The sequence below is a fragment of the Sarcophilus harrisii genome, chromosome 2 (genome assembly GCF_902635505.1).
Source record: "Sarcophilus harrisii chromosome 2, mSarHar1.11, whole genome shotgun sequence".
NCBI lineage: Eukaryota > Metazoa > Chordata > Mammalia > Dasyuromorphia > Dasyuridae > Sarcophilus > Sarcophilus harrisii.
In genome coordinates this window covers 519,361,152-519,849,782 of record NC_045427.1, presented here as the reverse complement: position 1 = coordinate 519,849,782, position 488,631 = coordinate 519,361,152, and the positions used below count along the sequence as shown (strand labels likewise).

Sequence of the window (488,631 nt, the reverse complement as noted above, 5' to 3'; positions counted from 1 at the left end):
GGCATCACTGCCTTTGAAGCTTCCCAGCCTAGAAGACCATTTATCTCCACAATTTGCAGAGAAAGCCTCATAAATCATGTTTGCACACAAAGAAATTACCACTCTGGAAGATCCTTTCAAAGACATCTCACAAAGACACGACAAACCTGCTGGGGGCAGTCAGACTCTCTTCATTACCTGCCTCCCTGTATATCCTCCTATCCAGACCAAACAGACTCAATCCTTTTCCATCCCCAAATCTCCAGAGCAGAACCATGCAGTTAAGAGGTCACGGTTAGATTGTGCTTAGGAAGTGGAGGGGGAAGGTGAGCCATTGAGCCGGGACCCGGGCAGAATCCTTTCACAAGTGGAGAATTGTGATCTAGGAGCTCACCTGGTCCAGGGCACAATCAGGAACAACAATAATCGTTTTAAAAGTACAAAGAACTTCCCATATATTATTTTGTCCTTGTTACATTTCTTGGAAAGGTGTTATTATGATTGCCATTTTATTGATGAGGAAACTAAGATTCATAGGTTTAAAACACTTTACTGAGGGTCCCATGGCTAATAAGTTTTCAAGGCAATATTTGTAGGTAGGTCTTCCTAACTCTTGACTTTTCACTCTATCTGTGATAGATAAATAGCTTCAGATATTGATTACATATTCTGGGGGATAGATGGATAAGTGAGATTTATAAGAAGGTTTACAAAAAGCTGTTCTCCCAACAACCCCATGAGACTGGCGGTACAGATACCATCATTCTTTATGAAAAGGAAACTGAGGCTCAGAAAAATTAAGTCATTTGTCCATGAGCAAATAACTTCCAAGTTATTTAGGATCTGAACCCAGTTCTTTCTCCAAGTCCAGTGTTTGCTTCTCTTTTTCTTTGAATTTAGCAATCATGACCATTCAATATATAAATACTCAATATACAAAGAACAAAAAGTATCTGAAACTATGAACTTCTGTCATTTAATTTTAAAATGTATATTAAATTTAGATAAGTAATAATAGACTGCTTTTCTTGTCTGTGTCTGCCTCTGATCTTTTTTTCTGGGTATTTAAAATGTGTTTCATTAATGCCCTTTTTTTCTTCCCTTTTTTTACATCTTGTTCACTACCCCCAAACTCACTCTTCTAAAATAGATACATCTATATTATAAAGGAATTTATAATGACAAGTAAATATAATCTAATGAAATGAATTGATGCAGTTGGCCATGTCTGAAGAAGCCTCTCTCCAGCAGCACCTCCTGGCCATCATGTCTCTGACAAATAGTGAAAGGTGTATCCTATCATCATCATCCTGAAGGAGGATCCCATTATCATCTTTCTCTTCAGATCTCACATGGACCTTGGTGGTTGGTCAACTAGCATTTATTAAGCCCCTACTCTGTGTCAGGCAGCATGCTTAACAGGGACACCTTGCCCACTCATTTAGTACATTTTAATTTGTAGCCTATTGGTGATTATGTCCCTGCCTCAGGTAAGACCCGGATCTAACACTTCCCATTTATTCATTTAAACCTCTTATTTTTTGGACAAAGCCAAGGAAGGAATTTGTTTTGCTTGATCATGCATATTTGTTACAAGGGTTTTTTGTTTGTTTGTTTTTTGTTTTTGTTTTTTCAGTTAAGAGAGGGAGAAAAATAGACTTGTTAATTTAAAGAAAGAAAGAAAGAAAAACTCCTGAGATTCAGTTTTCTCATTCATAAAATGGAAAAGGATAATAGCTAAGGCACTTAGTTCAGTACCTATTGAAGTGCCCAATAATAGGTGCCCAATTTGTGGAACTAAATTAGAGAAAATAAATGATGGTTAACCTCACAGAAATAGAAGTCCTCGTCCCTATCCTCAGGGAAATCCAGGTCTAATTGGGGAGATGGAACACCCCCACAGGAAATCATGTGAGAGCCATCACAAAGCTACCAGGGAATGAGGGTGAGCTGAGAAATGCAGGCTTTGTGCTGAGGACAGATGGCACAAGAAGGATCCTGCTTCCCATGTGGGAGCCTCCGGCTGTCTACAGTAAGCCTAGACTCCTCTGCCTGTTGCTGGAAATAGGAAGTGGATGCCCTTTTTCTGCCCTGTGATCCATTCATTCTATGGCTTTTTTCCCAGATGGAGAAGAAGATGGGTTTGGTTGGAGGGATTCCCCTGAGTCACCAGTCAGCTTCAGGGAGAAGTTAACTTATTTTCCCTTCTAGTCTCTCAGTTTCCCTTTGTGTAAAATGGGGGAGGAGAGAGGATTGCACAAGAGAGCTTCATGGGTTTCTTTCAACTCTAAAATCCTTCTATTTTGTTTTTCCCCCAAGGAAACTTCATGGAGGCAGAACCATCTGATCAAGCTCAGCTTAAGAGGGAGGAAAAAAGGGAAGGAAGCAAAGCATGTCCAGAATGGTAGTGGATCCATATGCTCTGGACCTCTACCTAGATAACGATATGCTTATGTTAAATAAAGAACAACAACCCCTAAGAGAATCATCGATTTATAAATCCAAAAGGGTTCTAGAGATCCAAACCCCTCCTTTAACACATTAGGAGCTAAGGCTGAGATAAGTCAAGTGACTTGCAAAGTCCCTTAAATTGTAAATGACAGCTCTTTCTACAGCACTAAGCTGCCTTGTGCAACTATTCCTGAATTTTTTTCTGGATTTTTTTCAGCGTTAAGTGACAGTGAGTGTCTCAGGCCAGATTTGAGTTCAGGTACTTCTGACTCCAGGACCGATGCTCTATCCACTGCACCATCTAGTTACCTCCCTGATTTTTTTAAAAGAAATATAAAAATATAAACCAAATCATGTGGAAAATATAACACGGTGATTTTCTTATTAAAATAATACCACTACTCATTTTAGTAGATTTTTTTCAAAGTCCTCTCTCCTTTGAGCATTATAGCAGTACCATGAGTGGGGCAGAGCAGGACTCCGTTCCCACTTACAGAGAGGAAACTAAGGTCCTAAGAGCTTAAGTGTCTTGTCCAAAGTCTTGGTAGTTCGTGGTAGAGCTGAGACTAGGACCCTTATCTCCTGGCCTACAGTTTTTTCCCCTATTGGTCCACTAGTAGAGGGGAAAATAGAGTGCCAGGTCTGAAGTCAGGAAGATGCCTTCCTGAGTTCAAATCCTGCCTCAGACACTCACTAGCTGTGTGGTCCTAGGCAAGTTATGTAACCCTGTCTGCCTCAGTTTCCTCATTTGTCAAATGCCCTGGAAAAGGAAATGGCAAACCACTGTAAGAAAAGCATTTTTGCCAAGAAAACCCCAGAGAGGGTCACAACAACCTGGACACAACATAAACCACTGAACAACCACAATAACAACTTGGTGCAGTACATGCATCGCTTATTTAGGGGTCAGGAAGATCTTGGGTCAGACTCTGCCTCAGGTAATTAGCTGGATGGCCTTGGGGACATTATTTAACCTCTCACAGACTCAATTTCTGCATCTGTAAAATGGGGTAATGAAAAGCACATATCTCACAAGGCTATGGTGAAGATCAAATAAGGCAGCATGTGTAAAGGGCTCAGTGAATGCTAGGTACAATGATTATTTCCACACGTCCTGTGTTGGGATTGGGCTTAAGGTGGAGTCCGTCTGTATAAACTTGGATCTGTAGTTCTTTAATGTCTGACAAAAAGACTCCAATAGATGTACCTTTTACTTAAGTTCTCCTTTGCTATTCCTCTGTGTGTGTGTGTGTGTGAGAGAGAGAGAGAGAGAGAGACAGAGACAGAGAGACAGGGAGACAGACAGAGACAGAGAGAGAGAGTGAAAGAGAGACAGAGATAGAGACACACACAAAAAGTAAGAGACAGAGAAAGAGAGAGTTAGAAACAGAGACAAAGAGAGACAGAGACAGACAGAGACAGACACACACACATTGATTTGGTCCCTGGAATACCTGTTTCTTTTTTCTTTTTCTTTTTCTTTCTTTCTTTCTTTTTTGATTATCAAATGTCTTTTTTTTTTTTAATAGCCTTTTATTTACAGGTTATATATATGGGTAACTTTACAGCATTGACAATTGCCAAACCTCTTGTTCCAATTTTTCCCCTTTTTCTCCCCACTCCCTCCCCCAGATGGCAGGATGACCAGTAGATGTTAAATATATTAAAGTATAAAGTAGATACACAATAAGTATACATGACCAAACCGTTATTTTGCTGTACAAAAAGAATCGGACTCTGAAATTTTGTACAATTAGCTTGTGAAGGAAATCAAAAATGCAGGTGGGCAAAAGTATAGGGATTAGGAATTCATTGCAATGGTTTTTAGTCATCTCCCAGAGTTCTTTCTCTGGGCGTAGCTGGTTCAGTTCATTACTGCTCCATTGGAAATGATTTGGTTCATCTCATTGCTGAGGATGGCCAGGTCCCTCAGAGTTGGTCATCATATAGTATCATTGTTGAAGTAGATAATGATCTCCTGGTTTTGCTCAGTTCACTTAGCATCAGTTCACGTAAGTCTTGCCAATCCTCTCTGTATTCATCCGGCTGGTCATTTCTTACCGAATAATAATATTCCATAATATTCATATACCACAATTTATTCAGCCATTCTTCAATTGATGGTCATCCACTCAGTTTCCAGTTTCTGGCCACTTTAAAGAGGGCTGCCACAAACATTCGTGCACATACAGGTCCCTTTCCCTTCTTTAGTATCTCTTTGGGATAAAAGCCCAGTAGTAACACTGCTGGGTCAAAGGGTATGCACAGTTTGATAACTTTTTGAGCATAGTTCCACATTGTTCTCCAGAATGGCTGGATGGGAATACCTGTTTCTTGAGGGCAGAAACACTAGCTCTTCTTTAATCATGTTTGGACAATAGATCAAAAAGTGGGTGTACTCTGTCAGCGGATGCTTAACAAGAGGTTAAGGTTGGCCCTTGTTTTGCCTGGAAAACTGAAAGCTAATGTACTAATGCTCTTTGTGTAATGCTGGGACTTGAGAAGATCGGGGCCTCTCAGAGCCACCATTTTGTCCCCCAGGGAATAAGGGAGGGAACTCCCAGCTCTAACATTCTGCAAGTCTAAGGTGCTACAACAGACTAACTGTGTCCCGTCTGCCGAGGACAAAGCAGAAGGAAGGCAGACACTGTCACAACAGGCACTGAGGTCAGACATAAAGAGAAGCCCTCCACTGGCGAGGGCTTTAAACCTGGGGACATTTTGCTGAAATGTTATTCATCAGTAACACCCAGGGGACATTGTCGGTGTCACAGACACTCGGGGTAGAGTTAGCTCTTGTCTGAGCAGTGAGTGTTTTAAGGTCAATGGAGAGCTTTTCTTCCAAGAGCTTGGTGAGGCAGCGCTGCCAGAAGTAAGACCCCCATTCTACAGATGCGGAAAGCGAGATTCCAGCCCGCGTCATCTCAGGAAGCGGGTCTCAACCCCCACGCCTCCCTGCAGGGCTCAGGGTGAGGGTCCTTCCCCGGGGGAGGGGGGGTGAGGTTCGTTCCCCTGAGTGGGGGTGCGCTCTGGGCCATGGGCAAGTGAGCCGAAGCCGCTGGAAGGACGCGGCCCTCGTGCCTAACACGTGCGTCCGCGTGGTCACAAGCGGCAATGCAGACAAGCCCACGCCCGCCGAAGGGTCTTCGGCCCGTGTCCGCCACAGGAACCCCTGGGCCGTCATACACTTGTGGGGGCGGCGTCCCTGCTGATGTGGTGAAGGGGCAGAATGAGGGGAGAGAACGGGGAGGCGAGGGAAGGCCGGGAGGGCCCAGCCGCCGCCGCCCACCGCCCCACTAAGCTGGGATCTGCCCTCTTGGGAGGCAAGGGGGCCGCCGGAGGCCGGGCGAGGTCCCGGACGCTCCGGGGCCGCCTCCCCTCCCTCCCTCCGTGCTGGGGCTCACCAGCAGCCCCAGGCTCTCCAGCGGAGCCGGCTGCCCGAGACTTCCGAGCCCAAGTCGGGGAGTGAGTGTCTGGGACAAGGTGATCTGGGAACTGCGCTGGCAAGTGCACACAAAGCCTGAGGGGATAAATGACTGCCCCCCCCTTTCCGAGGGAGGAGCGGGGCGGAGCTCATGCTAAAGATAGTTCACCTTATTGTTATTTATGTCTCTCTGAGCCAGGCAATTACTCCTGAAGCCTGTCTTACTCATCAGCAACTGCCTGGGCTTAATATGCCAGATCAGTGGGAAGGGGAGAAAAGGGGGAGCCGGCGCGTAGTTAGTGGGTGCTGAACATACATGGCAAACTCCGCGAAGCATTTCTTACCGTCCTTCTTCCTTTCCTTCTTGCCCTTCTTTTTTCCTCTCTTTGTCACCTTCCTTTTCTTCCTCCCTTCCTCCCTCTCTTTTTCTATCCCTTCTTTCTTTGTTTTCTCTTGTTCTTCCTTTCCTTCTTTCCTTTCCCTTACTTTGCTCCTTCTTTTTTCCCTCTTTCTTTCCATGTCTCCTTCCCCTTTTTCTTCTTTCCTGTCCCTTACTTTCCTCCTTATTCTTTCTCTCTTTCCATTTCTCCTTACCCTTTTCTTCTTTCTCTTCTCTTACTTTCTTCCTTCTTCCCATCTCCCCTTCCCCTTTTTCTTCTCTCCTTTTCCTTTTCTTTCTTCTTTCCCTCCCTTCTTCCTGATTTTTCTCTCTCCTTTTCCCCTTCTTTCTCTATTTCTCTGCCTCTGTCTGTCTCTCCCTCCCTCTCCCGCTCCTTCCCTCTTCCTTCCTCCCCCTCTCTCTCTCTGCCTCTTTTTATCTCTCTCTGTGTGTGTCTCCCCATACATACACTCTACTTCTGTCTCTCCTCCCTCTCTGTGTCTTCCCCATCCCTCTTTTCCTCTCTCCCTTCCTTATGGTTAAAATTTTATTTGGGGAAGAACAGTTCAACTGAGGCTCTGTTTGCTTTGCCCAATCCCGGTTATGTCTCAATCTCTTGGGGAAGGGGAGGCGAAAAGGAATCCAACACAAGAAGAAAGAGGAAAGGATTAATGACCCTTAGGATTTCAGATGACCTGACCCAACAGCCCACAACTGCAAAAGCTGCTTCATTAACCAAGATAGCTACAGCTCTTTGCCTCCAAACATCTTTTGATCTTTTAGAAGCCCCAGGCATCAAAGGGATTCTAACCAGTTCTATTTACTTTGGAGGAGCTTTGTCCTATTGCCTGAGTAGGACACAGCCACTGGGACCTCCATACTCCCAAGCCTCAGTGCCATTAGTCCACTTCTTAAGGGCCTTCTGGAGACAGCTGCCCGCTATTGCCCAGGATGAATAAATTATTGGAAAAGCAGATGCATTACTAGGAAATTGTTCATAGACTTCCTAGGATTTAGAGCTTGAAGGGAATTTGGAGCTCATATAGTCCAACCCACTCAATTTAGAAATGAGGAAATTGAGCCCCAGATTAAGTAACTTGCTCCAAATCAAACAGATAGAAAATAGCAGGACCAGGATTTGAATGTAGGTACCCTGAGAACATATTGCTATTTCTCATTACCAAATATCAGGGGTGCCTCTTGTAGATATTTGGACAATGGGCTAGATGTTGAAAATACGAAGGAGGAGAAGATCTGGTTCCTACTCTAGATTTATTGTCTACTTAGAAAGATAGAATGCATATATGAAAAAAAAATCCAACAATACAATAGCATAGAGCTGATGAGGTATAAACATAAAATGTTTCATTGAGAAGAAGGCACTTGAGCCAATCCCAGAAGAAAGACCTAGAAAAAAGACTTAGACATACAAAGGAAGTAAGGAAATCAGCGTTAAGTAAAAATCTTAGAATAAACATAATCCTTTGAGCAACAATGAGATTGCTTAGAACATAACTTGGGAAGGGAGGGGGTGCAGGAGATAGTGTGTTGAGCCTGGAGACAGGAAGATTCATTTTCCTGAGTTGAAATCTGGTCTCAGACACTTCTTAGATGTGTGACTCTGAGCAAGTCACTTAACCCTATGTGCCTCAGTTTCCTCATCTGTAAAATAAGCTGGAGAAGGAAATGGCAAACCAGAGCAGTATCTGCAAGTATGAGCAAGGAAACCCCAAATGATATTACAAAGAAGTGGACATGACTAAAAACCAATTAAACAACAACTTGGGCAGGGAAAGATCCCCAAATTCTTTCTCTTATTGGAAGTCTTTCCCAAACTTTCTTAATCCTAGGTTCCACCATCTGTTATTTCTTGTTTCTCTTGTACCAAACTTGTTTTGTTTACATTTATTTGCCTGTTGTTTCTCTCATTACATTGTAAGCTCTTTGAAGACAAGGATAGTGCTCATCATAGTGACTGGCACATAGTAGGCATTAATGAATGTTTATCACCATGCCTGCTATGGTTATTGGTTGTTTGAAAGATAGGCGGGTCAGACTGAGGTAGATTCATTAGCTCTAAAAGGGATCTCAGGGATCATTGTATGGATGAGGAAAGTAAGATCCATGGAGGTCCAGGAATTTATCTAGGAGATCAGAACCTTCTAATTCTAATTCAAGGCTCTTGAATGTGAGCCTAAGGAACTGGGAGCTTTGTTGAATTGTAATGTTAAAGGTCACTTTTAATGGGGTGATCAGTTCCTCCATTTGTCCTATTTCGTATTCTGCCTTAAGGTTATGACCATCCCCTCTTAATGGTTGAGATAAAGGTGTTATAGACATTCCTTAATGTCATTAGAATATCAGTAACCTCCATCTATGAGGCTATCCCCACCTAGGTCTCTCTGCATTACGTCAATGTTCTTGTTATTCCATAAAAGGCTTGTTATCCCGATACTCGGGGCTAGACTCTTTGAGATGATACTCTCCTCTAGCCCTGGGATCCATTGGTCCCAGTATTTCTCTCCATTTAATAAACTATTGAATTGGTCTCTAATCTCTGTCTTGCTCAGTTTCTTTTAACAATACAGAACTATCTTTCTGGAAATTTCAGTACCTGCCTTGGAACTTGTCTAGAAGATCTTGCTCTAGGACTTTCTCCCTTCACTATTCTTTTTTTGAGGGGAGAAGACCTATTTCTCCCTATCTTGCCCTGGCTGGAAGTACAGTGGCCATTCACAAGTCCCAATCCCACTACTGATCAGGAATTATGAGCTCCTCCATTTCTGATGGGGCTTGTCCTGCCTTGGACAACATGGCAGCCCCAGCTCCAAATTTTACCTTAATTTATTATATACCAGCTATTTCCCCTGATAGAATGTAAGGCCTTTGAAAGCCTGAATGAGACTCTTTCATTTTTATCTTTTTATTCCTGTAGCACCTTGGATAGTACCTGGAACATAGTAGATTCTTAATAAATGTTTGTTGATTAATTGATTGATTGTGGTATCTAGTTCTTTTTTCCCTTCTTAGCCCTGTTGCCACATAATTCAAACCACAGGTTGGATTTATTCACAGAGGAAAGAGTTTCTACATTTAAAAGGAATTGGACAAGTCTGGTAATTACAAGTTTCCACAAGAGAAAACTACACAGTCTCAACTCCCTTGTGACTGTGATAAAAAGGAATGGAGTCATTTGGTACTCAAACAGTCCCCATGATGACATAGGTCTGGCTCAACTAATTCTCCTGATTGCTGGTCTGCTGTTGTGGGTTCTGCTCACCTTCCTATGGAATCCCAGAGTTAATTATCTATTTTCCTACAGAGAAAAAGGACTATTAAATTTATAGCATCTTCCATGACCTCCCCCCACATCAATATAGCATCCCATCACTTTCAGGTCCACAAAAATAGAAATAGCACCAAATACAGGCCCAAACCCTGCCTCTTCTACTTATTATATGTGTGACTTTGGACATGTCCTTTCTCACTTCTGCATCAGTTTCCTAATCTGCAAAAAGGAGTTGGTCTAGATGACCTTCACAAGGGGGACTTTAGAGGCCATCCAATCCAAACTCCTAAGGTTCCTTCTAGCCATATGCTCCCTCAATCACAGGAAGTACTGAAGATTTTCAGTAGGAAAAATCCTGTAAAAAGTGGTATTTTTAGGAAGATGAATTTGGAGATCTTTTATCAAAGTCCTGCTCACTGGAAGGTAGAGGTAACCCATAGATTTCTCAAAGCCCAGGCTAGTGCACTATAAGATCCAACAAGTCTTAACCAAGTTGGAAAAGCTTCAATACAGGCTCTATTTATCCATTGATCAAAGATCTGACTGCAATTAGAAGTATCTGTTCCACCAGATGTTAGGGCACTAGGTGATATATTTTTTCTTTTTAGTTACGGAGACTCGTGAATAATAAAAACAATCCCTCACATGTATAAAGCATTTTGAGGTCTATCATAAAGGACTTTAATTACATTATCTTACAACAACACTGTGAGGTAAGTGTTATTCTAATCCTCACTTTGGTATGAGGAAATGGAAGATCAGAGATTGGATGATTTGCCCAGACTCACCCAGGTAGCATGTGTCTGAAGTGGGCTTCTAAACCATTTCTTCCTGGGTCCAAGACCAGCATTTTATCTACTTTGCCACATTAAAAATATGGAGTAGAAATATAAAGTGATGGAGGGAGTGAAGAAACTGATAAGGGGCAGGTAAGTACAATACAGAGAATACTATCCCTGGAGTCAGGAGGACCAGAGTTCAAATATGGTCTTAGACCCTTACTAGCTGGGTGACCCCAGGCAAGTCTCATTACCTCTCCTTTCTGTTCCCCCCAAAAAGGGGGGGGGAGAAGAAAAGAGAGAAACTGATGAAATCACAGATACCAGAACTTTTGAAATAAATAAATAGAGACTAAATGGGAAGAAGTTTAAGGCAAGGAAATCAGTTAAACTGTTGAATTAATTCAGATATAAAGTCATGAAGGCTAAACTGGAAAAGCAGCAGTGGGAATGAAAAGGAAGAGGGATGAAAGCCTCTTTACAGAAATAAAGGTATAAATAATTGGAGGAATGCTAATTACTCATGGATAAGTTGAGTCAATATTATTAAAATGACAATACCTTAATTAAGCTTCCATGTAACCTCTTTGGGGGAAGGAACTGTTTTCCATTTTCCTTTGTATCCCCCAGAACTTAACTCAGTGTCTTACACAGAGTAAGTATAGCCATTTAATAAATGTGTGTTGAATTAATTTGAATTGAATTGAATTGAGATTTGATGAGGGTTTAAAGGAGATAGTCACCAAGTTTAGGATGACTGATAACAGTGACTATTATCACTGACATAGAAAAGTGGAGATGGCTTGAGGGAAAATGATTTTGAATTTGAGTTTCTTTGATGAATCCACTCATTAGTAAAATTAGGGTCACCTGGCAGAGAGCAAGTCCAAAAAGGACCCTCAAGGTCAGGAAAGGGGAACAAGAACTGCAGAATGGAGATGCTGTCTGCTTCAAAAGGAGCATCATCCTGAGCAGCCTATGAGAATATATGAGCACTGGTACCCACAGGGAAGGAGAGGAAAGAAAGTTTCAGACATTTGGAAACTTCATGGTACAAAATGATTAGTATGAAAATGTTTTACGTGATTATACATTTATAACCTATATCAGATTACTTACTATCTCAAAGAAAGGGGAAGGAAAGAAAGAAGGGATAGAATTTGGAGCTTAAAACTTTAAAAAAATTAAAAATAATATTTGGTGGTGAGTCAGAGCCTCCTATCCTCAAAAATATCAGAGGGGCTCTCAAGGGGCTCAAAAATGAATGCCAAGCTTCTTTGATAGCAAGTCTATACCTGCCTTAGGAAAGAACTATGGGGCCTTTGCCCCTCAGGCTGCATCTTTTCCTGCCTTTGAAAAGATAGAAAATTTAGCTGCCTTCTCCAACCAGAGCATTGTCTCTTTCATCTCTACAGATGCATCTCCTCTTTCTTTGGTGGAGCACCAAAAGTGGGGGAGAAGGGAGGGAGGAACAATTGGGAATAACACGAGAGTAACAGAAATGATCAACTAGGGCACAAAAGGAATTGGATACTTAAAACAAAAAGAGTCCCAGATAGGACTCCCAAATATGTTTTATCTGTCTTCTTTCTTCCCTCTCTCTCCTTTCCTTCTTTCCTTCCTTCCTTCTTCTCTTCCTTCCCTCCCTTCCTTTCCTCCCTCCCTTCCTCCCCCTTTCCCTTCCTATCCCTTCCTAGCCTTCCCTCCCCCTTCTTTCCTTCCTATCCCTCCCTCCCTCTTTCCTTCCTTCCTTCCTTCCTTCCTTCCTTCCTTCCTTCCTTCCTTCCTTCCTTCTTTCCTTTCTTCCTTCTTTCCCTGCCTCTTTCCTTCCCTCCTTCTTTTTTCTTAATTTTCTTTTTTGGAAAGAGACGAGATCAATATGAAGGGAATAGGAGAAAACTCAGTTCCCCCCAAAAAAAATCCAATCCAGTTCACTAAAATTCCTTTAAACTTGGACTGACAACATCAGCATCAGGTCAGTGAGTGGTAGTGGTGGTGGGTGAAGAGAATCCTGTAGCCTTATTTAATTGTGAGCTAATTGAATAATAGAGCAGAATGGGCTTGAAAACAAGTCAGAAGCACTCTGCTAAGGACTGAAAAAGCACAGTTTTTCTCAACTTGATGCAAAAGTGGATCTATTACAGGTTTTCTGCCTGCGACGAAGCGTTGGACAGGCTTCTAATGCCTAATGAGCTCATAGCTCAAGCTGTCTCTAACTGGGGAACTCTTGAAGGATTTCAAGGCAAACTTAACAGCATAGTTAGTTCTAGTTGGCTACCTGTCATCACTCAGGCTTCAGAAAGAGAGATACCTTATTAAAACCGTACAGAAGGCATACTTCTCTAGCAGGAACTTGGGAGGTCCTAGTCATTTGAAAGGGCTGAGGACAATGTTGGAACAAATGAAAGGGAGCTCTGGAGAAGATGCTGAGCCATTGCCATGGCCAGGCCTGAGGCTAGGGTAACTGTTACACCAATAAAGCCAGGCTACAGAAGGCTAAGAGTCAGGACACAACCCCAAAATTTTAACAAGTGGCCAATAATTTTTCCTTTGCTCATACTAATGAGTCAGAACAGACTCAAAGAATGGTGGAGCTGGGAGGGACCTTAGAGATCATCTAATTAGTCCAAACCCCTTATTTTATCCACACTGAAGGTCAGAGGGATGATGTGACCTTATGATAATAATAGCTAACAGGACTCAAAACCCCCAATTCTTTTCATTACATCTATGACAAGAATGCCAAGGAGCACCACAGATAATGTCCCAAAGCAGACAATCTCCTTTTTAGCTTTTCATGGAATTTATTTACAGTGGTTTATCTTTCTTAGGATGTATTTCTTGGAGAAATCAAATAGCTTGATGGAGAGAAATGATGGGCTAACAGGATCCCAGGGTAAAAAAAAAAAGAGGGAGATAGTCCACACGTGGAAATTTGGAGGTGATTCTTGACAAGGCTGCCAAAAAAGTCAAGAACAAGATACCTATAGAGTGGTACTACACACTTGAAGGTCCCATCTAGCTCTAAATCCTTTTCTCTAGAGGGGCTTCTTTTGCAATAGTACCTCTTGCCCTACTAAAAGAGAAAGTGCCTCATGAGAGTTAGGAACCTTGAATTTCTTCAAACTCCCTCCCCAATTGCTAGTACCTTCCCTCTAAGATTATCATCCATTTTATGTGGGTGTGTAAAAGATAAACAGATACATACTACCATATACACTATATACATATATACACACTATATATACTATATCTATATCTTGTCTGTACAGTTATTGGCATATTGTCCATCCCATCTCCATTAGAATGTGGACTCATTCTAACAGGGACCCTTAGCAAAGAGCCTGGCCCATATTAAGCACATACTTAATGCATGTTGATTGACTTTTTGATTGAAGAATAGATGGACCCTTAAGAAAGGAATTCAATCACAGTACAGGGCTCTAAAAAGTCCCGGGTGGCAGAAGGGAAACAAGGCAACCAAGCCCCACTGCTTTTTATCTTAAAGCAACTCAACAGCTTAGTCAACACTCATGCACTCAAGCTAGGTATTAATTCATTAATCACTCATTCAGCACCTATTCTGCATGGGACACATTCTTTGCGAAGAAAGATACAAGACATGGTTCTCAGTGAGTTTTCAGTGTGGGAGGGCAGATGACATGTAAATAGAATAAGCTAATGCTGGGTAGGATAACAGTGATGCAGGAGAGGTACAAATTAATATGGGAGTTCCAAGAAAGGAAAGAAAATGTTTCTACTACCACTATTACTGACCTAAAACAAATCATTCCTATTATAAAAAATGCTATCCACTTCCAAAGAGAGAATTGATGAACTCTGAGTGCAAATAAGAGGATACATTTTTAAACTTTATTTTTATTTTGGATATATGTTTTCTTTTGCAACATGGAAATATGTTTTGAATGATTTCACATATATAATTGCTTGCCTTTTCAATGGGTGGAGAAGGGCTGAAGGGAGGAAGAGACTTCTGAATTAAAAAAAAAATTTGAATTAATGTTAATTTTTTTGACTTGTAATTGGAAATGTTTAATGAAATAAAAATTTAAAAAACAAGTCATTTCTCTTCTCTGAGACTCAGTTTCCTCACATGTATAATGAAAAGTTTGGACTAGATACTCTCTAAGGTTCTAATTCTGAATGCTAGGACATATCAAAATGTTTGCTGTAGACTTCAGGCATGAGAGATGTCCCCAAGAGCTGGGAATATGAGGAAGAATATGAGCTTAAGCACCTGCCACTCCAAACAGTCAGAAGGGACAGAGGTAGGGAGGATATGGAAAGCTAGCTGCACTTGGGAGCCTCATGGGGAAAGAAGACCAGTCAACTGATAGGTTAGAGAAATATGTTTAAGTGGAAAGAATGAAGAATTTGGAACTAGGAGAGATCTGGGTAGACATCTTAGCCCTGGTCATCTCTAGCTGTGTGATCATGGAAAATTTGCTTTGAATTTCCTCATCTACACAGTGAAGATATTTGCACTTCCCATCTTGAGGATTATGGGGAAAGCAGTTGCTAAAGCACATTTTGGCAGGACTTTATAAAGCATTATTTAAACGTGAAACATCATCACTATTGTTATTCCATTTCTTCTGGACACTCTGCAAAGATAATGATCTCTCCTCCCCCAAAGAAACTTAAGTGCTGCCTGGCTTACTGTACTGGCCCTAACTGACCATTCCTACAATTGACCAAACAGCTGAAAAGGTCTTGGCTAGTTAGTATATAGCGGTTAGCAATGCATAATTAACCAGCTGTTCAGTCTAAGGAGAGGCCAAGAGTTTAGTGGGTATTACTGATCACTGGGGAATGGCAGTAATGAGGCAACCAAAGCTTGCTGTGTAGAAGAATGACCAGTCCCCTGGCATGGTGGTATCTATTTCCTTTACAATCTGGATCTTTCTGACCTTTCCAGCCTAAACTCCTACCATTGCTCCCTTTTGTGCTTCAGCCAAATTAGTCTATTACCTGTCTTGTGTTTTCCTAATTCTTCAGGCGGCTCTTCTTCACACTGCCAATGACTCCCCATTTCCATCTGTTGAGAATAATATCCACCGCTAAAATGAAACTAAATGCCATCTTTTCTTTAAAGTATTCCTTAATCCCTTCTCTCTCAGTCAGAAATGATCTTCCCTTCATTTCCCACCCTACAAACCTCACTCAAGTCTTATTTGTAGTATTGATACTTGCTGGTATGTTCTATTCCCATACTGGACTATAAGATTCCATAATGGAAGGAATTGTGTTTTATTTAATATTTATATATTTTTCCTATGTTTATTTAACACAGAGCTCTGAATGCTTAATAAATTTATTGTTTGTGGAATTAAGTTGGGGATTACTGGGTTTTATTGGTCATTGTCCCTTGTGCCATATTTGCTGATATCCTGCTGATATCCTATCCTGCAGATACGGTGTCTTAACACACACACACACACACCATTGTAATTTTCTCTTTTTCTTCCTAACAGGATTACCCAAGCTGGGCTCCTTATGACATGTTAGTCATCTTTCTTGTGACTCAGCTTTCTCTTCTGTAACATGAGGGCTATGACAAAAGAAATGGACCCATTCCTGCCTTCCTGGGTCCATCTGTGCACAAGAGTGGTAGTACCTATAAATGTATGTGGGTGTAAGAAAAGATTCTCATCTAACATTTTTGTTTTTCAAAAGGGCACAGTCACCCTGTTCTATCCCAGTTTGTGAAGATGGGATGATGAAAAAGCACAATGAAGGAGTCTATGTAATCACAAAGTATTTGGCATATTATTATCAGTATTTCCTCTTGAGATTTCAATATCTTTCAATAACCTTCTTCTGCAAGGAGTGACAATAATAGGGAAGGGGATTTGAAAAACCTAAAATGGCGTTGTCCCAACATTTCCCAGGCCACTGCTTGAATAGAAAATGAGAAAAGAGGTCTCAGTCACCTAGGCCAGAACAGTTTTCAGAAGTAATACACACCACAACAGTCAGGAATTAGAAAATGTTAGGTACTGTTGGTGCTGGAGGAATAGAAGGTAGCAGAGTTGGATAGCCTTAACTCTAAGGGGTTCCTTTCAAGAACGTGGATTTCAGCACCAGGACAGCTCCTTCCCCGGATCCATAGGCTGTGGAATAGAGGAAGTTCCTTTGGAGAGAAGTTCTTTCTTTCCTAGGGTCTGGGAATTTGCTCTTTTACAAAATATTTTGGTGACTATTTCAATATGTAATGTATTTATTTTATAATCCTCTATGTATTTTGTTTTATGCATTTAAAATATTATTCTGAAAATGGGGTCCACAGTCTGCCAAAAAGATTCTGTGACACAAAAGGATTTATGAACTCCTGCTTTGAAGCAATAGGAGTCAAGTAGAGCAAGCCCTCAGATCAAAAGAAAAGAAAATGCAACAATAAACATATTGTTGGGGTATGTGCGGGTCGCAATTAAGTATACCCCAGTCCAGCAAATGGGCTTCAGACTGTCCATCAAACTCACTAGGCTACTGAAATGCCTTAGAATTGCTTACACATGTCCTGGATGTCATAAAAAATATGATGTCCCAAAGCCATGGTGCTGGTGGTGAGAGGGAAGAAATAGTGTGAAGAACATGAGGACCAAAGTGGTAAAAGTGTTGGCAGATACCATTGCTGAACTACCACTTTTAATGATTTTTGAAAATGATTTTTATGAAGTATAGCCAGTAGAAGAGGTACTTCAGACCTATAAAAATACTGTCCTAATCTGATAAAGAAGAATTGAATCTTTAAATTGGAGAATAATAAGCTCAACTTAAATTTCCAGCAAAATAAGCATTAGATGGATGCTTTACAAGCATCTAGAAAGAGGAGCACTAATAACTATGAATCATCTTGGTTTAATCAAGAACAGCAATGGCAAACCAGCCATCTGTGAGTCGACAAGGTTACTAGTTTGATAGGACAAAGAAATGTTGAAGATACAGTATAATTGGATTTCAGAAAAAAATTTAACAATCTCATACTCTCTTTTTGGGTTTTATTTTTAATTTAGTATATTTTATTTCTTGCAATTACATGTAAAAATATTTTTAACATTTATTTTTAAAATTTTGACTTTCAAATTCTCTCCCTTCCTTCCTCCTCATCTCTCTCATTGAGAAAGCAAGCAATTTGATATGTTATACATGTGTAGTCATCCAAAAATATCTCCATATTAGTCATCTTTCTCACATGTTCTTTATGAAGAAGATGGAAAGGGAAGCTACATCATAGTAAAGTTAGAGTATATAAAGAATGTATTGAATGATAATTCAAAGAGTAGTGATTATTAGGTTAATGTCAGCTTAGAGGAAAAGTCCTATAGAAGAGCATCTCAGAGACTTGTTTTTGGCCCTGTGTTAAGTTTTTTCAGTGACTTCAGTAGAAGTAATGCTTATCCAAATTTCCAATGACACAAAGATGAGAGGGATAGCTGAAAGGTTAGATGATATTAAAGATCCCAAAAGATCTCAACAGGCTAGATAAGTGGACCAAATCTACTCAGATTCAATTTAAGTGGGATAAACAATAAACCCTAGATACAGAGGCAAGCAATCAACCTCACAAATAAAAGGAGAAAACTTGTAACTAGATAGCAATTTACATCAAAAAAAGTTCTAGAAAAGTACTAGAAGATTAACATAAGTCATGATGATGAGATAGCAACTAAAAAGTTATCATGATATCAGGCTGTATAGAGAGAAGCATGACATCTAGAAGGAAGAAGATGATGGTCCTGCTCTACTCAGCCCTGGTTAGATTCCACTGGGAGTATTGAGTTCAATTCTGGATACCACCTTTAAGTAGGTGGTTGAGAAATTGATCTATATTGACATAATAACCATGATCTAAAGAGATAAGCTGAAGAAATTAGAAAAAGGCGGGAGCAAAGATAATACTGGGGAGAAATAATGATGGTTTTCAAGTACAAGAAGGGCTGTAATGGAAAACTAGAAGCAGTGGGTTGAAAATTAAAGATTACAGTTCAATACAAGGAAAAAAGTTCCTAATAATTTGAGCTGTCCCAAAGTAAAGTGAGTTTCCTTATGAGATTGTGGGATAATGATCATTTGCTGGGAATATTAGAAAGGGAATTAGCATATATTTCACCTCTGTGGTCTCTTCTAACATATATTTTTTTTTTCTTTTTCAATTGGACATACAGCTTCATTTTTGAAAGGGAATTGAAGGGAGAAAACTCCCTCTATTCCTCTAATACAGATGTGCAACTATTGACATCCAGAATCACACTCCCAATATGTGTTGGGGGCAGAATATGAAACCTGATCTTCCTGATTCTGAAGTCAGCTCTCCAGCTACACATCATAATCTATCAAAAGTACAAAACAAAACAAAAAACTAACCTAAGATATGCAAAGAAGAGTTAGCACTTTAGAAAATGCTATTCATTTGGCAATTCCTATGGGTAAATGAAAAGCCAGCAACACTATTCAGATTATGTCCAATGACATTTGCAAGCATTATGAAATTTCAATGTAGATATGGGCAGCAAAGCAGTTCTAAGTAGAATGGATGGCTGAAGCTGCCATTTGTTCCTACTGAGCCACCAAATCTTAAGTACTCCTAAGATCCCAAGAAGAAATTTCAATTGAGGTAAAATGGCATTATTTGAGCTGTCAGGGTTGGAGAAGGTAGGACAACATGGGCTAATGAAAAAAAAAACCTGTTGCTCAAAGTTAAGGACCTTGTGTCTTAGTTCTAAATAAATGAATCAGCAGCAGAGCCAGTAAATAGAAAAGGTTCTTAGGGCTGAGAACTGGAAAGTAACACAGATTCATCTGGTTTCAACTAGATTTTGCAAATGAGTAAAACTGAAACAGAGAGAGGTTCATTGACTTGTTTATAGTGACACAAATAGCGATGAATAAAGATGAGTTCTTAACCTTGTTTCTCTGACTCCAAATCCATTGATCTTTCCATTATGTCATATTTGGGTAAGTAGTTGAATCTTTGATGACTCAGTTTCCCCATTTGTAGTAGGAAACTATAGTTATGATCATTCCATGGACATCCCAGGAATAAAATAAGATGGTGTTTTAGAAAGTAAAAAAGAACAATCTCTCTATAAAGGTTTTCTAACATTTTAATTTTTGTTGGAAAAGAAGGCTTTCTCCACTCTTCTTCCTCATTGAATTTTCTGAATGTGGAAGGTCTATTTAAAGATCCACTTGTCCTCTCAGTGATCTTGATGCCCACTCCTACATTGTTCTTTATCAAAGGCAGCGAGAGCCTAAGTAAATATTCTTCATTTTTATTTCACCATTGATTGAAAGGGCCAGCCAACAGGGTCAAGAGGAGGAATTGACTTCCCTACTTATGTGTGGCTGTGCTTATGAGTGAGTATTCTTAATTCCATGATGAGGTCTGGGTTCAGTGGAGAGACAGACTCTAGGGAAACACTCTTTTGGAGAGACTGCAATGGCCATGAGATCTGAAGCTTATCCTCATACCAGAGCTCTTTGGCTCCCACCCGGCTTCCTCTCCTAGCGCCAGTTCTGTCAGGAAAATTAATCACTGTTGTCACTCTATTCTTGTTCTAGCATGTGCCCTGGGAATAAAGTACCCTAATGACATAAAATAGCCAATTTAAAAGACCCCTTCATGAGCAATGCTAGAGCAGTGAGCAAGGAGAGGGGGACCTTGGGAGGGTAGGGAGAAATCCAGGAACCACTTCACTTTGGATGGTTTGGGGCCTATGTATGGTGTAGCGAGAGGATAAAGAACCCAGCTTAAAGTGAGGAAAACTTGGGACCCTGCCATATGGCTGCATTCCAGCCTTCAGTTTGGTATGACAGCTCCCACCAGGAACTCTGGGCTCAGGACAATCTAGGTGCCCCCATTCATGTGATGCATTCCTGCCATCTTTCTGTCATCCAACAGTACCCTCTTCTTCCCCTTCTTCCCACTCAATTACTCCAAGAACAATAGTCAAATCAGCACTACCATTTCTAAAATGAACATGTCATTCAGTGACCCCATGACTCTATCCACCATCCCTGTGACATTCTTCCATGAACACCATTCCCCTATAAGTGTTGTCTTTCTCTATTAGAACCCCTTGAGGACAGGAACTATCTTGCTGTTTGTATTTGAATCCTTAGCATATAGCACCAGCATGCGCCAGGTACATATTAAGTGGTTAATAAAAATTTTTTCATTCATTTCAATCCTGTCTCAGATATTAGCTGAGTAATCCTAGGCAAGTGAATTAACTTCTCTGAATCTATTTCCTCAGCTACAACATTAAATTCAATAAGGACTTATTAGTTCCCTATCATTTGCTAGGCATTGGTGATACAAATATAAAAAAGTCACTGTCCTCAAGAAATTTACTTTCTAATGAGGGCAAGAGTGGGTAGGGAACAACATATTCACATTAAGATAACTATAGATACAAAGCGAAAGGCAGATACTAATAATATCAGTGACCTCAGGGTTTTATGAAAGTCAAACAAGATGATATATATGCAAAACACTTTTAGATTTTTTAAAAAAGGTTTTGCAAAAATGCAATTTTTAGTTATAAGAACTTAAAACTATAGTAAATGTTTGGGAGCACCCTGCATATATGGGAACTACTATTATTAATTATTTGGCACATAATGGAACAGCCCTGGTTTTTGGTGTCAAAGAATCTGAGTGTAACTGACCATTTTTATTTCCTGTGGGGGTCAAGTAATTTAACAAAGTCTCAACTTCATTATTTATAATAGGGATTCTTAACCTTTGGAGTATTATGAAATCCAATGAGACTCTGGAAAAGTCTATGGAGTTTTTTCTCAGAAAAATATTTTTAAATGATTGAAAGAAACATTAAATTTCAATTAGATGTTAGTAAAAGTAGAGATGCATTTTTTCCCATTCAAGTTTCAGGATTCTTTGAGATTCTACCATCATTCCCAAGTTAAGAATCAGAGCTAGAAAATCCCCTCCAATTCTTTACCTATGGTATTATATATGGTTCTACATTGCCTCACAAGCAAGAGGTTATTAAATGGTTATTGGATGAGAACAGATTGTACCCAGCCTTGAAAGTAAGCACAAACCACTGAGCAGCTCACCCTTTCTGTCTTTACTCCTTTTCTGAGAAGTTAGGAGTTATTTTCCCTACTGAGTCAGTCCTGCATCCTATAGCTATAGTCTCTTGACAGGACTGGGACTAAATGTTGAACAGGGCTGTCCCTGATGGGACAGGGTTAGTCAAGTTGGTAAATAAACACGTAACTGTTCACCACAGGCTTTTCCACCTCCTTTGGCTGCCATCTTCTCTTCCTTCTTGTTGAGAGAACAGAATCTGCATCACTGATAAACAGTGAAGACTGTTATACTCCACTTTTGCTCCACTCTTGCTTATACAGATATGGATTATTCATAGATTATCCCCCAATTTCACTCTAGTCTGCCTATCAAAATACACCAACGCCCCCCTCTTCATGCAACCAATACGAGTTAAGAAAATGAAAACCTTAGCCTGTGCCCAGTAGTATAAGCAAGAAAAAACTATGGCCCAAACAAAAAGTGATAATGAATTCCAAAAACAAATAAGATAGTTTTTTATTGTTATCAGTTATTTTGGATTATCTGAAATGGTGCCCTTCTATTACCACAAGAGTCTATTTGCAATTAGCACTGGGCAATGAGCCGGATAATTACTAAACATTCATCCTAGGGTGAGCCCTGAGCAAGACTGTTCAGGAAGCAAAGTTGATCATCTCTTCCCCTTATTAGCCTGCCACCCAATGTCCCATGCTGACCTTTGACTGCTCCAAACTCCTATTATGGAATCTTGATGTATCCTACTTTCCCACTCTTTCCTCCTTTAAACCTCCTAGCCAACAAAAATAACCCATCTTGGTCTGAATTTTCCCTCAAATCCCAGTAGGTGACAGCTGACCAATTTGCTAATCCATGCAGAGGAGCCTCTGAGTGATAATGATCTAATGTGTTATCCATCTCAAATAAAATATCAAAGCACATCTCCAAGGCAGAAGGGTCTTTAGAGATCATTTTGTCTATGGCCTTCATTTGGAGGAAACAGACACAGAGGAGGGAGGTGAACTGTCCAAGATTACAAAAATATCTTTAATGTAAGAGGGGAATTAGAACCCAGATCATTTGGTTTCTGATCTATTAGTCTTTCTATATCCATGCTATCTCATAATAAAAGGAGCCTCTATACAAAGGAACCATTCCGGAGTACAAGTAAAACCAGAGGACAGTGGCAGAGAAAGGACTATTGCCTCAGTGGGTCAGGAATACAGAAAGGAGGTAGGACCATCTCTGAGATAACTGGGAATGCCAACTCTTCCTTCCAGGACTGTTTCGTGATATTGCCTGAAGTCTTTGCTCAGAGAAATGACTCCAAAGGCAGAATAGATACTTGGGAATGAGGGTTCCTGACATCACACCTCATGGACAGTTATGTGTGAGGACTGGCTCTGCTCCAAGGATGAAATCATCTCCCCTGTTGGGAACTTAAGGAAAAAACCATCAGCAGATGCAGATGTAGCATCACAGTGTGCAGAGCTAGCAGGAACCTTACGTGTTGGCTACCCTCCAAATAACTCCAAATAATAATAAAACTACCCTCCAAATAATAATAAAAACAGCTGGTCCTTTAAGATTTACAAAGCACTTTGCACATATTTCTTTGATTCTCACAATAACCCTGAGAAGTTGTTTTTATTACCTCTTCTTAACAGATGAAGAAACCAGGGCTGAAATAGGTTAACAGATTTGTTCAGTCATGAAGCTAGTAAGTATCTGCAATGGGAATTCAGGTTTTTTTGATTGAAAGTCTAGCAGTTTATTTACTATATCAAACTTTCCATGAAGCCCTCTTCTACCAGAGTTCCAAGAGATTTCCCACAAAGCCCCAGTATTCCCAATGCATAGCTGATCATTCAGCCTCTGAAGGTATCTAGGATCCAGGAACATGCTGCCCACCAAGGAGGCATTCTGTTCAGGAGCAATTCTAAATATAAAATTCATCCTTTTACTCAGCTGAAGTCTGCTTCCTTGTAACTTAAATCAACTGTCCTAGTTCTAGTCTAGGGAGCCAAGTCTTTCAAATCCAACCAATGAACATTTATTAAGTGCTTCTTACATTCACAGCATTGTGATAGGTACTGGAAATACCAAGCAAAAAGAAATGCAGCCCCTGACTTCAAGAAGCTTTTTGTTATTGTTGTTCAATCATTTTTTCAGTCATGTCTGACTCATCATGACCCCATTTGGAGCTTTTTTGGGAGTAAAGATACTATAGTGGTGTGCCATGTCTTTTTCCAGCTCATTTGACAGATAAGAAATGGAGGTAAACAGGGTTTTAAGAGGTTTACCCAGAATCACACATCTAGTAAGTGTTTAAGGATTTGAACTGGATTTGAACTCATGAGAATGAGTCTTCCTGATTTCAGGCCCAGTACCCTATCTACTGTACCCCCCACCTATCCTCAAGAAGCTTACACAGATCATCATATACATAATTATAATAGTTAATACATATATAACACTCACTGTGTGCCAGGTATTATGCCTTTTTTTTTTTTTTTTTTTTTTTTTGCTTTTTTTGCTGAGGCAATTGGGGTTAAGCGACTTGCCCAGGGTCACACAGCCATTAAGTGTTAAGTGTCTGAGGTCACATTTGAACTCAGGTTCTCCTGACTTCAGGGCTGGGACTCTATCCACTGCACCACCTAGCTGCCTCAGGCACTATGCTAAGAACTTTATAATCATTATCCCATCAGATCTTTACAACCTTGGGAGGTGGGTTCTATTATTATCCCAATTTTACAGATAAGGAATCTGAAACAAACCTGTGACTTGCCCAAAGTCACAAGGGTCAGTAGTTAAGCATCCAGATTCTTCCCTATCAGAAGTTGTGGGGGTGGGAAAGAGGAGGTCTTCCGAAAGAATTATGGCAGAGAAGTCTGTCACTCTTTGACCAAATTGAAGGTAACTCTCTCAAATCCTACAAAATCCTCAGGCAACAGGGACATAATCTTTCTGATCACTCATACATGAATTCAGATCCTTAATAGGAATTATTGTGACTAGGGCAAGTCCCACAGATACCAAGGGCATGTAAGAGAAAGTATACTGGGCTGAGGAACACTGAGGAAGCCGTGGGAGTTGGGGGCTGGAACTCATCCCAACCAATATGTGGTAGCTTTTGATTGTTACTAATTATTTTTGCACTCTAAGTGCTAAGCTTAGTTGTCTGGAGAGGCTGAAGGTATATAAGGTGGTATCAGCACCTTATAAATTCAGCAGCCTGGAACAAAGCCCAGGTAGCCTTGCCCTAGTTACAACTCTGGTGGAACCATTCCCAGTTTGGCAAAACCCGTCAGAGCAGATGTTCTCTTAGGATAATTTTCTAGCACTATGACATCTTCATGCCAAAGTAAGACACGGGAGCAGGCACATACCTTAGCTATTTATTTCTGCCCTTACCCCTTGTTTAATAAAAAGTTTTTAAGCCTCAAAGGTCTCCACTGATAAGGGATCTTGGTGAATATTAGGGGTACTTCTATTGGATTTAGGGAACAGATTTTACAGCCAGAGACAAGTTGTAGTTGATGGCAATAAGCAAATGATTCCCCTTCATTTTGTGTTCACTTGCCAGACAGTCTCATTCACTTCCATGATTTTACTTATGACTTGCAAGCAGAAGACTCCCAGAAGACTCTTTTCTGAACATCATTTCTGCACTCACTACTACCTTCAGGGTATTTCACCTATTTAAGACATTTATTAAGTGTTACCATGTGCAAGACTGTTGTACAATACAGTCTCTGCCCCCAAGCATCAAAAAATGATATGCATACAGAAAATATAAATGGAAATGAGTGTGATGGAGGTGAGAGAAAAGGAGAGATCCAGACAAACTTCTGTAGGAAAATCCAAAAAACAAAGCCTTTCATTTGGGGAAGGAGGAAGGAGGAAGGAGGACTCGGTTTCATGGAGGAAGCCTAAATTGAACTTTGAAGGACAAGAAGGATTTGGAGCAGGCAACAATAAGAAACATATGTCTTTAGGAAAGGAGATGGCCACCGTCAATGTAGAGGCAGTGGATGGTGGCAAACTGAGTTCATAGATCAGCTAACCATTTGGTTTGGTAGGAAAGCAGAGGGTATGAAGGGAAGTAATGTAAAATAAGACTGGAAAGATAGATCAGTTGGTTGTGAGTAGTAGGAGTATGGAAGGATGATGATGATGATGATGATGACAATAACAATATAGATAGTTCTCACTTTACTTAAATGGACTGTTCTGCAGATCTCTAAATAAAGTTATTTTTATGTAATGCAAATTTGCCCAACACGTGAAAAAGGAAGGCAGAAGGGGTCTGCATACCTATGGAGAAAGGGAGCCAGCACATGGTGCAAGGATAAAAGTAAGAATAGGAAAAAGAACACGGGACTTAGATAATCATGCAGTACCGGAGCATGGAGGGATGGAAGACACCCAGGGCAAGTATGCTTATAAACGGGCAAAGTGGGGCAAAAGCTCCTCTCTAAACGCCTGAGGTCTGAAGCCAAATGCTGATCTGGCAGCGGCAGCAGTGGTGACAGTCTCTCCAAGTTTTCAATCTCATTTCACTCAGAGGGTTTTTATTGGAGGGGCTGGGGGGGAGGGCTGGAGGCCCCAGAGTGCCAAACCGAGAGGCAGGATCAGAGAGAAAGAGTACATAATTCTGCAGAGTTATGCTAAGACAGGTTTTATTTTTATTTTGGGGATTTTTGGAATGTGGATTTCTTTTTACTTAGAGTCAAATTTGCATAATGCAGATTTACAGAAAGCAAGAACTGTCTGTAGTTTGCATTTATTCAGTACTTTGAGGTTTAAAAACACTTCAGATAAATTATATTATCTGATACAATAACTCTGTGAGGTAAAGTCCTATCATTCTTATTTTATATCTGAGTAAACTGGAACTAGGTAGTACAGGGGACAAAGGGCCAGATTTGGAGTCAAAAAACACCTTTTCAACAGTTCAAATCTGCCTCAGACATTTACAAGGTCTGTGAACCTGGGCAAGTCACTTAATCCTATTTGTCTCAGTTTCCTCATCTGTAAAATAAGCTGGAGAAGAAAATGGTAAACCACTCCAGTATCTGCCAAAAAAATCCCAAATGGGGTCAAGAAAAGTGAATGAATGAATAAAGAATGACTGAAAAATAACTAAATAACGACTTGGATCTAGGAGAGGTTAATTAATTTGTCTAATGTCACACAGCTACCGAGTGTCCGAGACAGAATTCAAACTCAGGTCTTCCTGATTCCAACCCCTTTGCTCTATGTTACCTGATGCTGATGGAGGGGTTAGCCTGGCAGGGAATCACAGCATTTAGAGCTATGAGGAATAGTAAAAATCATCCAGCCCTCATAGATTAGGGAAATAAGGCACAGAAAGGCTCGCCTTTAATTGTGCACAATCCCAGTGAGTAAATAGAAAAATTAGGCTTCAGACCCATATTCTTTGTCTCCAAATTCAATGTTCTTTCCTTACTTATCATTATAACCTCTCTATATATACAGTATTCCAGCTAAACTGTTTCTGTTTCCCTTTGCTTCCTTTGCTTCCCACCTCAGGGCTTTTGCCTATCCCCAGAATGTCCTGATTCTTTCCCATTAGCTTCCTGAACTCCCATCTAGTCTTTAAAGGACAACTCAGATTGTCCAGAAAGTCTTTCCCGATTCTCTCCCTCTCTCCATCTCCTCAAGTTGTTAAGAATCTTCCTCCCTTGATTTTTACCAAATATTCTGCTCTGATTTCTTGAACACAAGTATTTGGGCATTAGATATCCATGCTTTCAACTTACTCCCATCCTGTGTATCACGGTGACAGTGAGGAAACCCTGGGTTTTCAGAGTTGGCAAGTGGAACGTTAGCTCTGACTAGAAAGGTTTCAAGTATGGAGCTGATGAAGGATTATATTTCTAGCAATCAACAACAGGCAAAATGAAGTTGGGAGGGCACCAGGTTGGCCACAGGGTGATGAATGTTTTGGCCACACAAACTCCTGAATGACCCAGTCAATCATTTGAGGTTCTGGTCTATAGGAATGACCACAACGATAAAAGTATAAATTCTTAAAGGACTGCATCTGCTTTCATGTCAGTTCTCTACTGCATCAGGAGTTAAATGAGGTCAGGGATCCCATCCTATCTAAACTCCGTATTTCCTCTAGTACCTAGCCAAGTTCTAGGTAAACAATAGGCACTTACTAAATGCCTGTTGAATTGATCCCTTATCTTTAGTGGGTGAAGATTGGAGTTTCTGTAGATAAAAGCTACCTTGTAGAGAGCACAGATCTGGAAATTTTAGCTCGTGGTCCTCTCCTTGCAATCATCTGAGGCTTCATTCTTTACAATAAGAGAAAAGGGTAAGTTCACCAGGAAATATGTAGAGCAGGATTTTCAACCTGGGATCTATAAGTTTGGTGGTGGTTGTTTTTAATATTTTGGTAACTATATCTCAATATAATGTTTCCTTTGTAATACTATGAATTTTATTTTGTTCATTTACAACCATAAAACCATAAAAAAAATTACAAATAACCAAACCTAGAGTCCCAGAACACTATCTAGCACTATTCTCCTGTCCTGAAATCCCACAGAATCATCTATTACAAGAGCCAAAGGAATAATGGTACTGGTCCCACTGCTGAAAACTTACCTGAAGTTAACAGCCTGTTTTCCTTTCCTCCATTGTTCCAAGAGGAAATTCCTGGTTCTGTGGAATATGCCTACTTATGGTCTTAATTACTTGCATGTACAATATCGTGCAATTTGTGCCTAGGGGTTCTTTGAATTGCAGATTAATATTCAACTAGATAGAATGATTTTCAGGAGGAGGCCCTTGGTAATTAAGTTGGTTGGAGAACACTTCAAGCTAACTTTTTTAAAACTATGTACAAGGGTTATAAATTAGAAGCAGAGGAAGGGCTGCTCCATTGCCAGCTCTCTCCAGGAAGGTCAGGGCTTACCCATGTCGGTCTTGTGGCAGAATTCCCCAATTATGTTTCTTGAAGATGAGGGTCCCTAGGGGATAGGCTCTCTAAGGAACTGTGGGACTTGAGTTACTGTGGTAAGGGAAGATGGAGGAAAAGGAAGGGATGGGAGTGAGAAAAATGGGAATATCATAGAGCTTGGCACATAGGGCTTAATGAATTGAATTGCACTGAATTTTGAACTCAGATACTATAATTGTCTCCAATCAGCCCTAAAGACGCAATATTATAAACAAAAATGAGTAAACATTTACAGGTTCATCTAACAGGGAGTAAAGAAAGATGATCTTAAGCTGTCTAGAGGCACCTGGTCACAGCGGATAGAGCACTGATTCAGAAAGACAAGTCCAAATCTAGCCTTAGAGACACTTACTAGTTCTGTGACTCTGGGTAAATCACTTAATCTCTTTTTACTTCAGTTTTGTTCAGTCATTTTTAGTCGTATCCAACTCTTTGTGACCCCATTTGAGATTTTATTTTTAGGCAAAGGCACTTGGTATTTCTTTCTCCAGCTTATTTTACAGATGAAGAAACTGAGGTAACAGGGCGAAGTGACCTGCTCACCTAGTATCAGAGGCCAGATTTGAATTCAGGGAGGTGAGTCTTTCTAATTCCAGGCCCAGCGTTCTATCCATTTTACTATTTACCTGTCCTGTTTAATTCAGTTTGTCCAACTATAAAATGGAGATAACAATATTCCCTACACTGAAGGTTTATTGTGAGAAGCAAATGTGATCTTGGTAAATCACTTGGCACAGTGCCCGACACATAGTAGCTGTTCTTTACATGCTCATTCCCTTCGTCTCCCTTTCTTTTCCCTTCCTCTACCAGATATGAGCCATGCTGCCTTAAGATGCTGGGCTTGTATAACTTGGGGAGGCTTGAAAGGTCACAGGCCCTGAAGCTTGGGATGGGGGAGATGGGGAAGTTATCTCAGGAATCCCCCAGCCAATGTCAAACGGACTCTTCTCTTACTTAATTTGTGTCAATTGATTTCCTATTTTTAATTAATAATTCTAATTATGATGCAGCAAATTTGCCCAGCGGCCACGACCGAATTAATCAGGGCACATTGATCGGGACCGAGGAGTTATCCCACTGTTTCTGACATCATTGATTTCCTGTTGGGAACAAATAAGAAAACACAAGTGGGGTAGGCTGGGCTGTCAGCTTGGCTCCCTGTGCCACTGGACAAGTCCTAGATTAGGCAAGAATGCCAGTATCCTTCCCAGCAAGGACTGGAGGGGGAGCAGCCACCTGGACCATTAGAGGCACTTCCTCCCATCCATCTGTCCATCCATCCATCCGTCCCACCTGAGGCCATGGATTCTGACCTTATTAGCTTCTAAAAGGAGTGCAAAAGAGGCTGCTCCCCAAGAGGAAGACAGTGAGAAAAGGAAAGGCTCTGCCCCACATCCACAAGGCCCAAGAGGTGGATGCTTTTGTCCACGAGTATAAATGGTCTGGGGGATGGATTATAGCTTTAGAGCTGAAAGCCTCTCTTACAGAAGAGAATACTGAGAAGGGTAAAAAGTATCACAAGGGGGATTTGAACACAGGTCCTCTGACTCCAGCCAGACTATCACCTTGGGAGGCTGTGTGCTACTACAGGAAGATTCTGGACTAAAAAAATGTCAAGAAACCTAGTTCAGGCCCTAACTGGTCGCATAATCAAGTTACTTTAATCTCTCTGTATCTGTAAAATGAGAATATTAAAATTTGTGCCACCTAAATCAAAACTCTATAAAAATGTAAGCTATTATTAATACTGATAACGACAATAATAATGTTAATATTGAGATGGCTTTTCTCCTTTGATTCATTATTTAATCATAACAGTTAACATTTATCTCATGCTTTAAGATATATATCATCTCATTTGATTCTTTCAGCAGTCCTGTGAGATGCTATTATTATCCCATTTATAGATGAGGAAATTGAGGCAAACAGAAATTAAGTGACTTGCCCACATAGCCAGGATCGCAGGTGTCTGATGTTGGATTTGAATTCAGGTATTCCTGACTGCCAAGTCTGGTACGACACCCCCTAACTGCCCAGGAAGCAGCAGATGGGCCTAGTTCTCCTTTCCTTTTTTGGAAACCTTCAGGCACAATGGAAATGGGGATTATTATTATGCTATCATTATTAATCCAAAGATGGCTCCCACAGGCATTGTTCTCCCCTTCAACTTGATCTATATAACAGGTGTGCCCAGCTCCCTTTCCCATTTGTAAACTTTAAAGTGCCATCTAAGTGTAGGCTATTATTATTAATATTAATGCTGAGATGACTCCCTCAGGCCTAGTCCTCCCCTGCAACCAACTTGAAGTATGGTAACAGGTGTGCCCATTCTCCTTCCCAAAGCAAAGCTGCCAGCCCCCAGGGTGGTTTCCCCGCGTGGCACGGCGGTTGGTGGCAGGGTGGCAATGGCCCTTCAAAAACCCCATCCCTGTGCGCAGAAGTCAGAGCTGCACATCAGACCTGGCTGCCTTAAGCACCTTTGGGAAAAGGAAAGGGACCTCTTCTGGAGGCTTGGAGAATGGAACCAAATTCACATGGCTAATTTGCTAACCTGCCGGACAAAGGGGATCCAGTTTTTCTCTGAAGTCGAGCTATGAGGGATGATTTTGGCAGACTGACTAACCACGGGTCTTAAGCCTTTTCTGTTTATGCCCTTGGCCCCTTCCGCCTCTATCTATTTATTTATTTAGCACAATCCGCTCTTATCTTTCTTTCCAGTTGCTATTATATTTCTTATTCTCAAATTTTACCAGAGCTCAGTGAGACAGGTAGTGAGACTCCTGCTCTTTCCTCTGTCCCTAAAAGGTCTGGCTACCAGAGGGTGGATCAGAGATTCTCCGGTTCTCATCTCCTTCGGTCATTAACAGGCTTCCCATCAATAGCCCATCTTGCTCCCAAGTAAAACCAAAGCTGGCTGGGGAGCATGAGTCATGCAGCTGATAGTCTACAAGGTCAGGCTATGGAGTTGTTACTTTTTAATACAGTGATTGATCAGCTCATAAACTGAACTAGACAAATCTTGCTTTCCTTTCCCCACCCTCTTCTCCCCTCCTGCCTTTCCCTCTCTCTAGTAAGAGAAGGTAGGTATCAGATTTGTCCTGAAGCCCACAGCAGAAGAGACCAAGGGTTTCAGCTCATGAATATAAATCAGCGAGCAGGCAGGTTCTTTCTCAGTTATCCGAATCCATGCAGAGGATTATCCCCAGCACATTTTTAAAGCCACCTTCCCTCACCGTCAGCTCAAAGTGTACAATCTATTTTATCAATTGAAGACAAACATCATTAGAAAAGTAAATCTGTAGTCTAAAAACCTCAAATAATGAGTTCCAAAGGCAAACAGAAATCGCTTTATGATAACCCACTGTGTGGGGATCATTCATGATACTGTCTTCCCCTCGGTTGGCACAGCCAACTGCATTAAAATATGCATTGTTCATGATTTGCCCTTTTCACTAAGGGACACGCTGTGAAGGGCTCAGCAGAGCTGAGGTGGGAGGTAAAACCCACTCTTCCCACTTATTCTTCAGGTCTGTGGTCACTATTTGAGGGAGGAACTAAACAAATCGAGTGCTGGGCTTGGAGTCAGAAAGACTTGGATTCAAATTCCATCTTGGACACTTGCTATGACCTTGTGTTCTTGTGTAAATCACTAACTCTCTCAGTTCCTCCTGACAGTGCTCTGGGATTTACCTGCTCAGCTATGTATGAATACTTAGTGCTGGTGAGGGCAGTTTCCACACCAGGTGCTCCCCACAATAAGGAGCCCAAGGATCCTTCCTGGTTTTCCAGAGGACTGTTGCTAGGAAAACAAAGAAACGATACAGAACCTATAATCGGATGGGGGAGGGATAAGAAGCATGCAACAATGATGACACCAGAGAGAATGTGAGAAATGCTCCAGCTAAATATTGTCACACACCAGGAGGCAGAGCTCACTTTCAGCTGGAAATACTGCATCAAAGTAAATCACCATTAACGGCATTTTCTTCTTCAGTCATATTAGGTTTCTCCTTGAAGTTTATAGCTTGTTCTCTATCACTCTAGGCAAGAAACCACATTTTCTTGATATGTTAAAGTTAGATGGAAGGAGACTCTCCATGACTCAAGTTACAGAATGGAAGCTCTCTGAGAAGATACTGGGTTTTCTCTTTTAAAATGTAGTTTACAACATTCATATTAGGCTTCTTCTTGAAGTTTATAGCTTGTTCTCTACCACTCTAAGCAAGGAACCACATTTTCTTGCTATGCTAAAATTAGATGGAAGGAGACTCCATGACTCAAGTTACAGAATGGAAGCTCTCTGAGAAGATACTGGGTTTTCTCTTTTACAATGTGGTGTACAACAGTGCTGTCAAACTCAAATAGGAAGCAGACTACTAAGCCTTCCATCAGGATACCTACTAGCTATGTACTGACTTGGATTAAATGTATTATCTATATTTTTAAGTATTTTCGTTTATTTTGCTAAATATTTCCCAATTACATTTTAATCTGGTTGGGCTCCATTCAGAAGTTTTGACTTGTGTGTACAGTTCTGGTTTACAAATTTTTCAGGGGTATGAAGTCATGTGACATCATTAATTCTAACAAATTAGCTAATTTCCCTACAATTAGATTAAATGACCACTAGATGGCAGGCATATGCTTTGGGTAAGAAAACAAGATTATGAGCTCATAGATGGGGGGTGGGGGGCGGTGAGGGAAGGGAGGGCTAGAAGAGGGACCTCAGAGACCTTCTTGCCCAGCCCTTTCATTTTAGGGTCAATGAAATCATGGGTGGGATTTGAACCTGTAGTTTCCAGGAATTGCCCAGTAGGAGAGTTCCTATAGAGCTGGTTCTCTCTCCACTCCCATTCTTACAGGCAGTTTTCCCAGGATCCCCTTTATGCAGTTTCTCCAAGGCTAATATTGCTACTTGTCCTGGGCACAAAAAGGCTAGTTATAGCTTTGGGGGTCAGCCAATGTCATACTTTTCTCACTGGAGCATGCTGAGTCTGGAGAACGGCTTCCAAGCCCTGGAATCTATTGCCCTGCCTCATCACGTTACCGTTTATTTGTGTGACCTCTCCCAAATCAGCCCCAAGCCAGGGTTCTTTCCACCACAGCATAGCCTGGGTTTGCCTTCTGAATTACAACCACCAAGTTTCCAACTGGGAACAAACTACTTTCCATTCTGTTAGGTAGATATTTCTAGTGGACTTTTTTTTTTTGGGGGGGGGGGGTTGACAAAAAGCTGCTGGCAAGGTTTTTCTTGAAATGTAAATATTGTAGCTCCCTCCTGAATAACCTGAAATTTTTACAAACTACCTTTTCTTACAAAGCTTCCAGTTATAATCCATTCTTTGACTAGACCAGAACCTTTTAAGTAACGAATTCAAACCTCCCTTTTTTGGGTGTATGGATTTAAGTGGGTTTCATCACATCACAGCATGAATTCTAAGCCTCCATGGCTCCTGTGTAATTATCTCACCCTCTGTGACCAGGGAGCCAGGTACAAACAGACTTAGGTAACCTGTCCTGAAAGCAGCACAGCTTGGGCTGGGGATGTTCCCTCTATCCTTCCCCCAGGCCTCCAAAGGGATTGATTCTGGTAGGGCTCTCCAGCCACTGGCTGACTCAGGGATGAGCCAAAGCTCCTAATTACAGGGATGCTCAACAGTGGCTTTCTTCCTCCTCTCTCTCTTAAGTGAGAGTTAAGCTGAGAGCACTGCTGGGGCAGCACAGCCAGCTTATATACACGATCAATTAAATCATCATAAGCAGGAGGGGGACTGGAGAAGGGAGGGGGCTCGATCATTAGAACAACAGAACTGTCCTCCTGAGGGGGAGGAGAGGAGCTGCCAGGGACAGAGTAAAAGTGGTTTGTTTTTCCTGAGTGCCTGGACTTCTGTGACAACAAAGAATCAAGGTAAGCTAGACTCTGTTAATATTCTCTATCCCCCAAATAGCCCTTAACATCACTGGCCAAAATTATCTACCCTCCCTTCTCCTGGAAGGCAGAGGCACATAAGCATAAAAAGCTCTGTCTTGGAGATATAGGAACACAGAGTTAGAATTGGAAGGGTCCAGCACCTTATTGAACACAGGGACTTACCCAAAATTACACAAGTAGTAATTGGCAGAGATGCCATTCAAATCTAGGGCCTCTAAATCTAGATATGATGCTTTTTCCAAGGCACCATCCCAAGTTAGGAGACCTGCATGTATGGCCTTGCTCTGCCATTTACTTTATGCCATTTAGTTATGTATTCATGGGCAAGTCACATTAATTCTGTGAACCTAAGTTTTTTCACCCATAAAATGGGAATAATCATCTTTTTTCACAGAGCTGTCAACCAGGACAGTGTTAGGTAAACCTTAATTATTAGGGAAATATTAATTATTATTGAACTCTCCCAACTTAAAGAAAGGAGCTAAGAGATCCTCTTGTCCCACCCAACTTCTACATTTTACATATGGATAAACTAAGGCCAGGAGTGGTTGCCCAAAGTCACATTCACAGCTTCTGTCTTCCTGGAAGTCCTCCTTGCTATGGCACAATGTTATTCTTTTGTCTTCGGGGTTCCCATTGTTCCAAGAGTACAAACAGCAAGGATGTTTGGAAAATTTCACCTGCTTGTATGATTTTCTTTAGGGAGAAAACTGTTTTCTCTCCAGAAAGAGGAACCCCCATAAATGAAAGAGATTTAATGGTGAGTTCCAGAAAAAGATTGTAGAATTATAAGAGCTTTAATTGGGGGTAGGTGACTGGGCTTTTACCCCAGGGCATCAAATTTAAAGGGTATTAACAACACATGTTCCTTAGCTGCTTAGAAACATAGTTTCTACTTCTATGTAACACTTACTTACTAAAAAGGGAAACTATTAAAAGACTAGACTTCCTCCCCACTAGTTGTCACATCCCAAATGAGATTCTCTATAGACAAGTTGTGTCCTTTACTCTTTTTACTCCCCATTACAACAAGGTCATCTTTGAGATGAGAGATGTAGAGCTAAGTCATTCATAGATATTACTGTGCACAGTGTTCTCCTGGTTCTGCTCACTTCACTCAACATCAGTTCATCTAAGTTTTTGCAGGTTTTTCTGAAACCTGCCTGCTCATCATTTCTTAAAGAATGGTAGAATTCCATCACATTCATATCCCACATCTGGTTCAGCCATTCTCCAACTGATGGGCATCCCCCAATTTGCCACCACAAAAAGAGCTGCTATAAATATTTTCACACATGTCAGTCTTTTCCCACTTCTTACGATCTCTTTGGGATACACGTATAGTAGTGATATTATAGCTTAGCCTACATTTCTTGATCTGGATGATCACATGGTTTTCCTAAGGGCAGGTTGCTAGACAATTGTTGGTAGCTCAAATGTATGACCATCTGAGTGGTCACTGTGCTGTTAAGAATCTCAGTCATCTGATTACTCTCAGAAGGAATGGAATAGTCTGTGTCTATAGCCATACCCTCCCCAGTTCTTGTCGTGCAGATCTGCTGTCAACAAGAGGTACCCAGGGGGTCTGAGGTTGTTAGTGTGATATTAGCTATGGGGTGCCCTTGTTAGTGTTTTCTGTCTACCCATCTCTGCATGAATTAGTGAGCACTGATGCCTGCTGATTGCCCCCAAGTGGTCTACATGACTTTTTCTTGGGGATGGGGGAGCTGTGAGGAAGACAATGCCATTCTCTCTGGAGAGACCTCACTCTGCCTGCCTGTGACCATGTCAACGCCCATTCTGGGTATGCAAGGGGACTGGCAAGAAGTCCAGGAGCTGAGAGAGCCAAACAGGTGGTTGCTTTTGGTCACATGTAGATCCTTGGCAAAGACTAAGATTTATACAGAAGAACAAGTATGGATGTGTGGCTATGAAGACAAAGGCCCAGAGGAATAGAGAGAAAAGAAGAGAATGCAAAGGAAAAAGAATGGGCTATATAGGAAGGGATTCCAGAGAAAGAGACCCAGGGAAGGATGGTGATGAAACTAAGGAAGAAAAAAACACAGAAATGATGACATGAAATAGATATAAAAAGACAGATCGAAGGAGGCAGCTAGCCAGTCAGAAAGAAGCATTTCACTCCAGGAAGGAAATCTATTTTAAAAAGTCCTGGGGGGATTTGGTCTTGTCAAGCCAACAGAGTCAGTATGCCAAGGAGATAGAGTGTTTATCCCACCAGTTCTGTGCCAGTGAGAAATCTCTCATTTCCAAACAACATCTGGCCAAAGACAAATGTCATGGATAGAGTTTACCTGACTTTCAGCAAAGTGTTTGTTAAAGTATCTCATTACTGGCAGAAAAGTTGGAGAGTTGAACACTAGATAAGAAAATGGATCAATTAAGAACCAGTTGAATGGCTGGACTCAAAGATTAGTCTTTAATGTTTGGACTGATACCTTTTCTTCCTTCCCCAAGGATCTTGGCTCTTTGTTGCTATTGGACATGTTTGTCAAGATGACACAAAACTGAGAGTAATAACTAACGCTCTAGGTGGGTCAAGTTCTAAAAAGATCTTGATAAGATACAGAAATGTATTGAATTTAGTAAGATGAAATTCAACAGGAAAAAATGTAAAATATTACACATAGGTCCAAAAAGTCAACATGTCCTAAGTACAGGATGTCATCATGAACACTTTGAAGAAGATTTGTGGGATTTAATGGACTGTAAGCTTATTGTTATGATGTGTGGTGGCCAAAAAAGTTAACACAATCTCAGGCTGCATAAAGGAATTACAGGGAAAAAAGGTGATAGTATATCTTTTCCTTGACTCAATATTCAATATGATTACTTCATTCTGTTCTAAGCACCAGAGATTAAAGACACTGGTAAACTGGAGAGCATTTAGAAAGGAGGGCAACCAATATGGTAAAGAGCCCATAGTTACAAATCATAGGAAGATCATTTGAAGAAACTGGACCTGTTTATCCTGAAGAAGGCGTGGGGAAATGATGACTATCTTCAGGTATTTGAAGGGTTATCATGTGAGTAATGGATTAAACTTGTTCTGTTTGGCTTCAGGAGCAAGAGGCAATTAGAGGGGCACAATGGATAGACCGACCACCAGCCCTGGAATCAGGAGGATCTGAGTTCAAATACAGCCTCAGACACTTAATAGCTATATAGACTCTGGCAAATCACTTAATCCCAACAGGAAGGAAGGAAGAAAGGGAGGGAAAGAGAGAGAGAAGGAGGAGAGGGAGATAAAGAGGGGAAGGAGAAAGAAAAAGAGAGAGAGAGAGAGAGAGAGAGAGAGAGAGAGAATAGATTAGATATTAGAAGAGGCAATTAGAGCTATTCAAAAATGCTATGGACTGCTTCAGAGAGAGTGAAGGCACCTCAAGGAAGATCTTCGAGCAGAGTGATCATTTGTTTGAACCTGTCGTGAACATTCCTTTCTAGTATGAGTCAGATTAGGTAGCCCACGAGGTCTGATTCAAATCTGAATTTCTGTGATTCTGTGACAAATAATCATAGGATTAAGGCAGAATATACATGCTCCAGGATGGGTAGTGGGAAGTGAGCAAATTTCCTACTCTCCCACTCCACCATTATATTAATTGACATTTATATACAGCCCTTTAAGGTTTGAAAAGTGTTTTATATAATTCTCAGCCTTGGCAACTACATGAGGACAGACTATAGGCATTATTGTTGCCATTTTACAGATAAGGAAACAGAGACTCAGAGAAATTATGTAACATCACGTCAAAGACTGGATTTGAACCTGTTCTCTTCTGGGTTTAAGTTTAGTACTCTTTTCACTACACACTATATGTTGGAATTCTGACTCTGAATTGTCGCCAGGCTCTCAGACATCTTATCTGACCTTGCCAAACGCAAATCCTAATGTAAATTTCTTTATTTTGCTGAGGTAAGTTTTATTTACTTGGGAGAAAAAATTTCCCTGGCCCCCAAATCAAATCACTCAGAAAGGGAAGGAGACTGAAAGCATCCAGGGAAATAAATACAATCGGCAAGTGTATTTTCATTCCAATAAAACCTGATTCAATAAGCTACTATGAATATTTCATTTGTAAAAGGTTTCTCTTTTCTGGAGATTAATGTTTGTCTCAGTCCAACTTGACTCCCTCTCTTCCTATGATAGGTACCTAGCTGGTTCTTTCCCTGGTGCCCAATTTGGGGTTTTGGCTGAATGAATGGAATAAAGTGGACAATCAACTGAGAGGGGTCAACCCAGCTCCCTGGAACAGACTGCTCCCAACCTGTATCCCAAGGATCCAGTGATGATATCTCCCTGACAATGCTACAGAGGGCAAGCTGATCATGAGAGTTCTATCCCAGATAACCAGAGTACCTGGCACATAAAAGGTGCTTAATAAATGTTTATTGCATGAATGAGTGGAATTACTGTGGTACCTTCTCTTCTATCCTGCTCCTTGTTTGGGGGGTTAGGTCCCTTGCTCACAAACCTGTGTTCATCCCTGTCATTTTCAACCAATTGTTTTTTGTAAGCAGGTTTGGAGTAAAAACTCCATTTGGCATATATTTGTGCATTTCAATTATCCAGGCCTTCAGGAGCCCCATGGCCATCTTTAAAAATCATTCAATTTCTCTGTCTCTTTGCAGTTTTTTCAGCTGTAAAATGAGGGATTATACATTTAGGACCAGAAGGGACATTAAGTTAAATTAGAAATCTAATTCTCTCTTTTTACAATTGTTAAGAATGTTAAGTGACTTGTCCCACCTCTCAAAGTTGGCAGGATTTGAATCCTTGTCTTTCTGAGTCCAAGTTCAACATTCTATCCCAGTAACACAATACCTCTCAAGGAGGATGGCAGATAGAATTTGAGGCCTTTTTGAGGTCTCATAGAATCCAGATTAGGGCTGAAAGAGACTCTAGAAGCCATTTAGGTTCAACTCCTTAATCTTCCAGATGATGAGACTAAAATACAAAGAAATGTCTTGTTCGAGCCCACACAAGTAATAAGTGACAAACCTGGCATTTGAACCCAGATCCTCTGACTCCATGCATAATTAATAGTCTTTCTACTACATCACCTTGCTTTCAATGGCCTGTGATTTATATTTGGAAAGTATTACAAATCCCAGGCTCCAAAGTTTTTTGGAAGTCAGCTATATTTTGCATCACACAGATCAAGTTGACTGCAGTGGAACCATAGATTAACTTATTCTGCCTTCCTCATCCCTGCAGATACCAAGATTTCTTTTGTACTTGAATTCCTCATTTTATTTACTGATGACATGGTCTCAGAAAATGAGTAAGGGAGCCACATGGACTTCAGCTCCATTATAGATGTTCCTCCCGCCAGCATCAACCTGGATAAAAGTCAGTTCTCTTTTCAGCTGTAAGAACATGACAGTATCTACCCTGTGCCCAATCCTTTGCTAGGTGCTTTGGAGAAAACAAAGAATAAGTTATCCCTGCTCTTCACAAACTTGTAATATACTTGTGGACACGAGACATACACACATAAGAGAGTCATGAAAACAATATGGCACAATGGTCCCTGCCAACAGCAAGACCGGAAAGGCTCATAACTTGTTCCAGAAAGGTAGAACAGCAGCATCCAATTTTCAGGTGTTTCACACAAGCTTTTTGAAGGAAGTCCTATAAATCAGGGGGGGTCAAACATTCAGGATAACAGACACATGTAGTCCACAACACTCACAAGTGTAGCCAAAACCAGATTAAAATGTCTTTCAGTCATTTTAGTCACGTTCAATTCTTTGTGACCTCATGTGGGGTTTTCTTGGCAGAGATACTGCAGCAGTTTGCCATTTCCTTCTCTAGCTCATTTTACAGATGAGGAAACTGAGGCAAGCAGGGTGAAGTGATTTGCCCAGAGTCACACAGCTAGTGAGTATCTGGGGCCAGTTCTAAATTCATGAAGATGAATCTTTCTGACTTCAGGTCTGATATTCTGTCTACTGCACTACCTAATTGGCAACTATTTAACAAAAGAAATATATATATATATATATATATATATATATATATATATATATATATATATAAATATAGATAATCTTACATTTTAAAACTATTATACTGCCCAGAGGAATCTTTCCATCTGTTTTAATAACCATCCTCTTCATTTCCTATTTGAATTTGCCACCACTGCTTCAAACTATCCTATAGTCCCTCTGGCATTTGTCTACTCCCACTAATAACACCCAAGCTCCTGCCTCAGTGCTTATTACTGCAATGGTCTTCTAATTAATCTTCCTTCGACTCCCCATCCCACGCCTAATGACTCCAATTCATATTCTGTTCTGTTACCAAATGAATCTTCCTAAAGAATATCTCTGTATTGGGCAATCTGGAGGACTTTTTTGGAACTTCATCAGACTTGGTCAGACTAGAGTGATATGCAGGGCGATATTCTAGAGGAAGACCAATGACATCAGGAGGGTGAAATCATGACTTGCAAATGAATTGGATTTAAGTAAGGCAGGGCTATGTAAAATCACCAGCCTCACTCTTTCCTCCAGAGCCGGCAAGACATAGGTCAAGATGACTGGCAATGGCCCCAGGTGCAGGGGGAGCCTCGACCTTTTTAAGCTAAGATCTTTTGGTCATATTGAGATGCTCACAGTATGGATACTTCTTGGATTGATACAGACCACTTGTCAATCTTCAATTTAGATCCTTAGAGACTTCCCTGGACAACTGAGAAGTTGACTTGTCCAGGGTCACCCAGCTAGTAGGGAGGTATTAGAAGCAAGATTTGGTTCCAGGGCTTGTTAACTCTAAGACCAGACTCCCTGCTCACTACACTGCCTCCCTGCTCAAAAAAGACCTTGGCAATTTGCCATCACCTACAAAGTAAAAGTCAAACTCCTTAGCTCAATTTACAACCCTATCATGATGTGACTGATTGATCTTGTCAAAGGTAAGATCAACCTGGAGATCAGGAATACAGTTAATCAGGCAAGAGTGCAAGCTCACAACATCTTAGACTGAGAGCTGGAAGAAACTTTATTTGGTTACTTAGTTCCACTCTCATTTTACAGAGAAGAAAGTCAAGGCCCAGAGAAGTTATGATGGCCTAAGGACATATAACTATTCAGGGAGAGTATTTGAATCCAGAACCTCTGACTTCAGATTGAGTGTTCTTTCAATTGCAGAGGAATTGGCAAGTACTAGAAGCTAGTAAGGAGAAGGGGATAAGCACCTACTATGTACCAAGAACTTTTCTATAAATATTAATCTCAACAAAACACAAGAGATATGCAATCTTGTAAGACCAAAGACGGTCTAGAGGGATAACCAGATTTCAGGAACACATTAGACATGAAGAATACAGATAAATAAGCTAGTTAAGCAGAACCAGCTAAACCCAGAGAAAGAACACAGAGAAATCAGTATGGACCACAACATAACATTTCCACTTTTTCTGTTATTGTCTGCTTGCATTTTGTTTTTTCTTTCCAGGTTATTTTTACCTTCTTTCTAAATCTGACTTTCTTGTGCAGCAAGATAACTGTATAAATATGTATACCTATATTGCATTTAACACATACTTAAACATATTTAACATGTATGGGACTACCTGTCATCTAGAGAAGGGGGTGAGGGGAAGGAGGGAAAAATTTGCAACAAAAGGTTTTGCAAGGGTCAATGTTGAAAAATTACCCATGCATCTGTTTTGTAAATAAAAAACTATAATAAAAAAACACACAAAAAAATAAGCTAGTTAAGATGGTTCACCATCAATCAGAACCCTAGAGTTGCCTAGAAGCATCTAGAGGAACAGTAGATAGAAGTGTTGGGCTTAGAATCAAGGAAAACTGAGTTTTAATCTAGGCTCAGATACTGACTAGCTATGTGGGCAAATCACTTAACCTTTAAGTTTTGTTGAATTGTTTTTTAGTCATGTCCAACTCTTCATGACCTTATTTTGGCCACCTTTGCCATTCTTGGAAAAGATACTGCGATGGTTTGCCATCCCCATCTCAGGCTCATTTTACAGATGAGAAAACTGAGACAAACAGGGCTAAGTGACTTGCTCAGGATCACACAGTTAGTAAGTGTCTGAGACCAGATTTGAACTGATGAAGATGTCTTCCAAGTCTGATTCTCTGTGCCACCTTAAGCTGACCTTTGTATGGCACATCAGCAGCCAAAACTATGTGACCTTACAAGGAGGCAGCAGAGTACAGTGGACAGAAGACTGGATTTGGAGTCTGAGGATTTGGTTATGAATTCTTGCTCTTCCAAGTTCTACCTTTCAGCTCTAAGTTTGTGTTCTTATGACTATTGGCTTGCAGGGTTCTTTGTCCATTCATTTATTGGACCTAAGTTTTAAATACCTGTTCAAGGTGCTTGAAACTCATATGAGCTGAGAGAAGATAATTCACTTTGCCTTTAAATTCAGTTTATGATTAAGTTATATTGTGTGGACAGATGGAATTTGTAAGTTTTAAAAACAAGCAAGGATTTTTTAAAGACCTTGAAAAAAAAATTGAAGATTTAGAGGAGATTTTCAGTGCTCAGGGTTCTTGATCTTGGATCTATCTATATTGCTGTAATTCAGAAGTGGAAGAAACCTCAGAGATTTTCTAGGGAAGTAGTTCTCAAAGGGTGGGTCCTGTACAACAGCACTCTGGTGGGTTTTAAGTGTCACTAAGTCTATCTTGGCAGACCAAGAGAATATTATTTTGCTAGAATTATAAATGTATGAGTAATAAAATTTATAAATAATTTCATTTAGTAAAATGTTTACTTATATATCATTCATTGAAGGACAAGTTCATTGTTCTCACACAACCTTAAAACATGTTGGACCTTAAGTTTATAAAATGGCTGTCCCAATGGAAGGGAAACTACACTTGTGCAAGTCTCTCAATTTGCCCTATAGTATTATCAACTTAAATCTTCAGTGTTACCTCAATTTTTCATGGAAAAGTCTCCTGTGGTATGAGCAAAAAAAAGACCGAGAACCAGAGACCTATTGAGACTAACGCCTAAGCAAGAATCCCTATGCCAACATGTCTATTCTTGGCATAGGCCACAAAATTAATAAGAAAATCAACATGATGTCTTGGGAAGATTATTAGTCTAAAAGTTAAAAGGCCTTATATTTAGTCCTAGATCTACCAGTAACTGTGTAGACTTAGGGAAGTCATGTATCTCTTCTGAGCCTCAGGTTTCCCAAATAAAGAGATTAGATCAGTCAACAAGCACTTGAGAACTTATGTTGTCAGGAGTTGTGCAAAGGACTGGAAATAGAAATACAAGCAAAAATAATGTCCCTGCCCTCATGGAGCTGACATTCTAATGAAGGAGACAACATAAAAGGAAGCTGAAAAGAGAGTGGCAAGAGAAGGTATATAAGTAGGGAAAGGAGCAGCCTGAAGGAGGAATGAAGGGGTGGTCCTGGTTACTAGCCCTTCTTAAATGGAGGCTCAGGGAGGAGCCATCAAACTGAGGGCCAAGGGGTAGGGAGTACATGTCAGGGCTGAAATGATTTTCTAGGATGAAGTTTTAGAGGCATGATGTATGTACATATCATGATCTGAGTGTAGCAGGTCTGGCTAAAAAGGACCTTAGCTAAGATCCAGCTCCAACACTGCGTTAGAGAGAGAGAGAGACCACTTCAACTTCATTTTAGCTCTTGGTACCTTAACTGAGAAGAACTGAGACCTGTGTCTCGTTCATAGGTTTTAGACTAATTGAAAAAATTAAAACTCTTTGAAAGCTATTTAATAAGATGAAATTAAAAGAGGTCTGTCCTATGTGGCTGAGGGACTTGGTATGACTTCTGGAGTCTGTAGAAAAGCATCGAGTTAACTAGAAAGGAGGAATTCCACAATTGGCAGGAGTGTGAGTTTTTAACTGAAGACCAAAGTCTTGACCAGGTTTATTCTCAGACCCTTAACCTTCTTGATGGAAAAGGACCTTCTAGCCTCACAGGGTCCAGAAGATGTGGGCCTCCTTTCTTCCCATTGATGTCTTAGCATCATATTCCTGAGAGAGAAGCCATTCCCATCTTCTTATCAGATGGTATCCTGGGATCAGACGCGGCAATGTCTGCTTTGAAAGCCAAAGATGGATGGACGTGGATTCACCATTTTTAAGGGGAATTTCTTAGCATCCCATGGAAGGAAGGGAAGGACTTCCAGTAACCAGAACCTGTGAGTCAGCCCTTTGCCACAAGTTCTTCTGTACATTTATGGGACAGCATGTCTCAGGCTTTTAGGAGGATTTCTTATATCAACAATACTTATTGTACAACTTTATTAAAGGCCGCTCTCTGAAAGCTTTGTAAGGCTGACTGTCTAAATTAATTCTCAACTGATAATCTTGAGGGAGGAAAAGCCCATGAGGGTCTGGTCAGATCACGTATTAGAGAGTCACCTGTGGTCCCTAAACCCCGAAGGAAAGATGTAGCTAACCAAGAGCTTGGGAATTAGCTCACCAGTGGCAGTGCAGCTTGGGATAAGGATCCGCAGAGCTTACATGGGCTACAGTTATATAATTATATATAGTAATTGTGCCTGTGTGTGTGTGTGTGTGTGTGTGTGTGTGTGTGTGACAGGCATCTTAGAGATGAATGCAGTCAGTTTTCTCATCTAATGTCTCCAGGGCAGGTGCCATGGAAGGGGAGGTGAGGGCGGTTTGTTCCCCATCTGGGAACAGCTCTAAGGGACAGAATGCTTAGAAGTCGCCAAGCTGGCTCGACACCGGGATCTGGCTCTGGGCAGCGCCAGGGTGCAGCCGCTAAGGATCTCCGAAGGTGAAGCTTCAGGGTGACCTAGTTTAGAGGGGTCCCACTGGGGGCTGATGGATTTCACCATGTGCCTTGGCCACATGCAGACTCAGTTAAAAGGCAAATTAATGGGTGTGAGGTCAGGTGTGAGGAAGCCAGCCAAGAGGCTATGTTGGGAAACACAAGTCAGTATTTGTTGGGTTTTGTGAGGCACTTTATGCGTTAGTCCAGGCTGGTCTGGCATTGAACAGCTGATGCTTTCCAAAGATTTGCAGCCTTCCTCTGGAAAAGGCTCCTCTGTGTGGGCCAATTGCAGGGTCCACACAAATCTAAGTGGGTTCTGTGTGTGGGTGGATGGCGGGGAGAGAAGCTGATGGACAGTATGACTTACACACCCTGAAGCAGGTGAAAAACAGCACCAGAACACCTATTGTTCACCCAGTTCATTTCCTCATCTTGGTCTAGAACCAAGTCCTAGAATCTATTGATTCTATAACTGTGGTCATGAGTAAAACAGACACTGGTGGCAAGATACCTGGAGTTAGAACCTGGGGAAAACACAGAGTTGGGACCGAGGCCCTCAAGCAAAGGGTTGATGATGAATGGTCCAGGAGGGACGGGGTGGGAGACTAGAACTGGCATCGGGACCAGGGGAAGGAGGAGACTGGAAACACATATGAAACAGAGGCTGAGGCCATAGGTAGAACAAAGATGGTTGGGCCAAAGTAGAGTAGGGGCTATACTGTGTGACAATAACTGATAATTATATGGAGCTTTAAAGTTTGCAAAATGTTTTATATTTAAATGATCTCACCTGAGTTTCACAGTAACTTTATCATATAGGTACTACAGGTTTTATGATCACCATTTAACAGATGAAACTGGTGATCAGAGAAATTAACTGACTTCCCATGGCCCCAGAAGCAAGCAAGAGAGGAATCCGGGTTTTGCTGACATTAAGGTCAGCAATCCATCAGTTCATCAATCATAATGCATGACTATCTCTAAGGAGGCAATAAGGTCCAAGTTCATCTTTGAACCCCATAGTCAGTAGGGTGTCACCTCATCAATAAGTGGCACTTATTGATGGCAGTTGAATAAAAAGACAAAAACCACAGACAAACGAGGAAACCAGAATTCAACGTAAATTCCTTTTTTCTTTCAGAAGCTCATCTGCAAGGGAAAAAAAAATCTTCCTCCATTTTTTTTTTTTTGCATTAAAGAAAGATGATCAATGCTAGGCCCAAAGGCCCAGAGCCTCAAAGAAACCACAGAGAAGGAAATTAAAATCAGGCTGCTAAGTGGACCAGGCCCAAGTAACAGGCTCAGAATCCAAAGGTGGATTTCTTTCCTATTTTTCCACTCCCTCCCTCACCTCCTGGGCTATGATTCTGTGGGATTTGATGGGTGATTCTGAATGATTTATCACCAGCAAGAAGTTAAAAAGGCATAGGAGTAAGAAGAAAGGACAATCCGGCTATGGTCAGCATGCGGGGAAAATTGAAGTCTTGGAACATTCTGCAGGTCACAAATCAACAAGCATTTTTTAAAAAGCACCTACTGTGTTTCAGGTACTGCGCCAAGAACTAAAGACACAAGGAAGGGCAAAACAGCCCCTGTCCATATGTAGTTCACGTTCATAAGACTTTAGACCCAGATTCTATTCCAAAGTATGTCTCACCTTACAAGGGTGTTGGCTCATATAATTTGTCACTGTTTCCTCTGGTTCTTCTGGGGCTCCCTACTTCTAATCCAGTAAATTTATACCACTACTTTCCTAAGCTGGTTCCGCCTTCCTTATCCAACCTTTCTTCCCATCACCCTTCTCCTCAGTCTCTAGCCCAGGCCAGTAACATTCTGCCCACTTTGAGTCTTCCCTGCCATATTTTCCAGGTCATGGCCTTTCATAAGATCACAGCAAAATGACAGGGTTGGTCTAGGTAATAAAAATATTTAACATTTCTATTGCACTTTTTGAGGTTTACAAAGCACTTTCTTCACATCCATTATCTTTTTAATCTATGACCCAGAGAAGTAGATATCAGTATTATTATCATTTTGTAGGTTAGAAAGCCAAGGCTCCCAGACTCTTTCCCAGAAGCACACCTGAAGGAACAACAGAAGATGGATTTTGAAACCAGCATCTCTTGACCCCAAGTCCAATGTTCCTTCCTTTCCATCATACTAATGACTTCTCATTATCTCTAAATCTATGGAATCTACCACAGCCCATAAAGATCACACCCTTCTCTGGTTATATCCTATTCCATTCTTTACCTGCTGTATAGATTACTTTTGCCTCTGCAACTGGATTACAAGTTCCTTGAGGGCAAAAATATTGTCTTATACTTCTCCAGGAATCTTCTCCTTCAAGAGGGCTGGGCTCCTAATTGATGTTTAATAAGTATTTGCGACTGACTGAGGTGGGAGAAAGATCTGATCCCTTCCATCAGGCTGATCCAAGAATTGAAAAGTTTAAATTGCCTGAGTGTTGGACACCGAGTTTGGATCGGTGCCTTTCTTTGCTTGGCTGAAATGGGACCTCAGGGCCACAGCAAACAAACAGAAAGCATATCCTGCCTCCTTCTGACCCATGACTAGCTGGATTTGGCAAGGAGGGAATGTCATCCCTGGCCCTTGCCTAGAACTCAATCTCCTGCCTATGTTGCTAATGGTCTGTGAGGTGGAAGCATCTGCAAGAGGTGATTTTATGCCGAACCCAGGATCACCGCCTACCATGAAGCTAGCCCCATCACTGTATAATAGAGGCGAACGTGAGCCAGGATTGCCCAGAAAGAACGTTAACTAAATGAAGATGGCACTTCAATGACTGTGGAGTTTGTATAAGGGCCAAATTGAAATCTCTCTTCTAGCTTTGAGATGTAAAATTGGGCAAGTGCCCAGAAAAAGGGATGGGGTGGGGGGAACCAAATAGAAGCATGGGCTCCACATACACACACACACACACACACACACACACACACACACATCAGTTCTACAAGCATGGCACTGAAATTGTCCCTGAGGGCTCATGAATCCAGGGACATAGCCCGGCTTATTTTAAGTTTGCACAGTTGGGTTATTTTCAGTGACTCGCCTGCTGGGTGCCTGTGATCAATCCTCAATAGCATTAGAAGAAAAGACTCCTTAGAGAGGGCACAGGAAAGTTCTCCTGGCACAGGACCCCAGTGAAGAGAGACAAGGACTCAGGATAAATCTGCTTTGGAGCAGCAGTAAGAAGGTTAACGAGGGTTAGGGGCTCCAAGCATGATTCCCTCTTAAATCTTCATACTTTCCCTTGTGTTTGCCCTTCCATGCAAGATTTTCCTTTCAGATGCCTTACTTCACTCCTAACCTGAGATTCAGGATCCCCACACAGATCAGCATGGATTTGATCTTATAATAACCACCACTCACACTTCTGTAGGGCTTGAAAGTTTACGTGGCTCTCTGCTTCTAACACCCTATGGAATGTGGTACCATGGATAAAGGGAAGATTTGAAGTCAGTGGACTTGGGTTCAAATCGTGGGTCAGCTACTTCCTACCGAGGTGACCTTAATTTCTACGGACCTCAATTTCCTCATCTATAAAAAATGAAGTTCCCTTCCCTCATGGAGCTTATATTCTTTTGAAAGAATGCAACATGTATAGATAAAAGTACCTACAAAAACTTATACAAAGTAAATAATGAGGCATATTTTACACGAAAGACATTAGGAGGATGGAAAGATTATATGTCTCAAGCATTGATTCTTTTTTGGGGGAGAGAAGAGGCAATCAGAGTTAAGTAACTTGCCCAAGGTCACATACTAATAAGCCTCAAATGTCTGAGAGTGGATTTGAACTCAGATCCTCCTGACTCCAAGACCAGTGCTCTGACTACTGTGTCATTAATTCTTTTTTTATTTTTTTTAATTTAATAGCCTTTTATTTACAGGTTATATGCATGGGTAACTTTACAGCATTAACAATTGCCAAACCTCTTGTTCCAATTTTTCACTTTTTATCCCCCCCACCCCCTCCCCCAGATGGCAGGATGACCAGTAGATGTTAAATATATTAAAATATAAATTAGATTGTGTCATTAATTCTTTAGGCAATTTGATGAGTTCTGTGAACTTCTTCTGAGGCTACTGTTTTTAAGTAAACAAAAAACTAATTATATTGATATAGTCATCAATTTAAAAAGTTTATAGATGTCCAAGTAGAGCTCTACTGTATTGGGGTTACAAAAGTCATATAATCCAAATATGTTATTTTATAAATGAGGAAACCGAGGTCCATAGGGATCATGTGATTCATCTAATGTCATGTAGGTGAACCCATGATCTGAACCCAAGTCATCTGACTTCAAATTCTGCCTCTTTCCACTGAAGTCCATTTCATAGTGTTGTTAGGAATCCACTATTGGTGTGTGTGGAGACCTTGAGGACTCTGGTTGGGGAGGAGGGGAGAAGTCAGAGAGGAGCCTGCTGAGGAGGAAGAGCATAGGCTTTTGGAAGCTCAAAGGGGAGTCTTGTTGGGATCCCCTGAAGAAGGTCCCTTTCTCACTGCTGTGAGTCACCCAGCTAATCTTATATTGCAAATGAAAATGTGAGATCAGATGCCAGCTTGGCAATTTAATACCTGTATTATTTGGACAAGCTAGCTAACCTGCCCGGGTCTCAGTTCTCTTCTCTGTAAAACAAAGAAGTGAAAATAAATGATCTCTGAAGTCCCTTCCACGGGAAATAATTGAGGTCAGATTTAAACTGGGTCTTCATGATTCTAAGTCTGGTGCTCCATTCAAAATACTACACTGCCTCAAAATCAAGAGTGAACCCTTGCTTTCCATTTCCCCTATCCCAAAACTGTCCTGTTCAAAAAGCATCTCCCCCACCCCACTCCCTGTGTTTTCCCTCTGAAATAACCCCACTTGATATGGATTTGTATCAGCCTCTAACTGTGGGCTCACTAAAATCTTTTCTGACTTTTCTCCAAATCTCTCCCTGCTGTGCTACCTTTAAGTCTTGAAAGTCAATTGCTTCATCATCCTTGATTTCTATTCCATTAATTGAACATTTATTAAATGCCTATGGTATACAAGGCATTGAGCTGTAAGTACTCTTGCACTAAGACCAGCACCCCTCTCCTCAGTAATACTGCTATTTTTATTTATTTATTTATTTATTTTTGCCACAAATAAGCCCATGTGGATTGAGAGAGCACAGGACTCAGTATTCTGAGATCTTGGTTCTGGTTCTGGTTCTGGTCAACCATGTGACCTTCAAAAGATTACTTCACCTTTTTGTGCCTCAGTTTCCTTAATAAAAGGGGTATGAGTCACGACATGCCAACTACACAAAGATGATGCAGGGATCAAATGAGAGAATTGATAAGAAAAATGTTTCAATAAAGTCCAAAGTGCTAGATATTCTCAAAAAGTTGCTTCTAATCTTTTCTTTGCCCTTCAATGGACCTGAATCATACTCTTTACATTCATTAGAGGTGACCTTGGGCTCTTGAAGTCAATGCCAATCGAGTGTAAGCTCTGGAAGGTGCTGTTCTTGCTCCTCCACTGTGTATCTTTCATCTAAGGACCAGCTTGGGTACAGAGAGGCTCTATATGGGGGGCAGCTACCAGAGAAGTGTTTTTGGTCTCAGTAACTCATGAAAACTGTCTAGACAAAAGTATATAAAGGTTTCAATATGTATCAGAAGAAGGATTATCCCCATCGATAAATTAATGGATTCTTGAAGTGCTTAATGAAGAAATGTCTTATGTGGAAACTCAATAACTATTTGGTGAATTATTTTTGGTGATACAGATTTTACCTCTGAGAAGCAGCAGAACATAGTGGACAGAAAGCCAGTCTTGTGCCAGAGAAACTAGGTTTAACATCCAGCTCTTAAATATGTTTTCTGTATGACTCCAGGCAAGTGAGTCAACTTCTCAGGGCTCTAGATCACTAAGATTAGAAGCTGTAGAAAAGGCACAGACCTGCCTTGCTAGAGAGGGCTCCTAGTACCATTAGAATCTCAGTCCTGACCCTACATATTGTTTCTCCTAATAGAATGTCAACTTTTGTGAGCAAGGTATCCATCAGTTTTGTCTCTATATATCTAGCATAGTGTGGGCTACACAGTGGGAACTTCATAAACACTGGCTGATGAACTGCATGAATATGCAAATAAACCTCCCTTTCTTCCACTCCTATTCTTCTTTCCCTTTGTCCCATGATCACGTAGCCAGGAGAAAGCTAGGGAACAAGCATTGCTGTAGCTGATCTCCTTGTCAGGGTCTCCAAAGAAATAGAGGAACATCAAACAACTCTCATGGTATCACACAGTATCACATTAAGTCCAGATCTCCCTTGGCTCCAAGAGCTTCCTCTTTTTGGATCATTTCTCCCAACTTTAATTCTCTCCGGTTTTCAAGTGTCTAATTAAATTATTTCCTTCCCCCCTTTTCATTTTAGCTGTAATTTTCACTTCTGTAGACTTCTTCCTGTTTATAGGGCTTTATTCTTTAATCAAATATTCTTCACTATCTCTCGAGCCTCAGCTACTTCCAGTGTAGAGCCAGCAAAATTCCCCTCTCTGTTCCTGAAATGTATAGTCCTCTCCACCATTCATGTTATCTCATTGCTAACTGAGGTCATAATTCTGCCAATGATCATAGAAATTCTCAGCAATCCATTGCTTTTAACCAGTAGAGTTCTCCATCTCTGGTTATCCAAGATTTTGCTTCCCTCTTTTGGCTCCCATCTCTTTTCTCTTTCTCCTGTTTCTCTTTGCTCTTTCTCTGTTTCTCTTCTTTTTCTTTTTCTCTTTGTGCCTCTCTTTGTGTCTCTCTTTCTCTCTCTCTGTCTCTCTCTTTCTTTCTCTCTCTCTCTCTCTCTTTCTCTCTCTCTTACACACACACACACACACACACTTTTGTCACTGCAATATCTGAGAAGCGAGGTTCCAGGAAAAATGACCACCTAACCCCAGACCTCCAGCTCTCACCATGGAGGCCACCTCTCCTGCACAGCCACTCAAGGACTAAAGCAGGCAACATTCATTACTACTAATGAGCATTACATGCCTAATTAAGTCCCTGAGCTCTGTCTGAGCAATCTGACCCAGAGCCTGATCTCCATTCAGGGAAAAATATACCGAACAGCTACTGGTCCCTTATGCCAGGCCCCGAATGGCAGTGGCTGTGTCTGTGTGACTGCCTGTTTGCAGACATACCTGGCAGGTCCTGTCCAAAACACTCACCCCACTGGAATCTTTGGCTTTCCCTGAAGATGAACAAGCCTCTGCTAATCAGAAGCCAGGTCTGCCGCTGCTCCTGTGGCATTCTCTCTCTGATGTGGGGGACTCATCCAAGTCAGGTTTTCAAAATATGGGCCCCTCCTAGGCATCTTGCAGTGGGTTTGTAGCGTCTGATGTTAATCACAGGTGTAGGTAATTTTACATTTACATCGCGACTAATAAGCCCATTGCAGGAAGTAATATTTTTAAAAAAATATTTATTGAGTACATGATATTCACCAAGCATGCTGAAATTTTCATTGGTTTTAAATGGTCCTTAATGTTCCGGGGAATAGGGCTGATTCATTTATAGAAAGGCCTTTTAGCAAAAAGCTCATTTCCTCATATGAGCCATCATGTGTAGGATACAACGCTGCCATTTTGGGACCAGAAAAACAGTCAAAGGATGGGGAAAAACTCCTACTCCACCTCATGAAGTTCGCACCCAAGTAAGAACATGACTCATTTGAGCTTAGCAGTCTTCCCATACAGAGAGGTAGCTGCCTGTTCAATCTTGTACCCATTACTATTCAACAGTAGTGCTCCATTTGCCCAGCTTGTTCCCCCACACTTATTTCTGACTCCCACACTTTGATCATCTCTTTCCCCTTGTTTCTAATGCCCCACCTCACTTCTTTGCCTAAATAAATCCTGTCGCAATTTCAGGGTCTATCTTGAGTCCCACTTTTTCCATGAGACTTTTCCCAATCACTCTTGTAGGGTCCGGAGGGAGAGTTAGCTGAAGCCCAACTCTCGAGTAAAGCTGCTGCAGACATACTTATCTCTAGGAACAGTCCAAGTTTATTTCTTAAAATGACACTTTGGTAATGACATTTCACAGTCTGTTAACCTAATGGGCAGGAAGAACATCAGCAGCCGCCACGCTGCTGGTCTCTCTCTGGTGGATTCCAGGATGTCGAGGAGACTTTCATTAGCACACAGTTTCAGTTCATCCTTTAAGACCCAGATCAACTCTCATCTTTCCCATGAAGATTTCCCTGATTATCATACCCTATAGTTTCTCCCCTTCAGAGAACTCCTGCAGCATCTGTTATTTGCAACACACAATCTCACCTTTGATTATGTTGCCCTTTAGATGTTCTATAATAATTATAAAAGTTAGCAATTATGTAGTGTTTTAAGGTTTGCAAAACTACATAATTGCTAACTTTTAAAACTTTACAGATATCTCATTTGATCCTCAAGACGACCTTGAGAAGTAGAAGCTAATATGATCCATTTTATAGATGAGGAACCAAGGCAGACAGAGATGAAATGACTTGCCCCAAATCACACAGTTAGTAAGTGTTTGAAGCCAAATTTGAACTCAGGTCTTCTGACTCCAGACCCAGCACTTTATCCACTGAGCCACCATGCTGCTTCTTAGCCATCATTTAAATGGTACTTTAAGCTTTTGTAAAGTGCTTACACCTCCAGTATGTGATGAAACATTCCTCTAGGTCAGGGTCCGTGTCTTCAATTAATCAATTAATTAGCAAGCATATTATAATTAACCCATTACCCATCCCAAAGTCACTTTAACATCTTTATGCAATAAGGCACATAAAATTTTATTCCAATAAGATGTTAAACACACATAAAAGCATCTGAAAAAAGAACAATGATGATAGACTAAGTGCCATCTGGTGCAGGATAGGATCTATGTCTATTTGTCCTGCCAGAGTTTTTCTCCAATGGAAGTCAGACATACAACAGACACCTTGTAATAACTTAATCAATGAATCATCAAATCTAAGGGAAGGAAAAAGGCTTGTGGTCTCTTCTGCTTCTTGCAATTGAAGAAAGTGAAGTGCAATGTCTCCAGTGCTCAGTCAGTACCTTATACATAGTAAGCCTTTGATAAATACTTGTTTTTTTTTTTTTTTGATAATTACTTGTTAATGGATTAATTGAATGGACAACATTTGGTACAGTAGTTTAAAGTCTGAACAAAACTTTTACACACATGATCTCATCTGATCCTGAGATGCTGTGAGATAACATGACAATTATTCCTATTTGATTTTCCCCTTTGGTATAGCACAAAGGTTCTTAACTTTTATTGAGTCATGGATGATGTTTGGCTTTCTGGGAGAGCCTATGGACTCCTCAGAATAATGGTTTTTTTTTAATTGGAGGAAATGTTAAATTTCAACGAGAAGTTCATGAAAAATATGGATTTTTTCCTCATCCAAGTTTACAGACCCTCTGAAATCCCTCCATAGACTTCTTGGTCCCCAGTTAAGAATCCTTGGTGTCAAGAGTTTCCTGTGAGTACTTTCTGTATCAGAGTCGACTGTTTTCTTAGAACTTCAGTGGTCTTGGAGAGTTGGCTGGGATTTTGAGAGGTTAAATGACTGACAGTGTCAGAAATGGGATGTGTCTCCCTGAACTTAGGTCTTCCTGCCTTCAAATCCAATACTCTTTCCCTTGGGTCACAATGAAGTGATTTTTCCAAAGTAACTTAATGGTAGAAGTAGGAGTAGAAGCCTTATCTCTTGAGTCTTGTGGAGGGCTTTGTGAAGACAGTTAAAGGATGAAAAAAAAGTCCTGAAACCCAGAAACCTTACAGACCCTGCACTACCCACAGACCCCAGCAATGGCTCATGGTGAAAATGTCTAGGTCTTCTCATTGCTAATGGTTTATCACCCCACGTTTGATCACAAAGTGTTTGTGTCATCTGTACTCTCTCAAGAGAGAAACCAGGCTAAATGATATTAATGACCCTTCATCAATAGCTTTTTGACATTCTCAGTTTGCAGTATCCTCCAACTTTAGTTAGATTATACACAGGTACCTTACACAGAAAAAGAAAGTTTAGGCCAAAAGTTAAAAGAAAATAGATAGAACTGGCCAAAGCTGTCCCCAGCAAGAGGGAAAGGATGCACAATCAAAAGATAGTTTGTTCTCACTGAGTTAAAAAAAAAAAAAAGCATTTATTGTTATCCCAAGACACTAGGAACACAAAGAAAAAAAAAATGAGGTAATCATCTCTGATTTCAGTATGTCTGTTGCCATTGTTTCAACTATATCCAACTCTTAGGGACCCTGTTTGGAATATTCTTAACAAAGACACTAGAATGGTGTGCGCCATTTCCTCTTCCAGCTCATTTTACAGGAATCTGAGACCAACAGGGTTAAGTAACTTGCTCAGGATTGCACAGCTAGGAAGTGTCTAAGATCAGTTTTGAAGTCAGGTCTGACTCTGAGGTCCAGTATTCTACCCACTGAGCCACCTAGCTGTCTCATTATCATCCTCTTAACCAAGGATAAACAACTAAAGTCTCTAGAGGTTTTAAAAAATCTTCTGCAAAATAGCATTTTAGTTAAATCCTGAAGGAAGACTTCACATAAGCTTCTTATTGAACTAATTCATCACACTTTGGATTACCAGTCATTTGAATTTACAAGGGTGTTTTAATTCAGTTCCTTACTTGTTAGATTGTCATTTTTTTACTTTAAAGATATTATTTTCACTCTACTACAATACTTCGATCTCTCATCAAGGCTCTGCTCAAAATGTTAGCTTCAGCAATAATGCTTTCCCCCCCTAGGATCTTCCCTTCCTTTCCTTCTGCTTTTATATATCTTGAAAATACCTATTTATGTACATGTTATCTCTCCATTAAAATGTAATCACCTTGAGGGCACGGACTAAAAGGAAATTTTAAATTGCAATGAGAGGTTTGTGAAAAATATAGATTTTTTTTCTCCCATTCAACTTTATAGACCCTCTAAAATCTATCCGTGAACTTCTTGGCTCCCAGATAAGAACCCATGATGTCAAGAGTTTCCTGTAGGTACTTTCTGTACAGAGAAGACTGCCTTCTTGGAACCTCAATGATCTTAGAGAGTTGCCTAGGATTTTGAGAGGTTAAATAACTAATGGTGTCAGAAATGGGATATGAATCCAGTTTCATTTCCCCAACTCTTAGCAAAGTACCTGGTAAATAGAAAATAATTTTGCAAATGTTTGTTGTCTTTCTAATGAAACTTCCCTCTCTGCAGCTACCAAAAATTGCCAGATCCACTGCTTTTCCCTCAATATTAATTTTCCTTGACTTTTCTATTACATTTGATTCAGCAGATGACACTGTCCATCTTGTCTCTTTTTCCCTGCTTCTGTAACACTGCTCATTCTCTCTGAGCCCTGCCCACAGTTTTGTCCACGGTCACCTTTAATTTCTTCTTCACATTCTCTCATGGATCCTCCCAGCTAGCACCTTTGCACTAAATCAATGATAATAATAATATAATATTATAAAGTATATGTGTGTTTCCTATGTGCCAGAAATGGTGCTAAGTGTTTTACAATTATTATTTCATTTGATCCTCACAATAACCAAAAGGTAGATGCTATTATTACCCCCATTTTACAGATGAGACAAGTGAGACAAACAGAGGTGAAGTGACTTGCCAAAGCCACATGGTTAGGCAGTGTTTGAGTCGGGATTTGAACTTAGCTCTTTCTAATTCCAGACCCAATGGTCTATTTGTTGCATCACCTAGCTGCTTCTATATATGTATGTACATGTAAAAATAGATATAGATTGAGAGAGAAAACCTATCTGTACACAAATACCCCAGATGTCTTAGTGTATTTTGAGGTTTTGAGAGTTTAAGTACACTAAGAATTTTGGGACATCCAGTATATTTCTGTTGTCCTTTCCATCTAGACCATCTGCTCCTCAACATCATTGTGATAAGTAAGGATTATTTCACTTTTGTCTCTGTGTCCTCAGCAACTGAGTACAGTGTCTAGCACATAAAAGGTACTTCATAGATGCTTGTTGATTGATTAATTGGTCATACTACTATATGACTTTATCTGTCATGTCTGGGAGGGGTGATGATCCAGAGCTTACCCTGTCCTTTAGCAAATCAGGAAGTCAAATCTGTCTTGGGTCCTCCGTCCAGAGAAAATATTATCAGGTACTTACTATGTTCAAGGCACTGGACAAGGTGCTGAGGGGACAAAGACAAGATAAAAAACATTCTCTGTCTCCAGGAACCTTATATTTTCTTATATAACACATAAATGGATATGTACATAACAAATATATTCATACATACACATATATGTATGTATATATGTATAATTTAAAGAACTGGAAGAAAGCATGAATAATTAAGAGTTGGAACATAAGTCTTGAAGGAAGCTAGAGATGCCGAATCCAAAGTGAAGAGGAACTGGATTCTAGGTCGGGGAAGCAGCCTAGGCAAAGATCTGGAGGCAGGAGATGAAGTGCCAAGTTGAAAGGAAAAGATCTCCCCCTCACCCACTCCTTTACCTAAATCTTGCTTGGGAAAATGCTGATACCAATCCCTTACACTTTAATGTAGATGTAACTCCATTTACCCATTGTAATTTGGTTTTTAAGCCTGATCTTTCATTAGAGGAGAATAAAAGGTCGGTCCTCTAGTTAAGGAATTTCAAGCATCAGGGAACAGGTGAAGGATTGCTACAAAGATTAAATGAGATATTGTATGTGCAAGTCCTTTAAAAATTGCAAGGCTCTCTAAATGTAATCTATGATTACAATCATTCTGAGCATCCTGGTGAGTGATGGGAGGAGCGCAGTGAAAGGCAGCATCTGTCTCTGGGGGAGCTCTACACCCAGCAGAGTCAGACTCTGGTTTCTTAACCAGGGTAGTGAGATAGGATGTGAAGAGAGGTCATGTTTAAGCTTGACCTTTTAATTTATTAGGATCCAGACTAAGATGGCATCTTACCCCAGCCACTTCATCTTACAAATGGAGAAACTAAAGAATGGAAAGGGCTTGCCCAAGGTCAGAGAGGGAGGATTTGTCCCAGGCTCCTTCAGCTCCAAAGCTAGAGATCCTTACTATGCTCAGCCAGGATGAGAGACTAACCAAAGGCTTCGGTCTCCTTCTGGCATTAATCAGCCTTTTTCCTAATCATCCCCTCTCTTCTTTTTAGCCTGAGTTCTTCTCATCCTCTCTTTCCCTCTAGATGAAGCTGCCATTAAATGACAAATAAGGATTATTTTCTAAATGTTTCTAATGAGCTGTCTTTAAAATTTTCCTATTAATTACCCAAACCATCTTGCCTGACCATGATCATGGTGATGGACTGACCTAGCTAAACCTGATTACAAATGTAAATGTCACTTTTTCTAGCTGTGTGATTCCAGGCAATCACTTATGCCTTTCTTAGCCTCAGTTTCCTTATTTGTGAAACGAGGGAAGGTGAGCCCGATGACCTCTGAGATCCCTTCTAGCTATAAATTAATGATCCTATTTATTTAATTTTAAAAAATAGGAGAGCTTGTGGGGATACGGAGTGAATTGTGGTAGCTCTGGAACCAAGAGTTTGTATTAGTTCACTGAAGGAAAAAAAGGTGGTTTGGCAGTGGGGTGGGCAATAAAGTCTGCCTTATTATTATTCTTTACCTTATCTGAACATTTTTCTGAGTATTCTAACCTATGTCTTATCTGACTAGACCAAGAGCAGACCTTGATCTCTTTATAGTATCCAGCAAAAGTCAATATATTTTTTTAAAAAAGCTTAGCATAGTACCTGACACATAGCAGGTACTGAATAAATATTTATTCCCTTCCTTTCCTTTTTTTGGAGAGGTAGCCACATAGTATAGAGATAGAAAGACCTGAGTTCACATCCAGCTTCACACTCTGACTGTGATCCTGGGCAAGTTCCTTAATTTTTTCTGCCTCAGTTTCCTCATCTGTAAAGCAGGGATAACAATAGCATTTACCTTGCAGAGATGTTATGAGGATGTAGTGAGATAATATTTATAAAAAGCACTTATATATCATCATCATTATAAGTGACAGCAATGATCCAGTGGCAATGTTAAAGAAGAGAGTAATTTTAAAGTTCTTAGCACACAATAGGTCTTTAATAAATTCTTATTTCTCTACCCCTCCTCTTTTTTCATTAGGTTATAAGCTCCTTGAGGACTGTCTTTTGCCTCTTTTTGTATCCCTAGTACTTACCACAGTGCTTGGCACATAATAGGTGCTTAAGAAACATTTACTGAATTGAATTTTTTTGAGTCATTTCAATGTAAAGGGTATTTCTTTGGATTGCATGATCCCTTCTTAGATCACTTAGTTTCAATATTTCTTTGAGTAGGACTACCCAGAGCCAGGGGGCCAAGGCCACATCTTGATGGGGCCCTAATACTTTGGTGCCATGGTGAAAATAAGGGCTTGAATGAAGCCCCTGGCTTCGTCATCCAACCTCCGAAATAATTCCAGATGTTTCACTGATAGATCCTGTGACCTCTTCCCCACACAATAATTATCTTTTAATGAGCTGCATTAATGCAAATTGGATACAACAGGAAATAAATTTCACAATGAATGTGCAGTAGACTCTGTAGGTAGCACTCCTCGCTCTCCCCCTCCTCCCAACTAAGGTGCTCAACTCTAAAGACCTGGAGTTGGGGGAGAAGGGCAAAGGAGGTTGGAAAGGGGTAAAAGGGAGCCCATCTCTAGACTGTGGGGCTGGGAGGCTGGACAGCACATCTTGGGCTTTGCCCAGACACACATTTATGCAACTTTGAAGGAATTTGTTCATTCAAAAAACTGAATATTCATTAAAGAATTCATTCATTGAAAAAATACATATTGAATTCCCAACATATGACAGGTTCTATGGGATGAGGTGGATCCACTCTCCAGCAGACTGTGATACACGACTACTAACATTAAGAGAAAACAATATAGTGGAGAGGAAAGTGCTCTCAATTTATAGTCTGTTCGAGTTCAAATCCTTATTATTTGTGTGACTTCATTTCTCTCCGACCCTCAGGTACCCTCTCTGAAAAAAATGGCAGGTAATCTCTAAGTTTCCTCCCAAGTACAAATCTACACTCTTCCCAGGATGGCAGAAGGAGAAAGAAAAAGGAAGGAAGAGGGAGATAAATGTCTCCCTCCCGCTCAGCCTTGGGAACCGGGGGGAAGTGAGAAGTTTACAGGATGTTCTGAGGATAATGGTTTCCCTGGCCTACTGGGAGCCAAGTAACTCAGGTCTTCAATTCATTCTTTATTCCCATACACCCTGAAAGGGTAGAAAAAAAGAAAGGAGGGAGAAATCACTGAGGGAAGGCAATGCTAACTGTAAGTTAGACATGAAGAAATACTTAATGAGGGGGAAAGGTGTAAGCATCTGGAATGGGTGATTGAGGAAAATTATAGGCTGGTCTTAGAGCCTCTGCATTTAATTATATTATACTGTGGTCCCTAGCTACTTGAAAGTCAGTGCAGTATAATGGATACACTACAGAACCTGGAGTTAGGAAGTAAGAGGTTCAAATTCTGCCTTAAACAAAAAAGGCATTCTGAGCCTCAGTTTTTATAATATGTAAAATGGGCCTGATACCACCTGAATTTTGGTATCTAACTTATAGAATTGTGTGAAGCTCAATTGAAAAAAAATCTATGCAAGGGATTGTGTAGACTTGAAAGTACCATAGAAATGTCAATTGTTATTATTATTCCATTTCTGTTGGTCACATTCCCCCAATAAAATTTTAAATTTCTGAAGGGAATAGACCATGTCTTATTCTGTCATTTGTATCCCTCTGAGAATCATAGGGCTGGGGATATAATAGTTCAATAAATGTTGATTAAACAGCTGGATATTTGGAAGATTTTGAACCTTGTCTAGTCCAATGGTATTGAATTCAAATAAAAATCAATCCCTGTGAGCCACAAATTGACTCAGAAAACTACAGGTTAACATTATCTATGTTGTATTGCATTGATACTTATTTTGTTAAACATTTCCCATTTAAGCTTTAATCTGGTTCTAATTATACTCGAAGAGTTTGTGATTTTTGGTTAGTACACCTCCATGATGATTTGCCTAAAATCACACAGCTACTTATTTCCAGGATTAGAATCCAAGTGTCCTGATTCTTGCTCCCATACTCATTCTACTGCCATAGCACTCTCTTAAGTTTAGTGACAAACAGTACAAGAGCTACAGTAAGAAGTAAACACATGTAACTGATAAGGTAATAGAAGCTAAAAAAAGGGAAATAAGATCAAGAATGGTTTTGAACACCTGGAAAAACAAATGCTCCATTGTGACAGTACGCTCAAGGAGTATTAGGGAGAATGACTCTAATCTTCTGAGCTTAATGTCAGTGAAGACAGTCATAGTTCTCTCCAAAGTGTCTTTAGCCAGAGAAAATCCCAGGCTGGGGTAGAAGAACTCACCTAGACAAGCATTTCTCATGTGCCTGATTACAAATGTTCAGTAGTCCCAGAGCCAGCTGGAAATCTGGGGGTGTCCTCTGGGCAATGGGCACAGAGTTGGCCCAATCTGCTCTTCTGGCAAGGACTTCTGAGGGACATGTGTCTGGGCAGATTGGGGACAAATACACGCGTGACATTTAACTCTTCGGCACATGGCCACATACAGTGTTTGCACAGTTAATATAAATATGCCCACTGGATAGTGACACAATGGAAACCAAATTTTAAGTCTTTATCAGCTGCTTGGTACACCTCTGATGACTAAACTCAATGAGTTTTTACAAAAAAAAAATCATCTCCTCCCCAAACCTTTCCCCTTATTCACATGGGCTAAGTCAGGCTGGGAAACTGGGCTGTCTCCAAGTGACTAGACATTTAGTAACATGGACTGAACTGGACTACTGGAGGAATCCACAAGAAGAAAAGAGGCTAATCACATAGCCTTTTGCCTTTGGGAGTTTCTAGTATAGAGGAAGAAAACAGGACCTACATAAACAGGACCATGTGAATACACAAGTCCAAAAGCAAACAGACACAACCAATCACATCAGTAAATAGAAGCAGAGTCCAAAAGCAGATAGAAGCCACCTGCCAGGGATGATGTGGAAGAAACCCTGTTCCAAGAAGAGGATTGGACAAGTAGACCTTGAGGTCCTATCCAATGCTAAGATTCCATGTGGTTCAATGTGAAGGTTAGACAAATGATGGGGGAGACTGAAGATTTCCCCTTATACAAACTCCATGTAACTTCAAGCTATTGGTTCTTGTTTTACCACCTGATCTAACTTTGTCCTGATATAACCAAACCAGATCTTTTTTCTCCCTCTCCCTCCATCTCCCCTTCCTGTGCTTCCAAAAGAGTTTTAGGCTTACTTAGCACAATGCATGGCTCACAGCAGGTGCTTTATAAATTCTTGTTCCCTCCTCTTTCCCCCTTTTTTTCTCCAACCTCTCTGCCCCAGCCAGCTGAGAAGAATGTGTATTTTGGGTAGCCATCTGTGGCTGCAGATTTGGACAGATGTGTCAGCAAGGGTCCTTGGGAACCTCCTTGCTACTCACCTAATAAAATGGTGAGGGAAGCTTCTCTGACTATATCTTTCAACCAAATGGGTTTCAACTCAGTGGCTGTCTAATGTCTGGCATCACTTCCCAATTTAATGACTTTGGGGAGGCTTGTGTTTTAAGACTGAAAGGAAAATATCTAAATCACTCTTCCAAGGGCCTGAGCAAGAAAAACAAACAGAGACTGATTCAGAATGATCTAACCCCATTTCCCCCCTCCTTTCTCTCTCTCTCCCCTTCCCCTGGGCCAATTAAGACAGCTCATTCCTTAGGAAAAGGGATGTGAGCTGAGCTCAGAATATCCTTGAGATAGAATGGGTTTAAGATTCAGCTCCACCTTGGCCTTGCTCTACCCCTGTGTTCTGGAACAATGGTGAGAAGGAAGGATCAGCTGTCTTTTCTAGTCTTTCAAGGCTTAGATCTTAAATCTTTTCAATCTTCCCCCCATACACTACATTTCCATCTCTCTAATTTCTCTTTTTTTTCCATTCTTATCGATACAACCCTAGCCCAGAACTCGTCTACATCTGGACCACTGGAATCATCTCATATTTTCCTGCCTCTGATCTGTTCTGATTCCAATCTAATCTCCACCCTACCTCCAGAGTAATTTCCTAAAACATCCCCCCCTGCTCCAAGACCTTTAAGAGCCTCATATTATCTGCAAGATAAAGCCCAAAATTTTTAGCCGGAGAAATAAGGTGGGAAACAATCTGCCCTGACTGCCTTTTTCAATCTCCTCTCTCATTCTTCTTCTGTTAGAATCCTCCACGACTCTTGCATTCAAACACAATGAATATTCGCTGCCAATGGCTACCCATTCCTGGAATGCCAACTTCACTTGTCTAAGTGCCTTGGACGGTGTAACGAAAAGCTGTACCTCCTCTCTTCTGGTCTTTGCTTCTCCACTAGCTTCTCTGACTCCCAGAATCCCCATTTGTGAAATAGAGTACAGAATAATGCCTTCCTCCAAGGGCTCTTGTGGGGAATTTATCCCTCAAAACAAAATGACAAATATAAAAGTCTAAGCACTTCCAGGAAGCTTGTTCTGCCTACCCCAATCCTCAGAATCTGCTGCTTTCTTTGAATTCCTGTAACATTAACTACTTGTGCCAGCATATAATGGTACAATATAACTTACACAATCATCTTGTTTTGTTCTCATGCTTGTGATCTGCCTCCCCAGCTTGTCTTCAAAGTGACATTTTAATTCTCCTGTTTATCCCAGTTCTTATTGCAGGACCCTACACTTAACAGACAATCTAATCAGCCTTAAATTCTTTATTACTGATATCACAGAATTGAAAGAGATCACAGCGGCCGTCAAATCCATCCCACCCCTTAACAAGAATCTTTTCTGCCATAAAATTAACAGGTGGTCATTCAGCTTTTGCCAAAAGACCTTCCTTGGCAACGGTGAGGAACAAGGTTGGGAAGGAAGAATTTGGGTGAAGTTTCTGCTTTCAAAGATAGTCCCGTTCTGCTTTGAGATATCTGTAATTGCTAGGTAGTTCTCTCTTATAATTTCCATTTCTTGCCCTTAGTTCTTGGTTCCTAAAGGAGTAGAGGAAAAGAGTGAGAGGAAGAAGGGAAGCACAGATGAAAGGTTGGGGATTCATCCTAACAGAGTGTGTGTGTGTGTGTGTGTGTGTGCGCGTGCATGCTGACAGGGTGACCTTTATTTAGAAAGTATCTGAGAGCTACCAATGTTTAAGGGTTTGCTGTGAATAGAAAGATGTGGGAGGTGACCCTTTGGGCTAACTGAAGCTTTCTCTCCTTATAAGATCTGGAGAACCTACTCTACCCGTACTCCCCCTTCTTCTGCCTCATACCTCCCCAACTCCCAGCCCCCTATTCTCTATTTCTTGGAAGAAATTAAGATGAAAAGCTAGTACACTGAAAAACCATACATGGCAAAATCTCCATCCAAGTACCAGGTTTTTGCTTTTTGTTGTTTGGTTTTTTTTTTTCCCGGAAAGGGACTCAAAAAAGCTTCTTAAAATGCAGCCTGATCTATAAACTGAAAAGTATGCAAATTGAAGAGGCCCCATCCAACACTCCTGCCACCCAGGCACAAGTCCCCATTAAAAAAACATTCCCTCTCTGACTGCGGTACTTGGCTTGCAGATTCTGAATGTCAATAGTTCCCCCAGTGACGGTGGGAAGAAGGTTGAAAGGTTAGCAGTTTTAGGAAGCTAATTGCCAACAGTAAATTAGAGTTATGAACACACCAGCCTTTTTTTGTCACTCTCCCGCCCCTCTCCACCCGCTCCATCTTCCTTCCCAAGGCATCTTCAAGTCCCAAGTAAGACAGCAATTTAAAACCTTGCTTGGTAACCTAAAATGCAGGCTTTCTGTTGTAGGGAGATTGGAGAAAATGAATTCCCATCCGCCTGGGAAGAATCCTTGGTTTGCAAATATAACCTAAGAAATAATAGAAAGTGTCCAGTACCTAAGTGTTGTTGTGGTACAGGTGTCTTACAGCTCCCAGGGCCTGGGGCGAGAATTGCTGGGAACTGGGGACAAAAAAAGGCAAATCGAAATAACTCCAACCATCACCAAGAATAAAAGGCCAGGCTTGTTGGAACAGAAAACTTTAAAACATAGGCTAGAACTAAGAAGCTATGTCCCACAGCTGACTTCAGGAGGGAGCCGAGCCTCAGCTCAGTGTGGACGGCCGTGACAAATCCGTGAGAAGAGGTCTGGGGAACCAGACACGAAGTTGGCCAGGGAATCACAGATTTGGACCTCCCTCTGGCATACAGCAGTGGGTCTCTAAGTGCCTCCAAGAAGTTCTCTGTGGCAATTCTATTGTTGTCATCCAACCAGACTCTTTGTGACTCCCTGGGTCTTTGTCCACAGGGTTTGGTGAAGAGATGTGTCATTTCCTATTTAGTGACAAATAGAGATTAAGTGACTTGCTCAGTGTCACACAGCTAGGAAGTTTCTAAGGCTGGATTTGAACTCAGGGTTTCCTGACTCCAAGCCCAACACTCCATCCACTGCCCCAACTAGCTATGGTGGAATTGTCCAGAGGTAGGGGGAGTTTCTACACAGACATTCTCTATATTAATTAAATCAGAGGTTCTGTCATCCCTCCCTCAAAAAACAAACAAAAACTCATATGCCCTCACACCCTCCCCCTCCTCTCTGCTCCCATCCCACAATAGCATTGTAAGGCTTTGCTAAGTGGAGGGTTTAATAGAAGCCTTCTCATTTTGCAAAACTTTTTTGCAAATGCAGTTTTTGCAGATGCAAAAACTGAGACCTGGAACAAGAAAGCAATTTGTTCAGTGAGGTCTAATGAAAAGAATTCTGCATCCAGAGAAACTGAATCCCAGCCTTGCTGCCCACTCCCTGTATGGAGGTAACTCCACTCAGGGCCACAATAGGATAGCATTTCTTCTTTCTCATTTTCTCTGCTGCTCTCTTTTGCCCACAATCTCTCTGTGTCTCCACAATTTCCTCATGTGTAAAGGGAGGGAATTGCATTAAATGGGCACTAAAGTTCCTTTTACCTCTAAACACCAAGACTAAATAGAAGCAGGATCCAGTATTGTTTTTGTAGACCAGGCCACAGGGCACAGGTTTGGAGGTTTCCTATGTTCCCTCAATCACTTCTAACTCTAAATTTTTGGCAAATAATGTTCCTCTTAGAACACTAGACCATTCATCCATTCATTCATGCATATAAGAAGCACTTGTTAAGCTTCTTCAATATATGTTGCATTGTTCTAGCCCTTCTGAAAATAAGCAACAGCAGGCCCGACCCGGCAGAAAACAAACAGATCCTGCGTTAAAGCCGACTGCTCTTACAGGCCTGTTCTGTCCACATTCCCTGGCTGTCCCTGGCTTTGTGTCCTGGGGATTCTCAGGAATAAGAACAATCATCTGTGTTCTGTTGATTCTCTCCCACCATCTGTTCTTCTCCCTACCCGGGCCAGGCTGATTGGCAACATGGAGTCAGAGGACAGCCCCGTGAAAAGCAAAGCCATGGCCGAGGGAGTCAGGGTCCAGACCCCCTTCCACCTGGCTATCTCAGCCCCCCGGCCCCCAACACACACACACACACACACACACACACACACACACACACACACCCCACTCTGTGCTCTCCAGGAACCAAGTCTTTGATTTAACAAATCCTAGTGTCAAGATTTTACTACAGATTCAGAGCCTAAGTCTCTTCTTGGCAGCTGCAAAATGTGGAAAATAAGAACCTTCCTCACACTTGTGTGTGGGTGTAAGATCCAAGTTCAAGTTCAACCTCCCACATTCACTAACTGTGTGATCCTGGGCAAGTCACTTAAGACCCGGACTTTGATGACTGACAACCTTGTGTCACTCTGTCTCACACAAATCCAGTTCACATGAGAGTCAAGACATGATCCTACTGAGGTCATTGGTCTGTGAGAACGAAGGACAACAACAGCAGCCTAGGAGGCAGCAGTTGGCAGAGTGCATAGGGCTCTGGACCTGGACTCAGGAAGGCTTGGGTTCCGATCCAGCCTCAGACACTCACTAGCTGTGTGACCCTGGGCAAGTCCCTCAACCCTGAATGCCTCAGTTTCCTCATCTGTATAATGAGTTGGAGAAAGAAATGGCAAATCATTCTAGTATCTTTGCCAAGAAAACCTTCTGGATCACAAAGAATTGAACCTGATTGAACAGCTGCAAAACAAGGTTTTTTTGGTGTGTATATATATATATATATATACATATATATATATATACATATGTGTATGTATATATGACATGTTATAAAATACATACATGCTTTGTAGAGCTATATAATAGCTACTTTAGAGCTAGCATTTGCTTCAATTTCCAAAGATTATCTACAAATATCATCTCATTTTATCTTTCTAACAATCCTAGGAGGTAGGTTCCCCATTTTTACAAGTAAGTAAACTGATGCATAAAAAATCAAGCGAGTTACTTTTGCCTCTTATTATTATATGTGGATCAAAAACTGGGAAGATGTTTTCTCTGAGGTATTCCTCTTAGGGAATTTAGATTCATGATCCTATGCCACTAACCTTTGATTAATTAGCTATATATATATATGTATATGTGTATATATGTGTGTGTGTGTGCGTGTGTGTGTGTGTTTTTAGTTGAGCACCCACTATGCACAAGGATCTCCTTTTGCCTTAATGGTGGAAGAGAGAAATCCCTAGAAACAGGAAAGAACTTTCCACTGTGAGGGTGACACCATAGTAGTAACATAACTACAGAGATTCATCAGCAGAATTATAATATGAGAGAGGGAGAAGTGAGGAGGGGAAAAGGGAAGAAGGAATTGTCAGGGAATTAACTTTCTTAATGTGAGAACTGATGTGACACTTTTTTTTTTAAATAACTTTTTATTGCCAGAACCCATGCCAGGGTAATTTTTTACAACATTATCCCTTGCACTCACTTCTGTTTTGATTTTTCCCCTCCCTCCCTCCATCTCCTCCCCCAGATGGCAAGCAGTCCTATACATGTTAAATATGTGATGTAACACTTGTAAAAGGACTCTCTCTGGTCCTTAGTTTCCCTGGGTTTGGATTAGATCATCTCTGAAGTCCCATGGGACTGTGGCTCCCCGACGCCCCGGTGATATGTGTTACAGACAGCTATTGTCCTGTGATCTTCACCACGATCCTAGATCTAAAGCTGGGAATGACTTCAGAGGGCATCGAATCCAACATTGTCATGAAACAAATCAAAAACGGAGGCACAGAGATGTGGCGACTTGCCCAAGTTCTCAGGGTCGCAAGCAGCAGAGCTGTTTCTCTGACCCCTGATCCAGCACGCCTTCCCCTGGACTATGCTGCTTTTTGGACAGGGCTCTAGTTCAGCTCCATCTCCCAAGTCTCTCCTCACACATTGAGAGAGGGGTGACGAGGCAGAACAAGCAAAGGGACATTTAGGGCTCCCAGCCTCAAACATCAGAGCACCAGATGTAGCAACAGGTAGAAGAAACTGCATTAGAGCAGCTACCAAAGGTTCACTTGGGGGAGAGCTGCAGGCAACCATCCCTACAATTAAAGCAGCCTGCAGAGAAGCACCGGCCTGCTCACCTGGGGAACAAGTTTGTCCCAGGGGAAGGGCCAATTTCTCTGTGGCAGCATCTGTTTGGGGATAATTTAGAAATGTGTGAGGGCTGGAAAAGAAGTTGGGCAAGGCTAGTGACAGGAGAGAAAAGAGAATGGAAGGGAAGAAGGACTTAGAGAATAAGGTAAGAAGAGATGGAGCAGGACAGGGAATTCAATTCAACAAACATTTATTTGTGGTGCTAAAGAGAGTCCAAGACACAGGCAGAGGCAGAAGGAATACCCAAGGGCCTAAGGAGAGGAGGAAGGAGAAGAAAGAAGTAGGAAGAACCAGGGACAGACACAGACACCGAGAGACTGTGGGCAAAAGAGCAGCAGAGAAAATGAGAAAGAAGAAATGCTATATAAGAGAGCATCCCCGTTGTTACTTTCACAACAGGGTTGGGTGAACTCAACAACTCTAATTTAGGGTGCTATTGCTCCTCATTTTTAAGATGAGGAAATTCAAACAAAGGTGAATGAAACATCACACAGCTAGTAGGCACTTGAGCCAGATCTGAACTCAGGTTTTCCTGACTCCAATCTGGCCCACTTCTATCCCTTTGCCTTGGCTATTCCCCATTCCTAGAATGTCCTGCCCCCCCACTTCCACCCTAGTTTTCCCTAGCAATCTTCAAGACTCAGCTGGAACCCCACCTTCTGCAGGATGCCCTTCCCTATCCTCTCAGCTGCTAATGCCTCCCCTGCTCAGATTGCCTTCTTTTTACTATGTATATATTGGGAACCCACCTATTCATTTATATGCTGTTACCCCCATGAGAATGTAAGCTCCTAATTGACAATGATGGGTTTTGCCTTTCTTGTGTCCGCAGTGCTTAGCATAACATACTATTATATATAAACATGCAATTTAGAAATTACAAAAAGGCAAAGAAAATCTCAATGAACAAGGCCACTATGAACAGATTTCCTTAGAAAGTGGCCAGATGATCACTTATTAAATGCTTGCTGATTGATTGGTCATATAATACTATGTTAAAGAAGCATTTAAACTGAGAAAAACCCAGCACTTCCAGCTACTTGAGGTAGGTTAGTGGTCACAGAATTCTTGAACCTCAAGGTCTCCTAGAGAGATCATTTAGGCCATCTCCCTTGTTTGACAGATTGAGGAAAATGAGCCGCAAGGTTTTTGCCCTGGAGCCAGAACCAGGAGGAGAGTTCTGCTTTTACTCATTTGCAAAAGCTTTCCAGTCATGGGGCTCCTTCACAATTTTTTTTATTAAATAACTTTTTATTGACAGAACCCATGCCAGGGTAATTTTTTACAACATTATCCCTTGCACTCACTTCTTTTCCGATTTTTCCCCTCCCTCCCTCCACCCTCTCCCCAAGATGGCAAGCAGTCCTATACATGTTAAATAGATTACAGTAGATCTTGGATATAATATATGTGTGCAGAACCGAACAGTTTTCTTGTTGCTCAGGGAGAATTGGATTTAGAAGGCATAAATAACCTGGGAAGAAGAACAAAAATGCAAGCAGTTTACATTCATTTCCTAGTGTTCTTTCTTTGGGTGTAGCTGCTTCTGTCCATCCTTGATCAATTGAAACTAGATTAGATCTTGTCTTTGTTGAAGAAATCCACTTCCATCAGAATACATCCTCATACAGTATCTTTGTTGAGGTATATAATGATTTGCTGGTTCTGCTCATTTCACTCAGCATCAGTTCATGTAGGTCTCGCCAATTCTCTTTGTATTCGTCCTGCTGGTCATTTCTTACAGAACAATAATATTCCATAACATTCATATACCACAATTTACTCAACCATTCTCCAATTGATGGGCATCCATTCATTTTCCAGCTTCTGGCCACTACAAACAGGGCTGCCACAAACATTTTGGCACATACAGGTCCCTTTCCCTTCTTTAGTATCTCTTTGGGGTATAAGCCCAGTAGAGACACTACTGGATCAAAGGGTATGCACAGTTTGATAACTTTTTGCTCCTTCACAATTTGATCCTGAGCTGGTTCTGCATCTTCAACCTGCATGCCCATGTCAGCCTGACATTCTTCTCTTTTCCTGGCTCACTGGGCAGGAGAACAAGGAAATTCTCCATGTCTTGGGTCTGAGATGTGAGCCTGACTGCTCACAGCCACGCTCTGGGCAAGATGTAGTCCCAGGCAGCTCCAGGGAAGCCACCCAGACATCTCTGAGAGAGATGCCAGCATCACAGAGAGGGATGCTACCATGTGGAGGAACACACAAGGAGACATGACTCATACTGTGTGCCAGCTTCCCAGAGGGGAGGAGCCCCCTGCCTCAGAAGGGGAGCCAACCGGTGAGCCAAGAAAATTAATTCTCCTGCTTTTCATGATTGTGCACACAGCACAGTCAGCTCCCCAACACTCCTGTCCCCTATGGCCAAGGGGACTAGACTGGATTTGGAGAGAATGACAGCCACAACAGAAGGCCCTTTCTCTGGCCAGGATCTCTAATTTTATGCATTGAAAATTTTGGGCACAGAGAGCCAAAGAGAGGACATTGCTGGGGTACTTTTCAGGGAGTTTGAATACTATGGTTTTAGCAATATATGGTATTACCCTGGACAAATGACTCAGCTTCTTGGGGTCTTAGTTTCCCCATCCTGTAACTTAATCCTCAGTTTTCCTATTTGTAACCTAGTCCTCCTAGAAAAGCACTATAGCATAGCAGACAGAGCACTATCTTGGAATTAGGAATGTGTTGGTTGAAATTTTACCTTGGAGGCTAAATAGTGGTAAGACTGGGAGAATTACTGCCTCAATTTCCTCATCTGTTAAATGATATATGATCTGATATTCTCAAAGGGTCCTTATAGCATGAAATCTATGATTCTCTGTGTCCCATTTGTGTCCTCCTGCCAAGTGCAGTATGAGAAGACAGATGGAAATTGCAAAGAGGTGAAAAAAAATTTCAGTGAATACAGCCACCTCAGAATTTGAGTGGATTTCCTAAGGATGTAGTAGCCAGATGATCACTTGTCAAATGTTTTATGTTGAAGGTTCTTTGGGGAATAGGAGACAGACTAAGATGATCACTAATCTTCCTTGTGATTCTAAGTTTCTATCATTTTTTGCCCAGTTTTATGATTTTTCCCTGGTAGGAAATCCCCTAAGTGTGAAAACTCCAGCCACCAATGTAGATCACAATAGAACTTAAGGGTCTTAAACAGCTGATTAGGAGCTGTGAGAGATTAAGTGACTTGCTTATGATCATATTACATTTATGGGTCAGAAGATGCACTTGAACCCTGGTCTTTCGGACTTCAAAGTCAGTCTACAATTTATTACACTGCATTGCCTTGTAAAGATATATGAGGTGGTGATGTCTGTGAAAACACATGGAGTTCCTTGGAGGAAAAGCCATTATATGCCTCCAGAGCAGGATAATTCCATTTCAATGACCCTCACAAAGTCATTTCATCCATCCTCCTGTCTACTGGCAGGACTACATTACAATAATATCATACAGGTAAACCTCTCTACTTTTTTTCTGATCTCTAGAGGAGAAACTTTCTCAATAAATAATGAAATTTGTCTTTGGGTATTTCTATCGTTGAATGCCCATTTTGATTTCCATCCCAAGTTGTGCTGAGTGCTTGACAAGGTAGCAGGAATTCTAAAGTTTACATTTTAGTGGCTGGCTACTTTGGGGAGAGAGAGTTAACTTATCTATCTTTCAGCTCCCTGGTCAATAAGAGCAGACAACCAAATAATTCCCAGCCCTCTTGCCAAGGTCTGTGGGAAGGATTAACTCCACCTCTCTGATGGGCTGGAAATATCAGCTCCAGGCAGTGCATATCCTAAATCAGGCAAAACTTCCACCTCCATCAGGAGCTTTAGTCTGAGGATTGCTGCATTGGCCCATCAATCTGACCTGAGATGCCATAGGACTTCTTCTGGAAAGAAAGGCATCCAGCTGGTGTTCTTTATAAAAGCCCCTTCTTTGCATTCACAGATGTGTCATGCGCTCACTAGGGCCTACTGTCCCTATCTCCCTTGGCTTCCCCCCCATTGTCAGGGTCCTTTCTTCTTGCTTTTTCAAACAGCTCAACTGAATGATTTGGAGGCAATCCATGAACTGGAGAAAAGTTAATCCAAAAGGTAGAAAGCAGCAGAGAAAAGTTAGTATCTAGAGAGAGGCTGTCTAAATCCTTGACATGTTACCAGGGTTTTCTTAGCTGGAGGGATGTAGGATGGGGAGGGATAGTGTCAGAGGATCTGGGAGGGGATGGGGGCACCAGAGTAGTCTCTGATGAATTTCTTCTCTTGTTTTTTGGGTTTTTTTAAATCACTCTATGTGCTCAAGAAAACATGAAGAATCAAATTAAACATTAATGAGGTCAAAGATTTAAATCTAAAAGAAGCCTTAGAGATCATCAAGAACAACTCTCTCATTTTACAGATGAGGTTAAGTGATGTACCTAGGTTCATACAGATGTCTTTGGTCCTCCAAAGTCTGGTGCTCCATTCACTATATCATACTGCCTCGAGTAGACTGGGAGTAAATCTGTTTTTCAGATGAGCATGCTGAGAGAAATGACTTGCAGTCACTTCTCCTTTGAAGATTGGGAAGTCACAATGGGCCACTACAATAGCCTGAGGGAGTGGAATAGGGTAAGTCAGTCGTATCAGGTTTGTTATCATGATCTGAATAGTGTTTATTATGGAGAGATTTCAGGTACAGGAGTCCAGGGATTTTGTATTTGTTTTAAGCTGCTGTCCAAGGTACTAACTGCTGACTCAGGCTTGGACTACTCTGGTCTCTCCCTGAGGAAGGAGACAGAGAACAGGAGAGAGGATCTCATGGAGAAAATTAAAAACAAAACAAAAAAAAAAACCAGCATATGGGGGATCCCAGATCTTAGATTTCATTTAGATTAAAATTAAATCCCAGCAGCTACTAGGGGCATCTAGTTTATATACCTTTCTGGGCAACCATAGTGCTAGGTACTCTAAATACTTGAGATGAACTGAAATTTGAAACCCCTACTTCAATGATTGAATGAATGAATGTAAAAATATTTAATAAAGGTACAGTATATACTAAATGGGATACAAATGCAAAAAGTGAAATAGTTCCTCCCTTCAAAGAAGCCCACATGGAGACCAAAAAAATCTTGGGAAGTAGTAGTCAGGAATGAGTTGTGATCTAAAGAACTCCATGATAAGTTGGTCTAAATGAAAGTTAACTGAGGCAACTTTTCCAGAAAGCAACAGTTCTATTGATTCAGTCTTCAGCACTCAGCACAGTGCCTGGCACATAGTAAACAATAAGTGCTTGTTGACTTATTAACTAATCAATGTATATATAACAAGGATGAGGGTGGGTGGAAGATGCAGGGTAGATGGAAAGATGGTCTATGTGGATGACTGGATAACAAATGAAGCAAGGTCTGGTCTGGGGATGATTAGACACAATGCACAGGTAAGTCTACATTTACTCCATTAACCTCCAAATGGCTCAGCCCCAGGGCAGGAGTTCCAAAGTTTCATTGCCTCTCTTTTGCCACAGCTCTTCACAGACTGATATGTAACTATAGAGTGAAAGGGAAAGGAGATAGAGGGTGGTCTGAGAGGCGAAAACCTTACAGACTCTCCACAGGGGCTCCTGCAGGCAGCCAGGTACAGCTGGCAAGGCTAGCCTTAGGCAAAATTGGGAAGTGGGTGGAATTCTGAATCACCCCCCACTTCTGTGCTGTCCTCCTGGCTTCCTGCGCCTGTACATCCTGCCCAGCATTCCGTGCCCTCTTCAGAAAAGCCAGTCTTCATCTCTAGTGCAGTGCCCTCCCAGCTCCTATTCTCGCTGAAATGTCTCTCCTTTCCCCCTCCGTTAGACACCAGAAGGCTTATCAGAAGACCCAACTAATGTAATGCATGAGGGGGTGTGACATAAAAGAAGAAAAGTCCAAAGGCCTGGATTCAAGTTCTAGCTGGCCCTCATTATGTGAAGGTGGACACTGGCTGAGGCACACACAGCAGGCACTGATTCTCTACAATCAGCACTTGTTTAATCACATTCAACTCAGTTTGGGGTTTTCTTGGCTAGGGTGTTGGTTTGCCATTTCCTTCTCTAACTCATTTTATGGATGAGGAAACTGCAGCAAACAGGATCACACAGTTTAGAAGCGTCTGAGACCAGATTCCTGACTCCACGCCCAGCACTCTAACCCCCTAGATGCCCCATCATCAACTACACCAATCAGTAACCTTGGTTCAAATCCCACCTCTGACACACATGATCTTATCTGTAAAATGAAGGAATTGGATTAGACAGAATTTGTACTGTGGACATTTCAATATTCCAGTGAAGCCTAGTGACGTCCTCTCAAAAAAAAAAAAAAAGGCTTTTAAATGTATAAAATAAATCATACAGAATTACAAAGGAAATCAATTACACTGAAATTATCAAAAATATGTATTATTTTAAAAGCTATTTTATAGACTCCAAGTTAAGAACCTCTGATAGTTTAGAGTCTCAGTTTCTACATTTATAAAATGGTGATAATAATGCTTTTGCTACTTATGTGAAGAAAGTATTTTTCTACTTGTGGGCTACTAATATTCTGTGCTAATGCAGTAAGAAGTTCACGTTTCCCTATCTTAGCTAGGTAGCATACACATGTTAATCAAAGCCATTTTGGAGATAATATCTTTGCTTTTGGTAGACCAAGGAAATATATTGGGGGGGCTTTTAGCACACACCCCCAATATAACACTGTACAGGTGATTGCCAATTGTTTACCTAGGGCAAGGACTATTGTGTTTTCATCTTTAGATTGCCAAATGCTTGACACATAACAGGTGTTTAATAAATATTTGAATGAAACTGAATGAATTCCATTTCTTCCTAAGGCCCTTCTCTTGCTCCCCTTTGGTTCCAAATGGGCAACCAGGTATAGAGAATACCTAAATGTTTTTTTTTTTCTACTTTTCTTCATTCCCCAGAAGCTGCAATTCCCTCCTCTCTCCTCCAGTGAAACATATGTTCCACAAATGTTCCACATTTACTCAGCCTAGGCAAGTAGATCACTGTTCCAGCTCCATTCACAGCCTGGCCTGAAACTATGGGCCATCAGGACCTTTAGGCATGACATTCAGTTCTGTCTATGCTGGACCATTTGGTCTTTAAAACTTTTGCAACTTCAATATTCTAAACACTCCAAGAAGCAACTTCCACCTCTGCTTCCCTATCTCCAAGCTCCTGCAGTTCTTTGCTCCAGGTCAGAAAGGAAAGCTACTCTTGATTCCAACACAGGGTCCTTTCCATCGCCCAAGCACCCTCAAGAAAGCAATGCACTGGAGCTTCTGCTAAAGGTTCTACTGCTTATAGTAGATTTATAAGGACTGTGTGGACATGCTGGCTTATTTTTTTACTCCTTCATAAGTGATGCCATTATGGCTGCCATAACTCTTATTTACTCTATCAAGGGGCTGCTGGCAATAGCACAAAAATAGATTTGGAGAATTTATCTCATACATGCATCATGTGATGGCAACAAAAGAGCACAGGTGAGATTTATACAGGCCAGAGCAGGCATTCATCATCCTCACTTTCCCGTTAATACCGCTTTTCCAAAGAGAGACATTACCCTTCCTAATCAAAGCAAAGTAATTGTTTAAACTTCCTCGCTGCAACAGACCCATAATTCTTCATTGTTCTCCATTCAAAGCTGAGCTGAATAACTTTCCTGGTGTTCTCGTCCACTGTCTTTCCTCCAAAAGAGCATGAAAATCGATAATAAATTATGGCACTAATATGACAAGCAACTTGCAATTCCTTTGTCATTTTCATTAAAAAAAAAAACAGATTTGATGACAAAGCTGAGAAGGAGGCTCTAAGCAATATTAGGATGGGATTGAGGGTGAAATGGTCAGCTTGATTTAGTTTTTTTTGTTTCTTTTTTAAAACATAAGTATCTGCCCTTATAAAGAAAATGTATCCATCTCATAAATGTCTTTTCTTGCCTTCAACTGTGTGTGTGTGTGTGTGTGTTTATTCTTCCAGTATGGAATGAATTTCCTAATCTTCTCTGCCTACTGGACTCCTACAGGCTCCCTAAGCACCCCGCGTCTTTCATGAAACCTCCTTTGATTGTTCTTTGTTTATTAACTTTATCTGAAAACTTCCAGGGTACTTATATCTGCACCCACTCAGGTAAGCATCTGTTTAGAATTTCTAGCTCAACAAGCTCAACTACTTTTGATTTTGTATCACTTTTATATTTTTTAACTTATTGTTTAAAATAGTTTTTTGATATTTTATTTTTATGTCAGTTATTTCTAGCTGTATCCCCCTAACCTCACTCAGTAGGCCCTCTTTTTTGTTGTTTTGTTTTACTTTCTTTTTGTGAGTCCTACTCACAAAACAGCTACAAATGTTGTGTCTGAGGCTGGATTTGAACTCTGGTCTAGTGAACTAGGGCTAGTAGTTAAGACAACTGTATCTTAATATGTAACTTATTTCCCAAACTTCAATTTATGCAAAACTTCTCAGAAAGATATCAACTATATAATGCAAATTAAGCCCAGTTTCTGGAAAAAAAAGAAAGAAAGAAATAATACTACTAAAACCCCACTCCAAATCATGCTTGAAATAGCTGCAATAGCAAACACACTATATGAACCTAGGCAAATAATTGAACCTTTGAGTCTCTTGTTTTCTCCTCAATAAAACTGGATTATTAGATCATCTTCAAAAAGTTTTATGAGGCTAAAATGTGTTTAACATGTTTTTACAAATCTTAAATTTCTACATAAAAGTTAACTATTGTCACAAATCAATCAATCACTCAACAAACATTTGGTTTTTTGGTTTTGGTTTTTGGTTGTAGTCCTTTGTTCTCAAGGAAGACCAAAATATCACTAGTTACAGCATGTCTATATGGTTGATCAGACCAATATGTGTTTGACATGTTCTACACAGGTAGAGCATAAATACTTGTTGTGGCTCATGAACTTTCTCACTGAAACTTTCTCATGTGACTCATGAACTCAAGTCATTTGGGGTGATTCTTTAAATTTGCACATCTCATATTTCTTTTGTGCGCCTTCAGTTCTGCTTTGCTCATAGAACACAACACTTCTGACGAAGGCATGCTATGCTGGTAGTCCTGTGCCAGTATCTCCTATGTTGCACAATCCATTCCAAAATACTTAAGAGAGACTTTGAGATGTCCTTGTATTGCCTTTTCTGACCTCTCTGTGAGCATTTACCCTTTGGGAATTATTAATAAAATAGTTTTTCTGACATATGAACAATGGGCCAGTTTAATGGAGTTGCAGTCTCTGCAGTGGAGTTTGAATGTATGGCACTTTAGTTAGGGAAAGCACTTCAGTGTCTGATTCTTTTCCTATTAGGTGATCTTCAGAATCTTCCCAAGATAATCCAATGGAAATACTTCAGTTTCCTGGCAAGGCACTGGTATACTGTCAGGTTTCACTGGTATACAACAACGAGATCAGCAAAATGGCTTAGTTAACTTTCAATTTGGTAGTCAGTCTAATACCTCGATTCTCTACGGACCACTGTGATGCTCACAGGAGCAATTTATATCCTTTGATATAAGGCATCTTTGAATTCCGGGGGGGAGGATAACCTCCTTTTGTCATATAACCTGGAACATTTCAGTCAGCTTTTGTATGAGCAGAGAACCTCCCACTCTGCAAATCTCATATGAAATAGAATCAGCACCAAGTGCTTTACCACATGAAAGGAACATTTTGGCATTCAAAACTTCTTCAGTTGGAACTTCAACCAGGGAGGGGCTCACTTCAACTGAGATAAACAGTGTTTTCAGCACTGATTGATAATTGAGAACAGTGTGGAAGTGTTCAGCCCATCTCTGTAGGATCAGGTCCTTATCCCTAATCAATGTGGTACCCTCAGCACTGAGTAGCTGAACTCACCATAAATAGCTTTCAGTGCGCCATAAAAGTATTTTGGATTGTTACTATCAGTATAAAACTGAATTTCATCTGCCTTCTTACTAAGCCAAGAATCCTTTATCTCTCTAAGTTTTGCTTATACTTGACTTTTAATAGAATTAAATGTTTTCTTCTTGGAGATGGATGAGAAAAAAGTCTATATGTACAAAAATATCTAGAGCAATTCTTTTCAAGGTAGTCAAAAACTAGAAACTAATGGACTGTCCTACTGCAGAGTAACTAGAAAAATTGTGGTATGTGAATGGAATGGAATTAAATTGTATTATGATAAGTGATGAAAAGGATAATTTCAAAGAAAACTGGAAAAACTTATGAACTGATACAGAGTAAAGTGAGCAGAAAACAATACTTTATACAATGATAAAAAAACATTTTAGCGAAAAACAACTTCAAAAGACTTTAGAACTCTGGTCAATATGACCATAAATGAAAAGAATGAAAATGAAACCTGACAGAGAAGTAATAAAATTAAAAATGCAGAAAGTGACATACATTTTTAGTCATGCTTAATGTGGGAGTTTGTTTTTCTGGACTATGTTAATACGTACTGAAGAATTTATTTTTATTTTTTTGTTTTAAATTTTGTACAACGGGGGAGGCAGGTAGTAGGAGGGAGAGATTATTTTTTAAAAAATACTTGTATTTGAAAAATAAAAAAGTATTATAGTTTCTATGCTATTTTTTTCCTCCAGACTTATGAATAATTAATATAGGGAATCCCTGCTGAGGAAGCTCACTTCACCAGTATAGACTAGTACTTTAAAACTTATAGAGTTGCCTAGAATATTAGAAACTTAAGGGAATTATTCAGTTATATAGCCAATAACTGTCAGAGGCAAAACTCGAATGATGTTCCACTAGGGAACTCTCTTCTGTCACATTTGTCTCCTGGCTTCCTGGACTTTCAAGTTCTACCTTCTGCAAGAAGCCTTTCCCAGTCCTCCTTAACCTTTGCTTTCCCTCTGAGACTACCTGCAACTTAACCTGCCTTATGTCTTATTTGTACTTCCCTGTTTGTATGCTGTCTCCCCCAATCAACAACGAGATCCTTAAGAGCAATGACTGTTACTTGTTCACTTAATAAATGATCTCTACACAATAGGCTACTTAGTATAATAAGCACTTAATAAATGCTTGTTCTTTCCCCCTTCCTTGGGTACTTAATAAATGCTAGTTGACGATTGAAGAGCTTTCTCACTCTGAGGTCAGCTCTCTATCCACTCCATCATATTACCTCTGCATACTAACAAAGGAGATTGCAAAAAACCTGGAGATTTAAGAAAAAGACTTGTTGTCTCCAAAATTACTAAATAATACAATTGCCTTTGTTAATGTGGACACAGCTTCAGAGTGAACAGATCAGGGCTGCTGGACAATCACATGTGATTACATCCAACTTCTATCCCTTAAAGTCCAAGAAAACATGACTAAGGCATTTTGTTGACCTCAGGTTCAAGAAAATAAGCACAAAATACGAAAATAAACAGGTTTTCACCTTTACACAGAACAAACGTTCACACTGCAGTAACTTCTCTTCCCCTAAGGATCTTTAGACTAAGGATGGGATTGTTTCATGAAAAGTGCCGGGTAAATACTTATTGTTATAGATACAACAATATTCAATAAAATAGGAGAGATTCACAGGCCAATGATGCTGTTCTCCTAAAGTTCAAGCTAATGCAGCTTCCAATTATACGCGCCCATTTTAAACTCTAAAAGATGTAATGTTAATCAAACATTTAATTTGCTGGTGTTTTTCTTAGTAAATGTCATGTTCAAGGAGATATTTAGGACGTGATCTACAGCATAATTGCAGCAGGTTGACTTGCTCAGGTTGCCTTTATTTGCATTAGAGTAGATGAGGGAAGAAGAAGGAAAAGGGCTCTTGAGTTTCCACGCTCTGCAGATTCTTTTCTCGTTTCAAAGTAAGAGGCGTTTTGAAAATAAACTCAGTGCTATTCATCATGTTTGGTAACATTCAGGTCTCGACGGCATTTCTCCACTAAATAGCTTGCCCTCAAAGTGTGCTTCAGGATGCAAGGACCAAGGAAAACATGAGGTACCTTGTGGTGTATAATTACTTGTTATTAAATCCCAACAGTGGGCTGAGCTACCAAATTTTTGTTGTAAATAGAGGATATTTCCCATGAACCCTGTTGGGGAAACTCAAATTTCCTCCATCTAGATGTTTCTGGTGAAAAAAATCCTCTTATGTCCTATCTAGGTAAAGTACTAAGCAATACTAAAGCAGTTTCCTTCCTTCTCTATATTTCTATCTCCATCGCTTAGCCTGCCCATAGCAGGCACTTAATGCATTTCTATTAACTAATAGATCCTACTGCAATGTTCTATTTTAGAATCCAATCCTAATTCAAGAGCCATGTATTAAGTGCCTACTATTTACTCTTATCTACAAGAGCCTGTGATGGGGACTAAGGACACAAAGGCAAAATCATAAATGTGATCCACATAATAAATAAATGGATTTCAGTAAATGTTCATCCTGAAATTCTCCCTACCTACGATATATTTCTCATTCAATCAATAAACATTTATTAAATGCCTCCTGTATACATGGAACTATGTTATATGTCAAAAATACAAAAACCAAATGAAAACCAGAGCTCAATCTCAAGGGGCTTCTATTCCATTAGGAAGATAAATTTAAACCAGTATGTAAATACAGTGTAATTTGAAGAAAAATAGACAGAGACAGACAGAGACAGACAGAGACAGTGAAAGATACAGAGAAACTGAGAGAGCACACTACAATTCAGGGAATCCAGAAAGACCTCTTGAAGGAGATAGCATCAGAGTTTAGGAAATGACTGGTGAGAAAAGAATGATTTCTAAGGACAAAAGCAGAAGACAAAATGACAAGTTCAGAGAACAGCCAGTAGAACAATTTGACTTGAACACTGTGAGTTAAGCACAGAAAGTAATATGAAATAAGCCTGAAAAGACAGGGCTCATATTGGGTTCATATTGTGAAGAACTTGAAATGCTAAAGTTAAGGAATGGCTATTCTATCTTCAAAGCAACCAGGACCATTTCCTGCTTACCATAAAAATGGAAAAGCTCAGAAGCCATATCAGAGGGGAATCAAACACACTGACAAGACAAAACAAGGGGAAGCCAATTTGGTTGAGTTATGGTCTCTCTCCAGATTTCCTACAGCCCCTGATCTGCCTCCAAACTCTTGCCAGTTTAGTTGCCTCCCACAGAAATCCAAATAATGTCTGAGAAGAGGGAGGGAAGCTGAGGCAAGAATTAGGATGTTTGGTGGGATCATCAGAACTCAAATCCGAAGGGGGATAGGAAGTGTGCAAGCCTGAAGTCAGGACAACAAGGTAACACAGGACCAGAGAGACAGTTTCTGCCCATCCTGTCTCCATAGGGCAGTGGGGCACCATATGCTACTGGATCTGTAGATCATAGGAAGAAAGGATTTAGAGCTATCATACACACACAAACACACACGAGATGTATGCATGTTCAATGTATATATGTAGTGTGTGCATATATGATACACATGTGTACACACATGTCTGTATGCATTCACATCCTGTGTGCATTAATATATACTTGATAATCATATATCTGAGTAATGATACACTACATGTGCTATATATCTATCCCATATAGATATATTGTAGATTTCTGAGAAAGGCATATACTACAATATACTATATATTACTGTATTATAATATAGTGCAATATACTATATACTATTATTATATGTGGTATAATACCATATATTACTACCATATTAGAGTATGAATCTATTATGCATATATACTAGATATGTATGTCTAAGAGAATATACTATATTTAATATACTATAATATATAGTAAATACATTTTAGATATGCTATATATCCCAGAGAAATTTCTTTTTCTTTTCTGTATATATATGTTTATGTATATGTGCATACATGTGTGTATACATACATATATACGTGTGTGTGATTGAAGTACAGAGAGGGGGAAATGGCTTTCTTAGGTGGAAAGGAACAGGGGATAGATAATCTAAAGCCCAGCTTCTTAAACTGCAGTGTGCAGCTGCATATGGAGTCTCACAACTGAATCTGGGGGTTGTGAAATTATGATTTGTTATCAGTAAATGTTTGACTCGTATACCTCTTTTATATATCTGGGGTCATATAAAAATTTCTTGAGGAAGAATTTAAGAAGCATTGTTCTTAGTTCTAAAGATGGAGTCTATCCTTAGCTGGGTTCTATATGAGTGAATACCAAAGCCTTATCTTTACTCAGTCAATCTGCAAGCATTTATTGGACCCACTATGATAGGTACTGTGCCAGGGATTGGGGATTCAAAGACAAAAAAATGAAATATTTGCTCTCAATTCGTTCCATTCTACCTTAGTTCATGGATTGCTGCAGCAGAATAGGATCCTAGCAGAAAATAGACACCCCAGGAAGCAAGTTTGAAAGCCACTATAGATCAGATTGCGGCTCCAGAAAATGACTACCTCAGGAGTAATAGTATTCATCTAACCACCAGCACAAAGCTGTGGAAGATGGTTTCCTTGGTTGAGCCGTTGGCAACCATCATAGAGCATTTTAAGAGCTTGAGTGCCCCTTTATCCGCACCCTGAACAACTTGCATTGTGTTTATCTTCTATCTGCTTGCTTGGGAAGAGGAACCATCCAGGGAAAGTCTCACTTTGTATTTTATGACCCCAATGCCCGACACACAGTAGGCACTCAATAAATGCTCGTTGATTAATTGGGGGCTGTAACGCAGCGCTGGTCTCTGCTGAGTCAAGTAGGTGAGGAATTAAAAAGCAGCCACGTGGAAGGGGCTGCTCGGTAGGAAGGGAAGTGAGAGACATTTACCTGGAGACATTTGTTTCCTTTCTTTCTAGAAAAGATAAGGATTCAGGCCCTTGTCAGGGGCCACATTGCAGACAGAAGCATAGACACCTGTGGGGCAGATCCCTCTGCAGGCTGCTTGCCCTCCTCCCTGTGGGAGGGGAGGCTCATTCAGAAAGCTCCTGTGAGAGGTCCTTCCTGCACCTGGAAAAGGGTGGGGGAACACTATCAAAAGCCAAATGGCTTCCCTGGAAAAGTCAATTCAGTTCTCAGAAGTTACAGTCTGGTTCAGAAATATTAAGGGGATATTAATAAATTACACCAACCATCTGATGTCACAAAACAAAGATCCCAGGGCCTTTTAGATGTTCATCTTACTTAAAAACTGCAACAAGAATCCATCTCTCCTAGTTTTCACTAATGAAGACATCATTCCTCGGGTTGGGGAGAAACGTCTGGCCAACTCTCCCCTCCTTGTGATTTCTCTGTGCTCCTCCAGGATGAGAACCTGTCAGGCCATCGGCAGGGGAGGGACGGGGGGGTCACTGACGGACAGTGGGCTGAGATGGGCAGATTCGCAGCTTCGCCTCTGCCTTCAATTTCGAGGCTGGGGATGCTGGGCTAAGGGACTGAGAGAGAAGGGGCTGGGGAGCTGGTGCAGTAATTGATTTTGACAGCACAACAAGTTCATTCGTCACTGTTTTTGCAACTTATTTGAAAATTCATCCAGAAGCGAGTCCCACAGGATAGCTTGTAATCACTTGTAAACTCAAATGAGGTCCACAAGTTAAACGCCATTAGAGCTCAGATATAGGCAGGTTCTGGCAAGGGACTGCTAATATGTTCTCTTTACCTTTCCTCTTGTATCAAGGACACAACTATAGCCAGAGGTAATAGAGGCAGATTATGACCGGGTTACAAACTTGCCATAATCATGGCAGTTAATGCACTAATTGGAAATACTTTTCCAGGGAAGGGATAAGAGAAGAATTGATTGCTCCCCCCTCTTGTTCTCAAATCACAACAATTCTCTAACTCCATTTTTTTCCTAGTTCATTGACACATCAACGTTAAAAAAAAAAAAAAAGAAGTGAACAAAGACAAATAGAATTGTTAAAGCTTGTCTCCTTATAGTAGAATTAATAACAGAACTAAACCCCCATTCAACAGGGTCTTCCCAATACTTTATTACTTTATTACAATAGTTTATTATCAGAGATAGGTGTTTTAATACATGGCCATAAAGACCACATTGGGTGACAGCTTTATTTCCCAGGAGTTAAGTATTAATTGCCACACAAAGGAATATAAAAATGACATTGGAAACAAATACTTTTGCTTCTGCATAAAACAAGAATTCTTTTAGATCAGCATTCCCACAACAGAAAGTCAGAGTGCTGAAACTTAATTAAAATTCACAATTATTCTTTTTGTCATCCTGCCCCCCCCCCCCAACTTGTATGTGTATGTGTGAGAGCGTATGCATGTGTTAGAGCGTTTACATCAAATAGTGTTTCTCCTGATGGAAACTCGAGCCACGTCCCTGCTAGATGGGCTGACAGGGCTCGATAAAGTGCCGTCTCTTGGCAATATAACAGGGCCACCGCAATAAACTGATAATATCATAGAATATAGGTCGGTGCAGGAGGCAAATTCAACTTTACCTAAGAGCCTTAAAATGTTTTAACTACCATTTCAATCAAATCTTGGAAGTTTGAAATGTGGCACTAAATGCATTTCTTCGGGAAGCTGTCTTTCTTCTCCCCCTTCCTCAACCCCTAGACTCATAAATCCTGAAGGCCTTCTTGGGGTGAGACAAGCTGGGAGCTGAGGCAGCATTTTGGGGACCTGGGGGGGAGTAAGGTGTGAGGAAGAAAGACTATTTTTGTGGAGCAAATGCAAGATGGCAGAGACTGGTGTATGGAAGTGTTCAGGGAAACTGAGAGAGGAAAGTCAAAAGGAAGAGATGGACTTAAAGCCTAAGGTGACATTCTCTGGGGATGTTCTATTCTCAGTCTATTCACTCATCTCCCCTCCTCCCCTTCAAAAAAAAAAAAGTCAATTCCAGTTGACTTTGATTTTCTCTGCATATTGAACTAGAGAGACAGAAACATAATCATAATTAGCAAGTTTGGTGCCAGGGATAATTCAACTGAGGAAAGATTCTGGTTACCACCATGTATGGGGTGTGTGTGTGGTAGGGGAGACCCCAGGACACAAGCCTCTACTGACTGAGACATCCAGAATCCCAGGAAGCTACAGCAGGGGAGGAAGTGCTAAAAAATCTAAGGAAATAAACAGGAAGCTACAGAAGGAGAAGTTTCCTATTTTAACTAATTATTCTTGCTATCTAATTACTACAATCAGTTGTTTCTATACTGCAGGAGGAGCATGCGTATTGTCAACTCCTTCCAAATTTCATCACCAGAGGACAAAGCACAGTTAGCTCACCTTAGTTACAGCTTATGAATATGGAATAAGGTGAAAGATATTTCTTCATGGTCAATCCAACCCAAAGCAAACCCTCTCTACATATAGTCTCTGTGAACAGAGACATTTCAAGAGGTCACACCTTCCTCCTTCCTGTCCCTGAACCTAGCCTAGATTTCTAGAGAAGAAGATTTCATCAATTTTTTTAGCCATTAATTTTGGTAATTCATAACCATCATGGTCCAGAAGGTTCTCCTTGATTCTAACCTAACCCCTACAACTCCAATCAATCTAAGCTCATTTGCTGGGGTTTGACCTCCATCTTCTATAGACCCCTCAGAACATCCATCTTTCTAGCCCTCCTCCAAACCAAATTTTCTAGTGAAAAGTCCTCAGCACTTAGAAAAGTTGCACCTTTAGAATTTCCCCATTTTGTTAATTAGGTTTTAATGATGCCGAGCAAACAAGGACATGGGGTTGCTGCGTGGCCAGACTTATATCAGGCATCCTGGGCAGAGGAGATGCAAGGAAAGAGGAAAAGCCGTCTAATGATCTCCACCTGCAGCTTGGAGGGCCTACCTGACATTATCTGCAAAGCACCAGCCTTGGGTCCGTGCTCTGTTGGCTTCCACGAGTCCAGCTCAGCAGAAAGACACTTGCCTTGGCCCACTCCATCTTAATGAATCAATCTACTTTTTTTTTAACACTTGAAAAATTAAATAAGGGAGAAATAAACTCCCACAACCTCCAAAGACTCCAGCTGTGACACCAACCTTTTAGGTGCTGGATCACTATTCTCCTACAGCCCACAAGATGCTTCAAAGCAACCCTTTTCTAGAAGCAGACTAGCTCTAAACTAGGGAGCTAATGTGCTGATTTATTTTCCTAATTATGGTAAAACAAACATGCTGATAACTAAAACCGATATGCCGGCTCATTTAAAAAGCAAGCACATCCCCCCGTCCGGGGTTCTCAAGAAGGAAGATCAGGTTGCCTGTGAATATAGAGGAAGCCTTAGAAAAGAGAAAGTGACAGAGACAGATAGAGGGAAAGAGAAAGAGAAGGAGATAAAGAGAGACAGAGCTAGAACAAGGAGAGGGAGAGGGAAGGAGAAGGAAAAATAGATGGGGAAGAAAAAGAGGGGGAAAGAATGAGAGAGAAAGGGAAAACAGAGAGAGAACAAGGAGAGAAGAGAGAGAGAGAAGGGGAAGAAAGAAAAAAAGGGGAGAAAGAACAAGGGAGAGGGGGAGAGACAGAGACAAAAGAGAGAAAGAGGGAGAGGAGGAAGGAAAAGGGGAGAATAAAGGAGAGAGAAGGAGGGAGGGAAAGAGGGAGAGGGAGAAGGAAAGGGAGAGGGAGAATAAACAGGGAGGAGCAGGGCTCAGACACAGAATGTTTGTCCATTTTTACTTTCAGGCTTTTTGGCAAACTTCCAGAAATGATGATTGTGACCAAAGTCAAACAAACTTAATATTTAAGGTGGGTAGGCACAGGGCAGCAGGGGCAGGGCACCAGTAAAACAATGAGGCAGCAAGGTGGCAGAGTAGAAAATGTGCTGGCTCTGGAGTCAGGAACACTGGCCTTGCCTCAGACACTAATTAGCTCTGTGACCCTTATGGGTCTTGGACTGTTCTATGAAAATGAAGATACTAACAGCACTTTCGCAGGATTGCTGTGAAGCTCAAATGAGAGAATATGTCCAAGGTGTTTTGTAACTTTAAAGCAATCATTTAAATGTTGGTAAGTGTAGAGTAAGGCTGAGTGTCTGGCCAAAACGGAGGAAACCCACAGGGAAGTGGTCAGCTTGGAGAAGAGAAAACTTAGAGGAGCGTGATAGACACCTTCAAGTCCTAAAAGGTGCAAGAGAGCTTATGTCTGTTCTGTTTGGGCAGAGTTAAAAGGTAAAGGGAGAGACTGAGGCACAGTTAGGCAGGATAAAAGAGAAAACTTCAGGAAATGGGCTAGTTAACCTAGATTTCCTGTACTGGATTCCCTCTTGCTCCAGTGACAGCCTGAAACCAATGTTATCAAGAAGATTCTGGTGAGGGTGTGGGTTAGGTTTCATGGCTTCCTGAGGTGCCTTCTGTAAAGAGGAACATCAGGAGTTGAGGGGCTGCCCATAGAGAGCATGAAGTTCCAGGAAGGACCAAGAAATAACTCTTAGCTGGTTCAAGATGCTTTTTGTCATAAAAGTATTGGCCTGGGAGTCAGGAAAGTTGGGTTCAGATTGTGACCCTAACACTGTGCTTGCAAAGGTCAGTAGGTCACTTAACTTGTCTAAGCTCGTTTTCCATGGGGAGATGGGGAAAAAATGAAATTTAAACTATTTTCTTGAGAGAGTTGATGTAAGAGAAGTGTTTGTAAACCAGAAAGAATTCTAGAAATAAGAATTATTGATATGCTTAAAACTACTGCCAGGTACAACGTAAAGAGAGTGATTATCAAGGCTGGATTTTCTCTCTCACCCCAACACATACACACATACATACACACACGCACAATATGCTTCTGTTTGTGTCTTTGCCTCCAAATCCAACCCAAAGGGCCACACAACAGGGACCAGGTCTTTCTGTAGAGGAGAGATTCAGCTCAAAGAATCCAAATCATTGGTACAGGTCAGTGGAAGCTGCGGTCTGCAGCCCCACCTGGGGACCAAGGGATTCCTTGACCACATCAGAGTATCAATCATCATTACTACTAGTATGATTGAACCTGTACTACATGCAGACCCTATTCTAGTTGTTAAGTTGTCTCTCCACTTCTGTTGGGATGATGTGGAGAATAAGGGGTATCAAGCCAAGGTGGGGAAGATGGTAATATGTACAAGAAAGATCACTCATGTTGCAGTCCAAGGACATGTGAACAAGTCCTAGGTCTGCTCAAACTCTACTTATTCCCTGGGCCACCTCTGGCAAATCTTTGCATCATGTCACCTTATTTTCTCATCTATCAAATTGGGGGGTTTTCACTAAGGCTCCTTCAACTCTAAATCCTATGAATCTTTCTGCGTCCACAGTAACTCTCTCCCACCAAGTTTCTGATTTTAGACTATCAATGGGCAACACCCTCTGCCATGGAAAGGAGCCAGGACCTTTTTCCTTCCTAAACAGTCATCATTGATTCCCTCTCAGTTTCCCACCAGGCTCAGGAAAACATCCCTCTCCCTAAATACGAAATTCTGCTGAAGAAATCCCAGAGCCCCATTCCACTCTAACACAACTCCACCATCTTCCTATAAGGGACCAACCATCTGCCCTGCCATTAAGTCCCCAAGCTGATACTCTGACATTTGCCCTGACTCTGCCTACTTACTACCTGGTCTTTCCATATGGTTTGAGCTTGACATAAATATGAACCTTCCTTCATGTGCAGTCTATCTAAATTAGAATATAAACTTCATGAGAGTAGGATTATCTCAATTTTCTATTTGTATCTCTAGTGTTTTACATGTGTTATTATTGTTTACTCATTTTTCAGTCATGGCCAAATCTTCATGACCCCTTTTGGAATTTTCTTGACAAAGATATTGGAATGGTTCACCATTTCCTCTTCCATCTCATTTTATAGATGAAGAAACTAAATCAAACGGGATTAAGTGACTTCCTCAAGGTCACATGGCTTCCCTTGATTAATTCCGCTAGACTCTAATTCATTTCTCATTTTATATTTTCCCTAACATTTATAGATTCAATTTACATTACATAGATTAAAACTTAATAGGGGAAATTGCAGGGTCACCAAAAGTATTACAAAAAGATTTTCAAGTTCTAATGAATGGTCCACTTGTTTCAATTGGGATATGGCATAACAAAATTGTATTGAAGCTAAAGAATCTAGACAGTCTCTTGGGACTTTTGAATGATATCTACACTTGCTAAATGGTTTGTGTCATTAAATAATTTGATGTGGCTATATTTCATTTCTTCCTTGACAGACTGGGGAATATTTCAAGGAGAGGCAGAAACTGTGTCTCCTTCCTCAGCACCACGGTGATTCCTTCAGGGTACCCAGTAAAAAGCTGTGCACACACACGCCACCAAGGATTTGGCATAGACTTAACAGTTTCTTAGTTCCCCAGAACCTTGTCAGCCAAGCTCTTAAAATCCCAGGATCAATAAAATTCAGATCTGGGAGAAACAAGGATGACCCATTGATTGGAAGAACCAGAAATTTAGATTTGGATGAGATCTTAGAGGTCATCATCTTATAGATGAGAAAATAAAGTCAAAGAGAAATGACAATGACTTGGCTAAAGCCATTCAATAAGTGACATTCACATCAGTGACATATCTTCCAGCATAAACTCGGACAAAGGAGCTTTCCTCTCTTCCCCGGACAAAGCTTCCTCTGAGTGTCCTACAAGGAGCTAAGGAGTCTTTGAGTCTGAGTTACCCAACAGGGTCTTCTCCTCAGCAGATATTTCCTCAGATACCAAAGAACCCTATGGAATGAGGCTTAATTGCCTTCTGTTACTCCTTCCCTTTATTGATTGCAATACCTGCTTAAAAGCTTGAAAATGAGATTTTTTTTTTTACCCTATTGATTTTTTTCGCCTTTTCTATTTGGCAAACACAGAGATTTCCCTCTGACTTTTCACTGCAGCTAAATTCACAGAGTTGGGGAAACCACAGAGAGGGTCTTTCTCTTTCTCTAAATGGGGCATTGACATAACCAGCCTAGAGATCTCACTGTAGCTTCAGCAATCGAAGGTAAGAGTAGAGAGAGGAACTTTGAGAAAAAAGAAAGACAAAGACACAGATGCTTGGGCTAATGATGGTATAGTTCTCATCTCACCCCATAGAGGCACCCAAGAATTATGGGTTTGGGGAAGGACAGTTAGAAAGGCCATTTGGTCCATCCCTCTATATTTAAGCCAGATTGCATTTCAGATAATCCCACTTTACCACACCAGCCAATCCTGCCTTATCAAGGATGTAATTTCATTTTTATTTCTTCTGTGATCATGCCCACTTTTCAAGGGAATCCTAGACCACAATGTAACCTAAAGGGACAACACTCGGACATCTCTATTAGTTGGGAGCCGCCTGAGAGACGATAGCACAGAATTTCTGCTGAGAGGGAGAAGCTTCAAAGCAAGGCTCCTAGCAGGTAATGAATAAGTTAATGAAGACCTGTGCAGAGAGCCATTCTCTGAGAACCATGAAGCTTCTGGACAGGAAGAAGGAAAGCTCAGCCTAATATAAAGTCAGCAGGGTCCAATGACAGGTAATTCTATGTCCCACATCAAATGACCTCAGAGACAGACTATGACGTAACATCCACCACTGAGCATATCACCCAAGGCACAGGGAAGTGAATTCAAGCACAGAGGACCAGGAGCACAGCTAGAGGCTGAATTTGTAAGCTATGTCATCACCATTCAGACTATCTTCTCTTAGGGTCCCTGCAGAGGAAGGCCCTAAGAGCAGACACATGCATGGATGCTCAGGGGAGCAGAAGCTGCCAACAGGAGTTCTATCTTTCCCAGAGGGTTAGTAACCAGGATATATATAGTGAGAGAAATGATCAAGAATACCAGACGACCCCAAATGAGCCACTTCTCATGCTCCCTACCTTTCTCCCAGACATTCACCCATATTAGCCTCCTAATGTGACTACTGGTCTCCAGTCTCACCTTTCTCCCAAATATTTGCTCCAGAAGCAAGGAACTAGTTACAACTCTCCTGAACTCCATTAGCTGTTTTCTCTCTTTACCCTCACTCCTGTTTCTGATGTGGGCACCTTTCTATCATTTCCCTGCAAGGCAGTCTGACTCTGAAGCTATCCTTCTTCATTCAATTCAACCAACATTTATGGAGTGCATAAGAGAGCCATAATGAGCAACTGTGGCACTGGGGGGAAAGCAGCACAAAAGGCAATCAAAACCTTTTAAAAAACAGCTTCAGTTGTGAAGAGACTTCAAATCTGAGAACACAAGGAGCTGTGCAGAAAAAGGCCTTGGGACCATTCTGTAGCTGAGAAAAAAAGACCCCCAGGTCATTAGTCCTCACAGGTGAAAATCTTAGAGAATCAAGTGGATACAGGAGCTAAGGAGAACACTTTTGAAAAACAAGTAGGGAAGAACAATGTAAAGTGTTGGGGAGGAGTTCCCTGAAGTAAAGCAGTAAGGAAGTCGGAGAAGGAAGAAAGCTCACCATTTGATAGCTTCCTATTTTAACTAATTTTTTTTTTACTAACTAGGTATGCTAAGATCAATGGATCTTATCTGATGAAAGAGCATAAGCACTGTCGCCGGGCTAAATTTCAGCAACCTGAAGCTAAGCCCTAGTTGCCCTACCTTAGATACAACTGTGATACTTACTCTTTGTAAGATCCTATGCTATAATTTGGGGAAACAAAGATAAAATCAAGACCAGTCTTTGCCCTAAAGGAGTAATAGAATAACCAGACAATCAGACAGCCAAAGGAGGTGGTTGGTGGAATGGGGAGGAGCTGGCACATAAGTTGCTGTTTGCTTAGCAACTACATAAATAAACAATTCTTCAGAAGATTTGCCTTGATTTTTCTTGTGCAGCACGATAACTATATAAGTATATATGCATATATTGGATTTAACATATATTTCTATCATGTTTAACATGTATTGGATTACTTGCTGTGGGGGAAAAGGGGGAAATTGGAACACAAGGTTTTGCAAGGGCTAATGTTGAAGAACTGTCCACACATGTATTTTGAAAAAAAAAAAAAAAAAAAAAAGGAGAAGATTTGCCTTGGCCTAGGGTCATCCCAACCCAACCAACTCTGCAAGCATAGCCTTTACCCTTGTGTCAGGAACTCTTCGCTCAATACCATTTGTGGCACTTTGGCTTCCAAGTAAGGTCCCTTCTCCCTTGCACTCAATGAGACCCTGGTACTGATGACTGCTGTAAAATAAGCTTTTATAGCCTCCATAACCACTCTAACAATTTTTTTTCCAGCAGCGGCAGCAGGGCAGTGGCAGCAGCAGCCGGGAACAGATTAATGTCTCTGTGACGCTAACACTTCTCTGGGCCCCCTTTGCCTGTCAGGTCATTACTGCTGGTTTATAGTCAGGAGGCTTTTTCTCAGTTCACTAAACTGTTTGCATGATAAAGAGACATTAGTTCTGCCATCTATTCCAGCCAAGGTCTGCCTAAGTATCCCCATTTCAGGAAGCCGAGTTATCTTGTGCTACTACAGGGATCACAGTCCTGTACCCCCCTGGGCTCATAGGGGGCTGTAAAAACCGTAAGGTCCCTGCTGAAGACATTCAGCAGTACACTGGGCAAATTCGCCTCTCTGGGAGCCGGTGGGGATTGAACTAGAGGACATTAACATTTCCTCCGCCGTGTGACCCCATGGTCTTTGGGGAGACATGGAATCTCTTGGACATTCTGCAGTGGATGCTTATTAGCAGTGTGCCCATGGACAGCCACTTAATCAAACTCTCAGTTTCCACATCTGTGAAATGGAGATCACAGTTTTCACAAACCTCACAGGTCTGGCAAGAGGCTCAAATAAAACAATGTCTGCAAAGTTCTTTACAAACTTAAAGTGCTATGTAAGTGTGACCTGACTATCTGACTTAGCTTCACTTATTCCTCTATGGCTCCAGACCCACTCTTTCCCCCTTTTTCTTTCTCCTAAATCTCAGGGAAATCCATTATCTATGGATTCACAACTGGATGCTACAGAACCAGGACACTTGACCTGACAATCCTGAAATCAGTCTACCCCTTCTGATCCTTTCCCCACATCTGCCTATGGCAAAGGACCACAAATGATGTCCTGGAAGCCTGTTTTCAGAGGGGGTGTTGGATCAATGGGATAGGAAGGAAAACTCTGGCTATTTGTGAATATATCTCAACAAATAGGAAAGTCATAAGAGGCAAATCACTGAATTTCTTGAAATCTCAATGTTCTCAACTGTAAAATGGAGATGGCACAAATAAGCTCATGTATATGAAACATTTTTCAAAACTGAAAGTAATAAGGTCCTTTCCAGCTCTAAATCTATGATCCTATGCTCCATTATGTCAGTTACTTTTATTATTATTTAATTTTGATATTTTAATTTTCTCATCTATCTCAGTTATGATGATGAGGATGACCAGTCTATCTTTATGGACTTATGACACACTTATTCCCATTCCCATTTCAGTATAACTTCAATCAATTCCAATACTCTTCATACACCATATTCCATTTTCCACCTCCTGGCCTTTACCATGTCTGGATTACATCTTTTCCTCCCTCTTTCCTTTAAGATCCAGCTCAAATGCCATCTTCTGCATGAAACCTCTCCTGACCCCCTCTTCAGGTGCTACTATATTCTCTCCCCCAAGTCACTTATTGTTCCCACCTATATATGTACATGTTTCTTCAATAGAAGGTAAGCTCCTTGAGGGCAGGAGGAGAAGAGGAGAGAAGGAAGGAGGGGACAGAAGAGAAAAAGGAAATGAAAGGGAAAGAGGGGAGGGGATATGGAGACTTTATTTTTTCTTATGTAATTGCTGTTGAATAGAAGCCATAGCAACCCCCTGAGGCTTCAAACAAAAATCAAGGTCATACATTTAGAAAATTCAAATGTTCTTTGAAAACTTCAAATTCGTTTCTAACCTGAATTTTACCTGTGGGGTTTATCATGACATTTCAGCTCAACAAAATGTTCTCTCATTGGGCATTAATACCTCAGTAGACACTGGAGGGTGAAAAATGTTTTGGTAGTAAACAATTGGGAAAAGAAGAGCTCACTGCATTGTTGGATTTCCATTAAGCAAAAAATAAATCTTGTTTATCATTCTTTTGCTTGGAGGTGTCATGATCCCTTATTGTACAACACTCCCCCTTGTGAAAGGAAGGCTATGAAATATGTGCCTCTCATTAGCAAATTAGCTTTTAGCTTCAAATGCATGGAAAATAAACCACTCTTGCCAGCTGTCATGGAAGACTGGAGTTGCTTTGTACTTTGGATATACCAGTCTTATTGATGTCCAAAAGAATTCAGAGCTGAGATTGAATGCAGACTAAAACCCACCCCACTAATCTGTATTCAGTAAGCAAATTGTATTGAGCCACACAGTTTATCCCCTAATTTTGAGAGTAGAAATAAGGATATTGCTCACTTTTCCTCTGAAAGGGTGAATAAGGCTGCATTTGTGATCTGTCACATTTTTTTTTCTATGATTTATATCAACCTGAATGCATGGGTTCTATTCAAGAAGGATGCCCTCCAGTCTGATCCACATGAAGATGCTGAAAGATACACAGAGACCTCAGCGATTTCCCCTGGTAGCTGTCAAAGCAAATCAAATAGCTACAAATCCGCACAACTCATCCTGTTGTCAATTATTAAAATGAAGTGGATTTCAACCCCATATTCCTCCCTCTGCTGGTTTGTCTTTGCTGATGGAGCAATACAGAGGATTTGCAGGCTTCAGACTCCAATAAAGAACCCTGGGCACTTTGGTAATTAACTCATATGCATAACACACACACACACACACACACACACACACACACACACACAAACACTCGGCTTGCACTTTCAGGAAGGTTCAGGACCATTCTCCATTATCAAGGCAAAATAAACGTATACTGACAGTGGCCATAGTGCCCTTAAAAAATCTAAACATTTTCCAATTAATCAACTGGCATAGTGAATCTTCAAAATCCTGCCCATTCTTCACAAATTATCTCCTCCATGAAGTTTTCTCTGATTCCCAAAGGACTTTTTTCCCTGTAAATTGCCATAACTTTTGTTTGTACTTTGTGCAGTAATAACAAATTAAGTTTTGGGTATATGTCTTATACCTCCTACTAAGTTAATCAGTCAAAAATTTTCTCAGGTACCTATTATGTGCTGGCACTGTGGCTACAAAAACGAAGACGAACGTTTTGGATGGAGTCTCCTGATGGAGTGAGGAGAAAAGAACAGATACATATACAGGAACATGTGAACCCTTGGTGGCCCCCTTCTCCTTCTCCCGTTGGTGAGTTCTTTTTGGAATCTCCCTTTAAGGAAGGGCCCAGACCAGCCATCCTTACCTCACTTCTCCCAACTCACCCTTGCTTTTCAGTCCCTTTGTATTGCCTTGCCTGGGCAGATCTAAGCTTCTGGAAGTTAAGGACTGTCTTTGGGAATTCCAAGAGGCAAAATCCTAAGCATAGAGGACAGAGAGCCAAGAGATCAACTGCTGTATGAGAGGAAGAACAAGAAAGGCCGGCAAAAGCTCATAAAGCAGAGTGATATATCATAAGGCTGGTGTCTAAAAAGGCTTCTCAAAAGGGAAGAGTTTTATTCCACTTATTCCCCCAGTTCTGCCTTGCACCCAATAAGCAACAGCTATTCATTAAGCACTAAGTGCCAAGCCCTGTGCTAGGCTGTCAATGAATGAAGGAAATGTAACTGCAAGGCCCTGGTGAGTACTTCTGGATATGTAGGTACAACAAGTTTTGCTTTGATTAACTATATCAATAGCAACGATAATATGTTTTATTAATATACCAGAGACCAAACCACAGCTAGATTTAGCTAAGCATCTTGCGCAGTGAACTTTCAACTGAAACAAAAAAGGGAATTTTTGGAAACAACTCAGGAAGGCAACTTTGGTATCAACTCTTTACCTCCGTGTAATATAGGACCAAAAGCTGGACGCACCCTTTGAGATCACCTAAGAGAAAAGACAAATCCTACTTTCTGGCATTCCAAACCCTTCATAGACAAAACTCAACCTAATTCTCTTTTTTTCTCAAACCTAACTGTTTTCCCCTCTTGCTTCCTTTTTAAATTTAATTTTTATTCTGAACTTAGCAAATGCCAAATAAAATGGGTGCTGTCATATAAGAATAATAGACAGAATAATAGAGGAAACTGCCTATCTCTGTTATGTATATATTGCTTTTCTTTTTATGTATGTAAGTTCAACTTGTAACTTTCAAAGCTGTCCTGCTTGTCTGTGCTTCTTTCTAATCTCCCTTCAGGTCTTTTATTTATATTTTTATCTTCATCTTTGGTCACCTAGAATTGTAATTGGTCATTGCTTTGATAAAAATTCTTAAATTTTTCAAAGTTGTTTTTCTTTCTATTGCTATTATTTTATGAATTGCTCTAATTTTCCAAATATATTTCAAATTATTCCCCTTTTAGCACTCTATACTCCAACTAAATTAAATTGCAGCTACTTGCTGAGTATTCTCAGTATTCTGAGCTCAGTATTCTATCTACCATTTCAATACCTTTGTAAAAGTCTAGGATGTACTCATTCCCCCTCTGAACCCTTAACTTCCAGGCTCAACCCCAGTTTCTGACACTTCTATGGAAAACCATTAGTGATATCCCTACTTGTCAGTGTTTTTTCTACCTTTCAAATTATAATGTAGCTACTTATCTATTTAAATATTCATCCCCTAGTAACATAAGCTCCTTGAAGACAGGGATTTTAAAAAATTTTTGTTTGTCTTGAAATCTCAAAGTTTACCTCATTGTCTTTCACACAGAAGGGCCTAAAGAATGTTTGTTGAATTGATGTTGAATCCAGCCCAACCTTTTTTCCCTCCCCAATATCTTTTCAGATCACCTTAGCTTCTAAATAAATCCCTCCAGCTCTCCAACTCTCCTTCCCAGAGGGTCGTTCCTTGTAATAAAGAATAAAAGAGAGAGAAAAGGAAAGCCATTCAGGAAAACTAACCAACATATCACCCAAATATTACTGTATGTGCAGAGCTCCACACTGTTGGTCTCACACCTCTGCAAAGAAGTGGGGGACGTGCATTGTCTTCTTTCTCAAACTGGCAATTATATTTAAGCACATTACAGGGATTTTGTTGTTCTTTCCATTTTCATTGCTGTAATCATCATTATGTTTAATTTGCTTTCAATAAATCTCCTCATTCCTGGCTGTATTCTCTGTAACCATTTTTCTATTGCACAGCTATATCTTCAACTCTTTTGTTTTACTGGAGAGCAAATTGAGACCAAGAGAGGTGACATGATTTCCCCTTGATCACACAAATTATAAGTGGCAGGACTGACCTTCAGGTCCAGATCTTCAGATTCCAAGTCCAGTATTCCTTCTACCTGACCATATCCCACCTCAAGCTTTAGCAACATGCTTTCTTAACTATGTCTGATATAGTAATCACTTTTTTAAAAATCAATTTTATTTTATTTTCTGCTATGAACCCTCTCCCTTCTACCTTCCTTCTTTCCCCACTGAGAAAGCAAGAAAAATAAAACCCATTACAAATAATGCTTAGTCAAGTAAAACAAATCTCTGCATTAGTCATGTCCAAAACTCCCAAAATAAAACAAAACAAAAACTCAATCTGCCTTCTGAGGCTATCACACTTCCCTATCCGGAGGTCCATAGCATCTTTCATCATAAATCCTCTGGATTGAACACAACTACTTTCTGAAGTAGATGGGACAGATGTTTGACAGGTCAAGTACCTGAAGAACAGAGAGGACAAATGACCAGCTAGCTGGTCACAGAGCCAAGCTAGAACTCGGAACGAGGTGATGCGACTTCCAGAACCAGCCTCCTTCCATTACCCCGCGCTGCCTCTGCTGATATCTCTGGGTTCCCCTTTCCATCCTTTCCTTCCCTTTCTAAGCCAGCCCTTTGATTTAAGGTGGTGACTTTTCAGTAGGAGCTGAGAAACCTTAATAACAATTCGCCCGAGGCTGATGAATGGCAGAAAGTTGGAACTAGTCTCAAGGTCGGGAGGAGTTATTTTAAACTACTTAGATTTACTAGAAGGGGAGAGCAGAGGGTCTGGATTTAGGGGTTTGTCTTGAAGCAGGAGGAAGCAATAGAGTTCGTCAAAAGCTGGTCTATCACAGATTCTTTCTAGAGTGGCCCAACTCCACCAGGCTGGGAAGCTAATACCAGATGATGGATGAGGAGACCAGCCTGGGAAATTTATTGGAAGATGGTAAAAGTAAATTTGAAGCCTGTGCTCTGAGCAGAACCCCTTCATTTTATAACATGCTGCCCCCGCCCCTTTGTGCTGTAACCTTCCATCACTCCAGGGAACAGCAACTGATAACCATGTTAGAAGGAAGCCCTTCCAGCCAAAGCAAGGGAAACAAGGCAGCAGGAGGAAAGCTGCCGGGGTGAGTGTCTGCCCCAGAAACCCGTCCTTAGGAAGCAAGGATAAGGAGCCTTTTCTGATTCCAACCAAAAGTGCCCCCTCCCATTAATTACACATACTCCTCAGCCCCACTTATTTTATCTCCTGGGCAGAGTCATCTAGGCAACATTTGAAATCCTGTTAGTCCCAATGCTCCTGGTCCACATGGGACAGGGAAAAGAACAGGGGATTTGGATTCAGAGATTTAAGGCTTCCTATCTGGTTAATCTTGTACAAATTATTTAACTTCCTTGGACATTAGTGTCCTCATTTGTAAAATAAAGAGCCTGGACTGGATGACCTCTAAGGTCACTTCCACTCTCAATCTGTGTTTCTGTGATTTCCCTGCTTGGTCTTTCCCCTAACCTGAGTTATGGTCAGATAACTACCTAACTCTAAGCACGTCTCCCATTAAGATCCTCATCAGGCTCCACTGAGCCCAAGTCATTGTTGTTCAGTTGTTTTCAGTTATATCCAACTTCTTTTTTAATAGAATTTTATTTTTCCAAATACATGCAAAGATAGTTTTTAGCATTCACCTCTGCAAAACCTTGCGTTCCAAATTTTTCTCCTTCCCTCCCCACCTTTACCCTCCCCAAGACAGCAAGCAATCTGATATAGGTTAAATGTGCAATTCTTTTAAACATATTTCCATATTTGTCATGCTGTGTGAGAAAAATCAGATCAAAAGGGAAAAAAGATGACAAAGAAAAAAAGCAAACAAATAATAACAACAAAAGGTGAAAATGCCATGCTTTGATCCACATTCAGTCTACATAGTTCTCTCTCTGATATTCAACTCCTCATGACTCCATTTAGGGTTTTCAAACCAAAGGGTGGTTTGCCATTTCTTTCTCTGGCTCATTTTACATATGAGGAAACTGAGGCAAATAGAGTTAAGTGACTTGCCCAGGGTCTCACAGTTGATAAAAATTTGAGGCTGGATTCGAACTAAGGAAGATAATTCTGTTCCCCTAACTCCAAATTGAGTGTCAATCATTATATACCACTGATTTGAACCCAAAGTCTTTTTCACTGTGTTCTGCTTGCTTGCCAGAGCAGGGAAGGACAAAAATGCTAAAACTATCCTTTTATTGATATTCAGAAGTTGAATGAGCCAGACTAGATGAGTTTGAGCTTTTATTCAGACCCCAAATTAGCTGGAGAGGAAGGGAAAGAGTAGGAAATCAAAGTAAAATCTGTCAGGAGCTCACTGCTCTTGATCTCCCCCCTTGCAGAGGCAGCAAAGGGGATGTCTCTTGAGTCCTAACTTGGGGTGTAATTTTTTTATTTTTAAATAATTATATATCAATGTAAGTGGTTTTCTTTGTCCTATATATTTTCTTTTTATACATTTAAAAATATTATTTTGAGAAGAAGTTCATAGACTTCACCAGACTGCCCAAAGGATCCAGGACATGAAAAAATTTAAGAAGCTCTTCCTAGTCCAATTCTCAGATTTTATAGAAGAAATTAGATGCAGGGAGAACAAGTTACTTGTCTATGGTGACATGATGATGTAGAGTGAAATGAGCAGGACAGACCAATCTATAATAACTATAACATCAATAATGCAAAAATGAACCACTTTTAAGACTTGTCTAAGCTACTGAACGATAAAATGAGCAGAACCAGGAGGAGAATTTATATGGTAATAACAGCACTGTAAAAACAAATAACTTTGAGAGCTGAAGGAGCTCAGATCAGTCCCATGACCATGTGTGATTCCAGCAAAGCATGCTATCCAGTTCCTGTTAGTAAACTGATGGACTCAAGGTACAAAAACAAGACATACCTTTTGGGGTTCTTAGCCTTACACAGATATGTAGTTGGGAAAGGGAGGATGTTTTGAGAAGCAAATAAGATCTTACTATGACTATAAAGTCGTTTTGACCTCAGGGACTCCCTGAAAGAATCTTAGGGATCCCTCAGGGGTTCTGAGACCACATTTTGAGAATCACTCTAATAGATCATCTTGAAGATTTGTTTCAATAATTACTCTCCAAAATCCAAACTGCTGAAGTAAAATTGTCTATTCCAAAGAAAATGGCACTACCTCTCCTGACTAGGGGACAATGACTAAATCTCATGGATTTTTTGTTTGTTTGGAGTTTTTTGCTGAGGCAATTGGGGTTAAGTGACTTGCCCAGGGTGTCTGAGACCAAATTTGAACTCAGGTCTTCCTGACTTCAGGGCTGGTACCACTGCTTCACCTAGCTGCCCCCACCATCAATTTCATGTTTTGGGGAAGATTCCATAGTACTTTTGAACCTAATAAGTGTGCAAATAAGGTTTGTTGCTGATAATGACTTTTTTAGAAAAAAACAATCCCCCCCCCCAATTACGTGTGAAAATAATTTTTAACAATCAGTTTAAAAAACCATGTTCAGTTCCCTTTCTCACCTGCTCCCTCCCTGGATGGTAAAGGATTGGATATGTTATAAATGTGCAATCATGCAAGATATATTTCCATATTAGTCATGTGTAATAGAAGACACAGACCAAAATTTAAAAAATAATACAAAAAGCAAGGAAAGTGAAAACCAGTATGCTTTCATCTGCAATCAGATGCCATTAATTTTTTCTCTGGAGGTGGATAGCACTTTTTACCATGAGTCTTTTGAAATTGTCTTGGATCACTGTCTTATTGAGAATAGCTAAGTTATTCACAATGAATTGATGATGACTCTTAAAAAACACTGGACCCATTATTCCATCATTGCAGGCAGCTCTGGGATTGTGGGTACTGAATTTCCTTCTATGAATGCAACTTAGTGCTTGAGGCACTGAGAAATTAAGTGACTTGTCCAAGGTCACACAACCAGGATGTGAAACTTGAACCTAGACCTTCTTGGAGAACAGATCAGCCCACTCAGACAGCTCTAACAAACTTATTAAGAACACAAACTAATCTCATACTTCTCTACTTCCTCTAGTACAACAGACACTCATAAAAAGCAGGTGTCATGAATTCAATACCATTGTTGTTGCTGGCACTGATTTCAGGCTGTTTGCTAACTAAGTGCCAGTCTAGCTAAGCAAGCAGAGACTTATCACCAGAACATTGGTCACTGGGTGATAATTTTTTGGGCTATCACAATCCACAAAACAGATTAAAGCATAAAATGACCCCCAGGCCTACATTATGGTAACAGAGCAAGAGAAACAGTCACAGGGTGCTAAGAATCACAGCATTTGTTTGTTTGTTTGTTTTTAATTAAACTACCTAAAAAAATTAATTTAATGTTTGATATTCTAAATGTGCAATCTGTGTCCAATGCCCAAGTTAATAAGCTACCACAGCAATTGAACTACACATACACTGATGTTCTCACTTTAAATGAAACCAAAAATTTAAAGAAGTAGCAGTAAAATCAAGCCTCAAAATTGTCCTAGAAAAGGTGAAGAAAGGAGATGACATCCTTATTAAGAAATATTATTTAATAGGAAAAATGTCTATTTTCTCTTACAGTCTTCATGAGCAGTAGAGACAAGAGAAGAAACACAAACACTCACATTCTATATACTAACATCTGCTGGGAAGGTGGATGAAAATCTATGAAGAATTTGACAAGTAAATCATAACTAGTATTTATATTGTACTTTAGGTTTGCAAAGTTATTTACAGATCTCCCAAACCATGGTAACATCTCCATTAATCCTTAATGATTTCAAGGTAGATAATTGAACAAAAGATGACAAAAACGAATTGAACATTTTTGACATGAGTATTAATTAGTTTGGTATTAAGGAATGAAAAATCCCAAACTTGACAATTCAGGAAATTCAAGCTTGCCAACCATAAATCTTTTCTTTTAAAAGATAGGCAATGGACAATCTTTATATTAAACTGACATCCATGCCCATTGTTTATATATACTCCTTCTAACTGACCTAATAATGAGAAAGTTTTTAGGAGTTACAATTATCATCTTCCCATGTAGGAATGTAAACAATTTAACTTTATTGAATCTCTTATGGTTGTTTTTTTCCTGTTTACATTTTTATGCTTCTTTGTATTTTAAAGTAAATTTTTCTATTCAGCTCTGGTCTTTTCATTAGAAATGCTTAAAAATCTTGCATTTAATTAAATATCCACTGTTTTCTCCTGAATTGCAATCTTAGCTCTTTATCCTTCAGAATATCATGCTCCAAGTCTTCCAGTCCTCTATGTAAAGGATTCATAAATCTTGTATTATCCTGGCTGTGGCTCCATAATACTTAAATTGTTTCTTTCTGGCTGCTCCTTCAACTGGAAGCCCTACAGTTTAGCTATAATATTCCTGGGAATTGTCATTTTGGAATCTCTTTCAGGAGGTGATTGGTGAATACTTTCAAATTCTATTTTGCTTTTTGGTTCTAGAATATCTGGACAGTTTTCTTTGACAATTTTTTGAAAGATGACATCTAGGTTCTTTTTTTTTTTTTTTTTTTTAATCATGGCTTTCAAGTAGTCCAATAATTCTTAAGGTACCTCTCCTTGATTTATTTTCCAAATCTGTTATTTTCCCAATGAGATATTTCACATTTTTTATTTTTTTCATCCTTTTGATTTTGCTTTATTGTTTCTTGATCTCATGGAGTCATTAATTTCCACTTATCCAATTCTAATTTTTAAAGGACTTATTTTCTTCAGTGTACCTCCTTTTCCATTTGGCCAATTTACCTTTTAAGGAATTCTTTTCTTCAATGGATTTTTGTACTTGTTTTCCTAAGTGGTAAATTCTGCTTTTTAAGGAGGAGCTGTCTTCAATGGATTTTTGGGTCTCTTATCATTTGAACTATTCTGGGTTTTTTTGAACGTTGGCTTTTTTGATTGGTTTTGGGGAAAGAGATTGCTTTTGTTTGGCTTTTTGGGGGGGAGGGGGGCAATCAGAAATAATTGACTTACCCAGAGTCCCATAGCTAGTAAGCATCTGAGGCTGGAATTGACCTCAGATCCTCCTGGCCAGTACTCTATCCTCTATACCACCTAGCTGCCCCAAAGGTATTATTATGGTACAATTTCCCTCAGTATTTGTAATGTTTTCCTTACCAGGCTGTTTCCCACCCACCCACCCCCATAATTTTCTTACATCACTGTAATTTCTTTTCCAAATTTTTCTTCTACCAATCTTATTTGATTTTTAAAATTCTTTTTGAGTTCTTCCAGGAATTCTTTTTGGACATGAAATCAGTTCATATTTTTCTTTCAGGTTTTGGTAATAGAAATTTTGACTTTGTAGTCTGCTTTAGAGTTTGTGTTTTGACCTTTTTCATCACCACAATAATTTTTTACGTTCATGTTCTTTTACTGTTGTTGTTTGATTGTTCCTATCCTGTTTCTTGATTTTTAATAAAGTTGGGCTCTGCTTTCAGGGTGGAAGAGGGTACTGTCTCAAACTCTGGAGTTTTTTGGGCTGCCATTTTAAGAGCTAGGTTTGGGGGGGAATCTGTCAGGTTTCATTTCTTCCAAAGTGTTATGAAATAAGGAGATATTTGGTCACTGCTCTCCTGGCCTGTGTTCTGGTCTGTGAGTGCTCACAAGTATTCTTCTTCTGCTCTGGAGTTGTGACCAAAGTCTTGGTCCACTTCAGCTTTAAACTCTAGTATACTTATACTCCTCTTCATCTTGAGACTGAGACCCAGGACTGCAACAGAGTCCTGCACCACATGCCAGCAAAGGGACCTCTGTAATCTCCTTCTGAGCAGTTGTCTACCATTTACCATCTGTGGGCACAGAGCTCTGGAAGCTACAGCTGTTGCAGTAGCCCCCAACTGCTGTTGATTCAGTTGCCCCCAAGGCTTATTGCTGGCTTGCTGGGAAGTGTATTTTAAGTTATCTTGGACCAGAAAAATTATTTCACTCTGTCCTTTTGTGGATTCTGCCACTCTAGAGTTCTTTTTAAGATATTATTTTAAAAGTTGTTTGCAGGGGAATTTGGGAGAAGTTAGTCACATCCCTGCCTTTTTCTGCCATCTTAACATCAAACTTAAAGAAAGGGTACAGGTGAAAAGACATGATGCATCTTTATGATAACTCTAGCCTTACCAATTTACATAAGACTGTGAAAAATGATAAGCATAAGACACTGACTCAGTGTCTTTTCTTAAAGAAATTTAACCAATATTAAAGAATCACCACAATGAGGAGGCCAAAAGTTGCTAAAAAACCACAGCAATCAGAATATACTACTTTTCCTATCATGCAAAGAGACATGGCTATCAAAAACAATAACATCGCCCATGGCAGAATAAGTTATGGTATATGAATATAATGGAATATTATTGTTCCATATGAAATGATCAGCAGGATGATTTCAGGAAGGCCTGGAGAGATTTATATGAACTGATGCTAAGTAAAGTGAATAGAGTCAAGAGAACATTGTACACAGCAACAAGATTATATGATGATCAACTCTGATGGATTTGGCTCTTTTCAACAATGAAGTGATTCAGGCAATTCCAATAAACTTGTCATGGAGAGAGCCATCTGCATCCAGAGAGAGGAGTATGGGGACTGAATGTAGATCACAACACAGTATTTTCACCTTTTTTGTTGTTGTTTGCTTGCTTGTTTTTTTCTTTTTTCTCCTTTTTGATTTGATTTTTCTTTTGCAGCATGATAAATGTGGAAATATGTTTAGAAGAACTGCACATATTTAACCTATATTGGTTACTTGCTGTCCAGGGAAGGAGGGAAGAGAGGAGGAAAGGAGAAAATTTTGTAACATAAGGTTTTGCAAGGGGTGAATGTTAAAAACTATATTTGCATGTATTTTGAAAAACAAAAAGCTACTATTAAAAAATAACAACATCATTTTAAAATACCAGCACATCTACAAAACATTATAGAGGAAGATGGCAGAAAATTACAAGAGGGACTGTCTCACAAAATGTCAAAAACAGTACAGGAGAAAAGAAACCTTTAGAAAGCTTGCTGTAAGACCAAGCTAAATCAAATTATTACAAGAGAGACTTATTAAAGCATGTGACTTTTAAGGGCAAAACAGTCTTGAAAGCTCTCAGGATGCTGTCATGCATATGGTAAGATTATATAAGATATCGTGATTGATGGCAACCACTGAGTTCTATGATACTTTACTTATCAACATCAATCAAGGCATATTCTTATTAAAAGTTTTTTGTCCATTCTCATGGAAGATGTACTGTGGAAAAGCCCAAATGGAAGACAGATTTCCCTACAGAAGATAAAATCTTTCTGGTAATTATATTTAGGAATAATGGAACATTGATTACTTCAAGATCCAGAACTTCTACCAAGAGATCCATGGCCACTCAAAAGGGAATGGTTTGATTATTTATATAGGTAAAATCAAGTGAATGAAGTAAACATTTTTCCCAGATTATGATATGCAATTTGTCAGACACCATGGATATATAATGAGCCAGTACCCAGAACCCAATATGAGAAGAATGGATTGGATTGCATTTTAAAAACTATACTACTTTTTCATTGGTCTCAAGATGTCTTTTGCTGCTAAAACTTACCTCTTTAACATATATTCTCCTGATGATTCTTTTTGACAGCAAATCATGGAACACTATGATCTCAGAAGAATTTCAGGTGACTCAAAGATCAATGTTAAGACATCTAAGAGGTAAAATTAGGCATATAACTTAAAATAATTTCCAAGAAAGAAACATCAAAACTCTTTCAAAAATGACACTTCATCTCCTATCTCTGTGCCTTTGCAATATTCCTTCTGCCTGGGATGATTTCTATCCTTTCTTCTATCTCTTAATTTTCCTAGCTTCCTTCTGGACTCAGCTAAAAATCAACCTTTTTTTTTTTTCACGAAATCAATTTCCCACAAATGCTAATACATTCCCCTCTAAGAGTTTCTGCTGTCTCTGCTGTTTATATCTTCTAGGTATCATATTTACATGTTGTCTTCCCCCACTACAATGTGAGCTCCATAAAGGTAGGGACTCTTTTTGTTGTTCTTTGTATCTCCAGCACTCAGCATAATCCCTGGCCCATGGGAGGTCCTTAATAAATGCTTATTGACTGACTGTAAAAGGGGAGCCAGTCAAGTGGCAAAAGTGAAGGATGTAAAATGGACAGTCCAAGTATTATATTGGTACCCATAAATACAGGGGTCCCCAAAGCTTTACTAGCATAATATACAAGGACTTTGGAGGCACCTTCCATTAAAAGATGCAGAAGGAGGGCCTAACACATATATCCTTCATGGAGAATTTATTGAAGGACATGAAAAATAACACAGGATGAGGAATTGTGATTGGATTCACACACACACACACACAGTGGAGGAACAGTACATACCAATGGGACCATGATTCTATAAAAGTGTTGAAACAGTTATTGTGGCTGCACAAGACAGTTCTATTTAAGATCATTCCTCATGTGCAAAAATAAAAATTTTCCAAAAAGGTCAGTCACAAAGAAGAAGACCTTGCTGCAGAAAAGAAAGGATTAATTTTGCAAAATGGTCCTTGGCAATATGGAAAGGCATAGTATAGAAGATAGAGCATTAGGCCTGAAGGCAGAAAGATCTGAATCCACATCCCACTTTAGACACCTACTTACTGACAATTCACTTACTATCTCTTGACCTCAGTTCAACATCTGAAAAATAGTGGATTATATAAACCCTAGAGTCATTTCAGTTCTAAACCTATGATTTTGATTCCTTCTCCTCTAACATCTCAAAGCTCCATGATCTTATTCATGTGGACCCACTTTCCAATAATGTACATATCACAATCCATCACATCTCCTCATTTTGTTGATATCTTTGATATTAAGTGGGTACCAATGCTGTATGCAGATTGAACATGTTCTGTCTTTCACTCCAGCTCCATGACCAGCTCTCCTCTTTTTCTGGTCATTTATATTTTTAATAATTTTCACCCCTTTTTTGGTTCACAATTCATCTTTGGTAATAGGCTTATTTATGTACACTTGCCATATGCCTCTCCACTGCCTTTTGGTGAACTGTAATTTTGATTCCTCAGAGATCATGGAAAATACTAATGTTAAAAACATGGGTTTTTGTCTTGGCAAGAAATCTGAGGACGTTGAAATCCCTGTAGATATTCCCAAAGCATAGGGCATTGTGCTGATTATATCAATTCCCAGGACACTGCAGAGACTACTAAATGAGAACCTTGAAATTCCCTAATGAATTTAATATAGAATTTTATTTGTTCAACATTTTTTAGAGAACTTGTCTATTGCATAAAGTGGGTTGTGTGTTTCCCATTACTCTGGAATTGTGGTTTCTTGTAGGGATAGGAATGACTTCACTATAAAAGAAAACACCACATTTTTAGTAGGTTGAATTAGGGAATATTAGAACTATGAGGGAACTCACCCGCACCCTGCATTTTGCCAGAGAAGGAAATTAAGACCTGGAGAGGTTAAACTGGGTCAGCAAGATGGCAAAGTGATAGAGCACTAATCCTGGAGTCAGGAGGATCTGAGTTCAAATCTGGCCTGAGATATTTTTAACACTTGCTGGACAAGTCACTTAACCCCAGTTGCCTCATTAAAACTTTTTTTAATTAAAAAAAATGGTTTAGGGCACAGAGAAAGTTGGAGACCAAGTTAGAGCAAGAACCCAGATCTCTATGTTATATAATACCCACATTCCCAGATAAGAAATACTAAATGAAATGAGTTGAATGAAAAAGCATTTATCAAACTCTTGCTATGTGCTAAGCATGTATTAAGTACTGGAGACAATCACAGCCCCTGTTCTGAAGAAGCTAATACTCTAATTGGGAGGATAATATATAAGGGAAAAGCAGCATCAGGAAAGTCTCTATCAAGACTAAGATCAGGAAAGAAACTTCAGGTTATAAGCTCTTTGAAGGCAGGGGCTGTTTGAATTTTGTATGTTCAGCTTCTAGCTCAGTGTCTTGCATACAGTAGATGCTTAATAAAGACTGGTTCCATTGAATTCTCTCCAACCTCAATTTGGGGCAGGCAATCATCCAATAATCCCATTACCTCCCTCACTCTGGCAGCAGAACCTGGGAATCCTATGTTGTTGCTACAGCAGTTCGTTAAAAAAGGCAAAGTGTAATAACTCTGGGAAATAATTGCTTCTAATTGGGCTGGATTACCCTGACCATAGAACAGATGTATTTTTATAATGTCATTAATTATTCAATTTGAGGCTTATTATCCATCCTACGACTTCCATGGGCTTTCCTCATTAGGAACTGAACTTCATGTCCAGGAAAAAGCCCCTGAGTCCTGGTGCTGTTGAAGCTGTCCAGAATGCAGTGCAGTTAATATCTGCACCCCAGTAAGAGACGCCGGTAGAAGAGGCTTCCCCATGTGTTCTTCTGCTAGTGTCCCCTAGGCAACGGTGGTGAGGTGGAAGTGGCAAAAACTGCCCTCCCAGGAACACACATTGATGCCATTTACAGATTGTTCTGATCTAATTATGCTATCAAAGGTCAAGTGAGTCACTTGCTGGATTGACCAGGGAAGGAGGAACCCTGGGAAGGTGAGAAACACTGCCCTGGTCCTATCACTTGATATCCAGAGTCTGGGATGACAATAGCAAGAGGAAGGATTCAGATGGTATTATTGGGAATATGAGAAACAAATGAAAGTATCATCACTGCCCCAGTCATTGGTCTGTGCTGTGCCTTCAAATCTCCAACCAGTTTAAAGTACAGCCCAGTGCATGAGGGCCTCCCCATCCCACCAGAGACATTCAGGGCAAACCGTCTGGGCAGACTCCTTAGATCTCTGCCCCCCAGAGTTCTCACCTGATTGCCCTTCTGCCTGCACAGTCAGCTTTTAATAAAGTTCATCATGGGAAATCGAAGAGACTTAAGCTTTCTTAGTTTGGCTATAAGCAATTTTAGGGGTGAGGGGAGAGACCGTGCCCTCTTCAGGGTTATTTGCATCAGGTACTGCCTCCTCAACTCAACCCATCGCCCTGTATCCATGGTAACAGATGCAGCCAAGCCAAAACATCTGTGCTCAAGTTGCATCCAGCAGTATCCTCCCAGCTCCACAAATCTACCTTTCTTTCTTCTTGCTGCTTCCACTGACTTCAATCAAAACGGTCTGCTCCATGCCCACCTCTGACATTTAGTATCTAGGTGTCCTTCAGCAAGTCAGTAAAATTCCTGAACCACAGTTTCCTCACACATAAAATTAAGGGGTAAATTACCTGGCCTCTAAGGTCCTATCCACCTTTCACTGTATGATGCTATATACCTGGATGTTCAGGACTGGCATGATGCAGGAAAATAAAGAAGCTCAACTCCCCTCCCCCCCTTCCAAAGCTCTTCATTCTTCCTCCCAAAAGCTTAAGCCATGGTCACAAGCAACTTGACAGTAAGGAGGCAGGAAGGACACAAATTCCCTACTTACAAATAATTAAAACAGAATAAAATCAAAGTGAACTTTCAATGGCTCATTATTTTTTTTCTTTTTTTTGGTGAAGCAATTGGAGTTAATTGACTTTTCCAGGGTTATATAGCTAGTAAGTATCTGAATTCGGGTCCTCCAGTGGTCTAGCCACTGCACCATCCAGCTGCCCCATTGGTTTCTTACGTTTGCAGAATCAAGACCAAATTTCATAGCCTAACATTAAGGGCCCATAGAAATACTGGCTAAGCCCACTTCCCAGATTTCTATGTACTATTCCTCAAGCAAGACCTTCCACTCTGGTCAGACATCTTTGGAACACTCATAAAATGAAGGTGTTAGACCAGGTCATCTCAAAGTTTTTTTGTGCTGTTAAAAAATGGTATGATTCTCTGCCACCCTCAATTCCTCCTCCGAGTCTCTGTTCTGTCACTTGAAATGTCATCCTCTCACATCTCTGTCATCCAATCGACCTTCAGGATCCCCATCGCTTCTTCTATGAAATATTCTTTATTCATCCACAGCCAAAATGATCTTTCTTCTAATCTTAGAACACTTCTCACCAATATTATTCTTATTATCCTTTGCATGATATAGTGGAATGGGAACTGAATTTTCCATTGGCAGGCTAGAGTTCAAATGCCCAATATGCCCCTTACTGTATACCAACTCACTTCAATTCTCTGGACTTCTATTTTATCATCTGGGAAATGGTGAGGAGAGAGATTGGCTTTGAGTCTTAACCTGGGTCCATAAACTTTTTTTAAAAGTTCTCATAACTATATTTAATTAATAAATGTTCTCTGTGATCCTATGTGTTATATTTTATGCCTTTAAAAGCATTATGGGTATATAGACTTCATGGGACTGCAATGATATAAAAAATATCCAATGATCTCTAAAACCCCCTCAAGCTTTCAGTCCTATAATTCTACTGCTTAAAATCGATTCCTGTATCTTGTTCATCTTGTGAGACTGGGGGCTAGGAGGCAAGGAACCGCAGTTTTTGTCTCTCTCATAGCCCTTAACAAGGAAACTGGTATACGTCAGATGCTCCATGAGTGATCATCCCTTTCCTTCTTCTCGCTCCTTCTCTGAACCTGAGGGACTAGCATCCAAAGTCACCCAGAGGAGATGGGCAATGAAAGACAGTAACATCTCAACGAATCCCTAAGGCCACTTCCTAGGACCAGGCCAAGGATGGGAGACTCCCGGGAGTAAGGGCTCGTAGAGAATTGGGTCCACCGGCCCCTAGTGTCAACACCTTCAGGCCCAGGAAAGGAAAGATTTCCTTGACCTCCTTCACTTCCTCTCTTGCCAGGACTTGATTTTAGGACACATGAGGAAAAAGGTAGCGTTCCCTTTCCTATGACTGGGAGGGATATTAGAGGCTATCTGGTCCTGTTTAGCTGGAATTAGGTGGAAAAGTGGATGGAGAGCCGGGTCTGAAGTCAGGAAGACTCAACCTTCTGAATTCAAATCCAACCTCAGACACTTATTAGCTGTGCGACTCTGGGCAAGTCTACTTAACCTGTCTGCCTTAGTTTCCTCATCTGTCAAATGAGTTGGAGAAGGGAATGGTAAACCTCTCTAATATCTTTGCCAAGAAAACCCCAAAAGGGGGCATCTAGATTAGAGCACTAGCCCTAAGTCAGGAGGACCTGAGTCCCAGACACTTAACACTTCCTAGCTATGTGACCCTAGGCAAGTCACTTAATCCCAATTGCCTCAGAAAAAAAAAGGGTCCCAGAAAGTAGAACACGACTGAACAACAACTCACTGACAACAAAAGCCCAGTCTTTCATTTTATGGATCAGGAACTGAAACCCAGAGAGGTTTATGCCCAAAGCCACACTGACAGAAGTAGCAGAACTAGGATTTGAACCAGGATTCCTCGGGTGGCGAGCTCTTGACTCTTACCACCACAACCTGCTGCTCCCTTCCCAACCTACTCGAGCTGTTAGTTTGAGGATCAGTAGGTGTGGAAAGGAAGGAAAGCAGGAAGCGGCTTGTTTTCCTTCGCAGGGAAGGTGCTGCTAGGAAGGGGGTGTGGGCGACTGATGGGGGCATGGGGTCCTGCGTGGGCACAGTGCCAGAGAAAGAGGAAGACACGTGGATACCAGCTGCCAGCTGGGTACAGTGACTCCAACTTGGCACTTGCTTGCTCCGTGCTGGTTTTTATCATAGTCGATTTTTAATGCTGTGTTCATTTCACTTATTTATTAATTTTTATCTTCAGAGAACAGATGGCCAATGTTGAGTAGGACAGAAGTCCCCTCTCCCTGGACTCCTTCCCCACGCCTCCCACGCTCCGCCCGCCACCATCACCACACATACCAGGATGCTTAGTTACTGGTTTCCACAGTCACAAGGAGACTCGGGCAGGTCCAACACCCACCAGACTGGCAAAGAGAATATCCATCCCCCAGAACTACATCTGCTTCGTGATCCCTACCCCCACCCCCAATCCAAAGGACTAGAGGGTCATTCTTACTCATACCTTCCATTCCATAAATGAATAATAATAATAACAGTAATGGTAAAGATGAGGATGGCCGGCATTTATGTAGTTCTTTAGGTTTACAAAGTATTTTACATGTGCTACCTCAATGGAACCTCACAACAATCTTGGGAGAAAGAGGCTGTTATCTCAATTTTATATTGTGGCTTCTGGTGATAATCCTACATTTTTCTTTTCTTTTGAGGGGCAATCGGGGTTAAGTGACTTGCCCAGGGTCACACAGTTAGCAAGTGTCTGAGACCAAATTTGAACTCAGAACCTCCCGACTCCAGGGCCCGTGCTCTATCTACTGCATCACTAGCTGCCCCGTTTCTTCACATTTTCGAAGAAGAACAGGGATATCACAGGTGACAGCTTGACTTGTACATCAAATGGATTTAAATGAGGCAGAGTTGCAGCCTTATTCTCTCTCCCTAAGTCATCTAAGTCCAGTGGCAGGACAAAAATCAAGATGACTGCGTGCTGGCCGTGGAGTCTTCAGTGCCCGACCAAGCTCTAAGCACTCCTTGGAGGGAGGCTGTGGTCCCAGCACCTGATTCACCTCCTTCTGTGGCCACCAGACCATCTTTCCACTCTCCACACATTGGGGCAGACATCCCCCTAACTCCCCCTCACCCTGGCCTGGTCCATCTGCCCAAACAGTCCCTGGATGTGGCTGCTGTGCGTACGACAGTTTGGAGCCACAAGGGAGACATAGGGAAGTTAAATGACTTCTCCAAGTACGCATCCAAGGTAGGATTTGAATTTGGGTCTTCCTCTTTCCAAAGCTAACACTCTATCCACTATTCCACCTAAGCTGCCTCCAATCAGAAGAGAACTGACCAAAAGCACAGGAGTGGACATATTCAACCCTGCCCCTCCTCCTTGGCCAGGGAAGAAGTGGCTGCGGCTAAGTGCCCAACACTCTTGTCTGTGACCTAGACTCACCGCAGGGATAAAGAAAACATCTGAAGTACTGAAGAATTAGGGAAAGAAATGTGGAAGAGAGGAAATACAGACATCCAGAATAAAGGGAAGGCCCATTTACTTTTGTTGTGGTTGTCAGTCAGTTGTTTTCCATTCATGTCCAGTTCTTTATGATCCCAGTTGGGATTTTCTTGGCAAAGACACTAGAGGGGTTTTACATTTCCTTCTCCAGCTCATTTTACAGATGAGGAAACTGAGGCAAGCAGGTCTTATCCAGGGTCATTCCCCTGACATCTTTTCATCCATTTGTGGTTTGCCTCCCAGACCAGAGGGCATTTAGTCCCAAATATCTGACCGGGGCCCCTCTGGTACTGAGTGATGGTTGGCCCACTGAATCACTTCACTTTAACTTCATGCCATGTTCTCAACAACACCCCCACTGCCTCTTGTATACCCTCCTCCTTCCCCTTATGGAAACATCCTCAATTCAAGCTGTCGTTGCTACTGAAAAGAAAGATATGTCAATGTATTCCCCTAGGTCTTTACTCACCATCCTTGAAACTTTCCAAACCAAAATATCCCTCAAAAGTCAGCACTACTATGTATGAATTATCTCCCACTATTAAAACATAAGCTGATTGACATCTGAGGTTATCGATTTGTCTGCCTCTCTCAGAGAAGAAAACTTCTGAGATTTGCTGTCCCATTCAACCCATTTATTTTACAGTTGAGGAAATTGAGGCAAAGGAAAGCTAATCCCAAGACCACCAGGCAGGAAGCATCAGAGGTAGACGTGTGAGGTCCTCTGAGACAGTTCTTCCTGTTGTGCCATGCAAGAGATGGAGACAAAGAAAGATGGAGAAGTGGAAGATATTGACCCAGAGACAGGGGCAGGCACAGAATGACAGGTATGGAGGCATGGGGGAGAGGCAGTGACAGCCAAAGAGAAGGACAGAGCAAAAGGCAGCGGCACTGAGATAAAGTGGAAAAGAGAGAGTGATGCACACAGAGCAAGACAAAAAAGGAGGCAAAGCAAAGATGTAGTGAGATGAGAGAGATAAAGAGAGTGGCAAAGTGACAGAGTACAGGAGTGACAATGAAGGAGATGTGGGGGTGGTTGTGGTGTATGGAAACTTAAAAAACTGTGTTTTGCCCAGATTTCAAAAGGAAGAAAGGCAGAAAGGCAGGCAGGAAGGAAGGAAGGGGAGGAGGGAGGGGAGAGGGAGGGGAAAGGGGAAGAGGGAAGAAAGGGAGGAAGGAAGGGAGGGAGGGAGGGAGGGAGGAAGGAAAGGAGGGAGGGAGGAAGGAAAGAAGAGAGGGAGGGAGGGAGGAAGGAAGAGACGGAGGCAGGGAGGGAGGGAGGGAAGGAAAGAAAGGAGGGAGGAAGGGAGGGAGGGAGAGAAGAAAGGAGAGAGGGAGGGAGGGAGGGAAGGGAAGGGAAGGGGAGGGAAGGGAAGGGAAGGGAAAAAAGGAAGGAGGGAAGGAAAGAAAGGAGGGGAGGAAGGGAGGGAAGGAGAGAGGAAGGGAGAAAGGGAAGGAGAGATGGAAGAAGGGAAGGAGGGAGGGAGAGAGGGAGGGAGGAAGGGAGGGAGAAGAAAAGAAAGAAAACAAAACATTTGCTGTCCCATTCAGGTTTCTGCTCTGGTTCTCATTATGGTAAACAGGCCCCAGAGTGAGAAGACTTCAGAGCTCCTATTCTGGGGAGGCCCAAGGACAGGGACAGATGCCTGGCAGAAGGCAGCACTCACAGGGATGGGGTCCAATCTTAAGCTGGGCTCTGGATCTGCAGAGGGGAGAGGAGAGAGGGGCCAAGGGGAAGAACCTTTGTAATTGCTTCAGAGTGATTCATCTGGAGTTGCCTTAGTCTTGACAGCAGGCAATTCAACTCGTGCATTCAGAGCAGCGGAGCCACGGTGGGCTTCCCCAGCAGCTCAGCGCTCCTGCTTCCTCATGCCCACAGTGCTGAAGTCTCCTCTTGGACACCTCGAAGCTCCCCAGGGAGCTCCAACCAGGGAGGATTTGGGCAAGGAGGTCATGGGTCCCATCCAAAGCAAGGGCCTCTAGGGTCCCAGCCTTGGCCTCTGAAGCACAAGGGAAGGCAATGTAGACAACCAATTGTTTTAAATCCTCAATTAGGCTAGATTAAATGAGGGAACAGAAGCCCCCCCAAAGTGAATGATTTGCCCAGATTCTCATAGCTGGTGTCATTGAATCAATCAACAAGTATTCATTAAGCACCTGCTTTGTTCCAGGCACTGGGGATATAAGACAAAAATGAAATTGTCCCTGCCCTTAAGGAACTTGTTTTCTGGCCTGGAAAACAAATACATCTACAGCATAAATACAAAATAATTTGTGCAAGTCGGGGTGTCAGAGCCCTAGGAGATCAGGAAGGCCTCATGTAGGAGGCAGCTTTTGAATTGAACTTTGTAGGGAGCTCCAGATTTTCAGAGGTGGAGTGAAGACAGGCAGCATTCCAGGCACAGGGGAGCATGGAAAATGGGGTGTTGTGACAATGACAGCAAATGGTCATGAATTGTCTCGTATACACAAATGAAGCAGCTGCCCTCCATGAGCTTATAGTGCTCAGGGGTGGGGAGAGAACATCACACACAGAAAATTAAACATAATTATTTCTAGAAGAAGGCATCAGCACCTAGAGAGCAGTGGAAACTTTAGTCTGGCTGGGACACAAGGTGAGTGAAGAATAAGGAGTACAGTGTAACAAGACTGGAAAGGTAGGATGAAGACAGATCATGAATTTCAGTGATGAAGACCAGGATTTGCATCTTATCCCAGAGGCAATAGGGAGACACTGGAGTTTTTTGATCAGAGGGACCAAATCAAGAATGAATCTCTCTCTGTCTCTTTCTCAGTTTCTCTCTCTCTCTCTCTCTCTCTCTCTCTCTCTCTCTCTCTGTCTGCATCTCCCTCTGTCTCTGTCTCTCTTTCTCTGTCTTGCTGTGTGTGTCTTTCTGTCTGTCTCTCTGTGTCTCTCGATCTCTCTCTGTCTCTATGTCTGTCTCTCTCTCTCTCTGGTTCCATTCCTGGTTCCCTTCCCTGGGTATCTCGCTTCTCCCTGACCACTGCCACCTCATCCCTGCTTCCATCCATTCCCTCTAATCCCACTTGAGAATACCATAGGTAACTAGGTGGCTGATCATGAAGTCAGGAAGATCTGAGTTCAAATCTTGCTTCAGAAACTGACTATATATGTGAGCCTTTGTCTGTCTCAGTTTCCTCACCTGTAAAATGGAAAGTAATAACAACACTCCCTCCCAGAATTGCTGTGAAGACTGAATGAGATAAAATGCTCTGCAGATCCTAGAGTGCTACTACATCAGTGCTAGCTGTTACTGCAGCCACAGTTCTAGCTCCTTAAGCCAGACCAGGCTTGCTACTTGTTTGCTGAACTAGCACATCCCCAACATAACGGAAGCCCCCAAGAACAGGGAAAGTCTTTTTTTGTCAATGTCCCAAGCACCAGAGAGAGCCTCACTCACAGAACGTGCTCAGCAACGTTTGCTAGATTTCTAACCTGAATGCAAACTCCAGACACCCCTAAGGACCGGCCTGGCGCCAGAGCGCATCCAGAAAGGAGGCCTGCCCTCTTACACCTTCCTGGGGAGCAGCGGCGGCTGAAGCCCCTCATGCCCGCCCAGGCTCCTGGGACTGCTCCTGGGACCGTGCCTGGGCTCCTGGGACTGCTCCCAGGACTGCTCCCGGCCAGTTCTGGAAGCCCGTGAGGTACTCGGACCAGACAGTCTCCAGGGCTCCTTTTAGCTCTAACACTCTGTGAGTCCCTGAGTATATGAATCTGCCCCCGGGCGCCTGAGGAGGCCAGAAGAGTTTGGCACCAATTAAGTAATTAGCACAAAAGTCTATAAAGCAGCCCGGCCAATCCATTTAGTGTCCAGCGTGATAGATGCCTCACATCAGTTTCTAGGCCCACTCTATCATTTGCGTGTCCCTGAATCAGAAAGAAGACAAGGTCACTAGGAACTGAGGACCTGGGCTCCGGGAAAGTTGGGGCTGTGGGGGATGAGATGCTGGAAAGGACAACAGGATGCTTGAGGCAGCTAAGCAGTCTAGTGCCCAGAGCGCTGAGTCAGGGACACCTGCCCTCAGACCTGGTCCAAATCATTTAACCTCTGTCTGCCTCAGTTTCCCCAACTGTAAAAGAGGGGACATAATAGCTCCTATTTCTCTGGGTACTATGAGAATAAAATAAGATAATGTTATAAAGTGCTTAGCAGAGTGCCTAGTACATAGAAGATACTTATTAACTATTTTCTTCTTTCTTTCTTCCCTCATTCCTTCTTTCTTTCCTTCCTCCTTTCCTTCTCTCATTCTTTCTTTTTCTACCTCTTTCCTTCATTTCTTTCCTCCTCCTATTCCTTCTTCCTTCCTTTCCCTCCTTCTCTCCCTTTCCTTCTTCCCTCCCTCCCACCTTCCTTCTTCTCTTCCCTCCTTCTCTCCCTCTTTCCTTTTTTCCTCCCTCTTTCCTTACTTCTTTTCTTCACTTCTTCCCAAGCAAAGTGGGAAGAAACAGAGATGATACAAGAAATTCTCTTTGTACGGAATCCTAGTAAATCAGACCAGGAGGCAAGGAGGAGAGGTCATGGGAACAGTGGCAGACAACTCAACAAGCAGACTGAGACTGTGGAAAGAAAGCAGGATTCCCTTTGTAGCTTCATTGAGGGACAAAGTCCTAGTCCTGGAGCCTTTAAATCAGATTTACAAAAAGTTTGCAGGCTATCCAACAGGGGTAGAATTGTATTTGTTCTGCCTACTCAGCAAAAGAAACTACAAATAGGAGTAATGGGTAGAAATTGAACAGAGCCATATTCAGGCTCCAGGGAAGGAAACACATGGACATTAAAGGAGATGGCTCCTCAATGGGGACAGGAACTCAAACGCCACCTCAGATGAGATGCTTCCTACATGTGTCACTTAAGTCCCGACCTCACAGGTCTCAGTCCAGCTGGACATCGATGACCTGATAATCTAAGGCAGTCCATTCACTGCCTCAGGAGATGAAGGATAGATTCTCATCTCTAGAGGCGTTAAGTGGAGACTTGATAAATACTTGCTAGAGACGTGGTAGATAAGATTTGGAGGTAGGTACATATGAACTCACACTCTGGAATCCCAGGCAAGACACACTGGGCAGACCTTTTACCCTAAGCACTGGATGACCCAGTTAAGTGGTGCAGTTGGACTTGGAGTCGAACCTCAATTCAAATCCCTCATTGGGCACTTGCTATTTAACATGGGGCAAGTCACTTAGCATCTGTTTGCCTCACTTCCCCAGGTAAATTAGTGACAATAATATCATCTCCCTCCATGGATTGCTGTGAGAACCAAATGAGATAATATTTATACAGTGCTTTACAAATCTTAAAGTGCTACATAAATGCTAGTTATTTATGTTATCATCATTATTATTAGTTCCCTAGAGATACAGAATATGGGAGGTAGGGAACAGTTGGAAAATCAGGGCAAGGGCAACTCCCTCCTCTTTATCCCAGTACTTCAGACACCACTCTGCTGCAAACACATGTTTCTGGACCCAAGGACACAGGGCACAGACTCCAAATCAGTCTGGGATGGGAGTCAAACAGATATGGGACACAGGGAATGTGACAATTATCTTAATACAACGAAAGCTTAAGCTTCTAAGCTAATCCTGGGGTATCATTTATAAAAGTTAACAGGGCATATTTAATTTAGGAATTGGCTCACGTTCTCCTTACAGCTGAAAACTCATAAATGAAATATACTGGATCCCTGCCCAGTGCGGAAATAAAAGTTATGAATAATGCTTCTATCTCAATCATTGTCAAGGTTTTAATATCTCTAATTATTTTAAAAAGCTAGATCTCCAATATAGAGAAAAACTTTTTTTTTCCTTTTATCTCCACTTGTGAGATTAGTACGATTTAATAACAATCCCTCTGTCTCCTTTATTCAGCATAAACTGACATTTTGTCCTCTGTTCTTCATCGTCAGATGGGCTGGAAGTTTATGACCAAGAGGGATAATACTAATCTCCAAAATGATTCCTGTAAAATCTCCAAGAAAGGCATATTCATGAGAGAACCAGACTTAAAATCAGGAAGACCTGGGTTTAAGGCTCCCTCTTCCCTAGCACTTAGCACAATGCTTAGCACATAGTTGGTACTTTATAAATGTTTGTTGATTCACTAATCTATACTGGTTACATGACCCTGGATGATTCAACCTCTAAGTACTCCAAGACAAAGACTTCAAAGACTGAGTTTTGGAGGAGGTATCAGTTGGCTTTGGTAGAGAATTTTTCTCCCTGGGGTTCCCTATGTGAATGAAATCATAGATTCAGTCTAAAACACAGGGTTCCAGTTTGGCAAAATCTATGGAATTCTCAGAATCCCCTTTCTAATGTATAAAATAAAATGCAAAGAAAAAGAATTACAGTGAAATAGCTATCATAATATATATAATGCACACATATTATATATTTCTCTATCTCTATCTGTCTTTTAAGTTCACAGACCCCCAGGTTAGAAATCCACAGTCTTAAAAAAAAAAAACTCCCCAAATCTCCAAGCTTTTAAGGTTTACTTATATGCTCATCCTAGCTCATTCCCTCCTGGGACAGAAATCATACCAAGCTTTAAGAAAAACAAACCATAGTGACAATTGGTAAATATATATATCAAGCACCTACTATGTATCAGAGAGGGCAGTCAGATGATACAGTGTATAGAATGCTGGGCCTGAAGTCAGGGAGGCTCATCTTCATAAATTCAAATCTGGTCTTGGATACTTATTATCTATGTGATTCTGGGCAAGCCGCTTAATCTTATTTATCTCAGTTTCCTCATCTGTAAAATGATGTAGAGAAGGAAATGGCAAGGCATTGCAGTACCTCTGCCAAGAAAATCCCAGTCACTAAGAGTTGGACAGACTGAAATAATTCAACATGTTCTTGGCACTTGGAAAACAAAAGCAAAAAACAGAGTCCTTGTCTCCAAGAGATTTACACTCTCTTATGAGAAATGGAAAATGGAAAAACGTGGAAAATAAGTAAAAACCAAAATATATGAAATGTAAATATGAAGTAATTGCAGAGTGGGGACTGGAGTGGAGTATAGAACACCCACTGGTCACTACTGTAAGAGGCTATTCTTGAGCTGAGCTTTTAAAGTGGTTAGGTATTCTAAGAGGGAAAGGTGAAGAGGGAGGGCATTGCAGGTAGAAGGAACAGGTAGAAGCAAATGCACAGAGGTGGGAAATGAGCTATTACGCTGGTCTGACTGGAATATAGCATGCATGAAGGGAAGCACTTTGTAATAAGTCTGGCAAGCCAAGTTGGAGCCAGCTTTTGAAGGATTTTAAATGCCAAATGAGAATTTTGTAATCTATCTCAAAAGTAATACTGGAACTTTTTGAATAAGAGAGTGACATAGACAGACCTATGCTTTAGGAATATCAATATGTCTTTTAGGAATATCAATTTGGCAGCTGTGCATAGAAAGGACTGGAGAGAGGGAGAGACTCAAAGTGGGAGATATATCAAAGCCATGGTACGTGGGACAGACCTAGAAGAAACATATGACAGTATAGCCAGTAAAGCTGCCAATACACCAGAGAACCTGCCCAACCCCGTCCTCCCAATTTTCCCTGATTCAGCAGACTCTGAATTCCATTCTAAAATTATCATCCAGCTCAAACATCCAAAACTCTCTCTATAATCAGCAACATTTCTATACAGAGCAAGAACTTTGAATTCTAAAGAAAAAAGCTGGCAACTATACCAAGAGTTTTGGTGAGAGCCCATGAACAGCAGGCACCTGTTTTCACAGTCTCATGGAGAAGGAGAGAAAGCAAAACAGCAGAGAAATACAGGTAATCAAAGATGAGCCAAAGCCCAGGAGAGAAACTACCCAAAACACAGCTCTTTGTAACCATGCTTGGAAAAGCTTCTGGGAGGCAAGGAGATCTGAGTCCTTGCATTCCCTCCCACGAATACCCCTCCTTTCCTAAGGAGCCACAATGCTCACATACATATGTGATACATATTCACTTTTGCACCTCTCTTCAATACCCACATCACACACACCTGTACACACGCATTCAACCACCACAAAACTACAGATAATGCACCCAGTGATGTTCCAAAATACAAGAACAGGGCAGCTAGGTGGTGCAGTTGATAGAGCCCCAGCCCTGAAATCAGAGGTCCTGAGTTCAAATCTGGCCTCAGACTTCCTAGCTGAGTGACCCTGGGCAAGTCATTTAACCCCAACTGCCTCAGCAAAAAAACCAAAAAATACAAGAACACCCAATGACACCCTCCCTGTCTGTATCTTCTCTTTCACCGGAGGACCCTGAGGTCCCTTCCAATAGTCATTTCCAGACTCCATCCGACTGGGCTGCACCTCCCTCCCCCCAGCAGGGCCCTCTAGAGGAGGTTCCCCTCCCTCGGCCGCAGGAGTGATGTACTCACCACTGGAACAGTCAGTACCTCCCCAGCCAGGCTCACAGTGACAGGTGTCGGGGGAGACACAGCGGCCATGGACGCATTCTTCTGTGCACAAGGCTGTGAGGGGGAAAGAAAGACAATAAATGATGAAAACCAAGGAACGGGAAACTGTTCTATGGAGATCCTAAATGCCCCAAAGACTGGAGAGAAGGGGCAGCCACGACCCGACCTGAGTTATCTGAGTTATGCACCAGGATGAAACCTGCAGGAATACATTTCAAATCTAAGGCAAAAAGTGACTTTGCAAGACTATACATACATATACACATGTAGGAATCCATCCACCCATCCATATACACATCTGTAAGTCATATACACACAGAAATGTATATGATACATCTACATTTCAAGTTATTTAATAGTTGGAGACACTCAACTTCCTTCCCTAACACTCCCCCTTCAATGTTCTTGCTGTCCTATACCCCTAATAGCCAAGGAAATAACTTGTCACCATCCATTTTATTTTTCTCTTGGTCTCTCAGTAGTTCTCACACTGCCTGGAACAGATTTCATTTCCTCCCCCATCTTATTTCTCTCCCCCAAACATCCCTATTTTGGGGCTCTCAAATGTCAGTGACTCCGCAAAGCACACAAATAGTGAGGAAAAGCACCCACTAATTGTAACAAAGTAATTAAGAGAGACATTCATGATGATAATTATAATTAGAATGAGACTCACAATTTCTTATCATGCAGTCAGTCACCAGGGGCCCCCAAGGATGGTAGGCAAGCCTACTGAAGGCTTCTCAGACTATGACAGCTCTAGGAAGGATTACTGGTAACAGTCTAAGAACTGGAAATGATCCCATTCCTGAACTGGTACAATCACGGGCTTTTCAAGGTCATTTTTTGCTTCCTGGACTAAACTACCTTTCCCTTCTTTACCTCACCTATCTATATATACTGTATAGGATTACTAAACATTTTCATCCTCAATTTTATACTCCATTCTACCCTGAAACCTCCCTTAAGCTCTCAGGAAACTGGCTGCCACTATCAGCTTTTGTCAATTCTCGGCTAGCTATCTGAATTAATCTCCTTTTCCTGAAAAGGATGAAGATACCATCTCTTTGAGTGACTCTCCTCAAGGCTACAGTATTGGTGTCGCACACAATATGCCATGAATTGGGGCAGTACTACAAGGTTCTGTTGTGCTATCAAATATATCTCCCTCTTCTGCCCCTGGACTGCTTTGGAGCTGTCCTCCCTTGCTGACAGACCCCAAATATCCACCTTTGAATCAGTCATGGTTTAGATGATAAGAATATTGTTTACAGAAGCTTTCTGTAGAAGTATATATTACCAAGAAAGAACAAGCATCTTCTTTTTAGCTCACCAGCACATATTATTTATCAGATTAGACAGCTGATGTCTTAGAAGGCTCAGAGAGCATGCTCATGTCCGAGTGGGTAAAATATAGAACAGGTAAATTTATTTGGGGGAGGAGGTGAAGTAGGGGATATAGTATATGGAGCAAAATATCTACAAGCCAGAGAGGTGAGGTCTTGTGGAACAAGATAGGGAATTTCCTCAGTTAAAAAAAAGCATTCAGTTTCAATGATCTTGTGATGAAAAGAACCATCTACACCCAGAGAGAGGACTGTGGGAACTAAATGTGGATCACAATATAACATTCTCACTCTTTTTGATATTGTTCACTTGCATTTTGTTTTCTTACTCATTTACTTTCCTTTTTGATCTGACTTTTTTTGTGCAGCAAGAAAACTCTATAAATATGTTTACACATATTGGATTTAACATATATTTTAAAATGTATAACATATATTGGATTGTTGCCATCTAGGAGAGGGGGTGGGAGGAAAGAGGAGAAAATCTGAAACACAAGGCTATGCAAGAGTCGATGTTGAAAATTTATTCGGGCATATGTTTTAAAAATAAAAACCTTAAAAAAGATATAAAATAGGCATATAAAAGGTTTTAAAAAGGCATTAATTCATTTCAATACAATAAGCACTCATTAAGTGTTAAGTGTTTGCCAGGGATGATGCTAGATACTAGAGAAGAAAAAAAGAGAGTGTGTGTAAAGGTATAGAGAGGGTAGATAGAATTGTTCGTTCTTAGTTTTGAAGAGGACCCACGATATCACAGGGTAATGTCTTGATTTGCCCATGAATTGGACTTAAGTGAGACAGTTCTGCTTCACTCTGTCTTCCAGATTCACAGAAGTCCAGTGCCCAAACACATCAGGATGACTAACAATAAACCGGACTGCAGTGGATGACCCCAGCTCCCTCGATGCCTAAGATCTAACCTCTTCACAGCATCAGCTTTAGCTGGAACAAAGAGTCCTCATCCACTCATTGTTCTGGGGGAAAGTCTTCACAGCCCTGGAGCAGACATTCCCCTAATTCACTGATGTGTCTGAGGCCCACTGGTTACTTCCAACCTGGTTGAGACCATCTCCTAAAGTTTTACCAGGATGTGGTCACTGCATGCTACATTTCTTAAAGAACAGGTGCTACCTAGCTGGGTAGCAGCTAGGCACTAAAGGTGCATGAGCGTGCCTGAAATGTATTCTGTAAGCCTTCACACCAGAAGTACTGTTCCTTCCTGAATGCCTCGTGCACCCTAGGAGGTAGAATATTGTGTAAAATGACCACAAAGTAGACCTATATGGCTGACACTATGTGGGGAGTAATAGAAAGACATATTGGAGCCAGCTTATCAAGAGGTTTAAATGTCAAACCAAGTAATTTGTATTCTATGGGTCACATAAACAATAAGATGATGGGGAAGCAATAAACTGGGAAAACATTTTTACAGTCAAAGGTTCTGATAAAGGCCTCATTTCCAAAATATATAGAGAATTGACTCTAATTTATAAGAAATCAAGCCATTCTCCAATTGATAAATGGTCAAAGGATATGAACAGACAATTCTCAGATGAAGAAATTGAAACTATTTCTAGCCATATGAAAAGATGCTCCAAGTCATTATTAATCAGAGAAATGCAAATTAAGACAACTCTGAGATACCACTATACACCTGTCAGATTGGCTAGAATGACAGGGAAAGATAATGTGGAATGTTGGGGGGGATGTGGGAAAACAGGGACCCTGATACATTGTTGGTGGAATTGTGAATACATCCAGCCATTCTGGAGAGTGATTTGGAACTATGCTCAGAAAATTATCAAACTGTGCATACCCTTTGACCCAACAGTGTTACTACTGGGGTTATATCCCAAAGAGATCATAAAGAAGGGAAAGGGACCTATATGTGCACGAATGTTTGTGGCAGCCCTGTTTGTAGTGGCCAGAAACAGGAAACTGAGTGGTTTGCCCATCAATTGGAGAATGGCTGAATAAATTGTGGTACATGAATGTTATGGAATATTATTGTTCAGTAAGAAATGACCAACAGGATAATTTCAAAAGGCCTGGAGAGACCTACATGAACTGATGCTGAGTGAAATGAGCAGGACCAGGAGATCATTATATACTTCAACAACAATACTATATGATGATCAATTCTGATGGACCTGGCCATCTTCAACAATGAGATGAACTAAATCAATTCCAATACAGCAGTAGTGAACTGAACCAGCTACACCCAGCGAAAGAACTCTGGGAGATGACTGTGAACCACTACATAGAATTCCCAATCCCTCTATTTTTGTCCACCTGCATTTTTGATTTCCTTCACAGGCTAATTGTACACTTTTTCAAAGTCCAATTCTTGTTGTACAGCAAAATAACCATATGGACATGTATACATATATTGTATTTAACTTATGCTTTAACATGTTTAACATGTATTGGTCAACCTGCCATCTTGGGGAGGGGGGAAGGGGAGGGAGGGGAAAATTTGGAACAAAAAGTTTTGCAATTGTCAGTGCTGAAAAATTACCCATACATATATCTTGTAAATAAAAAACAAAACAACAAGATGATGGACTGGGCATTTTCTCCAATCCTCATGACTTTACAAAGCTTTCCAAAGCAGAAATTATGATGAAAGATAAAACAACTTCAATTGTTTCTGTGATCTAGGACATTCAGAATCCAAAAAAAAGTTAAAAAAAATAAACCCACAACTTGGTGAACTGATACTCACTGACCCTGAACTTACTCACCTCAAACCCACCTCCATGTTACTGGCACTAAGGCCAGCAGACCTAAGGACACAAAAAAGGATCCACAATCCTGCTAACACCATCACTGCAGAGCTCCAAAATGCTTGTGTCCAATCAAAAAAGCTAATAGAGAAAGTGGGACAAGACACTGATATGGAACACTCTGTATGCAAGGACTATGTAGCACTTCATCAGACCTGAGAGTGAAAAGCACAGGTGAAGTCAGTTCTGATCACCTAAAGTCAACTAGAGTAGAGATCTAGGCTGGAGAACCACAAATTTTTTAACATGGGAAAAGAATTAAATGCTTTGAGATCCAGACCCCAAGAAAACTACAACCGGATAGGAAAGAGTCAGAAAGTGAATAATAAAGAAAATAAGAGGAAAAAAAAGAACAGTAATTACCAAAGATCTCAAGAAGAAGAAAATTTAGAAAACCTTGAAAATAAACAGGAACAAAATTAACAACAGAAGGAAATATGTCCTTAAGATTTTAGTAAATGAGTTCAGGCATCTATGAATAATGCAAAACAAAGGAAAATGATCCAACACTGATGAACAGTTATAGAATTTGAAGAGAATATGAAATGACAACACACTATTCTTGAGTAGTTCATAAGGAAAATGAGAATTATGAGAGTAAAATTTGTGGCCTGCACAGCAAAAATAATGGACAGAATAGAAAAACCAGAATATGTAATAGCAAGTCTCACCAAAGAAACAAAAGAAAGAACAATAGACTAGTAGGAAAATACATGGAAGTGAAGAACAATTTGGAAGAAGGAAAGCAAAAAACAGTAACAAAAGAAAAAATGCTTATTATGTATTCTGTCATTGAAGCAATAGGGAGACACTGACACTTACTGAGCAAAGGGATGACGTAAAACCTATGTTTTAAGAATAGTTGTGTGGAGGATAGATTGGAGAGGGGACAGATGAGAGGCAAGGAAACCAATTAAAATGCTGCTACAACAGACCAGGAGAAAGGTAATGAGGACCTGGACTTAGGGACCACATGAGTGAAAAGAAGGATGTAAGAAATACTATGGAGAAAGAAATGATAAAACTTGTCAATTTACTGTATGTAGACTAAAAGAAAGAGTAAAAACTCAAGGACTGCTCTGGGACTGTGTACCTGAATGATCTGAACAAGGTTGGCATTTTCAACAGAAATTGAGATATTAGGAAAAGAAGTGGTTTATGAGGGAAATTTATGATAAACCTTGGGCAATGGAGTGACATAGTAGATAGAGTGCCAGACTGGAGTCGGGAGATCTAAGTTTAAATCCAGTCACACGCACTTACTAGCTGTATGAACCTGGGCAAGTCACCCTGTTTGTCTCAATTTCCTCATTTGTAAAATAACCTGGAGAAGGAAATGGCAGTATCTTTGCCAGGAAATTCCCAAATGAGGTCATAAAGAGTAAGATATGACTAAACAACCACCATAATGATAGACCTTAGGAAGAGAAATGGTTTATAATAATAAATTCTGTTTTGGTAATGTTTACTTTGAGATGTCTATGTGGTATTTAGGTGGAGATGTTCAGTAGGCTTTTGATGATCTGGGATTTTATTTCAGAAGAAAAAAAGAAAACAAAGTGACCTCCTGGTAGAAAGGTAATGAACTTAAAAAGCAGAGATAAAATTTCTAGGCACCATCACTATGAACACTTAAAATGTGGATTTTTTTCTTGTTGTTTTTATTGTTTAATTGGGAAGATAGTGGGAAGGACAGATTACTAATATATGTATAAATAAGTTTATTGAATTAAAAATTTTTGAAGAAAGAAGAGGGCAGGATATGTAGATTTGGGAGTTTGGGGACTGAAGTATAAGTGAATTCATGAGAGTAATGAGATAAAGTTCAAGAGAAAATAGGAGCGCTAAAGAGAAGGGGAAGGGAAGGAGACACAGAGAGACAAAGATAGAGAGACACACACACACACACACAGAGACAGAGAAACAAGAACTCAGAAGAATTAAACAGACCAGTGGATAGTTAGCCACTAGTCATCCAAGAGTCCCAGGAAAAACACAAACACAAGGGCTCAAAACCAGAGCCTCTGACTCCTAGCTGGTGACCGGGCTCAGTTATCATCAAAGGTTTCCATCGGGAGGGGCTCTCAGAGGTCATTCAGTCCTACTTCATGCTGAAGCTCCCACTAATCTGACAAACAGTGCTGATGTGCAAAGGAGGTGGTCTTTGTTGGGCAATAACATACACTTCCACAGCAGGACTGAGAACCAGCAGAGGGAATCTGAGAGTCCAAGGGAGGGGGAGACTCCTTCCTCTCTGGTTCTGAGTGAGAAGAACGTGCCCCCCATGAGCACTCTCCTTCCTCGCTGCTCCATCTGACTTTGGAGATCTGAACCAGCTCAATCCCGTCCGTCCCCTCTCACTTGGCCCAGAAGGCAGAAAGGCAGGAAAGGATCTTTAGAGGCTTCCATCAACCCCGGGGGCTGCCTCTTTCCCCGTTCCAGCCATGAGCTCAGCAGGGCCTGTTTAACAGTCTATCCAGGGCACCAGAAGTGATTACACGGCCATTCCTTTGTCCTATTCCCTCATTTAACACGCTGACTCCTAAGGCCAGGACAATGGCTCACCGAACTGCGGGCTCCAGGCCCTGCTACAGGCCTCCCCTCTCCATCCTCACCCCGCTGTAGTCTGTCCAGGCTATGCATTTGTCAAAGCTGCAATTCATTCATATTTCATGGATGTTGTTTAGACAGTGTGGGGAGAGGAATGAAATATTGATGGCAAATACTGGAGGCTCAGAGTGGCCTATTTGGTCCTGAGTATTTGCTTACCTTTTTGTTTGGGGTGAGGAGCACGAGGAGGGAGTGGGGAGGAGGGGACAGACTTATGATATTCTGCTAACAACTCTCCCAGAGGGCTGGACTTCGAGAGGGTGGGACTTCACTCAGCTGGAGCTTTCTGAGGATCAGCAGTGGGAAGCTCTGCCTAAAGATCCCTATCAGCAATGGGTCATCCTTCAGCCAAGGTAACCCAGCTGTCCGAGGAGCAGAAAGTGGGAGACCTCCTCCCCCCACCCCACCGCCTTCCCCACCCCAGCTTTTAGTCCTCCACGGCTAGGAAACATCTCTGAAAGTGCAGAATATATTGATCTCTCCTTTCCTCCCGCACTGATCTTTCTCTCCTCTGAACTCCTACACTTCTCATTAGCCATGACACACATTTTGGCACTTAATCATATAGTCTTTTCACTGCGAATTAAAAATGTGATGGGGTCAGCCAATCAGTCCAGAAGCATTTATTAAGTCCTTGTTATGTGCCCCGCATTGTGCTAAGTGCTAAGCATATAAAGAAAGGCTCAAATAATCCCTGCATTAGAGGAGCTCACACTGAAGGGGGAAAACTAGTGTCAATAAATAGGTTTATGCAAGATACTACAGAATAGATGGAAGGTAAGCTTAGAAGAGCAGGCTCTGGCCTCTGGGAGACTAAGAAAGAAACCACTTGCCTTTGCAGCATTAGAACAAGGAAGCTAGGGATTTGAAGAAGCAGAAGTGAAGGAAAAGTGTCTCACCTACAGAGGCAAAGGCTCAGAGATAGGAGATGGATACATAGGAGAAAGACTGCCATTTTGGAGGGATAGAAAGTAGGCTTCTGTGACTGAATTATAGAATGCGTGCAAGAATCCTAAAAAAGGAGGAGGACTCTAGGGTCCTCAAACTACAGCCTGCAGGCCAGATGCAGCAGCTGAGGACGATTATCCCCTTCACCCAGGTTATAAAGTTTCTTTATTTAAAGGCCCACAAAACAAAGTTTTTGTTTTTACTATAGTCCAGCCCTCCAACAGTCTGAGGGACAGTGAACTGGCCCCCTATTTTAAAAGTTTGAGGACCCCTGGGTTGTGAAGAAATTTGACTGAATGCCAAACAAGGGACTTTATGTTTGATCCTAGAGATAATACTGTGAGAAAATAGAAAGACCACTAGATTGGAGAAAGTAGCCCTGGGTTCTAGTTGTAGTTTAACAAAATATAAATCCCTTGAAAATAGGGACTGCTTCATTTTTGACTTTGTATCCTCAGGGTCTAGCACAGTGTCTGGTACATAGTAAGTACTTAATAAATATTGGTTGGCTGAGTGACTGGGTAGGGGAGTGATCCCCTCTCCAACATTCAAACCTTTCTCAGAGATGCTGCTAGGATGGCATGGCAAGGCTTGACCTTCCCCCTGATTCTCATGTCCTATCTGGAGATGACAGAACAAAAGGTGCTGAAAAAGAAGTTTCCCACCTCCTGGGAATCAGCAGTCTGTATATTCCTGTCACCGAATAGCAGAACACAGGGAATTGTTCACAGGTTTTCCAGTGTTTTTTGAAGAACTGGGAGCTTGTAAGAAAGACCCAGAGCCATCCCATCTGGATACAGATATAACACCAATTCATTTGGAAACTAGAAATGTACTTTTTGTTCCAAGAGGAAAAACCTGGGGAGCACAGCTTTGACATCGATTCCAATTTGGTGTCCTTGAACCTGGTTCAAAGAAAGCACACTGGGCTAGGAATCAAGAATTATGGATTTGAGTTCCAGCTTTTCTACTTACTAGCTTTGTTACCCATGGGCAAACTAATTTACCTCTCCAAGCCTCAGGCTGCTCCCCTACAAAATAAAATAATTGGACTGGATAATCTCTAAGGTTTCTTTCAACTCTGAAAATTCTGTGAACCTAAATGTTAATACAATTATAAAAATGTAGATTTAGAGTTAGAAATGATCTCAGAGAAGTTCAACCTTCTCAATTTACAAATGAGGAAACTGAGGCTCAGAAAAGTTACTCATCTACAATTTCTACCCATGGTTACATAAGTTAGTGTAAAAGTGATCAAGGCTAGATGTAAGGTGAGGTTTTATGGAGCTCACAAAAGAAGTACTAGTAATTCAATTCCACAAACATTCATGAACTATCTACCAGGGCAAAGTAAAGAAGGATATCCCTGCCCTCAAGGAGCTTACACTCTACTAAGAAGGAGATAGCATATATCTAAATCCATATTAGATGAGGAAAAATGTGATAGGAACAAAAAATTCTAACAAAATATTCCAGGAAAATTTAAGAAAGCAGTTGTTACTTTTAACTGGGTGCCTACATCATGGCCAGGATGGGAGAAGGATGGAAGGGGAGGATAGATTACAGAAGATTTCAAGGAAGAAGTGGTACTTAAGATGCGCCTAGAAGAAAGATTAATATAAATTGATGCAAAGTGAAATAAGCAGAATCAGGAAAATAGTGTACATAGTACTAGCAACATCCTGTGATGATCAATTAATGACACTCTTGGCAAATTAATGATCCAAGACAATTACAAAGGACGGATATTACTCATAATAGAAAGTACTATCGAAATTCATATAAAGAACTAATGAACTCTAAATGTAGATTGAAGCATACTATTTTCATTTAGTTTATTTTTGTTGTTTTTTCCTTTTGATCTGTTTGCTCCTTCACAACTATAATTAATGTGGAAATATGTTTTACATGATTGCAAATATATAACATATATCTATAATTTGAGGAAAGGAGAGAAGAGGAAAGGAGAAAATTTTATAAAAAAAATTGTAAAACAATGCTAAAAATTGTTTTTAAATATAATTGGAAAAGTACTATTAAATAATGGAAAGAAGGAAGGAAGGGAGGGAGGAAGGGAAGAAAAGGGGGATGGGGGAGGAGAGGAAGGGAAGGGAATGGTTCCAGTAGGTAAGGCATCACATTCCATGCATAGAAGATAGTCTACACAAGAGAAAAGGGGCCAGGACAATAGTGAAGAACACATAGTAATCCAGTCTGGATGGGACATTGAACAAGTAAAAGATAACAAAATTAAATAGAGTTGGAAAGGAAAAACTAAGTCAGATTGTGAAGAGCCTCAGATGTCAAGCTCAGAGATGTGTATTTTATCCAAATGCAGTAACAGTTGAGCAGCATCTGATATAAAAGCTTTTGCTTTCCTGAGAGTCAAAAAGTTCCCCAATTGTCTGTGCAGTGTCTGATGTGCATCAACTCCTAACTATTCTTGCTAAGCTGGAAGAGTAGGGGAAGAGGCTTAGGAGTTGACCTTGCCTATACTTAGCAGACAAATGGGGATAATGCTACTGCCCGTGCCAGAAAAATCATCACCTATTGAGGGATATCAATTTAAACAATTTCAGAGGACCTGATTTCAAATTCTCAGTCTGATACCGTGAGACCTTGTGAGACTTTTCCCTGCGTCTCATTTTCCTCAACTAAAAATGAAGGGATTAAAAGTTTTGTAAAGCCCCTTCCTGCTCTAAATTTGGAGAACTCTGACCAACTCCTGGACTTTCCTAATTTTTCATGGAGATGCTGTTTCCTTGGATCTCAAATGTCATACCAAGTTTCATTGATGTATTGATCTTAGGCTCAACAGAGGCAGAACTCATGAAAATAACTGAGTGATTTCAATAAATAGAAAAAAAAGGAAAATGTGAAATTGGAATGCCCCAGGATGACCTCCTTAGGCTGCATTGATTCTGTCAATATTTACCCCCATGAAAGGTATGATATATGCAAATCCTCCCTTCTTTTCCTGGGATTTCCTTTTCCACATCTAAAACAGAGGACATCTTACTCTCCTTGGCAGGTTCTGACGTTATTGATTACTCTCCTCTCCTTGCTCTTCTCTTCTCCCTAAGAATTTGTGACCCTTCTCATTCCTGGTTCTCCTCTTACTTGTCTGACCATTCTTTCTTCATCTCCTTTCCCAGATTTTATCCATGGACATTAACTTTTGGTATCCCCCAAGGTTCTGTCCTTGACTTTCTTCTTTTCTCCTTCAATTTCTTTCAACCAGTGATCTCATCAGCTCCCATGGATTCAATTATCATCTCTATGCTAATAGATCTATTTATCCAGCCCTAACCTCTTTGTCAACCTTCAGTCTTGAATCTCCAACAGCCTATTGGACAATTTGTACTGGATATCCCAAAGACACCCTAATCTCATTTGTAAAATTGAACTCATTATCTTCTCCTCCTTCCTAATTTTTCTTTTACTGAGAAGAATATCACCATCCTCAATCACCCAGGCTCACAATGTAGGTGAATCTCCCACTCTCTCTCACACACCCACCACTACACACACATCCCTCATGTTCAATTGATTGCCAAGTCCTGTTCATTTATAACTTCTCTCATATGTCCCTCTTCTCTCCTCTGACACCATCACCCCTCTGGTCCAAGCCCTTATCACCTCATGCTGAGACTACTGCAATAGCCTTATGGTCATCTTGCCAGCTTTAGCTGTCCTCTATCTCCTGTGGTTCATTCTCCACTTGGCTATGAGGCCATCTTCCTAAAGCACAGCTCCGATCACGTCCCCTCATGCTACCCCACCTTCCATTCCATAAACTCCGATTTCCTGCTACCTCCAGGATCAAACATAAAATCTTCTCTTTAGGTTTTAAAGTCTGACTCCCTTCTACGGTTGAAATTTCTTAACACTGTATTTCCATCCACATATTCTGTAATCCAGTGGCCTCCTTGCTGTTGCTGAAATAAGATGTTCCATGTCCAAATTCTGGGCATTTTCCCCAGCTATCTCCCTTGCCTGGAACACTCCCTCCTCATCTCCATTTCCTGGCCTCCCTATCTCCCTTCAAATTCTGGCTAAAATCCCACCTTCTGCAAGAAGCCTTTCTTAAGTCTTCTTAATGCCAGGAATTTTCCTTTAAGGTTAGGTACAATTTAATATTGACAACAATTATTTGCACTTAATTGTCTCCCCCTTAGAATATAAGCACCTTGAAGATAGGGGCTGTTTCTTGTTTTTGCTTTTCTTAGTTCTGTGCCCAGCACATAGTAGGCACTTAAAACATGCCTACTGCCCGACTGATCATTCTTCTGTGACTGTCCTATATCCAAAGACAACATAACAACTTGGAGTTTTCCTAGGGCTGATCATTGTATAACATGACTACCATTGATGGGTCCCCGGGAAGGGTCTCCTCATAACAAGGCCCTTTGCAAATTATCTAGCATAGACTGTCTGTTAGGTTTGGTTTTTTAGTTATTTTTCAGGAATATCTGGTTCTTTGTGACTCCACCTGACATTTTCTTCACAGAGATACTGGACTGGTCACCATTTCCTTCTCTAGCTTTTTTACAGATGGAGAAACTGAGGGCAACAGGATTAAGGGACTTGCCACACAGTAGATCACACAGTAAGTGTCTGACATTGGATTTGAACTCAGAGCTTCCTGATTCCAGTCCTGCTGCACTGTCCACAGCATCCCCTAGCCACCCTGTGTTAGCACATGGCTATTACTATCAACTCACAGAGAATAAGATGAGGAAACATACTGCCCTTCCCCTTTACCAAGGTGAGGGATTAGGGATGTGAAATACTGTCTATGTCAGGGGTCCTCAAACTTTTTAAATAGAGGCCAGTTCACTGTCCCCCAGACTTTTGGAGGGCTGGGCTATAGTAAAAACAAAAACTTTCTTTTGTGGGCCTTTAAATAAAGAAACTTCATAACCCTGGGTGAGGGGGATAATCGTCCTCAGCTGCTGCATCTGGCCCGCAGGCCTTAGTTTGAGGACCCTTGGATATTGTCAACCACACTGGATGGGTAGGTTGATTTTGTTAAATGGCTTTTTTGTTCTTAAAAAAATTCTTTGTTACAAAGGATGGTTCTCTAAGGAGGTAAAAGAAGGAAGGATAGATTCAGAAATAAGATGAGGTCAAAACAAAAGATATCCATTTTTAAAAGGCCTAAAAGGGGAAGAAATGAAGATTTTCCTACAACCGCTGACCTTCAGGTGTTAGGTCAGTGCGTGGCTGTAAGCCACCAGATGGCACCGAGGCACCTGCTGCTGACCACTCAAGAACAATGTTGCTGGCAGGACAAAACAGTAAAAAAAAGAGAAAAAAGGTCCTGTTGTCACAAAGCTTCACCACTGTCTCAGCAGCTGTGTCTGCACAGTCTGAACCCGTGGTATGCCCCTTGCAGAACTCTTTTTGACTCCATTAAATCTTCTTCTACTACTACTAGTACTACTAGTACTACTACTACTGCTGCTGCTGCTGCTGCTGCTGCTGCTGCTACTGCTACTGCTACTACTACTATCTTATGTTCATATAGCACCTACTATATGCCAGGCACTGTGCAAAGTGCTTTACAAATTTGGATCTCATTTGATTCTCACAACAAGCCCTTTTTACAGACAAGAAAACCAAGGCAAACAGACGTTAAGTGGCTGGTCCAAGACCACAGCTAGATCTGAATCTAAATTTGAACTCGGGTCTTCCTGATTCTAGGCCCAGGGCTATTTCCATGGCCCCACCAAGGTGCCTAAAGCAAAGCCTACAGCTCTCATTTTATCATCTTTTATGGCCATGGGAATTTTTTGCTCAGGCTTATGGCCAGTTAAAACAAATCAATCAATCAATAAGCATTTATTAAGTACCCATTATGTATTGACTGACCTGTATGCTAGACAGAAGAAATACAAATAAAGTGAAACAGTTTGAAACTTCAATGAGCTTACACTCTACAGCAACCATAGAAATCTAACCTGAATTCCTCAATTATTTGCCACTACGGATCCCAGCACACCCTGTTCTACCTCCAGTGGATATTTTGCTCCTAGAAAACTTTTCTGATTGGCCATTTCTGAATGCCCCACTTCATAATTAATATTATTTTTTTAATAATAGTTTTTTATTTTCAAAATATGTGCCAAGACAGTTTTCAACATTCATCCTTGCAAAACCTCGTGTTCCCAATTTTCTCCCTCCCTTCCCCTCCCTCCCCCAGACAACAAATGCAATTCTTCTATTTATATATTTCCACATATAATTAATAATATAAACCTTATAATATCTAGTGCTTGGGAACCTAGATAGAGCTGTGACTCAATCGGTGGTTGAAAGAGGCAGTCATCAGAGAAACTGCTTGAGGAATTTCAGTCATCAAAGTAAGCTATAACTATCTACAAAGGGCTTTTTTTTTTTTTAATGGGAAAACACATTCTAAAAAGTCAGCATGTTATGTCAGCGTGCTCCCCCTTTTCCCTATCACACTTTTTCTGGGACAGTGCCTGGCAATTAGTAAATGCCTGTTGACTAACTGATCCGGACAATAGAATGCCTGAAGTTCAACAATCACAAGGAGAACAAAGGTTCTGTGCTTTAATTTTACAATGTGCTAACTCCCTGAATAACTGAGAGTTTAGCTGAATTTGGATCTTATTTAGCCTATTCCTAATGTGAACACAAGGATTTCCACACTGAGTCAGAATCATGACCCATTTGCACAAGAGTTTGTCTCAGGGGCACCTAGGAAAGAATGTGTGGTGATCTTCCTTGACTGGGATTCCATAAGTGGCCAGCTGCCATTCCCTGGAATGCCCCCCCATCAGGCAAGTCCTTAGAAATTGGGGGGAGAGGGAGAGGAAGCATTTAAAAGTGATGGAGCCCAGGACCAAGTACGTACTCCTAATCATGGCAGCTCTGAGTTCTGCTCCTACCAAGCCTTTCCGTTGTTGAGGTTCAGTGCACACAGCTCTCTGTGACCCCAGCTTTGCCCGTATGTCATTTTGCTTTGCCCTTTCCTTCTCTGGCTCATTTTACAGATGAGGAAACTGAGACAAGCAGAGCTAGGTGACTTGTCCTGGTCACATAGCTAGTAAGGGTCTGAAGCCAGATTTGAAGTCACCAAGATGAGTTTTCCTGACTCCAGGTCTGGCACTCTGCCCAATGTCCATCATCCAGCTGCTTTTACCCACGTTTATATGCTGCCTCCCCAATTCATTTGTGAGTTCCTTGATTGTAGAGATCCTGCCCCATCACTTTCTTTGCAGGTTTAACACTGTACTTTGTACAATAGTTATAGCTCATATTTTTGTAGTGTTTCATGGAATGCTTTTCATATAAAATCTCAGTTAACTCACTAATTCAAGTGTCTTATTTTACACTGAACCCCTAATACTGGGCTAGGCCCTGCGGACACAGGCAGTCCAGGCCCCAAAGAAAATTACATCCTATTGAGGGCAAACTACATGTATACAAATAAGTTAATACCAAACACATACAAATTTGTACTTGAGGTAAATAGTGCTTCACAGATGAGGAAATTAGAGAAATTAAATAATTTGCTCAAAGTCATTCAGCAAGTGAAAGAACAAAGATCAGTGTCCAAGTGGGACATCTAAGGCATTTTCAAACTCCCAATCTAACATCCTAATACCCCGATCCCTGCATATTTTCCTTTACCACACTCTCTCATATTCAATAAATATTTCCCACTTGACTATTTAGGGAAAATTCAAGGTCAAGAGGAATTCTATGGAAATAACCAAAGAAGCCATCTGCACCCAGAGAGAGGAACATTTGGAACTAAATGTAGACTACAACATAGTATTTTCACTCCTTTTGTTGTTTGCTTGCATTTTGTTTTCTTTCTCATTTTTGAGATCTGATTTTTCTTGTGCAAGCATGATAATTGTGGAAATATGTATAGAAGAATTGCACATGTTTAACAGATATTGAATTACTTGCCAGAAAAAATTAGAACACAAAGTTTTGTAAGGGTGAATGCTGTATCCATGTATATATTTTGAAAATAAAAAGCTTCAATTAAAAAAAAAAAGAAAATCACCAAAGATCCTTGTCCTGCCTTTCGAAGGCTTTCAATATCTTAGGGTTGCCTGAAGGGACACTATGCAGTCCCTCTAGAATGAGTGAAGCTGATTTAGGCATCACCTCTAAAAACAGCCACTTGTGCTAACTCAGCAGACTTTACTCTTTTTTTCCTGGGAGTTTGGGGGAAGAGGATTGGTCTCATTTAAGTAAGGCTGACATGGCTGCCAAAAACTTAAATCCAATACCATCCTGGCTCCTCCCAAGCTATGGAGGAAGACACTGGTGGGGAAGCCTATTGCATTTTGGGATGACTTTCAATCACCCAAGCTGCAGGAAAATCTTTTCCACAAATGCAGGTACATGCAATTTGGCAGGCAGACAAATGTGCTCTGAAGCTTGCTTACACGCAAGGCAAGGGAGCAAGGTCCCAGAAGATGAGTTTGCATAAGCATAGCAGGATTACCCTGGAGTAGAATAGGAGCGAAGAGAGTATGCTTTATTTCAGACTCCTGACTCTGAAAGCAAATTACTGAAGCCATCTCAGCCACACCCTATCCCCAACCAAAGGGCTCATGATCTGGTGTCCTGTCACCAAGAGAGCTTGGAATTAATTCTTATTCCATCAGTTTTCCTCTCAAGTTAACCCAGAAATCTCACAGATATTCATAGTAATATATTTTACCCAAGAGGTTTGCCAAGGATCTTACTGTAGCTGATGGAATTATAAAAATTATTTACGTAGGAAAGTTAAGAGATATAAAGATAATGCTCTGAGCCTTGGCTGCCCTGCCTGATACCCCAGTCTAGGTTCATGGCAAATAGAAAACTTGAAGAGTCCTTCATATCTGCTGGTGAAGTGGTGTTCTATGGGGATGCCTATAGGATCTGGCCACTTTCTGTACCAACCCATGTTCATCGATCAGTTTACCATTAGCATTCCTGGCATTGAGTATAAGATCAGTTTGTTGTTTGATTCAGCCTGGAAATAAAATGACCTACATCAAAGTCTGCCAAAATACTAACTTCCAAGGCAACTGCTTAGCATGAGCAATTTTTGCCATGTTCAAGGTCACTCAGAAAGTTGAGGGAGTGGAAGTGGGAATCTAAAGAAGTCAACAAAATGAGTTCAGAGATAATGCATTTGATATTTATCACTGCTTCCTTATAATTGGCAGAACCTATCTCTCCCCTGCCATTGTAAGAATAGTGGCTACTGAAAGACCTTTACATGATTTAAATGGTAGGTTTTTCCTCTCTGGAGAGCTAGAGTTTGTTTTTCATTGCTGCAAATTACATTTGGTCTATTACATAAAATAATCATACAAGAACAAAATGGAGGACTTCTTATGATAAGCTGGAAGGACATGGAGACTTCCTAGTCTGGAAAGTCTCCCAACCTCTACTATCAATTTATCAGCTCCTACATAAGCATGTAGACCATAGAGAACTCTGAAGAAGTTACCTGAGAATCAACATCCCCTAAAAGATCATTCAACTTAACTATATCATCATTTTTTATCTCATTGCCTTGGAATCTCTGTTTGCTGCTACTGAATTACATTGTCATTCGTCCTCTTCTCACAGCCAAGGAACAGGTTGGGTAGTGCCAGCTGGGTGCTCCTGGATTTGGCTCCCATTCAAAGAAATTAAAAAAAAATACCTTGGGTTGAACCAAAAAAAAAATGAAGGTGGGGGGAGAAGGCAATCAACTGCTTGCTTTGGAACTTCTGTCCTCTAATTCTATTCATCATTCACCTCTTAGAAAAATGGAAATCCAAGGATTCTGGTCATTCCCAGACGTATGGAGCAGAATGGGGAGAGGGAAACCAGGGGAAAGAGGAAGGCTCCACGAAGCTCCCTTGATGGAGCTGGCACAAAAAGATAAGAATCAAACTGAACTCTCTAAAAATATTTCATGATGCCATAAAGCTAGAACCAAATGGGTACAACTGTGTTAGTCTTTAAAACATCTCAGTCCAAGAAAAATAGAGTCCTACGGAGCTGATTTAATCTTTGCATATCGGCAGAATTATGTGGATTCACAACAAATCCATAACTTCTTAATGCTTCATTGCTACCACAATGATCTTCTGCTTAAAGCCTTCCCTGTGTTAATCTCCTGTTCAAGAAACTAGTGGAAGTTCTTCAAGTTCTAGTGTTCAAGAAACTAGAACACTCTCGACCTGGTTCTAGCTCACTTTTGAATCCATTCCAAATTCACATCCTTCACAAAGTCAATGTTCTGGACAAACTGACCTCTTCGCTTTCCCCCCAGTTCAACATTTCACCTTCCAATTTCCATGCTTTTTCATCGGCTGCCATACCATTCTCACCTCTACCTCTTAGCTTCCTTTGAGACTTAATTTATGGGAAATTTTTTTGATGTCCCAGCTATTAGTATCACTCCCCTCCCAAAAATTTATCTTGCACTGCTCTGCTCATTTAACAGTATAAATTATATTCATAATTTAGTTGCTGGGAAAATGTAAGCTCATTGAGACCAGGGCCTATTTTTGTTGTGTTTTTCTTTGTATATTCAGCATATAACATGATGCTTTGCACGAAATGCTTAATGAATGCTTATTCAATTAATCACCAGCATGGAAGAGAAGTTAAACTCTTAGGAAACTCCCTTGTCACCCAATCAGCTAGTAAAACCTGAGCTACGGTAATATAATTCTACAAGCCGAAGGATTTCTGACTGCCATTCACACCTCTCTACAGGAGCCAGGAGCCCTCCTCTCCATTAATCATTGGAAAGCCCTCTGTCTCATGCCATGTGTTCAAACAATGAATTCCCTCAGATACCTGTCTCTACCTTGCCACTCCATTAGGAATACCTGGTGACACTCGCCTGTCTCTAATGATATTTCCCAAAGGGGATCCAATATGAATAATTGTTTATCAATTTAAAATGGATGATTTTCCATTTCTATATTCCTGATCAGATTCCAGATAGAAGCAATCTTTCTCTCCTTTGTGCCCCAAGAAAAGCCACAGCACAGCCCTCTGGTCAATTCCCTTAATCAATTCTGCAGGACAAAAATATACTTTTGAGCCATTCTCAGTATACTTAGCATTCTTTCATAAAGGGTTTTCCCGGCTGTGAGGTTCAAAACCACCAATCCTGCACTTCCACAAGGAGCAACAGCTTTTCAACTTGTTAATGGTGTTAAAACAGAAGACCTGAGTCAGCAAATCCTCAGCACATGACCCAAGAAAATCTTTTTTTATGTTTTTTTTTCTTCTTTGACAGATTCTGGGCTTTCTCCAGAAAGACACATTCCCACTGATTGATTTTTCTTTGGGAAATCGATCTTCACCACCTACAAGGAAAGCAAAGCATGAAGCTTGCTGAGGTTTTTTTTTTTCCCTTGGTGCCCTGATTTAAAAATTAGTCTCCTGTTCTCCATTTTTTTTTTCAATTATGCTTTGCTACTAGCTTATTCCAAAACAAAGTGGCATCTTCTCATCGATACTCATGATGGATTCCCAAATGATAAGGACAGTGTTCATCACCATCTGTCTGTCTGCTTGGATGTTACATGGGGTGATGGGACAAAGGCCACAGCATGAAGTATATTGATCTCTATGATCTGTCTGCCCCAGAGGGAGTGTGGCTCAGCATGGAACGAGCACATAGCAATATTAACAATATCCCTTCCTCTCTCCATCCCCATGCCCCATATTGTGGTCTTGCCATTACTTCTGTCATCTGTCTCCTGGTCACATTCTCCCCATGGGAAAATCATACTTATCTTTGTATCTCCCTAGTGCCTAACCTAGTGCTTTGCACAGAATATGAGTTTAATAAATCATGGCCAGATGGATGCATGAATGAATGAGCTCTCAGTTCCACAACTGGGAAGGGTGCCATGGAGACTCATCCCCCTCCCTCCTTAGCAACTATTACTCCCAGCCCTACAAACCTCTTCAACTCCACAGACAATCATAACCCGGACTCTGGTTACAACCAAGAAAAAGGCACCATTTCTGAGCGTTAGTGGACATCTCCTTTCCCCGTACCTTCCCACCTTCATTCCCAGATGACTAAATCCCTCAGAAGCTCATCAGTCACAAAGGGGGCTCGTCCAGAGATTGCAGTGAGTTCCCTTCTTGGCCAGATAGGCACATGGCAAACTAAATTCTCCCTATAATCAAGAGGGGACTAAGAAAGTGGAGGTGGTGAGTCACAAGGCTGTAGAATTTGTTCTTCTAGGGGTTCTTAAAAATAGGGTGGGTTCCTATAAATCTGGAGCTATTTAGGGAGCCTTCTACAGAGAGATAAAGGTTCCTATAAATCTGGAGCTATTTAGGGAGCCTTCTACAGAGAGATAAAGCAGATGCCCTCTACTTCTTCCCTACAACCATACAATCCTATGGAATCCATGTAGATCTGCAAACAGGACAACAAGCCCAGACCTGGATCTTCTCACAGATGGAAAGTGGAAAAACATGAGACACAAAGCATCATGAACTTCTTTTGCACTTGCTAGATTAGAGTTTTAAAGTTGGAAGGAATCCCACTGTGTAACCTTGGGCAAGGGGCTTAATTTCTTTGGGGCTCAGTTTCCCCCTTTGTAAAATTAGAGAGGAAGTAAGTGAGATGGTCTCTAAGGTGGCATAGGATCATAGAGAAAGCTGAAAGGGTCCTTAAGAGAGTTGAACTAATTTGCCCCCACTTTCATTTTACATACTGATGAGGAAATTGAGACCCAGAGGGTAAAGAAACAAAGTTGCTCATGATCATATAAGAAGAAACAGAGACTAAAGATTAAAAACCAGGTTCTCTTGCAGAACCACATTCTGTCCACAGTAATATACCTTGGGTAATCTAGTAAAGCCTTTGGACCCCTTCTCAAAATGATAATTTTAAATACATAAAATCAATTCCTATTTTAATGAAATTTATACAGTGAATTCATACAATTACATGAAATAGTTATTCATGTAATAAAATACCTATTTTATTACATGAAATAGTTTTTTTTATGGAAAAAAATTTTAAGTTCAGATACTCAAGGTAAAAAAAAAACAAACAAACCTTGACTTACTGCCTGAACTGAGAAATGCTCGCTCTTGTGGACAATTCCATCTTAAAAGTAAAAATAAATAAATAAATGAAGTTTAAAAGCCCCATTTCTGATCCTGGCAAAATGGTAGCCCTGATGTTATGAAAGTTGTCACTGCCACATCTTCCCACGGTGTTATGCCAGTCGTCCTGCTGATTTTAAATCTCGACCCATAATGAGAAGCTAAATTGGGAGCCACTTAATGCTGCTGATTTAGGGTTTTAATAAAAATAATGCAAAATTAAAAGTTGTCCAGCACTGAAACAAGATGCTTACAGGAGAAGCAGCTGTGAGGTTGTTTTTCAACAATGCTTTTCTCCCACAGAGGACAGGGGGAAAGAGCTTTTTGTTGATTGATGGAAATCACCCAGATTGGCCAAATGCTCACCATTGGTTTCTTTTTTCCTACTGAGTGAGTGTCCTGTCCTTTTATGAATGGAAACAATGTACTTTGGAACCACTTTTCTTCCTTTTGAACAGAACTCTCAGTTCCTATGGGCAGGTGCTGTGAGAGGCTTTCCCTGCCAGGTCCAAAGCATTTGCTTTTTTTTTTTTTCCTTCATTACTCCTGTTTATCTTCTGAATACATTATTTACGGAGTTTCTGCTAGATAAGGGACTGCTGGCTGTCAAAATACATTAACCATGAGCCACATGTGGTTAATTAGCAGTTGACCTATGGCAGTTCCAAGAAGCAAGATGTATCACAGAACTAGAGGATTACAGCATTTTAGAGTTTGAAAAGGCTTTGGAGGTTATTGAGGCCAGACTCCCCCCACACACTAACACTCACATCCTATAGAGAAGGAAACTACAGCCAAGAAACCAAAAATGACTTCTCAGGATCATACATGAAGTTCACTGTAGAGCCCAGAGTAGAATCCAAGCTTCATGGCATCCAGACTCATTCTATTGTGCCATGCTATGTGAACCTTCTGATCCCAAGTGCAACCACCCATTTCCCCTTATCCTTCTCCCAGTTCATCTCCCACTTGCTTTTATCTCTGTCCGGAATACTATCGTGGAATAAACCCCAGACTCAGATTCTGAAGGCAACTGGGCTCAGATCCCACCTCTGACACTTAACTCTTTGGGTGATTATAAATAAAAAAAATATTGAATCTATTTAATTTTTTGACAGTAAGGACTATTTTTTTGTCTTTCTTGTATCCTTAGAAGCACTTAACTTAGTGCTTTGTACATTTTAGGCATTTAATATATTCTGTGCCACTTAATTGGGGTATCTAGGTTGTCATTACAGAAGGTGGAGCACCAGCTCTGGAGTTAGGAGAACCTGAGTTCAAATCTGGCCTCAGACCCTTACTAGCTGTGTGATTCTGGGCAAATCACTTAACCCCAATTTTCTCTGAAAAAGAAAGAAGAGTAAACTGAGGCTAAGTATGCCCATAGTACTCACTTCAAAAGGTTTTTGTGAGGTTCTAGGAAATAATGTAGGCAAAGTACTTGCAAACATGAAAGCATCATACTACAACTATCATCATCGTTATTTTGCAATCAAGAATCATTTATTAAAGTGCTTACTATATGTGCCCAGCACTGTGTTAGGTACTTAAGATAAAGTAAAAAGTAAAAGCTTACAATTTATCCAGAGAAGACAATAAGTACCTATAAGTCTGTTATATATGAAAGAGATTCAGACTAGATATGACAGTTGCAGGAGTAGAGAGAAGGCAATAGCAGCTAGGAAGAACCAAGAAAGGATTCATGTAGAAGGTAAGGCGTAAGTGAGCACTGAAGAGAAACTGAGGTAAGGAGAGAATGCATCCCAGGCATGAGGGAAAGCCCTTGTCTCCCAATGATCCTGTGGAGTGGATGATATAAGACACTGAATCTCACTGGGAATTATAGAGGTAACTGGAGACAGTCCAGCATCAAACCTAAGTTTCCTAACTCCAAGACCAATGTTTTTCTCCTTATACTACCTTGAAATATTGGAAAGCAATGGAATCATGGTATCATATATTCTGAATGAGAAGTCTCAGAGATCTTCCAATTCAACCCCTTCATTTTTACAGATGAGAAAACTGAGGTCAGAGACATAACATGTCTTTCCCAAGTTACGTAGGTACTAAATATCATTCCTTCCATCAGAAGAAGCACAATTTCTAAGTATGGTGAAGAAGATATTCTGCTGGAAAGAAGAAATATTTATCAAACAACTAATAAGGATGATTTAAGTCCTATCCTGTCCTGTCTTTCTGGAATTTTATGAAACTCAAAATGACTGTTTTTTTTTTTTCCTGGCAGAGCTTACTCATTATTTTTTGCCTATGTGTCCTTCTTATAAGGAATGACATTTGAAAAATATACAGTAAGGTTTTGTTAAGTTGGAAAATCTAGGCAAAGGGAAATTCAGGTGTGAGAACAAGTCCTAATATGAGGAGTCATAATGGAAGAAGGATAAATGATTAATTTAGCATTTAGATACAGGGGGGGTCCTCAAACTACTGCCATGGGCCAGATGCAGCAGCTGAGGACGTTTATCCTCCTCACCCAGGGCTATGAAGTTTCTTTATTTAAAGGCCCACAAAACAAAGTTTTTGTTTTTACTATAGTCCGGCCCTCCAACAGTCTGAGGGACAGTGAACTAGGCCCCTATTTAAAATGTTTGAGGACCCCTGATTTAGAATGAGGGAATAGGAGGAAGGGGCAAAGATATTAATACAATGACAGATAAGGAGGGGAACCCAGCTGGAAAAACAAAAAGAAGCAAGGAATAAAATTATCCTTTAAGTTACACACTCAATAAAAATCTGATGAGATCATAAAAATGATTAGCCCTTGGGGGCTGGCAGAGGACAGAATCTCAAACCTAAAGAGTATCTTAAACTTATCTTCAGAGGATGCAACCCATACTCAGGACACTTAAATCACATAGCTATGGACACTTCGCAGAAATAATCAAGAAATCCATCTATTCATCCAAACAATGCTGTTAGGTTCACAAAGAGTTATCATTACAACAATTCTGTGACATAGTGAAGGGAAGGATTATTATTATTATTTTCAGAGAATCTCAGAATTAGAAGGGGCCTCAAAGACTATCTAGTCCAATTCATACTTCAAAATTTTCCACAATATGCCCTCCAAGGATTTATATCAATTTTCTTCATTTTTGATGAAACTCAGACAGCCTCAAAAACATGCTTATAGTCATATCACAGTCAGTGAAAAAGAATATTTGAAGAGTGCACTGTATTCTAGGTACTGTGCTGTGCTATTGTTGCTGTTTGTTCTTTGTTTTCCAAGAAAACCAATGACATCATGATGTGATAGGAAATGTCTTGACTTGCACATGAACTAGATTTAAGTAAGGTGGAGTTGGGCAAAGTGCTAAGGGTCCAAAGAAAGGCAAAAAAACCCCAACAACAACAAGAACAACAAAAAAAACCCAGTCCCTGCCTTCAAAGAGTTTACATTCTAAAGAGTCAGAGAGCATGTAAATAACTAGCTACACATAAGATATATGCTTGGATGGAAAGTAATTTGAGAGAGGAAGATTCTGACAGAGGAACTGGGAAGGGCTGCCTAAAGAAGAGAGTGAAATTGGAGTTGAGTCTAGAAGGAAGCCTCTGAGCAAGTCAGAGGTAGTGGTAAAGGAACAGAGCTTCCAGGCATGGAAGACAAACAGGACAAAGGTATGGAGAAGAGGAGAGGAAGGGCTGTATTCAAGAAACATTAAGTAGGCTAATGCAATTTGATTGTAGGCAAACAGAGGGTAGGAAAGTATTTAAAAGATGGGTGGGAACTAAGTTTCAAAGGCAGATCTGTTGATTCCAAGTCTAATATTCTTTCTACTAATCCCATAACTTTTCATCTCATACCTCTATGGGAGATATATAGGACTAAGAAATAGTACCTCAGGGAGCTTAATGTGTATTTGGGGAAGAACTATAACAACTATAATAATATTAGGCAAAATAGCATTAAAATATTATAATAAAAGGCAGTAAGTATATACTAAGTGACCAATGAGTGGTATAGACAATAAATGTTTTAGGAATTGAGGAAAGGGAAACTTTTTAGGCTGAGGAAGAAGATGTTTACTGTAGTCTAAGAAATATTGAGTCACAAGTCTTGTCAGGAAGGGAATCATCCAGAAATGGTTAATGGAAGAAGAGACTAGGAGTCATGGTAAGTGAATCTTGATTAGGAGTACCAAGGCAGTCATTTATTGACCCAATTTGCAAAATGGGACGCACTGTGTCAAATGGGGAAAAGCTCTAAATCTGGGTTCAGAAAACATGGGTTTGATTGCTGATTCTGCTATATGCTCCTTATGAGACTTAAGACAAATCACTTATCCTCCCTGAATATCAGTCCCCTCATCTGAAAAATGACAGGATTGATTAGATGATTCCTAAGGTATTATCAAGTCATAATTTTAAGATTTTAAGATCTATGACTCTCTGAAAAAAGAAGTATGTACTCTTCCAACCTATTCTAGATATGTAGAAGAACCCTTGAGGGTTGTCCTACTCATTCCTTGTGATTCATAAGATTAGGAGATGGGTAGGAATACCTCCAAAAGAAGCCAAAAAACTTGCTATGAATTGTGAAGTTCTCAGTAAGAAATTGAAGACCTCGAATGTACAAATCACCACTGCAGTTGAAAGTTGAAGTTTCTTGAAGATAAAGACTAATTTGGAGAATCAGTAGCTCGTATAAGATAAGACAAAGTTCTGGATTTCTAAACAGGATAAAGAAATGGTGAAATTTGGATCATAGATGGGAAGCACCTAATGCAGGCTCGTAAAAAAAAAAAAATGCCTAAAATGTTATTTAACTGACAGTTCTAAGTTTAAAATGGAAGCAAAAGAAGACATATATTTACCAAGCCAGACACTAGAGAAAACAAGATTCACACACACACACACACACACACACACACACACAGAATCAAAACAGATTTAGTAATTCACAAGAGACAATATCTGAGATGAGAACAAGCATAAAATCCCATTCCCATGTGTTTATACATGAGGTAAATGAGGGACAGAAAGACATAAATTGATCAAGTATCCTGACCAATTTACCTCACTACCCACGGAACTAAATTTGAACTCCCAGCACAAAAAAAACATTTCTCCCAAATAGATTTCAACTTCACAAAGACGAGGCTGATGCCTCATTGGGGTAAAGAAGCTGTGGTCCTGGGTTCTCTAAAGCTTTGGTAGGAGGGTGTAAGGCTTGGTGGTCCTACCATACTGGAAAGTTTGGAATATGGTTCTGACAACAAATTAAGTCTTTTCTAAGGACCAACTTAGCTAACTTCTGAGAGATTTATCAATAGAAGGTTGGCCACCTGGGTAAGGAATTTTATTGGCCATTACAAAATTTTAAATGGCCTCAAGTTTTGTGTGGCCCTCTCCTGCTTCTGAAATGATGATAGGAGAATAATAGAAAAGATGGAAGGGGATGCTAAGAATTACACATTTTTAAGATCATCTGCACACTATAATTTGACTATTGGTATCCTCTAAATCTGGATTCCTTGTCCAATGATCAAAGAAGATATGTTGCTAAAGAAAACAAATCAAATTTGACAATCTAGATATTCTTGATAGAAATAAGACCAAAAGAAATAAGGAAGATGAAATTAAATGGAAGAATGGCTCACAGGGATTTATTCCTTGGAAAGTTAAAAAAAGCTGTTGGAGGAAATGCATTATGTATACAAAGAAAATTTTAAAAAAACATTATTTTATGGTATATTTACTATATTTTGCAGCCTAGTAAATCTTTGCAAGAAAAATCATTATGAAAATAATTTCAATTTATGCATCCATATTCAGTTGCTGAGAGTGAAATGTAAAAATTTTACAAAGAACTTGATGTGGCTCTCCTGGTTAAATCAACAAATACTCCTAAACGTGGTGCTTTCAGTGCAAGCATTGCAAAAAGTGGATGATGGGGAGAAATACATGGGAAAGCATGGTTCAGGAAGAAGGAATGAGAGAGGTCAAAAACATAGATTACAAAGACATCTTATGATTCTTTACCATGAACACTTTGTTCAAATTAAGAACTAAGAAATGTTGCACATGGTGAGCACCAATAAATACCTCAAAGAAAAAAATAAGTTATATTTTAAGCTACAAGAAAAGGTCTGTTACTTTCAGCTATCTGCATATAATAGAATCATCAACTTGTCAAAGCTATAGTCAGAATAAGAAACAAAAATAAGTAATGAAAAAAGATGTGGCATACACTTATAAATTTAAATCTAAACTATTTTAAACAAATAATTGAAAAATTAAAATGAGATATGGATGGCAGAAATTATATCAACATTAATCATAATCACTTTATCCAGATCTTTGCCCAAATTAAATTAATGCTTCCAACAAGGAAACCAAAACAGCCCAGAAAACTCCTTAGTCAGAAAAAAATCTAATTTGCCAAAGGGAAAGAGTTGGCTGCCAAAGTTTATGCCAGGTTTAAATATAAACTTGTTTGTAAAATCTATGAAGAAAGGTGATTATGATCAGAGTGGTCTCTCAGTAGCAGAGAGAACCAGTTTAAAGAAAACTGGGTAAGATATCCAATTACAACAAATCGTTGCAAAGGTATTCAAGGATGAAAATGGAAGGCGAGTTACAAACAGAAGAAAAATGGATAAGATTTGCAAAAGCCATTATGATATTTTCTCCATCAGAGGAATTGCTACATTTCAAAGTCCCAGAAAGACCCATAGGAGAGTTTGAAATGGTATTAAAAAGAATAAAGCAGGAAAAGAAACTGAATTAAACTAAATATATGTAAAGTGTCTATAAGAGGAGATCCATAAAGGAGGTAACACAATTGTGAGAGTGTTAAGAGATTGATGTACAAGGTATATGAATGAGAAGATGTCAAGGGGGATAGAAAACATTTTGGAACTTATTAATACTTAACATATATCCATATAATTGAGATAACATTAGTAATTATTGACCTGGAAAAATAGGCGCATTAAATGCACGCCTGATTATGAACCAGTCCAGTCATTCAGGTAAATATTTGGAATAATGCCCCCCAAATTATTAGCTGTTACTTTTTGACCTTATGATACCACTACTGGAGCTAAACCTCAAAGAGATTAAGAAAAAGAAAAAATTTCCATATCCATAAAAATATTTATAATAGCTCATTTTGTAGTGATTTAATAACTGGAAATTAAGGGAGTGCCCATCATTTGGAGAATGTCTGAAAAAGAAAGTATGGCATTTTAATATAATGGAATAGTATTGTGCCCTATGAAATAATGAAGAGGGTAGTTTCAGAGAAACGTGAGAAGATTTATGTGAATTAGTTCAGGTTGAAGTAAATAAAATTAGAGGAATCAGGTATGCAATAATAAAATATTGTAAAAACAAACAACTTTGAAAGACATAAGAACACTGATTCCACAGGACCAATGACAAAGAATGCTACCCATCTCCTATCAAGGAGGTGATAAATAAATCATATAGAAAGAGACATATTTTTGGATGTAGCTGATATAGGAATTCCTTTTGCATGATTATGCATATGTCATGGGGATTTTATTTTTCCTTGTTTCCAATGGAGGAGGAAAAGGTGGGAGGAGAAGAGAAGATAAGAAGAGAAAAGAAATGGTTAATTAGGGGGAAAAAACTATTCATTCTTATACCTATTCTACCATCCATACAAAACCTTAACAAAGGTTATGTTTACACAAATCAAGAGTATCTTTAATGAAGGGATTAAGAGACTTTTGTAATAGACTTCCATAACAAATACTATTAAAAAATGGACCACATCCTTCTAATTTCACTATTACTAAAGAGCAGAGAGAAACATAAGATCTCATTATATTTTTTGTATATTACCAAAAAAAAAAAAAAAAAAAGGCTCAAGTAGACTTAGTAAAACACTTTCTAGGCTCTTTTATAATCAGGTGTGTCTCATCCATACATCAAAATTATTCAAAATTCATTGGAAAATATGATAACAGGAATAACCCTTTTCAAAAACAAACCCTCTGATATTAAATAGCAGAAGAAGTGTAAAACAAGGAGATGCATGCTTGTCAAGGGCATTTGCCACTTCAATGCAATGCAGGAGAGATCCAGAGCAGAATCTAGTTTAATAAGTCTTTCCCTGTGAATGGTGAAGTTCTGTAGATGTTCTTCCCGCATGACATTGAACTGATTGCAACAAAGCCCAGAAATCATAGAACTTCCTAGAAGAGACCTATAATCACTCAAAGGAATTTGATCTGTCCATCTACATAGGAAAGACCAAATGGATGAAGAATTTCTCTTGCCCAGATTTCAATATTCACGTGAATGGATACCCTATGGACCTTGTCTGTTGATATATGCAATGAAGGACAATACATTGGACCCAAAGTTGAACAGGAGTAAGAGAATGAACTGGCTTATCTTCAGGAAATTTCAAGGCTTCTTTACTGACCCCAAGTTTCCCATAAAAGCAAAAGGTTTAAAAAAAAAAAAAACCTGACATTTTACTAGAGTTGTTATATGGGGGGAGGGACATGGAATACAACCAGTTCTAAAAAAAAGTAAAAATAAGTATCATACTGAGGGCATTTGAGAAGCATAGTATATAAGCCAGTTGCAGCATATAATCAATAAGAAACTCTAAAAAATAGCAATAAAAGATATCACCAGGAATTGCAAGATAGAAGGAAAAGAAAAGCTGGTCAAGTGACAAGAATGAGGTCTGACAGGTAGACTGCCAATACATTCCTCTGGTACTTCTATGATGTCAGGGAGAAATAAGAAAGACTATGTAAACAGAAGGAGAAAATAGCTGAAGATATTAGGAAATAAATAATAAGCCTGGCACAGAAATACAGAAGATTGGGGACTGCAGATTTCCAGACATCTGCTGGAGCTTGATCTCTGCCAAAAGCAGATAGATACATCCTTCCTTGACTTGCCTTAATGAGGATTTTATTCTTCAGTAGGTAGAAGAAGCAACAAAGGGAATTACTATTTGAAAACTGATTGTTACAGTAGAAATTAAAGTAATCTCGAAAGGAAATGATTACTCCATCTTAGAAAATATTTCAGAGGAGGAAGAGTGTGTCACACATTATCTTAACCATATCCTAGATTTGGGGCAAGTGGATTTCAGAGAGTTCATGGAAAAGTTAGGTAGACTCCCTTGGTCTAAAATTCTATAGGACAATTTAGCCTAAGAGGAATGAAAAATTCTCAAAAATGAAATTATAATAATTCATGGATTATTCCAAAGCAGAAGAAAAGGCAAAATTGTCTAAAGGGATTAAGGTGGCTACATGGGAAACTCAATAACCAACTTAGATTTTGAAAAAGAATGAATACATGATAGAAATGAAAGTTAAAAAAAAAACAGAGAATGAATACAAAAGTGTAAAAGTAGGACAAAAGTCCTACAACACTAATGTCAAGAATATAGAAGTTCAAAATGAGCTGAGACTGGTCAGGATTATCAAGGGCAAAAAGGAAGACCTTTGTTACCTATATCAAGGGCAAGAGGAAAATAAGGGATTAGAAATACCAGGGGATAGAAAGACAATGATGAAATGAAAGGAGGACTACTCAACTCTTAGTCTGCTTCAGTTTTCTCTACTAAGAAGAAAGTTCTTCAAAAATAAAAGATAAAACAGGGAGTTGAAAGCCAGAACAAGTTAGGAGATGCTATAAAAACTCCTCCTTGCCCTCAACAAGTTCAAAGTCACCAATCTAGAGACAATAATATCCAAGATATTGAAAGAATTACTAGATATCACTGCTAAGACACCATTAGTAATACTTTTTAAATCACAGAAAATAGATGTCACAGGATGAAAGACAGATCAATATTTTGCAAGTTTTCAAAAAAAAAAAGCAAAACCAACAATTTTTAAACTATAGCCATATAGCTTAATTTCAACCTGAGAAAATTCTAAAAATATGATTAAAGGGACAGACTGGGAGAAGTTAAAAAGTGATCTCCAAGAACTAGTGTAACTTCATCCAAAAAAAAGGTCATTAAAAAAATGCTTCACCAGACTAGAATGATTTTCCTTTTTGAGAGGGCTACCAGATGGATAGATAGACCAAGGACATTCCATAGACACAATGTACCTGGATTTCAATAAAGTATTTGACAGTCTCTCATCCTATCTTTGTGGATAAATCTTTTCTGAACTAAATTGAATGAACAAAACAGAGACTTAGAGTAGATTATAATACAATCAAATGAGTTCAGAACTGGTTGATTGACTGAACCCAAGGGGTAGTCATTAATGAATAATGTCAATTTGGAATGAAATTTCTACTGGGATGTCTCAGCAATATATTAAGTAGTTGGATAATGCCTATCAAATTTAAAGATGACAGGATAGTGAAAGAAATAGTTAATAAGTTGTGTAATAGAATGGGAGGAGGGAAGATGCTTGTGACAGGCTAAGATGATAGAATGAACTAACAAAACAAAATTTACCGCAGAGAAATGTAAAGTACCACACTTGGGTTCAAAAATTTAACTTCAGAAGTATAGGATAGGAAATGTGTGGCTAGATAATAGTTAATGTGAAAAGATCTGGGGTTTTCAATGAAATAAAAGTTCCATATGAGTTAAAACTGGGACATCTAATTTAAGCCAACAAACATTTAATAAATGCCTACATGAAGAGCAAAAAGACAACTTTTTAAAAAAAATAGTCCTTTACTTCAAGGAACTTAAATTCTGGTGGAGGATATAACTCTTGAACAAATTAGTGTGTGTGTACGTATTTGTGTGTGTGTGTGTGTGTGTGTGTGTGTACAAGTATGTAATTGTGTGATATGTGTGTATCATGACATAAATATATATAAAAATGTGTATATCATAGATGTATACATGCATGTTTATACATACATAATAGATATGTGTGTGTATAAAATCTGTGGGCAATTAGAGTATGCAAAGGATAAAGTACTTTCTCTGGAGAGAAAGATTCAAGTTCAAATCTGGCCTGAAATACTTACTAGTTGTGTGATTCTGGGCAAGTCCCGTAACGCTGTTTACCTCAGATTCCTCATTTGTAAAATAAGCTGAAGAAAGAAACAGCAAACCCTTTCTATAGCTTTGTCAAGTAAACTTCAGATAGGGTCTTGAAGAGTCAACACAACTATAAGGAATGAACAACAAAATATAGTGATTTGGGGAAGAAGGGGAGAGCTTTAATAACTAAGGGGATCAGAAAAGATTATACAAAGAAGGCATCATGAGAAGGCAGCCAGAGTTTTTAAGAAGGACAGGTGAAAAGGAAGTACATTACATATCCTACAGGAGGAATTACATGACATTAACATTGAAAAAGTTTTGTGTGAGCAAGGATAAGAAGAGATAGGGTTAACTTGTTAAAAAAAAAAAGAAATGTCAAATGTTTCTGATAAGGGTCTAATATCAAAGATATATACTTGGACACATATGCATACACAGAGAGAGAGAAAAGCAAACCTGCGATGGATAAAATGGATAAATTGTCAATAAATATGAAAAGCAGTTCACAAAAGACTTGAGGGAAAAATGCTATCACTGATAGAACTGATGAAGTCTGAGTACAGATTGAAGCATGATTTTTTTTCATTTTCTTTATTTTTCTTGCTTTTTTGCAACATGGCTAATATGGAAATATGTTTTGCATGATTTCACATATATAACTGATATCACATTGCATGCATTCTCAGTGGGTAGGGGAGGGGCAGAAAGGAGGGAGAAAATTTGGAACTCAAAAGTTTTTTTTAATTAATGTGGAAAATAAGTAACATGAAAAATAAAAAAGGAAAAAATTTAAAAATATGCAAAAGATGACTTGCAAATTATTAAAAATATATGTGAAAGAGTACTTCAAATCACTAATCATGATAAATGATGGCAATGGACATTGTTAGAAGGGGTTGTGGAAAGGCAGGAACACTAATGCATTGTTGGCAGATCAGTGATTTGGTCTAATCATCCTGGAAATCAATTTGGAATTATGCAAAGTGGCTAATATGCTCATACCTGTTCAATCAGAGATTTCACTGCTAGAAGTGTACCTCAAGGAGGTCAATAACAAAAAGAAAGGTTTTATATATGTCAAAATATTGATAGTAACACTTTTTGAGGTGACAAAGAATTAGAATTAAAGTAGATACTCAGTGATTAGAGAATGGCTAATCAAACAGTGGTTAATTAATTAAATAGAATATTATTATGCTGTAATAAATGATGAATGTACTACCCAAAGAGTATCATGGAAAGATTTATATGAACTAATACTAAATGAAGTGAGTAGAACCAGGAAAGCATTACACACAATGGCTGCAACAATGTAAATGGAAAGAGCACTAACAACTACAAAAGTAAAAATGAATAAGAAATGACAATGCCCAAGTTTGGCCCCAAAGAAGAGAGAAGAGAGAATTGCCTCCACTTGCTTCTTCGCAAGATATGGTAGAGCAGTGGTGGAATACTGCATATAACATCAGAATTTTTTTTATAAATTAATTTTGCTGAACTTCTTTTTCTTCTTGATTTCATTTTTATTATAAGAAACTTTTTTTAAAAAGTTTTTGTACAAACAAAACCAATGCAGACAAGATTAGAAGGGAAGCAATAAACTGGGAAAACATTTTTTACATTCAAGGTTTCTGATAAAGACCTCATTTCTAAAATATTTAAAGAATTGACTCAAATTTATAAGTATTCAAGCCATTCTCCAATTGATAAATGGTCAAAGGATATGAACAGACAATTTTCAGATGAAAAAATTGAAACCATTTCTAGTCATGTGAAAAGGTGCTCACACACCTGTCAGATTGGCTAAGATGACAGGGAAAGGTAATGAGGAATGTTGGAGGGGATGTGGGAAAACGGGGACATTGATACATTGGTGGTAGAATTGTGAATACATCCAGCCATTCTGGAGAACAATTTGGAACTATGCTCAGAGGGCTCTCAAACTGTGCATATCCTTTGATCCAGCAGTATTTCTACTGGGCTTATATCCCAAAGAGATCTTAAAGAAGGGAAAGGGACCTGTATGTGCAAGAATGTTTGTGGCAGGTCTCTTTGTAGTGGCCAGAAACTGGAAACAGGTTGCCCATCAATTGGAGAATGGATGAATAAATTATGAATGTTATGGAATATTATTGTTCTGTAAGAAATGACCAGCAGGATGAATACAGAGAGACCTGGAGACACTTACATGAACTGATGCTAAGTGAACTGAGCAGAACCAGGAGATTATTGTACCTGACAACAACAAGATTATGCAATGATTAATTCTGATGGACATGGCTCCAGTTCCAATGATCTTGTGATGATAATAGCAATCTATATCCAGAGAGAGGACTGTGGGAACTGAGTGTGGAGCACAACATAACATTTTCACTTTTTGTTGTTGTTTACTTGCATTTTGTTTTCTTTCTCATATTTTTCCTTTTTGATTTGATTTTTCTTGTGTAGCAAGATAACTGTATAAATATATATACATTATTGAATTTAACATATATTTTAACATGTTTAACATATATTGGATTACTTGCCATCAAGGTGGGGGAAGGGGGGAATTTGGACACAGGGTTTTGCAAGGATCAGTGTTGAAAAATTATCCTTGCATGTTTTGAAAATAAAAAGCTTTAATTTAAAAAAAGAAAAATTTTTAAAAAAAGAAATGGTTTTTGGAGATGGGGAGGAAATGATTAAGTCTTTATAGGTGATTTAAAAACAAGATATCAAAAACTTTTTTAAAAGAAAGACATGGAGGAAGAAATGTTATGTAAAGTTCAGGGAACAATAAATAGTAGTAAATTAAAGGAAATAATTTGAAATAAGCCTGGAAAGGTAATGTGGAGCCAGACTGCAAAGGGCTTTAAATACCAAGCTGAGAAATTTGTATTTCATCTTAGAAGCAACAGGAGGCATCGAAGATTTTGAAATAGAAGAGTGATCAGGTTATACTTGAGCTTTAGGAAATTAGATTGATAATTGTGTGGAGGATGGAATGGAAAGGGAAAAAACTCAAAAGAGGAGATCCATTTAGGAAGCTGTTGGCAGTAGTCCAGGTAAGAAGCGATGAGAGCCTTAGTTACAGGTGTGGCAGTGTTAGGGGAATAAAAGAGACAATTGTAAAGATGTGCTGTGGAGGTAGAATCAACATGGCATCCAAAAAGAGATAATGGAATTTTAAGTGCATTAAGAAGGGAGGCGCAGTGTCCAGAATGAAGCAAGTGGCGATCCTACTGCGCTCTACAAAAGTCAAACCACATTCAGACGATATGATGTTGGTAGTGTAGTAAAATCTGGAGTCATCCAGAACACAAAACTGGGGTTCGAGTCTCATCTCTGATAGCAACTAACTGGTAACACTAAGCAAGTCACCTAACCTCTCAATGTAACTGTAAATCATCCAGGGGTCCTCAAACTTTTTAAATAGGGGGCCAGTTCACTGTCCATCAGACTGTTGGAGGGCCGGACTATAGTAAAAACAAAAACTTTGTTTTGTGAGCCTTTCAATAAAGAAACTTCATAGCCCTGGGTGAGGGGGATAAATGTCCTCAGCTGCTGCATCTGGCCGTCGGTCTTAGTTTGAGGACCCCTGGATAGAGCCCATCCTCTGCATCAGGTGATAAAATTTCTTCAGTGATTGCTCCCTACCCTACACCAATGAAATCTAAGGTGTAAGCAAATCATAATTAGTAGGGAAGAATGCTCCCCAAGAAGGCTAATCCATATATAACTTCCTCCAGAGCAAGGACGGTTTTGTAATGTGTTCTTCATGTTCCCAGCACTTAGCATGTTGCCTGGTATAGAACAGAGAATTAATAAAGGCTTGATGATTGGTTGGCCAACTGATTGGTTGGTTTGAAGTTTGGTGAATTTGTCCTTGATGAAAAATCACTTGAAGAAACTGATGATGATTCTCCTGGAGAAAAGAAGTCTTAGAGAAGGACATAACAACTGCTTTCAAATATCTGAAGGCTTTTATATAGAAACCAGACTAAATTTGGCTCCAGAGGGCAGATAGAGGCCCAGGACAGGGAAGTTACAGAGTAGAAGATCTGGGAATTAGCTTATAATGCTATTCCAGAGTGGAAGGGGCTGCCTGCAGTGAGAAGCACAAGGGACAGGTGCTTCCTTTTTATTGGAGGTCTTCAGGCAAAGACTGGATGGTCTCTTGCTGGACCATGTTGTAGGAAAGAAAATTCTTACTCTCTCAACTTCTCCATTTCATCAACAGCATCTTCTCCAATGGAGACAGATATACAACAGGAGATCAAACTTCAGGGTACAAGTCCCTAGTCCAATTTTCATTTCAGGAGGCACCCAAGCCACAGTCAATTCATTACTGGCTTTCCTCTGTATTCTACATATTTCTCCACCTCTTCACCATCAGTCTCATCCCCAGGTAGGACTCTCTCCTGCTCCCTTCTTTGCCCTTCTCTTTCCAGGTCTCCTTTTATCTGTCATTTCCCATTTAAATATAAGCTTCTTGAGAGTAGAGATTGTCTTTTCTGCTTCTATTTGTTTTCCCAACATTTAATACAGTCCCTGCCATATAGTAAATGCTTAATTAATGTTCTGTTTTCTACTAGAACCTGGTCAATGGCCTTTGAGATTCCTTTCAATTCTGAAATTCTTTAGTCAGGGCAGCCTGTGAAGAAAGTGGGTGCAGTAATTGTGTGGTACAGATTAGGTAGGACAACAACAGAAGATTAGACATGAATCACTGACCCAGAGAAGCGGTTTGTCCTATGGCAGGTTCAGTTGCTAGGGAAGCACTGCTCTGGCGTCTCTCCTTTCTACACCTCAGCTTTTTAAGCATGAGAATATCTCTTCTCCTTGGTCCAGGACAGTTATTCCAAGATTTGGACTCCATTCTCCCACTGGCTCAATGAGAAACACACCCTCTGTGCCTGTTTCAGGGGCTCTGAGGAACAGCTGTGCTTGCTACCTCAAACCTGGTGAACCAACTGAACACAACTTGTGTTCCTCGAACTCTCCCATGTCACTCTAGGCTTGATGATTGCTTCACACCTGAGGAGCATTGTACTCTCAGAAGGGCAAGAGAAGTGAGACACTGAAGTCTTAATCAAGACCCCTGAGAAGTACAGGACTGGTAAAGGCACCAATAAGACAAACTTCACCTAGGATAATAGATTTGAAGCTGAATGGGACTTTTAGAGATTATCAGGTCTAACACCTCTGTTTTATGAATGATGAAACTTAGAGTAGAAAGGATAAGTGACCTGCAGAGACAAATACATGCAAATACAGAAACATGATTTGAAATTAAAACTGAAAACTAAGTTCAACATTCTTTCCATTACACCATGCTGCTTCTCTACAAACTTGCTGAGGGTTGGTTGATCTTATAGTGTTCACTTATGGAAGACATCCTATCACAGTCCAGAACCCCAAAAAAGAGTCCAAAGAAGCCTCCCCACATTTTCCTGCATGCTGGCAGAAGATCAAGATAGAGAAAGCAGAGAAAATAGACTGTTAAGAGTTCTCCAAACCTCACTTCAGCACTGCATTGTGAGACCCAATAAAACATAATTACATAGATTTCCCTAGATGACTTTTACTCCTATCTCACATTGAGAGGAGTATTGATTTTTTTTTTCAAACAAAACCCTTGTTCTCTTATTCTTTTATCATCTGAATCTAGCAAAAATCCTTCCTTCTCTTTTTTTCTATCTTTTCCTGCTTCCTATTTCTTTTCCTTTCCCCTGGCTTCTTTCATATCATCTTCACAGCTCCTTCTCTATCTTTCTTTCCTTTCCCCTCTTTCCCTCCCCTTCTATTTTTCCTCTCCTCAATTCCTGATTTTTCTTGTTTCATATCTTCATTTTTCATATCTTTTCTAATTTTCTTTCCACCTTTCCATGTCCTCCCTTTTCCTCCTTTAATTATTCCCAATGACCAAGACTCTTTGATCACAATATCCCTATTATGTGTGTGTGTGTGTGTGTGTGTGTGTGTAACAATTAGAGCCATCATAATTAAAACAGAGTTGTTATGAACCAAGAATAACAGACTCAGTGTCCTTTAGTTTGATAAGAAATAGTGGAGAGAGTTTAGTTTCCATTGGGAATATGTACATAAGAGTGATGATGTTGAGGACATCTAGAACAGTGTTTGAGAGGAAGCTATATTATTCAGGGTAAGGTTGCATGAACCAACCGTCTTCTCTCTGCATTATATTCTCTCTACCTGAAAATTTGTTCTCTCTGCCTACCCAACTCCTATTATTTCTTTTAAGACCAGCTTAAGACCTATCTCTTCAATAAAGCCATCAATGACCACCGTACCCTTTAGGCATTTCTTCTTCCTCTGAACTTCTGCATAAGGACTTCACATCTATACTTATATGAAAATTTCCAAATGTTTTCTTGTATTGTTAACTATCTTTTCAGTTATGCATCATTTGCCTCTTAAATTATATTATAAAATTCTTGAGGGCAGAGACCATATCTTAAGTTTTCTTATATCTTTTAAAACACTAGACCTAGTACATGGCTCTTGAAAGCACTCAGTAAATGCTGATTAATTTGAACCCCTATGTCAAAAAGATCCTTTAACATGAAAGCTGTGAGCCCTCCCTCTTCTAAGTTCTCAAATGTCTGATTCGGTGCCCCATGAAGGTAGAACCTGGAAATTTTAGGATGCAGTGCTCCTCCAAAGTGGCCATCTATCATCACACAAGCACTTGAGCTCACAAGGCTTTAAAAAGCTTCATTACCCAATAAGATCAGAAAATACATCCGAGTCAGTACAATTAAGTGACTTTTTCTGTACTCTCTACTCTCAGACACTTCTACAGTCTCTATGACATCTTATTCCCTTAGATGACACGCTGGGAAAACGAGTGATTAAGATTTAGTCCTTCATGAAGTTCTTTGCAAAAGTGATCCCATGTTACTTCCCCACCATGTTGCCATTGCCTGTGACTAGCTGCCTTCTTTTTCACTGATCCAGCTCCCTAAATCACTGCTAGTTACTTCTGCAGATTATTCTTTCACAACTCTCTTTTCCATTGTTCCACTGTTGTTATTGTTGTTGTTCAATTAATTTCTATCACGTCTGATTCATTACGGTCACATTGGGGTTTTTTTTGGCAAGGAAACTGCCACGCTTTGCCATTTCTTTCTCCAGCTCATTTGGGAAACTGAGACAAACAGGGCTCAGTGACTTGCTCAGGATCCCACAGCTGGTAAGTGCCCAAGGCTAGATGTGAACTGATAAAGACGGGCCTTCCTGACTCCTGGTCCTATGTACCACCCATGCCATGATTTTTTCTGGTGCTACTAGATCCAGGTCCTCTTCTAACCCTAAGGATCATAACATCATAGATTTAGAGCTGGTCATCTAGCCCGAGCTTCTCTTGTGTGGATTTTTCAAAAACAATCCCAAGGTCACATAGCTAGTTAATGCTGGAGCTGGAATGGGAGCCAGCTCCTCTGACTCTGCACAATCCCCCAACCACAGGAGAGGGAGGGGTAGGATTCCCTGCAAAAGCATCACCTCTAGTGGAATGGGCTGGTGATGTGTCTGTAGTGGAACTATGGCCTAAGCCAGTGGTCCTCAAACTTTTGTTCTCAATATCTTTATCCTATTAAAAATGATTGAGGATCTGTCCAAAGAGTTTTTGTTTATGTGGTTTATAGTTATAGCTATTGATCACATTAAAAATAAAAATTAATCATGAATTTGTAGACTCTCTGAAAGGATTCAGAGATTCCCAGGATGCTCTAGACCAGACTTTGAGAATCATTGTGCTAGGCAGAGAGGATAGAACTTTGCAGTTCTAACTACAACTTATTGCAATCAGGTGAACTCCAAACAAAAGTGGATGGGGCTGAATCTTAGCCTAGAAAGTGAGTAACAGTCTAATACATTTGGGTTTTATGAGCACCTAAGAGATAACCCAGTAGATTCGAATGAACCTCTTAGAGCTTCAGAATCCGAATTTCCACAAGCAAGAAAGCCTGTAAATAGGTAAAGTTTCCTTCACCTCAGGAGAGGCAGGGGGAAAAGTTGCATGAAAACTGATGAGCAGCGCAAACTGTTAAACAAACAAATAATGTCCTTTGCTATGCTCGCTATTCCCAGTACCTGGGGACAGATGATGTGTGTGATGTGCTATTTAACAAAATAATTTAGCAAAGAAACGTGAAAAAATATCAGGCCAAATATGACTGATCATGCGTTGCCATGGAGTCCAACAAATCTCCAGTAGACAGCGGTAGAGTGGAAGACAGGCACACCTATGTGACTATTCTCACATCCACATGATGACTATCAGGCTTCGTCCAAACCCAGAATCAGACTGGAAGAAGGTCTCTGTGGCTTTGTTTTGTTTCTGGAAAGAGAAAGTTCTACAAAAGGCTTGAATGTGGCAGCATTTAAGTGGAAGGGAATACCCTTCCCCAAAGCCATTCATACTATATTCCAAAAGATGAGCCCATAGGATGGGGGGAAGGAGAGGAGAAGAGAGGAGAAGGAAGAGAGAGAGAGAGAGAGAGAGAGAGAGAGAGAGAGAGAGAGAGAGAGAGAGAGAGAGAGAGATACAGAGACACAGAGAGAAAGAGACAGAGAGACAGAGACAGATAGAGACAGAAAGAAGGAGGGAGAGGGGAAGGAAGATGGGGACAGGGGGAGGGAGGGAAAATGGGAGAGAGGAAAAGGGAGAGGGATTTGGGCCACTGATATTCTCCCCGTTTGAAAAAGGGAAATGAGTCAGGTTTCCTACCTCCACCAGAAATAGGCATTAGTATAAACTATTTGAAGCCAAAATCTATCTATCCTTAGATATTAGAATACCAGAACCCAATATAGTATCTTATACACAGTAAATATTTAACAAATATTTACTGAATTGAATTTACTAAAAGCTCCCAAATCTGTATCATTAGAGTTCCCAACATATTCCAAGTCATCTTTCAAATTCTCTACTCCAGCCTAGATAGCCTTCTCACTGTTCACCATATATATCTTTTCATTCCCGACTCTATACATTTGCTCACCTTGATAGATCATAGCTCAAAAATATTCAATGGCTTCCTACTGACTGATGAATAAAGTTCAAATTCATTTGCCTGGCCATTAAGGCACTCCACAATCTAGCACCATCTCAAATCTTTGGCCTTACCTCATGCTACAGCCCTTAATTTCCTTTTTAATCTCTCCTAGCACCTGTGACAGTTTTTTATACACAGTAGACACAATAACTGAATGAATGAGCTCTATACTCCAAATAAGCTAAAACACTATGTGTTCCAATATATTCCAGGCTTTCTTATCTCACGTCTTTGGATTTATTCATTCTTTTCCATATACCTGAGATGGCCTTAGTGTTCACCTCTGTTAATTTTCTAGTCATCCCTAAAGCCTAGCTCAGTGAAACCTTTTCTGTGAAGCTTTCCTTAATTGAAGAGGAGGAGGGAGGAGGAGGAGAAAAAAGAAGTGATTCTTCACTTCAGTGAGCATAAAGAGTATTTTGTCTGTATTCCTTTTAGGAAAAATTTATGCATTTTAAATCAATGCATTTTACTTCTGCAACCAGATTATAAAGTTCTTGAAGGCAGGAACCAAATCTGATCCCTCTATATACCATCCTCAGAAGTCACTGTGTCTTTCATATATGTAGTACATGCTCAACAAGCATTTGATGAGTGAATGAGGAAGGTGACCAGGATGTTGAGAGCACTATACTATATGATTACCAGTTGAAAGAACTAGGCATGGTAAGGTGAGGAAAAGAATAGGATAAGAGGGAGAAGTTGCTGAGGCAGTTTTCAGCTCAATAAGAAAGGGGAAGGATTTCCTAATGATGATTAGAGGGTCCCACCATATGAATGGACTAAGTCTCATGGTAAGCAGTGAATTGTGCAATTTCTTTGAGGAGATAGAAGATCACCTTTGAAAAATCTTGCAGAAAGGATTCCTGTATATATATGGGTCCCACTAAGAGACTCCTGAACTTCATTTAAATGTTGAGTTACCATATATGTACACCTTCTATTTTCCCAAATCCTACTATTTCAATAAATCCATTTTCTAATTATATGGTATAATTTCTCTCTCTTTCTCTCCCCCTCCCTCCCTCCCTTCCTCTCTCCTTCTCTCTCTCTCTCTCTCTCTCTATGTGTGTGTGTGTGTGTGTGTGTACAAACACACATACACACTCTTTGACCCAGTGATATTATTATTATTAGGCATATACCCCCAAAGAATCAAGGACAGAGGGATAGAATCAATAGGTGCTGGAATATTTATGGTGGAACTTTGCTAGAGAACTAGCAACAAAACAGATGCCCATTGATTTGATAACAACAGAAGTGTAGTATAAGAGGTAGCCACATAGGATAGTGTGCAGAGCACTGGACCTGGAGTCAGGAAGATGAGTGAACTTCACTAGTCAAAAGAAGAGCGCTGTTATAGCAGAGATCAGGGAAGGAAGGGAAGCTGAGGGGCTGCTCCCTCTCTCTGCCCCACTGCACCGACCCAAGTTCCTACGACGTTTGGTGCAGGATAACGACTCTCAGAGGGCAGGAGGAAGAGCACGGAATGGGCTCCTCACTAACCCCACAACTACACTTGTGTTCCACCTGCTTCATTATACCCTCCAAAATCCTTTCTCATGCAACTTCTCCCCAGACTTCATCCCCATCCGGCTCAGTCCCAGTGGAGCTCTTAGCACTTAGTCAGACATCAATATGCCATTAGTATCCTGAGCCATCACCAGCCATCTCAACCTGTGTCTTGCCCCTGGATTTCAATAATCCTGGAAAAGAGTGGAGCCGACGACTTCGCACCATTCTGTCTGACTGAAATCCAGTTCCCAGGTAAGTCAAGTCATCACCCTCGTAATATCATCGGTTCTCTTTGAATATGAAGGATGAGGGGCAGCTAGGTGGTGCAGGGGACAAGCCCCAGCCCTGAAGTCAGGAGGACCTGACCTCAAATCTAGCCTCAGACACTTAATACTTCCTAGCTGTGTGACCCTGGGCAAGTCACTTAACCCCAATTGCCTCAACAAAAAAAAAAAAAATGAAGGATGCACAACAAACCCTGATCAGTCCCCATCCCCACTATTTCTATTACTGTTCACAAATTCCCCATCACCCTGTGTATCTTCCTCTCACATTCCTTCACTTTCTTTCTCTGGAACCTAACTTGCTCCTGAAGCTATCTATCTCTAGACATCCTCTCCAAGGCTGGATGATTCTTCCCTCTCAAGCAGGACAAGAGAAGCTGGCATATTCCTTCCTCCAATTCTTATTTTCAGGCTCTTCTTCCCATTATCTCTCATTAGCCACTTCTCCTACGTTAAAGCTCACACCATCCTAGCCAGCTCCTTGTCATTATCATCTATAAGCCCTTTAGATCACACTCCCTCCTTTCCAATAATTTCAGTTATTCTTCTCCATCCCAATTCCTGCCTGCTTTCAACACCCCAGAGACACAATTCCTAAGGCTCTTCAATGCTCATGACTTCTGTCTCCAGAATACCTTAGGCAAATAAGAGAGGTTATCTCTTCCATAACCCATCAGAATGGAGGAGCTGGAAAAGGAAGCAGGAAGGAAAAGCAGAAGGGGACAAAAATCTCTCCCTCTTTGAGTTTTCTTCAAATGCAAGGACTCCTTGTTATTCTGAATACAGGCTTACTCTAGCCCACCCGCCCATAAAAAGTCCTTGGTCATAGGCAATTCCAAAGGACTCATAATGAAAAATACTATTCACAGCCAAAGCCAGAACTGATGGAGTCTGAATGCAGATCGAAGCCTACTATTTTTTTTTTTCTTTTGGCCTGCGTCTTCTTTCACATGACTAATGTAGAAATATGTTTTGCATGATTGCACAAGTATAATCGATATCAAATTGCTTACTGTTTCAGGGAAGGGGGAGGTGAGACAGGGAGAGAGAAAATTTGAAACTCAAATTTTTTTAAAAAATGAATGTTAAATGGTTCATATGGAAATATGTAAAAAGTGAATATACATATATAACAAAAATGTTTTTACATGTAACAGGAAAATAAAATAAAAATGAACATAAATATTGTCTTTACATGTAATTGGAAAAAATGAAATAGTATTTAAAAATAAATAATTTAATTGAGTAGTAAATAAATAAAAATAAAAAAGTTATTGGTCAAAAAGGAGTAAATAAATTCAGACATACATCATCCACTGTGGGGGGCTGGGGAGGAGAGAAGGTTGAAAATATTTTTTGGTGCTGACAGTCAAGTAGTAGTTTATTCATTTAAAGGAGGTAATATCTATAACCCCAAGAAAAATAAATCACCTCTTATTTTTTCTGTCCATTTCCTGCCCTTCACAGAAGTGTTTTTCATTGAAATTAATATTTTCCCTATCCACTTTAAAGGATCAAATCAGAAATAGATTGGAATAAAGTAACTATATTCCAGTTCCTCTTGAATAATCTTGGATAGTTAATACTCCTCTCATGTGCACCCTGTAAACCTATGTCCATAAATACAGGCCCAAGTTCTAGATCTAAGAAAGATCCTCAGAGCTTTCTCATTTTGCAGGCTCACTGAACCTATTTCTGGATTCCCATGTACTCTATTCTCATGTGTAATTATTCACGCCTTCTTACCAAGGATGAAACTGAGGTCTAGGGAGAAGTGATATCAGAATCTTTGGAGAAGACAGTAGCAGAGAAAGGGTAGAATCCTGGTTTTCTGACTGTCAACTCCAACTCTCTAAGGGATTAGAAAGCAAGATTCTCTGGGCCCATGGGTCCTTCCCACATGGCCCAGAGCCCATTTTTCTTAATATGGTTTTTCTACTTTTGCTCCCCTTGTATGGGTATAGCTAGAGAGTAAAAATTAAGCTTGATAAGAAAACAAAGCTCTAATCCCCACTGCACCTTTTCATCCCTCTTGAAATTTTATTGAGATATATATATATATATATATATATATATATATATATATCACTTTCTTCTATCTGTATCTATTATTTCATCAATGTGGAAAACCACCAATATGGCAACAACTTCCACTAAGGCAAGTCATCTGTAACTTCTAGTCAGAGGGTCATCTGGGACACTAAAAGGTTATGTCACTGTGTACAGTCACCTAATTAGTATGTGTTAGAAGCATCAAATAAAGGATATTTTCTCAGCATATATTGGTATTATTATTGTTCAGTCATTTAAATCATTTCTGACTCTTTGTGACCCATTTGGGATCCTGTTGACAGAAATTCTGGAATGTTTTGCTATTTCCTTCTTCCAGCTAATTTTTAAAATGAAGAAACTAAGATAAACAAGGTTAAGTGACTTTCTCAGAATTACAAAGCTAGTAACTGTCAAATTTGAACTCAGGTTCTCCTGACTCCAGTCCTGACACTCTATCTACTGCACCATCCAGCTGCCCCTATATTTTGTATGTATATACATGTTTCTCCCTGGTAAAATGGAAGCTCCTGGAAAGCAGGTATTATCTCACTTTTGTTTTTCTATCCTCTGTACCTAGCACAACACTTAGCACATGGTAAGTGTTTAATAAATGCTTGGTTAATTGATCAGCTTAAACCTAAGTTTTCTTCTAATCACTATTCCAAACTTGTATTAATTTTTAATATGTTTGGTACTTATTTATCTGTGTATATGTTGGTTCTCCCATATAAGATACATTCCCTGAAGTCAAGAGCTATCTCACTTTTTGTTTTTGTATTAATAGTAACCAGTGTAGTTCCTGCAACACAACAGTTACTTAATAAATGCTTTTCAGTCGACTAATTGATAAATCATCTTGCTCTTTCCCAGGTCCTCCTGACTCTAAGGCTGGCCCTCTCTATCCACCATTCTAGGCTGTCTGTTATTATTTTCTTATGTACTTTGTATTTAACTACCTGTGTAGGTACTATGGCTTGTCTCCTCCACACACACCTAGTAGAAAATCAGATCATCAAGGTCTGGCACCGTGTGTGTTTTGTTTCCATTGCTGTATCCTGAGCACAATGCTCTGCAGATATAATGAATTTGATTAATGTTCAGTTTGTCTCCCCTCCCATGAATGTCCCCACCTTACAAACATGCAGAACTGGAGACCCCTCAGATGAGATGATTCCAGGAGTTATGGCTGCTCTTTCTCAATTAATAAAGGACTATTTGACTGCGCTGACCCATCCCCACCCCTTCATCCCTCCTCCTGGGACAAGAGCCATTGTGTGGCAAAAGACAAGGAAGTGGTGGGAAGAGGGCCACAGTTGGATGAATTGACAGTGGCAAAAAGGAAGGAGATGCTATCTGGGGCTGTCTGCTCCCTCTCAGTGCCTCTCTAAAGGTCATCTTGATGAGTGTCTGCTTCTCGTTCTTCCTCTTCCCATCAAGCAGAACAAGAGGCATACTCAAGCAGGCACCCAACCAGAGAATAAGTAAATTCATTCAAACGGAGGTACTAGAAGAGGGAGAGAGGGAAGGAATGGGAAAGAAGTGATTAAAACTTTAATTTCCGGGCTGTTTGGTCTCACACTGTGTACTTCTCAGGCTTATTGATCTATGCTGGTTAACACTCCAAGACTACCAAATAAGCTGTGACGAGCTCCAAAATAACCACGTTTGACATCACCTGCAGCCACCTGACAGCTGCTGGGGCCAAGCTTCTTTACACTAACTGAGATGTTTTTGAGGGTTGGGGGCCAGGGAAATCAAGTAATTTGTTTCTTGGATTTCTGAAGAATTAGGGGAAGGGTCTCCAATCTTTTCTAAATTCAATCTTTTTTATTCCCCTAGAGTTGTATAAGAAATCACTCCATAGAATCAGGGAGTATAGAGAGTCCACATTGCTAATGGGGACACTACCCTTTGTGTGCCCACTGCTGACAGCCAGGGCAAAAAGGACGAGGCAATAATAAATGGTCAGACTTTCTCATGCTGGGAAATCCCTCTTACCACTAGAGAAGCAATACTGATTGTGACTCCAATAACCAACTAAGAGATCCATCTGACACAGACAGTCCACAATCTACCAATTGGAAAGTCTTGATTATGTGATGTGCACCAAATATCTTTGGGTTATAAAGTAATAAATATGTACAGGCTGAAATAAAAAATAAGGGTTTTTAGGAATCTGTATACCTTCCCTCTTTTTTATACTTGTCCCCTTTCTAAGCTTCCACCTCTCACATTCAGCAAAGATCCAGAGCCCTCACATTTCTCCTTAATACTTCAGGGGTTTCTTCCACAGCTATCTCCCAAAGGAGGCTTCAACTCAATATAAAAATGGATTTTTTAATAATTAAAGAGAATGAAATGAGCCACATGTTGTTGGATAGCAAACTTTCAATCACTGGAAGTATTCCAGCAAAAGTTGGACAACTCTGCCTGAGATGTAAGAAGAACATCCATAACGACGTAAGCTCCTATGGAGCAAGAATGGTTTCAATTCCTTTCTCTTTATCTCCCTAGTACAGTGTCTGGCACATAAGTGCAGTCTGTGTAACCTTGGGTGAGATACTTTTAACCTCTTTTTGTTTCAGAGAAACCTTCAGAGAAGTTACCTTCTCTATAAAATAGGGAAAATAAATATACAGAGCTATAATGAGGCTCAAAAGAATACCACATGCATTAAACATGTACAAACCTGAAAACTCTCTATAAATATAAGTTATTGTTATTTATTATTATGGAAAATTCAAGCATAGGTCTAGAGGTTACACTAGATAGTCCCTTGTAATAGATAGATATTTTCCTTTACAAAATCTGCCCACCCTGGAAACTGAGTAGATGCCCATCGATTGGAGAATGGCTGAATAAATTGTGGTATATGAATATTATGGAATATTATTGTTTGGTAAGAAATGACCAACAGGATGATTTAGAAAGGCCTGGAGAGACTTACATGAACTGATGCTAAGTGAAATGAGCAGGACCAGGAGATCATTATATTCTTCAACAACAATACTATGTGATGATCAATTCTGATGGACCTGGCCATCCTCAGCAATGAGATAAATCAAATCAGTTCCAATGGAGCAGTAATGAACTGAACCAGCTACGCCCAGAGAAAGAACTCTGGGAGATGACTAAGAACCATTTCATTGAATTCCCAATCCCTATATTTATGCCCACCTGCATTTTGGATTTCCTTCACAGGCTAATTGTACACTATTTCAAAGTCCAATTCTTTTTGTACAGCAAAATAACTGTTTGGACATGTATATTTATTTTGTATTTAATTTATATTCTAATATATTTAATATATATTGGTCATCCTGCCATCTAGGGGAGGGGACAGGGGGAAAAAGGGGAAAAATTGGAACAAAAGGTTTGGCAATTGGCAATGCTGTAAAATTACCCATGCATATAACTTGTAAATGAAAAGCTATTAAAATAAAAAAAAAATCTGCCCATCCCACATCCCTCAGCTCTGCTGATAAACTAACCTGGCAAAAGACTCTTTTAATTTGCTTCTTTCCTAAGTAATGTATTTATAGCAAAGTAGTAACATCTAAAAAGAGTGATGGTCTTGGGACCAGAAGATATGGGTTCAAATACTGGCTCCATTACTTATCAGCTCTTTGCCTTTGGTTATAAGTAACCTTTCTGAGCCTTAGTTTCTTTGTCCGTAAAAATTAGGATAATACACCACCTACCTCATAAGGTTGTCGTGAGGAAAGTGCTTTGTGAACATTAAAGTGCCAGAGAAATGTTAATTATCATTAGCATTGCTCCACTTAAGTACAACTCTAATATCTCATCACAGCAGGGAGGTGACCCTAGTTGACTGTGTGTCTCTCATCAGGGAACCAGCCTAGCTAAGTTCTGAGAAGCTCATCAGCATGTTGGCTGCAGGGGGAAGAACTCTCCCTCATGCCCTCCACCCCACAATCGTCTTTAAGTCTTCCTTTCCACCTCTGCCCCCTTCACTAAGCACAGTGCCAGAGACATAGATTACTGATAAATACATGGAAGTAAAATTTTAGTCATTCAAGGGTTTAAGAGGCTGCAATCTTCATATGTGACAGTGATATCCACACCAATAAAATCACGGATACTCAAATTCTGTGGAAGAATCTGTGATATCATTTTGCTTCTGTGCTGGGTCCAGGCTGCATTTATGCTGTTTTGGAACTTGGCTAAGGATCAAAAAAAAGAAGCTTGATTATCTGAGATGGAATGTCATTCAACGAATCATTTGTTCATTAGTATCTATCATGTATACCGAGTATACCAATGTGCTGGATAAATAAATGGGACATGTTTCCTGTCCTCATGCAGCTGACAATCTCACCTGGCAGTAAATGCTGCTAAGGTAGAGAAAGAAAAAAGACAGCTAGAAAACAGGAGAGGTCACTTTGGAATAAACAACAGAACACCTAACTGGTCCATGCATGGAATCTGTGGACAAAATGAGTGACAGTTACACTTCTTACCCAACATGGAGCAATGAAATGCAATAACCAACACCGAACCAGAAAGTACTGGACACTAGGTTTCTCAGGAACTCACAAACTGATGAGGGAAAAAGGAGGCAATGTGGCTGCCTTGCAGCTGAAAAGACTGACGTGAATTTATTTTCCCTAAGAATGTTCCACCTGCGTGAGCACTAACACATATGTATAACGGGAGAGGTCTGGATGCTTGCAACCTCGGAGCCAGGACCCCAGCCAGGGCACGAATATCCGGTCAGATGGGCTAGCTGAGTCAGGCTCCCCAAAGATGGATGATCTAGCTTGTGGGCCAGGACCTGGAACAGGGGCTATTCCATCCCTTTTCATCATAAGCCCACTTGACTGCTATGTTGGTGTATTACTGCAACATATGCATGGAAGTGGCAAGTATCGTAATTCACCCAGATGGCAGAGAGCTGCAGAATTGTTCCTCCTAGAGAGACAGATGTTTCACCACTGGGCCATATGGCTTCCTCTTCTCTCTCCACCAGCCCCCCCCCCCCCAACAGTGTCAGAACAAGCACAGTTTGCAGGCAACCTCAAAGTGCTTAAAGCTTGCCTCTTTTTCTTAGCAAGTAATTAACAATGCTGACTAGGATGTCTCCACTTCACAATTGATAGGTTTGCACACATATCAGGCGTAGACACATTAAAAATCCATTGTGTCAAACATGGGAAGCTCACTACAGTTTTGTATTCTATCTAAATATATTTATTTTTTGGAAACTGGTCACTTTCTCATCGAATTGTGCCTGTGAAAAACCCCACAAAGGTTGTCCTGTTCACTCTGCTGCAGCCAGACAGAACTACCCCATCCTCCTAGTTTAGAACAATTCAGAATCCTAAGCTTAGAAACAACCTTCAGAAAAGCCACTTAGCCTTTCGACTAAACTGACTTTAGTCCTCCCCATACAAACCAAGATATGCTGTAGGCTTGAATATCTCATTCATTTCCTTCCATTCCTGATAAATTAAGAATTACTCAATTCCAATTCTCTCCTGAAATTAAAGCCTTCCTCTTCTAACCTCTGTAGTAACTGATGAGAGTTGCTCTTTACTGCTCATCCACAACCCCCTTGCAGACCTAAAGGCTGACTTTGTCCTTAATATTTATTATTATCTTCTCCCTTTTTTATTACATAAACGTGGGCAAACTAGATGGTGAACAGAGAGCCTGGATCCTCCTGACAGGAGATGCCCACCCCTGGGATTAGTGGGGCTACCATTGTCAAAAAATTAGGTTGAAAATCTATGTGCCTTGCTTGTTATTTAATTCTTACCCTGATTTGTCTCCAATTTTCAATACATCATCAATTCCCATCACTTTTTGTTTCTCTCACTTCCATCCCCACAGATATCATCGGAGTCTAGACCAAATTACCCCTTGCCCAGACTATTTTAATGCTTTGCCAGTCACTATCCCTACCTCAATATTTACTTCCTCTAAACTATCCCCCAAATAACAATCAGACTACTTTTCCTAATGCATACAGCTAACCACAATGATTCACCTCATATAAAAGTTTTCAATAGGTCCTTATTGCTGGCCAAAGAAAGTCCAGACTCCTTAGCCTAGAATTTAAGGCTTTCCAACTTCAAACAATCTCTCCAGCTTTCACTTCCCCTAATCCCTTTCACAACAATCCCTTATCCACAAAAGTCAGTTCTCTCTTTTTTGAACTCCCACGAGAATGGATTTATTATATTCTTCTTTGTATTGTGGTTATTCACAAAAAATTTTTATGAATAGTAATCAAATCATTCCTACTTTCCTGAAAAGAGGATGTAACTCAATTATCCTATGACTCCACTCACCATTCTTGTGACTTTCTACCTGACCACCATATGTACTGTTTCCCTTTTAAGAATATATATTCCTAGAGGGTAGGAACCATTTTGCCTTTTCTCTTTGTATCCCCAGCATTTACAGTGCCTGGTATATAGTAAGCAGTGAATTAATGCTCTCTCCCTAGCTAGACTACAAGTGCCTTGATAGCACTTATTCCTCTTAGTATCCTCCATTGGAGTCTAGCACAGGGCTCTGAATATGGTAAGTACTTAAACACTACTTATTTGAACTGAAAATCCAAAAGCAAAATAGGCTGCCTTTGGGAAGGTAGGATCCCTCTCACAAAGACTCAACGACTCTTTTTTGGATGTGGAATTTAACTAGATGGCTGATGATATGCTTTTCAATTTTAAAACTCTGTGAACCAAGGCTTCTCTGACCCTACAGTCCAAAACTTTATAGTTCCCATTGTCTCAGAGTCATAATTCAAGCCCTAACAACACACCTATATAAAAGGTTGGATTAATAATCTTGTAATGGAGAGAGCTATCTGCATCCAGAAAGAGGACTGTGGGGACTGAGTGTGCATCACAACATAGTTTTTCTGCTACTGTTTGCTTGTTTTTTGCATTCTTTCTCTCTTTTTTCCTTTTTGGTTTGATTTTTCTTGTGCAGATTATAATTATGGAAATATGTATAGAAGAATTGCACATGTTTAACATATATTGAATTACTTGCTCTGTAGGGGAAGAGGTGAATGTATTTATTTGTCATCAACATTAAATCAAGGAATTAGCTAGCAAAAAAAGAAAGAGTTGAATTTTAGAGAGATTCCTCAAACAAAAAATATGAGCACTTTGACTTAGTACCTTGCCCAGTACATGGTAGACCCAATAAATGCTTGTTGATTGATTGCTGTTGCCTTCCAGAATACTAAGTCCTATCCAATAAGATTGTTCAATCAGTCACTAGTTGATACTTAACAGAGTCTAAAAATCTGGTCTACACTGATATTAATAAAGTGGATGGACTACAAATCATGCTTTGAGATCTGGCTTCTGGTGTCCCCAAAAACAAAGATAATACTGGTGGTGGGAACAAAAAAATGAGAATAAACTCCTGATAAGCCTAAGGACAAAGCTCTCAATCTGCTTGGCACCATAAGTATGAATGAACAATGAAGAAGAAGGGGGAAAAAAGGTAGAAAGATGGGAAGGAAAAAGGAAAAGGAGAAAGAAAGGAAAACTCAAGAATCTCCATCCCACTATGTGTTTAGTCCCCTGAGGCTGAATTGGGTCCATGCTTCCTATTTGGAACCAAATCCTCATGCAATGCTTTATGTAATTCTATTGTACAAAAACAAGATTAAGAGGGACAGATGGAACAAAAAAACAGTCTCCCTAACAAAGATTCCTCTACTTAGTAAATTAGAGGCTCTTTCCACCTGACACACTTTTAAAGGGAAATCTTCAATTACCATGTGCTTGCTGGACAAAACAACAAAAGAGCTGTCCAGGGACTTTATTTTTAAAGCAGCTAGGAGGCATTGAAATGGCTTCATGTAAAGGAGATACTAATCTAGTCCACATAATTTTGAGAATCCTTTATGGAGGAATGAAGGACATTTGAACCCTGCGGCTGTTTGAAAGGGGTACTTTTTTTTTCCTCCATAGCCTGTGCATTTAATTTTGCCAAAAGCTTAGCTGGGCAAACACACTGTCCTATAAATCACACTGAAGCTGATTTACTCTCTGGTTTATTTTCAGGGATTGCGTCTGTGAGGGATCTGTCCCTGCTGGAAGGGCTAGGGTTGCTAGGCTCAGTTGCTCAGAGTGAATAAGGTTTGCAGGCACTACTCCCTCTGATCTCAGCATTCCAGGAGTTTTCCAATCTCCAGATGGTTGCAGCTGAGCTTCTAAACAAGAGTCAGTGACTTCCCTACATCCTTTCCTATCCCCATTTTGCCTAGAAAAAACACAAATGTGTCTGATGGTTTGGGCTCATGAGGTGGTTCATTGTCCCCCACCTCGGCCCCAGAAAAATAAGGTTACTGGTCTCATTCTGTTTCATCAAAGTATAAATGATGATGACATTCATAAAGACTTGAAAGTTTGCAGAGCTCTTTATATATACTTACTGCTTTGCGCCTCACAACAACCTTCCAGGATAGATACTACAGTATTTTCCCAATTTTACAGATGATTTAACTGAAAAGTTAAGTGGCTTGCTCATGGTCACAGAGCTACTAAGTGCTAGAAACTGGGGTCTGAACTTGGGCTTCCCAAGTCAAGCGCACCGTGCTATAGAGCCAAAATTTAGCTCAGCACCATCAGCTGACAGAAGAAATGGAAAAAGAAAATAAATTTTTAAAATGAAAACATGAGGAAACCAAGAAAGACAACCTTCCAGACAGCATTACAGGATAGAACATCCCCACACAGAGACTCCTGCAGAAGGGCATGGGAACCCTCTGTTTTCTGTCTCTTCGCTTAAAAATCTCAAAAGTAACTGCTGAGCTCATAGAAATAACTCAGTCTGCTTCTCAGTGGGGAATTATAAAAAGGGTGAGGAGTTTCTCCAGGTGCCAATGAAGAATTACACTCTCTGGACATCAGCTTCCTTATCTATAAAATAAAGGGCTAGATTCGATGACCTCTCCCAGTCCCTTGGCTTGAAATTCTGTAGTCCTGTGAATAACCTTGGAAGAAACAGATATTTTGTCAAAGAATATGAACAGGTCTCAAAAAGAATTTTAAAAGATTGGCAATACAAAAGAATGCTCCAGATCACTAATAATAAGAGAAATGAAAATCAAAACAACTGCAAAGCTTGACTTCTCACCCAGCAAATTAGCAAAGATAACAAAAAATAAGAATAACCAGTTTTATAAAGATTGTAGAAAGAGAGGCATTGTTGGTGGAGCGATGAACTGGTCCAACCATTCTGGAAATCAATATGGAACTTTCCAAATGAAGTGGCTAAAATGGCTATACCTTTTGACCCAGAGATTCATTGTCAGGCAAATATCCCAAGGAAGAGACTGACAAAAAGATAGACTTCATAATACACTAGAATATTTATAGCAGCACTTTATATGGCAGCAAAAGACCAGAAACAAAGTAGATGCCCATTGATAACTAAGCAGACTAGCATGGAATGAAATATTGCTATGTTGTAGAAAATGATAAGCAAGATGAATAGGGAGAATCATGGAAAGACTTACATAAACTGATACAAAATAAAATAAGCAGAACAAAAAATAATAAATACAATGACTATTATGTAAATGGCAAAACTCCTACCACAAAACAAGCAACACTGTAATCATAAAAGATAAGTCTGGAAAGAAGGCTTATGGAAGAGATATGAGAAGATACCTTCCTTCCTCCCACATTCCTAGCCCCTACTCCTTTACAGAGTTGGTGGACCCACAGGTGTGGAACATTGCTTTTTCAATGTGTTTATTAGTTTTATTGAATTTTTCCCCACTCTCCTCTTTCTCCTCTTTTTCTTTTTCTTTTTTCTTTTTTTTTTTTTTGGCAAGGCAATTGAGGTTAAGTGACTTGCCTAGGGTCACACATCTAGTAACTGTTAAATGTCTGAGGTTGGAATATAAATTCAGATCCTCCTAACTCCAGGATCAATGTTTTATCCACCGCAACATCAAGTTTCTCTGTCTCTTTTTCTTTAAAAAATCCTTTGTTATAAGGTATTGCTCTTTGAAAGGGAGGGAAGAAATAGGGTTGGGGAGAAATACAGGAAGAAATTCAGACAATGCAAAAACAAAAGCAATCAACAAAAATATATTCCAAAAAATATTTTAAGAAAAAAGTGAAAAAGTAATAACCTTGGAGGAACCTGACCTGTTGGTTTCTTCCTAGGGAAGAAGGAAACAAGAGTCTGAACTCCTGGATCCTTTGATCAGTCTGGAGAAAGCCTCCTGGGAACGTGCTCTGGGAAAAGTTCAATGCAGCTTTAGTGCTGGCCCATTACTGGGAAGCAAAGCAGCTCAGATGGGTCAGCAAGAGGACCTGGCCTGGAATAAGAACTGCACTGGAATGAGGCTCCTTCAAGAACCAGGAGGATAACAAAGGCCATCATCTTGCACACACCTGATAATTTGCCGTTTTCAAAATACTTTCATATATACAATCTCAAATCCACTGTGTAAGGCACAAAGGAAATTTGTTATTGTTCTTATTGGAAAGATGGGGGGGGGGGAGAAATAGCATCCAGAGAGATTTAAATGCTTTGTCTAAGATCACTGTTAACACAATCAGGCAAGCAGAACTGTTGAGCTGGGAGAGCTGAGAAACAACCACGGGGGCCAATAGAGCTAATGAGGACATCAGCTTCTCTCTCTCCCTGTCCCTACCTGCTTTCATCTGTAGGTAGCACATCCAATTCCACAACTGTTTATTAATCACCTACTAATCAAAGCAGCTAGGCAGCATAGTGAATATGGTTCTGAGTCTGGAGTCAGAACCTGAGATTAAATCCTGCTTCAGATACTCCCTGGCTGTGTGACTCTGGGCAAGTCATTTAATCTCTTTCTGCCTCAGTTTACTCAACTGTAAAATAAAGGTAAAATGAGATAATTTTCTGTAAAACACTTAGCACCATACCTGGGTACATAGTAGGCATTTAATAAATGCTTATTCTTTGGGGCAGCTACATGGCGCAATGGATAGAGCACCAGCCCTGAAGTCAGGAGGACCTGAGTTCAAATTTGATCTCAGACACTTACTAGTGGTGTGACCCTGGGCAAGTCACTTAACCCCAATTGCCTCAGGAAAAGAAATGCTTATTCCTTTTCTCCTCTCTTCCTCCCCATGTACCTGGTCAAGAATACCTCCAATAAATTCTATAGCATCCCTAACAAACTGTGGCAGAGAAATGTGAATTGCAGGAATCTTGCTATCTATGACTCTTTGCCAATGATAAGTATATACTGGGAATGTGTGCCTTGTGCACCGGGGTATTATTTACTACCTAAGGTCTCTATCCCAAGAAAGCATGAGAAGACTAGACCAGAACGTTCCAAAGTCAAGGTCGAAAACACTTTGGTGCTTGAGAACACCTTCTGATCCCTTCCCTGGTTCCCTGGGCACGCCTGGGTTAGATGTCACAGGGACCTGAACTCTGACTAATCAGTCAGCCAGTCATATTGGGCCAGGCACCTTTCTGCTCACTAGAAACACAAACATCCCTGACCTGCCGCAAAAGAAAGGGTCCCTCCCCTCCTGTTCCTGCACCTGCCACTTACTCTGTGGCCTTCAACAAATCATCTAATGTCTCTAGGCTGATTTCCTTCAGGGGGTCTGACATTCCACAATTCACTGGCAGAGTTCACCCCTGGGCTGCAGGTCTCTTCCTAGACCAAGGTTCTCTCTACATAAAACACCGAAAGAGCTTTGAAAACGATAAAATGCTATGATAAAGTAGCAAATATGTGGGGGAGGAAAGAGAGAGAACGTGGATAGTTATTTTGTGAGTGAAAATCACTGTTTAATCAAAGAAAGACCCATTAGAGAAGATTTCATCCAAGAACTACCCAACCTACACCGATCCTCATTAACTGCAGGGCTTCTGAATGTCCACAAAGGCCAGGAGGAAGGAACAAAGCATCAAGCAGTAGTTTGCATAGAAACCTTTCATCCACATTTCTGCTCCTAAACTTCCTTTTCATTATCTTACTGACTGTGGCTTATTCTGTCTTGAAAAAAACAAGCTGCTCCTGCCCAAGTGGACTCTCCTCCTAGAAGCTCCATTCAAGGAAGGTGGAAAGCCCCCCTTCTCTCTCTCCTCACAGGAGGGTGACAAAAGCAAGCTCATTCAGAAGCTCCATGCAGGGACACCAAAGGGCCCGCTGCTGCATCAAAGGTGGGCATTATTTCCAGAAGACCACTTGAACGAAAAAGCTCTTATTCTCTGGAAAGCAAGCATCTTGTCCCATTCTGCAGCATATCAGCAGGGATTGGCTTATCTGATTGCCTAGCTGTTACCTCTCGGGGCCACGGAGGATTAAAAAAAAAAAAAAAACAAGGCTGAGGAAGGCTGCAAAATGGACCCTAGAAATCAAAGGACTGAGGGGCAGAAATGACCAAGTTCTTCATTTTATAAATGAAGACATTATCTCAGAGGCAAGGAGATATGCCCAAGTTTGCAGAGGCACCAGAGGCAACACTGAGACTTTCTGCTTCAAACACCACACATGGCCTGTTCCATAGCAGGGCAAGGGGTCCTGGAGAGATGAGGGAGCTCAGCATAAGGGCCCTGAATGCCGCAGCAGCTGCACTCCATCCCTGTGCCTGTGGGTGGCAGGGCGGAGGGGAAGCTCAGCACCCAGAGAGGTTGAGGGGTAGGATGTTCCATCAGCCAGTCTTTATTGAGCACCTACTGCATGCCCATCCTTGCACTAGGCACTGGGCAGGATATAAAGCAGTGCAATAGAGAAGAATGAGTCTATCAATAAGCATTTTATTAAGCATCTACTGGCCATCAGGCACTGAACTGGTGAGGGAAATACAAATGCAATAAATGAAACAATCCCTACTCTCCTGGTCCTGGATCTATCACTTATTGGCTCTGTGTTGTGATTGTTAGCTTATTTCAGACTCCTCGTGACTCCATTTGGCAAAGATAGGATGAGGAAACTGAGGCAAACAGAAGGAAATAATTTCAGGAATTCATTTAACCTTTCTGGGTTCATTTTCTTCATCATTAAAGTAGAGACAATAATACCTGCCCTGGCTCTCTCACAAGATAGATATAAAGGTAAATGTTATAGCAAATAAAAAGTGTTTAGAAACCTATAAAGTAGTAGATAAATGCAAGCTGTTATCACAAATAACAGCGGTAATAGACAGGCAACTAGTTGGCACAGGGCACAGAACACTGAGCCTGGAATCAGGAAGACCTGCATCCAAATGCAACCTCAGACACTTACTCCCTGTGTGACACTAGGTAGGTCATTTCACCCTGTTTGCCTCAGTTTCCTCATCTTGAAGTGGGCTGGAGAAAAAAATGAAAGACCACTTTAGTATCTTTGCCAAGAAAAACCCATATATAGTCACCAGTCTGGTGACTGCAACAACTGAACAACAACAAAGTAGTAATAAAAGTACAAAGAAACAAAAGAAATGATCCTTCCCTTCAAGGAGCTAGTCATATATATGGGAAGAGAAGATTAAGAATATTATTCAGGGTAGTGTGTGATAAGTGTCAAAATAAGGAATACAGACAATAAGCTCCATTGAAACTGGGAAAGTAAGACTCCTTGAGGGCAGGGCTGCTTTACTTTTAGTTTTCAACTTTAGGTTCCCAGGGCCTTGAAAAAGTGTCTGTCACATCTAAGTATTTTAACAAAAAAAAACAAACCCAAAAAACCTCTTTTTGATTAATTTCTTGATCAATTGAGGGCTAGGTGATCGGAGAAGGCTTTACAGAGCAGGCAGTGCTACATGAGCTGGACTTTAAAGGATGGAAAGAAGTCAAACAACAAAGATCAGGGAGAACCAAAGATGATTTTCTCCTGTGCCCCAGGGAGCCCGCAATAGCTGGACATTACATAAATACTCAATTGCTTTTGACAACAGCAACTACTTTCATTCACAGGTTCTGGAAGCCATCGGGGTCTGAACAGGAGAGATTTAATTACTGAATACAGCTTGCAATTAAAAAATTGCCACCTTTCTCCTTCCCTGGCAGAGTCAGCATATAGAGCCCTTCTGATACTCACAGAAGACGTTGGTCAAGAAAGTAAAAGCCTCCCAAAGCAAAGCCCAGCAAGACACTTCCATGTCCTCCTGACTCTTTGCAACTGACCTTGACCTTTTGTGTGCTGTCACAAAGACAGAAGTTGGATTGTGTTCGTTTATTTTTGGTCTGGACCAGTCATTCCATCAGTATGAAATCCTAATGTAAAAACTCCCCCTTCACTATTTGAGTCAAAACGGAAAGGGAAAAAGAGTATTGGTCTTAGAGTCAAAGGACTTTAGTTCAAATCCCACTGAAAATGACTATTATCTGCCCCTGGGAAAGCCACAACTTCCCAGGGTCTTAGTTTCTTCATCATGAGTTACATGATCTCTCAGATTCCAGCCAGCTCTTGACTTAACTTGCTTATTGGCTTGCCTTTTCAAATGGGTTCACAGGAAAAATCTTGAAGAATAAAAATTAAAATAATAAAAATAATAAACCTCTTTCTCCCACACACACCTCTGTCTCACTGATCTACTTTTGTACAATTCTGCAACTTTGCTGTATCTTAAATCTTGAAGAAGTGCCTGGGGGGATGGAGAGTTCAGTTCACATAGTTATCGTGTCAGAGACAGGACTGAAACTTCAAGCCAGCCCTCTCTCCACTGTGATACTGTGATATGCTGCCTGGTTAAGCAGAGAACATGACAGTTCATAATATATCATAATGTGACATGGACATACCTGGCACCTTCATCTCCTCCCTCCCCTCACTTTTCAGCTCCTTTCTATGTGATGTTTTCCCCCACAAAAATATTACCTCTTTGAGGACAGGTCTGTCTGTCTTTCTGTTTATATTTGTATTCCCAGAGCTTCCCATAGTAAGCCCTTGATAAAAATGGCTCATTGACTTGTTTGTTGGCTTGATTTTCAAAATGGGTTCAAGAGTCTAATTTCCTAAAACAAACAAACAAATAAAAAACCTCCTTCTCTTAAACAAGGCTTGAAGCAGCTTTACTCAGCTAAGCAGCCCGCCTCAGTCAGGCACTCCAGCACCAGGCATTATAAATGTTGCAGAAAGGGGTCTGAAGGGCCCTCACAAATCAGCATATTATGACATTATGAAATTGGGACACTTAGCACTTCTGCAGTGTTGTCTGTCTTCAAAGGGTTTTATCAACATTACTTAATGAAAATTATCGTGGGAATTTGGCATCCCTTTCCCAGGTCCCCCTCACTGACGTCTAACCTCCCTCTTAGGATTTTCCTGGAAACACAATTCTACTCTCCAGTGGGGGGAAACATTCCCCATCAAACCGGCCTCTGGCTTTATGAATCTAATAAAATATAACCAGCCTGAATCACCATATGCCTAAGGGGGGAGAAGAAAAGGAAAAAAGCAAAGTGGGGGGCCATATCAGAATGTGAGCTGCCTGCACCCCTTCCCCCTCTTCAATCCACTTCTAATAGGTCCAGAAATGTCTGCATTTGCCTTCATTACCCAGAGAAATGGAGGGGGGTTCTTTCTGCTGGCTCAGTGCTCCAAAGCTCTGTAATTTTTTGCATTTTTAGTGAAAATTTAAGCCTATTCAATGTATTTGTCCTAGTGGTTTTTTCATTCACCCCTAATGCAATTAGGATTGAGTTTCTCCAACATTGGGGGAGATTTAACAACAGTGGGGAAAATTGTCATTTCATTCCCAAATATCAACACGCCTACACTCACCCAATCTGGAGTCTCTCTGGTGTCTGCTGTACCTACTTGAATAGCACAGAGAATATTAACAGAGAAAACCTTCCTCAAAGTTAAGAAGCAGGGAGAACTCTGATGGATGAAGGCAGAGTGTGGAGGGAAGTTTCTTTCATTCATTTGCTGGTTATTCTAAGCTCCATACTGAGATGGCATTAAACTGTATCTCAAGGTCAGGCTTTCTTTGAAAATGGCAATTTTCCAGGAGTAAGCTGAGGGTGAAGAGGTAGACTGGGACTTTCTTGAATGATGATAGTTGGCAGGGACACCTGGGAAATCATCCCGAACTCCCCATTTTACAGATAAAGAATTGAGATCTTGAAAATTCTATGGTCAGTCCATGGACCTACTACCTTTTTTAAACAGACCTGAGACACTAGTTTAGGTTTCAGTCCAGTGCTCTCTTCACCACTCTAAGCTATTCCCAGAAATGAGACACTGGAGTCTAAGAAACTAGACTCCAGAGTAGGATGTGAAAAACTCTGACTAGGAGCAAGAATGCTGAGTTTAGAGTCAGGAACTAGATTCAAATCACAGCCCTGCTGTTTTGTGGAAACCTAGGGCAAAGCACAACTTCCCAGACTGGGCGACTCCTGTTTTTCTTTTCAGCGAGGCACCCTGTGGCCCTAGAGCTAACCCAAAGGGAAATGGGGATGTCAACCATGTTGGTCTTTGGCACCTGGCCCCTTTGGCCACGAACCCAGGGATGGAGAACTTCAGTAATCCCCACACTCCACTGCTAGATGTTTTCCCACATCCTTTCCCTTGCCATCAAAGCTTAACTGTTGTGAGGGTTGTGATTGTTTTTTCCAATCTGTTCTGTAGTTATGTTCTTTACTGTCGACCGTGGATAGTGAATTGTTAATCTGACAAATTAAGCCATTATTAATGTGTTCCCTACATGTAACATCCTCCCAGATAACACATTGCCTTAGTCGATGGGAAATTAATTTGTCTTCAATAGATCCCTAAGAAATGACACCAGGGGAGAAAATCTCAGGTTCAATAAAAGACAGCATCTACTCTGACTCATGAGCAGATGTATTACACCAAGGTACATGATATTATGTAGGTGGCTGCTGGCTTCAATTACAGATAAACTCTGCAACTCATCCAATTACCCTGGGTCTTCTCCATCACTCCTCCCTCCCCTCTCCAATCAGGCAAAGAACAGCCACGTCCCCTACGTACGTATGCAGACGTCTCCGTTCTCGTAGTATCCTGGGCAGCACTGGGATCTCCGTCGGTACATGGTCCTGAGGCCTCTCCGATATGCCGTCTTATAACTTATTCTAAATCACAAGACAGAAAGCCACTTGAAAGCATTGAAAATCAATCACTCCTGTTAGAATTATATTTGTGTTAAGCTATAGCGAGGATGCCATTCAATAATTACTTTAAAATGCATGGAGGTTTCTGATGTGAAGGAACACAATAAAACAAAATCAATAGGGAAATCTTGACACTAGCAATATTGAATGTATTAGAAACGGAGCATCTGCTAATGTCTGCCAATTCTCCCTCACATCTTGAAATGATTCTTGGGCATAATCTTGCAGTCCTGCAGAAGAGACACTGGGTAATTTGGAGGACAACTGTAGCCTTGAGGAAGCATCACAGAGGGGGCATCGGGAGCTAGAAGGGACCTTGGAGAGGTAAGATAATAGGATTTGGTGCTGGAAAGGCTTTTAGAGACTATTTTTGATAAAAGACAAAACAGAAGCCCAAGGCTGCCCCAGGACCCAGAGATAAATGGCTTAGCTGAGATTCAAACCAGGTCTTCCAATTCCAACGTTCCTTCCACTCATATCTGGTCATTATATGCTCAATAACCCCTGTCAATGACAAGCCTGGGATGGACAGATGATTAGATTAATTCATTTCATCACTCCTATTGTCCCTTTAGAGTTTCTCCCCCAGAGGGAAGGGGGAAAAAGGCATCCAAAGAAACATGTTCTCTCCTGTTCATCATTCAGAGCCACTCAGGGAATTGGAAGCATTTTTTTCCCCACCAAGAAAACCCAAGGGCTATATTCTCCCTCTTAAAACTCTTAACACTGTCCCTGCCTTTCAGAGCCAAAAGGGACCTTTAGAGATCTCTTTGTCCAATCCTCTCATTTTAAAGAGGTCACTGAGATGGGGGAGAGGGAGGAGGAGGGAACTGAGAGGGAAGAGAGAAACTGCCTGAGATTTCATATAAGTAAGTTAGAATTTTCATCAATTCTTGGTTATCCACTCTCACCAAGGGAAGCAGTGACTTGTATAATACACAACAACAGATAATCCCAAAGTCATTCCCATAGGGTTTTGGCAGGAAGACAGATAGAAACAAAGAGAACATGATGCTGCATATTTGCCTTAATAACTAGGCTGAGAGAACGTTAATTTACTTTTCCAGAGATCACGGCTTCCAACTACTAGAGCTCAGAAATGTGCAACAGGAAGTCAACCTAGGATTAAACAGTTGCCACCAAAGACACATATGAGATAATCCATACATGGTTGATGGGTCAGATACAAAGAGTAGTGAGTGTGCACATGATTCTGCAGTCGGGTCCTATGCTACTCTGGATCCCAGATAAAGAGATTGTTCAACAAAGGACCAGAACAATGGCAATGAATTCTAGGACCTAAAATCAGACACCCTACAAATCAGCTCAGTTTCATGTGGCTTAGAATAGGTGATCAGTGATAGACATCCTAACATAATAGTGATATCTCCATTGAAGTTCAAGTTCACCAAAAGCCTCAGTCCTTGGCACAGTTCTGTTCAATGTTTTTATTAGTGATTTTATGCATTAATCATGCCCAGATATGCTTATTGAATCACTTTAATCACTGAAAAAAACTTTCTGTATTGAGTGATAGAAGCAAAATCCAAAAGGACTTAGATAAATGTTATCAGTGAACAACCAGGATAAATGCAGTCTTAGAATAAAAACAAGTTGCACAAGTGTGAAAGTGAGAGATGTGGCTAAAAAAATCATCATGAAAAAAAAGGGATTTGAATGGATTGCAAGTTTAATACGAATCACTAGTATAACTATCTTAGTATAACAGCAGCCAAGAAAACCTAAAGCATTCTTAGGCTACATTAAAAGAATTATCTGTAATGTATATGCTGTATGTGGGAAGCAACTTGGAGTAATAATAAAGAACACACTGGATTTGGAGTTAGGAAAAACCTGTTTAAATCCACCTCTGACATTTATGAACTGTGTGACTATAAACAATCCATTTATACTCTGTACCTTAGTTTCCTCATCTGTAAAATGGAAACAACTACTATGGTCACAAGGTTGTTGTAAGAGTCAAAAACTACACCCTGTAAAGCACTCCCTCTCCTTTGCAAAAATTCAGACTCTACAAAAATGTCAGCATAACCACTATTTCAAGTGCTATTGTTAGTCCGACTCTGCCTTCATCAGACCAAAAGCACTGTTTCTAGGAATCCCATTTTAGAAGGGGCACTAACAACATGAAACAAGCCCAGAGAAGGTTGAAAAGGTTGGCAAAAAGATTCAAAATCATGCCTTAAGAGGATCAGTAGAAGACACTAGAGGTACTTAATTTAGAAAAGAAATCAGTGAGTAGAGAGAAGAGGGGAATTCATGAAAGGGGTTTCAAGTACATAAACGAATAACACACAGAAGGTAAATTAGATTTGTCCTATTTGGCATTGGGTAGCAGAACGAGAAAGTTCTTCAACTGATCTGGAAAATAGATCCAGCAAAGAGAATCTAAAAATAGCTGGATTACCTAAAATCTGTGATCAAAAAAGAGTCTAGGATATCACATTTCTAGAAATTATTAAAGAAAACTTCCCTGATATTCTAAAACCAGAGAATAAAATAGAAATTGAAAAAAAAATCCACCAATCAATTCCTGAAAGACTCCCAAAATGAAAACTCCTAGGTTACTATAGCCAAATTCCAGAGCTCCCAGATCAAGAAGAGAATATTGCAAGCAACCAGAAAGAAATAATTCAGGTATTGTGGAACCACAATTAGGATAACACAAGATTTAGGAGCTTCTACACTAAAGAATCTTGGCCTGGAATATATTTTGGAAGGCACAGGAGCTAGGATTACAACCAAGAATCACCTACCCAGGAAAATTGAGTATAATACTTCATGTGAGAAATTGGACATTCAATGAAATAGGAGACTTTCAAGCATTTTAAATGAAAAAACCAGAGCTAAATAGAAAATCTGACTTTCAAAAACAAGACTCAAGAGAAGAATAAGAAGATAAACAGGAGGGAGAAATTATAAGGAACATAAAAAGATTAATGAGTTTTCTCATTCTGGAAGTCTTCAAGTAAAAGCCAGAGGACTCCATGCCATGGATGGTGGGATCCATGATCTAGTAGTTCAACAAAGGGATTTCTGAAGTCTCTTCCAGATTGTCTCTGCACCTTCTTCTTCCCATGGGTCTGGGCTCCTGGTGAGATTATTCTACCAGAAATTGTCTACCAGAAATTATCACTGCAGCAAACCCTACTCAGCTGTGCCCAATAATTAGCATTACCAACTTAGCTGAGGATGCTAGACTCCATTGTTGGCCATTGGCCATATCTGGCTAAGCAGTCACACCTGAGTTCCACGTTCCCTGGCCTCCCAGTACAAGCTGAATCATCCTTCTTCCATTTTTAAATTTTTCCCTTTATGACAAATGACAGCATTTGCATCCCCTAGGAAATCTGTGATATTTGGGGATGTCATTAGATAAGGTCATTCTACTTTATCAAAAACCCATAAGAGGAGGTGTCCTGGTTGGAAAGCCACGCCTGGCTTCCTAGCACAGGCAGAGAGTTTCCAGGGTCTTTGGGGAAACTATGTAAGCATCTGAGTGGGGAAAATTGAAAGCATATTCTAGAGGTCATCCAGTCTATTCCCTTCCGTCCAAACAAGTTAAGCCAGCTTAACAGGAGGCTTTTAGGATCTTATTTAAAAGCTTGTGGAATAGTGGATAGAGCGATGGAGTTCACATCAGGAAAACCTTAGTCTATCTGACTCCTATCTCAGACTTAGATGTGTGACTCTGGGAAAGTCATTTACTTATGCTTCTATATATTATGGATAATAAAAACAGCATCTGTCTCACAAGGTTGCTGTGAGGATCAGATGAGAAATGTGGGCTCGGCAAATAGCTGCAGAATTGCTATTATTAGGACTTCTCATGAAGGAGCGTCTACTGCCTGACCAGGGTTTTCTTTTTTCCTTTACAACCCAGATTAAGAGTTTCCTTTGCCTGTCTGGATCTCAGTCCCACAGCAGGAAGCAGAGGGGGCTGCAAGTTTGGTTCTCTGCTGACTCTTAGGTGAAGGATGCCGTATTAAAACATGCCGGTCTGCATTTAAGCAAATTGATGACATTGCTGTCAACGTGCAGGCTCTGGGTCATCAGGAAAGCTGCAAGACAACTCAATAATCCTGCAAAATAATTCATTTTCCAGAAACATAGCCTATTTTAATAAGCAGCCGCTTCCTTGCCAGGTGCCGGGGTGATGAATGGGTAGCCCCGGTTTCAGAGCAATGGATAGAGCAGTGCCACATGCTTTCTGTCACTGAGACACGGCAGGGACATCCTTGCCAGCTTCAGCTCTAGGATCAGAACCTGACGATTTCTGAAATAAAGAGCAAGCCGGCTTCTTTGTCCACACTCAGAGGCAGCAAAGAATGCACAACCAAAGGGTAACATCAGAGATAGGAAGGGAACTCAGACACCATCTTGTCTAGTCCCCTCTCTTTTACAAATGAGGAAACGGGCTCAAAAAGAAAGGATTTCCCCAAATCACACAAGTTAGTGCAAGGGTTGGGAGAAGAACCTGGGTATCCTGCTTTCAGTCTGTTTACTATACCAGGGAAAGGGATTAGGCTTGTCGTTTCATTAGTAGGAGGAACTTCCTCCATCCTGCAGTTCAATACCTTCTCTGAAATTTTTAGTCTAAGAGTTGCCTAGAGCAAAGGGGTCAGATTCATGGCAAACAGGCAGCAGAGAACCACAAACTGCAGAGTATGGCCTCAGCCAGATTAAAATATAATTTAAAATGTTTAGAAAATAAATAAAAATGCAATACAACATAATTTGTAGTTTTCTAAGTCACCGTGTGGCTGGTAGGGATCTCCTGAAACCACTGGCCTAGAACATTATGAGGGTTTAAATGCCTTGTCCAGGGTCACACAGACAGGGAGTGTCTGTAACCCAAGACTTTCTGACAATGAAGTGATCCTATCCTTGGCCCTGTTTCTGTGGAATATTTTTTCCTCCTCCTGCCTGAGTCTCCCATTAACCTGTTATGTTATGAACTTCCTTGTAAACCCAAAGCTACAACTTCCTGCTCCCCAGATGGATCTCTGGTCCTGCCCATGCCAGAGCACTCACTCTTTCTGTTCCCTGTGATGGTTCAGAGAATCTGGTCAATCACCCCAAAATACTATCAGACATCCATGATTCTCTATGGGCAAATTCATGGAAGGATGTGGGAGTCTTAAAATCTGCTATCCCTGTAACTGCTGAGGTTAAGGGAGGGCCCTTGCCATCCATTCCTCAATATCCTCTGCCAAAGGAGGCCCTGAAGGTATTTCACCCATTACTGACTCTCTGGGGAATAAAGGTATTATTATTCCATGTAGTTACCCACCACAGAAACCAGATCTCTGACCATTGAACTACAAGGCCTCTAATATGCTGCCAGTATTAATTACCTACAATCATTCTGGAAAGGGAATCAGGTTGGGGCTGTGATTTATTGCCTACATCCCCAGGAAACTGATTCCCAACTTGATCTTCACTGGCTAGAGGAATGCAAACCTCTTGCTTGCCCTCTTAGAGAACACCACTAACTGATAATAACCCAATCTTTTAGGGATTTCAGAATGCTTCTATATCTTTTTATTTTATCTCACTGAAGTGTGTCAGTTTTGTAAGACAGATGGTAAGGAAGAAATTATTCCTCATTTTACAGAGGAAGGTGAGCAACCTGATTAAACTTACACAGCAAGACAACAGCATGCCCTCTTTATTTCCCCTTTCTTCCAGACCTAGATTATTCTCTGATACCACCCTTTCTACCTGTGGGTCCTGATTTCTACTTCCCTCTCTGTCTTTGTCTCTCTCTGTCTCTGTGTCTCTCCCACTGTCTCTGTCTCTCTGCCTTCCCTCCACCCCAGTGATATGACAATCTTAAGAGTCAAGATCGGGTCAAAGGTCCAGATGCCCAATAATAGGAGAATTCATCATGTGGGGATGGTACTCACCGATGCCTTGTGCACTTGAACCAGTTGAGAATGTCGGTACATCTTGTATAGTAGATCTGGTCAAAAGGGTGAGCATAGGATTCCTGGACTGTCACAGCATAGCTAAGGGGCAGAGGGGAGAGAGATGCATTATCACCCAAGGGGACTGGATAATTTTTAGGCTGGCACACCGTCCTTGAGCTAACTAGATGCATAACCAAGAGACCTCACCACACTGCACAGTGTGTCAAGACCAGGGCTACCATCCTTCCCTGCTCACAAAAACCTCTATTCCCAGACTCAAGGAAAGGGAGACTCTAAAACCAGATATTCCCCCTCTAGATTATTCCAAGAGCATATGTTCCATCTCCCTCTCAGAGATACAAGTCTGGCTCATTTCCTGAAATAATAAGTTCATTCACTGATTCATTCATTTATTCATTAAATTTCAATTACTTCAACTTTAAAAAATTATTAAGCACCAAATGTGCTTAATATTATGTGCAAATTCTATGTGCAAAGCACTGTGCTGGATACTGAGGAAGAACAAAATTTTATGTGAGTTTCTGCTCCTGAATGAATCATGGAAGTCATTCATTAGGGCTTATTATTTGCAAGTATTTGAAGTATATATTATGCATGGGGAAGGCCTTCTGCTAGGTACTATACAGTCCTGCCCTCCAGAAGTTTGCCTTCCAAATAAGAGAGATCAGATGCACTCCCAAATTTCAATTTTCTACAGACAAAAGCTCTGCTCCCACCCTCACAAATTCATATGCTAAGCCTCAGTGGACCCCAAAAGATAAGGGAATCACAACTGTCTCAGCAAGGATGACCAAGAGGAGAGAAGGTTCAGGAAAGAGAATTTGGGTATGGACTGTATCTCAGCTTTGTAGCTGGGTAGTTAACGTTGCTTGTATATCAAAATGCTAATGAGGGTCCAGATTAATTTAACAGAGCCAGACTTTACCAGCCCAGGGAGGTCTTTACTCTGTGTTTTATGATGGAGGGGCATAATTACCGAGGCTCCCGTCTGGAGCACTAATCCAACTGGGGAATTCTCCCTAAGAGGTCTCTCGGGGCTAGGGTGTGTATTTTTTAAATTACACAGATTTAATCTTCACGTAATGTGCAATGGAGCTGAGCCAAGAACAGGCTGCTACTGGAAACATTAGGAACTAATGTGGGGTCCCAGGACTGAGAGCATAGGCCCTCTACATTACAGGATTTCAAACTGGAAGGAACCTCAGAGATTTGTCTCATTCAACTCCTTCATTTTGCAGATGAGGAAACTGAGTTTTTCTTTCTCCTCAACAAGGAGAAAAATGTCTTGTCCAAGTTCCCCCAAGTATTCAAGAGAAAAGTCAGGAAGTAAGCTAGGAGAGCCTGGGTAATCCAGTCCAACAGAGAAACCTCAAACCTGATTTGTACCCAGAGAAATAATCCAGCTTTCTTTTCTCTGCACCAAAATTCTCACCTAAGCTGATGATCAAATTGGTCTGGGCTAAGCTGCCATCCTGATTTTCTAAGATGTAGAGAGTACTCAAGGGTCCCTCATTTTAGAATCAGTCAACAAATATTTATTAAGGACATACCATGGCACTGTGCTAAGCACTGGGAATAAAAAGAAGGCAAAAACTAGTCTTTCCTTTCAAGGAGCTCACTGAGGAAGAAACTGTAGGCAGAGCTGATTTGTCTTGCACATGATTGATTCACACTATTAGCAGGACCATAATTTTAAGCCAGATCTTCTAATCCAGTTGTTTTTCTCCTAACCTATACTGCCTTTGTTCTGAATCAAAGATTTAGTAACTACAAAGACTTGGTTCAAGTGTCTCCTGCAATGGAAGATGTTCTCTTAGAGAGAAAAGACACTTTTATTCCCTTAACAACAAAAGATGTATTTGAGTTTACTCTGGAAGAAGAACAGGGAGACAAAAAAGAAAAAGAAAGAGGACTTCACTAAACATACAAACTAGATAATCAGTCTCTGTCTAAGCAAAAGCAAGTCAGCTTGAACTCTTCTGCCACTTCTGACATCACTGTGTGGGGGCAGAGGCTTGAGAGCTATCCCACTCCCAAGGCACAGAGATTTGAAGGGACAGTCTTGGGACTGTCCCTCCTGAGCATAAGCTTCTTTGCAGACTCCTAAAAGTGTAGCAGGCCCCTAGAATAGTCCTGCCTGTCCTCCCACCTACCCAAAGGACTCAGGGATTCCTGGGACTGCATTAAGGCTGACTATGAATTCACAAGGCTTACTGTGCCAATGAAACACTGACAGTAACAAACTTCTGCTATTCTTTTATAGCATGATTCCTCCACTAGGGCCCTCATTTTAATTTTATTTATTTGACTTACTAATATCCAAGTAATGGCATTGTCCTAGTCAGCATAGCTCATCAATTTGGAGATTTAATTTGGGTTTCCTCTTGATTTATTACTATTACTAATAATAGCAACCCATATTTATATAGCACATTACAGTTTATAAAGTAATTTCCTCTAAACATTCTTAGGATATAAACAATATTTTTACTGTTGGGGGAAAGGAAAAGGGGGAGGAGGGGAAAATGAGATCTGCAGTGTAGAGAACTCCCAGTTTGAAAACTTCCTTCACTGATTTAGATCAGCAACTCACTGTAGCTCATAACTTAGAGATATTTTGGGGGGAGAAAGTAGAGGGATGGAAGGGAAATGGCACTGACAAGATAAGTGACTTGTTCCATGGCCATATACGACTACCTTATGTCAGAAATGTAGATCTTTCTGACGCCAAGGCCTGATATTATCCACTATATCTGCTGCCTAATTTCAATTTATTAATCTTTAAGCCTATTAGTAGAAGGAAGTTCCTCTGATCAATCAGTCAATAAACATTTATGAAGCACTTAGGTGACACAGTGGATAGAGCACAGGGCCTGGAGTGAGGAAAAACTCATCTTCCCGAGTTCAAATCTGGCCTCAGATACTTTTTAGCTGTGTGACTTGGTTTCCTCACCTGTCAAAGGAACTGGGGGAGGAAATGGCAAACCAACTGACTGCTCAACGCCAAGTGTCTAGGAGCAGGAGCTTTTTTTTTTTTTTTTTTTGTCTTTTGGGGTGAGTGGGAAAGTCATCCCAGGACATTGGAACTGGAGGGAACTTTTGAGATCATGGAGTCTGAACTACTCATTTCACAGATAAAGAAAGGGAAATTTGCCAACATTCAAATTGTTTGTAAGGGGTAGGAAGTGGGGAGCAGACCCAGGTCCCCTGATTTCCTAATCTTTGAAAAGAGACCTCATTTTACACCTACAAGACCTCAGTCAAAAGGAGTCCTATAGCTGGAAATCCCTTACAAGAAGCTCCATATCCCAAAGTCACATATACAAAGAGAAGTTGCTAGTTTTTATTTTGACACAAGGTCACTGAAGTATTAGTGAGTTCTCTGAAGCCAGGAAAGTTGTTTTTTCTAGAATTTGGGCAGGACTCTGCAAACGGAGACAAGTGAACATACAGCTGTCTATTATCAAAGGTCCCCAAGCCTGTCTTTGTCTTTGTTTCTGTCGATTTCTCTCTGTGTCTCTGTCTCTGTGAGTCTATGTCCCCATCTCTTTCTTTTCCACTTAGTAACCAATTACCTATAAAGGCACTACCTGGAACAGGCAAAACCTTTCTAGATTCATATTGTGACAAATACTTAAGTTAGCACATAAGGAATGTCTAACAAATCATGACAATCATCCCAGGCAATAAACGCTGACAAATTCCATCTGCCATTTTTTTTGTTGCAGTCTGGTATGGTAGATAAAGGACTGGACTCAGAGTCAGGAAAATGAGGTCAAAGGCTTCCTCCAAAACCGCTGGTAAGTGACCCAAGTGAACTTCAGTGTCCTCGTCCATAAAAGAGGGCCAGGATTGCCCTACCCACCTCAGGGCTTGTGTTGTGAAACTCAGCTATGAGACAGCTAAGTGGTGCAGTGAATGGAGCACTGGCCTTGGACTCAGAAGGATCTGAGTTCAAATCTGGCCTTAAACACTTATTAGCTATAAAATCCTGGGGGGAGGGAAGGGAGAGGGAGGAGGAGAGAAAGAGAGAGGGGGGGAGAGAGAGAGAGAGGAAGAAAGAGAGAGGGAGGGGGGAAGGAGAAAGAGGAGAGAGAGAATGAGAATGAATATTCGAATATATCAGCTGTATCTGGAAGTAGGTGCCTAAGAAGTGCTTGCTGACAGATTGGGTGAAATGAGATATATGTAAAGGGCTTTGCAAACTTTAAAGCACTGCATAAATATTAATTGACATTATCTGCCAACCCTTCCCCACACCCAATGAAGACAAACAATACCTAATATTTATTAGTGAGTTTGGAGACAAAAGAATAAATAATAGTGACAAACTATTGGACTACTTAAATCCAACCACTGTTAAAGACTAAAGTAAGAGCAGTGGATGAAACAATAATTTCCAATAGCTCCCCTGGCTGTCAGGAAAGCTCAGATGTCATCAGGCACCTATCTGTACCACTCAGCATAGTGTAATGGTAATGGATAGAGCAATGACTCTGGCCCAGAAGGCCTTGGGTCAAATCCTGACATAGTTACTGACCATGAAACAAGTTTTTTTGTTTTTTCTTCTTGCAATCTCCATTTTTCATCTATAAAACGGGGCTAATCATTCTTACACAAGTTTCTTCACAGAAAAGCATTTTGTATGCCTTAAAGCACCCTTACAAAGTGTTATTATTAATAATGATGAGAAGAATAAGAAAATAATCAGTTAACTTCAGAGGGCCATATTTTTGAGCTATTAGTATAACTTACATGAAACAAGACTCCTTGTTTCATGATCCTATTCAAATGAGGCAGGTCTTTTCTTCTTCCTCCTACAAGCTACTTTTCTCTGTACTTTCCAAGCCTTTCTTTCTTCAAAATCCAGTTCCACAAAGTTTTCCTTGAGAATACACCAATTTCACTCTCTACCCCCTCTGAAATTCCCCATGCTTATACACTGTTGAAGCTTTAATTTTATGCTGACTTGTACCTTTCTGTAAGTTTTTTGAGAGCAGGAGCCAAGTTTTATTCTCCCACAGGGCCTTCCACAAGAGTAAGCATTCAATAAACATTATGGATTACTGATTCATACCAAAAGGGGATCAGGGTACCCTCAGGAGCCAAACAACATGTCTGGGGAGCTTGACCATTACCTCTCCCAGTGACTGCACACATTGGGATCATCGGGGTTCAGCGAGAGTGTAGTTTGAAGAAGGAAGGAGAGACAGAATATTTTCACCATCGATTTTGCTAGGAGGGAGAGTACCATCTTGGGTCCTATGAAGGGGAACAAAAGAAGAGGGGTTATTAATCAAACTGCTTCCCAGAACATCTGTTTAGCACTTCATATTCCCAACATCAAACAGTAAACAGATTTGCTAAGCAGATTAAGTTTCCCATCATCATGGAATAATGAACATTCAATATTTTACTCTTAAACTACAATTTTTTCCGACAGCTGCAGACATTTTGTCTATCATAGTAACAATTTGCTAACTCAGAGGTATTCATTCATTTACTCATTCAACAAACACTCACCAAACACCTATAAATCAGTTCTATTGGACAAATATCTTCTAAGTACCAATTACAAGCTAGATTCTGGGGAGACAATGACTACAATGGCACAGTCCCTATCTGCAGAGAGCTTCCTTTCTAGACTGCTGTGTAAAACCCATATGCTAGGTTCCCAAATTGTGTTTGTCCACGTCTGTTATATTTCTCCCAGTAGTTGTCTGAATTTCTTGGTTTTCTTAGAATCCCCAGAAACTTGTACATAGTATTATATAAATGAGCAGCTCATGGGCATCACTGTGTATAAAGCACCAGACCTGGAGTCTGGAAGAATCATCTTCTCAAGTTAAAATCCAACCTCAGACACTTGCTAGTGGTATGACCCTATACAAGTCCCTTAACCTTGTTTGCCTCAGTTTCCACATCTGTAAAATGAGTTGGAGAAGAAAATGGTAAACCACTCTGGTATCTTTGCCAAGAAGACCCCAAAAGGAGTTATAGAAGACACAACTGAAAATGACTCTAAACAACAATAACAAATTTATAAATGACTGGTGAACTAAATTATGAAGGATACAAAAATGGATAAAAAACATGGCTCCTATCTCCAAGAGATAAAGTTGGATAGAGGGAATGTGAATCAAATATAAGAAGTCATTGCACCAGGCAGAATTGACTAAGTACCAAAAGTGGGGTGGGGATGGGGAAGAAAGCATCATGAGGAATCCACGGGTGGAGAGATCAAATGCAAGCTAGTTTAGATTAGCACAGAGTCTGAATTATGGAAGATATTTTTTAAAATGTCATTTCAGTACTTTCAAGTAAGTACACTGAGCCCTGGGCAAAGAACTGTGAAGTTGGAGAAATTTGCCTTCAATGCCTCCAGGCTTCCTTTGCTTTACCTTCTCATATATGATATTTCTCTTTCCCTCCCTTTCCCTTCTCCCCCTGCCCTGCCCCCACATCTAGCCTTAGGTCTTCAATGTTTTCTTGCCTTTTTCTCTATTTCCTACTATTTAAAAAACTGCTCTCAAGAAAAGGTAGCATACCAATCATTTATATCTTAGTGAAAGTTCAAATCATTTATGTCATCTCTTCAGGGTTATTTTCATTTTAAGCCTGACCTTTCTAAGACTTCAGAATCATAGGTAGAGCTAGAGACATTCACAAACATCCCAAAGTACTTCATTTTGCAGGTTCGTAGGCTCACATATTTGAAGAAATGCCTCCTAAACTGGTTTTAATGACTAGATAACAATAGCTAGAGTAAGCCAAACATTCATCATCTGTCTCCAAAGAAGAGCTAATTTAAAAATTTTGTCCCTTATTCCCTTAGCAAGTCCTTTATCACAAATAATAGAAAGGCAAAACCATCATTGGACCTTTCTGGATTACCACAAATTCTAAGTTATTCCAGTTTCTAAATTTAAAGGGTTCTTCCTATATATCTAAAATTGGGACATCATTTAGCAGGAATGAACCTATAGTACAAAAAGAAGAAGAAAAAAGAAGAGGGAGTTTCTATTGCTTCTGCAAAGAAAGAGAGTCATTGAATGAGCAAACCAAAGGTTCCCTCCACCTACAAGTTAGGTCCAAGGAAAGCTACACAGTAGGCAGGGGTGGGCCCAGAAGCTACCATGCAAAATAAAATCAAGGTACCCTCAGAAAAAGGCTTAGAAGGAAGGTAAAATTTGCCTGGAACCGGATGCTGGCCTTGCTGAAGGGTACCCAGGAAATGATAGGAAAAGACAGGAAAAAGATGCAAAGATTCTGCCAGCTGAATTTACATTGAGAACAAGACTACAAGCTGGGGCATTGGTTCCAAATTCTCCCCATCCCTTGTGCCTATGGAGAGATGAAAAGGCTTACTTAGAGAACAAGCTTTAGAAGATTTTACAAGTGAAGAATCAATGTAATCAATCAATCAATAGGTTTATAAATTCATACCACTGCTGGGATTACAAAGAAAAAGGGGAGAAAGGTTTGCCCTCAAGAAACTGACATTCTAATAGGGGGTCCAAAACAATCAGGATATAAAAGACACAGAATGAAAAGAATAAGTATTTATTAAACATATCTCTTATGTATTAGATACTATTTTATGAGCTTTACAAATGTGATCTCACAAGATCCTTACAATAAGTCTGGGAGGTAAATGCTATTATTATCCCCACTTTACAGTTCCAGGAAACTGAGGCAGACAAGAGGTTAAAGGATTTGCTCAAGGTAACACACTAAATAAAGATTTGAACTCAGATCTGACTCTGGGACCATTGCTCTATCCACTAAAACACCAAACTGCCTGGCTGAGTTGATAGATGCAAAAGCAGGTAGAAGCTATGTATAGAAATATAGAGTAGATACTATAGTAGATACTAGGCAGCCTTAGAAACAAAGACACTAGCAACTAGGAGTCATAAGATCCCTGAAGTAGAAGTGGAGTTTGAGTTGAGTCTTCAAGAAAGCCAGGGATTCTAAGAGGTAAAGACAAGAAGGAAGAGCTTTCTAAACATGTGGAACCACTGCAAAGGCATGGAAGCTAGAAATTAATACAGCAAATGATTTTAAGGTCACATACACAGGCTTGGAAAATTTAGTATCCCCTATTGTTCTATAAGAAATGATAAGCATTATATCCCAAAGAGATCTTAAAGGAGTGAAAGGGACCTACATGTGCAAAAATGTTGTGGCAGCCCTTTTTGTAGTGGCAAGAAACTGGAAACTGAATGGATGCCCATCAGTTGGAGAATGGCTGAATAAATTTTGGCATATGAATGTTGTGGAATATTATTGTTCTGTAAGAAATGACCAAGAGGATGGTTTCAAAAGGGCCTGGAGAGACTGACATGAATTGATGCTGAGTGAAATGAGCAGAACCAGGAGATCATTGTACATGGTAACAAGAAGACTATATGATGATCAATTCTGATGGGTGTGTTGCTTCTCAATGATGAGATGATTCAGGTCAGTTACAATGGTCTTATGATGAAGAGAGACATCTATACTCAGAGAGAAGTCTGTGGGGACTGAGGGTGGATCACAGCATAGCATTTTCATTTCTTTTGTTGTTGTTTGTTTGAATATTTTCTTTCTCATTTTTTTCCTTTTTTGTGCAGCAAGATAATTGTCTAAATATGTATGACTATATTGAATTTACATATATTTTTACCATGTTTAACACAGATTATTTGCCATCTAGGGGAGGGGGTGGGAGATGGGGGAAAAACTGAACACAAAGTTTTGCAAGAGTAAATAGTAAGAGGCAGCTAGGTGGTGCAATGGATAGAGCACCAGCCCTTAAGTCAGAAGACCTGAGTTCAAATGTGACCTCAGACATTTAACATTTCCTAACTGTGTGACCCTGGGTAAGTCACTTAACTCCAATTACTTCCCCCAAAAAGGTGAAAAATTATCCTTGCATATGTGTGATGGAGAGAGCCATTTGCACCCAGAGAAAGGACTGTGGCGACTGAATGTGGATCATAACATAGTTTTTTTTTCACTTTTTTGCTGTTCTTTGCTTCCTCTTTGTTTTCCTCCTCATTTCTTTCCTTTTTTATCTAATTTTTCTTCTGCAGCATGATTATTGTGAAAATAGGTATAGAAGAATTGCACATGTTTAACCTATATTGGATTACTTGCTGTCTAAAAGAGGAGGTGGGAGAAAGGGGAGGAAAAATTTGGAACACAAGGTTTTGAAAGGTTAATGTTAAAAACTCTCTCTGAATACATTTTGAAAATAACAAGATATTATTATTATTGTTTAAAAATGGCAAGCAGGTTGATTTCAGAAAAGCCCGGAAAGATTATATGAACTGATGCTGAGAGAAGTGAGCAGAACCAGGAAAACATTGTACACAGTAAAAGCATTGTGTGATCACCGTGTGATCAACTATGATAGACTTAGCACTTCTCAGGAATAAAGTGATCCAAAACAATTCCAGTAAACTTTAGACAGAAAATGCCATCTGCATCTAGAGAGAGAATTATGGAAATTGAATGAAGATCAAAGTAGACTATTTTCACCTTCCCCTTCTTTAGGTTTATTTCTTTTTTTTCTCATGTTTTTTCTCTTTTATCCTTATTTTTCTTTCCCAACATGATGTCTATGGAAATATGTTAAAAATGAATATACACTTTTAACCTATATCAGATTGTTTGGTTGTGTAGGGAAAGAAGAGATAAGGCATAGAGGAGAAAAACAAAATTGGAACTCAAAATCTTACAAAAATGAATGTTGAAACTATCTTTACATGTAATTGGAAACATAATAGGCTATAAAATACAATTTTAAAAAAGAACTCAAAATGAAAAGAAAAAAAAGAAATCTAGTATTCCTAATTAATTCCTAAATAAGAGGTACTCAACTTCTCATTTTAGGAACTAGTATGGCAGTACTGACTTGCATATTGTGGGAAAACAACATGGTATAGCAATGAGACCATGGCTGGATTTGGAGTTAGAGACAGAGATTTGGGTATGACTCCCAGCTCGGTATCTCACTGAAGTAGCCATTTAGCTCTCTGGGCCTCAGTTTTCTCAACTTTAAAAAGAGTTAGACTATACTAAGATGGCCTCTAAGGTCCCTTCCAGCTCTTAATCATTGATCTCATCACAAAGGCTAATCCTTCCACACAATTTACTTAACCAAGTACCACAATAGCTAGACATCTCCCTGGTCTTGGTTACTTACTATGCCAGGGCTCAGAACCCCATCCAGGAATAGGGAACAAAGATGCACTTAGAATAATTAGTTTTTAAAATAGCATGTCTGCCTTGGGGACTTCATGAAGACCTCGTAAACTGCTTGACTCGGTAAATAACAGCAAGAATAAGAGCTGCCCTTTCTTTAGGACCATTCAGGGGCAACTCATGCCCATTAACTTTAATGGGGCTTCCGGAGGACCATCCAGGGAAGAGGAGATTTCAGAGACATATGCTTATTAGATGACTGAAGGAAAATCAATTCACTCTACAATGTTATTAGGCCAACTCCATTTGGAGTGACAGAGGTTAACGTTTTGGGTGCCATTTGATTTAGAACATTAATGATTAAATAAGAAAATGCCCCTACATTCAGAGGTAAGGGTGAAAGGAATGTAAACAACACCAGGTCCTTTTATTTCCTAGGCTGACTGCTGAGTGGTTAGAAGCTAGAAGGAAGAACAGGATAGTTGTGGGGAAATGATATTCTTGATACTTTAGGTTTATTAGGTAGACACTCCTGAATTCCAGATAGGTGGCAGCTAAGTAGCCTCAGACACTTCCTAGTTGTGTGAACTGAACAAATCCCTTAACCGTGCTGGTCACAGTTTCCTCATCTGTAAAATGAGCTAGAGAAGGAAATGGCAAACCATTCCATTATCTTTGCCAAGAAAATCCCAAATGGGGTGACAAAGAGTTGGATGGACTGGGAAAAAAGCTAAATAATCTTCATAGAATCACTCTCTTCCTTTAAGACAAAGAAAGGAGTGTTACTAAATTGTATACAAGAATCCCTACTGGTGAATATTTACTTAGAAAACCATATATTAACATTAGTCTATTGTGTTTTTATTTATTTTTGTTAAATATTTCCCAATTATGTCTTATTCAAGTTCAGACTCACTCAAGGGCTACCTGCAGGTTATTGGTCATGTTTTTGGCATCTTGACTTTAAGACACAGCTCTAGCCCCTTCTTCAACCTGAAACCTTTCTGGATTCCCCCTAGCTGCTAAGACTTGCCCTCCCCAACCTAACCCACATTTGTATGTTTATTCTCTTTTGATTATTTCTGTATACACAGCTGTGCTCAGCTGAATCAATATGGTATCCTCACCAAATAGCCTTCTCTGATATGGCTTAGTAAACTTCCTTTTGTTAACTGTTTAATGACCTACAAGTGTTTCATTACATTCTATTATCAGATTTAAATTATCCTGACACCAGTGTGAGTCTTGTCCAGCCAATAACAAAGTGAATATTTTGTCCATATTCACCCTAAAGGGTCTACCCACCATGCTATAGGTCTTCAATTTAAAATTTTTTAATAATGTATTTCAGGGAGAGGATTCTGGGGAAATGGTGGAGTACATTGGTAAATTTCAAACTCTCCTGATTTTCCCTACAAATAGAACAAATTTGTGTCTCAGGGTGAACTTAGACTAGTGAAAAATCAAGAACTTGGAATAGAACTGGAGTTCTCTTGGTATAATCCAAGAAGATCTGAAGAAAGACCCTGAGCCTGGATTAACCTGTATGAAATGCAAATACTTCTGGGCTAGCTCGACAGAAACATCAATAGGGGAGTCCTGGTAGGCTAGTTGGGTATTACTGGAGCCTCAGCAGAAATCACAGAGACTTTTACCTCCTGGATAGATCATGGATTCCAGGTCCAAGTCTGGGAAGACTGAGGGAACCTTGGCTGATCAGGAATGCCAGGCCCAGCTGTGTCACCCTGGGCAAAAAGAAACCAGCACCAGGTGAGAACAGAGGCAGCAGGGCAGAGATGGGGACACTTGCTGGAAGATGGAGCTCTTGATTTGAGGTTCCTGGTCAGAGGGGAGAGCTGAAGTGAAGCTAGAAACACCACTCCCCCCCACCCCAGGATTAGAGATGCTTATACTAATTCCTCTGATTAAAAAACAAACAAACAAACAAAAAAGAACTGGCAAAGAGGAAAGAACCATTCTGTAGAAACATATTATGGAAACAGGGAAGACCAGGGTTCATCTTCAGAGAAGGACATTGCAGTAAAAAGAAAGGCTTCTACTCCAAAGAAAAAATGAAATGAAATGGCTCCCTGCCCAGAGAGAATTTATAGAAGAACTCAAGAAAAAATTTAAAAATCAAATGACAGACATTGAGAAAAAACTAAAAAATAAAAGTCATCCAAGAAAAACAAGATAATGAAAAAAAAAGTTGATTAACTTAAAAAGGAGATACAGAAACTCAAAAAATGTGAATAAATCTTTGAAAATTAAAATTGGGCAGAGGGAAGCCAGTGAAGCTATGAAAGACAAAGAAGATAAAGAATGAAAAAAAAACAGAATGTAAAACATCTTATAAGAAAAGTGACAAGTTTGCAGAACAGATCAAGAAAGTAAAAATATAAGAATAATGGACTGCCTGAAAATTGTGACCATACACAAAAATGCAAGAAATAATCCAAGAAAATTGTCCTGGAACAATAGAATATGAGGGGAAAGTAGAAATATAATAACTCTACCAATCACACTCCACCAAGCTCTTTGGGGGAAAAACAATAGGAACATTATTGCCAAGTTTCCAAACCTCTAAATCAAAGAGAATATTTTGCAAGAGACAAGAAAAAAATTCAAATATTCTTAAGCTACAATTAGAATTGTATAGGACTTATCAGCAACCACAATAAAAGATTGCAGGTCCTGGAATCACATCTAATGATAATCAAAAAAACTAGGCCTGTGATCAAAAATATATCCAGCAAAATTATCTATAATATTGAATAACTTGCAGATTTTCAAGACTTTCTATCAACCAAAGCTGAAATAGAAAATTTAATATATAAAAGCCAAAATCAGTGATCAATTTAAAGGAACTCAACATGGACAAATTATTTATATTTTTTACATGGAAAATGTATATCATATGTTTAAGACTGACATCAACAAAAGAACAGTTTGAAAGAAAAATTGGGTCATAGTTAAGGTAATAATAATTTTGTCATACAAATGATATGCAGAGGAGGAACGGACACAGAGGCATTAGAGGGGGAAGAAAGGCTCATAGTTCTGAAACCTACTCATATAAGAAATGGATTAAATAGACAACACTACACACATAATTTGAAGGGGATAGCACCCTCCAAAATCTATAAAGAAACAAGTGGGGAGGGATGGGCAGAGAGAGAAACAAAGAATAAGGGAAGAAGACAAGGAAGGGATCCATGGGTGGGAAGAGATTAAGTAATAGCAAAGCAAGTTAGGAGCAGAATTAAAGCGAAGAGTAAGCAGGGATAGGAAAGATATATGTGTATCTCTGTGTGGGGGAATGTGTATGTATATATCTACATATGTATATATAAATACATCCTTTCCTAACTATAGCCTGCTTGGGGTTGGTGGAGGATAAAAGGTGGGAGAGAGGAAGAATAAAGTAGAAAAGGTGCACAGCAGAGAACAAAAAAACAATTTATAAGGAAATACAGAAAAAATGAACTCTCATGAATATAATTTCATATATATATATATACTTTCTTGAACTGGTATTTATTATATATTTTGAATCCCCCTTGATGTTCTGTTGGGCACATGACAATGTTCTCTTTTGTTTTGTATTCCTTTTCTGTTTTTCTTTTTTCTTACTCTTTTTCTTTAAAATAAATTTGGGGGAAAATAACGTGTTTCATTTTATTTTGAACTGAACAAATGCTAAATAAGATGGGCACAGAATGAGGGAAGAGAGAGAAAATAATGCATAAAACTGAAAATCTTTAGTATGTACAACTTGTTTTTCTTTTACAATATATAATAAGTTCAACCTGTTCAAACTATTCTGTTTCTGCTCATTTTGTTCCATCATCATGCAAGGTTTTTCAGGTTTCTACATAATTGCTCTCTTCATAATTTTTTAAAATCACACAATAGTATTCTATCAGGGTCAGCTAGATGATATATATAGTGGATAGAGGAGCTGGACTTGGAGTCAAGAAGACTCATCTTCCTGAGTTCAATTCCAGCCTCAGACATTTACTATCTATGTGACCCTCGACAAGACATTTTACCTTGTTTGCCTCAGTTTCCTCATCTGTAAAATAAGCTGGAGAAGGAATGGCAAACTACTCTAGTATTTTTGCCAAAAAAAAAAACCCAAATGGAGTCACAGAGAGCTGGACAAGACTGAAACAATTCAACAACAATAAAGCGTTTCAAAATTCTCATACCATAGTTTGTTCTACCATTTCCCAATTGATGGACACCCTTCTGTTTTCCAGTCTATAGTATATATAAATATACCATGCTCTATACCATCACTACAAGTATACCACACTATAAATGTTTTTGTATATAGAGAGCCTTTTCTTCTTTCTTTGATCTTTTGGGGACAGAAGTTCCATAGACCTGCCTTGAGGGTGTCAGTAGACTACTCAAGCTGTCTACCAACAAGCACTTATTGAGCACTGGGGTAGAAGAAGTGTCAGAGACAATCCCTGCCCTCCAGAAGTTTATTTAATTGAGTTGGAAAGGCATGCAGACTACTCAGGGTACAGAAATCAAAGGTCAAGAGCACAGGTTTCAGAGCTCGAAGGGCCTCTGGAAATCATTTAATATGTAAACAAGTACACAGTGACTTGTCCAAGATCACAAAGGAAGTTAAGTATCAGAGCCAGTATCTGAACACAGGTACTCTGACAGCAAACCTCTGTCAGAGAATCAGAGATCATAGCCAAAGTGTGCCACTTGGGTGAACATGACCATCTGGAATTCAATTACTCCATGCTGAAACTTTGCCCATCTGCCAGGAATCCACTTGTTGCCTGGGCCCTGCTGCTGACCTCTTAAAAGATGAATCTGATTCAACTACTTAGGAACCACTCCTCCATCACATGGCTGTTCTAAGCTTAAGTTAAACTCCACCTTCAAAATGGATCCAAGTAAGAACCATCCATGTCCTGATTCATACTTGATTATCTGTCCTCAATTCCAACTAGACTTCTGGTCCTGACCTCTTCTGGCTTATCCAATGGTCTCCTGGGAATACCCTGCATTATAGACTAATGCTGCATAGCAGCAGTGTCAATTTTTAATGGAAAATGCCTTGAAAACCAGCAGCATCATGTATCTACAGACCACTGTAGTCTCAGTGGGGCATTTTCAACTCTAGAATTCATCAAATCTCACCCTCACAGTATATGCCTTTGACTTAGAATCAACAGATACTTCAGGATGCAACTGAGGGTGGGATAGAGTGGGACGGGAAAAGGAAGGGGAGCAGGGCTGACTGATACACTTAGCAAGTTTTCCATGAAAAAGTGTTTTTAGTCTCACAAAATAGCAGAAGAAAGCTCCCATCAAGGGCTGATAAAGTAAATGCTTAACGTTTCTAATGGCATTGGGGAGAGGTATAGGGACAATATATAAAGAAAGATTTATATCTTCTATATATAGAAGATGTACATGCATTCCTATCTGTAATTTTTCTGAATCAAAAACAGATTGTACTTATTTGGCCAAGTTCCAGACTTATCCTCAATTCAAGCAGAAAGAAAGAAAAGTATGTGATCTTCTTCCTTATCTATCCATAACATATTCCACTTCCCTATCCCAAGGATGTCATTCTTTAGTGATCAGAAAGCTACTGCTTAGCTGAAAGTAAAAAAGAGAATTACTGCCCACATTTGGGCCTACCTGATGTCTGGGATTAAGATATTTTTTGCCTTCATGAAACCTAACACATTATCATGATATCCCCATTGAGCCCCAGTTTGTAGCAAACATTTTTTTTCTAATTTCTAATTTTAAAAAATGAAAATGAAAAAAAAAAAAACCCAAGGCTTTCAGGGCTTCTTCATCTTCCAAAAGCATCCCTGCTTCTATGTGTATATGTATTTGTGAGTATAAGCATGAGTATACTTGTGTAGTAGAAATTCCCAGAGTCAGCAGTGATCCCTATGCCAGTTTGGGGCCCCACCAGATAAATCAGATTGAATCAGAATTATTCCCTAGTCCTGATCTGAGCTAAAGCAGCCTGATACATTCTGCTCTGTTTCCTCAGAACGCCACAGCCTAGAATAGTTAATATATTGCAGTAGAAGCCTGGGGACTCCATTAAATAGAATTAAATAGATATTCTGGCCAAGAATAAGCAGCCTTGAAACCTGATAGCTGTCTGGAAAAAGCAAGCAGCAACAGAACAGCACTAGATTAAGAGAGAGGGTCGCAAGTTTACACCTCCTAAAGGCACTGCAAGGCTTAACCACCACTTAGAGGCAGTGGGGTATACAGAAATGGCCGTTCACATACCACCTTTGATACTTACTTGCTGTGTGACCATGAGCAATTCATTGAACCTGTCCGAGACACAGTATCTGTAAAATGGTGATAATGATACTTTGTAGTACAAACTTCCCAAGGCTGTTACAGAATTGAAGATAAAATAACATAAACAAAACACCTAAAAACTTTAAGGGTTCCTCCCCTCCCCACCCCCTTCCTTGATCTATGATTACAAGGATGTGGAGAATTCTCACTGCGCAACCCTGCTTAGGGCAGCTAGGTGACAGTGACTAGAGGTGGGCTTGGAGTCAGGAAGACTATCTCATCTTCATGAGTTCCAACTTAGCCTTAGACAGTTTCTAGCTGTGAGATGCTGGGTTTACCCACTTCAGCCTGCTGGCCACAGTTTTCTTATCTGCAAAATGAGCTAGAGAAGGAAGTGACAGACCCTCCAGTATCTTTGCCAAGAAAATTCAAATAAGGTCATGAAGAGTCAGACACGATGGAAATAACTGAACAACACATTCCTGCATCAAAGCAGATCTAGAAATTATCTATGATTTACAATCTTCCCCAACTGACGGCTATGAGGAATCACCTTGGGTACAGCCAATATTTGGCACAGATGGGACTGAGGGAAAACAGGTCTTCTTGACTCCAAGGTTGGCCCTCTGTCCACCTATCTACAAACCCTCAAGGACTGTGGTGATGGGTTGTTCTGATGAAGCTCTGGGATTCTGTGACCTCCTATTCTGAAACAATGCTTACTTCATAGTCCTCTGCCTCTCAAGGAGCTCAGACAAAATTGATCTTTGTCTTGTTCCATCCCACATGCTTCCATTATCACTTTCTATTTCTTTGCAAATCAGGGTACTCTACTGACTTGCCAACTCCACCGCTCAGTCTGTTTCTACTTGTGAGTTGGAAATTAGGATATAATGTCTCTTTTCTTTCTATAGGGACAGGAGGGGAAAATACTATTACTTTAAAATCAAGATGTGATCAACTACAAAGGACTAATGATGGAAGATAATACCCACCTTCAGGGTAAGAACTGATCAATAGAAGTATACATATACCCTCTTATGTACCCATGTATGCCGATATATATGCATATCTGTATGTGCGTATATGCATATTGTGGGTGACTGTGTTATTATGGCCACACTGTGTATATACCCATGTGTGTTTGCTATGTGTATGCACATATATATGTACATGTGAGTATGTGTGTCAAGTGGTGGCTTCCTTTAGTATTGGGGAATAGGGTGAGAAGGAGGGAGACAGTTTAGAGCATAAAACTTAAAACATAATAAATTGAAATTTTTTAAAATTCATTTTTGAAAATGAAGTGTACAGCCTGCTGTCACTTTGCAATTATTTGGGCTTTACTTTAAAACATTCCTAGTCATTGTTCATGATGGAGAACTGGAGAATTTAAGTAAAGAGATTGATAGGAATGGCCATTTTATAAAAGGATTTTATGGAAACTAGACATTTTTTTCAATGAAAATACAAGCCAGTCCCCTATGTGTGCAGCCTTCTCCTATGTGGAATGTGAGCTCCTTGAAGACATGGAATTCCTCATTTTTTGTATTTCTATTCCCAGGCTTAGCATAATGCCTGGAACAGAGTAGGCATTTAAAAGCTTTTTCCATTCATTTATTCATTCATTCATTCATCTGGGTGTTTCTCATCATTATAATAGAAAGTTCAGAAAAAAGGACAGGATCCCAAAGAGTCCAATGTTGTGTGACAGGGAACCAAGGTATCAGGTTTCACACAGAACCCAAATTAAATTTGGACTCCTGCCTGAAAAGAGATCAGATTCAGAGATCAATTCAGACCCATAAGCTGTGTTTAACTGCTACACAACAGCTGGGAAGGAGGCTCACATCCAATCCATATCCATGTGAGGCTTTATGATATGGCCTAAAGCAAGAGTTGAGAGGCCTCAGAGGCTGAGAATGGGTCTGTAGGGCACTGTAAAGTGACATGTGAAGAAATGCCTCTCCCCTTTAGGCCTCTGAAAGAAAGTTCCCAAACATCTGGATTTAGTTATGACTTGTTACAACCTGTCACATCTTTACAGTCACTATCATCCTAACAACTGGCATTTGGATGGAACTTTATAGTTTGCCCATGACTTTACACATATCATCTCATTTCTGCCTCATACCCAGTCCAGGAAACAGGTACCTCAAGTAATTATCTTTATTTTATGAAGGGGAAAACTGAGGCAGGGAAGTGCAGGGACTTTTCAGGGTCATCCATTAGTGAATTGCCAAAATCTAGGTTTTACTATCTCCAAGTCCAGCAGAATCTTCCAGAATATACAAAAATCTGTATTTGTGTCTATTCTTTGTTGATCTAAAAAAAAAACACCATACACAAGCAAATAACACTTAATAGAGCAAAACACACCTAAAAAAAGATCTCCTCAACAAGGAATATCTCAAGCATACATTAAGATGACACCAATTTCCTTGATAAATGCTATTGCAGAGCTAGTTCTGTTAATGGCTCTCCGATTATTACATCAAATAAGGCATAAAACTTCATTTACTACTGCCATGAAGGATGACTTAAGGAAGTCAACAAGCATTAATTAAGCACCTCTTATGTATAGTTTTAAGAGAAGATACAAAGAAAGATAAAAACAATCACTGAGCCAATTGATAAATAATTGCTAAGCACCTACTGTGTCAGGCACACTAGAAATACAAAGACAAAAGACAGTCCCTCCCCCCCCAAGAAGCTTACTATCTAATAGGAGAGAGAGCATGATAACAACTGTGTACAAACAAGATATATACAGGAAAAACTGGACAGAATATCAGAGGCAAATATTACCTTTAAGGGGGACTGGGAAAGACTTCTTAGAGAAGATAGGATTTTTGCTAAAAGTTGAAAAAAGCCAGGAGACAGGGAAGAAGAGAGAGGTTCCAGACATGGAGGATAATCAGTGAAAATGCCCAGAGTCAGGAGATGCAATCTTGTGCAAGAAAAACAAAGTCAGTGTCACTGATCATAGAGTACATGAAGAGGAGTAAATTCTAAAAGGTCTAGAAAAGCAGGAGATAGCCAGTTTATAAGGGCTTTAAAAGTCAAAAAGAAGATTTTATTTTTGAAACTGGAGATAATAGGGAACCAGTGAAGTTTATTGTATGAGGCAAAGGTGGGGGAGACATGGTCAGATCTGTGCTTCAGGAAAAAAAGAGTGAGAATTGGAAGAAGACATGACACCCAGCTTCATTTTTAGCTGAATGAATGATGGCCTGGAGTAAGAAGACACTTGGGGCAAGAAGAACAATCATGAAGCTATTACAATAGTCCTAGTGTGAGGTGATGAGGGCCTACACCAGAATAGAGGCAGTGTCACAGGAGAAAAGAAAACATATAGGAAAGGAGAAATAGCATAACAGCAACATATTAAATTCAAGGATGGGATAGAGAGCTGGGTCTGCAGTCAGGAAGACTCATCTTTCTGAATTCAAATCTGATTACTACAAACACATATTAGCGGTGTGACCCAGACAAGTCACTTAGCTCAGTTTCCTTATCTGTAAAATGAGATAGAGAATGATATGGCAAACCACTCCAGTATTTTTGCCAAGAAAACCCTAAATAGGTTCACAAAAAATTGCAACTGAACAACAAAAGTAGGAAGGAAAAAAAGAGTGAGAATTGGAAGAAGACATGACACCCAAGTTGTAAGCTTGGATGATTGAGAGGATGATGGTATCCTTGAAGATAATAGGAAAGAAAGAGGGAAGGGTTTGGGGTGAAGAGTCAATAAGAGATTTCCTCTAGATTGTCTCTCAATCCTTTTGTTTGTGAATTATATGGTGCTGATCATATCAAGCTCCAAAGCATTCACCAGACAGTAAATGAACACTTATTAAGCACCTACTGTATCCCAGGCACTGTGCTAAGTTTGGGGGATACAAAGAATAGTAAAAACAGATCATCCCTCAAGGATTTCACAATCTAATAGAAGACAATGCATAAAAGAAAGCTGAAAAAGAAGGCTTAGAGTAATTGGCTACCTTTGTGGGGCAGTCACCATTTCCTTAAATGGAGGATCTAGAAAAAGCTCTACATTGTCCACCTACATTCTCTGATCAAAGAGAGGAAGGGCACTTGGGGCAAGAAGCATTGATGATATGTAAATTTCAGGATTAATATGATCTTATAGGATGATGATATTCTGGAAGACATAGTGAAAATCCATAAAAACAACTTCTCCATGAAATATGTAATTATTTTAAAAGCAATGATTCAAATAATTCAAACAGGAAAAACTAAATGGATGAAAAATATTCATTATCCAGATGATGACAAAGCCAGACTGCTGAGTTAGCAAATCATGTCTATCCTAAATAGGCATTTCCCAAAGAGATCATTAAAAAGGGAAAAGGACCTCCATGTGCAAAAATTTTTGTAGCAGCTCTATTTGTGGTAACAAAAAATTGGAAAATGAGTGGATGCCCATCAATTGGGAAACAGTTGAATAAGTTAAGGTATATGCAAATAATGGAATATTATTGTTCTATAATAAATGATGAACAGAAAAGCCTGGAAAGATTTACATGAACTGATGCTGTGTGAAGCGAGTAGAACCAGGAAAACATTGTACACGGGAATGACAAGATCGTGTGATGATCAATTATGATAGAGTTAGCTTTCTCAGCAATTCAGTGACTCAAAAAATTTCAATAAACTTTCGATAGAAAATGCCATCAACATCCAGAGAGAGAACTATGGAGACTAAAGGCAGACAAAAGAATACTGTTTTCATCTCTTTTTCTTCTGTCTTTTTTTCTCTCTCAGGGTTTTCCCCTTTTGTTCTGATCTTTCTCTCCCAATATGACTCATATAAAAATATGTAAAAAGTTAATATATATGCATACCCTAAATAAATAAATTGAATAGGCATTGCATAAGGTCAATAAATTAGGCCTTGAATAGTATAGAAGAGTATAGATTGACTTATGTTTGGGAAATAATGTTGCACTTTTAATAATTCCAAGCAGAGGAAAGTCCTATTTTTACAACATAAATAAATATTTCCCTTAAAATGCTGCATGGTTGTGAATCTTGAGATAACTTGGCATCCTAAGAATCAAGTCGACAATGGACCAAAAGTTAAAGGAGAAAATGTAGAGTAGATGTAGATAGGTTGCAGCAGATATCCCATGATGGCCTATATATGAGAAGCTGCCAGAAAGATAGCATTAAATAAAAATAGAAGAAAAGAAATAGACATATCACATGGGATGAGAAAGGACACATCAATAGACCAGATCTTGAACTGGTGTCCATGAAACATAGAAAAGCATCTAATATGGATGCCTCTATTGTGGAGGATCTATAGAAAATGTATAACCATCAAATGCACAGGATGGGAAGCTAAGGATGGGTTTCAAATTAAACTAATGAAGAGAGTACCCATGTTGATGAGATTAGAGTCCCACCAAAGTACTTATCATTTTATTCAGAAAGCACATCTCCAAGGGTGTCTTCTGAATAGAGTTTATATCCAGTCTAGTCTTGTATGTTTTTGACAATCACATATCCAGTTCTGGATAATGAGAACAGATCAATCAACATATAATTTTAAAGTACCTACCATGTGCTAAGCACAAAAGTGAAATAGTATCCGTCTTAAGAGTTCCCTTTCTACTACTGTCCAGAATGACAATCCTGGGCCTGGCAATATTCCTGGGAATCTCAGAAATATGCCAACTTTCTTTTACTATGCTATACTTACTTAAGGCAGGAAAGTTGAATAACGAATTTTAAGATTTTCAAGAATAGAAGTGCAAGTGCAAGTATGTAAAAGCTTTAATATTCAACCTTCATTTAAACAAAAACTACATTTACTTGGAGAGAAAAGAACAGAATCTTTCTTCTAATTTCTTACTCTATTGTTTTTCTCAATTATATACAAAACACATTTTTAACATTCATTTTTTATAATTTTTGAGTTCCAAATTCCCTTCTTTCCTCCATTCCTCTTTCCTTGGAGAAGCAACAAACTAGAGAAAGTTGCCTCTGCACTTTCTCTATATTAGTCATAGCCACATAAGTAAAATATTAATGCTTAACAGAGAATAATTAATAGCGATGGGCAAAATGTATATAGCACTTACTATTTGCCAAACATTGTACTAAGCACTTTACAATTATTAACTCATGATCCTTACAACCACCCTGGAAGGTGGGTACTATCATCTCCATTTCATAGATAAGGAAACTGAGGTAAACAAGGATCAAATGATTGATTCCCCAGGGTCCCAGAGGTAGTATCTGAAGTCAGGTTTGAATTCTGGTGGTCCTGACTCCAGACCCAACCCTCTATCCACTGTACTACCTAGCTGTCTATTCTAAATACTGTAGCAGCAGAGACTGTGACTTAGTTGTATTTATATATCCCCAGTGGTTGGCACAGTACTCTGAACAGAAGAAATGCTTAATAAACATCGGCTGAACTCAACTAAACAATCTGAGTAATTCATCTCTGGCAATGGGAAATTCTCGCCAAGTTGAAACTAGCACTTTCCAACCTGCATGATTACATGGCAAGCCTGCAATTTTTAAAAATGCAGTGGCAAATTTAGGCTTTAGGGGATTGAAGGGCTGAAGGAGAGAGGAAGGAGAGTAGATAGTTTTGACAGTCAATACAGGTAGGAGTCCCTGAAAAGGAAATACTTAAAAATGTCCTCATCTGTAAAATGGAGGTTTTTATCTAAATGATGTCAAAGATGTTTTTCAACTCTAACATTCTGTTGATTCTCTGCATACAGAAAGGGAGAGAGGAAAGCAGAAAAGGAAAATGAGGGGCCCTACATTCAGCCAGTCATTTGTGTAGGATAAGAGCAATAGAGCAGCCTGGCTCAAAGCAGTAGCAGCTTCAATTTTTTAACCTCTGTCCCCAGAAAGTAAGGTTTGCCTAAATACCGCCCAGGTCTTCTCCGAGGTGGACTGTATGAGGCCAGCAGGTGCCAATGGCTCACCCTACTTTCTGCTCATGTGAAAGTTATATTTGCTCAAATAGCAAACAGCCAAATGCTTACACTTGAAATGCAGAAGGGAAGAAGTTTCAGGTAAACTAAAGAATCCCAAAGCTTCTGCCCAGCCAATCATTTCCATTTCTTTCTCTATTTTAAATGTGAGGGTTATCTAGGAGACTTCACTCATCAGCCAGGGCTGATATAACATCTAGTTCAGAGATCAAAATATCAAAGGAATTAGAGCCAGTTGTGACTTAGAAGTTAATGAGTCGGGGCGGAGCCAAGATGGCGGAGAAGACACACGCGACTTTTTAAGCTCTTCTCTTACCCTCGTTACCAATATTATATCGAGCCTCAAAAATAGTCTTGACTGCTACAATTCGGAAAGATAAGAAGTAGAACAACTCACCTGCCAAAGAAAATCTGCAGTCTCGCCAAAAAGGTTGGTTACAGGGGCGGAGATCGGAGACGGGAGAGAAATTAGGTTCCGAGGAGAGTCTCAAACCGAGGGTGAAGGCACAGATCTCAGCATAAGCCGCAGCCCCAACCCGCAGTAAGGGCTTTTCCTTGGGGCAGTTGTGATCCTGCACGGCAGGAGGACGCAGCCCGGGTTAGCCTCAATCTGCACAGTGGGGAGCTCTGGCTTGGGGCCATAGAGCTTTTCCAGGGCCGATTTGCATTGGGCAGAGACACTGGGGCAGAGTTCCGGCGGTCTGCGGTCTGCACTCAGCTGCTAATACTCACAGTCCCACAAGAGGCTCCGGCCTGGGGCAGTGACACTTTCACCATTAGTCTCTAGCCTAGGGCAATCGATAATCCACTCAGCCCCACTAAGCCGTTTGATAGCCTCGCCAGTGCTGAATCCACTTCCTGTTGGGGGAAGGGAAAACTCTCACCCAGAGCACTCCCATACCTCGGAGCCGGAAATCGCTTTAAATCTTTCCCTGCTCTGCAGAGGAAGCTGGTAACCCCCTTGCCTAGGAGACCTACCCCAAAGGCTTTAAAACATGAATAAAAAGATGAAAAGAACAATCGACAGCTTCTATGCAGAAAAAGAGCAGGTCAGCAAACCTGAAGAGACCTCAAACAGCAAAAATGCATCAGACTGTCCTCCTTTACATAATGCTTCTCATAGAAGAGACCATTAAAAGTCTCAAAAAGAGAGTTAGAAGATAAATGGGGAAAGGAAAGAGAAGCCTTACAAGAGAGCAACAACTTCCTGAAATACGAATTGAAAAGTTAAAAAATTCCCAGGAAGTGCAAATTGGTGAATTGAAAAATAAAAAATCACAGGAAAGTAAGAATTGTGAATTGGAAAAAATAAAGAATTCACTAGAAAGTAGGATCCGTGAATTGGAAAAGACAAAGAACACGCAAGAAAGTAGGATCGGTGAATTGAAAAGAAAATAATTCACTAAAAAAAAATTAGTGAAATGGAAAAAATTCCACAGACCAAAACAATACATTCAAAAACTCAATTGACATATACAGAAAGAAGTAAAAAAGCTAATGAAGAAAATAATTTTTAAAAATTAGAACTGAACAAATTGAAACTAATGATGCATTGAGACAGCAAGAATCAGTCAAGCAAAACCAAAAAATGACAAACTGGAAAAACCATGAATTATCTACTTGCTAAAATGACAGACTTGGAAAATAGATCTAGGAGAGATAATCTGAGGATTATTGGACTTTCCGAAAACTATGATGAAAAAAGAGCCTAGATACTATTTTACAAGAAATCATCAAAGAGAACTGCCCAGATGTAATAGAATCAGAAGGTAAAATAGGCATTGAAAGAATTCATCGAACACCTTCTGAAAGAAACCCTAAAATAAAACACCAAGAATATTGTGGCAAAATTTCAGAACTATCAGATAAAGGAAAAAATTTTACAAGCAGCCAAAAAAAAACCATTTAAATACCGAGGTGCCACAATAAGGATCACCCAGGATCTGGCTGCCTCTACATTAAAGGAAAGAAGGGCCTGGAATATGATATTCCGAAAGGCACAAGAACTTGGGATGCAGCCAAGAATAAACTACCCAGCTAAGCTGAGCATTTTCTTCCAGGGAAGAAGATGGACATTTAATGAAACAAATGAATTCCATTTGTTTCTGAAGAAAACCAGAATTAAACAAAAATTTGATCTCCAAGAATAGAAATCAAGAGATGCAGAAAAAGGTAAAATAACTTTGAGAATTGTATTTGTTGTGGATATACAAAAAAAATACATGTAAAATTTGATAGTACTGATATAACATAAAAAAAGGGAAGTAGATATGGAAAAGGGATGATGGCAGAATAAGGTGGGAAGGAGGGATAAAAAGAGGGAAACCACATCCCACAAAGAGGCTAAGGAAACTTATCATATCTGAGGGAATTTAGAGAGGGGGAGGAACATTGTGTGAATCTTACTCTCATCAGAGTTGGCTCAAAGGAAAATAATTGACATTTGTTTTAGAGAAAATTCTCTCTCGCCTCATTAAAAACGGGGAGAGGAAAAGGAAAAGAAAAAGAGTAATAAGGGAAGGAAGGGGAAAGACCAAAGGGGGAGGGAGGGATTATAAAGAGGATAAGTATCGTGACACAAGAGGGGTACATAAGTTTAAAAGGGGAAAAGAGGGCTGGGGAGGCAAGAAAAGTAGCACAATCTGGGGTTATTAGGATGGCAGGAAATACAGATTTAGTAATTCTAACCGTAAATGTGAATGGGATGAACTCCCCATAAAGAGGAGGCAGATAGCAGACTGGATCAAAGTCAGAACCCTACAATATGTTGTTTACAAGAAACACATTTAAAGCAGGGGATACATAGAGTAAAGGTAAAAGGCTGGAGCAAAATCTATTATGCTTCAGGTGAAGTCAAAAAGAGGGGTGCCATCCTATCTCAGATCAAAAAGTAAAATTGATCTAATTAAAAGAGATAAGGAAGGAAACTACATCCTGCTAAAGGGTACATAAACAACGAAGCAATATCAATATTAAACATATATGCACCAAGTGGTATGGCACTCAGCTTCCTAAAGGAGAAGTTAAGAGAGTTGCAAGAAGAAATAGACAACAAAACTGTAATAGTAGGAGATCTCAACCTTGCATCCTAGAATTAGACAAATCAAACCACAAAACAAATAAGAAAGAAATTAAAGAAGTAAATAGAATATTAGAAAAATTAGGTATGTTGGATCTTTGAGAAAATTGAATGGAGATAGAAGAGAATATATTTTCTTCTCAGCAGTTCATGGAACCTATTCAAAATTGACCATATATTAGGACATAAAGACCTCAAAATTAAATGCAAGAAAGCAGAAATAGTAAATGCTTTCTTTTCAGATCATGATGCAATAAAACTACATTCAACAAAAAAGTTAGGGGAAATAGACCAAAAGTAATTGGAAACTAAACAAATCTCATCTTAAAGAATGATTGGGTGAAGCAGCAAATTATAGATACAATTAATATTTCACTCAAGATAATGACAGTGATGAGACATCATACCAAAATTTGTGGGATGCAGCCAAAGCGATAATAAGAGGGAATTTTATATCCTTAGAGGCTTATTGAATAAAACAGAGAAAGAAAAGATTAATGAATTGGGCTTGCAACTAAAAAACTAAAAAAGACCAAATTAAAACCCCCAATCAAATACTAAATTGGAAATTCTAAAATTAAAAGGAGAAATTAAAATATTGAAAGTAAAAACTATTGAACTAATTAATAAAACTAAGAGTTGGTTCTATGAAAAGCCAATAAAATAGATAAGCCTTTAGTAAATCTGATTGAAAAAGGAGGGAGGAAAAATGAAATTAGTAGTCTTAAAATGAAAAGGAGAACTTTCCACCAATGAAGAGGAAATTAGAGAAATAATAAGAGTTATTTTGCTCAACTTTATGCCAATAAATTTGATAACCTAAGTGAAATGGATGACTACCTCCAAAATACAGACTTCCCAGACTAACAGAGGAAGAAGTAAATTGCTTGAATAGTCCCATTTCAGAAAAAGAAATAGAACAGGCAATTAAACAACTCCCTAAGAAAAAAATCCCCAGGACCAGATGGATTTACATGTGAATTTTACCAAACATTTAAAGAACAATTGGCCCCAATGCTATATAAATTATTTGATTAAATAGGGAATGAAGGAGTCCTACCAAATTCCTTCTATGACACAGACATGGTACTGATACCTAAACCAGGTAGGCTGAAAACAGAGAAAGAAAATTATAGACCAATCTCCCTAATGAATATTGATGCTAAAATCTTAAATAAGATACTAGCAAAAAGACTACAGAAAATCATCTCCAAGATATATCACTATGATCAAGTAGATTTATACCAGGAATGCAGGGCTGGTTCAATATTAGGAAAACTATCAATATAATTGGCCATGTCAATAACCAAATTAACAAAACCATATGATCATCTCAATAGATGCAGAAAAAGCATTTGATAAAAATCCAACATCCATTCCTATTAAAAACACTTGAGAGTATAGGAATAAATGGACTTTTCCTTAAAATAATCAGCAGCATCTATTTAAAACCATCAGTAAGCATCATATGTAATGGAGACAAACTGCAAACCATTCCCAATAAGATCTGAGTGAAACAAGGTTGCCCACTATCACCGTTACTATTTAATATTGTATTAGAAACGCTAGCTATAGCAATAAGAGCTGAGAAAGAGATTAAAGGAATAAGAATAGGCAATGAGGAAGCCAAATTATCACTTTGCCGATGACATGATGGTATACTTAGAGAACCCCAGAGATTCTGCTAAAAGTTATTAGAAATAATCCACAACTTTAGCAAAGTTGCTGGTTATAAAATAAACCCACATAAGTCATCAGCATTCTTATATATCACTAAAAAATCCAACAGTCAGAGTTACAAAGAGAAATTCCATTTAAAGTAATCTACTGATAATATAAAATATTTAGGAATCTATCTGCAAGGGAAAATCAGAAACTTTATGAGCAAAATTACAGACCACTTTTCACACAAAATTAAGTCTGATCTAACCAATTGAAAAATATTAAATGCTCTTGGATAGGGCGACAAATATAATAAAGATGACAATATTAACCTAAACTAATCTATTTATTTAGCGCTATACCAATCAGACTCAAAAACTATTTTAATGACCTAGAAAAATAACAACAAAGTTCATATGGAAAACAAAGTTCAAGAATTTCAAGGAATTAATAAAAAAAATCAAATGATGGTGAGTTAGCTGTACCAGATCTAAAACTATACTATAGAGCAGCAGTTACCAAAAACTATTTGTATTGGCTAAGGAATAGATTAGTTGGATCAGTGGAATAGATTAGGTTCAAGGGATAAAACAGTCAACAAATATAGCAACCTAGTCTTTGACAAACCCAAAGATCCCAGCTTTTGGGATAAGAACTACTGTTTGATAAAAATTGCTGGGAAAATTGGAAACTAATATGGCAGAAACTAGGCATTGATCCATACTTAACGCTGACACCAAGATAAGGTCAAAATGGGTTCTATGACCTAGGCATAAAGAATGAAATTATTAATAAATTAGAGGAACATAGGATATTTACCTCTCAGACCTGTGGAAGGGAAGGTCTTTATGACCAAAGCAGAACTAGAGATCATTACTGATCACAAAATAGAAAATTTCGATTATACCAAACTGAAAAGTTTTTGTACAAACAAAACTAATGCAGACAAGTATTAGAAGGGAAGCAATAAACTGGGAAAATATTTTTACAGTCAAAGGTTCTGATAAAGGCCTCATTTCCAAAATATATAGAGAATTAACTCTAATTTATAAAAATCGCTCATTCTCCAATTGAAAAATGGTCAAAGGATATGAACAGACAATTCTCAGATGAAGAAATTGAAACTATTTCTAGTCATATGAAAAGATGCTCCAAGTCATTATTAATCAGAGAAATGCAAATTAAGACAACTCTAAGATACTATACACACCCGTCAGATTGGCTAAGATGACAGGAAAAATAATGTTGATTGTTGGAGGGGATGGGAAAACTGGGACATTGATTCATTGTTGGTGGAGTTGTGAACGAATCCAACCATTTTGGAGAGTAGTTTGAACTATGCTCAAAAAGTTATCAAACTGTGCATACCCTTTGATCCAGCAGTGTTACATACTGGGATTATATCCCAAAGAGATTATAAAGCAGGAAAGGACCTGTATGTGCACAAATGTTTGTGGCAGCCTTTTGTAGTGGCTAGAAATTGGAAACTGAATGGATGTCCATCAGTTGGAGAATGAGCTGAATAAATTGTGGTATATGAAAATTATGGAATATTACTGTTCTGTAAGAAATGACCAACAGGATGATTTTCAGAAAGGCCTGAGAGACTTACACGAACTGATGCTATGAAATGAGCAGGACCAGGAGATCATTATATACTTCAACAACAATATAGATGATGCCAGTCCTGATGGATCAGGCCATCCTCAGCAACGAGATCAACCAAATCATTTCTAATGGAGCAGTAATGAACTGAACTAGCTATACCCAGAAAAAGAACTCTGGGAGATGACTAAAAACCATTACATTGAATTCCCAGTCCCTATATTTATGCACACCTGCATCTTTGATTTCCTTCACAAGCTAATTGTACAATAATTCAGAGTCTGATTCTTTTTGTACAGCAAAATAATGTTTTGGTCATGTATACTTATTGTGTATCTAAGTTATATTTTAATATATTTAACATCTACTGGTCATCCTGCCATTTAGGGAGGGGGGGGGGTAAGAGGTGAAAAATTGGAACAAGAGGTTTGGCAATTGTTAATGCTGTAAAGTTACCCATGTATATATCCTGTAAATTAAAGGCTATTAAATAAAAAAAAATAAAATAATAGAAATCAAAAAAAAAAAAAAAAAAAAAAGAAGTTAATGAGTCAAACCCCCTCATTTTATAACCTCCTCAAGCCAGAGCAGCCCCTCACCCTTGTGGCTCATTAACCATGTAATATCCATCTGTAAGACCCACTCTTTCTTCTCTCATTGGTTAATTACAACTAGGGCTTCTGTTTTGTGGAAGGCTAAGGTTACCTTTCTTTATTCTTCTCCTGGTCCTGTCCCTGATTTCTCCAGGACTTCAAAACCATACCCTCTAGCCATAAGGCTTCATTCCACCATTATGGTCCCCACCATCCACTCTTTTCAACTCCTTTTTGTGGGTTGTCTTCTCTTATTAAAATGTAAGCTCTCACGCCCAGAGAAAGAACTCTGGGAGATGACTAAAAACCATTACATTGAATTCCCAATCCCTATATTTATGCCCACATGCATGTTTGATTTCCTTCACAAGCTAATTGTACAATATTTCAGAATCTGATTCTTTTTGTACAGCAAAATAACGTTTTGGTCATGTATACTTATTGTGTATCTAATTTATATTTTAATGTGCTTAACATTTAATGGTCATCCTGCCATCTGGGGGAGGGGATGGGGGGTAAGAGGTGAAAAATTGGAACAAGAGGTTTGGCAATTATTAATGCTGTAAAGTTACCCATGTATATATCCTGTAAATAAAAGGCTATTAAAAAAATAAAAATAAAGATACAGAGGGACAACTTAAGAAAATAAATAAAATGTAAGCTCTCTGAGGACAGGGAATGATTTTTATTTTGCTTGTATCTGTAGCCTAGCTCCTGGCAAGGGGTAGCTACCTGGCAGCGTAGATAGAATGCCAGGTCTGGAGTTAGAAAGACCTGAATTCAAATTTGGCCTTATATACTTACTAGCTGTATGACCCTGGCAGAGTCACTTGATCTTGTTTGCCTCAGCTTCTCCAAATGTAAAATGAACTACAGAAGGAAATGGCAAAGAATTCCAGCAACTCTGCCAAGGAAACCCCAAATGGGGTCACAAAGATTCAGACATAACTGAACAACAATAACCACCTGGTACATAGTAAACCCTTAATAAATGCTTGTTTTTGAATGTAAACTGTTTTCATTTTTGTTTTTCTTTCCAGGTTATTTTTACCTTCTGAATCCAATTCTCCCTGTGCAACAAGAAAACTGTTTGGATCTGCACACATACATTGTATCTAGGATATACTATGACATATTCAACATATATAGGACTGCTTGCCATCTAGGGGGGGGTGGAGGGAGGGAAAAATTGGAACAGAAGTGAGTGCAAGGGATAATGTTGTAAAAAATCACCCTGGCATGGGTTCTGTCAATAAAAAGTTATTATAATAAATAAAAATAAATAAATTTTTAAAAAATAAATGTTTGGTTTTTTTTTCTTCCATAGATCCAAAAAGGGTGAGTTACCAGGGTCACAGAGCTAATAAGTTCCAGTCATGGGATTCAAACTCAGGTGTTTCTGACTCAGAAGCAAATATTCTATCCTCTGTGCTTGGAATTCTTACATTTTTTGGCATCACTGACACTTTTGACAATGTGCTGACATCAATAGACTACTTCAAATATGGTTCTAAAATGTACATAAAAATATTTCTACTTCTAAAATATTCTAAAATATAATTATAAAACACAATATTTATAATGTTTATTTAAAATATTTATAAAATAAAAACATAAAATATATCGGATTACAAAGGAAACCAATTATATTGAAATAAATTTATCAACATTTTTCTTGAAACACCTTCACAGACCCTTATAACATGCTGCCTCACTCAAGTAAACATCCCTTTCCATGTTCATTACTCTGTATGTCCTTTCTGAAGTTGGCACCTAGGTCAATGATCTTTCCCATTTGAAAGTACTGTTCTCAGTTCAAGCAGGTCCCTCATTAGGGCCTTTAATTAGTTTCCTAAGTCTTTGCTCCTCATGCCCACCCCCACCCTCCAATCAGCATTCTGTAAGGATTTGTGTTTCTTTGCTCAATACAAGTAAGATAACATTAATGAAAAGAAAAGAGGAGCCCCAAACTAACCAGTAGAATGGAGAGGGAAAAGGAATTGGCCTAGGAAAAAATCCATATATTGGATAACTAATTCACAGGCATATATGTATACATGTATGTGTATATATACATATGTATGTATACACACATGTGTATGTATATATATTGTATCAAGTTACTTCCTCACTCAAATAGCATTTTGAAAATATTTTGTTTTTAGAATAATTTAAGTTTTTCTCAATTATATACAAAACACATTTTTAACATTCATTTTTTATAATTTTTGAGTTCTAAATTCCCTTCTTTCCTCCATTCCTCTTTTCTTGGAAAAGCAAGCACTTTGATATAGATTATATAAATGCAGTCATGCAAAACATACACCCCTATTAGCCTCAAATATCACTTTTATTAAATGGTCAACAACTAAGAACTAGCCAATCCAACTATTCAGAGGTTCTGGAGATTCCTAAATCACACTTCTATTTAAATAAATGAGTTCAGTGACAGGAGGTCAGGGGCCATTTGGAAATATATTTATTTCTCATCTCCTTTTTAGCTAGAGGGAAGTGAGTGCAGCCTGGGAAAATGTTTACTTCAAGTCTGAGAAATCATTCCCCCTGGGCCAGGGTGCCTTAGGCAAACTGGTGAGGGCAGCTTGGCTCCAAGCAGCATGGTAGGAAATCAGAGACCTCGTTAGGCACTGATATATAGGTAACTGCCTCTTGCTCCCATACATTGGGCCAGCCTCAAAGCTTCCTTCTCAGATTATTTGCATTCTTTCAGAACTATCTGTCCAGCTACTATCCTTTCAGTCTGCTCTCCAGCTATCTGGGGCTTTCTCCTTTCTCCTCCTCCCTCCTTGGGGCATTGAATCATTCCTGGGTGTTCCTTCTGTCTGCCACTGTTCAGCAGTTTCAGTCATGTCCTACTCTTCATGACCCCTTGTCTTGGAAAGATGCTGGGGTGGTTTGACATTTCCTTCTCCAGTTCATTTTACAGATGTGAAAACTGATGCAAATGGGATAAGGTGACTTGCTGAGGGTCACACAACTAGGAACTGTCTCTTTCCACCATATCCTACCCATGGTTCTGCCTACTCCCTTAGGTTTGCAGCTTCTTCAAAGAGGCTGAATGACATCAGGTGACTATTTTCCTCTGATTATTTTTCTCTCTTATTCTTCCTCTCTTCATGTTTTTAGGTTACCAACAAGTTGTATGACCTTGAACAAATAGCTTAAATTTTTTGTTTTCAATTTTTCTTAATCTGTAAAATGAGTGCACTAGATAAACTCCAAGGGTTCTTTCAGCTTTGATATTCTGTCAATTAATAAATATTTACAGGTTTTCCTCTGTGCCAGGTACTGTCCAAAATATAAAGAGTTTCTGTGCTCAGAGAATGCACATTCTAATAGGGAAGTTGACACTGAAATAACTAGGTACCTACAAGGTATATGCAGGCTAGATGGAAGACTAACTGAGACAGTCAAGTAAGGTTAACTGAAGTGACCAAGGTCATACAGACAAGAAATGGCAGCTCTAGGATTCAAACCAATTTTGCCAGACTCCAAAACCAGCCTTCTTCCAATGGACCACTTCCCCTCCCTGGGCCACATCCTGAGAGGAGCTTCCTTTCCCCAGAATACAGATAACTTTTATAAATTTAATAATGTAGGTTGCCTCTTTACATATGAAGCACTTTATATATGAAGCACCTCCAGCACTTACTGGATGGTTAGATGTGACAATATACAAAGAAAATGGGTCACATGTCCCAAACAGAGCTTTTCCCAGCTTGCTTTTCAATAAAAGCTTCCTCTCTTGGGCCATGCACAAGGCACAAAGTGAGAAAGCCGCTTTTGTCTTTTTCTAAGAAGATTTAGGACTTGAACACATAAACTAGAGACGGTCTGCCTAGCACCACATGCTAATTCTCAGAACTTTGTGCTGCTGTCCTTCAAGAAAACATGAAAAAATTTGCCATTATAAATTATACAAATACTTTAATTAAAGATATTATGTCACCTGAAAGACAATGATATATTATATGCATACACAGATGGGTAATGAAACATTAGTCAGTTCTAAATAATATAAGAAATGAATTAAATACTGTGAAGAAAATTACTGCAGCTCCTTTCTAATGATGTATTATGTTTTCTATCCTTAGTGAGGCTGGCCACAACACTCTATTCGGGCCTTTCAGATTTGTCTATCTTTGGCCGAAGTTATTCCAAACATTTTTATTTCCAACTCTCTCCACTCTCAGAGAGACCTGCAAGGAATCCACGTAAAAACAGTTTTAAATCATATTTATTTTACATGATTCTTGACTTGACCATAACGGGGAGGAACTTGAGTGATATATACCATAGGGCCAAAGAGGAAAACTGACATCTTTGTCCCCATCTGACCTATTTTCATGGTAATTTATGATAATTAATGATATTACCATCCTTCAAAAGGTGGAAGAAGTGACAAGGGAAGTTACTTGCTATGCTGGACCTGATTCTTGCCCACTGAGGGAGGGATCACACCAACTCAAACTCTGTGACAGAGAACAAAAGGAAAGCAGAGCATTCTGAAACTCCCTAGATTTGGGGGAAGGGGAAACATCCTGTGGCCTAAAATTTACAGAAGTCAGTCCAAGGAGCTTTAACAAATGGCTGGACAGAAATCTTTCTTTAAAAAAGAAAAGGGGGAGGTTTTAAAAACACAAGTCGAGAAGATGAAAGCCAGAGTAAACAACAGATTCAAAGGCAATACCCAAATCTATAAAAATAGCTTTTTGATCTCTGAAGCTAATGAGGGGAGGTTCATGATAAATACCAATGAAAATAAAAATCATCTTTAACTATGTTGGGAAAAAGAGAAAGATGAAAAGAGGAAGAGGACTAGTGAGCGCTCTTGATGATAAAGAATTCTAGTAAGAAGGCAAAACTACTCAACTTTCATTCTGCTTCTGTTTTTCTCTGCTCAGGAAGAATATTTGAATTGAAAAAATGAGGGCAAAATGGCTAGCAGAAATAAACGCTATGACAACAGTAAGAGATGACATAGCAATACTGGATTTGTTTTGTTTGACTAAGCTTATTCAATACAAGAAAGGATTCTATTTGAAAGGAGCCAATATAAATGTTCCTTGAAAGATCAAGAAGATGAGAAGACTGAAGAACATTAATGTCTTCCCTGTCATCAGAAAAGGAAGTGGCATTAGCAAATGATAGGCCAGTGACCTTGACTGATCCCTGAAGAAACGAGTCTATGTCTAAAGCAAGAGCTTGTGAACATCTGGAATGTCATGATTTAAAAGAAGAGTCATCTCCTTTTCAAGAATACTTCATGGAGAAATGATGAATTTTGTATGTAGATTGAAACTTTTTTATTTTATTTTTCTTGTGTGTGTGTGTTTTTTTTTTGTTTTTTTTGCAACATGACTTAAATGGAAATATTTTTTGCATGATTTTATATGAGTAACAGGTATATTACTTTTCACCTTGATGAGTGGGGAAGAGGTTAGAGGGAGAGAGAGAATTTAGAACTCAAAATTTAGAAATGAATGCTAAATAAATAAATCAGTGCTTATAGATTTTTTTTTAATGTACCATGACATACTAACTTCCCTGTTTGAAAAGGTACTAGGCTGGTAAATTGAGGGATTGCTTCAGGAAGAGTTTGTCTCTACATTTTGACTAATCCTTTTACAAAGCCCCTCAGGCTAACATTGATAGGAAGATGGAGAAATTCAAGCTAGATGATACTAGTAAGGTAGATTCAGAGCTGTTTGAATGAGTGGACCCTATGAGTAGTCATTAAGGGCTTACTGGTACCTTAAAAAAGGTCTCTGAGTAGAATGTTTGAGGGATCTGCTCTATGAGCAACATTTTTATAAGTGCCTTAGATGAAGGAAGGCATGGCTCATTCTTATTAAGTATGCACAGAATATAAAGTGACCAACCTATTGAGTAAAAGTTATGATCCACAAAGATCTTATTAAGCTAGAAGAACAGGTCAAACTGAGCAGTATGAAATTTTCACAGGAAAAAAGGTCAAGTTCTACCATTGCTGTTTTAAAAAAAAACAACTTGATTAGATGGAGTTGGACAACAGTCAGCCTAAGAAAGATCAGGTGTTTTTTAGGAGGATGCAGGATGAAGTTGAAGAAGCCCCCAAAACAACAGCCAATGCCATATCTGATCACATTTTTAAAAAGCACAATGGCTAGAATTCTCTGGGGTTTTCTTGGCAAAGATACTGGAGTGATTTGCCATTTCCTTCTCCAGTTAATTTTTCACAGATAAAGAACTAAGATAAACAGAAATAAGTGACTTGCCCAGGGGTCATATAGTTAATCAGCCTGTCTAAGGCTGGATTTGAATTCAGGTCTTCCTGACTCCAGACCCAGTATTCTAACCACTGAACTATCTAGATGTCCAAGCAGTCTCTAGCTCCCTTTCCTTGGATGCTGCCGCCTCACAGAGCCTAAACCCATGCATCCAGGGTCAGTTTATATATTAACCTTCAACATATAAATAGCCTGCAGGGTGACCCTTAGAATGCAGTATAGCCTTATTTTTAAGTAACCTAGAGAGCTTTTGGAAGTGGTTCAGAGAAACATAGCCAATAATGTACAAGCACACCTATGTCCAAACAACTATCTCAAACCCCACAGCTGAGGTACCACCTCACATCTTTCAGATGACTAAAATGACAGAAAGGGAAATGACAAATGCTGGAGGAGATATGGACAAAATGGAACACTAAGCATTGCTGGTGGATTTGTGAGCTGCCATTCTGCAGTGCAATGCCAACCGTTCTAGAGAACACTTTGAGACTACTCCCAAAGGGCTATAAAACTGTGCATATCTTTTGACTCAGCAATAGCATACTAGGTCTATATTTCAAAGAGATTAAAGAAAAGGGGAAAGGACCTACTAGTACAAAAATATTTTTCTCTTTATGGTGACAATGAATTGGAAATTGAAGGAATATTCATCAATTAAGGAGTGGTTGAATAAGATCTGGTAAATGATTGTGATGAAATACTATCGTGCTGTAAAATGACAAAGGGGATAGTGTCAGAAAAACCTGGAGAAAACTACATAAATTGATACAAAGAGAAATGAGCAGAACAAGAACATTATACACAGTAAGAGAAATATTATAAGAAATGATCAGTGGTGAATGACTTGGTTATTCTCAGCCATACAATGAACCAAGACAATTAATATAAGATCTTAAATCTAAAACTGATCCCAGAGACCATCTTGTCCAACTCTCCAATTTTACAAATGAGAAAATAAAAGACCCAAGGAGGTAAAATGACTTGCCAAAGTGCTTTTCTCACTCTATCACAAGGTTTGTGATTTGAGGTGAGAACCAAGGAGAGATGAGAGAAAAAACATTTGGTTCTTATGTATTCACTTTGGGGGGTTAAGTTTTGCCTTCTACATTGTAAATGCTCTAGAGGGGTGACACTGGGTGTCTGGGGCAAAGGAAAGGCTAGTGGCAAAGAGAAAAAAAGGTCAAAGATGAACTTCACCTCCTTCCTTCTAGAATACCCCTGCTTTCCCAGGGTTACACTGAGGAAAGAGCCTGGAGCCAAATGCCAGTTTGCCTCAGTTCCTGACTAAGGCTGTTCCCTTCCCTAGCAACTTTTCCCTGAAGTTGGGATCAAGTTTGTGGCAGGACTAATTTCTAAGAGGAGGGAAATGTGCCATTTCTAGGATTTTTATCTGACCCCCTCTGAAAAGGAAGGCTTCTTTGAAAAAAGCGGCCACAAAAGGAGATAAACACCTGGCTCTGACCTCGCAGGGGCTAAATCTGCAGAACCTAAATCTGCAGAACCGAATGAAACTCCCAGATCAGTTGTGCTTCTGACCTGATTTAATCATTGTTTATTTCAGTATTTTCCAGGAAATTGTTCATTAAGGATAAAGGCACCTGGCTTACAGTAAGAGAACATTACACAAAGACTCTGTCATTGAGTCCTGGGAAGAAAATTAATTAATAAAGCCAAACTGAACAAACATGCTATAAATTAGAGGTCTAAAAAAATGTCTGGCATTTAGTAGATTAGAGTAGAAGATTGAAATAAAAACATCATATTTTTAGATAAGGATAGAGAAGAAAAAACATTGAGCAGTGGGCTTGGGGAAGGTGGCAGAGGTAACAATCTATTTCAAGAGAAACCAAAGCCTTTGCTTCCATTAAGAGAATTATAAATCAATTCTGTTTTGTCTGGGGGCACATCCGAGCAACATGCACTAAATTAAAAAGCTTAACATGTTAGAGCGGCTTTTCCAGAATAATGCTAGCTCAGGCATTAGGAGACCTCTGGATCTGTAGTGGGTCAGTGAGGGGAAGATAGGGATGTTCAACGATGCACCCTTAGTCTATGGAGATTAGCCTTATGAGAAAGAAGTACATTCCAGGTTGGAGGAGGAACAGGAGACCAATTGTCTGGGAAGGACCTAGCCAGCCAGCTTGATTAGTGTGGAGGGGACTAATATGGGGAAAAGGCTGGAAAGATAAATAGCAAGCATACATTTAAGAGTTCTAGCTGCTTGCTGGTGGATAGAACGCCAACCTGAAGTCAGGCAGACCCAGCTCAGACAGTGACAAACTATGGGACTTTGGGAAAGTCACTTCCCCTCCCTAGGTCTCATTTTCTCCAAGAGGAATGGGGAGATAGAAGGCATTCAGTAGAAAACATCTCTATGGAATGGTATTCCTCACAAATACTCTACTCTGGGTTTTCATGGCATTGCTCTCTTGAGTCTCCTCTTAGATGTCTGACTGATGCTTCTCATTCTCCTCGGCTGTTTAATGCAATTTCCCCATGTGTAAAAAAGGGATCACAACAGCACCTACTTCCCACAGCTGTGAGGATTTAATGAGATAAAAACTGTAAAGTGCTTAGCACACTTCTTGGCACAGAGCAAGTGGCATATAATTAACTAGTATTATTGAATGAGTATTATATATAAATGTAATATTTAATGAAGACTTTAAAGAAATACTCTATAATTATCTAGCATTGAATTAACCCTTGAGAGATTAACTCAAACAATAGGACTTCTAGGGATCCTCCCCTTGGACCTCTCTGGGCTTTGGGCACTGTGTGTGTATGTATGTTTGAGAGATGGGAGTGGGGTGAGAGAGCTTGCTTTGTAAGCAAAACACTTCCCTCAGAGGGTTTTCACCGGTGCCAGAAAGATGCTGAAGCCCTCTAAGTCTCCGGGGAAGGGCTGGAGACCCATACATTTTCCCCATATTGCTGGTAAGGTGTCAGCACCCACCTGCTCAGGGCAGCATCTTTGCTTATAAAGAACATATCAAGACTAACACACTTACCCTGCACTCCGGATGATTCTACAAAGCTGAGGGAAGGATAAGATCATTGGGAGGAGGGAAGAGGCAGTTTGGACATTTATTTCAAACTAATTTCACCCATCATAGAGCAATCTCTAAAGCCAAACAAGTGGATCCAGTGTGTAGGAAGGTGTCAGAGTGCTTCATATTTAGAAGGGAGGTAACGAGTGTCAGGGAAAGCCAAGCAGCCTCTGCCGGTGGAGGGAGAGAGAGCGAGAAGGAAAGCAACTTGCTGAGCTCACAAAAATCCCTGCTGATTCCCGGCCAAGGGCAACAGCAGTAATGGCTTTACAGAAGCAGGATTATAGAGTGGTAAAAGCGAGGGTCAAAATACAGGAGACCCCACGTCCTGATCCCAGCTCAGATACCACCAAACTACAAGACTTCAGAGAAGTCACTTCCTCTCTCTAGACCTCAGTTTCTCCATCAAGAGAAATGGGGACATAGAAGACATTCAGTAGTAAACATCTCTATGGAATGTTATTCCTTACGAGTATTTTACTCTGGGCTTTCATGACATTGCTCTCTTGAGTCTCCTGTAAGCTATCTGACTGATGCTTCTCATTCTCCTTTGCTGGTTCTTCATCTAGGTCATGTCTATTAACCAGTGAGTATCCCCCAAAGTCCTGACCTGGGCCCTCTTCTCTTTCTGCTCTCTACTCTCCTCTGACAATCTCATCAGCTCTCATGAGTCTGGAGAGAAAAATACAGGGAAGGAGGAGGAAAAGGAAGAGAAAGGGGGAAGGGAAGGGAGAGAAAAAGGGAAGAAAGGTATAGCGGGAGACAAAGATAGAGACGAAAAGAAGAGAGGAGAGAGGGAGAGATAGAAAGACAGACATAGAAAGAGATAGGGAGAAACGGACTTCTAGAAGGGGGGAAAGAAGGGGAGAGAGTGAAAAAAGGAGAGAGGGAAAGGGGAAGAGAAGGAAAAGAGAGAGGAAGAGAATGATGGGGAAAGAGACAGAAAAGAGAAAAAGAAAGAGGAAGAGAATGAGCATCCAATCCCTTAACCCATCTCTTGAGTTACAGTTCTTTTGAACTGCCTTTTGGACAATTCAAATTGCATTTCTATGGATGTCACAAACTCAATATGAAGAAGAACTGATTATCTTTTCTTTCCTTTTTCCACACTTCCCTATAACTGTGAAAGACACCATGATCCTCTTGTGCACCCAGAACCTTAACCTTTGTATAACGTCATTCACTCATTTGTCCCCACCTCGCATATGCTGTCTATTGCCAAATCTTATTATTTATTTCTCCACAATGTCTCTCCCCTACATTCTCTTCTCTACACATACATAACTACCTTGACAATTTCAATAGTTTTCCAATTATTCTCTGTACTTCCTTACGTCAAATCCCTTCCTATGACAATCTATTCATTGGTCAGCTGCCAAAGAGCTATTTCTACAATAACATTCTGACCATGTTACTATCACCCCTCTATAAACTCCAGGAGGTATCTATTATGTGAAAGATGAAATACCATAAATCCTTTGTTTTGGTATATAATCCAGCTTGTTCCTACTTTTTGATATTATTTTATTTTAATTCCTTACACGTACTCTTGGAATGACAGACACTGACCTACTAATGCTTCATCTCTTCCTGTTTTCATGCCTTTGCACTGAATGCCTCCATGCCTGGGATGTTCTCCCTTTTCTCCTCTACATCATTCTGCAGAAAATCTTTCTATTCTACACTTGGTTACTGAGAAATGGAAGAAAATATGGAAATTCTTCCATGAAGATTCTAAAGATCATTTAGGTAAAACTGTCTAGAGTCAGGAGGAGATGAGCTCAGAGGCAAAAGTTGTACACACTCTAGGGAGTTCTCTTAGATCAAAAGTTCTGAACCTTTTTATGTCATGGACACCTCTGACAGGCTGGTGAAGATTAGGGACCTATCTTCATATAATTTTTACTCTATTCATAATTAAATGAAATGCTAAATTTCAGCTGAAAATAAAGATGTAATTTTTTTTCCCCATCTAAGTTCATAGACTCCTTGAAATCTATCCATAAAGCCCTTGAGGGTTATAGATCCCAAGTTAAGAACCTCTGTTCTTAACTTAAATGATAACAATTAATTTAAACAGTGATTTCAGGTTTATCATATTACTGAGATAAATAATGCAAGTATCATTTTTTGTACTTTACAGAAAGAAAAAATAAGGATCAGAAAATTTAAATGACTTGAGTAAGTGGTTTGAGCCTAGATTTTAACCTAAATCTCCTAACTTCACAACCATTAGCCATGTTGTCTCTACATTTTTTTCTCTCCTCAAACCAAGAGGAATCAAAAATCTGTTTCCAGGGTCTGTTTGATTCAATTACCTTAATTCCTATGGTACCTAAGAATTTTGGAATCTAACTTCCACTATCATTTTCCCTCCCTCTCTCCTTTCTCCCATCTTTAGGACTCTTTGTGATGGAAATTACTAGCTTCTTTGTGTAATTCACTTTCTCCCCTATTAAATTTTAGATGAAATGTCTTTTTTTCTGTGTCTTCTTAGCATTTAACTCAATTTGTACTATATTATATATATTACATACAATTATATATTTAAGTACATGATCCACTGTGAATGAATGAATAAGCATTTATTAAGTGCTTACTATGTACCAAGAACTGTGCAGAGTACTAGAGATAGAAATACAAAAGGCAATCCCTGACTTCTAAGAGCTATGTTATTATTCTCCAAAATTAACATCAATTTCTTTACTGTGAGATTTAATGATAGCCTTTTCTTAGCCCTCATCCTTTTTGATCAGCTTGCTAAATGTGACATGACATCTTCTCCTAAATGTTCTCCTTTTCACAACACTACAATAGTAGTAAACTAACTACATCAAGGTAATTAGGAACACAACACCCCCACAACATAGAAAATCCAATTTTTTAGCCTCTCCCTCATATCAAAGAAGTTGTCTAATTTTTTTCTTTTATAGAGTATTTAAAGTATTAAAAGATAAAATATGTTGATATTATATAATAACATATGTATCTTATGCATTTCTGAGTTTCTAAATTTTTTCTATCTTCTGTTGGCCTTTACATATCTGTGGCTTCCATAAAACTCTCAAAAAATCCCCATTTAATTCCTATGTCAAACCTCAATACATCAAAATACCTTAGTATACCATGATGGAAAAAGTGTTACTATGGAAGGAATGACTGCACTCTCCTTCTACTTGTCTTACTGATCCTATCAATCCATCAACCAATGAACACTCATTAAGCACCTTATATTTTCCAAGGATTGTGCCAAGTACTGGGATTATCAAAAGAGGCAAAAGACAACCTCTGTCCTAAAGAATTTATAGGCTAATTGAGAAGAGGGACAACATGCAAACAAATATATACAAAGTTCCTATTTTCCCTTTCTTAGTTCAGTAAGCCCCCTAACTAAGGGTGTTGTTTCCCAGGGCTCTGCTCTGGATCTTCTCTTTTCTCTACATTCTATCTCTCAAGGATCTCAACTTTCAGAGGTTAAATTATCTTTATGCAAATGACTCCCAGATGTAGACACCCAATCCCAATGTCTTCCCTGAGTTTTAGTCCTGAATTACCACTCTCTCCTAGACAATTAAACTGAGTTCCTAGAGATATTTTAGTTGCAACATACCCAAAAGAGAATTCATGGTCTTTTCCCAAAATCTCTCCTCTCTTCCAAACTTTCCTATTTCTGTTGGAAGTACCACCATTCATTCTTCCAATCTCCTAGGTTTGTAACCTCCACATCATCCACACATCCTTATTCTCTAACCTCATATAGCAAATCAGTTGTCAAATGTTACCATGTCAACCTCCATCTAAACTAGTGCAAAAGGGAGATAGAGCCAAGATGGCGGAGTGAAGTCAGGAAATTGCTCAAGCTTTCCTAGTTTCCCTCGAAAAACACATAAAAACAAGCCTTTGAACAGAATCTGACAGAATGAAACCACTCTCCTGCTCAAGATAGATTAGGATATAAAGAAAGATCAGTCTCACTTAAGTAAAAAGGGTCTTCAGCCCAGCTCACATGGTGTTCAGGAAAGCCAGTGAGAGCATCTTCCAGATGAATTTTGTTATTATTTTTTCTAGTTCTATAAAATAATTTTTGGCAGTTTGATTGGTATGGCATTGAATAAATTACCAATTTTGGCAGAACTGTCAATTTTATTATATTAGCTCAGCCTTCCCATGAGCAATTGATATTTTTCCAATTGTTTAGATTTGATTTTATTTGTATGAGAAGTGTTTTATAATTATGTTCACATATAATTCCTGGGTTTGTCTTGGCAGATATACACCCAAATATTTTATTTTGTCTACAGTTATTTTAAATAGAATTTCTCTTTCTTTCTCTTGCTGCTGGGCTTTGACAGCAACATATAGAAATGCTGATAATTTGTATGGGTGAGAGCATGTTAATCACAATAAATCAGCAACTGAGACCCTCCATCCTGGCACAGAAGTGGGGCAGCCTCCAGTTCCAGCTCAGAAGGCAAATTGTCATCCCAGGAAATTAGGCTGTTGCCTAAAGAGAAAAAATAGGGTTATAAGCAAGACACCAAACACAAGGTCCCCTGAGCTCAAAGCTAAGATTTGAATTCAAGTCTTTTTGACTCTACACCAGGTGGTCTATCCATTATGCCATCTATTATTAATCAGCAAGAGAATACAGTTGGATGTCCTTCATTTGAATCTTAAAATGCAATAATAGGGCAGTAGGTGGTGTAGTGGGTAGCTCACCAACCCTGAAGTCAGGAAGACCTAAGTTCAAATCTGGCCTCAGACACTTAACACATCCTGGCTATGTGACCCTGGGCAAGTCATTTAACCCCAATTCCCTCAGCAAAAAAAAAAAAAAAAAGCAATAATACACTTGGTAGGATAAAAAGGGAAGATTATTTATTAAACACAAGATTCCAATAGAATTAAACAGACTCCTTTTTTAATTTTGTTATTATTTTTAAAAAACTATTACAATAGCCTCCAAATTGATTTCCTTGCCCCAAAGGTCTTTCCATACCAAATTTTCTTCCGTAAAACTGCCAAAGTGATTTTTGTTAAATACAAATCTGATAATGTTCCTTCTCTACTCTATAAATTCCATAGCTCCCTATAAAATCCTCTTTTTGGCTTTTTAAACTTATTTAAAACTTCCATAAAAAATAAAAAAAAAAAACCAAAACGAAATTTAAAGACAGAAAAAATCCATTGTTGTGTGCTAGGACATCAGGAAGGATTCAAAATATGTAACAATAAATTTTCATTTCAAGAAAGTATATGTAATAATAGAAAACATTACAACTCTTTTTAGTTTTTAATATTCTTCATAATCTGGTCCCAATCTACTTTTCCAATCTCATTACATATGACTCCCTTTCTCCCACCGGAAGATCCATCAAATTGACCTCTATTCCTCATACACAGTCTCATTTTCTTTCCAGTTTCTAAGACTTGACAAAGCCATAACTGAAAAAAATGAAGCCATCAGGATTATCTCCTACACAACCTCAGGGAGAAGAAAACAATTCAAAAACTTCTAATAAACAGAAATGTTATCAACTGAACTGCCATAAACCACTCTGGCATTAATCAACTATGTGACCTTAACCAAGTACCTGTATCTCTCCTCAATCTTCTCATCTGTAAAATGACTAGCTGATCACAAAGGTCTCTTCCAGCTCGAAAATTTTATGATCCTCTGATCCTCTGTCAAATTCTAAGCTGTGTAATGGGCTGGTTTAGTAATTTCAGCAAAGTACCTGAAATAACTTTGCTCATCCCCTGCCACCATGTAATGATGCTCCTGGTACTAACATTGTAAGCTGTACCCACTGCAGGTGAGAGAAGATATTTATAGAGAGGGTGATTCAGTGCTTTAGAACTAAATAAAATAATAGAGGGAACTTCTGTCATTTGGATGAGTAAACTAACTCCACAACGCATTGTCTCAGAGAAATTTCATGCTCAGAACAATTGCAGGGGCTCTAAGACCTGTGAATTCACTTACAGATGTGAGCCATCACCTCTTTATCCTCCCTTCCTCCACCCAATCCTCACCCCCTCAATCACCCAGCATAATGAAAACTCTCTAACAGCTGCAATGAAAACCACTTTAATAAGCTAACCGCTCTATAGCTCATTAGAATTATGCTAATGAGAGGGGGCTGATGTCATATGCCCTGAAACCCTGAAGTAAAAAGGAGAAAAAAAATTCAATATTGAATTTTGTCTCATTTCAAAGCCACTTTCACAAGTGGCCATAAATCTTCCGGGTGACGTGACATAATAAGGGTCTGGGAACAGCTCTGGCATTAATAATTAGCCATTGCAAGGCTGAAAATTGAATCCTTTTGACACTTGAGCTCTTCCAACGAGAAGGAAAGAATAAAAGGACCGTTGGAGGAGTGCTAAGTTTGTCAGGGATGAGTTTACCCTGATTCTCCCCCACCACAGCTTCCCAGTGACAAGTCTGCATAGTACAGTCTTATCTGTGTGCCCCATGCCCCCTCTGGAGTCCTATTGGCTGCAGCAAGCATCCTATTTCCATAATCTCTTTTCTGTTTTTCCCTTCTTTCCCTTTTGCCCCCAAATTTAGCCCCAGAAACAGCCAAAATCCCCCCAAGAGCTGTTCACAGAACAATACAATAGGGAAAAAAACACATGGGGAGGCTATGTCCTGATCCTGCCCAGGTCGATAGCGTATTTCTTTTTGTTCTATCTTCACAGAGATGGAGAAAACCTCAGGATTATAAGATCACAGACTTAGAGCAAGAGGTGTAAAATCACAGCCTCATAGATTTAGGGATAGAAGAGACTTTCAAGGTCATCCAGACCAAAAATCTTTATTTGAAACACTCATAAAGGTTAAATGATTGACTTATGATCACATGAGCTGAAAGAGCAGAATCAGAGTTGATTCCATCTCTGCCATTCTTTCCACTCACTGCATCTGGCTCTTGTCTTCTACAGGGGAGCCCTTCAGAGGCAAGAGGAGATCACACCCTGGGATGAATCAGGAGCACAGTAAATCTTGCGTGTTTATGCTGTTATGGACTAGATTGTAAGCCTCCTTGAGGGCAGGTCCTCTATCTCCTGCACATATACCTAGTCTATGGCTTTGAATATTGTAGATTGTTAACTCATTGTCGACTGATCCTAATTCCAATCCTGCCATCAACTAAGAAAGTAGCATATAGCAAATCTCTTTCCCTTTTTTGTGATGAATCATTAGTTTCTTTATCTGTAGAATGAGAATGACAATACCTGGGCCAATTCTTCCTATCTCATGGGATTATTATAAGCATCAAATAAGAATCTGAGTTTGACATGATTTTATAAAGCTTTGCTTAAAGTATTTATACAAGAGTATATAAAGTATTTCTATAAAGGCAGTTAGGTGGCACAATGGATAGGGCACCCCCCTAGAGTCAGAATGTGCTTATTCTAATCTGGCCTCAGACACAAGCTATGTGATCCTGGGCAAGTCACTTACTCAATTTGCCTCAGTTTCCATATCTGTAAAATGAGTTGGAGAAGGAAATGGCCAATCATTCCAGTATCTTTGTAAGAAAATCCCAAATGAGGCAAAAAAGATATGACTGAAATAACCAAATAAGAAGTTCCTTTTGTTCTCAGTCATACTTTCAGCCTCCTACCTTTTAGAACTGATAAACTGAGTGCAGACTGATACATTCTTTTTTCACTTTATTTTTCTTGCTTTTTTTTTGGCGGGGGGGGGAATAATATAGAAATGCATTTTGCATGACTTCACATGTACCATGAGTATCATAGGTTGGAGAGGAGAGAATTTGGAACTCAAATTTTTTTTAACATGAATATAAAAATAATTAGTTAATTAAAGAGACAAAGCCTTTTTCCCTTGGGCCAGCCTTTTCTTTAGCTCTATACCTTTCTTCTCCAGTTCTCTCAGTCCATATTGCCTGAAGGAATCACCTCAAGATCTGTGAAGTAAGAGTCATAATATCCTATTTCTAGACCTGGTTCAGTCATTACACGTGACACCCTGGGCAACTCACTTTATCTATGTGTGTTTCCATTTCTTTATCTGTAAAATAAAGGCAGTTAGACAAGGCTGCTGATGACAGTTACTTCTCTAAAATTCTGTGATTCCCCCAATTCCTATTCCCAGGCTGATTCTCAGCTTCTCAGCAGGGATGATTTTGTCTGCAGCTATCTGAAAAGGCTCCTTACTTCAGGAAAATACTCAGCCACAACTGTGTCCTTGGCCAGAGGTCTCTTCCTCCTGCCCTCACCCATAGAACCCCATTGCCTTCCCTAGTAGGGGATGCTGAATAACCAGGCCCCCAATTTGCACTAAGCAATCCAGTGCCACCCCATGTTGGGACTACAGATTGAATATAAAGCACTCTTGTCATGCAATTACAAAGGTTAATTGCAAGATTCAGCAACAGCAAGAAGAAGGCAGCTTTCTCTGCTCATAAATACAGCCAATTAAGAGACAAGTATCATTTTGCAATTATATCACCGATATAAATACCATTTCACTTGGCAGTTTTCAAGAGCCTCACTGGACACCCAGCGATTGACTGGCAAGCCAGCTGGGGGTTTTGCCTACTCCTGCAGACCCTCATCAGGACAGCACAAGGTGATAAGTGCTTCAGAAGCAGCAAGTGGCCCCAAGCCTGGGACAAAACCCAAACCTGATGGTCCTCGAGAAAAACTCAGTCAGAGCCCCTAAGAAGTCAATTAACAGAATCTGCTAATTAATGCGAAATGGTACATCTCCCTCTCCCAATTCCAGTCATGCTGGTGCTAGAATTGTGGTCTCTTCAGGAGAAGAATATCACCCAAACCCCAACCTCTCCTTGCTTTCATGTGGCCCCAAAGGGAGCCAGCCTTCCCCCAAACACCTTTGAAAACCAACACCCTACCAAATCCCATAAGTTCAGAATTAAGGGATGTCTGGAGAATCCGGGCCAACACAAAAAGTTCAAAGCCAGCCCTAAGGGTGCAGGGAGGTCCAGTTGCCATCAGGAATAATTAGGACATGTCAGACCAGAAGGATCAATAACATAATAAATGAATGATGTGTTATTCCTCTGAATCTTATTACAAATTATGCAGTCTTTGATCATACAAAGTTATCTGACTGTTAATGACATGTAATGTTAATTATGGAAAGGAGGGAGGGAAGGAGGGAAAGAAATGCCCAGGATAAAGATGTCTTCCGGGAATAATTAATATGCTTCCAGGAGCCAGAATGTCTGCAATTCAGGCTTCTTGTTCATGACAATGATTTAGCAGCCACCAGGAAGGCACAGTAGTATCACTCATCTACTATGGGAGGCCTTCTCCACTGAGGGAAGACCAAGAATGTGAGAGCACTGAGTCCACGACTGACTTACAAGCATCAAACATTAGTAGGAAGGTCAGTTCTTTGGTCTGTAGAGCAGGCAACATTGCCTCCCGGCTCCTGCCTCTTTTCTGAACCTCTGATAATTCCTTTCCTTGTCTGACTTAGTATGTGAGGTTGAAAAGTTAGGCTGATTGATCTTCCTCTCCACTCTTCGCAGCCAAATGACCCAAAGGGAAAAGGACATGGCCCAGTAGTAGGTGATGGGTCACAGATGCCTTTGCCAGAGAGGTGTTAAGCCTCCACTTATCCTAAGCTCATCCAGCCCTTGCTGACCCCTCTCTGCAGCACTCTCTCCAACTCCTGGGGCCTTCCCTCTAACAAGTGAGATCCCAGAATAATCAGTAGCTCATATCCTAAGAAGCATAATGTTACATACTCTCATCAATGAATGGTCCTTCTGTGCTCCCTGGAAGGGACCCCAGAGCTTACCCAGTCCAACCCTTTCCTTTAACATATGAAGAAACAGGAGTCCAGACAGAAGTCCAAGGAAGCCCAGGGAAGTTGTGTTGTGTAGTCATTCAGCTAATTAAGAGATACAACTGAGACTTGAACTCAGGTCTCTATAGATTCCTACGATAGTGATCCTTCTACTCTGGGAAAAGAAAAGGAAGAAGACTGGGGGATTTAGGGGAGATTTTCTTTCAGATTCAAGAACACACTGGAAATGTTTCCCAATTGTATTGATGCTTCTGTTGCCTGGTTTGAAAATCCCAAAGGATAGGTTCTTTGCAGAGGGCAAGACAAAGAAATGTCTGAATCAGCAGGAAACACCTTTCAGAAAGCGGTGCTGGCTACAAGGGAATGATGCAGTCCCGAGATACACACTCGTGGTCAGGGTCACATCAAGGGATATATCTTTGCTCTAGAGAGGCAGTGTCATTGTAAAACTCTCAGAACTCTGGCTTCCCTCAAGACTCATGCTATCCTCTGCACAAAACCTTCCCTAGCCTCCCAGCTACCCCTGCCTTCCCCTCTCAGCTTACCTTCCATCTACTCTGGACAGAGCTCAAAGGTACCGAGCTATTCTCACGTGTGTCTCCCTCATTAGATCATAAGCTCTTTGTGGGCAGGGACCACATTCTTGACATTTTTTTTTCATTCCCAGAACTCAGTACAGGACCTAGAGTATAGCAACACTCAATAAAAGCCTTCTGAATGACTGAAAACAACGGTCCATTAAAGGGACTGAACAAGATAATCCCTGGAGGAGGGAAAGAAAAAAAGAAAGCCTTCTCCAAAAATCAGCAATTCCTTATTGCTGCTACAGCTTTATGAGAACACCCCTGTGATGTAACAGGGTCTCACTCCTCTCAATACCCTTCAGGAGTATGGTCCCATTAATTCAAGGCATGATCCAGGAGTGAAGCAAGGGAAACAGCATGTGCCTAGTCCATAAGCCTCCCTGGAAGCCTTCATTTTCTCAGTTCTGTTTTATTTCCTCAGTTCATGAGTAACTAAGTGCCTCAGAGGATAGAGAATGGGGCCTGGAATCAAAAAGATTCATCTTCCTAAGTTAAAATATGACCTTCTTATTAGCTATGGACAAGTCACCTCACCCTGTGTGCCTCAGTTTCCCCATCTGTAAAATGAGCTGGAGAAGCAAATGGCAGATCATTCCAGTATCTTGGTGAAAAAAACTCCACATGGGGTTACAAAGAGTCAGATGTGACTGAAAAATGACTGAACAACCTTTAGATTTCCTTCAAATGGCAGGATAAGTGTCTTAAGAGATCCTATTCTTTCCTCCCCTACAACTTCTCAGGCTCCTAAGTCAACAGAAAGAATATGCCCCAACAGCACATTGATAGTCAGTAGGCAGTGCCCTTTGGGGCGCTGCATGAGACCCACCCTGACTTTCCCTTTCCTCAATGTGGCCAAGAGCTCACTAACTCAACTTCTCGGCTCCCATTGCAGGTGGCTGGGGAAGGTTCCAGAGAAGAAGGAAGTAGAGAGCCAGATGCCAGTTCTCAGCACTACCTCCATCTCTGCCCAGATGCATGAAGCCAAGCGCCTCATCGATGCAGGTGATTGGCATCCAGCCCACCGGTAATCACCGGCATTGAGGAACTCAATGGCCCAGCGGAGAGAAGGGTACAGGAAGCTCTCAGCAAACACTCAAATGTGAGCCCCCCAGCATCCTCTCCAGCAGCCCCTGGTCCTAAGGATCATGTGCCACCAGGATTTCTCCACAAAAGACGAGTACATTTCTTCTCTCTCCTCTCTGTTCCCTCATCAGGAACGCTGCTTGGAAACCAAGATTTCCTAGGTCAACAAAAACTCTGTCTATAATCTTTATCTATGATTGATGGAGAAGGGAATGTGGAAATGATGAAACAAATTCTGGTCTCATTTTCTTGTTGGCAAAATGATTTAAAAAATTATTAGGGGTTAAAGTAATCCCTTTTCCTCCAATGATTTCTTTGGACCTGGTATCTGTGTATCTTGCAAAGGCAAGAAAGCACAGTTGCTCTGAAATCAGAGGACTTGAATTCAAAACCTGATTCAGCTATTTTTCCCTGTATGAACTTGGCCAGGGGTCACTTAATTTCTTTGGGCCTCAGTTCCTCATTAGTAAAAGAGAGTTGGACTAAGTAGCCACTATGGTGCATTCCTGTTCTAATATTATCATCCCAGGACCCCAATTAGGGAAAACCAAGGCACAGAGAGTGATTTGTCCCAGGCTCACACACAAGCCAGTGCTAGAAATGAGACTAGAACCCCTAACCCCTGACCTTCTGAACCCTTACCTCCAATCCCACCTACCATGTCCTTTCCATTATAATAAAGACCCTCTCACTTCCCAGAACTATTGTGAAAATTAATCCAAGCTCCAAGGCTCCTAGGGCAAAGATCCCTAGCCAAGAGCATCCTAGTCATACCTGCCCAACCCTAGCGCTCTATCAAGCCCTAAGTCTTCCCAGGCCAATGGGGAAATTATAATAGACTTCCATGAGTTTGCATTTCCTGTGCTTTAAATCTATATTTAGAAAACCACCAGTTTCCATAAATCCTATCTTTCCAGGCAGCGAGGTTGCCAGGCAGATATGAATGGCCCGTCATTATCATATTACTCTATTGTCCTCCCATCACTGGCTCATTTCTGCACAATACAACTTTGGCAGACAATGCTTCGAAAATGTGTCATCAAATGATTCTGCACTGTGGGGTCCGGGCTGCTGCTCCTGTCATCCTGAGCTACCTGTACAGCTACAGTGCCAGATTGTAATAAGAGATGGGCTCTCGTCCTTAATTGGTAAAACTTCCCACTGGAACACACACTCAGAGAAAAGGACAAGACTGAAGGCCCTCTTTCCGCTGGTCAGGCCCATCCCGAGGGCCAAGAATTCAGGCCACGGCTATTCCCTTCCACTTAACCATCCTTTTTACGGGGTCCAGTTCCCTACTGTACTACCAATAGTGTCATGTCCATTCATTCTTCTATCTGTGCCTCTGCTAAGATGATCTCCCTCATCAAAAATGGGCTCCCCTACTGTATCAGTTTAATCAAATTCTATGGATCCTTTGTAATAGGCTGCTAGGTAACATAGTGGATATAGCCCTAAGCTTAGACTTAGAAAGACCCGAGTTCAAAAACAGCTTCAGATACTTACTACTTGTGTAACTTAACCTCTGTCTGCCTTAGTTTCCTCAACTTTAAAATGGGGATAATAATAGCATCTATCTTCCAAGAATGCTGTGAGGATCATAGAGGGGAAAAGCACTTAACACAGTGCCTGGAACATAGTAGACACTTAATAAATATTTATTCCTTTCTCTTCAAAGTCCAATTTCTATCCCATTTCACTGACTACCATCCAGTTTTCACCGATGTCCTATCTATGAACCTCCATAGCAATCACACTCTCTATGGGGGCTCATATTCCACATGCTTCTCAGTGCCCAGCATAGTACCTGGAACAAAATAGATGATTAATAAATGTTTGCTAATTGGTTTGTTTCGAGCCAACTAGATCTGAAGTTCTTTTGAGGACAAAAAAACCATAAACGAGGAACTGAAGCCCATAAATTATGGTTATTTGTGTATATAGCAATACCCTTACTGGACTGTACAGTTCTGTTTATTTTGTCCACAAGGCTTCTAGCACAGTGCCCTGCACATAAGAAAATTTAATAAATGTTTTGTTAAATGGAAATTCTCCTATAGCCCTCAGAACAAGGCTCATGGTTCAGATTTCTGTAATGCTTTAAGGCTCTAATGTTCATAGAAGGTGCCCAGTAAATATTTGTTAGCTAATGGATCAATTGACTAATTGAAAGTCCTCCTGGTGATATATATATATCCCATTACCTTATGAAGGAATCCATCTTCAATTAACTGGGTTGATATAGGAAAATGCTGGGGTTTTGTCAGCATAATCTACAGGCTCAGGTCACATGTTCTGAACCTTCTCCTGGGCAGAGGAATCTGTGCCTTCTCTCACCATCACAAGCCCTGCACAGGACCCTGGATGAGGAAGTTTAGATGTCATAGCTCAGCTGCTGTGTTGTAATACAGACAAAAGATGTATCATACCATGTCTTTATAAACCCTGAAACCCAGAGAAGCTCAGGAGGTGGGCAGACTCGGAGCAAAGCCCCTGACCCAGCTGGTTCCCCACGGAGCCCTGGCTTCAGGGAAGGTGCAAGGGACGACTTTCTCCCTTCCCTGCCACGGAAGGCAGCTGCCTGCTAGTGGCTCTTCAGTGAGGCAGGCACTGAGAGTTTGCAGGCGTGGTCTAGAGTAAATGATAGTGTAACCCTCACTGCAAGAAACAACATCATAACTGTCAGAGCAATTTTCCACATCAGTAGGTTAACACCTGAACTGTTGCTGCTCTGCTTTCCTCCTCCCTCCTCCTCCTCCTTTCTGTCTTGCTATTCAACGGAAGCCTGGCTGTTCTAAGTCACTTCTTTCAAAACTAGTCACTAACAGACTCTGCCCCCAAAGAGCCAAGGGGCATGGAAGTTAATCAGCAAACAGTGGTTCTCTGCAAAGGGAGGAAGGGAAGGAAAAAAGCTGGCTAGAAATTTCCTATGAAGCTGCTGAAAACATCTGTGCCATAAATAATCCAAGGACTTCATAGGAATCTGACGTTAGGCTGCCTCTGACTCTGGGTCGTAAAAATGGAGTTATTAATTTTAATTTACTGTTATCATATTTCTCTTTCTTAAGCAAGAAGCAAGTCAATGGAGGTATCTTGTTTCTGGAAGCAGCTACATGATTGAGACGGGCATCTCTGAAAATTTAATTAACTATTAGGGACATTTTCCCCACTGTGTGCATACACACACACACTATACCAACCAACTCCCCTTAATGGCAGACATTAGTCCTCCAACCCCAGGGTCTAAGATACCATTAGGTTCCCTAAAAATTCATACTATCCCCTCTGGATAAAAACCAAATGAAAAACAGGATCTTTTATCATTTATGGCACAATCAGATATCAGGTTTCTTATGGTCTTAGGCATTCACCATTTTGGATTCCTAAAACATATTTCAGGAACTGGATATCAAGTGGGACCAGATTTAAGAATCTGGACATCTCCAATTCTTGTTATTGATTTCCTGATTACTATAGCAGAAGTAAATATCCAGAGATATTTCAAAGACAAGTATGTATGCATGTGTGTATGTACATGTATGTATGTATGACCCAATTGTCTGACCCAGGGAAACCAGAGGCAGGAACTTAGATCCAGGACCAAGACAACCGTTGAGGTTCATGGCTTTAGGATAACAATACACCCTAAAGATAATGAGATTTATTGATTTGTTGGTTGTTTTTTTTTTTTTAAGAGGAAAAATTGAAAAATAAGGGAAGTATCCCAAGATGGGACTTGTTCCCAATTTGCATTCAAACAAAAAGTGGCTGGGACAATGGATAAAGAGTTAACAAATAACAGCACAGGTCAAAGCCCATTATAACATAATTGAAGGGACTTTTCCTTCTTTGCAAATTCATTGTTGTAATGGAATTTTATGGTTTCAAATATTGCTTGAAATAAATGGGCCATTGGCTGGGACTTGGCAATCTATTCATTACACAGTGATTTTCACTGTTATAGGAGGGGATTTCATAGGCAATGAATCTGAAAGAGGAATTGATCTTCAATGATAACATGTCGCCCCTTATATATAAAGATGATGCGCCTGACCTGCCATCAGTAAGAGAGATACTTTAAGTTGGTGGGGGTTTTTTTCATTAGTAGGGATAAGTTGAATTGATTCATTCACAATTCTAGGCATCCCCCACCTCCTCCCTCATCTTATGACCCATAGTATTCATCTGTCAGGTTCAGCTCTAAATCCTATGAAACATATAAATGCTCAAGTGGCTAGCAGAGCTAAGTGCAGGCTGGTTGGCTGTGCCTTGGAACACAGCAACTGGCCTGAAGAGGAATCCAAACTGCCACCACCTTTGTTTCATTGAGCCCTAAACAATCACACATATTCTAAATACTGGTTTCCAAAGAATAATACCCACAAACACAGCAATGGGTCCCTGAAATGTTTCTGAATAAACTACCTGAATACACAACTTTCAACCACAGCGCTATCTTCTCTCTGGTTGAAAATGAATATAACGCAGTCAGTCCTTGTGATCAACTGAATATTTCCCTCCCCACACAGCCCATTCCCCAAGTATGAAGCTTACCTAACAAGAGCTTACTTACTACTTTGTTTACAAAGTACACTAACTCATTTGATCTTCACAACAACCCTATGAGACAGGTAGTAAAAAAATTAATCCCATTTCACCAATGAGAAAACTAGAGCTCAGAAATCAAATGACTGACTCAAAGTCACTCAGATAGAAAGTGAGAGGTTGGAGATCTGGGGCCATGTTTTGTGACTCACAGACCAGTATTATTTCTATTATACCACATTGTTTCTCAGAAAACAGACTCCCACTTGCCATTTTGCAACCCACTTTATGTCATTCCTCCAAGAACTTCCAAGGTCATACGGTCTATTCCTCTGCTTAGGAAAAAAAAAACTGTACTTTATTCAGCTTGGATAGGATTTTTTTTGGGGGGGGAGGGGGTCTCCAAATTTCTCTAAAACCCTGCAAAAGATAACACTACTATTGTAGTCAGAGGCTGCTGCCAGGGATATTATGGTAAATGTTTAATAACCAGATCTCTAGGTAGGAAATGTATACACAACATACTTTTATGCTTAAATTTGTATTAATATTTTCTCCATCAGTTTCTTAAGACTAGAAAAATCAATAAAACAATAAATTAAGACCTAATTTGTAGTATTTACATATTTCTGAATGCTCATTCTGAAATTTTAACAGTGTAAGAGCTGTCTGAATTGTCTTCATTACTCCCCTGCTTGCTACTCAGTAGCATCCATGATCCTTAAAAATGTTCTACTTGTAATCCCTAAGGCTGATACTACCAATTCTAACAGTCTGGCAAAGGAACAGGATGTATGCTAATACTCCCCCCTCATCTGCATTATGGGAAGATATCAACATAATCCTTCTCCCATATGCAAGCAAGTGAGATCCCAAGTCCTCATATAAAACCCCCTTGTCCCCTCATCTTAATCAGTTAGCTGTGTCAATGGACAGAGATTGGTGAGTGAATAGATTGTCTGTCAATGACTAGTTATCAGTGAAATGTTCTGCCTTATTCCAGGAAATAAAAAAAGAAATAAATATAGGGACAATAGCACAGGGTTCCACTGACTATGATTTTCTTCATCAAAGCCATGTCCCATTCCAAGCCATCCTCACAGAATTAATTCAGGCAGGGCAGGGGGTAGCACTGTTTTTGCTGTCTAGTATTGATATTAAGCCAAAGTGATCAGGCAATGAGCCAGAGTGGAGATGGAGAAACAGGAATGAGTAAGAGGAAAGAGAATTGAATTCCTATTTTATATAGAATGAAGACTGCCACTCAACTACCCCTGCCAATTTTCCTTGGGGAAATATAGCTTTCCTGGTTGATTATTTTTTCCTCTTCTGATTAAATTAATACTTACTATTGATTATAACTGGAAACTCAAGCCTTCTCTAGGTTGATTCAGTTATGCTATTAGGGCTAGGGCCCAGGTGACAACCCTGTTAACAGCCTTTGACTGGAAGTAGGGCACCTCCTTATAGAGAAGGGGAACCAAACCATAGGCAGCTTCCAAAGGGATGGAAAACAATTTGTGACGACACAATAGAAGGACTCATATTTAGCTGGGCCATACTGAAAATGTGACACTGTCCATGAGGATGTTCTATTTAAGATGGCAGGTAATGTGGGCTATGTTTCTTAAACATTTTTGTCCAAAATAGAAACATTTTCTAAAAGAAAAAAAGTTTATATTTGAACAGATAAGTACTATCGTCATACATCATTTTATCTGAAAATTTTGTTTACAATGTAATATTTCATTTCCTCTGTTCAGGAGGTAGCAGGACAAAGCAGCTAGGGAAAAGCTGGGCCCAGAAATTCGAGCAGACCTATAATGTTGGTCAAGGGTTAAAAGATAGTAATTTAAGAAATGGATTTATGAAGGTGACTTCATTTGGTCCTCACAACAGCCCCCCCAGACAGGTATTAAAGATTTTTTAAAGATGCTTAAATTAATGTTCAGAGCAGTTAAAAGACTTGCTAATAAGTATGAGAGACATACTTGTTAAACTAGGATCTAACTCCAAGCCTAGCACTTTTCCCATTATGCCATGTTATCCGTCTCTAAGGAAAGAATTAGGCCATAGTCAGGGATCCTCAAACTTTTTTAACAGGGGGCCAGTTCACTGTCCCTCAGACTGTTGGAGGGCCCGACTATAGTAAAAACAAAACCTTTGTTTTGTGGGCCTTTAAAAAAAGAAACTTCATAGCCCTGGGTGAGGGAGATAATCATGCTCAGCTGCTGCATCTGGCCCATGGGCCCTAGTTTGAGCACCCCAGGTAGAACAAGGTAGAACCTATAGATGAGGGTTAACCTGCTGCAAAGGTTAAAGTCAGATAGGGCTAGGGCTATTATATTCTCCAAAGATTCTTGAAAAGCTAAAATATTACTATATTATATGAGTGCACAATGATAGAAATATGTGTGTTTCAATATAGAATTGAATAACTAATATAATAACATGTTCAGTTCACATCTATATTATTTTCAATACTTGCTTTACAATTTCATATCTAATACTTCCCAAGGGCTCCCTACTATTTCAGCACTTAAAGGGCATAGCTTGGGTTCCTGGGAGCAACTGCTCTTGGGTTCACAATAAATACTCCAAGTCTATATTCTTAAAAGGCATAGTTCAAAAGAACTGGACAATGAGTAAATGTCCATCTATTGGGGAATGGCTGAATAAGCTACAAAGGTAATGTAATGTTATTATTTTATAAAAATAATGAATAAACTGAATTTTGAAAGGCCTTCAAAGATTTATATGAACTGAGGCTGAGCAAAACAAGAAGAACCAGGAATACATTTTACACAGAAAGAATGTGTGATGATCAACTATGAAAGACTTGGTTCTTCTTAGTGGTTCAGTGATCCAAAGCAATCCCAATAGATTTTGGATAGAAATTGCCACCTGCTTTCAGAAAAAGAACTATGGAAATGTAATGTAAATCAACACATGCTATGTTCACTTCTTTTTTCTGGTTTTTTTCCCTCTCTCATGGTTTTTCCCTTATATTCTGATTTTTTCCCAAGATGATTAATAAAGCTTTGTGTATTAAAATAAATATTTTTACAAGATATAGTTTACAAGCACTTACTATTATTTCTTTTATATTTATGTATTTATTTTTTATAATCATCTCGAAGTCATGATGAGCTTTAAAGCAATGGCATTTATAGAGATGGCACAGTCACAATATTAGCTACAAAATATTCCTCTCAAACTTGGGACACATACTTCCACAAATGCACACAGAATGTACTAGTAATGAAGGATATAAGAAAGGACATACTTGGCCAGGCCATTTCACAGTTCTGGCTCTTCAGAAAAGTCCTTACATCTTTTCTCTTCTTGTGGTGTCCTCATGCTACTTCCCACTGGAAATGGGATCTGTTCCCTGGATCTGTTCTTTTCCACAGCTCAACTTCTGATGTTAAGAGCTAATTATCTTTTGAATCCATAACTGACTCTTTTCTCTACTGCCAGAGTGACTTTTCAGAGCTACCTATAGTGACTGACTTCTTGTCTCATTGGTCTTGCTTTCTACTAAGTAGCTCTGAGGCAAAATCCTCTCTCATAAGTTGCATTCTTCCTCCATAGCTACAGTTCTTCTAAAGGGCCATGGGCCATATTGTTTTCTTTTTTTTTAATTAAAGCTTTTTATTTTCAAAACATATGCATGGATAATTTTTCAACATTGACTCTTGCAAAACCTTATGTTCCAAATTTTCCCCTCCTTCACTCCCTCCCCTAGATGGTTGGTAATCCAATATATGTTAAACATGTTAAAATATATGTTAAATCCAATATATGTATACATATTTATACAATTATCATGCTGCACAAGAAAAATCAGATCAAAAAGGAAAAAAATGAGAAAGAAAACAAAATGCAAGCAAACAACAACAAAGAGTGAAAATGTTATGTTATGATCCATATTCAGTTCCCACAGTCCTCTCTCTGGGCGTAGATGGCTCTCATCATCACAATATCATTAGAACTGACCTCAATCATCTCATTGTTGAGAAGAGCCACTTCCATCATAATTGATCCTCATATAGTATTGTTGTTGAAGTATATAATGATCTCCTAGTTCTGCTCATTTCACTTAGCCTCAGTTCAGGTAAGTCTCTCCAGGCCTTTCTGAAATCCTCCTGCTGATCATTTCTTATAGAACAATAATATTCCATAATATTCATATACCATACCTTCTTCAGCCAGGATCCAATTGATTGGCATCCACTTAGTTTCCAGTTCCTTGACATTACAAAAAGGGCTCGCACAAACATTTTTGCATATGTAGATCTCTTTCCTTCCTTTAAGATCTCTTTGGGACATAAGTCCAGTAGAAATACTGCTGGATCAAAGGGTATGCACAGTTTATGATAGCCCTTTGGGCATAGTTCCAAATTGCTCTCCAGAATAGCTGGATCCGTTCACAATTCCACCAACAATGTATTAGTGTCCCAGTTTTCCCACATCCCCTGCAATATTCATCATTATTTTTTCCTGTCATCTTATCCAAGAGCTGTCTTAATTTGCATTTCTCTGTCACTACTGATTTAGAGCACCTTTTCATATGACTAGAAATGGTTTTAATTTTTTCATCTGAAAACTGTCCATATCCTTTGACCATTTATCAATTGGAGAATGACTTGAATTCTTATAAATCTGAGTCATTCTCTATATATTTTAGAAATGAGATCTTTATCAGAACCCTTAAATGTAAAAATGTTTTCCCAATTTATTGCTTCCCTTTTAATCTTGTCTGTATTAGTTTTGTTTGTACAAAAATTTTTTAACTTAATATAATCAAAATTATCTATTTGGTGTTCAATAATGAGTTCCAGTTCTTTTTTGGTCACAAATTCCTTCCTTTTCCATAGATCTGAGAGGTAAATTATCCTATTCTTCTCATTTGGTTATAATATCACTCTTTATGTCTAAATCATGAACCTATTTAGATCTTATCTTGGTATGTGGTGTTAGATGTGAGTCAATGCCTAGTTTCTGCCGTACTAGTTTCCAATTTTCCCAGCACTTTTTGTCAAACAGTAAGTTCTTATCCCAAAAGCTGGTGTCTTTGTGTTTGCCAAACACTAGATTGCTATAATTATTGACTATTTTGTTCTGTGAACCTAACCTATCCCACTGATCGACTACTCTATTTCTTAGCCAATACCAAATGGTTTTGATGACTGCTGCCTTATAATATAGTTTTAGATCTGGCACAGTTAGGCCACCTTCATTGGCATTTTTTCATTAATTCCCTTGAAATTTTTGACCTTTTGTTTTTCCAGATGAACTTTGCTATTATTTTTTCTAGATCTGTAAAATAATTTCTTGGGAGTTTGATTGGTATAGCACTAAATAAGTAGATTAATTTAGGTAGTATTGTCATTTCTATATTTGCTCAGCCTACCCATGAGCATTTGATATTTTTTTCCAACTGATTAGATCTGACTTAATTTGAGTGAAAAGTGTTTTATAGTTGTGTTCATATAGTTCCTGGCTTTCCCTTGGCAGATAGATTCCATGGGTTATATTACTTGAAACTGCTTCCTGCTTCAACTCACAGTCTAGAGCTAGAAATCTAGTTTTTTAAAGGTCACCAGAGATATGGCCTATCCTGTATCAGCAAATAGCTAGCTGATCTTATAATTCTATCAAGGAAAATGTCAAACCTCATAAAGAGGTGACAGAGTACATCTACGTTATGTCTTCACTTCAACACATTAATATTTCATTATTTTGTCATAGTCCTTCTGTGACTTCATCAATTGGGTTGGGGTAGAGGAAAATCTATTGATCAGGGGTATCCCTGACCAATTCTTCTTCCTATGCATTTCTTTTTGTAAAGTATTCATCCTGATAGTGACCTTTTCAAGCCACAACATTTTCCACTACTTCCACTCTTCTCTTTCCTATCTCAAAATTGACAAAAGGAAATCAAGAGCTTCAAAATATCATATTTGTCTCATGGCATCCCCAATTTTTCTCACAGCAGAGCAGATGCCATTTCATATGAGTCCTTTCCTAATCTTGCCCTCCTTTCCACCCCTACTAATATAGCATGTTCTCTGCATTGTTTGTGATATATATATGTATATGTATATGTATATGTATGTATGTATCTTGTTTTTCCTCATATGTATACATCTTCCATCTCTTCAGTGAGCTCCTTGAAAGCAGACTGCTTCTGGTTTTCTCTGTATCCCTAGTACCATGCTTGGCACCTAGAAGAAGCTTAATGAAGGTTTGTTCAATTGAACAGAATTAGTAGTTGGGCAGTGAAATATATTTGTATACGCTCACTACATAATGGGTAAGGAAGGGAGAGAGGGATAATGACAACAGCCCCTGCCAACTATACACTGACCTCTGGGGAAAATTTCCTGCTTCTCCCTCCTGAGATCTTCCAGCCCTAATGTGAATAACTAAGGCCATTGTTACAGTGTTTAATGCTGGGGTTTCTCTGTTCCTCCAGCACCTGTCCTGTCGATGCGTGAGGGAGGAAGATAAATATATTTATAATATTCAGCAAAGTGAATAACAAAGAATTTATATAGTTGTCTCTGACAACACTGACAAGCTGGGCCTGGAGGCTTTAATCAGTTCCCAGTTGAGCCTGAGAAATCTGCAGGAGCACAGCTCTGACCTTTTGGGTGGATTTGTAAAGGGAAGGTTAAAGTTTTGTTGCCTTTTTTTTTTTTTTTTTTTTTGCTTTAAATGAAAGGGGGTGTAAAGTTGTATCTATACACCAGACTCCAAGGTGGTAATGGGAACTCAGGAATAGGATTTTATTTTAAATTAATCCGCTGATGTGACTCCTGCTGTTGTCCCTGAGAGATGTTTTGTTCTCTGGTCGAGACACAGCATTTCCCATTTTGTCTGATGAAACGCTCGCTTGCGTGAACTACTTGCAAATGGACTGAAAATGCACGCTGTTGCAGATTCCAGAGATTCATTTTTGATAAATACATGGCCAGAAAAAAAGACTAAATATTTAAAACATCACTTTTTAAAGCCTGCCTCGTTTTCATTCCTAACCAGGATGGTTTGATACAGATGCAACTGCTAAGTCCAAGTTACATAGAAACATTTCTCTTCTTGTTTTTCACACACCTTGGATGAAAAGCAGTGGCAATTTAACTCAAAATACCAGCAACCATTTAAATCATTTAAATAAGTTGCCTAAAACAACATACTTCACCTAAATAACAACCACCACTCATTTTTACATAGCACTTTGAAAACTTCAAAGTGCTTTCATCATCATAGCCCTGTGACATTGGCCATATAGGCACTGGGATCCCCATTTTACAAATGGAGAAGTTGAGACAAAGGTTGACCAAATCAGGTCACATACTCTATTCAAAATTCTTGAAGGTTCAGTATTGTCATGAGGATAAAATACAACATCCTCAGCCTGTCACTGACATCTTTGACAATCAATAATCTAATTCACCTTATATCTGTTTTGTATACCAACAAATACACACATAGAGCATCCAAAGAATGAGCAACACAATGGAATTAATAAAGTTCTATAAAGTATTACTAAGTGGGGAAAAAACTAGAAATAAGATATACATTGATCACATCTATGTAAAAAAAATGTTCATATACAATCACTGCATCAAAAGAGTTTAGCAATTTGGTGATTTACTATTATAAATCACTGCAATAATTTATAAATACTCTCATATTTACAGATATATATGTTGTATTACATATATATGGCTATATATGTACATATCTTATATATACCTATATCTATCATTATATGTGTTCATGTGTACATATGTTGTCTATATACATGTTTATATGTATTTTATGTGTACATATGTAATATATCAATATGTATTATGATGTTATAAATTACTGTTTTATAACTTATAAATAGCTTTATATTGATGGATATATGTATATGTAAGTACAGATTTGAACTCAGTTTTTCCTGACTCCAGGTCCAGTTCTCTATCTGCAGCACCACACAGAGAATGTTTATTGACTGATTCACACATGCTCTTTTGTTTTTATTTCACATGACTCCCCTTTCATACCGTCCTTATTCTCATCAATCAGCCTGCTCCTGATAAACAACATCCACTCACTCAGCTGAGTATTGTCTTTGTGTCTCTTGGACATGTCCTACTTACTTACTCCCTTGGAATCCTCAACTTCCTTCAAAGTACTTTCTTGATTCCCCTTTTCAAGTTACTTTACATTACTTTGTATACACTTTGTTTTTAGTTATCCATACATATGTTGCATCCCCTCCCAAAGAAGGTGTAAGTTCCTAGAGGGCAGGAACTGTTTCATTTCTATTTTTGTATCCTCTTGCCTAGTGTAGTAGTTGCTGATACATAACAAGAACATAATAAATACTGGCCTGAAGAAAAAAGAGAAGTGACTTCTCTAAGGTGGTGTTTTCATCACCATACCACACTCTATAAATTCTCCTCAAAATACATGCCATCTTGTCCTACTACATCAGCTGGGAATGCCCTGGGTTCTAGAAATTCAATGCTACTCTCTTCCAGAGTAGTCTGGTACTCGAACTATAGTGGTGCCAAAAGAATAGCTATTTATCATCAATACTGATAGCTATATATGATGGCAGAGCAGGTGACTACCTATGAAATACAACTGTAGGTGGAGGAATTAGAATGCATCAGCTCCAAAGATATCTCCCTCATTCACCTACCAGATGATATTTGAAATTCACATCTTCAAAGTTTCCTTGAATATAAAACATTAAACTCTTTTTAAATGTGTATGAGCTACATTGCACCCCCTCCCTCAAAAAATAAGCATTATGTGGAAATTGAGTCCAACTGGAAAATAAACTAGGAATAACATATTCACTGCTTCTACCTATAAACAATATGGTTGTATAATCACAAGATCAGATAAGTTTAGAGACTTGGTGATTTATTGCTCCTGATGACCTGAACCTAGGTTTATTTAGGATGACTCTGGGATGAAGTTATATTTGGAGCTACTTCATTCACTATTTATTAGATTACAAGACTACCAAGAGCAGGATCTGTGTTGTTTTTTATCTTTGCATTTATTTGCAACATCTTGCACATGATAGGGGCTTAATAAATGACTTATAATAAATACTTATAAATTTAGACCTTAGCATCTTTGAGAGTCCATCCTAAGAATGCATTCTGCCTCCCCACACAACTCTTCCTTCTTCATTTTCTGATATTCTGTATTTTCTTCCCTTAAGAATATAAGCTCCTTAAGAGGAAGGACTGTCTTACTTTTTACTTGTTTTTATATCTCCAGTACTAAGCATAGTATCTGGTACACATAGTATCTGGTAAGTACTTAATTGTTTGTTGACTTGATTTCTGGCTATGGCTGATAGGGTTCTAATACAAATACACAGCCACTCTCTCATTTAGCTCAAGATAAGATACTAAACAGGTGGTCAGAAGTGGAGACAAGCACTTCAAAGGAGAAAAAATATGGCCATTTTATGAGATAATGTGAACAAGAGTCCCACGGGATGGGTAAGAATGAATAGTTGGCACCTGTATGCTAAAGGAAACATTCAAATTGATGACAACCACAGACTCTTTTGAGTATTTGAACTAAGGATAAGAAAAGATGTACATGTAGCTTTTTTTTTCAGAGTTCATCTACACTTACTCTCTTATTTTATCTACCCAATGTTCTTATTGGGTAAAGTATCAGAGCAATCATTATCCCATTGTAGAGATGAGGAAATTGAGTCCTACTGGGATTGAATGATTGCCCGAGTAACACTTCAAGTCAGGGGCAAAGTCAGAACTAGAATCCAGATCTTTTGGCTGCTGTTCTGCAAAATTTCCATTAAATCACAATTGCTTTGTCTTCTATAAAGGGAGGCATCTAAGAGGGATTATGCCAGGAAAACCAGGTGTCTGTATACTATTAGTGGATGGCTCTGCTGCCTCTCTAAATTTATAGCTATCATCTTGAGTTATGAGCAGTGGGTGGAGCCTAGAAAAAGGAGCTAGTGCCCGGTTGTGTGTCATGGGGGACATCAATCAGTAGCAGCCTGGCTAGTGGAACGGAGAGAAGATCAACACACTGATTTCTTACTAATAAATCCTCCTTCCTTCATGCAGGAAGAGCATATGTGTCATATTTAGGTAGAGCTCAGCCAGTTTTAATCCTAAGGATTTAAACATTTGAGGGAGAATATATGTTGGGGAAGAGGAAAATGAGTACTCAATTTTTCCTTTCAGTTGCCCCTTACAGGCCCACCATCTCATTTCCAGAAAAACTGGAAAGCCAAGAATATGAAATGACAAGATTGAAATGACATGGACAAGATCATCTTTCCCACTTATCCATCTCCCTCTTCCTCTAACTAGGATTTTGTTCAAAGGGACAATAATTTCTTGAGGTCTCTAGTTATGATGCTATGGAGGGACTGGGAAGGGAGGAGGGACCTTGCTGGTTCTCAGTCCACAAGTAACATATATTTTCTTTCTTCTTCAGTAGGGGCTAAGCAAGAACATTGCATTTTGTAAGCCACTAGATCCAGGTTCTGGCCTGACCTCTGCTTAGCTTGAATAAGTCACTGAATTTCTTCTTCTGTAAAAAGGAAATAAAATCTGCCCTATCACCCAAATTATCTTTTAGATCAAGTAAGATATTGTGCTTCCTGAAATCTCTTTGAAATTGCTAAGGCTGTGATGCAAATATTAAAGCTGAGATGGCGAACTAACTGAAAACTACAAAGCAACTAAAATTTCACGTAGGAATATTATGAGGACTCAGATTGGCCTCTTTTCAAGTAATATATACACAGATATATATGTATATGCATATACATAATATAAATATATAATAGGAAAAAAAGAGAGTGAGAGATTGAGAGATATTGGGGAGGGAGAAAGCACCTTTCTCTCTTCTTTGCAGAGGTGGAGAACTGTAAGTGTGGAACATTATATGCAATATAGATTTGGTTGGTGTGTATATTTTCCTGAATGCTTTTTCTTCTCTCTTTTTTTCATTTTATGTTATAAATGATGACTCTAGGAGGTGAAAGAATATATTAGGAAATGTAGGTGATATAAAAAATGAAAGATATCAATAAAAATGTTTTAAAAGAAAAATGATTACTCATATGAGGTACACTGTTCTTCAAAAGAAAATGAAGGAATTCTGAAAGACTTTAGAACTCTGATTAATGCAGTAATAAACCTTGAGTCCGGTGGATTTGAGATGAATCACATCACCCACCTCCTGCCTGAGAGGTGATAGGCTTAAAATCCAGAATGAGATATGCATTTTGGGTCAATATGGGAACTGACTTTGCTATATTTGCATGTTATTTTTGTTCAGATGGGGGAGGCAAATAAAACATTTCAAAAGAAAAAAAAAGAGGGAAGATACTGGAAGCAGGGGGACCAATTAGAAGGCTATTGCAATAATTCAAATGATGGCCTGAACTAGGGTTTTAGCTGAAGGAAGTGAATGAGGACAGATGAGAGATGTTATAAAGGCATAATTTTCATAATTTTTAACCTTTCCAGATAAAGTTAATATGCTGAGCTTATTTTTAAAAATGAAATTGAAGGAATGACTTCTAATGCTTTGGTGAGCAGAACTGATACGTCTCTGAGTAAAACTCAGGCTGACTTCTTCTGGGCATAGTCACTATTGAGAGCTACTCTGATCTAGGTTAAATGAAGGCATAACTCCACCAATAAGGAACACTGTTAGGAGAATTGGTGTTAATACCATAGGAATATCACTAGACCTGGGCCATCTGGTCCAGACGTTACAGTAGAATATAGTGATAACATGGCAGTTAAGTAGCACAGTAGTTAGAAAACCAGACCTGAAATCAAGAAGACATCTTCCTGAGTTCAAATGTGGCCTCAACACACTTCCTAGCTGTGTGATCCAGGGCAAATCACTTGTCCTGTTTGCCTTAGTTGTCTCATCTGTAAAATGAGCTAGAAAAGGAAATGGAAAACCACTCCAATATCTTTGCCAAGAAAAAATCCCATATGGAGTAATAAAGAGTCTAACACAATCGAAAAAAATGACTGAACAATAACAATAACACCATGGTTATAATGCCCTAATAATGTTAGCCCTATGCAGGGGTGGTCTTTAAAGCTGAACTCATGGGTGACAACTGAACTGATTTGAATGAAGTGCTACATTCTTGCCCTTTATCATCAACTGGGTGCCCAGGCTACTGTGGACATGGAAATGAGACACTACTTTTCTTTATTCCCACCACCACTTTATTTCAGATGCTTCAGCTTGTCTCCAGTGATTACAGTGAGAATCTCTTCTCCTAACCCAAATATAATCAAACTGAATGGGGAAGGATTCCTGAAATCCATAAAGATCAAGACTAAGAGATGGCTGTACCTAGCTTATCACCTTAGCACTGTGGATTACCCCTAGTAATGGGGTAGCCCATTTGACCTCTCAGTGCCACTTTTATCCACAGATGCATGAACACAAACAGAAATTATTTTCAAGCACTTGGAAAGGATGAGACAGAATATCCACATTTATACCAATCATGGATTCCAATCAGTCAACAAGCATTTATTAAGCATCTGTTATTTCCAGGCACCGGGGGATACAAAGAATGGCAAAAACATGGCTTATCCTAAGGGAATGGGACATAAAAATTTAGATTTGCAAAAAGACCAAAAGTGTCTCTTTTCTGAAATCATGAAAAATTTTACTTTTTATGTAAAAGATTTAGAGGTCAGAAGACCTGGATACAAATTCTTTACTCCACAACTTGCTAACATATGTCCTTGGACAAGTAGATTCACCTTGATGGAGCTCAGTATCTTCATCAGCCAAAAGAATGGGTAGGAAAGGACTCTAAAGTTGCATCTACTCTAATACATATGCATCAGATTTCAAAAGTATAATAAGTATCATAATTTTTGCCTTTTCAATGGATGAAGGGGAAGAGAAGAATTCAAAACTAAAAATAAAAATTTGAAATAAAATAACAACAAAATAAAAAATAAAGATATTCATTTGTGATTCTATAAAAAGGAAATTACATTCATCAAATTATATGGAGAAGGCAAATGAATTGAAAAGGCATCAGGATCTCTGTTTCTTTCTCCTGTGTTTCTCTCTGCCTTCTTCCATCTCTTTCTATGAGTTCCTAGTTTCTGACTCTTTTTTCACTTCTTTCTCCATTTTTGTTATTACACTATCCTCTCTGCCTGAATGTCCCTTTTGTTACCTAATCCCTTCCCTCATCTTTGGCTTCAAGCTCCTGATCAAAAGGAGGAGAGAACTGCTCCCTCTACAGCTGCATTAAAGTTCAAACTTAGAAACAGATAGCTCTTACTCTTTCCATTATACCACACTGCCTTATTCATAACAGCTCCCATTTCTTGAGGTCTTTACCCTTTACAAACGGTTTTAATATGATCTGAACCTGGAAGGGACCAGAGATAGCATCTATTCCAATTTCCTTATTTTATACATATTGAAATTGAGGCCATATAACTTGCTTAAGGCTACACAGGTAGTAAGTAGGAAAGGTAAGATTCAAACTTGGGCTATAGGAACACAGATTTCAACTTGAAAAGCACTTTGTTAGATTAAGTCCAGTCCCTTTCTTGTGAAGATAAAGAAGCTGAAATCCAAAAAACTGAAGTGACTTGCCTATAATCATCAGATAAGTGGCAGAATCAAAATTCAAATGCAGGTCCTTCTGATTTCTAATATTCTTTCTATAACACTAAGCTTTCTCATTCCAAGTCCAATACTCATTTTTCTATCCCGTGCTGCTTCTGTAGGCCTTCATGCTTTTGCTGGATAACTTAATTATTTGTAAGTTCTTTCCTATGTTGTTCCCAAAACGTGTCCTCTTTTTGCTTCCAGACACTAGTCCTAGTTATGCCATCTGGAATTTTGCTAATCTCCCAGATGATGGTCTATTCTATCCATAACTCTTCAAATATTTGAAGTAATTTATTATCTTCTCCTTAGTTATCTAGTTTGTATTTTTTTTTAAATAGTCGTACCATGTAATGCCAGAACTCAGAACAATAATCTCAACATGTTCTCAGACCAGCACCCAGTACGATGGGATTGCTAGTTCCTGTGTTCTGGACACTAGACTCCAATTAATGTAGGTTCCCTTGTTCATATCCTCAGCCTGAACAGACTGAACAGAACCACTATGATATCGTCATTCTCATCATTCCTACTCAGAAACATTCAGCGGATCCCTACTAAATTACTGATCCTGGCATTCAAAGCCCTATAAAACCTAGAACACTGGATTTGAAGCAATTAGTTTACTCTTCTACAACCTACCCATGTATCTTTGGCCAAGTCATTTAATCTCCAGCTCCCAGCTCATTTGTAATATGAAGAGATGGAGTCACATGACTTCCATGGTCTCTTCCAGGTCTAAATCTAAGCTTCTATGATTATTCCAGCCTTCTCATACTTCTCTCCTACATGTACTCTATGCCTCAGATAAATTGAACTACTGTCTCCCATTCCCATTCTGCCTTTTTATTTCTCCTTCTCTTTGCTTATATCATACCTTAAGCCTGGCTTAGTCAGCATCTCACCCACCTCCATCTACCTAAATTAATTCCTTGGAAACCCCAATCAGGTGACTTTATGACTCATTCTTCCATATGAAATATTCCTTCCATTTCTCATAGCTTTTCCCACGGATCTCCCCTTTATGCATATATTACTTTGGTTGCAGCTCTTTATGTATTTATCCTTCATTACTATTAAACTGCAACTTTCTCCAGAGTTAAGATTTATCATTAGTGATCTTCTCCACCACACTCCCCCAAACAAACACAATGAAGTGCTTTGCACATAGGAAGCACTTCATTAAAGTGTGATAGATAAATGAACAGATCCCATTTCAGCTGGAATGCTCAATTTGGAGTCAGAAGATCTAGTTTCAAAATCGTTTTGTTAATGCAGACAAGATTAGAAGGGAAGCAATAAAGCAATAAACTGGAAAACATTTTCACAGTCAAAGGTTCTGATAAAGGCCTCATTTCTAAAATATATAGAGAATTGATTCTAATTTATAAGAAATCAAGCCATTCTCCAATTGATAAATGGTCAAAGGATATGAACAGACAATTCTCAGATGAAAAAATTGAAACTATTTCTAGCCATATGAAAAGATGCTCCAAGTCATTATTAATCAGAGAAATGCAAATTAAGACAACTCTGAGATACCACTACACACCTCTCAGATTGGCTAGGATGACAGGAAAAGATAATAGTGAATGTTGGAGGGGATGTGGGAAAACAGGTACATTAATACATTGTTGGTGGAATTGTAAATACATCCAACCATTCTGGAGAGCAATTTGGAACTATGCTCAGAAAATTATCAAACTGTGCATATCCTTTGATACAGCAGTGCTACTACTGGGCTTATATCCCAAAGAGATCTTAAAGAAGGGAAAGGGACCTGTATATGCAAGAATGTTTGTGGCAGCCCTGTTTGTAGTGACTAGAAACTGGAAATTGAGTGGATGCCCATCAGTTGGAGAATGGCTGAATAAATTGTGGTATATGAATATTATGGAATATTATTGTTCTGTAAGAAATGACCAACAGGATGATTTCAGAAAGGCCTGGAGAGACTTACACAAAGTGATGCTGAGTGAAATGAGCAGGACCAGAAGATCATTATATACTTCAACAACAATACTATATGAGGATCAATTCTGATGGACATGGCCATCTCCAGCAATGAGATGAACCAAATCAGTTCCAATGCAGCAGTAATGAATTGAACCAGCTGCACCCAGCGAAAGAACTCTGGGAGATGACTATGAATCAGTATATAGAATTACCAATAACTATATTTTTGTCCACCTGCATTTTTTATTTCCTTCATAGGCTAATTGTACACTATTTCAAAGCCTGATTCTTTTTGTACAGCAAAATAACTATATGGACATATAGTATTTAACTTATGCTTTAACATGTTTAACATGTATTAATCAACCTGCCATCTTGGGGAGGGGGTAGGGAGAAGGAGGGAAAAAGTTGGAACAAAAGGTTTTGCAAATTGTCAATGCTGAAAAATTATCCATGCATATATCTTGTAAATAAAAAGCTATATGATAAAAAAAATTAAATTTAAAAAATCCAGTTTTGCCTCTTATTATCCATGTAGTCATCTAACTTCTCTGGCCTTCAGTTTCCTCATTGGTCAATAAGAAGGTTGGACCAGAGGGCCTTATAGGTCCATCCCTTCCAGCTCTAAATATGCTTTTGGTCAGTCTCTTCCGATAAAGCCACACAGTCACTACTCTGTAAAACAGCAATATTTGCTTGTGCTCATTTGTGTCTTTAAGGAAGAAAAGAGTTAATCTAGCATCAGACCCAACCTAGATGCCTCTTTTCCTGGGGAGAAGTGATAATATTAAGTGACCTTCCCCTCTAAATTCTCTATTGAGAGACAACCTCCAGAGGAAGGCCCAAAGCCTATAGTTTTAGCCAATTTGCCAGAAAAGTAGCAACCAACTTTCTTGCCTTTCTCAGCAGCAAATCAGGGAATGTCCAGCACCTCAGCTGATGGCAGAAAGGTGTGAGAGAAAGTGAAAATGAGTCCTAGGACCTCTGCTTCCTCAGGAACTACCCCCTCTCCCCAACCACTGGAAGAAGTAGAACAAATATCCCATCTAGTCCTAAAATCCTGCTTCCTAGATGAGCAGAGATGGGACTGGGTAGGCAAAGCAAGGACACCCTTCCTAGAACAGGATTGCCTTTTTTTTTTTTTTTTTTTTGAAATATCATTCCTCCCTGTTTGGAATGAAACCCATTATTCCCAATTAACCTGCCATGAACTCACAGCACTGGCTGAATTGAACATAATTATTCATCCATAGTAATAGCTAAAGTAAATTCTGGCAATCTCAGCTAACATTGACATCTCCTTTGGGAAAACTTTCAAAGATGCCATGTCCTTGGTTCTTTATCTAAAGCTGCCCCTCTCCCCCTCCTTTTTCTGGCTAAGTCATGAAAAGAAAAGAATCTACAGGAGCAGTACTCTAGTCTCATTTGGGGACAAGGGGCTCAGCCTTACTAATAATGCTCAGAAACATCATACCCAGTGGGCAAACAGGCTTGTCTCAGAGTGGGACTCAGCAAGGAGCATTAAAGAGAATAGGATTATGGGGGCAAATGGCACAAAAGTTTTTTTTTTTCAAAATTAGTAGGTCCTTTTTGAGACTGTCTGCCTTTATCATCTAGTGAACAGTCTTTTATGTGTCCGCACAAAGCATAAATCTGGGCAAGAGTTTATTTCTGACTGTCAGATATAATTTACTAAGAGATGGTTGGCCAAAAAAAAAAAATCCCAGAAGGAAACCTAAGTTGTCATTTTAAATTAAGTGAAGATCTTTTTTGTCCCTCTTCCTGCATGAAAGATGGAGAATCCCCACACCTAGCAACAACAGTAATTTGAGTAATAAGAAGGCCACAATAGAGGAAAAGGTGGAGGGATGAAAGGAGGGGATTGAATGAAGCAGATGGAAAGGGGCCAGTCCTTAAGGGGAAAAAAAGGTACCTGAGACAATTAATTCTTGTATATTCTCCAAACAGTCCCTCTGCCTTTGGGGAATTGTTATCTTTAAAAGAAAGAAGCTCCAGCATCCCTGAATTTTTCAAAAGCATTTATCTGGTGAGGGGTAATAGACACCAGAGAAGACATACTAAGAGCATCCCATCTCCAGTGCTTAGCACAGCGCCTTGCATAGAATAAGCAGTCCATTCCTTCATTTATAATGGTTCTGCCATTGGCATGCTGGATGAATTTGAGCAAATTTCTTGATCTCTATAGACCTCAATTTGTTTAACATTTAGATAAAGGAAGGGAGGAGTAAACTTGATAACCTTTCACTTCCCTTCCATTGATAACACTCCATGGTTCTTTGAGCTACATAGGATCTGCAGTACACTCATAGGGCAGAAGGAATGGGAGCAGAGGCTGGCCCTCTCTAGGATACATAGCTAGCCTGGCTTTTGACCTCAGGGAGCTTATTCTGTAAATGTCCTTCTCTCCCCCCTCCTATCACCTAGCTCATCTCACACGTCATCTAGCTCCCTCCCTTATGTCATGGTTCCTCAAATACAAGGGGCATGTAAAGTGACTTACTGGGAAGCCCTGCATAATTTAGATCATTATTAAAGGGTCTCAGGTCTCTAGTCACAGGGGAGATAGTTGTCAGGAGAGGTGAAGGAAACTTATAAGGAGGATCTCCCAACTTACAGGATGACAGGCTCTGTAGTTCTGTCTGCTTCACTGGATAAAGAACTCAGTTTGAATGATGTACTTCTTGCAGGGTACAAAGGTCTAGGGTACGAAGAAAAAGGACTGGCTGGTGTTTCTGCCCAAAGTCCCTCCTGATTTCTTGAAGATTTTTTCAAGCTATTCCCCCAGAAAGGCAAGTCTGAAGCAAGATAATAATTAATATATTTTTTTTTACCTGGAATAAAGATATTTGGGAGGGAAATCAAGAGCAATCATGGTACAGGAGACAATCCAGCCAAAGGCATAGTAAGAGGGGAGGGCCACCAAGTCATCAGCTGAAGGTTGGGGGCTGGCAAGCCTGAAGAGAAAAGGCATCATGGCAATAGGACATTAAACATAGCAGCCAGGAATACATTGGCCATCATCATCAGGTGAGGTGCAAGGACAGTGGGAGCCATAGAGAAGTTTACTCCTCCCCATTCTAGAAAAAAGCTTCCTTCTCCCCCCTCCATGATATTACCCTAAGTCAAAGCCTCAGCTGCCTCATTCTAACTATATTTTTAGTTGGAGAAATTAAACACACTCCTGTCAATTCAAGAACACCCCTACCATTACATCATGGCCATCTATCACTATAAGTGGGTCAACAATTTTGTCAGCCAGTCTTTTCCAGCCCCATGAAACACATCATTTGGGCCCACTGATTTATGCTTCTTTAAATTTTCCACTGATTTCCCCTTCACCCACCCTGTCTAGCACTACCTACCCTTCATCAATAGCTATTTTTGCAAGGTTGTCATTACTCACTAATTGTCCCCCAAAATTTTCCCCCCTCATTCTTCTTGGTTAAGGATTGATTTAAGAAATGAATTCAATATCCCCACCATTTCAAAGTGTATATTAATTCTTGGTGCCTCCAGCACCATGAGCAAAGTCCCATTCTTGTCCTCACACTTTTACCCTTGCTAATTTGTAAAAACCCTAGCTTTTAAGGCCTGCAGGATGGAAAACCTAATGTGCCTTAATATATCATTACTTTCCATGGTTGGCAAAGTGAAGGATGATGAGGCAAAAGTAACATGGGCCCTTTGCCTTCCTGCAGAACTAAAGGCTGGAAAGTCAGGATGGGAAAAGAAACTATTTGAGCTTTGATTTTCACACACATTTAAAAAAAACAGGGAAGGAAACTTTTATAATGGTAAAGAACCAAAGAGTGAGAAGAAATCAATAAATCCCAGTGTGTCCCCAATTCCCTCTCCATCTCTCCCTCTCTTCCCCCCCTTCACTACTAAGTCAGTAAGCATTATAGGGAATTTACCCTATATAAGACTCTGCTAATAGCTACAGAAGGTACAAAGTCATCAGCAAGCCTATAAGCATTTACAATCCATTAGAAGAAACAAAGTATATTCCTTTTTAAAGCAGCATTTTCATTTTCAAACGTGGGCAGCCAGGAATAATCATATCTATCTTTACTTTGTATCTGTATCTCCTTGTATCAAACCCACTTTCCAGCCTAGGAAGCAAATAAAGCACCATCATGGGCATTACCTGGTCACACACTAACAATGACATACTGGTACCACAGAATTCACATGTATGTGAGCTTCCCTAGTTGCACATGAATGCACATGCCAACAGCAAAAGCACTGGAATGCATACACCATTTCTATCACATCATTCCCGCGCTAAGAATCTCTCTTTTCCTAATAATCCAAGGATTTTTTCTTTATTCAATGCCTACCTCAGCCCCTACCCATTTTCAAAGTCCCAATGATGATTCTACTTACACAAAAGCAAAAACTGATCAATAAAATAAATACTCATAGAACCTTCCCTGCCACACCAGTTAAGAGCTTGCTCAGTCAGATGGGAAATCTAAACCCCTTTTCTCCACAGCCCACCCAAACTGCTCATCCAATTAAGCTAGGGAGTTCAGAAAAATGACTCCTGTGTCATCATCACTTTTTAAAAAAATACAAAGCATGTCTACAAGTAAAAAATGAAATTTTAATAAAGGGAGGTAGAAACAAAAAAAAAAAAACTTGGAAACAAAATGAGTACTCCTTAATTGAGGAAAAACTGAACAGACTGTAGTATATGAAAATAATGTAATATTATTGCATAAAAATAAGAATGAGGAAACTAGAAACATAGAAAGATATGTGTGAACTGATTCAGAGTAAAGAAAGTAGAATTGAGACAACAATATATCAATGACTAACAATCAAAAATTAACAATGTCAATAAAAAGAAAATTAAACTGGGGATTTAAAATAACCAATAACCCAAGAATGAATAATTAAATAACACTGATTGAAGTCAGAAAAAATAAATTCAAACTCTGTTTATGATTCCTGCACACACAGGTAGTGTGACTTCTCCTCCCTTAGTCTCAATTTCCTCATCTATAAAATAAGTAGGTTGCCCTAAATGACCTTCAAGACCCATTCTAGCTCTGGATCGATGATCCTATACATTTATGAGCCTATGTAACATACTTCCTCCCTGGTAATAATACAGGTGAAGGGTTATAAGTGTGTAATATTGCTGATACTATAAAATTCACTTGGTTTTTCTTAATTATTTTTCTTTGTTGTATAGCAGCACCTACTGAACGTGGTATAAAGAAGGGAAGGGATCTAATATCTTCAGTATATGTGATATAAAAAACAAGGAGCATCAAATAAAAATTAAAGGCAAGGAGAGGATTCCAGCTTGATTTGATCTCTCTCCTCACATAAGGAGGAACAACAACTCCTCACGCTTGCCTTAATGTTCTTGCTTCCCAAAGAGAGAATCTTCATTCAATTTGCTGTCAAAACTGCAATGTGGCCAGGCGGAATGAGCAGGCTTCACTCTTCCTTTCAATCATCTGTCAATGCTTCCTTACTTTCTTGGTGAAGCCCTGTACCTCTCCTCCAATATTATTCATTAAAATCCAAAAAGCAACACACTAGAACTTGCACTTCCTCAAAGACCTTCAGGACGCGTTCCTCTTCCCTGACACCAGGATATCAGAGACACAGAATCATCAACAACTTTCCTGTCCCTTAGTGACAAGTCAAGTGGTCAAAGTTCTGTTGTCTGTTCTGGGTACCTCACTCTAGTTTGGTCTAAATTATATGGTGACAGCCAGGAAACCAAGCACAAGGACTTCTCTGGCCCTAAAAATGAAAATCATCATCAAATCCCATTTAATTTATTACCTAAAGAGTGGGCATTGTTGATATATTAGCTTCCCAATGAGCAAGAAAAGCCCCCAAAAAATTGGACCAAAGAGAGAAGGGAACAGTGGATGGGGCATTCCTCAGAGAAGGAGATGAGACATGGAAACAGAGAATAAACCAAGAGAGGAACCCATTGTGGAGAGGCAGAAAAACAATAGTCAAAAGGAGTCACAGGGCAAAGTCTGGAGAGTGACATTCAAATCTTTCCTCTATTATTGACCAGTTCGTGTGACTCTGGACAAGTGTCTTTATCTCTCTGGTCCTCAATGGAAAGGAACAGAGAGGAGAAGAGAAAGGTTACAAGCTAGATCTAGGGATTTGGGCAAGTAAAGGCTAGGAGAAGGAAGCAGAATATCTAGATTGTCTTCTGCCTCCCAGATGGAACCTCAGGATTCTGCTGCCCCTAATGGTAAAGAACACATAAGGGGTCACCCATATAAGCAATCCCCTAGCTCTGGAAAGAAGTCAGTCAGATAGATCTCTTAGACTGAGAATGAAAGACTCTCCGCCTTCAATCCCCTCTTTCCTTCTGCACCTCCTGCTACCTCCCTTTAGTTTACATTGCTCATGATCCATTAGACCCTGGAATGTAGGGCATACACTGGGAAGAGAACTAGCTATAGAGTCAGACTCTTGTGTTCAAATGCTACCTCTGACACTTAACTAGCTGTACTGCCTTGGGATAATTACGACCTTGGGAGCTCCTGGCTTTAACATCTATAAAATCAGATAGATTACCACTGAAATCCATTCCAGATCTTGGATCCTCTCCCATTAATTTAAGAGGACAGAAGAGTTTAAGGGAGAAATCTTGATTCTAAAATCTGGGATTAATGTTTTTGTTTTCTTTTGTTTGTTTGTGCTGCTTTTATAACCACATAAATCTCAAAATGGTCCAGGGATTCACCCAGAGACCCTGCTTTTCCAGGAAGGATTTACATAGATGTTTTGGAACAGTTCCTATAATGGGTTAAAAGCCAAGAGAAGACTTTGAATATCTCTAACAATGTAGAAGAGTCAGTGTTCAGAGGTATAAGGAGAAACCTACAGCTAAATGGGTCATTCAAAAATTACACAAAGCTTTTAGAAGTAGAAAACTTACCATATGTCAAGCTCATAATGTATGGATGATAATTATTTTCTACTGAATTTTTGTATTTAATTTTGTGTAGACTATCTCCTTTTACATCATGTATTCAGCAATCACTCTTCGCCCTGCTTAATATGCACAGTAATCTTTCTTCTCCTGTGTCACATATTCAATAACTCCTCTCCTCCAGTTTTGGGGGATGCTACATTTTAAATTAGCAACAGCTGTGTTTTTGTTTTTCAATTCACCTCCATGAAGCATTGTAAATAACACAAGAACCCAAACTCCTGCCTATTGGTGCCCCAGATTCAGAAAACACCTTTTCCTTTTACTTCTATCCAGGTATGAGAATGTTTGGAGTTCCTTGAAAAGAGGGAGAGCAATTATCTGGTTAAATCAGATCTTAAAAAAAAAAAACCAAAAAAAAAAAACAACAACTTTCTAATAAGGGTGCATAATCAAAAAAGACTGGAAACCAGTGATTTAGACAAATGCTTCTTTCTATTGTTTGTATAAAATTACATTATTTTCTCAGCTCCCTTTGACCCCTGGGTGTATTTAGTCTAAATTCAATGAATACTTAGCCTATAGTATCTCTATACCATATTAGCATGGCAGTATTTTCAATGTCCTTATCTCTAGAATTTTCCAAGTCCCTCTCCATAGATAAATTCTGCTTCCAAAAACTATCATTATCTTCCCCCAACTAAATGGTGAACTAAGTCTTTTTCAGCCATAACCCAAACTGTGTTGCCTTCTGCCCATATGCCTTTAAATGGGCCAGGGAATTTTTTTTTCTTTTTTCTTAGTCTGATAAAAGAGTAAGTGGCTATTGGGACCAGGAGAACCGAGGTTCCAAAAGGGCCCCAAATGGATTGACAAACACCAGAGGTGTGGGAAATCGAGTTAGAGATTTAAGAAAAAACATCTGGAGCCAAGAACAAGTGCCTAAGAATTGGAGTTCATTGGGATGCATCAAGAGTTTGCAAACACTAAAATTTTAAAAGAGAAAGGAATTTAGAAGAAAAAAATCAATCAATAGATGAACAGATCTATTTTTCTATTAAAAAAAGAAAACTTTAGTTCCTATAGCCTCAGGGTAGCCAATGTCCCTGATCACTAATTAATTTCCAGGAACTTTTTCTCCTTGGAAGTCCCATACACGGTCAGTCTGTCAACTCTAGGAAGCATATTTAGCTTTATCTGTCAGGATTTGGGAGACAATGACATCTGAGCTTTGGATCTATTTTGGATCTATTTTCATGAGACTAATTGACATACATAAATATGATATAAAATAATATAGTTCCCTCACAAACTAAGTGGTATGTGATGATTAGGGAGGAAATTGGGATAGGCTTAAAGGAGAAAGGAACATATATGCTGGGATTTAAATGATGGATAGAGGTGCCTCTCTGAGAGTAGAGCATCCTTGAACAAACTCACAGAAACTTCAGCTCCAGGCTTTCTTCTCTCCTGTTCTCCAACTGTAGGTGGTTGCCAAACCTATACCTACCTCAAAACCCTATCTATGATTGCTAGAGCTAGGGAAGAGCCTCCATAAAAATTTAATTACTTTTTTCAGTTATCAAGTGTTTATTATTTCTTCTTCCTACCTCTCTCCCCCACTCCACAGCACTGGAAAAGAAAGAAGAAAATCAAAACCTTTGTATCTACATATGCATAATATTCTTATATTGAAGAGCTTCCATGATCTGCAACCTATGAATATCCCGGACCATTGATTTTCCTCCTTTTATTGCTCACAGGTGAAAGCAAGGGAAAGAATTACAAAACCCAAGTTAATTCCTAGCTGATCATTTGGCAGTGAGGATAGTGGTGCTCCCATTGTGACCACATTCATTTTCCCAGTTGCAACTATCACCTCTATGGAGAAGACTCCGGTTTCTCTCTTTGATCCTAATTTCTTTCTAGGGGTACAGACCACCACCTCTAATCTGCAGGACACACCCACTAGGTATTCCATCAGGATCCCAAAATCAACATGTCCAAAAGCAAGTTTATCATCTTTGCCCTAGAATCTCTCTCCTTCTGACTTCATTATTTCTCTCATAGTGGGATCAGGCAGTCATAAACTTAGGGTCTTTCAGTTCTCCCCCCCCATTGTATGCAAGTCCTTTTGAATTCTACCTCCACAATCTCTCTCATACCCATCCCCCAGTCTTCTATTCCTAAAGCCCATATTGTAGTGTAGATTGACATTTGCACACACACACACACACACACATACATACATACACACACACATACACACACACACACCTTCATGCACCCATGCACACACACACTCTAGCTAGAGTTCTAATTAATCTTAACTCCAAAATTAAGTTAATCCTCTGTCTGCATGAATCTGATCAGATTATTTCTCTGCTCAAAACCGTTTAATAATACATCTCTCCTGCCTATCAAGTAAAATTCAAATTCCTTTCATTGGTATTCAAGTTTCTCTCCCCTCTGTTGCCCTGCGCTTTTTCTTATCTTAGAGTATATGGAGTGTTCCAGGAGGACCAGAGCCTCAGATGCGAGGGCTTTCCAAGCCCTTTCAGGGCTACTCATCCACCTTTGATGTCTACCAGGGCATTCAGTTCTCACCTGTGGCTACAAGAGACTATACCAGTCCTCAGCAGCCTGTCTCGGCGATTGAGCTAAACCAGATCGAGGATAACCAGGGGACTTGGAATCCATTAGAAAGTTAGGGGAGTATCTGTCCCAAGCATGTAAAGACTTCCCTTGGCAGTGGGGAACAAGAGCACCCACTGCCTCCTGGGCCATCTCTCGTCATCCTGACTGCTCTCTTACCACTGGACTTCCATAACTCAGGAAAAGACCGTGGCACTGACAACTCTGTCTCACATCCAATTCACATGCAAATCAAGATGTCACGCCATGATATCACTGGTCCTCTTTGAAAATGAAGGACAAACAGCAACTTCTCTCAAAAAAGGGAAGGGGAATCGCGTATGAGAGAATAAGCATTTATTAAATGCTTACTATGTGCCAGACACTAGGCTGAACACTTACCAATATTAACTCATTGATCCACACAACAGTCTGTGATGTAGGTATCATTTGTGTCACAGTTGAGTAAACTAAGACAAAGAAAGGTCGTCCAGGATTGGATTTAAATTCAAATCTTCCTGACTGGAGGCCCAGCGCTCTGTCCAAGGTGCAACCTAACTGCCTATACTCGATCTGTGCTCCAAACCAAACAGGTATACTTATCATTTTCATTACTTGCCCCTTGCTTTCCTAACTCCATGGCTCTGCTCATTTTTCTCCTCCATTCACTATTGAAATCTATCATTTAAATCTCAAGTCACATTTTGCATCCTCCATAAAATCTCTCTGATTTCCCCAGGACCCCACACAACACATTTTGCTTGTATTTCTCTTCTGAATTTGTATATTATTTTTATTTTTTAAATATAGTCTTCCCTTTATTTCCCCTAAACAAAGAATTTTTAAAAGAGAGGAAAAAGCAACCAACCAACAACTCAGCTAGGTTCCTTTTACCGAAAATAATAAATTCCTCTTAAGTGATCCCATGTATATTAGTTCATACTACTTGAAGTTATGATTATATAAAATACTTTGATTCCAGCCCAATGGAAATATGCAGTGCATATTTGAATAATGCGACTATTTCCATGAATTCATTGTTCACACTAATCAGGAAGTATCATAGATAGCCGTGTAATCTTCTCCTCCATACCCACTCCCCTCCACACAGCTAGATATTGCTTTGTATTGTACTTATACATGTAATCTATCGCCCTGATAGACAATAAGCTTAATGAGGACAGGGAACACATTTCACCTAAATTTTGTATCTTACCTAGCCCAGTTCCCTTCCTGCACCTACCATTCCCAAGGATAGAACTCAAGAGAACTGGAAGGCTCCAGAGTAGAGAGATATCAACATGGGACTCAGCTAAGCGGCAGCCAAGGATCTGAATCTGCCTTTGGGTTTTAAGATTTGGCTTAAACTTTCCAAATCTTGTTAGAACAGACTTACCCCTTCTCAAAACATTCCACTCTCCACCACCTCACCCACCCACCCAAAACCTGGGAAACACGTTTCTTCACTATCACCCCTTTCCCTACAATGACTAATGATCCAGAAATCCTCTGAAAGCCTACACTTCACAAGCAAAAGTGTGCTCGGGAACAGTCTGTAGTTTCCATTTTTTCCCCCGTTTCCTTAAATCGTATGTGCCTGGAATGAATGCCGGGCCTACTCTGGCAGAAAAAGGACTGCGGAGGGGAAATGTGAGAGCAGTAATCCATTGCAACACTTTAGGGGAAACTGCAAGCAATTTCCATTCTATTGATTCTCCCTGGGCATCAATGCCACACTGAGTTTATTTGGAAAATTAAATTCGGGAGCATGTAGCATGAGGGGGCTCTAGTTAAGTTGTCTGGCACTATGTCCACAATTTAATTACGATCTCACTCCGACACATTTTCTGACTTTCCATTTAAATACACAAGAGAAATAGAGACAGCCTGGTATGCCTCCCCCTCCTCCCCGGCCCTGTCTCAGCTGCTACCAGCCCATACTCTGGGTCTTCTGGGCAATACAGGTGGCTCAATTATCCACGAGTGCATTACCCAGGGTGCTGCCTCCATTAGCATCACAGAGTTAGGGCTGTGATCTTTAAGGTCATCCAGCGCAGCCCCTTAATTTTTCAGATTAGAAAACAAGCCAAGGCGGTAAAGAAATCTGTCGTGGTACATATCAGGTATTTAGAAAGCATCTGAGACAGAAGCTGGACCCAGGATTTCTGATTCCAGATGCCATCTTTTTTCCACAAGCTCACATAGCTCCTGACCTGATCTTGGGCCAGAACAGGAGGAATAACTGAAGAAGGGAATAGATGGCAATGACTGAGAACAATTGACTCCACAGCTCAAATTGGTTTTTGATTATTCCTGCTTTTAGTTCCCATCATTAACACCAGTAACTGAAAGCCCAGGGCTCTTGACTTCTCCCCCCAGATATTTGCTGCCTCTGTATTTGCTTTATTTTCTTCCTTCCCCAGCCTTGATCCTAGAGTTAAGCAAGTTAAGCAATTCAGCTCTACACCATCTTAAATTTTCTAAATCCTTACCTTTTTTGCTCACACACCAAAGTCTAACTAGATTACCTGAACCAACCTTGTAGAAGTTATGCAGTCTTTTTTGAGAAAAGAGGCCATTTTCTGTGAGTTCTCTCTCCTTCCCTTCTCTCTATATCAAAGCCCTCCCTGACACTGTCCTTCCATACTCCAAGCTCAAGAAGAAGTGGCCCTTCTCCTTGCCCAACCCAAAATCTCAATCCCATCTTCTCCTCTCTCCTCCAGTAGACTGTCCTGGTCTATCCCTCAAAAGTCATTCTCTTTCTATAATTTTCGATCTTTTTGTTCTGGTTCTTTCTCTGCTACCTATAAATGTGCTCATGTGTCCTTCAGCTTTAAAACTAAATAAATTAATAACCTTCATTTGACTCATCCCCTTAAGTTTTTATTCTATATTTCTCTTCCATCTCATATCCAAACTCTTTGAAAAACTGCCTAACTTTCTATACCTCCAGCTTTTCTCCTCTTGTTCACTTTTCAGCTCCTTTACAATCTGGGTTTTGATCTCATCTTTCAACTTAAATTTCCCTTTCCAAAGCTAACGATGATGTCTTAATTGACAAATCAAACAGCCTTTCCCCAACTTTTATTCTATCTTCTATATATGACATTGCTGACCATTGTCTTTTCTTGGATAGTCCTCCTCTCTGAGTTTTTATGATATTGCTTTCTTGGTTCTCCTTCTGTTCGATCACTTCTCAGCCACTTTTGCTGTATCACCATCCGTATCATGGCCTCTAACTTCAAGTGTACCCAAGGTTCTCTCTTGGACCTTCCTCTCTTTCTAAATTCTCTCCTTTCCCCTCCTCTCTCTACCTTTCTCTTCTCCCTTTGTTTCTCAGTGACCTTATCAGACCCCATAAATTAAATTATCATTTCTATTTAGAAGACTTTCAGATTCCTTTCTCTAGTCTTCAACTCTCTTTAGCACTAGTACCAAAATACTCAACTACCTACTGAGCATATCAAACTGATTATAGGCTTCCCAAACTCAACATGTCCAAAATAAAACCCATTATCTTTCCACATCAAAACAAACAAACAATATCCCTCATCTGAATTTTTCTATTTTTAGAAAGGGTACAACTAACCTTCAAGTCAGGGAGATCTGAAACTTCAGTGCTATCCTCAGGAATTCATTTTCATTCATCTCATAAATCCAGTTAGTTATCAAGACTTATTGATTCTAATTTCACAAAATCTCTCATTCCTTTATTTTCTTTATTTGCATACCTCCTACCCTCTTACATGCCTCCTTCTCAGTCAGCAATCTAGTGTAGACCCTCATCACCTCTTGCCTAGACTACTGCAATAGGCTCCTAACTCCAGCCTCTAGTTTCTCCCTATCCAATTCCTCCTCCATGCAGCTGCCAAATTATTTTTCTAAAGCACAGGCCTGGCCATATCATTCCCTTGCTTAATAAACTCACTTGCTTCCCTATTACTTCTAGAATTAAATACAAACTACTCTATTTGGCATTTTAAATCCTTTACAATCTGGCTCTAACATACCATTCTAGGGTATTATAAATGATCTACTTCATACACACCAAGGTAAACCTCAATAGGATTTCTTGTTTTTTCCTCACATTTCAGATTTCATCTCCATGTCTTTGCACAAATTGTTTGCCTGCCTGAAATGGAATCCCAAATCATCATCACTTCATGGAATGTCTAGGTTCTTTCATAGCTCAAGACAAATGCTACCTCTACCTGAAGCCTCTCAATTCCCCTGTCCCATATGCTCTTGCCTCTCTCCACCTCAGTATAATACGTATATATTTATATGTCTACATATTGTCTCCTCAAACAGAATGTAAGCTCTCTGAGGGCAGGACTGCCTTATTTTTGTCTTTGTATTCTCAGTATCCATCCCAACACCTAACCCATAAATAGGCATTCAAGAACTGCAAAGAATATTTTGAGGATTAATAATATTGACCTACTTTCCCAAAATTTAGAGTTTCTTCCAGAAATTCTCCTTTGGAGCACCTGTCTAGACTCCTTTGTCTATACTCCAAAAATAAACTTATGTCATCCATGATAAGATCAGTCAAAGGAATTGGGAATTAGCCTGAAAAGGGGTAGACTGAAGGTGAAATTGAGAGGAACATGATAGTTCTCAAAGTAGTCAAAAGTCATCAAGTAGAAGAGGAAATTTGAGGACATGGGTTTAAGCCCCATTTTGATACTTCCTACTGGTGTGACCTTGAAGAAGTCACTTAACTAGGATGCTGATCTTGATGACCTCTGAAGTCCTTTTTAGTTCTAAATCAATGAACTATGAATCTGTTCTGTTTGGCCATAGAAGAAAAGAGTCAGGACAAATTATTGAAAGACAGCCAGCTTTAGGAATAACATAAGGGGGATCTCTAAAAAGTAAGAGTTGTCCATTGGAAATTTCTTTTTCTCACTTAGACTAGCTGGAGATGTTTATAAAGAGAATTCTTGTTCAGTAGGGGGTTGACTAGAGGATGGTGAAGGTCCCTTCCATCTCTGAGACTTGTTTGGAAAAAGACCACATCCTTATAACCCCAGGGAACCCATGAGCCAACAAAACACTGCCCTACTTTCATTCAGCATCTTCCTCCAGTTCCTCCTTAGTAAAGTAGTCTTGAAAATGTCCAATGGGAAGATTGAGAGAACAGAGGAAGATACATCTTTTAATGACATAAGAACAAAGAAAGCACCTTGGATGAGTCTTGAACCTCTAGAGTCCTATTCCCAAGGAAAAACTCCTAGAGCTTCGTGGTTCTCAGAAATTCTTCTGAGAAAGGAGCCTTTCAAGTCCAACTTCAGCATGGGCACCAAAGGTGAGAGGAAATGCAAATGAAAGGGCTGAGTTTGATTAACGAGGGCAGGCAAGCTCAGAGAGAGAGCATCAGCATTATCTGACAGGGTGGCCAGGCTACTGTTTGATCCTGGAGATACACACACATACACATACACACACATAAGAGGGTGCATCAGCAGTATCTGACAAGGCTGGCTGGGCTCTCCTGAGAATACAAGTGTCATTAAGACACAGAAGGAAATCATCACCTGATCTATAAATGATTATCCAGGAGTAAGACCTGTCACTCCTTTCAAAGAGGTTTATAAAACTGAAATTTTTTAAACAGCCTTGCAAACTGGTGCAAGAATCAGCTCCCCTGGGCAGCTGGTCTATTATTCACAGAGAAGGGAGGGGAAAAGTTCCAAAGTTAAGCCATTCCCAGAGCTGAGATGGAAGATGAGTAGAAAAGGTGGTGGGATGGAGAAAGGGGCTTCTGAATATCAATGGATCAAAAGTGATCAACATTGTCAGTCTGAAACTCTGCCCAAAGTGAAACAAGGTGGTCCAAACCTCCTGACTGACAATCTGCTGTCAAATCTGCAGGTTACTCAGACTTTCCACACGGAGAAAGAGCAACCTAATACTATCTGACTATTCCGCCCCACCTCCCCCCAGTCAACGTCTTGGAAAAAATTCTCAGCTTTTCAAGGTGAGTCTTACTCCTCTCAACAGCAAACATTTATAGAACTTGAAGGCTTAGAAGGGATTGTGGAGGTCAACTCCAAAGTGAGAGAGGGAAGAGGATATTTTATCTCAACTTTTTATCTCCTTCCCCACCCCGAAACTGGATACCAAGTTGTTAAAGGAATAAATCCATTCCAACTGCTCTCCTCCTTCCCCGCAGGGTCACTCCTGAGATTGTAGCACATCAACCCCCTAGCCTGGCTCTCTATCACGGCCATCAGACGCTTTTGTAGAGCTGGATGGAAAGAGCTCTGGACGACTGGTCATTCCTCATTCCTGTGCTAGCATCCATTCCAGGAAATGAAGTGCAGGGTAAAAGGTACTGAACAGCCGCCAAAATCACTTTCCTTATGCACAAATCTGACGATGTCACTCCTCTACTCAATAAACTTTAATGCCTCCCTATTACCTGCAGGATAAAATAAAAAACTCCTCTATTTGTCTTTTAAAATCCTTCTCAGCTTGGCTCTAACCCACCTATCCAGCCCGATTATATACTACTCTTCTTCCTGTACTTTATGGTGCAGCCAAGAAGCCTTCTTATTGTTCCTCCCATAGGGCACTCCATTTTTCCTCTGTGTCTTTTCACTGCAATCCCCCATGCCTAGAATACACTTCTTAACCTTTGCCTCATCAAATCTTTTACTTCCATCAAAACTCATCTCAAGCATCACTTTCTGCATGAAGCTTTTCCTCACCCCCACTCCCAGCTGTAGGTGCCCTCCTCAAATGACCTCATGTTTATTTTATTACTTATTCTACCTGTGTTTTTGTAGCTACATGCCATCCCCACCAATAAGTGATGAGTTCTTTGAGAGCAAGCATTATTTCATTTTTATATATGTATCTCTATCACCTAACACATAACAAGTATTTAATAAATGCTTATTCATTCATTTTGAGTCAGGAGATGTATATTCAAATCCTGCCTCTGGTATTTATTGGTTGAGTAACCATATAACCATACACATATTCATGTGTAACTATTCACATTCACTCCATGTTTCTGACACCTCAGTTTTCTCCTCTGTGAGACTGCTATTTCCCATTCTCTGCCTCAGAGGGCTATTGTGAGGAAAGTGCTTTGTAAACCTTAATGCATATTAGCATTCTTAGCAATTTTTCATAATAGCCCAAGTCTTTAAAAGTCTTTCTTTTAAAGCAAGCTTTACATCGCTATAGATAAGCTACATGTTTGCTTCTATGATTTTTTTTCTCTTGCAATTTCAACACAATTTTGTTTAGATTCAATCATTTCCTCTTCAGGCTTGTATCTGAAATACCGGTAGTGCCATAAGAGTGGAAACTTGGAGAAGGAGAATCTGGCTTTACATCAAAGGAACAGCCCGGGGGAGATACCCTTGTCCATGCAGAGGACACAGAAGAATAGACAATCAGTGATAAAAAAAAAAAAAAGTTGCATCTCCTGATTAGCTTGAATCTCAATTATCTTAGCAAACTCTCCCACTGAGTCAGAGTTAAATAAATAGGAAGGCAGGAGAAAGGTCCTATCTTGGCAAGCTAGGGATTGTGGCAGGCAAGGATCACTTAAATGACTGGGAATCATCAGTCTGGAGAAGAGAAGAGTTAAGGGAGACAGACAAACTATCTTCTAGTACCCAAAGGACTTTTCTGTAAAAGAGGGGTAAGGTTTATCCTGTTTAGCTTCAGAAGGCAGAGTTAGAAACAATAAACAGAGTTAGAAACAATAAAAAGAGGGGGAGCAGATTTCAGTTCTCTGAAAAGAAAATCTTCCTCAACAATGAGAGGAATCTACAACTCTACAAAACTAGAATGAATAGACAACTTCAGGATGAGTGTATCTCCTCATGCTGGAGGCCCTAAAAGGCTATACGATTACTCCTCTAGGAAGATGTAGAAGATATTCCTATATATAGAATAGACGAGACAACTTTTGCAAGATATTCTAACTTTGTGATTCTATGAGACCAGAAAATGAACCAGAAGGAGGACACACATAAAAAAATCAAGGCAATTGTGAATCAGAGGCTAAATTGATAAACAAGAGGATTGGTACCAAAAAGCAGAGCACAAAGGAAATTCCGAATCATAAGAAAAATAAGCAACCAGGAAATGGGAATTGCTCAGGAGGTGAAGGAGAAGAGCAAGACAGGTAGTCAAAGGAACCCTGGAACAATAGAATATCTTCAAAAACTTGAGGAATAGGACACTATAGGCAGGAGAAAAGTTACAAGTCAGCAATTACAAGGAAAAAGCCAAGAATACTGAGGTAATTTGCAGGACAAGGTACAGACAATCTGGAATAGGTGCCATTAACCAACTAGATGACCAAGTCACAACACCTCTCAGCCATAAAATAAATGGGTTAGACTGCATGAACTCTGAGATTTCTTCCAGATTTGAATCCACAGTTCTGTTCTGATTCACATTTAGATGCCTATATTTCCCTTTTACCCTGAGAAAGCCTTGAATACTTTGAACTACTTTGTTTTTTCTTTGTATTCATTTGTGTATACACTGAATTTTCTCAACAAGGCAGAGACTCTATTTTTTTCTTTATTTCCCACATAGTGGCCTGCACATAAAAGGCATAGAATAAGTTTTTGTTGAATTGAGTGGGCCTTAACAGATTACTTAAACTGATTAGCAAAAATTATTAACTGAGTATTGAATGTCAGGACAAAGAATACACAGTTCTCAGTCAAAGCAATACACTAACAATAGGCAAAAGCCACATAATTCTGGCACTGACCTTCAACCTCATTCTCAAAATGTGTTTGATCAGACTTTTCCTGTACCCAAATAAATGTTAACTTAAGACTGGCAGACTGTCTTATTCACATTTCAGAAAAAGACATTGAATGAGAACAGGTATGGAAGGAAGTATAACAAGGATTGAAGGACTTCTCCAGCCTGAAGGGGGAATGGTGAAGGAAGAAAAAAAGAGCATATTTTTCCCATCTAGAAACATCCTTAATATAATAGCAAGCCTGTATAACCTCATCAGTTGCTCAATCTCAAAGTTCCTCTCACCCAAAAGGAGTATATGAATGACCATAGAGTATGAAACTCTACATATAATTTCAAGCTTTTAAAAAATTGGTTAGTCTTTCTGACCTGTTGTTTTTACTTTTTTACTCTTTTTTATAGGAAATAGCTCTCTACAATTTGGAACTATGCTCAAAAAGTTATCAAACTGTGCATACCCTTTGACCCAGCAGTGTTTCTACTGGGTTTATATCCCAAAGAGATCTTAAAGGAAGGAAAGGGACCCACATGTGCAAGAATGTTTGTGGCAGCCCTGTTTGTAGTGGCTAGAAACTGGAAACTGAGTGGATGCCCATCAGTTGGAGAATGGCTGAATAAGTCATGGTATATGAATGTTATGGAATATTACTGTTCTGTAAGAGACGATCAACAATGATTTCAGAGAGGTCTGGAGAGACTTACATGAACTGATACTAAATGAAATGAATAGAACCAGCAGATCATTATACATGGTAACAACAAGACTACACAATGATCAATTCTGATGGACATGGCTCTCTTCAAAACGAGATGATTCAAATCAGTTCCAATTGTTCAGTGATGAAGAGAGCCATCTACACCCAGAAAGAGAACCGTGGGAACTGAGTGTGGACCACAATAGCATTTTCACTCTTTCTGTTGATGTTTGCTTGTATTTTGTTTTCTTTCTCAGGTTTTTTTTTCTTCTAGATCCGCTTTTTCTTGTGCAGCAAGGTAATTGTATAAATATGTATACATATATTGGATTTAACATATATTTTAACATATTTAACATGGATTGGACTACCTGCCTTTTAGGGGAGGGAGTGGGAGGAAGAAGGAAAAAATTTAGAACAGAAAATTTTGCAAAGGTCAATGTCGAAAAATTACCCATGCATATGTTTTGTAAATAAAAAGCTTTATTAATTTTTTTTAAAAAAGGAATAGCTCTCTGGACAGGAAGGGAAAGGGTATATTGGGAAATTTGTCATTGTTATTTATTTTATTGTTAATGATAATAAAACAAAAGAGCAATAATTTTTTTTAAATGGGAGTGTTGGAGAGGATACTGGGAAGACGGCGGAGTAGGTTGATAAATTTAAAGCTCTCCAGATTTTCCCACAAACAGAACAAATTTGCACCTCAGGGTGAACATAGACTGGTAAAAAAATCAAGAAAACTTGGAGCACAACAGGGGTTCTCCTAGTATAACCCAAGAAGATCTGAAGAAAGACCCCAGGCTGGGATTAACTCATGAAGTGCAAATACCTTGGGCTATTTCAGCAGAAAGAGTCCTGGGGCTAGCCGAGTTTGACTGGAGCCCCTGCAGGAACCACAGAAACTTTCACCTCCTGGACTGTTTGTGGAGTCAGGGTCTGAGTCCAGGAAGACTGAGGGAACCTCAGCTGATTAGAAACACCATGCCCAGCTGTACTGCAAAACAGCCACCTTGGAAGAGAAGGACCCTGGGCTTTTGTAGAAGCACAGGGGTAGAGATGCTGAGACTGTCAACTGTAAGTACTTGCCAGAGGGTGGAATTCCTGGTTTGGCACTCCTGTTCAGAAGACAGAACTGAAGTGAAGTTAGAGGCACCATCCCCCTACCTCACAATTAGAGGTCCTTACACTAATACCTCTAATTGTTTTTAAAAAATGAACCAGCTAAGAAAAGCCTCACCATAGAAACTTACTGTGGGAACAGGAATGACCAGAGTTCATATTCAGAGAAGGACACAAGTGAAAAAAGCTTCTACCCCAAAGAATAATATGAAATAGCTTCCTGCCCAGAGAGAATTTATAGAACTCAAAAAAAATGTAAAAATCAAATAAGAGACATTGAGGAAAAACTAAAATAAATAAATAAAGATCATCCAAAAAGATTATTGAAAAAAGTTAACCAACTAGAAAAGGAAATATAGGATCTCAAAGATGAAAAAAAATTCTTTGAAAATTAGAATTGGTCAAGGGGAAGCCAGTGAAGCTATAAGAGACCAAGAAATAACAAAACAGATTATAAGGAATGAAAAGAATAGAACAGAATGTGAAACATCTCATAAGAAAAATGATAGATCTGAAGAACAGATGAAGAAGAAAAAATATAAAAATAATTAGATTGCCCTGAAAGTTGACCAAAAAAAAGACCTTGACACAATAATGCAAGAAATAATCTAAGAAAATTATCCTGGAGTGATAGAACATAAGGGGAAAGTAGAAATAGAAAAACTCCACTGATCACCACCTCAATAAGATCCTTCTTGGAAAACACATAGGAATATTATTACTAAATTCTGAAATCCCCATATCAAAGAGAAAAACAATTCAAATATGCTAGAATTGCATGGACCCACACTTAACACCGTACACCAAGATAAGATCAAAATGGGTGCATGATTTAGGCATAAAGAATGAGATTATAAATAAATTAGGGTAACATAGGATAGTTTACCTCTCAGACTTGTGGAGGAGGAAGGAATTTGTGACCAAAGAACTAGAGAACATTATTGATCACAAAATAGAAAATTTGATTACATCAAGTTAAAAAGCTTTTATACAAACAAAACTAATATAGACAAGACTAGAAGGGAAGCAATAACTTGGGAAAACATTTTTATAGTTAAAGGTTCCAATAAAGGCCTCATTTCCAAAATATATAGAGAATTGACTCCAATTTATAAGAAATCAAGCATTCTCCAATTGATAAATGGTCAAAGGACATAAACAGACAATTTTCAGATGATGAAGTTGAAACTATTTCTACTCATATGAAAGGGTGTTTCAAATCACTATTGATCAGAGAAATTCAAATTAAGACAACTCTGATATACCACTACACACATGTCAGATTGGCTTAAGATGACAGGAAAAAATAATGATGAATGTTGGAGGGGATGTGGGAAAACTGGGACATTGATGCATTGTTGGTGTTGTAAACGAATTCAACCATTCTGGAGAGCAATTTGGAATTATGCCCCAAAAGTTATCAAACTGTGCATATCCTTTGATCCAGTGGTGCTACTACTGGGCTTATACCCCAAAGAGATACTAAAGAAGGGAAAGGGACCCATATGTGCAAGAATGTTTGTGGCATCCCTGTTTGTAGTGGCCAGAAACTGGAAAATGAATGGATGCCCATCAATTGGATAATGGCTGGGTAAATTGTGGTATATCCAATGTTATGAAATATTATTGTTCTGTAAGAAATGACCAGCAGGATGAATACAGAGAGGATTGGCGAGACTTACATGAACTGATGCTGAGTGAAATGAGCAGAACCAGGAGATCATTACACACTTCAACAACAATACTGTATAAGGATGTATTCTGATGGAAGTGGATTTCTTCAACAAAGAGAAGATCTAATTCAGTTCCAATTGATCAATAATGGATAGAATCAGCTACACCCAGAGAAGGAACACTGGGAAATGAATGTAGATTACTTGCATTTTTGTTTTTCTTCCCAGGTTATTTTTACCTTCTGAATCCAATTCTTCTTATGCAACAAGAGAACTGTACAGTTTTGCTCACATATATTGTTATCTAGGACATATTATAATATATTTAACATGTATAAGACTGACTGCCACGTAAGGGAGGGGATGAAGGAAGGGAAAGAAAGAGTCAGAACAGAAGTGAGTGCAAGGGATAATGTTGTAAAAAATTGCCCATGCATATGTTCTGTCAATAAAAAGTTATAATTTTTAAAAATTAGAATAATTAGGAAAAAAACAAATATGCTAGAACTACAATTAGTAGAATTGTATAGGACTTAGCAGAAGCTACAATAAAAGAATTCAGGTCTTGGAATCATATTTACCAACAATCAAAAGAACTAGGCCCGTGGCCAAAAAAATCATATGCAGCAAAATTATCTATAATATTGAATGAAAAAATGGATATTCAACAAACTTGCAGATTTCCAGGACTTTCTATCAACCAAACCTGAACTTAATAGAAAATTTAACTTATAAAAGCTAATATCAAAATCATTTTCAAGAAACTCAACATGGACAAATTGTTTATTTTTTACATAGGAAATGTATGCCATATGTTTAAGATTGATATCAACATTAGAATAGCCCCAAAGAAAGACTGGGGAAGAGTTAAAGTGAAAATAGTAATTATATTATACAAATGAGGTGCAGAGAAAGAATAGATATAGAGGCAGTAGAGATAATTCTGAAGACCTACTTATATCAGGAATGAGTTAAATATATACCAAGAAAGGTATTGCATGCTCCAAAATCCGTAAAGAAATAAAAGGGAAGGATAGGCATATGGGAAGCAAAGGTGAGGAAAGAAGACAAGGGAGGAATCCCATTAAGCAGAGAGTCAACAGGGATAGGAAAAATGTATTGTGTATATGGATGTGGGGAGAGGAGGGTGTATGTGTGCGAGTATGTATATATCTATATATGTATACATAAATATATCTTAACTATTGCTTGCTTGGGAGTGGTGGGAGGGATGAAAGGGAAAAAAGAATAAAGTAAAAGGTGCACAGCAGAAAACAAAAGAACAGTTTACAAGGAAGTAATGAAAAGATGGACATTCATGAATATAATTTCTTATACTCATATATTTTTTTTTCTTGAAATGATAATTTGTTGTTATATATTTTGAATCCTCCTTGATGTTCTGCTGGGCACATGACAATGTTCTCTTTCATTTTGTTTTATTTTGTTTTGTATTCCTTTTTGTTTTTTCTTCTTATTGTTTTTGTAAAGGAAAAAAAATTAAATAAATAAATGAGAGTGTTGGATCACACAATTTCTAAATTCCCTTCTAGCTCAATATTCCATATAATCCCTCCTTTCTTCTCCCTCCTACCTACAAAAGTATAAAGTTTCCTCCAGAATTCCTTGGGAATAAGCGTTATATGTACTCTGGAATGTGTGTTACACTTGTTTTCCCTTGAGAAAAGAACTGAGTCCATTCTCTGTCTTCTAAGAGTAAGAAATTCAGATAAACATATCATCAAGTCTAAAGCATCATAGCCAGGGATAAAGGGGGTTGACCCACTTGCTGACTGAGTAAAGGAACCCTACCTTCACTAAATCTCTAAGCCTGTCCCTTAGGCAACTCTCTCTGTTGACTTTAATACACAGTCCCTTCTCTTTCTCCCAGAAGGAATCCAGATATCTTGTCTCACCAAGTCAGCATCAAAATCTCACCTAAATGACAAGTTTCCTGTTCTCCTCTTCACCAAAAGCCTTGGACGCTTTTTTTCCCCCTGACAAGGCAACCTGCTCTCTTCCTCCTACTGGGAGCCAGCCTCACAATAGGTTTTAAACAGTCACAGATAACCCACAGCATGAATAATCCACATTTAGACAATCCAGTTTGGCTGAATATATGACTTGGGGTTTTTGTCCTTTCCCAAGGGGGGAAGGGAGCTTAAGGAGCCATGGAGAGCTGCCTTTTAAATGGTTCCAAGTCAGCTGACTTTACCTCCTGCCTCTGCTTTACAATCTGTGATTATTCTGAGCCAGGTTGGCCAGCTGCCATTTGGAGTAAATTGCTTATCAAAAAAAAGGGGGGGAGGAGGAGTAAAAAGGAAGGAAAATAAGAGGGGGGAAGGTAAATTGCACAAATGGAAGTTAGAATTATTTGAAAAATGAATGCTTAAAAAACCCAATTACTTCCTTCTGGAGAGGATGAGGCTTAAATCCCGAAGCACGGTAGTAAGAAATCAAGAAAGGAGATGATCAAGATTATCAAAGACTAGAAAAAGACCATTAAAGGACATGGAAGTAGAAAACAAAGGAGTCAGGGAAATGAAAAGTACAAAGGGGCTGGAAGAAAGGCAAATTAATTAACAAACATTTATTAAGTGCCTACTGTGTGCTGAGCACTGTTCTGGGCACTGGGGATACAAATACAAAATGAATTTTGCCTCCTAAGTTTAAAGAAAATAGGATCCAGGCATAGTAGAAGACATCTGCTGTCCTTTTGGGGACCTGAAGTTGGTGAATCATTTGAATTTTGGAGTTAAGAGTTGAAGGAGGGAGGGAAAAAAGGAGAAAAGGAGGAATAGAGGAAGGAAGAAGAGAGGAAAGGGGAGAGAAAGGGAGGAAGGGAAAGAGGAAGGGAGAAAGAAAGAAAGGAAGGGAGGAAGAGAGGGAGGAAGGAAAGTATCAGGTGCCTACTATGTACCAGACATTTTGCTTTATGAATATTATAAAAGGATGTCAGGAATGCAAAAAGTCAGAAATAGCTGAGAGTTGTGAAGAATGTTAAGGCCAACAACAACAAAAAAAGCCTATAGTGTTTTCTAACTGGAGAAAGGGAGGATCAGAAAAACTGGTCCTGCTGGGCATGGGGATGATAACTGATGACAATGGAGGTAAGACAGAACTATTCAAATCTTTTTTTCTGCTGTCTCCATTAAGGAAAATAATCTTCAGATTGGGAAAACACACACACACACACACACACCCCAAAAATGTCAGGGAGGTGATGTCCAGGATAAGTAGGAAGGGATAGTAAAAGAGTACTTAGCTGCCCTTGGTGAGTTCATGGATTGAACCTAAATGAACTACACATTAAGGTACTGAAAACATTGCAAGAAATGTTTGCTAAGCCACTGTCTATGATTTTTGAAGAGTCTTGGAGAAAATTAGACATGAGAGGGGAGAAAGGAGAAAAGCCTCCATATTGGGGGGAATAAACAAATGTTGACCTGGTTTTAGGGGGGGGATTAAGAGAATACAAGTGGACCAGTGAACTTGAATTTGACTTCTGGAAAAATTCTAGATTATTTATTAAAGGAACATTAATGAATATCTAGAAAAAGAAGCCATGATTACAAAAGATCTGAATGGAAAACCAATTATATCCAAGTACATTTCTTTTTGTAATGGACAGTTTAGGGAAATACTATAAATATAGTTTATCTAGATTCTTAAAGTTTTCTTGCTAACCCACTCCTCCAAGTCTTCTTGGCAAAGAAAAAGAAAACAGTTAAGCCAAACAAACTAACCTAAAAAAGTCATCTAGCATCCAGTTTAAGTCAAATTCCATACAAATCAAAACCCCAAAAGAGAAATCTACCAAGAAGGAAGATTTTCCTCATTTTTCACTAGGGCCAAAATGTCATTATGATTACTTTTAATTCAACTTCATTTTTCTGGGGGTTTTTAAAATTTATATTATTATAGTCATAACTTAACATTAGCAAGATTTAACAAAATGTTTGTATTATTCTTTCTTCTTCTGGGTGGTTTCAAACACCTACAGATCAACTTCTAATTCCAGAGGTAAGCCATTGGAAACTTTTTTTTTGGCCTACATCTAGCTACCTACTTGGGGGAAAAAATGTCCTCCAATCCCTTATAAAACTTATTTTCATAAGTCAGAGCTGGAAGAAACAATTACATAGACCTGCCAGGGCTGCCCTGTTTGTGCCCAAGTAAATCCTGAAGGAACTGTTAAAACTCTCCCCCCTCTCCTGAATCCTGTCTAGGGGAGGACTGGCAGATAGATTTTACATATATGCCCCCTTGCAGGGCTTCAAATTACTTTTGTTTTTTGTTGACACCTTCACTAATTAGGTAGAGGCCTTCCCTTATAGAACTGAAAAAGCCCAGGAGGTATCCAAGTGTTTACTAAAAGAACTCATACCTTGTTCTGGCCTGCCCAGTTCTTTACAGAGTGACAATGGCCCAGTCTTCACTTCTCAAATAACACAAGCTGTGGCTGAGGCACTTAAAATTACTTATGATTTCTATTCTGCCAGACATCCTCAATCTTCTGGAAAGGTGGAGAAAAAGAATCACACCCTCCAGCGAATTCTTACTACACTGTGCCTGGAGACTCCAGAGGATTGGGTGAAGAATCTCCCTTTATGGTTACTTAGAGTCCCGTATCCAGAGAGAATATTAAACTGAACCCTGTGAATGTCTGTGTGGGAGGCCCTTCTTAATCACTGACATTCTTGTAGATCCACACAGCTTGGTGGGTCGCAAATAAACATATCCCTAAACCAACAGCTGCTCATACTCAGATTGTAACTCCAGTAAATCCAGGGGACATGGTATACTTGAAATTTTGGAAGGCCCAGGGTACTGGGACCCTGGATACAAAACGGAAAGGACCACATCGGTTCATTCTGACTACTCCAACTTCAGTTAAACTTGAAGGCCTTCCCGGATAGATTCACGTTTCTAGAATTTAAAATGCCACTCCTGTTATCTCTTCTCCCTCAGACCTCCCTAGATATGTCTGTGAACCAATAGAGGACCTGAAACTATTGTTCTGAGGGACTCGTGGAAACCCTAAAAATACACTGGACAGAGAAGGGTGAACTTGTCTGTTTTTGTTATCCTCCACTTTCTCCAAATTATTCATTTTCTCCATTTTGTATCTTCCGGACGCCAAGTCATGATTACCACCAACTAGATGATCTCCAAGATTCTTTCTAATTCTTATATTTTATGACTCTCCTCAATCAAGATTTTTTTTTGCCTTAAGATCTTTAGGAATAAGTGGGACTTTAATTATCCTATGTTAGGCAGGATTCATTCCTTACCTAAAGTCAAGGCAGTACATGAGGTATTCTTTCTTAGGAAAATATCATAAATTTAGAGATGGAAGGAACCTCAAAAAATCATTTTACAATTGGAAGAAATGAAGCTCAGAATATTTATGTGATTTGTTCAGGGTCATATATCTGACAACTGCCTGTGGTAGTATTTGAACTTAGGTCTTTCAAACCCTAATTCTCATTATCTATCCATTGTGGAGGACTATAATATACTGGAAAGAATAGTGGACTAAAAATTAGATTGATGGGGTACAGCTTCTAGGGGAAATATAGCAATAATTCTAAAGTTCCCTGATCTTAGAATGCTATTGTTGTAACGATCTATCTGTCAATGATTCTAAAGTCTTCTGGCCTTAGAAATATAATATTTCTTCCTCTAGATTTTAAAAGAAGATATAGCAGCAATCCTGAGGTCCTCTGACCTTAGAGTGCAATTATTCTAACAAGCTGTCTGTCAATGATTCTAAAATGTTTTGGTCTTAAGATAGTCCTACAAACATTACTTACTGTCAGATATATAATCTGTTGGTCAGTAAAAAATCAAGTTCCTGAGACAATAGTGAATAGACCACCTCTCAAACCTACCTATAAATTATAAATTTTGCAAATAAATAACATAAAGCTCTGGTCTCTCTAACTTTTCCTATAAATTTTTCTTCTTGCCCTTGGCTCTTTGCTAAATCCTTTTGGAACTTAGCCCACTCCAATTGGCATAACAATTACAATAAGCTTTGCCCCTTGACTTGGAGATGGGTTCAAGCCTGCAATTTCTTTTGAGATACCTTAAGTCAGGAGAACCTGAGTTCAATCTGGTCTCAGACACAACATTTCCTGGATGTGTGATCCTGGGCAAGTCACTTATTCCAATTGCCATAGCAAAAAAAAAAAAAAAGATATAAAGACAAGAATTCATTAATCCTAAATCTTCAAGAGATTACATTCTACTGAGGGATATAAAAATATACAGGGAAGTAAATACAAAGAATATACAAATTAACTTTAAAAGAGCTAGAAGTGGAGAGGGAAAGCCTTCCAGACATGGAGAACAAATGCAAAGCATCCTGTATAGGAAACAATGTCCTATAATAAAAACAAGGCGAGAGTATGAAGGGAAGTAATAAGAAACCAGACTGGAAAGATTGTTGACAAGAGTCTGAAGTAGAGGAGAGGTTTTGAATAGAGAAAAGGGAAAAATGAGAGGGTTGTTATGGAAGCAAGCTCAAGATTTATGGCTCAGAGGGGGAAAATGATTTGGTAACAGAACCAAGATAGGACATCTGGTACTTTGCCCACTAACTATTGCTGAAATGAGTTGTCCAGTATAACTAATCTATATGTAAATGTTAACCAGAGAATATAATATGTCCCCTTGCCCCAACATAACAATTACTTAAAATGCCCATGTTTCCAGAAGGTCCTTAGGAATGTTTTTGGTGGAGATCATAGACACTATGGCAGGGATACTGAAGATCAGGTGGACTTAAGACTTGGTCTTAAGATCTGGTAACTGACTGGATATGGAAACTGAGAGAAAATGAAAATGATTTCAAGGTTATACATCTGAATTATCAGCAAAATGGTTGAAGAAATGTTAGGTTGATGAGAAATATGAGTTCTGTTTTGGACACTTTGAGTTCACAGTGCCTATAGAATATGCAGGCAATATGTATGATGATACTAGATTTCAGAAAAAAGGTGAGATCTGGATCAATGGATTTTTGGAGACATCTGCTGATTGATGATCATTTAGACCTCATTCGGTTACCTAATCATTTCCCCCCTCTTAAGCCATAATCTCCTCATTTACTAAATGGAAATCTTGCCTGGTTTATTTATTTCAAAGGGATATTTTTAAAAATATGAAATAATATGCACTGGCCTAAGGAGATTTAGGATTGACCACAAAGACCCAAGTTTAAGTTCCGTCTCTAATAGTTACTAGCTAGGTGATCTTGAGGAATGTAAGCATTGACATACACAAGGAATCTGTAGCAGGATCCAAATTTCAGCAATACTTACTGGGACAAAGCACTAGCTTTCCTGTCCTCATTCGGTTACCTAATCATTTCCCCCCTCTTAAGCCATAATCTCCTCATTTACTAAATGGAAATCTTGCCTGGTTTATTTATTTCAAAGAGATATTTTTAAAAATATGAAATAATATGCACTGGCCTAAGGAGATTTAGGATTGACCACAAAGACCCAAGTTTAAGTTCTGTCTCTAATAGTTACTAGCTAGGTGATCTTGAGTAATTCACTTAACTAGAGAGTGTCTCAGGCAACTTTCCAAGTTTATTCCAAGCTGCAAAGTAAGTGTTGATCTACACTGGTCAGAGAATACTTCTCACTAATAATCCCCTTTACCAATAAATTCACAGATTTATCCACACAAAAAATTATACAAACTATCACTTAGCACAGCATAAAGCCAGGGACTTGAGTGAATAGGGTATCAATCAACAAATATTTATTACTATGTATATTTACTATAATTACAGCATGCACTTACTATATATCAGGCATTGTATTAGGCACTGAGGATACAAAGAAAAGCTAAAAAAAAAAAAAAGTCTTCATCCTTAAGGAGCTCATATTCAACTGGGGGCGAGAACATGTAAATAACTAAATACATATAAGATATATATATACAGTATAAATGATACTCTTAGAGAAAGGAACATAGAAGTTTTGACGGGTAAGAAGAGAGGGGGGAAATTGTTCTAGAAGCCCTGGATTCCTGAGGGCTTCCCTCCTGACCTACTCAGGTGAACAAGAAGAACCTCTTTTGGACCTCCAAGGGCAGAAGGCCCCCTTTTAAGAAAACAATTTTCCATTTTGCTGAGGAAGCACAATTCTGATTTCTTCCCTTGTGTGGGAACAGGAGAGTATGTTACTACAAAGAGCCAAAAGTCCTTCTACTGGTGCATTAAAGAAAAAAAAATTAAAAGCCAGAACAAATTTAGCCATGATGCTATTCTGTTTAGTCAAAGCATGATCTGAGCCAGAGCCCATTAATAATTATCTGTCCTAAAAAGACATCCATGCATTTGTTTATTTTTTTGTTCTCCACTTCCTGATGCACTGAAAGACCCAAAGGCTAGATAGTGTTGCTTGTGGAAGAGATTAAATGACACACATAACTTGCTTCACCCCCACAAGGCTGGCTTTGAAAATGCACATCTTTCTTCTTTCATGCTGTGATGAAAGGGCACAGGAAGAATCAGTCAGTCAACATCACTAATTGAGTGCTCACAAACTTCCCAGGGAGAGCCCTGTCCAAGAGGTGGTACTGCAGTCTCTTCCCTTGGGCAACTTCTAATGTGATGAGGAAGGCAGAGCCTTGGGAGACCTAGTTCTGAGGAGAAGCTAAGACACGCAAACTTAAGGAGGATATCATGAACCTGTAGGTGAACAACAACAAACAAAAAAAAACCTGAATAATTTATCAGAGGGCAGAATAAGTCCTGACATTAAGGAGGGGACCTCAGTGGATTGAAGTTAAAGGTACTGAAGGGAAGTTTTGAGATAGGCTTGGGAAGATAGAGTGGGTATTTTCTTTCATTTCATCTTAATTTTTCCTGATGAGAAGCAGTTTGGAAAAGTATAGTTTTCCTCCATCTGTCAGCTAAGGGGCATAGCCAGACCAGGATTCAGTGACTGAAGGGAATCAAAGAATTGTTAATGGGAAAATACAGTGCCCTTCCCATCCCAAACCCACCCCCAATGTCAACCTCAAAATATTATAGGCATTCTCAAGCATCCCAAATATTTCCTAAACCCAAACATTTTCCAACTGCTATGTTGTATATTTAAACTTCATGAATAGATCTAAAGCCTCCTTGAGTCTCTTTTTAGCCTGTGCCATTCCCTTAACACATTCCATCAATTTACTGCCTTTAAAAAAAAGATTTTTTTTTTTCTATTTGTCCTAAATTTATCTCAGAAGCTTCAAGGGAGCCCCTGTAGTTCTCGTGCACTCAGATATGGTGAACAACTCTATTCACCCAATTCATACCATTGATCACTTCAGAGACTTTGATCACACCCTCTCTTAGACTTCATTTTTCCAAATTGAAGAAACATCATTTTTAAAGTCTATCATGGGGCAGCCCCTCAATCATTCTTACTGCTCTTCTATGAACCCCTTTGTTGCTCCCCTTATGTTGTTATCAGAACATCCCAAGTACAAACACACGAAGCCTACTTCTAACAGTGGCAGGATGGCCTTCTCTGTTCTGTTTCCCATTCCTTCCCTGATAAAGCCTCATTAGTATTTGGTTCATTTTTCTGCCCCTGGTCATAGTCTGAGGCTATAATGAGCCTTGGATCCCTTTCTTGGATCATAAGGAATAATTCAATGTCTTCCTTCCTGTAAACATAGTTTGGATTACTTTTCTCCTGATGCTTTACATTTTACTGGCTCAAAGATTCTCTCCTACTTTTCTGTGCACTCACCACCTCATGAGCTCTTTTACTACAGTTTTTTCCTCTTGCTTTTATTTTCTAATATTGTTAATATCTAAAAACCTGGGGATCTTACCTCTCTCTCTTTCAGATAATTTATAAAATAGTAAGTTTAGGGGCTGCTAGATCATGCAGTGGGTAGAACACCAGCCTTCAAGGCAGGAGATCCTGAGTTCAAATGTGACTTCTGCCATTTAACACTTATTAGCTATGTGACCCTGAACAAATCTCTCAACCTCAATTGCCTCACCAAAAAAAAAAAAAAAAAAGTAATCCTGATCCAAGCAACAATCTCTGGTAGTAACCCCTTGTTTACAGTGTTTCACATCCCAAAATGCCCATTTATTCCTAATCATTTTTTTTTCTTACACTTAAAAACACTGACCAATCACATGAAGTCTCAATTTAAAAAAACAGCAACTATGGAATATAAACTTTTATTAAGAAATTCATTCACTAAAAAAAAAAAAAAAAAAAAAAAAAAAAGAGGTCTACTATGTACCAGGCACACTATACTGCTTATAAAACATGTTTTTAAAGTTTGAATTATATGCATTCATTCCAACTTACTTATGGTGTTTTAAGAGAGCACAATTTCCTTTTATAAAATCCATACTGCCACTTGCCAGTATGCTCCATCTGCTTAATCTTAAGTGTTCTTACCCTTTTATTATAGATTCTGCACATTTTTTTCAGTCTCTTGTTCTCAAGGCCCCAACTGGAACATTGGTGAAAAAGTCAGGTTTCAAATTCAGAGCTTCTCACAACTCTATTCTTTAAACCCCTAAAGGACTATCATGTGGCAGACCTAAACAAGAAGGAATGAGCTCAAACTATAGCATGAGGGAATGAGGTTAGATAAAAAGTCCTTTCCGGCTCTAAAATTCTATAAGGTCCCATATATCAACTGTTATATCTCATGACTTAGAAGGAAGTTGTAAGATCTGAAGTAGGTGATGTAGGGTGAAAGTAAATCAAGCCTTTATTTAAGGTCTTTAAAAGCTAGCCACTCTTTCCCAACTTAGAACTGAGTTAGGTATTCTGTAGAGTTTTCTAGCTGTAGGCAATAGGATGGATGGGATGTTTTTTCAATATTTCTCCAAGCCTTAAGATTCCAACCTGTGCTCAGTCCCCAATGGAATCACATTGCCTCTGGGAGTCCTGGTTCTATGAGGCCCCAGGCCCTTCATAACCCTCCTCGGTACCAAATTTAACTTTTGGTAAACAAACACCAAAGCTAACAGAGCCAAGTAGGGAAGGTGCTAGCACCAACAACTGGTACTTAATATCCAATGAGTTCCATTGTGGGGGGGGGGGGGCAGAAGAATAGACATAAGGGCAAGTAAACCCAGAAAATGGAATAAGGAAGGAGACCAGAGAATTCTGAAAAAGGAGCAAAAACCTCCAACACTGCCCCAGGGAATCCAAACTTCTCCCTCCCCATCTCCATTCTAAGAACCTTCTCTTTAGCCCTTAGATCATACTTTCAGTTTTTCCATCAGCCTCCCAATCCTCTGCCAACCTCCTCACCCCCCAGGGCTCAAATCTCTTTAGAGCCCCAGTGTCTGGCTTCCAGATGATCCTCTCATCTCTCTCTAGCCTGAATAAGGGCAGGAAAGGAGAGAAGATCAGGAGAATGCCCTATACTTGGACCATTCTCTGGCTGTTTTCAGGTTAAAGGAAAGGTAAATGAGGCCAGAAGAATAAGGAAAAATGAAAAACATTGACATACACAAAGAATCTGTAGCAGGGCAGAGTTGGGTGTTATGTTTTGTCTAGCCAGAAGAGTGGTTCATTTCATTATGAAAATTGTTTGGTATTTGAAGGAGAAGTAAAAGAGGAAGAGGATTAAGCACTCTGAGACATGAAGAAATTGAAAGAAAAATGACAAGGAAAGGAAAAAAATATGAATTTGCTTTCCTTACCTCACAAAGATTATAGGAAGTAAATGTTGCACTATTTATTGCAAAGCTTTCTTGCAAGCTCATTGAATTCAAAACAATAATTTTTTGGCTTTAGTATCCTCAAGAGTCTGACTTTACCATGGAAAGAGCACTCTCATTGCACCCACAGGATCAGGATGTGAATCCCAATACTGCCATTTACTACCTCTGTGTAGCCTCAGGGAATCCACTTTTAACCTGTTTCCTCATCTGTAAAATAAATGAATTAGACGGAGTTCCCTTTCAACTCTAAATTCATGATTCTTGGGAGAAAAAAAAAAAGAACTGTAGGAAATAGGGGAGAGAAGGAAAGAGAGGAAAGAAGAGAGGAGAGGGAGGAAAAAGATTCAAATAATGAATTTTGTAGGTCCCATCTCTGTGTTTCCCAGGGTGCCAAGAAGCCTTTTTCTGATTAAGGAGTTTATCAAATGTCCTGGAAAATTTATGTAGTAAAAATGTATTTCCAGGTACATGTGTGTGTGTGTGTGTGTTTGTATTTCCTGTTAACTGAGGCAGACCTGGGACTTTTCTTTACATCAAATTCAACCAACACTTTTAACAACTTACTATGAGCAAGGGACATTGCTAGTTTCTTTTAGAAGATGTGGACATCTCCCCATCACCACTCCCATAGCCATTGAAGCCCTTCAACTACCCTTCTTCCACCCAACTCCCACAAACACATAGAACAAAACTGGGGAAAGCAATCAGAAACCAGCTTCTGGGTTGCTGTCTATCAGGACCCTTGTGTCTTTACAATGAAGTATTTAATAGCAATTGTGAACAATCATCCCTGCCTACCTTGAATGACCACAATATCTTTTCCAAGTTGAGGCAAAGTTCTAACCTACTACAGAGAAGAACAGGAACAACCCTGACTTCCCAAGAAATCAGCTGAAACAAACACCTCAGAAAGATCCTGGGAGCAGTCCCTGGAGTAGATTCCAAGATCATCCCTATGGCATCAAAAGGAACACATTTACAAAGCATTTTAAAGTAAAACACTTTGTTCACAACAGCCCTTTAGCCGATGAACAGTTAAAGAACTAGGATTCACCAAAGGATGATAGAATCATCATGAATTTATGATGGAAGAGACTTCAGAGGTCATCTTGTCTAGATAAGTCTAGAGCTTGAAGAGATTTCAGAAGCCATCTCATGCAAACCGTTCATTAACAGGTGAGAAATTGATGAGGCTGAATTATTTGTCCAAAGTCACATTGGGAATGAACATTAGAGGTAGAATAAGAATCCAGGTCCTCAGACTTCAGAGGCAATTAAGTGCCCCTTCCACTGTATTATGCTGCCTTCTTCAGAGATAATCTACTACAAACCTCTCCCTCATTTTACATATGAGGAAACAGAAATTAACTGGCTTACCCAAGATCCCATAAGCAGGTCTGACCATGCTGTTAAGTCTATCATCATAGCAAATTGAGGGAATATTTGGGGAGGAAAGGAGGAGGTGCACAGCTAGAAAAATTGAAGTCACTGCTGGGAAATAGGATCCTGAAACTGCTTGAAGAGAGGAAGTTATACTGAGGCTCCTGGTTTTTCCACTTCCAGGGACTTCTGATCCTGAGGCATAGTGGTGAGGTGGAAGTCAGGACTGCTTGGGCTGAGGTGTAGGCTTAGCCATTTACTGGCTGGGTGATCTTGGACAATGGATTAATGTCTCTGGGACTCCATAGCCTTATGGACCGGAAGAAGAGATTGGACTGAATTCCATGGTCTCTCACGTCTCCACCAGCTCTAAAACTATGATCCTATGATCTTGTTCATCAATGGTGTTAGAACCAGGACCAGAAGTTCTGCTTAGCTGATAGTGGTCTCGTATGAGGGTCAAGGAAAACGATGTTTGGGAGACATTTTTCAAACTAAAGCTAGATTCCAGTGTGAGGTGGTATGATATACATTGTTTTCTTCTGGGCTGGTTCTCTGGTTTCTTTCAGAGTGGCTCTCTTGCAAGGCTACTTTATCATTTCCCACTAGGCTACTCTCCTATATCTCTCCAACATATCCCAGAAACTCTTCTTCCTGGAAGATCCTTTTAGGTCTGAGACTTGCACCTCAGAAGTACCCTTTGGCCCTGGAGCCCCTGATTGGAGAGGGGATGGCTCTTCCCAGAATCTTCATTTAAGGAGGATATCCAGGTCATCTCTTAATTTCCCCCAAAGCTTTACCTTCCCTGACGTACTTTCTTCCATTCTGCACCCCCACAGACACACACACATACACACTTTGCTTTTCAACTTCCTTTTTGTGTGGTCAATGCCATTAGAAAGTAAGCACCCTGAAGGCAAGGATTGTGTGTCTTTTTGCTTTTTGAAATCTTATTCCCAGAACTTATTTTGCACAGTACCTAGCAAATAGCAAGCACTTATGAAATGCTTGTTGACTGACTTTTTGTGCTTATGGTATGTCTCTCCTAGGGAAGATAAATTCTGCCTGGCTCAGATGTGAACACATGCACATCACATGTGGAAATGCCGGAGGCAGCAGGAAGCAAAGGAGAGAATACAAAGGCACGTTGGTGACAAGCACTGCTGAGCAGAGTAGGTTTGCCACCTGACAGTCCAGAATTCTGATTCTTCCCAGAAGCTGACAAAGACTGGGGGCAGGGAGAGGGGAAGGTCAAAGAGGAGCATGTGGAATACTCACATTACCCTTCTTGTTCTCCTGAGCTATTGCCCATTCCCAGGACACCCTAATTTTCTCTGCTTGTTCTTCTTCACCTTGTCATCCAGCTCTGCCCTCCACACCAAACACCATCATCACCAGGCTGGCAGTGAGACCTTTCTGAAGAGTCAAAAGCACCTATCTCTGGGCCATTGATTCAGCTGCCCTGCCTGGGACATAGGACGTTGTATAATATTTATGGAGCACAATAAATTCTGCATGGCTGGCAGGAAGCACAGGAAGTCATTTTGAATCTCACCTTCACCATCCATGGAATGAATGGGAGTCAAGTTTTGTTCTTTCATTTGATGCCTGGGGCTAGAAAGGGAAGTGAGGGCAGAGTTTGAGGAACAATCAGGAAATGACTTTCAGTGCAGGAATCAGAATTCTTAAAAGCAGAAGACAAGCCACTTAACCTTTCTGCAACTCCAGCACATCCTCCGTAAAATGATGGATAGTCATCTAGATGATCTAAGGTTCCCTCCACCTCCTCTTCTGTCCTGTGATCCAATGGCCTAAGTTCAAGTGACAATTTTGCCTTTCTGATTGAAGAGCAAATCTCCTTTTCTCTACAGGTCTGCATGTTGTCTTCCCCAAAGATGAATATCGATACACAGAGAATTTAGACAAAATCAGATTACTCAGGTATACTCTAGGGACATCTGAATCTGTCGTGCTATTTCAGTAAAATGTAAGTTTCTTGAGGAACCATGTTTTTGTACCCATAATGCCCAACACTTAATAGTGTTAACTTGAATTAAACTTATTAGATATAGGTCAAATCATCATGAAAACTGAATACCTTTTCTCAGTTCAACACATTTCAAACCTAACTCAAACCTTCTATATTTCAAATGTATGACTGACCACCAGGAAGACTGAGCAAGAGAGTATAGATTTATCAATGCAACTCATCCTTTCCAATGAAAAACAACTTAAAGTGAGTGTCCTTTGGGTTAATAACATCCTCTTCATCTATAAAAGCCAGCACATCTTAGGAGAGTACAGGAGAGAAATGGCACCAATCTTTGCCTTCCACTTAACTCCCATTAAAAGAAGAACTCACAGATTACAAGGTGACAGGGAAGAAATCAGCAGAGTCAAGGACACTTTTGTGCATAATGAGAGTTGTGTCATCCCTCTTGCAGCCCCCCTGTAACAACTGTGAACTGACCCTCATTTCCTGGATATGTCCCTGCATCTGATTCTGCCCTTCACTGAGTTCCAGGCTACACAGCATCCTTCCTAATGAATTAGTCACCCAACACCTAGGACAGAAGGAAAAATAGCCTATGGAGTCACCCAAATGCTGGCACAACTTTTTCTCTTAGAATCCTACTTCTAATCTACTAGAAGTACCTCACACTTATGATATCATTCAGTTCTCATTTTTCTCTAGGATGACATTTCTCCAACAAGTAATCAGGGAAGAACAATTGGTCCTTTCTCCTATTCTGTCAAGCAGGGTTTCCCTAAGTGAACTCAAGAAAATTTCCCATTTGCCTTTTGTGACATAGAGTCTAATGTCACCATAATAGAACTGTAATTTTCATCAGTCACAACAAAATCCAGCCAAGAATGTTCAGATTTTATATCTAAGCTCATAGCCGATTCTTTCACAAATTTCTTTTGCCAAATTATGTTGCTTAATCCTATTATGAAAATTTAAAAAAAAACAACTCAAGTCCAGAAATGTACTTACTAAACATTTGGTTTTTACTCTGTATAAGATCCCATGCTGATCACTCGTGGGGATAAAGATAAGTAAGAAATAGTCCCTGCCCTCAATGAGCTTACAATGTAGCAAAGGAATGTGAGACAAAAATCAGCAAATCTTCCTAAATAAGAGATGGACAAAGTATGTGGGGTGGGGTTCAGAGGAAGAAGAAAGCACATTTGGCAGTAGTTGTAGTAATGGAAGAGGGTGCTCCAAGAAAGATTCATGGGAGAAAGGCATTTAAGATCACTGGCAACATGAATGATGACTAGAATTTCAATAAGCAGAGATGGGAGCAGGAAGAGTATTTGAGACAGAGAGAATAGCATGAACATGGCCAAAAAATTATGAGCAGGGAAAAAAACAACATCGAGTCATATAGTTTGGCTCTAGCAAACGGTAGATGAATCAATCGATTAATCAATATGCATTTATTAAGTACCTACTCTGTACCAGGCATTGTGCTAAGCATGAAGGGAAAGAGAGAAATAAGGCTGCAAGGGGAAGCAGGAGCTAGATTATGTGTTGCAGTGAAAAAAATGCTGGATTTATAGTTGGAGGACTTGGCTTGGAATTCCAGCTCTGAAACTTAATCCTTGTATTACCTTGGGATGGTCATTGAACTTCAGTTTGCTCAGCTTTGAATTGAGGGTTAGAGGTGGATTTGATTAATTCAAAGTTTCTTTCAACTCTAAATCTTGATCTTATAATTATGAGGAGCTTAGAATGTCAATCTAAGGAGTTCATTAAGTGTCAAAAGCTTCTAAGTAAGGCAGTGCCATTATCAGAAAAAAGTTAAGAATCAATCAACAATCCTGTGGTTTTTATATTTGCCATCTGATATTGGGACTTATAAAAGACAAGAAAAATATATTTGAACACAGAATTTGAAGCAGATCCTCTGTTTCCAAATATAGCATTCTTTCCACATAATCTACTGCAACCTTTCTTCTAGAGTTAGTATTTATTTTATGTGCCAGGCACATGCTAGGTGCTAGGAATAAAAGTTCAGAGGATGAAAACAGTCCCTACTTTCTATAAGCTTACATTCTAATGGAGGGGTATAGATAGAAGTATACACATACATACACACACATACACACATACACACACATGTGTGTATCACTAATAAATACAACATAGTTAAATACAAGGTAATTTAGTAAGTACTGTACTAGCAATCATTATAATTAGAAAGATGAAAATGGTGGCAGTATGTATGTAGGAGGGACTGAAGAGGGAGAAACTAGAAGCAGAAATACCAGTTAGAAAGCTCTTAGGGTATTCCAGGTAAGAGGTGAGAGCCTGCAAGTATTTCCTATTGGTTGACAGCATTCATCAAGTCAGGGAAGGGATCCTTGGCCTTCTATAACATAAGTTCAAAGTCCAGGTGGACTTTTGTTCTTATGCCCTTTTGCATATAATCTGGAGGTCAGAGAGAGCACTCAGACACATGAGCACCTACACCACCACAGATGCAATCTAAAGTTCCCAATCACAAGAACAGATTAGTCACTCACTTATGACCATAAACAGGCACACAATGCTCCATGGAGACAGACACAATCCTGCATCTACCAAGCTACAGAGAATACACACACAATCAGGCTTGTGTTCATGAATTCATTCAGGAGCATATAGATAGTATGCACAGATACTATCAGACTAAAAATCAAAATCACACACACACACACACACACACACACACACTCCCCTCTTGCTTCCTAGGCTCAGTAAGAGCACAGAGTTCTATATAACAGTGTCTCACTGATAAGCTAGAAAGAGATAACCAGGTTCCTTATCCTGACTACGCCTTCAGGATAGCCCAGCTCCCATCAAGGACAGAGCACCAGAGAAAGGAAAAAAGGGAAAGCTTCTGCCCTATGAATACCTTCCACTCTGAGACTGCAGACCCAAACTGCAAGGCTGGGTCAGCCCCAGTCTCTGCCAAAAAAGCTCCTCAAGGAATTAAATTGGCTGTTTTGCTGCTTCTCTCCCCCTCTAGTTCTTCCTCTCCCTCTCTTTCCCTCTTCATCTCTGTCTCAGCTTAAGACCTGCTTCAAGTATTCCCCACAACCTTTACTTTCCCAACACACACACACACACACACACACACACACACACACACCCCTAGACAAAGAAGACATCACCATAAACCAGATCTCAGGAATTCCCTCATCAAACTCTGAACCTTTATGTTCCTCCTTCCCCACAATCATTTCAGCCCTGAGAACTTTTCTGGCAGAGGCACTGGGGTAGCAGCCAACTCAAAAGTACTCTCACTTATAATCTCCCTGCCAGGGACTCCCCTCAGCCCACACTGGGAACTCCAAGCTGGCTCTCTCTACTCAACCTCTGCAAGCTCATTATGTGGCAGGACATAAGGCAAGGGTTTCCCAAGCTGAAAGGATCATAGATGATTTCAAAAAGACTCACCAAGACCAGAGCCCTGAAATTACAACTAGCTATTTGATAACAAGGGAGAATTATTAGCTCTGTGGATAGGATAAGTCAACCTCTTCCCTGCTCACCCCCAGGCTCTTCTTTTAAACCTTCAAAATTTGGCCTATTACAAGGCCAAAAGGGAAACCAGAACTAATGCATTCCAAACAGCTTTCTAGTGGGAGCAGTAAACTGGGAAGCAGGGAAATACAAAATGAAAAACATTAATAAATTCTAGATTCTCACATCAAGTCTCAAACACTTAACACGTGCTAGCTGTGTGACCCTGGGTGAGTCACTTGACCCCACTGGCTTGCCAAAACCAAAAATCAAACAAAAAAGAAATTCTAGGTTCAACAAGTGAGGTAGAGGTGTGCCTACTGCAGACTTCAATTAAAAATCAGAATCAGCTAGTCCTTCTTCCTTCCCAGTTTCCTCCTCCCTTCTTCTAGAAATAAACAAAATAAGTAATGAGCTACCTCTATCAATTAGAACCAGAATTTTCTTTGTGAAACTGAGTTGAATGAGAGAAATACTATGGGACTGGAGATGAGCAAACAGACTGATTTTCAAAACCTAAAGAAAAAGTAATTGCTTCAAGCTATAGTCTGAAATGCTTGATATCAAATGTAAGTAAAATTCTAGGATAAGATTATTAAAGGCATATTTTGTAAAATTCCAGTCATTCATTCATTTATACAACATTCTGTTACATCTGGGCCTCTACAACACCCTTAGCCCTCCAAAATCAATGGGACAGAATAACATACAAATGCCATCTGAAGTGGAGGCCCTGTAATAGACTTAACTAAAATAGAATTCTGATTCCACATCATTTGGGAAGTAGCAAGCACAGACACATTACACATAGCCCACTAGAGGAGTAACAAAGACACAATACACAGGTTCTGGGTCCATTTTACCAAGGACTGGTACTAAAAGAAAAACATCCACATCAGAGATCCCACAGCATAGTTATACCATTCCCAAACTCTTTAAGCATAGATAGATCTATATCTATATCGATATATACATGACTGAATCTTCCAGTTTCCCAGGAATGACCAGTCATTAACTAACTGGGAACTACTCTAGTTATCTTTAAATCTCCTCATAACAAGACACCCCTGCATGCTTGTAAGAAGTATAATATAATTCAACTGTGAATTGGCACAAGCTTTCCCTTTCCAAAGTGCTGGCCCAGCTTGTAAGTGTCATCTATTGTGTCTACTGTGAGTGTCTTGTGTTCTCTGGCCATGGTGCTGACATACTGGTATGTGTACAGAACACCGTGCCAGCCACAGACCCTGCTTTCATGGCACTTACCATCTAGAAAGAGAGAGAGAGTGATTTCTAAGAGTCAGCATGTGCTCATTAAGAATGAGTCATGCCAGACTAATCCTCATTTCCATTTTGTCAGAGATCCTAGACAGGAAGATGAAGAGAATGGCTTGGAAATAGTATATCTAGATTCCATCACAGCATTTCACGATATCCTTCACAATATCCTCCCAAACAAAATAGAAATCTGTAGACTGAACAAAATAGATTTGAAACTGGCTAATGAACTGAACTCAAAAAGAGATAGTGCCTCTACAGCTAAAAGTGATTTCAGAGCCCATATAATGCAAATCTTTCATTTTACAGATGAAGAAACTGAGGTCATAGAAGTTAGACGATTTGCCCAAGTTATACAGGTAATAAGGGACGGGTCTAAGAATTGAATCCAGATCCTCTGATTTATAAGCCAGCACGCTTTTTACTGTATTATGCTGCCTCTCCATAATTAATGACTCAATGTCAACCTGGAGGGAAGTCTCTAGTGGGACATCGCAGCATTTGGTCCTTGGCCCAGTTTTGTCCATCAGTGACATGGATGAAGGTATAAAAGGGTATAGCTCATCCAATTTCTAAATATAGAAAACTGAAAGAGCTAATAAATTGAATGATAGAATCAGGATCCAAAAAAAATCTTTAAAAACAAGAACAAAAGATTAAAACAGAAGTTAACAAGATTAAACTATAGAGATAAATGTAAAGTTATAAATTTGGTTAAAAAAATCAAATATATGATAACAATATTGGGAAGGGGAAGTGACTGGAAAAGAGCTCATGTGAAAAATCTAGGTATTTCAGGATACTTAAGCTCAGTGAGTCAGCAGCATGATGTGACAATAAAAAAAAATTCAAAATCTAATATGATCTTATGCTGCATTAATATAAGTATAGCAGTCAGAATGAAAGAAGTGATAACCCTGTTGCACTCTGCCCTGGTCATACTACATTTAGAAAATTGGGACCAGTTCTGAACACCACATTTCAGAAGCAACACCGACAATGTGGAATGTATGCAGACAAGAGTGACCATGGTGAGAAGTCAGCCAACTACAGGAACATTTAGCATGGAGAACAGAGAGTTTAAGAGGAAAATTATAACTGTCTTCAAATATGTGAACAGTTGTCATATGAAAGAATAACTAGACCTGTTCTGTTTGACCTTGTAAAGCAGAAGGGAACCAGCTGGTTGAAATGAATTACATGGAAGCAAATTTCAGCTCAGCATTAGAAAAATTCCTAATGCATATCTGTTCAAAACTAAAACAGACTGCCTTTAAGAGTACTGAGTCTCCTGTCAACAGAAGTCTTCAAGAAGAGGTAAGATGGATAGGGTATCCTTTTCAAGGATATTCTAAAGGAATTTCATTCTCATTCATTCTCTTCCTCTTCCTTTCCTTCTCTCTCCTTTTCTGTCTACTCCTACTCCTCTTCCTTCTCCTTCTCTCTCCCCTACATACACACACACACACACACACACACACACACATATAATTTTCATGTGTATATACATATATTTATACACATGTGTGTGTATATTTTATATTGTAATGATATTTTTAATCTCACAAAAAGTAAAAAAAATGTAGCATTTTAAATCATTACAAACAAAGTATGGTTAATTTCTCCCTTTCTAAAACTACCAGCTTTTTCCAGGGATCCATAAATACCTGCAGGCTACCATCATCTGTTAATATGAGAGCTCCAGATTCCTGTTCACAAGAATAAAAATTGTTGTGTATCTGGGATGGGTTCCCTTTGGACAAAAGGAACCAAACCTGATAATTCCCATATTTAGTGTAACATAAAACAGAATTGGAAATCATATTTATAAGAGTTCCTGGGCATCATCCAATAGGGCTTCTAGAAGATTATAGAAGTTTTCATACTCAAGCATATCTCTAAATCTAGCCTTAGAAGAAAACTCTTATCTTTTCTAATTCTGGCATTTTATAATTCTAGAGTCAAAAATGAACATTAAAGATCAGACCATAAATTGTGGTATATGAATGTTATGGAACATTATTGTTCTGTATTCCCACTGGGAAATGAATGTAAACTATTTGCATTTTTGTTTTTCTTCCCAGGTTATATTTAACCTTCTGAATCCATTTCTCCCTGTGCAACAAGAGAACTGTTTGGTTCTGCACACACATATTGTATCTAGGATATACTATAACATATTTAACATGTATAGGACTGCTTGCCATCTAGGGGAGGGGGTGGAGGGAGGAAAAGGAAAAGTTGGAACAGAAGTGAGTGCAAGGGATAATGTTGTAAAAAAAAAATTACCTAGGCATATGTTCTGTCAATAAAAAATTATAATAATAAAAAATATCAGACCATCTCAGAGTTTTTAACTTGAGTTCCACAGACACCCAAAGGGTCAATGAATAGATTACAAGAGTTCTATTCATTTAGGGGACAAGTGTTACATCTTTCTTACTTTGAGAAGTCCATGGATTTCACCAAGCTGCCCAAAGGATCTATGATACAAAAAAAGTTAAGAAGCCTTTCCAATCCAATCCTCACGTTTTACAGATGAGGAAATTGTGATATCAAGAGAACAAGCCACTTGCAAAACAAGCTAAAAAAATCCAAGATGATGCCCTGTGTCTTTGGACTTCCAGTTAAAACTCTTTATGTTGTAAGAGCAGACTTGTAGATAGTCAGACACTACTGGACCTACTTACCCCACAGAAGGAACAACCCTGCACTAAAGAATCTCATGAGAGATCTCACTAATCTCAAAAGTCACAGGTCACAAGGACTCAAATCCTTTTCCTATTCTCTCCCTTATATTCCAAGAAGTTCTGCTACAAACAGAATTTTCTGTCTTCCCAACTAGGCTTTTAAAAAGCTCAGTTTCATTTTGGGATGAACATATAAGGAAATTCCAAAAGATATAGAGACAAACAGGGCAATTTTATTAGTTTTACATTTAATATGCACTTAAAAGAAAACAATATTGTATATAATTTTAAAAATTCACAGTATAATAGATAATCTTTTTTGCTTTCTGTATACTGAAGTGTTCATGTTTGTTTATATTTAAAATTATAATAGGAAAAAATATAATTTTTAAAAAGAATGCACATCTTCCCCACTAGGGTTACCTAAATCTGGCACATAAAAACAAAGCAAAGTGCATGTCAATGTTTACATGGAGCCAATGACATTAGAGAAAAAGGAAGAATAGAGACTTTGTCCCAGCAGAACAGTTTAGATGTGAATTTGGTGATTTCTAAGGTGTCTTTCCTTCTAAGTCTGTGGATATGCTCTCCACAGTGTGTATATTCTCTAGAAGAGAGAGAAGAAGAGATATTTGTTTCCTATATCAGACCATATCGACAAGCTGCAGACACAGGGAATTCCAAAGGGATTTGTAGGGATGCATTTGTCACTGAATCACAGAATAGATAAGATCCTGAGAGATCATCTACCTATCCAAGCTCATCCATGACCAATAATTCATTCTGTGACATCCTCAATAAGTGATCATAACTCCTGCACCTAAAAGTCTTCAAGGAGGGAGAATCCACTCTCTGTTGAAGCAGTCCATTACACTTAAATACACTTTATACAAAAAGTGTATTTTGTAGGTGAAATTGTTGATCCATTTTGTAGATTAAGAAACTAAAGCAGGGGCAGCAAGATGGTATAGTGGATAGAGCACCAGTCCTGAAGTCAGGAAGACCTGAGTTCAAATCTGACCTCAGATACTTAAACACTTCCTAACTGTGTGACCTTGGACAAGTCACTTAACCCCAATTGCCTCAGCAAAAAAGAAAAGAAACTAAGGCAGACCAAATTAAGTGATTTGCTCATCCTCACTTGCAAGAAAGTGTCTGAGGCAGGATTCTAGCTCCTAGCTATCCCTTTCTTCCAAGCAAACAAATCTAATACTTCTCTCACATGCCAGGCTTTTGGATACTTTGAAACAACTCTCTCTCCCCTTTAACTCTTCTTTCTTCTAAGTTGGATTTTTCTAGTTCCTGCAACATATCTGGCATGGTTGCCATTCTCCTCATGATCCTGGCCACCTTCCTACATATGCTCTCCAACTTATCAATGTCATTATTAAAATGGTAAAAATAGTCCTGAACACAGTATCCTCAATGTGACCTGACTAAAGTAAAGTCCCCCTTCCAGAGGGAAATCCACTTCCTTCCTTCTGGAGCCTCTTCATTCTGTCTAAACTACCATTAGTTAGGGAGGCTTTCATCTTATCCTACTGACTAATATCGAATCCAAATCCACTAAAACATCAATTTCCTTTTCATGAAAGTTGTTGTCTAGTCATTTCTTTACTATCCTGAACTTAGGCTATCCTAAACTTAAGAGTAGGACTTATCATTTAACTCCTACTCAATATCACTATTCTAATTTTCCACATTGTTCTAATCAGTTGATTAGATTCTGCTCTGTCAACCCATTGTCTAAACAAGCCTTTCCAGTTTCATGACCTCTGGAAATTTGACAAACCTGCCATGTATGTCTACATACAATCCTTATAGACTCCACCCCCCTTTTTTAAAAGTTGGCACATTTGTCCTTTTGCAGTCCCGAGACATCTAGATCTTCATTCACTACCAGTTTTCATAACTGTCACAAGGTCAATGCCAGCTACATGCTTGTTAACATCTTGATCTTTCCCCTATTCCCTTGGGGATATCAGAATGAGAGGTCCAAGAGAAGATCCTGAAACATAGGGCTGGGTGAGAACTCAGTTAGCTCTGTCCTAAATTCTCTCATCCTTCAAGAAGCCTTCTTTCTCCTTTCTTACAATTCTTGGTTCTCCTGACCTAGACAATGGAAAAGAACAATTCCAGAAAGAATTCAAAGACAAAAGCATCACTCAACCCTCCTGTTAGCTACTGGAAATCTGATCATAATCACCATCTCTCAATGCATTCCAGGTAATAGATAAGGACAAAGATCTAGTTGTCTTGAGCTAAAAGAACCCATGCAAGAATTAAAGGGAGAACTAGGGAGGAAGGAACAAAACCTGGGGTTGGAGTTATCCCTTTTTTTGGCCATATTAATTTATTTGGTAAGTCATGATACTCCTTCTGTCAATGCAGAGCAGCAATCACCCTGCAACATTTAGTCTTGGGGACATTGAGAAATTAAATGCCTTGCTCAGGAGTACAAAGCCAGTTTGTGTCAGAGGTAGCACTTGAATTCAGGTCTTTCTCTCTTAAGACCAGTTCTCTACTCACCATACCATGTTGTTTCTCAATTTTAAAACTAGTCAAATGAGAACATATAGATTTGGGTCTGCATAAGGATTGCTACACTGAGTCAGCTCCATAGTCCCTCCAGCTGAGAAATGTCTCCAACAGAAGCACCAAGGGGGCTTCTTTGTAAATAGTACAGAAGTCCTCCTGTCCATAATTAAAGATGTACCCAACTAATTCTTCCTTCTTTCCTTCCATTCTTCTTTCCCTTTTTTGATTGGACCTATAATATAGTTCAGCATTTAGTTTTGTTGCATTCTGATTTTTTCATTTGATTTTGTCATCCTCAGCTTGTTTCTGGTTTGTTACTTCTTTCTTAGCCCTTGGCATCTTTCTAACCGCATGTCTCTTCATTCTTTTGTGTATTTAACTTAGCTTCCTTTCTGTATTTGTGCAGAATAGTGAGGATAGGGTAATCCGGCTGTTAAGAAGTTGTATGAGGAAGACAGAAGAAAAGGTAAGAGAATGGGAAAGCTGAGGGAAATGAAGGAAAAATTCAGTCCTTGGGTTTAGAGCTTCCTCTATGCCTGTCCACTTAAAGCACTTTCACTTTAATTTACACATTTTTTTTCCAGCAAATAGACTGTCACAATAATACAGGCATTAATTTATTTCTGTGAGAGCGGCACAGATCACATCAGAAAATGACTGATTGTCCTGATGGGAAAATTACATTTACCACGGAGGCAAATAAAGTGTGAAGATATACACTCATAATGAAGGCTTTTGTCAGCGATGGAGTGAGTGCACAATTGGCCTCCGCTTCCTGTATAAGTAAGAAATAACTGTGAGTTCAACAGCAAAATTAAAATGGAAACATAAAGGCCTGGGGAAATGCATAGTAGCAAAGGTCAGCGGCTGGCAGGGCTGGCTCTGGCAGAGGGGCTGGGTTGGCAGATTGCTCTAAGAACTGGGAAGGGGGTCGGGAAGCACACAAAAATCCAGCTCTGCATATCTGTAGGGGCTGCAAAGTAAAGCAGGGAACTTGTTCAACATTGGAAATTCATGGCAAATTCCTCCTATAATTTACTGGCCAGACTTGGAGAGATGAATCTTTGAACTCCAAGAGAGACTTTGAAAATCTCTCTCAGTCACAGCTCTTCAACCCCTGTCTGTAGTGAATTAAAGGGAATTATGCACATAAGCCCCCACAGATCAAGGGGAGACCTAGCTCTCCACTTCAACCATCTGAGATGTGATTATGCATGTATATATCAAAGTAAAACAGGGGCCCAGACAGGGGGGAAATACATATACCTGAAATGCAGACACCTAGAAGCTTCCTAGTATGTTGATCTCAGAGCTGAGAACCAAGAGTTTCAGTTGATACAGAAATAAAAGAAAGAGGATGAATATATACCTGATCCTCTCTTCCACCCACCTGCTATTTGCAAAGGTTCCATTCCCATCCATGAAGGAAATTCCCATGTGCATCAGCATCCGGTATCATGAAATTATAGCACAGAAAAAGATCCCAGATCCAGAGCTGAAAGGTGGAACCTTAAACTTCATCTAATCTGAATATCTCATCTTATAGATGAAGAAATTGAAATTCAGAGAAATTAACTCGACCAAAGTCACATAGATAATAAGTGACAGAGTTGATATTCCAATAAATTCCATGTTCTTTTCACTAACCCTCACAGTCCTCCATACTGTGGAGGCCCATCTAGGTCAGTTCTCTCATTTCATACACAAGACATCAAAGGTCAGGAGCATTTTCTTTGTTTGAGGGTCTTTCTTTCTTTCTTTCATCCCAGATTTCTTCCCTTTGTTGAGAGTGACTTACAACATATATTAAATGCATGAAGTCTTCTCCTTGTAGTAAGGACCCTGCCCTTGCACCCATTGTCTATCTTTTCAACTCCATGGCCATCAATGGATTTGGAGCCCTTGATGCTACTACTAAGAAAAGAAATCTCAACTCTATCTTTGAGGACACATAGACTATCTGCCCTGAAGAGACAGAATGTTCCCTCCATTCCATCCTATTGTTGCTGTTCAGTTAGTGCAATCATATTCAACTTTTCATGACTTAGGTTATGGTTTTCCTGACAAAGGTACTGGAATGGTTTGCCATTTCCTTCTCCAGCTCATTTTATAGATAAAGAGACTGAGGCTAGCAAGGCTAAATGACTTACTCAGAGCTATACAGCTAAGAAACATGAGGCTGTATTTGAACTCAGGAAGATGTGTCTTCCTGACTCTAAGTCTGACATTCTATGTGCCACTTAGCTGTCCTCATCTCATCCTGTCTCATCCTAGGCAATTTAATAGGGGTCCAGGAGTGGTAGTGGTAAGTCAACATGGCATAGCAGAAGCAGCACTGGACTTGGAGTCCAAATATCAGAGGTTCAAATATCAAATTGATGTGTCCATGGACAAATCATTTCCCTCTATCATCCATTTCTTCTCTGCAAAATGACTGAGGCTGAACTAACTTTTTAAGCTCTATATTCTAGGAGTCTACAAAATAAATCTTATCAAGATGTCCTTAGAAAGAAGGAGGGAGCCCAACATCCAATATCTGTGTCCCTAGTTTCACTAAGAACTCAGCACAGACCAAGACTCCTGATCAAACAGGTGGCTCAAAAATAGATCTAAAAGATCACACTAGGAATATCTAAGCCCAACAGAGATAAATGCTAAGAAGGAAAGGAAATGCTCAAATTCATGTTGAATTCATGGTGAGAAGGCAGAGTCAGGATCAGGTGGGGTTTGGTTAGGGAGAGTGTAGTGCCTCCAAGATCCACCTTCTCCAGATCTATAGCATAACCAGCTCACCAGTCAAAAATGTACAGTTGAGAGTGTTCTTGGCCTCCTTTTCCATTTTTAACTATTAAGGTAGTTTCTCTCACAACTTAAATAAGAAATCATCACAATTTATGGAAATAAAGGTCATTTATACAGTCTTCTCAATCCTCTCCTCCAAATCCTAGACAATCAAACCACAGAGAGAGAATTCAATTAGTTCCTTTAGGACAAGAGTTAGTTGGAAATCTATGAAAAAGTGAGAGAAAATCATTGGAACTGGCATGGAGCCTCCAATTCTCATCCATGAGAGAGAGGGACAGAAGTGCCCTTAACTATCTGGATGATCACAGGCAACCTCTCTGGGTTCACGAACCTCTCTGGGTCAGTTCCCTCTGTTGTAAAATGAGGGGATTAGACTAGCTGACCTCCAAGGTCCCTTCCAGATCTAGCAGTTGAACATTATTTGGCTCTAATGAAGAAATTTAAGCAATATCTCTGTCCCTTGATAGATATGGATCCCTGAATATGAAAAGGATCCCCAAATGAATTATTAACCATGGGCTGGTCTTTCAGTCTGCTCACAAGAAGAAAATGAATGCCTTTAAATCAGACAGTTGCTCAGCACCTTCTCATCATCACTTAGTGTGAGTAGCTGGTATCATGCTCAGAATCTGGTTGACATGCTGCTATTTACACCCTTTACCAGGGGCAGGAAAATTTTTACATCTGAGGTAGGAGACACAATGTTCATAGCTGATATGTTACAATTGGCAATTGTCTATCCGCGGGTCCCTAAAATGAAAAGGTGAGGAGTGCAGAGGGTGTGGGAGAAAGACCATCATTTACATTGATTCACCTAATCCCTGAAGGAAAATATAATTAGCCACAAATGAAAGGAATGAAATGAAAGTTGACTGATTAGTTGCCATTTCAAGACCCGTGGTTCAATTAAACTAAAAGCCTCTTTTCCGTGCTACAATGAATCCTGCCAGGCATCGATGTGAAATGTAACCATTACAACCTAAAAGCATTCCAACAATGAGGTTCCTGCTAAATCCTAGTCAAGACAGCCCAGCAGCATCAGGTCAGATTTACTTGAGGGTGGCTTCCTTCAAACAATAACAATCATCTGAGCCTGGGGGGTTATGGAGTTATAAATTGTGAGTGAAAAGTGGGGCTTTCAAGAAGCAAATGTGGGGCACAGTAGGAAGAGATTCCTGGGTTCCTGGAAGTTTAGAATCTAGAGCCAGATCACCTGTACTAAGTAGCTGTGAGTCCTGTAACCAATTGCTTACTCTCTGTTTCCAAATTAGTCAAAATGAGCTTATGATGCTCTGGCCTAAATCATTGGGTTATTATGCAAGCTGGCATAGTAAAAAGAGCAAAGTAAAAAGATTGTTGTTCAGAAAACTTGAGCTAGAACCCTGACTCTATTACATATTATCTATGTGACCCTAGAAGTCACTTATCCACATTAAACCGCAATGTTTTCTTAAAAAAAGAAGAGTTGGGCTAAATGATTTCTAGGTGCCTTCCGGCCTTAAACCATTATCTATGCATTCCTCTCTCTGGTACCATTCCTTTCTAGGTATTCCCCAAGGTTCTGTCCTAGACTCTCTATTATCCTTCACTTTCTTTATTTTTGGGGTATTGAAGCAATAAATATAACACATTTCACTCCAGCCCCACCATTCAGCAGAAAAACCAAAGCTCTTTTACAATTATCAGATTCAGAAATTTAGAAAGATTATTTATTTCTACCCCATCATTTTATAGATGAGTAAACTAAGCCCCAGGGAGATAAAATAGGAAAAAAGAAAATAAGCAATTATTAAGCACCTGCTATATGCCAGGAACTTTACAAATATGATCTCATTTGATCCTCATCATAACTGAGAGGTAGATACTATTACTACCTCCATTTTATAATTGACGAAACTGAGGCAAAGAGAGGTGATGTATCCAGGGCCACATTTTTAGGAAATGTTTAAAGCTGGATTTGGAAACAGGTCTTACTGACCCCAGGCTCAATATCTACTGTACCGCCAAGCTATCAGCCTCTAAGCTAAGTGTCTTGAGCAAAGTCACTTAGGTATTTCTAACTCAGGGCCTTTGACCCCAAAGCCAGCATTCTTTCCAATGTTCCACTTTATCTCAGAAACGACTCTCTTAAAACATCCATTTCTATCATTTCTCCTCCTCATCTCTGCAAAGCCTCTTTGAAGATACTATAAATCAATTTTAAGCTATGAGGACCTCAATGCAACACTTCCATTTTATACAGAAGGAAGCTAAGGCTAACTGATTTGCCCAAGATCACACAGCTAGAAAGTAGCAGAGTTAAGCTTGAATCTAGGTGAGATACTGTTGGGGTCCTGATGCCTAGTTAGAAAAAAGCTTTCACCAACAAAAACCTCAAAAACAAAAAACCAGACAAGGGTCCATGACTGTAAATTGCTACTTTGGCCTTGGAGACTCTCTGAGCAGCTATTTTCAAATTGTGATTTTAAGCTAGGCAAGAAGAGAGTTCTCCCTTCTGTCCACCATCCAGTCCTGCAGCTTTAATCAGCTTGTAGCATTCTAATACCTCACATTTTGGCAGTGCTTTAACATCTATAAACCATGAGTTCAAATACTGTTGTTGCCATTTTACAGATGAGGAAACCAGGGTCACAAAATTATTTGCCCAGAGTCAAACAGGTGATAAATATCTGAGCTTAAATGTGGACCCAGATGTTCTAATTCCCAAGTCTAATTCCTTCTGCCATATCACAAAGCCCACCATAAGTTTAATACTTCAATATCATACTCCAAAATATCTGTGACTACTCAGTAAAGATATGTTCTCCACCTGTACAGATCCCAATCTATCCATGGTTTAGGGCATGGTCTTCATGAGCTGCTTTATTCATGAAAGCAGCTCTTTTAAAACTGCCCTCCTCCATGAAGATGTCTCAGATTTACAGAATTAACTTCTATTAGTTTTGCTGAAACAAAGGATTCAGTCTCAAAATACAATGATTCATATATCCTACAAAACATAAATAATCAAATATTTCAATATTTTTTCAGACTTTATTGTTCATTTATCCATATCTTCAATACAATATGACTAACGAAGACATGTCTATACATAATTGTAATGAGTCTCATTTTTCTTGTCTTATTGATTGGGGGAAGGGAAGGAAAGAATTTGGAACTGAAAATTTTTAAAAATTCAATTAAAAAAATTTTTTTAACAAATCATCAACACATCTATCCTTTCATAGACATTAAATTTCCCAGGATCAGAGCTCTTAACCATGGAACTTGTCTTATAGCATACTTAGTTTAGCATAAAAATACTTACTTAATGAGTTCTTTTTGCTATGAAGATATTATCCCTCCCCCCCCCCACAAGCTGTTTTCCTTTATCTCTTCTCCCATAAACAAACACACAGAAAAAATTCTGACTACATGTGTTGCCTCCACTTTTCCACCTTCCAGGCACTGTTCCATCCCCTTGCAATCTGGCTTCTATCCTCACGACTCTTGAAATGGTTGGTTCCAAGGTCACCAATGACCTCTTTTTTGCTTTAAAAAAATGGCCTTTTCTCAGACTTTGATCTTTTTGACCCCTCAGCAGCTATGTTAACTTCTTTTCTCTCCACAAGTCTCACACACTTACCTCTCACCAGGCCCTCTCCTACACTAGGGAAAACTGAGGTCATTATAACGTGAGCTGCTCCCTGTTCTCCCCTTTTCTTCATCCCAAAACCCCTTGACATGATTCCCCACTCTTTTCACCTTTCCCAGTTTGACAATGAAGTGGCCTTTTTCCTTGCCAAGGCCAATCCCTCAACAATCACCTATTCCTTGTGATTTCTTTAACAGATCACAATTTCTTCTTCCTCTCCCCTTTTCCTCTCCCTCTCCCCCTCCTTCCCTCCTTTTCCTTCTCCCTTCCTTTTCTACTGCCTTCAAACATGTCCAAGTTTCCCCCATCTTTAAAAAACCTTTAAACCTCATCAGTCACTAAAATTCTCATCCTAAAACTGTCCTCTCTTTCTCAAAGTCCTAGAAAAAAAAGTTATTTACATTCAATGTCTTGATTTCTTCTCCTCTCCTTACTCAATCAACCATTGGCAATCTGGTTTCCAAAACTAAGCTCATTATCTTTTCCCCAAAACTCTTCCAAAATCTTTCTGTCTGCCCAGAGTATTTTCATTCTTTCAGCTTTGTAAGTTCATTGGTAACTTTAATATTATATCACTGATTGCTTACCTTTCCTTATATCTATCACATATCAAGTCAACTAGAAAATTTTTCCATTTCTATCTTCCCAATATCTCTCAAATCTGACCCCTTCTCACAAAGCGACCATTTTGGTTCAGGTCCTAATCACTTCTCTAGATTATTGCAACAGCCTCCTAATTGTCTCCAGCACAGGATATTCCAGATCCAGTCTCTGACTGTGCACAAACCTGGCATGTACTCCCTCCTTCCTCTGCCTCACAGCCCCTCTCTTCTTTCAAGATCCTCACCCTCTGTTAGTACCCTCCATCTCCAAACACTTTGAATTTATTTTATATTTATTTGTATTTATTCTATTTCTATTTACTCTGTATGTACTTTCAGAATATATACAGGAAAGCCTTGTCATCCACCCTATTAGAATAAGAGTAACTTGCAAGCAGAGATTGTTTCATTTTTTGTATTTGTCTCCCCAACTGAATGCCTGGCACATAGTAAGTACTAAATAGTCTTTTTGGTTGATGTCATGATCCTCTTTGATAACAAAGGACAAACAACAACAATTTAATATAATGCCTTCACATAGTAGACAATTAACAAAACTTACTAATGGATTGATTTTTCTTCTCAGGATACTTTCTTGGGGGAAAGGTAGCAAGTGTTCTAAATTCAATGTCTATAGCTCATCTTGAAATGGAAGGTGATAATAGCAGCATCCACCTCATAGGGTTGTTGTAAGGAACAAATGAAATACCATATACACTTTGGACCATAAGAATGCTAGCTCTTGTTGTTGTTGCAAAAAGCCAAGATGACAATATGATCTCCCACTTATATAATCCAACTCATCCTTGAAGAATTTGCTTAAATTCTGTCTTCTCCACAAAGCCTTCCCTGACTACTCTAGTTCACATTCATCTTTTCCTTCTCTGAATTTAACACTCATAGTTAATAGTCCATAGTTTATGTAGAATTTCATGTCTTTGTTTCTTATCCATTAGCTTCCTTTTATCCAATGATACACAGCTCTCTTGAGATCAGTACCATGTAACATATGTGGTCTTAGGTAGCAACATGGACACTGGCCCAGGATGATTCTTGGCAGACCTCAGTTAGCCTCTCACTAATTAATTAATAATTTTGTGTCTGGTGGCAAATCACTTTTCTTCTCAACCTCAGTTCCCTTTCTTATAAAATTACTTATAAAATGGCAATAATAGCCCACCATCTTATCTTGAAAAATAAGCTGTATGAAGCACTGTTTTATATATGGTAGGCAATCATTGCTTACTTAATTAAATTAAAGGATATGTAAGTATATTAACAATATAGCTATGTCCTCCACATAGCCACCATCATATAGGAAGTATTCAAAAGCTTGATGGATTGGTCTCCTTACTCATGAGCCAATCACACCCAGACACTCTGTACATTCTCTGGAAATCATCCATGATCAATAATATAACTGAGCCTAAAGGACTTGGCCCAGGGTCACACTGCTAAGAAGAGTCTGAGAAAAGATTTGTACTCAGCTCTTGCTGATGTCAGGTTCAACTCTCTATCCATAATGCCCTTCTAATTTATTAGAGATGGCTGCTTCTAAATTCATAAATATTGAGATTAAGTGAACTTCTCTCCAGGAGATAGGGTTGTTGTAGTATTGCCCAAGACCTACATGCAGTTATCCTGTTCACTATGTTTTTCGACATCACAGTTTCAACAGATTGTAGATCAGCCTAAGAAATTAAATGGGAACTTGGAGGGAGTTTTGCAGAAGCTGCAGGTAACGCCTGAAAGCCAGCAGACAACAGAGAGCCTATAACCACATGCTTAAGCCAGAATTTACAATAAGGTACTGTAAACACCTCATAAAAGAAAAAGAAAAAATTCAGACTTCTCTGGTACAGAGGGAGAGCCAAAAAATTTTATAGGAATTTTTCAGATTGCAGGGGCACTGTACCCTTAATCCTTACAATGTGGAAGTATTAACTATATTTATTGCTTACTTTCAGTAAAAAAAAAAATAAATAAATAAGAATCTTGGACTTGGAGTCAAAAGACATGACTTTCAATGAGAGCTTTGATACTTATGTGATCTTAGATAAGTCATTTAAATTCTCTGAACCTCATTTTACTCATTTGTAAATTTGCAATAAAATACTTCAGCTACCTTCCTCTGAGGGCTACTGTAAAGAAAGCATTTTGGAAACTTAAAATGCTGTAAGTTAATATTAAAATGAAATTATATCAACAGGAACACTAAGAACTGACCGCTCGGGTAAAATTTAGCTTTTAAACAGAAGACTTACTCCTTATGGCCTAATTTGGATTCCAGCATCACACTGTCTCCAACTCTATGAAATAAAGCCATATAAAAGCTGCCCATGCTAAATGCGCCTTCCTGGTGTCTTCAAGCTGGTCTATAATAAGTATTCCTAATTGTGCTTGTTAAAAAGTGGATTTATGAATCCCAATTAAAGCTGCTTTCACTTACTCTGCAGCCGTTTTCAATACCAACAAAACTTCAAGATGAAATTATTTTAGGTGGGTGACAGAATAATTACTAAAACATAAAAGGATCTACCAGTTACCTCAGTTTCTGCTCTCATATTTCTGTAAGGGGACCTTTAGGACAAGCAGAATTTTCTTCCCTCTCTCCCTACCCCCCCAAAAAAAGGTTTTACATGCCCATGCCTCTCCCCTGGAGCTCAGATTCAGATGCAGTATTCCCCCAGTTCCCAACCACAACCTGCCTGGCTTGCTTTTTTTTTATCTCTCCCAGCCCACCCGCCTCCATCAGGATAGTCTAAAACCTTAAGGCAGCACACATCTCTGGACTTTATAACAGGCCAAAAGAGCTTAGGAAAGAGAGAAAAAGAGAAAGAGAGAGACAGGAGAAAAAGTGAAAGACAGAGATAGAGAGAAAAAGAAAGAGGGAGAGAGGGAGAGAGGGGGAGACAGGAGGAGAGGGAGAAAGAGAGAGGAAGGGAAAGAAAAAAAAGGAGAAAGAAAGAGGGAGAGAGGCATATCTATATATGTGTGTATAAGCATTATAATACATGTTCATGCATATATATTATTTCACTATAATTATATGAAATGTTTATTATATATATGCTTTATATATACACATATATAAAATTTTTGCCAACTTTAAAGCACTTTATAACTCTTAGCCAATATTATTATTAAGGATTTATCTATCCAATGCACCACATTGCTACATACCATTGATAGGGATGAGGATTGAACTTGTGATTCCATTAATCTAAGCATGTCCTAGATAAGAAAACTCCATCAAGGCAAGTTGATAACTTCTCTGCAACTCACAGAGAGGTGAAATGATTTTCTAGGATTACATAGCCAGTTGTGTCAGAGGCAGGACTATGAATCTACATCTTCCTGGCTCCAAGTTCTTAAATCATCCTAGAACTTGCACATACTAAGATTACACTTGCACATACTAAGACTACAAAGACAAAAATTAAATAGTCCTTACCTATAAAGTATTTCATCACGTATACATGTGTTAATTCTACAATTCTCATTCGTTCCAAGTCCCAGAATTCTCAAAGATGGGCCAAGTCAGTCCTGGAAGGTATCCCCCTACTAAATTCCCATGACCAAGACAAAAACCTTCTTAGAAACCTATTTCTGCTCTTTACCACAATTAACTCAACAATAATATTGTTGATAGGCTATAGGGTCCATAATTTAGAGCTGGGATGGACTAAATGGAAGTCATTTAGTTCAGTGGTTCTCAAAATGTGGTCCAAAGAACCCTGGGGTTCTCTGAAAATTTTCAGAGGGTCAGAGGTTTCAAAATTGTTTTTTTTTATTTCTAATATGGTAAATATCTATAAAAATAACTACATAAAAACTTTGGCCAGAGACTTAATAATATTTAATAGTATAAATATACTGAGAACAAAAGTTTGAGAACCACTCTTCTAGTCCAACCTTTCATTTCATAGGAGTAGAGAGTGAGGTCACGCATAGGAAGCAATAAGAGCCAGAATTGAACCCTAGTCCTCTGACTCCCAATTCCTTGTTCTTTCTCCTTAATCGTGATTCCTCACTTCCAATATTGTGAAGTCTTGTTGGCATTCAGCCGAGTCAGAATTACACATTTAAAGCTAGCAGAACTCTAAAGGTCTCTACCACAACTTCCTCATTGTACACCAGAGGAAACTCATGAGTAGTCAGGTGGTCACGTGGTTCAAGGCAGAAAAGTGGCAAAACCGAGATTGAAGTCCCAGACCCAGGTCCTGGGCTTCCCTCCCGTACTGCGCTGCCTCCCCAGTGCGCTCCCCTGGGCCGTCTTCCCAAGGAGGAGGAGGCCAGCTGCTTGTACTCCGAGAAAGGGTGGGAGAACACGGCTGGGAACGCTGCGTAAAGTTGGGTGTGATCTCCATAAGTTCCCTGGGCTAGAAGAAAGGGAGAGGGATGGAGAGGGGGTTGGGAAAGAATCATGGGGCGAGGGAGGGGATCCCCACCCCTCCATTTGCCTGTAGAAGTCGAGGTGAGCGGCCCAGGTCAGGCACACTTGGGTGAGAAAACACTGCAAAGTGTTCATTAGAAGTCAATGCCCAGAAGCAATTTCCCGTCATGGCAAGTAAGTAAAGAACCAGTCCTGCCCAGTGGAGAGAAGCCCGCATGGTGCTGTTGCCCACTGTCCACACATCATTTTACTTAAGAGCTGCAATAAAAAGCAAATCTCTCCCCAGAAGCGGAATGATTGACAGAGGCTGCCTGATAGCAACAGTGCTTTTATGGGTTTCTGGGAGGAGGCCAGTCCTGTGCTCAGTGTGGTGCGTCCACCCTTCTCCCAAACACAGGTTCTATTCCTCAGTTTAGATAATTAAAATGTTCCCTAAATTACCATCCTTCAGCTGGGGGGTGAGGGGAGAGAAACCTGGCAAATCTGAATGATTCTCATATTCTCTTCTCTCCTTCTCCTCCTCCTTTCCCTCTTCCCTCTTTCCCCTCTTCCTCCCCCTCTCCTCCTCTCCCCAGACCTCCCTTCCTTTCCCTTCTCCCTCTCCTTTATTTCCTCTCTTCCTCCTCCCTTCTCCTTCCCTCCTCTTCTCTCTCTCTCTTTCTCTCTCTCTCTCTCGCTCCCTCCTTCCTCTTCTTTCTCTCTCTCCCTCCCTCCTCTTCTCTCTGTCTCTGTCTGTCTCTCTCTCCTCTTCTCTCCCTCTCTTTCTTCCCCTCTCTCTTCCCCTCTCTCTCCCTCACTCTCTTCCCCTCCTCTCTCTTCCCATCTCTCTCTCTCTTCCCATTTATTCCCTCTTTTCCTCTCTCTCTCTTCCTCTCTCTGTCTCTCTCTCTTTCTTTCTCTCTCTCTTTCCTTTCCTTCTCTCCTTTCCCTCTCTCCTCTCCCTCTCTCTCTCCCTCTCTCCTTTTCACCCTCTCTCTCCCTCTCTCTCTTCCCATTTGTCTCCCTCTCTTCCCCCCCTCTCTCTTCCTCACCTTCTCTCTTCTGTCTTTCCCTCTCCCTCTCTCACGTTGCTCTTCACTTTCTTCTCTTTTTCTCCTTTCTCATTACATACCCCTGGCTTCTCCAGCTTCAGTTGGCTGGCTGACTTCCTTACTCCAGCCAAGGAGAGCTGCAGGCTACGCTAAGAAGACAGGTGGCAAGGGGCAGCCAGTTAAGTCAAAAGACTGTTTTCCCATTTGCCAAGCCTCTTTCCTCCCTTTGGAAAATTATTATCAGGGCAGGTTTCCTAGGGGCATATGGTAGGTACAATGAATGGGAAAACACACACATGGGCCCACAGTAACCTTTGCAAGAACTCCTGCTGGAAAAAGACTTTTAGAAAGTAGTCTCATCCTGTGCAAAGGTTGAGAATCCAGTGGGCCAATTATCCAGGCCCCTGATTCTCTCCACCCCTCACCTTCTGCTCCTCCACACTGACTCAAGAAGGTTGGCATTAACCAGATGGTCTCTACAAGCCTTCCTGAACAACAGGTCCAGCCCCTCAGGAAAATGAGGAAGTAGATGAGCCCTGTTTTGAGCACTCTTCTCCTAGATGTCTCCCTCCCCTACCAAATGTCCAGATCTCTTCCTTCCCATCAAACTCACCTGAGCAAACTGAATGGTTCAGGGGATAAAGTGATGGATCTGGAGACAGGAAGACCTGAATTCAAATCCCACCTCAGACATTTCTTAGTTGTATAATGCTGAGTAAAATACTTGATTTCTCTCAGTCTTACCTTCTTCAACTCTAAAATGAAGGCAATAAAAATAGATAATTAAACTACTCATTTCACCTTAGTTTTGAGATATGTCTGGTGATGATTTGGTGGAAAGCACCTACCTGGGAGGGAGCACCAACCTGCCAAGGATGGATGGAAGGATAAAATGAGAGAACAAATATAAGGTGCTCTGCAAATCTCAATGACCTATATATATACTCTGTCCCAAATACCTTAAATGCTTTAATAGCTAAAACCGCATTAATATTTATTTACTCTGAGATGTTAATGATTCCATTCATGGCATCCTCTCCCAAAGATTAGTTGGATTTAGAGAGGATCTGGAGCTAGGGTAATGTTCAAAAGTTGGAATTGCTATCAGACAGCAGAGATGATATTTGGAAGTTAAAAACCTCAAATCACTCAGTTGTGGGGAGTTGTCTTAAGATTGATCTTTTCCCTAAAGGGAAGAAATTTTATTTTCTCTTTAAAGGTCACATGTATCTAATCTCACTTTTACAGGAGGAAACTGAGGCCCAGAGAAGTGACCTGGTCATGATCACACAGATAGTAAGGAACAGAATACAGGATTCAAAACCTTGTCCCAATCTAGAGCTACAGCCACAACACAAAAGCCCAGTGTACAGTTCTAAATTATGTTAGAAATTTTGCGGAAAGAAGGAAGTATATTGCATCTCCAGAAAAATGTTCATATTCCCAATATAGCTCACAGCCAGTTGCAAGGGATATTAGGCAACTAGGTTTAAAGGAGGAATTGTCCTTCTTTGTGTTCACAGATCCCAAATGAGAGCCAAATCCATCTTAGAAGACCATAGGAAAGCCCAGGTCAGGGAAATTGAATGAGAACAGAGCTCACTGTTGCCCACTACTAATGGGTCCCTTAGCTCCTGCACTGAGGGCCCTCATTATTGCCAAGAGTCCACTCTCAATCTTGCATCCAGGGCAGGCACTTCCCTCTGAACCAGTTTCTCTTTCCCACTCCATCCCCAACCTGTCCAGGCCCCCACAGCCTAGCTGGAGCGTGTTCAGGGAGCATCAATTGTTTAAAACACCGCCCCTTCCTCTCCGAATCATCAGCAGACACAGCTCAAAGCCAAGAAGAAATGAGCATTCAGTTATCTCCTTCTGTGAATCATTTGTGCCTCTATTTCTTGGCACATAGTAGGTACTTAATAAATGCTCGTTGATTAGTAGGACAGAGTTGCTAGTGCTGAGTCACAACCAGGGCAAAGCAAAAAGGGCTATTCTCAGGAGCTCAAATGGAATGAGAAATCCTGAAGGGACTCTGCTTTTTGGCAGCAGAGGTCCAGAGAATGTGGTACCTGAGCTTCACATCTCAGGGTCTTCCACTAGCTGTGACCTCCCAAGATAGTAGGGAAGACAGTCCAACAGAAGAGAGCAAAGGGATCTGGTAACAAGCTGGGAGAGGTGTATTTTGGGGTAGGACTCAAAAGATAAGCAGTAGCCTGGAGACTACAGCCTCTCTCAGCAGTGCCTGATAAACAGAAAGACCCCTTTTCCCCAGACAACCAAATTCTCAGAGTCCTCAGAGTGGGATTCCCAGAGCCTCAAGTGCCTTGTATCCTCAGAAAACAACAGGGATTTAAAAAGAAAGGAATTCCCTCTCCCTGAAGACCAAGCCCTTGTCACTGGACTCTTGGAGGATCTTTTAGGGTACATCCTTCTCCACAGACACAAAATTTACTGATGAATAAAGCAGCCTTGCCTCTGTTCTCAGAGCACCAGATTTTGAAGCATCCTCTCTCTATGGGCTGCACCTACTCTACAGAAGCAATTCCCCTTCCTCACAGCAGTATAATCCCTGGCCATGGAAGTTCTGGGACCCTGGAGTCCAACTCCCACTTTGGACTTTGCCACTGTATTCCTCATGCCAAGACTTCTGTTTTGGAGTGGAATTCTCCCTCTGAGACTTCCTACAGGGAAAAGAAGGCTACCTCCTTTTCTCCGGACCCCAGAGCCCACGGCCCTGCTTAGACAAAATAGCGGGCACATATGCCACCTGGGCACTTCTAAATCTGGGCATTGGATCCCCAGATGCCTCTTCTGCTTTGTGTTTCTTTCACTTCCACAGCCTGAGTAACTAAACAGTGCCCAGGAGAGAGAAACTTTGGGGAAAGTGGTTATTCTGCAAATTCTAAGGTTCCTTGGTTAGTGCACTGGTAAAAGCCAAAAGTGACTTCCATGACATTCCATTTCCCTGAATTTGCCTTTTCCACCATGCTTGGAATGCTCTCCCTCTGCAGTCCTTAGGAGTCACTGCCTCTCTTCAAAGCTCAGGGGTCAGGAAACTGTTCCTAATCCCTAGGGTTGTCAGTACCCAATTCTCCACTTCTCACTGAAATTACTTTATATCTTTTGTATATACTATATATGTATGTTGTTCTCCCCCAATAGAAAACAGACTTCTCAGAGGCAGGTAAAAGCTTTCATTTTTGTCTATATTTCCCCAGCACAGTGCCTGGCACATGATCAGTTCTTAATAAATATTAGTTCCATTGAATTATTGATATAGCAAATGGCATTGCCGGTTTGCTGTGGAGTCTGAGTGGGAGGCAGGCAACTTGTGATTGACTTCAATTTCTCTCAGCACCAGAGTAAAGGCATAAGATTCTGAGGTGAACAATTATAGTTTGCTTCAAAGCATCTGGTTAACAGACTGATTGAGAATATATGTGGAGGGGAGAGTAAAAGGAAGTAGGTTAAGAATTCAATTTTGCCCCCTGCTTTGACTTCAATTTCAAACTCAGATTCCAGTTCCCTCCCAAAAACAGATCATAAAATAGTTTCAAAACAAAATAAGACTGATGGCTTGTGAGAGGAAGATAGGGGGAGGAAGACTGCCTTTCCTGAACCCACTTTTCTGTGTCTAGCTATCCCTGACCACTCTGAAGGAGCAAATGCTCCAACTGTTCTCCTATGCCATGAACTTCAATGGTGATTTGAGTTCAGTTCTCCCTCTTTCACACCTCCTTCTATTCCTCCTCCATGTAGAATTTTTCTGCTCATATTATCATCTGTGACTATTTCATAGGGCCTTTGGGAAGCAATATTATAGTGTAATTATTAATAATTCTCTCTCTGCCTATTTCCCCCTCTGTTCCGTGTCCTTTTCTGCCTTCTTCAGCAGATGAAGTTTTAGATGGCAGGAGAAAAAAAATTACAATTTGCAGGCTTTGTTTTATGTAAGGTGAAGACAAATCTGTTTTTATCAGCATGTATCCTGGGCTCCCTGGTCAGAGCCAGATGGATGCTGCTTGTAGGCTTAAGATTCTTCAGGCAGTGAGTCAGACCACTGAAAACTGTGATGATCAGAGGAGGGACCCCAACCAGAGTTAAGACTAAAAGTATCTTCTATCTGCAGAGAGACCTACTCCCTGCCCCTGCAATCTCAGCAAGGTGGGTGGAAAAGACATTGCTGCAATAACTCAACTTCTATTCTCATTCCTACAATCCATATTCTAAAGGTCTGTTTTATCAGGAAGCAGGAAACATCATCACAGTAACTTAGGCTTGGCTAACTTCATCCTGTGCCCTAGGGAGGAAGGTAGGGGGTGTAAATCCAGCAGGGGGTGTAATTCACTTCCAAATAACTAAAATTCCCCATGGGAGTCTATGCCCCCAGCAGAAGTTCCATAAGCCAAAATTCATTCTGGGAACCAGTCATCCCCCCCCAGCCCTCATAGAAAGTACTTCAATTTATTCCATTTTCTTCGTCAGCTACTTCACCCATAAATTTCCAGTTTATTAATCCTTTGCATGAAACAGTAGGCTCAGAACCTTGATTTACTCCCTGATCATAAAAAACTGAAAAATTAAAGAGGAAATTACTTTTAAAAGGGGGGGGTCATAGAGTCCCCAGCCAGGGAGCTTGGTAACAACTGGGTTGCCCTTTAACACTCAGCTCCTATATTCCACCCCATCTTCAACTCAATATTCCCTTCACTCTGAGACTCAAAAAGTTCCGGCAAGATAGAAGAAATACAGACTAAGAAAATACTTAAAAATCAGGATAATACCAGTAACAGAGAAAGAAAGCATTGTTAAGACAGCAGTGGGAAGGGTACAGATACTCCAGCACAAAATGATTCCACAGTCTATAGGGGCTTATAAGTACTAATGGCTATTTAAAGAACAGTTTTGACAACAGTAAGATTACTGGTGTTCTCTAGATTAGTTACCATTATTTTACAATGACATGGGTAAGGTGCCTAGTGATGGCAAAGATGACTTAGAAGTATCTCTCACACAAGTAAAGTACTGCAGTATGGTATCCCTTGAGGTCCTGGATGCCTTTCTTTCTATATAAATTAACTTAATTGCCCAAGTATTTTACCATCAGATTTCTGTCCATACTTTCTAAGCTCTCTATATTCTTTTTTTTATATTCAATTTTATTTTTTTCAAATAATAAGCATATCTTTTATCCCTTTCTCCCTTCTATCTTCCCTTTTATCTAACCCCTTCCTAAACTGAAAGAAAACTAAATCCCTGTAACAAATATGCATAATCAATCAAAACCTGTTCCTCTACTCTCTGTTTAAAAATGTATGCCTCATTTTGTATCTGGAGTTTATTACCTCTTTGTCATGTGGTAGACAGCATGGAAGACAAATGAGTGGTAAGAGACATGAATTTACTAAACACCTACTATGTGCCAGGCATTATGCCACAGGTTTACAAATATTACCTTTTTGATCCCCCCAACAACCCTGTGAGGTAGCTGCTGTTTTACAGTTAAGGAAACTGAAGCAGACAAAAATGAAGAGACTTGTTCAAGGTCACACAATTGGTAAGTGATTGAGACTAGATTTAAACTCTGGTATTCCTGCTTCCAGTTCCAGAACTCTATCCCCTGAGCCACCTAGCTGAATGAAGAGGTACCCATGAAGTGAGAAATAAAGGAAGAAATAATGGTGTCTGAATGAAACAGAATGTTATTGAGCCTTTTCAACTCTTTCTAACACCTCCTTTTCACCTCTCCAGAGGCTAAAGAACTCTTCTCTAATACCCAGCCTCTCCCTACTCCCAAATATATCTTAAGTCTCTTCAAACTCTTCTAGTCCATTGAAAAATCAGATCTCAAAACTCCTGGATCAAAGTCATAAAGTTCACCAGGCAGAATGTCAGAACTATAAAATGAGAAGAGGGACCAGGAGACCCAATGAATTTGAAAAAAAAAATCATTAGTTCGGGGTATTGGGAGCTAAGAGTAAACAAATACCTGCCAGGAACAAGAAACCAAAAGTGAGTTGTTCCAAGATCAGCGTGGATAGACCATTCCAGAAGGCTATTGTTTAACTTCCTTATTTCCCATGTCCTTCTAAGAACAGCACCAACTATGGGCATTTTAGGAGGAGCCGAGCTAGAAATGGATCCATTCAAGGTTTACTCTGGCTTTTGGAAGTAAAGAAGCAGAGAAACACTTTGATGGGAAGAAGCCTGATAGCCCAGAAACAACAGTTTAATCCTCAGTTAGACTTCCAGGAATAGGGAAAGAAGGTTGTAATGGTTGCCCCAGAAATGCCAATTTATCCCTGATCTTTTTTTTTTTTTTTTCTGAGAGCGTCCTTGACCTCTGCTTCCTCCTAGTCACAGCTCACACCTAGTCACAGGTGGTTCACGTGGCTACATTCTTCTAGCTTGAATTTCCATCTCTGCAGATCCCCACAGAGCCAATATACCCTTCATCCCCTTCACCCCCTCCACTTGCCATCTGCTCCTCCATATACACCTTCTGTCAGTAGGGGTTCCTGATTTCTCATGCCTCTGCTCAGCCTCAAGGGTCATTTTGTTTTACAGACCAGAAGCACTCTCAGAATTTCCAACTATCTCCAGTCCATGTGCATCCATCCATGAATAGTCAGAGATGCTGGAGGAGCCCCTCCAGGACAGCCAACCTGCAAAACATCTCATGATGTTAGTAGCCTCCCAGAATGCAGAAAAGTATAGTTACAATTCTAAGATGAAGCTGAATGCAGTGAATACACCAATCTGGGCCCTGAGCTTCCAGTCAGCATATCATCAATTCACCTCAGCAAATATTTATCATGTATCTATGTGGATTTAACTCTGTGCTGAAAAATCTTTGCTCCCACATACTCCTTTCCTTCCTTTCATTTTTGACTATTTTATCCCCTCCAGACATCTATCAACAATTAATATTTATTCAACACCTACTCTATGTAAAGCAGTGGGCAGGTAGGTGGAACAGTGGATAAAGTGCTAGACCTAGAGTCAGGACAACCTGACTTCAAACCTAGCTTCAGACATTTACTAACAATGGAACTTTGGGTGAGTAATTTAACTTTGCTTCAGATGTCCATCTGTAAAATGGGCTGGAGAAGAAAATGATAAATTATTCAGTATTTTTGGCAAGAAAACCCCAAGTGGAGCCACAAAGAATCACACATAAATAATTAAACAAAAGATGTAAAGCAATAATTAATAGGGGAGAGAGAAAGTCCAGATAAAGCTCAGCTCCTGATCTCAGGGATCTTCAAATCTAGTTCTAGATATTCTTTTGCATCGGCTTACAGACCTTATTTGTAGGTGTGCATAAGTCATTTCATATAGAATCCTGTATCTTCCCTAAGATTAGGAGCTCCCCAAGAATAGAGACTTCATCCCCATCAGATTGGTAACAGAGTATTTTCTTCCTTTACAGCATTCCATATAACCCAGTACAGCCTCTGAAAAGAGGAGCTTAGGCAATGTCTGTTGACTAAATTGCAAGTCCATTTCATTTTGACTCCTTTTTAGTAGATTTAATCAAAGGGTTGCAATAGCTATTATGAGGTTTGGGAAGGCTCTGAATTTCCATGAGCTTCAGTATCCCTATCAGCTCATCAACATGAATAATTAAGGGCTGCCAAAAAAGTGAACACCCTGAAGTGGCTGAGGAGAGTCAGGTCCAGTGTAGGGCCCTGAATGTTGTCTGTGACCTGGTAGATGCTCCAATGCCTTATATGAAATAAAACATTCCAAGTCTGCCTGAAATACTTGGCAATCATATGCCCTGCCCTTCTTCCATGCAGTTCCAATCACACTCTAAAGAAACTCCATCTCCCTGTTACCAGTCCTAAGGGACTCAAGGCAGGCATAAAATCAACTGCTTAAAGTTAAGGGAGAACAAGAACTTGATCCATGCAAAGACCAATCACAGCTCCATAGAACCTATGAGGGAAGTGTTTTATCCACTTCCTGACAGAAAGATAATAGATTCATGAAGCAGATTAAGGGATACATTTTCAGATGTGGCCAATGTGGGAATTTATTTTGCTTCACTATGTTTATCTGCCTCAAAGATTTTTTTCCTTCTTTCTTTTCAATTGAGGAAAGATGGGGAAACAGGCCTAAGGATTGCCAAAGAAAGAAAAAAGAGTCACTAAAACATTTTTTAATGTCAGTAAGCATTTATTAAATACCTACTTGTATCAGGCACTGTTCTAAGCATTGGGGATACATAGACAAAACAGAGAGACATTCTTTGCTTTCAAGAAGTTTATAATTTAATGAGGAAAGATAATACACACACAAAAAAAAGCTGAAATGGGTTGGGGGGGTTAGGAGGAAGGTTCCCATAATGAGGACCTTATGAAGACATCCAAAGGAGTATAGCCAGTGGGAAATGAAGAGATGGCTGTCCTAGGCACCCTCCCTAAATGGAAGTTTTAGGAGGTGCTCTCCACTGATTGGGGTGAGGAGGAAGAAGAATAGGGGAAGAATGATGAGCTATGAGATTTAGGCTGATGTGATCTTGCAGAATGAAGGGATTCCTGAGGCATAATGGAAAAGTCCAAAGGAGTAAAAGAAAGCAGGAACTAAAGAGATAATATTTATAAAGTATCTTAGTACTTGGCACACAGCAGGAACTTGATGTACAGAAAAGAATAAAAGGAAGGCCAGAAAGAATCACAGACAAGTAGGACAGCTTTGAAAGTTAATTCATATTCAATTTATTATATACTTAAAAGTATATGTGACCTGGTCTTTGCTGTGATTGGTCTTTGCATGGATCAAGTTCTTGTTCTCCCTTAACTTTAAGCAGTTGATTTTATGCCTGCCTTGAGTCCCTTAGGACTGGTAACAGGGAGATGGAGTTTCTTTAGAGTGTGATTGGAACTGCATGGAAGAAGGGCAGGGCATATGATTGCCAAGTATTTCAGGCAGACTTGGAATGTTTTATTTCATATAAGGCATTGGAGCATCTACCAGGTCACAGCCATTCTTAAAAAGAAAAACGAGTTGTCACATTAGAGTTTGCAATGTAATGTATACTCCTTTTTTTCTGTTCTATTGTGTAGTGGCATTCTACTCTATGGATCTATTATATGGTAGTGCAGTTTTTCAAAAAAGTCAGAATTTTTAAAACAGAATAAAAATGCTACAAAATAATCAAGTCAAGAAGGATACATAAATCTACCTGAATACATCTGGACTGTTCTCTTTTTCTCCATTCACACTCAGGACCTATATCTCCATGATGACCCCAGTGACTACATCAGTAATCAACAATAATCAAATCAATATTACCACTTCTGAATTGGATGAGTCAATCAATTTCCTTATGATTCCACTGACCATCCTTCTAACTTCCTGGACCCTCCCCTAAACTACCAATTTCTTCCCCTTTTTATATGGTCTTTTATACATTTAAGTTTCCTGAGAGTTTTCTGTCTTTTTGTGTGTGTGTTTGTATGACTCAGCACTTGGTGGAGTACCTAACACAAAGTAATGTCCTAATAAATGAATGCTTTTTCATTCATTCATTCCTTCATCTCCCCTCATCTTTTTTTTTAAACAAATACCAACTCAGATTCTCCTGAAAATAAGTTCTTCCTTTTCAAAGTCCCCACAGCATTTATCCTTGGACCTCTCCTTTGGGCACAAATGAGGTAAACTAGGTAAAGAGCTTTGTAAACTTGAAAGCACTTAATAAATATAAGTTATTGGTGGTGGTGGTGGTGTTACTGTACTTATCCTACCCTTCCTTGGATCAGTTATTTGTGTAAGCTTTTCCTTTATATTGTAAGCTCCTTGAAAGCAGGTCATGTGTCAAATCTTTGTATTCCCAGTGCTCAGCACAATCTCTTGTACATAGTAATTGCTCAATAAAAATAAAGTTCAGAGATATTGAGGCTTTAAAAACATCAGTCATGAAAATAAAGAGATGTACTTTTGAATTAGATCACAAAATGAAAAGGCTATTGTCAAGGAATATTTGGACTCAGAATAAGATAGGAAAGATGAGGTTCGGCCCAGGGCAGGGAGTTGTGGGAACCCCATTTTGGTCAGCGCAGGTCCTTTGTAAATGAATTTACGAACCCAAAAAGTTAAACTGGCAAAAGAAGTTATAAGAAATGAGAGGTCAGCTTTTGCAGGCTGACTTCCTTAGTGGCAGGTCCTGACAGAGAAGTAAAGATCTAGCAGAGGAGTCCTAGCAGAGAGAGAAAGAAAAAGTTTTCAGCAGAGAAATCTTCTAGCAGAGAAATCCTGATAGAAAGGTAAATAGGGGTATAGTCCTTTTAGAGAAATGTGTGAGAGAGACAAAGAGAGGTTAATGCTGAAAAAGAGAATGTCTTTCAGCGGGCAGAGGGTCGCAGCTATGCCAAGGAGAGAGAGAGGTTCCTTGGCATGGTATGTTAGGTCCTCTGTAAGGGATTGAGCTGAAGGAAGCTTTTTTTATGGGCAGCTCTTATACAACTCCATAGAGCTGGATAGAAATCTCCAGCTCAGGTTAAGTAGGAGTGGTCCTGGAGTCAACTAGTCCCACCCAGATAACAGAATGAAACCACTTTATCTTGATTCCCTGGGATGGGTCTCTCAGAGGACAGCTTAGTGTTCCCCCCAAAGTCAGAGAGAGAGAAAGAGTTTGGGGGCTCCCCTCATCAAAGGGACAGCTAGGGGTGCAGTGGATAGAACACCAGCCCTGAATTCAGGAGGACCTGAGTTCAAAGTTGCCCTCAGACACTTAACACTTCCTAGCTGTGTGATCCTAGCAAGTCCATTAACCCCAACTGCCTCAAAAACAAAAATAAAAACAGAATAAGCCAGGAGAAGATCTCAGAATGCAATCTGAGGAAATAACCATAGATCTAGACCTAGAAGCAATCTTTAATGGTCATCAGTCTATCCCCATTTCATTTTATAGATGAAGAAACTGAGAAAAGAAAATAACTGACCCAAGGTCACATAGGAATGGGAGGAAGAGAGACAAGATTTGAACCCCAATCCTTTGACTAACCATCTCTCACTATCATGACCAACCCCCGCTCCATAAACTCCCTCATAAAATGAGGGAAGTTAGACCTCTTTGGCACAAGAGGTGCCTAACAGGTTTGTTTGTTTGATACCTATTTCTCTGCTTGTTTGTTTTCTTAATTGTAATCCTGTCCTACTTGTTTTGTACATAAAATAACATAAGGAGGGAAAATAGGATGCACTTTCCTGCTATACTTCTCATCTGTTGTGTGCTCAGGTATTTGTCTCTGCCTTTTCTGTAAAAATATTATTGCTTTGGACTTCAAGGGCTTTCAGGAGAAAGAATAACCATAATGACAATGATAAGTAATATCACACACACACACACACACACACACACACAGTCTTAAGATCTGCAAAGAGAAAACCAGCTCTCTTCCTTCCCTCATCCTCATTACATGGAGACACATAGTTTGCAGTTTGAAAAGTAACTTGTATTTGCTTTTTGTTTGAGCTTCTATCTCCCTGGAGGAAGCTAAGGAAAAGCCTTTAGCAAAATTCACATTTTGGAAGTAGCTTCAAACCCTCCTCTGGAACATATTAAAACAGAGACAGATCCAGCAATTGGGCTCAGGGCTGGTGTCCTTGAACAAACACTTCTAGACCAGAGACACCTCTTGGAAAAATGATCAACCTTCCCCCTTCCCCTCCCATGCCCCGCCCAGAGTGATGGCACTTCCCTCCCTTCCCCAGCTGCAGTGGCAGCAGGATGACACCATAATTCATGCCCAGACCGGGAGAACTCCTTCAGCAATTCGGATGGTCATTATTTACTATCCGGCAAGATTTTGTAGATGTAATTTACCACTGCTGTAAAGCCCTGGGAACTTATTCCCAGTAGCCCTCACTATAGATACTGCATCTAATCAATCCTCTATTACTATGCAAATACATCCTATAGGCTACTGATGTCTTTCCTTTCAAACACTTAATACATAATTAATGATTCTTCTAATGGCCCAGAAGACACCAACCCAAAAAGCTTCCTGCAGTAATTTATACCCACCTAGCTTAAAAAAAAAAAAATTGGTTTATTGGACTACTTATTATTCAGGACCTCCCCCGCCTCCCCATAGGCATGCACATACTGTCTCCTGGGAAGAAGAGGTAGGGTCTTCTCAGTTGGAAAGTGCTGGTCAGGGAGGATCAGCAGATCAGAAATTATAAGCTAGAGAAGACCTCAGAGGTGATCTAGTCCAACTCTATTTCTGTAACTTATCTACATGGCCATAGATAAGTAATTTGGTCTCATTAGATTTCTCTCTCTCTCCTCTCCCTTCTCTTCTCTTCTCTCTCTCTCTTTATATATATATATATAGAAATATATATATATATATATATATATATATATATATATAGTGAGGAAATGAACTAGATGGCCCTTGGCCCTTCCAACACTAGATTTATGACCCTATGAGCCCCCTCATTTTTCAAAAGAAATTATGAATGCAAGAGACTGACTTGCCCACAACCGTAGGATTAGATGGCAGAGCCCAAACACAAAGCTGAATCTCTAAATCCAAGTCCAGGGTTTGTTTCACTGTACCATGCTCTGTCCTGCCCTCCCAACTGTATTAGCATTAGTATTATTAGAAGGTGCCTGAAACCATCACCATCTTCTCCAAACTCTGATACCTATCCCTTATTCCTAAGGGAACATTGATGGATGTATACATCACTCAAGAGATCTACAATGTAAAAAATTATTCCACTCTCAGAAGATACTACCCTGTCAGCTAAAGGGTCTATGATGTTCCTCCCCTCTCACTTCTGTTCTCCCACTTTAACAAAGAAGTCAAGCCAAGACCACCTGTGGGAAGATGCTGTTAAGTCATTTTTCAACTGTGTCCTATTCTTCCTGACCTCATTTGGGGCAAAGATACTAGAGTGGTTTGCTATTTCCTTCCCCAACTCATTTTACAGATGAGAATCTGAGGCAGACAGGATTAAGTGACTTGCCACAGTCACACAGCTAGTGACTGTCTGAGGTTGGATTTGAATTCAGGTTTTCCCGAGTGCAGACTCAGTATTGCACCTGCAGGATGACAACCTATTGCAATCTAAACATTCTCTGCACCTCCCTCCCAGTCACCCCAGTCACAGCTCGGCATGTTAGGGAAACAATACAATATAGAGAAAAGCCTTCCTGGATCTGGAATCAGAATACCTCAGTTCAAATCCCAAATCTACTCCTTATTGTCCTGTGATCTTGAACAAATTATTTAATCTTTCTGGGACCCAATTTCCTCATCTGCAAAATGAGGGGGTTGGATTCAGTGGCTTCTATAATCCTTTCTAGATCTAATACTATGATCTCAGGATGCTGTGCTTTCCTAATATGGTATCCCAGAGTTAGAAGAGTTAGGAGGTATCATGCAAACTCCTACCCAATACATGACTCTCTATGACAACTTCCCTGGCCAGCTGATCTCTAGGGCCAAAGAGCTCTACCTTACAAGGCAGTTCATTACAGATCATCAGAAGCTTCCCTAATGAGAGAGTGCTTGGACATCATACACATTCACATGTCTCCTCTCTCCTCATCTCAGCCTCTTGGAATCCTTCACTCTTGTTAAGGTTCAAGCTCAAGAGGCCTTTCCTGACCCCTCCAGATACTAGTGGTCCCTCCAAACTACTCTGCATTTATTTTGTACAGATTTTGCATTTCCTTACATGAGTATGTTTTCTTTACGCCAGTAGAACATAAGCTCCCTAGAAACAGGCACTGTTTTCTAGTAGAGTACTGGCTTTTAGTGGGTTTAATAAATGCTCATTCAATTAAGCTAAACACAAGAGACTCTTATTTCTTCATGACCTTGTGGCCATTGTTATCCTAGACATTTCTATCCTTATTACTCCAGAGAAGATATAACACCAAAGTCTGGAAAGATTCTGACTGACATTCAGAGGTAGCTTTGGGACTTCCAAGCCAATACCTTTTTTGGAGCTTGGGTCCCGTTTGGGAAATCATGACCTTCTCAATACTCCATTGGTCAACACATTAACTAGTCCTGAGTAACTGGTCACTTTTCTAATCATTAGTATACTCTATCCTGTTACCATGACTCCAGTCCAGAAGGTCTTCTAGCCAGAACATAGATCTCTGTTCCTACCTCACTTCCCACTCAAAAGAAATTATTATTCTTATTCCATCAGGGTAAAGAACCGCTTAAAAGAAGTATTTAATCAATTTGATGAGGCTAGATAGAGTGGTGTCTCATGTTATAGATGAGACTTCAACTTTATGTTCATTGGTAGGCATGGACATGCTCCCACTGATAATCTCTTGGAAGAGCATTAGGGAAATCACCTCCTTCAGTCAGTAAAAATGAGGCTCAGACCCTAACTTAGGACTATACATGGGCCATATTCTCAGAGAAAATGCTGAATAAGGGCAAACTAAACCAAAGGGATACAAATTTGACAGGGTTGCCTTCAATATGAAATTTGGCCCTATTTAGGCCCTGGACTTAGGGAGCTGGGCTGAATTATTTGATCATGTTGATGAACTCTCTCAATTGTTTCATTTTAAGGAAAGAAACCTATAGTACTTGCAAGGCAGAAGTCAGAAGCATCCCCTCAAAACTATACGACACAAGTTACACCATTAAAGCTACACCTAACTTTCTAATTTTAAACGAGGCTCAACATCATTTCTTTCAGCTCCCAGTCCTAGCATCTACTATGATTTAATTATGTCACAGGCAAAAAAATCATCATATTTATTCTGTCAAATAGACTAATGAAAGTGTCTGCTTTCCCTCTTTCCCATAGTTTTATAATTGGTGCTATAACCCACACCTGTTCAGGGGGACTCTTTGATATTCATCTCAGACCCAGCCCAGTATTGGGAGCCTGCATAACTGACTCAAGCACAATGAAAATTATTACAGTCAGCAATCATCATTTTCATCACACTCCACCTCCACAACAAAATTTTATTTCTTATAAGAATGAAATTTTATAGGAATAAAGTAACTCAAAGTCATCTACAGCTTTAGACCCTTCTGAGAAATGATCTGATAGCTAAGTCATATTCAAAAGGGGAGAAATAATATTGCTCTGTTTTCAAAAGGACAAGAAGAGTGTAGTATTTAATCAAAGGAAGTTGTGGCAGCTAATTGGTGCAATGGACAAAGTGTTGTAGCCGAGTTCAAATCTAGCCTCGGACACTAGTTGTGTGACCCTGTGTAACTTCTGCTTCAGCCTTGTTGTGTAGTTTCAGTCACGTCCAACTCTTTATGATCCCATTTCAGAAGTTTCTTTGGCAAAAATACTGAAGTGATCTGACATTTCCTTCTTTAGCTTTTTTACAGATGAATAAAAGAAGACAAGTGGTGAATGAAGTGAATTGTCCAGAGTGCCCCAGCTAGAAAGTATTTGAGGAAGAAGAATCTTTCTTATTCTAGGCCCAGTGTGCTATTCATTGCATCCCTATAAATATAAACCCACTTTATTCCTACAAAATCACCTAGCTACCAATGCCTCAATTTACTCATCTGTAAAACAAGGATCGTAATAGTACCTACTTCCCAGCATAAAGCTAGATATTTCTAATGTGCTTTGCAAAATTTAAAATGTTATCTAAGTGCTAGCTATTTTTATGAAAGGAATGACTCTAATGACAGAATTTCAAGAGGAGATAGGAACTTTTAGAATAATTTCCCGGTGTACATAGATTGCTATTTCTTCCAGAGGCAGCAAAACTATAACCAATACTCCACAGGGCAGCTCAGGTGTCAAGAAAGTTGTCTTTCTCAGGGAACCTGCAGATGTCTCCCCAGGGGAAACAGAGAATTGAATCAGATTGTCCAAAAAGAGCAAACAAAGGGCAAGAGCAGGACAGAATCTCTGCCAAGAAATCCCAGCATGAAAAAGCCAACATAGCAGGAATCACCACAAGGAATCTCTCTATCTGTGGCTAGAATTGCAAGCCCAGAGTCAGCTATAAATGGGCTGTTGTTATGCCCAAGTGTTGTCCACCCCCATTAGTACCTCCAAAAAGTCTCCCCATCTAGGTCATCCCTTTCCATATCTTTCACATCTACTCCCTACTCCCCAATATTGGGTGGCGTCCACATGTTGATAGCTTTAATAGGTTTTTTCCTAGTTCTAATTTTTCACCTCATATCCTAGGCAGAAGCCAATACCTTGGAAATAAATAAAGCTTTTCTAACACAAAGAATGCCCAGACTCAGTGATACCACAAGGCTCATGGTTTCTCCTACCTGCCAGGCAGAGAGACAGCAAAGTCTCCAGACTTCCTTTGTCTCTAAGTCATAACTTACAAGGATAAAAAAAAAGCAAAGGTTTCTGACACTTAACCATCTTTTCTTTTTTCCAATTGTCTCCACACAACAATTCTGTTTAAGTGGTTTGGGTCAGAAAGAACAAGGGGCATACCAGGAAAAGAGAGAGAAAAAATAAACAATCGAGTTCCATGACCTTGAGAGAAGTAGCCACATTTTACCTTGAAAATTTCTGAAGAATAGAAAACACTACCTATATAGACAATGCAAATGATATGCATGTGATATGCAAACTCATATGCAAATGTGACAATGGCCTGGTGAACTCTTTCATATACCTGAGTGTGCCCCTGGAGAAAAGGGGGAAGAAGATGTAAAAGGGGCAATTAAGAAAAAGTCTAGGTTTTAGAGGTCATGGCATCATAGAATTTTAGAGCTAGTAAGAACCTTAGAGATTAATCTAGGTCTCCTAATCCAGTGCTTTTTTTTCTTCTTAAATGTTCTATTGACCCGTTTTTCTTTTTCTTATCATTATCATTTCCTACTGTCTCCTTTATTCTCAATAAAGCCCTTCTTTGTAACAATTAAGTAACATCCAAATTAAATAAATCAACATGTTGGTCATGTATGACAAATTACACTTCATTCCATATGTATAGAGTTTACTACTTACTTCTCTGCCAAGAGTTAGAAAGTTGGAAATATACTTCATTCATCAGTCCTCTGAAGCCTACAGTGATCAGAGTTCTGATGTGTTTCTAGGTCATCTTCCTTTAAATTGTGATGATTGTGTTAAATTGCTCTTCTTGTTGTAATGGTTACATTCTGCATCAATTCATACAGTTCTTAAGTTTCTCTAAATTCTTTATATTTGTCATTTTTTACAGAACAAAATTTATGATGTAAAAATTCCATTTTATCTACATATCACAATTTTTTCAGCTCTTTCCCAATAATGAGTATCTTATTTTCCTTCCAATCTTTAGCTATTACAAAAAAAAAAATATTGCTGTAAATATTTTTGTTTATATGGGACCTTTCCCTCTATCTTTGATCTTCTTGAGGGGTATATATACCTAGTACTTAAATCATTGGGTCAAAGCATGTGTGCAATTTTTTGTCTTTTAAGATAAAATTCCAAATTCTTTTCTAAAACAAATGCAGACTTTTCAAAATATTCACCTATGCAATCATCTTCCAATGTTTTTTCCAATACTATTATATCACCTTGGAGAAGTTTCTCAATAGTGTTGCTGACTGTACATTTGACAAGGGGAGCCCCAAAACTCTCTCTAAAGCTCCTTGAGGGAGAGATTCTCCTTGAACCCTGCCTCTGTGAGCCCCACCCCAAGGAACCAAGATAAAGTGGGACTAGTTGAAGTAATCTCAGTTAGCTGGAAATCTAGATTTCTACTGACCCCTATTGTTGGCTCAAAATCACTCCCAGTAAGTGGTCTCATCTAGGCCTGGGGGCAGTGACAGCACTGAGGAAATTTCATTCAATTGAAACTTCTGTCTCAGATTTCCTTATAAAAAATGACAATTTTAAACTCATTTCTTTGCAGAGGACATAATATGCCATCCCTGGAATAGCAGCAACCTCTGCCCGCTGAAATGATATTCTCTTTCAGCGTTACCCTCTCTTTATTTGTCTCATTTATTTTCTTAACAAGACTTTATAGCTCTCTGTTGGGATTTCTCTACTAGAAGCTTTACTTCTCTGCTGGGACCTTGCCACTAAGGAATTCAGTCTTTCTATTCATTCACAGCAAAAGCTGACTTCCAACTCCAATAATAAACTTCTTTTTACCAGTCTAGTTTTGAGGGTTCGTGAATCCCTTTATGAAGGACCTCTGCACCACCAGAAGTGGGTTCCCACAATTCCCTGCCATGTGCGGGATCCCAAGGGGATTTAGGGGAGCCAAACCTCTTCATTGGTTCCCTGAACCCCAAACCTGCCACTAACCTCATCATTTAACTCCCTGACCACCAAGAACCCTAATCTCATCACAGTGTCACCCCAGACACAGACATATACAAAATATAGCTAGTCAAATCCACCAAGGATGATTTTCAAATAAGAGGCAACATGGGAAGGAGGGGGGAAAGGGGGGAACCACTAGATTTGGTGTACTAAAATCCCAATTCTGCTCTTTGCTAAATCTTTATCATTTTGGGCAAGCCAAATCAGGACTTCAGTTTTCTTCTCAATAAAAGGAAGAAGTTAGAGAAGATTCAAGCTAAAACAACTAACATTTTCTAAATCCCTACTATATGAAAGCTACTACAGTAAGCTTTGATGATATAAAGATTAAAAATATATATAGCTAGCCCCCACTCTCAGGAGTTTACATTCTCCTGGGAAGGAGATTGTATATACATGAAGATTCACAAAGTAACTAAAAGAACAGATGATCTCTTAGGACCTTTCCAGTTCCAAACTGATAATCCTGATCATTCTAGGCAATAACAGGAACAAGAAGTTACAACACTATCCATTTCAAATTTCTCCAAGGCAACACAATGAACCGTGATAAGAGTAAGATCATGGGAAAAGACAAAATTCTGTGGATTCCTATTGACTCACTTTATAGAATATCTATAGGAAATTTTAAATCCAAGACTAACTTCACCCAATCACCAGTATCATTTGGTGTGTCCTCAAGGAATGTGAAATTATATCAATATTAGCCCATGTAAAATATAATTAGAAAATCAGATGAAGAAAAAAATCACACATCTCATTACAAGCCAAATGGAAAGTATTTCTAGATTTTATGTCATCCTGTTAATGTGAAAAATTGGGAATGAACTATTTACAAAACCTAGACTAGATTTAGAGCTAGAAGTACTTCCTCCTACCCCTCACACACACCTTTATTTTACAGATCTGAAGCTCTGAGGCCCAGAAAGGTTACATGACTTACAAATATAAGTAGCAAAGCTAGAACTTCAACCCAAGTTCTCTGACTCCAATCTGTCTTTCTACTGTAGGGCACTACCTCTCAGCCTCAATGAATCATCTATGTCCCATCCCATCAACCTTCTTAATCCATTCATCCTTCCCTTCAAGATGTAAAAATAAAAACTTAAAAAAAACTCAGAATATTAAAGATTTAGCACTAAAAGAGGCCACTGGCATCATCTGGGGCAGCACCTATATCTTACAGAGGAAGAAAATGCAGACCAGAGAGAAAATTTGAATCCAAATTCTCTTATTCCAAATACTCTACCATAACCTCCCACCTCTCAAAATTTTCTTCCTGAGTAAATATTATAAAACATTTTCTTTCTTTTCCATAAAGGTCAAAAGGCTCTAGGAAACAGTCAGACATGTTTTAGTCTCTAAGACTATATTCACCTGGAATTACTGTTGGGAATGACACCTAGGCTGGGGATAAAGGAGGGAAGGACAGCTAGATAATTCAGTGGATAGAACCCTGAATCTGGAATCAGGAAAACTCTTCATGAGTTCAAATCTGTCCTCAGACACTTACTAGCTGTGTGACTCTGAACAAGTCACTTAACCCTGTTTGCTTCAGTTTCCTCATCAGTAAAATGAGCTAGAGAAGGAAATGGCAAACTACTCCATTATCTCTGCCAAGGAAACTTCAAATAGGGCCATAAAGAAACAGATAGGTCTGAAATAAAAGACTGAACAATCCACAACAACAAAGGAGGAAAACAAAGTTGGTTGAGTTGCATCTTCCCTTCTGTTTTCCCTCAAAAGTCAACATCAGAGATAAAATAACCTTGAGGTAGAGATTAGAAGGAGAAAATTACAAGGGAAAGAGGATGCCCCAACAAGCACTTATTTATCTACCTGGTAACTCTGAGAGATTCAAATGAAGGCATTCTCAAAAAACTAAAACCTTAAAATATAATGAGAGCATAATTAACTGAAGGGCTGTAGGAGTGGCAAAATGCCAAACTGTTGGTTGGGGATGTATTTTAAGGCTTTCCCTATTGATATTCATAGGCTCTGTCATGACTTTATTTTCTTCCGTAGATTGCACCTCTTCCTCTGAAAGAAAGTTTAGGTGATTCAGAGTAGGGATTGCATTTATTTGCTTGTGCATTTTTTAAATCTGGGTTAGGAAACACCAATCAGATACAGGAAAGGCATTAGAAGAAGAGGGTACAGTAACTTTTTTTTCAAGATTTTTCCCCCTCTGATGTAAGTAGATGTCACCATAACTAGCAAGAACTCCTAGATATAGTTTTTCTCACCCTGTATACAGAAATCAGTTTCAGAAACAGAAGTTTCCCTAAAAAGAGATTTCTCTCAGTCTCAAATTCAGGCTCAGCTACTCATTGTCTGAATGACTCAGCTCAAGTCCCTTAGCTTCTGTAAATCCCTGTTTATTCATATATAAAAATAGAAGGGACATTAAAGGATTTGAACTGGAAAACCTCAGAAGTCTCTTCTAGCTATCATCTATGATTCTATGGTGATGCCTGTAGTCACCCCAAAATCACCTTTTTTTTCACTCATGACGTCTTTTCACCTGAGAAATTTTTACCTGACATGGGGTACATATACATATATAAAATAGGTATATAAATCAAACATTTACTAATAATAAATCACCATTTCATGACCCCCCCACATTAAGTTACATGACCCCATATGGGGTCACAACCCACAGTTTAAGAACCTTTGCCCTAGAACTTATAGCCACCATGAGTCCAGTTGAATTCAACAAACATTTAATAAGTATTAAGTTCAAGGCACTGAGCACATAAAGATGAAGTAAGACAAGTCCCTACCCTTTAAGTTACTTACAACCTTATTTTGGGAATAAGACATTTATCCAAATAACTGTAAAACAGTAGGATTTCAAAATACAGACACTTGCATTCTCATTCTCTCTTTTTGTTCTTAACATACCTGAAGCAAAAGGATTGCATGTCCAAATAGTTTCTGCTGACAAAATTATTCCTCTCTCAAAGGACTCAATGGAAGAGAGGAAGAAGATATGCTTTTCTGAAGATGTATTAAGCATAGATCCTGTCTTTAAAACTTCCTTTAAAACCTGCCTTCCCACTTCTAGCATGGTTATCAAATCAACAAATATTTAAGGAGGACCTACTATGTTCTCAGACTTGTACTAACCTTCAGCAGGATACAAAAGAATATGACAGTATCTGACCTAAAAGAGTTTATAATTCCACTAGGAAGATAAGATTAATGTGCATTAAACAAAAGAAAACAGCACAAGATAATATATCACTATATCATTATAATGATATATTACATATGTTATACATCACTAATAATGATAATATATCATTATAAATGCTACGGTACAGATAGGGCCATAAGTTCAGAAAAGAAAAAAAGTAAAGAGTAGTGTAATCAGAGAAAGCTTCATGAAATGAGTGAGGTTTGAGATGGAACTTTAACAATGGGAAGATCTAGAAAGGTGAAAGAGAAAAGGGAAAGGGTCATCAGGTAAAGAAAGAGCATTCATTACAGGGCAAAAGAGAAATGGAATACTTATGACCTAATAAGGAGAATGGGCAGTATGGTGTAATGGTTAAAGAGTTGGTATCCAAGTCAGGAATACATAGGTTCAAGTATTGACTCAGATGTATTCTAGCTCTGCAACCATGGGCAAATTCATGTAACCTCTTTTTTTTTTTTTTTTCAATTTAAACTCTTAATGCTCCAATACTGCACACTGGCAAACTAGATTAGACATCAGACTGCATTGGTGGAGAGAGGCAAGGGATGGGAAGAGAGAAGAGGATAGGGGAAAAGAGAAGGGGAGAGGGGAAACCTTAGGAGAGGGAGATATGCAGTTAATTAGCCTTTCTACTAAACTCTGTGAGGGCAAGAAAGGTTCTTATTTATCTCTGTATTCCACTACAGTATTTAACTCAGTTCATTGGAGTCTGATAATGAAGTAGATAATAATAATCAGTAGATAATGAAGGCTTGTTGAATGAATATTACAGAAAAGGAAGCTGAGGCTTGGTAGGTGATAAAGTTGGATAGTAGAATAAGGATCAAATCACAGACAATGCTTGAAAAACAGGGAAAGGAGTTTAGAAAATCTTGGCCAGGCAGTTTTCAAAGGTGAGACCTAAGTTATCAATAGCTGTATTTAAAAAAAAAAAAAAGGCCAAATCACTAAAAATCAGAGAAATACAAATTAAAGCAACTCTCAAGTAACATCCTGCACCCATCAGATTAGTAAAATTGACAAAAAAGGAAAATGACAAATGCTGGAGAGGCTATGGAAAAATAAGTACATTAATGCACTCTAACGAGACTATGAACTGGTCTAGCCTAGTGCTTCTTAAATTTTTTCCATTTGCAACAACTTTTTATCTGAGAAATTTTTATGTGAACTCAGGTATATAAAATATATATTGATAATAAATCATCATTTTGTAACCCCCATATTCAGTTCCAAGACCCCATGTGGGGTTTAAAAAGCTGGGATCTAGCCAATCTGGAAAACAATTGGAACTATGTCCCCCCAAAATTATTGAAATTTATATCCCTTTCCCAGTGATATCACTAGTAGGTTTATACCTCCAAAAAAAATCAAATAAAGGAGAAAAGGATCCAAATGTTCAAAAATATTTATAGAAACTTCTTCCAAGAACTGGAAACTAAGATAGTTCCATCATCTGGAGAATGACTAAACAAAGTATGATGGAATGCTACTGTGCTATAATGATGAAGGGGAAAGTTTCAGAGGAACCTGGGAAGATTTGCATGAAATGATATAGAGTAAAGTTAGCAGAGCCAGGAGAATAATGTATACAATAACAACATTGCAAAGACAAACAAAAAACTTGATCAACAATAACCAATCATAATTCCAATTATTACTCTGTCAAGATGCAGACTGAGATATGAACAATGGAGAGAATTTACTCTATTTGACTATGCATATTTGTTACAGGAATTTTGCTTTTTTGGGGGGGGGAGGTAGATGGGAGAGGTGAGTGGGAGGGAGAAAAATAGATTTTTATACATTGAAAAATTAATTTTAATAAACATTCTGATAAAAACCACAGATTTATTTTAACTCAGGAGAAGTTTCTCTCTTTAAAATGATAGCCCCACAAAGAACTGAAAATGAAATAGGTGTCCATTAACTGAGAAATGTTTAAACAAAATATAGTATATGAATGGTGCAATGAACATTCCCAGAGAAAGCTGGGAAGATTTACATGAACTGATGTAGAATAAAGTGAACAGATCCAGAAGAGAGGACCCATATTTTAGAAAGCTACATTCCTCCTGTTAGAGGTGATGGACTAAATTTGCAGAATGAGACACATATTTTAGACATATTCAATATAGGTATTTATTTTATTTGACTTATATTTGTTACAAATTTTTTTTCTTTTTTTCCAGTGGTATAAAGAAAATAAATGCTCACTAATCGAAAAAGTAACTACTTTTTTAAAATGATATTCATAGTCCAAGATTGAAGGAAAATTAAAAAAATGTTTTAAGGACAGGAACAGAGAATCTACATAAATACATTAGTATTACCAGAGCAGAGGATGCCCAGAATACTAGCAATCTGACAGGATAGAGTTTAAACTGCTAGAGTAGAAATCTGTGTTCAAAAGTGAAAAATGAAGTGAGAAAGACCTAGATGAAAGGTTTGTGAATGTTAAACTATGTAGTTTGAAACCTGTTCTATAAATAACATGGAGCCAGAGTCAATAGTCAAAAAGTAACATAAAATAAGTGTTTGACAGAGATTAATTTGGTAACATTCTGAGACTTTTTACAATTAGTACAATGTCATCTGCAAAAAAAAAAAAAAAAAAAAAAAAAGAACATTTGGAGAATCTCACCATCAATAAGAAACTCTCCTACCAACAGGAGTTCCAGAACACAAAGAAGTATTCTCATCTCAGGGAAACCAACAATAATGTAGAAGAAACTGATCTAAACAAAAACTGTGGAAAACCAAAGAGGATGAAAAATGCATATGGGACCAAACTATGACATGGTAATCTATCAAATTATATACTTAATGAATCAGACCCAAAATTCAGCAGAAGAATCAGGTAGGGTTGGATTTAGGAAATCTCATAGCACTAGCAGTGACTTCAAGTTGTCTGCTACTATAACATCACTACTATCTCAGTGAAAAAACAGCTCTGGACTCTTCTTCACTCTCCCTCCCCAAAAAAAATCACCTTAAGAATATGACATGGCTTCAATTCATAGAATACAATGACATGACAAGACTTAAACATTAATAAACTGTGATATGCAAATGTAATAATTATTATGCCATGAGAAATAAAAAAGAATTTAGATAAATTTGGAAAGATTTGTATGAACTGATGCAAAGTAAAATAAGCAGAGGCAGAACAATTGACACAATGACTACAATAATTGAAAGGAAAATATCATTGAATTCTAATCAATACAGTGTCTAATCATGGCTGAAGAGGGCTGATAATGAAACATGTCTTTTTTCTTCTCAGTAGGAAAGTGGTAGGCTACATGTACAAAAAATATAGTATACGTTGTCAGGGATATCCAGTGTGTTGGTCTGTTTTAACTAGTGTTTTATTTATGTGTTTGTTTGTTACAAAAAGGTTTCTGTTGGGGCAGGGTGGAGGGAAGGAATCATCAGAAAGTGACAGTGATGTTTAAAGAAAAAATGACCTCAAAAGAATATTGATTTTATTTTTAGAATAAATTTTATTGACTTTTTCTTTTTATTTCACAGTCATTTCTGCCCCGGACAACACACAGCACAGAGAGTAATTGAACTCTCCTTCATAATAAAAAGAGTTCAATAAAAACAAATGTATAGAACAATGAATTCAACATCCTGTCCTTATAGTACATACCTCTCTGTTAAGAATAAAGAGGTATCAACAATACAATGATGCAAGACAATCTCAAAGGACTAATGATGAAGCATACTATCCACATCCAAAGAAATGATATTGATTGAAGAAAGACTAAAGCATTCTATTTTTCACTTTCTTTCTTTAATTTTTTTTTAATTCAAGTCTTCTTATACAAAATGACTAATATGGAAATGGTTTACATAATTGCACTGTGTAACCTATATATGATTGCTAACAATCTAAGGGAGGGAGGAAGAAAGGAATGGAATTTGGAACTCAAAATTTTACTTTTTTTATTTTTAGAGCTTTTTATTTTTCCAAATACATGCAAAGGTAATTTTCAACACTCATTTTTATAAGGGTTTGTGTTCAAAATTTTTCTTCCTCTTTCCCTTGCTTCCCTCTCTCCCCAAGATAGCAGGCAATCTAATATAGGCTAAACAGGTACAATTTTTCTAAATATTTCCACATTTGTCATCCTGCACAAGAAAAATCAGATCAAAATGTGAAAAGGAAAAAAACAAGCAAACAAACAACAATAATAAAACTGAAAATACTATGTTTGATCCACATTCAGTCTCCATAGTTCTCTCTGGATGCAGATAGCTCTTTTCATCACAAGTCTATTGTAATTGTTTTGAATCATCTCATCGTTGAAAAGAACCACGTCCATCACAGTTAATCATCACATAATCTTGTTGTTGCCATGTACAATGTTCTCCTGGTTCTATTCACTTCATTTAGCATCAGTTCATGTTAGTCTTTCCAGGCTAAAATCAGCCTGCTGATCATTTCTTATAGAACAATAATATTCCATTACATTGATGTATCATAACATATTCAGCCATTCCCCAACTGATGAGCATCTATTCAATTTCCAGTTCCTTGCCACTACAAAAAGGGCTGCTACAAACATTTTTGCACATGTGAGTCCTTTTTTTTTTTTTTTAAATGATCTCTTTGGGATACAAACCCAATAGAGACACGGCTGGACCAAAGGGTAAAAAGTTTGATAGCCCTTTGGGCATAAGAACTCAAAACTTTGAATGAAAAATTTTTTAAATTGGGGGGAAGAAGAGATATGTGTCATTATCTGTAGAAAATTTATTTGGAGGGAAAAATTAAACATCAAAAACAATCCAAAGTGGATAGTAAGACAGTGACATTAAGAATAATGTCTAAGAAGCAGCTACACCCAAAGAAAGAACACTGGGGAATGAATGTAAACTGCTTGCATTTTTGTTTTTCTTCCCGGGTCATTTATACCTTCTGAATGCATTTCTCCCTGTGCAACAAGAGAACTGTTGGGTTCTGCACACATATATTGTATCTAGGATATACTGTAACCTATTTAACATGTATAGGACTGCTTGCCATCTGGGGGAGGGGGTGGAGGGAGGGAGGGGAAAAATCAGAACAAAAGTGAGTGCAAGGGATAATGTTGTAAAAAAATTACCCTGGCATGGGTTCTGTCAATAAAAAGTTATTATAAATAAATAAATTTCTAATATATGAAACCTAAATTTTGGTTAAAAAGCAAAAAAAAAAAAAAGAAAAAAAAAGAATAATGTCTATAGTGTGTTACCAATGATAAATTTTTCACAAAATCATGTAAAAACTACCATAAAAACTGTATAAGTAGAAGAGGTAAGTTAGTTATGAGATGAAAGGGAGTGATCACTTCAGCAGGGCATTGACACCTCTAACACAGAAGAACTTCCATCCCCAAATTTTCTTTGAAGGATTCAGTAAGAAAGGACCCAAAAAGGTCATACAGACCAACCCTCCTATCTTATAAAGGAGAATACTGAGCCCTAGAGAAGTTAAATGACCTGTCCAATGTCACATAGCATAAACAACATTTGAATCCAGGTCATAGAATTCCAAAGTGAGGCTCTTTTCACATGACCACACAGAGTCGGTTCTCTGCACTGGCCAGGACCAAGAGAAATCAATCATTGAAGCAAAATTTAAGTCCCATATTCTCTATTAAGGAAGGCATGATGAAGAAATGGAGAGCTGAATTTAAAGAATTTAATTCTGATGCTGGTCCTTTACTGCCTTGTTGACCTTGAGCAGGTCAGCAATCACTCCTTTCCTCAGCTGTATTGGGGGGAAAAAAATGCAGGTACCCTCTAAAGTCCCTTCCAGATCTAAGTCTAAGCCTTCCCTGACCCTTTTTATCTAAAAGCCTACCTCACTTACTGTACTCCACACTTTAGCAGTTAACCACATACTAAAGTTATTCTGTAATTGCTTTATAGGTCTTGGTCATATTTCCATAACAAAATGATAAACTCCTTGAGGGTAGAGACTATGTTTTCTAATACTCATATTAACTAACCAACAAAAGAAGTCTATGAAGCCTTTTTTATTCTACATTCGATCCATCATGCTGGAGAACACAGAAATCAAAGCTTCAGTCCTGTCCTCAAGGGTTCTGTTCCTCACACTGTAAGCCACAAGCTCTGGAACTGTAAAACCTGTTAGAGATCACTTAGTCTAATCTCTTCATTGATGAGGGAACTGAGGCCCAGAAAAATAAAGCGATTCACCAAAGGTCACACACTAATAAATAAGCTTCAGATTCAGGTCCTTTGTCTTCAAATCCAAATTATTTTCCAATATGCCCTGTTACCTGCTTTCTGACACTAGGTCCATAGTAAGAACTTAAATATTTGTTATTGATCCTCTACTTGACTTTGTTCTGACATCTGTATTGGCATAAAATATAAACTCCTCCTCAAGGGCATGGATTTTTATTTTTGTCTTTGCATCTTCAATGGCTAGCACAATGCATATAATAAGCATTCAATAAATGCTTATTGAGTGAGTATTCCCCATTCTCTTGTTTCTCCTCTAGATCTCAAGCTGACTATGAGATGAAGGTCTTGTCTTCCTTAAATCATTTAACTATGTTTCAGTCAAATATTTTAAGGTCAAACTGAAACTCAACTTCCTACTCCAGTAACAGATCTATGTTGAATGTGCATAATTACTGCAGCAGGCTTTATTTGCTACAAAAACATGCATTTTTGTTTTTGTTTCTTCTCAACTGTAAAATAATCAATAAATAGAATCCAAATGAAAAATGCCAGCATTTAGGGAAACAACTCTTTTATGTTTTTTTTCCTTTGGGGTCTAATTAACACTTCGGGGATAAACTGTGTTGTTACATTTTACTAAACTAAGTCAACTAAGACACAAACTCTAGTTTTCTCCTCCGGTTATAGGTGAGATAGCATTTCAAAGTAAATTTAAATCCTTAAAACCTCCAAAATTGAAATCATTAACAAAACAACCTTTAAATGAATAGCATGGACTTGATCCAATTACAATGCATTCATTTCTGCATAATTTTTCCTTGCTTCTCTAAGGAGAGCTGTCACATAGTTACCATCAAATAAAGCACAGACTACCCCATGAGCAGAAGCAACCATCTCTCTGGCTCTGTTTCTTCCTCTAATGAAAAAGACATGCCTTTTGGACAATGACCACCCAGCCCATGAAAGTTTCATGAATCACCTTCAGAGTAGATGACACCTTTTCAATTATAATATTGCTATAATAAACCCCCACTGAGCCATAGGGCATGAAACTTACATCCAACAAATGGCACCTATTTATTCCCTAATTATGTTGCGATGTATTCTCTTCCTCTGTTGATGAAGATAATATATTCTTTTAATTCTATGGCCTCCTGGGGTGAGGGGGGCTGAGAGACTCATCTCTAAATTATAATTATTATTCTGGACTCTACTAAAGAAGAGCTGAGTGATCTCAAGAAATACAGTCATCTTCTCTGTTCCTTCAAGCCTTTCATCTATCAGATAAGAAAGAGAAATGGTTGGATTAATTTGAATCAGAACAATGGCACCCCTTGGTATTCTATTTGCTATTCAATTGTGTATGTGTGTGTGATCTTGAACTCAGTTTACCCACCTTAAAAATCCTTTAAGAGGTAGTTCTGGAAGTGAACAGGGAGATATGTAGATTTGGAAATCAGAAAACTTTGCTTTCAAGCCTTACTTCCTAACACAAGCTGGAGGCATCACCCCAGGCAATTCATTTAACAGAGTCTAGACCCAAGGAACTTTCTAAAATTGAGAGAAAGTAAGGATCTGCCTTGAAGAAGGGTGTTTCATCATTGCAAGTTCCTTACACCAATGAAGGTGTGGTCCAAAAAATAATGAGACTATGAACTTCAAAACTGCAACTGCAAAAGCTGGATACTATCTAGCACCTTTCTTTAGGCATATAATATTAAGCCATTATTACTGTTACCACAGCTCCCTTTCTACTCTGCCAGAGGTACTGTTTGCCAAACAATTTGAGAATCCCTGGTGGAAGGTCATAAATACAACTTTCTCTTCCTTAACCATAGCAACAAAGAAGCCTGGATCATTTAAACCTACAGATATTCCCCAAACTTCATCTCAGCCAACATTTTTAACCATCAAGCCTTTAAACAAAGCTAAGCATAAAAAGTTGGAATTATCAGTGGGATCTTTGTTTAGGGACAAAAGCATTGGACTTGGATTGGAATTCTTCTCAAACTGATCAACTTTGTGACTATGGGGAAATTATTTAACGTCTCTGAGCCCCCATTTCTTCTTCTCTAAAATGAAGATAATAATACCAGGAGCACCTATCTCAGAAAGATGCTGTGCAGATCAAGCAAGATAATAAGATATATAAAGTGCTTTGTAAGACTTAAAGAACTAAGAAATGTCAGCAATAATTATACTCAAGACAGATGGCTTAGAACCATGGAAAACCCATGTTGACTCTGGTGTCAGGTGACTTGGCTCCAAATCCTACCTCTGATTCTATGTGACCTTAAGTCCCTTTAACTTTCTTCTGCTTAAATGTCATCATCTCTAACATGAAGAGATTGAACCAAGTAGCCTCTGCAATTGCTTTCTGCTCTAGATGAATGATACAGGTCACTTTAGTGTGTCTGTGTCACAGTAGGTACATAGTAAGTACTCCATAAATGTTTGCTGTTGAGGAAGAACAAAGAAGTGGTCAAAAGGTTGCATAGCAAAAAAATAGTCCACATTGAATCAATAGCACCTAATCAATAGAATCCAGTGTGCATACTATTTACCCACCCTACTTCAGAATCTAACCAGGGGCTGTCTGATGGTAAATTTGAGGAATTAGTCCCAGATCAAGCCCTATATTAAGTAGTTCTAGCTTCCAACCAAGAGCTTTGCTCTCTCCATACAATCCTCAGATTATGGTTTACTCTATGTCCCTTAAGTTACACATTTTGAGCTTTGCCACCTGCATCTTTGTTCATGTGATTCATACTACCTGGAAAGCTCTCAAATCTCTGCACATTGAACTCTTCTGTCTCCTTCAAAGTTTAGCTCAATTCCATCTCTTCCAGCAAGCCTTCATTGATCTTTCAATACAAAAGACATTTTTCCCTCTTCTGAAGTCCTATACCACTTAAGGGTAACACTTAACTACAATATAAAGCAGTCCTTATCCTTGCTACTAATTCATAAGATTTAGAGCTGAAAACTCCTAAAGGGCAAGGGTTAGGAGACATCTCTATTATGCTAGTTTATCACTGGTTTTTTAAAGGAGCCAAATCAATATTTGTTTAGGTCAAGAATGAATCACCAAAATAGTTAACATTTCTATAATATGTTAGAATTCACAAATCTCTTCACCACAAAAAAGCCAGTGAGGGCAGTATCACTTATGATTCCCAGCTATTGTAGTTCAGTCTTTTCATTCATGTGCAACTCTCCATGACCCCATTTAGGGCTTTTTTGTTGTTGTTGTTGTTGTTGTTGCAAAAATACTGTAATGATTTGCCATTTCCTTCTCCAGTTCATCTGATAGATGAGAAAACTGAGACAAACAGGATTAAGTGATTTGCTTGGTATCACACAGCTACTGTCTAAGGTCAGATTTGAACTCAGGAAGATGAATATTCCTTATTCCAGGCTCAGTGCTGTATCCACTATGCCACCTAGCTGCCCCATGATTCTCACTACTGATGAGTGAAAGGAAGCTCATAGAGGCTCTGATTTGGCCAAGGCCACACAGATATTAAGTGGCAGAACCAGAATTCAAACCTAAGATTTTTTATTCCAAGTCTATATTACATTCTCTGTATCCCAATGCAGCATTTGTCAAATAAAAAGCACAGCTTGAACCTCCTAACACATCTTCATCCAATCAGGTGCAGTTGTGGTATCACACTCAGTCTTCCAAAGGTCCTCACTGGAGTCAAAAGCTAACTAATATAACTCCATTTCCATTTAAAATCTATATTCACTTTAAGAGATACCATTTGTTACTTTTATACATAATGTTGGATATATCCAGACTGCATTCTCCAGAATACTTGTTGGTTGATATGTGACAAGGTCCAGTCCCTCGGGGGACCCCCTCCTGGGGATTCTTGGGGATTATGATTGCATGACCTCTCCTCATAGTTCTCAAATGCTATCATCCCCACTGACCTGAATTTGTTTAGAATATGAAGACCTGAATGGAAACCTACCTGCCTCCTCTTCATTTAGACCTCCCTCCAGGACAAAGAAAGCTGGAGTTCAAACTCTTCTAGAATGAAGTTAGACATTTCCCTCCACGGCATTCATCTATTCCTCGAAGGAAACGGCTTTTGTGCATTTTCTACAAATCAGTCCAACTCAGCCAGTAAACACTTTCGGCCCACCTTTCTGCCCACCCTTCAAACCCCTATAGTAACTTCCACTTCTCCTTCCCCGAGGTCACAGATTGTCTCTCGGAGAGAATAGACTCTGAGTCTCGCTCACTGCCTTTCTCCTCTTAGATGTCCTCAAAAAAATCACCAAGATTCAAAACAAGCCCAGCTCACTCATCCCAAGAGATTACTAGTCTTTCTTTTCATCCTTCGGGCGATACCGGTGCTTAACCACTTAGTGAATCTAGTCTTTTGAAAAGGAAACATGGGGGGGGGGGAAGACATCTGAACCTCAAGAGAGGTTTCTAGGGGGTTACGAGAACTAGTTCCGGACACTGAGCCACAGAATTGAGATGCCCTGTTTAAGGGAAGCAACCAGGGCAGCCCGGGGCTGCGGAAGAGCCCATAGCTCTGCTTGCCAGCTCTTTGCTCTCAAAGGCACAGCGATATCTGAGCTTCAAACACAGACACGCGTTTGTCCCCATTAGAAACATTCTGCGTTCAAAATCGTTATTACTTCAATACTTCAACTATCCGTGGTCTTATCATAGGGGAAGCTTCCTTCCCCCAGCAAAAGATCGCAACCTCTCTGTGCCTTAGTAGGATGCCTTCACGAGTCGTTGTGATCAAAAAGAAAATAATAATAATAATATATATATATATATATTTTTTTTTTTTTAACCAGCCAGTAACTCATCTCTGGGTTATTATTACAAAACAAATAAATAAACCACATTTGGAAAGTCAGCTTCATTTTGAAGTACTTAGAGAGGTCATTACCCTTTTATCTATCTCCCTCTCCAAGTAACATCCCTATTAAGAGGGGGAAAGTTAGGAACTCAGGATCCACTCTCCAGGTATATAGATAGAGTCCACTGTCAATCTAGTCGTGGAAAGTCAATTTTCGCTAAGGATGGACGATGTTAATGTCTCAGTTCTCTGCCCGAGCTGTTGCTCTGAGCAAACCCATTCACTCCGGGTCCCCATTCTGAAAGGGTTTAGGAATCCGGGTGTGGGTCAAGGCAGGAAAGCATGAAAGCCGGCAGGAAAGAGACGAGGTGGGACAGGAGGGGGAGTATTTTTCCTCGTCCCGCTTGCAGAAATGAAGCCACGCAAAAGACCCATGGGCGCAGAAATGGATAAGGTGCCGTTTTTCAGGCATCTAGAAGACGTGGCTGCCGAGACCGCCTGCCGACTCGCGTCAGCTGTGCGCCCAGCCTCCGGAGGCACCCCAGTCGCTGTGCCGCCCACCCGGGACCATGGGGCCGCGGTGCTGCCAGGGTTTTCTCCCTCTGTTCCTTTCCCCCACGTGGAGAGAAGCCTCAATTACCCGCACGCGGCTGCGGGGACGCCCCGAATCCGGGCGGGTTCTCTGGCCGGTTCCCCACAGCCGTGCGTCCTACCCCGTTGGCTCAATTCATCGCCCTGGGACCCCAGCCGGACCCCCGGGCTTCTGGTCAAAATCCCCAGCCCTCCCCGCAAAACTCGAGTGCCGCATCCTGGATCGTGGAATGAACCTGAAAGAGATGGCAAGGGCACGAGTAGGGACAGGAGTGCAGGGCAAAGTTAGTCTGGGACCAAGCCCCGAGGACCCTTTATTCCTGAGCCGCCTCTCCCCATCGCTTACCTGCCCTGGCGGCTCTAAGCAGACCAGCTCTTCCTCAGAGTCAAGGCGCAGCGGCCGCGAAATGCGGGAGCTCCGAAGCCTGGTTCCCGGGAGTGGAGACCACAGACTCTGCAACGAGCCCTGCGAGCTGGAGGCTAGAGGAGCGGCGGCAGCTGCAGCTGTTGCCGCTGCTGCCGAGTAAGCCCCCACCCCTTCCCTCGTCCCTCTGTCCCTCCCTGCAGCCTCCCTCCCTCTCACTCTCCCCTTTCCTCTCTCTCTTTTTCTTCCTCTTTTCCTCTCCCTGGTCGATTCTCTCTGACCTTCCTTCTCTATTCTTCTAGCTCCCAGTCTCTCATTTCTGTTCCTCTCTCTCGGTCTCTCCCTTTTTCTCCATCTCTCTTCCTCCCTTCCACTCTCTCCCCGCCTCTAAGGGTTTGGAGTTGCGGTTATCCAAGCAGCTCCTACTCAAAGCTGCTGGCTAGTCCGGCCGAGGGGCGGGGCGGACCGCACGTGGGAAGGGGAGGAGGGAGAACCTAAGTGAGCCCCGCTTAAACCCGCACCTGAGCCTCCACAAACTGAAGAGTACACGAGGGGACTCTAATCTAGATCAGGAGCACAGGACCAGAAAGAGGGACCAGAAAATTGAAGGGGAAAGGGGACAGGACGTCATTAACACACTAGAAAGACTGGTGTCAAGGCTAGAAGGTCCAAGAATGGGATAGGGGACAGAGAAGCCTTGTTTTTCCTCATCTATAACTCTCTTTTTCTGTTATTCCCTTCCCCTTCCCCCACCCCAGGCGTCAACTTAAGCCTTCTTTCTTTTGCCTCTGCACCAATGTTGTCAATGTCTCTCTGCCTCCTCCCTCCTCCCCACTCTCTCTCTCTTTTTTAATAAAAATAAAAATAAAGATTTGAAAGGGCCTTGGGGATCATCTACTTCAAAATCCCCCTAATTTCAATGTCAGTCCTGGAAGCAAAGAATCTAGCCTGCCCTGCCCAGTAGAGCTCAACTAAGAATTGAGCAGACTTCTCAGTTCCCTACCTCCTACAGAAACTGGAATGACAAGGAAAGAAGGGTTATTACTTTGTAGAAACATGAATAGCTGCATGATGCAGTCTTCTTAACTGGTTAGCTTTCCCTTTCCCCTTGGACTAAAACATACACCAAAAAAATGAAATAAAAAACCTGAAGGCCCAAAGTAGGGATAATGGGACTTTCCACACTAGCAGCCAGAATTATTTGCAAATAAAACCTCCAGTTCATTCTGAGGCTTTTGGAAATAGTTTCTGTGCCTAAACATTAAGTCCTCTGAGTCCAGATAGAATCCACCTAAAATCATTCTCTGGGTAGTGCCTGAGAAGAGTCCAGATCACTTTCCTTTCTTCCTGCCCCCAAAGTAGTATCCAAGAAGGAAATAAAAGTACGGACAACAGAAGCATCAGAAAAGAAAAAGTAATGTATTATAACCATTACTGTCCTTTAAGAGTGTGGAGCCCAGTTTGCCATATGTCCCATACAGCTAAGCCCTACAGGATAGAAACAGAGTCCCAGATAGTATATATAGAGTGGAGGAGAGTGGACTTCCTTCATTTCAAAAGTAAGCCCTCATCCTCTTGGGCAGTGGTGTCAAACTCAAATCCCCGTGGGGTATATATTGATTTAGAAAACCACAAATTAACCTTATCTATAGTGATTTATATTTGTGTTCATTCTGTTAAACATTTCCCAATTTTATTTGAATCTGATTCTGGCCATACTAAGGAATTTTGGACTACTTGCAGCTATAAAGGCCTTAAATTGAACACTTCTCTTAGGAACAATCTAAAATTCTAAATAGGGCTCATTCCTTTCAATAAGATTATAGAATTGTGAAAGTTCCAAAGTAATAGAGATATCTTGACTGAATTCCATCCCATAGACAATTTAGTCAAATAAGTGAACCCAGTGTCCTGGACTCTTTCCACCCTGAAAACTCTCATCCCAGTAAGACCAAGAAAGGGGTCCAGCCTTTAATTCTGAACTATTTTCCACATGACATTGCAGAAAAAATACTAGACTAAGAATCCAAAGATGTTACTGGCAGAATAGATAGAACATTGTATTTAGAGTCCAAAGCCCCAGCTTTGGAAAGGAAAAAGGAGGAAGAAAGTTATACCTATCAGCCAAACGTTACTACAAAAAGTAGTTATAAGAAAAAATAGCAGTAGAGACACAAAATTCAAGAAAGGAGCCAGCAATAATAAAATTTATAGTGTCAAATACATAGTGTCAATTATCACAAAAGCCTTAAGTATGAATAGCAAACAAATCAAAATAGATGTCTATATAAGGAAGCAAATTTGGTCTCATGGATATCATAGGCTAGCGATAGGTATATGGTAGGATAAGGTTATGGTAGGATGAGATTATGGTAGGATGAGATTTATGACTAGAACATGTCTCTCGATTGCATAGCTTATTCAAAAGGAGTAGCAGAGTCAAGATAGACTAACATTTACAAAAAACAGATGTGACACATGTATTTATGAAGTGTTTAGCAGAATGGCTGGCATATATTAGGAGCTATATAAATGTTAGGTATTATTATTATTCATGTGAAGAAATCCTGATACCAGAGGAGTGGAAATATGGTAGGGAGCATTTCAGTGAAGATCAATGAAATAAATAACAGAAACAATATTGGCATTGGAATAGGCCATAGATGACCTGGACAGAAAAAGGAAATAGATGATGAGTCTGGGAAGTAGATCACATCTGGTAAGGAAGTGTCATGGTAATGATGAGGATTTCATTTATGTGGACATCTAAGGAACTCTCTGACAAAGGCAGAGCAACTAATAGTTCTCTCATTTTTCTTAATGACAATTTCATCCTTTGAAAGGGAGAGGAAGTAAAGAGGAAAACTGCAATTCTGGACCTGAATCATCAATAAGAAGGAATTAATGACTGAAGAAGAAATAATGGGAACCTGTTAGAAGTGATAGAACAAATAAGCCTCTCAATCTTGTAATTTGTAATAAATGAGAGGAAAACTGGACATAGTCTGTTATTTTGTGATTTTTTGAAAATATATGAGAGGGTTTTGAGAAAGGATAGGTTCGGAATTCCATTCTATAGAAGAAGCTCAGGAACTAATAAGCTAGTATTTATTAAATGCCTACTATGTGCCAGCCACTGTACTAAGTACCAGAGCTACAAAGACAGGCAAAAAATTAATTCCTTATCTCAAGGAATTCAGTCTAATGGGGAGAAATTTTGCAAACAACTGTGTATAAATAAGATATATACAGGATAAAGTGGAGGTAAACTCAAGGGAAAGGCAATTAAGATTAAAAGGTTTTGGAAAGGCTTCTTGTTAAAGATGGAACCTGAACTAAAACTTCAGAAGCCAATGAAACTAGGAAACAGAGGTGAGGAAAGAGAAAGTGTCAGGCATGGAAGATAGCCAGAAGAAATGCTCAATCAAGAAATGGAGTATGTAGTTCAAGGAAACAAGGAAGCTAGTATCAGTGGATGGTGGAGTAGATAGTGGGGAGAGTAAGACATAAAAACACTGGAAGGATAAGAAGTGGCCAGATTTTAAAGATCTTTAAAAAAGCCAAAGAGAAGTTGTTGTTGTTTAATTTGATCCTAGAGGTAATAGGGAGCTAGTAAAAAAGATGAAAAGTTCTCAAAAATGAAAATTTAAAGGCACAAAGAGAATTCCAATGAGAAGGAAAGGGAGACCTCTAAAGAGGCTTACAGCGAGGAACCAAAAACTCATAAACAAACATATTTTTTTTAAAAGATATGTAAAGAAGAGAGAAATAAGGGCAAGTCACAGAGGAGGAATATAAAAGCTTAGCAGAACCCTACAAAAATAGTGGCAGGATTGCTAACCCTCAAAATGAGCTAAGATTTGTGGGGAGAAAAATAGGAAATATAGGAGGTTAAAACTACATTGGAGAAGGAGGAAGATCAAAGAGGGGATAGAGCCAGTTTGAGTGGGCAGAATAATGTTCATGGAAGATTGAAAGAAGAGAAAAATAATTAATTCTTATTCTCTTGCTTTTTCTACCATGGATAATAATTTATCTGTTGGAAAAGACAGACCAAAAATGACTAATAGGGAAATTCAAATACATGGGGAAATTGTAAGCAAAGATCTAAACTGCCATTGATGAATTCAAGTCACTAGGCTCAGATGTATTTCAACCCAGGGAACTGAAAGAAATGACAGATATTCCTAAAGTACCATTGGTGATCTGTTTTTACCTACTCGTTTATATATTAAATCCCCCCCTCTATAGAGCAGTGATTTTTTTTTGTTTTTAACTTTGCACTCCAATCATCTAACATAATGTCATAAACATAATAGGTATTTAATAAATGTGAGATTTTTATTGAATTGAGCTGGGGAGCTTGATGTAGTCTTGGAAAAATTCTAGAATATATTATTAGAGGGATGGCTAGTGATGGTCTAGAAAAATAAGTAAGTTTGCAAAAAGTCATCTTGGCTTATCAAGAACAGGTCATGACAGACTATTCTCATTTCCATTTCTGACAAAGTTACTAAACTGGTAGCTTAAGGAAAAGGGAAGAAAAAGGACTAAATCTGTGATTTCATGGGAATTAAAAATTCCCAGATAATGAAAATCTCTTTACTAATTCAAGTTAGTACCATTTCTACAACTCATAGTCTTGGAGAATTGTCTAGAATTTGAATTATTAAGTGATTTACCCAGTCCTACAGGGCTCATATGTGTCAAAAGCAAGCTCAATTCTTCCTGGTCTCAGGGCCAGCTCTGTGGTTAAATCTCTAGATTTAAGAGAAACATTTGTGGTTTCTCATGCTATTATTATGGACAAGAAAAGAGGCATGTGGACTAGAAAATGACAGTGTAGTTAGATGGATTTGGAACTGGATGAATGACTGCATCCAAAGAGACCCAATGTTTTTGTGACAGATTTCCTCTCGTGATATGTCTATGAGATTTGTGCTTGGCCCTTTGCTTATCGTTGATTTGGGTAAAAGAGTAGAGAACAAAAATAGATTCAAGTCTCCATCCCTCAAATTACCTTGCATTTATGTACATTTTGTGTTTACTTATATATATAGGTATTATTTTCCCCAGTAGAATATATAAGCTCCTTCAGTTCTGAGACTATCTTTATTCTGAGTGCAAAATTCTGGCGCATAGTAGGCACTTCTTAAATGCTTGTCAATTGATTGCATAGTTAACAAATCTGAGAGCAGATGACACTAAAGTAGGGAGTTAACAAACACATTGATTAAGAGAATCATAATCCAAAAACTTCTCAGTGATATTTCATCAGCTATACAAGAGGCATGAGATCTTGTATTTTAGCAGTTCATGTGAAAAAGATGTGAGTGATCCACAGCAAGTTATTTATTATTTTATTACTTAGCACAGTGCCTGGCACATAGGAGGTACTCAATAAAAAAATAGCTGACCAACCCACCTTCTGGGGCTCAGTTTCCCCACTTGCAAAATATGGATAATACTTAGTCTTATTAATTCACAGGGCTGTTGGATGGAAAGCATTTAGTAACTTGGGAAATTACATGACTTGTCACCTTCGTGACAACCAAGTGCTAGTGTCAGAGATAAGATTTGAACTGCATCTTCCTGACTCCCAGTCCAGGACTTGAATCTAGCCCTATGTCACAAACTATACACAGGTTCAAAAACAGAGAAAAAGAAGAGAAATATCAGAACAAAACCCACTTCAAATGATTTTTGACAGGCTTCTTATGAACCTACAATCACCAAAGTCTTGATTAACTTGGTTGTATTTATTAAATGGTGTTCAATATTTAATAACATTGAATATGTATTGAATATTTAATGATATTGATTGAATGTTGTTTGTGAAATGCTGATTGCTTAGGATAGACAACTAAGTTTTGAGTCATCCTCAGAAAGTGATGCTGTAAATCTCTTTTCCACATTTTTACAGGTTTGTCCCAATTATAGATTGATATCATGACTTTTATCATTGTTATCATTTATTTCTATTTGTTAAAAAATTAATATAGTTCTAGGAAATTATTGGTTACTTTAAAAAAAAAAAGCACCAAGTTTCCCTGTACCCATCTAAATTAAAGGTGAGTTTCTTTGTTTCTTTTTTTCTGCTTTCAACTGAAACAGGGACTGACTCAGATGTCATGAGATGTACCACCCATTTTGAGCCCTTAGTATTCTCAGCGGGAACAATGAGATCTGGAAGCAATTCATGGAGCATAATTTGCCCAAGACCCTGGAGAAAAGAAACAGTAGCACTATACCTCCTCTGTTCCATAACTACTAGTGAGCTGTCCAGGCACAATACATGAGTTTCTACATCTCTTTCTCCAAAATAAAAAAGAATCAGATGCAAAATCCACATTTCAGGGTATCATGTGTATTTATGAGGTCCCTTGGAGAATTTAAGAGTTGGAAATCAATGACTGAATGAAGCATATCCATATGAGTATGTTTTTACATAGGTTACAGATATACTATTGATATCTTACAGCTAATAAGCAATCAGAATGCAATTTGAAAATCGGCCAAAGTTAAATCATTGGAAATATTCCTCATGCCACAGTGGGATGCAACCCAGCAGGATGTAAACTGCTTACTCACGGAAGAGAGCAATGCATTCACCATCAAATAAACTCATCTTGCAGATGCACCTTGGCCAGATTCTGATTTCTTTCGATTTTGGGACCAAACCAGATGCAAATTAATACTGCAAAAAATAAATAAATAAGACATTAGCTAGAAGAGAAGCACTTTCTTGTGGAAATCAATAGGGCCTTGCTCCTTATTATATGCTGCTTGTGTTAGCTGCAACATACACTTACTGCCTCTCCTTCCTCGATACTCACTCACTGCCTAGTCCTTTTCATTTTGGCTTATGACCTCCCCAGTCTATGGAAACTGATCTCACCAAGGTCATTAATGATGCCTTAATTGGCAAATCCAGTGCATTTTTCTCAATACTGATGCTTTTTGGTCTTTCTACAGCATTTGACACTCTTGACCAGCCCCTCCTTTTTAGAGATTTTTTAAAATTTTTCCTTTTTCTCTCATTCTTTAATTAGTCTTTTTTCTCTGTCTTGATCTTCTTTTCTGTTCATTCTTCATATCTTACCTACTAAAATGTGGGTATACTCCCAAGGTTCTGTCTTTATCTTTCAGCTCACAACTCTAAATTCTATCACCCAATCATCTCATCCACTTCCAAGACTTTCATGCTGATAACTCCCAAATCTATACAACTAGTTCCAGTTACTTCTCTGAGTTCTGGAACCATATCTCTAACTACTAGGAGGCATCTCTTCTAGCATTCCTTGAAAATACTTCAGATTCAACATGGTGAAAAACTAGATACATAATCTTCTCTCCAAGTCTTCTCAATTTCTCTATTTCTGTTTATAGCTCTACCATCTTCCAAATCACAAAGGTTCTCCAACCCTAGCTATATTTGACTTTAGTTAAATGTCATCCTTGAGGATAGAAACTGATTGGGTTTTTTTGTAATCTCTAGGACTTAGCACAATATCTGGCACATTTTAGGGATTTGCTAAATATTTAGTGAATTGATTCTTTCCTCTCCTTCATACACTTTTCCCTCACTGAATCATTTACCACATTTTAAAATTTTTACCTTCACTATTTCTTTCACATATGGTTCTTTTTATCCATTCACATTTACCACCACTGTCATCCAGATCTTCATAACCTCTCACCCAATCTATTATAATACTAATATTGTAAACTGGTCTCCCTGTTTCTAGTCTCTCCCCTCACCAACCTATCTTTCATATAATAGCCACACTCATCTTTCTAATGCTCAGACATACCCACATTACCCTCTTGATAATAAGAAGTCCTAGTGGTTACTGAATGAATGAATGAAAAAGCATTTATTAAGCACTTACTAAGGACCAAGTGTATTGTGTTGTGAATCCCCAAATGTTGGGGATACAATGCTCCAGTTCTAAATGTTAATAGAGAAGACCATATATATATATATATATAGGTGATTGGTAGATAGGAAGGAAACTTTATTCCAGAAAATTGTAGGAATGGTGAATACAGCTGGGAATATAAGAGATCTTCATCAGTGTAAGTTGGGATTTTATTCTATTGCTTCTAGTATTTAAAAAAAAAAAAGTTCCTTAGCTGAACGTTTAAGGCCTTCCATAACCTTATTCTATCTGAGCTACTTTTTCATATTTATTTCATTTTATTAACCCTACTGTGTTATATTCTAGTCAGATATGCTAAATATTCCTTAAACTGATCCTATGCACTCTTATCTGTATTTTTCACCTTTGCTTATTATAGTTCATATCAGAGCTGCAGTTTAGATATTCCTTCTTCCATGAAGCCTTCCATGGTTTCCTGACTCCAATCTATTACTTTTCCTACCACAATTATATGTAAATCATATAATGTAAATCATATTCCCTGTAATATACCATTACCTACCATATGTAAATCAACTACTCTCTCTCCAAGACTCTTGGAAATTCTTTGAAAGAAAAGGCTCACACAGCCAACAGCACATATTCCAGTCCAGCTGAGCTAGGGTGCGATTTGTCCATTGGCAACATCACACTCCCAATGAACTTGTTGAGAATTCCTTGAATGGAGAATCCTTTTCTTTAGGAACTCATCTGGAAGTATAAATTGGAATTGGAAGAACGAAACCATCATTAAACTTTGGAAAGGTCAAAAGTAGATCTTTAAAACAAATATTTCAGGAAGGGTTAAATGTCTGACTTAGCAAATCATCTGTAAGAGAAAGCTTCAAAATGATACAAAAGAACCTTTGAACAAAATCTATCTCAACTTTTTTGAACAGAAGATTCCTTCTTAGAGAATCCCATTGCACAACTATACTGACAATCTGCTGAATGCCCGACACAATCTTTGCTTCACATTAAAGCCACCAGAATTTTACTTCTTGAATGAAGCTACCTATCTGGTAACTATGAACTATCTACAGCTGTATGAATATACATAAATGAATGATTGTGCCTTTCTACGTGGGGAGGAGAGGGTGTGCATGCATGTATGTTAGAATTACTAAAAAGTTGAAGTCCAGCTCTGTGCTGGACTTTAGGCAGGAAGTCAGATATCCTACTCAGCTACGAATTCACTCTTTTGTCCTTTCAGGACTTCAGTTTTTCTATCTGCATTGCAGAAATAATACTACTAAAAAATGAAAAAGAAAAAAAAGAAATAATATTAATGATCTCCTTCTAATTTTAGATATATACAAGGTGTCTTCATACCATGTATACTTTTAATTTGGCTAATCATTTTGTAAGTATATTTTAATACATGACTTTCAAAAGAATCTTTTTTAAAGATTTAGGACAACTACATTACATAGTTGCACACAATATATTCATTTTTAAGCTCCTATTACAAATGAAAATTTGTCTGGTAGGCAGGAAGATAAACTATTCTAAGACTAACAGAACTGAATACCATATCAGCTGGGCAAAGTAAATTCAGTATGTCTTTATATTTACTGATCAGATTTTTTTTCTATTCTACCTATACCCTATGTTATTAAAGATTAAATGTGTGAAGTTTTAAGGATGCAAGAATGCTATGAAGAGCATTGAGTACATACATATTTATGCACATATGTATTGCATGTATGTGTGTGTGTGTGTGTGTGTGTGTGTGTATGTGTGTGTGTAGGTAGGTAGGTAGCACAGTGTATAGAAGACTGGATCTGGAGCCAGGATCTAGCCTCAATAATTAGTATGAAATTTGTAATTAGTATAACTTAGTAATTGTATCACTTTGATCAAGTCACTAAAAACAGCTATTTGCTTTTGCTTCTCATCTGTAAAATGGGGACAATAACAGTACCTAACTCCCAGGGTTGTTGTGTGAATCACATGAGATGATGATTGTAAAACAACTAGCATAGTGGTTGGCACATAGTAGGCACTAAACAAATATTAGTTATCATCATTATGCATAGATAAATAGACATAATTATCTGGATCTATGATTTCATCAGTGTAGAGAAATCCTAGGGTTCAAATTCCCTACATTCTTGCACATAAGAAACTTGCTTGTAATTTTTACAATTCAACAGCTTCCTGGATCAATGAGATGTTAAGTTATTTGTCCACAGCCATGTGGTTACTATGATTAAAACCTAGGTCTTCTTGATATTAAAGCAAACCTGTGTTTGGCCACTATCCTTCTTCTATGGTATACCTACCAAATGTTATATGTATTAACAAGGTCTAAAGACTGCTATATCTATAATCCAAAAGAACAATTAACAAATTAATGAATTAAAGTCATTTTTAGCTCAAGATTCTATGCTTTAATAAGTAAATGAGTGAATAAAAGATAAAACTAAGCCTGAAACTGTAATGAAAAGTAAGAATGTGAGATTCAAATATACTTCTAGAAAACTGAAAAAAAAATTTCCCTCATTCCTAGGCAGTTGTATCTATAATGACAACAGAAAATTTCATGAATGTTATCTCATGATTTGCCTTAAAAACAAAAGTATAAATGCTATAAATAATATAATACAATATATTGATGTATTATATTTATCTACATGTAATATATAAAAATATATGATATAAAATAATGAAATAAATAATATAAATAAATGATGGGTTTGCTAGTTATGTTTGGTCTTGAATTTGATATATCACTGTATTTTGAAACAATATTTGTATAAAAAGAAGAATAAACTGAAGCTTTGAGGCCTAGCCTGTACACCTAAGCTAGCTGTCTGGATGGCCACTGAATCCAATCATAAGTCTGCTTTCCTCTTTCACAGGAAATGGAGCTTAATAATAATCCAATTTGGAATAATTTGGAAGGCTTTTTGGAGAAGTTTTTGAATCAGTTGAGCTCATCACATATGGGTTTAATGTATAATAACTTGTTCCCAAATGCTAAGATTATTATTGGCAATAAAGATAGGAAGTAGAAATAAGTTTTCTATATGTAAAGCAGATTTATACTTTGCTTCATATGGAGTTGTTCCGGGTCTCAGCTTATGAATCACTCTGTGCTCCCTGCAATAAGGTGCTGTCCATGCAGTCAGTAATGATAAATGGTTCGTAATTGTGAATCTGATATTGGTTTTCAATATTGAATTTATCATTCTGTCCTCTTAACAGATATTAAATACTTTTAAGAATTTGTACATTTGCCTGATCCATCCGTGATTTTTCAATGTGTAAAATTTATTAGTTTTTTAGTTTTTGAGATTTTCAGCGGCCAACAACATCATTAATAATGCTGAGTAATGGAACTGACCTCTTTTAAACCTCGTTCCTTTCCACTAATCCACGACATCTAAATTAAATCAAAATATATTAGACATAGAGACCTGAAAAGCCAATGGCTATAGTGAAGTACCTGGCTGAGACTTGTTTGAATACAGCTCTCACAAGCCTAGAATGGAACGATATATTTTTCTTCCATCAGTGCCCACCATCCCCTCCCCATCCCACCACCCACATTCACACACCCAAGAAGGAGAGCATTGATTCAAAGGCAATAACTGGTTTGATGCCTGCTCTGTCTTCAACTCTCTGAGAGAGCTTAAGCAGCCTTCCCCTCCTCCTGCCACTGCCTCAGTTTCTTCTTGTTAGGTGATTGATGATAATAATAATGCTCCTGGTCTGGTTCCTTCAGAGAGCTTAGAGATGTGAATTAATGAGGGAATTCTGGCTAAACACTTAGCGATTTCCAGCCTCCAGAAAGGTTCCTTGTAAATACAAAGTATCATTACTTTCACTTACCTTTGCTTGGAGTAAGAGATCCAATCCTTCCTCCTTTCACTCACCTTTGTTCTGAATGATTGGCTCATTACTAGAACAGAAAGGTTAAAATACTAGACTCTCCTTTCAGTCAGCTTTACAAATTAACCTGAAAGAAATAAGTCTGGATACAAAAGAAGTAAGGCCGTGCAGAAATAAGGAATTAGAAATTAAAGGGGGAGAGGAGAGGATAAGAAATGATGTATTCTTGTAGTCCTGGGGAGTAGAGGGCGGGTCTAAGAATTTTGTGACTGAAAAGTTCTTTTTGATCTTCCCTACTAGGTTCGGCTTCCTATGAACCCTGTGGCTATGGATGAATTAAGTAGTTACTTGGAGCAGAAAGGCCTGCTGAACAGGGCTTGCAAGGTCAGGAAAAGAATCTGTTGTCAGCCACAGTAGATCTCTACGAACTGCACACATCTCCCTCAGTCCTGGAAAGGAATCGATCTCTTTGCCTCTGCACATATACAGAGGGCTTATCCACCTGGGAAAGAAGCAATGGAAATAATGAGAGACCAGCAGGGGTGGTCAAGGAGAGCATCATGAAAGGGAATCAGGGGAAGTAGGCCCCATTAGAGAAAGATAACCTTCAAATGGGCACAGAACCAGACTTATCTAAAAGTAAAACTGGCAGCCATGCAGGTGGTACAGATTGATAAGAACCCCTTGATCTTAAACATCTCCTGAATTTGTATTGATGCCAGAAATCTATCTAACAATGAATTAATCACTTAATTCTATCAGAGAAAAAAACTTGCATCAATCAAGTATTTATTAAATACTTGGTATGTGCCAGATACTGTGCCAGACATTGAGCATACAAATATAATATAAAAAGGAGGAGGAGGAGGAGGTGGAGGAGGAGGTGATGGTGGTGAGACATTGTTCAGTCCTCAGGTTTCACAAAATGAGGGCAAAACTAGCTTTCAAGTGGAGGAAAAGAAAGAAAACTAGAGGCATGAAGATAGATTCTAGGGGTAATAGAACATCGGACCAGGTATCAGAAGTAATGGATTCTGATCCTAGCTTTTTGATCCTAGACATTTTCTGATCCTAGACATTAACTAGCTGTGACCTTTAATTTAGCAAATCCTTTCAACACTCTAAACTGGTTTTTCTCTTCTGTAGCCTAAGAATAGGGATTGGATTTCATTAGCAGAGATAAGGAACTCCCAGATTAGGAAATTCCTTGTACCACAATTGTGGACACTTTTATAGTCTTAGCCTGGAATATAGAGAGCTTCCTTGCCCAGGGCCACACATCCAGTAGGTATTTGGAGTGGGACTTGAACCTGGATCTTCCCTCAAGCCTCAAGCTTGACTCTCTTAGATACTGGACCACGCTACTTCTTGTCTGTAAAATAAGAAAACTGGACTGCATGTAGTTATTTCCATCTCCAATGTTCTGTGGTCTAATGAATGCCTGAGGTTGTATGGGTGATGGAATAAGAGAAGAAAATGATAAAAACTGAGAAGACTGAAACATCAATGACAGAAGTCACCAACTTGATTAGTCACTCTTAACACCTCTTATATTACAGAAAAAAAATGTGTATAGAGGTAGGCAAGTGAGAAGGGTTTGTAGAAGACTTCACACACACACACACACACACACACACACACACACACACACAGACACACCATCCCTCAACTCTTCCCTTACTTCTCTCCTCTGCTCTAAGCAAGGCATCACAGTCATACAAAAAAAAAAAAAAAAAAAAAAAAGTTGACTTTGTTACAAGGCTTTAAGGTTTTCAAACTATTTTATGAAAACAATAGAAGGAAGACCAGAAAGAATCACAAACAGAATAGTTTTCTGTTATATTTTGAATTCAATTTGTTTGTAAAAACAAAAACAAAAACAAAAAACACAAAAAGCTATATATAATATTCATTATACAGGGTGTCCCAAAAGTCTTGATGCAGTTTTAAATTATTAAGATTTGAAATTTCACTAAGACTTTTTGAGTACCTTTTATAGTTTAAAAGAAAAACAACTAGGGCAGCTAGTTGGTACAGTGGATAGAGCACCACCCCTGCAGTCAGGACCTGGGTTCAAATCTGGTGTCAGACACTTAACATTTCCTAGCTGTGTGACCCTGGGCAAGTCACTTAACCCCAATTGCCTCAGCAAAAAAGAAAAACAACCATAATAATTTTGCAACTTCATATATGATATTCTGATCTACAACATATATACATCTATATGTATATGGAAATGTTTGTTTTACTTAATGTTTGTTGAGAAAAAAAATTAAATGACAAATTTTTAAATTTTTTAAGAAATTAAAATCATTTATTGAGTGCTTTACACATTTTTTTTTTTGGCCCCCTCAACAATTTTGGTTGATAAGTAAGGTAGATACTTAAAGTAGTGTTAACTCCAGTTTTAAAAGGCTCAGAATTGAAAGGGAATGTGCCCATGATCACACACCTGGTAAACATTAAAGGAAAATTCTAAATCCAGGTTTCTAAATAAAAGTGTATCCATCAGTTGGGGAATGGCTGCAGAAATGATGATACATGATGGGAGTGGAATATTAGCTTAGTACAATTTCTGGTACATGGCACATCCTTAATAAATGTTTATTTTTATCTTTCCTCCTACTATTGTTCTGTAAGAAAATGGTGAAGGAAATGGTATCAGAGAAACCTGGGAAGGCTTGTACCACCTAATACAAAGTTAAGTGAGCAGAACCAAGAGAACAAAGTATAAAATAACAGCAATATTATAAAGACAAACAATTTTGAAGGACTTAAGAACCCTGATCAAGTCAATAACTAACCATGATAACAGAGAATTGGTGATAAAGCATGTCATCCACCTCCAGACAGAGAGATGATACATTTGGGGTGCAGAATGTGACACATCATTCAGACATGGTGATTGAGAGAATTTGTTTGGCTTGACAATGTACATTTGCTACAAGGATAATGTTTTTCTTTTTTCTTTCAGTGAGATGGAAGAGGAGGTAGAAGAGATAAAATATATTTTTGTTAATTAAAAAAAGAATTATTAAAAAAAACAGATTTCTCCTGACTCCAATGTCAACTTTCTTTCTATTATACCACAAAGCCTCTAGATGAGGTTTAAATCTGATCAATAATTCACATTTTTTCCAATACTTTAGAATTTACACAACACTTTCCTCAATAAAGCTGACAATAGGCACTGTTAACCCCACTTAACAGATGACACAAAGCTAAATGATAGAATCAGGATTTGAACCAGATTATTTGATTCCCAAGTGTGAAGCTTCTTCTGAGCTCTCTCTTTTAATGAGTCAAGTGTAAACCAAACCAGATGGCACACTGTAGGTACTTAATAAATGTTTAATAGACTCAAACTGAATTATTATACATGTGTGACTAGCTCATTTTGTGGATTATCTGTACTAATTGTTTGAACCTAGCATCCTTCTGGCTCCTCTGTCCCGTTGCCATCCTCAAATCTTAAGAGCTGGAAGATTACATGTCTTGATCTGGATAACCCTCCCTTGGGATGAGAGTGAAGTGGGGAAGAGGAAAGGGATATATCAGCATAATCAGGCAGCTGCAGGCTGATTCTAGAACACAGTTTCATCTGCACTTAATTGCCTCAATTCTGGCAAATGATATATCTGTACTCTGGAGCTGTACCAGTCACAACCTCAGATCAAGACCAATGTAAACATCCCACACTCACTGTAATGAAAAGAATAAACTCCAGTTGTCCAAATAGCAGCAGCAGGTACCACTTCTGAACTGCTTTTCCTAGACTCAGAATTCAGAATTTTAGAGTGGGAGGGAAACTCAGAAGCCATCTATCCCAAATCAAGATGGAGAGGAAAAGAGCACTGAGCTCACATCCTGGCTCTGACACTTACTGTGTTATCACACAGTATATCATCATTGCAATAGACTCTAAGCTTCTTGAAGGCAGGAACTAATTTAATTTTTGTCTTTGTGGTCCCAGACTATTGTGTCACCATAGTGATTTTTTTGAGTGATATTCTTGAGCCAGGCAGATTGCCCATTGACTTTTGTTCCAATGCAAATCAATAGCTTTGGGCACTTTGTCCATGGAAGTGTTATAAACGAAGAGTCAACATGTCAAAAGAAGTGCCTATCTAAGGGGGTGGAACCAAGACAGTAGAGATGGTTTCAGAGAAACCTGGAAAGACTTATACCACCTGATACAAAATTAAGTGAGCAGAACTAAGAGAACAAATTATACAATAACAGCAATATTGTAAAGACAAACAACTTTGAAGGACTTGAGAACTCCCTAAGTTCTTCCTAGCTTCCCCCTGAATCAACACCAGATCAAGTCTCTGAATGGATTTTGGGATGACAGAACCCACAAATATTTGGAGAATAATAAATCTCCAGCAGAAGATATCCCAGAAGAAATCCAGGAAATATCTGTTTCAATTGGCCCAGCACAGGTGCAGCACAGGGAGGGAGGCCCAGGGTGCAGAGGCCCTGTGTGGGAAGTCTAGTGGGATGCTCTTAGCCAAAATATAGCAGCATTGACCACTCTGTCCGGCTCAGAAGCCAGTGCATCAGCAGAGCAGCTGTGAGACCTCCAATACCACTAAATGATAGAAGGCAAATAATGAGCCCCTGAACCCCAGCATAACAAGTGGGACTTGGTCACACCCATATTGCTCAGGAAGGAAGCACCAGCCCCAGAGCAGCATAAAACCCCTATCTGCTTGTAGAGGAAGCTAATGACAATTTCCCCTTTGTCTAGGAGCAGACCTCAACTTTTTAAAATGAGCAAAAACGCAAAAAAGAGCTCTAAAATAGATAGCTGTTATGAAAACAGGGAAGAACAGACCTTAAATCCAAAAGACACTAAATGCAAAATGCCTCCAGATAAAGCCTCAAAGGGTGATATAAGTTGGTCTTCAACTCAAAAGGCTTTCTTGGAAGAATTCAAAAAGGGGTTAAGTGATTTGCCCAGAGTTAAGCAACTAGGATTAAGTATCTAAGGCCAGATTTGAATTCCGGTCCTCCTGAATCAAGGGCCAGTGCTCTATCTACTATATCATTTGGCTGTCCCTCAAAAAGGGACAGAGAGTTAGAAGAAAAATGGAGAAAGGAAATGACAACTTTGCAGGAGAGTTTGGAAAAGGAAACATAGGAATTGTCTAAAGAAAGCAATTCCTTAAAAAATAGATTTGTTGAAATGTAAAAAGAAAACAACTCCTTGAAAAACAGAATTGGTGAAATAGAAAAAGAGAACAACTTTCTAAAAAAAAAAATAGAATTGGTGAAATGGCAAAAAAAATCCAATGAACAAAACATTTTATTTGGACAATGAAAAAAGAAATAAAAAAGCTAATTGAAGAAAATCATTCACCAAAACCTGGAATTGAACAAATTGAAATAAATGACTCAAGGAAACATCAAGAATCAGTCAAACAAAACCAAAAAGTGAAAAAATAGAAGAAAATGTAAAATACCTCATTGGAAAAATAACTGAAAAGCTAGAAAATAGATCCAGGAGAGACAATTTTAGGATTATGAACTACCTGAAAACCATGATAAAAAAAGAGACGACAATAATAGCCATTGAAAGAATCCACCAATCACCTTCTAAAAGAGACCCCAAAATGAAAACTCTAAGGAATATTGTAGCTAAATTCCAAAATTATCAGATCAAGGAGAAAAATACTGCAAGCAGTCTGAAAGAAACAATCCAAATATCAAGGAGCTATAATCAGGATTTCCCAGGACCTAGAACTTTAAAAGATCAAAGAGTCTGGAATATGATATTCCAGAGAGCAAAGGAGCTTGGACTGGAGCCAAGAATCAACTACCCAGCAAAACTAACCATTATCTCTCAGGGAAAAACGATGGACATTCAATGAAATAGGGGGCTTTCAATTAATTTTTTGTGAAAAGATCACAGCTGAACAGAAAATTTGATCTTCAAATACAGAACTTAAGGGAAATATAAAAAGGTAAAAAGGAAAGGAAAAAACTGTTTTTTAAAGATTAAAATGTTTATATCCATATATGGGAAAATAATATGTTTAACTCTTGAGAACTATATCTTTTTTTTTTAGAATTATACTTAGAGGGTATAGGTATAATTTGACTTTGTTGTAATGATGTAACAAAACTAGGAGTGGAAAAGGGATTGTACTGGAAGAAGAGTAAAGGGGAGGTAAAATGGGATAATTCTATCACATGAAGAGGAGAAAAAGACCTAATACAGTTGAAAGAAGAGAGGGGAATGAGCATTGTTTGAAGTGAGGGAATATCAGACATGTTTAGTTTGATATAGAAACTTGTCTCACCTTATAAGGAAATAGGAAGGGAAAGGGAAAAGAAAAGGGGAAGGCTAATAGAAGGAGGACAGAAGTAGAAGGGGAAAGAGATAACAAAGGGGAAAAGGGCTGAAAAGGGGAAGGGCAGATTGAGGGAAGTGTTAGTCAGAAGCAAAACACTGATTAGGAAAGAAAGGGGGAAAGGAAAGAAAAAAAACATAACTTGGGAAAATAGGATGGTGGGAAATACAGAGTTAATGATTTTAACTATAAGTTAGTAATTTTAACTGTGAATGTGAATAGGATGTACTCTTTCATAAAAAAAGGAACAGTTATCTATCAATGGGGTCATTGAAAGCCAAAAAAGCTTAAAAGTAAAACTTGAATTCAAAGGGAACCTGTTGATTCCTGAAATGTCAGAGAAGTAGTTATGTCTGGCAGAAAGAACCCTGAATTAACATAAAATGATACAGGGTGCTAGACCTAGAATATCTTAGGTATGAGAAGCAGTGTAGCATAGTAGAGAAGTGAAAAAGTGATTAGACTGGAAGTCTAAGGGTATGACCAGACAGAGGTATGGCTTTGACAATGTCACATCACTTCTCTTGACCTTACTTTTCTCATCTGTAAAGTGGGAGCTCTATAACTGGGTGATTTCTTTGTTTTTTCCCCATATTTATTTATTTATTTTTTAAAAATAACTTTTTATTGACAGAACCCATGCCAGGGTAATTTTTTACAACATTATCCCTTGCACTCACTTCTGTTCTGATTTTTCCCCTCCCTCCCTTCACCCTCTCCCCCAGATGGCAAGCAGTCCTATACATGTTAAATAGATTACAGTAGATCTTGGATACAATATATGTGTGCAGAACCGAACAGTTTTCTTGTTGCTCAGGGAGAATTGGATTTAGAAGGTATAAATAACCTGGGAAGAAGATCAAAAATGCAAGCAGTTTACATTCATTTCCTAGTGTTCTTTAACTGGGTGATATCTAAGATACTTTTCAGGTAGTTAAGTGATACAGTAGATAGAGTGCCAGGTCTGAAGTCAGGAAGGCTCATTTTCCTGCATTCAAATACAGCCTCACACACTTCCTCGGTATGTGACTCTGGGCAAATCACTTAAGCTTGTTTGCCTCATTTTCTTCCTTTGTAGAATGAGCTGAAGAAGGAAATGGCAAACCACTCTAGTATCTTTGCCAAGAAAACCCCAAATGGAGTCATGAAGAGTAGAAGGGGACTAAAACAACTGAGTAACAAGATTCTTTTCAGTTCCAATAGTCTATGATTTTAAGTCATTTAACCACTTTGTGATTCATTTCCAACATGTAGAGGGAGGGTGGTGTTATCTTACATTTATAATATAGAATTAGAAAATGGATTTTTAAATGTATTGAAAGTGAAAGTGTTATACAAGTGTAAGATATTCATTCACTCAATATCTATTGGCCATCCATAAGCTTAGCCCAGTGACAGAAACTCTGGGAATACAAAGAAATATAAAACATGGTCCCTGCTTCAAAGAATATTAGTAGCAATACCAATTTTAATCAATAAGGCATTTCTTAGACTCCCACTGCATATTTAGTTACTATGCTGTTTGCTATGGGGGAATACGAAAGAGTAATATATAGTGCCTCTCTGGGAAACTTACAGTCTAATTAGGGAGATGACTTTTAAAAAGGAACAAAATTATAAGACACTTTATAATAGACTGCTGAATTGTGTGGTACAGACAGCAACTGCAAAATGAGTTCAGGGAATGGACTGATCAATATATAATGCTATGACTGTTATCTGGAATTGTCTGAAAAGACTGCAAAAAGGAAGTAGAACTAGAAACTGGACCTAGAAGAATAGATAGGATTTGGAAAAACAGAAAGAAGGGTGTTTCTTTCAAGCAAAGGAAATGTCCTTTCCCAACACCTAGCACATGGTCTTACACACAGTTGGTACTTAATGAATGTGTATTAAATAAGCAAAAACCTTATAAATATTCTAATGATTTATGGCTACTTTTCTAGCTACCAACTCTTTTTCATTATGAAAGGTGGAAATAAAATTTGGTACTGTCAGGATAGGAGCAAGAAGGAAGAGATAATGGACCTCATTCATTCATCTTCTTTCCCTTTAGGCAAGCACAGTCCGGGTAAAAGCAAGTTGGATACCTGAAAAACAAGAAGGAGATTTGATTAATGTGCTTCTCAGAGAACAACTACTATCACTATGGGAGTTACTGAATAGAGATAGTAACAGCAATAATAATGATGACTATAATATCTTACATTTTTATAGCATTTTACCTTTCAGGAAGTATTTTCATGTACATCTGATCTTCACATTGACCTTCAGAGACATCAAGGGCAAATAGGCTTTAGATCTTGGATAAGTCATTTAGCCTAGGAACTTATAGAGCCAGCCTTAAAAACCTAGGTTTTCTGACTCCTAGCCCAGTGCTTTTTTGTATACCTTCAGGGACTCCCAAAGCAGCCCAATTCTTAATTAATCAACAAGCATTCATTAACTTCCTTTTATGTGCCAGATACCGTAGGCACACGGATACAAAGACTAAAACAATCCCTCCTCTCAAAGACTTTACATTTTAGGGAGGACATTACATGTATATTCGTAGCTGTGGGTTGTTGAGAGCATTGTCAGAGCCTCCCCACCTGATTCTGACTAAGCTCAGTGCTTGGGCACTCTGAAGATGACCAAGCATCCTCTTATTGACCACCAAGAAGAAGAGCCAATGAATGATTCAGTGGAACTTTAAAAAGGAGGAACTCACTTCTTGTTCTTCTTTCTTGCTAAGTGTGTGAACATTCTTCAAGCCTCTCGGTGTAGATGCCAGGGCAAGGGCTTTCTGCACTTCCCAACTCACTTACCCCAGCTAAATGGCTCTTCCCCCATGGGGCTGCTAAAGCCAGGGGATCTCAATGAGGTGACCTTATAACTTGGATCGGGCTCCTAGTTGCCCCTTCTGTTTCATATTTTATAATGGAGACTTTACGATGAAGGTGACCAGGCTTGGAAGTGCCCTTGTGAGTTTGAGCAGTCTGAAAGCCCTGTCTCCATGAAGAAGAGCCGATGGAAGCATAGGAAATGTCTTTATTAAAGAAGATAAACAGATAAAAAGAGGAGCCCAAGACCTGGCCTGGCTGGAGAGATGGATGCAGGGGGGGAGAAAAGGGGCAGTATAGAGCCAAGGTGAAATATAACAATGCCTATTCAGCAATCCCACAAGCTGTTTCATGTTCTAATGAGGCTTTACATCTCGATTTACCAGGAGAGTTTAATAATAGCTCTAAGTTAAGCTACTGAATCCTGTGTTAAGTCTTTCTGTCAATATATACTTGTGGGTTTTGTGTTTAGCATTTTCTTTTGCATCCTATACCTGATTCATATTGTACATTGATCACTTTTATGATTCCCTTTTAGAGAGATCCTAGACATGAGGGAGGGGAGTGTAGGAAGCCAAAGAAATAGGTGTCCAGCACCTCTCACTACAGGCCAGATTCCCCTAGGACTGTACTGACTCTGACTTGCTGAAAAGGTTCAGAGCAGATGAGCCCTTTTCCTTGGACTCGGCAGCAGTTCTTTTTTTCTCAGTAATATTTTATTTTTCCAAGTACATGTACAGATAGTTTGATTGGGTTTTTTTTTACATATTACAAAGGTTTGCCAATTATTTGCATGAAATAGTTCATGGGCACAATCAATCACAACTAAATCAGACAGAATCATAGATGATTAAGCCCAGATAGGTTTCAACATTCATTTCTGTAAGATTTTATGTTCCAAATTTTTTCTCCTTCCCTCTCCCACCATCCCCCTCCTCAAGACAGCAAACAATTTGATATAAGTTAAACATGTACAATCATTCTAAACATATTTCCCTATTTGTCATGTTGTGCAAGAAAAAAAATCAGACCAAAAGGGAAAAAACTATGAGAAAGAAAAAATCAAACAAACAAAAAAGGGAAAATACTATGTTTTGATACATATTCAGTTTCCATAGTTCTCTCTCTGGGTGCAGATGGCATTTTTCATCTCAAATCTATTGGAGTTGTCTTGGATCATCACATTGGTGAAAAGATCTAGTTCTGTCATAACTGATCATTGCATAATCTTGCTATGTCCATGTACAGTATTTCCTGGTTCTGCTCACTTCACTCAGTATCAATTCCTGCGAGTCTTTCAAGCTTTTCCCAGTAGCAACTCCTATGGCTAGACAAATATAAGTACATACATAATAAATGCAAAATAAATTCAAGGCAATTAAATGCAAAGTATTTAGGGAATAGAGCACTAACAACTATATCAAGAAAACTATGTAGATGGTGATACTTGAGCTGCATCTTTAAAGAAATGAAAAATCTTATAAGGCATCAGTGAAAAGAAGTTCTTTCTTTCCAGGTACGGGGAATAAAAAGTCATGGGAACATGAAATATAGGAGTGCTGTGTGTGAGGAAAAGAGAAAAGACCAGTTTTGCTTGGTCAGAGAGTTCATGAAAGGTAGTAATATGCAATGAAATTGGAAAGACAGCTTGGATCAGGTTATATATGCATTTATATGACTAGTGAGGAGTTTACATTTTATCCTAGAAGACAACAGGAAACTACTAATGTTTACTGAATATTCTTAATATATTCATTAGTAGGTGACATCATGAGATATTCCTAATTCATGAGAAAGAACTATAAATACTTATTTCTGTGACAAAATTCTGCATTTTATTCTTTCATTATCTCCCTCTAAGGCAGGACTGAAAACCTTTTTTTCTGTCAAGGGTCCATTTGGATATTTATAACATCATTCAAAGGCCATCAACCTATAGAACTCAAACAGTGGTAGGTTGTTGTACTTATCTTTGAGTTCATCATTGCTTGCAGTTGATCATGCAAATGATTTTACAGGTCTCATATTCCCCACCTACCCCTGCTCTAAGGGATCATACAAAACCACAATTATCTCATCACTTATCTAGGATAGGACATTACCAATCCTGATAATTAGACAATGACTATTTCTGAACTCTGTCATCTGTCAAGAAGTGAGAACAACAAACTAAAACATCAAATTATGTGGTAAGATTATTAGGAAAATTAAAACTCAAAAATGTATAGTATCATACTAATTAAATCTGTTCTGTTTTACGCCAAGCCCACTATGACTAAGAATAAGGGAGAAATAAGACCAAAGGGAATACCCCCCACTGTCCTTAATTATAGGAAAGATGAGGAGGAAACAGCTTTGGCACAACTTATTCAAAACACAACATTGAAAGGAAATGGAAAAAAGAGAATAATTAAAATCAAGATATCATTATTGTCTCCCTAAAGGAACTTGCTGGACAAAGTGATCTGACAGAAACATTCATGGGATTCTATTTTTAATGTTCTTCCAGTAATATGTAGTTCAAAGATGAACATGCAGGAGGACTCGCATCCACTTCCTCAGCTCTGTGATCCCATTCTTATGTTAGTTTGCTCTCAGGAAAAAGGCAGTAGGATCAATGTCAGGCTCACTGTAAGTTCTGATTTTGGATACCTAATTCTTATTTCTTCTATTCACTCTCAATTACATGTAATGGTTAAATTTCTCTAGCTCTCTTGCCATATAATTATTACATCATCATGATTATAACTATAATTATTGCTGCTGTTATTAAGCATTTTTCTAACATCAGCAATAGGCAAAATATAAAGGAAAATACATCTCCTGCTTTGAAAGTAAGTATCCACCTTGTTAACAATGTGTTTATATATCAGCAGAAGATTAGTGTCCTGTGACATGGTATTCTTTTCCATGGATGCTGTCTCAATTCTCTTCCTCGACTTCTGGCCTCTGAAAATCTCTTGGCACATTATATCTGCTCATTGCTTTCGGGAACTACCTGTGCTACTCATCTCTAAATTGATCTTTTCAGTCAAAGGTTCTTAGCACAGAGGAGTTAAAGGGTGCAGAAGAGGACATAAGCAATGAGTCATAGAACCTCAGAGCTGAAGAGAATCATTTGGTCCACTGACCTTCTGCTTAAATAGGAACTTCCACTACAATAGCCCCGACAGTAGTCTTTGGTCTTCCAGATGGTCTCCTCTTATTGGGAACTCAATACCTTTTAAACTGAACAGAGATGGCAATGATGTGATCAAATGATTGAGATGAGATTTGCCAAGACACATGGGCAATTTGATTTCTTTAACTTCAAGTATTCATGATATGATCAATGTGGAAATTCCCTCCACTGATGTAAAATATAATACACACACACACACACACACACACACACACACACACACACAGCAGATGGTCTTTAGGAAATACTACTGTGGCTAAAAAATTCATTAACCTATAGGCAACCTCTTGGTGAGCCTTTCTGAACTTAGCTGGGCTATTCTATCCTCATGAGACAGACATATGGTATCTCAGATTCATTCCCAAAGCCTTTTTTAGATTGATAAGACTTGGCTTGTGCTTCACTGCATAACTATTAAGAACCTAAGGCTACATCCACATGATGGTGAGCTCAGATCAGAGTTTGGTGAATGGAAGAAACTCATACCATCTTATTTGGAGTCATTCTATTTTGCCTATAGCATCATTTTGAAATTTCACACTTTACAAGTCATAAACTTTTCTTAAAAGTCAAAACTAGCACCATCATAATTTTTATTTGCTTGTACAGTTCCTTCAAACAAAAAAAAATTCTTACAAAGTGTTTATGGCTATATATGAGTATCATAAGTAGACATAGATTTGTCAAGCACAGTCTTACTTTCTGCTGTCATGTCACATTTTACAGCTGCTAGGTAATATAAGTAGAAGAATATATTTTACCACCTTGAGCTACTTTTTTTAGAGTAAGGGGAAAAAAAACAAACAAACCACCATGCACTTTTATTGCATTTTAACCAACAGAATTTCTGAATGCCAATGAATTAGTCACTTTTATGATTACTGGCTGGCTGACTTCCCTTGTCACAAACTGAGAGGCTGAGTAGTATACATGACTTGTATCCTCATGAGCACGGGAGAAGATAAATGACTGACATCGCAACCAGTGAATGATGAGATTTGTCTTTATCGGGGAAAATAAGGTCATAACTAAGCTCAGCTGTTGCCTATTATATGTACATTTTAGCTATGTTTCTGTTTATAATGTAATGTGAGACAGTATAACATGTTGAGCTTGAGTCTTCCAGTGCATAAATTGTCCATTTTTAAAAGCTGCATTAAGTCTTTAAGGTCAACTAGGGTAACATTTAGGACCCTGATGCTACTCATCAATAAACTCCTTTACTTCTTATCTGTTTTTCTGATACCAGTGTGGGAGAGAGGGGGGGAGATACTTTAGAGAGTTCTCTGGTCATTTTAAAATGACATGATGAATTTGGGGGCCCTGGAAGGAACAGGTTTATGAATGCATCCACACAAGAAATGCATCTACAACTTTATAGTTTTATAGACAGGAATGCCAGTCTGTATGATTACACAGTTTGTGTGTATTAGAAGCAGAAGATGAATCCCTGTTTTTCTTGATTCCAGGGTCAGCCCACCACACCACAGTGCCTCTCCTACTGAGCCATAGCTGAGTTTTCTTAGAATTTAAAGTCTGTCATCTCATTTCAGTGAATTCTTTTTAGCGCTCAAGAACAGGAAGAATGGTGTCCAACTTCACTCTCCATTCTTTTCTGAAATGTTGAATGAATGGGCTGTACATGGTTCACACCTATGAAGCTGGGAAAATCAAGGATATTTTACAAAATACAGGACACATAGACACTAAATCCTAGGAAAAGTGATACTTTGGGTATCCAGGGTTTTCAAGAAACACCTCCAAAAACTGAAAATGGAGCTTTTTTATGCCCCTCCTTGGTCTGGCATTTTCAAATTGACTTATGTTGTAGCAGCATAATAAGTACGCCCACCCTTAGCTGCTTTTTCAAAAACAAGTACATGCAGGTGTTTGCACAACTCAATAAAGTAAAATGCTAACATTATAATGTGAGTGGATTGGCAGGCTTTTTAGGTACAGTATAATACAAAGGAAAAAAACATGGAAAGCAATTGGGGGGGGGAGGTTAAGGGGAAGATGCAAAAGAACATAAATGAACAGAAGTGGGAGAAAGATTTGTTGTTATTATTCAGTCATGTCTGATTCTTGGTGTCCCCATTTGGGATTTCCTTGGCAACAACACTGGAATGGTTTGTCATTTCCTTCTCCAACTCATTTCATCGATGAGGAACTGAGGCAAAGAGTGACTTGCCCAGGCTCACACAATTACTAAGTGTTTGAGATCAAATATGAACTATTAAGATGAGTCTTTCTGATATCAACCCCAAAGTTATAGAAACTTAGTCACTGTCCCAGAAAAACATAGGGAACCAATTATTAGTTAATGACAAACTCAGCTAGATAACCAAGTGCTTATACTTAGCATTATTGTGCAGAACCAGTAGCAATCAGTGAAGAGGGTTGGACTGAAGAACTGGATTCTGTTCTTAACTGTTTTGTGACAGATTTGCTCTCTCACCCAGGCAGGGTAGGTGACTTAACCTCTCAGATTCTGGCCAGGATGGTGGAGTAGAGAAACATTCAGCTGAATTCTCCCAACATTCCCTCCAAACAACTTTAAAATAATGACTCAACTCAAGTTCTGGAGTGTCAGAGCCATTAAAAGGTCAGAAGGATACATTCTTTCAGTCTAAGACAACATAGGAGGTAGGAAAGAAAGCTGGGTGGCCTGGGGACAGAGCCTGACAGCCCACATGGATAAAACACCAATGGTAGGACAAAATAATGGCCACAGCAGCAGCAGCTTCAGGAGTGCTTAAGTCAGAGACAGTAAGGGGACCTGATAAGTGGTCAGAAAAGGATTACAGGGGACCCTCTGTGCTAGCATTGGACACAAGACACAGGACACTGTTTGGTAATCCATTGCCTCTTCTCACTTCTGGGCCATAGTTCAAGGGCAGAGAGGATCGCTTTTGGTCAAGAGAGAGTAGAAGCCCTGAGGGGGAGTTTCACTCTCCCCCACCCAGGGAGTGGGACACTATCCCAAAAGATTAAGTGCCCTTCCTAAGTAAGGTCCAGAGTGCTGACTAAGAGATCATGATCACACCTATCCCAAGATCACACCACCTTGGAAACACCAAAAATTTCCAAACCCAGAATAAACTCTGAAAAAAGCAGTACGGAAAAAGTCTGAAATTTGGAAAAAGTGACCCTTTTCGTACAAATAAAGACAGATGTAAGCAACTGGAGAAATATTAATTGATCATTGATAAAACAAGACATAATAAATGTAATAAAAATGACAATAATAATTGTAATAAAAATGACAATTCCACCTAAGTTAATTTACTGAATTATTCAGTGCCATGCCAATCAAACTACCAAAGAATTATTTTATAAAGTTAGAAAAATACTAATGAAATTTATTTGAAAGAACAAAAGGGCAAGAATATCAAGGGAATTAAGGGGGGGGGGAATGTTAAGGAAGGCGGCTCAGCTGTACCATATTTAAAAGTATATTACAAAGTGGTAACCATCAAAACAGTCTGGTACTAGTAAGAAATAAAATGGTGAATCAGTGGGATTGATTAGGCACAAAATACACAGTAATTAAGGACCACAGTAATCTAGTGTTTGATAAACCCAAAGATCCAAGGTTTTAGGGTAAAAACTAAACATCTGCTAAAAATTGCTGGGAAAAACTGGAAAGTAGTTTAGCAAAATCTAGATAGACATAGACCAACATATCACAATATATACCAAGATAAGGTCAAAATTGATAAACGATTTACACATAAAGGGTGACACTATAAATAAATTAGGAGAATGTGGGAAAATGTACCTGTCAGACCTCTGCATAAGAAAAGCATTTGTGATCAAATATGAGGTAGAAAAGATTACAGGAGGTAAAATAAATAATTCTGATTACATGAAATTAAAAAGCTTTTACACAAACAAAAATAAAGCTGCCAAAATTAGAAGGAAAACATGAAAGTAGGAAAACATTTTTATGGCAAGTTTCCCTGATAAAAGTCTCATTTCTCAAATATATTGAGAACAAAGCCAAATTTCTAAAAATAAGAACCATTCCCCAGTGGGTAAATGGTCAAAGGATAAAAACCAGACAGTTTTTAGAACTCAAAATTATCAAGAATCTCATGAAAAAAATATTTTATATTACTACTAATTAGAAAAATGTAATTAAAACAACTCTGAGATACAATTTCATGTTTATCATATTGGTTAACTTGACATAAAGTGAAAATGACATTTGCTAGAATGAAAACACAAGACACTAATGCATTGTTTGTAAAGTTGTGAATATATCTAACCATTCTGGAGAGCAATTTGGAACTATGCCTAAAGAACTTATATAAAACTGTACACCCTTTGATCCAACAATACCACTACTGGGTATGTATCCCCCCAAAAAAAGATCAAAGAAAAGAGAAAATGACTTATTTATATAAAAATATTATTTATATAAAATATTTTTAAAACTTTTTATGATAGCAAACTCTTGGAAATTGAGAGGATAACCATCAATTGGGGAATAGCTAAACAAGTTGTATTACATGATTGTGATGGAATACTGTTGTGCTATGAGGAGGATAGTTTTAGAAAAATCTGGGAAACTTATTTGAATTCATGCGAAATGAAGTGAACAAAACAAACCAAAAAAAAAAAAACATTGTACACAATAATTACAATATAATAAGGATGATTAACTGTGAAAGACTTAGCTACTGGATCAAGGTAATGATCCAAGATAATTTGAAAGAACCCATTTTGAAAAGTGTTTCCCACCTATAGCTAGACAATTGATGAATTTTGAATGTATACTGAAGTAAAATTTATTCACTTTCCTTATTTTTATTGTTTTACTTTGTGTTTTCTTTTACAATTTAGCTAACATAGAAATATGTTTTGCATGATCTCATAGAAGTAATAGATATCAAATTGCTAAACTCAAGGAGTGGGGGAGATGGAAGAAGGGAAGGAGAGAATTTGGAACTAATTGTTTTTTAATGATTGAAAAAAGATTTTTACATGTAATTGGTAACTATTTAATGAAATAAATAAAAATATTTTTTAAAAAATAATCTCTAGCTTCCCTTTGTTAATCCAAAAAACAATCAGAGTGCTGATACTTTGAGGGAAGAACCTTTTTGTGTTTTGTGTTTGTATCCTCATTACCTAGCCCAGTACCTAGAACAGAGTAATTGCTTAATAAAAGCTTATTGATTGATTGGTTGATAACATTTCTATATTTCTTTAGAGTCTTTGAAGTCCTTTCTTTTTAACAATCCTAGTGAAGTAGGTATAATACCTTCTCTAGCTAGATTGCAGAGATTTTGTAAGGATAAAGTGAGAGGTGTGTGTGTGTGTGTGTGTGTGTGTGTGTGTATGTGTGAAAAGTACTTGGGAACACTGTAAAGTGCTATGCAGATACAAAAATGTTATGATTATTATCTTTTAAAAATATTTATTTAATATTTTATTTTTCCCCTATTGCATATAAAACCAATTTTAATATTCATTTTTAGAATTTTGAATTCCACATTCTCTACCTTCTTCCTTCCTCCTTCCCCTCATTGAGAAGGCAAGCAATTTTTTCCCCATTTGGCCAATTCTGCTTTTTTTTTATTTTTAAAGGTTTTTTTTTATTTTTGAAGGATATGCATAAATAGTTTCAACATTCACCCTTGCAAAACCTTGTGTTTCAAATTTTTTTCCCTCCCTTCCTCCCACCTCCTCCCCTAGATGGCAATTAATCCAGTTATATGTTAAACATGTGCAATTCTTCTATGCATAGTTCCACAATTATTATGCTGCACAAGAAAAATCATGTCAAAAAGGAAAAAAATGAGAGAGAAAACAAGATGCAAGCAAATAATAACCACACACAAAAAAGTGAAAATACTATGTTGTGATCCACACTCAGTACCCACAGTCCTCTCTTTGGGAGCACATGACTCTTTTCATCACAAGACCTTTGGAACTGGCCTGAATCACCTTATCATTGAAAAGAGGAAGGCAAGCAATTTGATATAGGTTATACGTGTGTAGTCATCCAAAATATATTTCCATATTACATTATTATAATAGTAAAAGAAAACAGACAAAAAACCTCTCAAGAAAAGTAAAGTAGGGGAAAAATACACTTCATTTGTATTTTGACACTGTAAGTTTTTTCTTTGGGAATGGATGGTATCTTACATCCTAAGTCCTTCAGAGTTGTCTTGGTTCATTGCTGAGAATAACTAAGTCATTCATAGACTTAGAATCTTAGAATTTTATTATTACTGTGTACTGTGTTCTCCTGGTTCAACTCATTTCACTTTGCATCTGTTCATGTACATCTTTCTAGGTTTTTCTGACAACATCCTGCTCATTTCTTATAGCATAATAATATTCCATCATAATCATATGCCACAACTTGTTCAACCATTCTCCAATTGATATGGATCCCCTCAATTTCCAATTTTTGCCACCACAAAAGAGCTGCTATAAATATTTTTGCATATATAGGTCCTTTTCTTTTTTGTTTTTTATTTCTTTGGGGATACAGACTTAGCAGTGATATTTCTGGGTTAAAGGGTATGCACGATCATTTAGTCCTTTGAACATAGTTCCAAATTGCTCTACAAAATGATTTAATCAGTTCACAACTCCACCAACAAGATATTAATGTCTTAGTTTTCCCACATCCCTTCCAATACTTGTCATTTTCTTTTTCTGTCCTATTAGTAAGTATAAGGTATTTTTTAATTTGCATTTCTCTGATCCATAGTGATTTAGAGCATTTTTTTCTTATGCCTATAGATAGCTTTGATTACTTCAACTGAAAATTGACTGTTCATATTGCTTGATCATTTATCAATGGGGAATACCTCTTAGTTTTATCAATTTAACTCAGTTGTCTACATATTTGAGAAATGAGACTTTTATCAAAGAAACCTGGCTTCAAAAATTTTCTCACAGCTGATTGCTAACTATATTTCCCTCTTTTGTGCCCCCCCCTGCCATTTATTCTATTCTCTCTCTCCTTTCATTCTTTCCCTCCTTAAGCATTTTGCTTCTGACTACTACCTTCCCAATCTGCCTTCCATTCTGTTACCCCTCCTTCTCTTAAGCTCCTTCTTTTCTTATCTTCCAGTAGGGTAGGGTAGATTTCTATATCTAAATGAATGTGTATATTAGTCCCTCTTTGAGCCAATTCCAATAAGACTTAAGTTTCAAGTATTCCCCACTACCTCCTCCAGCTTCCCTTCAATTGTAAAGGGGTTTTTTTTGCCTCTTTTATGTGAGATAATTTGATTCATTCTATCTTTCCCTTTCCTTTTCACCCAGTGCATTTCCTTTCTCTCCTCTTAATTTTATGTTTTCGATATCATCCCTTCATATTCAATTCACATCTGTGCCCTCTGTCTATATATACACACCTTCTAACTGTGCTAATAATGAAAAGTTTCTTATGAATTGTCATTTTCTCATGTAGGAATATAAACAGTTTTATCTTACTAAGTGCCTTATGATTTCCCTTTCCTCTTTACCCTTTTATGCTTCTCTAGAGTCTTATATTTGAAAGTCAAATTTCCTATTCATCTCTGGTCTTTTCATCAGAAGTATTTGAAAGTTCTCAATTTCATTGAGTATCCATTTCCTTCCTAAAGGATTATACTCAGTTTTCCTGGGTTGGTGATGCTTGGTTGTGATCCTAGTTCCTTTATTTTCCAGAGTATCATATTCCAAGTTTTCCCATCCTTTAATGAAGAAGCTGCTAAATCTTATGTTTTCCTGACTATAGCTCCATGATACTTGATTATTCTGATAATTCTGGAATAATAATATTCCTAGGAGTTTTTATTTTGAGATCTCTTTTAAGAGGTGATTGGTAGATTTTTTTTCAATTTCTATTTTACTCTCTGGTCCCAGAATATCAGGGCAGTTTTCCTTGATGATTTTTGAAAGATGATATCTAGATTGTTTTCCTGGTCATCACTTAAAATTATCTCTTCTGGATCTATTTTTCAGGTCAGTTGTTTTTCCAATGAGATATTTCACAGCTATCTATATTTTCATTCTTTTGGCTTTGCTTCCAGTCACTAGCTTCCATTTACTCAATTGTATTTTTAAGAGATTATTTTTTTCAGTGAGCTTTTGTACCCTTTTTTTCCACTTGATCAATTCTATTTTTAATAAGTTCTTTTATTCAGTGAATTTTTGTATCTTTTTTCTATTTGGCTTTTCAAGGCATTCTTCTCCTCAATGGATTTCTGTACCTCTTTTACCATTTGTCCTAGTCCTTTTTTTCTTCAGAATTTTTTTGAATTCTTTACCAGGTTGTTGACTTTTTTCATGATTTTCTTGTATCACTCTCATTTTTCTTCCTAAATTTTCCTTTGCCTCTTTTACTTGATTTTAAAAATCCTTTTAGAATTCTTCCAGGGCCTGAGACCAATTTATATTTTTCTATTTTTCTTGGAGGCTTTGGACCTAGGAGTTTTGACTTTGTTATCTTCTTCTGAGTGAATGTTTTGACCTTCCTTGTCACCATAGTAACTTTCTACAGTCAGAAATTTTTTTTTCCTCTTGTTTGTTTATTTTTCCAGTCATTTTTTGACTTTTAACTCTGCTAAAATGGGGATCTGCTTTCAGGCTGGGGGCTCATTGGCCCAAACTTCAAGGGGTTTGTGTGGCTATTTTCAAAGATATTTTTAGGGATCTGTGAGTTTCCCAAGATGGTATGATCTAAGGAGAGGTACTCTGGTCTCTGAGGTACAACAAGCATTCTTTTCTGCCCAGGAACTGTAATTAGGGTCCCTTTTTCCCTGTGGCCACAAGCTCTGGTATGCTGGTGCTCCTCCTCACTCTGGGACTGTGACCCAGGTCTAACTATGAGTAAATCCACAGTCTTGTCCCCAGTGCCAGCAATAAGGCCCCTTATAATCTCCTTCTGACCAATTGCTCAACCTCCTCACCATCTCTGAGCCAGAAGCAGCCACTGCCACTGCTAATTCAGAGGATCCCAGGGCCTGCTCCTGGTTTGCTGGGGCTGGGTCTACACTTAGAGCCAGATCTGCACAGGCAGGGCCTGAACTGGACTATGGTCCACTCTTATCCTGATGCCAAACTGTGACTGGAAAATTATTCCATCCCGTTCTTTTGTGGGTTCTGCTACTCCTCAGTTTGTTTTAGGGTATTATTTAAACGTGCTAGAAGGGGGTTGGTGACAGCAAAGGTGAGTTCCTGCCTTTTCTCGGTCATCTTAGTTCCACCTCCCTATGATTATGATTATTATTATTATGCAGCTAATTATGGCTCCACAAAGTAGATCTTACCAAAAAACCAAGGTCAGCTCTTTAAAAAAAATCTGGTCTTTCCCACCCAATTTAGTGATTCCCATCTTGTTTAAAGGAACAATCATGGAGAATGCCATTGATATCCACTGTGAAGCGCAAGTCTCTAATTGCAATAAAAATCACATATAGAGAGCACATGAGTCGGTAAGTTATTTATAATAATGGAATGCAGATAACAAGTTTTTATTTGTAGCTTTTTTGACTCACTGAAAAAAAAATCCTGCTTTGTTTGCTTGGTTTTTTAATGTACTGGAAATCTAAGGATAAAAGCAGTGGGTCACATTACTGAAGCAAAGAAACAGCAGAAGCTAAGGGGGGAGGGAAAGAAAGAAAGGTCCAAATAAATGTCTCTTTTAGGGGGTGAATAATTGACATCTGGGGTTAGGCCACATTCCAGAAATCCAGACCAAGGACAGAGGGAAAAGAACCACAGCATCTGAAATGTCCACAGAGAGCCTTTGGTTTTAAGTCTCATCTGAAAGACACCCACACACTAAACTGACTGGTATTCAATTTATTCTCTGCAGAAGAATAAAGGACTGAGTCAATGCTGCAAGGATGTGAACTTGGACTTCTAGGGAGAGGGAAGCTGCTGGTTTAACCACTAAACCATCCCCTTCAGGCAAGGGAAGACAGACATTAAAGTACATGCAAGGCAGTCATATCCTTTATAAAAAGAATGTTTCTGTTTTCATTATCATTTAGGACTGAAGTCGGTGTTGAACAATAATAAGAATCTTGCTTGAAAAAAATCCACCAAAATCACAGGCATACACAATAAAAACTCTATTATGGGCTTTTGTGCATATAAATAGTTTTAAAAATGAGGCTGCTAAGGCTGGCATCTCAGAGGCAACTAGAGAAAAGTCATGTTTATATATTCCAACAGTTGTACCAGTCACAGATCTCAGCTTTCTCTATCAAAATGAGTTGAGTAATTTTTTTTTCAGAATATGTATCAGCAAATACAGGTTGGGGGGAGGAGAAGTGAGACACTAAATAGGAAGGAAAGGAGCACAAAAGATAAAGACAAAAGACCAGATGTTCTGGGGGGGAGGGGAGGAAATGGAGAGAACCAAAAAAAAAAAAAAAAAAAAAAACCCAAAATGGAATTAGGACTGGTTTACTAGGCATTCTTTTATATAATTTGATTGTACATAAACTCAGGCTTCCTTCTGTGATTTTGCCTTTAAATAATAACAATTAAATGTGACTTGAATACCATTTTCATTGCTTCCCCCTCTATCTGAATGCAAGGCAAACAGCAATTAGTGTTCAGCTGGAACCTAATGATGTCAATGCTATTACTCTCTCTATTGGGGCAATCCTATGTACACAAACACAATCTGGATATTTTCATGAAGAATCCCAATTTTTAAAAAATGAGATAGGATGAATATTGCACCTATCATATCAGATTTAAGGTTCTCTAAGAGGAATTTAAGATGGCAGAATGAAGAGCTTCCTGATATTACTTGTGATTAGACACTAAAATGGATCATCAGAGAGAGAATGAAATCTCCTTCTCTGCAAATCTTTAACATAACAGTATGCTCTCATCCATCTGATGATCTTACCTAAAAATAGGAGAAAGGACTGAAGGTTCCTTCCAGATCATCAGCTCCCTAATATATGTATGATGAGACTACAAGTTGGCTAAACATGAAAATATACACTAGAGGATGAAATTATAAAATGAACATTTTATTTCTTTACAAGTTTGAGCTGAAAGACTTCCATTATTTTGGTTTCCATGGGGGGGGGGGGGGGGTTTCCTTCTGCTTTCTTCTTTAGCCATATCTTTATCTCCTTTTCTTCCTCCAAAAGAAGCCATTTATCAAGGTTCCTTACCTAGTAAATCTACCAGATAAGTTACCATCATTCCTCACAAACTCTTCTCATCCTCTTACCCCTAACTAAGTGATTTTCAGGGGAGAGAACAGGGAGAGCTTGTGTCACTTGAAAGTAGCACATCCTTGTATGTAGTATTCAGGAACTTCATTATCAGCCCTCCTTATTTCCCCATCTCTTAAACCTCTTTCTCTCAGTCATTTCAAGATTCTAGTGAAATGAAAAGTACCTCTCCCTAATAAAAATCACAAGAATCCCTGCTATGCAACATCTTGCTTTCAGAATCATAAAATTTGAGAACTGAATGGGACACCATCCATACAGTCCACTCATACATTATACAGTTCTAACTCCAAAACATATCACAAATGGTATTTCTGCTTGAAAAAAACAAAAACTCAGAGGGCAATTAAGAGGTCCCAACCTGGAGTCAAGAAGACCTGAGTACAAATCTGGCCTCAGACACTTACTAGCTATGTGTCCCTGAGCAAGTCACTTAATCCTATCTAATTGCCTCCAAAAAAATTAAATTTAAAAACCTCAGGACAGGAACCCACCCAGTCAACTCCACCATTGGGTAGCACTCATTACCTGAAATTTTTCCTGACATCAAACCTAAATAAGCCTCTTTGACACCTACTCTCTGCTCTTGGTTCACTGCTCAGGGACCAAACTATTAATCTAATCCTTCTTCCACAGGATAGCCTTCCAAATACTTGAAGATGGTTATTGCAGTCTTTCTTGGGTCAGGCTCCTCTTCTCCAGACTAAATGTGCCCAGTTCCTTCAACCAATCCTCCTATGACATGGACTTAAGGTCCTTCACCATTCTCATTATTCCTCTCTCAACATTCTCCAGTTAATTAATGTTTTTCTTAAACCATGAAATCCAGAAGAGAATGCAATACTCCAGATAATTTCTGACTAAGGCAAATGTGACAGCAATATTTTCTAGAACCCTGACACTTAGATAGGATTGGCTTACCCTAGGGCCCTACCCTATGCAGAATTCAGGAAGGAAGCTGGAACCAACATTTCTATAGTACCCAATTTGTCCCAGGCATTGTGCTAAACACTTTAAAAATATTATTTCATCTAAGCCTCACAACAGCTCTTTGAAGAAGGTATTTTTTATTATACCTATTTTTACAATTAAGGAAAATGACTGACAATTCAGAGGAAGGAAAATGTTATTGACCTGAAATAAGATTCTACTTTTCTTGAATATCTATTTTATGACTAAGTAAAAATCTCCTTTTGCTAATTGTTAAATGTTCCGCATGTGCCTCATTTCATTCCAATCTTGAGTCTAAAGTACCAGCCTGGTCTGATCCAGGCCTGGCTTACTAAAGCAGAGCTGTTATTCAGTCGTTTTTGTTTTGACTCTTCGTGATTCTTTTAAGATTTTCTTGGTAAAGATACTAGAGTGGTTTGCCATTCCCTTCTCATTTTTCTAGATAAGGAAATTGAGGCAAACAGGGTGAAGTGACTTGCCCAAGCTCACACAGAAGTCACATTTGAACTTGGGAAGATGAGTCTTGGCAACTCCAAACCAGCACTCTTTTCACTGTGTCATTAACTGCCACTACATTACTAAAGCAAAATATAATGGGATTATCACCTCTATATTCCAGAAAGTCATGCCTTTCTTAATTCAACCTTGATTCTCAGTTGAATCTGATTTTTTGACCATCACATTTATATATTATTTATATTCATATATGTTAATTTATACTAAATTTGCAGTTCACTGACACTCAGAGATCTTTTTCAGAACAACTCTTCTGTATACCAGTATTTTAGCCTGTCAAGACTCCATTAGATCCTAATTCTATTATCCAGTGTGTTAGGTAAACCTCCCAGCTTTGTGTCACCTGAAAATTTTGATGATCACACCATCTATGGCTTTATCCTAATCGTGATAATGTTAAGCACTACTAGGCTAAGCACTGATCTCTGGAATACTCCACTGGAGATTTCCTGCACACTGACATTGTTCCATTAACAATCCTTCCTTGAGTTCAGCCATATGACCTCTTCTTGCATCCATCTAGTTGCAGTTTCATCTAATCTGTATCTTTCCCTGTCCACAAGGATAATAAAAGGTACTTTGTCAAAAGCTTTGATAGAATCTAGGTAAACTATGGTCACAGGACTCCTCTCATCTCTTAGTTTAGTAATTCTATCCAAAAAAAAAGAGAAAAAAAAAAAGAAATGAGATTACTCCTGTCTAGCCTGTTATTGATGAAGCCATGCTCACCCTTTTGAATCACCACTTTCTATCTAGATGCTGACTAGCCATCTCTTTAACAATCCATACTAGAATTTTCCCAGAGGACAAAATCAAACTCATTGGCTTATACTTTGCAGATTCTGTTTCTCTTCTGCTTTGTGAAAATTAGAATGACATTTGCCCTTCTCCAGTCATGTGGTACCACTCCTGTTTTTCCCAATTTTCAACTACTACTGAAAGAGACTCAGCAATCACATCTACCAATTTGCACAACATCTAAGCATGTCATTCATCTGGGCCAGGTGATTTAACTTCATCAAGGACTAACAGATATTCTTTTACTGTCTCTTTACTTGCTGTAAGTAATTTTTGCTCTATCATTCTAGTGCAAAGATCAATTCTCTACCCACAAAACATATAAGGAGATGGAGCCAAGATGGCGGAGTAAAGGAAGGAATAAATAAAAAATATAAGAATTGAGCAGCCATGTCTTCTTTCTGTTATTATTTATCATCATCCCATTCACCTCAAGTAAAGGCCCTATCCTCTTTTTGATACTCTTTTTTTCCAAATAGAGTTGAAAAAGAAAACTCATTTTTTATAAGATTTGGTTTTGCCCAACATCAATGGCTCCTTCTGAGCTGTAGGCCTTCAGAACCTAATGCTTATAGGACCATGCCATGCTCTTAAATAAATTCACCAATTGTGTCTTGCTTCCATCTTCTATAAAAATGTCTTTTAAATCTATTTCCTAATGAGATGGCAATGAGAAAATTTGTAGAGGAACCCAGCTCTTCTACCCTCTTCCCACTCCACCCAGGAAAAATCTGAAAAATTATTCCAGCTAGAGTAATGATAAAAAAAAAACTGAAGAGAAATGAAAATAAGGTCTTTCATCCAATCCAGTATTGCACATAAGGGTTGCCAGAAGCTGGCAAAGGCCTGGAAAACCAGCAGCATCACTGGTAAACAGGTCTAAAGTCTACAAGCTCTGGGAGACAGCTCATAGCAGGTAAGCCGGCACAAGTTCCTGTAAATGGACCAGAAACCTGCCAATGCTGGGAGAGAGGTTATATTGGAAAAGCCAATGCAAACTCTAAAAATGGGGCCTAAAGACAGATGCCAGCCCTGATCTATCAGAACCCCTACAGGTTACTGCCAGTGAGATAGCTCCATTTGTATACTCCTCAGAACAGTGGGAGCTACAGCAGCAAAGAAGATAATCCCTTCCCCTTTTCTGGTTTTTAAATCTCTATTCATCTTTTAAAACTCAATTCAAATGCCATCTTCTCCAATAAGCAACTAGGTGGCACAATGGATAATGTGTTATATTTGAAGGAAGACCTGAGCATGAAGCCTGCCTAAGTCAACTTCCAGGTGTGTGACTCTACGCAAATTATTTAACCTCTTAGCTTCAGTCTCCTCATCTGTGAAATGTTTTTTTTTTTTTAAATAAGAATAGCACCTATTTCAAAGTGTTTAAGATCTTATAAAATAATGGATGAAAAGCACTTTGTGAACCTTAAAATATTGTATAAATACTAGCTATTATTATTATCAAGCTTTCCATGATTCACTTCTCCAAATGAGTAATGCCTTTTCTCCTTCTCAGATGTCACACAGCACTTTGTATATCTTGTAAGTTATCATTTATTATCTTTTAGGACTGGTATTTTTATACCATGTAGGCAAAAACTGGGTCTTATCTATATTTTATACCTGCACTTAATATGTGGTAGGTATTTAATATAATATTGCTAAAATGAATCATGCTACTAGTCACACTGATTCTTCCTTTGAAATATAGCTCCCATCCATCTCTTCCTTTTCATTTCTTCTAAAGTCTTAGTTATAAGACTGTATGAAAATGAATGATAAGATTGTATGATAAAGAATGATAACATTTTTGATCGTCTTATTACGCAGCTCCAAAACCCTCACTAGCTCTCATAGGCCAATAGGATGAAGTCCAAAGGACTAAATCCGGCATTCCAGGCTCCATGATCTGATACCAATTTACCTTTCCACCTTTATCACCTATTACTCCCCAAATCCAAGGAAATCGATCTTTATTGTATTCAGAATTTACCTGAAGCTTTCATTCTTCAGCACTTTGCCTAAAATCTTTCTTCATTTTCTTAGTTTATATAAATCTTCACCTTTAAGAATCTAGCTCACATCCTGACTCCTCAGTAAAATTTTTCTGGAAAATCTCAGTCTAAAGTGATCTCTCCCTACTCTGAAGGTATAAGATATTTATTATCTGCATCATTTGGTAATTTCTCATCTAACACTTTGTGACATTTCTCCTACAGTTGTCTTATGGTGCAATTTAAATATCTTATTATTTAACATTTCATTTGATAGATAGATAAGTCTAACCTGGGCAGGGAAGGGAGGAATAGAGATCATGTCATAGTGAAGTAGGAATCATGTCATTGGATTTAGAGCTAAAAGCATCCATCTCATATTTCTTTGTACCCCACAACATCTAGCAAAGTACCTGTACCTAACAGATGCTCAATAAATATTTGTTGATTTAAGAGTAGGAAAACAACAACATTCTTTTTTAGATTCTCTCATTATATATGGCATTCTCCTCTGTGGATTTCAGAAAAAGACTGTCTATCAGACAGATTCTGGGGCTCAGGCAACCAACCCTAAATCCCAAGGAAAGTAAGTACTTCAATCTCTTTTTTTTTGTTTCTAACACAAAATTCAGATTAGAACTTCATGAGCTTAACCAAAAACAGGGAATTCTAAAGAGATACTTATTCATTTCCTATCCCTTGCGTCCCTATCTCGGGATTTCCTTGGTTTGTTATTTCTTTCTCCAGATCATTATACAGATAATGAAACTGAGGCAAACAGGATGAAGTAACTGGCCCAGGATCACACAGCTACTACGTGTCTAAGGCCAAATTTGAACTCATAAAGATGGTCTTCCTGATTCCAAGCTTAGCACTCTATCTACTGCACAACCTACCTACCTTTAAAGAGGTCCTAAGTTCAAACCAAAAAATGATCAGACTAATTTTAACAGCTGAAATTTATCTCAGAACAGGGATCAGAAGAACACAATCTAATTTTTTTACTCTCTAGCACTCATAAAGTGGATTCCTATAGATGCACACAGATACACACTAATCCACCTGAAATAGCATTAACTTTATTGGGCAAAATAGGAATTTTATTTTCATAGTCTATGGAAGGCAATAACTTGATGAGCTGAATGGAGATGAATATATGACCCTTAATTCCTTTTACTTACTTGGACAAAGAATAGTACTGGAAATGGAACAGCTATGTTCCATGAGTTCACTTTTATATTGGTCATCTAGAATTTGTACTACATATTTCCAAAGAAATAATACCATGCTTTTACAGTCAGATTCCAATTAACTGTAATAACTTATCTCAGTCACAGACAGATGATGAATTGTACCTCTCTCCTCTTGTTAAAGAGACAGAGAAATATGAAAGCAGACTATTGCACATACTGACAGTGTCATTTGATTTTGTTTTAGTTTTAATAGTTTTATTTTATTAGTTACATGAGAGTTTAAAAATGGGGGAAGGGCAGAGATTGGGAGATAACAGAAAATAAAACTATTAAAACAAAAGGCATCAAAGCTTTTTTTAAAAAGAAATAATACTATGAAGGTTAGGTTCTCAATTTACCTCACAAAAACCTTCATAATCCATAATGTATCTGAATAGTGTAATAAAATTATTTCAACTATACTTGTTTTTTATAACATTGTTTATATGTAGCCTATCTCCTTTTCTATTGACATGAGAAGAGAGAAGGGTTATAGACACTCATAGGCACTAATATCTTATTAAATTTCCTCATCTACATCAGAGAAAATATCCATGAAGTAAAAGATCTTCACTAGAAATTCTAAATTAAGAAAATAAACAGGCAACTGTCCATTTGAGGGTATGATTCTCAGATTTGGCCATCTCTCTGGTGGATGACTCGTCAAAATATTATCAAATTGTTGATAAATCAAGAACAATTTAGTTATACACCAGAGGCCCTGCAATTTAGTACTTTTTAGCATTGAATTTTAGAAAGATCTGAGTTTGAATCCTACGTTTGGTACTTGGCAATTCTATGACAATGGGTATAGATTCAGTTTTCCATCTGTAAAATGAAAATAACACCAAACTTGTTTTGTGGGTCAAACAAGATGATGCTTGAAGTGTTTATGATGTAATTCATAAAACTTAACGGGATTTCAATCTGTGATTTGACATGGGCAATGGATAAGGAAATGTCATCTCCCAAGACAGGTTGGTGCCTTTTCAGTAATTTACAGTCTTAGACTGTGAGATCAAGGGACTTGGTTCAGGATCACAGAACCTTCATATGTCAGAGGCAAAACTTGAACCCACATCAATCTGGTCATACTGCTGCTAATAAACTTTAAAGCACTATACACATTTTAACCATTATTTGTCACTGGTTTATACTTAACTACTGAATATAACAATATTCTGATCACTCTTAAGTTTGCAGTCTACAAATGACATAGAAAGAACAAAATAGTAAAGAAAGAAAATGAAAGAAAGGAAGAAAACAAGCAACCAAGCAAGAAATATAGAAATTAAGGAAGAAAAAAGGAAGGAAGGAAAAAAGAAAAAAGAGAGAAAATGAAAGCAATGAAATTAAAATGTACAAGCTCTTTGCTAAAGAAAGGATCAGAAAAAGTACATTCCTCTCATCTTTATATAGATGAGGTACTCTGAGTGTGGAATATAGCATACTCTGTAAGATTCTGATGACAATGGTTAATTTTGCTTAATTGTCTTTTTTGCCTTTCTATTTTATTTTTAATCACTTTAATTTTAATTATAAGCAGTGTCTCACTGGTAGTAGAAAAGGAAAAGTTATTGGTATGTGAAAATGACATAAAACCAAAAGACACCAGTAATTTTTAAAAATTTCATAGTCCTTATTTAGCTGTTACTTGAACTATTTTTTATTTATTAATCCAAGCTTTTAAAATGTATACTACAGATAGCTTCTAAAACTATGGAAAAAAATTAAGAAAATCATCCTGAAGGAGAAAAGGTATGTTTTAATATGGCTTACTAAATATTTAATTATCTTCAGATAATAACTATTTATCTTTTGTTTAATAACTTTTCTTACCTTTTATGTAATCAATTAAAAAACAATTAAAGAACAAATAAAGAAATTTATTAAATGCTTTCTCTGTTCCAGACACTATGTTAGATGCTGGGAAATAGTCCCTGCCTTCAAAGAGCTTACATTCTGAGGTGCAATTTTGCAATAGCTAAGAGCAGTTCAAGAGAGATATAAGCAGATGGGGATGCCTTGAAAACACCAGAAGGAAATCTCAATAGTGGGAGGAAAAAACCTGTAGCCAGATGATATCACCAGACAGGAGATGCTATCAGTGGGATTATGGATAAATAATCAATAGTATTAGAGGCAAAGAGAAGTTATAGCAAGGATGTTGTCCTACAAGCACAAGTTGTCCTGGTTATACATGTTTTTTGGTTCCATGTCCTATTTGCGCACAGCATTTCTTGGGAGAATATACATATCCTTGTATGTGTAAGGGAGCTGTCCTTGTCATTTACTTTGCAATGTTGTTTAATTAAATGTCTTTTGCTTTGAAGTAGTGTGTTCTCAGAAACATCAGTAGAGGCTTATAAGCTATGATTTTGACTGTGTGCTAACCCAAAGCATGCTTTGAACTTGGGGTTACTTTCGGGGAATCCCAGACTACATATATAACCATATAAAGTAAATATATAAATTCATAATATCAGAATAAAGGGATGAAATAATGACTACCAAGGCCAATTCCAGCTGTAAGTATATGCTTCCACTAAAATACTGTTTTTTTTTAAAAGCTTTTGAAGAAAGATATTTACTTCAAAGACATAGCAAGAACCAATATGCAAACATTTTCCCCAAATATCTCAGTGGAACATTCAACCCAATCTCATCTCAGTCTCTGGGGAAAGTAGAATAAGATTTAGCTTAATTCCTACTTAACAACAGTACCACTAAGTTAATCTCCAAAGGTGAAATCACTGCTGTAAGGATCCTACAATTCTGAGAAGAGGAAAAAGACATACACTACAGGAATCCCAAACCCCAGGTAGTTCTTTGGCTTTCAGAAGTTTATTCTCCAGGTCTTTTGGCACTTGCAAAGTTGGAGATGCTGGATTAGTATCCTTCACCTAAAATGAAAGAACAAAAGACTTATTTTCACATGACTACATGTTGGGGTCAGAAGGGAGAAGACCTAAGTCTCTTACAAAATTTTCTTTCACCAAATACTTCCAGCAAAAGTGTCAAAAGTAGGAAGAGATTAAGAAGGGAGTAAGAGAAAGCAGCCAAAAGAAAGGCTGAGGGTCTTGTTAGTTGGTACCCCCAGCTCTGGCTATATACCCAAAGAAAAAACTTCTCCTAGCTGCATAAATAGCTGCATAAGTTATGCTATATGAATGAAATGGAATATAATTATTTTATAAGAAATGATGATCAGACTGATTTCAGAAACGTCTGGAAAGACTTACATGTACTGATGCTGAGTGAAATGAGCAGAACCAAGAGAACACTGTATATAGTAACAACAAGACTATGTGATAATCAACTATAATGGACTTGTTTCTTTTCAACAATAAGATGATTCAAGGTGATTACAATAGACTTGGATTGGAAAATGCCATCTGCATCATAGATAGAATTGTGAAGACTGAATGTGGATTATAGTATTTTCACCTTTTTTGTTTGTTTGTTTTTTTCTTTTCCTTGGCATTTTTCCTTTTTTATCTGATTTTTCTTGCACAATATGACAAATATGAAAACATGTTTAAGAGAATTACACATATTTAACCTATATCAGATTGCTTGCTATCTTGGAGAGGGGGGAGGCCAGGGAAGGAGGGAGAAAAATCTGGAATGCAAAGTTTTAAGAAAGTGAATATTGAAAACTATATGTATTTAGAAAATAAAATATTATTGAAAAATTTTAAAAAGAAATATAGATCTTTTGAAATTCTGCAACTTATAACTTTAGAGAATTGTCTGGGGGCACTGATATGTTAATTGAACCAGGATTCTCTATTTAGCATATGGAGCAACTTGCTCCTAATCCACTATGCCACAATGATTCTCTGTTATTAATGACAAGTACTATAATTCATTAAAGTATTACTCTTTAGTTATTTTTTAAGAAGCTTCCCAGGCTACTTATAGTGTACCCCAGAAAGGATTTAGTAACTATCATCACCTAGAAGCAAGTCTCTAACTTTCAAGGGAGAAACCAAATGTCCTCCAGTCTCTTCCTGCATTTCCTCAAGTCAAAAAGTCATTCAACTTTGGCCAGGACAAAATTTTCCAAGTGTCCCCTTCTACACAAGAAATCCTATGACGAAATTTCTTCAGGGGATTTGTACCATTGGAGATCCAGGAAAATTAACTCTAGGTCCCTATTTCAAAGAATATTTAAAATTTTCCCCAATATATCTGTCAAGGTGAAGAAAATTCTACTGGAATTTGAAATTCATCCCAATAACAGAACAAGTAAACTCTGAGGAAGTAATAAAGAATCAAATGAGAAATATAGGAAAGATTTTGAGAAAAGATAATTAAACCAAGTGTTGATCTACTGAGATTTCTAAGCTTGCAGGCAAAACTAGCCCTATAGACTTGGAAAGACATAAGGATCTCACAATAAGGAAAGCAATCCGGTCTGTTTACATGCAAAAGGAAAATATGAACATTTCTCAATTAGGCACCAGCATTTTAGTAATGCAAAATTCACACCTCCCTATCAATGTGTGTTTAGAATTCACTAAAATATACCACTATTTAAACATTGAACAAATGAACAAATTCCAGTTTGCAAATGACATCTCAGATAGAATTGACTTATAACAGAAACACACACTGAAAAAATAATTGTACATACACAAAGAGAGAAATTCTTTTTTCTCTTTTTGCTAATTTCTGTAGGATCCTGGAAATTTTCAAAAATGAAACTCTAGAGTGGAGAATCTGCCTAGAGACTCCTGCAAATGTAAAAGATTTGACTTTAACCCAGAGAAGGCCTCAGATATAATGGGTATGTTTTGTTATTATTATCCCAGAATCAGACTGGTTACATCTCCTTCTAAAGGTACCACAAAACATTGAGGGCATCTCTTAATGCCATTGGCTCAAGCTCTTTACTGTTTGAATTTCCCTAGTATTAGCGAACAGTGACTAACAGCACAGTTCTATTTAGTGATTAAATAGCTATTAGCTTTTAAAAAGGGATATTTATTTCACAGATATAGCAAGAATAAAAATTTTTCCCTAAGCCTGAGGAGAGTAAGCTCAGATTTAGCTCAGTTCTTAAATGGCATTGTTCCCAATTAAGTGTGTATCCAAATGTAGCATTGCTGAATTCTTTCTGTGCTGGATCCCAAAGATCACTTCTAAAAGATTACTCCATGGTCCTTAGGGCCTCAATACTAGCAAGATTTACTATAAAATCTGATATGTACTCTGACTCTTAGAATGCGGAACCCTAGGAAGCTCCTAGGGCTCTAGAAACTCATTCTCCAGATTTTTTAAATCTCTTAAGGTTATAGACACAGAATCAGCTGTAGCCCATTTTCATGGGGACACTTCAACCTCAGAGTGGGAACAAGATGATGGCCTCTTTTTATAGCATTGTCTCTCACTGGATACCATCAAGGAAGGAATGAAAACAAAAGCAGAGATACACAAAGGGAAAGCAGTCAAAAAGAATGCTAATCGACTGTTTTCAATCTAGTAAAAGTCAGCAAATTTTGCATCCATTAAGGAATGGATTTTAGAATATTTTCAATATTTGTGGATAAACTTGAAATTATAGCAATCTTCAGTGGACAGTATAAATTGTAGGCTCAAAAAAGAAGCAAAGAAGTAAGAACTTAGACACAGGAAAGGAGAAAATTATTTTCTTCTCCCAATAGTGATCCCTCAAGATGATTAAGGAACATAATTTAAAATTTTGAAAAAGGAATCAAAATGCTTTCACTTCTCCAGGTCTGGAGAGATGGGGCCTCAAAGGCTAAAAAAAAGTAAATAAAACTAGAACATTATGGTTCAATAAAAAGTATGTAAGCCTCAAGCTCTTTTACATTCTAGAAAGAATATTTATTAATGGCATCTCTTAAAATGTCAGATTTAATAGAAAATATAAAAAGAAGTCTTTTGAAAATGTTACAAAGAGTTTCTTAATCATGCCCTTGACCCTATTTCAATTCTTCACAAAACACAGGTGGTTTTATTTATATTAGTATTCTCCCAGATTTGATCACAGCAACCCACTTCTCAAAATGAGATTAGCCGATAATGAGGTTATTTTCAATTTAAAATTAAAATCTTATAAGTCAGGGACTCATATCATCTGACACTGAGTTTGCAGAAGGTTTCTATCTCCGAATGAGAGTTATCGCTCATTCTTGATGGGAGTGAAACAGTGAAACAAAAGGTAGGAACCCCATAAGACTTCTTTTCTGCATATATTGCATTAACCAAAAAGAACAGTGGGCTTGAGTCTTTGTAATGTCTTCCTGACTATATTCTGGGTACAAAATAAATCAATTCTGCTTAACATGATCATAATATGGGTTGGTATAGGTAAGGTTTTGTTTTGAATTTTCTATCAGCCTGGACTAAGCAAGCTAATTTGGCCTACATGGACATCATTACCTCCAACTTCACACTTGTATGGTCTCCTGATGAATGGACTGGCACTCTGATTTCTTTTCTAAGGACATTATTTCTGCTGCTCTACATTTCAAATATCCCAACAAATGTGATTCTCTTAAACATATTTTATGAAGTTCAAAATGTTTATTTTAAATCAAATAAAGAACCATACAGGCTGTTTCCTTTGGCATGAAACTGTTGTGATAGAATCTCGCATATGTATCAGATTCTTAACTTTCAATATTTGCTCCTTCTTTCTTCACATACAGAGGCAAGGAAATTATTTAAACAAATGACATTATTTGATGGTTAATATTGAACTAATATATGAAAATACCCTTCCTGTTTTTATGGGTCTTAACTCTCCAAGCTTTCCAGAAAGTCTCCTATTCTTTTCATTTATAGTATGCATTTCTTTTGTAAGCCACAAATACAAGAATTTGGGGACTAAAACATAATATCCATCTTTTCCATTTCTAATCTCTCCATTATCTTTCTATTACAAGGTTTTAAATGCATTAGCTATCATTATAAGATATGAAATGGAATGCAGTTTTTCAGATAGCTACATCCAGTAACAAAAAACTAAAATGAATTGAAAAATTCTGGGTAGTCCTCAAATTAAGTTTAACTATGCAGAGTGAACATATCATAAAAATGACAAATGAAAACTTAATTCTGTCAGAAAAAATGTAAGTGAAAAATAGGGATGTTCACATTTTAAATATTTTTCAATGGGTATTCATACAACTGCATTTTCCTTATACAGTAACATGTTTCAAAAGCTTGAGACCCTACTCTCTCACTATTTCCCTTAAATTCAATGAATGAAATTTGATTCTAACAACAACCACAACAATTAATTTTGAAGCAATAATACTGTCTTTCGACAAAAATCTCAGAAGTATTATTGCTTCAAAATTAATTAGAATCAAACTTCATTGACTGAATGGAAGATTTCTGTAAAAAAAACAAACAAACCAACAACAGCCACTACCACCCCCAAAACCAAAGCATTTTGATAGAAATAACCTACAAACCTGAATATCTTCTTCACATGAGGCAGTAAGAGAAGTTAGCAATACAACCTCAAAATCAATGAAATAGCATCTCTTAGTGGTATTGAAAGAAATTACGTTATAGAAAAAAAAAAGTTACCTGCACAATAAAAATTCTGTTGAGATATATAATTTGCATTCAGAAAATAATTTTTTCTGTTACCATCCCTCCCCAAAAAATCTCTTAAACAGAACATTTTACAGTAATCACTGCAAAGTGGATTATGGGGGTTCATAGTGTTTTCAGAAAGCTAAAAGGAAGTTATATCTGTAACAAAAAGTGAAAATCAAGAATTGAGAGCTTTTAATGTATATGAAATTAAATTACCCTCAATACAATAGAGTCATGGTAACAACCATGTCTCTTTAAATGAATTTTCTACTGAGTTAGGACACAAATGAAAATAAGCTTGTTTTTGGATGAATTTGGTTATTTTATCTATGTACATGGCACTTAATCACTACATCCAAAAAATTCTGAAATATCAGCTAGGCCAGGGAAGTTAGAGCAGTCATATATTGTGTATTAAAGAACAAGTACTTAAATTCTGTCGCTTCTAATTGTCAGCCCAGTACTTACTTCCCTAAACCCTGAGCTGGACTTCTTACAAAGATAATGTTTTCATGACACCTTCTTTTACTATCTGCCATTACACATTTGGCAGCCTGTTCAAAACAGCATTGGTTTGGGCATATAATCAATTTTACAAAGTTTTAGAGAAAATTCTATGAGCTTCTTCAACAAGTCATTCAAGCATTTAAATTTCACCATCAGGAATTTTTTCTTCATCTCTAATATCCATTGGTATCACCTGGGTAAAGTGCTTTCCCAAATATAGATCAGCAATATTTAGCATAAGAGTTTCCCAAATATGGATTTTTAACATTAGATCTATAAATTAAAAATAAAAATAACTGGCAATTGTATTTCAATATGCTTAGTTTTCTTTATAGTTCTCCACATTTTATGCATTTAAAAATGTTATTGAGAAAACATCCATAGGCTCAATTAGATTACCAAAGGAGTCCATGACACTCAAAAAAATGTTAAGAATCTCCATCCTATACATAGTTAAAAGATATGAACAATTTTCAGATAAAGAAATTAAAGTCATTCTAGTCATATGAAAAAATGCTCTAAATCACTATTAAAGAAATGCAAATTAAGACAACTCCGAGGTACCACTTCATACCTCTCAGATTGACTAAGATTGCAGGAAAAGATAATAAATGTTGGAGGGGATATAGGAAAACTGGGACACATTTTTGGTGGAGTTGTGAATTGATCCATCTGTTCTAGAGAATAATCTGGGACTATGCCCAAAGCACTATCAAACTGTGCTATCAAACTGTGCATACTCTTTGATCCAGCAGTGTCTCTACTGGGCTTATATCCCTAAGACATCTTAAAGGAGGGAAAGGAACCCACATGTGCAAAAATGTTTGTAGCAAGTCTTTTTATATTGTCAAGGAACTGGAAAACTGAGTGGATGCCCATCATTATCAGTTGGGGAATGATGAATAACTTATGGTTTATTAATGTAATGGAATATTATTGTTCTGTAAGAAACAATTAGCAGGATGATTTCAGAGAGGCCTGGAGAGACATGAAGTGATGTTGATGTACATAGCAACAAGAAAACTATGTGATGATTAACTATGATGGACTTGGCTCTATTCAGACCAATTCCAATAGACTTGTAATGCAGATAGCCATCTGTATCAGAGAGAGGACTATGGGGACTGAATGTGCCTCACAACATATTATTTTCACCTTTTTGTTGTTTTCTCTCATTTTTTTTTCCTTTTTGATCTTATTTTTCTTGTGCAGCATGATAAATATGGAAATATGTTTAGGAAAATTATACATGTTTAACTTATATTGGATTACTTGCTTTCTAGGGGAGGAGGGGGAGGAAGAGAGGGAGGAAAAATATGGAACAGAAGGTTTTGCAAGAGTGAATGTTGAAAGCTATCTTTGCATGTATTTTGAAAAATAAAAAACGATTATTAAAAAAAAGAATCTCATCCTAGAAGAAGCTTCCATACTTGGAAGCTTAATTCTTTCCCTTCTACAGATTTCCTTTCTTAGAAGATATAAGATTGGAATTGCCAAAAGTTAAGCTGAATGAAAAATATCCAAATATCCAGTAAGGATGGTTCAGTATTTTTCAGTTATGCAAAGGATTACCGAGGGCTGGAATGTTCTACCATCTTCTATTAAATGATTAAAAAAAAAAAAAGGAATACAAGAAATTGTGAGCTAAAGATTGGCAATCCTGGCATTTAATTTGGAAGTCATTCTATGTCATGAAGTTGGTGAACTGTATAGCAATAAACCTAAGCCTCTCAGAAGCCAATAAGTTTTTCTTTGTTTCCCTTTTGCAAAAATGCACATCTGGTCACCACTCATAGAATCACCCTTCATCAGTGGTAATTCAGAAGTTGTTGTTTACTGATGATTGCACTTTTGAAACACATATGCAAGGATGCATGCAAATGACTAACAATTCCTTTGCAGAATAAGCACACTGATGCTAAGCCTGAAGAAGAATCAAGTCATGCACCAGGAGAACCCTATTCCTAGTCAACTTTTTTCATCAGCAATATGGAATGGAAAGCTGTTATTGAATTTTGCTATCCTGGCATAATGCTGTCCAACAATACTCTTGACAGTGAAATCAAAAACTGAAAATTGAATAAAAGATGGTCAATATGACTTTTGTAGGGGCAGACTGATCAAGTATTGATAAGGTATACTACACATCAAACAAAAAATGTGCTAAGTCACAATCACGTGGACCTATCACAGAATTCAAAATTGGTTTCTAGAGTAGATTCACAATCTGCAAACTACATTTATTATACAGCAAGTCTGGAACTAGGTGCTAAAATGATGTTTGAGAGTGAACTGAAATAAAGGTTAACTACAAGCCAGGACAACAAAAGAAAGACTGTGGTTCGGTTTTAACCAATCAAATAGGCATGAAATAGTTCAGAAACAGCAGGATAGTTTATTTTAAGGAAAGCATCATGATGTCTTGGGGGGCAGGGGGACAGTGCTTTCCATTTCAGATTATAAATACTTAGGAAACAGGAATATTTGTGTAACTTTGAATAGTGCCTACAGTCCAATGAATGTACAGGTGCTTAGTAAGTACTTAACAAAATCATTGAAGTTCTCTTGAAATCAGTTAACAGAATATTTTGTGCTGATAGATTTTATGTTCTATAACAAAAAAATGATAAAACATAATGAAGCATAAAACTACATGTCATTACAAATTGTTTTGTTAGGTTTGGAGTGTTTTTGTTTTGTTTTGTTTTTTTCATTTTTGTTTCTGTATCAACAGTGATAAGCATGTGCCTGGTGTTTAATAAAATGCTTATTGACTTGGCTTAGTGATTTCAGGTACAAAGAAAAATCCTTTTTTTTTTTGTTAATGATTTTGTTAATCAACAAAAAATTATTCACTTACTATGTACCAAATATTCTACTAGGTGCTGCAGATACAAAGACAAATAATTCCTGTATATCTACCAAAGAAACAAAAATGTGTGTGCATATATATGTATATATAATATGTCTTTTTATCTACAGAATTCAAAATAAATGCAACATTGCATTTATTTTGGAGGCCCCTAGAAATCGAAGAGATAACAGTAACAATCACTAGCATCCATATAGTTCTTTAAAGGTGCTATATGGCATATGTTTTCTCATTTGATCTTTACAAACATCTAAAGATTTTACTAACTAGTTTACTGACTAAAATTTCTATCACCTCCATGCCTGGAAGGATCATCATATGGTAGGAGTTGAATAAATGTTGGGCCTCTCCAGGCAAATACACCTGCTTAGCTGCGGTATTCAAGTTTATCCCGACCTGGCTTGGAATCCTCTTTGAATCCCCCTAAAATGTCGACCACATACATAGATATTTTCTATCTTTCCTTTCTTTCGTGGTCTCTGTGAGAGCCCATACAGCTGGTTAATCATTGACACTTGCCACATGTTTGTTGAATGAATGAATGAAATCTACTGTTGATGAAATACTAGCAAGCACATTCAGTTCTAAACTGTTGTGGATGACCTAATAAGGCCTTTTTTTTGTAAATTAATGGAAAACTCTGACATGCGTAATAGAGGCATAGTATTCCAAAATCTTATGTAGTGATACCCTGACATGACCCTCCGTAATATCTTGCATTAGAACAAAGCAATTCAGCAGATGTACAGGTGAACGTACCACCTTACTGTCCGCACTTGCTAACAGAACAACACGGAGAAGCCCTTCGGTTAATTCCAAAGAATTAGGCGAATTTAGGGTTCAGAAAGGGTCTCTCCGAGGTGCCGTGACAAAGCTCGGTTTCGATTTGCGGCTGTGGCAGGTATCAGGTAAGGTGTTTCCTTAGTGTCCCAAGGTTACCCTCAGAATATTAGTTGCAAATCACGACTACAAAAAGCTACAAACTCCATCACCCCTCTCGGGAACATTTTCACCAGCTCTCTCTCAAGCCTGCAATATTCTCCCTTATCCCCAGTCCCTAGCTTCTTCCCAAGTCTGCAAGAAGCTTTTCGTGATTTTCCTTACTATCTCCATATGTGTATGTATTTATAGACACACACATTTATACTTATGCATGTATGCGACTGTGCGCACACACGGAGAACAGACTACACATACAGCCACGCACACACATCTCTATGTCGTCTCTCCCATTACGTGAGTTCTCCACCCCCACAGGAATTAATCTGCTTTCCGAAAATTGGGAGCCTTTCATGTATTTTCTCTTCCCCTCCTCGGTCTCTATAACGTCGCTTGGCGGGGGTAGATTCTTCTTTTCATGCCCTCCCCCCCACCGGAAGAAGGGTAAACTGAGGCACGAGGCTCAGCCCTCAGGATCTGGGCTCCGCAGGAAGGGGATGTCGGGCCCCTCCCACACCCCTCTCCGAGGCCTAAAGATCGAGGCGGGGGCGGCCGTTGGGCCCCGCGGAGAGCAGTCGGGCGGCCTCCGCAGCGTGAGCTGCAGCTGCGGCCTCAGGCCCCCGGGAGGCGCCCGGTTGCACTCGGGGCCCGGCCTCCCGAGGACGGAAGGGGGCGGGCCCCGAGCCACGGCCTCGCCTCTTTCTGCCGCCTGGCCTCGCCGCCGCCATGCTGCAGAAGCGGGAGAAGGTGCTGCACCTGAGGACGTTCCAAGGCCGCACTGTGCGCATTGTCAGGGAGCACTACCTGCGGCCCAGCGTGCCCTGCAACAGCCCGCTGTGCCCACAGCCCGCCCGCTGCCGTAACGGTCAGAATCGGGGAGGGGGGGCAGGAAGGCGGGAGCGGGGATATAAAGGCGGGCGGTGTTCTCGGCCTGCCCGCAGCTGTGGCGCCCCCTGTAGCGGGGGCGGAGGCGAAGCTAGGAGCCGACGGCAGTGTAAGTCCTCGCTCTGCGCCTGTGTGGCGGAGAGGACGCGGGATGGCTGCGGGACCGGCCGCTGATCAGAGCTAGGCTGTAAACCCCGGGCCTGTGCTCCCCACCTCCTCCTAGCTGGGGTTCTCGGACGCGCGGTGGTAGGGGCGTAGGGGAAGGGGCGGAACGAGAATGTAAACTACGCCTCCCACGCCCATTTTCTAAAGGGAATAGAAACACTGGTTCTGGGCAGTTCCCTCGTAGTTCGGGCGTCCTCTGGGGGCGGAGTGGGGACGCCGCGGGAAGCCGGAACTTCCAACAAGGCCTGCGCTCCGGCGCCCCCTGGAGCGGGGGAGGGGAGGTGGCTCCTGATACTTTCTCGCCCTCCAGCAGTATTTCAGCATAACTGAGATGTCTTGTTTTTGCTTTGATAATCTTGCGCATTAGAAACATCAGTCTGCATATTCAACGTGTACTGGACTGCTCGCCTTCTGGGGGAGGGGGCGGAGGGAGGGAGGGGAAAAACGGAACAGAAGTGAGTGCGAGGGATAATGTTGTAAAAAACTACCCTGGCATGGGTTTTATCAATAAAAAGTTATAATAATAATAATAAAAAAAAGATGGTTATATCCTTGGTTTTGCTATCGCATACAGATATATTACTTCCCTATTCATGAATTTTGGAAAAAAAAAAAAGAAACATCAGTCTGAGACCCCTGTTCTTAGGTAACTTCCCACCTTCCTTCTCTTTCTCGTTGGACATGAGGGACGTCTGCGATGTCTCCTTCCCCCCATACCCAGGTGTCCAAGCGCCTCACACGCAACAAGGGCTTGCTAAGAACTCGCTGATTGGTTGGTGGATTCCGAGCTGCTTCTTTCTGGTCACAGCTTCCTTTTCTTGCAGCTGAATGGCTCTGACCGAATATTCTATGTTCTTGCTTTAAATTCTAGGACTCTATGAACTTATTAAAAGCGACGTCCCCGTTGTTGACTTTCTGAGGCGCCATTTGTATTGAAGCATTTCCTAATATGCTCCAGTAGTGACTGATCCTAACCCTGCAGGGCTTGGAACCAGGAGAAAAGTCACCTGATTTTTTAAAGGCTAAGTAACCTTTTCTGATTGGGGCGAGTTCTCCCAGATCAGAGAGAAGGGTTGATTCTGATTGAAAAGTCAGTTGTTGTACCAGCCACGGGCCTTTTGTGGCTGGTATGTTCACATAAATGTCACGATAGCCTGGGCCTTCTCAGAGGGCCGTCTGAGTGCCCACTCTCAGCATGCACCAGTATGTGGCAAGGAACTTTTTTTTTTAATTTTTAAATTTTTTTATTAAATAACTTTTTATTGACAGAACCCAAGCCAGGGTAATTTTTTACAACATTATCCCTTGCACTCACTTCTGTTCTGATTTTTCCCCTCCTTCCATCCCCTCCCCCAGATAGCAAGCAGTCCTATACATGTTAAATAGGTTACAGTAGATCTTGGATACAATGTATATGTGCAGAACCGAACAGTTCTCTTGTTGCTCAGGGAGAAATTGATTTAGAAGGTATAAATAACCTGGGAAGAAGAACAAAAATGCAAACAGTTTACATTCATTTCCCAGTGTTCTTTCTTTGGGTGTAGCTGCTTCTGTCCATCCTTGATCAATTGAAACTAGGTTAGATCTTGTCTTTGTTGAAGAAATCAGTGGCAAGAAACTTGCAGAAGGCGTATGTAAAAATGTTAGTTTTCCCTAAAATACTGTGGTCTTTAGTATATTCTACAATATCTTTTCTTGGTTGATTTTAAGACTAACCTTTGAGTTTATAATAATGAACTTCATCATAGGTTTTAGAATTGAAATTTTAAATAACTAGCCCATGGTCACACAAGATGTAATAGTGCCAGTATTCCTATAGTGAAAGGTGGCATTGGGAAAGTAATCCTCAATCAATTTTAGGGCTTAATGAAGGTTAATGGTCAAAATTGAGCAAGCCCATGAGCTGGACAGAAATTATATTCATTGCTCATTACTTTTACTGAATAGTTTATCCAATTAACACCTTCGTTATAGATCATCAGCATTATTATCCAAAACATAAGGCTTGAAATTATGTTTTAAAATAATAACATTTGATGAGTCTCTGGAAATTGTCTTTTTTATTCGGTCTGCTGATAAGGATTGTTAGGCAGTTTTGGGTTAATCCAGAAATTCTAAGTAATCCTAAAAGTTTGTTGATTTTTCAGAAAAATCTATCAACTCCCCCCAGCGTAACTCTGGCACCATAATAAACCATGTTATGTTTTTATTTATCCCACCTTTAGAAAAATGAAGCTGCTAAGTTTACCTGGTCTTTGGCTCTCTACCAAAGTAGATTTGTCTTGTCTTTTAAAAACCATGCAGGGTAGTTAAGGTTGTAAGTTATTTTGTTCACAGAGACTCTGCAACATGACAGTGGTAATAAAGCAGCCTTGGAAATGTTGTCTCATCTCTTAAATTTTGAATTATGTTCCAGATGGGAAACTTTTGTCCAGTGATGTGACTCATTATGTTATCCCTGACTGGAAAGTTGTTCAAGATTACCTTGAAATTCTTGAGTTTCCTGAGCTGAAAGGTATTATTTTCATGCAAACAGCCTGTCAAGCTGTACAGCATCAAAGAGGACGAAGGTATATCTGTTTTGCATAATTATTTGCTCCTAATTTGAACTTATTAAACAAGAAAGGTCCTGGGGGAGGGAGGATGGAAAGGGTAAGAAACCTATTATTTAAAAGGAATTTTGGAATTTACTTTTCTAATAAGGAATTATCAAAGGCATTTTTGCAGAAGCTCTCTTTCACGGTTTTCATTTCAGCACATGACTGAAGCATAATCATCTGCTCATCTGCTTCTGTAGTTCATGTCTCTGTAGGTTGATATTTTAAGGTTACAACTAGTGCAACCTTCACATTATTTGTCTTGCAGCAGAAAGTTGTTTGATGATTTCTTTTTAGTATTCTTAGCACTTTAATCCTGAAATATACGTTCATGCGTATATAGAACTCTTTGTATGTGTGTGTATACATGTATGTATATTTATATGTATATGTATTCTTTCAGAAATTTGCAACAATTTATTGAATGAAAAACAGTCCGGTATTTTCTTTAAACTCTATGCTGCTCTATTGCAAGTGCATACAGATTATAGCATATAATAATTTACTGAAAGAGGCCTAAAATAAACTCCCATTTTGTTTTTTTGGTTTTTTCCCTTTTTTTTTTCTTTCTTTCTTTTTTTTTTTTTTAATTTTAATAGCCTTTTATTTACAGATTATATGCATGGGTACCTTTATAGCACTGACAATTCCAAATCTCTTGTTCCAATTTTTCCCTCCTTCCCCCCACCCCCTCCCCCAGATGGCAGGATGACCAGTAGATGTTAAATATATTAAAATATAAATTAGATACACAATAAGTATACATGACCAAACCATCATTTTGCTGTACAAAAAGAATCAGACTCTGAAATATTGTACAATTAGCTTGTGAAGGAAATCAAAAATGCAGGTGGGCATAAATATAGGGATTGGGAATTCAATGTAATGGTTTTTAGTCATCTCCCAGAGTTCTTTTTCTGGGCGTAGCTGGTTCAGTTCATTACTGCTCCATTGGAAATGATTTGGTTGATCTCATTGCTGAGGATGGCCAGGTCCATCAGAGTTGGTCATCATATCGTGTTGTTGTTGAAGTATATAATGATCTCCCGGCCCTGCTCTAAACTCCCATTTTGTTCTGAGAGTCTTACAGTAGCAAGCCATTTACAATAATTGTATTTGCTAAACAAAGACCTTCTGGAAGAAGCCAGTCTAAAACCCTTTCCATATAAAAATATCTAAATGGTAAAAAACAGTTGACAGACTTTTAAAACAGAAATGCTTTAACAATGTTTTTGCTTCATTTAATATTTTAAGAAGATTCTGTGGTTACACTTGGAGACCACCCTTTGTAGAGAGTGTTAGAATTATATATCCAGCCTCATACCTAAAATCATTTAAATATAGGAGTCATTTATTCTTATCAAACACTGACGTTTCTTCATTACTTGACTGTGAAGGGTGTAAAGTGTTTTTATTTGTATATTAAAATGATAAATTGCCTTTTATTACATGTCCTGTTCATAAAATGTACATTAAGTAGATTGTGTGCAGATTTTTCAGATAGAATATTTTGATTAAATGAGTTTGAAGCTGATTTTGTTCTGACTGTAAAATAGAAATGTTTATACATGCCCAAGTTTAAAGGCAGGCCAGGTGTCATATTTCAATTTCTCTTACTAAAATCAATTTGTTGTGATCATTTGGATTGCTGACACAATGCTGAGCCTGGTAATCTTGTTTTTAAAAAATATTTTCATCTTGAAGAATTTTTAAAGCAATACTCAAATCCTTCAGATATAAAGGGATGAGTTTTAAATATAGTTTTCTCCAAAACATTTCTAAATAAATCAATTTTTCATGAAAAACTATTTTGGTTTTCCAAAGTTTGACACTATTGTTAATTCTCTAATAATAATTCTAATAATAATAAGGATTTATCCGGTGGTCTTATAAATATATTAGGATCACAGAGTAGTTAATTAGTAGTCCAGATCAAATACCTAATATTTATTCTATCTTTGAGTATTTGGAGGAGGTAGAGAAGAAAGGAGACTTGGACCCTACCTTTAGCCACCTTAAAATTCTAGTTGGGAAAACAATAGCTGGCAAACTCTTAGCTCTTCCTTCTTGTGACTTTACTGACTTCCCCATCAACCAAGTTCAGCAGTTTTATCCTGCTTCTAGGATAAAGTATAAACTCCTCTGTTTAGTTTTTAAAACTTTTTATGACCTGATCCCCTTTTTTCCAACCTCATTAGTCATCACTTATCTACATTGTTATCCAATCAAAGTACCCTTCTCACTTTATTCCTCCTTCATAATGCTCCCTATCTTTGCTTCCATATGGGCTTCTCTCCATCTAACATTCAATCTCTCTTTATCTTAGCCTCATAACATCCTTTTCTTCCTTTAAAGACTCATCTCAAGCACTGTCTTGTACATGAAACTTTTCCTGATTCCCTTCTCCAATTTCTAGTGCCCTCCTTCTGAAAGTGGTTTATCTTAACTACGTGTGTGTGTGTGTGTGTGTGTGTGTTTATTAACTCTACATTTATGCTGAAAGCTCATTGTCAGTGGGAATTGTCTCCTTCTTTGCTCCTTAGCAGCTAGCACAGTGCTTGAAGCATAGTAGATGTTTTATAAGCACTTAGTGATTGATTGATTGTTGAGGTAAAATTCATTTGCTTTACTCCTACTTCACAATTTCTCATTCCCATCCACATAAGCTCTACCCCATCAGAGTTTCCATACTGATCTTCCATTTCTTTTCATTACATTCTCTCAAAACCCTGTTCTCGCTTTTAAAAAGTTCTCTTCATTTTAGGTTTGTGCCTTTCACATTTTTCCCTTTTTTGCACTTATGGAAACCTGACTCTTCTATCCCTTACTACCTTCTTCAGTAGGAGGGGACTCTTGCCTCTCCATTCAATCTTGGCAATTCTGCCTCCACAATATCTATTGTATCTGTCCCCTGCTATCCAGTTCAATTCAATAAGCATTTATTAAGTAGCAGCTATGGGTGGTTAGAGTGCTGGGCCTGAAGTTAGGAAGTTCCTGAGTTCAAATCCAGTTCAAGTATTTACTAGCTATCTGATCCTGGGTAAGTCACTTATCCCTGTTTGCCTTAGTTTCCTCATCTGTAAAATGAGCTGGAGAAGAAAATGTATCTTCAGTATCTCTTGTCAAGAAAATTCCAAATGGGGTTATGAAGAGTAGGACACGATTGAGAAAAGACTAACCAAGCTTAGCATTGTGCTAAGTGCTGAGGGTACAAATAAGAAAAAAGATAGTCCTAACATTCAAGGAGGTTACAGTCTAATGGGTGAAAGCAACACACAAAAGGAACCTAAAATAATTGGGGGTGGGGACTAGGATAGGATACCAGGGTAGTCCTCAGACAAGCAGCAGGCAGACTTGAAGTCAGGCAGAACTATATATACAAAGTGAAGTGAGCTGAGAGTCCAATTTCTGCCCTCTATAAAGGAGAGCTTAGGAGGAGGGGGGCAGAAGAGGCTGAGGGAGCTGGTATCCCAGGCCCAAGATAGCTTCCTGGGCCAGTTTGGAAGTGACCAGAATATCCTGGGAATGGCGTCCCAAGAGTCCACCTACACAGCTGCCCCCTTGCCTGAGTTATTGCACACCCTCTTGATTGGGCTCTACCAGCCTGTCCCCTCTTCAGTCCACCCCCTGCACGGCTTCAGAAATTAGCTCCTTAAAGTACAGCTCGAACCGTGTCACTCCTCTGCTGGGAGATCTTAAGTGACTCCTCGTTACCTGGAGGATAAAATGACCACTCTGCAGTCCAGGACCTTTAGTCCTTTTAAGGACCTTCACAGTCTGACTTTATTCCATCTTTCCTCACTTATTTTGACATTAGTCTCCTTCACATCTTCTACAACCCTGCCAAGTCAGCTTGCTAGTTGTTTCCTCTACTGAATATTCCCTCTCTTGCCTAATGCCTTTGTATGAAGCTGTCACTGCCCTGCCAGCAATGCCTCCCTCTTCACCTTTGCTTTCTAGCATCCTCAGCTTTCTTCCAGGCATAAGAAAGATACCACATACGACCATTTTCCTGGTTTTTCTAGATGTTCTTTCACTAATATATCTATTTCATGTAAAATGTAAGCATCTTAAGGGCCAAGACTGTTTTGGTTTTTATCTTATGTCTCCAGCACCTTGTACGTAGTAAGCATTTAATAAATGTTTGTGGAATTAAATTGATTTCAGAGCCATTACACAACAATTGATAAACAATAACAAGCCAACGCAACAGCCTATAAGTGCTGGAGGGTTGCAAAATCAAAGAGTGATCAGGGTGGGCTTTGGAGAGGAGGTGAAGTTTGAGCTAGACTTTTTTTTATTCAGTTTTTTAAAGTAATAGACATGGATTAGTGGAGGTAGAAATGATGAACCTTAAGAGAAATAGCACAGGACCAAGAGACTGGTATCTAAAGTCTGGTGCATTAGTAGCTCTTTTGCTTATTAAGCAAATTTTAGATTTTTTATTTACTCTTTGCAAACCATTTCATTAATGTTAGTTAGAATACTTAACTTTGCTTAAATTTTAGAAAGTTTAGCTCATTGGGCAGGTAAGTAGACACTGGCCCTGGAGTCAGGAGGACTTGAGTTCAGATACTTGACACTTACTAATTATGTGACCCTGGGCAAGTCATTTAACTCCCAAATGCCTTGCAACAACAACAACAAAAAAAAAAGATAGCAGATTAGTTGCTTATGAGAAGATGGATGAGTCCTATATAGGGATGGATAGATAGACACGCACACACCAATATACTTAAGATATACAGAGTAGGAAGATAGGCTTTTAAAATGTCAATTTTTAAGATTCCAACTGTAAGTTAACTTTTCATAACCTTTTCATATGTCTTCTAATTTGGAACTGCTAAGGCTATGAGTATATAAGTATTTTTTATTCTTAAAGGGTGACTCTTGTAATGCTTGTAAATAATGCATGTGGTTTGACCTACTTTGAGGAATCTTTTGATTCAGGGCACACAAAGTTCTGTTAATTATACAGAGTCTAGTACTATGCACATTTAACCAGAAGTCAGGAAACCTGAATTCTATTCTTGACTTCTTCCTGACTTGACTGCAACCTTGACACGTCTTAAGTAGACACACATCTGTCTTTACACTGTCCAGTTTGTTTTTTGGGGGACTGGACAAGAAGAGTTTAGATAAAACATCAGTTCATCTTTTCAAAGTAGTGCCACCTAAATAACAATAACAGGGGCTAAGTACAGAGGAAAATTACAAGGAGAGTATACTGAATTATGTCCTGGATAAAAGGGAAGAACAAGGAAAACTTCCCCTTTTTGTCTTTCTTATTTAATTTTAAATTTTTTTCTCAATTACATATAAACAAAAAAATTTAATATTTTTTTTAAATTTCAGGTTCCAAATTCACTTTCTCCTCTCCCCTCTTCTTGAGAAGGCAAGCAATTTGATATAGATTATATATATATATATATATATATATATATATATATATATATGTAGTCATGTGAAACATTAGGGAAAAATTCCTTGAGGAGGAAGCTTTTGAGTTGAACAGGTGGGAATCCACAGGGAAGACATTCCAGAAATGAGGACGAGTATCAGCAAAGCCCAAAAGCAATCTTTGAATTCAGGTCTTCTGATTGCAAACCCAGTATTCTTTCCACCCCAACATATTGATTGAATGTAGTAGCAAGCCTTAGAAAAAAGGGAGTCTTATGATGTGGAAATAACACTGTCTTGGATGTCAGAAGGCCTGGATTTTGATTCCAAGTCTCCCACTTACTAATTGAGTGACACTAATGATTGCAGGCAAAGCAAGGCAGTCACACTCTCTGAAATTCAATTTCCAAATATGTAAAAGGGTATATGATAATACAGGATTGTGAGGAAAGCTCTTTGTACTGTATCAAATGGAAGATTGTTATTGTTATTATTGCTGTTCCTTTGTAGTATAGACCTTAAATATTCTGTGAATCCCTAATTTTGCTGCTCTAGGTACTTGTGTGGGAATCCACTCACAGCCCATCTCTAAATAGGTAGAACCACCAGACTTGTCCTTGAGTCTTAGGTGGGTGAGAATTTTGCTCATTGCCATGGCCTTTGAAAACTATGACATAGGATGTCAGGGAAGGTTTAAGACACTAAAAGGGTTAAAAAACTCAGGAAAACAGTGCAAGGTCAGCTAGTGAGACATGTGACCCCTTTAGTTTGTCACTTAAAACCCTTTGCAAACCAGATCCTGCTTATCTTTCTAGGGTTGTGAGACAGTATTTCCTTTTGTGTAATCTGCATTCCATCCCAAGTGGCTTCTTTGCCATCCTTACATAAAATGTTTCATCTCCCTTCTCCATGTCTTCTTCTAGAGTAGTTGATTAGCACTCCTGGAACACACTTCCTCCTTCTCTCTGCCCCTTCCTCCTACGGGAGGTCTTTCCCAATTCCGCTGACCTGCTAATGCCTCTTCCTCCCCTGAAATTACTGTGTGTGTGTGTGTGTGTGTGTGTGTGTGTGTGTGTGTATACGCACGTGTCTATATATAACACACACCGTAAACCGTAACAAATATATAAAGTGTTCTGTATAACCATATAACACATGCATGTTATACACACACACACACACACACACACACACACCCCATTGTACATATTGTTTGCTCGTATAGATTGTAAGCTTTTTGAGGGCAAAGACTTTGATTTTTATCTTGGTGTACCTTCTGCCTCACCTAGGCTTGCTGTGTCCTGTGGCTATCTTGGCATTATTGAGAGTTTAATCAATTAATTCCAGCTGAAGAGATTGTTTTCTGACAATGCTTAGTCAGCACTTGTCTCAGAGAGAGATGATAAAGTGTTTCATCTTTACTTTTGGAAAGTTTTTTTGTTTTCCCCAGTGTGGGGCAGTTGAGCAAGTATATGACCCAAGTGTTTTTCATACTGATCCAGGAGTAAATGCTAATTGCCTGCCTTGTATAATTTATATGTTAATTTAACATCTGGTTTACTATGAACAGTACTTACCTTTTTTCAGAGAAATAATAAATTTTGTTTAAATAGCCATGAATGTCTCCATTCTTCTATGTTGCTCGTCTCCTAAAAAGGACTTTCTTTCTTAGAACTTAACTCATCCATCCATAACTACAGGCCTGACTTTCAGATCTGATTGGCATGTTCCCCCTTCTTGGGGAAGGAAATATTATGACCCTGTGTTAGTGTTCTGGAAAATGCAATTAACTCCCTGTTGTCCATGCATTGGAGGAAGCAGTGTACTGAAGCAAGAACTGGCCCTAGAGCAGAGAGGACAGAAATAGGTTCAAGGTTCTACATCTGACACATGCCGACCTGCATGACCCTGAACAATTCATTTAACCTTTTAGTGCCTCAGACACTAAGATTTATAATCTTAGCCTCTAAGACTAAGTTGCAGGATAGTTACCAGTCTCCATTAGTAAAGGAAGTTTCTCATTGGAAAATGAAATTACCGATCCAGATCAAAAGTCATGCTTTACATGGATGGACTTAGTGCAGACTGTGATTTCCAGAGAACTCGCTGTGGCAGGTGAAAGCTGAAATGACTGAGGAAACAAAGGTTTGATCTTCTGAGCGTATCAATTTATTAAGCAATGCATGCCAAATGCCTAACAATCGGGACCAGATCTTCTCAGCTTAGGGCTGGATCCCAAATACAAGATGAGAGAGACTTTTTATAAGATATAAAAACAATCAGATAAGGCCAATTAATTAAAAGAAAACATTAATTAATTAAATTAATTAATTAAAAGAAAACAAAGCATTAGGTAATTTGATTTCCAGTTGGAGAAAATATTAGGAGCTTTCCAAGTAAGAACAAATAGGTACAATTCCCCAAATTCAGAAAAAGGGTGTCCTTCTCCAAGTGTCTGTAAATAATCAAAGGGACATGGAAACAATGATAAGTATAGGACTTGCTTTCGGATGAAACATATGAGTTGCTTGAAATGTACAGCTGTTGTAAGTTTTCCTTTTAACTTAATACTATTGGGGCAGCTAGATAGTGCCATGGATAGAGTTTAAATCCAGCCTTAGACACTTAACACTTCCTAGCTGTGTGACTCTGGGCAAGTCACTTAACACCAATTGCTTCACAAAAACAACCACAATAACTTAACAGTATTTTATTTTTTTCTGATTACACGTAAAGATAGTTTCCAACATTCATTTTTGTAAGATTTTGAGTTCCAATTTTTTTTCTCCCTCTTTCTCCAAAGTAGCAAGCAATCTGATAAAGGTTGTATACATGAGCAATCATTTTAAACATATTTTCTTATTAGTCATGTTGTGAGAAAAAAAAATCAGAACAAAAGGTAAAAACCATGAGAAAGAAATGGTGAAAATAGTTTGCTTTGATCTGCATTCAGTATCCATATTCTCTCTGGATGCAGATGGCATTTCCCATCACAAGTCTTTTGGAATTATCTCGAATCACTTTATTTTTTTTTTTTTTTTTAATTTAATAGCCTTTTATTTACAGGATATATACATGGGTAACTTTACAGCATTAACAATTGCCAAACCTCTTGTTCCAATTTTTCACCTCTTACCCCACCCCTCCCTAAATGGCAGGATGACCAGTAGATGTTAAATATATTAAAATATAACTTAGATACATAATAAGTATACATGACCAAAACATTATTTTGCTGTACAAAGAGAATCAGACTCTGAATTATTGTACAATTAGCTTGTGAAGGAAATCAAAAATGCAGGTGTGCATAAATATAGGGATTGGGAATTCAATGTAATGGTTTTTAGTCATCTCCCAGAGTTCTTTTCTGGGTATAGCTGGTTCAGTTCATTACTGCTCCATTAGAAATGATTTGGTTGATCTTGTTGCTGAGGATGGCCTGATCCATCAGAACTGGTCATCATCTAGTATTGTTGTTGAAGTATATAATGATCTCCTGGTCCTGCTCATTTCACTCAGCATCAGTTCGTGTAAGTCTCTCCAGGCCTTTCTGAAATCATCCTGTTGGTCATTTCTTACAGAACAGTAATATTCCATAATTTTCATATACCACAATTTATTCAGCCATTCTCCAACTGATGGACATCCATTCAGTTTCCAGTTTCTAGCCACTACAAAAAGGGCTGCCACAAACATTCGTGCACATACAGGTCCCTTTCCCTTCTTTATAATCTCTTTGGGATATAATCCCAGTAGTAACATTGCTGGATCAAAGGGTATGCACAGTTTGATAACTTTTTGAGCATAGTTCCAAACTACTCTCCAAAATGGTTGGATCGAATCACTTTATTACTGAGAAGAGCTAAGTCTGTCATAGTTGATCATGAGATGTACAATTGTGAGGAAAATCCCTTGCATTAGTCTGGTTAGCTCACCTAGATCTTAGTTAAAAGTCTACACAGCATGTGGGGGTTGTCCAGTTTCTCAGACATATATGACTAGATTAAAACAAAACAAAAAACAAATAACTAGGTAAGGCTTGAGGTTTTGTTTTCCCAGTTCCCACAATTAAATAAACTTTTCTCACAAGACAGAATTTGGACTAGACCCATCATTGAGTAGAAATGAAACTGAGCTAACTCCAGAATTGAGTCACAAGATAAAGTCACTATTGTTCACTCAATTCCCACAAATAACCACTTGCTGTCCCAATTCCCTCAAAGCTAACTATAAGTTCAAAGATTCATATTGGCTACAGAGTGATGAATTTTTCAGCCACAATGATTCAAAAGACCTAATGCTAAGTTGCTATCCATTATGGAGCAATGAAATCTACAGATGATCCATAGACAGAAAATCTCAGGAGTGAGAAAAAAGAAAAATTATGGGGACAAAAGGCCATATATCCCCTTGAAATATTAGAACACAAATATTATCTAAAAATTCTAATTTAAGGTAAATATTTGTCCATTTAAAAATAATTAGATATTTTCTTTGAAGTGCCTTTTTCTAATTTCATTTTCAGCAAATGTGAATGGAAAGCACTTACTTCATTAGATTTTATTTTTCTCTTTTGTCTTAGACAGTATAATAAACTTAGAAATCTCCTAAAGGATGCTCGCCATGATTGTATTCTCTTTGCTAACGAGTTCCAGCAATACTCCTATCTTCCAAGAGAAAGAGGAGAGTCTATGGAAAAATGGCAGACAAGGTACAGTACTAAACCTGTATGAATTAGCAGTTTTTGTTACGATTATTATTTGTAGCCTGTGACCATTTAACGTTAAGATTTGACCAGAGAATGTGACAAAATGAACCAGCAGTTAATTCTGTAGCTGAAATTTGTACAGAAATGATTGAAACCTAGATAAATTTTTCAACTTATTTTTTATTTTTAATACTATTAAAATACTGTTTCAATGATTCATTTCAACCATCATCAATCATGTACAAGGTATTGTGCTAGATATTAAGAGTTACCAAGTTACAAAGAAAATGGTCAATAGTTTTGTTCTCAAGCAAACTTATGTTCTCTTGGACAAGTACGTGCATATGTAAATAAATGCAAGGTAATTTGAGGAGGGAAAGACCACTAATAATGGCATGTAAGAAGAAAAGGTTTCAGGTAGGAGATGGTGCCCCTTCTGATTCTTGAAGGATGTTAAGTTTTCTGAGAGGCAGAGGACATGTTTTACTTAAGCAGAAGTGGGATGTGGCATGTTGAGGATGGAAAAGTTAGTACTGTTTGAGTGGTATTTAGGGGATATGAAGGAAAAGAATTTTGAAATAATAGAAATATTTTGAAATAATATGCTATATTCAAATTGCAGAGGATCTTAAATTCCAGGCTAAGAAGGTTGGAGTTTATCTCAAAAGAAATAAAGCTTTTGAACAGGGAAAGAATTTGTACCTTAGGAAGATGAATGGATTGGACAGGAGAAGAGAATGGAGGCAGGAAGACCAATTAGGAGACTCAGGCCAGTAGGAAGGAAGATCTGAATTAAGGTAATGACAGTATGAATGGAGCTATGGAGCCAGATAAAAGAGATGTTATAGAGGTAGAAGCCAGAAACTTGATATCTTGATTGGGAGGTGGTGGATAAGGGATGAGTCAGAGATGGCTCACAGCTTTTAAACATACATGAGTAGAAATATAGTAGTATACTTAAAAATACGGAAATTTAGAGAGAGAACAAGTTTGGGAGATATATGATGACTTCAGGTATGGACATGTCTGGAATTTAGGAGAAAGATTAGGTTTGGATATGTAATTTTAAGACTGAATAGAGAGATGATAATTGAACCTATGAAAATAGAATTGCCAAGGTATGGACAGGCGGATGAGGTGGTATCTTGTGCGCCTGTTTACTTATAGTGTAGGGAGAAAAGTAAAGTTAGAACTAGGGTAGTGGACTACTACATGGACAGAGAGAGGGACCGAAAGCTGTCAGTAGCAAAACAAGTTTAGAAGGAGTGAGATAGTAGGAAAGGAACAGTGATAGAAGATGGTGATCAAAAGGATATATTTTTGAGTTTGAGATCATGAAGATTCAGCTAGTGAGGGTTCACCAAAACTTGGTTCACTATTATGAAAGGTAAGGCTTGACCTTGTTGTGACCTGGCTTCTGATTTTTTTTTTTTAAACTGGACCTGTGATTTCATTGGTTTAACGAATTCCCATTGAAGAAATTCCCTCCCCAATCTGTATTAGCACCTATTCTGCATCTTAAAATTTTAGAGAATTTATTAAAGGTCTGAGAGGTTAAGTTGATTTACTGAGGATCATATAACCGATACATGTTGGAGGTTGCACTTGAACTCAGATTTTTCTGATTCTGAGACTAAGTTTCTGAGCTATACCTGAATAAATAAAGTTTTCATAATCTGAAAGTGTTTGTAGCCATCTTGAAATGGTGGAGCTAGAATAAAGGTGAAGGTCATAAGAATTGAGATTTTTATATTGTAAGTCAGAGAATTCTGAAAGACATCCTCAGAATTTCTATTATACCAAGTAGCATGGAAGGTTAAGCAAACATTTCTTCTGATCCCATCAACATGTGAACAAATGATATCATCACAATTAACATGAAAATATGGTGATTGTTTATATAGCTGTAAATCAGAAAACAAGAAAAATTTTCCTCTGTTTAGCACAAGTTTAGTGACTGAGGTCAAAGTGAATTTCTTCATACATGAATATAGTTTGGCCTACTGGTCCTTAGTGGGTGAACTGGATACTCACTGCAAGCTTAGCCCTCTACCTAGAGGACAAGATTATAAGAGAGCAATACAGTGGAGAAGAAAGTTTCCATTGGATGGAGTAGGAAAGGGAATTAGACTCAGTCTTTTTTTAGAGAAGGAACTGAAAAAAAATCTGGTCAAGCATCATAATAATTATTGATGTTTACACAGAACCTTAAGATTTACAATTGTATGATTTTTCTAGCTACTTATAATAGCTTTGTGAGGTGGCATATTAGGTAAATAAACTAAATTGTTGGTGTTTCTCAATGCTTAACATATGCAAGCTCTTGCTGCTGTACTTGTGACATTCAGATAATCAATTTAGATAATAGAAAAAACCCACTTAGGCATTGCCCTCCCCTTGCTTGTTTGGCTAGGGCTTATCACGAGGATTTCACTCACTCAGCTAATTGATTGGCACTTTTCTAATAAGCATATTCCACATGCATAGCACAAACTCTGTTAACAAATGATTATAGTACAGCATTTGAAAGAACTTGTCACATGTTGCCATAGTCTCTGAGCATAGCATTAGAATTTAGATCCACAGTAGCTCAGTGAAGCTGTCCAGCATGTAGTCATGCCTGACCTTGAATATTCACCAATCCAAAGCTGATTCTGCCTCCAGAACTAAAAAGAATAGAGTCCAGACATGACTGGACATTTCACAAGAATTCCAACAGACAACCATCTAAGGAACTATCAACATGAACACAAGAACAGTTTCTTTATAACAGTACATAAGCAATATTCTTTGAATGCCATATAACCTTTTTAGTACATTGTGAAAACTGTATAGCTTTTAAATCATGCAGACAGTTTCCTTGTTATATTTCTACAGCCTATCTTTGTGGTATTGATTGTTTTCCAGTGTTGAATAGTATCAGAGTGTGTGTGTGTGTGTGTGACAATTTTTTTTTAAGATCCTTAAAAGTTCTTTGAGGATTTGAATCATAGATTAAGGGCCCTCTTTTTACAAATAAATAAACTAAGACCCCAAAGATCACATGAATTTCCCACAGTCGCATATGATTCTACTTGTTTTTTGGAAGCCTAAGTTAGAGTTCACAAACCAGAAATGATCAAGGGATCAGAAGTGGTCATATGACTAGTTTGTTTTGGAGGTAAGAGTTGAATTCTGACTATGTCCAAAGGGCTATCAAACTATGCATATCTTTTGATCCAGCAGTCTCACTACTAGGTCTTTATCCCAAAGAGATCATAAAAGAGGGTGAAGGATCCATAGGTACAAAAATATTTGAAGCAGATCTTTTTATAGTGGCAAGGAACTGGAAATTGAGCGGCTACCCATCAATTGGGGAATGGCTAAATAAGTTATATGAGTATAATGAAATATTATTGTTCTGTAAGAAATGATGAGCAGGTTGATTTCAAAAAATCCTGGAAAGACTTAGATGAACTGATGCTGAGTGAAGTGAGCAGATCCAGGAGAACAGAGCCAGATGAAAGTTTTTTACCTTTTTATTTGCTTGTTTGTGTTCTTTTTCTTTCTTGTTGTTTTTTTTCCCCTTGTGATCTGCATTTTCTTACACAACATGACAAATGTGGAAATATGTTTAGAAGTATTATATATATATTTAATTTATATCAGATTTCTTTCTGTCTTGGGGAAGGGGGGGATTTGGAACACAAAATCTCATAAAAATGATTGTTTTTGGGAATCTTTATATGTTTTTGGGAAAAATAAAATACTACTGAGGGAAAAAATAAAGTTGAATCCTGGTCTTTCATCTCCATATCAAGGAGTTTTTCTGCCATATGGAACTAACCAGTGGTATTGTCCCTCAGCATGTCAATCTATTTTCTAATGTGCATGTGTTTGGGTGGTGGGATACACATGGTTTGTTTTTCTAGGAGCATTTACAATGCAGCTGTCTGGTACTATCACCACTGTCAAGATAGAATGCCCATTGTTATGGTGACAGAAGATGAAGAGGCCATTCAGCAGTATGGAAGTGAAACTGAAGGTGTATTTGTGATTTCATTCAAGGTATTTCAAGTCATTATTTAGTGGGTGTGCACATGTGTATGACGTGTATGTGTTTGCACATTCGTGCAAGATATTCTCCATAAGCAACTCCTAGGAGGCTCTAGGAATCTTTGGCCAGTTGGTGACAGGACAGGAAAGAATGGGGGAATACACCTTGAGATTTTGTATCACCTTTGCCCTAGTTCAGCCTGACACTGATGGTTCTGAACAAGCCTCCCCAAACCACAAAGCTCCTAGAGCTTCCCCAGCTTGAGAGCCTAGACCATCTCCACTCTGTCACTCTCACTGTTCTATTTTTCCAAGAAGGACCAAATGCTTTGGATGTCAAACAAAAGGCTGAACTAGTCACCAAGATCAAAGGCTAGGCAAGTGTTTTTTAGCTGCTCTTCACTCTTGGTTACACACAAATGAGTTGGGCATATTAGTGTGAGTAAATAATAGGATTGAAGTGTGGCAGTGTTTGTTTGAGGCTGTCATTTTGAACCATGATAGACGTTGTCATTGACTCTCTGCCCTGGGTCCCCCTTGCACTCTGGACATCCCTTGGACACCTTTGGAAGATATAAAGAGACAATTCATTTGTTAATAGATAATAATTCTGTTTTTTTCTTGTCAAGATTTTCAACCAAACGACATTTGGTTGCAGTCATTTTTGATGCAAGGTCTTGAATTAGACAACCCATTTCTCTTTGTCAGTTCTCAGAGATTCTTATTGAATCTTAATTGTAGATTTTATAAGGGCTCCTAGTTGTCTTATGTTTCTGTTGCTAAAATTTGCCAGTTGAATTTTCTTACCCTTCAAAAAACAATGTTCTCAGATGCCAAAGGATTCCGGGGACCTTAGATATTAATGTTGGTGTCACCTCTTTTTTCTTCTGCAATGCATCATGTCTTGCTCCTGCAGAGGACAGTTGACTAAAATTACGTTTTTCTCCTCGCTGTGAAAATCGCTTCTCCTTGTAGTCAAGTGTTACAATGTGGTTTAATTTTGTACAGCTTTTCTCACATAAACCATGTGACCAAAGGCTTTACAAAGTTGAGTGGTAGTGGAAGAAAAAAATAATATGGGGTCAAGGTGAGTTAGATAAGTTCTTTCTGGGAGAAATTTGGACTTAGAAAAGAATGAGAAAGAAAACTTCAAAGAGGTTAGGTAAAATGACAGAATGTAGAAGGTTAAGAAGTAAATGAGTTTAATACATGTGAGGTTTGAGGACCAAGCACAAAGAAAAGTCATGACTTCTAGGAGGGCCTGAGAAAAAAGAAAGCAATTGGAATGCTACCAGATGGCTAGAGGAGATACTGTAGGCATAGATAAAACGGATTTAGCCAGGAAGTGAACCCTTTAAAGACGATCTCCAGGAACAGGGTACTCTGTCTCCTACTGTCTGCTTTTATTCCGCTGGCTTTGGAGATAGTATGCACACGTTTATATGCATGAAAATACAGAGTAATCAAGAATGCAAATATTAAGATGTGGGGGAGTCTCAATGGTTCTTCTAAAAAATTTTAAGGAATAAGAGAAAACAACTAACGACCTGCATGACCTTAAGCAGTCTTCTGCTCTTAAACCTCAACTCTTCTCAGTGAAATGAGTGGTTGGATTAGAAGATAATAAAAGTTCTTCCAGTCCTAAATATATGATCTTGCTTATAATTATCTATTTACTAACTCCATAAAATCTTTCTAGACTAATTAGGAAATCCATTCATCTATTGAATAAATATTAGACACTTATTAGGTGTAAAATCCTCTAGTAGGTGCTAGGGATGTAAAGACAAAAACAAACAAAAACAAAAAACCCAAATATTGGATAATGTCTCTACAAAGTTGTGTACCAGAGCTTTTGTTCAAGAAAATGAGTTTTTAAAGTGGAACTGAAATGAAGATATTTATTTATAGTTTCTCTGATTTGGGGGTTTGTTTGTTTTTTTTTTTTTTAAACTTTATTACACAGAATTATCTGGACAACTTTTGGCCAGATTTAAAGGCTGCCCATGAGCTATGTGATTCGATACTTCAGGCCCGTCGTGAGAGGGAACTCGAAAGCCAGGAGAACAATGGGAAAGAATACCCAGAGCATCTTCCTCTGGAAGTATTAGAGGCTGGAATTAAGTCTGGGAGATACATCCAGGTGAGGAAAATGACAAAAAGACATTGTTAGAAGTGGGCCATCATGGATCCTTCTCTTATTAAAACTGGCTATTTAAAACTCCCAGTTGTTTTCTTCTTTTCTTTAATTGCCTATGGCCTTTGAGAGAGAGGGATATGTGGGCAGTCAGTCTAAGCAATGAACTGCTGTCATTGTTTAGTGATTTTGTGGTGGTATGTGGGGTCAGACATCAATCTACTGATAGAATCAGGTCATCTAATTGAAAGCCATCATATTAGTAATGCTCTTTAGCTGTAAAGTTAACAGTTGAAGAAGAGGTTGGAAAAATGGCCTTGCAAATGTCTCCCATCATGGGGGAAAAAAATAAATATTCAATGACATGTACCTAAGAGGCTATTGCTGCCAGGATTTCTTATATCAGAAGTGCAGATGATATGATATGACTCAATCTCACTGATAGATTAAGAATTTAATACTGTTATACCTCTCCATTTTCTGCATAATCTGAAGGAATATGTCACAAATGGTAGCATTTTATATACAAATGTGGGATATATTTAGGGACTTCCTAGGCTCTTTATGCTTCATAAATAAGGCCATCTCAGTCAGGAATAATGCCATTATAGCCAAGAACAGCTCCATTGTGCCCTTTTCTTTCAAGGGGAAAAAAATCATTGTTGAAAGTGATGATCATCCATATATAAAAATGTAATATAGTGGTTATTGTTGCATCATTCAAAATGTTAAAGGTAAGCTGAATTTTCTTCTATCCCTATTCAGGCCATCTCATTGACTGTTAATTTTGATTTTAGGGAATTCTCAATGTCAATAAACACAGAGCACAAATAGAAGCTTTTGTCCGACTCCAGGGAGCCAGCAGTAAAGACTCAGGTTCAGTATATTCAATTTCTTTCAGGAACCTTTTTTACCTTTCTTTACTGAAGTCTTCCACAGTGGAAGAAAAGTAGGACTTTTATTCTATTATATTATACTTTTTATTTGTTCTCTCAGTCATTGATTGCAATAAAATAGAAATTGGCAGATCTACTTTTTTGCAAACCAAACTATCATGGTTAAGAGATAACAGATTTTTATGATCTTTTTCCCTTGAAAATCATCCTTTGAAATCAGAGAATTTCAAAGTGAGTGAATGGAAAGGAAGTGGAAATACTTAGAATATGTGCCATGTCCAGCATGTCATATCTGATCTTGAGTCTCTACCAATCTAAAGCTGATTGTGCCTCCAGAAACATGCAAAGTTCAGGGTTGACTGCATAGGAATCCCAAGAGAAGATTATCTAAGGGGCTGTGCTAGCATGGGCCCAGGATCACTTACTTTATGATAGTACATGATCATTCATGGAAGACTGGCTAATACACCTGATTGATCTGCTGAAGAGCATAATCAGATGGTACCTATATTTAAGCAGGGATGGGTTGCTTTAAATGTGTTTACAGAGATTCTGATGGAGACTTGGAATGTTAAAGAGGGATAATAATGCCTATATACTTTATAGGCTTATTATAAGACTGATAAGTGCTTTGGTGATGTGACAGGTGACAATTTAGGTTCTAATCTTCTCTCTTAGAATTGCTAACTCACAGACTATAGGGAAACCAGTTATTTCTTAAAGCTTATTTTCCTCTTCTGTAAAATGGGGGAGATAATGGCACCTACCACAAGTGATTATTAGTGGTAACAATGAGATAATGTATATGGAGCACTTTTTAAATCATAAAGTGGTATATTGTTACCAATCATTTCTAATGTTGTCATTATTATGAATACAATGAGATAATTCTGAAATTATCTGATGCTATTTCAAATAATGCCAAGCGAAAATTAATTGGTAGCTAATAATCCTCAGAACGACACAAGTTTGTCTTCATCTTTAGAACTACAAAGCTACTGAGTGCAACATGATTGCATTTGCAATATCTTCCTGATATTGAAGAGCTTTAGGACTTTTTGTGTATTTTTGTCTCCTTAAAAACAGATTTAATTAGTGACATCCTTGTCCATGGTATGAAAGCTCGCAACCGTTCAATTCATGGTGATGTAGTAGTGGTGGAACTACTCCCCAAAAATGAATGGAAAGGAAGGACTGCTGCTTTATGTGAGAATGAAAATGATGACAAAACACCTGGGGAATCTCCCAGTGAACCTATGCCCACAGGTAAATGAGAGAAGGAAGGTTCTGGAGAGTTTCTGTAACTTTTCTTCTAGTAATTCTTCCTCTTTCTGAGTTTCACAGAGATTTAATATCTTTCCCTACATACTTATTAACTCTAAAATTGGGATATAGAAGGCAAAAGATCACGAAGAGCAATTGTATGCCAAGTACACATCAAATATGGCAAGAGCTGAACAAAAAGAATGAGATCTCTCTCTTGTAAATTTAATGTGTTCAATAATAAATGACATTTTGTGTTCAATTTTAACTACTTAAAGGTAGCAGAATGCTGCCCCTTAATTCATTCTGTGGCATTTTACAAGTAATTTTAGCATTAATGTAATCAGGATTTGTTCATATGGCAGACTGCTCTACTCTATATTAAGGTAGGTGTACCTACCTTACCAGTCAATATTGTTTTTTTCTCAAAGGCAGAGTGGTAGGAATCCTTCAGAAGAACTGGCGGGATTATGTGGTGACTTTTCCATCTAAAGAAGAGGTTCAGTCCCAGGGCAAAAATGCCCAGAAAATCTTAGTTACACCTTGGGATTACAGAATTCCCAAAATCAGAATCAGTACTCAACAAGCAGAAGCACTACAGGTAATTAGTAGAATTACATTTTATTTTATTTTATTTTATTTTATTTTACTCAAATTTGGTTATGTTTGTGCAGTAGCAGGTAGATCCAAGTATTTCCCCAGGAAAAATAAATTATGAATGACCCCTAAACTATCCATCTACTTTTGTGGATACTGTTTTTAAGACATTCTAAATATAGAAGAATCAACTATTGAGTAGTCTTCAGTTAATAAATAAAGAACAAAAAGTAACTGTCCTAGAAAGAACTGTGTAGGACAACCAAAGATAACCTGTATTATTCATTTGTCAGAAATTTCTCAGAAACTAATTCTATATGTGTGTGTACACACACACACACACACACACACACGTCTTGTTAGTGTTGGCATAATATAGGTATGTGTATGTGTATATATGTACACTTTGCCAACAACACTAACAAACTTTCTTTCGTGACCTATAGTGATGATTTGATATAATGTTACTCACAAAATCAATTGCTTAGAGAAAAATGTAGCAACAGGGAAAAAATACATCAGTAGAGGGAGAATTAGACTTCATAGATTTCAGCCATTGCTGTATTTCACAAAATGTAAGAATTATCTGCTCTCCACAGTATTAATGACCAATAGATTTGAACACTAGATGATGATGGTTGTTATTCCCCTTGAAACAAAACTTCAAAATGGTCCTTTGGCACTGGCTAGCTCCTTCTATCTATGTAACTGCTGCATAATGGCAGAAAAGGAATCAGATGCTATGACGAATCAGTTTTTAAGCCCTTTATAAAAATTCATCTTTCTAAAAATTAGAAAGTTATTGATATTCTAAATATGAAAGTCTTATCTAATGATTAAGAAATTGACATTTTATTAAAGAGAACTACAACCATATTAGAAGTGACATTCTAAATGTGAAATCCTGGTCTAATATTTAACAACCTGATATTCCATTACTACCAAAATTGGCATTCTCAATAAGAATTAAACTGAAAAGACATAAGGTGGTTGGAAACTAAGTAAGCATTAAGTGTATCCTTGGAGAAACAGATGATAGATTTGACAGAGCTGGTTTTACTGGTCACCCAAAGAAATGAGAATCATCATTTTGGTAGAACATTTGTATTCAATGATCAAAACTTGTAGTCATGACCAAAAAAAAAAAAAAATAGTTCCCCAAAATTTATTGTAGAGTTATAAAATCTTAGCCACCAACATCTGTTGCAGAAAACAAAGAGCTGGAGAAATTCTATGGAGACCTTAATAAGGTCCTCTAATATTAAATCAGCATAATGCGTTAATGCTTAGTGACTTCAAAAGAAGACATAGAGAGGATGGTTTTAGAACATACCGTTCAGGATTAAGAAATGAAAGCTTGTAGACTATTAAAGCCTCCTATCTGTATATCATAAGCAATTTCTCAAGAAAAAAATTATAAGATGCTGGATGGGGTGAGAATGAAATCGCACAAAAAATGAAATTTGATTCTATATTATTAGATAAAACATGATTAGTTATTAATTTGGAAATCAGTTCCATATCAACTGTGTTTTGTGCAGATCCATTAGAGCAAAAGTCAAAATCAATATCAAACTAGAAAAAAAATATAAAAATTAGAAAATATTATTAAATAACCACAATAGCTCAACCTTATAGATCTATACAAGCTTTTGACTCTAAAAATTGGGAAATGAATAAAAGAAAGAACATAAGCAACATTAAGAACTTTTTGAATTTTTGTTTTTAAAGAAATTTAACCAGTACAAAACAGTCTACAAAACTAAGGTTATGAGGTCAAAAGCAAATTCAGCATTCAATAAACACCTATTATATGTAAGTTCCTGTGCTGAATTCTGGAAACACTGCGAAACCAAAAAGAATTCTGCTTCCAGAAACATCAGCCAGCAAAACTTGATTTTCCTTATTGATCAAATTGGCAGATCAATAAAAAGAGGAGAAAAAATTTAAAACAAATGTGCCAGTCTTTCCTTTTGCAATTTGTTTTCATTATTGAGAGTTATGTAAACTGAGAGTATCATTTTATCTGAACTCTTGAATAATTCATTCTCTTGTGTATTATGTGAGGAAATGGACTTGTTACATTAGAAAGGCAGCTGTATCAGATCATATAAACACAGAGTAAATTTGTGCTGGAAGAAATATAATTTTGAAAGCATTAAGAGATTGATTTTTCAAGATTTTCTGAGAGAAGATAGTAAATTATTACAAAAAATAATGGATGTCATCATTACTAAAGGGCAGGTAGAGTACACAATGAGTAGAATATAAAGGCCTAAAGCAGGAAGACTTGTTTTCCTGAGTTCAAATCTGGCCACAGACATTTACTAGCTGTGTATGATCCTGGGCAAGTCACTTGACCTGTTTACCTCAGTTTTTTTTCATCTGTAAAAATGAGCCAGAGAAGGAAATGGCAAATTACTCCAATATCTTTGCCAAGAAAATCCTAAATGGGGATCATGAAGAGTTAACACAATTGAACTGAACTGAAAAAAATTTTTGAGAATCTTAAATATAAGCTATTGCAGGTATTGAGGATTGTATGAGAAGGCAAAAATTTGGAGGATATTATATATATAATTCATGATTATACAATTGACTGAAAGTGAAAAGATTGAGATCTTTCAATGTTTTTGATTGTTGATTATGAGAAAACATTTTTACTCATTAAAGGTGAAACATAACCTAAAAGACCCTCCTATAAGCAGATAGATTGAATGAGATAATAATTGTAAAGTGCTTAGCACAGTGCCTAGCACATAGTAAACACTGTAAAAATGTTAGTGATAATGATGATGTCTTATAAATACGTTAAAATGTGAGGTTTTTTTTTTTGATAAAAGATAACTTGGTTCACTAATCCTATATCAAGCAAGATATAAAACAGGGAGTTGTGTTCTTAAAAAATCAGTTTGCCATTGATAAAAGGGCATATTTTGTCCTTTCGAGTACAAATGGAGAATGAATTACTATAGGAAGTAAGTTTCTCTGGATTTTCTATTTGCAGATGATGTGCATTAATTTCATGAGTCCCAGAATATATGCAGGGCCTTTTGATGCAATCCATGACCATATAAAATAAATCAGTCATTAATACATACATACAACATAATATTTTCACTTTTTTTGTTGTTGTTTGCTTGCATTTTGTTTTCTCATTTTTTTCCTTTTGATCTGATTTTTCTTGTGCAGCAAGATGATTGTGGAAATATGTATAGAAAAATTGCACATTTAATATAAATTGGATTACTTGCTGTCTATGGGGAAAAGTGGGAGGAAGGGAGGGAAAACACTTTGGAATACAAGATTTTGCAGAGGTGAATGTTGAAAATTATGCATATGTTTTGAAAATAAAAAGCTTTAAGAAAAAAGAAAATCATGAAAAAAGAGTCAGTAAAGGAGGCACAAAAAAATACTGAAGAAATTAACACCTTAAAAAACAGACTAGGCCAAATGGTAAAAAAGGTACAAAAATACAATAAGGAGAAGAAGCCTTGAAAAGCAGAATTGGCCAAATGGAAAAGGAGGTACAAAAAATTCACTAAAAAAATAATTCCTTAAAAATTAGAATTGAGCAAGTGGAATCCAATGACCCTATGAAAAATCAAAAAACAATAAAACAAAACCAAGGAAATGGAAAAATAGAAGACATTATGAAATATCCTGTTGGAAAAAACAACTGACTTGGAAAATAGATTCAGGAGAGATAATTTTTCAAGGATCTAGATAATAATTTTTCTTTTTTTGTAATAGCTTTTTATTTTTCAAATAGATAATAATTTTTCAAGAAATTACAAAGGAAGATTTCTCTGATATTGCAGAACCAAAGATTAAAATGGAAACTGAAAGAATCCACCAATAACCTCATGAAAGAGATCCTAAAAATGAAAACTACCAAGAATATTATAACCAAATTTCAGAGTTCCCAGGTCAAGGAGAAAATATTGTAAGCAGCCAGAAAGAAATAGTTCACATATCATGGAGCCACAGGGTAACATAAGATTTAGCAGTTTCTACATTAAATGATAGCAGAATTTAAAATATGATATTTTGGAGGGCAAAGGAACTAGGATTATAACCAAGAATCACCTATCCAAGAAAACCAAGTGTAATCCTTTGGGAGGGGAGAAATAGACATTCAGTGAAACTGAGGACTTTCAAGCATTCCTAATGAAAAGACCAAGTTGATTAGAAAATTTGACTTTCAAATATAGGATTCAAGAGAAGCATAAAATGGTAAACAGGAAAGGAAAATCATAAGGTACTTAAGGCTTAACTATTTACCTTCCTACATGGGAAGATAACACTTGTAATTCACAAGAACTTTCTCATTATTAAGACAGTTAGAATGAGTATATAAACAGGGTACAAGTATGAGTTGAATATAAAGGGAAATAGTAGCTAAAAAAGTAAAATTAAGGGGTGAGAAAAGAGAAATGCACTGAGAGAAAGGCAAAGAAAGAGGTCGAATGGAGTAAATTATCTAACATAAAAGAGACATGAAAGAGCTTTTACGATGAGCAAGAAATAGGAGAAAGGTGGCAGGAAACATTTTAACCTTTTATTAAAATTGACTTAAAGAAGGAATAACATCACACTCATTTGGATAGATAGAAATGTATCTTATCCTATAGGAAAATTGGAGAGGAAAGGGTAAAGGGAGAGGGCAAATTAGGGGAGGCAGTAGTCAGAAGCAAAATTCTTGAGAAGGGACAAGGTGAAAGAAGAGAATAGAATGAATGAGAAGAAATGGGATGGAGAGAAATGCAATTGCTGATTATAACTGAAAAAAATTTTGAAGCAAGTTTCTCTGATCAAATCCTCATCTCTGAAATATATAGATTTATGAATGAAATTTATGGGACTTAAGAGCCATAAAATATAAAGTCTCTTTTTAGATAAAGTTATCAAAGATGTCTATAGCCATCTGAGAAAATGCTCTAAAACAGTATTGATTGGAAAAATGCAAATTAAAACAATCTGAAGTACAACTCACCTGTTTTTTTGGGTAATAGGGTGAGAAAGGGAAGTGGCAAATATTGGAGGCAATGGGGAAAATTTGAGGCACTGGTGATGGAGATGTGAACTGATTCAACTATTTCATATAGGATTTGGAAACTATGCTTAGAGGTATAGAAAATCATGCATACTTTGACATAGCAATACCGCAACTAGATCTATATCCCCAAAAAAGATAAAAAATAAAATGGAAAAAGTCCTATATATTTATAGCAGCTCTTTTCTGATGGCAAGAATTGAAAATTAAAGGAAAGTCTATCAATTGGTAAATGGCTGAACAAAATGTGATATATGATTGTGATGGAATATTGTTGACTATAACAGAAAAATATGAAAAGACTTAAGTGAACTGATATAGAGTAAAGTAAATGAATAGAAGGAAAAAATTGTACACAGTAACTGCAATATTGTAAGATGATCAACTATGAATGACTTAGCTGTTCTCAGCAAAACAGTAATCCAAAATGACTCTGAAGGACTTACGATGAAAAATGCTATCCATCCCCAGAGAAAGTACTCATGGTGTTTGAATACAGATTGATGCATATTTTTTAAACTTATATGTCTAGTACCACACCCCTCCCTTGCTCAAGTTGTAGCACTTTCTTAACCAATCTACTGTAATAACATCCTCAAATCCTGAAAAATAAAAAGCAGCTCATCTTTACAAAGAAAATTTAGAATCCCTGTTTTTAAATGTTATTGTACTACTCAAAAATATTTTACAATAAACATCTAGAAGAATATTTACTATGGTACATTATAATTGATATGATTTCTAGTTGGCCTATTTGCAGCAGGTTGTTATGCCTCCCCTGTAAGAATTGGACTAATGGTCTCATACCCACCTGAAATTTCAGGAACCAATCAAGAGACAGTGTTGGTAAAAATGCCATTCTCTTTGGATTGTGGGACTGCTTCATCCTGCTCCAGATTTGTGCTGTGACGTGATGTCTATGCCAGCACCATCAGCTCTGAAATGGCAGAATGCCTTGAAGGAACAAGTTGTGTCCATTGATACAATTCGGTTTTATTTGTTTGTTTTTTAATCATTAAGGCAAAGAAAGTAGAGGTAGGATGAATGTTTTGGTTTTGCATCAGTTGACATTCCTGGTCCTAGAAGAAAGAGTACAAGACTTAGAGTCAAGAAACACCTGGGTTTGCATCCTGCTTCTGAGACTAATTGTGCAGTAAATAACACCAGTCACTTAATCTTGCTAAACTTCCATTTCATCATCTGTAAGTTGAGGATACTAATACCTACTGTGTATATTTTGCTGAATTATTATGAAAATCACATGATGATAAAGTGTATATGAAGCAATTTGTAAACCTCCAAGTATAAAAATGTCAGCTATGATTACTTTTTACATTTATTTAAATTTGAAGACCTCTTATTGACCAGTTTAACCTCTAATCTTGGAATGTCTGTACTTTTTCCTCTAATTTCAGGACTTCAGGGTGGTTGTGCGTATTGATTCTTGGGAGTCGACATCTGTTTATCCAAATGGACATTTTGTACGAGTTTTGGGAAGAATAAGAGATCTTGAAGGGGAAATTTCAACAATCCTGGTAGAAAACAGTATTTCTGTTGCCCCTTTCTCAGAAGCCCAGGTTAGTTCCTATTTTAGCTCTGTGTTTTCCAATAGTTTCTAGTGTTTCTTTTTAAATTTTCTTTTATTTTGCTGTGAAAACTAAAGTTGGATCCATGAAAGGAGAAAGCCCACACTTCCCTCTGTTTGATGTTTGAGACACTTATCCTACGTCCAGAACAGTTATTACTTAATGGTCTATATCCCTGACAATGATAAATTTTGAAATTTTTTCATGTAGCTAAAATAATTGCATTCCTTATAGGGCATATGGTAAGAGTGTAACATTCACCTTATTATAGTTGCATTTCTGAGTGGGCCACACTCTCTACACAACTTTACAAGTGTATGAATCAATCCTTTTCAAAATCCAAAACTATGATAAGATTCTTAACCTAATTTTCCCAAGGCTCTTGTCTTCTATCCAGTCAAGGAAAGGATAACAAAATCAGACTTAAAGAAACAAAATGGTTGCTCTAATATGATATTTCAGGTTATTTTATGTTAATATCATATATTGATATGAAATCAACATATCTTAACTTAAATACAATAAACCAGACTCGACAAGACTAAAATGTTTTAGATCTCTTAGCAAAATTAGTTGGGACTTGATAGTCCTAACAGATGATAGCAGAGAGAAAATAGTGTACATACAGGTCTTGATCTAAAAAACCTTATGTGACTTTTACTACTTTGATTTGATCTGAAATTCTATTAAATTTGAAAAAAACAACAGCCTTGGGAACAGTAGAGAGAGGAGCAGAACATTCATTAACTATCTGTATGTTCACAGTCTAGCTGCTGTCTTGAAAATAGTATTTGGAAGGAAGTAAGATGGCTATAGGAGGTAATTGGGGAGGTATAGAATTGAAGCAATGTGTTATAGGATGGTTGCAGTGATGTTTAATGTGAAAAAGAGCAGATGGATGATTATTAAAGCCTGAAGTCTTATCAATTGCTGACTTAGGTCTCTTCATACAGATGTGTGAAATGCCAGTCAACACCCCAGAGAATCCCTGGAAAGTCAATCCTGAGGAGGAAAGAGAACGCATTGATTTGAGGAAAACTCATCTTGTGTTTAGCATTGACCCTAAAGGCTGTGAAGATGTGGATGATGCTCTATCAGTTAGAACCTTAAGTAATGGCAACTTGGAACTTGGGGTTCATATTGCAGATGTCACTCATTTTGTGATGACAAATTCTTATACTGATATTGAAGCTAGAACAAGGTAAGATAATACTCTTTAGTTAGGTATGAATTAGGAAATTAAATAACATTTTAAGAAAGCATTATTATTATTGAATGTAGATAGCTGGACTTTAATCATTAGAATGTGGTAACTGTAAAAGTTGGTCTTTACAAAGAAAGAATATGTATGACAGAAAGAGCATTGTATTTCCCAGTTCTGGAAATCCTTGGAGGAGGAATTTACTTCCCCCTTTTCCCTTAGGAAAATAGGATCCTTAATAATCTTACCTTTTATTACATATGGCTAACCTCTTCATACCTCGTTTTATTCTAAGTTGAAATTGGCTTAATATTCCATGAATTAATAGATAATTGCTTTATATAAATACCAGATTATTATATTCTAACTTTTCTTGATATTCAAAATTTTTGTAAGATTCACATCAGCAAAGAAATAAATTTTCTAATTTCTTTATGAAAAGTGAAATATATAGATACTTAAAGTACTCACTTACAAGATGGTATGCTCTTTTATATCAAATGAGCCCTCTTAACAGGCATTCCACATTGAGTGAAAAGTCTCCAAGCTATATTGAATTGTAGTGATATTTTGGTCTTTTGACTCATTATGGATTAGACTATTTCCTAAAGCAATAAATACCTTTGTATTCCTGCACTAACTATGTTATATATGTGTATGTGTGTGTTATTTACAGGGCAACCACTTACTACTTAGCAGATCGTCGGTATGATATGCTACCCTCCATTCTGAGTGCTGATTTGTGTTCCCTACTCGGAGGAGTTGATCGGTGAGATTGATTCAAACTACTAACACTCCTCTTTTTCTTCTGCTCATCTCTCCATTGCTCTGTTTTTTATTTGTATCCTATGCCCTATCTTTCTCTCCACTAATCTTTGTCTGGTTCACTTTTCTGTTCCAATCTCTTCTTCCACTTATGTCCTCTCATCTTCACTTCTAGTGCACAACTGTTTTTAACTCCTACTTATTTATTTTCCATTAAGTCCAATAAACTATATGATATATATATATAGTATAATATATGATACCCACTGTGGGTATATATATTTCTTTGGAGGACTCAGTGAATAATATTTTTTTGTACAATAGCCATGGGTCTTTTAAAAATGCACTACCACTATTTTTTGTTGCTTACTGTATGTATTTGATTATCATTCCTTTAAAATTATTGTCATAAACACTGTAGGCTAGAATGATTTTACATACTTAGTTCTACTTTCCTTTAAAATGGAGTCCAACATAAACAGGTTGATCTCAGTTGGAAGCTGTTTTAATCAAGATGGAAAACTGTAAGCTGAGATTTGTAATTGCTTACCACTCTATCTCCAGGTTAAATATGAGATAACCAAGAGTTACACATATTTCAGTTATATCAGGGCCTCATTGGAACCAGGTTTGGCATTATTTTGTTCATTTAAAAGTTACTTTGTTTTAGCAATGCACTAAAGTCTATCCTATTCGGTGTCTCATTGTGGCACAGATGTAACTCTGAATTCTGGAAGACTATACCCATAGACTATAAGTTTCACAGGTCCTACCAAGTTAGAACAGAGCGATTAGATGATAGCAGAGAGAAAATAGAATACAGACCTTGGTCTAGACGTCATTGTTTAAATTGTTTTTAAAGTATTAATTTAAATATAATGATTCAAAACAGTCCCAAAGGACCAGAGAGGAAAAATACTGTCCATGTCCAGAGAAAGAACTGAATGCAGATGAAAGCATACTATTTTTCAGTTTCTTTATTTTGTGTCTATATGTGTATGTTTTTCTCCCCTTGTTCTTCTTTTTTTTTCTTTTACAACAGAAATAATATAGAAATGTTTTACATGATTATACATATATAACCTATATCAAATTGCTTACTATCTTAAGGGGGAAGAAATCTTTTAATTCAAAACTTAAAAAAAAGTGAATGTTAAAAATCATCTTTACATGTAATGAGGAAAAGATAAAATACTTAGCCTATTAAAAATAATTAGCCTAGGGCAGCTAGGTGGTACAATAGATAGATTACTAGCCCTGAAGCCAGGAAGACCTGAGTTCAAATCTGGCCTCAGACACAACACTTTGTAGCTGTGTGACCCTGGGCAAGTCACTTCATTCCAATTGCCTCAGGAAAAAAAAAATCCATAAAATAATTAGCCTATCATAATGGAGGCATGCTGATATAATATACTATAAAATTTGAAGAAAAAAAATAGAACAGTAGGGAAGGGATGAAATTTTCATTAATCATTTAAACTTTCAAATTCGAACTTCTGTGTTGAAAGTAGCAAGTTGGAGTATAAACCCAGTTGTGATAGACTGTGAGCTATTAAAATATAGAAATAATGGCATGAGAACCTAAACTAGAATCTATAGAAATGACATCTATTTTAAATTTTTTTAAAAAGCAGAATTTGTAATTCAAGATAAGCTAATGCTCTGAAAAACTGTTGTTGAGTTTTTTTTTTTGTTTTTTTTTTTCAGGTATGCTGTAAGTGTCTTGTGGGAATTAGACAAAAAGTCCTTTGAAATAAAAAAAGTATGGTATGGTAGGACCATCATTCAGTCAGCATATAAGCTGTATTATGAGGCTGCACAAGACCTGTTAGATGGAAACTTTAGCGTTATAGGTGATATTCCAGAATTCAAAGAAATGGACGAGAAAAGCCGACAAGCCAAACAGGATGAATTGGTATGGGCAATTGGAAAGCTGACTGATATAGCAAGACATGTGCGGGCCAAACGGGACAGTTGTGGTGCCCTAGAACTAGAAGGAGTAGAAGTCCGAGTACAGCTGGATGATAAAAAGAACATTCACGATCTCATCCCTAAGCAGCCTCTAGAAGTTCATGAAACAGTTGCGGAATGTATGATCCTGGCCAATCACTGGGTAGCCAAGAAGATATGGGAGAACTTCCCACATCAGGCTTTGTTGCGACAACATCCACCTCCACATCAGGAGTTTTTTTCAGAGCTCCGGGAATGTGCTAAAGCTAAAGGCTTTTCTATGGATACACGGTATTTCTCTCTTTTTGAGGGGTAGCAAGTCCTTTTGTTCCCATTTTAGTACATGGGATCGTAATACACTACTACAGCTCTGGGTAAAGATGGAAGACTTACTTTTGTTTAGTCATTTCAATTATGTCTGACCCTTCATGACCTCATTTGGGTTTTCTTGGCAAAGATACTAGAGTGGTTTGCCATCTCCTCCTTGAACAAAGACTTATTGGCTCTCTTCAATTCATGGCAATGTTAGATATTTTGTAGGTAGTTATTTAAAACAAAAACCAAAAAACCAATTTCCTAATTATAATATTCACTTTCTCAAAGGTATGCATGAGACGTGTGTGGCTATTGGCTTAATTTCATTCATTCTATAATACAAGTACTAAATGATACTACTTGTGCCTAAACTTGCAAAAGCCTAATATTGTAAGATGCTACATGCCAAAGATAATTTCCCTGTAAAACAAGATGTTGTATTTTCTGCCTTAAAAATAAAAAAATCTTTCGCTTTTAAAATAAGTATTAGAGAAGACTTTAAGAATACTTCTCTCAGGAAGTAATTGAAACATGTTTTATAATATTCTCAGAATGTTTATACATTTAAAAACAAATTTAGAGGTTGTATTTTAAAATTAGTAACTTAAAAATCTAAACCCTTTAGCCAATAAAAAAGTACTCTCGGTAAATGAGTTAGGTATTTCTTCTTTCTCTTTCTTCTCTCTCTCTCTCTCTCTTCCTCTCTGTCTCATCTCTGTGTGTGGATGTATCCATTTTTCCTTCTCTCTATGGTCTCTTTCTCTATCTTTACCTGTTTCTCCTGTTTCCTAGCTAGCTGTCTCTATAATCACCTTTTTATTCCCTTTTTTCCCTTCCCCTCTTGTCTTTCTTCTTTTAATCTTGTTATGAGACAGAAACAAAGTAATTTTTTAAATGTTTTTGTTATACTTATTAAATAGGGTTTTGTGTTTTTCATTTTAAATTTTAAAATGATAGAACATTTTATATTCTTTCTAAAAATAATTTTAAAACTAAATTAAATTGATTTACATTTAGGTGGGCTTCGATTGTTTTTTTTTTTTCTATAAGTGAAGATCCTTGACATGGAAGAAAAGTCCCCTACTTCATATTAGGGAGTAATTTTCTTTAAAAATGTATTATTTGTGTCCATAAGTATTTATTGAATACCAAGTAAAGAAGTGCATTTTATGAAAGAATCCTTAGTGATCAACCTCTATATAGATGAAAAAAAACTGAGACCCAGATGTTACCCACAGTAACACCCCCTAAATAATAAGAGGAGTGTTTCCAAAAGGCAGGTGTCCTGATTTCTAGCTGAGTATTCTTATTTCTTACTATCTCATGCTGCCTTCTATGCATACAGTTCTAGGTTAGTCACAAGAAAGAGAGGGCTTTCTATAGGAGAACTGAGCTATTTAATTTTAGATTGTTCTTTGAGGACCATTATTTTCACAAGTTTAGTTCCGGAAAGTATCTTTGCAATTTCTTGTTAAATTAAGTATTGACTTTACTACCATATCAACATATTACTCCTTCCCAGAGTCTATTTAGAGTCTGATTCAGTTTCTCTATTTTAATCATAAAGAAAAATTAGATTTTTCTAATTACTTTTAAACATTGTTCCTCCTCCCACCTTCCAAATGATGATAGCTAAGTATATCAAAGCCATCAGAAAGATAAGTAAAGTCTTAATCTCAAAGCTTTGATCTACAGACTAGTATTTGGGCCCTAAGACTTTTTCTTTTTTTGTTTGATAGGTCTAATAAAACTCTAGCTGATTCCCTTGATCGTGCCAATGACCCAAGAGATCCCCTGGTGAACAGAATACTACGTTCCATGGCTACCCAGGCCATGTCCAATGCGTTGTACTTCTCAACTGGCTCTTGTGCAGAAGATGAGTTTCACCATTATGGTAGGATACTGACAGTTGCTCAGATTTACAGGATATGTTTTTTAAAACTATTTGTTTAATATTCTCTTTTCATCATTTAAATCTTAACTCTTTTTTTTCCCCTCAAGGACTTGCATTAGATAAATATACCCATTTCACTTCTCCAATTAGAAGATATTCAGATATTGTTGTGCACCGATTGTTAATGGCAGCAATTTCAAAAGATAATAAAACAGAGATTAAGGAAAATTTGTTCAGCAGCAAAGACCTAGAGGAATTATGCCGACATATCAACAACAGGAACAGAGTAAGAGCGGATATTAAATGCACTACCCATTGTACTACTTTCATTAGTAATAGCGATGATTATGTTATATTCATCACAATTATATTAATAACAAAAATAGCATAGTGCTTTGAGGTTTTGCAAAGTTTACCCATGTTATCTCATTTGATTATCGCAGAAGCTCTATGACGGTTGGAACTATTCTTATACCCTCATTTTATAGATGAGAAAATTGAGGCTCAGAAAAGTTTAGTGTTTGCCCACAGTCACATAGCTAGTAAGTGTCAGACATGGGATTTGAACCAAGGTGTTCCTGATTTCAGGGCCCCACACTTACTCTTTAGCTTTACTATATAGTGGGATTAACAAGTACTTGAACTTTTATTTAATAGCATCACACTCTAGCAAATGAAAACTAATCTTTTTAATAATAATGAATTCATGTTTTTAAAATTCTATTATATAATTTGATACACATATGTTCCCTAGTGAATATATTCAAAAGTCTATGAAAACTTGGAAAGATTTTACTTTGGGACACTGTTACAGTAGAGATGAGACCACGGTGTTTCCTCCATATCTCTTCCTTTTTTGGTTTGATGAATTATAGGCTGTGCTGACTAACAAGAGGTCATGATACATTTTATTTGTAAGTCAGTTTAGAAGTTAGAATAGTTTTTTCATGGAAAAAGTGTTAATGTCTTTTTAAGTCGTCTGGTTGCCCACAATAAAAATCTATTTACTCCCAAATGTAGCATAGTAGTTGTATTAATAGTTTGGGGCGGAGTATGAACTTGTGAAACATATACATAATATACTATCTGTGTGCATATGTGGGAATGTTTTCTATGTGCACGTTTATAAAAGTATATAGTATATAGACTAATAATAGTAAAAATATACACATGCTATTGTTGAATATTATTCTGATATTTGTGTGTGTGTACATGTACGTGTGAGGTAAGTCAGTTGTATTATGGATTAAAAGTCTCTTTAGAGGCAACTAGGTGGAGTAGTGGATTAATTGCTGGGCTTGGATTTAGGAAGTACTGAGGTCATAGCCAGCCTCACATGTCACTATATGACTTTTGGCAAGTCATTTAACCTCTATCTGCCTTGATTTCCTCAATTATAAAATGGAAATGGAAACAGTACCTCCCTCTCAAGGTTGTTGAGAATAAAATGAGATGCTACTTTAAAACACTTTGTACCAGTAGCTACAAAAGTATATATACTATAGACTTAACAAAAAACTCAACATCTGAAAACTTTTTATTATAATTTTTAAAATATTGATCTTTATTAATAAAATTTGACATTGTGCTTATACGTTACTCTAAATATTGATGCTCAGTGACTGAAAAGATTGTATTTATAATCCTAGCTTTAAGATCATCCAAAGGAAAAAGGTTTTGATACATACCAGATGGTTTTGATGTGACCTCACAAGAAAAGGTTTGATCTTGGTAGATCAGGTGCATGGGATGACAAAGCAAAGAGACATCCTCTACCAATCCAGTTGAAAAAATATCATCCAGACATGGTCACAACACATCATTTCTAGTGAAAAGGTGTTGCAGCTTATTAAAATTAAACATACATTATTCAAAATCTACAAAACTTAAATGTACAGGAAATTGAAATTATTCAACTTTCAATTCATGGTTTTTATAAATTGGTAGCTTTTATGCTTCTGGGGTTATTATAGCTTAAAATTGCACTGTATTGGCATACTGCAGCAAATATATTACTTGTGGTACAGTAGAAAGACCATTGGCTTTGGAATCAAAGAACCTGACACTTTTTACACTTAATACTTTTGTGACCTTCGTCAAGTCAGTTAACTATTCAGGGTCTCAGTTTCCTCATATGTAAAATGAGGGATCTAAACTGGATGACTTTTTTAAAATGAAAACTTTTACATTTTTTCAACTACATGTAATAACAATTTTTAGTATCCATTTTTTAAAATTTTGAATTCCATATTAGCTGTGAGACTCTGAGCAAGTCATTTAATTCCGATGCCTTGCCAAAAAAAAGTGAGTTCCAAATTCTCTCCTCCTTCCTTGAAAAGTTAAGTATTTTGATATAAATTATACATATGTAGTCATGTAAAACATTTTTCCACATTAGTCATCTTTCAGAAGATAACGCAGACCCAAAAAAAGCAAGAAAAGTAAAAAAAAAAAATTTTAATTGAATGCAATTTGAAGCATACTTTTTAAAAACTTTATTTTTTTGGACTAAATATCTTCTGTAGTTCCATCCAGCCTCCGCTTTTGGTTTGGACCTAAAGAATCTTGATTATTGTAAACACAATATTCTATCCCACTTAGTAGACTTCCTCTTTTAATTCCCAACAATTACTGGCTCCTGCAACTGTGTGGGTGGAATATTGCTTCTGATTCCAAAGCAGTGCTCTTATGTAGAGGAGCTCTTTACTGATTAACCAAAATAGGACTGTGAAAGTTAACATCCTTATGCTAACTGTATTGATACACCAAATCATCCTTAGAGATCCCTAAGGTTTGAGGCAGAGGAATGGAAAAGGGTGGTGGTCAGGGAGGAAATACTGGTTGGGAGACAAGAAGTCAATAAAATCCAGTAACAATCTAGAGAAGGGAAAAGACAGGAAACTCTTTCCTAGGCAGAAATCCCCTAACTTCTAGTATTAAAATTTATTCAGAAATGACAGCTTTCAGGTAAATTTGGGTATTGTGTTCTGAGGGGAAAATATCCATTGTAAAAAAGAGTAATTATAATTGGGATCTTGTGATTCAGGCACAAACTTACCTGACTCCCCTTCCTCAGAAGTCTTAAGGAAAAAGACAACTTAGAGAAGTAGCCTGAAAGTTTTAAAATCTGTTTGTTTTTTTCTTATATTCCAGAAGCAGCTAAAATAAATTGAACAATTCATTTGATTTGTTTTTATTGTGATTGTGGCTCTATTTAGATAAAATGAAATAAATACATTCTCTTTTCACTATGATATTTAATAAACTAAGTGAAGATTAAAGATTCTTTTGGGTACTATATTTGTTGAAAGCTAGTATTAACCTCAAGTTTTGTTTGGAACTTGGTACAAAAAGACATTGATTTCATCTACTTTACAAGGAAGATGCCTTCCTATAAATCCAGTCAAAGAACTTTCTGGATTTGAACAGTTAATACTGAATTCTGTCAAAGTATGGTATAATTTATCTCAATAAGATTTTTGTAAGAAACACATGAAAACATACTTTGTAACCATAACAAACTATATACATTTATCAGTTAATTGGTAAAATGATCCATCTTAGAAAATAAAATTGTTTTCCATTAGACTAACTTGCATCAACATAACTGAATTAATTTAATTAAGCATTACTATTATTTAGTGTCTTTTATAGGACTTCAGGATTAATACAAATATAAATTAATTTGTGAAACATTTATTTTTAAAAGCTTTTTTTGGTGGGTTGTCCTTCTCTCATAGGCAGCCCAGCATGCCCAAAAACAGTCTACTGAACTTTTCCAGTGTATGTATTTCAAAGACAAAGACCCCGAAACTGAGGATCGCTGTATAGCAGATGGTGTCATTTATTCAATTAGAACAAATGGTGTGCTTGTATTTATACCAAGGTAAGTTATATCCACCAAAACTTTAATGGAAAATAGTCTTTAAAATAAAGTCTAGAGGATCAGTATTCAGTGCTCTTAAATCTATTTAAGGCTTTGACTACATTTGATTGATCACAAAGTAGATTACTTTTTGGGGGGAGGAAAGGAGATCAGTGTTTCCTAATTTATTCAATTGTAAATTATAATTATAATTCATATTTATGATAAACTATAAATTCTTAACATGGCATTTTGACATTTGCAAACACTTTGTCTCATTGGATCCTTACGATATAAAGACAGAATGGAATAGCGAAAAAAGAACTTATTTTATTGTAGCTGACTTGGTTTCTGCTCCTTGTATAATCTGGAGTAATTTTTCTAGGCCTTAGTTTCCTCATTTATAAAATGAGGGTTAGGATTAGATAATCTTTATGATTCCTTCCAGCTCATGGTGTAATTATTATTATATGCATTTTATAGATAAGGAAATCATAAATTTGCCAAAGTTGTGATTTCCCCAAAGTCCTGGGGTGTGCTGGAACCAGCTCTACCAGAGCTAGTTCTCAAATTTTCAGTGTGAATACTATTAGTCAGGCCTTAATTAATTGTTCTGTAATTGTCTAGCCTTAAGCAAAGTTGGGACGGAGTGAGATGAAAGGAAGAAATGTTAATGCAGATCAAGCTTTAAAAAGTGGCATAATTTAAGATTTTTTTTTTCCAGAGAGCCAGTTAAAACATTTACCTGCACACCTCTGGCCAAGGTCATACAGGAAGTGGTAAAAACTTGTCAGCATTCTTTACACAATTCCATGGTAGCCCTACACAAAATGTATGCTTTAAAAGATTTTAGATCAGAAAAATGCAGTGAGGCCCATGGGCCAACTGTAGCTCCCAAGTGCAGCCAAAACTAGATTAAAATGAAATCAGTATTGAGTGTTTAAGATCTTTTCTTAATATTAAAATGAATTCTAATACTAACAAAAACATGATATAAATATCAATGTATGGTTTACTGCATCATTATGCAACTCACAGGGATCCTTGTATACGGTTTAGTAGCCCCCATTTCAATTTGAGTATAACACTTTTTTTTAGATAAGTTCCTTAATCTAAAGGCTTGACTACTTAAAATATGGCGTATCTGGATTTGTATTCTTCATCTGTGATTTAGGTTTGGGATTAAAGGTGCTGCCTATCTGAAGAATAAAGATGGATTAGTTATCTCATGCTATCAGGATGGATGTTCTGAATGGAAACCTGGATCACTTCAACGATTTCAAAACAAAATCACTTCTACCACAGCAGGAGGAGAATCGATTACATTTAGCTTGTTTGATCACGTAACAGTAAGTCGAGCTCCAATTAAGTGTTGTTTAATGGAAAGAACACAAAAGGCATCAATATAATGTGGCCCTTTCTTTTCTTTGATAGGTAAGGATATCTGTGCAGGCCTCTCGTTGCCATGCTGACACAATCAGGCTTGAAATCATCAGCAACAAACCATACAAGATATCGGAGACGGAACTTTCTCAACAGAATTCCCTTTTAATGAAAAATGAGCTAGTGAAAGAAGTAACCAGATCTGTTGAGGAAGCTCAGCTTGCTCAAGAAGAAGCCAAAGTCAAAATCATTCAAGAAGAGTATCAGGAATATTGCCAGACAAAAGGGACTAGCTTGTATACACTTCTAGAAGAAATAAGGGACTTGGCTCTTCTGGATTTGTCCTCTGATTATGGAATGTAAAATACATTTCTTTGTTATTCCATCTAAGGAGTTTTGCCTACAAATTTTTTCTTATGCTTTTCTTGGAATACACAGTAATTTTACATGGAAGATGTTAACTCTTCTAGTTAGAATAAGATAAACACTGCTATTTCACTTTTGGACCACACAAGTTTCATTGCTAGACTAAATTCCCCATGAAGCACCTGTTCTGTTATTTATAGAGTAGCTTAGCAAACAGCATTTAAATTGAAATCTCTTTTTTGTCATACACTTGTGGCAGTCTGGCAAAGCCCGTGGACTCCTCAGAATAATACATAGGGGCTCACAGAGAAAATCAGTTATATTGAAATTTTCTAACTCCCATCTATCCATCCACCTATATTTACTGATGTTTTTTAAACTAATTCATGGACCCCACGTAAAGAACTCTCTTGGGTTGAATGATTTGCTTTGGACCATAGTGTGACTCAGGATTAGGACAGGAATTCAGATCTTCCTGACTCAGAGACTAACTTTTTTTTTTCCCCATTAAACCATTAGCTACCTCTCAAATACTTTTTGCATATACAAATTAGTTATTTTTATTATTAACTTGAATTTGCATTGAGTACAGATGAATCTTTATAAAAACATAGAAAACGATAGCTCTAAAGTCAGGTTATCAACCAGATTATCATTATTTAGAACCTGGTCAATACCAATTTCCTTTGTCCTGACTCACTACCCCTCTCTTTCATTATTTTTATAAATGTTCTAAAAAGATTTTCTTAGGAGCAGAAAGAATAAAATCTAATCTTTTGTACAAGAGTAGTCAATTCTTAGTACTTCAGACAAATGGGGATCAGAATCAATGAAAAGAACTTTTGGGGGACTTTATAAGTTATCAAGTATTACATATGGGTTGGTTGCTGCTATATTTGTTATTTCAACAGATACTAAACTCAAAACACTGGAGGACACAATAAAACATTAGAAGCAATCAAATGGCTGCTCTCTTGGAGTTTATAGTAGAGAGATATTCATAAATAACTTATCTATAATTTAACTATTCAGCATGAGGGATAATTTAGGACACAAAATGTTTCTAAACTGAATCTAGTCTCCATCTGGGAATCACATGAACTCGGTTTATACCTTTACTAGATAATACATTTAACCAGAATTTAGAAATTAACAAATTCACAGCATTACATACTCAAGTTCATAGAAGAGATTTTTAAAGGGGCAACACTAGGTGATACACTGGTTAGAGTATTAGGCTTGGAGTCAGAAAGACCCGAGTTCAAATCTAAGTAGCTATGTGACCCTGACTAAGGTACCTCACCCTGTTTGCCTCAGTTTTCTCATCTGTAAAACAGTGACTCTCATTTTATTAGTGAGAAACTAAGACTAAGAAGCTGACTTATCCAAAGTCAAGTAGGTAATAGCATTACTAGAATTCATCCATGACCAGGTCCTTTTGATTCCAAATCCAGCACTAATAGCCTGAACCAGACTCTCAATACACGCACATTCCAGGGTTTAATCTCATCTGAATGTCCTCCAAAAGAAATGAGGGGGAAACCCAGGGCACAATATCCAGACCCTTGAGATATAACATCCTTCAAAAGAACCAGTTTTGGATATGTACCTGACAGGCTAATTAGTATTGTAGCAAATCTGAAAGAAATGGGGTCAAGTCCTAAATTAAAAACTACTAACTAGGTTGACTTAAGAGTAACTTCACAGCCTCTTAAGACTATAAACTGCAGAACTGATGGTGGAGCTTCCTGAAATAATGAAATCACAGGCTCCAGATTGGGAAGGATTAGGTAGAAACTAGCAACAACAGCTACAGGTATCACAGGAAGGAGACTGGTTGTAAGACATATCTGCCAACTTCTCATTTATTCTCAGCAATAAGCTGCTATCCCTTTTCCTATATTAGAATATTTGAACGGAATGACCTGGGGCCTCAAGAGTGAAATTGTCAGATGAATGGGCCCCATTATATTAAAATATGAAAATGAAATGGTTATTCCCCTCATGTATTAGAGATTACCAAGTCACAGCTCCTTGGCTAAGAAATGCTGAGAAAGCAAAGTTTACCCCAAATTAGAGGTTAACAAAGTAGGTTCTACAGGATGCCTAAGGGATAGGCTCATAACAAAAAGACAGAAATGAAATGGCTGTTGATGGCAAAGAGGGATCAGATGCTTAGGGAAATAAAAAGATAGAAATAGGTTAAAGGACTAAGAGACTACAGGAATATTTTTAAAAAATAATAATCTAATTGTAGCTGGACAACAATTTGAGAATTCTAAAACTTGAAGATAGACACTGGCTGAAGTAAGTGTAAGTCAAAGAATTTTAAGTATAAATTATCAGCTAATAAGATTTAATTCACTGACAATGTTACTATATAATCTCTATAGACGTATCTTAAATTTGGATGCCATGCAGTACTCTTTCATGTTTGTCACACATACTATGTGACCATTTAAATGTTGAGAATCTCGTTATCAAAAGTATAAGAAAATCACCAATATATGCAAACTAATGTAAAGAATTATTTTTTACATTCATTAAAATATCACATCTTGTGTAAAAACTTTATTCACTTATTTTACAAAAAAATAAAGTGTATAATTATTTTTATATCTTAAAATACTAAGCACTTTTTATTAAAACATAGGACCTTTAAATTATATACTAACGGAATTGTCAAAAGATCTGTTTATATAAAAAGACAAATATAAAGGCTATGACAATTTAGACTAATATAAATAAATAGGACAAATATAAACAAGTGGGCCAGATCTTGAAAAGACTTCTAATAAAGTTAAACACTTAAATTGTTTTTACCCACTATGGAAAAAACACAACAAATCTATGTGTGTTAAATTGGAGGATAAGCAGCTATTACTAAGATGAATGAGGCAAACAATTGTTGACATTTAAACGCCTTGAAAAGATTAGCTGGCTAATCATTGTTGCATATTTTAAATGGTTTCATTTACTCCTGAGTTCTGGAAGTCATCATCTATATCTGCAGAATTGACAGTACTGTCTGAGATTTCTGGATTTTCTTCATTGAACTCATTTAAATTCTCTTCTTGAGCATCACTTGTACTATTGTTTTCAGATGCCTGTGTCTGGGGCACAATAACTGACAAATCTGGAAAAGAAAAAAAAAGTGTCATTATCCACTAATTTTATTCTGGTTATTTTACTTTAAAAATACATACAGGAGGTCTCGGACACTTAACACTTCCTAGCTGTGTAACCCTAAGCAAGTCACTTAACCCCAATTGCCTCAGAGAAAAAAAAAATACAGGGGCAGCTAAGTAGCACAGTGGATAAAGCACCAGTCCTGAAGTCAGGAGGACCTGAGTTCAAATCTGGACTCAGACACTTAACACTTCCTAGCTGTGTGACCGTGGGAAAGTCACTTAACCTCAATTGCTGAGGGGAGGAGGGTGACCCTATAAAATCTAACAATTGTCACTACAAACAAAATACTTCATTAATATGAAAATGGTTAAATAAGGAGTCCCTTTGGAGTTTTGTCCTTTCTTAAGGATTGAGGGTAAAAGACATGCTAACCTCAAAATTCGTAGATTTGTTCAAAAGTGGAAAGAAGTAGTGAGTTATCAATGGAGGCACTCAAGACTAAGCTAAAGCCTAATAGGTACTGAATTGAATGACTAAAAGACTCCATTCAGAGGCTATGGTCAAAATCAGAATAAAAGTCTTCATTTAGAATCACTATACAATGAATGATAGCACCAATTGTTATATGTATTTGATTATAAGTTAATAGTCTCTAAGTCTGAAAATATTTTAAGTATATGTGTGTATGTTCATGCATGTACAGCTCTGTTAAGCTGGAATAATGAATAATTATCTATCACTTTACTGTTTTGTAATAGAAGATCAGGGATGGAGGGAGAGGAGATTCTATTTTATATAGTTCCTTTCCCTAAAAATCACTTTCAGCATATTCATCCAGTGTAAACAAATATTTTGCTGACATGTAAGCTGATCATTAATTGAAAAAGAGATTGAAGCAACTTCCTGATTCTACCAAATGAAAAGTCATGTTGGATTCAACATATGTTCATCTCTTTTTCTCATACTGCCATGACACTGATATTTTCACTGATTGCCACAGAAACCATACAAAGAGCTCTGAATCTGGACTCAGAACATATAGGCTTGAATCTTGGCTCTGCAATTTTACCACATGATAAATGACTTTAGATAAACTGATTTCCTTAGTCTTTTTGAGACTGGGTGTCATTCTGGACTCCTGTGCAGTCTCTTCCAACTCTAGATCTATGATCCAAAGTATCCTTTCTCAGGTTAAAAAAAAACAAAAAACAAAAAACAGACAAAAAACCAATTAAAAAAGGCATCTAAACCATTAAAAAAGTCAAAAACTGTACTAAATCTGTACTACAGAGTGAGAATTTCATAAGTTTTTCAATCACTCATTTAATTTACACAAAATTCTATCATTAATTTAGCCTGGGAAAAAGAAAGCTAGAAAGAGATGTAGGCATGCTGACAGCTAACCAACATTAATGGCAAAAATTGCCAACAAAAGCAAAAAAAAAAAAAAAAAACTATTAAAATTTGAATTCTGAATTTAAACAGCACAGCAGTCTTCAAAGCTACATTCAGTACAATAACTGTCATTCATGAGAATAGGCCCAAGTCACCAAGAAAAAGCTAAACTGTTATGAATATATCTTTCAGGCTGTTTCATATTTGTCCTTAGATCCTCAGTATTTTGTACAGTTTAGTTCACAGATGCTTGATACATGCCTGTTCAATGAACAAAATTTTTTCAAAGATTTCCACCTATAATGGCCACAATTTTAAAAAGCTTTTGTGTATGAATGATTTAAATCCATTGCCTCCAGCCCAAAACTGTGTTGCTTCCAAGAGTTCCAAATAGTCAAGGTTTTATTATTTTTTAAAACTGAACTTTTATCACCTTTTCTTAGATTTATTATTTTTGGAGGCTGAGAAATAAGTTAGGTTAAAAATATCTAACATGTCCTTGGTACTTTAGTGGCAGCACATATAACAAAATTTATAACTTACCTTTTTCTTGGGACTGAATGTTATTTAACAGTTTTGCCTGCCTCCTTTCCAAGGCTAACTGTTTATTCTTTTCAATTCTTTGCTGCTGTTCCTCTGTTAAAGTTCTATTTGACTGAGAAGCAAATATTTCTTTATCAACTGGATTTGCAAACAAGGAATCAAAGTCTGTGGTAGTTGTCTCAAGTTCATTACTTTCTGCTTTATCATCTAAATTAAAAAACAAAAATAAATCCATACAAGTACACTCATTTTATTAATGAATAATTAAAGAAAAGAGTCCCTAAAGAGAAAGTTAGTTTAAAAGTTGACTAAAAACAGTTATTCTCCTGATTGGAATAAAATGCATTCCTAACAAGTTTCAGACTGCTTATATTATAGACTTGAAGGTTTTGTAATTTCACTGGCAAAGCTACTCTCTCCCATTTACTCATATCAAAAACTTCGCTATGACACTGAGCTACCATGAAACCATACTTATTAAGTTAAGTGAGTTTTCAGACAAATCATAAAAGACATACAGTTGACCATCACTCAGAGGCTCTGCAGCTTTCCAAGTGGCTAGCCAGAGATTTCAGCCCTCCTTCCCCAGCAAACTGTCAGCTTTCAAGAATACAAATAAATACAAACTCCAGGACAGTAATGAAAATAAAGGGAAGGAACAGGATTTAGAAGTACCAAATCTCAAACTGCAATACAAAGTAGTTAGTAATCATTAAAACATTTCGTTATTGTCAATGAGTATAACAAATTAAGGAAATAACATGAAATAAAATAAATACAACAGCATTATATTTGATAATCTAGAGATTTGATTTCCTGGGGGAAGGACTCACTGTGCAACAAAAACTGGGAAAACTGGATAGCAATTGGGCAGAAATTAGAATTAGACCAACTTCACATTATACACCAAAATAAACTCCAAATAGATACAATGATGTATGTATAAAAAGTAACATCATGAATAAATTAAATGAGTAAGGATAAAACTACCTTTCAAAATTTGGATAGAACAGTTTATGATTACAACAAGTGATAAGAGATCATACAAGATAAAATGGACAATTTAAGTATATAATATTTTAAAGGTTTTACAGAAACAAACAGTAAAAATTAAAAGGAAAACTGGGAAGAAAAAAAAAAAACAACTTTTGCAGCAAAGTTCTCAGATAAAGGTCTAATATCCAAGACATGATTGTCATTTAAACTCATTAAAAGACATTCATTCTCCAACAGATAGTCAAAGGATATAAAACAACCAGTTTTTTTCAAAGACAGAAATCTAAGCTATTAATAAGCATATGAAAAAATATTCTAACTCACAAATTATAGAAATGTAAACTTCAAAAACTGAGGATCCTTCACCTTGTGGTAAAGAAAAAAAGGAAAAACTAAAAACTGTTGGGGAGGTAACAAGAAAACTGGTACCATTTTGATAGACCTATGAATTAGATTATTCTTTATGGAGAACAATTTGGAACCATGCCAAGAAAGTTACTAAACTATGCATAGACTTAACAGGCCTATTTCATTTAGGTCTATACTCTCCTGAAAGAGGAAAAGGATTCATATAAATAAATATAATTATTAATAGTGCTTTTCAGAATAACAATAAATACTAAAAATTAAGGAGTATCCTCTTGTATCTCATAAGACTCATGAAATGATGAAGCAGTTTCAGAAGAAACAAACCAAAGCTGAGTATAATGAGCAAAAGTAGAACCATTTTTATAATAACATTAGAGAAAAATAAACATGAAAGCTTTCAGAAGGCCTATCACTGAAATGATAAATTATGAGTCCAAAAGAAACACAATTTACCTCTTGTCGTAGAGGTTATGAATTTAAAAGGCAGAAAGATATAAATGTTCAGACGTGATTAATGTGATAACTTGTTTTGCTAATTTATGCAGTTGTTTTATAGCCCTTTGAGCTTGGGTTTATTTCTTTTTTTAAATTTGCTCAAGAAGTAATAGGTGGGGCAGATTAATTTTTTAAAGATTAATTTAAAAATAATAATTAAGGGGAAAAAAAGTAATCTTTACCCCAAAATAAAGCATCAAAAGCCTTTTGAAAGTTGAAAAATGTTAGTTGAGATTATCTACCAACTAAAAAAACATTTTAAAAAGTTTTAAAGTCAAACCGCTACACTAAAAAACCTTAGCAAAAATTCTTAAATTCTAGAATCCAGATTTTTTATTTACAAGTTATATCCATGGGTAATTTTACAGCATTGACAATTGCCAAACCTTTTGTTCTAATTTTTCCCTCCTCCCCCTCCATCCTCTCCCCTAGATGGCAGGATGACCAGTAGATGTTAAATATATTAAAGTATACACAATAAGTATACATGACCAAACCGTTATTTTGCTGTACAAAAAGAATTGGACTCTGAAATATTGTATAATTAGCCTGTGAAGGAGATCCAAAATGCAGGCAGGCAAAAATATAGGGATTGGGAATTCAATGCAATGATTCTTAGTCATCTCCCAGAGTTCTTTCACTGGGCGCAGCTGGTTCAGTTCATTACTGCTCCATTGGAATTGATTTGGTTCATCTCATTGCTGAGGATGGCCAGGTCCAACAGAACTGGTCATCATATAGTATTGTTGTTGAAGTATATAATGATCTCCTGGTCCTGCTCATTTCACTCAGCATCAGTTCGTGTAAGACTCTCCAGGCCTTTCTGAAATCATCCTGTTGGTCATTTCTTACCGAACAATAATATTCCATAATATTCATATACCACAATTTATTCAGCCATTCTCCAATTGATGGGCATCTACTTAGTTCCAGTTTCTGGCCACTACAAAGAGGGCTGCCACAAACCTTTGTGCACATACAGGTCCCTTTCCCTTCTTCATGATCTCTTTGGGATATAAGCCCAGTAGTAACACTGCTAGATCAAAGGGTATGCACAGTTTGATAACTTTTTGAGCATAGTTCCAAATTGCTCTCCAGAATGGCTGGATGTATTCACAATTCCACTAACAATGTATTAGTGTCCCTGTTTTCCTATATCCCCTCCAACATTCCACATTATCTTTCCCTGTCATTCTAGCTAGTCTCAGATTCTCTTTATTGAGACTTCCTTTTACTAGTTCAGTAACTACTTCATATCTTATATCAGGGGTCCTCAAACTTTTTAAATAGGGGGCCAGTTCACTGTCCCTCAGACTGTTGGAGGCCGGACTATAGTAAAAACAAAAATTTTGTTTTGTGGGCCTTTAAATAAAGAAACTTCATAGCCCTGGGTGAGGGGGATAAACGTCCTCAGCTGCCGCATCTGGCCCACAGGCCGTAGTTTGAGGACCCCTGCCTTATATATATGAAATCCCACTGTATGCCACATATCTTGGCAAGAAATCCAGCTCTGGTATTGTGTTAAATTAGTCTTATTGAGATTTAAAATCAACTTACAAGTGACCTTGGAGAATTCTATTTTGAGTCTTTATTTTCCACTATTTCTCATAAGCAACACAATTACTGATGTTGAAAAGAAATATGTGCAGAACCATCGCACAGGAAATCTGATAACTAAACAGATCCTGTCGGCAGGAACCACTTGTTGATATATGTGACTGACTATATGGTTACAATGAGTGACTGACAAATGTAACCAATACCAAGTACAGTCACTAAGGTCTTGTTGCAGTCCTGCCAACAGAATGACCTACGGAATGTCATTTAGCTTTCCTGGTCTTTAAGTTTTTCTCCTATAAAAGGATGAATTAGACATCCTCAAATCCCCAGTCACAATCTTTTATTCAGCTGAGAAAAAGGCCAACTACATCATCACCAATTTATTCTACTTGATCTTCCTAGAAGTACTTTTCTAGACTTAGTCACTAGCATATGAAAATCAATACTTCTTATCTTATCCTTTTACTCATTTGCTAATCATGGCTAATCATGGGTTAACCAAGGATAAACAGTATCTATATCAATTAAAGTCTCTAAAGGGTTTTAATATCTTCTGCAAAATGGCAATCAATTCAATCAACTCTTCAAGGAAGGACACAACAAACTTTATACAAACATTTTATGAGCTAGTTCAACACATTCTGGATTGGCAGTACTTTACAAGTTTATTTTAACATGACACCTTATTTGTTGGATTGTCACTTTTTGCTTTAAAGATATATTCGTTATTAAAAAAAAAAAAAAAAAAAACTCCAATCCATTAGAACATAATCTAAAAACAAAATAGGTGTATAAAAATGTATCCCTCAATTGTAACTACAAGCAATACTTACCATCATTATTAATAAAATCCTCATGTATAATAGGAAGATCAAGTCGAATTCGTTTTAAGCAGGTCTGAAAGTAAGAAGGCAGTACATGTTTATACTTCAACACTGTCACTAAAAATGTCCATGTAGTAGAAACTATTTAAAGATGAACATCATGCATTCTATTCGAAGTTTCAAAGAACATTTTATTTCTATTATTATTCTATACTGATTATTATGGATTCTTTTCTTCCCTACTAGGCTTAGCCAGTTCAAAATAGAAGTAACAATAGGAGCTCTACTGTGCATTAAAAAAAGTTTAAAAACAATGTTTCTATAGTCTTGTTATGTTCTGGGATTCTTGAAGGTTCTATCAGTGCAAGTTCTCACTGGTTCTATACCTACCTAAAAAAGCCTTGACTCTACACTCAGGAAAAGAGTATTGAAAGTCTATTAGATGAATGTTACCCTAGTTAATTTTGGAGAGGCTTCTCAAAGCACTGAATATCAATTAAGTGAAGTTTGGGGCATAAAAAATTCATAAAAGGCATTAGAAGGGGGTTACAATTTGTATTTGTGGATGAATCCTTAAAGTTCTTAAAATAGTTCTAAAGTGCTCACAAATTATTACAGATGCCTTCTTAAACCACTTTCAAACAGTTTAATTTAAAACAGCCCTCATAAAATATCATTTCTTCCTTACATTAAGTCTAAGTCTACATGGGATTGAGGATACCTATATCATAGTTAATACTTACCTGAACTTCTTTCTTATTTCCCAAATGCTCTATTCTACTAATAAAATCCTCAAACTGCAGTTTAGGGAATAGTCTATGTGCCCAGTGCTCCATGTGTCTGATTAATGTCTTCAAATCTTCAGCCTAGAACATAAAAATAAAATTGCTAAATAGAAATTTCATCTAAATATTGACTATATCAGCAGATTTCAGAATAAGGAGTACTGCCAAAGATACTGGGGTCATCTGTATTTTTCAGAGTTGAGAAACTTTCAAAAGGAAAATAGGAAGGAGCTACTTAAATCTAAAAGAGCCCCGAATATTCATTCACATAAAAGAAAAGTATTGAATTATTTCAGATAAAGATTCTAATAAACATTAAAAAAAAAAAAAAAAAAACACAACTGAATTTATTAGTTAAAAAATATTTTGGATATTGCTTTATATAGGCCTGGGGAAATCACTAATCACTTTTAGCAATAAGTACTCACACAAAGCTAACAATATATATATAGAGAGAAAGAAGATTAGGAAGCATTCAAGACTCAAGATTTTGAGAGGGAAAAAAAATTTCAAAATTCTTAAGAGGAGGAGTTAAGAAACTGAAGAAACTATAACAAGAGTATTTTCATCACAAAACCTGTCAGAATAAGGGTGCTTAACTGGGGGGTAGTGCAATGTGGCATCATCAGATTCATGAACTTTAAAAAATATTTTTATAACTGTATGTTAATATATTTGACTTCCTCAGTAATTATATCTTATGCATTAAAAAAAAAAAAAGTTTCGCTAGCATGCCAAAAAGGTCCATGATACAAAAAAGGTCTAAATCATCTTCCTAGGTTCTTTCCCTATCTGTATTCTGTTTTCATTAATGGATTAGGATTTTCTATTCAAACCTTCCTAGTTTCATTATGCTTCAATATGAAGTGGCATAAAGCACTTGCTGAAAAAAATTAATACACTTATCACTATTAAATAATGAATAATAATTATAATTAATTTGCAGAATTCATGTGAAGTATTTCATTTCCCACTTAATGATATTTTATAGTAAGCCACAAGTCAAGAAATCAAGTTCTAACAAAGGCTAACTCCATATGACCAACTTAACTTGTATCTCAATATATAAAATGTAAATTACAACCACCTTTCTAAATAAAGTGAAGGGGCATACAAAGTCCATAAAGCATTTTGGATTTTTTAGGAAAGAAACTGGCCTGCTATGGTCTAGGGGGTTGGACACAACTGAATAGTAAAATAATGCTGTCTGAATTCCAAATGTTATTAATAATAATATAACAAAGGCAAGTATATCAAAATTGGTTATTTCTTACCTCATAGCCTTTACCTTTGAATTTTACGTTATCAAATGCATGCCTTAATGCAGGAAGTCCTCTTTCTGAAATTAATCTGTAAAATCATAAATATGTCCTGTGAATATTCATGTGCATGGAAAACATGAAATTTCTTAATGAATTAAAAACCTTTTTAGATTAGGCAAATTAAAATTTGATCAGTAAAATGAAACAATGTATCCAAAACCACCCAAATAAATTCAAAGTTTAACATAATAAAAGCAAGTTAGGAAGTACCTCTGAGCATCTAACTTGGGCAAATTTCTTTTTACAGCTTTCTTTGTAGCTACAGGCATATCTCCCATCTGATCCCTCCTTGTTTCTGAATGAAGATAAGGGCATTTAAGTTATTTCTGTAATTAAAATATGGAACCTGGTATTTACCAGAAGTTAACATCTTAAAATAACAACTGCCATGTGAAATTTTCATTCATATCCATTCTACTTATCTGAGTGTGCATATACTTTCCCTACAAAAAGAAAACATCCTATTTATATTACACTGCCATATTCTTTAGTTTTGTTGGGAGTCTGCTTATACTTTGTTTTTGATTGAGAAGTCACCAAATACAATTTATTGTCAAGTAAATACTATTGATGGTGACAATTTCTAAAGAATATGACAACTCAGGCATTATTTGGAACCACTAATTTCTAACCTGTGGTGGGCTCATTTTCTCCACCATCATCCCTTCCTGGAGAAGCTGGAGGTGGAAAAGGTTGAAAAGTTTCATCTTCTACCACCTCATAATCAGAAAGGTCCACCAAATTGTTCTCCTCTGGTTCCATTGTTCCTGCTGGGAAAAAAAGGAAAGGGAAATATAGTTTAAAAAAAAGTAAAAAAAACACTTCTTCCTAAACAGAAAATTTTTCATCTGAAACCTCCTTTCCCTAATCCTTATCAGAATATTATGATTCAAGAGTAACATAAAATACTAGACTTGTTAAATCATAAGACCTGGAATAAAATCCTGCTTCTGATACTTATTTGCTAGTTATCCCTGTGCTAGTCACATTACTATTAGGATGTAGTCAATTCAACCATTTGTTTTGTTTATTACGAGTATACGTATTTGCAATAAGTTTTTTGTTTTTCTTTTTTTCTGGAGAGGAAAGGAAAAGGAAAAGAAAGAAGGCAGGTGAGTCAAAGAAAGGAGGGTCTCTACTGAAAAAAATAAATTTAAAAAAATGTTTCAACAAAGACAGTATTATTTCCAAGGTGCAGAAGGTAGGATTAAAAAAACAAGCCAGTTCTTACTTAGAGAGGAAAGACGCACACAGAAGATGAGACAGTAAAAAGGATGAGACCCGTGATTCCACCAATTAAACGTAGCTTCCAAGCAAACAAACTCCCTCTATTAATGCAGGTGGCCACTTTCTCTGAAATTCATTATCTTTAGGAATTTGCTAAAGCCCTGAAAAGTGACGTGAATGGTCCAGGGTCACACCGTCTACGCGGGAGTCCAAACTGTGACTCCCACTTTCTCAGCTTCCAGCTCTATGACCACTCATTCTATACTGCCTAAGAAATGCGACACAAAATAATGATTATCCCTTTATGTAGCACTTCCTAGGTTCTTTCCCTATCTGTATTCTGTTTTCATTAATGGATCAGGATTTTCTATTCAAACCTTCCTAGTTTCATTATGCTTCAAGATGAAGTGGCATAAAGCACTTGCTGAAAAAAATCAACACACTATCACTATTAAATAATGAATAATAATTATAATTAATTTGCATAATTCATGTGAAGGATTTCATTTCCCACTTGATGATATTTCACAGTGGGTAGGAAGAAAGGGAGGGTGGTCTGGACCTGGCGCTGGGCGAAATGCGAGAAATCACCTAATTGGGCTTCCTACCGAGGGGATCTCCGTCAAGCCACTTTTCCTCCCCGGGCCTTGGAGGCATCCTCAGAGAGAGGGGGGCCTAACAGGATCATCGATCTGTAGTTTGCATGCCAAACTAAAACTCAAAACGTTCCCAGCTCTCCTTCCCAGACTGCGGGCAGAGGCAGGCGTGTGCCTTAACACTCCACCCTTGCGGAGACACGCGGCTGCGGGGAAAACCGAGGCACCGAAGGGGGGGAGGGGTCACCTGGCCGCCGCCAGGGCCCCGTTTCTCACCTTGGCAGGCCCCCAAGCGCGAAGCCGCGGCTCCCTCAGAGGCCCCCACTGCCGGCTCCGCCTGGGCCTCTCCTGGACCCCACACCGAACATCACCCGGGACCGCCTCGCTCCCTGGAGGAAAGCCAAGAACTCCTCCGCCTCAGCTGCCCGCAAACCCCGCCATAGCCGGCCCGCCGGCCCGCCCCTCACGGAGGACCCGCCGGACCGCAGGCAGCCAAGACGATCGGGATCCCGCGCGTCTCGCGCCTACGCTCCTCTCGCGAGAGCCTGCTTCGCACAGGCGCAGAGAAGTAGGCACCCCTAGCCCCGCCCCTAGCCTCGAACTTCGGCGCCAAATGTGAAAAGGAAGTCTTTGGACGGAACCTCTCCCACGCCTCCGGAAGATCCTCACCTCCTTTCAGTGACTTCACTTCCGGTGGCCCTGAGTTCCGTAGTAAAGGACAGATTTCAGGGAAGACGTTGAGAAGCTCAGAACGTTAGGATCGGGGTCGACGTCGTTCTGTTCTTCCATAAAAGAGTTGTTTGGGGCACTGACCCGCAGCCTCGCGGCCAAATGGTGCCTAGCAAAGACCACGTCAGGCGGGCCTTTCTCAGAGCCCCTCCCCGCCTCACGCTACTTTCCACTTACTCCCATCTTTTACTTAAATACCCTCATTTGTTATATAGAAGTCCCTGCAGGCAGGGACCACCAGGGATTTTCACTGCGCTCAGCACTTGCAGACGCTTGTTATCCAGTCGTGTCCCATTCTGGCATTCTGTGGGCTGTGCCATTCTTGCGTTTTCCGTGACTTGCCCAGGGTCTAAAACCTCCTTGGAACTCCCTTCTTCCTGACCTCGGCCGCTGCTCTCTGCCCACAGGGCCACTTGGGGCCTCCTGTTCTGTGGAATAAACGCAGGCTGGCTTACTGGTGATTCCCCCCCTCCCCCTTCTCCCCTCCCCCCGCCCCTCCCCCCGCCCGCAATCTGTGACTGAAGAATCTTCAAACAACTGGATGTTGATTTTCAGACACGGATTTCTTTCCAGCTCGGTAGAACCATCCAGAGCTTCCGCTTTGCAGACACAGCGTTCACAAGCTCAGTGTCCTCGTCAAGTTTGCTAAGGCCAGATTTAGGAGGACCTTATGGATTAAGAGAAAATCAGCATATGTACTCACAAGTTTCACTAGGAGTGGATGTTTAGTTGAAGAGAGAAGATATGCTTTTATTTAAAAGCATAAATAAATACAAATGAATTCGAGGTGATTTCAGTGAGAAAGGGCTAACAGCTGGGCCGGGAGGTCAGGAAAGCTTGTGGAAGATAATGGATAAACTGAGCTTTGAAGAAAACCAGGGATTGTGAGAAGCGAAGTGGAGGTGAGAGTTCATTCCACACACTGGAACAGATTATCTTTATGTAACAGTAATAAGTGTAATTTGGCCAGAATATAAGAGTGTTTAATAATATGGAAAAATGAAAGCAGTTTTGAAAGGGGAGGGTAACTGTTCCCTTTAAAATTATCACTCTTAGTTTGGAACTATGCTCAAAAAGTTATCAAACTGTGTATACCCTTTGATCCAGCAGTGCTACTACTGGGCTTATATCCCAAAGAGATTATAAAGAAGGGAAAGGGACCTGTATGTGCACGAATGTTTGTGGCAGCCCTTTTTTGTAGTGGCTAGAAACTGGAAACTGAATGGATGTCCATCAGTTGGAGAATGGGCTGAATAAATTGTGGTATATGAAAATTATGGAATATTACTGTTCTGTAAGAAATGACCAACAGGATGATTTCAGAAAGGCCTGGAGAGACTTACACGAACTGATGCTGAGTGAAATGAGCAGGACCAGGAGATCATTATATACTTCAACAACAATACTAGATGATGACCAGTTCTGATGGATCAGGCCATCCTCAGCAACGAGATCAACCAAATCATTTCTAATGGAGCAGTAATGAACTGAACTAGCTATGCCCAGAAAAAGAACTCTGGGAGATGACTAAAAACCATTACATTGAATTCCCAATCCCTATATTTATGCACACCTGCATCTTTGATTTCCTTCACAAGCTAATTGTACAATAATTCAGAGTCTGATTCTTTTTGTACAGCAAAATAATGTTTTGGTCAGGTATACTTATTGTGTATCTAAGTTATATTTTAATATATTTAACATCTACTGGTCATCCTGCCATCTAGGGGAGGGGGTGGGGGGGTAAGAGGTGAAAAATTGGAACAAGAGGTTTGGCAATTGTTAATGCTGTGGAGTTACCCATGTATATATCCTGTAAATAAAAGGCTATTAAAAAAATAAATAAATAAAATTATCACTCTTAGAGATTTTGTCCCTTTTTCTGATCTCAGAGACCAGGATCTCCCAGGCTCCAAGGAGTCGAAACAGAGCCCATCCTCCCAGGATAAGGGAAGTAATACTATTCAGGAGCAATTCAAGGCCCATGGAAATTCTAAATTCTCATTCAATTGAGGAATCCTGGTCTGATCAGCTCAGGCTGTCTCGGCCCCCACCAAGATACCCAATATAACAGCTTCCTAGAGCTAAGCTCTTTGCAGATGGCCAAGACCCTGCCCCCTGATTCTCTCAACGTAAAATTCCATTTCCCTAATAGAATCTCTGCCACTATAGAAGTCAGTCCCTTAGCAAACTGATTTCTGTCCAACAATAAACTTTCATTTTTGGAATAATTTGGGAATAAGTGAATTCTTTCACTTCTAAACCTGCAGCAGATTAAAGGATATTAACAGCTCTCTTATTGCCATTAACCTCTAGAGCACCAGGAATTGAGAGCTTTTAAACCACATCATTTTTTGTTCCCTGACTGGGAATTGAGGGGAACGAACTGCATCAGTTTATATGTAATGCCAAAGAAACTGAGCAAGACAGAGATTAGAGACCAATTCAATAGTTTATTAAATGGAGAGAAATACTGGGACCAATGCATCCATGTTGATCCCAGGGCTAGATGAGACTATCATCTCAAAGAGTCTAGCCCGAGTATGGGGGCAGCAAGCCTTTTATGGAATAACAAGAACAATGACATAATAGAGGGACCTAGGTGGGGATAGCCTAATAGAAGGAGGAGGTTACTGATATTCTAATGTCATTAAGGAATGTCTATAAAACCCTTATCTTAACCATTAAGAGGGGAGGATCATAACCTAAGGCAGAATTACAAAATAGGACAAATGGAGGAACTGGTCACCCCATTAAAAGAGAACTTTGGCATTACATATATATATATCCTTGAGATAAAAGGGCATGACTAATGTTTCTTGGTTAGGGAAGTAACACAGTGAGACTTGTGCTTTAGGAACTTGACAGGGAAGGAGAGGAGAGATTTTGAGGTTGGGAAATCAATTAACAAGTTATTGCCTTCCAGGTGAGAGGTGACAAACCCCTGAGTTAAGCTGGTTGTGTTATGATTGGAGAAAAGTGACAGAAGTGTTGAGGTAAAATGTAGAAGAGTTGGTAATTAATTAAGTGAGGTGGAGATAAAGAAATTGAAAATGAACCTGAGTTTGTGAATATGGGTATTAGAAGGATGATGGTCCCTTGACAGATACAAAGAAGTTAGGAAAAGGGATTGATTTTAGGTGAAAAACACTAAGTTCTATTTTGAACATTTTTAGTTTGAGATGGCTATAGGACATCTGGGTGGAAATGTTCAGTAGGCGGCTGGTGATGTAAGACTGAAAATTCATTTGGATATACAGATAATAATAATAATAATAGCTAACATAGAATTTTTAAGTTTCCAAAGTGCTTTATAAATATATATATGTGACAGACAAAAAAAAATTATCTCTTTTGATATCAGAAAAATTAAATTATATACTCACAGTACTCCCATTTTATGGATGAGGAAATTGAGACTTGAGAAAATTTTAATTTTAACTGAATGATGAGGTTAGGAGAAAGATGGAAAATAAATGGGAGGTGAAAAAATGATAATGAGTATGGATGACTTTTTCTAGAAGTTTGGCTATAAAAAGGAGGAAAAATATAGGAAGAGAGCTTCAGGAGATGGTAGAAATAAGTGAAGTCACCCCTGATCAATAGAGTCATTCTACCTCACTTGGAGATTTTAAAATGTAGGGTTCAACTATAAGAGACAATGAGGTGTTATTTGCACCATATAAAAGATAACCAGGGACCTTTTTGCAACTGGAAGTGATCCACTCACTGTTTATAAAAGAAGCATAAAGAAGTATTTACATTGTGCTCTCTTTGATAGCATCCTCCATCAATTAAATAAGATAGCCAATGCCAATAGCTATTCAACAGACAAAGACACTCTCTAGGGAGTCAGTAGAAACCAACCACAGGTTTAAGGAGTGCAACCTTTGGCAATAGAGGAAGGAGAAAGAAGCAATAGTGTTTGGCAGCAGAACAACTCTTCCAGTAAAATGTGCTGTGTTTAGCATAGAACAGACCCAGAAAGTCCTGCTGTGGAATTGAGTTGAGCTACAGAGAGAAATAAACCCCCAGAAGATACATGCTTGGCCTTTTTGGCAGAAACCTGGGAGGAACAGCGTAAATACCCAGTTTTTGTGGAGATATGAATTGAAGACCTGTTTCCTAAGAATGTATCTATTTGTGTATATTGCATGCCTTGCCCACTCTTTCCACTAACACTGTTGTTTATTAGGACAGTGTAATCCAGGGTAAAGAGATAATGTTTTGTTACTACTATTCATGTTATGCCATTTCACTAAATGTCATTTCTTTGAGTTAATTGTATCAACTAGTTGATTATTAAATATGAATGCAGTGGGTAGGGGCTCATAAGCAATAATTATAGGAGTGTCTACATTTAGAATATTTTCAGTTTGAAGTAGTTGTCCCTATCAACCCATACAACCTATGGGTACCAAGTTGGGAGGAGGATTTTCCTTAAGATATACTATATTAAAATGAGGAAGACTGAAAAAATTAAAAATTAGAGAAAGAAAAAGAATAATCAAAGGGACAAGTTCCTAAGGATATGGAATGAAGGGCATAGGTAGAAAAGTTGATTTTGGCAATAAGGGCCATTTTTTCCTCTGAGACTAGAGCAAAGGAGTAGAAAATGGTAGATAATATTAAGGTAATTTGAAGTGTATAATTAGGGAAAGAATTCTGGTTGGATGATCTTAAGAATGAGATGAGGTATTGAAGGTGCAAAATAATGATTGTTAATCTAGATCAAGGCTTCTTTTATTATTATCATTATTATTTGTTGTCTTTTTTTTTTTTTTTTTTTTTTTTTTTTGGTGAGGCAACTGGGACATGCCAAGGTCACACAGCTAGGAAGTGTGTCTGAGGCACTCAGGTCCTCCAGATGCCAGAACCTGTGCTCTATCCACTGCAGCATCTAACTGCCCCTAGATCAGGGCTTCTTAAACTCTTTCCATTTGCAAGTGGTTTTTTCCTGAGAAATGTTTATTTGACCCTGGATATATAGATATGTAAAATAAGCATATTTACTGATGGTAAATCATAAGTTTGCTACCGTGCACCTTAAATTAAGAGACCCTGTTTGAGATGGCAACCTACGGTTTAAGATGAGATCTAGAGAAGAAAAGAGTTCAGTTGCTTACATCATTTTCTTTATGGTTTGCATTATCATTAAAGTGCAGTATATGGAACTCTACCTGAAAATTAAAAATTGAAAAATCCAATCATTAGATAATTATTCATGAGCCCTTGGGAATATAGTGAATAGCAACTGTAGCCCAGTAGGTTATTGTAAATGACTAATTATTTTATATTTTCCCCCTTCTTATATGAGAGATACAAAGATTAATTGATTATACATAGTAGTTTATCTAGAGATACATATGAGACATATCTCTTTAACTAAGGTTTGTAGCAAGGAGCCTCATGTTTTACATTGATGAATTTCTAATGTCAATTCTTTTTGGAAATTTTGTATTAAAGCAGTAAATAAACAGCTATGAATCATAACTTTGGAACAATTCCAAAAACATTAAAAATTTGAATAGCTAACAATTTCATATTATAGTAGAAATTCTAGGCATTAGAAGCCTATTAAACCATTTTATTTCATCCTAGGCCAGCCAATGTGAGATTATTCCCTATAATTTATAATAAATTTATTTTAATTTATCAAATAGATTCTAGCACTTTTATGATAGCCTTTATTGTTGGAAAATTGTTCACTATATTTTAATTAATAATTGATCTTGAATTGTAAGATTAGAAGCAGTCCTTCAAATTTATAAGGATACAAGCCATTCCCCAATTGATAAATGATCAGAGACTGTGAGCAGACAATTTTCAGATAAAGAAATTAAAACTATTTCTAGTCATGTGAAAAAAATGCTGGAAATCATTATCAATTAGAAAAATACAAATTAAAATAACTCTGAGGTATCACGCCATACCTCTCAGATTGGCTAAGATGATAGGAAAAGATAATGATAAATGTTGGAGGGAATGTGGGAAAACTAGGACACTAAAACATTGTGGTGGAGTTGTGAAGTGATCCAACCATTCTGGAGAACAATTTGAAACTATGTCCAAAGGGTTTTCAAACTATGCACACCCTTTGATCCAGTGGTGCCATTACTGGATCTGTATCCCAAGGAAATATTAAAGATGGGAAAAGGACCCATATATGCAAAATGTTTGTAGCAGCTCTTTTTGTGGTAGCAAAGAATTGGAAAATGAGTAGATGCCCATCAATTGGGGAATGGCTAAACAAGTTGTGTTATATGAAGTTAATGGAATATTATTGTTTTATATAAAAAATGATGAACAAGCTAATTTTAGAAAGGCCTGAAAAGATTTACACAGATGCTGCCGAGCAAAACTAGTAGAACCAAGAATACATTGTACACAATAATAGCAAGATCAACTATGAAAGACTTGGTTCTTCCCAGTGGATCAGTGATTCAAAGCAATCCCGATAGACTTTGGACAGAAAATGCCATTTGCATTCAGAAAAAGAACTAAGGAGACTGAATATGGAGCAACATGTACTATATTCACTTCTTTTTTCTGCTTTTTTATTATTCCCATGGTTTTTCCCTTTTGCTCTAATTTTTCTCTCCCAACATGAGTCACAAAACAATGTGTATTAAAAAATAAATAAATTTACGAGAGGAAAAAAAAAGACAATTCTGAGATACTCTCAGATTGGCTAAAATGATGATGATAAATATTGAAGGGGATGTGGGAAAACTAGCACATTGATACATTGTTGGTAGAGTTGTGAAATGATCCAACCATTCTGGAGAACAATTTGAAATTATGCCCAAAGGGCTATTAAACTGTGCATACCCCTTGATCCAGCAGTGTTTCTATAAAGTATGTATCCCAAAGAAATCATAAAAAGGGGAAAGGACTCACATGTGCAAAAATGTTTGTAGCAGGTCTTTTTGTAGTGACAAAGAATTGAAAACTGAGTAGATGCCCATCAGTAGGGGGAATGGTTAACTAAATAAGTTATGGTATATGAATGTAATGGAATATTATTGTTCTATAAGATGGACCTTGATAGCTCCCTTTTCTGCCAGGACCTTCTGTCCACTGAGAACTGCATTCTCACTGTGAAAGTCCATTTTCCATAGATCTGCCACTATAGAAGTCAGTCTCTGGTTAAACTGATTTAGAAATCTGAATCACAAATCAATCTGAAAGAATCTTAAAGGGACCACAACCCGCTTCACTAGTAGGTAAAGATTTATTCTTTCATAATTCTGTGGACTCAAGGCACAATTGTTATCTGAAGAAGAACATGAGTTTCTGGGAGAAAGAAAACAAATAATCAGGAAAATGTCCAATAGTCGTAGTGTCTATTAGGAATAAAGAACCAAGCAAGACCAATCAGCTGGCAAAGAACATATGAAATCAAACAGAACACAGGAATTGCAGCAATTTGCCTATATTGAACTGTGATAAATGCTGTGATAAGCTAATAAAATTCCTAGGATAAGAAAGCAGAAGAGAGATAGTCTTCACACAAGTTCCCATTTCCATTCTTATGATTGGGACTTACCCTTCTAGTGTTGTAAATTTCTTTATATGTGAAAAAGGACAAATCCTCTATTCTATCAGCCCAGAGATTTAGATGAAAATTTCATTTTTGTTCTTTGAAAGTTGTAAATATGGTTTTTATTTAAAAGTTTATTAAGTAAAATGGTCAAAATGTCACCCAGGAGTTGTTCCCCGACTGGTTTTGAGTTCTGATTATCTGATTATATCTTGGAGGCCTGATCTGATAAATATTTTCCTTCTATGTCAGACCTGTACTGTTTAGGTAATTCAAAATAGTTAATTCTGAAAGGTTGACAAGGTCTTTACCTCTTGATTGGCCATTGTATTACTTTAGTTCCCTACCTATAAAATAATACTCCTGTTACCTGAATAAATGAAAAACAAAGCAATGAAATATAATATTCTGAAGAAGGCTCATAAGCAATGCTACCATAGTTACTAATGGAAAGCAAGAGAAAAAAGGAAGGCAAAAGTAATAATGGGATCAGCCTAATTGTTTCAGTTTAGAAATGAAGGAACATAATTAAAGCCTTCCAATTAACTAAATTATCACTGATTTGTACCCACACTAAATCTTACTGTAAACATGGAGAATCTGACTCCAAATTAGCCCAATAGATCTTAGTTTGGGAACTTGCGCACTAAAAGAGGTAATACAATTCTCGTTTTGCTGAATTTATGTTCAATAGCTTACTTGACCCTCAAATAGTTTGATAAAGTAAATTCCTATGCAAGAATGAAAAATACTATTAAGCATTCATTATATGTCTGATACTGAGATATTAGACATGTCCTCTGAGCCCTAATAATGTTGTTGGGGAAGCAAGACCTATTCAATTACTAAAAAGGATTAGTGTATTAACTCCATTAATGCAGATCTCAGCCTGTCCATATGCTAGTGATGTCATTCCATGCTGATTCCTCTAGCAGACTGACCCCTCTTTCATTCCTACTTTCCCTCTGTCTTCAGTCTCTCCCAGGGTATAGATGGTTCCCTATTGCCTCCAAACATTTCCATGTCTTTCCTATCTTCTCATTTGATCCTTCAATTCCTGCTATCATCCCATATCCTTTCTGCCTTAGATGCCTAAATTCCTGGAGAAGACAATCTATGATAGGTGTATTTGCTTCTCCTTTTCTTAACTCTTCAGGCTTCTAAGATCATCATTCAGCCAAAACTGCTCTGTCCAAAGTTACCAATAATGTCTTTTTTTAAAAAAATTGTTTATTTTTCTTTTTTTTTTTTTTGAATTTTGAATTTTAAATTCTCTTGCTCCCTCTCTCTCCCCGACTCAGTAAGAAGATAAACAATATGCTATCAGACATGTGAAACCATGTTAAGCAAATTTCAATATTAGTCATATTGCCAAAAAAAAGGCAAAAAAAAAATAAAGTGAAAAAATTATACTTCAATTTGCATTGAGTTCATCTCTTCTCTCTCTGGGGGTAGATAGCATATTTCATAAAGAGTCCTTTGGAATTGTCTTAGATCATTATCAGAGTAGTTAAGTCTTTTACTATTGCGTATCATTACAATATTGTTTCTGTGTACAACAATCTCTTGGTTCTACTCAATTCATTCTGCATCAATTCATAGAGGTCTTCCCCAGTTTTTCTAAAACCATCTCCCTCATTATTTCTTATAGCACAGTAATATTCTATCACAATCACATACCATAACTTGTTCAGCCATTCTCTAATTGATGAGTATCCTCCCAATTTCCAATTCTTTGCCAATACAAAAAGAGTTGCAATAAATGTTTTTGTATGTATAGGTCCTTTTCCTTTTTTCTTTGATCTCTTTGTGATACAGATCTAGTATCTGTATCACTGATTCAAAAGATATTCACTGTTTTATAGCTCTTTGGGCATAATGGCAATTTTTTCTCCAGAATGTCTGGACTAGTTCATAATTCTACTAATAGTGTATTAGCGTCCCTCTTCAATATTTTTCATTTTACTTTTCTGTTGTATTAGCCAACAGATAGGTGTGAGGTGGTTCCTCAGAATTGTTTCATTTTGTTTTTCTGTAATCAGTAGTTACGTAGAACATTTTTAAAATATAAATTTAGGTAGTTTTGATTTCTTCTTCCAAAAATTGTTCATATCCCTTGACCATTTTTCAATCAGGGAAGGGTTTTTATTTTTATAAATTTGATTCCGTTTTTTTTATATACTTGAAAAATGAGAGCTTTATGAGAGAAACTTGCTGGGAAAATGTTTTCCCAGTTTTCTGTTTTCCTTCTAATTTTGGTTGTATTGCTTTTGTTTGAACAAAACTTTTCAATTTCATGTGATCAAAATTGTCCATTATTCTTTCTGTGATCCTTTCTGTCTCTTATTTGGTCATAAACTCTTCCCTTATTCTTAGATATTACAGGTAAAATTTTCCAAGCTCCTCTTATTTGCTTATGAGATCATCTTTTATATCTAATGATCTTATCTTGGTATATGGTATAAGATAGTGCATAAAACAAACATTTCCATAACATAGCATATTTTTTAAAAAGATGATTGCACATGAAACTGTAAATTTGTTATGTACACTTCCTATACATACTTCTTTGAAGGCCAAATTTGAACTCCTTCCATTTGAACTGATTCCAGTTCCTTCACAATTACAACTAAAGGAAACATTTTCTCATTTCAACAAGTATTAATATTTTTTCATTTATCAAATTATTTTATACTTATCTGTTTAAATGCTGTATATCCATAGTAGAACCCAAGTTCCATGATGTAGAGACTATTTGCAGTGATTAGCACACTGCCTTAAATATATAAGCTAATTGAATAATGGTGTTCAGTCTGTCTAGAACAGTAAGGAGACCAACATTGTTGACTGGTTTACATTTTTACCAGCACTGTTTGTCACTATTTAAAATAATTTAAGGGAAAAAGATCCACTTGTGTAAAAATGTTGCCCTTTTTGTAGTGGCAAGGAACTGGAACTAAGTGGATGCCCATCAATGGGGAATAGCTGAGTAAGTTATGGTATATGAATGTTAAGGAATATTATTGTTCTGTAAGAAACAAACAGCAGGATGATTTCAGAGAAGTCTATAGAGACTTACATGAACTGATGCTAAATGAAATGAGCAGAACCAGGAGATCGTTGTACACAGAAACAGCAAGATTATATTATGATCAATTCTGATGGATGTGGCTCTTTTCAGCAGTGAACCAATTCAGGCCACTTCCTATGGATGGAGAGAGCAATCTGCATCCAGAATGAGAAGGCTATTGGGACAACATAGTATTTTCGCTTTTATTGTTTATTTGTTGTTGTTTGCTTGCATTTTGTTTTCTTTCTCATTTTTGTCCTTTTTGATCTTATTTTTCTGTGCAGCATGATAAGTATAGTAATATATATAGAAGAATTGCACACGTTTAACATATATTGGATTACTTGCTGTCTAAGAGAGAGAGGGTGAGGGGACGGGGGGGGAGAAAAAAATTTAAAACAAGATTTTGCAAGGATGAATGTTGTAAACTACATATGTTTTTAAAATAAAAATATTAAAAATAAGAATTTATTATTTTATGTGAAAAAAGGAATATTTTTGTTTTCAAAAGATTAATTAAAAATGTTTTAAGTTATTTCTTTCCTCCCTTTATTATGCAGATCTTTTAAAATGGTAGAAATATTTGAAAAGAGAGTTCTCATTACAAGAAGGCACTCTTCCTTAGACTTTTCATGAATAGCAAACAATTAAATTGAACAAAGATTAAAATGAAGAAAGCAAAATATGTTGGGAAATGACCATACTTTCAGAACCGTTCAGTTTTTTAAAATTTTCAATAGTATTTTTTTCAAATATATGTAAAGATAGTTTCCAACATTAATTTTTGTAAGACTTTTTGTTCCAAATTTTACTTCCTTCCTTTTTTACCTCTCCCGTCCCCAAAATAGCAAGCAATCTTATATAGGTTAAATACAAGCAATTCTTTTAAACATATTTCCATATTTGTCATGTGTTGCAAAAACAAAATCAGACCAAAAGGGAAAAACAAACATGAAAAAGAAAAAGCATACAAACAAAAAAGGTAAAAATACAATGCTTTGATCCACATTTATTCTCCATACTTCTCTCTCTGAGTGTAGATGGCATTTTTCATCCATTTCTATTGGAATTGCCTTGAATGTTCCCGTTGTTGAAAAGAGCCAAGTCTATTATACTTAATTATCACATAATCTTGTTGCTGTGTGCAATGTCCTCTTTGTTCTGCTCACTTCACTCAGTATCAGTTCATATTAGTCTTTCCAGGATTTTCTGAAATCAGTCTGCTCATCATTTCTTTTTTTTTTTTTAATTTTTTAAAATCATTTAATAGAATAATAATATGCCATCATATTCATGTACCATAACTTATTCAGCCATTTCCCAACTGATTTTCCCTGTTTCCAGTTCCTTGCCACTCCAAAAGGGTTGCTACAAACATTTTTGCACAGGTGGGTTTGTGAAGTCTGGGTTAGCACCCTGGATGCCTTAGAATCAACCAGAGTCAGGATAAGAAAAAGTCCATGGTCTTTATTCTTGGTCTTTAAGGGGAGAAGTGAAGGGGATGGATACAAGCTCTCCACAACCTCCCTTCTCTTCATCCACCACCAAAGTGACTCTGGCTTGTCTTACTCCACCCCCTAATCCTCAATTAGCTGTATATACCAAAAGATCCAGCCAGCACAGAATAGTGAGAAGGGTCATTTTCCAAGCATATGCTAATAGAGTATCGTCCAATCAGTAATTAGCCTTAAGTGCTCAGTTGTCAGATTCCAGTACACTTATTCAGAGTTTCAGCCCTTTACATCTCCCACTTTCTTTTGTTTTAGAACACAGGTGGTCACACCATCCCTATCTTCGCAGGGAGGTGAGAACTCTAAAAAGGAGATGATCATGCCCTCCTTGATTTCTCAGGAAAGGAGGTGAAAACACCAAATAGGAGGTGAAAACACCGAAAAGGAGGTGATCACCCCCTGCCCCCGACTTCTCAGGAAGGGAGGTGAAAGCACTAAAAAGGAGATGGTCACGCCTTCCCTGACTTCTCAGGAAGAAAGATGAAAAGCACTAAAGGGAAGTGGGGATTGCTAGCAGGTTTCTGTGCTGAAGGGTCTTACTAGAAACAGGTATGCACAAACCCATCAGCATGGGAGGTATTACACAAACACATAGCAATAAAGCACAGGCTATTAGTGATGACTCCCCACAGCTGATGCAGGCTCAATGTGGTGTAACAAACATGAATTGTACATGCAAATAGTGATATAACAAACAATATGAATCAACATGGTATTGTAAAAGATTTCCAGAAGTCCTAGAAGGAAGATATGTAAACAACAATCACACATACACCTTCTTCAGCAGACAAGAGATAGTTCAAAACCAATCTATTGTTCATTGCTTCATGTGTCAGGGAATCCAATGGTCCCTGGAAGTTTTTATGTGTTAGGGAATCCAATGATTTCTGCAGATTTTGAAGTCCTGCAACAGTCTTATCATTTCTCAAAAAATCCAATGATTCCTGAGGGTTTTCAAGTCCTACAGGAGTCTTATAATGTCTCAGAGAATCCAATGATTCCTGAGGGTTTTCAAGTCTTAGAACAGTTTTATCATGTCTCAGAGAATCCAATGATTCCTGAGGGTTTTCAAGTCCTACAACGGACTTATCATATCTCAGGGATTCCAATGATTCCTGAGAGTTTTCAAGCTCTACAATGGACTTATCATGTCTCAGGGATTCCAATGATTCCTGAGGGTTTTGAAGTCCAACAATTTTTGATGTCCATGAGTTAATTGCCATAACTGCCATGTTCTTTTAGTGATGGGCACAGTCAGCAATGGGAACTACCTGATGTTTCTTGGATCTTCTCCTTCATTTCAAGGGCTGCTCCATCTCTCTCCAGTGAACAAGGCGAATACGGCTCGTTGGCACCCATCTGATTCCTTCTCCATCTGTAGAGATACAAGCAAACTCTCTATCCCAAGCAGTTAACTCTCTATCCCAAGCTGTAGAGATACAAGCAAACTCTCTATCCCAAGCTAGTCCCTTCCATTCACTACTTTCTTGGTCTCTCCACATCACCTGGCAATTATCTAAAGATAGTGGAGCTGTTCGCACTGGACACCGTCCTTCCAGTGGGTTATAAAACCTGTTTGCTGGAGCCAGTGCATCTTTGTCAAAAATCAAGAAGTTAATAGTATAAAGAGCTAGATTTAGAAGTTTTCTAGATTTACCTGTGGCTCCCCCTTTCTTTTGTTTTTGGAAGAGCGTCTTAATGTCTCTGTTTCTCCTCTCTACTATTGCCTGTCCTTGAGGATTAAAAGGTATGCCAGTAGTGTGTAAAATCTTATACTGTGCACAAAAGTGTGCAAAATGTTTAGAAGTATATGCAGGTCCATTATCTGTTTTTATTGCTTGTGGCACACCCATAATTGCAAATGCTTGGATAAGGAATAAAGTGACCACTTGGGCTGTCTCTTGTGCTGCTGGTGTTGCAAAAGTGAATCCTGAAAAGGTATCTACTACAACATGGATAAAAGACAGACGACCAAAAGATTTATAATGGATCACATCCACTTGCCAAATTTCACTGGGTCTCAAACCACGAGGGTTTTTCCCTGGAGGGAGCATAGGAGCGTAGAAAGGAAGGTAAGCTGTACAGGCTTTTACTATGCTCCTAGCTTCTTCTCTTGTTATTCCAAATTATAAACATAAAGTTTGAGCAACCTGATGATATTTAGAATGAGATTCTTGGGCTTCTTGAAATAAAGGAATATTGGCCAACATAGTTAGAAGGCTATCTGCCTTTGAATTACCATCAAAAATAGGACCTGGAAGTCTACTATGAGAGTGGACATGCAAGATATAAATCTTATCTGGTTGCTTTCTCACTTGCTCTTGAAGTTCCTTAAAGAGCTGATGTATATTAGAGGCTACAAATTTTATTTGGGCTGTGGCAATTCTTTGTACCACACCTACTGAATAGGTTGAATCAGATATTATATTTCTATCTCCTGGATAATAAATAAGAGCTAGAATGATTGCATACAATTCATTCTGCTGAGTGGACTGAAAAGGAGTTCTAACTACTCTCTTTATAGTTAAGTCATGAGAATATATAGCGCAAATATTATGTTTGGATGCATCTGTAAAGATAATTGGTCCTTTAAGAGGAACTTTAAAAATCTTTTCGTCAAGAATCCATTGCCAATTATGTAATAGTCTGGTTATCTTTAATGGAGAGCTGTGTGTAAAATTTGGAGGTATGACTAATAAAATTTGCTACTCTGGGATGGTTTCACAGCACGCAGTAATTTGTGCATTAGTTTAAAAGGTGTATATCTTGTCAGGTCTTATCCCAGGTAATTGTACTGCTCACTTAATGGCCTTTAATAAAATTCTAGCCACAAGGAGTAAGGCTTTGTTCTGGTTGTGCTGGGAGGTTCACACACTTTATCCTTGATGAAGGACTGCTGTCCTCTTGTGTAGCAAAAACTGATATTTCCGAGGGTTTTTGAGTGACTCTTTCAACCACATTGGATAAAGCCAGTTCAACTTTTCTCAAAGCCTCTTGAGCTTCTTTTGTAAGCTGGTGTGGTAAGTTTAAAGCACTATCTCCCCTTAAAATGTCATATAATGGTTGCAATTGATAGGTAGTCAAGCCTAACAGTGGATGCATCTATTGGATATCTCCTATCAATTTCTGAAAGTCATTTAAGGTGTTTAGCTTCTCTGTTCTTAAGGACAGTTTTTGTACTGTAAACACCTTAGGGTATACTTCATATCCTAAATATTGAAAAGAAGCATGTCTTTGAATTTTTTTCTGGAGCTATGTACAATTTGTAGTTCCTTAGTGTTTCTATGGTCTTTTGTAGACATGCTTCTAACATTTGTTCCTCAGGTGCACATCCCAATATATCATCCATATAATGTAATAACATAACTTTTGGAAATGCTTTTCTTACTGGAGTAAGAGCAGCAGCAACATACATTTGACACATAATAGGGCTGTTTTTCATTCCCTGTGGCAAAACTGTCCATTCATATCTTTTATAAGGCTTAGCTAAGTTAATGCTGGGCACTGAAAAGGCAAATCTTTTCATATCCTCTTTATCTAGAGGGATAGAATAGAAATAATCCTTAATGTCTAAAATCTAAAGAGGCCATTCTCTAGGTAATTGAGTAGAAGATGGAAGTCCAGGCTGAAGAGTTCCCATAGTTTCCATCTGTTCATTTACCTTTCTTAAATCAGTCAACATTCTCCATTTTCCAGATTTCTTTCTTTATAACAAATACTGGGGAATTCCAAGGACTTAGAGAAGGTTGTAAGTGTCCTTGGTCAAGTTGCTCCTGTACTATATCTAATAAGGTCTGAATTTTATCGCTAGCTAAGGGCCACTATTCTATCCACACTGGTGTATCAGTTTTCCATTGGATAGAAACAGGTGAAAGTGTTGGCAGGCCTTCGACAGCAGCCCTGCCTAAAATAACCAAAGTACTCATTTGTAATCCTAGTTGTTATAAAATGTCTTTTTCCCACAGATTGATGAGGATTTTTTCAACTATAAAAGGAATAAAAACTCTTGTTTCGCCTTCAAAAGTCCATTTCAAAGGATTAGCACTAACTTCAGCTGCTATTGTTCCTCCTACTCCAGACATGTAGGTGCCTGCCTTAATCTTTGGCCAGTGATTGGGCCAGTTGGCACCTCTAATGACTGTACGATCTGCACCAGTGTCTACCAACCCTTCTAATGGTATGCCATTTATATAGATAGTGAGCATAGGTCAGTCAGCTGTCACAGCTGCTGCCCAGTATATTCCTGGATTTTGTTGCTTAGAGTCAGAATCTGAGTGACTCTCACCAGATTGCTTATTAGGAGTCTGTATCAGTAAACCTGATGCTACTACTTCTCCTGGGTGATGTCACATATTGTCTACCTGTATTAATGACTGGGATATTATCTACACATTCCCCAGTTTCTCACATCAGTGTATGGATGAATACTGTTTTGTAAGCACTCTGAGGAGGTGAAATGGTCAAGCCTACTGTGCCTGGAGGCAAGGGATCCATAGGTTGGAGAGGAACAGATTTTACCTCTCCAGGGGGTATCTCAGTTGTCCCAGCTGCATACAACTCTATTCTCCCCACTTGTAATCCCTTTCTCCCATCAGGTTGCTTCCTGGCTGGTTGGTCATGTGTGGGTATTGAACTTCTAAAGTCAATTTGGGTGTAGCATTGGCTGCCATCATGCCCCAAGTATTTTTTGTTTTGGGCCTTGCGGCTGGGCTCCCCATCCTGTTTCCCTGAATCAGCCTATATTCTGAGGCCCAACCTCTGTTGCATTTTGGACATGGGGTATTGGGGCTTGTTCTCCCACCCTGTTTTCTCATCCTGTCTCTATGCCAACATTGAGCTTTCAGATGCTCTACCTTACCACATTGAAAGCATTGATGAGTCTCTCTGGAAGTCCCTTGCCAAAAGGGACCCTTTCTTCCCATGTTCAGATCTTGGGAAGTCTGCATCATAGCCTGGCTAAAAAAGATATTTGTGCCCACTGTGGCACAGCGTCTTATGATCTCCTCTAAAGGAGCATCCTTGCATAGTCCTAGCAAAATTCTTCTACAAACCTCATTATCATTTTCTTTAGCAAGTTGCCTTATCATAATTTCTGTTGCTGCATTTTCACCAATAATTTGTATGACAGTTGTCTGCAAATATTCCACAAAATCAGCAAAGGGTTCATTTAGCCCTTGTGCTATTTTTGTGAAGGCCTCTCCCTTGTCGTTTTTACTGGGGATAAAACCCCATGCTTTGATAGCAGCATCAGCAATTTGCTCATACGCTGCTATGGGGTAATTAATTTGTACTGAAATGTCTGCATAAAAACCTATACCTGTTAGTTGGTCATAGGTGGTTGGAGTATTAACTCCACTTTGACTATTTCATTGGGCTTGTATCCTATAGAGCTCACTATATTCAGAAAGCCACAACAAGTTTTGTCCAGGTTCTAAGCATGTCCTTGCTATAGATTTCCAGTCACTAGGAGTTAAGACTTCATAAGCCAAATTCTGTAATAATATCTTAACATAAGATGATGTAGCCCCATAAAGAGTACAATCCTTTTTCAGGTCTTTGAGGATTTCTAGATCAAAAGGAATGTATCTTCTACTTTCTTGACCTGAAGAGTTAAACTGTGGAATCACAGGATACATTTCTATTCTCAAATCAGCTCTATTCTGCCCTTCTTCTGTGGCTTTAAATAGTACCTTTTGTAATCTAGTCATAGAAGCGGGTGATTGCTGGGGGAGAGGTACTAGTGGTATCACTATCCCTCCCACTACTTCTCCTCCCTCCATCCCAGAAGGTGAAGTTGATGGGGACATGTCAAGGACCTGCTCCCTAGGTGGAGTTGAAGCTGCCTTGTGAGAGCGAGAATCACAATGCCCTTCAACTTCCTTTAACTCCTCATGCCCTCTGGTGATCTTACCATTAATCTGTCCTTTGTCTTCCTCTTTTTTCTCACACTTCCTCATCTAGCTGTTTTTAATGCTTTTCTTTTATATATATATATATATATATATATATATATATATATATATATATAACTTGCAGGATTCTGTTGGAGAGGATGTGGGAAAACAGGGACACTAATATATTGTTGGTGGAATTATTAATACGTCCAGCCATTCTGGAGAGCAATTTGGAACTATGCTCAAAAAGTTATCAAATTATGCAGTGTTTTTTGATCCAGCAGTGTTACTACTGGCCTTATATCCCAAAGAGATCTTAAAGAAGGGAAAGAGACCCGTATGTTCAAGAATGTGGCAGCCCTCTTTGTAGTGGCCAGAAACTGGAAACTAAGTGGATGCCCATCAATTGGAGAATGGCTGAATAAATTGTCGTATATGAATGTTATGGAATATTATTGTTTTTTTTAATAACTTTTTATCGACAGAACCCATGCCAGGGTAATTTTTTACATTATCCCTTGCACTCACTTCTGTTACGATTTTTCCCCTCCCTCCCTCCACCCTCTCCCCCAGATGGCAAGCAGTCCTATACATGTTAAATAGATTACAGTAGATCTTAGATACAATATATGTGTACAGAACTGAACAGTTTTCTTGTTGCTCAGGGAGAATTGGATTTAGAAGGTATAAACAACCTGGGAAGAAGAACAAAAATGCAAGCAGTTTACATTCATTTCCTAGTGTTCTTTCTTTGGGTGTAGCTGCTTCTGTCCATCCTTGATCAATTGAAACTAAGTTAGATCTTGTCTTTTTTGAAGAAATCCATTTCCATCAGAATACATCCTCATACAGTATCGTTGTTGAAGTATATAATGATTTCCTGGTTCTGCTCATTGCGCTCAGCATCAGTTCATGTAAGTCTCGCCAATCCTCTCTGTATTCGTTCTGCTGGTCATTTCTTACAGAACAATAATATTCCATAACATTCATATACCACAATTTACTCAACCATTCTCCAAGTGATGGGCATCCATTCATTTTCCAGCTTCTGGCCACTACAAACAGGGCTGCCACAAACATTTTGGCACATACAGGTCCCTTTCCCTTTTTTAGTATCTCTTTGGGGTATAAACCCAGTAGAGACACTGCTGGATCAAAGGGTATGCACAGTTTGATAACTTTTTGAGCATAGTTCCAAATTGCTCTCCAGAATGGTTGGATGTATTCACAGTTCCACCAACAAGGTATTAGTGTCCCTGTTTTCCCACATCCCCTCCAACATTCCGCATTATCTTTCCCTGTCATTTTAGCCAATCTGACAGGTATGTAATGGTATCTCAGAGTTGTCTTAATTTGCATTTCTCTAATTAATAATGACTTGGAGCATCTTTTCATATGGTTAGAAATAGTTTCAATTTCTTCATCTGAGAATTGTCTGTTCATATCCTTTGACCATTTATCAATTGGAGAATGGCTTGATTGAATGTTTCTTAATATGAGAACTGTACACACTGATACACGTCTTCAGTGTGTCAAATATGGCCTAACTTCTCCCTCTCCCTCTGAAGGACTTACGGCTCACATGGACCTGAGTCAGATCTTGGGTTGGGATGGAGATTAATCAACTTCTCTCTGATTTGTTAATGCCCTCATTCCAAAGCAAAACTTCAAGGAAATCTATAAAACAAATTTTAAGGCTCATGTCAGAGTTTTCCCATATGTATGTAGTTAATAGAGATGCACCCCACCCTACCATTTGGTGATAGGGGTAGGGAGTTTTTCAGTGTACAATAAGGATATCAATTATGGACCAACATAAGTTGCTCAGTGGAGGGGAAAAAAGGAAGAGAAGGGGAGTGAATCTTACTTTGATCATATTTGACTTAAATAGGAAATAACATGCATATCAATAGGGGTATAGAAATTTGTCTTACTCTGCAGGAAGATAAGAAGGGAATAGGATCTGGAAAGGGGGTAAAGTGACAAAAGAGGTAGCATATTGAGGGAGGTTGTGTCAGTAGCAAAACGCTTTTGAGGAGGGAATGGGTGAAAGAAGAGAGAATAAATGGGGGAGAAATACAATTAGCAATAGTAATTGTAAAAAAAAATTTTTTTAAGTAAGTTTCTCTAATGGATATTATTGTTCTCTGGAAAATGATGAGCAGGATACTCTCAGGAAAAAAAATCTGGAAAGTCCTCCATGAACAAAATCAAATATACTGTATACAAAGTAATAGCAATGTTCTGGGAATGACCAGCTATAAATGACTTTGTTATTCTCAATAGTGCAATCATCCACATCTATTCTGAAGGACTTGTGATAAAAATCCTATCCATATCTAGAGAAGGAACTGATCAAGTCTATAAAGAATGAAGCATTCTCTCTCTTTATTTTTAATTTAATTTTTCTTTTGAGAGTTTTTATTTTCATTAGAATGGGAGATTTGTTTTCTTTTACAATTTGAATTTTATGGAGATGTTTTGCATGACTTCACATGTGGTTTTTTGAGTGTGAGTGGGGATAAGAAAGAGAACCTAGAATTCAGGTATCTTAAAAACAAATTTTTTTTTAAAATTGTTGTGAATGTAACTGGGAAAATATTAAATAAATTAATTTTTAAAAATTGTTATACTATTGATATGGCCCTTTGAAAGGTAAGTTACTTTGTGAGACTCCTGTGTGATTATTTCAAATTCAAATACATCTGTTTTATTTGAAAAACTCATAGCAAAGTTTAAATTTCCTGAATATATCTTTAGCTACAGGATTCTACTGCTTTTAATCCCCTTTCCCTATGAGCATCATGTTATTGAGGACATGAATTCAGGAGTTCTCTAATTTAGGAATTTCCAAACTCAGTTAATTTTAAGACTAAAAATGTCCAATCACACGATCTAGTCTCTGCCCTTTGATCATAAAAAGAAATTAAAAAAAAAAAAAAAACAGAAGTAAACTTGATCTGTGAGGTCTAGAGATTTTTGTCCAGGAATGCTTAGGCAAATATAGGCCGCACTGCTAATATGCTTCTGTTAGAAATTGCTATTGTTTACTATATGATGACCAGTTCTGATGGATCAGGCCATCCTCAGCAACGAGATCAACCAAATCATTTCTAATGGAGCAGTAATGAACTGAACTAGCTATGCCCAGAAAAAGAACTCTGGGAGATGACTAAAAACCATTACATTGAATTCCCAATCCCTATATTTGTGCACACCTGCATTTTTGATTTCCTTCACAAGCTAATTGTACAATATTTCAGAGTCTGATTCTTTTTCTACAGCAAAATAACGTTTTGGTCGGGTATACTTATTATGTATCTAATTTATATTTTAATATATTTAACATCTACTGGTCATCCTGCCATCTAGGGGAGGGGGTGGGGGTGGAGGTAAGAGGTGAAAAATTGGAACAAGAGGTTTGGCAATTGTTAATGCTGTAAAATTACCCATGTATATATCATGTAAATAAAAGGCTATTAAATAAAAAAAAAAAAAAAAAAAAAAAAGAAATTGCTATTGTTGCTCCTGCTATACTCCCAACTGGAAATCTAAGGAGTAAAAAGGGTGGAGAGTTTTAAAAGCTCCCTATAGATCACAAGGAAGGTAGTTCCTCAATCAAAGTCCTTCTCTCTGGGCTTCTGTCAATCAATGATCAGAAAGTACTTGCAGATACTAACTGCCTATCAGAAGAGTTCAGTGCACCTTTTTTAGCAAGGGGCTAAAACCTAGCTCCTAGCCTTGACATCACCTAAATCATCCTTTGCTAGATCACCTTTAGCTAGATCATCCTTTTCAAGTTAGAGGTAGAAGACTGTCAGATCTTTAAAGAATCTCTGACAATGGAGATACCTAACACTGAGCTTGAGCTCATCTTCTACCCTCTTTCCATCCAAAGTGAGTTATAAGGCTAGGAAACTGAAATTTTAAATTTAGTTTTTCTAGCAGTTATAATTAGTTGAACTACTTAGTAGTTTACTTTCCCTATCTTGTTTGAAAAAAAATTAATGCAGGCACCAAGGCTTACATAGTCTTTTTCTCTTAGTAACACTTGTCAAAAATTAGAAAAACTTTATGGAAAAGAACATCTGGGTTTCAATTAATTCTCTCCTTTTTTTTTTTTTTAAATGAATAAATAGCAAGAATCAACTAATATATTACAATGCCTTTGTTAAGTCCTTAATCTGCACTAGTAGTGTGCTGTTTTCAGAATGCCAAAGATAAATAAAAATTAACATGGGTGGCAATGGACCAGGATGCATATGTTCAAATAATTCTTCGTTTTTTTCCAACTGCCTGACTTGAGGGAGAAAATACATTAAAAAACAAACAAACAAACGAGTATTTAGAAGATAACAAAATACTATAAAATTTGTAGGTAAGACTTTGAATAGGAAAAATATTTTCACCTAACTCTTTTTTGGAGCTACTGGGATTAAGTGACTTGTTTAAGTTTACACAGCTAATAAATATCTGAAGTTTGATTTGAATTCAGGTTCTTTAGACTCTGGGACTGGTACTCTATCCCAAAACTTTTTAAATTGAATGTGGAGTTACAAAATTATGATTTATTATCAATGAATGTTTGATTTGTATGCCTATTTTATATACCCATATACCTAGGGTTACATAAAATTTCTCAGGTGAAAAGGGATTGCTAGTAGAAAAAGTATAAAAAGCCTAAATCTATTTACTCTGCCACCTTCATTTAACCTTTATTTTTTAACAGTATTTTGTTTTTCCAAATACATAAAGTTTTCTTTTTTTAATTAAAGCCTTTTATTTTTAAATATATACATAGATAATTTTCAGCATTCATTCTTACAAAACTTTGTGTTCTGATTTTTTCCCCTCCCTTCCCCTTCCCCCTCCCCAAATAATCCAATATATGTTAAACATGTGCAATTCTTCTATGCACATTTCCACAAATATCATTCTGCACCAAGAAAATCAGATCAAAAAGGGAAAAAATGAGAAAGAAAATAAACAACAGAAAGTGAAAATGCTATGTTGTGGTCCATACTCAGTTCCCACAGTCCTCTTTCTGGGTGTAGATGACTCTCTTCATCACAAGATCATTGGAAGTGGCCTCAATCATCTCATTGCTAAAGAGAGCCACGTCTGTCAGAATTGATCGTCGTATAGTCTTGCTGTTGCCATGTACAATGATCTCCTAGTTCTCTCATTTCACTCAGCATCAGTTCATGTGAATCTCTCTAGGCCTCTCTGCAATCATCCTACTGGTTGTTGCTTATAGAACAATAATATTCCATAATATTCATATATCATAAGTTATTCATCCATTCTCCAACTGATGGACACCAGTAAAGATAGTTTTCAAACAGTCATTTGTGTAAAACTTTGTGTTCCAAATTTTTCTCCCTCCCCAAGATAGCAATTAATCTAATATAGGTTAAATATGTACAATTCTTTTAAACATATTTCCATGTACTGCTGGATCAAAGGGTCTGAACAGTTTGATAACCCTTTGGGCATAGTTCCAAATTGTTCTCCAGAATAGTTGGATCAATAGAACAGAGTTCTTAACCCTTTGGGTTTTTTTTTTTTTTTTTACTAGTTTGATGTTGTGAAGTTTGGTAAAGCCCATGGACCCCCTTCTCAATACAATATTTTAAAAAGCATAACATATAATACATAGGATTACTGATATACAGATATCCTGGGTTAAGTACTTCAAGTTAAAGACTCCTGAATGTAGAAGGTGGTGCTTGTACTTTTCAAAGGAAAAGAGGAATTCTTTGAGGCAAAGGTGAAGGAATCTGGACAACAGCAGAAAGTTCACATAGAGGCGAGAAGGCAAATGGAATGTTTTATGTGAGGGGAACAGGGAAAAAGTTTGACTATATCGAGGTGACCATATTGACTATCCTGTACAGTGGGGGCATGAAAAATAGATTGGGGCCTTATTGTAAAAGGGTTTAAGTTAAACAGAGGAAGTTATGTTTGATTCTGAAGTAATTGGGAGCCACTGAAATTGAAAGCACAGGGGAGTCTGATATGGTCAGATTTGTGCTTAAGCAAAATAATTTTGATGAAATGGAGTGGAAAAGACTTGAAGCAGGAACAACAACTTTGCATAGATTTAGAGTCAACAGACCTGAACTGGCATCCTGGCTTTTCTACTTTCCATGAAATTAATTTTTTGACCTTCAGCAACCTATTTAACTTCTATGATTTAGTTTTTTAATCTGTCAGAAGGGGATAATGATAGTACTTGTTTGAAAAACCAAAGAAAGTATAGTACTGCCTTTATACACTTGAGTTCCAGTCAAAGTAGTTTTATTCCCCAAAATGAGCATTTTATCTCCCATAAAGCCAATTAGCCTCATTTCCTATATAAAATCTTTCTTGATTCCATCAGTTTTTAGGGGCTTTTTTTTTTCTCCTTAAATTAATTTATATGGTCTTGTATTCTTATTTGTGTAGATATTTTATTTCTCCATTATAACTTAAACTCCTTGAAGTCAGGAGCTGATTTGTTTTAATCATTTAATCCCAATAATAGAATAATTTTAATCTATCTCCTGATAGTTACCAACTCTGTGACCATGAACAAGCCACTTAACTTTTTAGCTTCAGTTTCCTTTTCTGTAAAATAGGTATAATATTTTGTTCACACCTATCTGTTCTTCATAACAAAGGTGTTGCATAGTATATTTTACATATTTATGTACTACAACATGAGCTTATAACATATAATTTATGTAAAATTCTAAAGTTCAATTCAAATGTTAGTAGAAAAAAATACAAGTTATAACTGAAAATTTCATAGCCTTACATTTGCTTTAGTTAGCTAAACCAAATATACCTGTCAATTACAATAGCTTATTGGAAAGTGTGATAGTATGGGAGGAGCTTGGATGATGAGATAAAAACCTACCAATTTAATATTTTTAAAAATTTTAATTTTTCCCAGTTACATGTAAAAAGCAACAGGAATTTTTTGGTTATACATGTACATTCATTTTTTCTTACATATTTCCTTATAAATCATGTTGGGAGAGAAAAATCAGAACAAAAGGGAAAATCCATGAGAGAAGAAAAAAAAACAAGAAAAAAAGAAAAAAAATGAACATAGTATGTGTTGATTTACATTCAGTTTTCATAGTTCTCCCTCTGGATGTGAATGCAATTTTCCATCCAAAGTTTACTGTGATTGCCTTGGATCACTGAACCACTAAGAAGAACCAAGTCTGTCATAGTTGATCGTAGCACAATCTTGCTGTTGCTGTGTATGATGTTTTCCTGATTCTGCTTGTTTCACTCAGCATCAGTTCATATAAATCTTTCCAGGAATTTCTAAAATCAGCCTGTTAATCATTTTTTATAGAACAATAGTATTCTATTACTTCTCTATACCACCAGTTGTTCAGCCATTCCCCAATGGATGGACATCTACTCATTTTCCAATTCTTTGCTACCACAAAAAGAACTATTACAAAATTTTTGCACACACAGATAGATCCTTGCCCTTATTTTATGATTTCTTTGGGATACAGACCCAGTACTGGCCTTCATGGATCAAAGAGTATGCAAGGTTTGATATACTTTAGAGCATAGTTCCATATTGCTCTCCAGAGTAGTTGGATCATTTCACAATTCCACCAACAATGCATTAATGTCTCAGTTTTTCCACATCCCCTCCAACATTTATGATTATCTTTCTTTCTTTATCAGCTTGGCCAATCTGAGAGGTATGTAGTGGTATCTTAGAGTTGTTTTAATTTGCATTTCTCTAATCAATAATGATTTAAAGAATTTTTTTTCATATGGGTATAGATGACTTTACTTTCTTCATCTGAAAATTGTCTATTCATATCCTTTGACCATTATCATACCAATTTAATCTTGAACAAATAATTTCACCTTTGTGGACCTCAGTTCCTTCATCTGTAACCTGAAGGAACTGGGATGATATCTTTCAGATCTGTAATTCAAAGATAAAGTTATCTGGCATTTGTATAAATACAGAACAAGCTGGGAGCTTCTTAAGTCAGTTGAAGGGACATCTGTTCCTCCATTCAAAACACCCATAGTAGGAGGAGGAGGGTTAATTTTCTGTCCACTGAAGTTTAAAAGCAACTAAATGCCTTGTATTTAGGAGGCAGATGGAGGCAACACTCTTCTCTTGTGAAAGCTTCTAAGAACAAGCCTTCTGAGATACTGAGACAGAGAATGGAAGCTCAAAAGATTGAGGCACAGACTGCAAAACAGGTCTATTCCTTCAATTCTACAAGCTCATTATAGGGAACGGATCACTGTGGTCACTCTGGTTTTAAAGTTAAATCAGTTTTATTTCCTATTTGTAATAGTTTTCAGTGCACTTCACAAGAAAAATATTAGAGAGCTTTTTCCCATTCCAAGTACTTTATTCTGAAAATACCAATGAAGGAATTGGTTATAATTCTC

General features: G+C 38.5%; 3 protein-coding genes and 1 non-coding gene across 6 annotated transcripts; 1 reads left to right on the top strand and 3 right to left on the bottom strand.

Annotated features, from left to right (window-relative positions):
• Positions 1-122,135: 122,135 nt before the first annotated feature.
• LOC116421836 (multiple epidermal growth factor-like domains protein 11) lies at positions 122,136-354,444 on the bottom strand. The gene is made up of 5 exons (XM_031955340.1): positions 354,399-354,444; positions 195,271-195,394; positions 190,109-190,210; positions 184,039-184,139; positions 122,136-122,447 (listed from the first exon to the last, which is right to left on the bottom strand). The coding sequence occupies exons 2-5, from the start codon at positions 195,384-195,386 to the stop codon at positions 122,140-122,142; spliced, it is 627 nt and encodes a 208-aa protein (XP_031811200.1). The 5' UTR covers positions 195,387-195,394; positions 354,399-354,444; the 3' UTR covers positions 122,136-122,139.
• Positions 354,445-407,797: 53,353 nt separating this feature from the next.
• Positions 407,798-448,237, top strand: DIS3L (DIS3 like exosome 3'-5' exoribonuclease). The gene is made up of 17 exons (XM_003755665.4): positions 407,798-408,011; positions 410,613-410,766; positions 420,776-420,904; positions 424,813-424,948; positions 426,903-427,079; positions 427,871-427,949; positions 429,056-429,235; positions 429,664-429,833; positions 436,301-436,462; positions 437,425-437,672; positions 438,349-438,441; positions 440,145-440,678; positions 442,442-442,596; positions 442,704-442,882; positions 446,337-446,482; positions 447,636-447,810; positions 447,896-448,237. The coding sequence occupies exons 1-17, from the start codon at positions 407,873-407,875 to the stop codon at positions 448,205-448,207; spliced, it is 3,168 nt and encodes a 1,055-aa protein (XP_003755713.1). The 5' UTR covers positions 407,798-407,872; the 3' UTR covers positions 448,208-448,237.
• Positions 448,238-448,758: 521 nt separating this feature from the next.
• On the bottom strand, positions 448,759-462,138 carry TIPIN (TIMELESS interacting protein). 3 transcript variants are annotated; one of them, XM_031955339.1, is made up of 8 exons: positions 462,124-462,138; positions 460,264-460,401; positions 459,842-459,926; positions 459,584-459,659; positions 458,268-458,390; positions 457,534-457,597; positions 453,281-453,487; positions 448,759-451,346 (listed from the first exon to the last, which is right to left on the bottom strand). In XM_031955339.1, the coding sequence occupies exons 2-8, from the start codon at positions 460,391-460,393 to the stop codon at positions 451,171-451,173; spliced, it is 861 nt and encodes a 286-aa protein (XP_031811199.1). In that variant the 5' UTR covers positions 460,394-460,401; positions 462,124-462,138; the 3' UTR covers positions 448,759-451,170. The 3 variants fall into 3 exon arrangements, with proteins under 3 accessions (XP_031811199.1, XP_012398841.1, XP_012398844.1); XM_012543387.3 differs by lacking the exon at positions 462,124-462,138 and adding an exon at positions 461,731-461,990; XM_012543390.3 differs by lacking the exon at positions 462,124-462,138 and adding an exon at positions 461,731-461,990 and having other exon boundaries at positions 460,264-460,398.
• LOC111719441 lies at positions 456,781-456,916 on the bottom strand. Its single transcript, XR_002769585.1, has one exon.
• Positions 462,139-488,631: the final 26,493 nt, after the last annotated feature.

Bases quoted from the DNA above. Each gene is read 5' to 3' on its own strand.
- TIPIN (XM_031955339.1), bottom strand. From the start codon at position 460,393: ATGGAACCAGAGGAGAACAATTTGGTGGACCTTTCTGATTATGAGGTG. The intron at 459,927-460,263 runs GTTAGAAATTAG...ATCTTCATTCAG, and splicing joins AGAAAATGAGCCCACCACAG to AAACAAGGAGGGATCAGATG. The intron at 458,391-459,583 runs GTAAGAAATAAC...TTTATGTTCTAG, and splicing joins TCAAAGGTAAAGGCTATGAG to GCTGAAGATTTGAAGACATT.
- LOC116421836 (XM_031955340.1), bottom strand. From the start codon at position 195,386: ATGGTACTCTCCCTCCTAGCAAAATCGATGGTGAAAATATTCTGTCTC. The intron at 190,211-195,270 runs GTAATGGTCAAG...TCTGCCCCTTAG, and splicing joins GTGTGCAGTCACTGGGAGAG to CTATGCTGTGACAGTCCAGG. The intron at 184,140-190,108 runs GTGAGTACCATC...CTTGTGATTTAG, and splicing joins TTCAAGTGCACAAGGCATCG to AATAAGTTATAAGACGGCAT.
- DIS3L (XM_003755665.4), top strand. From the start codon at position 407,873: ATGCTGCAGAAGCGGGAGAAGGTGCTGCACCTGAGGACGTTCCAAGGC. The intron at 436,463-437,424 runs GTTAGTTCCTAT...CTCTTCATACAG, and splicing joins CCCCTTTCTCAGAAGCCCAG to ATGTGTGAAATGCCAGTCAA. The intron at 446,483-447,635 runs GTAAGTTATATC...TCTGTGATTTAG, and splicing joins GTGCTTGTATTTATACCAAG to GTTTGGGATTAAAGGTGCTG.